We start from the raw sequence: 485,454 nt of genomic DNA on the forward strand, positions 1-485,454 counted from the left end.
TGATGGCACCAACAATGCAGGCTGAGGGAAGAATGGACTCTGGAACCAGTGGGCTGTGGTCTGACTCGGCTTGTCTGGACAAAGTGTCAGGTTTCAGGTTCCTAGATCCAGGTCGGTAAGTTAGCGTAAAGATGAATCTTCCGAAGAACAATGCCCATCGGGCTTAACGAGAGTTCAATCTCTTTGCGGTTTGTATGTAGGCCAAATTCTTGTGGTCAGTCCAAACGATGAATGAGTGCTCTGCCCCCTCCAATCAATGTCTCCACTCCTCCAACGCCAGCTTGACCGCCAGCAACTCCCTGTTACAAACATCAGAATTTCGCTCCACAGGTGACAGTCTTTGGAAGAAAAAAGCACAAGGATGCAGTTTGTGATCCGTGGCTGACTGCTGCGACAGTACTGCCCCCACTCCTGTGTCTGAAGCGTCGACCTCCACAATAAACTGAAGCGTAGAGTCAGGATGAGTGAGGACAGGAGCAGAAGTGAAACGTCTCTTTAACTCAACGAAAACAGACTCAGCGTCAGGTGTCCAAACAAAAGGCATGGTGGTAGAGGTGAGGCGAGTGAGAGGGGCAGCCACTCGACTATAGTCTCTGATGAACCTCCTGTAAAAGTTAGCGAAACTCAGGAAACGCTGAAGCTGTTTCCTGGCTGCAGGAGTTGGCCACTGTACCACTGCCTGGACCTTACTTGGTTCCGTCTTCACTTGCCCTTGCTCAATGATGTATCCCAGAAAATCCACTGATTCCACATGGAACTTACACTTTTCTGCCTTCACAAAGAGCTTGTTCTCCAATAGTCTCTGGAGTACTTGTTGCACATGTTGTGTGTGCTCCTCTAGAGATCGGGAAAAAAATCTAAATATCATCCAGGTAGACAAACACTGAATGATTAAGGAAATCCCGAAGGATGTCGTTCACCAAGGCTTGGAAAACAGCAGGGGCGTTAGTGAGTCCAAATGGCATAACCAAGTACTTAAAGTGACTAAGAGGGGTGTTAAACGCTGTCTTCCACTCATCTCCCTCACGGATACGAACCAGATGGTAGGCGTTTCTGAGGTCCAGCTTGGAGAAGATGGTGGCGCCATGCAGTGGTTCGAATGCGGAATTGATGAGTGGAAGCGGGTACTTGTTCTTCACAGTGATGCTGTTGAGTCCTCGATTGTCAATACAGGGGCGAAGAGACTTATCTTTCTTAGACACAAAGAAAAAAACAGCTCCCACTGGAGATGACGATGGTCTGATAATGCCTGCTGCCACGGAGTCCCGAATGTACTTCTCCATAGTCTCCCGCTCCGGGCAAGACAAGTTGAACAAGCGGCTGGAGGGAAGGGAAGCGCCTGGGAGAAGATCAATAGCACAATCATAAGGGCAGTGGGGGGGTAGAGAGAGAGCCCACTGCTTACTGAAAACCTCCGCTAAGATATGGTACACTGAGGGGACAGAGGACAGGTCTGGAGGATCAGACTCCTTCTCTAAGGGAAGGGCGCTATCTACTGGGGAAAGAGCAGACTGCAGGCAAAAAGAATGGCAAAAGGGGCTCCAACTCTTAAGACGACTCTCTGTCCAGTCTAAGTGAGGGTTGTGTAACTTTAACCATGGCTGACCTAAAACTAAAGGAAAATGTGGGGACTCAATGATGTGGAGCTGAATATCTTTGTGATGATTACCAGAAAGTACCAGGTGAAGGGGCTCAGTAATGTGGGTGATACTTGCCAGCGGTTTACCATTTAGTCCATGGGCCTTAAGGGGAACTGTAAGGGGTCTAATGATAATGCCAACCTGAGCAGCAAAGTTGGAGTCCACGAGGCAAGCAGCACCCCCAATAACCGGAAGCCTGCTTGACATATTCTCCTTCCAAAGTGTTGAATTACAGCCAAAGTACTCAGGTTTGCAGGAATTTCGACAAGACCAAAGATGAATTGTGTGAGGTAGATATTCAGGCCAAAACTGCCAACATTCAGGCTCAGTCCATAATACAGAACATTTGCTGAGAACCTAGTATCAGTTGGAGAGTTGGAAAGATATATTCAGTTATCCTGATACGTAAAAACAGGATTATTGTAGGTGTACTATTAACATTGTATTAAATATCATTGCTAAACATTATTCTTGTTTCTCATGTATAATGATTCACTTACTGAGAAAGACAGTGGCATAGACAATTATCTCAATTAAAGAAGACACACCAGTTAAAGCCCATGATGAGAGTACATTTTCTCGGTATCCGGAAGCTGTCCAACATGTTTCTTCTTTCGGATGTACCCTCCATCTCAAGCTAAACACGTAAAAAGTACGTTTTTGAAAATGTACATGTCATCAAGAGTGTAGCGAGATTGGTGCGTGCTACTCTGAGAAGCATTTTATCTCGTCTTGCATCTACTGGGAAGAGAAAAACACATTCTTCTGTCCGGGAAGATTTGGTCACTAACAGATGGGAAGGTTCGGAAGAAGGAACAATTTGTTTTGTTAAGGGGCCGTGAATCGTCCATCGAGCGTCAATTTTGACATTATCCAGGTAAGATAATAAAATTGTATTACTCTGGGAGAATCCTCTTCCCACTTAAATCAACAAGAATTGTTAACCCTTTCTGACTTCAAAGGAACATTGGTAACCCTTTCCCATTTACCAAATTAACCCCCCCTCCTCAACTATGAACAACCTCAACTATGAAGCTGCGATGGAGCGACATCCCCACCTAGTTTTCATCTGTGGTAATGTGCACATTGTATGTTGACCAATAATCCATTTTTTTAGAAGTCATCATGTGTTGGACTAAGTTTTGACGTCTTTGTTGTATAATCATTAATGGTATTGTAATACATTTTTAATGTTTTAATCAGTGATGATCAATAGATGTAATACCTTAAGTTTAAAGTTGTTGAGAATGAGTAATAACTTGAACTTAGAATTCAATTTTGATACTAATGTTTGATCAGAATATTAGTGGTTATATAGCTTTTTGATATGTGTCTGTTTCGTGCAAAGGAAGGAACTCTAAATTAGTGAGGAGGGAATTGTGATTTTGCTGTGTAACGGTTTTATTCAATAATGAATCGATGTGAATCTGAGAGGATTTCGACCTCTACCTCCTTGAGGGGGTTAAAGAAAAGGTGACACAGAGTCACCGACAGCAGATCGCTTCAGAAGTTTGCTCCAGTAGGAGGGGTTCTGGGGATCCTCTGAGATCTCTCAGAGAACTTCCTCCAAACCTCTCTGTTTAATACACACATTTCCATTAAGTGTTTATTTTCTACTTCATGTTAATTTTTCTTAGTCAAGTGACTTCTAAAGGACAGCATTTTTAAAGATCTTTTATTTATCTCGCGTGATTTAAATGACAAATGTTTGGCCGGCATTTCAAGGTTTATCCGCGAAATAAATTATGAATAAATATATTCTCAAAACTTTCAGAAGATCGTCTGACATCAAGTTTTTGTATTTCTCGACGAACTATCAGCCAATCAACTCAAAGATCCAACTTTCACTGTTATGGCAAGAAATTTAAAGACTTCCCAGCTTTGGTATCTGAGGGCCGGGTATTGAGGTCTCCTCTCCACTGAACCGACAGGAGGAGATCCGCACAGAAAGTGTGCAAAGAAAACAGCTTGGACCCACCAGAACCAACACCGCAATGGAAGTAAGAATTTTCCGTGGCTGACTTTGTTCAAGAGTTGTTTGTCAGGCGTATTTTCTAAATCTTTTAATCTTCCAAATTACTAATTGCAACTTTTATAGCTTCTAGAGAGAATAATCATACAATTCCAATCAGTTGCTTGTGTCATTGGATTTTCATTTCATTCATCCATTAATTACCAGTGTTAATTATTGTATATTCATCACTTAATTTATTCAATTATCACGATTTATGGTAAATAAATGTTTTACTTTATCATTACGTCGTGGTCTGTGTGTGTATTTCAGAGCAGAGCTTGGATCAATGAATTCAGAATTTACACTTCAGATTTGAGACTGATCAATGATCAATACTAATATTAAAAAATAATTTCCTCTGTTTTCTATAAAAAAAAAAGGTGGTGCCCCTTTTCTAATTTACGAGTGTTAATATTTAATTACATGTAGAGCGGTTGAAGGCTACAGGAGGATGGTGTGTTTGAAAGTGTGTTTGATGCAGATCACCTTGTCTAGCAGATCTACCGAGACCGTCCTCCCGTTCACCCTGGCTACCCTCCGGAGCTCCCTTTGTGCCTCCTCCTTCCTGTCCTGGGTCATCAGCCAGCGAGCTAACTCTGGGAAAAACCTATTGGAGCACATGTTCAATATCACAAACTATGATTTAGATGTTATAATTAAAATCTCTCTGTTTTTGGCGAGTAGCACTTTATGAACTTGTCAAAGTGTGCTGGCCAGTAAAAGATTTCCACGACAAGGAGAAGAGGGCTGAAGAGCACCAGCTGCAGGATTCTCCAGTTGTTGATTAAATAGGCAATGCCAGCCAATAAGATCAGTCCAACAGGAATGAACAATACGATGACCATTGAACAAAGAGCAGCCTTAGAAGGATCAGTCCACTCCATAGCTGTAAGGCAGATGAGGATTGCACATATTGAGTTATATTATTTCAGTGGTAACAACAACTTTCAGTAGTCCAATTTTTGCCACTTCAACTACTTCATACAATCTGAGTGTCCATAGACACAGACAAACACTGTACCTACCCATTACAGATGTGTTCATTATAATGACACATGCTGAAGTCCCACAGAAAAAGTTTAAGACCATGTAAACATACTGTAGATGTTTGGTGAGAAAGCAGCACCCACATCCAACAATAGTAGGAGAAAGAGGGAGAGTAGGATTGCAAAGCGTCGACCAAACCTACAAAAACAGGAGAAACAACAATTGCTTTGTTCTAAAGGACACAAAGTAAATCGATATACTGTTTATCTTACACTGTTTGCTTGTTATAGAATTGGTTTCATTTTTGGGTAGATGTCCATTTGAGGGTTTGTGTACAGAAGTTACCTTTTATTTTTTTGCCATGTCTTAAACTGACTTTTTGTTAAAAGTAAAACTTTAAGGTCTTGATTTCACAGCTTTATATTTCAACTCTGAGGAGACCTTTCTTTAAGTTGGTGATATGCACTTTGGGGGGATAAATAAATGATAAAGGGGATAATAAAGTGTCCTCTTGGTTGCCCATCCAGTAGAGGAAACGTGATAATGTGCCCTCTAGGGTGCCCTTCCAGTTGAAAAAACGGGATAAAGTGCCTTATAGGCTGCCCGTCTCGTGGAGAAAACATGATGAAGTGCCCTCTAGGGTGCGCTTTCAGTGGAGAAAACAAGATGCAGTGGTCTCCAGGAGGACATTAAAATGGAGAAAACATGATGCAGTTCCACATAGGCTGCCCTACATGCTAGAAAACGTTCTGCATGCTGGCAACGACTACTCTGAAACCAAAATCTCCTTATGTCTTACAAAGAATAAGAACTAACATTTACATTGGACAGGAAGTGAGAGTGAATGCATTATCCGTACCTGTCAGAAATTGTCCCAAACACCAGCAATCCAACCAGAGCACCTGCCATGTAGATGGACTGTGATGCCTCAATCAAGCCACTCTTGTCACACACCAGATCAAACTGAAAAGACAAAAGGATTGTGAAAGGAGGAGAATGGACAGGAATGGATCAAAGAAAGAAAGCAAGGCCATAGTAAGTAATTATACACAAAACTTAGGGACTGTGTGAGCAACAATTTGGACACTGAGGGTCTAGAGTCTAGCATCATTTCCTAAGGTGTGTGCTTGCTTACCTCTGTCACAATGCTGGAAGCACCTATGGGTGCCTCATAGTCCCATCCATCTATGCATTCAGTTGTAGTGTTAATCCCATACGCTTTAATGGTCTCCAAATCCAAATCAACAGGTGTGAACATTTTACAGCTTTTAAAACTTCCATCCTTTACTGGGAGGGTGAGATTTCTTTGTCTCTCATCTGTCAGGTTTGGCCCACGCTCCAAAATCCAGTCAGTATTGCAGTGATGTGGAAATCTCATTCCTGTTAACACCTGACCAATCACGTCGAAAGCTACAAACATGCTGGGGATGCATAATGCAGCAACTAACCGTTTCTGAAACAAACCAAACTCCCCAATCTCCTTTAGGATCTGCCCGAAGTTGCTCATATTGAAATGCGGCTGAATTTGCAGAGGTTCTTCATCAAAGTGCAGTGTGGGAGATGAATGTGCTGAGCTTTGAATGCTATCAATGTACAAGGTTAATCCACTGCATCTACTAATTAATATTTAACCCATATCAATGTGATATGGTGCTGGATATAGCTCTAACTTTTTAGGAGGGAGCAACAGTTGTCAAGCCTCCAACAACTGTAAAAGTCCGTCCCGACAAAATATAAAAATGAGCAATAACACAGATAAGGACGACACATAACTCTACATACCTCAACTTAAAGTAATTTCTGTAGACAAATGCACTCAGACTACCAACACTAACATATATTTGGTATAGCACCTAAAACAGGAGTCTGGTAGAGTCAAAAGTCAGAGAGCAAAAATGTGTTTCAAGTTTAATCTTGAAAGCATTGATTGAGATCAGATAACACAAACACTGCGTAATAAGCAAACATACAGTATATGTCTACATATATAGGCTTGGCTGTTGTAGTGTTTTTATACCTACATGTTATGATAGCAAGATCTATCTATGTTTTACTTTGTTCATTTTAATCAAATGATCAGGTTTTATGCAGTGGTTTATATCGTATAGCTGTTTGGTACCATTCTGTAGCGGATACAGCACTACTGTCAAATATGGAAGAATTAATTATGTGAAGCGAGTCAACTAGTATTAATCCTGCAAAAGAAGTTTAAATGAAAGAATCAATATAGTTTATGACATGGGAGGAGTGCTTTTTCCTGCCAACTAAATGCTGTGCCCGTACCTCAGAAGATCAGAATCAAGGAGAAGTCAGAATTTGGCTATAATACCTATGTATAGATTATAGTCATTTAACCAAAAAAACTTGTTTTATAATTTACAAACAAAACGTGATTCAGTTGAAGCTTTACATTTAGGTAACTGCACACCGACGAATCCCTGTTACGATACAGCTGAAAGCAAACAGTTTATTGGTCCCCTGTTTCTAACCTGTAACGTGTACCAGGTAACAAAAGGATCTTGGGTGTAGATATTCATAGTTTCCTCCTAAACGCAAATTTGTTACCCGCGTATCCGTTTTTAAGTTTCAAACTTTCAACAAAGACAATTACTCAGCTCGGGTCAATTCAACTTTATTTATGTAGCACTTTTAACACAATACGGTTAATAAAAAAAAAGCTTTAAAAAAAGAATTAAAATGTTCATCAGTATATACTGTACATGCAGAAAACAAACATCTGCACACATACAGTTTCAGACAAACAGCAATAAATGTGAAGTCAGGCATGCCCTTTCGGACTTGGTTGACTGTCAGGTGCCGAACTCTGTTCTGATCAAGGACCCTATATACTATATATATATATATAAACAGATTGTAACAACAATAAACAATAAAACAATAAAATCATGTTTAATAATTTACCAGTTCAACGTGGTTCCATTGATGCTTTGTATTTAGGTAACTTCCTTCTGATAAATCCTTGTTCCCAGTTATCGGTTGAGGAAACAATTTTTCTGATGTAAAAAAATTGTGAAAACATTTACGTCCATACAAATTACAATTTTGTACTCTTCCCTGATATTTCCTCTTTAGTGAAGCATCGTATCTCAGTCCCATTCTCAGATTTCCTGTAATTAAAAACGAAAAGATAATTTATATAGAATTGCTTTGAGTTTCTTGTTAGCGAAATAAGTTGTGAAAGGATTCATCAACTCACATGAGTTCAGCGTGGTCCTGAAGTTCAACATTGAGGGTTTCAGGCAGTAGCAAACAGAGACCTCCAGCAGCAATAGGTACGATGCCGTATATCAGCATGGGGATGGTGTAATGGTAGACGTCAAGGAGTCTGATCAGCGGAGCGAGGATGCCCGCCACACGAGCACACACGGAGTTTAGACCTACACCATTCTGCCTACCAGTATACAGTAGACAACAGACTTATCAGCAATCTCATAGCATGTAACAATAGCAAAAATGTCATTTTCTGCCAACATACTGTAAAGTATAATAACAGATTGTATGTTTTACCTCCTTACCTTAGAGTGGTAGGGTATAGTTCTGCAGTATAAACATAGACTATGGAGAAACTGGCAGTGGCGGCAAATTTTCCCAGTATGGCTATGACTGTTACCACCACAGGAAGGTCTGATGAACAAATAATAAATCAGACAAAAACACATTTGTGACACATACATTATGTGAATGGATGTAGCAAGGATCACAGGGCATGGAATACTGCTTTTCTTAAAATGTTACTTTTTGATGGGATTTGTCCTTGTACTCAAGAGGTAAATGTTTAACAAACAAACAAAACAAACAAACAAACAACAATAACAAATTACCTTTTGGAATAACAAGTGTCCCAAGACAAGCAACGCCTCCAAACAACAGGACCCCTGCTAGACATATTTTCCTCCCAAATTGCTGGATAAGAGGCAAACTTCCCAGACGTGCAGGAAATTCTACTGCGCCAAAGATAAACTGTGTGAGGTAGATATCCAGGCCAAAATTGCCAACATTCAGGCTCAGTCCGTAGTACACCAGACTTGTTCCAAACCTATTAACAGAGTGGAAGAGATATCTTCAGTGCAACTATAAGGTCAGAGATATACTAGCTTTTTAACCACGCGTTCACGTAGACAACCGGCTGTGTCGTGAACAGAATTGTTCACATGCTTGCCTATGTACTTGTCTGTTACTGGAGCATTCCACCAGTAACTCATTCCGTATAGAATATCCGGACTTGCATGTAAACAATAATCATGGCGACACTCGTGGAGGTTACTGTATTGTTAGTTCTGAGATCACGGCAGAATAAGCGGCAGCGGCGCCATCGTAGATCATCATAAAGAGAACAGGCTCCTGTTCATTCCTATGAAAGTTGCTCAGAGGCGCATGAAGCCAAAATTGCTCAACTACCGAGTTATAAAGTACCCAGATCTTCCGCATCCATTGGGCCCATAAAGCAAGCGCTGTAGTTTCCTTTAACCACGCCTCCCACTTGGACACATTCACATGAACGGAGGAAGGAAAATAACTCTGGATTTGGCTATTGGTACATTTTACAACTTTTAGGACCTAATGATTTATATAAGGACTAAGTGTTCTTACTGGGGAATTGATTTACCTAAAAAAAAATTATCCATTATTTGATTCATCACAGAGTCTGTAATCTCTAAGACAACTAGCAACTCTCAATATTTTAGAAGAATTGTATTCACACTCTTCATGTACACATTGCATCTTGCGTACACGTAGCGTTCATTTCTGAGGATGTGCACAACCAACGCTCCAAACGGACACAGGATATGCCAATCAGCCATCATGTGCACGTGAACCTGTAGATAAAAGCAAGTATTTCTCTTTCTTAAAGGTATAGCTGTAGATGTGGCAGCAAGTTGTGGTTGAAATGAATACTCACCACACGTAGCTCATTATCAATGCACGTTTTCTCAGATAAGATATCCTGAAGATGTCCAACATGCTTCCTCTTTTGGATGTACCCTCAGCATCCAGCTAAACAATGCAGGTGTAATTTTTCAAGTTAGTGTAAATGTATTTCAGAGCATTATTGTGTTTGATTTGGGTTGAAAGTGTGTTTGATGCAGCTCACATTATCTAGCAGATCTTCCGGGACCGTCCTCCCGTTCACCTTGGCTGCCCTCCGGATCTCTTTTATGGCCTCCTCCTTCCTGCCCTGGGTGATGAGCCAGCGAGCTGACTCTGGAAGAATCCTAATTGGCATACAGGTAGATCACAAACTATATCATACACTTTTTCTATAGCTAAAATGGAGATCAGCATCTAAAGCATTAAGTGGTCTGAGAGGCTTGCTGACCAGTAAAAGATTCCCAGGACAACGACAAGAGGGCTGAAGAGCACAATCTGCAGGATCCTCCAGTTGTGGATCAAATAGGCAATGCCAGACAACAGCATCAGTCCAAGAGGGAAGGAAGTGTGGCAGATAATGGTGCAGAAAGCAAACTTGGAGGAATCACTCCACTCTCCACCTTCAAAGCAATAATGCAGACATAAATAGCATAATTTATGCCATACCATGAAGTTAGCTGTATAGAAAGTTTGCATGTAACTTCATACTTACAGCTGTTTACATTTTTCCTACTAATTTAATTTTGACAACATTTAGTTAAATGTACAGTAGTATGCTTCTGTAATGCAAAGTGAGCCAACTACAGCAAGTCAAAGCATCAATCCTCAGTGGCTTTCATTTGGATTTTACAAATAACAACCTCTGCATGCACCTTGTAAAACAGACGCACTTTGGGTAACACATTTTACAGGTCCGCAAATTTCATGGTAATTAGGTGATAATTAGCAAGTAACCAGTTTGAAATTTCTGTGGAATTACTGCCAAATTACCCCAATATGTACCTCAAAATTTATAAAAAAATACTTTATTAAAAACATTATTTAATAATGACATGCTAAAATTGCATATAATCATTAAAATAGGGCCATTAGGCTTGAGAAGCGGCTGTGCGCTGCTCTTCATCGGAGGTGGAAAACCAAAACTAATAGAAGACACTTCTGATCAGGCACAAATCTCACAATTGTGTGACTCATGGTCTACACAAATGTGGCCTGGTAGCTAATGTCATGATTCAGGGAGTTTTTTAAGACATTTCAAAGAAGTTATTTGCTAATTATGATCTATTTATCAGCAGACATGGAAATAAAGCATATCAATTAACTTTGTATTCTTTTCCTGGAAATATATTAAATAAATGATCAGCTATTGGGAAATAGCGGAATATAATTATTAAATAATGTTTATAATAAAGTAATTTCCATTACATACATTTTGAGGTAAATACTGTATTGGGGTAGTTTGGCAGTAATTCCAAAGAAATTTCAAATAGGTTACTTGCTAATTATTACCATGAAATTTAAGGACCTGTAAAAAGAAGTGTTACCGCACTTTGTGTTGCTGATTATAAAGTAAACTGCTAAAAAGAATTGTGTTTTCTTCCCTCTGTGGGGCTGCAACAAGACAGCAAACCACAGCCTAACTTAACACAAAATGTGATGTTATTTGTCAAATTAAAATGAAAGTCAGTTGACTTGTAGTTTGTGATGGGTTTCAGCTGAGAATGTCAACACGTACATTATGATCAGGCCCTTGATGTTTTTAAACTCAAACTCAATCAACTGCATTAACCCTAGCCATTTCCTTTTCAAAGTTTGTGTTAGTGCCTGTCTCACTCAAATCTATCAATCGCTTAAAGATGCTATGTGTAGAATTTCTTCCTGAAGAACAAATGAAGATGTTTAACCTACCTATCACAAATGCATTAACAAGAATGCCTGAAACGGAGAAGCCACTTAAAAATTTCAGAAGCACATAAACATAGACGTTGGGTGAGAAACCAGCGCCGACACCAAACAACAGCAGGAGAAGGAGTGACAGCAAGACCACAAAGCGTCGACCGAACCTAAAACGAGAAGAGAAGAGCATTGGTGCTTGAGTTTTGTTTGGAGATGTATATAAATCTTTCCTTCCCATAAGACATGATACACTGCATGTATAAATCTTTAAATTGTTAAAATGAACTTCTATTGATGCTCAGTTGATGTAAAAGTAAAAAGCAACCAGTTCAGAATCACAAGTATCAAGCACAATAAAGGAGGGAGTGAATGTGCACCTGTCAGCCATCTGCCCCAACACCAGCGCTCCAATCAGAAGACCGAACATGTAGATGGACTGTGAAGCCTGAATCAAACTGCTCCTGTCACACACCAGGTTGAACTGATAACAGGAAGGATGGTGAAAGGAGAAGACAACAAAAACACCTAACTAAGAACAACTTTTTAAGAACTGAAAATGCAATTTCAGTTGTGTCGACAAATCTCAACAAAGTGTTGTGAGCCTGTTCTACTGCTAATGTTGTGCTGCTATTGAATGGATGTAAATCATTCCAATTAGTTGTAATTGTAGTATTGAAAACTTAATGTTATTAAGTTTTAAAATGTGTTGTTTCCACTTGTGTATCATTTTATGTTGTGATTTTTATCAATATGTTAAACAAACCAACCTATTGCTGACCAGCAGCATTGCCAGATGGGAAACTATCGTACCAGAGGCTTCAAATGATCATATTTTGAGTAATAACCATGAGAACAAATAGGCGTAAATGTATAGTTTTACATGTATTTAAACCCTTTTTTTTTTTTACACATGCTCACAAATTTACTAACTTTGTTTTTTTCATTGTTGTTTTTTAAGCAAGCTGACATAGCCATGATGCATGGAAGAGGGTATGTGTCCATAAGTCTGACCATTTTTAGAGATAGACTATTACCAAATTAAATTACAAGATAGCCCGACTGGAAGCCTTTTCATATTCAGCATGAAAACATTTAAGGCCATAAGCTAAGCTAATTAAATAAATAACTGGGCTTACTGGTGCATTCAACGCTATCTCTCACGCAAACTCTCTTCAAATAAGCGTTGAGTAGCCATGCTCACGAGTCATATTCTTCAACATCATAGCCTACACCAAGCGTGATTGGCTGGAAAAAAGGTCATGAGAAGAGATTCCTAAACAACGTACAAATTCATTCAGAAATTAATTAAATTGAGACAGCACAGACTAAAACCAACTTGTAAGCGTCACAAAATGGTCAAATTATCATATATTTTGGCACTTTTGGTCGTTATTGATGGTAAAGAGAGCAAAATTATCGTACAAATATGATAATTATCGTACATCTGGCAACATTGCTGACCAGCAGCAAGGACCAGAACTGCTGCCACAATAGTTAACAGTAAAAAACTGACATAAACCGCAATAAGTAAGAATGGATAAGTTAGTGTGTTCTGTGGGAGTATAAACAACTATCTCTTACCTCTGTAACAATGCTGGAGGCACCTTTGGGTGCCTCAAAATCTGATCCGTTTATGCATCCAGTTGTAGTGTTAATCCTATACGCTTCAATTGTTTCCAAACCCCAATCCACAGGTGTGAACATTTCACAGCTTTCATACTTCCCAGCCTGGTTCACCGGGAGGGTGAGATTTTTTTGTTTCTCATCTGTCAGGTTTGGCCCACGCTCCAAGATCCAGTCAGTGTTACAGTGATGTGGGTAGTTCATGCCCGTAAACACCTGACCAATCACATCAAAAGCTATAAACATAGTGGGGATGCATAATACAGCCACTAAACGTTTCTGAAACAAACCAAACTCCCCGATCTCCTTCAGAATCTGCCCGAAGTTGCTCATATTGGTATCTGGATGTTCTCAGAGTGCAGCGTGGGACAGCACAGCTTTTATCAGTGTCTAGCCACCAACAGTCAGCTAGACTCTTGTCACACAAGTTAATGTTTAAACTGACAATCACTGTCAAGTTATGACCTGCTTAGTTGCTACCACACAGACTAAGTATAATAGTATCATATGTGACCTCAGGATCCCTTAAACTGAAGTCCAGCTGCTGTGCAGCTTATCGTCATCAGCTCTTGATTTTGGGCTCAAACAGTCTTATCAGGAACACTCTTTAAAGTCTGAGTTCACATTTGGCCACAATCTACAAACAAGCAGCTCCTCTCTCTGATTGGTCACAAACATTTGGTGATTTCCCAAAACAAATAAAACTAAAGCTGCAAGCAGCGATGATTGGGCCCTCGCACCTTCGCGCACGTCGGGGTATACTTGCAGGACGACGATCGACGCAGCCCTACATTTCTGTGACCATCTGACACTGCACGCACAAGTTAGACGTTATTTCCTGCATGGATTGAGTGGCACAGGAAATGATGGATTGCAAATTTTTCACCACTTCCTGTATACACCATGTGGCGCCAGAGAACACGCGTTAAAAATGCATTATGTTGCTCTATATCAAGTGTAGATCACAAAATGTAAATTTCATGTAAATCAGATGATGTTTGTCACATAGGGCTGTCTTCCTGTTGCCAGTAGGTGGCGCTATCACTATGAACCAATATTGCCATTTAGATGTCCTCAGGCTTGAACTGCTATGAAGTAGGTCAAGTTTGGGGCAGATTTGACCAAGTACCGTCAACAGTTACAACAGTTTGTCGTTTAATCACGATTTATGTAAATTCTCCGCCACGCCACGTCAACACCGTTTCGCGAAAAACTCACAATTTGAGCAACTTTTCATCACAAAGGCCTTTAGGTCGTAATGACCAAATCTGAAGTTCATCGGGTTAAATCTGTAGGAAGTTTTGTCAGGGACGCTATTGAGCCCACTTGCCACACCCAAGCACAAAAACCATATCTATGCTGTCCTCACTCAAAGTTGTTGCAGGCAACGTGTTTTTCAGCTATACAGCCAGCTCAACAATATATTCTCCAGCATTGCATTCTCCAAGGAACAGACGAGTTGTTGTATTTGGCAGGATTTAATGGAGGAAAATATGTAATTTTGTAAAACTGAAAAAGAGCACAAAATACAAACATCAGATAAGTGTGCTTGTAAGTACTAAATAATATTTCTAATACATCAATAGAGAAAAGATCACTAGCATAACTAACAGGTGCATAAAAGTATGTTTACACAAGAACCAATGCTTTAAACATCTATGTAGTTGACAACAAACTAACCATCAAAATACTTTACTCAACCTAAGAAATGGTGACATAAACATGTTCACATAACTGATAATAGTGAATAACTTACAGATGAAGCCGGTTTTGTGGATTTATGGCACAGGATTAATAAGATTATACACAGATGATTCCCTGAGCAAAAAGGAGCTACCTGAACACCACTTCCTGTTATTCTTTGTTTACAATGACCTCACTTCCTCTTCAGTACAGCTATTTGCAGACGCCACTAGGGGGTGCCAAAGGACAGACAAAGGGAACACTTTACACTGGTTCCAATACACTCCCCGCCTGGCATTTTAAGAAATATGCCACTTTAAACACATTAACCCACAGTCTTTTCTAATCTGAGTCTGTACAGGAGAAAGCTGCCACGTCCCCAAAGTTATGACTGCAGTCTCACAGTGAGTTCATCAGGCTATCGCTCAGCGACAGTTTCCTATCTCTGGTTTTAAGCTGTGGACTGTGCGACACGACGTTCCCATGATGTCACCTGACTCAGCTGCTCTGTTATTGACCTTCATGCTGAAGAGGCTGGTGAGTCAGGAGAACCTGTCGAGGTTTACTTGTCCTCCTGGGAGAAAAGCAGCACCACCTCAGAAATGGGTCTGGAGAATATCTTGACTGTCTGATTTCTTGTCACTTTGACTTCCACCTTTCTTACCAGTCCATCTTTACTGGGAATGACCTTCACAATTATTCCCATTGGCCACTGATTTCTTTTTGTCTGACTGTCCTTCATGAGAACTATGTCTCCTTCTTTGAGATTGGGTTTCTGTGATTGCCACTTCTGCCGACTTTGAAGTGTGCTTAAATATTCTTGCCGCCACCTAGCCCAGAATGTCTCTGCCAAAGCTTGGACCCTCTTCCACTGGTTCTTGAGCAAATCTCTTTTTGAAAACTCACTGACTGGACAAAGAGATGTGCCCGTTTTCTGTGTCAGCAGCATGGCAGGAGTTAGAATGAGGGGAGCCTCTGGGTCGGTGGATACAGGGATTAACGGCCTGGCATTCACAATGGCACTGACCTCTGCCATAAAGGTGATTAGGACTTCATGCGTTAGCTTTAAAGGTCCAACTTGTAGGAGCATGGCATCTAGAATTCTCCGTGCGACTCCAATCATGCGCTCCCAAGCGCCACCCATATGAGAGGAGTGTGGAGGGTTGAAAACCCAGGTGCATTTTTGTTGAAGGAGGTAGTCTTCTACGCTTGAATCACTGAGACATTTTGAATCCATTTTCAGCTCCTTGAATGCTCCAATAAAATTGGTCCCACAGTCTGATCGCAGATGTTTTGTATGGCCTCTGATGTTAGGGAGACATCTCCGTGGGTGGCGAAAAGGGAGAGGAGCAACCCACCTATTTGTGTCATCTTGGAAGATCTCCCGTTCCATGATCTGAAGGAAGGTTAGATCCTCAATGGAGTGGGCCAGCAGGTTGTCATTCTCTGTTGTACAGAAAACCATTTTTCCCAGATTATCCTTGTTTGATACCAACGATGCACTTTGTGTGGGTTTGTGTAGGAGAGGATTCTTGCTATTACCTTCGATACTATAGATTTCTTTCACTCGTATCTGATTCTCACACGGAGTAAGGCAAGTTGGTCTTCCATTGTCAAGGATGCAGGTCTTCATGGCACTCACTGTGTTTGTCTTGTGAACACCTCCTATGCATACATCCCCTATGATGACCCAGCCGAGGTCTAGCTTTTGTGCATATGGTGCATAGTGAGGGCCATTGTGCTGTTTACGAACCTTATGGGCCCTAATAATGTCTCTTCCCAAAAGCAGCAGGATGTCGGCAGCTGGATCGAGATTTGGGATTTCACTCGCTACCTGTCTTAGGTGATGGTGGTGGTATGCGGCTTCAGGCGTCGGGATCTCTGATCTATTGTTTGGGATTTCATTACACTCGGTGAGTATAGGTAATGGCATGTTAATTTTTCCATCTGTAGATTCTACTGTGAATCCATGGGCTTTCCTGCCAGCTGTTTCCATCATCCCTGCACAGGTTTTGAGTGTGTATGGCACTGCAGCTCCCTTGATGCTGAACATGTCAAAAAACTCTGATCTAGCCAATGACACGTTGCTCTGTTCATCCAAAATGGCATACATTTTTCTCTGTAGCTTACGATGACCATTGGGGTACACGTTCACGAGGCAGATCTTTGAGCAAGATTTGCCTTTGAAGTCCTCACCACATACCTCGGTACACCTCGATGTGACATCTGGCTGCCCTGTGTCCTCTCTCTCCCCGCCATTATCTGATGAAGGGAAAAAACCTGGCTGTGACGGCGGAGCAGGACCACGGTGAAAAGCAGCAAGATGTCTATCGCTGTCACACTCCGTACATTTGATGGGGATTTCACAGTATTTTGCTTGGTGAACAGTAGAAGCACAGCAGCGAAAGCATATATTGTTCTCTTTTAGGAATTTCTTTCTATCATCAAAGCTCATTTTCCTGAACCCTCTGCATTTCTTCAGTGAGTGAGGTTTGTTATGCATTGGGCACAGTCTGTCAGGATTTTCTATTTTGGACGCTGTATCTGATGATGATATGCTTGTTTTATGTACAGAGACAGGTTTCATTTGACCAAACTTCTCTTTCTTGTAGGAGGTTGTAGAGAGACTGGGCAGGTTAAAGCTGGGATCATTTTTCTCTTCAGCTTCCCTGCAGATGAACTCTTTAAAGTACCAGAAAGGAGGAAAGGCAACACCATGTTCTCGCTTGTATTTGCATCCTTGAGACATCCATTTGTCTTGGAGATACAAAGGCAGCTTCTCTACAATGGGCTGCACTCCTCTTGCTGTGTCAAGATAAGCTAGCCCTGGTAAGTACCCATCGTTTTTGGCAACATCCAGTTCTATTAATAGGTCTGCCAGCTCTTGAAGTGTTTGATTGTCTCTGTTTTGGATCTTGGGGAAGTTCTCTATTTTACTAAATGGAGCTCTCTCTATTACTTCTGGAGATCCATATGTTTTGTTCAATCTCTCCCAAATCGTTTTAAGACCAAGGGAGGGTTGTCTGACATTTACAGATCTAATTCTGAGTGCCTGCTCACTTGTACTCTTACCCAGCCATTTGATCAGCAAATCCATTTCTTCACTTGCTGATAGCTCAAGATATTCAATTGTGTTGATGAAGGTCTCCCTCCAGGCTTGGTAGTGTTCGGGTAGGTCATCAAACTTTGTCAATCCTGAGGACACCAGCTGGTTCTTAGCAAGAAGTCTGGCAAGATCAGCTGTTGTAGTGTTGGCTTGATTTGTATTGGCTGAGTGTGATGGCTTGTAGGGGAGAGCACTGTGTGATCTCTGCTGTAGTAAATCTGTGTGAAACTGCGGTGTTTCCCTCTGTTGGTACATCGGTCTCCTATTGATGATCTGTGATTGGACCTCACTTTGAGCAGTGTAATCTTGCTGAGGTGTGAGTGCTGGAGGTGGGGGGTAGTGAATGTCCTTTTCTTCCTTAGGTGCCTGTGGAAACTGATGCAGGGCATGGTGGGTGACATAGTCCTCAGTTCTTTTTAATGCGCTCTCTTGAAGGGGCAAGAACTTAATATTTTGAATGTGGTCTGAGCCATCCATATCTGCTGCTGCTGTCTCTAGCACTACAGCTTCTGCATGAGCAGCTTCCGCTTCTCGTTGTTGGTTGATGTAATCAATTCTGGCTTCCAGCTTGGCTTTCTCAATTTTGAGTTCACTCTCCTTTTCTGTGAAGGCCAGCCTAGTTTTGGCTGCCTCTGCTTTGGCACGGGCTCTTGCTGCTTCTAAGCTGACTCTAGAGCTTGTTGATGAGCGTGAAGAGCGTGATTTTCTGGAGCGATGGTGAGAGAAGACTGTACTTGATTCAGTACCATCTTGTGAGCCTTTCACTTTGTCTTCATCTGGATCCTTTACTGACTTGACTGTGGTTTCCATGGCGATGAAGTGTAGTGTAGCTTGTCTATCTTGAAATCCTTCTTAAAATCCCACATTAGGTGGTCATCTTTTTACTATGCTTTCCTCACTCAAAGTTGTTGCAGGCAACGTGTTTTTCAGCTATACAGCCAGCTCAACAATATATTCTCCAGCATTGCATTCTCCAAGGAACAGACGAGTTGTTGTATTTGGCAGGATTTAATGGAGGAAAATATGTAATTTTGTAAAACTGAAAAAGAGCACAAAATACAAACATCAGATAAGTGTGCTTGTAAGTACTAAATAATATTTCTAATACATCAATAGAGAAAAGATCACTAGCATAACTAACAGGTGCATAAAAGTATGTTTACACAAGAACCAATGCTTTAAACATCAATAAATCTCTATGTAGTTGACAACAAACTAACCATCAAAATACTTTACTCAACCTAAGAAATGGTGACATAAACATGTTCACATAACTGATAATAGTGAATAACTTACAGATGAAGCCGGTTTTGTGGATTTATGGCACAGGATTAATAAGATTATACACAGATGATTCTCTGAGCAAAAAGGAGCTTCCTGAACACCACTTCCTGTTATTCTTTGTTTACAATGACCTCACTTCCTCTTCAGTACAGCTATTTGCAGACGCCACTAGGGGAGTGCCAAAGGACATACAAAGGGAACACTTTACACTGGTTCCAATACAATATCCCTTAACACATTTTAGCACTTTTAATGAGTGTGCCAAGTTTCGTTTGTTTTTAAGCAACCCTAATCCCTCAGAAACAACTTCCTGTTTGATGGCGAAAAATGCACCGCCACGGCAACGGCATTTCACGAAAACTCAAAAGCTTCTCCGTCTGGCATCATGAAAGTCTTACCATTTTTGTGACCAAATTTGAGGTGGATCTGGTTAATATGCTAAGAGTAGTACGCCAATATATAGCCCCTGTAACTTCCTGTGGCCACTAGGTGGCGCTATGAGTATGATTCAAAATTGGACTGTAGATGTCTTCAGACGCTCATCAAACGTATTTAATTTGTTTGTTCATGGCGACTCATTAAATTTCGCCATGCTGCCACGGCGCCGCTGATAAAAACTCACAATTTTCAAAAGGGAAGCATCATCAATATCTTAAAGCTTTTCTGACCTAATTGCAGGTGGATCTGATTAATTTGTGAGGCAGAGTACATCAACATGTAAAACATGACATTTCCTCTTACCACTAGGTGGCGTTTTGACTTCAGCCCAAATTTGCACGTGGATGTCGTCAGACAGGGACTTTTATCACACGTTAGAAATTTGGAGCAGATTAGTTAATGTACGCCGAAGTTACAACAACTTCCTTTTTTTGGGCGAAAGGTTCTTTTTCGCGGCCACGCCATGGCAACACAGTTCGATAACTTTTTGATCTTTGAGCAACTTTTCATCACAAAGGTCTTAAGATACTACTGACCAAATTTGAAGTTGATCAGGTTAAATCTTTAGGAGGAGCTCGTTAAAGTACAGCGCCTGGACATGGTAAAAAAAACAACTCAATATGAAGATTCTATATGGCCGACTTCCTGTCGAGTCTACGGTATACCTCCAAATAGCTTCTTTTTTTTTTACACGTCTCAACATGCTACATATACCTATCAAATTCTGATCACTCGGTGCTCGGGCCCTGTTGTATAACGTCCTCTGTAACTCTGAAAGAGCTTTGTCAAAGCTAGGAAAGTGATGTCATCAGGGTTATCTCAGCTCAGGCTTAGAGCCTGTGTTATAAACTGGGAAAGTAGACCGTAAAAGATATCAGCATTTACCAGACATGGTGGTTCTAATGAAGAGAAGCTGTCGAGATGCATTATGGGGATTGTAGGATCTAGGGTTTTGGAAGCTTTGATCCATACTAGGGACTAAAAGTCTGTATATTTTTTACCATTTAAAAAGGTTCAATCTCTTAAAAGTGCTATACTGAACGGCTGGAGTGCCCCTTTAATGTTTAGAAGAACATAGATAGACATATGGACTTTATCTGGGTGAAAGTGTTGTAAAAGGACAATTGCAGTCATAAAGATAGTGAGAACAGTAACCTTGGAAGTCAGTGAGAGCAGAGGATAAAATCCTTGCGTTTATACTGTTAAAGAGCTATAAAATAATTACTAATTGAGTAATATAACTTCATAAAGAGAGAGCGAGAGAGAGAATGCTTAGGGCAAGAGTAAGACCATGTATAAAGTCCAAAAGGGAACCTACCTAAAGTTGCTCTGGTGTCAGTTCAGTGTCTAGTCCTCGCTGTAATATTAATTTCTATAAACATTTATTTATTTACAGGAACAAAATGACACGTAATGGTACACAATTAAAAAAAAAAAAAAGTACACAGGAGGGGCTGATATGCTCATTCTTTATTGATTAAAAATAATCAAGAGAAACATGCTTTGAACTCCAAAACGATCAAAAATAGAGCAAATGAAAGAATGAAAAAAAAACTAAAAACAGGTGGAAAATTCAAATATATTACAGCCTTGATGAGTTATTGCCTGGACAAAAGTGTTTTTTTGCCGGTAATCTGTTCAGTTGCTACAGCTTTGTTAGACTACATGTAAGCCGGACAGAAGAGACTGTTGGAGAAATGATGAGAACAAAGCCATTAACTCTTCAATCTACGCAACACACATTCACATTCACTCACACACACTTATCCTGTACTTGGCTGCTGTCAGCTGCAGACTGAACCAGGAGAATGGCACCAAATACTGCAGTTCAGAAACGTAAGAGTAACATTGGGTTGCTGACTTTGTCGCTCCTTTGGGGAGAACAGGTATCCTCACGAGTAACAAGAACGAAAGACACCTCGACATTATGTAAAAAAAAAAAAATTCTCAATTTAAGGCTAGCGTAAAATTTAACATGTTTAAAGTCAAAATACAAAGATTTCCTTAGAACATTTTATCAATATGGCATCTGGAGGGTTATCGCATTATCACCAAATGAAAGAGTAAAACCTTGCTGGCATTTCAGATTTAAAATAAGTACTGTAAACGGCCTCCACTTGGTATTATTTAGAGTTGGAGACAAATTTGTGGTTACTCTGCTCAAAATTTGGGGAAATTTAAGGTGGCGTTAACCAGTGCATCAGGACAGCTGTGGCTCCACAATTAAATATGTTCAAACTTTTCAAAGGCAAAAAGGGAAAAGCTGACTTTTTCTTTTATGTAAATAAGTGTCATACATGACATAATGTCCCGCAAAATGAATTCAAAGCCAAATTTGCAGTGTCGTCATCTTCCTTCATGCAGCGCCGCAATCCACAATCGTGTCATAGGACAGAAAAAAGGCCAAGAGTGAAACACCAGTATAAAAACAAATCAAAGCCAAATATTATTTACATACTAGAGGTTAAATCAAGTACTTATGTTTCATCCACATAAACAAAAATGCACTTAAGTCTTCTTCTTTTTTTCTTTACGAATTTGAGAAACTGATTCCAAACAGACACAAACTAATACCGACAGACAGACAGACACATCTGCTCATACAACACTTGTGGTTTCAGCTGTCGTTAAACTTTTTACTTTAATTTAATCATATAATCAATTTTGCAAAAAAAGGACCTCAGTATCCTCTGTAAAAATAAAGACAAAAGTCAATGCTATCTTGCACTCCATTTCCATAATAATCTAAGTTTTATAATTAGGTAAATTTGTTGAAGTTTATATCAATTTGAAGTACTTTCTCTACTACCTAAAATATGAGTAATATTTTGAAACCAGCTTCATTAAGTCGTCTCACGTTTATCTCTTTCATCAGGATACTTTCATTTCTAATAATGCTGGTTGTATCAATACTTAAAAGGATGAGACTTATTCATTATTTTTCGTATTGTCTTATTGTTGCCCAAAAAACTATTAAAAAATGCTTAATTGAGCCACACTGTTGCACTGGGTGACATGGTGGGCACTGTAGTATAAGTAATGTTTTTATTTATACTGTTAACAAACCATGAAATTATAATTAATGTTTTCTAATTATTAGTAATGCTATAAATGATATTTTAAAAGTTTATTGTTGCACACATTTTAATATTTTATATACTATTTTAAGGATTTGTTAATGATTTGTAAACCTTTAAGAAATTTGTAAAACATCTTATGAACATTACCAGATATTGTAACACTTTGTTAATAGTTAATAACTGGTTTGTAAAACCATCTATAAACATTATTTGCATGGCTATTATAACATTTCAACTGCTGATTATAATACCTTGTTAAATGTTTAATAAATACTTTGTAAAGCATCAATAAACATTATTAAGATTATTTACTTTGTCAAGATAATTGGTTTCTGATCCATCTATCTATATGTAATGTTCATAGACGTTTTACAAAAATGTCTTAAAAGTTTACAAATTGTTTGGTAATCGTTAACGAATACTTAATATAGTATATAAAATGTTATATGTGTACAACAATAAACTGTTAATACTTTACTAATGTAATCAGAATGTAATTGTTATCAGCAATGATACAATATATAATTTGTAAACTAATCATTTCATATTACACAATTTAATGATAAAATAACAGAAATTAAAGCATTACTAGTAAACATTATTAATTATACTTTCATTGTTTGTTAACAGTAAAATACCTATTAACTAAGTTTAACAACAATTTACCACTTATGATGGTTATTATAAAGTGTTACCGTAGTTTATTTTGAGTCAATATACAGTATATACACCCTCCTGCTGCGAATACTCACTAGAACACCAAATGTGTATTAATCCGCAGCTGAAAATAGTCCCCAACAAATGCACCATTTACTTCTGTTTGAGTAATGTTTGATAAAATCTACAGTGCCCAGCTGTTTCAGAAAATTATTTTGCCATGTTATATATTACTTGTTACCTCTACAGTGAGAGACTAACACACTGTTGGTTTTCATTGCATTTGTAGACAAGAAAAATACAGAATAAACCTCGCTTTATCCTCTAAAGATTGTTGCTGTTGGGAGTAGAGAAGTGAAGTAAAAAGTTTGACGTGAGCAGCTGAAACCATATTTGTACATTTCAGACAACATAATGCTCCATATGGTAACTGGGGACTTCCCCCCAAAAACGTGCATTCAGTAGTTCTGATGAATATAAGGCATTGTTACACTTATCAAGATTCAAGGGCGTTAGTTCAGATTGTGCAAATGCATCACATATTAGAGAGAAAAAAGTAACAGGATGAGGGAGACCAGAAGTGAAAACTGTTTGCTGTAGATACTTGCATCCTTCTACATATACGCTGTAAACCTTTTTTTTTTGTTGAGTGATTCTTAAACTGTACGCTCTCATACTTCAGCTGACCACAAAATTCAACGAGGCGGCGTCGTATAATCCTATGGATGACAAAACGGTACTGTTTTCTTTGGCAGTAGTGGTTTCTTTACAGCCATAGAAAGAAAAAATGCATTTAACTATTTTTTTTATTATTTTCACATTTTTTAGGCAAGTCACGGTCCCAGGTAGTACAACAGTTTAACTAATGCTGAGCTGAGCAAAGCCCATCAATTTGACGTCATCTGGTATTTCAGATCCCTCAGTTCCAGAGGCCTGTGAAAATAAGAATAGAAAGTAGTGAGCAATGAAGGCAGCGAAGAATTAAAGTCAACTGTGTTGCAAAAATCAGCCTTGCAAATATTTTATGAGGAAGATATCTACACTCAACGCGTTTATTAGACCTCAAACATACGCAGATTTGCTGAGTAAAAGCCGTTTCTCACCAGTGTGATGCAAAAATGCGGTGTGGGAATACGATAAAACAAAAGGTGTACTACTCATTTTATTAAACTAAACAAAACTACAACCCCCAAAAAATGTATATCAGTGATTTATTAGAAACAAGTGCTGTCGTTTAAAGATGAAGTTGTAGCACTCACCAGTTTGAAAGTGACATTTTTATTGGATTGAGGCTCATCAACTATTTTCTGCAAATTTGCAGCGACTGAAAAAAAGACAATGTTTCAGCCAAATGAACACAAACAAAAATGTTTAAGAGAGGAAAATGTGAGACAATGTGAGATTGAGAAAATGTTTTTTTAGCATATGGCATAGCACATTGACCTTCAGGTAGGAAAAAAACACATAATATTGTGTGTGCTGTAGGGGTAGAGGAATGTTTTTCTGTTATCACTGACCTATTACTAAGTCCCTCCCGTCCACCAGGCCTGCTGACACCAGCTCCTGAGACACACCGTCTGCTGTGTCTGACAGGTCAGAGCATAAAATTAGTTAAAATAAAAATAAAAAATTACATATTAACAGGGCATAAGTGTGGGTTAAACATTTCCACAACACTCGGGTTCCTGATACAATTGCAAAAATAGCTGATAATGGTTTTGGGGAAAAAATACTCTAAGCTGTGTTTCAGCATCTATAGTTCTCAGTGCTGATAAATATTGAAATTAACTGGTTTTCCAGGAATTCAGGCCTATGTGTGCTCATTTATTTTGGCTGCTGTGATGGAAAGCTGAAGCTGCAAAACGAGTTTAACAAAACACGAGGTGTATATTGTCAGTTTCCCTTACTGATTACACAAAATGTTGCATCCGCAGCCAAGAAGTCTTAACCTCAGGACATTTTTTAATCTACTTGATGACACCAGAAAACAGAGGTCGGGTTTTGATTAATAAAAGAAACTCCACTTACCTCTTCCTGGCATGAATTCAAAGCGGATGTCATTTAGCTCCTTCTTTGAATTTCTGAAGAAAGACCAGATCAGAGGAGTTAAGTTTGTGGTTTGTTGGTTGATAAACAAAGATATCAGGTACATAGAAGTGATGGAACTTAGATAATTCACGTGGTAATGGGGAAACATACCTTAACCTTAATACCAAACTAATGGGAGCCTTGACATCCCCCGTGCCAGCTAGCGCCTGCCAAAATACAGAGAAATACATTTGAGTAGAGTGAAAGCTTTAAAAAAAACATTATTTTTAAGAGAGTATTAGACTAACCTGTGTGGGAACAGCAGCAGCAGCGGGTACGCCTGCTGTGGGAGACGTAGCCGTGGCAGTGGGTTGAGCGTTGACTCGTGTGGGCTGCAGTGGAACCTGGCCTGCATGCTGAGGTAGTTCTGCCTGACCTGTGGCCGTCGGGTGGAGTTGACTACTTGACGGCTCAGGAGTCTGGAAAACCTGAAGGAGAAACATCATCAAATGGTCACTACTACAGTGGCTTGTGATTTATATGAGGAACTGATGCTGTATTTAAGTGAACACATACAAAAAACTGGACTTTCTGAGGCCTGTATTACGTAGAGAGCTCAACATGACAATGACTTTTGTTTGTTATTGTGTCACGTGACACAGTAGCAAACAGACCGGAGGACAACGGTGGAATCGTGAGCGAGAGTTGGAGAGAGGAGTGCCACGGGACACCGGTGTTGTCAGAGTTTGTTGGTACAGAAGCCTAGTTTAATGATATCTAAAAGATTTCCAACGTCGTGGCTGAATATTTAGATGATTTCCACCATGTGGATGCGACGCGAGATTTCAGAACGAGACTTCTCCGAGCGAGACACACAATAAAAAAACAGACCGGATCAAGCGAAAGGGAAGAAAAAAAGTTTTATTACTCTGTAGATTCCTTTCCATAATGTTGTCAGACACTTATAATAACCACAATGACATGGGAAAATAGGGTCCAGGTTGAAAAATACCAAAGTTAACCTTCAACTCAAGAAGATTAGTTTGACTTTGTTAGAACTGCAATACTTCACCTGCACCGTTGACATTTTATGAATTCCATAAAACAGATATTTTAGATTGTTTGCCATTGAATTGTACAGAAACCACACCACTGCTACTGTAAAGAAAGAACTTCTGAAACTCACCTCTGAATTCTGTGATCCCTCCTTCACTCTTGGTGACTGTTAAAAACAGATAAAAGTAGATAACATTCAGAGGAGGACGTCACTGTGACTGCGTTGAGCAAAGCAAAACAACAGCACGCGTGGATGCAAAGAACACACAGAAAGCAAGAAAGGTAACAAAAAAAAAAAAACAGACTCAATCGTTTACTTCCCTCATTCATCGGTCCACTTAGTTTATCCTTTAAGGTCATGACATTAGAGTGAAAAATTCACGTTGACAGAATATTTTTTTTTACAAATAGCCCAACACTAGGTGCTGTAGTAATTGAGCTGTAAACAAGTTAAAATACATATTCTACAATTTCAGTTTTAGATTTGAAAAGCAGAGAAGCGGCAACACAAAATCAGGAGAAAGTCACACTGTTACATGGTCAAACTGTTTATCTGCAAAACAAAACAAAAAAAGTAAACCGACTCTAAGGAACGGAGAGTCGGACAGAAGGCCCAAATGAAGACAAACTGACTTGACTGAGAGGACGTGATGTGGCGTTTGGAGGAAATCTGCTGTCTGATTAAGAGAAAGCGACTATTCAGGCTGTTACTGTCTTTAACACACGGACATTACGCAGGGGACTCAGCCAGGCTCCGGTGTCTAATAATATGCATCTTTTTCTGGGCAGATGAGTTTTATATTGGGAGAAGAAAAACACACACACATTGCTTGAATTCTTGAGCATCAGTTCGTGGGAGTTTTTGAGATTTAACATCCAATAGTGCTGGTGTAAGAATTTGAAGTTCAGTTTGCCAACAAGTAGCCAGTGAAGCAGCATCAAAGCAGCAGAGATGTGGTAAAAAATTTGAATCCCTCGATGGTCATTAGTGCTCTCGTTGAAAATGATTTACAGGGTTGATGAGTAATTTGCCTCGTATTGATTAAATGTGATTTGGTCAGTATAAATAAAAAAAAAGTGATTTAGAAAGAGAAACGGAAATACAGATGGCTTCCAGGAAAGGGAACTCTCACTTCTTTGATTAAATGATGCTTCCAAATAAATTATTTACGCGTGTAATAGTTAGGTGGACATTAACTCTCTTCGCTCCCTTCCCATAAGTCACTAAATATCTCACTGTTTAAAAAACAGGCCTGACTAACTGTCCCTGACGAGGTTAACTTGTGGGTCAAACTCCACTCGCATGTGATCTGCAGCATGCACGGATGTGTGCTTACAAATGATGTTGTCAGCCTTTCCTTTCATCAAAACTATTGAATAACATAGCCTGGGTAATTACTAGTTGTCTTCTGATAGGTTAGTGTGAAGTTACATAATGCTCGAAACAAAGTCACGACTGTCTGGAGTATAAGAGCTTAGCTGTGTGGTCGATTTACTCTGGTTAAATCAAGTGTCATTCCTACTAAGGAGTGAATGAGTGTTAAACCAAAAGGGCAAGATGACTAAACAGAAACAAAACTAAACAGATAAACTTATCTGAGTATATTATCTACAGCCCTCACTCTATCAACAAAGGTTATTCTTTCCTGCGCCTTTATGATGCTTGTGTGCTCCCTAGCTAACACGTGCAGACTTGAGAGAGTCCTTCCTTGTTAGGGGAACGCCATCTGTATTGTGGTGGCAAGTGAAACAACCCTGGACGAAGGCAGCTCGAGTGGGTAGGCGAAGCGCACTTGTCGCCTGGTGGCACTAGCAGGCTTCACCTGCTGCTCCTTGGCCGTCAGACAGAACATACACACAGACTCAGTGGAGAGACAACGGACAGACATGCTACTGCACAGACACGAGAGTGACAATTTAAACATTGTACAGCGGTTAAAAAAAAAGACAACACATGTATAGTGTGACAAAAGGTGTTAATGTGCGCATGTGAGGTTCATCTCACCCTTAAGGCGGCGACGGCTGCTCTGCCCTCTTCGCTTTCTTCATCGAACTCGTCGTCGCTCCACTCCCATTCGCCATCCTCCGTTTTATGCAGCCGACCGCTCGAACCCGGCACCCGACGTACCTGACGACACACGTGCACACAACTGAGCTCGTCTTCTTAGCAATAAAGCACAAAGTGTAGATTTAAAAACCTCTGACGTCTTACCCTTTTCGACCTCTCTGTTATTGTGGGCGCCCTCTGAAGCAACCTCTCGTGTAAATATTCATGGGTCTGTTGTAAGAGGAAGGAAACAAATGGCTGTTACTCCACAATCCTCTATGGGTTTATTCTGTTACCTGAAATTGAACGTGCTTTACTACGACTCTTCGCTACACTGACTTCCTGTCAAATGTAGAATTTCAAAATCCATCTTTTAAAGCCTTACATAACTTTGCTCCACCATATTCTGCATCAGTGAGTCACTGACCCCCATATAGGTCTGCTAGGCCTCTCAGGTCGTCAAAATAAGGGCCCCTGGTTGTGCTCCGCTCAAAGTGCAAGACTTGTGGTGACTGAGCGTTTGCTGTCCTGATGGTCATGTTTGTAAATGTAAATACTCTAAAAGACAATTATTGCTAATATTTGATTTGAATATTCGTTCGAATGCTTCTTATTGTTATGTGTCTGGTATATACATTTTAAAGTTTCCACTTACTTTAAACCAAACATTCCTACTGTAAACGTCAGTGTGATTTTTTTTTCTTCAAATAGTGGACATTTCTCTGTCTGGCTGAAAGATATGATGTTGTTTTTTGCACATAGAAAAGATGAAGTTTACACTAAGAGGGTCTAGCGAGCACTTTCTAAAGAAGTGGCAACCTTTTGTCTCCTATTTTAATGGCTGGTCTGTTCTCATCATTGACCTGTAACAGGCCCCTGATAAATATACTCCTTAAATAAAATTATAAACCAGTTGAAGTAGAGTTTTTTTTATTATTATTTCACTTTAATTAATTTTTTTTATATTATTATTTATATATTTTCTTTCATATGAATGCATTTTCCTTTACATATTTTTATTTTATATACTTTTTAATCTTATTTTTTAATGTATATGTGCGTATATGTATATATGTGTGTGTAGGTATGTATGTTTGTATGTATATACACAACACATGTATATATGTATATTTTCTTTCTTCTCTAATGCGTGCTGTTGTTGTGCAGCGGTTTGGCAGGGTGGAAGGGTGGGTGGGAAAACGGAAATATAAAAAATGGTGACCTGTTAACCCGGCATGTGTTTATTGTTTGCTTATGTTTTTCGCCAAAAAAAAGAAAAATTGGAAAAAAAGATGGTGGACATTTCATTTGGGAGTACAATTTCAAATAAATTATTGACAAACAAACTCTTGTTTCCAACATATAGTGACAAACGAGCATATTTCACCAACAGAATAGCAAATTAATAATCATATGCTTGCTTGATGGCCATTTGAATCCCTTCTGCAGGCTGACTTGGTCCCAAAGTTTGCTCATTTCTACCAGAGGTGTATCTGTTCTAAAATAATCACTAAAGCCTGCCCTCTGCTGTACAAACAGAGTACTGCAGTTCTTGCTGCTGACCAGGGTAATGTACAGCAAACTGGGCAGTGTGATACGCTGAGCCGGCACTGTTGTTGTTCCAGTTGCTAGGGCACTGGGCAGCCAGAGGCTGGAGTCACACTGCTTATCCCTGCTTTTGTTAGAAAAAACGGCTCTGCATGGTCAATAATGAGAGGAATGCTGCAATGGCCTAAGCTTGGGTCAGACACACTGACAAGTGGGAACTGGTTTATTTTCATCTCTTCACGCATGACTGCCTCTATTTTCTTACATTAAACCCTTTTTCAATCATTTAAAAACTTCTTAAGCCAAGACGTCATTAAGAGCAGCTTCATTTTAAACAGAGGCCATTCAGATCCAATCTTTACTCATCAACCAGCTCAACTGGTGCCTGAAACGGGGATGATGCTGACTCACTTTGAGACTGATCGAGTCTCACGCCCAGAGGGAACTCAAGCACCTACCTTTGCTTTCTGAAAGAATTTATGCTTCAACAACTCGTTGGATGTCGGCCTGAAAAAAACAGCAGAATGACAATAAATGAGTTTTGTTCATTTCAGCTTTTATACTCTCAATAATAGACGGAAAAATGTGCAACAGAAGCAGGGAAGCACTGCTTTGCTTAACATGTGCTGAGCAGTGTAAATCAGTTCTACTTAGTGTAAATTGACTGTCCATGACTGCACATATCACATGCTTTTTTTGTAATTTGCACATACTTACCAAACTGCAGATGAGGCAAAAACACTAATGCCTGTGATTAACCATATCTACTGACATTACGTGTTATATGAGTCTCTACATAAAGGTATTACAATAAACACCTTTTCTCCGGGTCCTTCTGTAGACACTGGGAGACCATCTTCCTGAAGGATTTCCCGTATTTCTTTACCATCTCCTTGTCTGTGATGCCGGTCTCCAGGGCCGGGGGGTCATTCTGCAGCGTCAGCATCAAGACCTGAAGACACCAAAAAACAAATTGTCACGAGGGCACAAAAATTTGGTATCTCATCAGCCGTGTCCTCAGTGAGTCAGAGGAACTGACTTTGCATTTGTTCTGGGTCATTAACCCCACATTTTCTAGGTAAGCTCGACATCTCCACAGTGTTCTCACCTTCATTGGCGGGTATTTGTGATAAGGTGCGGCCCCCGTGGCGAGCTCGATGGCAGTGATCCCGAAACTCCAAATATCTGCTTTGAAATCGTAACCCCTCACCTGCGGGGAGCAGAATCATATACCATCTTCATCTTGTATTGACATGAGAGCAATAAATTCAAATATCCAAAACGTACACTGTGTTCAAGGAAGAAATTGGTTTGCTCTCGGAGTAGACGGCAAAAAGCCAGACAGTTCTTAGGATGGAAATGGGCTCATTTTTCAGGTGCCAGTCTTATAGTATGGTGCTTAGTCATAGGAGACATGATAAGATATGGCTACAGGCATTAGATATCTAGTGAAGAATTTAAAGAAAAATGGCTGCTTTGTGACCGTCTTTGCCAATTAAGTTCCTCGCCTGCTAAGATAAAGCTGTGTCTGTGTTTTTTTTCTGTTGTCATGGTTATTCCTTGGCTCCGCGCTAAAGATGACCAACCTGCTCCATGACCTCTGGGGCCATCCAACATGGCGTTCCCACAAACGTCTTGCGCACTTTATTTCGAGTCATGTCACCACCTGTGGCTAGAAAGGCACTGACGCCAAAGTCTGAAGGAAGGGGGAAAAAAGAGAGGAAATAAAATTAGACAAACAAACACACAAGGGACAGTGTGTAAGCAGTAAGTCAATAAATTCTGTCCTCCGCGGACTAGGCCTGCTGCGCATAAATACCCTGAGATGTTGGAACAGACTTGGCAGTCTAATGGGGGTAAATGAGGTTGCAGCACAACTATTTCTTCACACCTAATCTGGGTCACTAGTGACAGGTGCTGAAAGGTGGCGTTGCCTCTTGGCTAAATACCTGCGATTTGCACTGAACCGTCGTCCCCGAGGAGAATGTTTCCAGCCTTCAGATCTCTGTGAAAGACAAGAGGAGAATTTGGCACATTAAATGAACGCCTGTGTCAAGGAGCCGTCGGAGAGAAAGTGATTGAAGTAGCTCATGTGGATCAAGCGGTGAACGTGAACAATAAAAGACCTTTAAAGTCAGAGTGATGACACAGAGTTATTAATTATCTCCGCCAGGCGTAAGCCTGTAAGGAGATCATGCGCTCAGTCGTATGAGCGTGCATGTGTCCGTCTGTCCACGGCTAATCTCCCATACTACTGGACCCATCAGCCTAATATTTTTTGTGCTCATTTATAACTCTATGCTCAATGACCTCTCGTGGTTGCGGGGATTCACACATTTTTTGCAACATTTTGGCCTTGTCGTGGCTCAAAAACTGACATCCACAGAAAAGCTTGGTCTCATTTTGAAGCGGAGCATCTGTAGATTAATTCCATACCCGACATGTTATGATCCACTAAAGTTAGGCACGATGCGAGATGAATAAATCCCCCCTTTTTGTGATCTTCGCCGTCATCTTGACTGTAAGAGCGCCGAGAGGGACAACTGAGTGTGATTCAACTCTTGAGATGGAGACACACCTGGCGGAGATCTGCAACTCTACCGAGTGGACTTTTATTGTTTTTAAGTATTTTGAAAGAATACTTTAGTTCTACCTCCCAGTCTATACAAACATAGGATCCCATCTTTACTTGATTGCTTATTGATAACTTGTCAAAAATGAGGGATTTTATACATCTTGTTACAAAAAATAAAACTTTCATCTCTCTAGTCTCTACCACTCTAAGTTTCTATTTTTTATTTTATTTTATTTTATTGGCAACACACACAGTCTGTAGTTAATTTGTTCATCCCCCGTTCAGTCTCCCCTGGTGGCGATAAGAGGATCCAGCAGGGACAGCTGTCTGACTGCCTGTCTGCCACCGTGCTCGCTCGCACACAATTACACAGAATGAATACTGCCACCTCACCAGCCAGACAGTTGTCATAGCAACAGACTTTCAGAGATAAAGTCGAGAGGGGTCAAGTGAAAGACGAGGAAATAAAAAAGTACGGATGGCAGCGGTGTCACAGAGGACAGCGGTCAGCTCTTTCTGCCGTCCAGGCTTTCAGGGAGTGAATGTACATTTTAAAAAAGAGAATAATGGGAGAAAGACTTCGACAGCACAAAAGAACACGAAAGTGGTACAACACCAGAACACTGTCAGCCATTACACATCATTCAACAACTTCTAAACAGATTTCATGTGCACAAATTACCCTGAGACAGATCTTAACACTGTACTGACAGGCAGACAAATGATTCAAGAGAGATGCAGTCTCAACAGCGGAGCAGTTCCTCTTGCTACCACATGGGGGCACTGGAGTCAAAAGCTTGCAGCTTCAGCTGAAAGGTAAATGCTGCTCCAGCAAACCCATTGGTCTCAATGAATGTAAAAATAGACTTGTCTTTGGAGTACTGGTTTGGAGATGAGACTCCCAAGAAACAAAGGCTCACTTTTACCACTTTATTGGGCATATAATTCAATCCATATAGACTATAAACACATGCCAAATACCAGATACACGGGGGGCAAATGCTGCAGAGATAATTGTGGTGGTTGGAAAGATTCTTGTGCTACTCAGAAAAGAATACAGCCAAAGCAACTTGAAATGCATCCCCTGAAACATCCCCTGCATCACTATAACATCTATTACCTGGGGTCCTGAACTTTTTTTCTGAGATTTTACAGCAAAAAAAACTGGAAGGTAGGAGGTGAAGTATGTAGCTTGGCATAAGCGCCCCCCCTTCTCCTGTAGCTACAAGAAGCACAATCTTTACAAGCAACCCACTCAAGACACACAATGTGCTGAAGGGACTCGAGAGTTTGCAGGTCGCAGTTCAGATCTCTGCTGCTGAATACTTGAGTGTAGACGGGAGGCCTCTTTTGCTGAGAGTGCTCCAGTAAAATACAACAGATCTCGTAGCGACAGGGAGTGGCAAACAGTGAGCCACAGAGGGAGGAATGCAGCATATGTGACATATTAGGACCATTCGCTGAAAGCAAAACATTGGGATTCCCCCTGGAGCACAAAATGACTGCAGGGATGGTAAAACTATCCAGAAGCAGAGTGGGATGCTACGCAGGACAGGGTGTTGGACGACTGTATCAATGCTTCTCTAAAGTAAAACGTTTTCAGCAATCAGCTCAGGCAGAAAGAGCCGACTGTGTACTACATGTGGCAAAACTTTGATGTGCATCTCTGTCTAGACGAGTTCAATTACGTAACTGTCACACTGGGGATGATGCAGAGGACGGGAAGGGGACATGACAGCCTTTGCTAGCGGCTCCGAAAGACAACCGTAGCCACCGAAAGGTCTGCTGCTGTACAGACGTCTGTGCTCCGCGGCTCTCCGGTTTGTCTCGCTGTCACTCCGCTGCCCTCACATAACAGCTAGGTGATATTAGGTCACACTATCTTCCAGTTTCTTGCACTCACTACTTCTGCTTAAAAAGTAGAGCTCATCCTCCACCTTGGGCGCACAACGAGGATGATTTACGTCTGGTAATTTGAGATGTTGCTTTTTAAGGATTAGGGTTGAGGTGCAGAGTTGACCACCTGAGGCTGAAAGTTAAGTCTGGGAGTATCCCAAAATACTTTTCCTGGTTTACACAACCACAGTCCACCTCTCTCTCTCTCTCTCTCAGTGGGTCCAGTCATGTCTTATAGTGCTCGTGATTCAGGGTTTAGCCAGGGCTAATAATATACTGTATTTTAATGGAGGTATTGTGGGTTCAGTCCAGGTCAATTAACCACTCTGGCCATCACAAGACTTAAACCTGCAGAATATGTTTGGCATCATTGGGCAAAAATCCTATAATGACCTTTCAGCATATTGTAATTCAAGTACACTGAGAGAACTCCTGCACCTCCTCTTGGCTCTGTTGTCAGGCTTTAAAAAATCTAGCCTGTGACGGGAGACTTTGGCCAATCACAGGTCATTTCAGAGAGAGATGTTTCTGAAAATATTTGAGGCGAGTAATAGGCATTACAGTAACATAATATGGATTCATATTTGATCAGCGCTGCCTAGTTTGACCGCTTGATCGGAGTCTGTGAGTGATTGACAGCTGCTCATAGACAGCAGGCTCCAGCACGGCTTTGATTGGTTGTTTTCCTCCGGTCTGTGAAATCTTGCAGATGACATTAGGAGCACCGGAGGACACGTGATTTTTTTTCAGATTACCTGTCTCATGCACTACTGTCAGGATCTAGTGACCGTTTTATTTGTTAAATCATATTTGCTCCAATTCTACCTACTTGCAGCTTTAATGGAGGTATGTAGGTTCAGTCCAGGTCAATTAACCACTCTGGTCGTATCACATGATCTGCTAACTTATCATCTCGCTTCCTACATTTGTCCAAAGACTGTAGCTGTAGGAACCCATTCTCCTTCTACATCTGGAAACATGCCAGTAAATTGAGCCATGCTGGTTGAAGAAAAATAGCTTTTTGTTTCACATACCACATCAAGATGAGTTTTATATGAACAAAGATCTTAAAGCTATTAATCAGACCCATTTTACTGCCGTAGTGTCCCACAGTGTCCTGTTAAGAGTTATTCCATTACGCACTGTATACATATGTCTCTATATGACATAATCAGCTTGTTCCAAGTCCCAAATTCAAACTAATCTCTGAGAGACAATATGTTAATGTGATTTTAAGGTGGATTTTTCGATTTAATATGCTCCACTGTGATAAAAGACAACCCGTGAAGCTGCGTCATTCGCGGAGAGCGATCAAGGCGATTCTGACTGTGTCCCTCCTGCACTCATTGAAGAACCATGAAGGCTTTGGTTCAGTGCAGCAGATTGTAATGCTCTGAGAAAAAAGGCTGCAGAGTGCAGACAGTCATTAACATTCACAGGAGAGGAAGAAGAGGAGGAGGAGGAGGAGGGAGGAGGAGGTGGTGACACAATGCACCATGCAAGTTCAAAGAAATACTGTAGCGGAGAGGGGAAAAATAGTCCCAACTCCTACTAGTGATTCATCCATATCTTACAGTAGTGGGTGGGATTAAGCCAGAAGAATAACCGCCATTTTATGCTTATTTCTATGTTAAATCATATTAGAAAATAAAAGGTGATCTGCCATTAAAAGAATATTGAAAAATGAAGAAGATATGTGTGGTCTCTTCATATTTATGACCTGCTGAAATGATAGCCAGGTGGGAACGGCCACGGCATGAAACTGTCAAGAAGATTGATCATTCTCATCTGGCAGCTCCCGCACCTTGCAGCTCCGCCAGGGCACCTCGTGTGACATCACATCCTGGTGCCAGGCTCGCAGTGGCCCTAACAGGGCTGTAAAAGAGGGTTTACGAGACGCCTCGTCCTTGTGGGTAGCGGTGCCCTTTTTGACCACAAAAATATCTTCCCTTTGCTTCTCTATCTTTATCGCTTTCTCCATACTGATGAACTTCATTCTCATCAGTTTTTCCAAATCAATTTTTATTTCTTATTTCGTCAATTTGCCAGATTAATCCGCAGCGAGAGACTCTCCCAGACGCTCCCAGAGGCGGCGTAACTACAGCCATTACCTGATCATTACTAAACCACATACCGAGTAATTTGCCGGGCAGGGCCCTCCCGTGTACCATCGGAAGATGAGTAAGGCTAAGAGGGCTTGCCAGTAATTAACTTTGATTTTCTAAGATTTCAACGGACAACGTTGTCATGTGCACGGCGTCTACCTGCTGCTCGAGTTAGAGGTCAAGTGTCACCTTTGAATCTCTGACTTTCCGAGCTGCTGTGAATGTGGAGGTGGAGCAGTTCGCCGTCTCGTGGTAAATGTCTCCGGTTGAGGCTACACAGCCCGGGCCGCGAGACTCTAATTGCTTTTCTGCCGTCTCAGGCTGGATGGAACATATCATGTGACAACTTTCTCTCTTTCTCCCTCCCCGTCAAGTCTCACCCCGTTGACTCTCTCCATCACCCCCTGCCCCCTGGAGCTCCGACTCATATGATCCAGCTTACACAGGAGGAACGCGCACGGCGTTTACATCAGCAGACACCGATCAACTGACCGTGGCCTCTCCACTCTCACGGCATGTCATTTTCCGTGCTGAGGGATTACCTCACAATTTCTTTTTTTTCACGCACCTCAGAGCCTGGGGTGGACAGAAATGATAAATGAATGATCCATTAATGACTCCCTAATGTCTCCTCAGACGGGGCACAGAGTTGAAGGCAAGTTTTAGGTGGGGGAAAAACATTTCCGTCTCTCTGGCGCTGACCGATAACCCTGTCACATTATGCTGGAAGTGGATACTTAAAATGCTGCAGCATAGGTGTGCCGCAGTGGATTCTCCATTTAATTAACACAGTAATTTAAACAGTGTAATTCCAAACATCTCTACCTATAGGATAAAGCCGTTTTTCTAATTAATGAGTTGATGCAACACATCCCTCAGTCATCTAAGCTCATGGTCAAGGTCTTCAATCAAGCCTCTCTCTCCGTTTCTCATCGGCATGCTGCCGTTAAAAATGCAGAGCACTTAAACAAGCTGAGAAACGCTGTGCATTATTTACACATGAAGCCTGTCCCGGGCTATATGTGTGCCAGTGGGGGAAAAGAGACATGAGTAAATGAATATTAGAGGTAGCGCGATGACTTCTACAGCCCGGTGTGTCGACAGGGTTCGTTGTAACAGCTTGAGTGCATGGACTTAGCCGGGTCTTGAGCTGGCTTAGAAGAGAGCTTCAGGGATTTAATTTCCTGTGGCACGCAAATCTGCCATTCACACATTCCATATTCATACTCTTTAAGATTATATCGGTCCGGAAGTCGTGGTCTACTTACAGATCTCTTGGAGCAATTTAAAGTTGTTGCAGTTTCATTAAACACACCGAAGGATTTTTATCATCTGCACAACTTTAAAATTAATAGGAAAGAAAGAGAGTAAGTTTGATTTTTTCATTCATATCCATACTTTACTGGTAAACTATAAACGTGTCAATACTGCTTATTCTTCTGGAACGCTTGTCGCAGTCCCGTCGGGGATGTATACTGCCTCATCTCTACACAGATCCCAATAACAAGCCTGACCTTTAGGGGGGAAAGTGTCCGTCTTAAAATGCCATTTCCTTTGGTACAGCGACCCGAAGAATACCAATCACTTCCACGTATTTAACTTTGCATTAAACCGCGCACTAAGACCATGCATTCATTTGCACAGGTTGCCTGGTTACACTTCCTTTTTTGATTAAGAGAGGAAATATGTGACAGGATCACTGAAAAAATGAAAGAGTATGAAGGCAACAGATACCACATAAGTCAATTAGCCACCGTAATATATAAAAACAGACATTTATGCTAAGTAGTACATTAATGAAGCCAGTGAGAGTTGGCCTTAGGAGAGTTTATATGTTAAGATGTCTCCATATATTTTAATTAATATGAAGTATTAAAGGGATAGTTTGGGTGTTTTGAAGTGGGGTTGTATGAGGTACTTATCAATAGTCCGTGTATTATCTAGATGACAGTCAGGACGCCCCCAGCTTGGAGAAGCAGACAAGAGTTACCGCACGGAACCAAAGCAATGTACTGCTGAGGATTGGGCTGGCAGTAAAACATATTAAGCCACCTAAAAGAAAGGCACAACTACTGTAAAAAAAAAATCAATATCAGTTTAAGTGTACACTATATTTAGAATATTTTCACCACTTTACCTTGCCGTCAAACGGCCCTTTCTGATGGGGAACTGAAGCCCTTGTATCCATCTATGCTCTTACCAAAGCCACCAGACTCCATTGTAAAAAATCAGCAATTTTACCTCGCAGAACTTGTGAGTTGCTGGTCTACCGCTGCCTCAATCGGTTAGTTTGTTTGTGACTTTGGCAATTTTGAACTAATCACACAATAACACAAACTAACTAACCGATCAAGGCAGCGTTAGACCAGCAACTCCCGTATTCTGCGAGGTAAAAGTACTGTTTGTTTTCAATGGAGTCTGTTTTGGAGAGAGCAGAGATAACGGCTTCAGTTCCCCGTCAGAAACATAGACTGTATTGTCTCATGGCAAAGTAAATTGGCGAAAATATTCTAAATATAGCGAACACTTAAAGTAATATTGATTTTTTTAAGGTGAGCCTTTCTTTTAGGTGGCTAAAACAACTTTTTATACCGGACAAAGCAGTACATTGCTTTGGTTCCGTGCAGTAACTCCTGTCTGCATCTCCAGTAGGTAATACACTGACTAATGATGAGTACCTAATACAATCCCACTTCAAAACACCCGAACCATCCTTTTAATATGAAATCTGCATCTGAAAAACATTTAATTATGACTATTAGTTAATTATTTATTAGACTCAAAAAATGTTCTCATTAAAATACTGCTTTTATCAAAAAATGCATCTCATATACAGCAATCTGTTCTATAGTGGGAGCTCAAGATATAAAGCATTTCTATTATGCTTTGTATCTGAATTAGTGTGTCAACTCAACACAAAAACAAATGGACACAGACTCCACTACAATAACATAATGTCTCATGTAGTCAAGGTGGGACCTAATATTAGTAGGACACCTTTTAGGAGAGCAACAGTGAAGAGAACGTTTCTGCTCCATAAACCCTCAAGGATAAGTGTGATAAAGCCTCGGAGCCTAGTGGTGATAGAAAGTCCTGTGTCAGTTTTATTAGAGTACCAGAGTACAGGGCCTTGATTCTTGTTACCTGTGGATCTGTCCGTTCTTGTGGAGATACTCCAGGCCTTCGAGCACGTCTTTCAACACCGTGGCTATGCTGGCCTCGTCCAGGACGCCCGTCTTGTGTTCGCCTCGCGAGATGATGTGCTTGATCACGTCCAGCACGGAGCCTGTAAGATAATAACCACAGGACAGTGGTTGATAACAAGAAGCACAATGGCATACATAGTTTCTTTGTTGAAAACTACATTTTCAATGTCAGAGAGAAATGAAAGCTATCCAGCAGTCGCCCTCTTTAGAAATGGCGGGGTATATGAGGAGTTAACTGATGATGCTACAGCATCAATGAGAAAGTCACCTCGGGGTAGCCTATATAATTTTTTAAGCCTACTGTAAACTAAAACTTATTTATGAAAACACATACTTCCTGGTGGATTGGCAGACATTCAGTCAACATGATTCATGTATAATTATACTGTTTGGATAAATTACATTGTGGGTACACAAAGACCGTTTTTTTCCAGTTCCAGTAAGATGGATTTTATTGAAGGAAAAAACAAAAGATTTAGCTGTGCTAAGACAAAGCCCTTGAACCATAAACATCATCATGACCTTTTAATTTGGCCGTGGCAAAACAAACCAATGGTGGAGAGAGAGAAATCAAAACATTTGTTGCCATGCGTTCTTTAACCCCCAAGACCCATGACCGACTTTACTGTCTTTCAAAAGGCTGTAGCCGGTTCGGTTTTAAAGCTAGAGTAGGTACAGATATTATGTGAAACTAGAAAACCTAAGGAAACTATTGGTGCCAACCATGTCATACTAGCTTGTCAGAAAGGAAGCTCAGTAATGCTCAAAAGTTAGGCTACATTTTTGGCGAGGAAAAACTGCCATATGTGAATGAAAATGGGTTCTATGGGTACCAACGAGTCTCCCCTTTACAGACTTGCCCACTTTAGAATAATCACATGCAGTTTTATGCATGCAGTACAAAGGTGTTACTTTCGCCTGTTCTAAAAATGGTCTATTTGAATATTGCTGCATACTGGGGTCCCTAAACAGTCTTTGAACTGCATAAACTGGGTATCACTTAGACGCTTATGGATCCAATGAGCAAAACTGTGTTCAGGTATGATGAAGTTAGTCCCCATAGTAGCCATTATGAAACTTGACCTCACTGTATAAAATGACCAAATGATAAAGGTTTTTGATGCCAAATCACAGCTATGGTGTTCCTCAATGTTTCGGAGTCTTAATGTGATTATTGATCATTTTTATCAATTTTCAAATGGTAAAAAAAATGGTTATATTTAGCACCAAATCTGTGTAACAAATGGTATCAACCCAAAAGTTGCTGCAACAACTTATGAGACATAATAGAGCATGGGAATGGCCATCATATACTTCCATCATAATGTTCTTAGCCCTTATACACTTTCACAATTTGTTTTAATTAATTCATTCAATTAATTCATGTCTATTTCTGATTAATGACTAGAACAACTTGAAAAACAGTGCTGAGCTGCATCTCAAATTAATTTTCAGGTTCTCAGCTTTCAGATGATGCACACCACTTCTATGTGACATATACTGTTGACCTGCTGTATCCCACTAAAGACCCCCTGTCCCCCCTTAAAAAAGACAAAAAAAACAGGTCTATTGTGGGTCTCAGAGGGTAAAAGGGTAAATCCGCTGTTTAAAAATAATTATGTTGTGCCATCTACGATATTAAAAAGTAGCGTCAGTATCTACAAACAGCGACAACTGTCTCAACTGTCTCAGTGACTAGACAGCAACAAGACATGAATTTATGATGTCATTGGGGGACATTTTTTCGACTTGGTTCATTGACTTTGTTGGCTCACGGGGTTTTTGTCTGAGGTTTTCCAGCCAAACGAAACTCATGCACACAGCTGGTAATCAGAAAATACGCCCAGTTAAAATCAGCATGGCTGCTGTCAGAGTCATTTCATTACTCTCAGAGCAGCTCTAGGATTTTACTCTCGCTGACAACATCATTACAGTCTGACGGAGCGCTACAGTTTTAGAAATAACATACTCTATGTGACTTCTATTTCAGGGTGCATGTGGCTTTCATGCCTTTGGAATTGGCCAGCGATCTGCATGGAAGATAAGTGTGCATGTTAACATTTGAGGTTACAAGTTCAAACTGTTTTCTTTGTCCTCAGTTGCCCGGGCTGAATGGAGAACGAGAGCAGCTCTGCTCGCTGACCTGGCGGGTCACCACGTCTCCCTCAGCCTGGCTACTGCTGAATAAAAAAGCAGCGCTCCGGATGAAAAGTCAAGACTGCCGTCAGTGTGTGATCTCCACAGAATAAAGAACATCTCTCTGACAAGAGGTTCGCTATTTTGCATTCGGTGTGACAGAAAATTGGGCGACACTTGTGAATGGCGACGGAGCAGAGAAGCAAAAAGAATGGCTGACAAGCTGTATTGTGCTGCAGTGATACACAAACACAGTGTCTGTCCCTCAGCCACACACACACACTTGCAAACAAAAGCTGGAAATGGCCTTTTCAAGGTCCTGAAAGACTGTCCGTGATACAATTCCAGCATCTAAATTGATTGTGTTTTAGCAACGGTGCCAGGCTAAGGGTGCAAAGATATCTATTTGCTCAATCGCTTCAGGTTGTCCTCGCCTGCGGCACTCAGTCGAGCTCTGCATTACCCAGAGGAGCCGGCGATGACGGGCCGCCGGAGACTAGACAGTGTTGGTGCAGAGAGTCTTAGACACAGCGAGGCGCGGAGGCAGAGTGAGGGAGAGAGAGAGAGACGGTGGGTTCAGCGGGTTCTTCGTGCGCGTGAGAGTGCGCGGTGAAAAATGTGATTCAGCAGCAGTGAGGAAAAGAGGCTCATTCAAAGAGAGGACGTGATGAGGAAAGGCGGGAAAAGCAGCCTAGATGTGTGTCGTGAGATAGCGTACATGTGAGTGAGTGAAGCGAGAGGCGAGGAGAGTGCAGCCTCCCGTCTCTGATGTGACAGCTCTTTGAAGCTCATTGAGAAAAGGCAGTGTTTTTTTTTTTTCCTCCTCTGTTCTCTACACACGGTTCCCTCCTCTCTCTCAATGCTTCTGCGCTCATTGTGATGTTCATCTCCTTGTCTGAGATGGCAGGAGGGAGAGGGAGTGACAAGGAGTGACAGGTGACAATGGAGGAAGGTGCTGAGGGAAAGAGGGAATCGAGTCACAGCCAAAGGGAGGGGGAGATGTAGTCCTAATGAGGCAACAAATTAAGGTTCGATTACATGAGAAAGTGACCAAAAAGCTAATGAGCGGGGAACTTAACCTCGCTCACTCAACTGGATATGAAAAGTTACAGCCCTGCTTTATCGACACACCATTAAAAAGGAATAGCTTGACATGCTTATTTGCTTTCTTGCCAGGAATTAGATGAGAAGATTGATACTGATGTTGGTACAGAGAGTGGTATCGATCTTCTCATCCAACTCTCGGCACAAGAAAGCAAATAATCCAACAAAAATTTCCTTTAAGAGAAAAGGGAAAGGTTGACAAAGATAAAGGGTAAAGTAACACAAATAGTGTATAGTTCCTTTTTCAAGCACGTCTCAGCGGCACTGAGGGGAGAACAATTCTAAGTGCTCACACACAGCATGATGAAGGCTTTCGGGAATCACTAAATGCCAGCCTTGTCAGCCTCTTTCAAATTCATCTGATTGAACTCTTCATGCCTCATTAGGTTGTTTCAACATGCTGACACATGACTGACAGGTTAACAACCCAAAGGTTCATTTTGCATGGGAAAGACTACGGCTTCCAAGACAAATGACACCTGTTGGCCTGGTTTGGAAACGGCGCCTCTCCCAAGGCCCCCACAGGAAGAGTTTATACAAATCGCAGGGGGTGAATTGAGTCTCGACAGTGTAGCGCACTGTAGAGTAGAGCATGCAAAAAAACTCAGGAAAATGTCAAATCATCATTTCAGTTCCATGTTGGATTAGTCAAATATCTCTCTCTCTCTCTCTTTCTCGGGATTTCAAACAAAAACTGTGAAGGTGTAAGAGCCGCGAATTACTTCATCGCCTTTACAGTCTTTTTGTCTGAGACTGAGCGAGAGGATGGGAGAGTAAAAGGGGAGCAGGAGGGAAGAAAGGGTAGGTGGACGAAGGAGATGAGAGCCGGTGCCAACTGGGCTAAAGGCCGATGGGGAATGCCAAGCGAATTTGGAGGGGGAGAGGGAGGGTGGGGCACGGGAGGGGCTGTGGAGAGGCATAGGTGGTGCAGAGACAAGGTGTACCTTTACTTTTACTCAGTTACACAATTTGCCAGGGGGGGAAAAAACAATCCTAAGACCCGCCCCCCTTAGTTACTGTTCATCGTCTGAACTGCATGAACCTGGAGTCATCATCAGCATCAGCATTCTGGCCACATCATGATGTGACACATCCACTGGCTCCAAACTTGAGTCTTTTCTCATGCTAAATTGAAACAGTCAATAACAATCTGCTGGATCTATGACTCCACTCTGAGTGGCACTCGATTGAGCGCGGCAGCAGTGAAGTCGGTCTGCGAAGGCTGCACATTAATCTCCTGGGAACACATTCCGCTGCTTGCTTTGGCATGACTCATATTCTGTCCCAGTGGGTTTCAGTGGATGTCTCTCCGATGTGTATTCAGTCAGCCACGGGTTATGCGGCGCGCTCTAATGAAACAGTTGTTCACATGTCACATTCGGAACAGGAATTTCCTGAAGAGCCCCGCGCCTACTGCGCACCGACTACAAAACTCAGCTCTGCAGGTTGGGCCTTGAACGGATTTAACAGAAAGGAGGACAGTCTCGACTGAAGATTAGGCCTTTTACAGTTGAAAAACATAGGACATGAAGTCTAAAATAGGACAAGGGATATGCTTAACTAAAAGAGGCATTACCATTCATTCTTTCACACCTGTAGTTTGATTAATTTGGTGCGGATCAAGGTGGAAAAAAATTATATATTGTGGCATTTTAGTTTTGGTCCGGTTCCTACTGATTATAAGTATTATTAGACCGTAAATTGACCACAGGTAGAAACAGGACTGTACAAAACTGTCTTATACAGTACTCAGGGCTTGTTACAGTGGGATTGCTGTCACACACTATTTTAGGGTTGTAATTGACCAAAGAATTTGATTTTTGTCGACTAATTGATTAGTTGATTTAATCGACTGAGATGTGAAACGGATTTTCTCTACAAAGAAACAAACAAAAGCAACACTTTAAATCTTGTGTTTGCCAGAGATGAGCTCATAAGTTTCTTGGAAATAAGTCATTCACACAGGAAAAAAATATAAAAACGACAAAGAGGGGGCAGTATTAACATCGTTTGATCTATTAATCAGGGAAAATACCAGCGCTGACGTGCATACGTGTTGATTTGCATTCATAGGTTATATACATGGCCTTATAAAGATCAATTATAAGATCGATTGCTGAACAGATTTCACGATCAGGAGATGGATTAGTTTAGTAGTTTAGCTTTTGAAATCATGCTAAAATCACATCCGAGTCCCACCTTTTCAGGCAGTTTAGTTGTTTGGTCCGCACCAGGGTTTGACTAATAGTTTTCCCACCAGCCCAAACGAACCATACTAATCAGGCAAACAGACCTGATTTAACTAAACCAAACAGGCTAGGTGTGAAAGCACCATTAATCCGCTGATGCTTTAGTGTAACAATATGCAATGGTGGACTTTTTTGTTGTACAAGCTAAAAAATGTAAAGTCACACCAAGATCAAAAAGAGGTTGATTGCATGTTGTGAGCATGTGCCAGTGAAAGACCTGTCAGGATTCATACTTCTAATACTTGGAGTGTCAGAAGATAGATGTTTCAACCATTTATCCATTTTGTTTAGTGTACTTTTTCTTTTACTTTTCTGCTAGCAGTGTATGGATTTCCGGCACAACTTCACCTACTTCCAAGGTGCCTGCAGAAGGGAAAGAGTGAAAAAACGCCAGCAAAACTTGTAGTATACTGAACAACTTTAAGGCCACAAGCCAAAATGTCTCGTTCTAACAATGACGGTGTTCTGTATACTACACATTTTTGCAAGCTAGTCTTCACATATTCTAAATGCCAACATGTGGTGTTAACTGAGGTCATTGGGAGGTGTGTGCTGTGCAGTCGGACTGTTGTAATCCTATTTGCGGGTTTATCTTTCTCCCGAAACACAAATATGCGGATACATATTTGTTTTTACCAAATACTAATTCTATTGTTTTCTAAATAAGCTGAGCTTCACCACAATCTCTCAAAATACCCCCTGTCAACTGCTGAAGTATGCCCTGGGGTACAAGTATCATGCTCGACTGGTATCTGCCAGTGCAACATGAGTGACATACCTTGAGTGCCATAAGCCAATAGAACAGCAGTAGCATACCGAGAGTCAACCTCTAAGAAATGGTAGAGCAAGAGTAGCATACCATCAGTAAATTCTGTATTGCGGCCGAGTGAAACATAGCCTATCCAGACATATAAGTGTTTTGGAAACAGACTGTTTAGCAATTATTCTGTAACAGAATAAACGTAAATGTGAAAATATTGCTTAAACAACGTCATCTAGTACTCATTCTCTAGTACTCTAGGTCTCATTCCTTAGAGGATAGAGAGAAGAATGTTGTTTTACTATATGGTAAAACAACATTCTTCTCTCTATTCTCTAAGGAATGAGACCTGTACTGTAGGAATGTACTCTGCTGCTTCTTCATATAGCACTTTACAAACAAACACTGTTGGTATAAAAACAGGGCTTTGTCAGACCAACTGTTAACAGTCTCTCTATAGCAGAAGACACAAGACAGGGCGGAGTCGGAGGGTGGAGGGTTACTTACGCTCCATCAAGCCAGAGGAGCAGGGAGCGGTTGGCCTTCCTCGGGGCTGGTATGCCCTACCCTGTGGAGTGGTGCTCTATAAACCCGACCTCATTTCGAGGTCTGTCTCCATGGCAGACGTCGCCACGGCCATCATTTAATTACTCCGCACAATAAAACTCAGCATCAAGGGCCCCTGTTTAACTGGGATAAGGGGAACGAGAGAGGGCCATCTTAAGTGGTGTCAGCTCCTGCTGTGAGTGCTGGCCGTCTGCTCGAGCGTCGCTTGGCGGGCGCTGTGCCCCCTGGGCCCAGCTGCGAGGCGGCTGCCAAGCAGCTCATGACTCGAGTGTATCCGAGGGAGCCAGGCATGCCACCTGGGCACTATTCGTTACAGTGGGACGCTGTTTACACAGAGGAATGAGGGAGGGGTGGAAACACGGTGGAGATGTTTAGCGTGTGGATGTATCGGTGTACGCTTGTGCTTGTATAATTAGACTGAAAGCAGGATTAAGAGTGAAACGAGTGGAAATTTTTGACTCTTATCAGTCTTCATCTCTGAAGACGGTGCTTGTGAAATGTTTGGTAGAGGATGCCTTCATGTACATGCTGTTTGTGTCTCGGGAGCTGTCACAGGTCTGCTGTAAAAGCTCCCTCACAGGCCGATCCAGAACCACAAAGACTCTAGTTGCTGGTGAAAATAAAAACCAATCGGAAGCAGATGCAGCAGTTGTTGCATTTCGAGGTTTCTCTCTCTCTCCATGGTGGCCTCCTCTTCATGCTCCTCTCACTAGTTAATTGCAGCGCTGCCACATGGGTGCCATGACGCCGGCCTGCGGGCTGTTATTACCTCTGCCCTGTCATTAGCTCCTGCACTGTTACTGAGTTAAAGCCCGGAAAGAGCTGCAGCTCACATGGGACACAATGAAGATCAGTGCTGTCACATTCCCTACAATCACCGGCAGCAAGTGGCCCAGCTCTTCCCACTGGCCCTCTCTCATCATGGGGGGCCCTGCTAAAAATGATGGACCCCCCCCCCGAAATGATCTTAAGGCCAAAAGTGTACGCCAAAGCAAATTGTGATATTGTGACATTTTTGCCTGTCCAGGAGGATCGAGGGCGGTGTAGTAAAAGACTGGACAGATGATGGAAGAACAAATCCTTGTGCACTTACCACCACTGAGCAGCTTCATGACCAGCCACAGCTCATCCTTCACCACGAACGAGGTGTAGTAAGACACGATGTTGGGGTGGTGGCACTGGCTCATGGCCTGAATCTCTTTCTGTTAGAGGGAAGAAAAAAAAAACAGAGAGACAGAATCCAATTAAAGAGAATCGTACAAAGCATTCAGATGATCTCATGGCAGACTGTTTATTTGCCATTGACGGGATGTAATCTGACTCATTATTAGTCACAGGCGCAGTTTGCGTTGGTTCAGGGGGTTCACTGAACCCCCAAGAAAGGCAACTTATATTTTTTATAATAACGCAGATCTAATCATTTATCATAATAATGAATAATATTGACGTTGTTGGGATTGTTACTGAGAGAATAAGAAACCAACAAGATCAGAAGAAAGATTTGTGGTATTTTTATTTACTAATAACATCGGACACTCTGTCCACACATCATTAAATATCCACTTTCTGTTACGCTAAACAAACCAGCTGTACGGTCGAGATCACACTAGAGATGTAGCCACTTAAAAGATGGGTGAGTAGTACTTTCTATCTTCCGACGTTTGTGTTTTTTAAACAGATAACAGGTTTTAAACCTATAAATATTTACTGAAAATGACATACAATGCAACCGACAGTAGGCTAAGTAAGCTTTCAGGCGATCTCATGGTGGTCTCCCTCCAGCCTGCTGTCACCTCATTTCGGTGTTTGTAGTGAAATGAGGAGGTATCGTATAGACAACTCCTCATTTCAACCCCACAGAATCAGCCATCCCTGTTCCGTTGCAGCGAATTTAAACGAGCAACAGGAGTAAACAGAAACAGGTCTGACCAAAGTTCAGCTCAAAACAGCACGCTCCGCAGCGCTTCGTTGTTCGCGCAAAACAATGCAACTGAAACTGATTTTGTCACGCTCGCTGGCGTCGCATTCTGTTCAGAGGGTGCAATATGTAGGCTGCACGCATCCCAATACATTAGACCTCTCTGCGTTGTGCACATTACATTCCCTCTAGATTTATTTTGTGAACCCCCAATCTTACTGTTCAAACTGCGCCTATGTTATTAGTCCCACTCCTGAAGCAGCAAACAACCATTTCTAGAGCTGCTAACAGCTGTGGTGGTTGTGAGATGACCCATGAAACACAACATATACGTTTCCGTATGTTTTCATCAAACACACATAGCGCCTAGTACCTAATTATTCTCATTTGGCTCATACAAAAAGGTATGAGAAAAGCCTGGAGGAAATGAACCGAACGCAGTCACAATAAACGCCTATGCCTTTGACGCTGCAGCTATTCTTGAAATTTAGTGCGATACTTAAGATCTTAATGACGTCAGTAGTCAGGAGAGAAATAGGCTAGGTCAATATAATGCATATCTATGCAGAAGTGAGAAAACAGCCGGTGCTCAGCCCTTTATACAGCTGTAAGCTCTCTTTCTCTGTGTGTGTGTGTGTGTGTTTGGAAAGCAGGAGAGCTGAGGTAATGCTGGCACAGAAATCTAATCCGTCACTTCAGCAACAGTCCTAAAGTCATTTGGGGATAGACAAGCGCCCTAAGGAAAAGAGTCAGGACCACTGATTCACTGATGTTTTGCTTCCCTTTCTGCACGTACTTGACAAATGACTGAACCCGTTATTGGAGCTCCATACTAATGCACAGCAGCTCGGATGCACAGCAGCTCTGTACTTGTTGCGATAATTATGTATAAAAGACCTAACTGAAATGAAATTTATCAGGATAGTAATACAATCAATCCTGAACTTTTCAAAGATGTCTAAGAATAATACTGTATATATACTATGAATATTATTTAAAACTATTAATAACATATCTAACACATTTTTTAGCGAACTTGTTTAACAGGTATTCATATGTACTGCAGTCAAAAAAGAAATATACTATCGTTCATCAAACTGAAAAGCACAATTCTTTTGAAAACTCAAATATAGTCTGATTTAGAGCTGAAATGATGAGTTGATTAATAGATTTCTTTGGGTTTTGGATTGTTGGTTGGACAAAACAAGGCAATTTAAAGACCGTGGGCTTTAGGAAAATTGTGATGGACGTTTTTGAACATTTTCTACCATTTTTTTAGACCAAACAATTAACTGATCAATCGTGAAAACAATCAGCAGATAAATGGCCAATGGAAAGTTGCAGCCCTAGTCCAATCATGAATGACATCCCTGCTCGGCGCCACCCTTGGGTGACAAAAAATATTATCATGCAGAATATATTTTACAATAGCAACCTTTCATAATAATTTTTGCGAAAATACAATTATTTTACATCAAAACCACATCACATCACAAGGAGTGATCAAATTCACCTACGTATATGTATCAAGCACAGACTATATATAAGAAGTGGACGTCACCCAATGGTTTGGGGACTATGGTCTTGAAGCCTCGAGTTCGCCATCATGTTTTTTTGCAACCAGAAGTGACACGAGAGGGTCAACGCTGAATAAGACATTTTTAAGCAACCAAAATGGTTATAATTAACTTTCATGAACTGAAAACACACTGTGAAAGGGTTAAAGGTTGAAGACGAAAACACGGACAACTCCACGCCACGCCCTAAAGCATCCCCTGCTCTATGGTCTATTTGACTCTAAATGGGACCATCATTTACTAAATGAACATCGTGCTGTATTGAAGAAGACTTGAAACTAGCGATTGAGACCATAAACTCATGTTTACTATGTTTACTGAGGTAATAAATCAAGTGAGAAGTAGGCTCATTTTCTCATAAACTTCTATACAATCAGACTTCTTTTTGCAAACAGAGAAGTCGCCCCCTGCTGGCTATTAGAAAGAATGCAAGATTAAGGCACTTCAGCATTGGCTTCACCTCCCAGGCCCAGAGGTTGCCGACTGGTTTCAAGTACAGAGAGGGTGTGTTTACACACTGCATCTTATTATGTATTATCCCCCTTTTCCTTTGTGCTAAGCTATGCTAAACATGTGCCAGATCTGCAGTATCTCTTTATTGGATGCACTAAGGTGAAATCAATATTGACCGTCTCATCTAATTATGGGTTTCACCGCAAATGACCACATTTCCACAAATTTCCAAGTGTTTATTTAAACTAGCTATTGAGTGTTGTACCATGACAGGCATGCCACAAGCCTGTCAACTGATGAACTTAAACACTCTAAAAAAACATTTGTTAAAGGCATTAATCAATAGATGCTTGTGGGTCAAAACGTAAGCCTGATGTTCCATCAGCATAAATGCTTAGTTTACACAATGTGCATTAGCAGCAGTATGCCTCTGCTGCCGAGTCATCACTATTGAGCCGTCAGTGAGTGCCTTCGCCAAGCGAGGCTCGGCCAGGCAGGTGACCTCACGATGCCATCAGAAAACACTTGACAAAAGAGGGTTAAGAACATGAACATGAGTCATCATAATAAGGGTGGATACAGACTGTGTATGGAAGTCATTGGACCGTGACAGGTGCCGACATGTTATTGTAGAGGACAATAGTGGAGGAGAAAAGGTGGAGTGCCAGTCAAAGATTTTCTGAGCAGGATTCCTTTCAGATTGAGCGGCAACAACCTTTTGACCAACAGGTGAGCCGACACACCACCCTGCTCCCAAACTAAACCCGTTTTTGATTATCAAGCAGTCTAATAACTTCCAGACGGCGAGCTCCGTGGGTCGTCTCCCCTATCATTCTTTCTCTGGATACTACCGGCCGAGAGAGAACAATAATGATATAGCCTGTTGGCTGCTAACTGGCTTCGGTGGAGTCTAACCCCCCCCCTCTGTTCTCAGCACAGTGGAAGAGGAAGGTCATCGCAGCTCTGTGGGCCAGGGTAACCCCAGAAAAGAAAAACAATGGGATAACAGGGAGGATATCGTGCTCTGGCAGTTGGCAGGTTTTCACATCTTTTCCAGCAGACAATGTGCGACTCTTTGTTGTGGTGATTAGGTCACTGTAAACCTACGCTGCGGCAAAGGCAGTGGAAATGTTCTCATCGCCATTACGTCTTTCTGTGTAACCTTCGATGTGTAACCTTTCAACATGATGAAATTTTGCTCTGTGAAAATATTTTTGCAGGACGTCTCGATGCTGACTGGAAAGCGAAGACATTTTCATGTATTTCTGCATGAGAATATTGGCAAGCGCTGTACTGTCTTGACGTCAGAACCATTCATGTAAAGCAGGGGTGCCCAAACTTTTTCCATTGGAGGGCCAAAACTGGAGTTTAATGGTAGGCCACGGGCCAAAAGCAAACACCTATTGTATTGCATTGTTAAGATGCAAGATGGTACTAGGATCCCAAGTTCCCCTAATTGAATATTCTTTTATCTTTTACATAATTAACCCCTTAAAATCCATCTGCTGAATACAATTGGGCTCATTTCCAGTCATACTCATACACTGATGTAAAGGTATATCATGCATGTACTTCATGTAAATTCTGCTGCATGAAATCTAGCATTAATTCTCAGTCTTAACATCAGTTGTATTTTACGTTGATCCCACCAGTCCAGGAAACCATTAAGAAAAACACTTCAATCAAGGACACAAGTCTAGGTCTAGTCTTAGAGGCACGTTTCTACATCCAACTATGTCTGCTAATGCCAAATATAATGGCAAGTGCCAATTACAAGTTTGTTCAAACCATGAAATATGAAATTATCATCATCAAAGCAAAGATCCAACTGTGAACAGAAACAGGGAACTATTTCTTCCAAACAGTCAGACTTTGTGTCTGGTTGTTGTGGGTGTTGCAATGACATCATCCTAATACACTAGCCATTCAGAGCCGTTTTATTCAAACCGTGCGACCTGCAAACCCCAGGTGCCACACCTGTCTGCCACCGCACACAAAGCAGCCTGCAACACAAAAGGGTTTCACTGTCCCATGATTACATTTTGGATTTAATGTACAAGTCACTGATGACAGCAGAACAAGCAGCAACACTTATGGTAACCTGTGTAGGACAAAGTGACTTTTAATAATGACCATCTGTGTGTCATACATTAGCATAGGATAGTTCTCCCTCCCCACTACATCAGAAGGGATTTTTAAATGAACAATTAAGCTTTTAATTGAAATTCAATTTAACAACAAATTAGCCTATGACGTCCGTGTATCGGTAGTTTTATCGCAATACTATGCAGCATAAATTTTTCCCCCACCCCTAATATACATACCCCTGTTTAACAATACATGCCGAAAGGATGACATACGTTTTCTCAATCTTAACTTTTTTTTTTTTGTGGAGGACCAGCAGGCAAACAAAAAGCCAGAAATACATATCAATAACAACATCAGACCAGACACCCACCCCCTCATTCCACCCATCTAATAAAGCTGTCTTCCTCTCCCTAATGGAAATCACATTGGTTTATTGAGTCAGTAACCTTTGACCGATTTCTCTCCAACATGTCAACTCAAATTCATGTTCTATGAATTATATCTCTGGGTTTATATATTGACGTTGATGCCCTGCAAAATCCGAGCTAATCTCTAAACCTCTTTAGTTTACAAATTCTATACAGGCTCTCCAGGAAATAGACCAAGCCAAACCAGACGTTTTTGTTTCTGTACTAGGCCCGATCTTTGCAGTATTTGGCGTGTCGGAGGACCTTGAAACTGAGCAGCAAAATAAATGAGCTATTGTCACAAAGTGAATACAGTGCTGGGTCACAAACTGGTGCCACAGAATCTCACTGATGGCAGACACACAGAGAGGCCACTATAGAAGCAATGTTACGTCACTATCGGTTACTCAGAGCCTAACACACACACGCTCACTATGACCCAATCGCACTGCAGCACGCACACATAAATACACACACGCGAGAAACTACTGAGGAACGGAGATACTGGCGATCTGCAATTGATGGGGAAACTTATGAAAATGTGATGAGGACACAAATATGCCTCTGAATCACTTCCTTTAGCGTGATTCGGAGTTACTATACCATAAATAATTATTTTGACATCAACACTCAATATCTTTATCGTGCCACTGTGATCTGAAGGTTTTTTAAGGTATCTTAAAGCCAAATTTTTTTATTGTAAAGCAGTTATTACCACATAGGAACGCCAATAATAACAATTGTGTAATTATGCAAGAGGATATTCAAACTGCACTCAACTGTAAACAAACCTCCTCCTCATCTGATATGGCTCGAGTCACTCAAAAGCGTCCATCAAACCGCTGTGCCAGGAATAACTACAACATACCGCTGCACATGGAGACACGACAGATCATTGCTTTTCTGACATTAAAGAATTTCACAGGTAAGGTTAAAGACTCTTTAAAACTCGTGGCATCCCCTCTTTTAAAGCCGCTTCTTTAGAGGAGCGATCTGGGTTCAATTTAATGCTTCCGCGCCGTTTAACAGGGTACCCAGAAGGCTGAGGAATTGAGGGGGGGGAAACCACAGGCAGGAAATCCGACCTCGCTGTATTCCATGTGACCGCCTGCTCCGAGAATCCGGGAGCAGCATTCCCCTGATTCATCCTCCAGAAAACCGTGGGGGGTGGGGATGGAAAGGGTTCTTCCTCGGTTTAGTATTGCCAGCGAGTAGTAGAGAAATCCGGCAGTAATCTCAGTAATGATTTTCACGTATAGGCTTACACAATATTTATTTCCCACGGGGTACTTTCACAGACTTTTGGAGGAGAACTAGGAGCGAGGACTGGAAAAATCCATCAATCACACTTCTGGTCGAACTTAACAACAGCTTATTTCCCAGTGTCAGACCAAAACCTGGCATCTGGTGTGTATGTGGTTGCTCTGGAACAAAACTGGCAGCTACCATGCAATTCTGTCCTAGATTGTGGCAAATTCTAAGAAAACCCCTCGCCGTCTCCAAAGCCAGAACACATGCCACAAAAGGAGCACCTGATCATCTCTATGTGCAGGGGATATAATCCTTCCAGCTCTTAAGCTAAACCGCATGTCATACAGATAATGATGTGCTGAGCTGGGGTGCAAAAATTGCATTGAGGGTATAAAGACCCCGTACTGCAGCCTTCAGGAAGATGTCCCACGGTGGTCTAATAGTTTCCTGGCAGTTAAGTAGAGTCCTTCATCAGAGAACAACCAGAATAGTGTTTGAAGTGACAGGGATGATTGGAGGAGGGATCGGAGAAAACCAGTAATGAAAAGCAGAGGTGGAACTAACTCTGTCCACACGCACAGAGACAAAGCCTAAATGAAATCTTGCTCTGTGAGCGAGCAGCTCCCTTTGATCACACATGACAAGGTCACAAAGATGTTACACAAAGGCCACCTGTCACTTTTAGTCATCCTTTTTTGTGTCAACAATATCAACATCTTTTTAAAATGTGTTGTTCATCGTTTTTTTTATTATTAAAAAGGGAAGATAAAGGGTCTTTGGGGAGATATGAAGAATGGTGATTTTCATCTCAGCCGGGTGTTTGATTGACAGCATGTGGCAGGGTGCCACAGTGCCGGTATCACATCGTAAGTAAATAAACTTGCACTGTAGCCTGCATGTCATCGACAGACAGCGTGTTGATAGTGGTGTTGAAGATCACACGAGCTTCTAACTCGACCGAAGTGACATTTGCAGGTACGTTTACGTGCTGTTTAATGGGCTGCAGCTGAGCAGCAAAGTGAATTAGCAATCTAGCCTGCAAAACTGATGTTAGCAGTGCACTTTCCCCCGCTGGATGTTTGTTTGGGCAGAACAAGACGTGTGTTCATGTTTGTAGGTCAGATAAAAGGGAGACCTTTGCAGGAAAGAGTCTGTGTTGTGTAGCAGGCTGTTTGTCTGGCTCTGCCTGTGATAGGACGCTAGTGCTTTATGCAAGATTGTTAGCTTCAACAGAACAAAAGACTACAATTTCAGTTGGACTTTCAATCTAATAGGTATTTTGTTAGCAGTGCTGTGTGTGTCTTACCAGGAGTTCGTCCATACTAGTCTGGCACTTCTCGAGGTTGATGCGTTTGATGGCCACCTTCTCCTTGCGTGGTAAACAGTAGGCTGCTTGAACCACCGCTGTGGCCCCACTCCCTGAAACAGACAGGAAAACAACATATCACCTTGATTATGATTCAATATAGTCATCTCAGGCAAATCAAGACAGTACAGCACATCCATTTCAGGTTATATTCACATCCTTAGAGCTTCTTTTTAATTGTTTGCCCCTTCCCTAACCCCCATCCACATCCAAAAATAATGGCTACCGGAGGATAATAAAGCTAACTTTTTATCACTCCTTCCGAGTTCAAGGAGGTTAAGCAGAGTTCTGCTTTGACAGTTCATCCGATTTCTTTTTGGCACAGCTTAACTGTCTGGTCATCAATTATGAATCAGCTTTTCCAAAATCCTGTCTGATGAAGCTGTTCTCCGATTAGGGCCGGTGACTCTGCTAAACGAGACATCTCCAGGAGGCTTCGGTAGGAGCTTTATGCCAGAGAGGACCGAACCTCGGTCCATATACTGTTTAGAAATTTCCCTTTTTATATCCTTGGCACAACCTGAAGTTTTTTTTCCCTGTTCACATAGACTGTATATAGAAGAAGTGGACGTAGTCACTGTGACGTCACCCATTGGTTTGTGGACTACCGTTTTGAAGCCTCGAGTTCTGCATTTTGTCTGTCGCTCTCTTGTTTTTTTGCAACCAGAAGTGACACGAGAGGGTGGAGCTAAGAACAAAATGGGACCATAATTTACTAAATGAACATCATGCTGTATTGAAGAAGACTTGAAACTAGCGATTGAGCACCAAAATACCATAATCCAGAACACGATGTTAGCTCTAAAACTAGGAGGATTCAAGGATCCATTTCAGTTTATTTGTCACATACACAAGTAAAATATTTAGTGAACTGCAATGTGGCCTGCTCCTGAGGTTGTCTGAAAAAAAAGGATTTTTAAAAAAAAAATTATGCATCACAACTAAACAATATCACTGATCAATACTTTTTCATATGTGCATTTTATGAACTTTTCAAGACACTTTAAAATCAGCCTAGTTTTCCATGCCACCTTGTCTAAAAGTTGGATCATAGCATCAGTGGGAAGTGTAGTTACCACAACTACCATTTGATGTACAAGCAAATAACACACAGATTACAATCTGATTAAGTCTTAAATCCTACAGTGGGCTAATCTTTATTCTGAATAACGTGTGATAGTCGGAGTAAAAGCTTGTAATATCCTCCCCAGGAGAGGTACCCCTGTTGTTCTTGCTTCGTGTGAGGTCACTTCGCCACCCCCTCAATGCTCTCATTTAAAGCCATGCACACACAAGCGTCTGTTTCCACAAAGATCTCTGGAGTATACACGACGCCGAGCAATGCCGGGAGCACATTGTCCTCTGGCAACAGGCGTCGGTAAGTGAAAGAGCGAGCGGTGAGTCGGTCCGCCCTCCGGTAAGCTTTTCCTAACCTCCCATGCCCTCTTCTTAGCTATGCCCAAATATTAACAAAGTGCTCATTGTTTGGGAGTTTTCATTGAGCCAGTGGTGTGTGGAGGTTTAAAAAAGCGCTTTAATAAAGAAAAAAATAAAACTGTTCTCTGATTTTAATTAAAAAGTAAAGCTGTCCCTGAAGACGAGAGCGCTTTTTATTTAACTATTCAAGATAATTATGACTTCAGGCGATATGAGAATAAAACAGCATAAACTGAGATCAACCACCAACTCTTGCTCTCTAAAATAATCCAATAAAATGGCGATGTCCTTGTAATTTCCAGTAATTGATAGACAGTAACAGTCATAAATATGTGAAAGGCTACTTCCTACAGCTGTAGTGGGAGCCATCTATTGACTGGCAACCTCTGATAGTGTGTAGTTGGCCTTGCTCAACTCTCCAGCATCCAAGTAATCGCAGATCACTCGGCCATTGCTCAAAACTAAGGGCTGTAAATATATCCTTCACCCCCATCCCAACACCACCACCACCTCCACCAGCAGCAGCAATACCCAACAAACCTCTGGAGACCGGCCAGTGATGGGGAGCTCAGCCTTGGCTGGACCACAGGGAGCCAGCTGCCCTGGTACACATCAGAGTGTAAATACCTCCACACAAACAAACAGCCAGTCGTCAGGGGTGGCTGGACAAGCTGGAGAGCATATGTGCTTGTATGTGTGTGTGTGTGTGTGTGTGGGGAGGATGGAAAAGGGGGGGATTGTTGGGTTTGCAGCAGGCAAGGTCAAGGGGCAGCGAGGCTCTGCAAGCCAATTAGACTGAACAGCAGCCAGTTGGAACCTTGAGGTAATGCAGACCTGATGCTCTTTGATATTTTCTACTTCCAGGCTTAGCACAAGGTTATTCTGCTCAGAGAAGTCACCTCTCTACTATTTGTATCCAGTTACATGATTATTAAACACCTCATTGAGTAGTTATACTATGATGCACACAGGGGGGAATTCAGACACAAGTCAGCCGTCACCTCAACAACATCATCACCACCCACTCCATCCGAATTGGAGGAATTGCACAAAAATGGCGAGCGCTGCAATCATGCCAGGGCTTTGATAAAGTCGGGCCAACATCTAATCTGCTAAACAGCCTGGCACACACATAAAAGGCTGCATATCAAGCAGTAGGTGTGTTTTTTTCTCTTTTGTAAATTACTTAATGAATGAACAGATTACGAACAGAAAAAGGAATCAGCTCTTAAATTCAGTTTTTAAAACACGACTTCAAAGTTCTTCCAGAGGCAAAGTAACAAGATTAAACTTGTTTTGGAAGCGGATGGCTAAATCAGATCGATCTATTAAGTTACTGCGTTAGGCGAAATCAAATGACGATCCAGCTGTCGGCTGAAAAGTGGTGTGTTGACGAGTTATGTAAGCTTTTTGGTTTGTTGATTTCCATTTGTTTCTATGTTTTATTTCCTTTTTTTTTAATATAAATTACCATTTCATTTTTCATAGTGTCGTTAACATTTTTAAGATAAACAGCCTAGAGAATAAAATCTGCTGTTCTTATTTCATTTGGTTGTGTGTGTCAGAAGCCAAATCAAGAAAACCTCTAAAAGACTTTTTTCCCCAGCACATACACTGCAGAAAATTCCTTTTTGTTTCCAGTACTTAACATTTCTAATTATTCCAGCAATTATTCAAGAGCTTGCACTGATCCCCAATGTTTTCTTAATTGATATAGTGATCAGTTTTACAAATACTAAAAACCTCCATTTACTGTCTGAATTTGTGTGAGTCTTAAAATACATTTAGCAGTAAATTTAAGTTCAAACATTTTGTTTTAATGATGCCTTCAAATGAAACTCGTGAAAGTCGTGTACACAACATGCTTGGCATTGAAGTGGTTAACTCGTAAGAACACCGCTGCTAAGCAACGGCAATATTAACGTTACTGTCGGTGTCTGGAAGCCACAGAGGCTAACAATTTAGCAAGCTAACAAGTGGGTAACGTAATGCAGTAAATGCAAAGGCATAATGACAGAGGAAAAAGATGAGGCCGTTTGAAATAAACATTTTCCTCACACATATTATAAGCAAAACAATATATGACTAAAATTACAATATATTGACTTATTATGCACCGAAAAATGAACTTCCATGGCCTACGCCATTTCTGACAACGCCAACAAACACGTCACTCAGAGCATTCAAAAACTTTCCACATACGAGGTTTTGAATACAACAAGAGGGGGGCGTTCATATGGACTCTTCTTGTGAACAGGGTAAACACGACCCCATTTGAAGGCACCATTATATACTCTATTGTAAAACAATCTGTTAGAGCTCTAGATGTACAGTAAAGGTCTACACTAGATAGTTAAAAAAAAAAAAGTTGCAGACAGGGTGAGACAACTTGATCACTCCTGTCAGGGGAAACATTGACAAAACAATCATGATCTTTGAAAAAGCAGCCAATGTTTTCTGTAAGCATGTTTCCTCAAAACAAAGTGAAGCTTTGCATGGGAAGCCTTATACTATAACCTGGCAATGCTTGAATGGAACATGCAAGAGTGTTTCCTTCACAATTGAGCTGAGCTGTTTAACCCTAAATACTCCAGTGAGGGCTTGCCATTAACCCTCAAGCTGACATGTTTGCTCTTTGGGGAGTTGACATCTGAGTATGGAATGTTTGCAATCCTCCTATTATGGTGCATCTCTATGAAGTCTACTAAATAAGCGAGATAGCAAAAAAACAGGAAGGAATAGTAAACAGAATAATAAGCTTACTTAAGACGCAGACAAAGCAACAGCATTACACTTAATTAAAATCATTAAAGCCGCTCAAAGACCATTAAAATACCAAGAGGCAATTTAAATCTCAAGGTCTCATTAGAGAGCTCTTACTCATGAGATGGAGACTCCAAATAAAATGATACATCACATTATAGGCCAATACTTCCCTCATGAAAAGGGAGGTACTCTCCCCCACAGAAACACTGCTCCTGAACTGCTCGAAATGCCTTGCTTGAAGTCCTGCCTTTTCTTCCGTGACGTGGTGATGTCACCAAGTAATACATTTGCATATTACCTGCCTATGGGCTAGTTTGGCACGCCCTCAAACAAAGCTAGTTAGAGCGGAGCTGGAGCGGAGTCCGAAGACTTTGGTTCTGTTGACCAATCACAACAGGGCGGGCCGGCTGACCAATCAGAGCAGACTGGACTTTTCTTGGGGGGCAGGAGCTGAAACGGAGCGTTTCAGACTAAGGGTGAAAAGAGGTGCTGCAGCACAGCCGGTATGAGAAAGTTTTGTTTTGTTTTTTTACATAAAAGCATGTAAATATGTTCTAGTAGAAACCCAAAACACAAGTATGCACCTGAAAATAATCATAATAGGTCCTCTTTAACAGAGTAGTAAATCACCAGCAGATTGGCAGAACCTCCCAGCTTGTCTTTCCTGCACTCACCAGGCCAGTTTGGTGCACGACATCCGTCGTCTTCATATATTTCCTCTGCATACCTGGCTAACATTCCACACATTATTCAAGAGCTACAATGAGAAATGTCACACCTGACAAGAAATCGCTCCAGTAGCCTCCGCCTTTTAGTTGGTATTCCCCCGATATCCCAGGATGCAATATTCTTAAAATTAATCTGGCCCAAACCTTTAATTTGACATTAAATTAGAGAAATGTAAGCCTAGGGGTTGCTTCATACTGATGTTTTTCAAAACCATCTGATGGACAGGACAAGCAACAGGCAGGAAACATGGTTGCCGGTGGATACAAACAGTGGTTGCAGAAAGTTTCCAGTCCACGTTTGCCAACACGAATGATCCAAAGTCTGATCCAGAATGAGAAAGCAAGCTGTACTTTTCTTTCCCCAATGGGATCTGTCCAGTATGATCCAATGCTTAGTGCGGTGAAATGAGTGGGTGTGAACCAAGTAATAACAAATTCCTCTTTCCCTAGGGAAGTTACCAAAACAATAGCACTTGTGGGCATGCTGAGTATGCAGGGCCATCCTCAGGACATTGTATCATACATCGTACAGTATCTGCCCAACAGTTTGATCGAACATTCATTTATAGTTAAGGTCATTCTTTGATTACCTTGCACGGCAGCTGGATTCACGCAATGTCACGAGATCACATATTACACGAAAACCCATCTTGTCAGGCTTCAAGTAACACGTTTGCGTCCAGCAAGCCAGACCACGGATCAATCAGTGTCCTATGAGGAGCTACTGGCAGCTACGGGCGTGCCCTGTGACGTGACACTGAGAGAGGCGACTGAGAGGCGACTGTTCTTTCCAAACAACAATGGCGGCTCCTGAAGAGGTTAGCATAGATGCTGCAATAGCATCAGTTATGTCAGAACTGGAGAGTATTTCTTCATTTGAAAGAAGAGCAAAGAACGGCACTGAAGGCTTTACTCGATGGAAAAGATGTTTTCGCTCTTCTCCTGACTGGCATCGGCAAGAGATTGATTGACAGATGGTTCATCCAAGCACCTGCCAAGTGGCCTATTTTTTGCCCTTTTCCAAACAGTTTCCAATGACGGCCTCTCAGATGGTTCTGTGTAACAAACCACCTGGCGGGTTAGGTTAATTCTTTGAAGAAAAAATGCCAAATATTTTCTGTTTTCAGCTTCAAAATTGTACAGATTTTCTGCTTCTCGTTGTCATATGTGATAATAAACTGAATATCTTTAGGTTTTGAAGTGTTGGTCGGACAAAACAAGCAATTTGATGACATCGCTTTGGGCTTTAGGCTTTTGTGACTTTAATATATACATCTTGAATTTCTTGCACTTGCAGTTTGTGCTGGGAAAACAAGAAGGTCTCATTGCTTTAATTGCAATTTCCTACGAATGTGTGCACGTACTGTACTGTACGTTCTGGTGGGATATTAATTGACTGAGGATTATTACCAATATAATAAAACCCACTATTTTTCTTATTTAATCAGTGATGCCATAAGCGGTTAAAATATCAGTACCACTGCAAGTAATGATGGAGAGACATAAAACAAAAAATCTAAATTAAAAAGTCTATTAATATTAATTTTCCAATACAAACAGTGGCCTGTACTAATTTGAAGTACTCAACACTACATTTGTGTTTACTCACCCTCCTCCCTGAATACACACTCCAAAAACACCACCACAGCCCACCCCTGACTGTTGTGCAACCTCGAGAAAATGCCATCCAAACATGAACCCACAATCCTGACTTTAAATCTCTTTAAAGCAATTTCTTTTGGAATTTTAAGTTACCAAATCCTCCCTATTGAGGCTTCTATCTTGTGACTTTTTCCAGAGTTACATTCTCTACTGTGATTTAGGAATGGGCAATATGTCTTAGGAAATCCTGACAGCGAATGTCAAGATGGTAACCTGAGGAAGTGACTCTGATTTAGTGCGATCCCCAGTCCCCATAATGAGAACAGCAAGAGCTATTCAGTGTGTTCATTTATAGTAAAAGCCTACTCGCCAATATTCCCTCATCGTGAACTATACATGATGAGGAATCGGGAGAAAAGTGGATATTTTTAACCGATTACTGATTTAGCAGTTAGTAGTTTAAAGTTGTGTTGGTAATATGAAGCAAAGACTGTGTGAGAGGGCAGAGAGAGAGAGAGAAAGCTCCACAGGACTGAACAGAAGCAGATGCCAAACAGGAGGAGTTTTCTGGTTTAACTTGTGTTCACGAGGAGCCTGGGAACACAGCCTCACACAGAGGGCTCTGCTAATTTAGATGATATACAAGGTAGACCAATTCCTTCAGATTTAAGAGAGCGCAACTGGTAATCAGCTTTCGGTAATTTATAAAACGAGGGCTGACTGCACAATTCACTTCCAAAGCTAAATTGATAATCATGATCCCTTGCCCTAAGCGTACTGCAGTCCAACCTTGAAATGGCATTTCCAGTTTCAAACCTATGCTGACAATTTGTGTCACACACTGCGTAGGAAAATGCCACAGAACTGGTTTCTATACAAGAGGGGCTTTATCTGTGTGCATGCTAAATTGCAGGGCGTCATCTTGTGGGGTGCCATATAAATTTACTAAGAAACTGAGAATGTAGAAATGGGTAAAAGTTAAATCCAAGTCCTTTAAAAATATACAGACAGGTTAATTAAGGACCTGCAGAATGGACCCTCTATAAACACACAGATTCCCTGTAGAGGAAGCATGACGCGCCACTTAGGGTAAAGTAAACCAGAGGCACCAACTAACTGATTTGAGAGGACAATACTTTGCTTATACGTTACACACTCCCCTCTCATTCTCCTTCCTCCTCCTTAACAAAGTCAGCCAAAGGTAGGACGGGGTCAGGTATTTGTGGGGTGGTACATTTCAGAAAACTCAAAAGTAAAAGCTGTCATTCCTCAGGCCAGCCAACCTTTAAGCCATCGTCAGGACTCAACAAAGGCTGCAACGCTGCACAGGAAAGGTGGAATATTCCTCCTGTCACACTGGAAGAAATGTGGCCATACATACAAAGCAAGTATTGTGTTATAAAAAGAAACCTTCTAGACTAATATTGGCCTCACAACAATTAACATGCTTGTTGGTTCAATGCAGACTGGTTTGAACAAAATATTATTGATGATCAGGGCTCGGTAGCTTGACCCAGTGGTTTGCTACACTCTACCCATTTGGTCACTTGCTACTCGACCCAGTGGGTTGCTCACTACTTGACCCAGCAGGTCGGTCACTTTACTCGACCCAGTCGGATCGGTCGCTATACTCGACCCAGTCGGATCGGTCGCTATACTCGACCCAGTCGGATCGGTCGCTATACTCGACCCAGTCGGATCGGTCGCTATACTCGACCCAGTCGGATCGGTCGCTATACTCGACCCAGTCGAATCGGGCTATACTCGACCCAGTCGGATCGGTCGCTATACACTCGACCCAGTCGGATCGGTCGCTATACTCGACCCAGTCGGATCGGTCGCTATACTCGACCCAGTCGGATCGGTCGTTATACTCGACCCAGACTGTCCCTATTCTCGACCCAGTGGGTAGCTATTCTCGACCCAGTCTGTCCCTATACTCGACCCAGTCTGTCCCTATTCTTGACCCAGTCGGTCGCTACACTCTACCCAGTCGGTCGCTCGCTCTACCCAGTCTGGGTCCATATCCGAATGGGGTCCATAGGGACCCAAGAATAAACTACTGTAGCAAAATGTTAGCTTATTTCTTTTCAAAACTTATTAGATATGTAAAAAAAAAAAAGATTATTATTTTAGGAGAGTTATAGTTAATTTGCATATTGTGTAAAACAAAAATAGACAGAGCACATGAGGAAATCTGTGTCTGTTGCATCGGTCTCTTTCAAAATGACAGACAGAGTGCCCCCAACCCCTCTGATCTATTCTATTTTAGCTATATAAAATGCATAGGCTGCAATTGGCTGCCAATTGGACCCCAATACACTGGTCTTTTCAAAAAAGCACTGATTCAAACAGAAAACAATGATATGAAGTCATTAGGAACATGTTGATTGACAAAGTCATGAACAATGGCAATGATAGAATAAAGCATCTGTGAGATAGGACAAAAAGTATACATGTGGTGTCTGCGGGGACTCCAGTCAGTATAGGATGAGGGTTAATACTGATTAATCCTCTCCAAAGAGCTCTTGCAGGATTAATTCATGCATTAAATTGCCCAAAACAATACTCTTCTCTGGGCAGGACCATGAAGTATAACCTCTGGACTCTGCATTAATGGCAACATGAGTGTTTTGGAAAAGGTTCTGTGCTTGAATATCCAGGGTATTTTAATTGGGAATGGGCGTGGACACACACACACACACACAGTATAAGTTTCTGATAGTCTCTTGTCTTCTACAACGATAGGTGGCTGATACTTTGCTTCAGCAGTTACAATGCAGCGTCTTCCCCAAATCAAAAGATAACTTTGAGAATATGTAAGTCAGGTTCAGTCTAATATACCAACACTGACAAATTTAAAGGTCCCATATCGTGCTCATTTTCAGGTTCATACTTGTATTTTGTGTTTCTACTAGAACATGTTTACATGTTAAAAAAAAAAACTTGACATCCCTAGTTGCCTGGCAAAAGTTTGGGTCCATGTTTACTTCCTGTCAACTGATGTCATTCACATACTCTGGCAACCAGGAAATAAACTGGGACACATTTAAGAATGTTTACGTTTTAAACCGTGTAATGGTCTAAATATTGTATATTTGTGACATCACAAATGGACAGACGGCTTGTTTCAAACGCACAATTTGCTGAATATGTGTGTTTCTCTGTATATTGAACACTTTCATATTTTCACAGTATTTATAAAGCATTTAAAACCTGCTTAATAATATAAAAAGACATGAAAAATCTTACTTTTTTACAATATGGGACCTTTAAATGACCAGAATATTTTAATTAATCACAAAAACTTCACAAATTATATGTCAAAACATCCTGCCATTTACCCATTACTTGTTATATTATGTCTAGCTTTGTAAGTCAGACATACTTGAGAATAGTAGTGACATCAACATGTACGACTTCTGGTTGCATTTTTCAAAATAAAAGAAGGAATTTTGTAAATATAGAAAAGGAAAGTGCATTTGCTTACTTTCAGTGTCCCTGACACATCAAATAACATTTCAGGTTATGTGTTTTCTTCACTATCTGCCATGGTTTAGTTGTATACCATAGCTGTGCACTTACAGCAGCAATATTTGTAGTTCAAAATCAGTTTGCTCATAAGGTTAAATGTAGTATTTTTATGTGTTTGCTGTAATCAAGCCATTTGATACTTTCACAGTATTTTATAAAGCACTTAAAAACATGCTTTATAATATAAAAAGACATACAAATCTTACTTTTTTTTTAAATATGGGACCTTTAAACGAGATTGTGGTTTCCATAGATACAGCGCCCTCTATATCCTGGGTGACGTTACGAAAATATTAAGCTAGCTGTTCACATAAACTGCTCAATGAAAGCATCTCTTTTCCAGCAAATAGTCAGTGCCTAGACAAAACCAGTAGACAGTTAACACATACGTTTAAGCTAACAAGCTAAGGATCACATACCAATCACCTCGTGTAGCTCATAATCATCTTTGTTGATGGACCAGGTTTGGGAGCTCAGGTCCTCCGACATGGCTGAGGAAGTCTGCTACTTATCTGTGGGAAAAGGTGGTGAATCCCAAAGACTGTGCGTAAAAAAAGAAGTCAAAGTAATCCAAAACAGAGACCAACAAGGGCGACACTTCTTCTTCTTCCTCTTCTTTGAGAATCCTGCAGCACTCCTGTCATTCCCAAAGTTTGACACGAGCATAACGGGCCCCGCCTACCGCATTCCAACTGAGCAAAATGTGGACCTCCCTGGCGGCCATGTTGAGTGTGGCACTTTGGTTCTAGTGATGGGAATTCCGTCTCTTTTTTGTGAGTCGGATCATTTGGCTCAGCTCACTAGTGATGGCGAGCTGAAGCTTCATAAGATAAGATAAGATAAACCTTTATTAATCCCCGGAGGGAAATTCAGGTGTCAAAGCAGCAACATCAGCAAACAAAGTGAAACACAGGAGAGGTAAAGGTATACAAAAATTATAAAAACAATAATAGATATAAAAGATACAGAGTGAATGGGTGAACATAGTGTGTACAGTCCGTCAACAAATAAATGTAACATGTACATATGTGCAGTCTATAAAGTGTTATATAGGATGTACAGTGTAAAGTAAGTGTAAAGTGCGCCAGTGCTTTGAATCCAAGATGGTTGCAGATAGTGCGTGTTTAAAGTTCTTAAAGTCCTCATAGTTCTCATATGGGGGTCAGCCTTGGTTGTGGAGCCTGATGGCTACCAGCATGAAGGACTTAGGCGCTTAGGGTTGTGCAGAGGGGGGACATGCTGCTTCGTTTCCGACTGTCACTCATCTTTTCTGCTATTCGCGCTACGCACTCTTCTCTCTTTCTCTCCTCCTCTCCCTCCTTCTCTGTACCTGTAGACCGTCAGCGCGCCGCTCATCCCCACCCCCTCCCTGCTTGATCGTATGATCCTTGTCTGTCATCACCTGATTGGTCGCACGGACGTCAATAACACGACATTCATTCAAAGTCAGTGCATGAAGTGCCCGTGGCGCGGAGAAGATCATCCTATCATTCTGCCTTGAATTAATGAAAACAAAAAACAAAAACAAAAAAACGGCCTCTTAGACAGGAACCGGCTCATGTCGTTCACTTAAAAGAGCCGGCTCTTTGAACCGGCTCGTTCGTGACTAACACACCACTACTGTGCTCCAGTAAAGAGGAAACTATGGTGTGTGGTTGTGCGGCTAATTAGGTTGAGTTTAAAACGTTAGCTACAGAAAACCTTCAGCTATATATATGTTGAGACTTTTCCATATAATAATGTCTTTGAATTTTTACTCTTTAAGGTAAGAACAAGCACTACGAAGAGTGTTTAAATATTAGGTAAGATGCCCAAAAAAACGAATCAAGCTTTTCGGGGTTCCGCCACACTTTCAATGCCTGAATTGGGGCTACTTTTTGGCAGCAGTTTCACCTTGCAGGCATACGTTCTTCTCATATAGCCAACAAACCACGTCTTTTTTGCTCAGATTATCACATCGCACTCTCAGCCCTTCCTCACCGATTTTAGTTTCATTGATGGAGCACGTTTAATCATTAAATAGGCTGGGAAGTGCTACCTGACAGACTGTACTTGGGGCATAAAAAAAGCCCAATACAGTGTGTGTGAAAAGGGGCGTATTCCTCTAAGACCATCCTGCTCTCTGATTGGATAAAACACACACACGCTGCTCTGTGATTGGTTGTTCATGTGTTAACTGTAATATGTATTGAGTCTGAGTTCTTCTTTACAGCAGCATTCAATCAGACACCTCTGTTGGTTAATTTTATAACATGCAGGACTTGCACAATCGCGACACATGCTGGACAACATCAGAACATTTTGTGTTTTTTGTTACTTTACAAATAATATACATTTATTTATTTATTTTTTTAATAAAAGGAAATTGCCCTTGAAAAATGTGTAAAATGTATTTTTTGAGGAAACAATACTCAGATAATTTATTCAAGATGGAATAAATTCACTTTTATGAAACCGTTCTGAAAAGACCATATCAAAAGTACAAAACCAAGTGTAAAAAGACATCATGGTGACAGATAGAGAAAGTGAGAGAGAAAGGCAGGTGTCAGCAGTCAGTAAAAGTTAACAAGTGGAAGAATCTCATATCTCTTCCTCTTAAGCTCCAATCTCTTTTAGAAATTGACTCATAAGAGGAAGTGGCCGGCGCAAAAAAACAAAACACAGAGTATTTAGCACAAACACATCCTCCTCACATAAATACAGAACAGCGGCAAGCACAACTTATGTTATTCTTGAAACATAATAATGCCTGTGTGCAGTGAGAACTTTGCTGATATTTAGTATCCTTGTGCATCTTGAAAAATGTCATCTTTGTAGGAAACACAAATAGCAGCACTATAATATACTGTATACACACAGTATATGATAAGTGCATCAGAAGCCAACAGGACGTGGATCACAAGCAATAGCACATCCTTTAACCTGTGATGTTTGGTCATTGTCCAACATCGCCTTTGATGGAATAAAAAGGAACCTTTAAACACAATTAACTGCCTGGTCCATCCATGACTAACGCTGCGAGAGAGCTTTGGCCAGTCGTATCCAGAACCAGGCCTGTGTGCAAGGCCGGGTGTAGTCGCATACGGTGAGGAAGCGTAAGATGCTGGGGAACTGCTTCGTCATTGGCTTGTATATCACTGGAATAAGCCGTTTACTCCGAGCTCCTGAAACAGCAGAAAGAATAAAAAGGTAAGTCGCATGCATGCAGAGGCAAAGGAAGCTGTTTAACATAACTGAAATGGAGCTTACCGGGACAGAGACTGAGAGCAAACTTGGTCTGAAAGTCACAGGCGTCGCTGTCAAGGTATTCATCCGAAACCACCACCACCATCTTCTTACACCTGCACAGATGGTCACATATTATAGTGATTGCAGAAATAAGGGAGATTTTAAGACAGACAACTTTGATTTCTTGATCTTGGGTACTTTCTATGTCTAAATATAAAATTAAACTGTTATTAGGAAAGTTTAACTTTGTGCCATGACTGAAAACTTTCATATATCTGTGAATAATCTCCATAAAGATTATTAATGGAGACATAGAAGATGCATGCGAACAATATCTAAAAAGTACTGAATCAAGTAAAAGTGACTTGTGTGCTTTGGCTGCCCTGTTTGTTCGTACAGGCCAAATCAACAGAATAAGACATGGTTAGTTAGCACATGTCAATATCCCACCTCTTCTCAATGAGTTCACTAGTGATGGTCCATACACAGGAGCCCGGCAGGACATCTCGGTCGAACACACACAGCTTCAGCTTGTACTCCGTCTGCTCCAGCTCACGGATCATCTCGCAGACAAACTCGAAGTCCTTCGGGCAGTAGCAGATGAAGGCGTCAAACAGCTCAGGAGCACCTGGATGCAATACAGTTAGATTAAATTCATTTATTTATCCTTAAAGAACCAGTATTGCGTGACCGCTTGCAACCTTGGACAAAATGTAAACACGATAAACTTGGAAAAAAAATAGTATTGTATATATACACACACTCACCGGCCACTTTATTAGGCACACCTGTTCAATTTCTTGGTAACACAAATAGCTAATCAGCCAATCACATGGCAGCAACTCAATGCATTAACGCATCTAAACGTGGTGAAGACGACTTGCTGAAGTTCAAACCGAGCATCAGAATGGGGAAGAAAGGGGATTTAAGTGACTTTGAACGTGGCATGGTTGTTGGTGCCAGTTTATGTTTATGTTTATGTTTATTTCAAAAAACTGCTGATCTACTGGGATTTTCACGCACAACCATCTCTAGGGTTTACAGAGAATGGTCAGTGGTCAGAGGAGAATGGGCAGAGTGGTTCGAGATGATAGAAAGGCAACAGTAACTCAAATAACCACTCGTTACAACCAAGGTATGCAGAATACCATCTCTGAACGCACAACACGTCAAACCTTGAAGCAGATGGGCTACAGCAGCAGAAGACCACACCGGGTGCCACTCCTGTCAGCTAAGAACAGGAAACTGAGGCTACAATTCGCACAGGCTCACCATAATTGGACAATAGAAGATTGGAAAAACGTTGCCTGGTCTGATGAGTCTCGATTTCAGCTGCAACATTCAGATGGTAGGGTCAGAATTTGGCATAAACAACATGAAAGCATGGATCCATCCTGCCTTGTATCAATGGTTCAGGATGGTGGTGGTGGTTTAATGGTGTGGGGGATATTTTCTTGGCACTCTTTGGGCCCCTTAGTACCAATTGAGCATCGTTTAAACGCCACGGCCTACCCGAGTATTGTAGTGTCACAAAGCTCAAATCATCTCAAATTGGTTTCTTGAACATGACAATGAGTTCACTGTACTCCAATGGCCTCCAGGGTCACCAGATCTCAATCCAATAGAGCACCTTTGGGATGTGGTGGAACGGGAGATTCGCATCATGGATGTGCAGCCGACAAATCATGTCAATATGGACCAAAATCTCTGAGGAATGTTTCCAACACCTTGTTGAATCTATGCTAAGAAGAATTAAGGCAGTTCTGAAGGCAAAAGGGGGTCCAACCCGGTCCTAGCAAGGTGTACCTAATAAAGTGGCCGGTGAGTGTATATATATATATATATATATATATATATATATATATATATATATATATACACACACATACACCAGTATATATATATTCCACAGAAGCAAAACATGAGCATGATGAGAAAACCACAAGACGGTGCAGGGGACGGTGCATTGAGCTTCAGATGTCAGATTAGGAAACATGTGGTAGCTTTTCCTGTGTGACGCCTTACCACAGAAAATATTGCTGCTATCTCTATCTCAAATCTGATTTTCATTTTAACTTTCATCCGACATGCATTTATGCAGATTTATAATCTGTTCTCTTGGCGTTGAACAGACAACAGCTATGCACTCGCCCTCTAACAAGTAAAACATACATAACAACATATGTACATCAACTTTTAGCTAATAAATTAATCACAACATGCATTTAATCTTTTTTATTCTAATACAACAGCTCAAAGTGTAGTTGACACTGTAGGGGATTTGGTACCATTAATCGAGAAAATAATCCACACATTATTCGACGATGAAAGTAATCGTTGGTTGAAGCCGAATCATGTGCTGAATCACGTAGTCTGCGTTTATGAAATGAAACAATTAATGCTGACGAGAGTTGGACTGCTGTTTTTAGATTAGTTTTCTTGATGAAAAGAAAAATAAAGCTTATACAGATACTGACCATCGGGGTCGTCCTCCAGGGTGATACCTATCCTCTCTAAGGTGCGAGGGAGACAGCTGTCGACCTCAGGGACCTGAAGAGGAGGCTCTGACTTCTTCTTCAGGTTCTCAAAATACTTCTTGACATCCTCATCTGGTACAAAAAAGAAACATACATTCATACGTTTACATACAGTAAATTGGGGTAGAAGTTATAGGGATTAAGTGGACTGAATTATCTGGCATCTGTTTATCTATTTTTATCTATGTTTTTTTTTTTACCTTTATTACTTATAACAAAGATAACTTTCACTTTCACGTGCATTTACCAACAAATCTACTCCAAGAGAAGGACCCTTATTCCTATATAACAAGTACAAAAGGGAACACATAATAAAGAAAAGAAAAAGAAAAAATGCATATAAAAATTCTTAATAGTACAAGCTGTTACAGCTTTAATTGCTTTTTGTTTTACAGTGTTGAATTGAAAGAATGTATTGTCTGAACTCATTGCTAAAGGCACTGAAGCATGATTTCTTACCTGTGAATTTACATGTATTTTTTATGGATATGATTGAGTATTATTTTCATTATTTTCCAGAAGATAAAATAAAAAAATAATAACATTAATAAAACATAAATAATAATAATAATAATAATAATAATAAAGAAAATAAAAATGAAAAATGCATATAATATGATTGTGTATTATTGTCATTATTTACCAGAAGATAAAGTAAAAAAATAAAAAATAATAATAACATTAATAATACATAAATGATACATAATAATATTAATAATTATAATAATGATAATAATAATAAAGAAAAGAAAAGAAAAAATGCATATAATATGATTGTGTATTATTTTCATTGTTTTCCAGAAGATAAAGTAATAATAATAATAATAATAATAATAATAATAATAATAATGAAAAAGTGCATATAATATGATTGTATATTATTTTCATTATTTTCCAGAAGACCAAACAACAAATTTCTCCAAAGCAAGACAAAATAATAATAATAATAATAATAATAATAATAATAATAATAATAATAATAATAATGAAAAAATGCATATAATATGATAGTGTATTATTTCATTATTTTACAGAAGATCAAACAACAGATTCCTCCAAAGCAAGTCAAAACACTTATCAATATTCTTAGTAATAAAAGCACATAGGTTTCTACCAGAAAGTCTTCACAATTGAGCAAATAAATGCACAAGTGTGTAAACACTTTTTGCAATATGAGAATGCCTCGGCATATGACTCATTTCCTGGAGTAGCTACAGGGACATGACGTGCGATGACAACAGGCTTAAACTATGAATTATAACTTTATTATAACATTAAAAACTACTTCCAACGCACCTATCAGAGGACGCAGGTCCTCCTCGATGTCTTTCCTCTCCACCTCCGAGAGGATGGCCAGCAGCTTCCCCACCGTGGCGTCCGTGGAGCGGGCCTGCCAGTCGTCCAGCACCGTTAGTGTTGGGTTTCTACACGCTTCATAGTTCTTGATCTCCATGTAGGTGAAGCCCATGGCCTCTGCTACAGCCATCCAGTCCGCGGCCACCGTGGTCCTGGGGTTCAGGTACAGACCCAGCAGTTTCCTGGCTCTCACATTCAGAGCGATGACAGGAACACTCCACAAGTCCACTTTCTCTGAGTCCACACAGATGGAGTCCTCACACGAAGAAGCCATGCTGGAGAAGTTCTGACAAAACTTTAGTTAAAATAATACAAACCGAGAAACATTGCAACGACAGATTTTGAGCGTGACTTGAAGCAGTTGAAGTCAGGAGTCAACACCTGATAACAGAACCAGGAAGTGACGTAGGAGGTAGCGGGCTACGTCACATGGGGGCGGAGTGTTTATAAAAAAGATTTTTTGTTTTTTTTAATCATATTTGCTCCATTTTACGTTCTCTTAATACATCCATGATTTCTATCCACTGCAGCTTTAAGTAAATGTAAAAAATACTCCATTATAAGTAAAAGTCCTGCATTCAAAATACTACTTAAAGGAACAGTGTGTAATATTTTGGGGGATCTATTAGCAGAAATGGAATATAATATTAAAGGGACTGTTTGTAACTTCTTACAAATCACCCGGGTCAGTGTCCCATGCGCGCTCGCCTGTGGCTACGCTGTTCAGACTCAGACTCCAACACAAACTACACGGAAGCCCCAAAACCGCAGAGTTATATCTAGTAAAGCCGGTCTGTTAAACAGTGTTGGCTGCGGTCGGAGGACGCGGAGGAGACCGTAGCTTTGGTCTCCAGGGTCGGAGTCTCTGCTGTACTCTGCTCCTCTGCCTGCTTGCCTTCACTCATCTCGCTCCACTCTTACGTGCATGCGCGCACACTTCACACTGCAGAAGAGTTAGTGGCTCTGAGAATATCTAGTAAATGTACAGTGGACGTTTGTGCAGAAATAACTGCTGCAGCTCCTCCAGACCAACAGAGGTTTACCGTGTCTTGTGAAGTGACGGGGCTCCGCAGTGAGAAACGTTATCGTCTCCAACAGGGTGCCGGTGTCTCCCCTCTTCCCTCCGGCTGCGGTCAGGAGGCTGAAGCAGGAAAAGCCAAACACTAGGATCAGCATTGATTCATGGAGAGACCTTCGTCTGGTCAGCTAACATTACTGCCAAGCAGGTGAAATATAGAGTGATATTGTGGTTTTAGCTGACGTGTGTCGCCTCACTGTTTTGAGCGATGCTCGTTCATGTCTATTTAGAGCGAGCGAGCGCGAGCTTGACGCTGACTTTCGTTGACTTAACGGCCACAGGTGTCGCTGTTAACAAGCATTTCTGATTCTTACAAACAGTCCCTTTAATAACTATGTTTTCATTAGCGTATAATCCCCTGAAATTTAGAATCATGTTTTCGTTCACCTAGAATGAGCTCTTCATATCTACATAGGGAGCGGGTCCTCTTCACGGAGTCTGCCATGTTGCTCCGCCATGTACAGTAGCCCAGAACGGACAAACCAAACACTGCCTCTAGAGAGAGACTTTCACGTTTTTATGCTACCTGCAAGCCACCGTAGTTCTCCGACACGCTTGTGAAACTGCGGTAACGTGAGCCGCAGAGTGCAAATCGTGGTACCGCCAGCCGCCGTCTGACTTCCGTTGCTACTAAAGTAGTGTTATCATGGTAAGTATGGCCTCTGAGCGAGGTGAACGGGCGTTGCCACAGTTTTGCACTCGGCGGCTCACGTTGCCGCAGTCTTGAAAATGGAGGAGTGAGCGGAGGGGTACTCAGTTGGTTGCAATCTGCAACCACACCACTAGATGCCACACAATTCTACACACTGTACCTTTAAGTAAAAGTAAATTATCAGCAAAATTTACTTAAAGCATCAAAAGTAAAAGTACCCATTCTGCAGAAAAAAGGCTCATATATTATTATATATGACATTATTAGATTGTCAGTAATAAAGCATCAATGTATAAGTAGAACAATTATTAGAATTACACAATTTGTGAAGTTTAGAGGGGAAATCTCTCTTTGGTGGAACTGCTAACAACTAATAGTCCCAACAAGACACTGCTATTTGTGTAAGGTGTTGCAGATGGCTTGCAGCAGTGGGCACTACAGGAAAACTTTGGTGGGAAAATAGAGATGGGTGTTGCAAGTGTTTCTGTTCTCCTTTCTTGACTGCTACATTTAATAGCAGCCCTAGAAAGCTTGGCTCCACCTCCTTTCTTTCATATTTAATATAAAACTAAAAACATATACACATAACAAAAACTCTTCATTTAGCCTTTTTATTTTGCAACTGCCACAAATGTGCAACCTCTGAAAATGATTTTAAAAAACCCTGTAAATCCAAACAGACAGAAGAAGATTGCAAGAAAAACAATCTGCACAAAACCATCAGCAGGTAGCTGATCCACTGCATCAGAGCTAAAAACCACAGTGTGGCTTTCACTGCAGTCTAACAGGAAACGAGTCCATAAAAGGTGATTTATGTGGGCTATTTTTCTCGAGAACTGACATACGCGTAGATTGGACGTTTTCAAGTATTCATGCACATGTAGGAACATTAATTTCCTCAAATCCTCATCGAACAACTTCCCCGAATCAACACAACAGTGTGTGCGTGGCGACACAGATTTTTACAGCAACAGTCCGAGTTTGCATCACCGGAGCTTCCATCCTCTTGAGCATCCGTGCACCACGGGTTTCGGTGTTTGTGGTTGTGTTTGTGGTGTTATCACAGGTTTTTGCTTCTGGAGAAATAGAAATCTATGCCTCTGTCCTGATGTTGTTTGGGGGTGTGAGATGGGCCCTTCTTTCCTTTTGGTGAAGGCCCTTTGCCACTCTGATAACAACAGGAAAACAAACATTTGACAGTTAAAACCATTAAGTATTCTTGTTTGCCAGTGGTGTAAGAAGTATTCAAATCCTTTACCTAAGTAAATGTAAAAATACTCTATTGTAAGTAAAAGTCCTGCATTCAAAATCCTACTTAAACCTGCAGTAGACAGAATGTTTTTGGCATCATTTGGCAAAAATTCTATAATAGCCTTTCAGCATATTGCAAATCAAATGTTCTGAGAGGTAACTAGAGTTCTGCGCCTCCTCATGGCTATGTTTTCAGGCTTTAAAAAATCTATTTAAAATTTGCCACACCATAACCAGCTGCAATATTAATGTGATGTATACAGTAGCCTTCTAAATCAATAATTATACTGCAAGAATATAATATATATTATTCTGACATGGGTCATTCTGCATAATGAGTACTTTTACTTCCAATACTTTAAGTATATTTGGATGCTAATATTTTTGTACTTTTACTCAAGTAAGATTTTGAATGCAGGACTTTTACTTGTATGACTACACTGTTGTATTACTACTTTTACTTGGGTAAAGGTTCTGAGTACTTCTTCCACAACTGACAATATATTGTATTTTATAGGCTAATCATAAGTACCACAAAATTGTACATACAGTAAGTGCAGTACTTGAGTAAATGTACTTCCTCACATTCTACAACTCATGTTTGCAGCTAAGGTTAAAAAAGCTTTCACAGCAGCAGCACCCAATCTTACTATCCACTTCCCTTTTTCTCATAATACCCACCGGTTTCTTGTTAGCATGTCTGCTCCATTCGGGTGCCATGACGATGGGGGTTGGGTACGTCTCGCCAAGGGACACATGAGAGTGTGACAGCGAGGCAGTGCTGAGGGTCCAGGGCGTGTGCACGTCAGATCCCTTGATACCCTGCAGCTCAGGAACCCACTGCCGCACATAGTCGCCCTAAAAAAGCAGACAAACGGAAACCAAGACCCATCAGTGACTGAAATATCACAACTTTCTTCACATTTTCCTGGATTCATTGCCATCCCGTGACAGCAAACAATGACAAAGCTCCAAACAAAAGGCAAAAAGGGAAATGAAACTAACAATTCATGCATCTTCTCAAACATACATTGTTGTCGTAGTCGAGGCCTTGCTTGATCATGTTGAACTTCCTGTTCTCCCTGGGGTCATTTCCTATACCAGCGCTGTACAGCCAGTTGCCGTAGTTGCTGCAGACATCGTGGTCAATCTATGGAGGAACATTTTTTAAATGATGACAGCAAGGCACTTGACTAGTTACTCCACAACATCTCAATAATGAGATCCACTTATTACAATATTAATTATGTCCTGAAAATACCGTTTTACTTTACAAAAATTAAAAAATGATGACTTACCAGAAGGTATTCAAACAGCTCAGCTCCCATCCTCCAGTCCAGGCCCAGGTCTTTTGTGAGGAAGCTGGCGACATTCTGCCGCCCTCTGTTGGACATAAAGCCTGTCATTGCCAACTCTCTCATGTTGGCGTCCACGAAGGGCACTCCTGTTCGGCCCTCTGTAATTACAAATGATGCATATTTTCAGCTACACTGTACATACACCCTCTTTAGAGACATTACTTGATTTTTTAATAAAGAATATTTTGTGAGCAATGAGGAGAAAAAAATGGTGCAAACCTTTCCACGCATTGAAAAGCCTCATGTCCTTTTTCCACGGAACGGATTTTTCTTGAAGCCCTGAAATAAAATCACAATGACCTTTACATTCATTCATAGTGTGTAAAAAAATCTGTTGAAAACTCATTGAGCTCATTTTACCTTCGATCTGAAACAGTCTGTTTCCGTACTTGACGCCTACATACTTGAAGTAATCCCTCCACAAAAGTTCAAAAATAACCCTGAAAGACAGCAGTGAACAAGACACATTTGCATTATATGTAAATAATTGATAGAATAGATTTTATTTGTATTGTTTTAAATCTTACTAATCTAAGTTTACCAGTTCTTTCCAACTCCGGACTCACCAGTATGTGCTCTGATTGGCTGTTCGCTCCTTCTCATACTGCTGGATCTGATGATAGATATACCTGGGTGAAATGCAGCCCATTGCCAGCCTGCAAGAACGCAAGAGGAGCACCATTAGTGATGGCACATTAAAGGTCCCATATCATGCTAATTTTCAGGTTCTTATTTGTATTTTATGTTTATACTAGAACATGTGTACATGTTTTAATGTTTAAAAAAAACTTTATTTTCCGCACACTGTCTGCTTGAATATGCCTGTATTTACCGTCTGTCTGAAACGCTCCGTTTTAGCACATTTCAGCAGAATTGCAACAGAATTGCATTGCTAGGCAACAGCTTGGGTCCATGGTTACTTCCTGTCAGCTGATGTCATTCACATAGGTTGCATCCAAAAATCCATAGTAACATGCTATTTAGCGCACTAAAACAGTATGTGAGACTTTTTAGTATGTCCGAAACCTTAGTATGAAACCAATATTACATGAATTGCATACTATTTCCGGTGAAATATTACAGTATTACTAAGGCGGCATAAATATCCCACAATGCAATGCAGTAGTGACAATAACATTCATAAAAGACATTGAGGGACAGCTCTGTAAGAATAATAACGCTTCAATTTAAGTGTAAGTATAAGATTTCAGTTTGCTAGGCGTAATATATATTTTTAAATTAGTTCGGACAAAGACGATTGACTGATTCGCACAAATCGTTGTTTTGGTCACATGGGCATGGGTTACTATGGTTACATCCATACATACATCTGCAATCAGCAAAGCAGCTCTCAGGAAGTGACGATGTAAATTACTGCTCAGTGCGTCCGAAAAGATACATACTACTGTTGACTCACACAAAAGTATGTTGAACGATAGTACACATATTAGGTATGTAGTGCATGTGATTTTGGGCGGAGCCATACACTGCAAACGGAAATAAACTGAGACATATTTAGAATGTTTACGTTTAAAACTGTGAAATGGTCTTAATATTGTATATTTGTGAACTCACAAATGGACAGAAATCCTGAGGGGTCCTTTAAAAGGGCTGTGTGTATTTCTTCATGGATTGAGCGTTTCGATACAGTCACAGTATTTATATAGCACTTAAACCTGCTTAATGATAAAAAAGACATGAAAATTTCGATATGGGACCTTTAAAATCTATTAAGCATTCAGCAGTAGAGGAAATTATACAATAACACTCACCAAGGTGCAAATTTAGTGGAATAATCCACGCCGATCAAGCCATTACGAGTTTCCTTGTAAGTTGCAACTGCATCCTAAAAATCCGACAACATGTGTTTATTACACCTATAATAGATAACACATCACCATATTAGTTTTTTTTGCCATTTTATAAGCAGCAATATGTAATGCAAGTTGCACTCACAGTGTCCCAGAAATAGTGTTTAAGTCTGGCCAGAGCCTGACTTTCACCACCACTGCAGGGAAATGCTGAGCGAGGATCAGCCACAGGCTCTAAAACAAGAGAAGCATTTCAGCATCCGATTGATTTCATACATGTTAAATACTCCCTGATGTGCATTAAGACGCGCAGAGTCGTAAAAGCTTAATCATATACATGGAAATCGAGCCAGTCTGCTGCTGCTAGCAGTTAGTGAGGAAATCTGTGCTCAGCAGTCTACCTATTGAATTCTGAAAAGTAGCAGCGGTGTGGATTTACTTAATAGAGGCGCTGCATAAAAACGAGCAATTTGTGCTTCCTTATTGCCAGCAGCGTGTACAGACATTTATGCAAAAGTCAATTTAATAAGCACATAAAATAAACGCACAGGAATTTGTCTTGATACAGATAGACATTTCAGCAAATTCACAGAGACACGGAGACACAAAAGGGAAAATGCAGTATGAATTAACCCATTTTGATTTAAGAGATGAGCCATTAGGATTATTCACCTGTCTGTTCCAGGTCCTCTGCTGTAGGAATGGCTCCTTCCTCCAGCTCTTGGGGGAGAGGCTTTAGCTGCTCAGGTGTTGGGAACAGAGGCCTCACCCTGCTCTGGGTCTCTACTGCCTTCCTGAACTGAGTGTACACATCAGGCAGCCTAACAAACCAGGAGGAAATGTTCTTAATCTCTCATAAAGATGCCTGCTGGACGTTAAACAGAACTTTGTCCCAGGCATGCCACGTGCTTTCTCACCTGGACATGTGGGGAAACGGAAGATCATCTCGGTGGTACAGCGTCGACCCCCAGCAGGTGTGAACTTTGACCTTCATCTGTCCGCAGACATCCTTCACTCGTTTCTCGACGTCCAGCTCTTCCGAAGTTACCTGGAGCATGAGCGCATGAGGGAAAAACTGTCAAAATCACCAGACGATGTAATAAAGTCGTGATAATTGTTACCCATTTCATAAACAAAAGAAAACAAAATACTAATTATGCAAAAACTAAATATACTAAACAAGAAAATAATTAACTAGCAAAAGAAAACACTATCAAAATCTAATCTAAATAAAGTAAACATCTAGAATAATAAATCAAACAATACTATTTATTAATAGTAAAACAACAAGTACATACTAACAACAAATAAATAGCTCCTACACTACCTCTTCATGGAAAGCCACGGTGCTGACAGAGCCCAGTTGCTTGATGAGGTCTGCAATCACCTCCTCTGGCTTACCCCGTCTCACCACGAGGTTGCTGTCACATACACAGAAAAACAAACACACACACACACACACACACACAAAATAAGTCCCAGTTAACACCTTGCCAGCAGGCAAGCTGCATCCTGGGTAGAGAGCGAGTAACTTCCCCCTCGCTGACCTGAAAACATGATGGGAACAGTGTGCAGACATAACAACATAACCCTCTATAAGCTCAGGTGTGTCCTGATCCTGTTGCATCTGAATCAGTTAAATCCTAGAAAGCGGAGGACAAGGTCTGTGCGGAGTGTATGTGTAACAATAACATGATACATCAGTTCATGATCACTTTTTAAAACTTGTAAATAGATTATGGGTCTTTCATGCTGTAACAAAGACAGATCTGATCTATGGAGGAAGTCAGTAATGTAGATAAAGCAGTAGAAGGCACATAAATTGAGGTCATATACAGGAAGACCAGTCAATGAACAGCTGTTTAGTTACCTGCCCTTGTTGAGCAACGTGTTTCTGAGGTCCCTGATGCTCTCCAGTAAGAATCGCAGACGGAAAGGCCCAGTCTTTGGTAGGTTGTAGTTGTACGTTCCCACATAATGTCTGGGGTCGAAGCAGTACAGTGGCACAATGTGCTCTGCATTTCTTTGAGCCCAGTGGAAAAGCTGCAGGTAAAGATGACAAAGTATGCGTTATATCATCATCTCTTGGGAAAAGTGACCATGGCTTGATTACAGCAATCATATAAAAAATAGTACATTCAATCCTATGAGCAAACTGTTTTGGAACTACAAATATTGCCGCTGTAAGTGCACTGCTATGGTATACTAAACCATGGCAGATAGTGAAGAAAACACATAACCTGAAATGTTATTTGATGTTTCAGGGACACTGAAAGTAAGCAAATGCACTTTCCTTTTCTATATTTGGAAAATTCCATCTTTTATTTTGAAAAATACAACCAGAAGTCGTATGTTGATGTCACTACTATTCTCAAGTATGTCTGTCTTACAAATCTTGACATAATATAACGAGTTAGGGGTAAATGGCAGGATGTTTTGACATATCATTTGTGCAGTTTTTGTAATTAATTAAAATGTTCTGGTCATTTAAAGTTCCCATATCATGCTCATTTTCAGGTTCATACTTGTGTTTTGTGTTTCTACTAGAACATGTTTACATGCTGTAATGTTAAAAAAAAACTCTTTATTTTCCTCATACTATCAGCCTGAATATGCCTGTATTCACCCCTCTTTCTGAAACGCTCCGTTTTAGCGCATTTTGACGGAATTGCAACACAATTGCTTTGCAAGGCAACACCTTGGGTCCATGTGTAATTCCTGTCAGCTGATGACACTCACATACACTCTGCAACCAGGAATAAACTGGGACACATTTAGAATGTTTACATTTAAAAGTGTCAAGGGTCTCAATATTGTATATTTGTGACATCACGAATGGGCAGAAATCCTGACAGCTTAGATAGATAGATAAATAGATAGATAGTAACTTTATTAATCCAGAGGGAAATTCAAGTTTCCAGCATCACAGTTCCATAGTGCAAAACATGTTAGTAAAAAGGCAGTAAAAAGGTTAGTAGTGCAAAGTACAAAGTAAAAAAAATATAGCAGATATAAAAATACAAGGAGATGAAGAAAACTGTCAAAACTGAATATAGTGCAGGGTAACAGCTGTGATACAGGAATATTAAAAAAGTGAATATAGTGCAGAAGAGACTTTTAAAAATGAGTATAGTGCAGGGTTTCACAGTATTTATATAGGACTTAAGCCTGCTTTATAATAAAAAAAAACATGAAAATCTCACTTTTTTATAATATGGGGCCTTTAACGTTGAAGATGCTTTTATTGTGAAGGGAATAAAAAAACGGAAGTAACATTGTTGTTGCTGCTATGGAAACTAGCTTTATGCTAGTGGTAAATATCCTACATAACATGCTCAGAAATGTTCCTTTAATGACAGTAACAAAGCAAAAACTACACTTTTAAGCACATAACGTGCAACAGATACCTTTCATGTAAGTTAAATATGAGCTCTGAAGTTAAATAACAACGGAATTTATAATGACTAATTAGATAACGTGGCTCGTAAAGGTCCTCAACCTCACCTCGTTGTCGTGGAGACGCAGGTCGTTTCTTAGTAAACATATGATCGTACGGGAGGCAGACATGGTTGTGGTTTTCAGTGTAGCACCAATATCAGAAACACGGAGAGTGGTCGGTATCCGAGAGCAGCCGGTCTGTCGGTCCTCAGTACCTCCTGCTCCTGCTGCTCCAGAGTCACGTTTCAGACACCACGTTACAAAACATCAGGTTTTATAAGCTGCTTGTTGTACAACAGCTGCCTCGAGATGTGAAGCTGTAAATACAGTGACAATACAGTTACAGCATCTCAACTGGGTATACATATACATAAATATGTATAGTAAAAAGTACAATATATAGAAATATATATATATAATAGAGGGAAATATTGTACTTTTTACTACAACATTTATTTAGCATTTTATTTTATATATATATATATATATATATATAATAGTAGAGTAAAAAGTACAATATTTTCCTCTGAAGTAGAAATATATATATATATATATATATATATATATTATAATAAAATGTCAAATAAATGTAGTAGAGTAAAAAGTACAATATTTCCCCCTGAAGTAGAAATATACATGTATGAACATATATACAGTGGTGGAAGGTAATTTACTCAAATACTCTGGTACTTTATACTTCTACTTCAGAGGGAAGTATTGCACTTTTTACTCTACTACATTTATTTGGCATTTTAGATTACTAATTATTTTGCAGTTTTATATTATTAATGCAAAATATAATCAACTAATAGAGTATAATGTATGATTGGTAGGCTATTTTAAGTTTAGTTTTATGCTAAAGTAATAGCTACTTATGTACTTTTACAATAAAAATCAAAAGTATTCAAATAAAATAAAACAATAAAAATGTAAAGTATTAAAATAAAATAAATCACAATCAAAATGTTCAATTCAATTTATTTTTATATAGGGTCAAATCATAACAGAAGTTATCTCGAGACGCTATATAAAGAGCAGGCTTAGACGGTACTCTATAAAATTGTTATTGAAAATTTTAAATTTAATTCAATATCTTACTGGATTTTATATTATGATATAATGGCATATAAATCAGAAAATGTTGTGCAAAAATAGATATTATAGCTCCATAGAAAATATATATATAATACGAGTGGAAAAACTGCAACAAAGGAGAAATATAACACAAAACAACACAATAAAACTGCACAGAGAAACAGTCTTAGACCTTGGATTTATTAAGTTAAATGTACAAAAAGATCAACGACTTGATACATTTCATGTTTCAAGGCTTTGTCATTAAGACAAAACGAACTCTGTCCCAATCGAAAGCCTCCCAGCCTTTTCATACTGCCTGCCACAGCTCTCAAAGAGACGTACATACATCCTGTCTAAATCACAGTACAACCTACTGTATAACGTAGCTATTTCATCAAATAGATTTGTATATAATGTAAAGAAATTTCATACAAAAGTGCAGAACAATATGTATTTACAGTATAATCTTTTTTTTTTTTTTCTCAATATAAAAGAACTTCAGCAAATCCTGTGTGTGCTCTCTCTCTCTACTGAACAGCTGCTCACCTTATTAAGAAGCTTTCCGCTTTGGCAGTTTGTGTTTACAAGCAGATTCAGATAAGGCACTGACAAGGGTCAAAAAAAGATTTGATCATTCCTTAAGAGCTGCTGTGTTACAGCTAGCCGCTACACCTCTGACATCAAGCTCCCCTGTTAAACCTCCATTTTTAAAGAATACAGCTCTGTATTTGACCCTTTGTTTTGGCGACTTGTAATATCGTCTCACATGACGACGCACAGAGCGAGGTGTGCTGTCAGGTGGTCATTAAGCGACCCATTCATATGAAAGCAAAGTAAAGGCATGGGGTGACTGGATTCATACTGAAGTTACAACAAAGATGAGACTTCAATCTAACTTTTCATACTAACACGTTCGATGCATTTGATTTGGTCTGTGCAGTCTACTGTGCACGAAGCTGCCGTAACATAGAAAAAGGCTATAGGGGCTCTGAGGTGACAAAACAATCCGACTAATACTGCACGTTAACTCAGCCTAAAGTTTCTGCAACTTTTCTTTGGCCACTTTTTTTTTTTTTTTGCCGATGGACTCACTGCATGGGAAGCTGGAATGGACTCCAACAGTATTGTTGGTATTGCTTAATAGACATTGCACACAAAATGATGCAAAAGTTTGGTTTTCTTTTTTTCTCTTTACACTATTCTCCTTTACGAAATGATATAAAAAAAAATGCTTCAAATAGAAAAATATCTCCTCGGTTGATTATCCTGCATGTTGCAAAATGTTTCAATGCATGATATCAAAAGTGCAACGTTGACAATCCTTCTAAATGGGGCTCTGAGTGCCGTGAAAGTCGGGTAATGCGGCGACCCTCTAAAAAAAAAAAAAAAAAGAAGACATTCTTACTTACAAACTCTTATTGTAAGGCGTTGACAAAAATACATTTACATTTTTAGAAAACTCCTCGGCTAAGATGACTTTGTATGTGTTATTGTATGTCATATAAAAATATTTCGCCATCTTAGTTTCGCACACAGCTAACTGAGGCTGATGAGTACAGTACTATCAGACGTGCCACCAGTCACGTTACATGGTGTCTGGCCGAACCTCGACACTGTTCTGCGGCAGTAAAAGACCCAGAAAGTTGCTATCTCGCGTCACTTTTCCTGCTCTTGATAAAGGACAGCAGTCTGTAGCTTGTGAGACTGCTAAGTGCTTTCTCGTCATCCCCCCTCCTGGCGGCAAAAACACTGCGACGCCTCGGAGGACTCTGGAGGTCTGACGGCAGTCGACCCGGCCTCTCGGTGAGTTATCAGGGTTGAGCTAGTTGCTGAGAGATGCAGGGGTTCCTGACAAGGCAGACACTGGTGATAGATGGCAGGGCAGGAAGTTGGAGTGATGCTGAGCCCTGGTGACGAGGGTAGGGGCGCGGGGGTGGGCCCTTTGGGGACGAGGATGGGAGGTGCCGGGACCGCGGAGGCCTCGCAGGCAAAGGCAGGGGAGGGGAAAGGGGGTCCGCGGGCCTCAGAAGCAGCCCTGGACGAACGGGTGGCTGAGCAGACAGTCTGCGGTGGGCCGCCACTTCTCCTCCACGAACACCTGCCGCAGGAAGTCCCTGCCCGCGTCGGACACGCTGTCGGGAAGCATGGGCTTCGTAGGCTGGGTGGCGATCTTAAAAATAGCCGCCATGGCCTCGTACTCTGCCCACGGGGGTTTCTGGGTCAACATTTCCACGACGGTGCAGGCAACGCTCCTGAGGAGAGACCACGTCAAATATTAGTTCACATGTAGTTTAATGTGTTATGTTTGCATGCATTTATGTTTGTATTATACTTCTTGTTGCTGTCAAAGTTAACACGTTAATGCAAATTCGTTTTCACGCCACTATGTCTAAGTAATTTACCAGGCTGTAGCAGGCTCAGTTTTATAGCTAGAGTGAAGATACTCGTATCATTTGAAACTAGAAAACCAAAGGAATCCATGTCATACTTGTTTATCACAAAGGAGGCTAAATGGCACTCCAAAGTTACGCTACATTTTGGGGAGGAAAACTACTTATCTTTGTACTAGCAGTCATAATAATCATAGTTCCCCAGGTACAGAACAGTAAATGGTAAGAGGTTAAAGGGAAACACCACCTCAATTAATAATTCCAGGATGTTTGCTGATGGCCGAGGAAAGTTCAATCATTATCTGTGAACATGAGCTTCTCTCTCTCTTTCAAAGCCAGAAACCAGAGAAGTAAGTCTCAAACTTGTGATGTCATAGGCTATAAAGTCTGGAGCTGCTCCATAGACAATGAGTGGGAGGCTGATTTTATGGACCCACGGAAAGTTTGTTTTCTTTTTTAATACCCAAATGAGCTTTATTCTATTGTAGTGTTGCCAGTTGTGAAACATAAAATGTTTCCATATACTCAGAACATTCTCCTGGGTGCTCTCAGTGTCATCTATAACATCTCTCCCAATTCATTGTTTATGGAGCGGTTTCACACTTTATACCCTATGACATCACAAGTTTGAGTTTTAACGCTTTCGTTTTTGGATTTGGGAGAGTTGTTCATGTTTCCTAATATTTTTTTGGACTGTCCTTTACGATAGGAATAAAATTTATGAATTTTGAAAATGTCCGTAGTTCCCCTTTAAATTCTTTTATACAGTCTCATCTCACTATACGCTTCACAAATGTGATATTTACTGCATTGGATTATATTTTACAGGTGTTCATGTTGATTTATTCACCAACACAAGTTAATGTGGTTAACTGGTCAGAAATACAGTACACTTATCATGTTTTAAGTGCAACCAGACATGCAGTACACACCCCCCACCACCCATTTATTGAGGTCACTTTATTGCAGTGTATTTTTGTGCTTGTAATAAATATTGTTTGTGTGCTGCAACAGCCCAATATCCCCTCTGGGCCTCATTACAGCTCCATCTGATCTTATTCCTTACCATACATCAGCTTTGCGGCCGTAGCCCTCCCCGTTGATGACTTCGGGGCTCATCCAGTAGGGGGTGCCAGTGACGGACTTGATTCCTGTACCAGACATGCAGATGGTCTGGATACGTTTGCTGGCTCCAAAGTCTCCCAGCTTCACGTTCCCCGAGGAGTCTCTCAGGATGTTAGCACCTGGTGGAACGAAACAGAAATGAGCTCAGAGTTATTCAAGAGTCTCCCGAGGACTGTCAATATCCTATGAGGGACGCTTTGACGGTTTGGAGGTTTAATTAATGTAGTTACAGTGTGGTTACAAAGTGCACGTGCCAACGCTTCAACTGACTGAACAACCTACATAAGGGGAAAGGTGAACTTTTCTCTCTGTAGTTGTTTTGGTCATTTTGTAGCTATTGTTTGTGGTTGTTTTGCCCCTATTTGTAGTCGTTTTGCATCACTTTGTAGTTGGTTTGTGTCTCTTTGTGGTCATGTTGTGTCTCTTTGTGGTCATTTTGTTTCTCTTTATTAGTCGTTTTGCATCACTTTGTATTTGCTTTATGTCTCTTTGTGGTCATTTTGTGTCTCTTTATGATCATGTTGTGTGTCTTTGTAGTCGTTTTGCGTCACTTTGTAGTTGGTTTGTGTCTCTTTGTGGTTATTTTGTGTCTCTTTGTGGTTATTTTGTGTCTCTTTGTGGTCATTTTGTGTCTCTCTGTGGTTATTTTGTCACATTGTAGTTGGTTTGTGTCTCTTTGTGGTTATTTTGTGTCTCTTTGTGGTCATTTTGTGTCTCTTTGTGGTTATTTTGTGTCTCTTTGTGGTCATTTTGTGTCTCTTTGTGGTTATTTTGTGTCTCTTTGTGGTCATTTTGTGTATTTTTGTGGTCATTTTGTGTCTCTCTGTGGTCATTTTGTGTCTCTTTGTGGTTATTTTGTGTCTCTCTGTGGTCATTTTATGTCTCTTTGTGTCTCTTTGTAGTTATTTTGTGTCTCTTTGTGGTCATTTTGTGACTCTTTGTTGTTATTTTCCACCACTTTATAATTGTTTTGGTCTTTTTGTAGCCATTATTTGTCTGTGGTTGTTTTGGCCCCTTTTGTAGTCGTTTTGCGTCTCTTTGCAGGGGAAAGGTAAACTTTTCCTATGGCTTGACCTGTCCGTTGTGATGCATTTATAAAAAATGTCAAAGTATACCTTTTAGCAATTTTACTCTACAAACTCTTTTCTCATATTGGAGAAATGCCTCGTTGGTTTACGCAAATGACAAAATGAAATATTGAATCGACTGTCTGCTCCACGTGGATCAAACCTCAACACCCTTCCGACTCCTTCTTTAGCAATTTTCCGACATGTAGTTGCGTCTATCCCATTTCCTCCACTTGCACTCCACTTGTTTGATCAGTGACTAATGTACGCCGCTCGCTCTCCACACCCACTGGAGGATGCAGAGAGGAGATCTTAACTTCTCACTTCTTTAACCTGTTTCCCATGCCTGTACGTTTGTTGTGAGAACGTGAGACTCTCCAATAAATCTTTTTTAAGTCTTTATTTGGCTCCTCGGAACATTAAATTCACCCAAACTTTATAGTCTAATGTCATGCTAAGCTCCGAAAACCGCATGTGCTGACAGCACTTTTACTGCGTACAGAAGAGCCCTTGTATGGTGAGATGAGCACACACCGTATATTACACATGAAGAGCATTTTTAAGTGGAAAATCCCACCCACATATATACTCTCATAGGGCCTGCCTGTGTCCTGTGAGACCTACTATCTTTTTCCCCTCCAGACAGACGGTATATTTCCCTCTTCTTGGCCGCAGCGGTGAGTCCCAAAGCTGTGGGCAGCCAAACTAAAGCCTTTCCATCCGGTGTTAAACATTTTTAGACTGGCCGATTTCACCAGCAAGAAGCCTAATATATCTCAAAGGCGAGTTCAAAATAGCACATTTTTTTCCAGGCTTCTTCGGTAGACGGTGAATTACCAAATGAGGAAATGTCAGTCGGAATAAAATGAATGAACCTGGAGTTTTCTCAGCAACAGTTCGCTGCAATATGAACCATAAAGAAAGACTGTTTACGGGTGGATTATGAGACAATGGGCCCCTGGGCACAAACAAAAGGCCCCACCAGCTCTCCTACATAGGAGCAAAACACACATACTTTACAGGTGTTTAACCTCTTTTTGTTGTTGTTTTGTGTCTCTTTGGGGTCATTTTGTGTCTCTTTTTAGTTGTATTGCATCACTTTGTAATTGTTTTGATCATTTTGTGGTTGTTTTGTCCTAATTTGTAGTCATTTTGCATCACATTGTAGTTGCTTTGTGTCTCTTTGTAGCTGTTTTGTGTCTCTTTGTAATTGTTTTGGTTGTTTTGTGTCTATTTGTAGTCGTTTTATGTTTCTTTGTGGTCATTTTGAGTCTCTTCCTGGTTGATACGTGTCTCTTTGAGTGACATTTTTTGTAGTTGAAGGCCAGGGGGGGCCCCTGGGCCTGTGCCCGGTAGGCCCGTTCAGTAATCCATCCATGTTACACACCGTCAGCTAAGTCTGCGTCTCAAGTGGGGGTGTTCACCGGTTACAAATCCAATTAAAACCCTGTCCTGACCTTCACTAGCTCGCTGTTTTGGTTACCTTTGATGTCTCTGTGTACAATCATGTTGCTGTGCAGGTAGGAGACTCCTTGGAGGATCTGCCTGGTGTATCTCCTCGTCACCTTCTCTGTCAGGGCCCCATAGGCTTTCAGCTGGTCCTTTATTGAGCCCTGGAGAGACAGCAAGAGAGAGACAGAGAGAGACAGTAGAGAGAATGAGTGGTACTGCATTTATGATATTTATATTGGTTAGCTAATATTATTATCACAGCTGTAGGGTATAAAATCATAGAAGATCTGCTTTGGAAGGATGTGTATGCTGGATATAAAATGGTTCAGTGTCTTTAAGGAAAATATGCATACTTGCAACAACATTTCCAGCTGAAGCGGGTTTATTTAGTTTTAATGTGAAAGCGGACCCTATGCCAATTTTTAAGTATATAAACACACATCGTGCTGAAAGAAATCTGCTCGGTTTTGATTCCAAACACCTTCGTTGTCCTGCATTTCCTTTCATTTCCTGTTTCCAGTTCCTCGCGAGGAAATCGCAGGAGCAAAGACCCGATCCAGTAACACCTGTGACGCAGTTTTAGTGCAAACAAAACTCTTCACTCTCAGCTGTCGGCAAGACGCCTCAACAGCTCTGTGGCTCTCAGAGGGACACTTGCCCCCCCTCGCCCCCCCCACCACCCCCTCCCAATAGGGCGACTAACAGTGTTATCGGTCAGCCGCAGCGGTGCAGCCGTGCAGAGCAGTCACACACAAACTTCTTGGCTTTGTCACCTCCCCTCTCGCCTCTGCCAGAAAACTCCAGTGAAACATAAACATTTCCAATTTCCAGACAATGTGTGACTAAGACACTCAACGCCACTCACAGGGAAAAAAATAGCCCAGGAAATATTAAAACCAGGCTCGGGGACGGGGTCCACAGGCGACAGCAGCTCATTAAGGCGCTCATTTAGAGAGAAAATGATCTCATAAACTGAGCTGCTCTGCTGACATCAACCACTGAGGGCACGTTTGTTGACAGCTGATGACATTTCAGACTTGTTTTTTAGCAGATGTGGTTTGATTTCAAGTTTGTCTTTAAACGTCTCTGCAGCCAAAACGATTCAAAATATGACATTTATCGTTATTGTATCTCAATTCAGTTCAAGAACTGTTGTTGTGCTACATGTGACTTATAAAAGTTGAACTATATTCAAATAAAATGTCCTGCAGAATACGCACCCCGGGCATAAACTCCACAAAAATGGTGAGTTTCTTCTGCTCAAGGTCCCGAAGACAACCGTAGTACTGAACGATCCGCTCGTGACGCAGATTCTTCAGCAGCTGAATCTCACACTCCAGAGCATTCACCTCCTACAGAAAAAAAGACAGTTAATTTTGAATCATAAAATCACTGTTTTATGCCCTAAAATACATGTTTAGGGCATAAAACATACATGTTTACAGGTGTGAGGTGTTCTCTCTCACCTTGCTGGTTTCCTGACAGTCGGTGTCAAAGGGCACCTGCTTGGCAGCCAGCTCGCGGCCTGTGTCTACGTCATAGCAGAGGTAGACCTCCCCGAACGCCCCACGCCCCAGGAGCTTTCCCTGTCGCCAGTTGACTGGCGCCCGCGGCGCTGCAGAAACAAGACACCACATGATGAAAACCCAGCAGTAATTCATTTGGTTGCTAAGCTCCCCAGAGGCTGACAGATCCACTGTGATATACTGATTTGAGAAAACACTCGAAGCGTGCGTCAAAATGCGCCGCAAGGCCCGACTATTACTCGCACAGTCACCTCACCAAGACCAGACGTCAAGAATCCACCGCAGGGCTTTTGAATAATTCCCACCGCAGACCCTCTCAGATTGGGAAACCCCTGATATGCGAGTAAAAACCACGCTCCGACAGAAAGTCGTCAAAACTGAGAGAGAGCATGTCGACGACTCTCATCTTCACAGGCCCAGACTCTGAGACTTTATTTTGTTATTAACAGGCCTCTTTGTGGCCGCCGGGTTAGACAGTTTAGTCTCGCGTGGGCGAGAAAGACACCAGAGACCAACACGTCAACCTCAGACTGCTGAGCTGTGCTCTTGTTTCATGACAAAGACAATTTCTGGGCAACGAATACTGTGGACTGACTGAGGACGTGATTAGTGATCATGTGGACGGATGATGAGAGGGAAACTCTGCCTGTTGTGACATACACTATTACTGTACATTATCTCTACTCCCTCTGAGGATTTAAACATGTCTGACAGCCATGGAGTATTTACTGAAGAACTTATCCTTGTCTTGTATTCTTGTTTTTTCTGATTGATCAATTAATCTATCAATTTGAGATGTTAAAATTAATTTGCCTTTCTTTCCCTGTGAGTTTTTTTTGTAATTCATATTTTGTGGCCGAGTTAATCTTTGGATGTAAACTATTAATTACAAATCGATAGTGTTTTTGAGAATCAATACAGTATCACAAAAAATAATATCACAATATTGGATATTTTCTTACACCCCTTTTTTCGATAACGGATAGATATCATTTAAAAATGTTTGATAATATGCTGATGGAATACCTGAGTTTCAGTACTGATACCAAACTTTTTTTGTGCATGACTTCTCTTACTGTTATCCTATTTTCACTTCACAAAAGAAGCCAAATGATATTTTGTCTAAAAACAAGAACATTGCCGAAGTAAAATAATCTAAAAAAATGTTTTGATTTATTTTTTTTATTCATACAAAAAAAGGAGGGAAATTAGTTTTTTTAAAGCGCACACATGTTAATTTTTTATGACTGCATTAACACAGTGGACATATGGTCGTATACATGCATATACATTATGAGGTCTATAGTGCTTAAGTAAAACGTACTGAGGTTTGATACCCAGCCCTGAAAGTCTGAACTTTCTTCATTCATTTCTGGGTTATCAGCGAGGGTTAATGTCTTGTTATCCACAGGAACCAGGCACAAATCAACATAAAAGGGCCAGAAATACAGTTTATTTTAAGACTGTTTATATGTTTAATTTTCCTTCAGTGCTTCCTGTACCTTCATTTCATAACTTTTTTACTTACACTTGGCTGTACCCCGCTGGCAGCTCTTGTCGATGGTGCGGCCCAGCGAGCGCAGGTCGCTGTACTGCAGCGCTGTACTGTCTCCATTATAACTGCGTGTGCGACTGGAAGGAACCAGCTGAAACAGGTTCTCCTGCGGCATAAAGCTGCGCGGAAGTGTCCTGCGACCTGAAAACACATAAATATGAAAAAGAAAAATGGACATATAAATGACTTTACACACACAGAGGCCACTGCATCTTTTGTGAGTGATTTCCACACTGTCTTTTCACACAGTTACTTTACAGGTGTTGTGCATAAAGTTGAGCTCTTGGCCGAGAGCAGCCAGAGCAGAGTGCCTCTCGCCACTCCGTCCCACTTCCCCTCAGACAGGAAGCAGGGCGCTGTGTTTTTATACAAGTTCGGGTTCACCGCAGGGAGACGTAAATCACTGCTAGCCAAGGTTAGCCTCTGAGTAAGCAATTACTAGCAGCTGCCTGGAACAGCAAGCCAGCACTTCATGTACTAAATCTACACAGAGAGCAAAAAGAAAAATGCAGATATTCAAAAATCTGGAAGTGAAAAAGTGATATAAATGTGAGGATGTAAAGAATGAGATCTCATCTCAAGTTAAAAGATCAGGCCAGATGGGAGTGTCTGGTAGTGGTGTGTTTGTTGTCCTGCGGTTTAATCTCTGCAATAATAGTTGTGTTGTAATTGCTCTAGCAAAGCCGGTTTCTTACGGTCTCCGTAATCCTTGCTGCGATTGGGCAACTGGAACTGGCGAGGGAAAGTCCCTCCTTTCCCATGGCGACCTGAAGAGGGAGCAAAGAGGCATCGGTTAGAAAGTAAATGAAGTCTCAACAACAACTGAATTCTCCTTTTATAATTACACTGTAAACAATTGCTGTTAATTTACAGCAGGATTTCAACAGTGTTATTGCTAAAAACAGTGCTTTACTGTTAATACAAAAGAAAACCTGTTCATTTACGCTCATAGGCCGTTTTTTAACTGAACTATAATGCATTCTTAAAAAACAGCACTTTACTGCTGATCAACTGTCTAAAGTATCATCAGTAACAGTTTCATGCAGTATTTTTTTTAATTCTGGGACCTGATCTGCACATGTGAGGCTTGTACATTGTACATGATTGTAAAATCAGTGAATTAGCTATGTTCTTCACTCACATGTTGTTCTGGTTTGCATTCTGTACTTGTAGCCAGCTATAGACAGACATTTTGGGAAAAGTGTCAACAAGTCTATTATGGCCTTTTTCCTAACAAGTGCCTTTAATTGTATTTAGTGTGAATATTCCTATGTCTGTAACCTGCTAAGTCTATTCATCTAGGCAAAAAATAATGTTTATTAAAATGTATGTAAAAGATACAACCTAAATAGTGCATTAAAACAAATCAGTAGGATAATGTAAAAGAAAGGTGAAAAACAGCTATATAATGTATCTTTAAACAGTAAATTAACTGCAAAATACTGTGAAATTAATAAAGTTCAAACTGTATTTTTCATTAACAGTACAAAGCTGTAAATTTCAGCGACAGTATAATAATGTTAATTGTACAGTAACATAAAGGCAACCCTGCTGCCAGCTCTTTACTGTTATTTTACTACTGGGAAATTCTTACCAGTGTAACTTTACAGTGCTCTTTAATAATGCAGATTTAATTGCTTGGAGTAAACATTGTTGATGCCTAATTGAGTTTCACATTTTCAGCTGATCACATCTGACAGACGCTACACTGCTTTTGCATCATCTCAAAATCAAAGTTCAAAAAGCAGCGGGACGGAAGACAGCTTTTCACACGCCGAACAGAGCCGTCGCATCGCCTCGCTGCAGCCAAGAGAGAAACTGAAAACAGCTCATGTGTACTAGCTTAGCCTTAGCTCTGAACCCAGTGGAGCAGTAACTAAAGGCAGGTGGGGAGCACTGCTGACGCAGGCGAGCGCTGACACTCACACACACACGGAGTGGCTCGCAATTGAAAGCAGCTGTTCTGTCAGATGACTGCCTCCCCTCGCGCTGTTTTTGTGGCCGTATCCCATGGAGACGGGAGTTATTTTTTGTGTTTGGCAGCGCGGGATGGAGAGGAAAAATCTACTCATAGGGAATGGTAAACAAATACTCTAGCCCTCAGCAGGAAGGGCCACACAGCTTTACATCAGGGAGGGTTAGAGAGTGTGTGCAGCAGGCACGTGCATGCATGCGTGCCCCAAGTGAGTCTTCAAGTGCTGCTGCAGCTATATGAAGCTCCCATACTCCCCAGTCTGTGTGTACACAATGTGCAGCACTCCCTTTTTCTTTCTTTTTTTTAATTTACAGCACGAAGGGGGGGCAGAGCGGGAGAAAAAGAAATGACCAGATTGGGAGAGCTGCTGCGGTTCGTCTGTTCGCGAGGATTAGTGTGGCGTTATCTGTCATCCCGCTCCATTTGATCTGCGTTCTGAAGGAAAAGGGGACAGACTAGGGAGCTCGAGGGACAAGGAATAGACGTGAAGTGGGAGGTGGGAGTGGGGGCATCAAGAAGAAGAAGGGAAGTGATCATGAAAAAGACAGGAAAGCAGCAATGTCTATTAGGAACTGGAGAAAAAAAAGAGTGGAGATGGGATGAGAGAGACAAATGAGATGGACAAAGGGTACACAGAGGAGACTGTAAAGCAGGGAAGAGTTATGATGCTATCACACTCTCCTTCATCACAAGAAATACAACCAAGATATTAAACATCTCCTCCACAATTCCTCATTTTAAGTATTTACTCCCAGATAAAAGCATCAAATAGTATCACATCCCTCATTAGTAATCTCAAGAGGGGCTTTTGCAACATTTTAGATAATCAGGAGCCGCACGAACAGACTTTTTTTCTTTTTTCTGCGCGGCTATAATTACCTAAAGAACAGACAAAACTTTCTAATAATGAAGCTCTCTCTCTGTGTGTAGAGAACTGCTGCAGATTTCCTCTCCTGTCTTACCTTTGTATTCATAGTTGAGGTTCAGGTAATTATTGTCGCGGTTGTTCTGTGAGAAAGGAGGACTGAAATGACAAGAGAACAGGAGGGGGGAGACAAAAGTTGAAAAAAGGTTTGCTATTTCAGTCCGTAATTTCCCCTTATCTTCAAACAGAGTCTGGCTGCAGCTGCTGGTGTGAAACTTCAGACTGTAAAGCAGCACAAAATGCCTCGGAATGATTTCTTTTGCGTTCAGGCTACTGAGCTTTTTCAGTCACGATTGATGTTAAACAACAATAGGAGAGATAAGCCGGGTGTTGAGGAGCTCTCTGCATTAACAATAAGAAAGTGAAAGTGGTGCTGAAAAATGGCAGAGAAACTAACTTTCTATCACTAAATGTGCAGATGTACATCAAGCCCCCCCCCGGCCACCCTCAGCACTACCCCTGACGACCCGGCGGAGAGTGACGTCTCTGCTGACCGCAGGGCGGCGCGGGGCCACGAGACCCTGGATAAGGGGCACGCATGCCCGCTCGCAGGGAAAAGTTCCATGCACTCGTTTCCTGCCATTGTTCTGCAGCCTGGAGCCCAGATAAGCCTCGTGCAGGTAGAGCTGTTTCCGTCCTACGCTCTCTCTCTTTCTCCCTCAAACTCACTCTTGCTCACTTTTTATTTTCCCTTTGATTCACATTCACTCTTCACACACCTTCCACTCACTCCTTCACCACTTTTCATTTTCTGTCCCTCTCATCCAGCATCACTCTTTCACGTCTCCCACTCATTTCTCTCTTGTGATAACGGTGGAATCCAGGCGTCCAGATAAGAGTTCCGTCGCCATGGCAACAGCAGAGTGACCTGGTTCCTTCCACAGCACACAGGCGTCAGGGGTCAGAGGTCAGGGAGCTCTGCTGGCCTTTACATCACTGTTTACAAACTTCACCGAGAGCTTCTTCCCACTGCCCTTTTCCATACAGGATCACACCCAGGCGTGTTTACAACGCTGTGATGCAACCCGAGACTCATATCTCTGCAAATAACGCCGCTCTGCAATATGAATGTGCACATCATGAAATCTGAATCCAAACAGACAAGGGGTCATAAATCACACGCTGCACGATGACTCACCTGTCCAGTGCTTGATCTATTGATTGACAGCTGCTCGACAGTGAGTTGTCCGCACTCCCGAAGGCATCCAGCATCTGACAGATGTAATAACACAGGGGAATGGAGGGTCACGGAGCATGCAATCATTGTGGGAGAGAATATAAAGCAGTGCAGATAGAGGAGTGTGTAGGACTGCGGTGCAATATAAGAAATGTGAAGAGGGAGCTGCATATACAGGTTATACGCAGCTACATTAAAAACAACTCTCAACGGTAACTTGTGCAGTCACGTACAATACTGCTACTACTAGAGCTGCTATCAATAATAATATACTGCATCTCCGTGGATACTGAAAGAGTAAACACTAACGAATGAACTGTGAATTGAGCCTCCCTGTATATGTAATGCACAACAAGCCGAGAACCACTATCCTGGGAGCTTCCTGTTTCCTAGAAAGATGATATATTTATAAGGACGAAACGAGTGCCCTATTTTTTGTGCTGCACACAATAATGAATGACAGGAAACAACGTTTTAATACGGTCTGGTCTGAAAAACAGTAAACTTGTTCCTTAAACTACATAAAAATCAGATAAAGGATACTCATTTAGCCAAAAACGCTTAAAAATGAACTAATTTCTGGTTTTGTTTCCTTTAATAAGTGGCCCATGACACTCTTTAAGGTGTCCTTTTTGAAAAGAGGCAAAGATACACCACAGGTAGACCTGTCATGATAACTACTTGAACTACCAGAAATAACTGCGACATTATTGTCATTTTAAGACCATTTAATGCCACCGATAAAATGATAATATAATAGCATATTAATGCAAGTACGCCCTTTCAAAGAGAAATTAACTTTAAATTCTTAGCAATATTCAGACATTGGAATTGAAATGTGAAAAAAATACTAAAATATTCTAAATAAACATTCTTATGTAAATAAACACACATGTAAAAACAACGGGCAATATCGAGGTCAGCAAAAATTTTCATGGTCATGTCCATAAATCATACAATAAGTCCTTAACGTAATTATTGTGACAGGCCTGACCACAAGAGAGGGAAATAACTCAAGACTTCAGACCAAACTTTAAAAAGAGCCAAATTAGAGGGTTATGAAGACAATGCCAGCTGTTCCTGTTCATTAACTGGGATTGGTGCAGTTTCAGCATATTGTCATGACTAAACAACTGTTAAATAATTCTCATTTCAATTCTCACTCGACCAAAAATGAATGACTATTTTCTGTTTTTGCTTTTTGCTAAGCGGCCATGACAAGCATGACTCTCTTGAGTTGTCGCAGTAACAAAAAAAAAATTTTTTTCCTTTTTACTTATCATTATTTATTTATATTATTTAATTTCATATTTTTTTCTCTTTTATTATTTTATTTTCTATTGATTTACTTTTTTAAAATTATTTAATTTGATTATTATTATTTTTTTTCTGTTCTTTTCTTTCGTGTGATCAAAACCAACATGGGGTGGGAGGGAAGGTTTTTATTTCATGTCAAGGACACTTTGTTATGTTCTGCATTTGATATGATGACCTTTGCTAGGTCTGCAAAAAAAACAATAAAAAAGATTTGGAAAAAAAAAATGAGGATGCAAACCAAAGTTTCCAAAATGAACGCTGTAGTGTTAAAATCATTAAGCTGAATAAGCCAAATATCTTTAGAAAACAAAGAGCCAAATTAGAAGCTCATGAAAGTTAGTGATTACTGTGCCTTAACTGGGACTGCTAAAGTTATAGCATGTTCATAAAGCCACTCAGTGTGGGTATATTAGCATGTTTCCGTGAAAATCTGACATCGATTTTTACAATAAAACCACACCTCCGGCTGTATAATGATATGATAATGAGGCTATTTAATTGTCCTAATATAACTCTGCACATGTACTTACAGTCTCGGGGATGAACTCCCCTTCACTGTGGATGCTGGTGTAGGAGCCCTGGCGGGCAATCTGCTGCTGCTCCTCGGGGACGCTGCCCGGAGGCGGGGACGTCCGACCCGTGTGCAGGGAACCTGGGACAATGTAAAGACGGAGGAGACATGTTAAATCAAGAGAGAACAAAAGGAAAGGCGTGAAGGCGAGGAGGATAGGACGTAGGAGAAGGTGATGAAGAGATGAAAGCGAGGAGCAGAGGGGAGACAACGGCGTCACGGTGTTATTCATAGGTACAAGTTCAACAGTGCCAGGACTATGAGAAGTGATTTACTAAACCACACTGCCGCCACCTCTAACCTCAATTACTGTGACAAACGCTCCCCCGGCTGAGCTGCGGCGGAGTTTGAGCGCTCGTCCTTGACAGTGTAAGAAGACCTGCTGAATGTGTGTCTGTCGCCGGCTGAGCTGGCAGTAACACTGAAAGAGTGCACAGAGGCCAATAGGTGCCAAGATGTACAGGAACGATTAAGTATCAGTAAGCAGTTTTTGACTGGAAGCTAAAAACTCCCTTTTCTTTCACAGTTCAGTTTCTTTTCTCCATCCTCTCCTCCGCCCCTGCTGCTGGACGTCATCGAAGTACCCGGGCTCACATCACATCTTCACTCAACCATCCACTGTGACCGCTCTCCTGTCACCTCTCATCTGCCACCACTCCCTCCGCCTCCATCTCTCAGCCGCTCTGACTCGCGGCTGGCGGGGGAATAGATAGAGAGCGGGGTAATTCTATACAATTCATACGACTCTGGCTGGTGACGGACGGCGCTGATGTTATTGGGGATACGTGAGAACGACTGCGGTTGTAAAGCGTTTTTGGCTGTTGTGCCAAGAAATGCAAAGCAGCGCTGGTCGTTTCTGCACGTGTCTGAGGTTGAGATACGACCGCAACGTGGACCTTTCTGGATAGACCTGATATAAGGGGAGTGAAAGGACTCAGACATGGGAGACGGGGGAGAGCTCAGTGTTTCACAGAGCAAAATAAACCTTCACACTGTGTTACCAAACAAGCCAGGAGGGACAACAGAACTGCCGTGTTATCTAGCTGCGGAGTGTGACATGTGGACAAGAAAAGGACATTTGTGTGCCTTAAAGGAATAGTTTGACAATTTTGCCAAGAGTTAGATGAGAAGATTGACGCAACTCTCATAACTGTTAAATAATCTGTTGAAGATAAAGGTACAGCCAGAAGCAGATTAGCTAATCTGGCTAGATTTGGGATTTGGGACTTCCTTGTCTTGACTAGGGACTTGAATCGGGACTTGCTTGTCTTAACAAAGGAATTGACTCTAGACATGCTTATCTTAACTAGGGAATTGACTCGGGACTTACTAGTATTTCCTAGGGACTTGACTCAGGACTTGCTTGTCTCGACTTGGGACCTGACTTGGGACTTGTGTCTTTACTAGGGACTTCTTGCTTGTCTTGACTAGGGACTTGACTCTGGAGTTGCTTGTCTTGACTAGGTACTTGACTCTGGACTTGATTGTCTTGACTATGGAGTTGCTTATCTTGACTAGGGAATTGACTCAGGACTTGCTTGACGCGGAGCTTGCTTGTCTTGACTAAGGACTTGACTGAGGACTTGCTTGTCTTGACTTGAGACTTGACTTGGGACTTGCTTGTCTTTACTAGGGACTTGATTCGGGACTTCTTGCTTGTCTTGACTAGGGACTTGACTCTGGTGTGCTTATCTTGACTAGGGAATTGACTCAGGACTTGCTTGAATCGGGATTTGCTTGACTTGACTAGTGACTTGACTCTGGACTTGAGTGCAAAGACTTGAGACGTACTTGTGACTTGTAAAACACTGCCTGGTCCCACCTCTGCTGTAAAGTGTTCATCAGTGAGCTTTAGAGGTAGATTTTGTTACCTCTGCTCATCACATCCTCAGAATCATGGCGCTGACTAATCAAGGCTCTGGAGCAGATGGAGATGAAAGGAGACTTGGTATGAAAGCAGACTCTTGTCCTTGCTTTGACCTGACATCTCTCTGGCTGTTAAAGTTGTCACTTGCACCTCCAATTTGCATTTGTCCATTCTGACAAAGCGTGTCCCTCATCTCGCCATTAACATTCCTGTGACTTTGGCATCACTCTGTGTTGTAAATCGACGCTGACAACAAGCCACCTTGAGGCCCCAGCAGGTGAACAACACATCTTGGCTTTAGTTAGAACTCTCCGCTTTTTACTTTTCTGGGACAAATGATGTCTAACATCTCCTGATAGAGCTGTTTTGGCATTCTGAGTGGTCCGATGGCCATTGACTTTTCACTTTTGTGTGTGTTTCCACGTGCTGACTCACCTGTCGAGTGTTTGCGCACCCTCTCCGAGCCCTTGAGCAGGGAGCCCTTCAGATCTCCCAGTGACCGCGATGACCTCATCTCGCTCTGTTTGTCCCTGCTGTTCACCTGTAGGTACTAAAAAGAGAAAGCACACGGGAAGCGGAAAAAGAGAAAAGAATCAGTAGAGGAAGTGAGGGCGGCATTACATCATTGTTCAGTTACATCATCGTATAGAGGGGGAAGTTTGTTTCCTGTGAGTTACTGTGTTCAGCAAACAGTAGCTCCAATGCAGCTGACTCAATGTAAAGGTTATGTGGGTTTTCAAAAGACAATGACTTCATTCACAGCTGTTGATAACGGTTGTTATAGTTACCGTCTAAACATTGACTTCTCTATTTTATGTCTTATAGTGTCTCCAATGATCAGTTTCATGTCTTCAGTACGTTGTAAGGAACTCACATGGTTGTTCTTAGGGGTTTTTAGCAGTATCCTGAGCAGCCCGTTGGTCCCCGAGCTGCAGCCCAACGTCAGCACCGCCTGATCCAGGTCCTCCTGGGTCTTCAGGGGCAGCAGCAGCTGAAAGGACAAGAAAACATACAGCACATGACCTTTAATTCCCCATTGTTCCACAACAGTGGCATGTAAAAGCATCGGCGCACGCATGACGCACTGTAGATGTTGTTGTAATCATGTTAAAGCCTCGTTAATCGTGATTTTCAAAGAAAAGAGGACCTATTATACACATGCCGCTTCTTTTGCACAATGTAGACACACGGCAGGCGCCCTCGAACACGAGAGCGACGCCGTCGCAGTGCGCAAGCGTTCCCAAGCACCCATTTTTCAGGCCCAGTGGCCGCATCCAGAGATACAAATAGTTCAAATTTTGGAATGGTGCAGCGCGCACAGCATGTCATGTGACAAGAAACAACCAATCATAGCCGGCAGATATCTTTTCTTTCTTCCGTAAATATCAGTCAACGGTAAATATATGGAGGAGAAGTTAATCATTTTAGTGCAGGACTACCTAGTTAGACTACTTAGTAACGGCAGACGCGACAGGAGCGCAACTTCCTAAGCACCTAAGAAAAAAGAGCGGCACAGCTGGCGTTTTCCACGCGTTTTAGACAAAACATGTGTACAACCTCTTAATCTCCCCCCACAGAAACACTGCTCCTGAACTGCCTTAAACGCCTTGCTTGAAGTCCTACCTTTTCTTCTGTAACATGGTGATGTCACTAAGTAGCACATTTGCATAATACCCACCTAGCGGCTAGTTTGGCACGCCCTCAAACAAATCTAGTTAGAGCGGAGCAGGAGCAGAGTCTGAAGAGTTTGGTTTGATTAACCAGTCACAATAAAGTGGGCCAGCTGACCAATCAGAGAAGACTGTTTTTTTCAGGAGGGGGGTGGAGCTCAAACAGAGTGTTTCAGACAGAGGGTGAAAAGAGGTGCTGCGGCACAGACGGTATGAGAAAAATAAAGCGCTTTTTGAATATTAAAGTATGTAAACATGTTCTAGTAGAAACCCAATATGCAAGTATGCATCTGAAAATTTGCATAATAGGTCCTCTTTAAGTTCTTGAGATACTGACAGAGGATGCTGCATAACGTATTAGTTGTTTTCTTGTTTTGTACCTCTTTTTCCATGAAGAACATGTCCATCTGCTGGCCAAAGGCCTCGGTCACTTTCTGCAGCAGCTCCTTGATCTTCAGCGGCCTCTGGAACGGGATGATCCTGGGAAGCAGAGAACGCCGGCGGGGTCAGAGGTCGGAAAAAGAAGCTGGTGTTGTGTCTAGCTGCGACATTCATGAGCTCAGACTCATGAAACTCAGTCTGAGGTGGGATTTTGGCAAAATTAGCAGCCGACTGGCAGCTACACCCTTTCACATTTGTAATGATTTTCTTTTTACATGGCAATATGACACAGAACAGAAAAAAGGAGGGATAGAAAGAAAGAGAAATTGAGTTATAGACGTGATGGATCCAGTTCTTTCCTATCCCATGTGTTTGGATTGGATTTCTAACCCAATTTATGACAGTGTTTCTATGGTAACAAGCGGAAAAATGGACAGGTCATGCGGGTCAAGGAGAGGAGCGAGCTGATGCTAAAGGGGCATTAATCAATGCAATGAAAACAGAGGGTTCCCCCCCTGATGTATATGCATGTCTTATCTACTGTGCGCCTACGTGTGTGACTGAGTGTGCACACACTGTCTGTCCGAGCTTATAAGCGAGTGTTTGTAGCGAGTGTATATATGTGGATGTTGGTAAAACTCTACATGCATGAGTGTGCTTCGCAATCAGTGTGCGCATCGGGCCGCTGTTTCAACACCACCGGGCCTCTCCACTAAGCCAGCACAAAGGCAGATGGGAAACTTCCTGAGAGGAAAGGGAAAAAAAAAAATCTGGAGCGGCAGCAAAAGCAGCAGGATGTGTGTCTTTCCCTCCTCTTTTAAAGAGTGACAGATACAGAGACGTGGAGGTATTTACGGACTGTGAGAGAGGAAAATAAAAGGAGACAGCCTGACAAAATAAAAGGAAAGAAGGAGATTCTCTCTGGCATTTCTTCTCCTCCTCTCTTTTCTATCCATCTCCCCTCACTGTCTGCTTTTGAAGAATCCGCAGCCCACTATCTCTTTCTAGTGTCCTGATAAAAGGCTTTTTATCCAATCGTTTCCTCATCAGAGGCCAAAGCTCTGGCTATCTTAATGACTGCTCATTGGTTCCCTCATTTGAGGAGAGGATTCTGGGAAGAGGGAGGCCTGCAGATCAGAGGCGAGCAGCAGCACAGCTAAACGCTCTCCGTCTCTGTTTATACTCGCCGATGATGTGTCTGATAAAGAGCTGGAGGGATGTGGGGAGGGGGGGGGTTGTGAGGATGCTGCTCCAAAAGATATGGCTTTCCTTCCTCTGTGCAAGCATGTGGACACACAGATTTGCAGAGTAACACACTCTCTCTTTCTCTTTCTCTCATGGACACAATCACATACACACCAGAATAAAAAAAAAAAAGGTCTGGCTCAGATCCTTCACTCTCTGGCAGGAGACCCTGAGGCAGAGCCGGGGGGAAGAGAGAGACACAGCTCCTATTTCCTGCCCCAAACCTTCAGCGCTTGCCAATGAAAAGAGAGGCCGTCCAATTAGATTCCATTGTGGACGGACAACACGGTTATCCTGACTCAGGGACTCCTAATACCTCGAGTGCTCTGCTCACATAAAGTATAACGTGTAATTCACACTGGGGCTGCAACGCGGATTATGATCGTAAAGGTTTTTTTTCTTTTATATTTTCAATAAGGTGTCATCTCTCTGTTCTCAAGAATGAAAGGGAGTTTTGATAATAATTAATAATCCAATTAAACTTAGTCATAAGTGCATTCAAAATCAGGTTCAGGGGTTTCTTGCACAGTAGCTCAAGTTGTTGTTTTGAGAGCTCAATTCAGTTGCTTTTCATTAGATTTTCATGTTTTTTTTTATTGAATTACTGTGTTTTTTTGTATGTCTTTTCTTCATAGTCGACTAATTGGTTGTTTTGGTCTTAGTCGACTAAGATTTCTTTAGTCGATTAGTCATTCTTTTATGCTTTTTTCATGCTGAATGACTTACTTCCAAGAAACTTATGAGCACATCTCTGGTAAACACAAGATTTAAAGTGGTGCTTTTGTGTGATTCTTTGTGGAGAAACTCAGTTTTACAGTCGATTGAATCAACTAATCGATTAGTCGACTAAGAATTTCTTTGGTCGAGGACAGCATAGCATGTTTTCTTACTCAGCTGTGAGTATTTGCATAAAGACCCATAACTACAAACAGAAGTTGTTAACTAGCTTAAATGCAATGTTGTACAGCTTTGGTCGATGCTATATGTACTTTTCCTTCGAAATATAAAAATTGAACCTGCATTAAGTGTTTTTTTTGGCCGCTTGTTGGCAGTGGAAACAAGTTATAAACACAACACTGACATATTATCACATTTTAAGTTGGCTAAGCTGCTGACAGTTGCCTATTTACACATCCAGCAGACACAAATCACCATTAGCGTTCATTTGGAGTCGAGTTTCTGGCCACAAAATGAATGCAAGTCTAATATTCTCTCCTTTTAGCTTTGTTTTTGGTCTCTGACAACCCTTACACTGCTAATTGCTTCAGTATTTTGATGAAAACAGCTGCCTGTTAGTAAGAGCAGTGAGAGTGTGCAAAAATAGTAACGCTGTCGACCAGAAAACCAAAACAACGAGCTGAAAGAGGCTAAAACGCTCTGTAGAGCTGCTGGGAACTGCAGCGGGTTTGTGCAACCGATTCGACTGTTATCAGGCCATTAAATAAGTGTTATCAGTCGCTATACGCACCATAGATGTGGGTCAGTAGGGGCCTACTACGCCTACTACGATGTAAAAGTGAAAGCGAAACTTAAAAGCGACACGTTCCAGCACGGAAAACTGAATGAAGCGTTACGTTTTGAACACAAAAAAAAGGCTTCTGTAGGTTTACACAATAAAACTATAACTAGTCAGCACCTGACTACAAGTGACCCCTTTCATATATACTGTAAATAATAATATGATGCGTTGTTAATTTAAAAATGTTGATAAGAGCAGCTTTAAATAAATTAATATGTAAGTCGTGCTACTAGTATAATGTGATATTATTTTTACCCTGTGAGATAACAAACCCAGGATATCCTACTGATTTCCAAAACAGGCCCGACTCTAAATCAAAGTGAAAGTGGTCAGAGCTCGGACAAGCATAACATGAAAAAAAAAGCTAACTAACAACATGACGAGAAAAAGAGAGAAAGAGAGTGAATTCACAGAAGATGAATAAAAAAATGCATTAAAAAAGCTTTTGAAATCAGCGAATGGAGTTTTCCAGGGTGAGCTGTTGTCTGTCAGTGCGGCGTGAGGGGAGCTCTCGAGAAAGAGAAGAAGACGGCGAGACGGAGAAACAGAGGGAGGCAGAAACGCAGAGAGAAAGGAACATGAAACACTCGTCTCGAACTCAGCGGTAGCCAATTAGGGCTGCGAAAAAGCGCCGAGGCCCGACGTGACGCCGTATTCTGCTGGAGGAGCGTGCCGCTTCCCTTCTCTCTCTCACTCCTGAGAGCCTGTGGTTTTCTAATCACGGCCTCACTGAACCAATGCTTGTTCCTCTGGTCTATATTCTGATGAATCAAGGCAATTACTCCGGTAGGTTCTGGTCAGTCTCCCTGTGATGTTGTTTCCACTTTAACAGTACGCTCTGTGTTTGTCATTTCCACCCCTTAAGGAGCTGTTTGGACTCTCTGTGGGTTGTTGAACGAGGGTTTCACGGGGACAAAGTCCGTCTGTGAACTTGGACCTCTACCAGGATGCGACGCTAAAGGCCAGACAAGGACCTGAGAGGCTCACACAGCGTCCATACATGGAAACTGCAGCGTAGACAAAATGAAGCCCAGCTCCAAATAAATCTTCTCCTGCTTCAAAAAGATCTGTTATTTATACTGGGCGCCTTAGCTTTCATAGCGGTAAACAAACTGTAAGGCACCTTGGTGGGAAACTCGCAAGAGCAGACAGAGAAACTCTGGTGGTGGTGCAGGGTGAAGGATGTGGAAGACAGAAAGAAAAGTATTAATTTGGGGTGTGCCTGGAAGACTGGACACTGTCTTTTCGCTCAGTCCCTCCCTCTTTCTTTCTTTTTTTCCCCTCTCAAACGGCCGGTCCGAGTCTGAAAACACAAGGCCGCGGCTAAATGTCAAAGAAGGAATTTTCCCCTCTCTCTTTATGCTACTCTGGCATGTAACTGCGATTTCCACTAGACACCAAAATCCCAGGCATGGCAAAGCATAACAAAAAGGATCCGAAGTGAAGAGTTAAGGCTTGGACAGAGGAGTAGAAAAAACAATACGGAGGTTCCAACATACCGTTTTTCTCTCTCATGCTCCAGCTTGACTCTTAAATCCTGTTGAGAGGGAAAATAACAACAGAGGGGAGTCATGGAAGTGGAAAGTTAAAACGTGGGATTTAGTGCTGCTGGATAAATGAAAGGAATGACAAAAAGCATTACAATGACACATGATTTGAATTGCTGAATTTTTTTTCTGCAAAACAAAGGCAACATTATTCTGCAACTTCACTCGAAAGATGACATGATAAAAGTTTTCTATTTTTAAAGCCATTACCCCAGGGAGCAGGAATCTGGAGGAGCCTGCGAGTCTGCATGAGGTCATGGTGATAAACTGAACACCGACATCATATCAGTGAGAGCGACTGGTTTAAAAAATGTAGGGGTTTACCCCGGCTCGGAGCGGAAACTGCCTCTGCTCCTCGCTGTTTGTTTATGGCTCATCATAAACATCGGTGCTTCAAGAGGATTCACCAATTATCATTCCACAGAGAGCGCCAAGGAAACGACTTCAGAAAGAGCCACGAGGTGATTGAGAGAAATTAAATTCCTGGAAGGTGGCATAATCTTTGAAAAGATACTTTAAAGTGATTTTTTCTTTGTTACAATAGAGCAAATTTGCTTTGTTTGCGTGCATCTGCAGCATGCAGCTACATACGACGCACTGCAAACCAGCTTTCTTGAGTCAAATCTAGGATTCCCATGCCGATAAATGTTAATGAATGCAGCATATCCTTTCCAAAACTGCAGCACAACCTTCACCTGACTTTGGCAGCCGGCAGTCCAGAAAAACAAAAATCAAAAAGTGAGGTGGTGAGGCTGAGGTTTTTTGTGCGGAAAACCCAGAATGACAGTTAAAGGTTAAAGGCACCGCTGTGCTAGCGGTGCGTACGGTTAATAAACTGTAATTGAGCAGAATGTGTGACAGCTTTAATGTGATACTCAAAAACCTACACGTTCACCCCCGTAGGTTTGAACAACGGCTGTAAAAAGTTTATAGTTTACATGACGAGCAGCAGCTGCGATCGGACTGAATTCACGTCCGTTACAGTGGATTTCAATGGTGGGGAGGTTTGTGCCACATTATCCTCTTTTCGTATACTCAGCATGTTCCAATCATCCCGTTTTATCAAAATATGGCTCATTGCATGCTGCGAAGACTCCGCTGATGATTGCTATTCTGATGGAGCTGTGTATTTACACCACTTTTGTCAAAAATGACTCTTGGAACAGACTCTTGAGAAGTCTCTGTGGATGTTTTGAGTCTTTTCAGCATTAGAATCCAATTCTACTGACATGACTTGAACTGCTCCTCTCAGTCCGTAACGAAACCACAAACCTTTTACAGCAGCCAGCATTTACGAAGTCAGAGGTTGATATCTACGGAAGCCCTAAACGGACATGATTCAAACATATATATTTTTTAATACCGTTATTTCGGGATCACGAGTTAATTATGTTGTTAACTCGAGAAAACAAGCTTTGTTATCTCGAGATAACGAGATAATGAACTCGTTATCATGAGAAAACAAAAGGTTGTTTTCTTTTATTACTTATAATTAGGGCTGTCAAAGTTAACGCGATAATAACGCGTTAACGCAAACTGTTTTTAACGCCACTAATTTCTTTATCGCATTAACGCAACTTGCCGTTTTTTAGGTTGTAGCAGGCTCAGTAGAGTGAAGATAAAGGCATTAAATTTTTTTTTTTAATCATGTCCGTTTAGGGCTTCCGTAGATATCGGTACTCAAGAGACAGATTTTGACTGTAGTGTCACTTTAAATGAAGCACTGGACAACATTGTGTACCTGTTTGTAGAGTAATGTTCTGTTCTTGGGCTTGTGGCTGTTGTGCTGGGTGTAGCAGCGACCCAGGGCTGCCAGGTCCTTCATGATGGAGTTGAGCGCCTCCTCGTCATCTAAACACACAAGATGCACGTTAGTTATGTGAAATTACTCTCACATGTTAGAGGTTAAATCAAGAAACTATGAACTCACTTTCCATTGCGACATAAGCTAAAAATTTGATCATTCCTTGACATTTTTAGAGCGTCACGGATGAGTGATGACAGCCTAAGGAGGTAAGTCGGTTTGATCATTTGTCATTTGGCGTGCGTTGCAGCTTGTGTTGGCTCATACCAGGCGATGAGGCAACACCTGGTCTGTAACTTCCTGTTCTGATGCTATCTGTGGCGTTTCAGCTGATGGAAAGAATCTAGTGGTTTCTCTCTTATATAATCAAAACAACATATTCTCTATGAGAAGAGAAGACATCTGTATGTGTCAAATCTTTATCTTCTCTGATCTTTATCGCTATTTAGGTGTGATTAAAGTGATGCTGTGGATAAACCCAACAACGCTGCCGGCTCTCAAACTCTGCACTCTGCATACAAAAGCTGTGAAGGTGTTTAATAATGCAGCGCGTGTGTCCATGAGTGGCTGTGGTCGCGAGCGTGTGGCCCAGAGCTCGGATATCAAGCACTTCAATGTTTCAGTCTATAAAAAACGTAGAGATTTCGGGAACGTAATTCTTTCCTGTAATCAGACATGGATTGATCTTTTTTCTTTTGTCAAACGCTTCAGAATCAAAGTGGCTGCAGGCTGTTTCAAATTCACATTCCACTCCTCACAGGGGGACAGGTCTACAGCGTTCATTAAACCCCTTAAAAATTAATTTAGCAAACCTGCGAGTGCAAAAGGGACGACGCTCGGCGTCTAACCGGCTCTCCATTTCTCACTTCTCATCTCCCACTTCACACTTTCTGCCACACACACTCACACACTCGTGTCTAAAGGGGGCAATCATGCAGATGAGCATGTCAGACATTACCATATCAAGAGACTTTAATAGAACCAATTATCTGAGAGCGGTGATTACAATATAAAGAAGAGGTCGTTGACCTCAGCTCCTGAACTGCCTGCCTCTCAGATGAGCCCTGGGTGCATTCATTATAAAAACACACACACACTTCGTTCACTGGGAAACCAGGCCAGGTGTGTGCCGCGCAACACAAACAGCACCTGCAGGAAACACCACATTCTGTGAAATGAACGAGAGCAGTGTGTGTGAAAGACCACTGGGAATATCCTTCACATAGAAGGTGTGATAGTAGCGCAGGGAGCAGATGGGGTCCGAGGTGTCATTTGATCTTGTTCGCCGACAGTGGGCCAGTCCGTTGGGTTCACCCAGGGGTCAAAGCACACACACACAAGAATACGGATTTACACTCCCAAATAAGGGATGCTCTGATCCGAAACCTCAACTCAGAATATCTGCAGATGCTGAGTCCCAATCCGATTCGAAATTTTTTACACCTCACGGCTTGGGGATCATTTTATGCATCAGGTTACATGAGGTCAGAGATTGTTGTGGTGCCAAAAACTGACCACCATGACTGAATGAATGTAACCGAACACTGAATTTTCTAATGACACTCCCAAAGAAACTGTATTTAATGGTGGATGGGGCTGATACCCGATCTGTTTAACGGCAGACACCCCGGGAACGAAGAATGAACTAGTCAATTTTGAGATTTGGGGCTACTTTGCTTCTTCTTTCAGACCATTTCGAAAGAAAACATCCAAAATACACATTTAGCTGTTTATTTTACTACTTTGTCTATTTGTGTCTGTAAATTTCTCCTAAATTCACCAAAAGATAGCATTAGATAATGCCTCATTTGCATATTTAAACATAATATTTCAAAAATTGTAATAGAAAAGAATAATTGTCTTAATGTAAGTGATCAACTTTCCATTTTCATTCCTATCTGAAGGTTTTTATAGATGTTTGTTTTTTCAATATATTATCCAGTCTGATTTATGTGAAATTTTATTCCTAAAAAACATGGCGAAAATTTATTTTTTTATGGCTTTTGAGAGTATTTTAGAGATATCCAAAATTCACTCTGTAAAAACCTTTGACTCTAATATGTCAACAAAATGAAACAAGAATTTTGAACCTGGCGTTATCCAATGTTCAGATTTCTGTTCTGAAAATGTATGCAAATTAGCACATACATAATAAGATGATGCCACATTTGCATACTTAAACATACATTTTCAGAAAACTTGTAATATAAAAATCATTGCCTTAATGTACGTAATCAACTGGGGAAGTTTCATGGTGATATATATTAATTTACCCTATTTACTTGTATTGTCTCCCCTGATAAGGGAAGTATCACCCTGATAAGGATCTGGTGGATCAGGTCCCCTAATCCAAATATGGACAAGTATGCATTATAATTTCCAGCTTGATGCTCATGAAGTGTTGTCATTTTCCTTTTTTTTCCACAAAAGCTGCCCCATCTATTTTTACTTAGGCTAGAACAGTTAAAAATGTCCAATATTTTCCAGAATACCTTTCAACGAGCTCTGGAAAATGTGCCTGAATTAGCTCATTTCAGCTGTTACAAAGTCATATGAAGAGATCTTATAAATAAAATAAACAGCAGTGTTCAGTTTATACAACAAATATACTTTATAGACCTTTTCAATGACATTCTGTTGCTATGGCAACGGTTTTGGTCCAAATTTACTTCCTGTCAGCTACTGCATTAACAAACACTGCAACAGGTAATACAAAGGGGCCCATTTAGAGTGTATGTCGTCAACTTTGCAAAGGTCTATACTGCATCCTACATGGTATTGAGGTGGAGGCAGAAATCTCAAAGATGGAGGTATCAAACTTGCTCAGTAATGTCACATCTAAACTTTAGCCACCTACTAGTCATACCAGACCGAGTAAGTCAATGAGTATACTGAACAAAGCAAGGGGTGCATTTTATTGCTTCTGGATTCAACTTTTTAAGATGAAGAATGTGTTATTTCTTCCTTCAAAAGATGCATAATCTCACTTTAAATTCAGCATTACTTGGAAGTTTCTCCCAGTTTAACCTTCATCAATATTCTGCTTTTCACTGGAGAGCCACTCCAACCAAACGTTCACCTCTGGCCCATTCAGAGAGCTAAAGTAAACTGCGGTCGAACCACATCAGCAGCGAGGCGGACGTCTCGTTTGATCCCAATATAGCAGCGGGGGTGAAGTGAGGTACGACGGCACACTCCCTCCACTTACAGAGGAGCTAAATAAGGCAGAGCGATAAGTAAAAGTTACACCCTCAGTGCAAACAGTGAAAAAAAGAGAGAGAGAGAGAGAGCGTTCTTGAAATTAATGATGATAACTTCTATTATGTCAAAGCACCAAACCAGAACTAAATGACTGAGAGTTAAGTGTAATTAGAGACAATCAAGTGTCTCTTATCAAACGCAGTAACGGTGCTGTGATTGTGCCTCATGGGCACATTCCTCTCTATTTACAGCGACATGCTTGGGTTGTTTGATAAGATCAGGTCAACCGTGAGACAGGTGAGCAACTCACGGTGTCTTCCTCCCTGCGTGCTTGTTTAAGAGATAAGACGGGAGGAAGAATAGAGAAAAAAGTGAAAGCGTACCTATGTACAGTATGTAAACTACCCGCATACCTCCACAGACAAATGTTCATTCATCGCCCGGCAACTACATATGTATCGACCTGAAAACTCCCTGTTAGTTAAAATATAAGCTGTCAGGAGCGCCGGATGACTAACCGCTCCACTGGGCCCGTCCTCTCTCTCTGAACAGGAAGGAACTGAGTCACCGTCTCTGCTCTGAATATGGAGCAGGGCTAACCGCATTATTCCACATCAGGAAATTAATGGATTTTTGATTGAATCAGTCAAAGACTGGACACGAGGGAATACAGCTCTGTGATCAAACTCAGCTATTGTACTGAATGTGCAAGGCTAGAAAAGTGTGCATTCATGACCGTTTTCATCACAACAATAATAGCAATTCTTATATTTTACGCAACTTTCTTCCCCCATCTTTGTTTCTCATTATCGCTGCCTCTCTCTCTCTCTGGTGACAAAGTGTTGTTTCAGTCCTCGGAGCTCCAGACTACCCCGAGCGCCGGCAGTCAAGGATACAAAACAAACAACAGAGGCCTGCATGTGTGTGTGTGTGTGTGTGTGTGTCTTTATGTGTGTTTGAGGCCTGCGCTGCGAGCTATGGATAATAGCAGAGAGGGAAAGAGTGGGAGAGTCGGTTGGCGAAGGGGGCAGCGAGAGTGTGAGAATTGCGTGGTGGCGCACAGAGCCGGCACTGATGGCGGCCTATAAATGAATTTATTACATCAGCGAGGCCTGGTCGGTCCACGGGGCCGCTGCCAGGCCGAAGGCCAACCACCAGCGCAGTGGAAAGCAACCAGCTTGCACGCTGCTGCCAGGGAGCAGCCGCGCAAACTGACTCTACGGGAACCTCGTGTCAATGTGACCGGGAGGTTTTTGTTATTTTCTGGTATGTGGATAGGTCGACATACCTTCCGTTTATTTCCTCCTTGTGTCTTGGGTGAAATGTGACTAGCATAAGAAAAGGGGGAATTCCAGGAAGCTGAAGCAGAGCGAGCAACATTACACAATGGAGGCTGATTGCTGCGGCATTGCATCATCACTCTGCATCTTTCTCTCTCTTTTTTTATTCTCAGGCGAAAGCTGAGAACTGTGAAAGTGGCAGTGGGTGAAATGAAGTTGGAACTCAAGTCCAAGATGGTTTACGTGAAAGGAGTTATTCTCTGGGTGGAAAGTTAGATTGTCTAGAATTAGTTCCTGCATGTGACAGAGGCAAGCAAGCTCCTGCAATGTTTGGGTCATGTCCAAGACGACATCATTTACGCTGGAGTAGCCAATAGATCCTTGTGTTGCTTTATTTGGTGTTGCAGCACAGGATGTGCACCTATGTATAATTATCAGTGCTGGCCTTTTGCACTCTGTTGCACTCTGTTAGCGAGGCAACTAAAGGCCCTGACACACCAAACCGACAGTTTGACCGTCCATAATATGTCTAAAGCTTTGACTTGTTCTGTGCTTTTTACAACAGCATATCAGGGCCATTGTAGGTTAAAAGAAAATAATTACAGAGCCGAGGGATGGGGGGAATATTCCGAGAAAAAACTCGGAATTTCCGAGATTAAAGTCATAAATTTATTCAGATATTCTCTGAGATTAAAGTGTCAAAATTGCGAAATTGCAAAGTCATAAATTTACGACAAAAGGTGAAGGTCCTGAAAGATAAACATACATCTTTTCTTTTATGTTATTAATGTGTTCTTTTGTGCACATAAGTAAAAATTTAAAAGGAAGAAGTTAAAGGAAAGTAGAGACAAACAGCTTCTATCTTTGAATACATGACGGCGTGTCTTTTTTCTTGTAAATTTACGACTTTCACGTTTTTTTCTCATAGATTTATGACTTTAATCTTGGAAATTCAGAGTATTACCCCCTCCGTAATCTTTTTTTTCTTTTCCTCCACGGTCCTAATACGCTGTCGTAGGGCTTTTCCTCTTCAGTAAAAAAGAGAAAAGTGGCCAACTCAAATTTAGTGGTACAGGTCTACACTGTGCTTTTTGTATATTGTTAAAATCTGCAATAAAAAGATCAAATTAAAGGAGTGATTCTCCTGTAACCACAACAGCTAAAAGAGTTTGGAGTTGAAGATGCAGGCACGAGCTACAGCCCCCAAGAGTGTTAAAAGAATAATTCTGGCTTCAAGAGGCCAGTGTTGCAACTTGCAAGCTAACAAAGTGTGTGTAAGGGCCAGCGAGGCAGCGACCGTGTGTGTGTGTGTTTGAGGCAGGCTGCCTGAATGAAGACATTGAGGGGATTTCCTGGTGCCGAGAGACACATCATGGCAAAGGCATCCGGCTGGATTAGCAGCTGGAGCCAAAAGTGTCCTCACTCTGCAGCAGCACGGTCCGAGCTCTGACGCACGACGCACACACTCACATGTAGATACACACACCAGCTATAATAAGCGAGGCACACTCGTTTCTACACACCTTGTTGATAATCGAAACTGCGAAACAGCTAATTTACCACCTAATGGGTGTAACGTTTAAACCCCTGAAGTTAATCTTTCACTAAGAATAATGACTCTGATGTAATGCGGGCTATTGTGGGCGTGTGAGAGGAGTTGCACAATTATGTTTGTACAAGGTCTCTACCGAAAGTCTTTTCATTGGAGAATGTCTGCAAACATTTCCATTCAATATCTAAAGGCTGTGGCATTCCTTCTCTTTGCCCGTGCATATCCACTACACTGTTAATGGAAATGGAACGAGCTCTTAAAGAGGGCTTTGTGTGCACTGAATTTATGGTAAAGGAGGAGTTTGACATTTTGGGAAATGTGCCCATTTGCTTTTTTTTTTTGACGAGAGTTATTTATAATACTCTAATATTTGTGAATGAAGTACGGAGCTAGCTTGCTAACTATCAGTTAGCATATTTTTTAACTTTGGACAGAGCCAGCTAGCTTATTATGGAGGACGGAACCGGCCAAAATAAATAAATAAATGAATGAATAAATAAATAAATTATTAAATGCACCAAAAATAATATCACTATTAAATGTAGGCATTAATTAATTGATAAAACGTGACATGAATTGATATTTTATTTGTATTAAGTCCCCTATTTATCTACTTTTCTATTTATTTTTCCCTTTGTATTTATTTATTTATCAATATTTATTAACTTTTAAATGCATTTACTTCTTTTTGCACACTTTTTTAATTTATTTGAAAATGTATTTCTAAATGTATTTATTCATTATTAAATTGCATTTATTTTTTATTTATTTATTATTATTAACTTTTAAATGTATTCAATTATTTTTGTATTTATTTTGTATTTATTTATAAATGTATTTATTCATTATTAAATTGTATTTATTTATTTATTTTTATTAACTTTTAAATGTATTTACTTAGTTTTGCATTTATTTTTTGTTTATTTAAAATTAATTTCTAAATGTATTTATTCATTATTCAATTTGATTTATTTATTTATTCATTCATGCATGATTTGGTGCTTCTTGCCCCTGCAACCAGTCATTATGCTAAGCTAAGCTTAGCTCCTTAACGCACAGACATGATCAACAATCCTCTTTTTCAACTTTCGGCAAGAAAGAAAATTTGTATTTCACAAAATATCAAACGATTTCTGCAATGTTGATTTTTTTTTTGCATCTGAGACAATCGGGGGTTTACCTTGTGAGTTCCTGTGCTGTCCCGGTCCATTTTGGAGACCGTCATCTGTGGGAACAAAGGCAACACGGTTATGAACCTCAGTGGGGAGCAGTCAGAGGGTGAATGCTCCACTTATAGTTATGATGCTGCATACATAGTTCATTGTTCTTGGTTTTGAATGGTAAGAATAGACCACAAATATCGATTCAATGTTGTGAGCTTTGTTTACGGAGGTGAGTTGGCAACAGGTTGAGACTCCTGCAGCTCCTGTGCACATGCAAATACACGAGTTGTGTTGTACGGAGGAACTCAACATGTGTGTGTGTGCGTGACTGGTTTTGCATAGATGTAGGAGGAGTGCATATGTGTGTGCAGGCCTGGTAGGTGTGAATATAAATATATGTGCAAATGCAACACTGGTATACTTTGAATTTTCAAGGGAATGCACCCAGAAATCAAGCGTCATCCATTAATAAAGGTCAAAAATCAGGAAAACAAAATTGTTACTAACAACAATGTAAAAAGAGCAAAACAAGTGTGTACAGAACGGGCCATCTGGGGCTGCTAACAGCCTCCTCACACTCTTACACATGTGATATTTCTTTCCGTACTGTTCCTGCCAGAGGATGTGAGAGAGGTGTGTACGTCTGTGTGTTCCCAGTGATCACGTGCATGTTTATGTATGTGCTGTACCGCAGCCTGCTCTCGAATACTCACCCATGTTTACTGTCATCATCAGGAAGTGGCCCTGGTGAACTCGAGCGCAGAGCTCAACTTCTCTCTGCAGGCGAAGATTTCATCCTGAGAAACAAAAACAACACGGTTTCAACATCCAAGAACTGGGCCACTTTTCCTTCAGCCTGGCACACATAGTGTTTCTGTGATGATTTGCACAAAAACAATGACAAAACAGGACGCAGGTGGTAGTTTCAACACAAAGCTTTTTCTCCAATATCAGTGTCACCGCTATTTATTTAATCTTTATTTAACCAGGTCGGTCTCTTGAGATTGACATATCCTTTTTTTTTTTTTTTTTAAACTCCTGCCAAACAAAAAGCAGCATGACAGCCAAGAGCTGCATTTGATGCTGGCAACTCGATCCATCTAAAATCCTGTGAATGCCCTGATGTCTCTTTATTGCTATACACTCAAGTCAACAGTAGCAGCGGTGGAGGAATTCCTCCGTGTTTGATGATGGAGGAGCCTCGTGCCCTTGAGGTCCCACGGTGCAGCAGCGAAGGCAGGCGTGGGTGTTTGCCTAACCGCCTGCCTCAGGTAGAGACCATGAGCAGCACTTCTAACACAAAGCCAGAGCCTTCTTTATGCGTTAAATTGGTGGAGCGCCGAGCAGAAAAACGGTTGTCACATCTCATAATGGAGTGATACAGAAAAGAGTCTTTTAGCTCTCGTTTTTTTGTTCCACTCATGATAGTAAGTAAAGAGAAAACAACTTCACTTCCCACTTCACATTGTGCATGTATGCCAAGCCATCATTTCATAGTGCAGGCCAGTGAAATGTTGTCTTTTCATAAAAATGATAGTCACATCCTGTAAGAGGCTACTTGCGGATATTTCATGCACTCACACACTGTGGGAAGCGTTTGTGTTTTCTTTGAATGCAAGCTTAGAAAAAAAGGGGAAGAGGAACTAGAGAAACAGCTGCAGTACAGTATGTTGTTATATTAAAATGTGTGGTGGTTAAGAGCTGATGTGTTCCACCATACAGCATCAATCACAGAGCCATGATTGTTTGCACTCTGGCAATATTTGCACTATTTGCACTATCTGTTTATATCATGTTTATTTTTGTTTATAGCTTATTTTGTATATTGTATATTCTTAGAATTTCTATTTTTTTTATTCTATTTTATTCTAATGTTTTTATCTATTCTTTTGTTATTATACTGTTTGAGTTGCACCAACATAACCAAAGCAAATTCCTTGTGTAAATCTCTTACACCTGGCAATAAACACAATTCTGATACTGATTATGATTCTGATGTAAGGCTGACAAACAGAAAGATGCAGGTATCAGAAAGCCAAAAAAAGCTTTTCTGTGCTACATAGAGCTAAATTTAAGACCTATTCAAAGCTAGCCTATCCATATTAAAGAGGACCTATTATGCTTTTGTACTTTTCCCCTTTCCTTTAGTGTGTAATATAGTTTTTTGTGCATGTAAAAGGTCTGCAAAGTTACAAAGCCCAAAGTCCACACCAAAGGGAGTTACTCTCCCCCACAAAAACACTGCTCCTTGCTTGAAGTCCCGCCTTTTCTTCCGTAACATGATGATGTCACCAAGTAACACATTTGCATAGCGGCTGGCACACTTTCAAACAAAGCTAGTTCGAGCGGAGCTGGAGCAGAGTCCGAAGAGTTTGGTTCGGTTGACCAATCACAACAGGCAAAGTTAAAAAGTTACTCTCCCCCACAGAAACACTGCTCCTGAACTGGAAATGGAAATGTAGCCAGGGTATTCTCAGTTTACAGCAATATCTATTCAAAGTTTGCTAACATTAGCCACCTTAAGCTACCGGTCATACCAGACCAAGTACGCTTGCGTCAGCAAAACCACTGAGTGCTACTGAATGAGTAGAGCTCACTTGTGAATTCAAATCGTCATTTGTAGTAGGAACAACGTGCTGTTTCTTCTCTCGCAACTCAGCTTTAAAATGCAAAATAAATAAACAAAAGCTGAGAAAACTATTTGCATCTGAGCATCAAGAAAGAGGAAGTACGAGAGAACCAACGACAGGACAGGATCAGTGAAATTATAACACTTTTAGTGCGTCTATTCCTCTTCTGTATGAATGAAGACTTGCAGCACAAAGAAACCTGTCACTGCATGATTAAAACAAATATTAGAACACTTTCCAAGTCCTTAAGAACAATTCTTAACAGGTTGTTATTGCAGAGTGATCTGGGAATTAGCTGCTAGACGACTGCTTGTTGCTACACACAGACAACACAGACTCACAGCTTCTGTTGTCAGCGGCTACAGTCTCACAGTGTTTCATCCCCAATGATAGAGCCAACATTTGGTATCAGCATTGCAGTTTGACTAAAATGTGCCAGTCCTGCTTTTGTGACATTTTTTTATGATTAACTTTTGCAGTAAACTAAATTGACTGTTATCAGGCTATTAAATAGGCGTTATCAGTCGCTATAAGAACCATAGATGTGGGTCTGTAGGGGCCTACTACACCTACTATGTTGTAAAAGTGAAAGTGAAACTTAAAAGCAACACATTCTAACACGTTGTAAAACTGGATGAAACATCACGTTTTGAACACAAACAAAAATGCTTCTTTAGGTTTAGGCAACAAAACTACAACTTCTTTAGGTTTAGGAAAAAACACGACAAATACAAAGACAAGTACAAGTTGGTTTCACACGGGATGCAAACTCCAGTCTCCTGGGTGAAAGCCCTGTGTTTTGTCTCCCATACATCGTCTCCGACCTCCACCACAGCGCCTGACTTCCTCTTCTGCTCCTGTCATAATTACTACGGTCGTTAGAGGACACTGTCGTGTTCTTTTATATCTTTTTTCGGTGATCTATCATGTGAATAGATGATATAGCCTACTAATGGGTGTAGTAGGCCCCTACTGACCCACATCTATGGGGCTTATAGCGCCTGATAAAGCCTATTTAATGGCCTGACAACAGTCTAATTGGCTGACTAAACACTGCATCACATGATTTATTAGAGTCCCATTCAAAGGCAGCTCAGTGTTAAGGGGAGAGAATATAGCGGTTTTCTTTCATATAAGGCTTGCAAAAAATTAAATATAAAAGAGAAAAAATAAATAATAGCAAAGAAAATAATAGAAATACTGGATTAATAAAGGAGTGTGGGTATATAAAGTTGCATAACCGATTTAGTTTGTGGGAGTCTGACCATCAATGCCAACACAACATCTTTGCAAAAAGACTAAAGAGCCTCCAGAGAGATTAATAGCAACCCTCCCCAGATGTCTTTTATTCTTAAAGCATCATTTAATTCTTGTTTTGCTATCTCCAGTGCCCATGTTGCATGTGTCCTTGTCTTTTACCCCCAAACATTCAGCAGCGCAGACACAGAAACGCTCCAGCTTGTCTGCGGAGACACAAACACTTTCTCTTTGTGTCGGCCAGAAAAACTTTTCATAAAAGCAACACAGACGACCACTAGAACGATTTACAGCCTGAGGGGCTGAGTCACAGGGTACCAGCCGAGTCTGAACATGGGAACATGCAGTGTGCTGATGTCAGTGGCACGAATCACAAGAGCTGATGGATTGGAGAGCTAAATCTTTAAAGCCTGCGCAAAAATGTTTCGAATGTGACCACTTTCTGAGAACATGGTGTTCTAAATACACAATATCACAATATGAGCGCCCAATGTAGGCAAACTTATATTAACCCCCAAAACACACTGTACAGTATATTAGGCCTGGGATGATACACCTACCCCGATTCAATAATATCAGGACTCTTGGGTGCCGATTCGATACGTATCGAGATTTTTAACTATTGGGAAAAAGTTGAATCATTCACTTCTAGGGACTTTTACTTTGGAAAATATCTTTCTGATTTTTTTTCAGCAACCAAAAATCAAAGAATAAAGACATTTCCCTCACAGATTAGTGGTATTTTCTTATTAATTCATAAGGGACATGTAATGTTTTATACTTCTAGTGAATATAATCAATCAATGTTATTAACATATGTGTATTTTATTTATACAGTTCCCTTTGTTAACACCTTTTTTTTTGAAAACCAGACGTAGTCAAACATGGCCGTTTGAATGCATTTAACAAAAATGGCAGAATATGGGTGCGCTAGCGTCGCCCGATTTGACCACGGAGATGAGTGTGACGGTTGGCTTGACCACACGTTACTGCATTACGTTAACGTTTCCTGTCCATGACAGAGTTAGCATGCAGCTTTAGTCATGATGTCTAGCTCTTCTTTTCCTGGCAATGTGTGAAACCCAAAGTGTTGTCATACTTTACTGTACGTGTAGTGTTTACCACATTGGATTTAAAATGTGAGGGTGCAGGTCGTATCCACGATGACCCTCCGCCGTTTTCTACTTTGTCGTTTCGGCTCGCTGCAGCCGGCTGAGGTTTGTTTTGGTTGACGGATACGGAACGGATATGACGTCACGTTACTCAGACTACAACAATAAAAGCGGTAACTTCCTTCTACCGCCGTATAGACTCAAATGAAGCAAATATATCGATGCTGACATTTAAAAAATGATTTCAAAATCGTAAAAAAAAAATTTGCAATACATAACTGAATCGATTTTTTCCCGACCCCTACTATATACTGTATTTTTTTTTTACTGTTGAATTAAAGGGGGGTATGATTTGTCCAAGCAAAGCTCTGTGTCAAGCTGTGCTAGTGGGGCGCTGCTGACCACACATCAAAGAGATGAAGAACAGCCACAAGACAGGTGGTCTCCTAACACCACGTGGTCCAGTTTGTCCATGCTACACAAACACATGCATGCCATGCGCACACGGGAACAGAAAAAGCCCTGTCCCGTGCCAGCGAGTCACCAGATGGCCCATCTGTTTCGCCCCTCTGCCCAGCGTGACGCCGGGCTAGTGGTGCCCACAGATCGCCAGCCCAAATCTCCCCACACCTCTTGGCAGGCGGGCTTTTTTTTTGTAGAAGATCAAATGCTAATCGCCACTCGCTCTTGTTGCTCTGCAGCCTCAAAGACAAGGCTGTCTGTCTCTTTCCTAGATCATGAGACAAACCTACAAAATGCTACGAACATCCAGAAGTGCTTCGAAAAAACGCTGTTACGCACTTCACCGTCAAATATGGATAACATCAGGGCCAGTGTTTCACTGGCAGAGGCCTCTCCTTTGTCACAGTATATGAGGACTGTGCTGAAATGACAGAGGAAGTTAATTAAAAAGAGGACAGCAGAGGACGGGATTGTGGGGAATTGTCTGCGCCAGACAAAGCAGAGCCGTGCTCCTCAAACCGCAAACTGCATTTTTATTTTTATTGGAATGATGGAGCAGGAATCACAGCCAAGACTATGCAGGCAATCACGTATATGCATGCGCACAACCTCTTTCAGCTCAGTTACATCACTCCAAGCAAGAAAACAGCGTGATGTTGGCTGTAGGTCTCCGAGGGAACCCCCCCTCCCTCTTTAGACTAGAGGAGTGGAAGGTCTGCTCTCCAGCTGCCTGGTGGCCTGAGCAGTATGACCTAATGTCTGACATCGCTCTTGTGGACTCCCAAAGAAATCGCCATTTCAGAGGTCGACTTCTAAACTGTGCAACGTGCCTGTTGGGCTCACTGGGTTTGGGCTTGTCTGTAACAGCCATCACATGCCAAAATAGACAGTCCTTAAGGAGAATCACAGATCAGTAGGAGGAGAGGACAAGACATCTGTGACAGTTTGCTCAATGAGGACATGAACGTGAGGCTAAGCATTATACCAATGGAAGACATGGAAATAAGCTACTGGTGGGTGGATTTTGTTTCCCTTTAGACAGAGCCAGGCTAGCTGTTTCCCTGTTAGCTAACCAGCTGCTAGCTTCTAGCTTCTTATTTACCATACAGTCATGATAATGGTATCAATCTTCTCACCTAACGCTCGGCAAGAATCCGACCAAGTGTATTTCCCAAAATGTCCGACTGTCCTTTAATGCACTAAATGCGAGATTGAGAGCATTGCTATTGCCTCTGCACGGCTCAACATGGAGACTAGCCAGTGGGGCACGCCCACAAGCAAAGACATGCACAGAAAGCCACGAATGTCTCTAGGCTACGTCAACAAAGCACAGAAAAGCTCGAATTACACTCACACAGAGGGAGAGTGACTTCATTCTCTGCTCAGGTAGACATTACTCCTCTATATTGTCACATAGTAAATAGTTGTTTGCTGCTATATTACTAACAACACTAACATCATCTACATCTGGATTTAAAAAACACAGTAGCATGGTTTGCAACATGGTTAGCTGCGATGTCAAATTTAAGTGATGTGTATTTAATGGCGAAATAATATAAAAAACACTGATATGATCCTTTAAAAATTACCAATAATGTATTGCTGACATGACATGGGCTTTTTTTTAAATGCTGTATCCAAAACAAAACAACACAAATCTGCTCTGTTGATGAGATCACATATCTAATGTATCACAGGCCTGATAAGCAACGAGGAGGAGGTGAGCTGGTCACAATACCCGGTAGACTGTCTGAATTGCAACACGGGGCAGGATATGAAGGGTGATTAGTGAGCCACGGATATTTAGGTGACTTACTCTTTTTAAAAGGTCAGTGGCGGGGGTGTCGCGTCCGCTGAACGTTTGCCAAGGCTGTGCTGCTGCGACCGCATGAGTCACAACTAGTGCTGGCTGATTCTGGGAAGTAAGACAATACAGTATGTCGTCCTGCACATTGAGCAAAGCTGAAGGTTTTCTAAGTAGGGAGGACTCCTGGGTGGTGGCAGAAGAGCGTGGGCAGGAGAACGTCACTCCATGTGGGGCCTCAGCGCTCGTTTATCATAACCTTGGCTCCCCTCGCTTTGTCTCACAGGAGTTATTGCTGAGGAGGGATCCAAGTTTTTCCAGCGGGACACAAGGCTCAACAGCTCCTTCCTACAACATAACAAGAGGATTCTTCCCGTCATCTGGCACTAAATCTGTGTTTTACTTCAAATAAAGCAATTTCCCTTTTGATTTGACGCCATTATTTACACATCTTGTTTCAACTGTAAATGCATACTCAATTTGGGCAAAGAGATAAGTCAGCTCCATCTCTTTATTCTGTAGAGCGCTAGAGAGTCCAATTTAGGGTTGAAATTTCATTGAAATGGCAGAAAATAGTGGGAAAAAAGGACATCACTAGTGCCCAAAGTGACATCTTTAAACACAAGAATATTCAATCTACAGGAAGTAAAACAGCAAATCATCACATTTAAAAATCTGGAACCAGCAAAATGTCCATGTGTAGACTGAAACATCTCAACAAATATTGTAAATGTTACCATGAAATTTCATACAGACAATCTTGGTCCCCAGAGGATGAATGCTACTAACTTTGGCGATTCATTTACTTTTCATCTAAGGCCACCAGTAAGTCAAAGTTTTCACTTATCCATTAAAATGTCTACACATTTACTTGGTGGATTGGCACATTTGGTGCAGACATTCATGATTCCCAGATGATGTGTTCTAATAACTTTGGTGATCCTCTGACTTTTCATCTAGCGTCAACATTTTTATTTGTCCGACACTTTGGTTTATGACCTAATAATACCTGCGAAAAACATTCCCATCAGCCGTACTTTGTGGTTCTTCATCAGGTATCGAGCTAACTCAGGTGTGTGTGTTATTAAAATTAATAGTCAAGTCCCACCTATGGGTGTGGCTGCAGCCACAGAAGTAGAGCACATCTCAAAGCCAGAGTCAATCAAATATGTATAATTAGACTATGACGCAGCTTTATTGAAATTGGTCAATCACGGCAATCTACGGTCTGTTATAAAGAAATAACAGACCGTTGCTATGCTAACAGACCGTTGCTATGGATGCGGTTCTGATGTCGGATTCTGGCGGACATTAGCAGTTCCCTAAAAGCGGTACACTCTCCCAATGTGGCTGGAGAATATAAGTCTTGTTTTGTGGAGTCTTAAAAATGGGTTTTGTAGAAAAACATTAAATATTCCCAGAAGTAAGGTATTGAAAAAGTATTCTATTAATTATTTTGTCCATAAACTGCCAATGCAATTTCCCAGAGCCCAAAGAGACTCCTTAAAATTGCCTGTTTTATTCAATCAAAATTCAAATACATTCAGTTTTAATGGTATAAAACAGAGCTAAACTGCAAATCCTATCATCTGAGGATCTGGAACCAGTGAATGTTACTTAAATGATTTATCAATCATACGTTTAAGCCAGTGGGCAACTCCGGCCTTAAACTTGCATTCCCTCTAATAGCCAGCAGGGGGCGACTCCTCTGGTTGCAAAAAGAAGTCAGATTGTATAGAAGTCTATGAGAAAATGAGCCTACTTCTCACTTGATTTATCACCTCAGTAAACATTGTAAACATGAGTTTATGGTCTCAATCGCTAGTTTCAAGTCTTCTTCAATACAACATGATGTTCATTTAGTAAATTATGGTCCCATTTAGAGTCAAATAGACCATAAAGCAGGGTATGCTTTAGGGCGTGGCTACCTTGTGATTGACAGGTTGCAACCACGGCGTTGTCCGGTCTGGGAGTTGTCCGTGTTTACGTAATTTTCAGTTCAAGAAAGTTAATTATAATCATTTTGGTCGCCTGAAAATGTTTTATTCATCATTCGGTTGTACGTAGCTCCACCCTCTCGTGTCACTTCTGGTTGCAAAAAACCAAGATGGCGTTGGCCAAAAACCAAGATGGAGATGGACAAAATGCAGAACTCAAGGCTTCAAAACAGCAGTACACAAACCAATGGGTGACGCCACGGTGACTACGTCCACTTCTTATACACAGTCTATGGTTTCATCACTTCAGTTTTGAACCATTTTGACAAAACTAGTCCTAGGAGAGAGTAGCTGGTATAATGAGGGCCCAAAGGGACGTCTGAATAGTGGAGCTGGATGTTAACTCAATCCACTGGTACCAATCAGACTCCAGTGTAAGAGGATCCTCCTCGGAGAAAGTGATGGCTCTATCAGCTCAGAGATAAGTAGATCTGTCTGCCATTACCATCAACCACACAACACCACGGCTAAAAATAGCCAAACGAAGGAGTGATTCTCCTGCCGTCCGCAGCACATCCCCTCCCCGGATCACCAGAACTATATTCTCCACCCCCCCCGAGAGGAATCTAAGCACAATCTGTAAAGTAAGCTGTCTTTTCCATTATGCTGTGACGTGCTATTACAAGCACATTCATTCATTGTGTTTCTCCACCGAAATGCAGCCATGCAGAGACAGCTCATAGACTTAAACCCATTTCACGAGACAGAATGTCAAACAGCTGTGGATCAGGAACGTATTTCTGCTTTGCCACCAAAGCTTCAACCATGAAGAGCGTCTCTGGTTCTGGTGCTTTTGATGCTCAAGAGGCTGAGTGAGTGTGACATGGAAAAACCCAAAAGCAATTTCATGATTTAATTTCAATCCCCCGTGGATTTCATTTAACATCTCGGCAACAACAAACTACAAACGGGCCTCGCTTCGCTCATATTTGAATATATCAAAAACAAGGAGAAGTGACGGTGATTCACACGACATTTTACACAAACTTGTCCTCAGTGTTGTTGTATGAGTCCAGTCTGGCAGTGTTGTGTCTACCCAGCTTGTCCTTGCGGTCTCTGCTGCTGATGGCTTTGTCCTTACGGTCAGACAGGCCGTGCAGACAAAGCTCAATCAGGACAACTTCCTCTTGGTTTTTGTGGAGGAGGGGGCCGGAGCTTACCGATAAAGAAAGGCGACCCAGACTGACTTCTGGAAAGCGGTCAGACGACTTCACTTTCTACTTTTGTAGGCTTAATTCAAAAGTGATAAGAGATGTATTTCTTTCCATTAGCCACAAAATACCTCTTAACCCATTTGTGCCCACTACTGAAATTTTTCATTCGCTTTGGTGGAAGTGTTCTCTGGGCTTGCCTTATGTCCAAATGTGAAGAAATTATCAAAATCGGTCAAACCGAAAACTGTTTTTCTCGAGTCTATTGCAAAAACGTAGTCCCATGTGCCCAAATAATAGATATAGTATGAAAAGAAAATTACTGTATCTCAGAAACTACAAGGAGCACAATCGAGTATTTAGTATCTATGAACTCATAACAAGCTGAATAACAAAGATATGCACACATATGCAGTGTAAAAAACATGTTTCATATGGAAAACATTCAATAAACACAATGTTAGCGTTTTTACAAATTTTTACAAAATCCTTAATTCAACTATTAATAAAAGTGTGATTTTCATGTGATCTAAAAATGTCAAAGTTGTCCTGTTAGATACCTTCCCAACGTATGTCCGTACCAAATTTCAAGACTTTTGACCGATCGGAACAAATGTTGTGACATTTTTCCTTATCGTACTAAATATAGTCTTTGGGCACAAATGGGTTAATGACAAGACTCTTAATTCAGTATTCCCACAGTCAGCAGTTTCTGCTTTACGTCATCTTGGGTGTGCCGCAACCAGCTTTGCACACCTGTATTTGTGCAGTGTGTCAATCTTTCTTCATTGCACACAAGCTCAAACTTTGTTACGTTGTTTAGAAAGTGTTGAAGAACTGGGATCTTTAGGTGAATACACAGATTTTTCACAGAGTTCATATCTGGGTCCTGTCCTGAAGCCACTCCAGCGTTTTCTGGAGAAGTGAATCATTGCTCCATTCTGAGGTTATTTTCCTCGAGGATATATCTGTATTTGTCCCAGCCCATTTTTCTCTCTGTCCTCTTTGTCTCCCAGTTTTTGCAGCTGAGAAGCAGGTAGCTGCTTTACCATAGGGGATGGTATAATCCAGGTGGCTGCCGGTTATTTGGGTTGTGCCAGATCCAATGCTGCTTGACAATCAGAGCTCAATTTCTTCTTGTCTTGTCTTGTCAGACTAGACAATCTTTTTCCTCTCATGCTCAGAGTCCTCTGTGCCATCTGGCAAAGACTGAGAGGGCTTTTTTTTTTTTGTGTTTTACTTAAGAGTGGATTTCTATCTCCGACACAGCTCTGATCGATGGAGAGCTGAAGAGATGGTTGCCCTTCTGCCTGGTTCTTCCATCTCTGCCAATGATTGAAGCTGTCTAACAATGGTTACTTGGTTTTTCTTGCCCAGTTTGATCAGACTGGCAGCTTCAGGAAGAGTCAAAGTGGTGGTATTATACCTCTGGCTCCATGCCTCAACACAATACCATCTAAGAGGTCTACAGAGAATTCCCTGGACTCTTAATATTTTGGTTTTGACAGGTGTGAGCCTTTATTTATTATGTCCACTGAACTGAATTTGGTCCACACGGACTCAAGTTATAAGCTCAGTTTGGAGCATTATAGCTTTGATTACATTTGTAAAACAGGTATTTCTGCATTTAAAGTCCCAGTGAAACAGAATATTTGAGAGGTGTACAGTTATGAGAAGGACTTAAATCAAATCCTTCACATTTGATTGGATCAATAAAAAGTGGGCGGGCTTCGAATCTTGTCACTAAAAGTTACAGATTGATTGATGGACGGATGTGATGATATTATTGGTTGAAATCGGTTGGTACTAGCTTACGTTAGCACACTTATTACTTTGTTTTGCATATATTGTTGGTGCACAACATGACTTAAATATGAGGCATTTTTCATTTCATCTCGACTTTAACATTCAATAGATATCAAATCTTTAAAAGCGTGTTTGCTTTGTCATTATGGGTTAAAGTCTATAGCGTGATGGAAAAAACTCCAGCAATTTAGTGTTTAATCCTTTCACAGTGTGTTTTCAGTTCCTGAAAGTTAATTATAACATTTTGGTTGCCTAAAAATGTCTTATTCAGCATTTGATTGTGCTTAGCTCCACCCTCTCGTCACTGGTTGCAAAAAACCAAGATGGCGCCGGCCAAAAACCAAGCCTACGCCAAACTCGAGGCTTCAAAACAGCAGTCCACAAACCAATGGGTGACGTCACGGTAACTACGTCCACTTTTTATATACAGTCTATGCCCGTGTATAGGTCAAGCTCCAAAAATGCTGACTTCTACTTTTCCCATAACGCAATCAACAGCATTTCTCTGTGAGGGAAACTCCCCTGCACTTAGTAAAGCAGGCTTTCTGTTTCTGCAAGACAACAACATGTGAAGTTTCCAAAGCTACTGCTCATTGAACACAACGTCTCTCCTGTCTGGCACGCCGTGCACAGTAAATATACAAATAGTCCTGCGTCAAGCTTGTTAAGAAGGTATGACACTTAATGACAAACTTGCTTTGCTGTCTAGCGTAACCAGGCAACGTCCAAAACAGGCCTTCCAGGGAAGATAATAAGCCCGCTGCTGCTGGTTGGAATTGAGTCACCGTGACCTTTCACCTCCAACCCTCTGGTCAGTGGGCGCCTGGCAGCCGGTCAGGCTTCTGTGAATCCGGCGTGACTTCACACTCGTCAGTGGAGGGAGACGGCGTGAGGGAGAGGAGGTCGCTCTGATTAAAGAAACTGTCCTGAGAGTTTGACAGCCGGATGTTAAGGAGAGGTAATAGATGGACACAACTTTCTCTCCTGAGAAATACAGCCTGCTCTGACATGCTTTACAACGCTCCTTAAGCACTTGACAAATATCGACCTTGCACCTGCGGAACAGAAAGTCAAGCGATAAGCTCTTCCTCATTAGTGCCATCAAAACACAATTAGCAACCCGTCGCTTCTGTCTCCGGCTGGCATATTTACTGTGGGATCCAGGCCCTGTTATCAGCCAAATGGATTGTTTTGTGCTTGAGGCACACCAAGCATATCTGTGGGCGGCTTCCACTTGACAGTTTGACTCTCACTTTAAGGCTATTTCTGAGCCCCCCGGGGCATGCCAATGTGCTGATGAACTCACCCGACAGTCGGTCGGCTTGCTCAGACTCCTGCGAGTGCACTTCACATCGGTTTGATTTGATGAACATGATGGCCTCATTAAAATCTAATTTGGCGGATTGTCTCAGAGGTCTGCCTGCCATCGCAGGGATGAGCGGTGAGCGATGGATGACGGATATCTCACCAGCATCCCCATCACTTTTACTCTATCAAAAATACTTTGGAAATGCATGGATGGAAATGGGCAAAGGGACCAGGAAGGGGAGGAAAAAATGAAACATGAGAAGGACTTTTCAGGAGAGCTGAGGTTTTTCAACACCGGTTTGAGTGACCACTGTGAATCACAGAGGTCTGGACGACTGACAGCAGAGAGAAAAAGGATGCAGAACATGAATGAGTCTACAAGCACAGGATGACAATGACTTTCCAGACATGCAATTTAGGCTTTACTGATGCCAAGTAAAGCACACACACCATAGTCAAAACCATGTGAGGAGTGTTTTGCACTACAAATAACCACTCAGAATCAAATGCAAACACTTATTCTAGCAATAAAATGTGAATTTATCAACAAATATGTGGCTGATTATGGACCTCAACTTATCCAAAATTCAAATTTACTGAAGAAACACTTGCAATGAAACACATCTGTGGTTGTTCCCAGTAAGTTTGCAATCAGTAAACATAATGCACATGTTTGTGTTTTATTAGAATAACAATTTAAACAAATGAGCAAATTAATAATAGCTGCAACTTACTGGAAATTTCATTTGGTGTAAACAGGAAATAAGAGTCTGAAAGCAGTGATCTCACATAAACAAATCAGACATAATGCAGACTGGGCTCTTACCTTGTTATCAGTGTGTCTCCATGTTGTAGTTGTTTCTGCAGGATGTGTGAAGATGAATTTAGAGTAAATTATCACAGATTGTTATAAAAAAAATGCTAGGAAGAGTGGAAAAATCCCAGCAGATGCAGAGCAAATCTTCCCCAAAAAACAGTGGTCTGGTATCCGGAAACTGCGCTCAGTGCTGGAGGATCACAAGCTGTTGTTGTTGAGGCAGAGAGATGTGGTGCATTGCTCCAGAGTCTGTGTGTTTACACAGACAAGCAACAAACTGCTTGATGGTTGATGTGTTCCAGAGGAGGAAAGTTAGTTTGTTTTCTTCAGCCTGCTCTTCGCTTGGTCTCCACACACACACTAGCAGAGAGAGAGAGGAGCTGAGTTTTTCCCTGGAGCTGCGCCTCTGATGTCAGCAACAACGTGAGCTCCAGGAAGTGGTGACGCTCTCCGGTGGTGCGTTTCCAAGGCAGCGGGCGTCAAAAGAGCAGGAAGCACCGCCCTCCTGTGGACACCTGGAGCAGGTACAGCATCTGGTACATCATGACCGAAAACACATCCAGGATACTCAAACATTACTGGAAAAACTCATGCACTTAATCAATTAATTAATTAGAAATATAATATAATGTAATATAATACAATATAATATAATGTAATATAATATAATATACACATAATATAATATAATATAATATAATATAATGTAATGTAATATAATATAATGTAATATAATATAATGTAATATAATATAATATAATGTAATGTAATGCAATGTAATGTAATATAATACAATATAATGTAATATAATATAATATAATGTAATGTAATGTAATGTAATATAATGTAATGTAAAATAATATAATATAATGTAATTTAATATAATATAATATAGTATTATATAATGTAATATAATGTAAAACTATATAATATAAAATAATATAATATAATATGATATAATATAATATAATATAATCCATATGTAACAATATTAATAATAAAAATAATAATAATGAATAAAATGAGAAATAGCCAGACTTTTGATTGCTATTTTCTTAAGCAATTTTTTTATTTTATTGTACAAGTTTTTGTATAAACAGAACATTACATACATACTTCACAGCATTGCAATCTTCTTATTATTATAATAACCAGAGACTATAAAAAATATATAGAAAAAATACTCATACTATATGATAGAAGAAGAAGAAGAATATTATTATAATTATAATAATAATAAATGCACATAAACAGTATACATTTCCGCAGTCTTCTTGTATTTATTAAGCAAATAACGCAAAGCAGCAACCATCATGACAGTGCTCATGGCTGGAGGACAGCCACACTTAAAACTTCAAAGAGGATTTAAAAAAAGTAAAGGTGGTTCAGGTTGCAGGTTTACCAATTGTGAAAAGGAACTTTTAGCTAAACTACAATTATGTATGTATATTCTGCTTTAAGCTGGAATGCATACATGCCACTCGTCACGCTGCAGGGACATGTATTGTAGATGACAGCTGCTGAGTGCAGAGATGGCAGCAGCGCTGGCTGATGTTGTCACCCGATAAGTTCCCCTATAGTATCTGTAGGTAGTGTGCCTGATGGACAGAGTGGCAGCACTTTCTCAGGATGGAGTAGTGCTCCTCCGGATCACACAGGCACAGTTTCAGCAGATAAACCTGTAACATCTGTACACATCTGTAACATTTGGACACAACTGATTTATTTTTCTGGCAGTTGGACAGCATGTTGTGTTCAATCAGCCAGCGTGTCAGCGTGAGCTCCAGACTAATGGGCAGTGACAGTAAGACAGACAGACCATGCAGCAGAGTATTGTAACTCATCTTAACAGTATGCTGCTCTCCTGTCAGACTGCTGAACCATTGCATTGCATGCTAGAAAAGAGGCTACCTGTGTGTGTGCACCAAAGTAATTTATAATAGGCACAAAAATGTAACCCCAGGCAGTCCTGTCTTCCTCTTTTTGTCACATTAGACCAGACAATCAGAATAACAAATGCTCCACTGACCTTGTCCCCAGCATCGCTCTCTTCACATTAGTTCCACACAGCAGCACTGTTTTATTGTGATCAGACATGCCCTTGCTTGCACTGTGTAAGACTGCTCGAGTGCAATGAATACCAATTGGACATTTGCATCTCTCTGTGGACTTGCAGCGCTTGTAGACGCTGAACGGTGCTGTAGATGAACACCACAGGCAGCGGTTTGGAACAATAACAGGCTATGTGTGTGCGTGTGTGTGCAGCATCACTTTAGAGAATGTTTCAGAGAGATTTGGGGGCTCTGGAGGAAAGCAGGATGCCTTCGACTTGACATACTATGACATACATTCTGTCATAGTGAACTCCAGCCAGGTGAGGGGTGCAGACGGGTTGCAGGTCTGCCAATCCTGGAGGTCCTGAGCCTTCACCATCAGAGCAGCACTTGAACGAGATGTGTCTGTGTGTGGAAGCCCACGTTCACATACTCGTGTTTATCCCTTTTTTCATCTCTGCTGAAAGGGTTTTCTGGAAAAATCCATTTCCCCTCAGGGCGAACTGTGGCTGATATCGACTTGCTGGGAATCAATGAGGCCTTTGGCAGTCAGGTGAGCTCTACAGGAAAAAACTAAAAATACTTGGCATTTTTTTATATACAGATCAAACTTTACAGTAAAATGATGGATTTCCTGTGAGCAAAGCTGAAGTGGGGAATCCCAAGAGAGGAGGCGTAGCTGTGGGTCATCCTCCTCTCGACTGCATGTCAGGTGATAACTGACCCCGATGAGCATGAACACGCAGCCAGACAGTGTTTGTTAACAGCTACTGGCAGTTGTTCATTTATTAGAGAAATACCCATCTGATAAAACCCTACTAGAAAAATGCAGCATCAATGATCAAAGAGGCTTTCCTAGTATCTCTCTCCTGTGGTTTCCTGTTCTGAGAACTGTCTCCAGGGTTTATCACATGCTGCTGCTGCTGTCTTCGACTTCCTGGATTGTAGGGAAGACTAGAAATCAAGACTTGTAACTGTGATTACAAAGAGTGATTTGAAACATCACTAAATAATACAATCGCTGCTGTTTTAATCATTGCTGCGCTACTGTAAAGCACTTTGGTCAGTTGTTTTTAATCGTGCTATATAAATAAAATTGATTTGATTTAATAACCTTAATACTTGCATGCCACTCAGCTAATTCTTTTATACCTTACCCTACAACAGAAGCTGATTATATGCATTGAACTACATGTGTTATATGAACTCACATTATTATTTAACTGCATAAATTCTTCATTAATATGGAAACATACAGTGACTATAATTTAGTGAGGATCTACTATAAATTAAAGTTACTACCAGGAAGGTTTTACTGGTTATAAAACAGTCTCAATTTAATATTGATGCCTTTATATAAGTGGTTCTCAAAGTGGGGTCTAGGGACCCCCAGGGGTCATTGAGAGCGGGAATAATGGGGGAATAATTTATTTTCACTTTAATTCCATCCATAAGTAACACAATGACAGAACTATTTTGGTCATAAGTTTCATACACATTCCTTTAATAAAACATCCAAAAGCACCAAAATCAACACCAAATTAAAGTTCTTCATAGTACCTTTAAGTCTCAACATATACTTATTATTATTATTTGTCTTGATAGAGATCCAATCACAAGTTCATAATTAACTGAGAGACCTGACAAGTTGTTCTTTAAATTTATTTACATTCTTACAAAAGGACGTATAAACATGTTGAATAGCAGGTTAATTAGCAGTGGGGTGATTGTGTGACTGTGATCTAGTTGGACCTGTACACTTCATCAAAGGATCCAGTTCCCTGGAGCTGCACAGTGAGGGGGGTCTTCACCAGAGGAGATCGGATCACCACAACGGCCCTGAACTCTCTGGACTCACTGTAACACATAAAATGTTACCTTTATAGTATAAGCGTATCATAATCCCTGTGTAGGCATTGTAATGGTGGTCTGTTACCTGGGAGTGAAGCTGATCTGGATGCAGCTGCTGACGTAAACCTCCTTTGACCTGAGAAGTCCGAAGTCTGGTGTCACTCTGAACACATGGTAGTCTCCTTCATCTGACTCTAAACACACACACACACACACACACACACACACACACACACACACACACACAGAAACACACAAGTCAATTATAGGTTAACAAGCGAACAATGGAATATGAATCATAATTGACACTGCTGGCATAATTTTATGCCGTGACATCATCAACATATTTTTTATGGCAATATAATTATTACTGCAAACAAAAGGCAGCCATTTGTCTGTTTGTTTGTTTGTTTAAGTGTTGTCATGGATGATTGCTCTTGTTTTTTATGATTGTACGCACTGATTTTAAGATTTTAAACTCTAACATACAATTTTATTGATTACTTAAACTATCAATGCCCATCAAAGGACTGGTGTTGGAAATTAGCAAGAGCTGCAACGATAAATCGATTAGTCGTCAACTATTAAAGTAATCGCCAACTATTTTGATAATCGATTAATCAGTTTGTGTAGTTTTTAAAGAAAAAAAAAAGAGTCCAAATTCTCTGATTCCAGCTTCTTAAATGTAAATATTTCCTGTTTTTTTCTCCTCTATCACAGAAAACTGAATATCTTTGAGTTGTGGACAAAATGAGACATTTGAGGACGTCATCTTGGGCTTTGGGAAACACTGATCGACAGTTTTCACCATTTTCTGAATTATTATAGACGAAACAACTAATCGATTAATCAAGAAAATAATTGCAGCCCTAAAATTAGCTTTGGCTATAAACACATATGTAGAGTACATCGGACCCTGCTTCTGCAATTGTCAATGTTTCTCTGTACTTGTCCCTTACAAATAAAAAAAGAAATTTAAAAAGTTGATATTAAATTCTCTCATTATATTTAACTGACTATGGAAAAGCTCCAGACTGGTTATAATACGGAAGATGAGTCAAACACCTTCCTACTGCTACAGAAAATAATGAGATAGGCCAAATATTATAATAATATTATAATATTTTATATAATATTTCTTTAGCGCTATGGATATAGGTCCGGCTATGCAAGACTAGGCCTAAAATTAAAGACCCAAACAAACCTCAGAGCCAATGTAAGAGCACTGAAGTGAATGCCCCAAAAAATGGAGAAGACAGTTGAGTAGTGACTGTACCTATAAATGATTTCCAGTAGGTGTGGGCTCCTTGGCTGTAGAGGTTGACTTCTACTATCTGCGTCTGCCCCACGTAGCAGAACCCAAAGTTGATGCTGTCGCTGGACAGACGCATTGTAGCAAGATCCAAATGGGCACAGAGAGGCACCGTCTGCACAGAGCAGAGAGGAAATGAGGTCAAATGATTATACAGTATTATATAATTTTCTTTTTTCTCCCTCATTACTCATTTCTACATTCTGATGTTTCTGACCTGCAGGCTGTTGTTGCTGTAGTGAATCAGGAGGTTTTGCTGGAACCTCAGCTTCCTTCCCCCTCTTGCACGATGGATCAACGTCACCCCGGGAGGGACTTCCTCATCTGCCTGGTCTTCGTGGTCCAGCAGGGACAGGGAGCAGTGGAAGGCCACCTTCACCTGGTATTCACAGAGGAGAGGACAACTTACTGTCAAGAATAACAAGTTAACAGAACCATCCTTTAGATGAAAATCTCACCTGCATGCTGTGTTGTGGCTGCAGCACCAGAGACTGTCCGTCCCCAGTAGGCGGGTTGCTGGAGGTGCTGGTCCGGGCCCGAGGCTGCGGCTTGAGCACTATAAATGGAAGCTGAGTCCCCAGTCTGAAGTGAAGGGGCATTTCTGAGGTGTTTTTTAGCCGAAGGGCACGTGTGATGTCAAATTCACGAACAAGCATCTACGGAGCAAAAACAACCAGAAAAGCAACCGCTGAGCATGACTGGGCAGAAATACTGTACACCCTCGGGGATCAATACCTCATGTTGTAGATTTCTCAGACCGACCTCCTCGGATTCTGCTGCTCTCAGTAAATCACTGGCTGAGGCGTGAAACTCCAGCACCCCCTCGTCCTCCTCCGTCTGCACCAACAGCCTGCAGCAACACGGAGCCAAGAGGGAGATATGCAACTTAATCACACCACCTCTTGCCTAACCTCAGCTGATTTTAATTTAGGAAACATAAATAGAGTTGGAGGCATTGAGGGTTTTGGGGGACTTTAATATGACTGTAATTGCTTACACTGCAGGCTTAACGACTGCTAGTAGATCTATTTTGACAGGCTCCAAATCCAAACCCTGAGCTCTCCCAACTTTCCCCGGGACACAGGCAGCCATCTGTAAACAAACACCACACAATAATAACGAGGGAATTTAGGGGTGCGTCAGAGTCATCTACTCTTTGACTTTTCCAGGATTTCAAATTGAAAGACACCGTTTAGTGTGTTACCTTGGAGTCTAGACTCATGAAGCCCAGAGCCAGGCCCACACATCTGGACTCACTGCCCGACCCGGACAGAGTCAAAGGAGTGAAAGACACGTGGATGGTGCTGCTGCTCTTTGCTGGAATCACCTTCAGATAAACAGCAGAAAAAGAGGTAACGCTTCATATTAAGGTTCCCTAATAAGCATTATTTAATAGGTAATAAGGCCCTTATAAGATGCTTAATAACATGAATATGCGTTAATAAGACTATATAAGTGTTAATAACAGAATTATAATCACATTTATTGTTAGATTATAAGACATTTATAAGCACTTACTAAGAAACTTGTTAAGAGTTTATAGACTGCTTAAGAACATTATGCTTCTGCATAATGCAAATGCAAAATAAAGTATGTATTAATCTTAATAAAGCAACAAAAAAAGGTTAGTACAGGTTTAACAATGATACACTAAGTTAGTTAAACTCAATAAATGTGTTTGTAATCCTGTTATAAACAATTATAAGAAACTCATAAGACTGTTATTAACGTTCTTAAGCAGTCTATAACCTCTTAACAAGTTTCTTAGTTGGTGCTTATAAATGTCTTAAAATCTAACATTAAATGTGTTTATAATGCTATTATTAACACTTATATAGTCTTATTAACACATATTAATGATAATAAGCATCTCATAAGGACTTATAAGGGCCTTATTACCTATTAAATAACGCTTATTACGGAACCTTAATATAAAGCGTTACCAAAAAGGTAAATATATCCTCGTTCATATTGCTGAAAGCGAAGCGGTAAAATGGATGTATGCAGGTAAAATCTCATCAACGTACTATTTGCTGGGGTGTGATGCAGTATGGGTAATCTGAGAGGTTGCCCACATGAGGTATGATGTGGACAGACAAGAGTTTTTTCTTTGCAGGAGAGGGATAAAGACAGGTTTTCTCTTCCTCACAGTCATCTTCAGATACATATTCCTCCTCTGCTCCGCTCTGAAATCAATAGGATTAAAGCTGGTTTGAGCCAATAAAATGTGGGTGCACTCGCTGGCATCGTAGCCATGAGAATTTCCCAGAGGCCATGTCATAAAAGTCATTAAAGTTTATGTTTGTGTATCTGTGTCGTGATGTGAAATGTACTCACAGTGATGCTTCGGAGGGAGGAGCTCGTTCCCTCAGAGCCTGGGGTCTTGTTTCTCTCCCAGGCTGTTTGAATGTTCCCACCAGAAATCCTCAACGCTCCACTCAACACCTCGTTGCCATCGGCGTCTTTAACTGGGAAGGCATCTCCGTATGTCACCACAAGATCCACCAGTTTATGGTCATTCTGATCCACGTTATATGTTTTCCAGTCCATGCGAATGTCTGGCGGCAAATAAAGATTTAGATTACTTTATTAACCCCCAGAGGGGACCGATTCAGAGAGGTCACAGCAGACTACATAAAGACTCAATCTAACATATTCCAAGAGGATGTTAGTGTAGCTCAGGAATCCTTCTAGCCACTAAATTAAAATACAATGTAAATATGATTAATCAATTAAGGCTGCAAGCAGCGATGAACAGGCCCTCACCTTTAAACAAATCATGTAAACCCTATAGGAGAACTTAGAAACGTTTTTAAAAAAAAAATTTTAAATGTTTTTATATGTTCCTTAAGATGAGGGTAATCCGATTCATCAAATTGCACGAACATCAAAGGAACTTTCTCCCAACCGTGGCGTGCATTTGGGGGCGCTATGGATCCCGCTGGCCACGCCTGAGCCCAATCACTACAGAAAGTTGTATTTCTCGCCAGTTCTGAAGCGTTTGCCAATTTTTGTGAGCTTTCTAGCATCCTAAGCCCCTAAAAAATGTGATTGCGTAGCAGGAAAATAATCTCTACAAAAACAAAAGGTTCCTGACATTTTCAGTGCTCTGGCCCTAACAAATAAATAAAGCCAGATCATAAGCGATGCACCCTGAACAGGACCAATAAAAAAGGCAATACATATGAAAGGAAACCTTCAAAATTACGTCAAAAACACGACATGTATCTCAGAAAACAAGCAAATGAGTTCTGTAGAGCATCTGGGTAGCTGTAACCAGCCACTCTACGCACATTTTTAGGCTTCTAAAACACCAAACAAGGGTGAAACGGAAGTAGGGTTATGTTGAATCAAAAGTTAAAACAACTATTGAAGCAGCCTTTTTAATAGAATTACTTGATGAAAATGCATGCAGGATGTCATTTACTTACCAAACATGGTGGGGTTGTTGATGCGAAGAGAACGAGACACCGTGTCACCTCCGGATACATGAGTGCCAAACCTAATGATGCAAACAGGAATGTCAAACCGAAGGATATAAAACCATCATTAGTGTATTATAATTGGAGAAATGGACAGTGGAACAGACTGTGTGGTCGGGCCCCGGTTCTGGTCATCTGGACGTGGGCCTGTCAGTTGGAAGTAGAGCGGGCATCCTGTCACTGTCATCTGAACCGGAATGAGCGTGGGCTCGAGGTCCCCGACCTGCAGGAGGAAAATCAGACATTATTCATCAGTCTACAAGAAAATGAAGAGGATATGTGGGTAAAAAATTGATGCTCTGTATCTTAAACTTAATTTCTAATCGTGAAATATCTGTTACATTGTATGGGATCATACTTTGCATATGAGGTGATCTCTGTATTCCCCCCACATGTCGGTGTAGGCAGTGACGTCCACAGTCTGGGTCTCAAAAGGTCCCAGCGTCCCAGCGTCGGGCAGGACAAAGAACGCTGCACCTTTTCCATGACCCATTAGGCTGCTCACAAACTCTGCCACAGATACAGGAAGTGAGAGTGTGCACTCAAATTTGCTTCACTTTAAAAGTGTGTACACTAAAGAAAAGTTACCCTTGTGTGCTTTTTCTTCTACGTTCTTGACTTGGGCAGAGTGAAGCGGCTTCTTGACGTACGTGAATCTGCGATTAAAATGCAGCCCGTGTCACATCTGCAGCACAGCAAAGTCACTCTTTGATCCATTATTCAGATCAGTGAGTCAGCTCCCACTTACCGTTTCTCTGACTGCTTATGTGGCTCTGAGGCACGGCAGGTGAAATATTCTGCCTCTATGGTGAAAGGGGCAGGGATGGGAGTCTGATTGGTTACCAATAACTGCTTAGTGACGGCTCTCTTCAAAATGACATCATCTCCAAAGTTGAGTAACAGTGTTGATGGGCTCTCGTCATCTGGGGGAGAGCTGAAAGCAAAGAATAGCGACCATGATTTACCAAACACTTATGCTGTGGAGTTAGTGCAGCTACTTGACGGTAGATAGTAGATTTTAAGCCGAGGTTACTACCAGACACTGGGCAGCGAGTAGGACACACTGAGTTTCTTGGTTTTGGAAGTCACGATGCTAAGAACAAGAGGAGAGTTCATCCCCTGGACCTCACAGAGAGCAGCCACCTCAGCCAGCTCCAGCTGGACAGACAGACAAATAATAAAAGACAATTCTCATAAATTAATAAATACGAAATAGAATAGAATTTGGTGCATCTTTTAGCTGCAAGTAGCACAATTTGCCTCCTTCACGCTCACATACTCAGGTGATAAGGGCCAATCTTTTTATTTTTAAATCATGCAATCTTTTTATTGCTTCCTTAATAAAAATGACAACAACCTAAACCATAACAAATAAAATAATATATGCATATAATAACAGATAGTAACTGTAAATTGAAAAACAAAGTATTGAAAAACAAGGGAGAAAAAAAATTGTGATAATAATAATAACAATAATGATAATAATAATAAAATAAAATAAATGGAAAGAAATTACAAAATAAAAAATTAATCAAAATAAAAAAATGTGTAACTTAAAATTTAAAAAGTAATAAAAAACAAATAAATACATAATAATAATAATAATAATAATAATAATAATAATAATAATAATAATAAAAAGAACAACTAATAAATACATAAGATAGAAAAATAAAATAAATAATTATAAAATCAAAATAATAATAGTATATTAAAATAAAAATATATCAAAAATTATAAATACTAATACTACTAATAATAAATAAATTTTAAATTTAAAAAAAATGTATTAATAAAATAAATTAACACACCAAGATTGTAAAGGGGCCAATCTTGTGACCTTATGGGGTGTTAATAACGTTGGTACTTACATTTGTGTAAGAGACAAAGTTAACTGTGATCTCCAAACTGGAATTAGGTCCCAGAGTACCAGATGAGGGGTCAAAACTGGCTGTACACAGTTCAGCCTGTTTACTCTGGAGCTGAGCCTGGTGGGGGAAATGTAAAACTCACATCACCAAGTATTAATGGTCTTAAAAGACATCCTAATGTTATCAATGAGGAAAAAAACTAAACCGTTTTCTAATTGATACCCAAACAACCTTATATATTCAACAGATTTCGGACTGCTAACATGCGTACAGACTGGAGCTTTCTTATGATTTTAATGCATCAAAAGTGGTGATAAAATGCAGTGATGCCAGCGTACCATCCAGCTGAAGTGTGACGGCAGCAGGGTCTGGTTGAAGAGCATCACGGTTGCCTTGGCAGGAACTCCAACGTAGAGTTCAGAGAGCAGCAGCTCACAGCTGAGCAGACACACCTGAGGAGACTGCACATCTGCTCGCACCGACAGGTGACTGCAGCGAACACACAGGTTGTGTTACTTGTTATCAGCAGGAGTAACACTGAGCAGCATCATTATAGTTGTCAAGGCTGATCTCTCTGCTGAGCATCCTTACCATCCTGTTCCATTCTCCACCTTCAGCTCCAGCTCTGTTTCATATCGCTGGCTGAAACGGGGACTAAACAGCACATCCACACTGCAAGAGGCCAACGGGGGCAGCACACCTCTGTGTGGCTCCACTGAGATCTAAGCAACAGAGATTCATATAGATTTCATGTTATTTTATCACAGATGTTTTGCTTTATTGGTCCACTGTACAGTACCTGTGTGTCTTGGTGGTCCTGCTGAGTATTACGCCTCTCCATCAGCATCCAGGGGGCCTCCAGCTGGTTGATGTTAGTGAGGAGCAGCGTGGTCTGGGTCTGCTCCCCAAGCCTCACGAGCCCAAACTCCACACTGGGCACACTGAGGGTCACTATGGGACCCTGTCCACAATCAAACCATGAGTGTTAAGAGGTCACAGCTCACAGATACTCAAGGAATGTCACAGCAAATGGTCACAGGATAGTAAAGCATTTTGTGAAGATTTCTAGCCATGGCGTGTTAGTAATTTTGTGATGGTGTTAGTATATCTTTATAAATTGTGTCATAAATGGTGTATTTTAGTGTATTTTCATGAAATTTACAGTCCCAGTTGTCGTAAAGAGTAGGAGAATGCATCCAGTTGCATCATTATCCATGGGATCTTTGTTATAATGTCATATTTTTTTAATTAAATTAAGATTTTATACTAGGCAAGGATAAAAAAAATCTTATGTTACCTTTATTGCATCTCCATTGTAATCCCCATGGTAATATAGTTTAGTTTACTTAAAATGGATTCATATTCCTTAGCTTCTTACGTTTCAAAGGAGACCAGATATATGCATCTAAGCCTTATGGTTGAGGAGCTAGTCCTGATTCATTTTGGGTAGTTATTTTAGGCGTTTTTTTCTGAGGTATAGAGCTTAATAGGTTAAGGTTCGTTCTTACCTTAAAAGAGACCTCCACGGCCAAAGTGATGGGCTCGTGGCGGTGCTCTATGTGGCAAACTAGACTGGTCACAACCCTCTCTGTTTTCCCTCCGATCAAAATCAGGTCGAAATCAAGACACTCGTTCTCCTCTAGAGGACAGATGAATCAGTAATGAACCAATAAATGTACAAATTCAAGTGAACCTAGTATTATTCTGCATTGTACTGCGTGTGACACACCTATTCCACCAGCAGAGGGCTCTACTTCTATTATGTGGATGCTGCTGCTCATTCTCTCCCATTGAAAAAAGATGCAGGTTTTGCTGTGGTTCCACATCTATCACACACAAGAAGACACAGAAACACCATGAATAACTGTAACTGTGACACACAATCTAAATGGAAATCTAAAATGTGTCAATTATAGGAAAAAAAGTGACTTAAATAACCTTGAATTGCCTGCGAGTGGTCGTGCAAATGAAAATCTCTCCGGGGATTACAACAGCGTAGGGCTCCAGTAGGACCTGGTACGGCTCGGTTGACCCCTTGACCTCTATCTCCATGACGATGACATCGCCTAACTTGGAGCCGGTGCGCACAGGCTGAAGGACGCTAGATTTACACACACACACAATCCAACACTTTGTTAGAGGAAAAGTATGTAAAGGAGCTCCTGTTTAGTAAATTTACTGTGTGATGTCATAGTTCTTTGTATGTGATGTTATTTACAGTACACACTTCTATAACTGTATATACAAAGTCACAGGAACTTTACCCGTCGTCACTGGGCTCTGGTGGCAGCTGGGGGACGTCCCTCAGGACTAAGTGACAGACACTGTGGTAGTCCTTCAACTTAAGAAAACACAAACACTTTGAATAGGACATGAAACAAATATCAGCTTGTAGCTACTAAACAGGAGACTCATAATGTATAGAAATACAGCCTTATTAAAGCATAACTACTGATATAATAGATTCTAGTCTTCTGTACCTCTTTAGGACAGAAGGTGAACAGAAACTCCTGTTCCTGGCAGGGGGGTAGAACCCCTGTTAGGGGGCTGACGTGGAAAACATCGTCTGTGGCCGGGTGGAACTGGATGTGGGAGGGCTCTGGGGTTTCCCCTGGAAGCAGAGGGAGCAGGTTGGGCTTCATGATCTGCCAGTGGAATGGCAGCTCCAAGTGGCTTCAGTCCCAGAGGTAAAGAAAGAGAGAGATATGTTAAGTGATATTTAATGATTCCTTAGGGGGAACTCTTTTTTTCTATTTGTGCGCAGGGTCAGCAGCCCTGGGTCTTGTCGTTAATCAGTATTTAGTTTCTTACTCGAGGACACTTTAACTATGTAAATCCCGCACCAGGGGCTTAAATCCCAGTGCTCCAGTTAAAGAGTGGTATCCTTACTCATTATGTTATCCTGTGGCCAAAAAGAACACGGATGATGTTTGTACTTGTGGAGAAGCACGGGATTAAAACATGATCTTATTTCATGCTCTGTAGTGATGATATAATATGAGGGTGTGAGACTTACACATTGTTTCTAATGATGACTTTTTTCTGTCGAACAGCGTGAGGGTTCCAAGGGCCGAATCGGACAAAGTGCTCTGCAGTGAGGTCGTGATCTTCTCCCACCACAACAGGCTCCTTCTTCCCAGATACAGACACAAGCTCAAGTGCAATCAGCTGGCCCTCACCTGGGAAACACACACACACACATTATAGAGACCTTTTACCTCACACTGGACGAGCTTCAAATCATAATTTTTTTATAAAGACGAGTTTTCTGATCACTGAGAAGATTCACCTTCAATGGAAACGTCTTTCACCTGGCAGTTGTCACACACAACAGTGAACACCTGACAGCTCTTCTCAGCAGTGGTGGGGAAGAACACCACCTGCAAACACACACACACACACACACGTACAGAATTTATAGGACTGAATTTCTACACACACACAGTCTAGTCAGCTGCATAGAAGTGAAACCTGCATCTAAAAATATGTGGTCCCACTGTATTCTAAGTGTATACTGTACATCTTAGTGAGTAGTGCTAATATCCATTGTGGTTTTAATTATAGACTGTATAAAATACGGATGTAGTCTCCGTGACGTCGACATATGTTTCTGAAGAGCCATCGTGAAGTTTAAAGTGGGTGGCTCTAGCTGTCACTATACTGGCAGTGACAGGTGGATCTTCGGTGGAGCTGAGGCGCACCTGGGTGACGTAGCAGAGCAGCTAGCGACCTGGTATGGCACCCACCTGTCATTCAAAGCGACCACGCCCTCAATTATGCCTAACTATAAGCCTTAATATAATTTAAACGGTTGAGTTATATAAAAATTCACCCCACGTAGTTGTCACAAATGGGAAAATTAGCTATAGAGACCAAAAACGTTGATTTTGAGAGGCTGTAAACATGTTTATTTCTGCTGTAAAGTCTGGCATTTGAACATGTGGGTCTATGAAGATTGACTCGCTTTTAATGGCCTCAAGTGACCACTCGAACAACTGGAGTTTTTGCCACTTCCGAGTTGGCTTCATTTCTCAGCACCGGAAGTTGCCGCTTGGTTTTAATCCAGTCAAATAACATGCCTATGAGGTATTGCATCTACATTTTCATGTTCTATATATTCCTTTTTTCACTGTAAAGTGTATTGGGACCATGATGCATGGTGATGCTGATTTTTTTATTTTTTTTATTTACCTTCATAACAGACTCACCTCCACCATAATGCCCTCTCCCGGCTGCAGGACAAAAAGAGACGGGCTGACTGCAAAGGGTGGCTGCTCAGAGAAGTAAGTTCTGACCACAGACTATACAAAGACAGAAAAACAGTGGACATTTTTCACAATAAAAAACCTAAATGTTTGATCTACTAGTTAACAAACACCACAGTGAAACAGTATCTTAGGTAATGTGTGTGATAGATTTTCACCCTGAGGTTCGAGGCCGGCCACTGGTTCTTTGGGATGATGCAGAAGGTCCCGGCGCTGAGGCCGACATTTTGGCACGGGAACTCAACAAACTTTACTCCTCCGATCAGACAACAACCACAGTTCAGAACTCTCGGTACTGCAAGATAATTAGGGGGAAACACATCAACAATGCATGACCGAATAAAGTACACTCATGAGCACAACAACAGCGTGATTGTAATGAGACTCACGTGTGAGTATTGGAGGGGGTCTACTGGCCACGATGGGCACCACGAGCAGGTGTTCAGCCTGGGACTCCACCACTATGAAGTCCTCGTAGTCCCCCAGGGAGTCTGGAGCGAAGCGCACTGAGTACTTACAGCTCATCCCCGGGGCGACAACACCACTCTCGCCAGGGAATCTCCCTGCAAAACATATCTAAATATCAATCCCTTCTTACATTGTACCAGCGTAATTCTACATTGATACAGTAGGTGGTGCTGGTGTTCACTTACAGGATCACAACAACAACACAGGAATGCCCAAAACCACCAACTGCATTCCAGAGATGTATGACTTTATTTGTCAAAACTCTCTGGCATTCCTTTTGATACAGTCACTGACATTCGACACACTTGATGATGTCCTCACTACCAACATGAACAGGCATAAGGAAGCTGTTTAATCCAATCAGAACAAAAAGGAAGAGCTCACCCAGGCCAATAGAGAAGTAAGGAGTGGTAGGAGGGATGACACGGACCGTACGGCTCGCAGAGGTCACGTTTTTCAGCTCCAGTGTAGTCTAGAACAGGACAGGGCTCGTTACTGTACATCACCTCGTTGACACACAGCTAGTAGTCCTGTGTGAAGTTATAATTGTTCAGTTTAAGTCACTGAAACATACCTCATAAACATGTCCCACACCGTAGTCAGTGAAAAACACCAATGAAGGTTTTGCGAGGAAGATTGGGACGTCAGTGGAGCTGTCAGAGAGAAAGAAACACAACACCTAAGTATTTTGTTTATTCTATCAACAGGAAGTGGTGAGTTGGGTAACAAGCTATGATGCCAGCATTAACTTCTAGGTTAAAACCACAGAGCAAGCATTTGTAATTTTACTTTCTTCATCTGCCAAAGCAGAAACTGTCTTTTGCTTTTGGGTTGGATCAAAGCTGGAGCTAACCGTCCTGCTGAACCAATAATCCTCATCCATCATCCGCAGTGTGTGCATATTAAGCATAAATGTATCATGCACATACACACACACACACATGGACCTGATATCCTGTTAGAAAGCCCACATCTTTGTGCAATAACTTTGTCCCCACCCCAGAATCCTGGTATATACCTCACCATATGGTAAGATAGATAGCTAGATAGATAGCTAGATAGATAGATAGATAGATAGATAGATATATAGTAACTTTATTGATCCCGAGGGAAATTCAAGATTTCTATTGCTAGGCGTCCTCATTCCATTCTCATAGTATCCTGTTGCGGTGATGTGAGAGGCATGTTTCACCAGATACACCTTTTGCCAGCCAACAAACCAGTACTGCGGTTCATCTTGTGAAATATGCAGAGAACTTAGGAGCCAAGCATTTACGAGTGGCAGGTCCTGCCATTTGGCACAACGAGCAGTCCCTGCTGCGCCATCTAGGCCCTGCAGCGGCACGTCCTTGACAAAGGTGAATCCAACAGCAACCTTGTTGAGCGTATTGAGCAGTCATTTTACGTTGATAACTGCCTTCAAAGCACTCATCCAGCGGAAGAAGCTAATGACCTTGTCTATGGACGCCAGCTGCTCCAAACCGGAGGCTTTGAGATACAGAACAAAAGATCATGTTTTGTTTCAATCCACCAAGGAGACCCAAGCTCCTTTATATATCCCGTTCCTTACAGCATATGTACAGAGTTAATGCAATCTTTTGCAAATGTTGCAGAGTTGCCACACACATGTCGTAGATCTTGCTGACATGACAGCAGTCTAAAAGTGTGCTATATCCTCCCACTGTTAGTTGTGGCCAACAGAGTTAATCTGTCACTTTTAATGCACACACTCTGCAGGATCCGTCTTGTTTCACCTTCAGATAGGCTTCTATCTGTGTTTGTCTCTAGAGCACAGCTGTGTCAAAATGCATTCGGAAATTTTGACCAGCCATTTGCTAAGACTCAATCGGTCTGCAAATATCATGTGACCTTAGCCTGATTTGATTAATCAATTAATTATAAATCTAAAAAAAAAATGGTTTTGTCCTGAGATTTTATTTTTGCATAATTGGTGGGAAAATCAACTCTGATTTCCTGGGTAAAGGGGGTTGTGCTAAGTTAAATTAATTATATGGGAAACTATTTTTGAAGCTGTATGGATACAGCCTAGGCTTTATATTGTGATAAGGCATATGTAATGAGTAACTACAAGCTTAGCACAAAGCATTTTTACCCACAATGTGTAGCGACTACAACAATTTTGACCTACTATATTAATATCCTGCCTTTTTATATCTGCTGCCCTGTGACAAAATGTTTTTGTGAAATGATGACGAGGGCCCTTCCACTCAGCACATCCCAAGTACCTTTGCTCTTCCGTCCCTTTCCTCAAATGCTCCGTCTTCCCCGTTTTGGTCCTGGGCCGGACGAGGGACGTGCCGCCCTGCTGTGCGTTCAGAGGAAGGAAGCGAGGATTGCGTAGGTAGCTGTTTCGATCTTTCAGCTTCTGAAGCCTTTCCCATCCCTCTTCCCGATCCTTTGCACTTGGCTCATCCTTCCACTTTGGTCTGGGTTTGGTCTGGTTGGGCTTCTGAAACATATTTATAGTGCACTGATGTAATCAAGTCTCCCTCCGTCCCCAGAGGAACTCGGGCTTACCAGATCAGAATCATCAATTACATCAGTTTTCAAAACTAAGAGTATTGTTGTAAAATGTATCACTCTTGATAGCTATGCTAATGGAAAGTGTGTAGGCTTGTGACTCCTCACCTCTCTGGGACTTTTCTTCCTCTTTGGGGTAACCGAGCTGGATTCGAAGGTCAGGCTGAGATCTGAATTGTTCATTTTTGGGATGATCTTCTCTGGACTGGGCATTAGAGTATAACCATCATCCTGAGGCTTCCTTGACACGTGCGTGGCGTAGGAAATGGTTGTTTTGCCAGGATTCCATTTTACTGACAGGAAAAGAATAAGTTAAATATTGAGCCAAAAATACATCGTCCATTAATAATTTAAGATGAATCCAAAAGGGGGTCATGTACTTGGAGCTGGTGCTCGCACACGGGGTTTTTGTGTAGGTAAGTAGTCCCGGGGGGAAATCAGGTTGTTCATTTCAAGAAGATCGCTGTCCACGCACCAGGAGTACGCTGATTTGACTGAAAATAGATCAAATAGCATCCCTTTTATTTCAAAGTAAATATAGTTCATCTTCTTTACAGCAGTATAATGTATTATATCAATTCACGACAATGTTTCCATCTCACGTGTGAGGAAGCCCTGGTAATCGTAAAGATCTCCCATCTCCTCTTTCATCCTCTCGTAGGCCTGGCTTTCTGTGGCTGCAGCCCGAGCTCTGGCCTCAATTATATGACTCTCCAGCATGTCAGCCTCTTTTATACGCCGGCTGTATTCAGAATGAGCCTACGTGATTGGAAAACAAGCACAATAATATATATATATATATATATATATATATATATATATATATATATATAATATATATATATATATATATATATATAAATATATATATACATATATATATATATACATATATATATATTTATATATGTATATATATAAATATATATATATAAAATTGTAATATTTCTTCAATTGACTTTGAATTGTGAAGCATGCAGTAGAGTTTTGCAGTGTTTTCTGTGTAACAGTGTTGTTAGTTTACCTGTTGAAGCTCTTCAACATATCTTTCATGGTAGCCGCTTCGTCCATTCTTTGTCTTGATGAGGTTGGACACAGTGTCTTTCCCAATGCTGTCTTTTATGTAAAGGTCCTTGAAAGTGCTTGCTAACACATGAGAAATGTCCTAATGTACGAGAAAGAGGTGGTTATAAAATGTGATATTTAGATAGATAGTTAGATAGATAGATAGATAGATAGATAGATAGATAGATAGATAGAAAGATAGAAAGATAGAAAGATAGTTTCCAGCATCACAGTTCCATAGTGCAAAACATGTTAGTAAAAAAGTTAGTAGTGCAAAGTACAAAAAAATATACCAGATATAAAAATACAAGGAGATGAAGAAAACTGTTAACAGCTGTGATACAGGACTATTAAAAAAGTGAATATAGTGCAGAAGAGACTGTTAAAAACGAGTATAGTGCAGGGTAACTCCAGTAGCTTAGTCTATGAAAGTGCTCTGTGTGCATTATTACCTGTCCTGCAGGTGAGTGTAATGTTAAGTGTTCTCAGCAGCAGGTGTTTCCTACCTGTGACTTTCCTGATGCGGGTCTGTGACTGTTCACACACGGGTCTAACCGGGATGTTTCTCCCGTCTCTGCTTCTTCTTCCAGCATGGTGCAGAAGCACTGAGACACTCATGTAGCCTCTGTTATAAATAGCTATAAGTTAGTTAATTAGCGTCCATTTACGAGTAAAAGTTCATTAGACGAGTTACACGAATCGTTAACCTTCCAAAGATAACCTATAAACATAATTTAGCTGGCTAAAACTGTGGCTAAAAGTTCATTTTGTTGAAGTCCTGCACTGCTCTCTGGTTTATCCACCCTGTTTGTGTACATGTGGTTGCCATAGTGACAGCCACAGGTTCTTCCTTTTGTTGCTCTCCAGACAGGAAGTCACAGAAAAAGATTTCACTTTAAAACAAACAAACACATATTTATCAATATACAGCCTTTATTTTTTTTACATTTTGACTAAAACAATGAGAACAAGTCAAAAAGTTTGGGAACCACTGGATTGATCTTTAACAATAACAATATGTTATGTGTGTAGGCTATGTATTCATTCATTAATCATTAACTTTATTTCAGACCCATAGGTCCATATCAGTTTAAATAAAATAAAATAGAATAGAATAAAATTAAATAAAATAAAATAAAATAAAATAAAATAAAATAAAATAAAATAAAATAAAATAAGATAAGATAAGATAAGATAAGATACAATAAAATTAAAATAAAATAAAATAAAATAACATAAAATAAAATAAAATAAAATAACATAAAATAAAATAGAAAGAATAGAATAGAATAAAATAAAATAAAATAAAATAAAATAAAATAAAATAAAATAAAATAAAATAAAATAAAATAAAATATAATAATAGAATAGAATAGAATAGAATAGAATAAAATAAAATAAAATAAAATAAAACAAAATACAATACAATACAATACAAGGACAACACAGAGATATAATCATTATTGCAGTTCACAGTGATTGAAATATATATAGGCATTTTCAAAAAAGGGAAAAAGTCCAGAGTGCTCGGAAGTTCAAATCAGTGTGATGAAGGTGCTCTTTGGTGGGGTAAACACAGGTTCAAAAAAGGGGGGAGTCCAAGGCACTCTTCTGGCAAAAAAATATAAAAAGCCTTTATTCAATTGGCTATTTCATGATGAAATGCTAAAAACAATGCTGGTACATGTAAGATTGGGTAACAACTCACGCATAGCAGCACAAGCAGCCTTCTTCAGGGTGTCCCACCCTTGTTTACCGGCATTGTTTTTAGTATTTCATCATATATAGGCATTTGTTCCAATGTTTCCAAAAACAAGAGGAGTACCTTGTGTCACTTTGTGTGGGCTCAGTTAAGGCCATTATGATTACATGTTTTGAATCAATTAATCAACACATAAGTTTGTACATAAAATTCCTCAACACAGCATGAAAGGTAGGAACATTACTAGTCAGAAATATATGACCTGCACTTGTCCATCTTGGTAGCATGAGCAGGATTCTGAATGCATCATTAAATACAATCTGAAGCGTTTTCATTTTTGCTTTGCTGTAACTTCACAGTACAGTAGGCTCTTAAAAGGGCTGTAACATCATCTGTACACATGTGAAATGTATGTATGTGCATATTGTGTGTTTTTAGATAAATCTTAAATTAAAAAGTAAATGGCTGCTGGCGTTAGTCTTATTATTTATTAAACGACTAGTGGTGTTATTATTATTATTTATTAAATGCCTGGTGTCGTTATTATTGTTATTCAAAATAATAATAATAATAATGATAATAATAATAATTATTATTATTATTATTATTAATTAAATGCCTGGTGTCATTATAAAACGCCTTGTGGCATTATATTTAATATGTTTTAAATGCCTGGTGGCATTATTAATATAATTTATTAAATGCCCGGTGGAATTAATAAATGCCTGGTGGCGTCATTATTATTATTATTATTATTATTATTATTATTATTATTATTATTATTAATATTATTAATATTAATATTATTATTATAATGCGTGCTGGCGTTACGTGGAATATTTACAGGGTTTCATTCATTTTTAAATGTAGTGGAGTAGAAGTTAAAAACTCAAGTAAAGTAGGCTATTTATTTACCCTATACTTTCCACCACTGAACCTTATAAAACTACATTATATAAATACATTAATACCATTGGCCTTATACTCTGCAAAAACTTCAGCTAAAGAACAAAAGTTTCCCTGCTGTCTTAAAATTCACTGAAACATTAATTAAATAAATCATTCAAAGATAATTGATGATTATTATGATTAATTTATATCCATTCAACGACTTAAACTCTTACATTTTTAGTTTTTCAAGTTGAAACTGACAAACATGCTACATTGAGTTAATGGTTTAAGATGGTTTAACTTCATTAACTTAGGATGATTTCAATTAATAAAGATTTCAGCAGCATTCTCTGACTCTCACCTGACATGAGCCAGACTGCCTCATGAGACCAGATGCGACATGTTTATTCAACAATTACACCCGCATACTGCACTGTCATATGAGGTGTGGCATTGTCTCTGTTGTCCCTGTGTGAATTATTTTCCAAGACACTACTTAGAAAGAATAGCTGGCTAAGTCCTTGTATGCAAAAGTACAAACAAGGATAGGTGGTGCCTGCAAATTGTTTCATGCAAAGTCTTTTCAGAGCTCAAGCAAAGCATTTGTCTGTGGCCTTATGCAAAAAGAGCAGTTCCTGTCTATATAGGAAGTAAATGCTTAGTGTTTCATTGAGGAGGCAAAGATTCCAAAGACACCGAAAACAAAATCCTCGACTGTGCTGATCATGCGGTGCTCAAGTGGGATTCTCAAAGAGTCGATTGTTGAGCTCACTTTGTAGCGCCTCGTGGTTCGCCAGACAGAGCTGCTTCTCTTTTTTTCCTCAAGACTTGCCCCAGCACGAGAGTTCATAGGACCGAACGGGCTGGCAGACACTGATAATAGAGAGGCAAACAAAGCGGTATCTGTCTAAGCCCTCATATATTAGGTTATATAATGAGCAGGAGCTTGTGTGTCCAATACACAAACGCTATTTAACTCCAAAGTATCCTGCCGCATTAGTGACACCAACAACAACAAAAACAACTGATCTCTCTAACTATTTGCCAGAGGCCTCTTGTGTTCAAAAGAGATGGGCTCGGCATGCATGATAATCAACACATGATCATACTTTGAATCGTTGCTTTAGCACATATTTCTGTTTGAATCAACACTAACACCCTTATACTCGTCAGTATAATCCAAGTATACTTAGACTTTTCTGTATAATCGTCAGTATGAGCCAAGTATACTTGAACTTTTCTGTATACTTGTCAGTATAAACCAAGTATACTTAGACTTTTCTGTATACTCGTCAGTATAAGCCAAGTATACTTAGACTTTTCTGTATACTTGTCAGTATAAGCCAAGTATACTTAGACTTTTCTGTATACTTGTCAGTATAAACCAAGTATACTTAGACTTTTCTGTATACTCGTCAGTATAAGCCAAGTATACTTAGACTTTTCTGTATACTTGTCAGTATGAGCCAAGTATACTTGTGTATACTATTGTTAAGTATATCTCTGATAAGTACATAAAAAGTTAACTAAAAGTATACTCCCTTATTTTAAGTTTAAAAGAAGTATACTAGAGGTAGAGGGTAGAGGACTATAAATGGCAGGTCTGGGCAACACCCTATAAATCAGATCACACTAGGTGCTACATAAATAAATCACAGCAATGAGTTAATGCATGCATAGTAAGCCTCCATCTATCACATTATCCTATCAGGGTTTACACTGGACCTTTGTGCAAGTGTTTATTTTTAGTCTGTGTTCGTAGAATTCCATCCAAAGGTGTAGCTTCACTCAACGAGATGTAATAAGAGCAAACACAGTGGAGGACTTGTCAGACCGGTGTAGCAGTGGGTGTGGACTAGAAGAGCCTGATGGGCTGGCACTAACTGCGCACTGTGAGTTCAGAAGGGGACGCAGGTCAGATCTTTCTCTACATATACATATGACAGACACACAAGCTTCATGGTCGTGATAACTCCTGTAATATAGCCAACACTGCTCTGGAGGAGAAGAGGACTTTAGCTCGGCGCATGGTGGTTTATTTTGACTGGAATCAGAATGGAGTCAAATGGCACAGCTTGGAAACATGGTGAGTTGGTGACGCACAGATTTATAACACTGCTACTACTACTACTGCTACTACTACTACTACTTCTACTACTATTGTATCCAAGAGCTCACCTGTAGGAGTGTTTTCCATCTAGGGTGGAGTGGGGAATATTAAGTAGCCTATTATTAAGTTTATGTGGGAATTAAGAGTTGTTGTGACATTATTTTATAGGTCTGTATTAAAGAGTAACTTGGAAGATTTTTAAAAGAAAAGAAAAATATGTACATATAACTACAACTACATATTTTTTGTAGGCTATATTTGTGGTTTCGGTTCCTGAATGGGCATCAGATAAATACTTCCCAATATGTAGCCTACCGACTGGCTGCTGTTGACACAACACCATGTTGCTTGTGCAGCTGTCCTGACCCTTTACACAGCAAATTTCTAGTTGCCATGGCAAAATCACATATTAACACAGTAGGAGAATATCCTACCAAAGACATGCAGGTGTCATTTCTGCCCACAGCCAGAGTACTAGCAAATGAATTACATATATTTTAAAAGATCTAAGGCACAAGTAGAGTAGATGTAGGGCCTATATGCACCATGGGGTGACACTGTTTCACAGCTCACAGTCAGAACCAGTTCTATTTGTCTCAAGTACATACATGTAAGGAATTTGACTCCTATTGTATGCATCTCTCTAAATGTACTTACACAGGAGAAAAAAAGAAAAAAAAAGCTAGGGACAAGGACAACAAAGGGGGACAATTAAAGGTGACGAATAGACAGGACTTTTATGTACACAAATAGTGAAAAAAAAAAAGATATATATACTTTTTTAAGCTCAAGCCATCAATAGTTCTGTTGTGATGGTTGCTGCTTTATGCTCATGCTTAATAAATACACGAAGACTTCGAAAACGTATACTGTATATGAGCATTTATTATTATTATTATTATTATTATTATTATTATTATTACTATCATTTATTAAATAAAAAAATCACATGCATTATTTGTGTAATTTATTTTGTTCTATATATGAACCAATGACCAATGAAATAAGTCATAATAATTCTAGTAATAACCTCTTGAATAAATTACAATGAAAAAAGAAAAAAACAGTAATAATAATAATAATAACAATAATAATAATAATAATGATAATAATAATAATAATAAGTCAAGTGTTCTTTAAGTGTAAACAATACAAATAGTTCAAAGAAATTAGTCCAGTGAGGATTCAACAGCATTATTCGAGATTTTAGTCTAATACTAATTGTTTGGAAACAGATATTTATATGCAGCCAAGTCCATACCAAAAAGGAAAGACATGTGAACTAACATGCATTTAAAGTTATATATAGCCTGAGATGTCATTTTCTGGGAAATCATTCCTCCTCACTACTGCAAAAAACTAAGATTGACAGTGTTTTTCCAAAATCCCTGAATGCATCATTAGAGCCAATCAGTGTCTGAACTCAGTGACATTAAGCTGCATGCTTTAACACTATAATAACTGAATGTAAGGTATAAAGTCCTCTCCAGAGTGCACAGCTGGACCTGCACCGCTGCAGGGAATAACAGAGGAGCGCTAGATGAGTTTAGACCCGCCCCATGAGAGGGGAACTACTGCTTCTCCTCCACCACCACACCGAGCACACATTATTATACACCGACTACTGGATATCTCATGTTTTTACCGTTAGAAAAAGTTAGTCCACAATGTCTTGTTTGCATAAACGCAAGAAAAGGACGCAATCCGAGGAGCGAGCTTTCCAGGAGCAGGTGAAAAAAGTTGCACAGGAGAATGGAAAACGGTTAGGTAAGTCCACCCAAAGGTGCTAATGTGGCTGAGTTTACGCACAGAATGACGCTCTGGTTGTTTTGCCAACGTGGGCAGGCGCGCACACATGCATAGGCTAATGTTTAGATAACCATCTTGTCAACATAAATCACTGATCATATCTTTAAGCTTGCAGGATACTCTGTTTGTGTTGCTGGGAGTTAACACACAACACACTGTATGGGCAGTAAAAAGAGGCTTTATGGAGGCTTCCTCATTGCCTGGAGCGGTGGATTCTTTCTTTCTGCCATTATGGCAACGAAAGAGGAGGAGGGTATAGCTGAAAATGTCATGACATGCAACCTTTCTGTCTTTCAAGAAAATGGGGACAAACACAGGAAGGCGTTTTAACCTTAAAAAGAGCTGAGGGGAACTCCTCTGTGGTGTTTGTTCTTGTCATTTTGCTTCATTTAAAAGAATGCAACAGCAAAGGTTCATGATTTATTAGTCATTTTCAAAGAGAAGACAGCAGAGCAATACAATGCAAACTGTTGTAAAACTCTAGAAAGCAAATAATACTCCTCCATCCATACATGACTTACCATAGTGACAACCTGTGGCTCCATCTTGTTTGTTTTGCTCAACCTTTTCATTCATAAATGGGACTCTTGGAGCTTCTTTATCAGATCACAAACAAGCTTAAAAACACCCTAACTCCCTCTCAGGTTGTGTGTGTGATGTGAACCTTTATCATTACCAAATCCCTCAGAGGCATTTCACCTTTTCTTGTTTGCTTATCTTCTTGCCCTAGCTTGCCTCACAGGGTGTATGCAGCCATGCATCTGAAACTGATTACTCTGAAAAAAAAGCAAAACAAAAAGCAAAAGCCAAAGAAAAGTCATCTGATTCTCATAAACTCCCTTCAAATGCACAGCATGACTCATGGTAATGATACGGGAAGTATTTGTAGCTGCTTTTTCACAAGCTGGTGGGTGACTAAAAAAGCCTATTCTTCACGGTTTAAGCAGATAACATGAAAAAGGAGACGACAAACAAGTAGAAGCTGCTGCGACACGCTGAGGAGAGTTAAACCCCCGATGGAAAGCCTGACTCAGGCAGAGGCGGTGTTGAAGTCCTCCTCCCTAACCCTGCCTGCCTGCAGAGAGGCTCATAAACAGCCTCTGTGAGTCTGTGGTGCGATCCGGAGAGAGAAAAATGTCTGAAATTCGTTCCTGCCCACGACCTTGACACAATCCTCAAATGCCCTTTTACTGAGAGGACATTAATTCACATTTTTACACAACTGCTCTGTATTATATTTAATGAGCATTTAAAGCTGTGTGCAAAATTCAGTCCCACCCATATGCACTGACTAACACCAACATTGCCTCACATCTGTACAGATGGAAAACAAATAAACTAAACATTGTCCTGTGAGCTTCCGTACAGATGTTACACACCCTTCCAAGGAAGCCTTAATCAGCAAATTACCTCACCTCAATGATAAGCTGTTGAGACACTTGGACTGTAACACTCAGAGCTGAGTACAGAAGAACACGCAGGTAATGCTGGGACTGTGACAAGATTCACAATCATCTGACTATGCTCAGATTACCATGGCAGACAACATTAAATGGATAGTACAAAATGGAAATTATGGAAAAATGTTCCACTAAGAAGCAAGAAATGTCAAAAAAAGACAGTTCTGCTGACTATCCTAAGTGAAAACCAAGTGTAATAACCAAACTAAGGTTATAAAGGGACATGTAGTTTATCCTTAAAGGGCCACACCACTGATGTTACACATAAAGGTCCATTTACTCTAGGAGAAGTAGCCTAACAAAAAACAGCATAACAGTATAATCTCTTCTGTGGTTCCGGAGGAAGATTTCTTAAGTCTGAAAAAATAACCCTCATGATTTCATCAGGGTTACCTCAGCTTGGGCTTGGAGACTAAAAATGTCAACGTATCCTCATACAACGGTTCGTATGATATCTTACGAATAGACTCTAGACGCGACCCTGGTCTTGCAGGGCTCTGACGGACTCAACCCTCGACTTGTGGGCTCTAGGCGCGACCATGGTCTTGCAGGGCTGTGACAGACTCAACCCTCGACTTGCGGGCTCTGGATGCGACCCTGGTCTTGCAGGGCTCTGACGGACTCAACCCTCGACTTGTGGGCTCTAGGCGCGACCATGGTCTTGCAGGGCTGTGACAGACTCAACCCTCGACCTGCGGGCTCTAGTTGCGACCCTGGTCTTACAGGGCTCTGACGGACTCAACCCTTGACTTGCGGGCTCTAGACGCGACCCTGGTCTTGCAGGGCTGTGACAGACACAACCCTCGACTTGCGGGCTCTAGACGCCACCCTGGTCTTGCAGGGCTCTGACGGACTCAACCCTCGACTTGTGGGCTGTAGGCGTGACCCTGGTCTTGCAGGGCTGTGACAGACTCAACCCTCGACTTGCGGGCTCTAGACGCGACTCTGGTCTTACAGGGCTCTGACTGACTCAACCCTCGACCTGCGGGCTCTAGACGCGACCCTGGTCTTGCAGAGCTGTGACGGACTCTACCCTTGACTTGCGGGCTCTAGACGTGACCCTGGTCTTGCAGGGCTGTGACAGACTCAACCCTCGACTTGCGGGCTCTAGACACGACCCTGGTCTTGCAGGGCTCTAACGGACTCAACCCTCGACTTGCGGGCTCTAGACGCGACCCTGGTCTTGCAGGGCTCTAACGGACTCATCCCTCGACTTGCAGGCTCTAGACGCAACCGTGGTCTTGCATGGCTCTGACGGACTCAACCCTCGACCGCACTGGGCTCTGGATGGACACAACCCTGGTCTTGTGGGGCTCTGACAGACTCAACCCTGAACTTGGGTGCTCTGGACAGACACAACCCTTGAACACACGGTGCTAGTATATGTAAGGGGAACATGAATGTGTATAGGGAACGTGAATGCAACCGTATGTATGTCTAAGGGCTATGTGTATCAGCTATCTCTGGTGTATGAAAATAGTGTGACATACTGGCTGGGGATGTGCAGGTGTGTATCGGGGACATGAAGGTAACATGGTTTGTCTAAGTGCTACGTGTATCAGTTATCTGGTGCACGAAAATAGCGTGACATACTTTGAAAATCGTTTAATGATGACATTTTTTTGTTGTTGTCATGCTGGCGTGTTGATACAAGTGTGTACAAATAGGTTTATTGCAAACATCCTGTTTCTGTTTAGAAACGGGGAAGTTTATTTTTGGAGGAGAGGAGGTATGCAACCTATTTTATTGAGTTGCTACTGAGCTTTTATTGTGAAGAGAAAGAGGAAATGTATAATGTGAGGCTACTGTGACTAGCACAGAGGAGTCTGGAGTTGGGAATGAGTAAAAGCGCCGGCATGTTCAAGACCTCCGTCTCATCGTGTCCTTATTCCACATAATAAATAAGTATAGACGCACATAAAAGACCGCTCGGTTACAGTAGCATTTTTGGAGCTTGACCCATAAAAATCAGGATATCTTGACCTCCGCTGCTACGACTTTGACTGTTTGAGGGAAGTCCATCTAACATTATTTGGCATCTTAATTGATATGATTTGTGTGTGACCTCTGCAGGTTTGGAGGGAGATCCAGATCTACAGTTCCTGCTGGTCGGCGGTGACCTGCTCAAGATTCGCTCGACCTCCTGGAAGAAGAACCGCTTCTTCAAACTGCAGGAGGACTGCAAGACGCTGTGGCACGAGTCCAAAAAAACATTCAGGCGAAACCAGACTTGTGAGTGTCATCTTCTACACGGGTTACATGTGTGTTTGCATAACTTCTTTACACAATGCACAGAAATGGGAGTTCTATAAAATCGGAGTTCCGGTTTCGGTATGTTATTTCACTCGGGGCTAGTTCATCCCACTTCTCCTTTCAGATCTCAACAATAGCTTCTTGTAAACACGCCCCTCAAATCCCACTGGTACTCCAGAGTATGTGGTGGAATGGAAATAACTCACACAGATGCTGCAGTGTGGCCAAAGACAGACTGGAAAATACTAGTGTTTGTCCTCATATTCTGGTTCAGTGATCCACTGTCTGGGTGTGAACGTACGTCTACGTCCTCTAGTATCTCTGATCTCCCTCCCATCCCGGCGGCGGCTGCTGCTACCAGACCTGATAACCTCTGCCCCCGAGCGTGAGTCTTGAACAAACAGTGAAAGACAGATACTCCCCATACAGACACAGTAGATACACACACTGAGGTGATATCGAGCGATGCCGTCGTGTGAACGCTCATGTGTCAAAGCTGTTTTCAAACTGGGACAGAGACGAGCCTTGAGTTCGCAGGCATTTCCTTGTTTACGGAAATAAGCGTGCGTGTTTTATTGCTTTCCTGTGGGCTTTAGCAAATCACAATTATAGTACCAATCAGCTCTAAAGTGCTTCAGCATAAGGTGAGAGAGCGTGGGAGGAGAGCACGTACTGCTTTACTGAAGCAGAAGTTGTTTCAATGCTACGGACACATTTCGACTTAGGGCCTGTAAATCATCCACACTCTGAGTGAGAGTAACTCTTCTCATCAGTCCCGATAGACTGTAAAGCTCCTGTTCTCTTTTTCCCACACTCTATGACTCTATGTCATTCGCCTTGATAGCATTCACACACACAGGTACACATGCAGGTCGTACACACAGTCAGGGTCACACGAGGTGGATGTCAGAGGCTTTACATTGATTCTACTATAAATATGACACACAACATATCTCACATGTGAGACACTTCCTTCATATTACTGTCAGTCTGCTATTTGTCACATAGATAAAGGTGAGCAATTTGCAGACTTGTCAGACCAGACTTTGTCTAAACGATATTCATGAGCTCGTATTCAAACAAGTCTAATATATTTGGTAAGTAGGCGGTTATTATTTTGCATGACATTATCAGCTGTTAGTTTCTCACCTCAACCCCAAGCTGAATGTTAAGATTAAGGTCAGGCTTATACAATGGCTTATTATGGCCATTGTAGGTACAAAATAAATAATTACGGAGCCGGGGGATTGGGGTAATACTCAGAGTAAAAATTCACGATAAATCAATCACAAATTTACAAGAATAAAAGGGAATGTTTTGTGATTAAAAAGTCATAAATTTACAAGAAAAATGTACAAATTTACAAGAATAAAAGTGAATTGTTTTGTGATTATGAACTCGTAAATTTATAAGACAATATTCACAAATTTACGAGAAAAAAAGAATATTCTTTAAGATTTCAAAGTCGTACATTTATGAGATAAAAATTACAAATTTACAAGAAAAAACCTTTAATATTCTGTGATATTATAAAATCGTAAATATACGGGAAAAAAATGAATATTCTTTGTCCTAATAAAGTCATACATTTACAAGGAAATATACCACAAATTGTACGAGAAAACCCCCTGAATATTCTTTGAGATTATAAAGTCCTAAATTTACGAGAAAAAAACTGAATATTCTTTGAGTTTATAAAGTTGTAAATTCAAGAGAAAAAAAATCACAAATTCACAAGAAAACCCCCCGAATATTCTTTGAGATTATAAAGTCATAAATTTATAAGAAAACAACCTCAGAAAATGTGTGTTTTCTTTGTCAAGGAACTACATCGCATCACTCTGCTACGTTGCCGTATATTATGCCTGCAGTGGATGACCTAATCAAATTATACTTCGCAGTCAGATTTAGATATAAGGAGATACTCGTGATATTAGCCCAGAATTACCATGTTATTATGAGCATCCAGACTTTGAAGAGACATTACCGCGAATTGGGCCTATTCAGAAGAAAACAACATACCGATATGCTTTTTTTTTCTCGTAAATTTACGACCTTAATCTTGTTTTTTTCAAACACCCTCTTCACTGCTTGCTGTCTTCCCTTTGAAGAAAAGAGTTTTATAAACAGCAGCATGAATTTTGCACTTGCACAATAATCTCATTGTATGAAATCTCATCTGGTATTCAAGCAATGCTGGCGTGACACGGATGACATGACTTGGACATTGTGGAGAGACGGGATTCTCTGAAAAGGATCCAAATTCACGACCCTAAACTCCTCTACAGTGGTCTGTTTTTCTGGGGATAATGTCCATGCGCTTATTAAACAAGCACTCCCGTTCTGGTGAGCGCCTCCAAGGTATTTTGTTCATCCAGCAGTCAGCTGAACTTACACCACCCAGCCTTGGGTGTGTTTCTCCACGCCGCCCCCTCACTGTTGTGTTTTTCTCTTCAAGTAGTCTGACCTTTAGATCCATCCTGCCCCTAGATAGTCTCTGATTCTCAATGGAACAATGGTTGCTCTTCATTAGACTCTCGGCGGGATGTAAAGGGTGGAAACACTGTGATTGTAGCCCAGCTTCAACATATGGCCTCTTGGCTAAGCCTCTGGTGTGTGGTGTTTTGTTACAAGGGCGGTTGTTGCCATTTAGCGTGATTACATCATGCGTGGCAGTGCATGCTCTTCCGTACATTAAGCTGCTCAACAACAGACCCCAAACATATGGGTGGAAACAGGCTGTGTGTGCAGAGACCTTCAGCATATGTGGTCTTTGTGTGGGTGTTTGATACAACATATTTTTAGACATAGTGTTTTATGTGTTGCCCATGTATGCCAGGGTGAGGCGAGCAGATCAAGGAAGGCCAGATTGCATCAAACAGTTGTTAAGTGCAGTTATCAAATCTCCGTGGAATGTGTTTTGGTTGCCAAAGAATCCGAATGTTCAGCAGACAACAACAAAATGTCCGAGAAACCGTCTCTAAAAGCGTCTCAGAGGGCTCTTAATCTAAAACTGTTGCAGTTTTTGGTAAACAAGATTCAAGGCTCAACCTGCTGTTGTTATGTAACATGTTTGGTAGCTGTGTGTCGGATATTTTAGTAAGAAAGAACTCTGTTCTGTACAACTTCACAAGTTATCCATCATTTCTGCATGAGATGAGAGAGATATTTTGCATTGATCTTCTAAGTTGTTCCAGACTTTATAAAGTCTTTCTACTATTAGAGCTGCACTAATCAGTGTTTCTATAGTGGATCAAATGACTACATGTCATGTGAAAGGGGTCGCTATTTGTGACCATAGACTGTACATAAGAGGTGGACGTAGTCACCGGGACCTCACCCATTGGTTTTCAAGCTTCGAGTTTGGCGTTTTGGCCGTCACCATCTTGTTTTTTTGTAACCAGTAGTGACAACAATAATAATACGCTCAATAAGACATTTATAGGCAACCAAAAATGTTACAATCAACTTTCATAAACTGAAAACAAACTGTGAAAGGGTTAAAATTGTATAACGAAAACGTGGATAATTACCGGACAACGCCGTGGTAGCGACCTGTCAATCATGCCGTAAAGCATACCCAGCTTTCTACGGAGCGTTTTAGCATTTTTCAGCTCATTGTTTCATCAAACAGCATACAAAGTCCACAGCTAGCTATCAGAAAGAAGTAGCGGTGCATTTAGAAGCTAAAGACCCAGGTATTTGAGACTAAAACAGAGCTAGAAGGAGAGTGAATATTGGTCTTAGGGGGCTAAAAACACATCAACCCAAATGAATGCTAATGTTGCTGCTTGTCGGCCGGATGTGTAAACATGCAATTGTTGTGCCTTGAGAATGAAGGCCACAGAAGCGAGCTGCCACACAGAAACAAAAGCCTTCCTGTAGATAAGATGTTAAAGCACACAGTATTGTTGTGCCCATCAGGACAAAAAGTCTGCTGCCATAAGATAATGACTAATCCAAAGGAGGATTATGAAGTTGTGCGTCAAAGGTGACTGCCAGCTAGTGCATGTCCAATTATCACACTCAAAACTAGGACGACTGTATATGGTTCTACTTGCAAAAACTATTTTCAATGTATAATGTGTTTTTTTTTGCATTAAGCTACAAGTGTGGAACTGTTTTTCTCTTCTGATTAACGGCTAAATTACAGGAAAATTATATAATCGTCTGGACGTTTTGGTCTGTTCTACGCTTCGCGTCGGGGTGCCACATCGCCCTTTCGGGGTTTATTTCACAACAGTGACCGGCTAGCTGTATATTATCCCGCTTATTACATGGTTACTTACTTAAGAAATAATAATAATTTGACACAAAAATGGTCCTCAGAAGTCCGACATCAGAACTGCTCCTAATAGTGTAAATATAATAATTTAATATTATATATATATTTAGAATGTAATCTAATGTAATTTTGAAATATAACATTTTGTGGAAAGAAAAAGGAGAACTTGATTTGATTTTTTTTGTAATCCAGACTGGGAGTTTCCATCATAACTTATTATTACTTTCATTATTATTACAGACAGAGATTTGACTCCAAATCCTAAGGGGCTATTTCATGTCAAATTCAATTTACCGCATGTCGAAGTTTTGTTATGACTTACATAACAATTTCAAACGATCCCCTTCCTCTCTCCAAACAGTCTCCATCGATGACATTGACTCAGTGCGTAAGGGCCGTCAGTCTGAGGGGCTCAACAAACACACCGAGCCCAGTGCTGAAGAGCTGTGCTTCTCCATCATCTTCAAGGGCCGCAAGAAAAACCTCGACCTGATGGCAGCCAACGGGCAGGAGATGAAACAGTGGGTCAACGGCCTGGACAAGCTCATCCACAACATGCGCAACCTCAGCCACCAGCAGAAGAGTGAGCAGTATCCTTGACAAAGTCTTTTAGCGGGGAATGTGTTTGCATGCACGCTTCTCTTGAGAGGAGACAAGTGCTTTCTGTAGATTTGTTCTTAATTAGTTCAAATATAATCCTTACATCTAAATGCCAGTTGGATTATCAACTGCATGCGGAAAGCGGACAAGAACGAGGACAATAAGATGACCCTGAAGGAGCTGAAGCACTTCCTGAGACAGATCAACGTCGAAGTGGACGACACTTATGCAGTGGACATCTTCAATGTGAGTCTCAATGAGCCATTGTGTGCTGCAGATCAATATATCATCCATAAAAACAAACTGAAAAGCTAGTATATCTGGTTGATTGGTTGTCTTATCATGTTGCATAGCAATGTGACAAGTCCAATTCAGGTTCCCTGGAGGGCCCAGAGATCGAGCACTTCTACGACCTGCTGACGCACCGCGAGGAGGTAGATGTGATTTATGGGAATTGCGCTGAAACGGACGGTCAGATGAGCGCCAGAGACCTGCTGAACTTCCTGTTGAATCAGCAGAGGGAGCAGGCAACCATGGAGGACGCTCTCAAGCTGATTGAAAAATACGAGGTGGATGGGACAGGTGAGGTTAAGTCTTTTAGGAGGACACCATGGTCACATTCCAGATATCGCGTCATATTCATCATGTCTGTCTGTCCTCCAGCGAAGCAGAAGAAGCACTTGACCAAAGACGGCTTCCTGATGTACCTGCACCAGGAGGAGAGCTCCATCCTCAACCCGGCCCACAAACAGGTGTATCAGGACATGCACCAGCCCCTCAACCATTACTACATCTCCTCCTCACACAACACATACCTGATGGAAGATCAACTCAAAGGACCCAGCAGCACAGAAGCCTACATCAAGTAACTACCATTAACAAACATGATGTACGTAACGTTAACTGAAGGGCAACTGGAGCATGGATTTTATTGGTCCCAGGAACTAAACTTGGGAACTAAGTCGGGAACTAAAAGTACTTTTGTACATTCTTGTTTGCAAAAAGTACCAGCTCAGGAGCAGGAACTTCTTAGGGGACAGGAACTATGACCCAGGAACCAAAACTGACACTAGTTGCCGAAATGCACATAATCTTTCTGGAAACATTTCTGCAATATATAATAAGGGCAGGAGTGAAGTGATCCAAGGTTTTCATGGAGGTTTTCTTTCCCTTCAGAGCACTGATGAAGAGCTGTCGCTGTGTGGAGCTGGACTGTTGGGACGGGGCTAACGGCGAGCCCGTCATTTACCACGGCTACACGCTCACATCCAAAGTGCTCTTCAGAGACGTCATCAAAGCCATCAACGATTACGCCTTCAAAGTATGTGACGTATCGATGATTGTATTTCATTTCCATTCTTGTTCTTCTCACTTTACCTTCACTGAACGATTGTTTCCTTTGTTTCTCCAGACGTCTGACTACCCAGTGATCCTGTCCCTGGAGAACCACTGCACCGTGGGACAGCAGAAGCTCATGGCTCAATATTTGATCTCCATCCTGGGGGATGCTTTGGTCACAAAGCCTCTGGGCAACACCATGCCCACCAACTTCCCCTCACCTGAGGTGCGTCAATCTCAGCTCACTGATTCCTATTATGTAACATTCACTGTCTCTTTAAAGCCTCAGAGCTCCTAAATAAACACTGCACCTAAAAACCCCACCTCTAAGTTAATGAACCACTTCACTTTCCTGTTTACTTTAACATGACCATTAGATTTGTCTCGGAAAGGAAATTGATGAGATTAAAGTAAAACCCATCCTCATTATGTGAGCACCGAATTAAACCTCTAGCACATAATCAAAACAGCTTCAATCTAAAGCCTCTGCTCCTCCTCTATGTGTTTATAATGTGGGTACACAAGATCTTGAGTTTTGCATTTTATCATCTCGCCTGAGTGAGCACTTAGTGATAAGTTCTTTATTAACTAATAAGTTGTCAAGATCTGACTGTGTGAGAGAACACCTTGTTTGATAAGAGGTGCTGTTATCTCTTACAGGAGATCATGTGCTTGTGTGTATGTGTCTGTCTGTCCGCAGCTAATCTCGTATGCTACTGGCCCCATCAGCCTAATATTTTTTGTGCTCATTTATAACTTTATGCTCAAGGTCCTCTCGGGGTTGCGGTGGTTTTATTGACTGTTTTATACCACTTTTTAAGTTATCAACAACTGCTTCAGTAGCAAAAATGTACGGCAATAGGCCAAATACGAGCCTTAAACCTCTTCCCAACTTACAGCGACCGAGCGAACTCTGAGAATGGAGCGCGAAAGATTTTCCTGATGTACTACGAGCGATGTCACTCTCTATTGCGCAGAGAGAGTAATATTGATTTATGTCAGTTACCGTCAGCGTCGATTTCGATCAGCGATAAAAGGTTGGTGGTGTGCGAAACTTTGCAACAATAGAGCCAGGGCGAGCTTTTTATTAAACAAGCGACACGTCGCTCAGTCTGTTCACTGACACACGGAGCAGGTTAGGACATCTTCATTGGGAATAACTGAAACAATCTGATGTTCGCTCGTTCGCATCGCGTACAGTTAGAAAGAGGTGTTACCTGTCCAGGTGTTTGTCGTGGCTCAAAAACTGACATCCATTGAAAAGTTTGGTCTCATTTTGAACCAGAGCATCTGCAGGTTTATTCCATATCCAATATGTTTTGATCCACTAAAGTCAGGCATGATACGAGATGAATAAATCCCCCGTTTTAGTTATCTTCGCCGCCATCTTGACTATAAGGGAGTCGAGAGAGACAATTGAGTAAGATTAAGCTCTGAGTGGAGAGGGAGATCTAGTGGTGAGGTTGCAGATCGCAACCAACTTAAAATTTCCCAAGCCCTGTTCAAATGTAGCACCCATGGGATGAATGTCTGTGGCATAGTCAGCCTTGAAGGAAATTATAATTAGGCATCACACAACATTTTCCTCTCTGTCATTGGCTACTGAGAGGACGTGATCAGCAGTCACCAATAACACACCTCTTTTCCATTGAAAGATAAGAATACGCTTCCCTTCATTATTATAAAAAAATTGCGACACAAAAAAACACACTTTGTTTGTTTCTGTTCAGGAGCTGAAGGGCAAGTTCCTCGTCAAGGGGAAGCGATTGAACAAACTGGATGCTGCCTTCAGCAATGACAATACCATCGAGGAAGACACCGTGTCCGAGGAGGACGAGGCTGCAGATAACAAGGAGAACGGCGGAAAAACCAAATCAAAGGTGTGTCAAGTGTCATTTTGTAACACAGTTCAAAAATACATGCATTTTGTTCAACAAAACTGAGCTGCTATCCCGTCTCCTGTTTAGAAATCAAAAATCAAACTTGCCAAAGCGCTCTCAGACATCGTCCTCTACTGCAAGAGTGTTCATTTTAGTGGCTTCGAACACGCCAAGGAAAACCAGGCCTTTTACGAGATGTCGTCCTTCAAGGAGAGTAAAGCGTTCAACCTGGCCGACACTTCAGGTAAACATCACAATATCACTAACTGACAGTTGATTATGATTTCTCATGAGCAGAGTATGAAAACTATGTTTCAATGTGTTCTCGTAGGGACCGCCTATACCCATCACAACATGGACAAACTCAGTAGGATCTACCCCGCGGGCTCCAGGACCGACTCCTCCAACTATAACCCAGTGCCCATGTGGAACGTTGGCTGCCAGATAGGTACGCTCCCATTACTACATGCTGAAATCCAGCCATTATTGTTATATTAGGAGAAATGGTTTCACACCCTTCTGTCTGGTTTGTATTTTAGTGGCGCTGAACTTCCAGACTCCCGCCAAGGAGATGCACCTAAACCAGGGTCGGTTTCTGCCAAACGGTCTTTGCGGCTACGTCCTGAAACCCGAATTTCAGAGAGTCCTGTCCTCCCAGTTTGATCCCAGCACGCTTTCCAATGGGCCCTGGCTACAGAGGAAGACCTTTAGTGTGATGGTGAGAGTTATCCGCAAGGTTATAATAGTTTTTAATTTTCAATTGATTTTTATTTTAGTTTTGACTTTGATTTCATTTTGGTTTAGTTTCAGTTAGTTTTCAAAGTGCGTTTGCTAGGTTTATTTCAATTTCAGTTTTTCAGAAAGGTTTAGTTTTTATCTATTTAGTTTTTGTTTTACAGAAAGGTTTAGGTTTTATATATTTATTTATTTTTTCATATATTTAGTTTTTATTTTACAGAAAGGTTTAGTTTTAGTTTGTGTAGGAATGGCCGTAATGTTAAATGTTTTATATTTGCACTACTTTAGTGTACGATATGAAGCAATTGCAGCATAGCGACCTCTCCTGGAAGGTCAAGTCCGTTCAATTTCAGTGGTTCAATGTCAAGAGAGTTGATGAAAATCCATTCCTTTTTTCCGGTAGTGATGTATCGTTTAAAATGTTTTAATATATACACAATATATATATATATACAATATTTTTCACTGCTTATTATCATATTAGTTTGCTATAATAACCCTGGTTATTTGCAGTTTAACCTGAAAGATAGTAAGAGTTAAAGATGCGCTGTGGAGTGGAGTCAAGGTTTTGAATTTGTATTTTAAATATCTAATATTTACTACTGACCTTTCATGCTGTAGACATGATTTGTTTTTTTACATAGTTACATATTTGTGTTTCATATCCCAATACAAAAGGTGATCTCAGCTCAGCAGTTACCTAAACTCAACAAGGACAAACAGAAGTCCATCGTTGACCCTCTGGTGAGAGTGGAGATCTACGGCGTCCCAGCAGACAACGCCAGCAAGGAGACACACTACATCGATAACAATGGTGAGCACATAAACACACACACAGATATGGGCACAGATTGTTCCATTCATTTATTTTCAGTTCTCCACAGAGCAAAGTAACATTAATCCCTCCCTGCAGGGTTCAACCCGATGTGGAACGAGACCTTCACGTTTGACATCCAAGTCCCGGAGCTGGCCATGCTGCGGTTTGTGGCGGAGGACTATGACTCAACATCCCAGAATGATCTCATCGGGCAGTACTGTCTACCGCTCACCAGCGTACAGAACGGTAAGAGAGCCCAACTCAAACAACGTGAAGCACTGAACTGGAGAAAGCAGAAAGAAAGGAGCCCAGATGTTAGAGAGATATTGAACGGAGAGGGAGATCTAGGAGTTTACAGGCTCAACAGCAAGTTAACACCAAAACTGCAATGACTAACAAAACAAGAGTTGCTGACAGCTTTATGTGATATGACTTATGTGTTCCATATATGACGAGATTTTGACTTGTCTGACAAAGCTAAAAACTCACTTCCTGTTTTCCAGGGTATCGCCACGTCCCGCTGCTCACCAAGCGAGGTGACGTCATCTGCTCGGCCGGACTGTTTGTGCATCTCATGCTCATAGACGCCGAGTAGGCTCGCTTGGTTTGGAAAAACCTTCAAGGAAATTCTAAAAGAATTTGTCCAGTTTTAAAGCTAAATATAATTTAACTCTGATCAAATATGTTTGTCTTCTTGCCAAGGTGCCGACTCATCGATGTCTGCGTAACACTTTTCCTGTCATTGTATAATTGTAGCTTTTTTTAAAAGAAGTGTGGTTGAGAGTAACAAAGAAAGAGTGAATGAAAACTGTGAATGAAAGAGCAGAGTATTTAAAGAAACTGTGTTTGCCGTATTGGGGCGAAGTACAATAATTGGAGGAGTAAAGTGTGGATTCCAGCTTAAGATATTTCTGAATAGTATTTTAACTTTGTTTTATAGATTTCTTGAGGCTTTATATTTCCCTTCAGGATCATACAAATCATGTAAACACAACAAGCACTCAACTGTTTAAAAGACTCTTCTTCATTTTAGTTTCATAATGATGTTGGTCTCTGTTTGTGCCCATTGAGAGAGCCACTGTGTTGAGGTGTCCATTCATTTTGATGAATGCTCCACAATGTTTGTCAGTGTTTTCATTTTTTAACAAACTTCCTTTTGAAAATAACATGATGAGCATGATCAAGAAATTAACTGTATCCTACACAAATCTGCTCTTAACTCATTGAACCTTAATTCACCTTATCAAGTATTTAATGTCAAACAGATCTTTTTAATTTATCTGCATTTGCACTAGCTCTCAAATAAAACCAGCAGAGTCTCTGATTGAAGTGTTTTGTGTGTTTTATTCATAATATAAGTGATTCAGCCGATGACGATGACATCCTGAGAAAACTCGATCATGGTACGATCAGCAAAACATTGAAAAATATAGATAAATATAAAGCATAACAATTGAAAATAATCTTAACTTAAAGGGTAAATCATGTCCTTGATTTTGTTTTTTTATCACAATCATGTAAATAAGATAATTCTAGTCAACATTTTTAATCACTTAAACTTGGTTGATGGTTGAAAATATTGTCAGAAAGTATAAAAAAAACAATATTCAGGTGAAATGATCGAGGCCTCTACCCATCCTGTCAGTCAGCCGGCAGCTAAAATGCTGCTCTAGCTTGTTTTACAAACAGGTTTCTCAGCGTTACAGTGAGACAGGTTTGACGATGTTTCCATGTGAATCCAACGGTGAATTGTTTTCTTTTAGAAAAGTCCTGCTTTTTTCTTCAAGTCACTCTGCCTCCACTTCGGCAGGCGCTTGAAGTCTGGGCGAGTCGTTCCGAGCAGGTTCTCAAAATCCACATCAGACAGGTAGTCCTGAGATCAGAGGATAGACAACAGTTAGGCTGACCTCTACTGAACACACTGTGTTATTACATCAGGATAATTATAACTGAATCACATCATCTTCACAGCCAGGGAAGGATTGTGAGACAACGGGGCCTTTGGCACAGACTTGTAAAAGGTTCCTCCTTACATACTGCAGGGATGGGAGGGGTCAGACTGAAGGAGACCGTTCCAAATCACACACTTTTTCTTTTTACTTTTAGTACGTATTGCAGCTGCCCTTACAAATTACGTACCGTTGCATGCAGTACGCATACAATTGGGACATACTACTTCGTCGTAATATTGCTCCTTGAACTTTGACCCTCTTGTTCATATATCTGCTGTGCAGAAGATTGTGGGTCAGAATAACCAGAAAAACATGCTGGCTTGCATACTGCAAAATGCGACCAGATGTAGCAGGACATGCTGGTATTTTTGGCATACTGCATTTAACGTACTATGTATTGGGACATACTAAATCTTTTTCTGGCACACTAAAGAGTATGGCAGTATGGGTATTAGAATGCAGTGTCTCTTTGTGGTTGATTGTGTCTCTTTGAAGTTGTTTGCACCTCTGTCTCTGTAGTTATTTTGTGTCTCTTTGTAGTTATGCTGTGTCTTTTTGTACTTATTCTGTGTCTGTCTGTAGTTGTGTCTCTTTGTGGTTGTTTTGTGTCTTTTTGTAGTTATTCTGTGTCCGTTTGTAGTTATTTTGTGTCTCTTTGTAGTCATTTTGTGTCTGTTTGTAGTTATTAGTGTCTCTTTGTGGTTGTTTTGTGTTTCTTTGAAGTAGTTTTGTGTTTCCTTGTAGTCATTTTGTGTCACTTTGTAGTCATTTTATGTTTCCTTGAGGTTATTTTGTGTCTCTGTGTAGTTATTTTGTGTCTCTTTGAAGTTATTTTGTGTCTCTTTGTAGTAATTTTGCATCTATCTGAAAACAAGCTAAGTAAACAGCTTTACTAATGGTGTGTTTGTACTTCATTGCATTTCAGTGAAATGTTACCATAGCCTTTGCAGCAGTAATACGGAATAAAGGAAAAAATGCAACAGATAAAAATATCGGATTGAATTTGGCAGAATCTCAATATTAAAAGAGTCTAATCAGGATCAGTAGCAAAACACACGATCAGGATATCTCTACTTTTAACTGAGCTGTGACTTTCCAACAAGAAAGGCATGTTCACTAAGCCATCCATGCATGTTTGCAGCATTCACACAACTAATAACACCCAGCACATAATGACTCCCGTGTTTTTGCAACAGCTCCGTAATTGCGCACCCACCTCTCTCAGGTTGGGGTCCACTCCCTGCGGCAGCTCACTGGGAGACCTGTTGATGAGGAGCTCTGGGTCCACAAATGTCCCAGAGCCTCCAGCAGAGGGGGAGGATGGAGTGAAGCTAGAGGAGGGGGACAGGTTCATGGACGCAGAGGACTGGGCCCTCTGGGTCGACGGGCTGGTGGGAGTGGAGGGTCTGGGGGACAGATCGCCTCCGTGGAACCTGTAGACTGGAGGGGAGCTCGTGGGGCCTCCTGGAGCCCCGTAACCTCCTCCACTAACCCCACCAGGACTCCTATTGAGATTAGCGTTGCTCATATCCTGCAGACGTACAACACGGGTGAGTGAAATCATATGTTTGGTGGACTTTTACAAGACATTTGAGAGAAAACATCAAAACTGTAAACACTCACAGATTAGTAACAGTGATATTTAACACATTAGTCGTCATTACATTTGTGATATTAGTACATTTAGTCAATTAATGAAAGGATTAGTGTCAATCAATCACTTACAACAGTGATCTGTGAGAGAGATGCTGGATCACTCAGCTTTTTTTTCATCTCCTCATAGGAGTTGCCTCCCTGTTGAGAAGATCAAGTGAGGCAGGATTGAACATTCGTAAAGCATGCGTCTTCATCTTCAAACAATCCATAAAAATCATCCACATGTGACTGAATGTTCTTTTTTCTAATCTCTGAAATGATTCGTTCACATGTTTGCGTCTACTTCAATCTGCGTTGATGTCATGGAAATGTCATGGAACACTATGAATAGTGATTTTGTAAATTGTTTAATCATGCTGCAATATTGTATCAAACACATTCTCAAGAGAGCCTGTAATAAACTCACGCTCCACTTATGAGGATCCCATGCGTTGAACCACCCGGTGAACGTGGGCGGTTCGTATCCCTGTTTGACGAAGACGATGGGTGTGTCGGGGTCGCGACCTGCGGGGTGAGTCCTCAGGTATTCCTGCGTGCTGTTCCACGCCTCCTTGGTCTCATACTGGTTGGCTGAGTTTCCAACCCACAAGAATATCTGAGGTGATTTGGAGAAAGAAGAAAAAGAGAGATATAAATCCCTTCTAAGGCACTGTGAACTACGTGTATTTAATCAAGTACTGTACTTAAAGAAGTATTTTATTGCTGGTAAGATGGTCTTTTCATTAAACTAGGCTGTCTATGCAGTAGTAGTAGTAGTTAAAGAAACTTTATTTATAACACAGAGAAAATTCCTGTCTAAACCAAAATCACACATTTTGTTTTTGCTGTTAAATGAGAGGTGCCTTTGGGTGCTGGTGGCAACATTGTTCATTTGTATACACTACCCACACTGTAATGATACAAAGCTGGTTGAAAATGGGCAAAGTATCCCTTTAAGCACAGTTTTGAGGTACTATTATGCTTCTTTATACTTCACAACATTCGAGAGGGAAATATTGTACTTTTTACTCAACTATATGTGTTCATCAGCTGTAGTTCCTGGCTATTTGCTTATTATTTTTCATAGAAACATACACGAAGGAGTGTAACAGTAGGCCTACACAGAAGTCACGGTTCGGTTCATACCCCGGTTTAGGAGTCAAAGTGCTAAATACCTTCATTCACACCAATGACCAGGGTCGGACTAGGGTTATCTGACCCATGTCCAACCCTTCTTTTGTCAAACCAAACCAAACCAGTCAGATTGGGCTGATGGTGGCATCATCAATGTGTGCTAAAATGTCACAGAATGATGCATGTTTGGGGGATAATATGGTGTAAATATAGTACATACAGCATTTTTTACCTAAATGTTAGACTAAACTATGTTATACTGAGTTACATGGAGCTGAATATGCAAAAACATACAGACAACATACAGATTTACAGCATCTATCAACACTCATGAACCTATTTTCATCTGTCTATCTACTGTACACATGTATCGGATATTACACTACATGTGCTATCTAATAAAATATTACAAAAGGAATACATAAACTTATGAAGACTGAAATGTATATTTCACTCAATCTACCAGCAAACATTTGCTACATATAGTACTAAAGTTTTCCAGCTGGGCATGTGTCAAATACAGATAAAATCCTCTTGATGGGGACTAACTGAGGTAGCAATTTACCTACTGGCAACTTTGGAAAACTATTTCCATTATAACAATAAGGAATATTTCAAACACTTCTGTGATACACTCAACAAACACTTTCCCAGAAGGCAACAGGTCAAGATGGGCTATAAAAACTGATCTCTAATGCTATGAAATTGAAAATACAAAAAAAATAAAATCTTAAAGAACTTGTGCATTCGTATTGTTGGAGTGTTGATTGGCACATCTGGGTGATGGAGTGCGTTAACTTGTTGGATGTGTTTCCACTCACATGATTCACATAACTCACCCTACAACACACCCTACATTGCTCCCACCTCCCTTTCATTGCACTCGCCATAATGTGACTGACTCGCACGCCAATCTGCTTGTTGTACCAACTTCAGTGTCCATGTTTCGATCATGGCGTACGGCTAAACGTTTCCGGGCGGAACTTGGAGCATTGTTGGTTCCACATTACGCGCATTAATCTACCTGCGTGAACCGGACCAAGACGGTTCGGCACAAATATAGGAGCCTAAACGAACCCTCACAGCTCTAATATGAGCTTATAAAACATGATGCATTGTTCCCTGAAAAAGCATCCTCTTATCAAGTTGTTTTTATTCTGAGTTATTAAGCATTTTTCTTTCTTATAAAAAGTTATTAAAATAAACCAGTGTGAGATTTCAACCTATTTTCAAAGAAAACATACTTTTTCATAACTCCACAACCTGCCTGTTTAAAAGATATTACTTTTGGCACACACACCTTTGACATGCAATAAAGACCCTCAGCTGGAATTGAACCAACAACATCACAGTTACAAAGCACATGTTGGAACCACTCAGCCACCAAAGCACTCTGCAAGTGTATTTGTTTCTTATTTTATCATAGACATTTTTAAAAATGTTGGTTTGCATTTAAGAACTATGAAATATTGTCAGTGCACTGCAAAATAAAGTTTTTAGGTCTCAATTAGACAGAAGTGTCCTTATAAGATTGAGGTTTTTGCAGATTGAAATGCCAAACACTGTATAAATTAGCCACAGCTGGATTTGAACCAGCAACAATGTGAGTTGAAGCATGTATTCACTGAAACAATCTTCCTCTTATCAAGTCTTTTTTTTCCCTCAGAAATTGAGTTCGCACTTATTTTCATATCAAAAGTGATAAAGAAGTTGTGTTCCAGGGCATATCAATGCTGCCAATGTCTCGTCTATATTAATTTACATAATTTACAAGGAGGAGTATTTACAAGCTGCACTCCTCCAGCATCAAACAGCCTTCAGTGTGACAACATGGTCTATGTCTCCATCTGTTGGAGGAATCGTGATACTGCACTCATCATAAAGGCATAGAGCTTCAATAGAGGCATGAGGTGGTTAAATAGACCAATGGGTTATGGTTTTCTTTGAATGGGAATTGGGATCATGTATACAGGTCTGATTTTTCAAAACAAAGCCAAAGACAGTTGTATTTAGATGGAGTTAGTACCTATAGCGACATGTAAATGTGATTAAATGAGATTTACAGTTACCCGATAAGATTTCAAATGGCACAGATGGTACCCGAATGGCCAATTTGGAGATTCCGACCTTAACGTGCGTCTACTAAAACCTCTCCAACTTTGCTCTGCTTCACTTTATTAGCATCAGTCTGTGAACAGGTAATGCTCAGATGTTGTGAAATGGTTAGCTAGAGGTTTTGGGCTGCATCTGCATCATACCAAAATGATATTCACATTCCCATTATTTTAAGAATAGAAGATCTACTATGGTAAATAAAATATGATAATGTGCTCTGTAGGCTGCCCTACACGCTAGAAAAACTACGCTCTGGTGTCCATCACTGCGTCTCACCTCCTCCCAGGTGTCCAGCAGCATGACATCCTCCTCGTCCAGGTCACTCTGGGCGAAGTCGTCCACCTCGGTCATCCTGAACTGACCGACCTGATTGGAGCATTCAAACAGCCGGGGACTGTGAGGAGGCTCCTCCTTCTGCAGCCTGAAACAACCCAGAGTCAGTACCACTGTATAATCTGCTGTTTGTGTGTGTTTCAGATGACATTGGGCATATTCCACTGACCTTGATAGAAAATTAATCCATGCAGATTTAAATGTAAGCTTATTAATGTTTCAAAATATGATTAAAGAGAGATTTTTGGACCAGTTTTGGGGCCCTTGCTAGGTTCTTGTTTTTGCTTTAATATAAAGTAAGAAGAAAATATGTAGAGAACAAAACATGGTTGAATGATCGTAGTCGTTAATTTGTGGCTGTTGAAGTGCACAAAATCCATTAATTTCTCTTGAAAACGCCTGATTCAAAGGTGTGACGTTGCTGCTGTCTGTGCGTACCTCTTGTCACTAGCATAGGGAGCCTTCCCTCCCACAGCTACCCAGAATTCAGCTGGCTCCTGGCCCTCCATCACCACCTGCTTGTCCTGCTTGGACAGCACATCAGACATCGCTCTCCCCATCACCCTCTCATCCCCGCTGCAGCCCTGGAGAGACGGACATCAAACGAACACGTGGATTTGTGTGAAAATGCAAACACAAAATCACATCTAAAAGGGAGTTCATGCGAGGCTTTCGCAGCTTGTTATTCCACAACACGGCACATACCTTTCCATACCACAGGTAGCATATGTGGTCGGTCTTCAGCAGGAAGACGTCGTTGGTGCTGAGAGACGAGGCCCTCGCCAGCACTTCAGTGGCCTTGGTGTTGAGCTCATTAGTCCCTCTGACCTGGAAGAGCCTGGCACCTCCGTCAGGGTTGACCACGCCAGGTCGGCCTGTACCACCCTAAACACACACACACACACATACATTCCTTATCGTATTGCAGTAATAAGTCCTCCAGTCTTCAACTAGAATTGCACACACAAACAAGCTTTGAGCATTTGTAATCCAGCATAAAAAGAATCTTCACTGCACCTCAAAAATGACGAGTTTGCCTTTGAATATAGCAAGGAAATGACGAGGCTCCTTTCCCATGACCACTCTGACCTGGACCGGCGCTCCATTGTACTTGTTATCAATATTAACAGCCTGGTAGGCGCTGGCTGTGATCTCATCTTTAGTGGCGTGGCGGCCCTGGTGTAAGAAACATCAAATCAAGTTAATACAGAGTTCTTTTTTAATTTATCAGAGCCAGAAAGAGAGATAAAAAACAAAGGAAACATTCCTTGTGTGATGATACTGACCTGCCACATGTAGAGTATGTACTGCTGCTGGTTTGATATTTGATATGTGTACAGCACCAAGTAGCAGTCTCCTCCATAGAACTGTCCGTAAGTACTCGGATTTACTTCGGCCAGCTCCAAGTCCTCAATACGCCACACCTGACCCGGACATGGACATGAACAAAAACACAAAACGTGTCAGGTTTTTCCTCTCCTGATACAGGCCCTTTTCACATCAGCCATTCTGACATGTAATTGCAGGGTGTAATGGATCAAATTAATTATGGTGTCACAGCCGTTCCAGTGAGTCAGCATGCACAATACCAGGAACCTGGTACATCTAAATGGACCAGGGTCATAATTAATGTTATTAATTACACCGGTGTTTACCCTGCAAAGACATGTCAAGATAGCTGCTGTGAAAAATTGAAATTAGAAGTCCATCTACAATTTGTGTTTGTGTGTATTTTGACATCAGACAAAGTTTCCTCACCGTAACGACTCCAGAGCCGTCGTCCACCATCCGCTGCTGTGCTGCCAGTTCAGGACGAGCGTGGAGCTCCATCACATCGAACTTCACTTGGTCTACCTTTGCTGTATGGAGACACAAAGTGTTAAGTGTTAAACAAGTCAATAAGACATTAAGCAATAAATAATTATATGAATTATACACAAACAAAATAATTTATATATTATTTAATCATGAAATTGTAAAAAAAAAAAAATGTTTTTACTACAAGATTATCGTGGCCAAAAGAATTCACGATAACAATATTATCGCGATACCGATATAAAAAATTGGAAAATCAGTCAAATTCATCTTATCTTTGTTTATGTGCGTTTCGTCTCTTTTTTGGCAAATAAATTACACTCAAAATACTAGTGTAGGGAGGTGGAGAGAGAGTCTGTAACCATAACTGTATAAAAGCGTAACTTAAAGTGACGCTGGTTTATTTACACAATATTATCATATGTGTATTAGTAACATGATATCAATGTTTAATTGTTTACGGTTATCGTCGATATGGGTATATCGCGACACCCCTAGTTGAAATAAAAACTGCTGAAATGAGATAAAAATGACCTACAATAAGCTATTTTATTGTGAAAAGAAGCAGGATGAACATTTTTACTTTTAAAGCTATCTGACCCAGAGATGTGGATTAATTCAAGGTTATGTATATGTTACCTATCTTTCCCATGCTGTAGGTGGTACCCAGACCCTGAGTTTGTCCTTTATCGCTCCAGGATTTGAACAAGTGCTTGAACATCGCTGACTCTCCTCCCTCGGTCATCACCTTCACACTAGTGCTGGACGGGTAGTTCTTAGCTTTGATGTAGCCCTGGTAGAAAAGATGATACAATATTACCATTTACCTTCCTGGCAAAAAAAGAACCATCATATTGATTACGTATAGAGTGTGATATATAGAAAAGGGAGATTTTTGTAGAGTACATATTGTTCTGGCATCTCTTCTTATGAGGAGTAATTTGAGCTATTTATAAACTCACCACTGCCCTGTTGAGAGCTTCCCGCCGCTCCTCCTTGGAGGCCTGTTTGCCTTTCCACACCATCACACTGGAGCCTCTCTGGTCCACGATGTAACAGTCCTGACAGTGAGAGGAAAACAAACAATGAGACAGGACTCATGATGATCTATAATAACAGTCTCTAGGGAACATGTTCAAAGGATGAAAGAGAATTACAGAGGAGTGCAGCAGATCTTGCGTCAGGGGCTGCGTGGCCACTTCTTGAATCACTAGATTCCCACCATTTTCAAAGACGCTGAGGAGAAACACACATGAAGAACAGTGTTTGATTTTATTCAGTGTTTCAGTGTCATGTTTCAGTAATGATGCAACAGATGAAGTAAAAGTCCTTACTGGTAGAGTCTGACAGAGGTGTTCTGCACCTGGTCAGGTTTGTCATCAGGAATGGCTTCCTTCAGCTGCCCAGTTCTTTGGCCGAGCACCGCCATCATGACCTTCATGAGCTCCGGGGAGTCCTTCTCATCTCCGCCCTCCACCAGACCGATCTGAGCTCGACCTCCTCGCTCCCTGTCCCGGATGTCCTGAGCCAATAACACCGCCTGCAAACAAGGAAGACCCACTTCAGAAATACAGATTATAGTGCTTTTTTTGCACATGAAAACAAACATTAAAGGTGCAGTATGTAGTATTTGGCAGCATCTAGAGGTGAGGTTGCAGATTGCAACCAACTGCAACTGAACTCCCATGTGCCAAACGTGTAGGAAAACTACGGTGGTCGGCGCAAAAAGTGAAAACGTGAACATGCGATCGGCCCTATCTAGAGCCAGTGTTTGGTTTGTCTGTTCTGGGCTACTGTAGAAACATGATGGCCGGTATCTATGAACTTATAACGAGTTGAATACCAAAGATATACACACATATGCAGTATAAAAAAAAGCAATTAATAAACACAATGTTAGTGTTTTTCATAATTGTTTCAAAAATCCTGACTTTGACTATTAATAAAAGTGTGATTTTTCATGTGACCTAAAAATTTGTACTACTAAGTTGTACTGTTAGATAATTGCATAGACTTCTGACCAATCAGAACAAATGTTGTGGCATTTTTCTCATCACAGTATGATAAGAAAAACTCACTTTTCAGCCAAACGGTTTGACCGATTTTGAAAATGTATTCACATTTGTGCTTAGGCTAAAGGAAGTTAAAAATGTCAGTTGTGGGCACAAATGGGTTAAATTTAAAAAGAGAAACTCAATATATTTGAATATTATCATTTTTATATTAATGTAAAGTCTCAACCCCCATGTGGAAATGCCATATTTGAAAGTTTTTTGCATGTGTGACTCTTTTGCAGTGGTGTAAAGTAACTAAGTAAGTACATTACTGCTCCTTTTGCAGCCAATCAGAGGGCAGGATTACCTTGAGCTTCTCCCTCCTGTTGCTCTGGGGGCCGTTCCACTGCACTATGGCTTTCCCCATATCCAGCAGGAATATATCTCCATTGTTAAAGCTGTTCCACGACACCTCCACCTGCACATATGCAAACAAACGTTAACATGATGGATGATTAATATCAACCTTTATTCAAATGTACGGTACATGCTGTCATAAAGCCAATAAAAAAAACATTCTGTTACGAAAGTATTAATTAAATACAACACAGTCACAGCACTCAGGCAATTAACATCTACTCTGACACAGCTCTGGCAACAAGCACGGCATAATTTGTTTAAGGGGGAGTGCCGGCTGTGTGAAGCCTGTGATAGCTCCAGTGGGAGGCGCGGGGCAGGCAGCATTAATCCGTGTCACCGCCCTTTATATTCTACTCTGCATACCTCTGTCGCCGTGACATGCTTCCTCCCTTTGACGTGCAGCAGGCGCAGGACGTTGTAGACGTTTGTGTCAACATGCTGGAAACCCGAGGCCACCCCGCCCTTCTTGTAGCTGAGGAGAGATCAAAGTTCAAGTGTAATGAAACGCACACATGAAGCGGGATGATTGCAAAAGCGCCTGAGTGCATTTATTGTTTTGCTAATTTTGAAATGTAACCTCAATGTTACATAACCGTGAAGCAAAAACACAATGAGAAGTCAGAGGTTAATGAACTTTTTTCTCTGCTAAGCCTCAACAAAACAAGTGTAATTTGTGTCATAATGATTTCATGCGGAGGGATTACTGTTGTAAACCATGTCTCAGGAAGATTATGGCATAAGTGTGTGTGTGTGTGTGTCTCTCCTTATTGGTCACCACCCCCTTCTAGTTCGCACCAGGCCCTTTTTCTTTCACTCACATGAGGCCATTTTTGAAGTAGCTCCTGAACCTCGGTGACTCGTTGCCCTGCACCTCCCTGTGCTGGACCGGACTCCCACCCAGGTGCTCGTCCAGCTGGGTGACGTAGATTGCTGCTGCACCTTGCTCGTCCTGAGAGGAGGTGTTTCCTATCCAGTAGTGGATGTCAGACGACTGGCCTGAGCCCTTGTTCTGACTTATCTGGTGAAAAACAAAGCAAATAGAAGACTCAAGGCATGTTCAAATGATACGTCTTCATTAATGTTGAGCCAGTATTGTACTCACATAAAGAACAATGTAACAGTCTCCCTCAAAGAAGTTGCCAAAGCCTTGAGCTGGAACAGGCACCATCTGCATGTTCTGAATGAGAAAACAACAACAACAATGTTAGATATTATGAAATCTTACACAAAAATAAGACTCGTAGTGTCCACACACACACACACACACAGAGTAGTATGGTATTTGTTCCACTGCTGACTCACATTGATGGTCCATATCTGCAGGCCCGGCTTTCTGCCGACATTTCTAAATGTGTCTTGATTGTCATCATTCATCATTCTGCTGAACTGAAACAAACACACATGTCAGGATAGAAAACAGGGAGGATTTACATTGTTTTGAACTGTTTATATCAGGGTGTAAAGAACAGGTGATTTATGCAATAAGACACATTTAAGGTAGTATGTGAGATGTACAAGCAAAAGATATACAGAAACGTTAAACATCTTAGTGATGCTGAAGCACAGTTTATTCTAACTCTAGGATTTATGGTCAGTGCTGGAATCTCAAGAGTAGTTTTAAGATATATACAGCTATACATACAGCTGTTTTAGACTGATGTTTACACTGATTTAAAAAAACTTTCATTTAATACAATATCCACAACTTTTACTTGATAAAAGGCTAGAAACATGGACTATCATTTTAATTATGTTGGCAGCCTTGATAAGTGTTTAGCAATCTCCGTCCGTCATGGATGTATATCTGTTGTCTGTTTGTACCATCTTCTATTTTTAACTGCCCTTGTCTGTTTTTGACATGCTTTATTTTATAGTTTTTGTAACACTGTAAATAAAGGATAAATAAAATAAAGATAAATATAAAGAGAACGCCGTCTTTAGATACAGTCTATGGTCCGTACTTCTAAAACGGTGCGTCTCTCTGGCGCTGCAGGGCGATGATATTGTGCGGCCGACGCTTCCTATACCTGTAGGGGCAATTAATTCCATATTTGCTGTCCCTACTTTTCAATGACTGTAATGTGGATATGATGGTGCCCGACAACAATGTTCTGCTTTTGTTTTTATTTTCCCTGATTTTATTTGGAAGTTAATACATTAGGTTAGAACACCAATTTACATAAAAAGATAATCTAATCCAATTGAAACTTAAAGGTGCAGTGTGCAGGACCTGGCGACATCTAGTGGTGAGGTTGCAGATTGCAACCACCTGAGAACTTATTGAACTTCTCCCGAGAACTACGGTGGCCGATGCTACAACGTGAAACGTGAATGTCCATTATGTGCTACTGTAGAAACATGGCGGCCGGTTACGTTAAGTGGACCTGCTCCCTCCGTAGATGTAAATGGCTCAATCTAAGGCAACGAAAACACAACGATTCTTATTTTCAGGTGATTATACACTAAAGAAAACATATAATTATATAATTATTAACATTATATTCCATTTCTGCCAATAGATCCCTCTAAATGTTACACACTGTTCCTTTAACGCTTCTACCACCACTGCTTGAGGTCTAACCGTATCAAATATGTGTTAACCTTACAGCATATTATGAAACAAATATCTAATTGCAACTCCTCCAAAGCACTTCAACAGAAAAATACAGCCTTTTTGAAGCCTCCTCCTCCTCATCGCTCATCCTTCGAGTTCCCCTATCTTTTCACTGGAAACAGATGTCTCTAAAGTGACATGTGCACCATTTCGACAGATTGGATCTCTGACAGCGAAACACCTCTAATCCCCCTAATGAGTGTCAGCTTGGCGCCATAGCAACACACAAGTTCTGCAATCAGCGGCGCTTAAACAGCCTCTTGACTCAGATATCAGAAACAACAGCACTGATAAGCAAACAGACTGTATCGCCAGCTGAGCCGAGGATATATAGGCTTAGTGGTGACACGCTGTATGGAAACAGGCTCTGCAGGACGCCTCGCTGCCGGCAACATATCATGAATGCAAATACAGGATCCATGCATACATGATGCGATTGGCAAATAGCCGGGGGTTGCAGTTATTCTCCAGAGAAATAACCCAGCTATAATTCATCGGCTCACACACAGAGTCTAATCTTCGCTCAAGGTGTAGGAATAAAATGTCTGGCTGGGCAGTGATTGATGGAGAGGGTTGGTGTAAGGTGAGGTGAGACAGATCAGGTCAGCTGTGCAACACCAGGATGTTAACCACACCCTTTATTAATACTATAAAGGCTCTGGTTTTCAAGTAATCAGATAAAAAGAGGTGACACACACAGAACAAACAGAAAAAAGGGTTGAGATTTAAATAACTTGATAGGGCTGGGGCTGAAGTCGCAAAATCCTACTTCATTTGGTGTGTGAGTCTAAGGAGGACTGAGAGGCACAGCTTAGTCATACTCATTTTACAATATCTATAATACATTAAGAGTTGCAGTTCTATAAAGCAAGATTATTTGCCAAAAGTAACTATATGGGAACTTTAATAGTAAATGCTGAAACATAGTGTAACCTAAACAAACAGAGTGTGCTAATACATTTTTAGCATTTTTAGATTTACCTTTGCCCAATTTTTTACTTTTTACTGAATAGAGCTTGAACGGATCATAATGTAACTCAATGCAACTATACGTTATCTAGCCAAGCAGGACTGTGTGCCCATCGGCTGCTAATAGCTAACGTTACCAGCCATTAGTCATTAGTCATTAGTCCTGAGCTCTGATCCCCGGTACCTGCGGTACTGTAGAAAAACGAAATACTGCCATGTTTTCAGAATTTGGGCATCGACTTGGTACCAAAGTATCGTTTCTCGTGACATCCCTTATTTCTTCATTCAAAAGTTACATAATCTCACTTCAAAGCCAAATTGAAAAGTCTACTTAAAGCTACCAACTCTTTGCTTTGTATACACACACCCTTGCATTTATTATGTATCATGTGCTGTCATGATAATGTATTATGTATAATTTTGTATTATGTGTCCTGTCCTGTTTGTTTAGTGCTGTTCTGCCATTGTATGTATGTTTTAATTGTGACCTATACAAATGGTGGTGAAAATTACATTTCAGCTAACTCTGATACAACATATCAAATGGTAGTATTTAGGTTTAATATTGTACATGGTCCCATTCAAATGAATGAAATAACTAGAGACCATCTAGCGATTGGATCACACTAGCCACGATGTCAAATCGGGCCAGGGGCGTAAAGTGTGCGGAGGCCCTTCCCCACTTCCTACCCCCCTACTTCCGGCGCCCTTACTCGGACCACACCCATCTTCGAACACTTCATTTTGATCTCAACTACACACCTGTAAAGTTTTGAGACAGCACCTTGCACAATTGTGACGCTATTGCTGAGACAAAATCTGTCCACAGACAGAAATATAAACACCAAAACCTCCTCTGTGGTAGTTCATGCTACAGTAGCAGTCTCCAGGACCGCATTTCGCCATGATGACACACACACACACACACAAACAATACCAGCCACATGCTGTCACGGCTGGTTAATATTCAAATGATAACAGTAATTACCTCACAAAGTTGGGAAATGTTATGTTTTTATAATGATGTTGAAAGAGCCGAGAGGAATTTTTCTTGATGCTAAAAACAATTCATCATCACATCCACTAGTTCAAACATCTCTTGATCACTTCCTTTTGTTATCTGGGCAAAGGACAGGCCACACCCATGGCTATACTCCATACATGAAACTGTGACTAATAGTTTCCCTCAGTATGCATATACTATTTAATATTTAAAAATAGCAGGATCCCATTCTCAACTGATTTGTGATGAAATATCCACTTTTATTGTTTAGTTTATCTCAATTTCATTAAATACATTTCCTACATAAACTTTGAAAAATCTGGAGAAGACTTTAATTGATTTGAATTAATTACTTGACTGAATGCCAATTGTACAAGAAACTAATTGTAGTGGCAACTCCCTGTTGTGAATGAAATACAACTGCTGTGCGATGTAATCTGATCTCGCTCTAAACATATGAAAAACAAATATTCTCTGAAAAGATCAATTGAAGACCAGAGTCGCTTCCATTACTGTGACAGGAAAGACTGGTTCCACTTCAATTAACCTGCGGTGTCCATTGACTCAGCAAACACAATGGGCTTTGTTAATGGTATAAATGTGTTCACCTCGTTTTAATATGACATGATGGAGGTTTAAAAACACAGCATGAGGTCTGTTTTAAAGATACTTTTCAACAAACATGATAGTAAAGATGTAAGCCTTTGGGAACTGCAGTGATTCAGAAAGAGGAAATGGATAGAAAAAAACCCCCAGAAAACAATCTAGTGAAATATGTCACCAAAATAAAAGCATGGATCTTACCTTGTGTTGCGTCTGGCGGAGTGAAGGCCTCGCTGTCTCCTACAAGTTATGGAGGTTTAAATTAGTGAAATGATGTCTCTCTATGCAATAAAGTATCGCAGGCTTTCCCTTCCTCCTGTGTGCAAGCTGGAGTGTGTGTGTGGCAGAGAGGGCTGGCTGTATTTGTCTCCACACCCACCTCTGAACACACCTGCAATTTCCTGCCTCAATATTTACAGTACAACAACTTTAAATACACCTCTTCATACATTGTTTCCCGGCCCCCTCTGAAGTGGAGATTCTGGCTTGTTTTAAGGATGAATGAAGGGAAACTTGCAGAATGCACCTCAAAGTCAAGATGCTTGAGAACATCATCTAAAATACCTGAGTTGAGAGGTGTAAGAAATATCGAGTATCACAATATTACGCTTTGTGATACTGTATAGATTCTCAAAAACAATCGATTTTCAGTTAATAGTTTACATGCAAAGATTAACTCAGTGCAAATATACATTATATGCCGTCTCAGTGTATGTGCCCTTTCAAAGTACTGTTATGATGTTGGATGTTACAGGGACTCTGATGAAGGCAAATGCAGATCCTAAACTTCTGATTGCATAAAAAACTAGTAAACTCTTTTGCTCAGATTTTATGCATAGGGTGGTGTGTTCTTTATACGACAGTTTTCCTAAAATTGGATTTAAAAAGTTGCAATATATCGTCTTGCTTGTGTATCGCAGTATATTGCAATATATTGTATCATAACCCCTGTATCACGATACGTATCGTATCGCCAGATGGTGTTACCAATTACTGGATTACTGGAAAAGATGACGCTCAATATCTGTAGAGTGTTTACTTTGATCTTTACCATTGGATGGCTGTGTGTCTGGCCTCTCTGGTCCAGCTTTCGCTGCGGCACTGAGCGTTTCCACTCGGCGATGCTGCGCCACACACACCGGCTGTGACCGCGCCGTCCTCCGTATGGCGATTGCCTCATTAACGTTAGGGTTCCCTTATAGCATTGAGTTTTAATCACAAATATTGCCAAATAAGTGCTTTTGCTTTTCGCTTTGACAACCAAATCCTCCGCCATCGTCTTGTCTGTCAACTTTCTCTCGTCCAATGTGTTAAATCTGACTCCTGCGTACGGAGCAGACACTTTCAGTCTCAGTTTGTAGCGTCCGACTATGTCTTGATTACACGGCACTGATACGCCAAAATTAACTAAATGGGTTTTATTTCTATATAAAAAAAAGCAAGACAGTGGGGGCGGTGGGCAAGTAATGTAATCGGTGTATGCCTGACCACCGTGTAACACCGACTACCGCGGCAAGCCTACCAGATTCTTGCCAATACACAGCCATAATTGAGATGGACTCGAGCCTCACTCAAGGTCCCAATTGTGCTCCAAGTAGCCAGTCGGCGTTGTGTTTATGTTCGGCTGAGCCCTCAGCAGCACAGTGGGCATTACAGGGGCCACTTGACACCAATTATTCATTCCACAACTGTTACAACTAGCAGATGGGGGAATTGGACTCAAGGAGCATGGAGTGCTATTGGAAAGGAATCAGAGGCTTTCTGCGGCTAAGTCTCTCATTCTGTGCCGACTCACACAGACACTCGAGGAGGAACGCTTGACATTATTGAAGGTTTACAGCTCCGCGGCTTTGATCCCCCAACAGAGGAGGCATTGGCAGCTTGTGTTTACATGCGTTTGCTAAATGCGGAGATGTATTAGCACGCTGCATCCAAAGTGATTTGCACACTTTTTTTGAAGTATATTAGACAAGAGGAGCCTTTGCAGAATGGTAATCCGTAGTCAAACACTGAGTTGTATGTAAAGAAACAATAGAAATGAATTGTGGGTGAGTTGTTTTTACACCTAACCTTGAAACAAATCTGTTATTTCTCTACCAAAAGCATCAAACAGTGGTTCTGCTTTCCACCCAAAACATTTCCAAACTGTGTGAACAATCTGTAAACTTCTTCTGTTGCACGTTGCAGTCAGAGCATGAATCATGGATGAGGCTCCCAGCTGATGTTTTCTGTTCAGGGATACATCTATTACACTTGTCTTTTGTCTTATATAGGCTAGTTCACACAATCCCCGCCAGGGAAAACAGATTGTTACATAACTAACCTGGTTTTCTTGCTAACCAACAGCTTCAAGTCAACAGACTGGACGTTGTTCTTACCTTTGACCACTGCTTTCCATTTTTAGATCCAATCCTGGACTCCATTATGAAAATAGGATCATTTCAACAACGTTGTGGTGAACTTCAGTCCCCACATATCTGAGGGACGAGTGGAAACTTAAGAGGCAAAGAAAACCCTCCACAAGAGTTCTTCAGGCTGGAACAATAGGCTCCGTAATGCCTAATCCACTGCTGCAGTTAAAGTGGCTGCTACGTAAGCGGAAGCTAAAAGTTCACATCAAGATATCGCATGAAGCTTAGCTCCTCTTGGTTGCACATTAACCAGTTTATATCCATATTATTAATGCACCTGCAGATCATTTAACCTTGCAGACAATGGAGTCAAAGTAAGTAGTGCTCATGATTTAAATGGACTTAAATGCAGCGTTTCACATTTCATTTTAGATTAAGTAAACTGTATTCATTGCATTATCAAACTTTTTTTTCCTGAGCACTTTAAGGACTTCTTGCACAATTGACAGATGAGCAAACTCCATCTGCTGACAAAGCTCATGCGATAGGAACAAAAGCTCCAGACCAGCTACTAAGTGAACCTCATGAGTGAAATTTTTTGTCACTTGCTGTTTTCAAGGTCAAGAATGAACTTTGAACATCAAACTGTGTTGTGATGTTTAAAAATGCAAAATGTTCAGCCCTGTGTGTGTCACCTAAATATGCATCAGATTTTCAAGCCACTAGGGGGCAGCAGAAACAAGCTGTGAACACAACATTGACACATCGTCTCCTCTGAAGTTGCTTATTTACACATCACACACAGCTGGAGCAACATAAGCATTCATTTGGAGTTGTGTTTCTGACCACCTGGTGAATGTAATGCCGAATATCCACTGCATGGTACGGCTTGGCCCGGCTTGACTCAACTTTGACTCGCTTTTGGTACCAGGTACTTTACTCAGTTTTCCACTGTGTTCTTTCGCAGGATCCTTTCATCGGCAACCAAACAGAGGAACGTCTGTACTTCGTCAATTGACCACGGCGTGGTTAAAAATTTGGGTTGAGTGAAAGAAATTGCGGTCGCTATTGAAGACAGCTTGGCTATTTAAAAATGGTGGGTTTGTGCAGGATGTCATGCTAGTGACGATTCTGTCTGACCAGATCAGTGGTCTGCAGTGTTTTAACTCCACCTTCTAGTATTAGTTCAGCTCGCTTTGAACCTCAAGTGAGGTTACCTATACTATTCGCAACTTTGTCAATGAATAACCAAAAAAGAACAGTTCCAAGTGAGTCAAGTCTAGCTCGAGTTTAGCTCTGTTTTTGGTCTCCATAAACTACTGAGGGAAATATCTGCCTCTTTAGCTGCTAAATGCTCCATTACCTTCCCCAGCTAGTGGCTAACCTTTTCCGTCTACTGTTTGGTGCTGAACAGGTAGCGTACAGTTGGTTTATTAGAGCGTTTTCACTGGAAACATCTGAAACAAACTGCAGAGTCGGGTGAAAATTCTCTGGGTTTGTCACTACAAGCGACACCTTTCACATTACGCAGGAAAAGGCGTATGAATGACACTATATTGCACAAGGCACTTGGTGTGCAATAAGAACACCTTTCTTGTTTTTGGCGTGTCATTTTTACACAATGTACTGACCGCGTGCAAAGGTCAGAGTTAGTGACCTAGAATAAAAGAACACTGGAACACAGGACTTTCAAGCAGGAGACCGGTGTTTTGTTTTGTAAGTTACTTTAGGGACGTTTGTCATGTGTTTTTTAATGACGTTTTTTTCCGTACTTCCAGTATGTTACGTTGTTTTTGTACATATTTTACTTTTAAGCCCAATCATGACGTTTTTCCTAAACCTAAGTGGTTTTGTTGCCAGAACCTACCTGCTGACGTTGCCATAGTTTTGTTGTGTGGCATACAAATGACACTCAAAAAGCCTAAAATGCGTCCTCGTGACACGCAGAATGTCTGTGTATTGTCGTGCTATTCATACACCTTCCTGTGAGACCGGGTTGCACATTACATATGGTCATTTGATGACATGTTAATATGAAATATAGCAGCTTTAAGGTCTATTAGTCATTACACCTTGGCACGAACTGACAGTGTGCAAACTTGCAACTTTAATAATGTTGTACAGTACGATTTCAACAGCAGTCTTTACAATGCACCCAACCCCCTTTTCCCCAATAAATAGAATTTCATGTAATCTAAGCTAATTATTATATCTTCCTCAAAAGTTTAACATTTATTGGTGGACGGCGATGTCATCACAAAGGTTTCTTTTTTTTTTTTTCAATAATCAAGTGGGGTTTCAATGTCTTGGATTGAAGGATTATCAATTTACAGTCACTGTCAAGGATCAAATGACGTCAAAAGCACATTGAATTGAAGAAATCTTTGGTAAATTTAACAATCCAATGTCACTTAACTCAAAAGCAAAGAATCATCCGGGTCTAACAGGCTAGCTGGATACATTATTCTCTTCTGTTTTAAATGACATTTACCAAAGACTTCTTTCCAACTTCAATTTAAGGATTTAGTTAATACGCATTTAGAGATTTGAGTAAATATGCAGCATAAAAATGCGCACCCCATAACCCGACACAACAAAATCAGCACAGTAATGAAGGCACTTCATTCTGTAAGAGAAGATAAATCACAGTTGTTTGAATGAAAGGTCAGACGAGATACAACAGCCTGCATAGCACAGCTTAACACAAAAAAAACAAAAGGTCACCCAAAACCTCTTCCTTCTGTCTATTGGATTATTTTTGGTAACTAAAATATTACTTGATAGAATAGTAAAACCTCCGCTCTCTGATAGAAAAATTACTTTATGTATGTCTTGCTTAGAAACATATAGTATGTACATACAGTGATATAATCTTTTGTCAGTAGGAGTCCTGTACAAAGAGACCAAGAATCCAGAGATCCCTACAGTTGTTGTCTCTAGATTTCATTATGACCGGAGCGATTGCCTGAAGTCCTCGGGTTTAGAGCCACGCCGGGACTCCCAGCGCCGCTCGGAGGACATGAGCCGGGCCGCGGGGGCCGCGGGGGCCGTGGCAGCAAGGTGAGGCCTCTGTGCAGCGGTGGCCCCGAGGCAGGAAGATACCAGCTGGAGCCGCCGTCTGCTACCTGTTCCTCAGGCTCTGTAACAGACTGTAAACGTCCTCCTCTGTACTAAGGCCCTCAAACAGAGGGATCAGGTCCAGCAGCTCCGTGTCCGTCATGTCGTCAAACCAGGACTGCACTGGGACCTGTGGAGAGAGGAAACAGAGAGGAAATAGAGGAGATGTTATTTATTTGAAGGGAGAAAACTCAGCTGACAGTCGATGCTAAAGTGCTGCATTATAGGTGAGGAGACGGTGCGAGTTTTGTGTAAATAATTAATGGGGGAAATGCATCAAAGGCATGAAGAGTGGCAGCAGCTCCGCTGAGCAACTTCTCCGCAGAGGAGAGAAATCTCATAAAACTGGGAACACTGCCTCTGGCTCAAGCTGTTTTTTAAAACAACAGTGCAGATTAAAACTGACAACGTCTCGCATATATAATCATTTACCATCATTAATAACTTTATAACTAACTTATTTCTGTTGTACCGGTGTATTTTGACCCCGGTTCAGTGAGGATTTGGGGACATGTAAAACCTCATTGTAGCCCACATTTATATGTAGATTCACCTTAAAAATCGTTCAGACGTTTTCCATGTTTAAGGGTCATGTAAACAGGAGTTGATATGAACTTAAGTGTGAACAATAGCAGTAAGATTCCTAAAAAAAGATAACATAGCAGGCAGAAAGAGCTCATCAGTAAAAAAAATTGTGGTACCTGAACACAACATCCAGCCTTCCCTGCGCCTTTTTTATTTAAAAGTGCTAAATTTGATATCCAGAGAATTAATATTGCGGCAAACAACTATTAACTATGTAAAGTTATAGAGGAGTAATGTCTACCTGAGCAGAGAATGAAGTCACTCTCCCTCTGTGTGTGTTGTAATCAGAGTTTCTCCTTGCTTTGGCTAGCTCACGGCCGTCACTCTGCACTGCACTCATATGGCCGTTACAGCTGATATCGACACGGAAGCGTAGCGCCCAACCTACGGTTCCCCCTCAGGTTAACACTGTTAGCTCTGTCAGCACCGTTAGGGCTGTTAGAACTGTAAACTACGAGCCGTCAAGTCGCCGTCGCCATGTTGAGAGCCATTGAGAGGCAACAGAAATGTTCCCAATCCTGTATTCAGCACCTTTAACCTTTATTTAGCCAGGATATTCCCATTACGATTTTGAATCTAATTAGCCATTAGGCAGCTTAAAAGTTTTCACACAAGCACCACATAAAAACACAAATAACAGGCTTAAAAACAAAACAGCACAAAGTTCAAAACAACATAAAAACACAAAACATTTCACTACAGACCTAAAACAAACACCAAGTTACATAAACCAAAGAATTTTCATTCAGTGCCAGGACTGAGCACACATTCAGGGCTCGAATAATCCTTAATCCTGTTTTTAAAATCTTGCATGATTATAAAATAATCTAGTTTAAAGGACCAGTGTGTAGGATTTAGTGGTATCTAGTGGAGTGGTTGCAGATTGCAACCAAGTGAGTAACCCTCCCTTTCGAAGCATGTTGGAGAACTATGGTGGCCTTCAGGTAACGTGAAAACACAAAAGGCTCTCTGTAGAGTCAGTGTTTGGTTTGTCCTTTCTGGGCTACTGTAGAAACATGGCAAATTCTTAGTTTCAGGTGATTATACACTAATGAAAACATAGTTATGAATATTATATGTCAGCTAATAGATCCCTAAATGTTACACACTGTTCCTTTAAAATGTCTCCGTAGCTAACACCAAGATGAGGGTCCTTTAAACTTTAAAAGTGCTTTCACCAAAAAAGGTGCAGGCTCATAATGGAGACGAGGAGAAGGAGGACTTGACTTACTGCATTCTCAGGGTGGAAGATGTAGGAGGCAGGTGAGTTGTCTATGATGATGACTTTACTGAGCTCTCGGCCCAGCCGGCTGAGGTCTTTGACATAGTTTCCTCTGTGGAAAACACAGGATTCCCTGAAGAGCCGGGCGCGAAACACCCCCCACTGGTCCAGCAGGTCTGCCACAGGGTCAGCGTACTTAACCAACCAAAGAAACATCCGGTTAATACAGTGGGTGTAAAGCGACATCGCTGTGATCGTAAGTGGTAAACCGTGGGAACAAACCTTGGCTAAGCTCGCTGTGAAGAGGACGCATTCGTAGAGCTCCCCCATCTTCTGGAGGAACTCGTCCACGTGGGGCCTCTTCAGCACGTACACCTGAAACAGAGACACAAAAATAAACACTGTAGACCTTTTCACACTTGACAACATAAACATCCCTTTGTAATTCCTGTTGCAGTGTTTGTTAATACAGTAACTGACAGGAAGTAAACTTGGACCACAGCTGTTGCCCTAGCAACAGAATGGCAATGCAAAGGTCCATACCAAGTTTCAAGGCCTGGCGTTAAATGTCTAGTAAGATTACCCAATCAGTCTCAGTGGGACGCTGGCGTCTCACCCACTCTTTACGTGAGTCTTGCTCATGAACTGATTGGAGGAGGCTGTAAAGACTTTATTGTTATTTATTGGTTATAATACTTTTACATTCTAGGTTTTGATCCTTGACGCTTATGAAGTCAGAAAGGTTAGTACATGGTTTGACTTGAGTAAAACCTAAGTGAGAGTTAGGGCTAGAATGAATGTTTGTTGTTCTTTGTTGAATACTCGATTCTGATTGGTCAATCACAACGTTCTACGGTCTGTTATTTCTTTATAGCAAACCGCTATATACTGTATAACAGACCATTGCTATGGGCGCAGTTCTGATGTCGGACTCTGGTAGACCCTTTTGTGTCAAATTTCTTAAGAAATCAGCCGTGGAATAAGCGGGATAATGTACAGCTGGCCGGTTATTGTTGTGAAATAAACCCCTTCAGGGCGATGCACAACAATGACCGGCTCGTTGTAAATGATCCCTTACTTATTCATTTCGTTAGTTGGATTACAGTTCTGTAATGACCTGTCATATTTGATACCTTTAGAATTAAATGCATTAAATAAATACAGATTTTCTTCTAGGTGAACCTCAAGTCTACATATTTACAGCATATGATTCATCATAAACCTTGACTGCAGTTATTCACATCAAATATTTCTTAATTCTAAAAATGACCTTGGTTATCCTGAAAAAGAAAATGTGCGATACATCCATATTTGAAGCCAATAAGAGACTTTGAGAGTGAGAAACACGCACACATACAAGTATCTGACCTGGGTTAAGTTAGAGGATTAAACATTTTCAATACCCAGTCTTTCACAACAACAGACTTTGCTATCATATTTGAGATTTCTGCTCGTCTTCGTCCTCTTCGGCGGGTCTCCAGGGGTTAGTTGCTGCCCCCAAGTGCAAGTAATCAAGCATAGGCCGAGACAGATACAGAAAGCCTATCCTGGATTACTTGAACCAGGTCACAGCTACAGTCTAGCCGCTTCTGCTTCAGACAGGATGCAGAAAATCAACCTTTATACAGAAGTGTAGTCACAATGCAGGTGTAAAGGGTGCCTCTGTTTCTTCCTTTCTGCTGTGTTCTCTCTCTCAAACACACATATTCCTAATCAGTGAAGCATCTCTTCTGCTGCTCACTCAACAGTATCCTCAACACGCTTTGTGACATTTGTTTACCAGGTGACACAGTCACGTCACAGCACATCTATCTTTACAGCGAGCAAAGACGGGGAGAATAAAACAGAATAAATCCAGGGAGCAGTGTATGCGCTGTCCTACTTTTGACGTAACCGTGAGATAATAGAGAATAATGAATACTTAAGGGAAGAAAATGGAGCCACAGCTTCCAAGGGAGATCTTATAAATTAATACATATTATTTCATCCTCCATATCAGTGCAACGGTACCTGATGAACAGTCCCATCAATCTCCACTGGAACGATGAAGTCTGCATTGCTGATGGGCTGCAGGAGGACAAGAAACAGAGAGGATTCAACACTTGTGGGGGTTTTTTTGCTCACAATCTGACAAGGAAGCAGCTAAACCAAACCATATTTTTTGGTTAAAGAAAAATAGAGAAAGGTAAAATACTCCTATGAGGTGCCCCAGGCTAACTAGGAAGGCTTTAAGCATACTGTGTGGTTCCCTCCGCTCCAGTACTCTGCATCTCAGTGTTAAATAAAAACCAGAAGTGATACTCCGGGGAGAAACCTGGGAGCTGAACAAGATGACAGACGGTAACGCGGACCGGAGTGCCGACTCGTGTCATCTTTAAAAGCAAGAGAGGGGAGAGGAGAGGGGTGCAAGGAGGTGGAGGAGGATAGATGCCGGAGGGGTGTGGGTGGAAGACAAGTGGAGGGCGTAAAGACGAGGATGAAAGGATTAGGTGGGAGGCACGGCGGTGTCATTTCGGAGAGTAAAATATGTGACATAGAGGCAAAGAAAAAAAAAATGCTTCTGAATTTTAAGATGCACAAAGACGGCTGTCATCTCTTTGGATAGTTTGTTGTAGACACAAGAAAGAATAGAGGATTATTTAGAAGTATTATAAGCTGAACTGACTGTAATGCATCCAATGATATTTAAAGAATGCAGGTTATTATTATTATAAGAACGATGCAGTGCCGCTGCTTTGTCTTGCATCCAATTTTTTTCCAGTAGCCACGATATTGCAGCAAAACAACATCTAGTGGCTGAATGTCATCAATAGCACCTTTAATGCTTTATAACACACTATATATTGTGTAATTAGATATAACTCCTTCTGTGGGCATCCATGGAGGCTGCTGTATAAACAAATAATGAATTATATTATCGTAAAACACAATTGTAGTTATATAAAATATGTCTTTATAGAGGATGTTATAATTGTTGACAATTACTGTGCATTAAATAACACTTAAAATGTCTTTATTGCTATGTATAACTACATTATTGTGTTAAAACATTTTTTTTTATTAAATGCTACATAGGGGAAAAAACAGGATTTTTTAATGAACTCTAAACCTGCTTTAATATAAACCTACCCACATCCCCAATGGTTGCACTGTATGCTGCAGTTAGCAGGTACAGTTCAATGCCACCCAGCAGAGGGGGTGTTTGCTGCAGGGATACTACACACAGTACTTTGACCTTCCACATGTCACCTGTTTTATCTGACCATTATGGCGGTGCTGACAGTGGAACAATAGACCTACTGTACTACAGATGTTTGGTGATGCAACAGTGAGTCAATGCACGATCAAAGATCCAGATATCCCAGACAGATGACAGACATATGTGCTCCATTTTGTAATATATCCAGCTCTGGTTAACGCTCACACCAGAGAACGTAAAGACTGCAGCCTCGGTTGTCTAAAAACAGAAGCAGTAATGAGCCAAACCAGCGACAGGCATTGGTCCAATTTTCACATAGAGAAAAGAGAAAGAGGAGAGAGAGAGAGAGAGACACAGACGGAGGAAGAGAGACTATTGCTCTTCTACTGAATCACTCCATCATCTGAAGAGTGAACACACAACAGCTGCTCTGTAATGGGCCCCGATCCGAGACGGCGAGAGATATGGGAAATGGAGGAGGATGTATGTGCGAGAGGAGAGGAGAGGAGAGGAGAGGGATGAAGTAAATGGAGAGAACGAAGAGTATTTGTTTTATGGATCTCTGCTGAACCAGCGTTGACCTCAACAGACTAGATGGAGGGAACTTCTTCTGGCTTGTTTCAACTGATGATCAGTCGTTCAGTGTTTTCTTTACATATATACATATCGTAATACTTCCTGTCCAAACCTGCCACTGAAAAACACCTTATAGCTGCTTATAGCAGGTTTGTCCACATACAATATATCTGAAGAAATGACCTGCATAAGGAGCTCATTCTCACCAAATCATCTTCTTTTAAAACACTTAATTTCTATTGATTGCATGGCCATTTAATAATTATAGGTTTTATGGCTAATCCCTTATTTTGTTTTACACACTGTGCATATTACATTTTTACCATTATGTGGACAGAAAACGACAGGAAAAAAAAATTACTTGACAAAATAGTTGCAGATTTATTTTCTGTTGATTGACTAATAAACTTATAATATCAGGCCTCTATTTAGTCAGACAACTTCACAGGGTTAAGGAGGCCTAACTCAGTCTATGTGTGTTAAATGTTAATGCTACAGCATGATAATAATGTGCTGCTGACTATTTCGGCAACAGTTGAAACACGACAATGCCAATGCGGTAAGATTCATAAATCAAAGGTTTTCTGTTTGGTGAGGAAAAACTTGTCTGGCCTACACAAAGCCCGACCTCGTAACTCCATCCAACACCTTTAAGTTGAAGTGAGCCGGGCCTTATCGCCCACATCAGTGCGTGACCTTGCTCATGCTCTTGTGGCTGAATGGGATCAAATCCCAGCAGTCAGGTCCCCAACTCTAGTGGACAGCCTCTGCAGAAAAGTGGAGGCTGTTATAGCAGCAGATTAAAAGGAAACGTTGGTATTTTTCAGACTGGACGCTATTTTCCCCATGCATTTATATAAGTGACAAATGGGGATGACAATTTTTGAAACTGGTCCAGTATTGAGCCAGAACGCTGCAACCGGCAGCCGCTGAACGGGCTGTAATGTAATCGCTTGGGGCAACTTCTCACCGTCGAATTACGTTAGAACGAAGGTTACGATAATGTGATCCTAGTTCTATAAGCACAGGCAGAGCCCTCTACTGGACTCTATGGGCACAGTGGGAGGAGCCTGCTGAATGTATGCCCTGTCGGGACACCACATCGACTTAACCACACTGATCCAGACAGACGAAGGATTAGAAACCACAGCCAGTGGGCAAATCGCTGAAGAGAAAAAGATGTCTGACAGCGAGGGACGCTGCCTTTTATACCGTGGGGTCCGCACATATTTGGGAAAGGCACGTCCTAATTTGCCGTCTACATTTATGCAAAATGCATTGGTCAAATGTGTGCTTATGATTGGAGGAGAGTATTACCCATAGGGTTACAATATCGTAGCCGTCATTTTGACTAATAAACTTTATTCCTATTTCAGTCTTTTATCATCTTTTTTCTGTAAGGCTCTTTGGTTTTGAGAAATGTTATATAAATAAGCTTTACTATTATTATCATATATGCTGTCAGTCATTTGTACAGATCCAACACACGCTGGATCTAATCCTGGAGCCAGCCCAGGAATGATCTTTTCATCCATAAGATACGGGATAAAGCATACAGTATGTGATGTGTTATGTAACGCTTCTCTTTTTTTAGTCCACGTCCATCTGTGCACTATGTGAAACGTCCCCCTGTCAGTTCTGGTTGTTTTTTCTGCACTGACTGTCGAATACCAACGATGACTTGAACATTTTAGAATTAAAGTGCTTAACATTTTGATCCAGAATGACCTCCCGACTTCACTTCTAGAGATAAAAATAAATCTACAGGAAATCCTGCAGGCTTCTGAACGGAACTGAAAATGCTACGCGTGTGTCGCTTTCTGTTTCGCTCTGGTCCTCTGCCAACTGATTTTCATTTATTGCATTGCCCGAATCCATTTCATACTGATCTCTGAGAGCCAAATGCATTTTGACGGACTGAGTATACGGTGTGCGGCTGAGTTCCATCAAAAGGAGGAGAGAAAAAAAAGGAGTTGTTTTGTCAGGGGAGGAAAATAAAACCCTTCAGACTATTAGAACAGATCCAGGATTTCTGTGAAATTCATCCCGCAGTCATTCAAGGCAACAGTACACTGTATTGGACACACCCTGGTGTGTGGGTGAGCATGTACATGTGTGTGTGTGTGGCCCCGTGCTGCTGGCTTGTGACTGTACTGGGTGGGTCTACTACAGTGTGTGTGTGTGAGTGTACATTTTTCTCTCCCTATGACTTTCCACAGCAAATTAATTCCCAGACTGTCATATGAAAATGTACTTTGTACTGTTTTCTCTGCTGTTACGTTAAGGAACAAATAGTTTCCTTTCACTGCTGAATAAAAGTAAAAAAAAGATTCTTCAGCTTCACCTTGAGCTGCTGTTTTGCTGCACAACCTCTCTGGCTTTTTTCTCATGCCGAGGACAAAAGCCACAGATACAGTACGTACAGACGTAATGAGATCAGCTGGGGCCGAGGCAGAGCTGAGCTGAAGTGGGTCACTAGGTGTGCCAGGTGTGTCAGTAGAGGGAACTTATAATGGTGAGACGCACAAGTCTATATGCTGTTATCATTAGTCATCTGTCACGGTATAAATATCATGAATTCTCCCAGAACGACTGAAAATAACCGTCCATCTGTGTCTTATACATGTCAGTTAATTTAAGATACTTAACCAACATGATGAATGCTATCATGCTTTACAGTCTGAAGGGACAAACAAAGGATGTATGGTGCATTGTGGGAAGTCTAAAGCACATACAGTAAAATGTATTGAAATATCAGGTAGCTACCTTCTACAGGACTGTTCACTATCATATCTTCATATGATAGTGGTGCCATAAAAACAAGCAAGCAAACGTTTTATTACATAAGTTCCAGTAAAGATCATCCCCAAATTTTAGCAAGAAAATGCGTACAGTAGGCCTATGAATGACACGATAACGCACGAGGCATTTAGCGTGCGATAAGAACACCTTTCTTGCTTTCCGCATGTAATTTGTACGTTATGTAGTCCGTACTGACTGCAAAGTAAACGCAGTCACGTAAATATGCTAAGCTCAGAGTTTGTGACTTTTAACCAGGAGGCCGGTGTTCGACGCCGGTGTTTTGTGTTGCAAGTTACATTAGCGACGAGTTTTTTAGTGACGTTTGTGACGTGTTTTCCATGCTTTAGTTACGATGTTTCCGTACGTACTTTACATAGTTTACGAACTTAATTTAAGCTCAAACATGATGTTTTGTTACCTCAACCTAACTGAGGAAGTTACTGTAGTTTATATCATTATATCAGCATGTTTGCATTGTCATTGTGAGCATGTTAGTGTGCTGACCAGGTAGCAACCTTTGGGTCTGAGAAGTGAAGCCAATGCAGAAGTTGCCTTAAACCTGCATTCTTTCTAACAGCCAGCAGGGGGCGACTCCTCTGGTTGCAAAAAGAAGTCTGATTGTATAGAAGTCTATGAGAAAATGAGCCTACTTCTCACTTAATTTATTACCTCTGTAAACATTGTAAACATGAGTTTATGGTCTCAATCGCTAGTTTCAAGTCTTCTTCAATACAGCATGATGTTCATTTAGTAAATTATGGTCCCATTGAGAGTCAAATAATTAATCAAATTATTGAAAACGTTTCATCCAAATGAATTGCAAGGGTCTCACAAACAAAAATAATCAAAGTGTTTTATTATAGGTGGATGACTCCTTGGGAAGGGAAGGAGATTAAGGCTGTTAGCTCATAAAAAGCCGACATGCTGGAGAGATACAGGACATGCTGATGAATTGCATGATGCACACAGCTACCGAGGATGTATTGGTTGCCATGCCAACACCTTGTTATAGTAACAGTTAGACCTCCTTTTTGCCTTCTCTTGTTCTAACTGGTGTATAAAAGCCATAAACAGGCACACTCTCCTGTGATTATGTACACTAGCTCAGTGGCACCTCATGCTAATTGTCATCATGCCATCGATCCCATATTCACAGCAAAGAATGGCATCTTCGGGATTTATTTCTGTATAATCCTATTATCCCTCTCAGGCTGTGACATAACAGCACGACACCACTGAAACGATGACACTGAAATGTGTACTTGAGAGTTTGTGTGGTGAAATACCTTGAAGGAGCTGTGTACGAGGGTCTCGTCCAGGTCGATCACCACACAGTTCTTGCCGTAGTCAGCGATACTGACCTCCTGCAGGAGGAACTTGGCTGGAGGCTGCAGAGACAATACAAACCTTTTACAATATCATGTATGTACAGAGGTTCATTAGAGGGAACGGGCTGCAGAACACACTCCCTCCAACACATTCGTACTCGTACTGAGGGTGGGATGATGGCTCAGTTGGACTGTTGGAGATGATCACTTGGCTGCTTTCATTGACAGTAAAGAAACACTTAACAGCATCAAGACCAGCAGGGAGGTCAGTCACAATATTGATAAGATATTGATATTAAAATTAATGTTCGATGCAATGAACTGCCTTCTATTGTTGTGCATTATATCAGACAAAAATGTCTCAAGCATGTAAACCTAAACTTGATATCTAATATTGTTAGTTTGTTTTTCTCCTCGAGGGTTGAGGAGAGGTCCTTGGCTTTTTGACCTCTCCTGACACATTTCTTATTTTTTCATTATCTGGATTTTATGCAGTCTTGTGTGCAAATAAAAATAAATAAATAATTGCAATGGCTAAAATTCACAGCTTGGAAAAATTCACAGAATGAACATGATATGATGATATTGTTAAAATATGATTCCAATGAAGTACTATAATATTGCGATAACACAAATTTGTTTTAACGGTACTAACGTAACGCAACTTGCAAATTTTCGGTTGTAGCGTGCTCAGTTTTAAAGCTAGAATGAATATGATAGTGGCATCATATGAAACTAGAAAACCTAAGGATGTTACCAAACATGTCATACTAGCTTGTCGTGAAGGAGGTTTAATAACACTCCAAACTTACGCTAAATTTTGGCGACGAAAAACTGTCATGGCCATTTTCAAAGGGGTTCCTTGACCTCTGACCTCAAGATATGTGAATGAAAATGGGTTCAATGGGTACCCACGAGTCTCCCCTTTACAGCGATTAACTACGGACAATTATGCAATTAATCGCGACAGCCCTAGTTAAAAGATATAATTTTATGAACATGTGAGCGCTCTACCTGAGTTAAATGAACAATGACTGTCTATAGTGACGTATTGTGGTGAAAGCATTATGGTATTTTCGATAAAATAGGGCTGCATCATTATTTTCAGTATTTATTGAGTATTTACATTGTTTTTCCTCAAAAATCTGCTAAATCATTTAGTCTATAAAATGGCATAAAATGGAAAAAGGTTCATCGCAAATTCTCAGACCCCAAGGTGACACCTTCAAATTGCTTTCACAATTCAACCAACAGCCCAAACCATAAACATATTTCATTTAAAATGATAAACAGCAGCTCCTCATATGTGAGAAGCTGGAAGGTGAGAATGTTTTTCCATGACAATCACATCAAAACTACGTGTCCATCTGCTAATATTATGACTAATGTGCCCTCTGTGTGTGGTTGAATTCCTGCTGATATTCTCTGTGTTACCTCATGTTGACTGAGCTCTGTGACTGTGCTGCCTTCAGGGTCAGGGAGGGGGAAAAAAGGAGAAACACTTGTGTCCTCTGCCAAGCAGGCCTGGGGTTACAGACAGGCACGGGGCAGATGGTGCTGCCATAGGGGGCACACACTCACACATACTCACACACACACGTACATCCATGCATTCATGCACACACACATAAATCCATATAGAGGTGAGGAGCAAGGACTCTGTCAATCTTACGCACACACACTTGCGCTGCTGCTCAGTATGCCAGCCACTGTCTGCATGTACCTGTGTTTTGGTGCTGACTGTATTTGTCACGTCTTATCACGGGACTGCATGCTGATGTATCATGGGAAGAATTCCCCGTGAGCAAGGACACTGAATGACACCCCGTCAGGCCGTGATGAATGTGATTACATGCAGGTTGAGCAAACTAAAGAACGATTGACCGGGACCTTGACATTCTCACCAGGGAGCTGCAACGCGATAAAGAAACGCTTCACCTGAAGCCACAGCCCCCAGGGGGCGCTATCCCAATCTGATAACGCTCAATCACAGCGCACCACGCTTACTGATAGAAGGTCATTTTACTGGATCACCGTGAAGCAGACAAACAGATGCTGTCGGAGGTAAAAGTGTAAATTCCAGTACGTCCCCTTTCAAATGAATCAAATCGATGTAAAATAAAAACCATAATAGCTGCAGCATTCATTCTTTTTGCAGCAGAAAGCTAAAGATTCGGTCTTTTGTGACATCACGGTGTACGCTCATGATGATGTCATTACGTTGCGTTTCATGCGTAACGTAACGAAACTATCAAAACGCCTTTGAACTTGATCTACTCACAAAAATGAGCATCTCAAAAACTATAAAATATGCATCGTTCAAATAACTTATGGAGTGTTGAAGAAATATTTTGGATCGATATGTTTTGTGTATTTATTTAGTAACATTTTATGATTTTTTTTAATCATTTTTATCAATTATTACAGTTAATTGACTGACATAACCTTGAAGCTTAATTATTAAATTATTTTTGCACTAAGAAAATGAACAACAAGTTGCAGAGATGTCTTGTTTGTCTAATTCCTGATGTTGTTTTTAACAGAGCGTCACAGAAAAAGACGCAGACGCAACCGGTCCAGGTCAGCTCGAGTTATTTAAGTCACTTCCTCACCCGAGCCCTGCCGGGAATACAATAAGAGCAGACCTCGTCGCCACATGCACTTCCTGCCATTGAAGGGAGGTGTCTGCTGGGCGGTGTAGTTTAAAACTTGGCTGCGACGTGAGACGCTGTGAGTGTGAATATCCTAAATTACAGTAAACCACAGGCACCGCGTATAGATTCCAAAATAGCTAAATGAATTGCCGCTTCAGCACAAACAAAGCAAGCGAACGTCTGAGGGAGTACAAATCATTGATGCCGAGCCCCCCTTCTAATGGATACACAGTAGTTCATTGACCACTGAGTGCATAATCGCAATGTAATTGTGCTCAATACAGACAAATACCTAATTCAATCAAGTGCTTTCATCCATTTGTTGATCCAAACTGGGGCTGTAAAGGTCTAGCGTAAGATTCAATGAATCTGATCTAATAAGGAAATCAATCTCATGTTCTGTTCCAGTGATCGGAGGAACGCGGGAGAGACGGACAAAAGGACAAAGCCAGAAATAAATCATATGATAATAAATGGATTTGGATTCCACCGACGGAGGGTAAGCGGCACGAAGCAAAGCCGAACGATTATCGGGATGGGACGACGGTGCGAGAGAAAAATCACCTTTGTGCCAACATCCACATGCAGCGGAGCAGAGGGAGGAGGTGACTGTGAATGTGATGGAGCGAGATGAAGAGAAATGAAAGATAATAATACATACACTGGGGATGGGGATGACCTGGACCTGGTCACACTGGAGAAAATAAACAGAGAGGAAAAGAGAAAGAGATTGAGAGAGACAGGGTGGTAAAAAACAGAAAATCTTTGAAAATCGATAACATCTATAATCAAGAAATGCGCAGGAAGAAAAAGAGGGAGAAAAAGGGGACGTATACTGTGATAGAGAGTGAGAACAAGCTGCTGAAAAACAAACAGAGCTGCCATAGTAACAAACACGGCTGGCCAGAAATCCAGCAACAGTACACTGCTGGGAGGGACTCCAAAATCAGCCCCGCGCTATAACAAGGCTTTTTATGGCGAGGTTCGTGAGGTTCACTCTAATATAATGGGTTTGTTGAGGAGGGGGTCCGGAGCGGGTCAGCGCTGACCACATGTATAGTGTCTGTAAAAGGGCCACACATTCCTCCCCTGGACGAGACACATTTACAGGTAAACAGGAGTGGAAATGTGATGCTCCATTTATAGCCCCGGTGTACCTGCCTTGGCAGCAGAACGCCGTGTTTGCGGAGGAGCTCGGAGGGTTTTGGCGCCTTTTCCCCGCGGCCGGCTTCACACATCCTCACTACACTGGTCAGAGTGTGTGTGAGGAGAGGGGGAGGCGTGGGTGCCAGGCAATCCATCACACCGGACACGCACAAGGCCCACTTTATGGGGATTAAAGCAGTACACGTGTTGTCATGGGTATGGGCGAGCGACTGTGTGTGAGTGTGTGTGTCTTTTGAGCTTCTCAGCAGTGTTATTTTGTGCGCGCGGTTGTGTGCGTAGGCAGATATCGAAGAATGCGAGATGGGAAGCGAGCCCGTATTTTCGAGCAGCGGATGGTAAACAACCTCTGGGTTCAACGGGTTTGAAGCAGCTGGAAAAATTTGTGGAGGGAGCAGCTCAGCGAGGCTGCACAGCGCCTCAGCCTCGGCTCTCTGCAGGAAAAGGCAAACCCCTAACAAGCTCCCCGTAACAAAGCCAAACAAATGTTACTGGATCGCTCCAGTCAAACTAGGATTCCTGTTGTAAAATATCAACCGATTCCCACAAAGGTTTTTTAGTCATGCGGATGCAAATGGTATGTAATTTGGAGTCCGGCCAAGAAGGACGTGAGAGAAAAAATGATTTTCACCTTGGGAGGACTGCCATTCTCCTCTGGCGGCGGGGGCAGAGCGAGTGCCTTGTTGTTGGCGGGTGGTGGCTCCACGTGGTAGTCATTGTAGTTGCGGAAGCAGCAGAAGAAGGGGCTGAAAATGCTTCGGCTGCGATGCTTCTTTAGGCTGCTGTTGGACTGGGAGACTGGAAGAGATAAGGAAAGAAAGAGCGGGGTTATTTGTATACGTCAGCCAGTGGTGGAGGAAGTATTCAAATGTTGTGCTTAATACCACAATATAAAAACACTAAAAGTCACGCATTAAGAATTATGAATACGTCGATCGATACCACTCTCACATCTGTCCATTCAATGCAAAGCTACAACTAGCCAGAGGTGTGGACTCGAGTCACATGATTTGGACTCGAGTCCGACTCGAGTCACAAATTTGATGACTTTAGACTCAACTTGACAGACGATCAACTGTCCGGTATCGGATGTAACTCCAACAACGTCAGAGATGTTGGGTCTATTTAATTTTCTATCTTTTCTTGTTTATTGCTAAATAACCGAAACGTTTTTTTGTTTTTTTTATAGAACTCTGGAATCTTTATTTTTGGTGAATATTATTGGGACTTGCATTTGATTATCTTACACTTAATTCCCCTGATCCACTTTGTTTGAACTAATCCAACAGCATCCAATCAAGTTGCAGGAGAAAACCATGAAGAACTAACGTTACGTTACTGAGCGCCAGTTACACGGTTGTTAAAATGGCATTTGGTGAAGAGTGCATTATGACTTGTTTAGGACTCAAAACTCAAAGTTTAGGACTTGGGACTTGGGACTCTTCAGTCTTGACTTGGGACTTCTCAGTCTTGACTAGGGACTTGAGTGCAAAGACTTGAGACATACTTTGTACTTGCAAAACAATGACTTGGTCCCACCTCTGCAGCTAGCAGACAGTTAGCTTAATTTAGACTATTTAAAAGGTGTTATAGATAAAATCTTTATGTAGACGAATATTTAAAAATAATAATAATAATCTACATAACTTTTATAAAGGTGCCAAATAAAAGTATGGTTTGCCTAAAACATTTTTTATGATTTTGACTTAATCATTTAAAAAATGTTGATGTGTCCAAATTAATTTTTTGTTTATCACAACATCTAGTGGCTGAATGTTATCAATGTTATCAATAGCACCTTTAACAGGCAGATATGAAAGTGGTATCTATCGCAAAATGTACTCAAGGTTAAGTAATCAATGAAGAAAAAGTTTGATATGGTTAGGTAGTTTAATACAAATGCCCTTAAGTCCCGAAATGTATTCTTTTAATTTTGTGTGTGGAAAATAATAAAATGTTTCTGAAATTTAGTGGAGTAAAACATGGAAATATTCATGTACAAATAGCTCAACTTTGTGCTCTGGAGTTAAGTGTTTATGCTACAAGTAACACGATGTGAGATATAAAAAGGCCTCCCCTTGACTTTTGAATCAAGTGCTGATTTAGTGCCATTTCACAGTCAGCTGTTGAGAGTAGATATCATTATGTTTAAAAGCGTTTACGTCAATGAGAAGCATCTTCTGAAAGACAACATGATGCTCACAGTTGCAGATAGACTGCGTTTTACATGCATCGTCATTATCGTGATAAAAAGGGGGCTGAGATGTATGTTGTATGACACGGCGAGCGAGCACAGGGACAAAAATAGGCATCGTCAGAGAGCCCTCTGGGAAGGTAGTCCAGTTAATTAACATCAAGAAAGAAGGAGCGAGCGAGACAGACGGATTAATATCATATATGTGACATTAAAAGAAAGAAATGTTCACATTAAAGAGACCTTGAATGTCCAGTAACGACTACAAAAAAATCACTGTGCATAAACAGTAGATTCTATATTTTAAACAGCTTGGATGCGTTTCTATTATTTGACTATATTTGACAATAACCGAATGCTTGGGAAGAAGGGTTGATCTGTGGCAGAGTGCGGCAAAGCTCCGGGGAGAAAACAACATACACATATAGGTCCCTGGTTACATCATTCCTCCTCCACTGTCTCTGAAGCCCATGGCCTACTTTCACACTGACAGAGGAGAAACAAGCGGGCTCAGCTGGTCTGCAGGCCTCTATAAATGTTCTATCGCGGATTATGATTTTTATACTTTCTGTCTGTGAGGATAAAAATAGAAATTTTGGGCAGCTCCAGCACAAAGGCTCAAATCTGACAGCGCAATTATCCCGAGGTGTTCCTGAAGTCGAAAATTCTGCCAGTTTTAATTGCTTTAAAGGTAATTTCTAGGCATGGAAATCCCAAATCTGTTCAGGACTTTGAAGTGTCCACGGGCTGACTTTAGCTGGAATCATCATTTTCGTGCCTCGGAGCGGCCATCACAACGCCGTCCTCCCCGTTTGCCGCCGTCTTGTTAACGTGTTCATACAGCCGTGTGACACAGGCGGCCCAGTTAGCCATGCATGCCGAGGCTGTTTGCAGCCTGCTCCTGTTCTTCTGAGAGCCTTCAGATTGACGCTTGGATCTATCCTTGGGTTGCTCCGACTGGATCTGACAGGCCGCGGGCAGTTTGTCTGCTTTGTTCTCTCCCGCCTTTGTAGTCCAAAGCTCGCCGTGTGCTCTCCCTCTTCCCTCGATAGATGTTCCCGAGAAGCAACACTTCGGTAAACAAACAGCAGCTATACGGTCTGAACAGGAAGGCAACACGCTGTGTTACTAGAACCTGCGTGGTGATTGAAGGAGATGTTCTGCCCTCGTAGACTTGATGCTCGTACAGCAAACTGACAAAAGTGCACTGACTAGAGAAGTATTTCTCTCTGCATGTCTTGGGGATTTAAAAGTAAACTTGAATGTTTACTGTTATATAAAGAGAAAGCATTAACAGTTGAACACGACAGGAATTCATCTGATTAGAGAAAAGGCAAAACAACACACTGAACGCATTAACCCCATAAGAGAGAGGTCACCAACACACACACACAGTTGAGGAAGTCTCGTTAAGTCACAGGGATTTAATGTGGTCAAATTAAATACATATGCCAAACTTTATATCGTGGCACGATCTATAAAGAACATTAACTATCAAATTTAGGGGTTGGTTAACTCAAATAGGCGACAGTGTGAACTGGCGAAGCAGGTTAGGTTTGATTCTAGGTGAGTGGAATATCTTTTGTGGTGCTCACTGCATTGAATAATAGGAACCACTTTCTAATAAATAAAAGGAACTTTTTGTTAAGGTTTATACGCTGTATCTATAATGGCTTTGTTAATGGTTAAAGAGGACCTATTATGCTCATTTTCAGTTGCATACTTGTATTTTAGGTTTCTACTAGAACATATTTACATGCTTTAATGTTCAAAAAACGCTTTATTTTCTCTCATACCGGCTGTCTCAAAACGCCCAGTCTGCTCTGATTGGTCAGCTGGCCCACTTTTGTGATTTGTCAACGGAACCAAACTCTTCAGACTCCGCTCCAGCTCCGCTCTAACTAGCTTTGTTTGAGGGCGTGCCAAACTAGCTCTTAGGCAGGTATTATGCAAATGTATTACTTGGTGACATCACCACGTTACAGAAGGAAAGGCGGGACTTCAAGCAAGACGTTTCAGGCTGTTAAGGAGCAGTGTTTCTGTTGGGGAGAGTGCAACTCCCTTTGGCGTAACTTCGGTCTTTTTTTAATTTTGCAGAACTTTTACATGCACAAAAAAACTACAGTATATAACACACGAAAGGAAAAGGGAAAAAGCACAAAAGCATAATAGGTCCTCTTTAATGGTTAATAAATAATATAATACGGCTTTATTGATCAATTATGAGCCATTAATAAGAGCATTAAAACTCCATTCACTTCCATAGCATCGGGGGTGGAAACAGAAATCTCAGACACTCGAAAAACTATCTAGTAGTGGAATAAAGGGTTGTAATTTGAGTGAGCGGACCATTTAACGTAGTACGTTTCCAGTTTGGAAACTCTCCTTAAAGTTGGCCTCCTTGATGTCATTCTCCGCTCCTCCATTTTGAGGCTGTCTACATTTTCCCGCCCTGGTCCGCTGCCCCCCCGAAACCGCCCCGAAAAAAAGCAGGTGGGAGTGCGAGGGCGGGAAAGAGAGAAAGCAGAGGGAGCTTGGAAAGGGGAGAAAAGGGCGTAGAATGGGTGGGGAGAGTTACTGTGGCGAGACAGCCTATACTTGGGTCTGATTCTTACTCCACCCCCCTCCTGCACCACCACCCTACACAAACAGAGCTTTCCTTTCTCCCTTTTGACACAAACAACATAGCTGAGAGTTGACTGCTGCCGCCGGAGACCGAGCAAATACACACACACACATGCAGCACATGTTCACATGTTTAGGCAAAAGGCCACGTGCGCAGCGATCAACAAACCGCATACTTCACAGACTGACACAAACTTGTCCTTGCTCAGGAATGTGACCGGAGTCGGCTCGCCTTGCACGGTAACGCTCTGAGAATAACGGCGAAAGGTTAAAGTGCAACATTTGCCATTAAAAACACAACAACAAGCTAAATCCGTCAAATGAAACACTAAAGCACCCAGGAACTAGCTGACAGTGTGCAGTTCTGCTAATAAGGGATCCACCTCACTAAAATCTAAGTAAAGGGTTTTACTGTATCTAACAAAAGCTCCCTTGAGAGAGCGAGAGAGATATGAGGCCAAAGCTGCAGCCTCCTCAGAGCAGGTGCAGAATTATTTACCCACTGAATACACTTCATTCGATCAGCATATTCCCTTGAAGTGAGAGCTGTAAAAAGCGTCCCTTTATGGCGCTGCCTGTGTCATTGCTCCTGCTGAACGTTAGGTAACAGTGATAAAAAGCCTCTCTCTAGTCAATCAGAGCCAGCCGGAGCCCAGGCTCTCTGTCACATGTTCAGGCACAACCACTAACTAGGCCGGAAGAGGGAGAAAACGCAGGAAATTCTCGGCATTCCTGACAGGAAGAGATAATCACCCCGTGACCCGCAGCGTGGACTAAAGCCAAGCTCCGAGAGGGGAATATGATCCCCCGGCTTAGCTCAAGACTTTTGAGGTGGCCTCCTTTACTGTAGCTATAAAAGCACATAAAGTATGCACCCAGTCAAAACACAACATGCCACATCTGAAATACGACGGTAGGTTTAAGTTTAGCCGCTGAATGAAGTCTCAAAGGTTTATGTCAGGACATTCATCACTCTGGAGCCAAATGCTTCTGGGGGAGCAATTTTAGCAGGGCGAACGTTTAAAGGTTAATTCAGGTTTATTGCAACTTGGGTCTTATTTTCATAGTTTTTGGACATCGTTTCTATTAGTTATGAACATTGTGCTCACCAGAGGTCTGGGAATATAACAACATTGCAACAAACAAAGTCGGATCGGGTAATAAACATTTGCGGTCAGATGATCACACAGGTTTCGTAACATTTTCTACCAGGCCGTGAGTAAATCAGAAGATTTGGCAAAAGAAGCTGATTAATAAACATTTAACTTTATAGGCTATTAAAGGGTATTTTTTGCAGTAACTAACTTGAACTCGGTGCACTCTTTGCTGCATTTTTCCTCCCGGTCAGCTGATTAGACTGTTGTCAGGCTATTAAATAGCCGTTATTGGTCGCTATAAGCACCATAGATGTGGGTCAATAGGGGCCTACTACACCCACTAGTAGGTTTTATCATCTATTCATATGGTAGGTCACTGAAAAAAGGTAAAAAAAGAACATGACAGTGACCTCTAGCAACTGCAGTATGACAGTATGTTTTCGCACAAGAGACTGGGGTTCGCATCCCTTGTGAAAACAACAACGTGTAGTTAAAGTTGTAGTTTTGCTGCCTAAACCTAAAGAAGTTGTAGTTTTCTTGCCTAGTGTTAAAAACGTAACGTTTCATTCAGTTTTACAATGTGTTAGAACGTGTTGCTTTTAAATTTTACTTTCACATTTACAACATAGTAGGTGTAGTAGGCCCCTACTGACCCACATCTATGGTGCTTATAGCGACTGATAACGCCTATTTAATGGCCTGATAATAATTGAATCAGGTGCCCCGGTTGGCTATTCCGAAACAAAATTATCAATATAAAAACGGTCTGCCGTTAAAAACAAAAACAAAAAAAGAAGGCGGAGAACCCCAAATCTAAACCCCTTTATTTGGGCTGTCAGTAATAATCCCATGTGTGCACAATATTAATATTCTATTATATCTGGTATTGGTAGTGCCTGTGTGACAGACCATGAAGTTGCACTCCAGCAGCAGTTAGTTGACCAGCCAGGCAGGTAAAGTGTACAGTACCTGGGGGGCATGGAGGTGAATGTGAGAACGGTCCTTGTGAAGGTGCAGCTTAAATAATTCAGATGGAAAACAGGCTGGTTTTAAATGGCACAGCCGGGTACTTAACATACACCGAAATAAAACAGCCGGGAGCCACAGGGATTTCCACGCTATCGCTGCTATATAATACAAAGAAACAAGCCTTCCTGACATCATGGCGAGGAGACACCAATCGTCAAAAATGACCCCTGCTATCGCCTCAAGCAGTGGGGCATGATTTTTCAGATAACCTTCCCTCACTGAGATTTTGAGTGTGAGCTGTTTGCAATAAAAATGGGACCAGCTTACATAACAACGTGTGAGATAGAGTACAAGTCCTCTACACACATACACCAACCAACAGGTAATCCACTATTCGCTGGGATCTAATGTCGTGAGTTGACAACACTCAAGAGGCAGAGAGAGCACCTGAAGAAGAGGAAGCTGTTTCTGTCCCCGGCTATCACATATTAACAGCAACAGACAAGCAGCGAGGGGGAACTCCTTGTTGTGTCAGCAAAATAACACAGTGGAAGGAATCCCTGCAGTAATACACTATATAATACCTCCAACGGGGATGACGCTAAGAAAGGAAACACTTTATCTTATTCTTAAAGGAACAGTGGGCGACATTTTGGGGGCTTTATTTGCAGAAATGGAATATAATATCCATAACTATGTTTTCTTTAGTGTATAATCACATGAAACTAAGCATCGTTGTATTTTCGTTAGCTGAGAAAGAGTCCTTCATATCTACATAGGGAGCGGGTCCTCTTCACTGAGTCTGCTGTTGCTCCACCATGTTTCTACAGTAATACAGAATGGACGAACCAAACACTGGATCTAGAGAGAGACTTTCGTGTTTTTACGTTACCTTAAGACCACCGTAGTTCTCCAACATGCTTGTGAAACTGCGATAACGTGACCCGCAGAGTGCAAAACCGCGATACCGCCAGCCGGCGTCTGATTTCCGTTGCTCCTAAAGTAGTGTTATTATGGTAAGGATGGCATCTGAGCGAGGTGAATGCCGTTACCGCAGTCAAGGGAGGAGTGAGCGGAGTGGTACTCAGTTGGTTGCAATCTGCAACCGCACCACCAGATGCTGCCAAATCCTACACACTGTACCTTTAAATTAGACAGGGACTGCAACCAATGGCTATATTCACTCATCTCTTGACCATTTTTTAATTATCCTATTATTGTTTTAAATGTACAAAAATGGTGAAAAGTGCCCGTCATAATTTCCCAAAGCACAAGGTGTCAACTTCAAAATCCTGCATTGGGGCAGCTGAAACCAGCTGGGCCCTGAGTTGTTTGCAAATTTTGCTTGATAAATGACTTAAATGGTTAGGGTATCAATATATTTTGCATTTGGTATGTTAAGTGGGGCTGGGCGATAATTCAATATGATAATTTAATGGTTATTCAATGGTATCATATCGTGATGAAATCATATATCGAGATATCGCGATACACAATTACGTCGTCTAAATTGATAATAAGCACATACGAACTTAGAATATTTCACTTGAAAACTGTTATATCCTTTTTGTACTAAATTTGTCAAGTATTTAATTCACACAGGAGTATACAAAAATAGTCTTTACCATGTGATTATTTCATATAGACTATTTATTTACTACCAGAAAACATGCTATATGGTGATATATATCATTATCAAGATATGAAATTACCTTTAACGGGATAGAAGATTTTGGCCATATCGCCCAGTCCTAACATTAAGCAGGTGGTTTTGTCCAAAGTGACCTTCATTTATTGCCATCTACATACATCAGGAGCCAGTACAGCCATACAGTGTCTTGCTCAAGCACACTTGGACATGTGGACACCACGAGCCTCCAATCCTGCAACTAAGAGCCGACCCTTTACACCAACTGAGCTACAGTCACTCACACACAGATCATTGATCGTTTCCGAACAAGAGAAAATCCCACCACCAAGACAGGCGATGATAATTACAACAGAACAGCTTCCTAAGCAATATTTACACCAAAGAGCATCTGCTTCACAATACCCTCGAACATGAACACACACACATGGAAACACACAGCAAATCCAAACAGCTGAGTGGAGTTAGGTAGCATCAGATGAGCTGACACTTCAGCCTGTGTGTGTTCACTGTGCCGCGGCCCATGGTGGGTTATATGTGAGGCCATCGAGGCAATAATAGCACAGTATGATAAAATAAACTCCCATTAAGCCTCCTTACTTCACCACACAGACAGCTGAAGCTGGGGAGGTACTGTACACTCAGTTCTCGTAGATGGAATTAGTCACACTGACTGACCCTCAGCTGCCCCTCCGGTTTTATTTCCCTACTTTACTTATCCGGGAGGATATATATATGCATCCTACATGACCTTATGTAACTGACATTCACTCAATAACCCAGTTACATTTGAAGTCAAGACACGGTTTGCTGAGATTTAAACACATAAACCACTCCGTCGGCACCCATGTCGAACTGCAGGGTACTAATTCAGCCAGCTGCTGTCGTGAACCCTGACACAGAGACGTGGGCGGGTCTGCCCTTGCTTTCCTGCCTCAGTCGCACAGCGGCGTGGGCGCTGTGGTGGCGGTGCCAGCCTGCCTGCAGCCCCCCAGGGGCGGTGGCGGTGGTGGTGGTGGTGGTGGGGGGATGAGGGCTGCTGCTTCTTGAGCGCTCGGTGTAATGAAGGAGATGACAAGCGCGGGGGAATTAACCCACTGAGAGCTCAGGGGGAAATAATGAGGGAGATCTGACTATTCTGCCGGAGTTACGCAACCGGCAGCAACACAGCCCACGTTGTTTGGGGCTGCGGCGGTTTTATTATTTATATATCTTTTTATATTCTCATCTACAACTGTGCGCGCAGTGCCAGAGGCTCAGTGACTGATGGGAAATCCTCCTTGCCTGTCTGTTGGTTAAAAGAGAAGATTTAATGTCAGATGAAATTAAGAGCCTGTCTTCGGGCTTCTCTTGAGTATGGACATGCCCGTCGCACACTCGGTGACCCCAGAGATGCTGTTCATGCAGCCGTAAAATTGATCCGGTGAGCAGTTAAGAGTGGAATTTAAAGGAGAACTTCAACAATTTAGTATTGATCTTCCATAAAATTTGGGAACTTACAAGAGACGGACAAAACTGAAGCAGCAGAGGCCTATTATACTGTAGGTCAACTTTCCCACAATGCAACCAACAGCGTCTTTTTGTTAAACCCTCCGTGTCTGGTAAATCACCACCACTTTCAAACTCCTCGCATCCTCATCTATAACCATAGGCTGTATATAAGAAGTGGACGTAGTCACCGTGACTGCCATTTTGAAGCATCGATTTTGGCATTTTGGCCATCGCCATCTTGGTTTTTTGCAACCACAAGTGACATTTTTAGATGACCAAAATGTTATAATTAACTTTCATGAACTGAAAACACACTGTGAAAGGGTTAAAGTTGTGAGACGAAAACACGGACAACTCCCAGACCAGACAACGCCGTGGTAGCGACCTGTCAATCACTAAAGCATACCCTGCTTTATGGTCTATTTGACTCTAAATGGGACCATAATTTACTAAATGAACATCATGCTGTATTGAAGAAGACTTGAAACTAGGGATTGAGACCATAAACTCATGTTTACAATGTGAGAAGTAGGGTCATTTTCTCATTGACTTCTATGCAATCAGACTTCTTTTTGCAACCAGAGGAGTCGCCCCCTGCTGGCTGCTAGAAAGAATGCAAATTTAAGGCACTTCCTCATTGGCTTCACTTTTCAGACCCGGAGTTGACCACTGGCTGTAACAAGCTTTTTGTTTTAAAAGAGAAAACCCTGATGACATCACAATGACATCATCAGGGTTGTTGTTTTTTTCAGACTTGATGCCCCTTTAAGTTTTGTTCTCAAACACGAAAGCATCCAGCAGGCATCAAAACAACAAATTGCGGGTTTTTCCAGTAAATCAGACTCATTAAAACGCTGCTTGCTATGAATGGAAAGGAAGCTAACAAGTAGGTCATGTATTAGTGTGAGCGTGTGTTGGTACCCTGCTTGTGTATTGCTGCTACAGTTTCCCATGCCTCTGCTCTCGGAGAGGCGTTCACCTCTACGTTTCCACACACAGCATGTCCTACTTAGTGCCCCTTGAGATTCACAGCCTAACAGTATTCACCTTTACCTCTGGAGAGGCAGAAAAAATACCTCTTTGTGTCTTTTACAGCCTCCATATTTGCTTATGCCTCGCTCATCTACTTAAAAATGCATAAACCTTTTATGCTCTTCTGTCAAACATCTGACAAAGTGGCACGCAGCATAATTTCAGGAAGGGTGACAGAAAATCATTATGGACAAAACATGATCTCCCTTTTAGATGGCCAATTACTGGTGATGAATGCCAGCCAGAAGAGGGCAAAATATGCAGAAAGGCCATCCCCCTGTCAGAGCCAGGCCAGGTACCTGCCTGCAACCCAAGAGACACACAGATGCTATTTGAGCACTTTCTCCTGCCCTCTCTTCTTGACACACTCTTTCCTCCTTGACCCCTACCTTTCTCTGATGGTATTGATCTGTTTTGACAACGTCCGTTTCCCTGGATGGACGCTCAATTAATTCTAGCTCGCGGCCAGTCCGAGTCCGCGCTCAACAGCCCTCCCGATAGAAACAGGCTTTAGATCAGCAGCGTCCTCGCCGCCGCGGCCGTGTGGCAGGCGGTCCTTCTGCTTCCGAAGGGATTGTGGCTTTCGGAGCATTAATAATGGTCTTCACTCATTCACGGCCACTGAATTCCGATGTGTCAAGATACACAGGAAAGGCATGAGTGATGTAATCCTACAACAATGCTGTGCGTTCAAATCGAAGAATGACAAGCATGCACCAGAACGAGTGTCGGCCGTTTGTCTTCTGTGTTCAATTAGGCGAAGCTTGAAGAGTTGAAAGTCACTGACAGCTGCAGTCAATTAAGCTGGAACTGGAAGTTCCTCTGTTATCATACACTGAAATGTACATTTCCTCATTCAAATCAATACAAACTACATTATGATAGTGCAATCACAACCCATCAGAATGAAGAAGAATCTACTTGAAACTCTACTAATAGTCTCTTCAAAGCCCACGCTGGACATTTTGAAGTCGGAGTTTGCTCCAAAACAAGCAACCACAGCACATGAGCTACACTCGAGGCAACAATTCAAACATAAAACTTTCCCACAATGCCGTCAAACGTACAGTCCAAAGCACACAGACATAAAAAGAGGCCCCGAAAAACCCCAAACCATGCTCTGCAGCACAACCAACTAACGGAATAACAAAATACTTCACTGAGAGCAGAGAAATGTGGAGATTCTGATGTGCAGCAGGAGCACGAACATACATTCCTTTAAACCGGCCAATCGCAAGGCATTACATAAGAAGAGGAATATTATATATATATATATATATATCTATATATATATATATATATACATACAGAGGAATATAAACTTAGATGCATACAGCAGCAATTTCAAATGCTTAAGCAAAATGTACATTACTTTACTGTAACCCAGTGTAGAAACAAACCATTACAAACCTTGTGAGGTCAAACACACCAACTAATCATCAACACAGGAATGGAAGTCTTGATATCAACAGGAACAGAAACAGGAACATGTGCTCATGTGACTTTGAGGACTTACTGAAGGCGTCATGTATTTGTTCGAGACAAACATGATAAAACTGAATGATACAAATAAGATGATAAATAAGTAAGGAAAAACACAAATTTGTTTTATAATTTACATATTGTATATAATTTTCTTGTACTTTACCTGAGTGCTTCCATTGTGTGCTACTTTATTCTTCAATTGCACAACATTTCAGGGGGGAAATATGGTGCATATTTATTTAAAGCATGGGAAACTAATTGGGGTTAGGGACCGCTTACTGGGAAGAACATTTTCCAAGGACCCCCTCATAATCGTAACACCGATTAAGCATAATGCTTACTATCATTCGTACTCTTAGATGCCGTTGGAACTGTGTGTATTCTGAAACTTTTCAACCTTCAGACCTATTTCATAGTGATAAACAGAAACACATCTCAATTTCCACTTATATACTTGTAAACAGAGTTGTGATTTTATTCAAATTGCATTTGGACTCAACTTGACGGCATTTATAGCCGACATTTCAAGTAATTGATCTTAAAAGCTTTCAGAAAATGATTAGCAAGGCTGGAATATCCCTAATAAACCCAGATATTTAACCAGTCTAAAGCTGACTTCCAGTAAGTGCTTCAACTTTAAAATAATGAGTCCCAATCATATTTCCAAAGCTAAAGTGGGTGGGAGTAATGGACACAATAAGCTTGTTTTGTTGGTGCAAATGGTCACCATATGTGGATATATATGCACATTTGAATGACTATTAAAATTATTATTATTTCGCGGACTGACAGTGTCACAAACCCCACTTTGAGAATCACTGATTTAAAGGACGCGGCTACCGTTATTCTATATTTTTCTTCCTTCCATAAATCCCTTGAAAAGATCAACGCCAGCTATGTTTTAGGCTGTCTTTCAATACTTTCACCCTAACCTGTGTGTGCACAAAGCCCACTGGTTGCTACAGACAATGTAAATCTTAAGATAGTCTCTGTAGTTTTTAGCAAACATTACTCAAACAGGAGTAAATAGTGTAGGGCTGCAACTAATGATTATTTTCATTGTCGATTATTTTCTTGATTAATCGATTAGTTGTTTGGTCAATTAAAAGTCAGAAAATGGTGAAAAATGTCGATCAAAGCTCAAGATGACGTCCTCGTATGTCTTGTTTTGTCCACAACTCAAAGATATTCAGTTTACTGTCATAGAGGAGTAAAGAAACCAGAAAATATTCACATTTAAGAAGCTAGAATCAGAGAGTTTTGACTTTTTTTTCTTAAAAAATTACTCAAACCGATTAATCGATAATCAAAATAGTTGCCGATTAATTTAATAGTTGACAACAAATCAATTAATTGTTGCAGCTCTAAAATAGTGTATTTGTTTGTGACTATTTTCAGCGAGTTAATTCGTTTACTAGTGAGTATTTACAGCAGCAGGATAAGACAATGTATGTGGGACAACAACAATGGAGCCGGATCAGAGTCCTGTGGATCTGAGGGCTCTACTGGACTGGACATACTGGCAGCATACCAACAATACAGTCTGTGACAAGCTTTATAAACAAAAAAAGGATGTCAAAGCTCTATTTTAAACTGGAAGCCAGCACGGAGACTTCAGAGCAGCACTGCTGTGAACTCCTTTCTCTTTTTTTCCAGTTAAAAGTGCATTCGGAGTGATGGTTTTAAGTATTCACAGTCAGCCAGTGTAGGAGTGAAGAAAGAGTCAACCCACACTATTTTTCCCCTGTGGCCTCTCCGGGGACGTATTGCAGCGCGATTGCATCTCCTTCACTGTGTCTGACAATCCATAGATCTTTACAGGCTGCCTAGTAATTAAGGACCACTTTGCTGATTTTTTAAAAGTTGAATCTTTATTGTGAGCGGATATGAAAATCTGGCATTCATCCTCCTAATGCATTCTGTGTCACACAAGATAGCCCTCATTGTCTCTGGGAGAGAAAAGCTCTACCAGCCATTATAACACTTTATCAGAGATAATTTACATTTTTATAATATGTTGTCGGGATCAAAGTCCACCACGGAGGAAATGGACAAAAGAGGCAAAAGCTTACAGGACGGCTACTCGGCTAGCTTCCAGATATCCCTATAGCGGGTTTATTTTGAAGATATTTTGATTCTTTAAAATGAGGAAACATTCAATTGATCTGACTTGTCTAATTCAACATTTTCATCCATTTTTAAAAACGTTTTAATATAGAAATATCTGTAGGCCTATTTGTCTGCAGTGTTGCCAGATTGGGCTGGTTTCCACCAATTGGGCTTCTCTTGATTAAAGTGGGTAGGGAAAAAATAGCGTTGGGACTGGTAGATAAGATGAAATTTGGGCTGCTTTTGTCAACATTTGGCGGGGTTTTGAACATTTTGTGAATTATCAAACATGCTGTTATTTTATGGTCGAAAACGTGATACAAAATTCACTAAACTTTGTTGTATCCACTCACTCATGTTATTGACTCATTTAATTTGAGAAATACTTGATTCATTGACATCGACATTCATACAGAATAAAGGTGTTTCTCAAAATGTCAAACTATAAATACAGAGTTTTCAAAAACATTAGCTTCCCTAATATGCCCATCAATATTATGTTTTTTTCTCTTGACAGTACTTAGAAAATGCTAACAGCCAACAATTTTTTAAAAATGACTGGCACAAAAAACACATCATGAGGGAGATATGAACATAAACTATGATTTATTGCTTTTGTTTCCAACTTATAACAAGAGATTGATCCATCAACAAACACATAAGGGAGCCGCTATCGATGATTGACTGTCTATGAGCGTATGCATAATGTGAAACTCAGCGCTGGCGTGTCCATCGTGGTTAACGCCAAACCAGCTCTGTGCGGAGCAACAACACAAAGTTACTACGACAACACATTTATTTGCTACTTACAGCTGTAAAAACATTTCACCGCCTCTTGTTGTGGGACTGAATGAACGTAAAAGACATAAATTAATACAATCCCCCCAACTTCCACTTCAGGCATGTTCATCCACACACTGAGGCCGGCCCCGCACATACAGTTAACAAGCTTATCAGTCAAGGAGCTTAGGCTTGGAAGAAAAACATTTCAACTCCTCCCAATCAGCTGCCCAGTATGGTGAAGTAATGAAGATGTGTCCAATACTCCCAACACTTCCCTGGAGGTGCAGATAATCAGCTTTTCTGAGCAGCATTGGCTGAAATAGGCTCATAAATCTGTAATAAGGACTTCAAGAGTCATGCTTTTCTCTGCTTCTTTTTTTTCTTCGTCAAAATGGTGCACTGAATATTGACTTCACGGTACGCACATAGCAATCCAATGTGTTTCTCAAGGCTCGTGAATGACATACTGTAAGCTCAAAATACATCTAAGAAATCTATGGCTGAGTAAAACATCGTAATCCGGTCATGACAGCAGAGTGCGGCACGCGGCAGAGTGGCAAAGTTGTGCCAGCAAGGACGTTCGGCGCAGCCAAAACTCACAGCAGCGCTCCTCGCTAACTGTGCTGCACACACCCCTGCAGGTGTGGTCCACACATCATAAACACTTTATTAATGTACAGCAGCGTTTTCCAGGAATAACCTCAAAAGCCAAGTGTGCATGAAATCACAGGCCTTTCTCCAGATTAATATATAATTACAGCTTTTTTTTCTCGTTTTCTTTTTGGCAATGCAAAGATGTTCTAACCAGCGAGCCTCATTTCAACGTGCCATATACATAAATCCCAGCGCCTGCTGCTACTCTTCCTCGTCTATGCTTCTAGTGAAATTATATACCTCATCTCCATTAAAGACATTCAAATGTAAAGTAGGAGGACAGACTGAGTGTACCTCGACCACTGTTTGTAAAAGACTGGACGTTAATGGGTTCTGTGATAGTGTCTTACTGCAGCCTTTGGAGTAATGTCAGGGGGGGAATGACATTATGTCTCTTCAGGAGAATGCATATTACTCAGCCACGAAAAGCATGCAATCAAAAGAAATTATAGTTTGTGTTTGTTGTTTTTCTCCAGTAAGTGCTTTAAGAAAAAGTAAAAACAGTTTTTACAAGGACTCCAGGAAAACTATAGAGTGCTGCGGGGATGACGTATTTAAGGAACCGTAAGTACTAACTCATTTCCGGGTTTTAGGACTCATTCCCGTAGCACTCTATTAAGCCATGTGAAGAAGCAAAACTGACAAACACACTGCTGTGCAACACTAGAGCACACTTAAAGAATAATGCTGATGATATTCTATATTTTTGTTATTGTGAACAAATCCCATCAAAAGACCAAAACCAACAATGAGCTGATCTCACTAACAAGTGTCGTCTGTGTTCCCAAAGCCTGATAAAGCCTGTTCCTCTGTGCCATAGAGCTCCATTGTACATTCTTTGTACATGTTTTTCATTATGTTCATGCGGACTGTAGTTTATTTTGATCCAACCCACAAACACCATCCTGATGCTGTTGACACTAACTCCCTACATTGCAAAATGTGTAATACTCCACAGCTGAAAATAGTCCACAACAAATTCACAATGTTCTCGTACCGGAGTAATCGTAGCTAAAAACTACAGTGCCCAGCCTTTTTAGGAAATGACTGGCTCTTTTTTAAAATTGAAACAATATGTTGGTGACACATCTTAGTTTAAAGATGTATGTCTTCAGTAGGAACAAATGGGCTTGGGGCTGGGAGTGTATTGAGAGACTGAAAGATTGATACTCATTGTTGGTTTTTCTGTTTTCACAGGATTTGTTGACTATAAGAAAAATACAGAATAACACCAGATATATGCTTTAATTAGTTTGCTTAAATTTGTTTTTTCATTAATATGTTGCAGTCCAAATTTTTCCGGGATGCTTCCAAAATGTAAAGCAAAATGTGTATTATTGCTATCAACTAGGGATGCACCAATCCGACTCCGAGTCCCGATACCGATACCTTGGCTGTGGGTATCTGCCGATACCGATAACCAATTCGATATCAGTGTTTAATCAATAAGCTGTATGCCTCACTGTGTGGAAGTGACTGGGATCATTCTGTTACGTGTAAGGAAACATCAGGCTAGACTTAAACATTGTTTTCCTAACTTATTTATCATTAAAATAATAAATCATACACCAGCAACTTTGTGAAAAATCTTCAAAATTAACAGGAATTACAATTCAGGCGTAAACCTTTTTAATGCAGTAACAAATTGGTCAAAACTTAAACAGGAATTAAATTTCCAGTGTATAAAGTACATAACAATATCGGTATCGGTGCATCCCTACTATCAACAGCTGTCTATTAATAATTTGTGTGCGGGGGCAAGTGTACGATTAGCATAATTATTACAAAAATTAATTAGGCATCAAACAGGACCTCAAGCAACTAAACACATAATCTGTTTCAGTCTAAGTGTGTCTGAGCTAAACTCAGATTTGACCTAATCTGATTAAGTTAAACAGCTCGTCCACTGATACCTGTCGGACTGTGAAGTTATTATCAGAGCGGAGCCTCGATGACTTGCGGAGTGAGACAGAGTCTGCCCATTACATTGCATTGCATCAGATCCTGAAAAGTAAACGTCTGCCAAATGAAAAGCCTCATTTGGGTTTGGAGAGAAGAAACACTGCTGGATCCTGTGAAGTATCTGGCCTTAATTTAGTACAACATTGCTGTTTTATCTCAGAAAAAACCGACATAATGATACAAAAAATAGTCTGAAGGTGACAATTATCCATCTGATAAAGCTCACATCCAGCACAGCCTGAAGAAAGAAACCACCCACATTATGATTCCAACCCTCACCTCATTTAACATAATCCATAATGCATAAAGATATATTCTCCACCTGACCAAACGGCTCTAATGAGTTACTACGTCTTTGCTTGGAATGAAACTGATAGGACTCTGAAAATAGCCGGCCCGTGCTCTGAAATATTCAGCATGTGAGTGTGTGTGTGATCATTTGTGGCTTCAGTGCAGCCCCAGCAGGTCACAGAGGAACTGTCCTGCACAACAAGCGCTGTTTTGTTGTCTGCTTTGACAGAGCCGGTAGTGAAGGGCAGGGTGTCCATTCAGGAAGCTCCCTGGTGAGACTTTGTGTGTCACAGCAGCCGTTTGAGTGTCGTGTCCTCCCTGGTCAGCGACTGACCCTGGATTTTATCCCGTCAGATTAATTGTCGGATTCCAACATGTCATCCGGGATTTACTGTTCAAGACGAGCAGGATGTTGCTGACAAGAAAGTGTGGGAATTCTGTGCGAGCGATTATAAAGAAAAGAAAGTGCTAAAAACAGCACTTCCTCGATGATGCTTCAGTCAGTGAATATTTGCTGTTAGTGGTTGTTTTCATTGATTTGTTTATGATGGGTTTTAATTATCAAGGCGGCACCAAAAGATTAGAGGAAGCTGATGAGGGAAAATAAATCCCAATTGATCTGGCCACCATGATCCTGCAGGTCCACCCGATTCGGACCAGACCATTAAATAGGCGTTATCAGTCACTATAAGCACCACAGGGGCCTACTACACCTACTACATTGTAAAAGGGAAAGTGAAACTTAAAAGCGACCTGTTCTAATATGTTATAAAACTGAATGAAAGGTCACATTTTGAAGATAAACAAAAAGGCTTCTTTAGGTTTAGGAATCAGGCAACATTGTGTTTTGGGTTAAAATAACTACAAACACAAAGACAACTACACATTGTTGGTTTCACACGGGATGCAAACTCCGGTCTCCTGGGTGAAAACCCTGCGTTTTTTGCATCCCATCCATTATGTCCTTATGGAGTTTCACGCTGTCTATACTACAGCGACTTCCGCTTCTGCTCCTGTCATAATAATTATGACAGTTTAATCATCTGTTCACATACGACCGTAGTAATTACTACGGTCGTATGTGAACAGATGATTAAACCTACTAGTGGGTGTAGTGGGCACCTATTGACCCACATCTATGGTGCTTATAGCGACTGATGACGCCTATTTAATAGCCTGACAGCAGTCTAATCGGCTGGCAGGTCAGTCCTGGAGTAGTTTCAAGCAAAGAAGATGAAGTGAATGAGTGAAAATAAAGCCTCCGATTACTTATCAAAGCAAACAAGTCCAGATCTTCATTTCATGACCGAGTGGTTCATGTATGTCAGTGTTGCTCAGACGAAGGTGACCTTTACTCTAACAGAGCACGGGGTGTAGCAGGAAGTCGTGGTCCCTCTGGCTTCCAGGCACCCTGTGGCTCAGTAAGATGGGTGCTGGTGGGGGAATGTCAAGACCCCGAGCTCTGAACAACCACGCCCTCCTGCTGCGATCTCCCGTGTACACCGGTGTATCCTACGTGTGTGTGTTTGTGTGAGTGTGTGTGTGTGTGTGTGTGTGTGTGTACACTCCTCCACAGCCTGATCTTCTTGTGAGCTGCTGGGCACCAATAAAAAAAAGTGTGACTGGCCTCTGCACAGACTATCCTCAAAGTTAATGAAAACTGGAAAGCTCCTGACTCATGAGGGGGATTTGTCGTTGATGTCATCACCACATGGTGAAAGTGGCGACTCTTGCGCAAAACAACAGAGAGAAAATGTGTTTTCGTTCAGCCGCTGTAATCTGCGGAGCAGCTGTTGAGCTGTTGTTTTCAGGCACTTTTTCTTTTTACACATCTGGAAGGGGAAGTTCTGATCATGTAAACATACATCGTAGGTTATATGATGATGATTGTTTTTTATTATCATGCACTGTACAGAGGAGCTGATGATAAACAATACAGGTTTTTATACGGATGCACCGATACTGATACTGGATTGGATATCAGGCCGATACTGACTCAAATAGCTGGATCGGATATCGGTCACAATGGGGCCGATCTATTAAATTCAATTTTATGTTTATATTCTATTCACATTATACTGTATACTGTAATTTAAGTTCCTGTTTAAGTATTGAGCAATTCGTTGCTGCATTAAAAAGGTTTACACCTCAATTGTAATTCCCGTTAATTTTGAAGATTTTTTACCAAATTGCTCGTGCACAATTTATCATTTTAACAAATAAATAAACATTTTGGTAATTTTGAAGATTTTTTACCAAATTGCTGGTGTATGATTTATCATTTTAATAATTAAGAACAATTCAATGAATTTATATCTATGTATTTATTTGTTACATTTTGTTTTACAAAGTTAGGAAAACAATGTTTAAATCAAGCCTGAAGAATGATCCCAGTGACCTCCACACAGTGAGGCATACAGCTCATTAATTAAACACTGGTATCAGATTGGTGCTCGGTATCGGCCGATACCGAAAAACCAGGTATCGTTATCCGTATCGGGACTGAAAAAGTCAGATTGTTGCATCCCTAGTTTTTTACTGTAGACTAGAGGCACAACATTTCCATCTCTCAGTGAGTTGGTTTTATTCTACAAAATATGCAAAAATATATTTGTGTATCTGACTTTTGGACTCATAAATGTGTACACTGCAACATTGATGATCCATGTGCACAATAATACATATCAGAAATTGGTGTTTTTCTTCATGCACAAGAGCCAAACTGTTGATTTGACCCCTGATTACTATTATTGGTGGTGGTGGTGTTATTGGTAGTATACCCTACCAGGCATTGTACAGTGCCAGTGATGCATGCAGGGATATGTCGCCAGTGTGCAAAAGGGAAAATGAGTGTATGAGTACCCGCCCCCTGTAGTAAACCCAGCTCACTCACAAACACACATACAATAAGTATACAAAATGTCCAACATTTTAAATGTGGGTTCTGGTTTAAAAGCTCAAAATAAAGCCCCCAGCATTAAAGTTACACCTCCAAACATGACAGGTTGTATCTATATATGTATATTGACAGGCTGGCTGAGAGCTGCTGGCTCTTAATGTTGCTTCAGCTGAACAATGGAGGTTTTTTTCCGTCGATACTCTGCTGTTGAGCCCTGAATCCTCTCTGCACACTGAGGGCTGCAGAGATCAGATCTGGCAACCGAGCATTATTATTATTATATTATTAGAATTAAAATGCTGTGTGTGTGTGTGTGTGTGTCTTACCTTTATCTTGACTTGAAGAAATGCTCTCCTCCTCTTTGGGATTTGCAACCTGTGTTATTATGGACGTGTTGTCCATGGAAACGAGATGTTAACGCACCTTTTCGGCTACACCGTTTTATTCCTTGGCAAACATTACCAAAGAGGCGCACTACAGTCTCCTGCTGGCTGCACCATTAAAATCCCATTTTATTCGATGCATGCATGCATTTCCCCCTTTGGAGCGCACAAAAAACAACAAAGACGGAATATCAAGCGAGAGGAAATAAGCGTCCAAAAACATCCGATGTGCAGGAGACAAACAAAGCGTCAGTCCTGCATCGAAGAAGTCGTGTGTGTCCTGCTGCTGTTGCAGGCAGCATACTGTAGCACCACTCCTGCTGCTGCTGCTGCTGCTACTGTAAGGCTGTACTCCTGCTCTCCAGTCTCCAGCTCCACACACACACTACTATATATCAACTGCGTGATACGGTCACAGTGTTTACCCAGAGATGGCGACCGTCCTCCTGCTGCTGCCACAGGGCCATCCATGCAAAGCAAAGCTCACTACAACAACAACACGCCTTCTTCAGTATTTCTATTATCCTGCTGTGCTTAGTCCAGCCCACCACTCACTCACTGTTAGATGGGATTATTCAGTCTTTATAGGGTTTAGTGCAGATTTACAGGGAATTATTATATCTGCTTGCAAACATATAAAATGTCTTGAAAATATATTTTATTAACATAGTTTGTTAATTTGCAAAGGAAATACATTTTCTGACAACCAGGATTTTAGAAATACTCAGGTCAAGAGTCCACCAACCCCACCCACCCTAAAAAATAAAAATAAAAATAAATAAATAAATAAAATTTAAAAACAACAACAACAATAATAATAATAATAAAATGATCTCCCTGTATGATTGTTTTAATTATGTTTCAAAGCCCACCGCTCACTGTATGTTAGATGGGATTCATCTTTATCATCAAAGATTTACAGGAAATTATTTCACATTTACTTGAGAATATGTTTACAGATGCATCCAAACATTAAAAAAAATATTTAATTAATTTGCAAAGGAAATATATTTTCTGACAACCAGAAAAATAAATACATTTTCTAAAAAATAAAAATAAATTAAAAAAACAACAAAATTAATAATAATAATAATAAATTGTCTCCCTGTATGATTGATTTAATTCTGTTTCAAAGCCCACACACTCACTGGTATTCATTCTTATCATTAAAGCAGTGCAGATTTACAGGAAATTATTTCACATTTCCTTGAGAATATTTTTACAGATGCATCCAAACATTAAAAAATAAATATTTAATTACCACAGTTAGTTCATTTGCACAAGAAATAAATTTTCTGACAACCAGGATTTTAGAAATCAAGAGTCCATCAACCCCACCCACCCTGAAATATAAAAATAATATAAATAATTTAATCTCTTTGTATGATTGACTTAATGCTGTTTCAAAGCCTTCCCCCAAATGCCAAGATGATTTTAATAAACATTTCTGGCCCTAAACAGTCCACCTGAAGGATTTTGACTAAAAGAAATATCTAAATCCAGATTTAAAATGATCATATATTCTAGAACAATACAGAGGACGTGACCTTGGGGTCCTCAATGGTGGCTACGGACCAACACATCTACAAGCAGGTGTATGTATAAACGCAAATTTGTTTTAACGCCACTAATTTATTTAACGCATTAACACATTTTTAGGTTGTAGCGGCCTCAGTTTTAAAGCTAGAGTGAAGATACTGGCATCAACCATGGTTGGTACCAATGGACCATGGGTTCTATGGGTACCCACGAGTCTCCCCTTTACAGACATGCCCACTTTATGATAATCACATGCAGTTTAGGGCAAGTCATAGTCAAGTCAGCACACTGTATTAATCATTAATACAAATCTGTGTAGCAGATGCGAGATATCCTCAAAAAAATGCTTGATACTACATTTCCCACAATTCAAAGAGCCATCCATCCATCCATCTGCAACCGCTTATCCCGTTAGGGGTCGCGGGGGGGGGGCTGGAGCCGATCCCAGCCGACATTGGGGTACACCCTGGACAGGTCGCCAGTCCATCGCAGGGCCGACACATAGAGACAGACAAACCATTCACGCTCACATTCACACCTACGGGCAATTTAGAGTCCACAATTAACCTAACCTGCATGTCTTTGAACTGTGGGAGGAAACCGGAGTACCCGGAGAAAACCCACGCTAACACGCTAACATGCAACTCCACACAGAAGGGTCCCAAGCCGGATTCGAACCTGCAACCCTCTAGCTGTGAGGCGCCAGTGCTAACCACTGCACCACCGTGCAGCCCTCAAATTCAAATTCAAAGAGCATCTTTTTTTATCTGAGGCTTACAGGTAAATGACTCCATAACGCAGGTTTTCGGTTAAAAAAATAAATACTCTCCGAGCCCAAGCTGAGGTAACCCTGATGACATCACAATGACATCATCAGGGTTATTATCTCAGACTAAAGCTCCTCCAGAGCCCCAGAAGACTTCATACAGTCTGTGTAAAATCTATTATTTACATCATGTTCCCCATCTTTTGATCTGACATCCACCTGTTCTCCGCAGACCTCCACCGTCCACCTGCACTGATAAACAAACATTATTCATGCTATTTCAGCCTCAGTGGACCGTGGAATAACAACAAGGGAGATAAAGTGGTTTTCTGGTGCGTTGCCAGCAGTGACGCGTCTGAGTGTTCGTCCCTCTTCACCTTCGCTGTCACTCTAATGGAGTTGAGGCCCACGCAGCCCTAAGTGACCCCGCCTGAGAGACGAGTGTACGGTGTGATGGCATATGGACGGGAGCAAAACAGCAGTAAGTGCAGACTGTCATCTGTTGATGCTGCTCATAATTAGTACGTAATCTGCCAGCCGACATGATGCTCTCCATGTGGGTCAGTGCCTCTGCCCTGATGTTTACAATAATGCATGCGTACAATTGACACCACAACACAGGTCCCTGAGACACTTTGCACAATCACAATCACTTGTCAGCACTTGACAATCGGTCTCAGGTTACTGTGTCTGCTACTTGAAATGTGATGACGCAGAGCCCGTATGTAACCACAGCTTGGTTACTTAAAATAGACTGAACGAAAGAGAAACTAAATTCAGAGTTTTGCAGCAAACATTTCTGTGTCAGAGCCAGTTGATTAACTTGCACAAAGATCGATCAGTGCATGTGCATCATTGATAATAATTATCAGATTTCAATCAGACTGTGTGGGCTTAAAAACTATAAGAGTGTCTGTAAAGTCGCTCTTTATAAAGTTGTAACCAATGTCTTTATCATTGGTTCGTAAATAATTTACTAGTGCTTTATAGATCAGTTATAAGCCATTAATTAACTTGTGGGTTGCCAGATTGTGAAAAATCCCTCTGCATGATGTTAGAAATGTTGGTATTCTATTACATATCCATGAAGTCTGTACGTACACCTGTTATGAAGTTGTTAATAAATGGATTTCTGTCCACATTCTCCGCTATTTTTCCCTAAAGTTAAGTCATCTTCCTGATGAATTTAAAGCAACAATAATCAATGTTTTTATGGGACAAACCCACAGTGCTTTATCAACCAAATTTGCATTTCATTTTATTTTTTTAGCATCTTTCAGCTGATTGTTTTGGATTTCTAGTTCACAACTTTACTTTAACTCTCATAGCATCATTTTCGGCCATAGCAAAAAGGCTAAAACCACAATGAGGGTTACAAAGTTAGCGACTTTCTGGTGAACACAGCGGAGCATTTAGCAGCTAAAGAGACAGATATTTCCCTCAGGAGTTGGTGGAGATCAAAACAGAGCCAAAAGAGGGTGAATATTGTACTTAAATACATCAGGTGGCCAGAAACACGACTCCAAATAAGCGCTAATGTTGCTTCATGTTCTTTATATGTGTATGTAGGCAACAGCTATATAAACGTAAAAGGTGATATGTCAGTTTTGTGTTCACAGCTTGTTTTCACTGCCCCCTATTGGCAAAAAAAAATCAACAACACTGTCAATTAGGTTTCCTGCAAGGGGATTAACACCTGCTACAGAATGTTTATACAACCTGGCAACCCAAAAGCTGATGGTTGACCTATAAAGCACTGATAAATGCATTAATAAAGTCATTAGTTACAACTTAAAAAAGTTTTACCACAATGACTTGAATCTGCGAGTACTTTTCTGGTTCATCGTATAAATATTAGATGCAGTTGTTCACTCTCTCAGTTGTGTGATCTCTTACATGCAAAATGTGATATCAAGGTTGGTTATATATTAAAAACATTCAGTTTAATGAAACCCTGGAGTAGCAGGAAACAACAGTCAAGAAACAACACAGCGCTTAAGAGCTTATTGGGGATGCAGATAATCGTTCTTGAAAAATCACAGCTGCAGGGCACAAACACGTCCTCACCCTCTTGTTGGTAAAGGGAGTGGTGAGAGTCAAAGAATAACCCACACATAATGAACCAATACTACATTTAGAAACAAGGCTAAACAGTGGAGTAATCACTTCTTGATCATTGGCATCAAACATTGTTGGCCTCTGACATTTCTCTCTCCCTCGAGCCATGTATTTCTGTTGATGAATAATTAAAATGAATATGGTCTTGATATTAACTTTGATAAGACACAGATGATCTTTTTCACCACCTTCCAGTACATCTGGTGTGCTGTCAGACTGCGGGGTCCTTGAATGTTTTATGAACGTGGGTGTAGTTCAGTGAGGAATTGGAATATCATAATCCTCTCTCTGCATGGGTCCCTTTCACTTTGTTTCCAAAAGATGTTGAGCCTTCGAGGTCCACCCCACATAAACAAGGACATGGTGTAACATGGATGGATTACTGAACGGGTAAACCAGGAACAGGCCCAGGGGCCCAGCGTGACAGGGGCCCCCCTGGCCTTCACCTATAAAATGTCACTCAAAGAGACACGTACCAACCAGGAAGGGACTCAAATGATCACAAAGAAACAGAAAATGGCTACAAAGAGATACAAAAAAAACTACAAAGAGACACAAAACAACCACAAACAGGCACAAAGCAAGTACAAAGAGATTCAAAATGACTACAAAAAGACACGAAACAACTACACAAAGGGGCAAAACAACCACAGCAGACTCAAAATAACTACAAAGAGACACAAAGCAACAACAAACAGACTCAAAATGACTACAGAGAAACACAAAACAACTACAAAGATATGCAAAATGACTACCAAGAGACTCAAAACAACCACAAGGAGACAAAAAATGACCACAAAGAGACACAAAGCAACAACAAACAGACTCAAAATGACTACAGAGAAACACAAAACAACTACAAAGATATGCAAAATGACTACCAAGAGACTCAAAACAACCACAAGGAGACAAAAAATGACCACAAAGAGACACAAAGCAACAACAAACAGACTCAAAATGACTACAGAGAAACACAAAACAACTACAAAGATATGCAAAATGACTACCAAGAGACTCAAAACAACCACAAGGAGACAAAAAATGACCACAAAGAGACACAAAGCAACTATAAAGAGACTCAAAATGACGAGAGATGCAAAACCGCCACATAGAGACAGATAACAACCACAAAGATACAAAAAATGACCACAAAGTGACACTTAGAGAGATGCGTATCGACTACAGAGACACAAAATAACAACAACAAAAAGAGGCTAAAAAACTATTAAGTCTGTGTGTCTTGTAGGAGCGGTCTGTGTCCAGGGGCCCATTGTCTTATAATCCACCCATGATCTTCAGGGACACGGTATAGTACAGGAATGGAAGAGAGTCTTCTGTCCAGATGTCATACAATGTGATGCAATACATTTGTAATAAAAGCCTTTTTTTGTGTGTTTTGAGCAGAAAACTCCTCTTTCATTATTACAAGATGTTTGTTGTTTAACTGTGATATCATTTGATATCATAGACTATTTTCTATTACACCAGTTTAATACCTGGAATCTCACTTTCAAAAGGCTTGGACACAAATTAAAAGACAGAAACAATAAAAGATTATAATAGAAAAACATTAAAATAGGCATAAAGTTATGTATTTTTCCTCTTCTGTAATATCTAGACGGTACAAATACCTTCTAATAGACGCCGGATATTTTGCAGATTAAAACCACATGCCCAACTATTCTCTTACTGTCAAAATGTGTTCAAAATGTTTAATATGATGAGCAAAATGATCTATAAAACACTGTAATTGGACATGTAGAATTTGCAGCTGTAAAACCATAAGTTTGCCTGTAGTGCCACCTTGTGGGATAGATGATAACTGTCTAGAAGCTGTATTCAAAGAACCGTATCTGTAATGTGGACGCATTTAGAAAGATTACATAACATATATCATGCATATTATGTTCAGTAGTTAATCCCTACCTCATAATATGCATTCATAATCACGATCATGTCATCACCATGATGCTGCATGAGACGTCTCCTTACAGGCATTTTATGTAGATGTGACATTAAAAGAAGGAGAAGAGGACTCGCTGTTTCATTTTCATTCAATTGATGCTTCTGCTTCTGCTGCTGCTGCTGATTTCACCTTGTCCATTCTTTTATTTTACATTTGATTGCTCTCATTCTTTAGATAGAAATAAACCATAATATGTGCAATGCCTCTTCAAACAGAGGCAGCACTGGGCATATAACATTTCTGAATCAAAGCACCTTAACTAAAGGATAAAAGATCAGAAAATGTGCATGTGTATCCAGATTTTAGGCATTTTGATGTCACAGTAGGAAAGACACAGGTGTAAATAATGAAATTCAACAACGAGTCAACAACCCAACACGACCACCTGGCTGATTTCAAGCAACACACGAACAGACTCCAACACTCCTGTTTCGACAGAGCAAGAACGGACTGAAAAGACCTTGAGAAACCAGCCATCATCAATCAAATGTCAGGAAATCTTTCCATCAATGAGGGACATTCAAAATGATTGAAAAACAGTGAAAGGTCACATCTCGTCTTTGCTCTGTAAAATCAGGACAGGTTTTAATAAGGCTGAGATGATGAGATTTGAGCCCATTGGGGATACGGGAAGCGTTCTGGGATTTATCTCGTGGGACTCCTCGTCTTCACAAAGAGGCAACTCTGGTAGAGGAGTCAGGCAGAGCAGATATCACAGGATAGATTATTTGTGGGGATTCAACGATACCTGAGGGTTTACGTGAGGTTTGTATTAAAATCTGCTTTCCTGCTCTTTAATCCAAACATCACAAGACTCTGGAGGAACAAAGAGGATCTAAACAAATGTACCTCATTCTTTATTCCTCAGCCGTGTTAGAAGATGCTCAAGAGGAGTGTTTAAAAGAAGTTGAACTACATAAGGCTAGTTCTCTGAGGTGGTGCTGCTTTGAAAAAGAAATTCAAACATCAGGTCATTGCCTGCAGAATGACTGTCCAAATAGAGCTGATTAGGAGGTTATCACACATGTGTTATTTGAAACATTGAAATGCAGAAGAAGAGAAGGTGTTTTGGTAAAACTTCACTGACTTGCAAGGTGCAAGGAAAAGAGAAAGCAATCAGAAATCCAGCAAAACCTGCAGCATTAATAACTATTATTAGCTGAAAGCTGAAATACGTTGGTCTGATAATAAAGCTGTTCTTAATACAAGACTTGGACCTGGAGTTTTATCCCTTTTTATACATATTGAAATGCAAGCGAGGTCAAATGTGTCGTGATTATTGCACTCTCCAATGGTCTCGATGAGTTTGGATGCAAACAGAGAAACATCAGGACATTTATGCCAGATTACACATGATAAACTGTGATAATTGATAACAATATTTCTTGAAATGTACAGTATAAATGCAGTGTTAATACTTTTCTGTCATTGTTAATATTTGTCTGTTTACATGTCTGCTCTTGAAAGTTTTTAGTCGTTGTTTGTTTATATGTCATTAAGGTGGCCAGCTTATTTGTCCCTGCTTTTATTTTATTTTTTAAGAAATATGGTTCGACTAAGATTATGATTATTAGTAGTATTAACACTTTTCTTTTCCTTCATTGGCTTTTAATTTGAAAAGGAATAAAAACAAAGTAAATTTAGTCCTCTAAAGGGGAGGTGGTGGCAGGCACAAAAAAGAAAAAATATAAATAAATAAATAAACACTGTCAATAATGCTGCAATTATACTGTACATTTCAAGAAATTCTAATTTATACTATTTCTGCATTTAACACTTAACAGATCCCACTTCTCATGATTTAATTTTTTTATTTACACAATGGTTAGATATTGTATGTGTTTGATGCAGATATTTGTTATATTTCTCATTTCTTATTCTTATTTCTCTACATATAGTGTGTTATATTGTAGCATTAAGTACATAATTTACGTGTTATTTACACCTTTATTTCTATTTTTATTATATTTATATTATATGCTTTTATATAAGAGCAATTGCATCCTGGTTTCCTCCTCAAGGGTTAATAAAGTATTTCTGATTCGGATCAAGCTGCGTACATTTCCACAAACCTTATTGTCAAGGTAACAGCTGAGGCTCTAACTCCAGTTTGCCTTTAATAGGCTGTTAACACTCTTTCATGATGTTTCAAAGCCCCTAATCCATCTCATTTTGTTCCATCTTTCAACTGAGCTAGTGTGTGACTTCTCATTATAGTAGTGATCACTGTGACGTGGACCACTGGACATTATTGTCTGTGTGTGGCGGAGTGTGTGAAGCCTTGATAGAAAACATTACAGCTGTATGCCCGTGTCCAGTAAGTGCTGGTTGTATTTATTGAAATCATTAAACATCTCAATCCAATCTGCCTGAAAACTGGAATGGTGGAAGCTTCCTTCCACTGGCGACAACAACCTGATTACATTCTCTCCCTTTTAAAACATAATTTGACGTGGTCATACATGGATGAAATGTTGCTCGTCGGAGAAACAACAGTCCTGTGCAAGCTTTTCCACAACTGTTAGATATGATGAATACATGACATTTTTAGTGACTGCAGTGGCGGAGAACGCGAGGAGGGCTCGGTGTGCCGCTATAGCTTATCACGATATTCTTCCTGGTGATGCATAATGCAACAAGTCCGTGGATTTTCATGGAGTGGCTGGCAGGCAGAGTGAGCTTTACTCTTCCACTGTGTCCTTCTTGCTGGTTTCCTGTCCTTCAAAGATGGGGTACTTGCTCTCCACTTCTGCCCAGGTCAATGCGCCGTTGGCCAGATCCCGAACAATCACGGGCAACTCGCTGACCTGAGGAGAGAGAAACATGTTTACTTGACTGTGTTAAATGGTGTGTGTGATCACAGCTGAAATGCTTCTGTGTTTAATGAACATTTTTAAAAGGTCGAACAAGGTCAACACCTGAAGCAGACCTTAAAGGGCAACAAAGAGAATTGTGTAAAGCGTCTTCATTTGACAGAGAAAAATTAGAAAGTCATAGCACAGTACAGCTTGTCTACATATGATGATGCGTAGTCAAAGAAATCACGCTAGCAGCCACAATGCTGCTGTTTGGCAGTGTTCAGATCCCAATACACAGGAAGAAATTTGAAACCTGAAAAGATGCTTCAGGTTGTGGTTATGTGTATAAAGCCTGAGTGAAATGTGAGCAGTTTTGTGGCCTGTGTAGACAACTGTATTGATTTAAAGTCCCCATGAAATAAAAAAAACAAACACTTTCTCAGTTTTAATCCTGTGTCCCTGTGTTATTTGTTCATTTACCTCTTGTTATATGCCAAATATGTCAAAGAAAAAAAAAAAAAATCAGTATCATAATATTTTTTTTACATCAAATCCTTGTCTTTTCTAATCTGTAAAACAGTTTCAAATGTTTGATGACTCATTCTGCACTCGTTACGTTACGCACTCGGGTGTTAACAAAAAATAATCCAAAACCGCATTTAACAGTTTGTGGATCGTAGTAACCAACGGAGCAATATGGAGAGATCGGAAGAGATATGTGTTTGGATATCAGTGGGCAAAAACGTTTTCATTTACGAATCAATGTGGCTGAGATCTAATTCATTCAAGGGAAACTTTGCAGATTTTCAACCGGCTGTGTGTCACTGCAGTACAGAGTGGTTAAAGTATCCAACAGTTCAGCAACAGAGCGCCGAAAGTGACTTCATGCATAGTTAAGTGCTACAAAGAAATGATCAATTTAGGCAAAAGTGTCTGATGTAGAAAGTATTAGTTGATTTGTCTGTACCTCGGCCCTGATCTGCCTCATCGAGTCGCGGTCTCTCAGCGTGGCCGTGTGAGGTGTCTTGTTCACTGTGTCGAAGTCGATGGTGATGCCAAACGCCACCCCGATCTCGTCCGTCCTGGCGTAACGCCTGCCGATGGATCCCGCGGAGTCATCCACCTTGTGAGACACACTGTTTTTGGTCATCGCCTCAGCTAAAAGAGAGAAAACAAAGTTAACCATGGACACTAGCAGCAGAACATGTTGTTTTCCCTCCTCACAGACAGAAATAGAGCGTATATATACGTTATCATTATGTGGGCACTTACATAGTTCCCTCACGAAGGGCATGAATTCCGGGTTCTGACTCAGAGGCAGGACGGAGCATTTGTATGGAGCTACAGTAGCAGGGAAGCTAAAGTACTGAAGGAAAGGAAAACAAAAAATGCAATAATGAAGGAAACAAACTCTTTAATGAAAAACAATCACAAAAATGGTCATTTTTGGCAGCTAGGTTGAGCTTTCACTATGAGGCAGCTGCTGCCATGTGACATGTATTAAATGTTAAAGTAGTCCCATATGTCAATTGCCAACTTGCTTGGGAAAACTTTTTTAAATCTAAAAAACGATTAGCGATTACATATTGCAAAGTAGGAATTGTTAAATGAACGGTAAGAACGCAGGACAACACTCAGCATATCCAACAATGCTAGATCATAGATAACATCATCATGTTGTTGATCCAGACTGTCGACTCACCGTTCTTTGTTCATCACCTTCTCTGACCTGGAATGTGTGCTCAAAGATGGTGTACATGACCCTACCGATGCCGAAGGAGGGCTCGATTACATTGGGAACAATTTCCTCCACTGTGGACGACAAAGACGGACAGAAAATCCGTGTTATAGAAGTTGTCGCTCAAAGTGTCCCAACAATATCTTCATGCAACAATAAAATGATAAATCTCACCGTGCAGAGTCTTCTGGAATCGCTTCACGTTGACCATATCCTTTGTGAGTTTGAAGGTCTTGCCTTCTGACTCGATGGTGAACTCTCTGCGGAGTGAAAATATGACAAAATGACAAAAGCCCCACCTTTCATCATGCGTACTGTGTGACGGTGGTTAATATCACTCACCCAGTCTCATTGAGCAGCTTCTCCTGTTCAGTAATGAAGCACTCGTCACACATAGACAGATACTCCATGGCTATCTTAGCGTCCTTCTTATACGCCTTCCCAATGGCTCCTTTGTTGGGCTCGAACTGGACGACGTTTACAACTTTGTGTGGAGAAGTTAAAGAGAACAACAACTGGGTGCTTAAAATGTTCTTCATGGTTTGATGGAATAAAGATTTTCTTTAGCAGTGCTCCAGTTTAAGGATATGGGTTCTTTTAGAGGCTTCTCAGCGACCAGAGGGACCTTCGTAGCTCGCGCGTGGCATTGCAGATCGAAGCAGGACCGGTCAGCGCAACCCACGATCTCGATCCAGCCCTGCAAGGGAGAAGCATTTACTTAGAGCAAAAGTTACGTGGGCTCCCTGATGAGCCATAAGATGGATAACGCTGCAATGGAACGTACGTAAGAGGTTTTGGCTTCAGCGTCCCAGCAGTCACAGGCGTAGTGAGCCATCTCGTTGTCCATGTGCTGTCGGAAACGCAGCTTGTCTTTGGCGATACCAACTTTAGTAAGGTAGAGGTAGATCCTCCCGATGAAGTATCCCAGGACGGAGTTATTGATCACTCCCTGACATGAGACAGAAGAATCAATGAGTGGGAAAGTTCAGTCTTGACCTTTGAAACAGTAGTTTGACAAAAACTAATCTTTACTCAAGGTCCACTTAAGAGCCAAGAGATAAGATTGTTTTTGGTCAAATCCTTTATTTGCTTAAAACCCCTTTTGTAGATCACATTTATTACAGGATTACAGTCAGCGTTATCATAATACCACAGCTGGGCAATATGCATTCATATTATGATACAAGATCATATTTCATCTGGGATTTCAGATATTTGAAAATCACGATTCATCATCTAACTAAAATGGATGGAATCCGTCTTTCGATTTTCTCAACAACGGTTCATTTGAGTGACTTCACACTTGGTGGGTGTATAGTAGTGATTCTAACCTGCTCCACAGCGTCCCCCAGCCTCTTGATCTGTGCAGACTGGCCGCTGGTCTGAGCCTTGGAGGAGTATAACGTGATGTCCAGGTCGGCTACACTGGAGAATTTAGGGTGGACCTTCTCATTTGGATCCACAAAGTGCTCGATCTCAGCCATGGTGAACTCTCTGCGTGGAAATGTGGAGAGATTATATTCCTGTTTAATGTCATGAGTCAAATCTCTACAGACGAGTACAGACAGCAGGCGGCACAGTGGATCTGTCTCACCTAACACGAATGAGTCCAGAGCGAGGAGAGATTTCGTTCCTGAAGGAGTTTCCTATTTGAGCAGCAGCAAAGGGCAGTTTTCCCTGGTTGAACTCCAAGAGACGCTTGAAGTTGAGGAAGATTCCCTGAGCGGTTTCAGGCCTCAGATAGCTGCAAATTTAGATTAAAATCAAATCAACAATGATAGAAAATGCGACATCAAGGAAATATTCTCTACAGTATTGTGTTTCTTTTTACCCTGTCATGTTTCCCCCTGGTCCGATGGACGTCTGGAACATCAGGTTGAAGAGGATGGGAGGTGTGAGGTCGTTTCCTGTGATGGGAGACTTGACGTTGTATTTCACAAAGAGGTCGGTGAGCTCCTGCTGAGTGTAGTTGTCCATCTGAAAATAATATTAAAAGTCAGTGAATCCTTTAAAACCCTGTCAGAAACAGCTTTTCCACATAATCACTCAAAAAAGAAGAGCATTTTGTCTCCGTTAACCTGAGTGGTGACTTCCTCCATCTCGGCCTTCTTCTCTTTTGCACACTTCTTATCAGACATCAGCTTCTGGAGGTGAGCTGGAGGACGCAGAAACACGAAAACAATGCGTTTACAAACAGGTGTGATAATGCTTATCAGACAACAGATCAAATTAAAGAATGATTTTCATTGTGTGAAAATCCCCCGCCCTTCAAAATAAAAGCCCCATAGAGTAACTGTTTCTTAACAGGAAGCTCAGGAGGCTCGTTTTTTTTTAAATAAAAGCCCCCAACTCTCACTGTATGTTAACAGGAAACTAGGGATGGACCTAATGCTTAAAAAAAACATTAATAGTTAATTCTACACAAATACTATTTTGTCTAACGAGTTACAGTTTCAAAAGTTTATTTCCCCCAAATACTACTTTCTAGAAGTCTATTGCACATTTGTGCTTTAAGATTCATTTCAGCTGTCAGCATTAACACGCGTTTTCTGCAGGAAATGCAATCATCTAGTTGATTTTTATTCTACCTACAGTGTGGAAATGAGCTTGAAACTAATCAGCATGCACATGGTTTTCGAGTGGGTTTGAGATGTCCAATGTCACCTGACATATCTCAGATAACACATGACATGACTTGCCATATTTTCATTACATAACATATTCAAGTTTCAATACATCATCTGAGCCAATTAGCTTCCAAGTCCTGACATGTTCTCCCTACATTTCATTTTTTCCCGCTGGCTTTTTTGGCACAGCTCCAGTCTCTGTGATCCCAGCAGCTTGCATCGCTATGAAGCCCTGTGTGATTTCTGCTGGTCCGGCCACTTCCCTTTCTCCCTCAGGCGCTACAGTGATACTCAAAGAGCTTCACTAACCAGCAGCAGCCACTGACAACACAAGTTTGGACCGCATCCATGATCCCACCCTCTGCAGAGTCCCATGAATAATACACAAGAGAAACTTACAGAGGCCTGTGCTGAGGTTGTTTTCAGGGTGACTACTCTCTAGTTTACACTGCAGTTGAAGGTAAGTCTCAAAATATACTCAGACACACAGGCAGATGAACAAAAGGCCTTACCTTTGAGGAGGTGGTCAGCCCTGAAGCATTCGCCATTTTTGACATCTTTCACCATGTAGTCAGCAAATTTGTCCACATGTCCTGATGTCCTGAATAAGGGAACAAACAAAACACCATTAGAGACCCACATAGACCCATTTTTTATCTTTTAAAAAGGGGACAGGAGGTTTTTAGGGGGAGACAGCAGGTCAGCAGTAGATGTCACATAGAAGTGGTGTACATCATCTAAAAGCTGGGAACCTGAAGATGAATTTGAGATGCAGCTCAGCACTGTGTGTCAAGTTGTTCTAGCCATAAATCTGTAATAAACATGAATGAATAAATTATAATAAATCGTCAAAGTGTATAAGGGTTTAGAACATTATGATTGAAGTATATGATGGCAATTCCCATGCTCTATTATGTCTCATAATTTTTGTGTTGATACCATTTGTTAAACAGATTTGGTGCTAAATTTAATTTTTTTATCTATCGTGAATTGTTAAAAACTATCAATAAAATCTCCCTCCATAATAAATATGGAGGGAGATTTCTGCAAGAATTGCATTTTACGACAATTAGATGGCGAGCACTTCTGTTCTGGAAACTGCTTGGAAACCCCCTTACTGTCAATCTACCTAGGGAAAGCCATCCATCCTCTGAATGCTCTAGGTCTCTAGTTTGTGACTGTAAAGTTTCATGAGGCTGTGATTATCCTAGAGGTCACCACAGGTCATTTTATACAGCGAGGTCAAATTTTTAAAATGATATGAAATGGCTTCTTTGGGGACTAACATCACACATGAATACAGTTGGGTTCATTGGATCCACAAGAGTCTCAGCTTTACAGTGATACCCAATTTATGTAATTCCAAAACATTTTCAGGACCTCACTATGCAGAAACCATTTTTAGAATATGAGAAAATAACACATTTACACTGCATTCAAAAAACTGTGGTTTTTGCCAAAAACTGCATGTGATTATCATAAAGTGGGCATGTCTGTAAAGGGGAGACTCGTGGGTACCCATAGAACCCATTTTCATTCACATATCTTGAGGTCAAAGGTCAAGGAACAACTTTGAACATGACCAGTTTTTCCTCTCGCCAAAATTCAGCCTACCTTCCTAACCCCTTCTTGTCAAACTAGCATGATGTGGTTGGTACCAATGGATGCCTTACAGTAGGTCGTCTAGTTTCATATGATACCAATATCGACACTGTAGCTTTAAAAGAGCCCGCTACAGCCTCCTAAAGACAGTAATGTCAGCCAGAAAAGTTATTAATGTTTAATTCCATCCTATTGATGTATCTGCAACCGGGCTATGGAAGGCTGCTATAGCGGCAGCTTCCATGCATAAAATCGCAGAATCAATATGCGCCTGTTTATAAAAACCCACAGTTCAGCACTTTGGAGCCGAATGTAGGAACCACGAGGCACTCTCTTCAGCAGTGACCAAAAACCGTTCAAAACCCAGACATGATATGATGGGTTATGATTTTTTCACTTCTTATCAAACACATTCAAAGCATCAGACAAAAGCATTAAAAAGGAAACCTACTTGAGGACGGTCTCGGGGTCAGCATGGTGCAGTCGATCTCCAGGATCTGCTCCTCCTGGATGAAGTGCTGCCTCCAGGCCTGCAGGATGTTGTTCTTCAAGGCGCAGCCCACGGGGCCGAAGTCGTACAGGCCGCTCACACCTGAGGAGCATTACTGCATGGTAACAGAAGGCTTAAAGACTGTGTGTACGGGGATTTACACCCCAAACCGAAACCTTCATTTTTCATAACATTCCAAGTCTTACCTCCGTAGATGGCGAAGGCCTGGTCGTAGAAGAATCGCCTCTTGAGGGTGTCTTCCATCTTGCTTCTGTCAACAATGTCGTCTTTGGGTTGTAATGACAGTTCCTGCAATGAGAATTATATTTATACATTTGTCCACATCTCCTAGAAAATAATAAGGAAACAGACAAAACACCTGACTTATAAAGACGAGTTAAAATAAGTATAAATCAATGTTTCTGCAACCGGGCTATGGAAGGCTGCTATAGCGGCAGCTTCCATGCATAAAATCGCAGAATCAATATGCGCCTGTTGACAAAAACCCACAGTTCAGCACTTTGGAGCCGACTGTAGGAACCACAAGGCAGCAGTTTCTAATATAATCCTCAATTAAATATACATAAACATAAATAAACAATGATCAAAACATCCATAGGAGACATGATATCATAGGTAATTACTTTTGGTTTAATTTTTACACATCTTATGATGACAAAAACACATTTGTATCAGCGGATAAAAGCAATACAGGGCACCTACTTTGAGGACAAGATCACATAGGTCAGAATGCCGTGTGAATTTAAAGTTGCTATTCAACATTAATTTACTTCACAACAAGTTGTTGCCAGGCACTTACTGTTAATCTCAGCCATTTTCCCACACTAACTGACGACCCAGAGATACCACGTGATGCTGACGTCGTTCCACTATTGGCTCACAAGCCTTGTTAGAAGTGGAAACGATTGAGTTTGAGGACCAGGATCAATTTTAGAATATCTGAGCATTGAAATGCATTCTTGATCTTTGGGAACAATCTTATATGATACTACTAGCTTTTGGTACTTTCAACCGCATTATGTGACCTATGATTAGAACTTGGGTCACGCGATACGAGGTGGTCTTACACAGGATGTGTACCCCTGTCTCTGAGGAGTGTGAGATGTGGACCTTTGGGTTTAGATTATTATGTTACATATCATTTTTGAATAAGTTCCATGTTTGATATCAGATGTGTAGGGCTGTCCAGAATACCATTTTTTGGGCTTCGAAGCTTCGGAGAGAAATATTCAAAGGTATTCGAAGCTTTGTAGTGCAGCCCGGCAGACTGACATGTTCTTCTGTCTGTCTCCATCACCCCTGTTTCAGTGCTTCAAAGCATTTGGGTCAGCCCTACAGATGTGTAACATCCTCTCATCAAATCTGCCATGATGTCAAACACCTGCATCTCAAACCAGCACCCCATTCCCCCAGTCTGCTGATGATTAGTGAACGAAAACTGTTGGCACACGCTCCAGATTTTAATGAAAGTGCATCAATATTTGCAGCACAGCCTGGTTATTAAACGGAGAGCTGACAAGGGAGGTGGTGAATGAATATTCATCTACAATGTCTTTTTTTCACAACAACTTCTCTGAGGCTTTGGCAGAGAAATTTACAAGGTTTTTGATAAGATAAGATAAGATAAGATGAACCTTTATTAATCCCCGGAGGGAAATTCAGGTGTCAAAGCAGCAACATCAGCAAACAGAGTGAAACACAGGAGAGGTAAAGGTATACAAAAATATATAAAAACAATAATAGAGATATAAAAGATACAGAGTGAATGGGTGAACATAGTGTGTGCAGTCCGTCAATAAATAAATGTAATATGTACATATGTGCAGTCTCTAAAGTGGTATAAAGGATGTTTAGTGTAAAGTGCGCCAGTGGTAAGAGTCCAAGATGGTTGCAGATATAGTGCTGTGTATAGTTCTTAAAGTCCTCATAGTTCTCATATGGGGGTCAGCCTTGGTTGTGGAGCCTGATGGCTACCAGCATGAAGGACTTACCCAGACGCTTTGTGTTGTGCCGAGGGGGCCAAACAATAGGATTGCATTCAAATCCACAGTTAGGGTGCAACTCACCTTGGCCTCCAGAGTCCTCTTCCTTGCTTTCAGTTCAGCCACAGCTTTAGTGACATCCACATCAGGAGCTCCATCCTGTTTCATTTGGCGCACAAGTTCCCCCTAAAAACAGAGAAAGTCTACACTTCAACCAGTGGCGGACAGCTAAACCGTGCACTACAAGATGATTCTGAAAACATTCGAGGAGAGAAATAGGCATTAACGTAACATAATATTGATTCATATTTGAGTTTAGAGTGATTGACAGCCGGCTCTTATAGACGGCAGCTGGACAGCAGACCTCAGATCAGCTCTTACTGCTCGTTTTCCTCCACTATGTGAAATCTTGCAGATGCCGTTAGGAGCACCGGAGAACACAGAGGCACATGATTTTTTCCAGGTTACCTGTTTCATGTACTACTGTCACAATATAGCGACCTTTTTTTAAATCATATTTGCTCCAATCTCGCCTACTTCAGCTTTAAAGTACCAAACATAAAAGTACACATTATGCAGAATAATGTATATTATTGGATTATACTTATTGCTGCATTAATGTGTTCATCACTTTAATGTTGCAGCTGGTAAAGGTGGAGCTAATTTTAATGACTTTATATACTGCTGGGTAATTTAATCTATAATAATACATCATTTATTATATTTATATTAATAATCTGAATCTGTACAGTAAATAAAAGTTATTAATAAATCAATGTAGTGGAGTAAAAAGTACAATATTTCCCTCTGAGATGATCAGAACATTGAAATACTCAAGTAAAGTACCTCAAAATTGTACTTAAGTACAGTACTTGCTGCAGCTGCAGACATCATAATAAAATTAAATTATTGAAATGAAATGAAATAAAAAAATTAAATTAAATAAATGTATTTCTATAGTATATCATACTGAGTCTTATTTATATGGAAGCCTATTTCTAACTGTAGATAAAATGTTAGGCAAAATACAAAAATTATCACTTATTTATTATTATTATTAGTAGTAGTAGTAGTATTTAAATGTTGTAATTATGTATGTTTTATTTTATTATATTCAATTTTATCATTATATAGTCTAAATGTATTTTAAAACATGATATATATTTTTGTGTATATACAGTATAGTAGCTATATAGCTGCAATTAAGTTTCATATTTAATGTGATACAGGTTTCTGTGCCTTTACATTTGCAACAAACACATTTTATTTTAGTCATTTATAGGAATTTAATTACATTTTAAAAATGTTTACTGTTGTAAATGTTACTTTTATTGCGTTTTCGAGAAACCTTGAGTGTTGATTACTTCAGTAAATGTACTTAGTTACTCTCCACCACTGAGTACATGTTATACTGATGTGTTTTTCTAAGCATTCTTTAATGCTCCTATTGGAATAAAATAATTGTTGATTATTTAACTGAAAAGTAGTAATGTGTTTTTGATACCTTCCCTTTTTTGCATTAAATCACACCAGCATGTTTGCTGAAATTGATTGGATGTGGCACAGCCCTACTTAGAAAAACATCACTGACAGCAACTCATGTTTACAAAGCAATCAGCCATTTGTTGTTTTGGTAGCAGCATTAAACGTAGCCTTTTCTCTTAACCCCACCCTGCTCATGATGTCTGCAGCAGCAGCAGCACGATGAAACGTGGCAAAGGGTGCAGACATGACTTCCAGCCAGCTAGCAGTTAGCAGTTAGCTCATGGCTGTCCTCTTTCATTGACAGCTCGGTAAGAAGCCGGTTAGCCTGCTGAGCTAACATGCTAACAGGATGATTGTGATTAAGTTAGAGGTAATTAAATGATGTATAATCATAAACAAACAGACTGGGTTAATAGTGGGAGATGTTATGAGATAACATGTGTTACCTGTTCTTTGACTGCGAGCCTCAAAGGGGCGAGAATCGCCTCAATGTTTCCGTCCATGGTTCGTCCTTCTTCCAGCTGCAGCCTCAGACTCTGATGCTTCTTCTGCTTCTTCTGACTCAGGCAGACTGATGCTGAAAACGCCCGGTTTCTGGGCTGGTATTGCGGGACGAACCGGACCGTAGACACCGGACAGAAGGCGGAGATCTCTGTGCTGGTCCTCCTCAGCAGTGCTGATGCTGCGCTACGAAGCATGAAGCATGGACCTCCGTAATGAGAGAAGAGAATGATGAAATCACTCTGCTGGGGACAGAGTAAACGCAGCTTCCGCTCCGGTGCGGCACTTTCACCACCGCGACAGGAGCAGGAGCTTTACGACCTGTCGGCTGATTCGACAAAGATAAATAAAATAAATAAAATATATAAAATATATAAAATATATAAAATATATAAAATAAATAAAATAAATAAAGTAAAGTAAAGTAAAGTAAAGTAAAGTAAAAATAAAATAAATAAATGAATAAAGTAAAATTATGAATAAAGTAAAGTAAAGTAAAGTAAAGTAAAGAAAAGTAAAATTAAATTAAAGTAAAATTAAATTAAATTAAATTAAGTTAAATTAAATTAAATAAATAAATATAGTAAAATAAAGTAAAGTAAAGTAAAGTAAAGTCAAATAAAATAAATAAATGAATAAAGTAAAGTTATGAATAAAGTAAAGTAAAGTAAAGTAAAGTCAAATAAAATAAATAAATGAATAAAGTAAAGTTATGAATAAAGTAAAGTAAAGTAAAATAAATGAATTAAGTAAAGTAAAGTAAAGTAGTAAAATAAAATAAAGTAAAGTAAAATAAAATAAAATAAAATAAAATAAAATAAAATAAAATAAAATAAAATAAAATAAAATAAAATAAAATAATCTCTGGAAACAAATAAACGCAGCCTCCGCTCCGGTCCAGCACTTTCACCACGACAGTTCTACGACCAATTGGCAGATTCGTCAAAATCACAGTAAAATAAATTAAATTAATTTAATTAAATTAAATTAAATTAAATTAAATTAAATTAAATTAAATAAATGTATATATATAGTACATCATACTGAGTCTTATTTATATGGAAACCTATTTCTAACTGTAGATGAAATGTTAGGCAAAATACAAAAATTATGACTTATTTATTATTATTATTATTATTAGTAGTAGTAGTAGTATTTAAATTTTGTAATTATGTATGTTTTATTTTATTATATTCAATTTTATCATTATATAGTCTAAATGTATTTTAAAACATGATATATATTTTTGTGTATATACAGTATAGTAGCTATATAGCTGCAATTAAGTTTCATATTTAATGTGATACAGGTTTCTGTGCCTTTACATTTGCAACAAACACATTTTATTTTAGTCATTTATAGGAATTGAATTACATTTTAAAAATGTTTACTGTTGTAAATGTTACTTTTATTGCGTTTTCGAGAAACCTCGAGTGTTGATTTATATCACAGCTTGCAACAGAAAGTGACATTTATCCCACTTATTTTCTGAGAACAATCCAATTTTGGTGGTTTAGATTTAAAGGTAGTCTTAAAATTATAACACAACAGCAGTCCTTTAATGTTGATTATTAGCTTTGACCACTAGCTGGCGCCAGATGGTTCATCATTACCAGGAAGTCTTACAAGGAAGTCAATATTAAGTTAGTTAATATTAGTTAATATTAACAAGTTAATATTGCAAAATTAGTAGGCAGGGTACCACCCAGCAAGGTCACCGAATAAAATCATTGCAGCAATTTTTTACCCAATGGTTCTTTATTATTACTATTATTATGTTTTGCCTATCACTACAGCTGGATTGCCAATTGATAAAATATGAAAATTCGGACTTATTTTCCAGTGCAACAGCTGGGCTAACAACTGGGCAAAGTGGGCAACTGGCTCAGGGCTGCAAGGGCAAATATGCCAATTTGTTCAGTAAGTATATAGTAATATATAGGATGTTATATATTTTTTTAATGTTTTTATTTTATATATATTTTTGTCATCGGACTCAAACATGGTACATTGTGGTTAATGGTTGGCGCCTCAAACCATATGCTTTGGGAGCACCCCCCTTTAATGTGGCCTTTGCATTATTACTTCATATTTTATAGGGGCTCTATGTCACAATCTAGCTTAAATATCTTTATTCTTTCAGTTTATATTGTGCTCACATGTTGCATATTCCTATATGCATTTGTGTTTAATCAAATGACCAAATTACTGGGTCTCTTTGCATAAAATAAGTCTGCCATAGTAGTCTGCTTTGTGCACAATAGGAGCTGGAGGAACCAGTTGTCAAAATAGTCCCAACAAGTTATTTGTGCTCTGGAGCCACCAATTGGTTTAACTCGGCCATTCCAGATGCATGTAATAAGTACTGTTAATAAAGGTTCACTCTCCATTGAAAGGTCGTGCAGGTGCTCACTTTACAATATAAGTTTTGTCCGAGCTTCCTGGATGATGCAACAGAAAGCTCTTGTTTCAGAAGACCATCTCAGCAGCAGTCAGACTGAAACAGAAACAGGCGCCTCCCACCCTGTCCTTGTTTTCCTCTCAGCTTTAAGAAAGAAAGCCTGAAGAGAAATCAGTTCAGAGCGGATCACAGCTGGCTGCAGGAGGAGCAGAGACTTGAATATACGTGTCATCATGGAAGAAGTACTGGCGCCTTTAAGAGAGGCTGTGAGGGAACAGGTGAGGCATTTTACCTGCTTACTCACCTGCAAACAACACTAATCAGATATCGTGCATACCACTATTATCCATTAACAACTAAATCGATTGGAAGTGTTGATTGGAGAGTTTTTTAGAGCATATTATATGCTTCAAAAATATGTCTGTTTGGATCATAAAAATGATAATTTCACATAAATAACACAGACGAATTTAATTTTTGCATCTAAGCAACATTAGCAGACTATATTTAGATGCACAGTCTGTGTCTGTCAGAGTGAAAACAGATGTAAAATAATGTTTATGCAAAAATGTGCACGTAGTTTGGCTTCATTGTTGCAACAGGTTTCACATTAAATGATCTTCAAAGACTAGAAATTATACAGAGCCTTGTGGTGAGAAAACGAAAGTGAATTTAAAATGACTGATGATCCAAACAGGTGTTTAGGCACTTTATAAACAGTTGTATAATAATAATAGTAATAGTAGTTTGTAATAAAGAAACAAATTTGTTTTCTATTATAAAAAAAATTAAAAATAATAATAATAATAATAAAACAAATATATATATATATAAATATAAATATATATATATATATATATATATATATATACTGTATATATAATTTATATAGATAGATAGATAGATAGATAGATAGATAGATAGATAGATAGATAGATATTTAGAAATATACAGGTCATGTGTATAAATTAAATATTGGGACTATTTTTTCAGGAGTTCCTCAATCTAAACTCTGGACATTTTTAAAACTTTGAATTATGAATATTTTTAGTGAGTTACAGGCATACATTTAGACTTTCAATGAAAAAAGGCATAAAAAAGAAAAGAAAAAAGAAACAAACGTGTTTCCCATAATAAAAATTCATTTATTTTTTAGAAATATACAGGTCATGTGTATGAATGAAATATTCAATTTTTTAAACAATAATTACAGAAAGAACATATGCAAAAATAAAACAATTGCAAGGTAAATGTAAGTTTTTCTCTGAGGTTTTGTGTGACAATCAATACAGAGCCTCATGGCGGGAAAACTAAAGTTAAACGAATTACTGTTGCTCCAAACAGGCATTTTGGCACTTTATAACAGATGTATAATAGATCATCAATATATATATATATATTTTTTAAATAAAACAAAGAAACAAACTTGTTTCCTATAATAAAAATATTAATAATATTTTCTTTTTTAGAAATATACTGCATGTGTGTAAATGAAAAATTCTCATTTTTTTAAACAATAATTACAGACATAACATATGCAAATATAAAACAATTACAACGCAAATGTGTACGTTTTTCTCTGAGGTTTTGTGTGACAATTAGGAAAAATCTATTGTATTTTTTCTGCAGGGTGATTTGGTGCATCAATTGAAGGAAAAGAGCGCCACAGAGCAGGAAGTGAGCCGAGCTGTTGCAGAGCTGAAAGCCAGGAAGAAGATTCTTGAAGCCAAGGTCAGAGTCTCACAAACTGCTGCTAAATCTATTCCTGACTCCCTTTTGGTTTCACTTTCAATTTGAGTTATGTAATTTGCATGTCATTTAAAAGAATCTAATTGATATCATTTTAAATCCTCACTTGAAGGAGCTAGCTCTGCAGCCCAAAGATGAGACGGTGGACAGAGTGAAGATGGAGGACACCTTGAAGAGGAGGTTCTTCTACGACCAGGCTTTTGCCATATATGGAGGTAAAATAGAAATGAAAACCAAAACCATGCAACAAAAGACAGAGCATGCATAGTTCAAAGAAGATATTGCTAACCACTGACACCATGTCTGCATGTCGGTTTCTCAGGTGTGAGTGGCTTGTACGACTTCGGCCCCGTGGGCTGTGCCCTGAAGAACAACATCCTGCAGGTGTGGAGGCAGCACTTCATCCAGGAGGAGCAGATCCTGGAGATCGACTGCACCATGCTGACCCCCGAGCCCGTCCTCAAGTAGGAGCTAACAAAAACTCTCCAAAAAATGCACAAACAGTATTATTTCAACTTGTCTTGAAAGTTTGTATTTTTCTTACTCAGGACGTCGGGGCATGTGGATAAATTCGCTGACTACATGGTGAAAGACGCCAAGACCGGAGAGTGCTACCGCGCTGATCACCTCCTCAAAGGTGCCTTTGTCCGTCCACTACTACATCATTCAGAGGATTCAAACTAATCCCACCTAGTCCAGTCCTCCCCTCAGCTTTCAATTGTTTCCTTGCAGTGCTAACAAGGTGTCAGGTTTCAGCCCTAAAGAGCAGGATGACCTGTAGGTCAGACTCGTTCTCAGAGCAGATGATGACTGAGTTGAAACTTGCACGTCATAAATTAGAATTACAGACCGTCAAAATATATCATAATAATCAACCTGCCTCTAGATTTTGGTGACGTTTTCCATCTTATTGAATTCTCTGCAGAGCATGTTTTAACAGGATATTTAAGATCCTCTATAAGGACACGTTTTTACCTGTCGTACTGGGTTATATAACCTCAAGGCAGTTGTAGGTAAAGAGGTGAAGTGTGGGGCGACTGGTTTTTCAGGATTTCCTCGATCTAAACTCTTTCTATACATAGGTGAACACACTGAGCATGTTTTATTTATAGTAACATAATTTAAACATCATGTAAAGACTGAGAGAGAAAAATAGTTGAAAGTGCTTATGCGGGGCTTTTACTCAATATCTCATTCATGTCTGTGCCACAAAGACATTTTTAAAACTTTGAATTATTACTATTTTCAGTGACTTAGAGGCATTCATATACACCTTTAATTAAAAAGGCATAAAAAAGTTAGGATAAAATCATTTTTCATGCAAATAGGCTGCATTATGGTTTTATTTCTTACTTGTTTTTTAAAGCTGTAATTGCGTGTATTAAAAGCAAAAAAAAATGTTTACAACCTTGAACTGTTCTAGAGTAATATTTTAATGATTATCATTAATTATTTGTTTATTTCTGATATTTTGGGTGTGTTAGTGGTGACTTTAGACATTGTTAAATTGACAAAATTATAAGTCATAGCTGTTTAAAAGGTGATAAACAAAGACAAAAATGAATACAAAGAAAATTAATCAAAATTAACCAGGACTCCAGGAGGTCAACAGTAGATAGACTAGGAAGCATGTTGCTTGCAAACAAACAAAAAATATTAAAGATTCTACTGCTTATAATGCCAAAAGCTTGGTAAATATTTTCAGTATTTCAGTTTTTTCAAGGACATTGCTTCTTTTTGTCTACTGGGCCTTTTGCAAAAAAAAAAAACTAAACAGGAAACTAATATAACAATTAAGACTTGAGTGATTAAAATATGTATTCACTTGGGATCTATTTCTTTCAAGGTCAACATCTGATTGAACCACTAACAGCTGCTAAATGAGGTGTTTTGTTTCCTCGCAGCTCACTTAAAAAAACTGATGTCTGACGAGAAATGCTCAGCAGAGAAGGTGACCGAGATGGAGGATGTCATCACTCAGGTGGGTGTTTGACAAATATCTTATACACACATTCACACACAAGCAAAGTGTGAAGTTTCTGGATAAACTGCCATCTGCTGGTTGGAAAAAATAACCCTCTAATGGTTCACTCTCTGTTTCAGATGGACAACTACACCCAGCAGGAGCTGAGCGACCTGTTTGTGAGATACAACGTCAAGTCTCCCGCCACAGGAAATGACCTCACACCTCCCGTCTCCTTCAACCTGATGTTCAAGACGTCCATCGGACCAGGGGGGAACATGCCCGGGTACTGATCACTGAAACACTTCAACTGTCTCAAGTGAAAAAAAAACATTAGCTGTATTAAACTAACTGTGTGACTTTGCAGCTATCTGAGGCCTGAAACGGCTCAGGGGATGTTCCTCAACTTCAAACGCCTGCTGGAGTTCAACCAGGGAAAACTTCCCTTCGGTGCTGCTCAGATCGGAAACTCCTTCAGGAACGAGATTTCTCCTCGCTCTGGACTCATTCGCGTCAGGTAGTCAGAAGCTCCTTCATCACTCATCTACAAATTATATCAACTACACAGTGCGATGTAAACTTGTCCTGCTTGCAGAGAGTTCACCATGGCTGAGATCGAGCACTTTGTGGACCCGAACGACAAGATCCACCCGAAATTCTCCAACGTGGCCGACCTGGAGATCCTGTTGTTCTCCTCCAAGGCTCAGACCAGCGGCCAGTCTGCACAGATCATGAGGCTGGGAGACGCTGTGGAGCAGGTTGGAGTCATATTGACTTATTATTATATATATACATATACATATTCAATATTGTTACAATATGTGCAATAGAAATGTCTTTCTTATGCACAATTATATATAAATCACATTTTTTTTGGGATAATCAATTAATCGGTTTTAGTATTAGTATTATTATTATTTTTTTAAGTGAAAATTCTCTGATTCCAGCTCCCTGGTGTGAATATTTTCTGTTTTCTTTACTCCTCTATGACAGTAAACTGATTTTTTTCACGATTTTCAGACATTTTATGGGCTTAAAATATCGACAGATTAATCGACAATGAAAATTAGCGTTACTTGCAGCTCTATAATTTAGTTTTATAGCCTAAACTATAATAATTAAGTTTGAATTTAATTGAAATTCACTACATAAATGCTAAGATACTGCTTGTAAAAACTTTTTTTTTCTGTCAATCAGATTGATTTAGCATCATATTCAAAATGCGTGCATATATTAGACCCAATATTGTGATGATAATAATAGGTAGAACAATATTAAGTTAATGTTGACTAAGTTTAAACATAAATAGTGAATAGATTAACAGGATCATTTGCTGTAATTACAACGTATTTGGTGATCTGTCATCATTAACTCTTCTTTGTTTCTGCTACAGGGAGTGATCAATAACTCTGTGTTGGGTTACTTCATTGGAAGAATCTACCTCTATCTAATCAAAGCTGGACTGTCCAAAGATAAAGTGCGCTTCCGTCAGCACATGGAGAACGAGATGGCTCACTACGCGTGTGACTGCTGGGACGCCGAGTCCAAAACCTCCTATGTAAATATGTTCTCTTTTATCCTCACACACACAGACTGTAGATTTTGTGGATGGAAGTCAAGATGAGTTTGTTTCTCTCTCTCAGGGCTGGATTGAGATCGTGGGATGTGCTGATCGCTCCTGCTACGACCTCTCGTGTCACTCCAGAGCCACCAAGGTCCCTCTAGTGGCTGAGAAGCCCCTGAAAGAACCCATATCCTTCTATTCTCCCAGTCCAACAACCTTATAACCACACTAAAATCTAATTATAACCATTTGAGTATATTGTGTGCTTTAAAATTTATATTTAACAATGTAAACATGCATTCTACAATCACTCAGTTTTGGCATGGATGGATTACTGATCAGGTCTACCGAGCACGGGCCCTTGGGCCCAAAGTTCACCCCTGACCTTCACCTACAAAATGTCACTCAAAGAGACGTACCAACCAGGAAGAGACTCACAATGGCCACAAAGAGACACAAAATGGCTACAAAGAGACACAGAGACACAATATGACTACATAGATATACACAATGGCTACAAGGAGACATAATGAATAGAAAGAGACACAATATGATCGCAAAGTGACAAAGAAACACAGAGAGATGCGTAACGACTATAAAGAGACACAATATGACTACAAACAGACACACAATGGCTACAGAGAGACATAATATGACCACAAAGAGATGCAACATGTCTACAAAGAGACACAATATGACTACAAACAAACACACAATGGCTACAGAGAGACATAATATGACCACAAAGAGATGCAACATGTCTACAAAGGGACACAATATGACTGCAAAAAGACAAAAAAAAAACAGAGAGATGGGTAACGACTACAAAGAGACACAAAACAACAACAAAAAGAGGCTAAACAACCTATGAAGTCTGTGTGTCTTGCTCTTATGTAAGGAGGTGGTGGGGCCTTTTGCATATCTGTGCCCAAGGGCCCATTGTCTAATAATCGGCCCATGAATTTTGGGGCATGTTATTGATGGACACCAGTAGAATGAAATATTGTCTAGTACTCCAGTGTCTTTACTGATACTACCAGCAGGGGTCGCCACAGTCAGCAGTGTTTTAAAATCTGGACCTTTCACTCAAAAATGTGTTCTGCTTATTGTCATGACATTCGGATGTTTGAGCTTCATTGCAGAATGCTATTTCACTCTAGGAGGCTGTTTTTCATTCTTCTGCTGAAGAGAGAAAGTTTAGTTATACTTCTGAAATGAAATGAAGTAATACATCCTATGAAAAACATAGTTTTCAAATTGTGTCTCTTTTCCTGTTGCTACAAAACAGGAACATTTCTTGTATAGGCTGGGAGTGGACTGTCAGTGTATACTTTATTGGTACTTGAGCATGGAGATTCATTCTTGAACTCAAGGTTCACTTACTATCATTTGCTGCTGTTTTCTACCTTCCTTATTAAGCTAATTACCCTTGATCTGTTTCTTTTGCTTGCAAGCTGGATTCCTCTGTTTTACTCCTTAACTTCTTCCCACAAAGTGGTAAACGTTGTCCAGTTTGAGCCCAACAAGGGCGCCATCGGAACGGCCTACAAGAAAGACGCCAAGCTGGTTCTGGAGTACCTGGCTGTCTGTGACGAATGTTACATCACTGATCAGGAGAAGCTTCTCAAAGAAAAGGGGTAATTTGATCACTGCTGAAGTCTATTGAGTTTATTCGTGAATGTGTTTGTGCGTATTTATATTCAGAGTTAATCTGGTGATGTTTTATGTCCGTAGGGAGTTCAGCATCGAGACACAGGGCAGGACATTTAAACTGACCAAAGCCATGGTCAGTGTGAAGAGGTTCCAGAAAACTGTGCACGGTAAGAGGCGACGCCAAAACCTGCCGTCAGAGCTGTAGAGCACAACAGTGAGTTTGTTCATGTGGGAAAACAAGCGTCTCTATTTTCCCACAGTGGAGGAGATTGTTCCCAATGTAATCGAGCCGTCCTTTGGCATCGGCAGAATCATGTACTCCATCTTCGAGCACTCGTTCCGCATCCGGCAGGGGGATGAACAGAGGACGGTGAGAATGCTTCACAACAAGGAATGAGATCCGAGTGAGAATCATTATGCTTCATTTAACTTAAATTACTTGTTTTCTTCTCCAGTATTTCAGCTTCCCTGCCACTGTAGCTCCGTACAAATGCTCCATCCTTCCTTTGAGCACAAACCAGGAGTTTACTCCGTTTGTCCAGCAGTTATGTGAGTACTAACTTTCAGATTTCAATACAGCATTATGAAGTTTTTAAAAAATGATTTTGTGAAATTCTCTTATTTTGCTTTCATGTTGAGCGTTAGATGAGAAGATCGACACCACTCTCACGTTTGTCTGTTAAAAGTGAAGCTGGAGCCAATTAGCTTAGCTTAGCATAAAGACTGGAAACAGAGGGAAACAGCTAGCCTTGCACTATCCATAACAAAATCTGCCTACCAGCACCTCTAAAAATCACCAACATGTTGTGTATGGGTGGGGTTATGTGCTTGGCCGGGGGCAGTGACTTCTTTGAGACTCCAGTTTTTATGCTAAGCTAAGCTAATTGGCTGTAGGCTGTAGCTTCACTTTTAATGCATATTTAATAAGGGTGATGTCGATCTTCTCATCTAACTCAAATAAGCGTAAAACTACTACTATAAACGTCAGACTATTTCTTTAGGAGCCAGTTAGCTTAGCTTAGCATAAAGACTGGAAACAGAGGGAAACAGCTAGCCTTGCTCAGTCCATAACAGAATCTGCCTACGAGCACCTCTGAAGCTCACTAACATGCTGTGTATGGGTGGGGTTATGTGCTGGACTATTTCTTAGCCGGGGGCAGTGACTTCTTTGAGACTCCAGTTTTTATGCTAAGCTAAGCTAACTGGCTGTAGCTTCATATTTAACGAATATGCCCTTTGGAGCTTAAATATTCAAACTGATACTAATTTTGGTCTTCTTCTTTCTCCTTTCAAGCTGAGGCGATGACTAAATACGGCGTGTCCCACAAAGTGGACGACTCCTCAGGATCCATCGGGAGGCGTTACGCCCGGTCTGACGAGATCGGGGTGGCGTTTGGCATCACTGTCGACTTCGACACGGCGAACAAGACGCCTCACACGGCCACGCTGAGAGACCGCGACTCAATGAGGCAGATCAGGGCCGAGGTAGAGCAATCCAATAACTGCAGCTTTAATGAACTAAATAATATAGAGCATGTGTAGTATCATATTTGTAGATTTGTTTTGTTCTAACATACAAAATCACATCGCAGGTCGCCGAGTTGCCAGGGATGGTTCGAGATCTGGCCAACGGCACCTTGACGTGGGCTGAGGTGGAGAGAAAGTACCCAATCTTTGAAGGACAAGAGACCAGCAAGAAGGAGTAGCCAAACTGGGACTCCTCAACAGGGACCACATTATCAATGAAGTTTTTACCAAAGTCATTTTTTAAACAGAAAGCTTATTAGCCTTATGAATTTTATATTTCTACATACATGAAAAATTTATTTTTTCTTATCAGGAATTCAAGTTCTCAGTCAGCCCGTTCACACGAAAAGGCGTATGAATGACACGATAATGCGCAAGGCATTTAGCATGCAATAAGGACGCATTTCTTGCTTTTGGTGTGTTTGACTACAATGTAAATGCATCTGCGTAAATATGCTACGCTCAGAGCTAGTGACGTAGAATAAAATGCAAGAAAGAGCGGAGGTGGAGGGGTCCAACAAACACAAATTTTAACCAGAAGACCGACGTTTGACACAGGTTTTATAGTGACGTTTGTCACATGCTTTCCATACTTATGTCACGTTATTTTCCTACGAATTTTACTTAGTTTATGTACTTATTTTAAGCCCAACCATGACAATGTTCCCTAAACCTAAGTAAGTAGTTTTGTTGCCTCAACCCAACTGCAGACGTTATCGTAGTTTTGTTGAGTGGCGTAGGCTACAAATGACACGCGAAAAGCCTAAATGCGTCCTCATGACATGCAGAATGTCCTTGTAATGTTATTTATACGCCTTCCCGTGAGACCAGGTTGACAAAAAAGATTTGAACATTTCACATAGACTGGAGGAAAGCTCAACCAGTTGCTGCAGAGTTAACTCAGTCCTCCAGCAGTATTATTGTCACCTGCACAGCAACTCCCAATTGATGTGTAGCACCGATACTGTGAAAGCAGAAAACAGGTACAGCCAGCTTTGGACTTGAGTTTCATACATTTCTTTAATACTGTATATGCCTTGGTTAACATTTTATAATAAACCATATTATACTGCCTGGTTCTTTTTCTTTTTTCGTGAGGGTTCATGTTTCCAGCTGTAGTGACACCACTGCATCTCACTGCATTGTATTTTGTGTTGCTGTCACTAGACGGCACTGCGTAATGTTTCACAAAAGGCATGGACGTTTGGCTACGGCTCAAACATTGCAGCAGGCTTTGACCCTCCCGAAACAGATCCGGCAACCGGGAATATGTTACAGCAGCTAGAGAAACGAGACAGGAGGGCTTTTAATTTGTAATCCTACAAAAACAAAAGCACACATAAGCAAATGTAACAAATACATATTCATGGTAATTCATGCTCTTTTGCATATAATGATGCTAAATGTGATTTATCACAATGAAGACACTATTCTGCACATGATAGAGCTACTATAGCTGCAGTAAGTGGGTTTAGGTTGAGGTTAAAACAAGATAAAAGTAATACCCTCCTAATGTGGTGGCTTACAGTGTGTTAGCAGTCCTCATGGTCCGCCCCCTCTGTGTCAGTGGTCAAAGTATAAATACATCATTTCACCTTTAACCAGTGGCAGCTCCCTCTCAGGGAGTCAGAGGGACCTGCAGCCCACCCTGAGTACATGCAACAGTTTACATTTTATTACATGCATTTATCTTTTTTGTAATATGAGATTTTAATCTGCATTTTTTCCCCCTGTTGAACAAATTGGAAAAAAAGTTGTTAAGTGTTTTTATAGCAACTCCTTCGGGCCACTGCTGCATTCAAGGTCAGTATCACAACAGGTGCTGCGGAGGACAAACTGAAGTGCGTGACCGTGTGGCATTTCAACAGCAGGCATTGTGAAGAGAAAACAGGCAGAGATTTTAATAGAGTTTTAAAAAAGATGTGCAGGTGCTATTATGTGTAGACTTACAATACAATTTTGAATATATTTTCCGCATTATAAACAATTGTTGTGATGCAAAAGAACAAATTAATAACTTCATTGCAGAGAAGTTTTTGGGTTAAAAATAGCAGGCAGCTGTAGACTACTGTTGGTGTCTCTGAGTTTATCAACTTTCCCCTTTTGCCCTCCACTGTTCTTTTTACCTGATAATCACAAGCAACTTTAAATTCCCAATTGATAGTGACTTTTAGGACTTAAAACAATCATTTCACAGAGACAATATTGCATCATTCTACAGTACTCTGATATCTCTCGAATGTAAAAGAGAACTGCTTCTTATTTTACAGAAGAGACATCAGAATAAAGCATGCAGCTGTATTGTTATATGGATAATTATATTTATATTTGGCATGTGCATTTGAGGAAGTAGCAGAAGTGTACAAATCCTTTACTGATAATATCTTTATTAAAACAAAGCTCTGTATAAATGGTTCCCTTACCAGTGTTAAGTTATTGATATGTTGTACAATGATGTTGTAGATGGCTCAGTACAAGGCAGACGACCTGGAAAGTACACTCACTCAAGTACTGTACTGTCCAAGTACACTTCAGAGGTACTTGTTCTTCACTTGAGAACTTAGATTTTCTTCTACTTTATACTTCTACTTTCACAGGGAAAACATTATACTTTTACTCAACTACATTTCTTTTACAGCTTTAGTTACTTTAGTTTATAAAATGTGATGCATTGTTATATAATAAAGTACCCAACACGATAAAGTATTGCTTACATGCTAAAGCATCAATAAAATTACCCAATGTTATATAATAAAAAAAACACTGACAGGGGCTATTCTACGTAATGAGTACTTTGACTTTTGATACTTACTTTGTTGCTAATACTTCTGTACTTTTACTTCAGTACAATTTTAAGCGAGGACTTTTACTTTTAAAGGGGTATTTTTACAGTTTGGTATTGATACTTTTACTTAAGTAAGTAAAGAATCATGAATACTTCTTCCACCGTTGGCACAAGGCCTAATTACAGTAAGTGCATGCAAATTACAGTAAAGTACAGTAAAAATGCTAAATCTCCCTCTGAGGTATCGTGGAGTAAAAGTATAAAGTGTCACAGAAAGGAAAGTTCCTCTTGTGCAGTACTTACAATACCACAAGATGTCAAAGTATTTTGTCACTCTCCACCTCTAATAATATTATATCAGGGCGAATACAGTACTTCACATGTGACAGTGACCTAAATCAAGAATGACTGACAAGCTGAGAAGTCTATTATTAGTTACAGTTGGAAGAGATGTCTCTCATACAAACACTGAAGTGGCACTTTGGTTTTTAGTTTTATACAATAACGTGTCCGCTCCTGTTGTACATAAGTGATGAGGGCGATGCGGGGAGCCCAGACGCGCTGTACTGTGATGCCATTCGTTGTCATTTCATAAACAAAACCTGTTTTGGTTTTACAGATTAAGTGTTGACAGGTCTTGGTGTCGGTGTGTTCAGGAGCCTCCTGAGCTCTTCCTGTCTGCGTTGCCATGGGGATCAAATCTGCACTTCCCAAATATGAGATCTATTTCTACAACACGGTGCTTTGTCTGGCCATGTTCTGGGCCTCCAGCTGGATCTTTGACGTGTCCAGTTGTGAGTATGAGAGCGCGCACACGCACGCACGCACGCACGCACGCACACACACACACACACACACACACACACACACACACACACACAGGTGGAAAGAGTACAAGAATATCCTGTTTATCAAGTACAGTTAATAATCTGCTAATGACTCTGATACCATCTGACATGCACACAGTCATCTGTGTTGAATAGGGTTGTGTATTGGCAAGAATCTGGCGATACGATACGTATCATGATCCAGGGGTTACAATTCAATATATTGCGATATATTGCGATACTGTAAACAAGGCGATATATTGCAATTTTTTAAAATCTAATTTTAGGAAAACTGTCAGAACACCACCATATGCATAAAAACTGAGTAAAAAAGTTTACTTTTTTCAATGAAATCAGAACAGTTAGATCTGCATTTGCATTTATCATAATCCCTGTAACATCAGACATAATAGCACTACTTTTGTGCAATCTGAGCCACTGTCTGCCACGAATCTTTGCATGGAAAAAAAATTCAATACAGTGTTTTTGAGAATCGCTGACATAATATAGTGATACTCAAGTGTATTGATATTTTCTTGCACCCCTAGTATTATCTTTTCGTATTGTCAATAAATCCAAGAAAAGACCAAAACCAACAATGACTTGATCCTACTGTACTAACAAGTCATTTCTGTGTATCCATTGTTGTCCAAGAACTATAAAAACACAGTTGTTTTAGGAACTGACTGGGCCTTTTTAGAAATTCAAACTATATATTTCTGACGCAAAATCTTTAATAGGAGTAAATGGACTTTAGGTCTGTGCAACAAACAGGCTGCAGAGCCCTGCACACTCACACAGGTGTTTTCAATGATTCTGGCTGATTAGACCTCTTCTCAAGTTGATGTTATATCACCAAACTCCATGTAATAATATAAAAGTCTACAGTATGTACTAAAGGAGATGATGAATCAGTAAATTGTTCTTCTCTAACAGGTGCAACAAAACTAGCGTGATGGAGATGCCATGCTTAATTGAATAGTTAATTCATCTGCAACTGCTGTATTTTGATAATTCATTACATTTAATATCCACCATTTTATTCGAGTGCACAAATTCTGAGAGTGAAATGTATGCTCTCTATACTGTATATTTAGGCTCTATATAATGTAGCACAATAGGCCTTTTCACAGCAGACATTTTGACTTTTTATATAGTAGGAAAATCACAGGTGTTACTAATAACATTAACGAGTTAGCCCTGACAGTGTGACGGTGAGTCAGCATGCTCAATTAACTGAAGCAGCTAACTTGAATTTAGCCATCATTGATGTTATTATGTTTTTGCAGCTGTGCTTTTCCTACTGTGACAAATGTCTACAGTGTAAAATAACAATGGAACAAACATCATAGTTTCACAATGCAATGCGTCACATTTTAGATGTGACAAATTATGAAACAAAAAAATAAAGGTCACATACGGATATATATGTATAAAAAAACTACTTAAAAAAAAAGTAAAAAAAAAAAAAAAAAAAATGAATACAAGGTGTTTTTGCTTGTAATAAGTAAAAAATCGGCCAGTGGAACAAGATTTCCAAAATTTCTTGAAATAAGATTTAATATTTAGGCCTTTCAAGATAAAAAGAGATCTTGGAATTAGCTGGGAAAACTCATTCTGAGCTATATTACACTAGGAAGTGTTGTGTGTCATAATATGCTCAAAAGTAGTATTTTTTCACTTAACAACATATTCAAGATGCAAAATAAGTCCCTATATCTCACTGAAATGTAACTTGTTAGGTGATTGGGTCTTATATTAAGAGTTATATGTATTACTTTAACTAGTAATACTATTGTTATATACTTGGTAAGTTTTTGCAGCAGAGCAAACTTACAGTAAATGATTATGTTAACTGTAACTTTTCCAAAAGTAGACAAGTGCAACAAAAGTCTATGTGAGTGAAATCGAATGAGAAAGGCTGCTCAAAAACAAAGACAATAACTTATAAATTAGTTTCCACATTTACACACATATTATCATGCAGATGTGCAAACACAAAATCATGTATGAACTTCTCAAATCTTATATTTGTAAAGAAATCAGTGCATTTGTTAATCTGAAAAATGAGTCTGGACTATGAACCTGATGCTGAGGCATGAGTTTAGCTGTGTGCAGTCACATACAGACAACACAATGTACAGTGTACATACAGTAGAAGGGCAGAGTCACTGTGTGAGGGTGAAGAGTTAAAGCTATGCCGACGACGCAGAAGAGATCAGGTGTCAGTATTAATACCACAGAGAGCACAAGAAGAAAATAGGTCCTGTGTTGCCTCTGCATTTATTGTAAGTTTCACTGTCACTTGTAACAAAAGTTTCACATCTGCATTCAATGACAAGACAATTTTAATAAAGAAAATGTAAATTTATACTCATATGCTCAGCTACGTTTCTTCAAATTTGATCATTTCTTTGTATTTTTCTTTACATTTATTTCCCATTTTCAGCCGGTGTAAACAGAAAGACGTTCAAAACCAGCGTGAAGCCAGGATGGTACTACTTTGGGAGGAAAATGGTGAGATAACATTCATAGTTTATCAAGACTTTGATGTAAAATGTTTCTAATTTGTCTTTTTTTCCCCCATTGATTTACAGGATACGGCTGATTTCGAGTGGATGATGTGGTTTTCCACCTTCAGAGAACACATCCTGTTCGCTCTGTGTGGTCATGTGCTGTTCGCTAAGATCTGCTCCATGTTGGCTCCACAGGTGCTTCTACTGACTGATTAACTGATTGATTAACTGATTGATTAACTGATTGATTAACTGATTGGAGAATAAAGGATGTAAAGGACTCAGGTTTAATGATCCGAGCAAAAACATTGAGCCACTGTGAAATGAGGTGGAAGAGACACTGAGGTTTATCTCTCGCTGTGTTGTGTTATTATGAATACTTGGTGACATTTGAACATCCTCTTTGTCACAATTTATTTTTACAACATTGCACAGTCGCTTTTTATATCATTAGCTGAACAGTAGATGATGAACGGGACCAGGTGGAGAGAAAATGACTGAGTGAGAGAGAGAGATGGAGGGATGGCTGTAGATAAAGAATGAAAGAGACAACTAATGAGATGTAGATCTATATTTAGTTTGGTTTGGTTAACAACACTGCAGATCCTCATGATGAAAGTCTATCCTTAAGTGTAGATTTTATTATTTTAGTTGCTGGAAATTTTCAGTATTGGCAGTAAAGAAGTGTTTCTTAGTAATCAATTGACTGTAAAGAGATGTTATTATCTGCAGCTTATGCTTATTTTTTAGTTTATTTATCATAGGAGACGTTTCTCAACCCATAAAGGAACACTTAATTTTTCAGTTTATCGGAAAAACTCACATTAAAAATCCCCAAATTTGGAGATAGGTGGTTTTCACTGAACAGGAATCGAATGAAAAAGTCTAAAGTAACAATATTAACCTCTGAGATTTAGTAACATACAAGTGTAAAGTAGCATAAAATGGAAATACTCAAGTATAGAAGTTCCTTCAATTTGAATTTAAGTACAGTACTTGAGTAACTGTACTTAGTGGTGGTGACCCTACATGTCTGTCCCACAGTACAGGTCCCTGGTGTACATGGTGTACGGGCTGCTGGCCGTGTGGACCAGTATGGGCTGGACCTACATCACCCTCATCCTGTCCCACTGTATCCTCCTCTACAGCATCTCTTTAGTGAAGATACGCTGGCTGTGCTTCGTCACCGGCTTTTGTACTCTCGCCACATTCAAGTGTCAACCCTTCGTGTCCTGGCAGGTAAATCGCTGCCACTTAACAGAAGTTTAACATCACAACATGTATGCATATTAATGGTTTCCTGTTTTATTTTCTCCTCCATACAGTCAGGCTTCGTGGAGGGTGACTTTGAGCTGCGTCATGTTCTCTTCTATGGAGGTTGTGGGTTCACGATCATGCGCTGTATGAGCTTTGCTCTGGAGAACTGCGACAGGAAAGATGGAAACTACAACATTCTGGAGCTGCTCAAGTACAACTTCTACCTCCCCTTCTTCTATTTTGGGCCCATCATGACCTTTGACAAGTTTTATGTTCAAGTAAGTTAAATTAGAAATAGCTTACTTTGAATTGAAGTCCATTGTGTAGGTTGTCAGTCTGATAAGCATCCGAGGCGCTCAAATCCTTTATCAAAGCATGGACAACCAACCAGTTTCAACTCAAACTGTCTCCATCGGGGTATAAAGTGCAAAGAGGCCAGTTGTTCAAGGTAAACCTCATCAAGAGGTCATGCCCACTTAGACACACAAGACATGGCAATAAAAACGAAAGCAAACACACAAACTCATATTGTGGGTTTTGTCACAGAGGATGCCTTATTTAGCCGTATAGCATTGTGGAGGTCTGTGACTTTGTGACGTGTGTCTGCTGCCCTCTGCAGGCCAACAAGTCTGACCTGACCAGGAAAGAGTGGGAGATGTGGAACATCAGTCAGCAGGGCCTGATTCACCTGGGAGTCATCATCGTAGTGGACGTCCTCTTCCACTTCATGTACATCCTCACCATCCCCACCGACCTGAAGCTGCTGAAGCACGCCTCCGACTGGGCTCTAGGTCTGTGCCTCCTCCCCGAAATACTTAATGTTTTCAGTCAATGCCACAGCATTGACTGAAAACAGTGAAAACAGTGGAGCACACTTCTTTGTTCTCGGTGTGTGACAATAAAACTTTGACTGCTAATGCAGTTGCATTGTTTTCCAGTGGGCCTAGCTTACTTCAACCTGGTGTATGACTGGGTGAAAGCAGCCGTCATGTTTGGAGTCATCAACACAGTGTCCAGACTGGATCATCTGGACCCTCCCAAGCCACCAAAATGCATCACGATGCTCTACATGTTCGCTGAAACGTGAGTTGAGTTTACACAGCTTTGGCTGATTCTACTCAGGATACAAATCTGTGAAACTAAACCTGTTTTTTTTTTTTACTCCTTTCATAGACATTTTGACAGAGGGATCAACGAGTGGCTGTGCAAGTGAGATCAATAAATTGAATTAGTCTTACTAATATTGACAAATTAATCTTGCTGTCCATTATCCCAGCTGATTAGTTATCAGGCCATTAAATAGCTGATATCAGTCGCTATAAACACCATATATGTGGGTCAATAGGGGCCTACTACACACAATATTAGTTTTTATCATCTATTCACATGGTAGATCACAGAGAGAAGGTATAAAAGAACACAACAGCGACCTCCAGCGACCGTATTAATTATGACAGGAGCAGAAGCGGAAGTCAGGTGCTGTAGTATAGACAGCATGAAACTCCATATGAGGTGGAGGTTAGGGGCGATGGATGGGATACATTTTTCACCCATAGGCTGGGATTTGTATCCCATGTGAAACCAACAACGTTTAGTTGTCTGTGTTCACAAGCATTAAGTTTCACTTTCACTTTTGAAATGTAGTTATTTTAAGCCAAAATATGATGTTTTTGTTGCCCAAACCAAAAGAAGGTGTAGTTTTGTTGCCTAAATCTAAAGAAGCTGTTTCGTTTGTCTTCAAAACGTAACATTTCATGCAGTTCAAAACGTGTTAGAACATGTTTAGCTTTCAATTTTACAATGTAGTAGGCGTCGTAGGGCCCTAATGACTCACATCTATAGTGCTTATGGTGATGTAATGGCCTGATAACAGTCAAATCGGGTGCTTATCCATAGGTATGTGTACAATTACCTGGGTGGGAAACATGAGAATGTGGTGGATGAGCTGGTGGCGACTCTGTGCACCTACGGCGTCACCATCCTCTGGCTGGGACCCTGCGAGGTGGCGCTGCTCTGGGCTTTCTTCAACTGTTTCGGCCTCAACTTTGAGCTGTGGACCGCCAAAGTCTTCTCCATGGAGCCTTTTGCTTCGCTTGAGGTTTGTTAGCTGAGGTTTACATTTCACTTAGATACATGCTTTTTGTGTATTATTAATAATGTCTTATTTACAGATGGAGATGACGGGAGCAACGTCCCGCCGGATCAGAGCCGTCTTCAATACTTTGAACTTCTGGACCATCGTGTTGTACAACATCCTGGCCTTGAACAGTTTGGACTTTGCCAAGTTGGTCGCCAAGCGGCTGCTTCTCAAAGGTGAAACATTTTTGATCAACTCTATTAAAGAGGACCGATTATGCTTTTGTGCTTTTTCATTTTCGTTTAGTGTGTTATATAGTTTTTTTTTGTGCATATAAAAGGACTGCAAAGTAACAAAGTCCACGCCAAAGGGAGTGACTTTTCCCCACGGAAACACTGCTCCTGAACTGCCTGAAACGCCTTGATTGAAATCCCTCCTTTTCTTCTGTAACGTGGTGATGTCACCAAGTAACACATTTGCATAATACCTGCCGAGCGGCTAGTTTGACACATCCTCAAACAAAACTAGTTAAGAGCGGAGCTGGAGCAGAGTCCGAAGAGTTTGGTTCGGTTGACCAATCAGAGCAGACTAACCCAAACTGCAAGTATACACCTGAAAATGAGCCTAATGGCTCCTATTTAACAAGTTTTTCTACTTTCCCAGGCTTCCCTATAACCACCATCATCGTCATGTTTGTGACCTACTGCCTGATTCAAGTGATCAAGGAGAGAGAGAGGAGGCAGGCCCTCATCGATGATCCCGATCCTCTTCCTCCTGCTCCCCCTCCAAACGCCGCCGTCGCCGCCGCCACCACCAGCCCGCCCGGCGCTGCAGCTGCACCCACCGCTGCTCAACCGGTCGCAGATCCCAGCAAGGAAAAAGCAGAGTAGATATTTTATGTTCACTAGGATGTATACAGCCAAGAGTATTATCGCCAGTCCAGATGTTAAACCGTGAATTGTGAATGGATGCTCGGTTCCTGCTGGTGTAGAAAACAGCTTTAACTGTAAATAAGTTTACCACCATTTAACTGTGTTTTAAAGGGGAAAAAAAATAGAGCTTGATGAAAGATATTTAACTGAAAATGAGTAGCAATAAATGTACCAACACCGTAGTGATGTCACAAACTAAATTTCATTTTTCTGAAACTTTTGTCATCAATGCAAAAAAATAAACGGTAAAGATTTGTTCAAATGTTTTGTGTGTTTATGGAGAGTTTCCTTTCTGACGGAGCTGTTTGAATACGAATGAGAGAAGAAGGGCATCTTTTTTCCAGTGGGTGAGTCAGTGTTGAATCTTGTCATCAGGGTTGGGAAGTATTTCTGTAGCGTTACATCAGCAGTTGGCAGCTTTATCCCTGTTTGATGCCTCCACACTGGAAACACTTTTAACTCTGGTCACACCTGTGGTGAATCACTGGACCTGAACATGTGATAGTCCGACTACTGTACGTCTAAAATGTCTTATATATAAACATGTATTGTAAAAACACATCTACAAAACATTGTAATAAATATCTAGTCATTTTTGATGAAATAATAATTCCCTACAACAGTCTGGCTCTGTAGTTCTTAGCAAAACATCCTAGAACAGAAGTAAATTGTGTCTTTGTTGGGGACTATTTTAAGCCGCGGATGAATTCACAATTGGTGTGCTGGTGAGTATTTGTGGCTGCAGAATGGTGTATGTGGGATTTATAACATAAACAAAATAAACTATAGTGCCCATGTTCATGGTAAAGAAGAAATATGTCCCCTCATTTATATGTTTAACAGTTTTTGGACAACAATGGAGGTCTATGGCACAAAGGAATAAGATATATCAGGCTTTGGATACACAGAAAATAATTGTTAGTAGCAACAATTCATTGTTGATTTTAATTTTTTAATGGGATTTGTTGACAATATTAAAATATAGAATTTCACCAACACAATAAAGTTACAATATAAGTCAAACTTTATTTGTGTAGCACCTTTCATAGAGATAAGTGCAGTTCAAAGTGCTTCACAGAGGACTGACAAGCTGAAAAAAGACCGAACTAATTCAAAACAACAAAACAATTCAGCAATTTAACAATTTGATAATTTGAGACCGATGTACGCAAGACATTAAAATGATAAAAATGTAATAAAATAGAATTAAAAGCTATAATAACAGTAATAGAATTAAAACCGTGTGAAGTAAAAACTACATGTAGAAGTAAAATAGAATAAAATTATACAACTTAAATACAAAAAATAAGTGTTTAATAAAATAACAATAAAATAGAATAAAATTATACAACTTAAATAAAAAACCTTTAAAAACAGTAGTTTCAATAGTTGTCAATGTGAATATCATGTAAATGTAGTAATATAACAAATTGACAGAGTGACACTGTTGCTATAGTGACTCAGTCACAGAGACCCCAGGGGGCACCCTCATGTACTCCAGATCCACCATGACTCAGGGTGGACGTATTTCCCATGAAGCAATGTGTCAGCTGTCTGGGAGTGGGTGGATGTTCCTGGGGAGTGGGTAGAGGTGGGGTTTGGAGGTGGGAGAGGGGATTGAAGCGTGGATATTGCATTTCATGTTCTAGAAAGAAGCCCATAGCTCCACACCGAGCAGCCGGACTATAAATAACCTTCCAGTTGGAGCTCAGTTGAAGGGTCAGGACAGCTGAGGGTGTGGGCCGTCCCTGGGTTCAGCTGCTAATAGCAGACTGACTGTGCCTCTGAGTCCTCTTTCCAGGCTACAAACTAAAACTCTGCTATAAAGAAGGTCCACTTTTGTTTGATTTGAAGCCCCTGAAAGGCTCTTCAAACTCCCTCCTTCCAGGAACGATGGCCCTGCCGATAAACCCCATGGACGAACCCAGGATGTACCAGCAGACGCTGCTCCAGGACGGCCTGTTCGAGCTGCTGGAGAACGACAAGCTGATAGACTGCACGCTGAAGATCAAAGACAAGGAGTTCCCCTGCCACCGACTGGTCCTGTGCGCCTGCAGCTCCTACTTCCGCTCCATCTTCCTTTCTGACCTGGAGGAGAGCAAAAAGAGAGAGATCGTCCTGGAGGACGTGGAGCCGGGCGTCATGGGGCTGATCCTCAAGTACCTGTACACCTCCAAAATCAACGTGACGGAGCAGAACGTCCAGGACATCTTTGCGGTGGCTAACATCTACCAGATCCCTTCAATCTTCACCGTATGTGTGTCTTTCCTACAAAAGCGCCTGAGCCTCAGCAACTGCCTTGCTGTCTTCAGACTCGGCCTCATGCTGGACTGCCCCAGGCTGGCCATCTCTGCCCGAAACTTCGCATGCGAGCGCTTCCAGCTCATCTCCAGAGACGAGGAGTTCCTCCAGCTGCTCCCCAATGAGTTGGCGGCCATATTAGCGAACGACAACCTGAACGTAGAGACAGAGGAGGCGGTGTTCGAGGCTCTGATGAACTGGATGTCCCGGGACACTGAGAGCAGAGAGAAAGATCTGTCGGGTTTGCTGGATTGCGTTCGTTTGCGTCTGGTCAACGAGGAATACCTGAAGGAGAAAGTGGAGAAACACAAACTGATCTGCTTTAATCCCGAGCTGCAGGAGAAACTCCAGCTGATCAGGGACGCTCACGCCGGGAAAATGCCGGAGGTTAAAAAAATTAAGAAGGAGGAGGGAGGAGCAGAGAAAGATGGGGAGAGTGAGGAGAAAGATGGAGAGGAAGAAGAAGAAGGTCTTCTCCCAGGCATCCTGAATGATACCCTGCGATTTGGCATGTTTGTCAGGAACTTGATACTGATGGTGAACGAGGCGGGCGCCGTGGCCTACGACCCGACAGGGAACGACTGCTTCGTAGCATCGCTTTCCACGCAGATTCCCAAGAACCACAACAGCCTGGTCACCAAGGAGAACCAGATCTTTGTGGCAGGAGGATTATTCTATGACGAACAGAACAAAGAAGATCCGCTGTGCTCCTATTTCCTACAGGTAGGGAATAAAGTTTTGAGAGAAAGGAAAGTATATTTTACCTCTATTGCTAAAAAGTTAAATGTGATGCAACACCTAATATGACCCCTCGTAGACTTAGAACTTAACTTAGATCTGGTTTGTTGAAATGGTGCAGCCAAACAAATCATGGAGTTTTGAGTTTGAATATCTCACTCAATGTGAATATCATATAGCTTCAATGAAGGTGGATAAAGATGCTTTATACATGTAGCTACATAAGGGGAAATAAAAAGGGGGACATTAGATGTTATGGGGTTTAACCTGAGTACATCTACCTGCAGTGTTTGTGCAAAGACCGTACAGTATATTGCCAAAAAGTGAAAGTCAATTGCTCGTTCCCATTGCAACATAAGCGCCAAGCAGCAAATTTAGGCTTCTGCCATTTCGGACTGAAAGCTACTACCAGTAAAACGTCTTACAAAAGTAAAACAAAAAAGTATTTCTATTCTATTGTCATATTCGACCGAAATGGCCTGAGTTGAACAATAAAATATTATGAATAAAATAAGCGTTTTCAGTCCAAAATGGCGGCAGCGGCTGTTGTCAAAAAAACATAGGAGTTTTGTCTCTTTGCTTCTACACTCTTGTCTATACTTCAGGTAAACAAAACCTCATTCACAAATGTTTGACTTCCTGTGACCTCAGTACGACCCGGCAACTGCCGATTGGCTGGGGATGCCTCCCCTCCCGTCTCCCCGCTTCCTGTTTGGGCTGGGCGAGGCCGAGAACTCCATCTTTGTTTTGGGAGGGAGGGAGCTGAAGGAGAAGGAGCACACGCTGGACGCAGTTCTGGTCTATGACAGACAGTGAGTACAAGTTAATGTGAATCATTTAGACTATTAGACTGCTGTTCTCAGGACTGAATCCTTTTACACCTTTACAGATCTTTTAAATGGGGCGAATCAGAGCCACTTCCTTACCCGGTCTACGGACATTCAACGATATCCCACAATGATGTTGTTTATGTGATTGGAGGAAAGGGAGACGACAAGTGAGTATTGAGTGGGATCTTAATATCCATCTGTTACAAGAGTGACGGCTTCTTTAATCCAGCAACACATGGAATATTTTTCTTAATAAAAGTCATATAAAGATGTTCTTGTCTCTCTTGTGAAAAGGAGCTGTCTGAAGAAGATGTGTGCATACGACGCCAGGAGGTTTGAATGGAAGGAGCTCGCACCCATGAAGGTCGCACGCTCTTTATGCGGAGCCACCGTTCATAATGACAAAATATATGTAGCGACAGGAGTCACCGACACCGGGCTGACAGACAGTGTGGAGGTGTACGACATCGCTACAAACAAGTGAGCTTGGCGTGTGATAACTGCTCAGAGCGTGAAGTCAAATTACAATTACAATTCCTTTTGAACGTGCACTTCACACATTGTGTGAGATACAGTTTGATTTACTGGGTTACTGCATTTTTATATTTCTTTCAGTGAATTAAACTGCAGTTCATTTGTTGTTCGTCACATTTTCACATTACTAACTTAATTTTAAAGCTGTTTTTTTTGTGTGGAAAAAAACTTAAATTCAAATTTAGAATATAAAAATATAAATTTCCTAATCGACCTGAGCCTTCTTGAAGTGTATTGCACCTTATTGAACTGTGTGTGTGTGTGTGTGTGTGTGTGTGTGTGTGTGTGTGTGTGTGTGTGTGTGTTTACATTTTCCAGGTGGTCAGACTTCGAAGTGTTTCCTCAGGAGCGTAGCTCTCTGAACCTGGTGTCTTTGGCCGGCGTGCTGTACGCTGTATCAGGATTTGCCATGATGCCTTTGGAGGACAGCGAGGAGATCGTTCCCAAAGAGATGAACGACATCTGGAGGTGGGTCAGAACACACATTCATTCATTCATTCAACCATAGCGCTCATGGTACTTTCATTTTAGCTATGATTAGATAATGTTGCCCTTTGTCACAATGGACCACATGTCAACAGAAAGTAAAACAGGAAGTGTATATTGTTATTTATGATTTATACAAACAACCCTATTTTTTCAGTGTGTGTCGGTGTTTTACCTTTCATGACCAGAGTCTGTTCACCTCCTCAGGTTTAATGAGACGGACAGGAAGTGGACTGGGATCCTCAGAGAGATCCAGTACGCTTCAGGAGCCACTGTTCTGGGGGTCCGCCTCAACACCCTGCGCCTCACCAAGATGTAGAAATCTGTGCACAGTGACATCTTACATAGAGACGTTAAGAATCAGCTTACAGTTGTGTTCAATATGCTATAGCAGCTCTTCTGGCTTAATGTCATGGACAATTTTCTTTTTTTTGATTTAAGACATTTTTATATATGTGTGTTTCTGTCATTTTAATCTGATAGAGATTGTAAAACTGTAAACAATCTGTAGCCTGTTGACATTTTTTGCACTGAAATGGAATAAAATGTAAGTATTTAACACCACCTTGACAATCATGGAAAATGTGTTGTGCATTTCCCAACAGATGGCAGCATAGTTCAGTACAGTTCAGATTTCTCTGTGCAGAAACAAAAACACAGCACACATCTCTGTTTGCAATAATATATCTATACTGTTTAATATTGAAATGATTTCATTACGCTCTGCTGTGTTACAGACAGTAAACACTAGTCAATAATACAATAAAAGACAGAAAATACAGTCTAATGTTATTAGCACCTCTAGACACTATTGTCCTTGTACGGTTTTTAGTATTTTAATATAGCTGAACTTGACAACTACTGCCTACACATGGTCTTTGTACATTAACTAAGACATAGTGTTTACATTATAAAGTAGAGAATCAGCAAATAACAGTACACATTATGATTTAACACAGCTGCAGTATGAGTATGGGAAATGTAGAGGGTATGTGGATAATACAATTGACTATGGCATTGGTGCCTATGGTTATTATCACATATATCTTTGCCCAGAAAGGGGGAAAGTCACAATCGAACAAACTTATTAGAACAGCCGACCAAACTTTCACATGCAAAATAACCAACATTTGCTTTCCAATTTTATGCTCTAATTTATGTGGAGCCCAAAAACTGACAAAATGTAGTAAAAGATTATCAGAAGAGTCAAAAATACAACTGAACACGCTAATAAATAATACTGTCAGTTAAAAAAGAACTTTACAATAACCTCAAATCAGTTGGTAAAAAAAGCAAAACACTTATTTGTGTGTGTGTGTAACATTCGTGGAGCAATTAAGAGGACTAGCCGAAGCTAACCTTTGTTATAAAACTACACCAGCCAATAGACGTATGTTAAATAAGAGATAATGTACAGCGAGCCGGTCATTGTTGTGAAATAAACCCCGACAGGGCGATGCAAGACCCTGATGCGAAGTGTAGGGGTTTTGCTAGTTGTACATTATCCTGTTTATTACACGGCTACTAACTTAAGAAATCAACAATTTGACACATTAATGGTCCACTAGAGTTCAGCCTCAGAACTGTGTCCATAGCAACGGTCTGTTACATATAGCAGCGTTCTGTCTTATCACGTCATAAACTCTTGTAACAGTAGCTAAAGTACTTTAGCTGGCAAGCTAACAAAAACAAATTTCGTTAGCTAACGATAATTGGAGTTAGCTAGCTAATATGACTAATTACCTTTTGTTCTCAGACTTTATTATTGTGCGTTTTCTTTTACATTTTGTAAATGTGTGTGATTTAATGTCTCTTTTCAAACAAACTAAGCTAAAATACAAAAAGTCACTTTTTTTTTTTTTTTTTTTAGAACTGATTGGAGGTTAAAGGAAAAGTAGGTTTGCAACGAACGATAATCGATTTTGTCTATGAAATGTCAGAAAAGAGTCAAATTCCCAGCGTCCAAAATGTCATCAAATGTCTCGTTATGTCCGACCAACAGTCCAAAACCCAAAGATATTCAGTTTACCATCATAGCAGACTGAAGAAAATAGAAAATATTCACATTTGAAAGGCTGGAACCAAATCATTTTGGCATTTATTCTTAAAGAAAGAAAAAATACTCAAAACAATCAGTTATCAAAGTAGTTGTTGATTCATTTTCTGTCATTCCATTTTTATCATTTAACGAACAATATTATTTTTTCATGTATTCAGTTATATTCCTCGTGTAGTGACCTTTTGTCAGTTTTGGGGCTCCATAAAATTTGCACCCAAAATATGGAAAGATAAAAACAAAAAAAAGCTGCTCCTCCATTTTTAAAAAAGAGCCTTTTTTCATCTTCAAAAGAGTAACACATTTCTTTAAATTCTTACAAACACACAATGCTTTCTCTCCAATATCGTCATGAAACTTTAGTAAACTGCTCCTATAATAAAATAGCAATATTCCCAAAACTTTTCTTGAAGCTGAAGGCCACAGAATCAAATCCTTTTGGACACACACTTCGGCTCTAGCAGCAAAAACCCCCCCGAAACTACAAATCCCAGTATAGACCCAACTTGGCAATCCCATGAGCGCTCTGCTGTGTACCAACTGCCATGCTCAATGCTTCATTATGTGACAAACACTTGCCTTGGGGTGCAATGCAGAATGCACAGTCACTGTGGTGTCTGGGCACCCACTTAATCACTGACACACCCTCATTTAAGGACAAGGGCAGGTCCACCTTTGCCTGATCTAATACAAGCCTTTGGCTGCTAGCCTCAGTAAAGGAGAATTTGGCTAATTAAAAGACATACTTGCCTAGAATATAGGACTCCTAAAGACTGTGCAAAATTTCCCTTCTCAGTTTCCATAATCTCAGCTCTTCTGCCATTTAACTTTATAATATTAATTAAGAATAACGTACGCATAAAAATATGAATTGTTATATCCTTTTTTTAAAGATTTGGGAGACGTCAGGGCTCATAAATGTCGGTCTTTGATACATTTTTAATGCAAAGTGTTGCTTTCATTATGTCTCAGATGGGGTTTGTCTTGTTTGCAGCTGGATTTAGGGAATACTTGTTCACTAAATGATCCAAGACAAATGATTAACATTTAAATTCTGCTTTCTTGGTGGATTTAGATTTTCACACTTCCTCTGAACGCCGTGGCATGAACTATATATGTAATATAGTGTGTATAGTATGGTAAAACAAGTACTTTTGGGGGGTTTTTACCTTACTTTTTTACCATTTGCCAATTAATTGGATACATTTTGACCTTTAAAACATATCAGATCATCTGCTCTGTCATTCACTTCCAAAATGATTGATTTATTAAAACAGCATTAGATTAATAATACACTGGTTTGGAAGCCCGTAACTTAAGTAGACTAGTATAAGCAGGATCATACAGTAGGACTTGTTTTTGCAGGGTCTGAACAAACAGTTTTTACGTCCCTATGGTCTAAATAAAATGTTGTTTCAGAGGACTTAACACCTGCCAAGGACATATTTCTGGCAGAGACTGCATTTTTGTAATTTCCTATGATCTTATGCCATGGAAATATAAAAAAAAAACACACCTGCTATCAGCAGATCTCGATTCATATAACTGCTACTGTATCAGCCTTCAAACCATACTAGCTGAACTGGAGTATAAAGTGCTCACAATAATTGATATATTTCTCATTACTCAATTTGGCAACTTCCTTTACATTTTTTCATAGCATGAAATATAACAGTCACATATTAAAGCCCCTTCAATAGGGGCAAACTGGTAAGAGCTAAAACTAGTTTCTCTTAATAATTACGATAGCGATCGGAGAACGAGCCAATCAGAAACCCTCAGAGAGGAGTCACAAATACTTTGTTAAAAGAGCGGCACAGTGTCAAACAGGCAGACTGAAACACAAAAACACCAGTTAAGGTGCAGGGTGACACGTAACTGACTCCTCGGACACCGGTCTGAGACAAACTCTGATCCAAATCTGAACAAAATAAAACAAAGAAATTGTAATTTGTAGATTTATGAGCATCAATACCCACACGGTACGTTTAAACGTAAAATGTATGTCTTTCTGTGTGGAAATCACTTTTTCAGTTCACATCTCTGCGTACATGTTCCCCGTTATGGGCGAGCGTGGCAATCAAATTCAAAGTGCATAAATCAGTAGTATTAACTACTATCTCTCCTCCTTTACCTTCAGCTACTATCATCATCCATTACACAAAAACATTCAAATCCCTCCGAGTATAAGGCGAATACACAAACTAGAACCACAGTATCTCAGTATTATCTCTTGGGCTAGTGCTTCTCAAAACAGTGACATTTTTAGCCGTTTCTTATGATCCCAATGAGCTTCTCCAGTGATAACTAGAGACACACTATGAATGATAATGTACTCTTAAGGGAGGCTTTCTTTAGTGTGGCTAACAGAGTGCAGTTTACTAAGATACCACAAGAGAGCAACAGTCCTCATGTTTGTGTGACATTGCCTTCAGTCCTCTCTCTGTCAACAACCAGAATCTACCAATGACTACATCAATCCTTAGATGGGTATAAAACGTTGGCAGTTACCACATCAAACTGCTCAAAAATGTCTAAATTGTAGCTCATTTCTGACCCTGGACCTCTCTTTCCAGTAAGGCTAGATTGGATTTATCACAGCCAGAATATATATCCAACAATTTAACAGCTTTCGACTTTTCATTTAAAGGGCAGTCTCAAACTGGACCCTGTACAAAAGCAGCAAATCAAAAGTACAAAACATGTGTTAGACACATGAAGAAACAAAAAGTACCATCTGATGTGGCCCTAACCATTTAACCATGGCAGTTTAAGAGTTTAATACATGTAACTGGGGTGAGCTTAGAGACATACGACTACGCTAAGGTGCTTCAATTTGTCTTTTTTTTAAATAAAACAGCTTATTACATTTACAAAAGCTTATCCACAAATTCCAACTTTCGGTCGTACCGGCCAAGACGCACGTGGGGGCACATTCAAATGACTCTCCAAATGTAAACATGAGGAATTAATCACAAGGACGAAACACATCTTAACAGTATTTACAGGTTAACGCTACATTACAAGTAGGCTATCTATTAATAAAGTGAGCGGGCGTGCATCGATAGTGCACAGAGACTCTTTTTGGACAATTAATTGATTAAAAATGTCAGATTTAAAGGAATATTTTGACATTTCGGGAAGTATGCTTAGTTGCTTTCTTCAGAGTTAGCTGAGAAGATAGATACCACACTCATATGATAAATATGAAGCTAGCAGCCGGTTAGGTTAGCTTAGCTTAGCATAAAGACTGGAAACAGGGGGAAACTGCTAGCCTAGCTTTGTCCAAAGGTAACTAATATCACTAATTCACATGTTAAATCTTGTTTGTTTAAACCAGGGGTCTGCAACCTGCGGCTCCGGAGCCACATGCGGCTCTTTAGCTCCTCTCCAGTGGCTCCCTGTGGATTATTAAAAATGGAATTGAATAACTGTTTTTTGTTTACATTTTCATTTATCATTGTTGTAGGTCTATAGTACGACGGAGTATTAGGGCCACATTTTAGGCAAAAAGTGTGGCACATTAGGGCCACATTGAGGAAAAAAAATCTGAGATTTCGAGAATAAAATCATAATATTACGAGAATAAAGTCATAATATTATAAAGTAGTAATTTTATGTGTTATTTTTTTTTTCTCGTAAAGTTATGACTTTAGCCTCGTAATGTTACGACTTTTTTTCTCGTAATAATATGACTTTATTCTGGAAATCTCCAATTTCATTTCCCTCAATGTTGCCCTAATACTCCGTAGTACATTTGCACTTTGGCCCCTCACTGCATTAGACTTATATACTATATACTTAGACTATAAACTGTGTTACCTTCATCATAATGCTCAAATGTTTTGTGGCTCCAGACAGATTTTCTTTTTTATTTCTTTGCCTAAAATGTCTCTTTTGATAGTAAAGGTTGCTGAACCCTGGTTTAAACTATACAACAAACTAAGTGTAAAAATGACAAAATGACAATTTGTGACTTCACATGGAGCAGAGCCTGGCTAGATAAAAAACACAAACACATTTTAACCCCCAGCAAATTGTTATTTTTCCACTTCAGTTTTTGTATGGATAAAACAAACAAGACTCAACGTGTTAATTTAACGCACGGACATGAAAGTGGTATCGATCATCTCATCTAACTTTCGGCAAGAAAGCAAATAAGTGTCCCGAAATGTAAAACTATTGCTTTAAGAGAAGAACTTTTTACTGACAACGATTTGATTCTTTCAGTTCTACTCCTTCAGCTTTGTGACAAACAATTGTCAAAAGTGCACGTAGAGCCACAAATGTTTGAGGGGGTATAACATACTGCATGTCTCTAACTTTGATCAGCGTCTGCAGATCATCATTGTAAGAAACTGATTAGTTTATAATAGTGAAGGAGCCCTTTTAGTGATGAGCTCTGTTGTGCCAAAAGTACTCAGTGCTCTTTGAGAGATTTAGGCATTTGTAATATAATATTTTTCTCACAATATACATCATGATGAAATGTGCACACTTAATGAGCTATGTAATCAGGTGTGTGAATATTATTACCCTTACACTCTTAATATTCTGCAAACTAATTACACAGTTCGGGGTTTAGTTGCTGGGAAATGTAAGTTAACATTAACATTAGATTTTTAAACCTACAAATATACTGTAGGTCTGAGTACATTAGGGTTTTTTTACTAACAAGTCACAGAAAAGTGCGATATCGTCTCAAAGCCAGATCTACAGGAGAGGAGCGCGCTTGCTTAATGTAAGCAAAAAGATGAGAGTCAACAAATTACTCCATCTCCTGACTCGGGGGAAGCTCAAGCGTTGATTAGCTGAACGTAGATCCTCATCTCACGCACACACACACACACACACCATCACAAACACCACACACTGCATTGCACGGCCGACTCTCCACGCCATCACAACTTCTCTCGCGTTCTTACAAATTGACGTAACGTGCCACGAATTACACACTATCACAGTTATAAAAATGGAGACAATTAGGAGTACATTTTAAATATCACTAGAGTTAAATGTAAGGTGCAGGATCGATTATAAATGCTGTATAACATTATCTAACTATAGCAGGTGAGCTAACAGGATTTGGTTATTGGCAATGCCATATACATGTATATGCTCAGAGACAAATCAGCATTTGGTTATTGCTGGGTCAGACCAGAACCACTCGCTACATCTTGGCAGAAAAAATTCTCATTATAGTGTGATTCTTGCTCGACTGATGATCCCCGTATGAGTGAGGATTTAGGAAACTCTTCCTCCCACTTTGTAAAAGATGCTACAATCAATGCATTGTGCAAGGCTCTGGAGAGATGTGTGTGGTGGTGGGAAAAATGAAACCAGAACGGAGTCGTGAAATTCATGAGGAGAAGCGCGGTGACGACACGTCCTACTGGACTCTGAGGTTATCTATTGTATTTAACAGAGTAAAAAATAACTATTTCTTATTGTGGTAGGTGTATGTGTGTAGCCTTCAGTCAGTTTTTCCCCCTCAGCGGAAATGTCACTGAGGTGCATCGCTCTCCCGCCGCAGGAGTCCTCGTAAAAGCTCTAAGAAAAACAAAAAGTAACAAAAGTGCTTTCGATGCTACAGAGATTTGTTAGTTGTTGGAGTTCATCCTACCGGCAGAGAACAGGGGGGGCGGTGGGGGTAAATGAGGGGTGGGAGGAAGCCCCCCCATGGAGTGCAGCAGGGGAAGAGACAGCTGGGCGCCATGGAGGTGGTGCGGGCTAGAGGCAGCGGCGGGCGTGGTCGCAGACGTGGCGGGGAGCGCCGTGCCCAGCTGCACCTGACCGGAAGAGTCCGCGGCGGGCGAGGCCAGGGGCTGGTGGAGGCCGAGGGGGTCGTTGCCGTCGGTAACCATGGGGTTGCTGACGCGGAAGCATTTCTCCCTGTGGGCCTTGAGCATGTTGGAGAAGCGGAAGCGCTGGCCGCACACCTCGCACGGGTAGGGCTTCTCCCCGGTGTGGGTGCGGCGGTGGCGCTTCATGTTGGGCCGGCTCGTGAAGCTCTTCCCGCAGATCTCGCAGATGTACGGCTTCTCTCCTGCACAGAGAGCGACACAAAGAGCTGAAAAACACACTTCTTGATACAATTTCAACATTCATCAGAACATTTAAAGCTGCAATGATCAATATATCAAAATTGTATACTTGCAGTGATGAACCCACGAAAACAATCACCCGATCATGTTGACCCACAACTTTACTATTTTGATTCCATCTCACTAGCATCATATTCAGCCACAGCAGGCAGCCGTAGACAAAGTTAACAGACAAAGTTAGCCACTAGCTTGGGAACACAGTGGAGCATTTAGCAGCTAAGGAGCCAAATAGTTCCCTCAGGAGTTGATGGAGACCAAAACAGAGTTAAAAGGAGAGTGAGTATTGGACTTCCATTCATTAAGTGGCAAGAAACATGACTCTAAATAAGTGCTAATGTTACTGCATGTCTGCTGGATGTGTAAATAGCAGTGGAAAACCTCCGGGTCTGAGGAGTGAAGCCAATGCTGAAGTGCCTTAAACTTGCATTCTTTCTAATAGCCAGCAGGGGGCGACTCCTCTGGTTGCAAAAAGAAGTCTGATTGTCTATGAGGACATGAGCCTACTTCTCACTTGATTTATTACCTCAGTAAACATTGTAAACATGAGTTTATGGTCTCAATCTCTAGTTCCAAGTCTTCTTCAATACAGCATGATGTTCATTTAGTAAATTATGGTCCCATTTAGAGTCAAATAGACCATAAAGCAGGGTATGCTTTAGGACGTGGCTACCTTGTGATTGATAGGTCGCTACCACAGCGTTGTCCGGTCTGGGAGTTGTCTGTGTTTTCATCTTAGAACTTTAACCCTTTCACAGTGTGTTTTCAGTTCATGAAAGTTAATTATAACATTTTTGATCGGTTGTACTTGGTTCCACCCTTTTGTGTCACTTCTGGTTGCAAAAAACCAAGATGACCACGGCCAAAAACCAACAGGGCGACGCAGAGTGGGTCTCCATTTTGTTCATACTGTGACCTTAAAAAATTCTCAGAAGTAGTGTAGAAGTGACTCACCAGTGTGTGTCTTCATGTGTTCATCAAAGTACTGCTTCATGTTGAAGTCCTTTCCGCACCACTGGCACATGAACTGCTTGTGTCCGATGTGGATGCTCATGTGGGAACGCAGCTGGTATTTATACTGGAAACGCTCACTGCAGTTCTGAAATGGCACACGATGAACATTTTTACACCAAGTCTTAAAAAATCAGAGAAACAGTCTCATAAATAATGGTCACAATAAAGAGTACTCAATGGGTTTTATTCTATTCCTGATGTGGAAAATGTAGCGCTAAATTAAACTGATCCATAATGATGTCAATCTCTCACATATTTGATTCAAATCTCAGCTGTGAGATTTGTTTCTGTAAAACACATTGTAACAGATTTCAGTAATAAAATCAAAAGTATTTATTGTGAAATATTAAATGTATCATGAGTATTACACATGTTGAATTATGCAACCTAAAATATGAGAATAGGTCAAATTTTACAAGCACTGTTGAGAAAAATGTTCTTTGATTATAGTGTTTCAAAACTTAAAATTGTTTAAAAACAAAAGAATATGTCAAAATCTTTGCTTTAATGGAATAGTTTGACATACTACAGAGACTATACTACAGTCAGCTAGCAGCAGGTAACTTAACTTAGCACCTTTTTTAACCAAAACTTCAAACTATTTCTTTTAGCAGTTCGGTCATTCTATCAAATATTCCCACACCCCATGAATGCAGCAAAAGCTACAGCCACATTCACAACGGGAGAGGCTGGACTATTCATTTAAAAAAGTGTGTTGTCGAGTGAGTCTGATGCCAGAAAGCAACACACTAAACAGTTTAACTAAGTAATGGGGTTCTGGGTGTATAAAGATAGCTAAATGATTTCTTAATGATAATGATTTTTCTTTGATCAGCACATCTGGATCTCTGCCTCATCCCGATTCCTTGAGCTTGAACATGAGTATTTTACAAGCACCGGCCATAAAGAGGCTCATTTGATTTAAATTACATTCAAGACACCAGTCATTTCAGAAATTACAGGTTTTTAACTGGTGGAGTGAAACTCTTCATGCGAGTTAAGTGGAGAACAGCAGCAGCAGCAGCGGCGTATTAAAGGAGCTCAAACCTCACACTTGAAGGGTTTCTCTCCTGAGTGCTGCAGAGAGTGGACCTTCAGGGACATGCTGCGCTTGAACGACTTCCCGCACGTCTCGCAGGTGAACGGCATGTCCTTCGTGTGGGCTAAACACAAATACACACAGAGCACAAGATAAGTTAATGGTATTCAATATTGAGCCAATCTATAGCAGCAGGAGGACAAATAAGCAAACTGCTACTCTAAAATAGCACTTAAAGAACAACACGGATGCTTTTTCTTTGGCTAATTACGCCGCTAAGGACAATGGAGGTGTCTCATCTGGTGAATAATCTATAAGTTTCCACATCAAACTCTCAAGTCACTCCTTCAGTAGGAAGGAGAAATAGGAATCAATGACATATGGTACTTTACACGAACCACTGAAACACAGATGGACAGGGAATGAGGTAAAGCCTGCAGGGAAATAAGATGCTTATCTCCCGAAAAAGTGGAAGAGGAAAGCAACACCCAAAACAAATCCCTGCACAACAATCTGTGGAAAAGGAAACCTAAAGTAACAAAGCGACCAACCAGGATCGCTGATGTCGCTGCTACTCACCGACCATGTGCTTCCTGACGTGAGCCATGGTGTAAAACTTCTTCTCACAGATCTCGCAGGAGAACTTCTTCTCGGCGTAGCCGTGGACGATCTTGTTGTGCTCGTGTAGCGACCACAGCTTCTTGAAGGCCTTGCCACATGTTACACACTTGGGGAAGAAAAAAACAACAAAAAAAAAAACGGAAGAGAAAAAGGCAAAATATAGTTATTACTGGAGCTATTTGGGTATCATCTGGAACAGTCTTTACAAACACAATCCAAGGGTGTGAGCTTTCACAGATACTTGAGCGTGCACTGTACCAAAAAAGCAATTAGAGGCAGTAGATTAAAGCAGCAAATGATCTTCAAAACCACAGGAGTCCAGCTGCTCACTGCAGAGTGGAGGTACTGAGACATATCACAATGTATTATTACTGACTGAGCTACTGACTCTGACTGCTGATAATATATTTACATGATTACACATACTAATTATTAACTATATAATACTTTTAAAGCTGAGGCTACTACTATATCAAAGGGCATAGGTTTGTGTCTGCAATAACCCTCCTGAAAATCCTATTTAGTTTCACTGAAACATCATCTACTGTCAAGAGTAAAGTCATATGGACTTTTTTTATATTTTGCATTTGCATCTTTAACCAAATATCAGTTATTGTATCAAAAGCATTGTCATTTATTTGCCTTAACTTGGACTGATGATTAATTTAAGCATATTTTGTAGGAAAATACTATCATCTACATCTAAATCAAAACACAAAGTTGTTTCCCCTAACACATGCAGAGGAATGTTTTTTTTTCAGTCCAAAAGAGTGTCTGCAGAACTTAATAAAAGTACTAATACCACACTGTAAAAATACTCTGTTACAAGTAAAAGTCCTGCATTAAAAATTTTACTTTAATAAAAGTATGTAAATATAATCAGGAACATGTACTTAAAGTACTGAAAGTGAAAATACTCAATGTAGAAAAATTTAAAAAAAAGAATTGAACTAAACTATTTAAAATATATTTAAATAATTAGAACGGAAAAGCAGCAAATCCTCACATTTGTGAAGCTGGAAGCACACATTTTTGTCTTTTTTTGAACAAAAAAATACTTTAAAGTCAATCAACTAATTGATTAATTGACTTCATCTTTTCAGCTGCACTTGTATATACTGTTGGGTAGTTTAATTTATAACAAAGCATCATATTTTAGAAGATCTTTGTATGTTTTGTATGTAAAAATCACAATTTGTAAAGTAACTAGGAAGTAGTAATAGTAACTAGGAGCTGTCATGTAATAGTAGTTGAGTAAGAGTACAATATTTGCCTCTGAAATGTAGTGGAGTATTAGTAAAAAAGTTGCATGAAAAGAAAACCTCAAATTAGAGTAAATGTATTTAGTTACAATGCACCACTGGTGAAGCTGTATACAGCCCCAACTACAGTGGCTCCACCAATCAGGGGGCTGGGGCCGCCTGTATAAATAGGCCCAAATCATTTGCTGTTGCTCACGAAGCATGTAACAGTAAAACGTGACCGGGATGAGTATGTCAGCACTTTAATGAACTCTGATCTTCTTTCATCCTGCTAATGACAGCTGGCCGGAGGGTTATAGAGATTTTAGTGAGTCACTGAAACTGTTAAGTCCTGGTCACAGCAGAGCAACCAGAGGAGTCGCCCCCTGATGGCTATTGGAAAGAATGCAGGTTTAAGGCACTTAGACAAACTATTACAAGCTAATCCACTTATTCATTGAAAATAATAGATTTTGCTGCACTTCTAAATGCTAGTGGGAGAACAAAACTAGGATTTTAAAAAGTGAGGAGGAAGTCTTTCAACATAATCATGGCTGAATCGTACCTGGATGCTCTTCTCACAGTCGGTCTGTTGGTGCAGCAGCAGCTCGCTCTCCAGCAGGAAGCGTTTCCCACAGTTGTTGCAGATCTGCATGCGGTTGTGAGTGACGTTCATGTGTTTTTCCAGGTACCAGCGGTTGTTGAAGACGCGTGGGCATTTCTTACACGGGAAGTGTTGCTTCTCCTCCAGCCTCACCTTCTGGCCCATGCCCTCTGAGTCCAGCGTCCTCTTCCCGCCCTGCCGCTGGTTGGCCAGCGTGGCCTCTGCGAGCGTCTGCCGCATGGAGGCCGTTGTACCCGCCATGGCGAAGGCTCTGGTGCCCCGGCGAGGTCGATCCATCATGACCGGCTGCTCCAAGCCTGGAATGTTTAGGGTGTTCTCCTCCTCTTCCTCATCCTCCTCCTCCTCTTCCTCCTCGCTGCTCAGCCCCAGCATGTCCACCCTCTTCAGGTCGTCGTCATCCTCTTCTCCAACTGTGTCGTCGTTCTCCGCCTCGTTCTCGTCGTCGTCTTCTGAATCTCTCTCGTTGTCGTGGCAGCAACCAAACATGGTGACCACGTCAGTGACGCTTGCTGATTTGCTCTCCGACCCCTTTGACACGTTAAGAGTCTGGTTGTTGAGGTTGACTTCAACGATGATCTGGTCTCTGTTGAAGGAGGCGTGGCTGTCGGCGGTTTTTGACTCCTCGCCATTGCTCTCGACTTTGCACAAAGTGGCCCCCCCGCCCCCTGACCCGTCCTCTTTCTGGTAATACTGCTTCTGCTGGGACGCCGTCTTGCCTGCCTCCTCCACTCTGACGGAGAACGGGCTGCTGCCTTCCCTCTTGTACACCCTCCCCAGCTCCGACTCCTGTTTGATCTCCGGGTACAGCTGGCTGGAGGGCATCGCCACAGCAGCCGGGTCGCCGCCGCCGAGCCCTTCCTGACTGGCCATATCTGCACAGGTGCTTCTCAGCGAGTGGCTGCTGATGAGGTCGCGACAGGAGGCGGCGATGTCGCTCATCTGAAGCAGGGTAGCGGCGTTGAGCACGTCGCGGACAGTGCGGCTGCTCACCAGCAGCTTGGAGGTGTAAATGAAGTTGAGGATTTGCTGCAGGCCCTGAGAGGTCAGGGCGTCCAGCGACAGGTCCACCCGCCGCAGCTGTTTGCTCTGTGCAAAGAGGGAGTGGAAGAAAGGGCTGTAGGCCGCCAGCACGCCCTTGTGGGCCGGGAAGGTGCTGTGCTGCCGCACCAGAACGATGTCGACGTCACACAGGTCAGGCTGGAAGAGGCGCTGCTCGTTCAGCCTGTCCATCAAACAGGTGAAGTGCAGAGCCACATCCTCCACCAGGGAGAACTCAGCAGAGGGGAAGTCTGTGGTCTTCTCCACTATGAGCTGGAGATGGAGGGAGAAAAACAGAGAAAAGATAGAAAAAGATCAGTAAATGTTTTGGATGGGAAGCCATTCAAAAAAACATTTGTTTCTTGTAATAAAAGGTGAAACTTTTCTCCTTTTTACTTTTCACGTTTCCATCACTTTATCACAAAACCTGTGTATCTCATTAAGGGGAGACACCCCAGGTGAATACGGTAACATTTTTAACTAATAGATACCACCATGAAACTTCCCCAGTTGATTACTGACATTAAGGCAATTATTTTTTGTATTACAAGTTTTCTGAAATTTTATGTTTAAATAGGCAAATGAGGTATTATCTAATGCTAACTTTTGGTGAATTTAGGAGAAATCTACAGATACACATAGACAAAGTAGTAAAATAAACACCTTAATGTATATTTTGGATGTTTTCTTTCCACTAGTCTCAAAGACGACACGTTATGGAAGCAAAATAGCCCAAATTCTCAAAATTGCCCAGTGCATGAAAAACAATATTTTTTGCCTGTGGTGTCTCGCCCTTAAAACAAACTTTTCTTGTTATAACATGATAAGTGGGTATGTTGTTCTAACAAGAAACTTCCAGGTGTTAAAACAAGGAAAAGATCCATCATTTCCTGAAGACACACTGTAGCTTACAGAGCAATCACATAACATGATTGATGAACATAAATATGATGATCTAGACATGCTGCAGGGTGTTTTTATGTATAAGTAGTACAGTTCTGTGGCTTTAATTGTGTTTGTTGATGGTACTGGTAGATGTTATGTATTTAAACAAACATAAATAAATAATAATTACAAGTTCTACTTGCGAACCTTTTTCTGAAGCTCTCAACTACGTCTTCATTCAGATGGAGCTCCGGAAATAAGCTAGTAATTTAATAATAGCTGATTTAAATCACATAACTTTGGCATTATTCTGTGATACTCAAATTTGACCTCAAAGTAGAAGCATAAATATTGCTGAAATGCACCCAAAATTAATATATCTTAAAGCAGTTATTATAGTGTTTTTTTCAATGATTTTCAGTCTCTTAAGTGCACTGCAGACTGCATGCACGATACGATACGAGGAAAATCAAAAGGTGTAACACTCAGCGCTCTGTGTGCAAGGTCCTCAACTTCCCAAGGTGGTGGTTTATTTTAGCACAGGAAGGGCAGGGTTTCGATCCAGACGGGATGTGAGTGGGGACAGAGCGGCAAACAGAGCAAACACACACACACAGAGAAACACACTCATACGCATATGTGATGTGCAACCATGCACAAAAAAAACACAAATGCACACACACAGAAAGACACACAACAAACACAAACACAGTGTCTGGTCTCTGCAAGGACTGACTGGTCTGAGCATTGGTATTCAGCGCCATCTCCCCCCCCATTAGCCGGCTCTCTCAGCACACCCACTCACTACACTGTCCCTGAGGAGCGGAGAATTATGCACAAGACAAAACACGTCCGGAGAAATAATTAGGGAAACCATGCCGAATAAATACTAACTAACCCTGCAAACAATTAATGGAATTTATCATTCTAAGCGTCTCTTGAAGGCAGACTAGGACGAGCATTAATATAAACCTTGTTTGGGCCAGAGATGATATAGCTGTGAGGCACAATTACATCTTTACATCTCTTATTTTTCAGTATTTACATGTGCAGGACAAAACATAATAAAGAAATGTAATTTAATAAGTCATTTTGGGACAATAACAATTATGGTATTTATGTAAAACTCTGTAGTAAATATAGTATGAATCACACTACAAAGACTGTTAATTGTTCTTCTACTGCCCAACATCTCTTTAAGATCAATGAAAAGTTTTCATTGTTAAAGCTGTAAAAATGGATTTGCATTTGGGCCTAACCTTCAAAATCTGGCCCGTTTGAAGAATTCAATTATGGAAGTGTTAGATTTATTCATAGTTTTGAGCTGCTAAATTGGACTCAGAGAGGAGCGGAGATCGGGTTATCTCTCTCGCCGTGCACGGCTACAGACGTCGCCCAAGGGCAAAAAACGCTGCAGCCTTAATCAGATCAAGTGCAAGTTGCAGACTGGAAGTTATGCTGCTTTAGCGATAACGATCGGCATCTTCTTCTAAAATCCAAATAGGACGACGCTGTCGAAAGATTAAACCCTATAGGATGAATATCAACAGATTCAAAACGTCGATAGCTTAGGGTCAAACTAAAGGAAGCAACAATATTTTTTTTAAGGTTTAATGAAGGGTGCATTTCCATGACGTTATACTGTAGATTTAGTTCATGTTCCTTTAAACAAAACAACTGTGCGATCACCTGAATCCCTTGACGTTTATTCTACCTTCAGTATCGCATGTCTGGGCCATCATTAATGGGTCTGAAAACTTGATCCTGGGGATTTAAAATGCAAAAATAATGATGCTCGCCATATGCACCTATAAAACAGGACTCCAAATGAGTTCCCAAATGATTTCACCGCTGTCTGAACAAGTCTTTATGCCTCAGTGTGCCATGGGGCATTTTGAGCACAAATAACAAATAACATTTTACATGCACATAAGTTATATTTTTTGGGGAGAAATTATTGTCAAGCAGAGAATAATTTAAGTTGAGTAAACAAAAATCCCTTCAGTGCTCAATCAATTTATTAACTCTAACCTGCAATACTTGTGAACAATGCTGCTACCTTTTAGCCTGGGACATGTAGCCTTAGCCTCAGTCTTTGTGACATAATGTATGAAGCCATAAAGCACATATTTAAGGCCCTTTTACATAGTTCTAGTCTTCAAAAAGTCAGCCGGAGACAGAATTTTCAGCCAACTCAGGGAGTTAATGTTTATTAGCTAGCTAGCTACAGCTCAATTGATGAAAACAGTCTTGCTACCTAGAAATGAGAAGCCTGGTTTTGTGTATTTCTGTGTGAAATCCAACACCCATTGTTTGAAAGAAAATTATTTCACATTTTGAGTTAGCTAAACCTGCCACAGATATCACTGTAAGCTGCATACGTGCCATGCATAGAGTGACCATATTTTCAAACCCCCAAACCGGGACGTAAGTGTACCGCACGTTCATGCATGCGCATGTTGATGCACGCGCACGTCCACACGCGCACCGGCACACGCTAATATGCACGCACCATAGGCGTTTTCATCAGGATGGCTAACTTGGCGCACCTGTGGCGCATTTGAGCACGGAGTGGGATCAGAAAGAAGGTATTATTATAGGTGGGTCCATTAGAGGCTGTGAGTGACAATCATGACTTATCACATTTACTACCTTCACCCCCTTTAATCACAGGGCCATACCCGTCATGACGCACTGATAGTTTGGGAGTCCTGTAGAGAGTTTCCCTCAGAGGAAATGTATTGTTTTCTGGGTGTACGTAAATTATTTTTCAACTTGTTTCGTCTCAGGCTATTAATAAAATTGTCGAGCTCAGATGACATTTTGTCCAGGATGGAGACACCGGGTGAAAGACGGAATGGACCGTCCTGAGGGAGTTATAAGAGGAGTGAAATGCCTGTTGATGTGCAGAAGTAACTGTCTAGAATAATGAATTAAAACGACACATTTGTTGTGCACATAAGCACGGAGGGTTCTGTGGTTCAAAACTACACTAAATGTAACCAGCGGATATCTGTTGCGTCCGTGCGTAATTGTGGCTTAACGCGCGCAACATAACTCGCTATAGAGACTGCAGCGGTGCGCTGTGCTGCCTCTCTGTATACTTATCTCATGCACACAAATGAATTAGCGTGAGTGGAACATGATAAACGTCTATGTAAGTATAATATTATTATTTTAATTGTAGTGAAAAGCGGAACAATTTGTTAGTGACTGTTGAAAACCGGGACATTTGAGTGTTTTACAGCTATGTGTCAGGACTCGGGACACGTCAGCTTGAAACCGGGACTGTCCTGGACAAACCGTGACGTCTGGTTACCGTAGCCATGCAAGAATGGAAAGCGAGTAACTAAAGGACAGGACAAACTGTCAGTTATGAAGTTAGCCAACTAGCTCAGTTAGCACCAGCTTATCTGGCAGAAGATAGCTAACTTTAGTTACCTACCAAAATAGCTAGGCTGCAAGCTTCTAAAGTACAGACTAATTTACAAACTTTCATACAGAAACTACTGTATGCCTACTTCCCATTCTGAAAGTGCTTAATTACTTCCCTAGTAGGCTAATCATTGATCGTACTTGACTAGCAATCAGACTGGAGATGACAAAGCCGATCAGAAACGACCTATTTTATCCTCTGATTTGCTGAAATTGTAACATTACAAAATACAATTCATGAGCTTGCAAAAAATCTTTTTATGTGCTTAAAATGTTCATTCATGTGCTCAGAGTTAAGGCATGAATATCATTCCATAATGCAGAGATTGACTGTACTGTAGTGTATCTTTCTATAGCGAAAGCATACACTGCTGACTGATAGGTGGGTTTCAATCAGTGGATGATTATTTTCATCTAGACAGCTTTAATAACAGATGTAGTTCCAACGCAGCTGCTTCGTCTGTCACAATATGCAATAAAGACGAAGCCATCTTGTCACATTTCATCACAAACAGTACTGTAGCCAAACAAATTGAGTGACTACTTTGCAATTAAATACCGCATCCAACTCTCTGGATCTTTGTCTGTCATTATCTCCCCCACCCTTTCCTTGGAAATGTCAGGGATAGAGCTTGTTTGCTGTCATTAGAGGGAGCGCCACCTTTAACCAGCCTCTCAGTCGGATGTCTCCCAATACATTATTCATATCTGGCCTGACCCGTGACAAACACGCAGCGGGGGGATTACTGACGCACCCAACAAGAGGTGTCATTTAAACGGGCTTCAATCAAAGCCCCCTCCACACTCACTTAATCTGCCAAACACAACATGTGTTGCAATGTAGAGGCCGCAGAGGGCCTGTTGCACACGGCAACTCTCAAGGTCTTTTAATCCAATAACAATGTTAGTTATTTTACTGTAGAACATTTACTGTGCCCTTTACATGTTGTAGAAAATGACAGTTCTGCTTGTAGATAACTGCAACATGAAAAACAGTATGCCATGAAGTGATTTTCACACTGAACAGCACAACAACACTGCAACACTGAATTGTTTAAAGGTCCAATGTTATGCTCATTTTCAGGTATTTTATGTTTCTACTACGTGTTTACATGCTGTAATGTTAAAAAAAAACGTTCCTCATACGGTCTACCTGATTATATCTGTATTGACTATCTGTCTGATACGCTACGTTTTAGCATATTTCAACAGCTTGGTCCATGTTTACTTCCTGTCAGCTGATGTCATTCACATACACTGCAATCGGATAGCGTTTCGATAATTTCACAGTATTTATAAAGGCCTTAAACCTGCTTTATAATAAAACAAATATAACTTTTTAAAACATGGGACCTTTAATCATTTGCTGAGAAAACAATCTTGTCTGTTGAGTAGCTGTTCTGGAGCTTTTCGATCATGTGGCATGGCATTCAACAGCACATTTAATCACAACAACCTGATCAAATTTGCATTGCTTATTTTCTATTCAAAATTATACTAATTGGCCTGATGAATGCGCCACAATTACCAACTCTAAAAAGGTCACAACTAACACAAAACCAAATCCAGCTACCTGTTGCTTAACTGGTCTAATGGGGTTATGTGTCAGACATCATATTTGCCCAACCTCTGAGGGCTGATGCATTTTGGGAAGATAATCAGGCATTTAAAAAAAAAAAAAACACTTCCCTGATCAGCCTGATGGCGAAGCTTTAATTAAAATGAAATGTTTCAAACTTTGAATCTACTTTACCACTAATCCATTTTTGATGAAGCTGTGATGGATGATGCGTAGGATTACTGCTCGGCCCAAGAGGAGGCTGCTTCATTCAGGAGAAGAAGAAAAAAAGGTTTAGCTAATTATTGCTGTTGATGAATAGCTGTTGCTTAAAGAGGACCTATTATGCTTATTTTCAGGTGCATATTGTATTTTGCTTTCTACTAGAACATGTTTAATGTTCAAAAAACGCTTTATTTTTCTCATACCGGCTGTGCTGCAGCACCTCTTTTCACCCTCTGTTTGAGCTCCTAGCCGTTATGCAAATGTGTTACTAGGTGACATCACCACGTTACGGAAGAAAAGGCGGGACTTCAAGCAAGGCTTTTCAGGCAGTTCAGGAGCAGAGTTTCTGTGGGGGAGCGTAACTCCCTTTGGCGTGGACTTTGGGCTTTGTAACTCTGCAGACCTTTTACGTACACAAAAAACTATATAACATGCTAAAAGAAAGGGAAAAAACATAATAGGTCCTCTTTAATCTTCAGTGATGGTGGGACTCTTTGGTGCACGTCAAGCTCACAGTCAATGTGCCAATCAAAGCTTGTGATATAAAAGTTAACCGGTGAATTCTCACCCAGCTCGGCCATGCCAGGGTCGGTGGTATGCACTTGGCAGAGGCCCGACTCCTGGACCTGAGCCAGACAGAGCCGAGTCTAACAATGAAAACCCTTTTTTCTAATTTGACTTTCACTGGTGAGAATGCCCTTTTCTCTCCCACACCTTTGCACTGGTCGGCCCAAATGTGGATTTACGACTCTGTAAAGGCTGCATCTCCGTCACCGGGGATGTGCCGTGACCTCCGCAGCGCTGCCATTTTAAAAAAAGTTCCCACTGTAATGTAGCTGATACTGACTGTGAGGCCACCTGTAACGCCAGCGCATGTAAATCTTAGACAGCAGTAAAACCGAACAACGCCTCATCCTTTTTCCATGTTTTCTCTAAAGCTAACATTTCCCTAAAAACGTTATTCTGCTACCATTTTGCAGCCGCCATGACACCAAGACAGCAGATTCATGAGCAGGGAACTAAACAGCATCTACCTTGACTGTCTTGTTTGCTTGCTGCGGAGAACAGACTGATCCATTAGCGGGGGCCAATGTCAGAGCACAGCACAGAGTCATGGACACATCAATAGTGCGAGGGAGGGCAGGTTGTATTCAGGCAGGAGGGAGTCCCTGGGGGAAAACGCTGCGGGGGTTAAAGCTTTCTCTCCGCCTGCCAGCAGACTGCTCAGACTGAACTCACTGGCCTCTCACAACACCTTCATCTTTTTAAACCAACATATGTGGGCGATATAGACAAAAATGTATATCACTATGTTTTTGTGTATTGATGTAAAATATATACAGTATATAACCTCCAAATGAGTTGAACAGTCTGAATATTGGATTACTCACCAAGTTTGAGTGCAGAGGCTCATATTAATATAATTTAACTTGCACTTTTTTATGTCTTTGATTCTCATTTTGCTTTTACTTGTGATTTTCCTTTTATATATGAACATTTTTAATGAGCATTGTTAAAGGATAGACCCAAGATTCTCATTTCCAACGACTGCTTGCTGTAATTGTTGTGCATTTTATGAATAAACAAACTTGAAACTTGATAAATATCTAAATATAACAATATCTGGGAAGACATACGGTACAATATATAATAATATATATGGAAAATTCAAGTGTAACTAAAAATATACTAATTTAATTATTATATATTATTATTTTATATTATTGTATGTTCATTTTCTGTGAAATCATATTACAATTATATGATTTGTTGCGTTATTGTGGTCCAAATTATTATTTATTTATAAATTACTGAAGTTATTCTTTTACATTTGTGTAGAGTTTGGTCTTATATAATGCATAAAAACAAAATACAGTTAATTACTTTGGACATCAGTTTGATCATTTCATGTGTGATTTTGCATAAATTTACCGCATTATAATTTAATATTGGAAAATATTGTCTTAATGATGTCCACCATATTGCCCAGCACTAATCTCTATTATTACTTTAAAAAAACAAATATATCACAAAGTCCAATTACTAATTGTTTCCAGAGCTTACAGCCACGTCTCATGGCCCTCATTGGTGGATGGAGTTTGCTCAGTTGTCATGGAGATGGAGGTTCATCCTCATATACCACCACCAGTTATCACACTACTACAAATCTAACAACACGAACAACAACTACTACTACAACTACTGCTACTACTACTACTACTACTACTAGCAGCCAAATGTCAAACTGTCCATATGCACAGTGAAGTTTCTCTACTTGGAAATTACCATCAGGAACAAAAGGAGATCACCCAAAAGACAGCAATCCCATGAGCTCATGCCTCGGTCCCTCTTGTCACCCAGCGGGGAGGTGGGGAGGTCGGGGGGGCTCTGCCTCTTCCACCCACGGAGCACTTCATCCTACAGTAAAGAGCACACTCAGCAGCCCTCTTCACAGCGAGGCGTCCTGCTGAGGGGCCCGGCGCAGGGCTTCGACGTGACTGACACCCGGAGGAAGGAGAGTGGGCACCGTGTCAGGCCTCATCTCACTCACTGGCGTGGAGATGGTAGGAGAGCAGCACACACACACACACACACACACACACACACACAGATCCCTGAGTCATCATCAGTGCAGACGAGAGCAAAGCATGACAGGCCCGAATACAAACTCTCTACAAAGAGATCACCCAGTTGCAACAGCAAGTTTGGCCTCGCAGTAAACGTCGGAGTGATTTGACGTGGCGGGATATGGATCAAGTCACGAGCAAACACAACCACACAGAACGGGACAAGGGCATGTCATTTCTGGCGGAGTCCAATCAGACAGCCATTAAAAAGTCATCAGGGTAATGAGTGACGCTTTGTCCTCTGTGTGCTCACCAGACCTTCCTTGCTGCTGACGCCAAACGACAGACAGGTTGAGTCCCAGAGAAGCCGAGCCAGAGAAGTGCATTCTGATTCTCTGTGTGTGAGAATCGTGGCTTAATCCCTGAGGTGTTATCTGGTCTACGATACAGGCTGGGAAAGACTGGCATGGACGGAATGCTGTCTGCCAAGTTGTCTCCCTGCTTTCAGTGTTTATGTCTAGTCATGGATGGATTACTGAACAGGACTATTGGGTGCAGGCCCAGGGGCCCAACATCTCACGGGTCCCCTGAGCCAGGGCCTTCGTTTGCTGTAGAGTGACTGACAACATTTTGGAGAGGCAAACTAAATGACAAAGAAAGGCAAGACATCAAAAAGACACGCAAAACGACTACAAACTGATGCAAGACAACCACAAAGAGATGCAAAAGACCACAAAAAGAGGCAAAACAAAACTCCCAAAGGTGCAAAACGACGCCAAAAAGATGCCAAACAACCACAAAGACATGCAAAACGACCACAAAGAGAGACAAAACAACTACAAAGACATGTAAAACGACTACAAAGAGAGACAAAACAACTACAAAGACATGCAAAACAACCACAAAGACATGCAAAACGACTACAAAGAGATGCAAAATGACAGCAAAAAGGTGAAAAACAGCCAAAGAGACGCACAACAGTAAAAGAGGCAAAACAAACACAAAGAGATGCAAAACAACCACAGAAATAAAAATGACCACAAAGAGATGAAAAACAACTCCAAAAAGATGCAAAACAACCACAAAGAGAGGAGAAATGACCACAAAGAGGCGCAAGAAGACCACTAAGAGAGGCACAACAACCACAAAGAGAGACAAAACAACTAAAAAGAGATGCAAAATGACCACAAAGATACGCAAAATGACTACAAAGAGACGCAAGAAGACCACAAAGAGATGCAAAATGACTACAAAGAGATGCAAAATGACTACAAATATTCATAAGAAGACCACAAAGAGATGCAAAATGACCACAAAGACATGGTTTGCATTTCGTAATGGATATTTTGTGTCTATTTGTAGTCGTTTTGTATCTCTTTGTGGTCATTTTGCATCTTTGCTTCTATTTGTAGTCATTTTGCGTCTCTTTGTGGTCTTCTTGTGTATCTTTGTAGTCATTGTGTGTTTCTTTGTGATCATTTTGCGTCCCTTTGTGGTCGTTTTGTACAACAAAGACACGCAAACTGACGACAATGAGACACAAAACAAGGAATCTTTTAGTCTGGGTGCTCCAATATAAGATGGGTGGCGGGGTGGGGGGCCTTTTATATGTCTGTGCTGCTCATAATCCGTCCATGTGTCTAGTGGAAGATTTCTCCTCTGTCTGCAGTCTGCACTCCCTCCTCTCCTCTCCTCTCCTCTCCTCTCTAAATCCAATCAGCACAGAGACCCGGCACTGACCTTGAGGCAGAGGAAGCATATACAGTAGCAGATGCACGAGCACATCCACCCACACGTCTGCAACCCTGACCGCCCATGCATGCGTACCTGCATTACAATCGTGCATTTGTGCCCACGTCAGTAAACAGAAAATAAAAGAAATGTGGCGTATATGTGATGACACTGCTGATGCATGCAGAGAGAGGATGAGGATCTGAATGTGCCTGGACTCAAACGTGTTGCTCTCGCACAGACGAGCCAGACTGGTAATAGCACAAGTGACAAGGTCTCACTTTTAACAAGCCCTGCGGTGATCGTTACAGCACTATGATAAAAATGAGTGAATAAAAATCAATGTTCAATGACTAAAGGGAGGGGAGCGACAGCACGCTCACTGCTGAGGTCACACACGGCACGGTCACATGCACAGCCACATCAAAGTGGAGTTAAATACTCACTGGGACGGCAACTGTTTATCGGATAATAACGGTATTAAAGGCGGATAGCTACACCTTGTGATATTAGGCTAGGGGATTATATAATCCAGTAAATTAGTGGTGCATGTGATGCAGATTGGTGGAAAATTAACCCTCATAAATCACAAAAAAGTTGTATTATGAGAAAATAAACACATGACTACTTTGTGGTATACAAAACACATCTATTAACTAAATATCTGGCTTTTTAACTGCTAAATACTATTTACCAGCTAGTCACTAACTTCATCTATTTGTTGCTTGGCAGGTAATGGTGTTAAGAACTTCTTTGCTGAAAACAACACTATGAGAGCAGTGAAAGTGAACCAAAATAGTAAAGTTGTGGGCTGTAAAATCAAAACAGAAAGCTAAAAGATGCTATAGAGCTGTGTAGAGCTGAGGGGAGCTGCAGGATCGTGTCTAGAAGGTAACCCACAAATTGCGAAAACTTGCAAAAACTCTTTTCAGACTCGCTGCCCAACGGCCTACCCTAACCTTAACCAGTCGAGGTCGATGCCTAACCTTAACTATTTGAGGACGATGCCTAACCTTAACTATTCACTGTCGATACCTAACCTTAACTATTCGAGGTTGATGCCTAATCTTAACTATTCGAGATCAATGCCTAACCTTAACCAGTCGAGATCAATGCCTAACCTTAACCAGTCGAGATCAATGCCTAACCTTAACTATTCGAGGTCAATGCCTAATCCTAACTTTTCAAGATCAATGCCAAACCTTAACAATTCGAGGTTGATGCCTAACCTTAACTATTTAAAGTCGATGCCTAACCTTAACCATTCGAGGTCGATGCCAAACCTTAACTAGTCGAGGTTGATGCCTAACCTTAACTATTCAATGCTTTTCCCTAATGAGATTTCCGCAACTTTTTGGGTTATCTTCTAGACACGAATGAGCTGCAGTCTGGTGATAATTCTCTGGGTTCATCACTCGGAGCTTTTCACATTACACTGTCACTGGATCCATTGTTGTTATAACAATATTGACAATAGCTAGTTATGGAGAGATCATCCCCAAACATTACATAAGCACAATGCTAAATCACAGGAGTTAATCGAGAAAAATAACTCGCTGATTAATCAATAATCAAACTAATAGTAAGTTATTGATGAATATATGAAATGGGAAAAAAGTCAAAAGAACTCTATATGACAAACTGAGCCGCCTTAACACACAACCGAGTGACATTTCAGGTAAAATGTACAGCAGGACAATTTCTAGATACAGCAAAAGGCAAATGACTTTAAAATGAGCTGCTGGTTATTCAGTTCTCTCTTTCCACTACTTTAGCTAATTATTTTATTCCCCTCAGCCCATTAAAACATTTAACTTTCTTAACCACAGCATTCACTGCTGGCTGCAATTAATAAAGACAATATTATCAGCATTAGTGCCGCTCTAATCCCAGACATCCAATCTCCCCTCCACACTGCACCGTGGGCTTCTCCTCCGTCCTAATCTAACAGTTTGGATTTCCCCCGGCCTCGCCCTGGTGGAGCTCTCCACCAGCTTCCACCTTTAGATTTAAACACATTCCCATCTATATGTTAATGCAACCACAGGTGACAAGTCAATCTACAACTGATACGCGTTTACCCGAGCATGAAATTGGGATGCACAAACAAAAATAAGGACAGCATGAGCAGCATCTTGGCGACGTACAGTGCATTCAAAATTTGACAGCGTGAGCAGGATTGCCTCGGCTGCATGATTTGCAAAGTCCTTTTTTTTTTCCCGGCTCGTCCTTTGAACGCGCTGGACAACAGTGCGTTTCATCAGTTTGGTGAAAGCTGGGGAACTGTGTGTGTGTGTGTGTGTGTGTGTGTGTGTGTGTGTGTGTGTTGGCCAATCAGAAGTGATGTTGAAAGAAGACATCAACCGGCGGTCGTCTAGAGTTGAGATGACTCTGACGGGCAGTTGGATAATCAAAGGAGCTGCCTGGAGGCGGGTGGGGGCAGCGACGAGGTTAGAGCGTCCGCACTGAAGCTCTGCCAGGAAGTTTGTGTCTGGGCCAATGAGCTGCGAGAGGAAGCGCTGACTCAGGAAGCCTGGCCAAGAGAGAGGCCCGTGGTGCTGGCATCTCCTCCTCACACACACGTTACAACGCTTCACACACCACCGCTCCGCTGGAGTCATAACACACTGTTCCAAAGCCAGCGCTCGGTCCGCGCACGCATGTGCACGACGGCGAGCGGGCGCGCACACACACACTCGCCTGCTGTGCAATGCATTCATCAGTAAACACAGAGATGTGACGCCAAATACCTGTGCCACGATAAAGCGCGGAGGGGTTGTACAAACAAGATTATTTGGAAAATATCAAGAAGAAAAAAAAAAAAGTCACTGATTTGTCCAAGTATTCGACACAAAGAGTGAAAGATGCACCTTTGAAGGGATCTGTTAGAGACATTGTGATGTGTAGCAGCGAGCAGGTGCAGACATACCCGAGGGCAATTACACGGGATGAAACTGTGCTATCTTCATTATCCCTTTCATAGCATGACAGAGAGAAGAGGCTAACACAAGACTCTAAAAGAGCTCCTTATCACAGGAATCTCTCTAGTGTGGCAATACTCTTTCTCTGTGTGTGCGTGTGCGTGTGTGTGTGTGTGTGGAGGCAGTTGATATGTTTGATGAGAAGGTCAGAGAGGACGGAGAAGAAGAAAAAAACGAGGTAAAGGAGGAGCGTCGTCTTTCTATAGCCGCAACCAATCAATGGGCGACAGAGAAATGGCGAATATGAGCTTAAAGGAATAGTTGGACATTTTGGGTAAATGTGTTTATTTGCTTTCTGGTGGAGAGTGATGGTGCGTGTCCACAGCCTCCGTCCTTTTCCACGCTTCCCATTCATTGTCTATGTAAGCAGCCGTGAAATGCATTCTGGTAGTGTGGTGGCGCGATTCGAGAAACGGAGCGTCACGATGCCCGCTCCTTATTTGCATAAAGTTGAGGACTAGTCCACTTTATGTAAATCACGGGCGTCTGACGCTACTCGCCGACTCTCGAAACTCCCGAGAATCTTTTAAAATAAGTGTTGTTGATCCAAAATAAAGACAGATTCAGCAACTGCATGGCTTATTTCTCGCCTCAAATGTTTTCAGAAACACATTTCGGTGAACTATTTTCGTGAAATAAGAGAAGAAAGTTTCCAAACGAGACTCCATACTGGTTCTGGTTTGAAAGCCGGGAGCAGCAGCCCACGGCGGGAAAGTCTTCGTCCAATCAGGTAGGGACAGCCTTGTGTCTAGTGACAGCCCACCAAGCGTCTAATGTTGGGAAGCGTGGCGTCCCCTCGCGATAAAAAACGCCCCTGTGGACATGTACCATTAACAAGAAGAGCTTGTCCAACAGTAACAAAATCCACCAACCAGCACCTCAATACGTCGTTCTACAGTGGGTTATGTGTCGGACTATAGACCGTTTCACAGTCATAAATGTTCTAAATGTGTTCCAGTTTATTTCCTGTTGCAGTGTATGTGAATGACATCAGCTGACAGGAAGTAAACATGGACCAAAACTGTTGCCTAGCAATGCAATTCCATTGAAACGGACTACGGGAGCCTTCAAATGAAACTCGTGAACTCGTGTTTACAACATGGGAAGTCGTGTAGACGATATGCTTGGCGTTCAAGTAGTTAAGTCGTGAGAACACCGCTGCTAAGCAACGGCAATATTAACGTTATAAAAATTTTCCTCAGACATATTATAAAATTACAAAGATAAACAATATACGACTAAAATTACAATATATTCACTCATTATGCACCGAAAAATTAACTTCCAAGGCCTCCGCCATTTCTGACAACGTCAACAAACACGTCACAACTCTTTCAGAAACTTTCCACTTTATGAGGTCGTGAATACAACAAGGGGGGGGGGCATCATATGGACTCTTTTCGTGAACACGGTAAACACGGTAAACACGACCCCATTTGAAGGCACCAATGGACCCAAGTTGTTGCCTAGCAACGCAATTCCATTGAAACAGTCCATTTCTTGGCTGGGAGCAGTAACTTCCTGGAAAAGTTGTCTGACACATAACACCTGTAAAACAGTTTGATTTCTGTATGGATTAAATAAACCAGATAGAAAAGTGCTTTATCAGTGAGCTTTAGAGATGTATTTGTTACCTGTGTTTGTTTCCCCCCCATTTCCATTCTTTATACCAAGCTAGCTACCTGCATATTTAATAAGATAAGATAAGATAAGATGAACCTTTATTAATCCCCGGAAGAAATTCAGGTGTCAAAGCAGCAACATCAGCAAACAGAGTGAAACACAGGAGAGGTAAAGGTATACAAAAAGAGTGAATGGGTGAACATAGTGTATACAGTCCATCAATAAATAAATGTAATATGTACATGTGTGCAGTCTATAAAGTGGTATATAGGATGTATAGTGTAATGTAAGTAATGTACAGTTATGAGAGTGGTATCAATCTTCTTATCTAACTTCCAGCAAATCAAATAAATGTGTTTCCCAAAATGTCAAACTATTCCTTTAAAAGGTAATTTCAATTGAATAAATAAGTGATTAGTTTTAGGTTTTTTTTAATGCCGTGATGGATAAAGAGTATTTTTCAAACTGATCTGTGTATATTTTTCCCTAACATTCATACAACCAACGCAGATAAGCAGCTAAAAAATGGATAATTCCAAACAAATATTTGTGCAGACTATCAGATCAAGGATCCCTTCATTCCTGCTCGGCAATTCTCTGAAAACAGCATGAAAACTCATTCCCATCTGCTTTAAAGCTCCTCCTAAGTCTCTCTCTCCCTGGCCTGAATTCAGCTAAAAGCTATAAGAAGGGAAAACTCTCTTAATATCTTTAAATGCCTCACAAAGAAAGGCTAATAGAAATCCTCATATCAAGTTGTATGAAAAGAAAAAGCTGTTTGGCCTCTTTGATAATGCAGTTCAAAGTTATTTTTTCTAAAAAAGAGTGCCATAGGGGGTTAAATTAGAGGAACTGTTATTCCCAGATGAAAAGAAACCAATGCCGGCACCGCTGAGAAACAATACAAATGTGGATTTATAAAAAGAGTCAACCCTACTTACTTCAAACAAACATTTTTAACCAACAAGAACAAAAGAAAACCTTAAATAAACCCAGTGAGTTTGACCTTGCTCTCTGCAGCCTCGTCCACCGTTCTTAATCTCGGGGGCATAAATTAGTAGCACCTACAGTACGGCCGGAGTTTCCAAGGAGAGCGGCCTGCTACCGGGGGGGCCGAGGATGTCTGCTGGAGTTTGTTGCCGGGGCTCGGGAATGGCTGCACTTGTCACAAGGACTAAAGACTGTTTCCTCGCTCAGGCACCCAGAGACAGTGACGCCTCAAAGTCAAGGGTGGGCAGGAATGCCCTGAATAGGCCGTTACGTAAAACTCACAGCACCCTGCGAGGATAGAGAAGGAGCGACTCAGGACCTGACAACGCTCGCTGACATTTTGAACAGAGTCAGATGGCCCAAAGTGTGCAGGATAAACATCTAAAGGGTGCATGGAAGTGAAACAGATTTACATTTTCACAAATCTGCCAAATGAAAACAAAAACAATCACTTGAATAAGGGAATGGACAGGTTATGAGACAATAGGCCTCTGGCACAGACATGTAAAGGCAACCCGACCCTCCTACATACAGAAGGAGAAAGACCCACAGATTGACAACCGCATCGGTCACGTCGTTTCTAGTCGTTTTGCGTCTCGTTATAGTCAATTGTGTCTAATCATACTTGTTTCATATTTCTTTGTAGTTGTTTTGTGTCTCTTTTCAGTCATTTTGCATCACTTTGTACTTTTGAGTCTATTTTTTTTACTTGTTTGATGTCTCTTTGTGAACTTTGTGTATATTTTTGTAGTTGTTTTATTGACTTTTCAATAAGAAATGTGAACAGTCACTTAGGGCTGGTCGATATGGAGAAAATAAATATCACTATTTTTTAACAAATACCTCGATTGCGATGAAATTGTAGGGCTGACCAATGGTGCTTTCACAAAATATTTACAAAATGAGATTTTGATAAATAATCATCAGTAATGTTGATATAATGACTAACGGGGTAAAGGCAAATAAGTCGAAACAACTAGAACAGTCTGGTTAGATCATAAAATTACTAGAGCTGTCAAAGTTAACGCGATACTAGCGTGTTAACGCAAATTTGTTTTAATGGCACTAATTTCTTTAACGCATTAACACAATCCATCTTTCGGAGGTTGTAGCAGGCTCAGTTTTGAAGCTAGAGTGAATATAGTGGTATCATATTAAACTACAAAACCTAAAGAATCCATGTCAATGACCATGTCATAGTAGCTTGCAACATAGGTTAAATAACGCTCCAAACCTGCGCTACATTTTTGGCGAGGAAAAACTGTCATGGCCATTTCAAAGGGGTCCCTTGACCTCTGACCTCAAGATATGTGAATGAAAATGGGTTCTATGTGTACCCACGAGTCTCCTCTTTACAGACATGCCCACTTTATGATAATCACATGCAGTTTGGGGCAAGTCATAGTCAAGTCAACACACTGACACACTGACAGCTGTTGTTGCCTGTTGGGCTGCAGTTTGCCATGTTATGATTTGAGCACATTTTCTCATGCTAAATGCAGTAGTAATAGTTGTCATTATTTTGTGTTGTTTATTGATTTCTAATAATAAATATATACATACATTTGCATAAAGCAAGCATGTTTGTCCAATCCCATGGTGATAAGAGTATTAAATACTTGACAAATCTTCCTTTAAGGTACATTTTGAACAAATTAAAAAAATTTGATTAATTTTGAGATTAATGACAACCCTAAAAATGACATCACTTTACTGTAATGCAGACTTTAAAACCAGGAAAAGACAACACCTATGCCATATTATGATATCCAAAATCTAAGATGATTATCTAGACTCATATCACGACGATATCGATATAATATCGATATATTGCAGAGCCCTACAGTCACTTCATACAGAGGCTCTGGTCCGAGAGTCCACTGACCCATTGGGCCCCTGGGCCTGTGCCCGGTAGGCTTGTTCAGTAATCCATCCATGAATAAGAGAGTTTATGATTATGAGGCTATTGATTAAAAACAAAATTAGCAGGGACTAATCGGCTTTTGGTGTCAACAAAGTAATTGCAGAAATTATCTGGGGCTTGTTTACAAAAAAAAACAGTCAACAGATACAGTATCTCTGATCCCATTGCATTCGCCAAGCACACTTTGCACTTTGTATATCACAGCTTAAAAAACGCAAATAGAAAAGAGGGAAGAAAAAACATACCAAAACCTCTCTCTCTCCTCTCTCTTGCTCCCACCAGAAGCCACCCAGCGAGCACCAGGGCTCACCCCGCTGACCTGACCCAGATATTAACCCAAGCCTCCAGATGTGAATGCGCGCTGGGATTACTCCACCACTGCATCGAGCTCCACATGCTTTCCTAATGAGGCATCCTAATATGACCCTGGAGACAGAGCGGACTGTCTGCCTCACTATCTGCCTCTATTCCCATAACTCTATCAGTCTGTCTGTGCAGAATTATCTTCACATAATGTAACATAAAAAAAAACATCATGAAGTCTGGTTGAAAACGAGGGATATTAGTCTGTAAAAGTGAATCAAAAGAAAGTGACGTCATGCAGCAGACAAAACACACTATAAAATGATCCAATAAAATAGTACTGCTGACTATTAAACACTGGAATTTTGTATTTTAAACCTGCAGTGGGCAGTTTTTGGCATCATTGGGCAAAAATTCCATAATAACAAACTTTCTCATTTTACAGCTAAACAAGATGTTTCTGAAAACATTTGAGGCGAGAAATATGCATTACGGTAACAGAATATTGATTCATATTTGATCAGCGCTGCCTAGTTTGACCGTTAGATCGGAGTTTGCGAGTTCCGTTTTGGCATCATGCGCCACGGAGCAACATTCATAGGGATGAACGCCTCCAACGCTGTATCCAGTTCTCTTTATACATCCACGATTAGGAGCACCGGAGGACACTTTGCCCAATCACAGGTCATTTCAAAGAGAGAGAGAGCGTTCCTATTGGCTGTGCTCCGGCTGGTGGGCGGTGCTTGGTATTTCCTCAGCTTGATCTCAACTTGGCTGCCAGGTCACAAACTTTCTCATTTTACATCTAAACAGTACACCACAAGATGTTTCTGAAAACATTTAGGCATTAGAAGTAAATAGGCATTACAGTAACAGAATATTGATTCATATTAAATCAGCGCTGCCTAACTTGACCATTTGATCGTAGTTCGCGAGTGATTGACAGCTGCTCAGAGATGGCAAGCTCCAGCTCGGCTCTGATTGGTTGTTTTCCTCCGGTCTGTGAAATCTTGCAGAAGCACCGGAGGACACCAGAGGCACATGATTTTTTTTTCAGATTACCTGTCTCATGCACTACTGTCAGAATATAGTGACTATTTTATTAAAAATAACTTTTTTAAATCACATTTGCACCAATGCTACCTACTGCAGCTTTAATTGTACTCCATCCAAAAGCTTCACACACATCTGCCTGCAACAAAGTGAAGTTCTGAAGACATCTGTACTCCTCTATTACACTACTACACACTGAGGACAATCTCTAAATGCATGCATGGATGTCAAAGCCCATATAGCAAACTTCATCCTGCAACTCACTGGAGAGAGAAAAAGCAGCTCATCCCATCATCTCTCCTTTTGCACCAGTCACGACCTGAGCCCTTCTTTTTTTGTGTGTGTGTGTGCAGGAGCTGCCTCTGATATGAAAGAATTTAACTCCTTCTCTGCATCAATGTCGCCTATTGTAGCCATCGCATTCTTTCAAGCAGCTTCAATTTCCAACTTGTGCCGTGTCGGCAAGTTGCAAACTTTCAGGGCAAATAAAAGCACAATAAATACACGATGTGACAGCTGGTAGGAACGCACACAACGATGCATGAAGTGTGGTAAGTTTGATCGGCCTGCTAAGTAGCTCAAATGTTGCAAGAGATCAAACAGGGACACAACAAAAAAAAAAATAAACAAAAATGCAGCGCTGTGCTTGTAGCCTACCATTTTGATCCAGCGTTTCGAGGCTCAAAGGAGTCCCAGAATAACTCCAGTTTCCACCTCGCCATGAAAAGGACCGTTGAATTGTCACATTTCTTCAGTGTTTTTTGCTCTTATCCTCAGTCTTTTTTATCCCCCCCCTCTCAGTGCTGCTTGCTTGCTTGCTGTAGCATTCACACAGACACACAAAAAATGCAGAGGGTTGCTTTTGCAGAAGGAATTGGTGATTGGAGCTCTGGGATCATATGGGCTTTTTGTCAGACGCTTTTTAAAGGGACACGGTACTGTTTAACAGGAGGGGAGTTAGAGGAACACAGGCGCATTGCTTTGGACTGGAGGATACTTGGGGGTTTTTTTTTGTTGTGCGTGAGCAGCAGGAGGAGGAGGACTGGAGAGGAAGGACACGCAGCCATATGGCGCAAAAAAAAAAAAAGCCTCGGTGCGCTTCCTCTCGCTGTGCGACGGTGTGACGTCACACGGGCAGCAGACAGATGCAGAGGTCAGGAAGTTCGTGCATTTCCCATGTTGCAGAAACTTCATTTTACTCAATATATGAATATTTTTTGTCACAACTTCTTCTTTTTTTCACAATTCTATTAAAGCAGCAGTAGGTAGAATTGGAGCAAATGGGATTTTTTTTTTTAAAGTTATATTTATAAAACGGTCATTATATCGTGACAGCATAGTGCATGAGACAGGTAATCTGGAAATAAAAATCATGTGACTTAGTGTCCTCCGGTGCCCCTAATAGGCTCATTCGAGATGAGCCAGGCCTGCGCAGAATAGATCACCGGCGATCGCCACGCAATGCCGGTTAGATTTGCGTCCGACTTCATGCCGACTTGCTCTGACGTCATGCACACGTGGGCAACGACAGCCTCACGAGATCGAGGCGGCCGCAGTTTTTAGAGCCAGGCGCCGCAGTTGCTCTCCACCGACTGCAAAACCCAGGGCATTATGGGAAACGCCTGGCTCGCACCTGATCAAAGAGCTGATTGGCTCTTAGTTTTGACAGCAAATATATATACATTATATATACACACACATAAGTTTGGCACACAGGAGAAGTTCAGTTGGTTGCAGTCTGCGACCTTACCGCTAGATGCCGCCAAATCCTACACACTGCACCTTTAAGGCCCCTATAATTTCAGTTCATACTGTTTTAATGGTTCATACAGTACTACAAACCAAATTACCACAACCTAAATGCCACCAGGGCTGCAACGAAGAATTTTATTTAGTGATTAATCTGCATATTATTTTCTCTTTCTTTGAGATTATCAAGCAGCAGAAAATAGTGAAAAATATCCATCACATGTTGAAGTCTTCAAATGTCTTGTTTTGTCTGCAAAATGTACTTGAAAAATGACTTCAACAATCAATCATCAAAATAGTTCTTATTAAATTTGTGATTCCTCCTGAGAGTCTGGAGGCCTGCAGGGCAGTTTCCCATTTTGCCCAGTTAGTAATTCAGCCTTGTCTGGAGCCGGAGCCCCCCTGAAGGATCCCTGGACCCCACTGCCATTGCTCACTCCTGAGCAGCCTGTATGGAGCAGAAGTCAATACGCTCATAACAAGGTGGGAAAAAAATTGATCGCAACCTGGAGCAGTTCCCATTCATCACTTCACGTCCAGGACTCAGCCGAGCCCACGGCATCAGTGTGGATACAGAGAAGCTGACCAGTCAGACTGACAAAAACCTTAACACACATTTTGCATTAAGAGGTTTTTAATTTAAACTATATGTGGCTGCATAAATAAAGTAATAATGTAGTTTGAATTACCCGATACCAGAATAGGAGAAAGGAGAAATTTAAGAGGAGAAATTCGGTGAAAGGTGAACCATCTATTTCCCCAAAAAGTGACAGCAGGCTAATGATTTTTCCTCCTGAAACCCGAGGCCTTGAACGCAAATGAAGCTTCCACGTTCTGAAAGGAGCCTGAAAATCAGATTTAGAGCCACGTAAAACACCTGCTTGTTAATAAAAAGGGTACCACAGGACATATTTTGTAGAGGAAACATTAATTGTCAGTGATTTAAAGGTGAGGCACGAGCAACAACCTTTTCGGCTTGTTTATGACCTCAATGTGGACATGAATTGTAGTTAGTTTTGTTTGTTTGCACATTAAAAAACATTATAAATTACATATGTACACAAAGATTCATATACATCAGACACTCTTACACCCACATATTCTCAGTCACATAAAAATAAACAAAAGCCTGTGCAGCAGAGGAGGCTAAAAGCCTTCAAGGTAAGATAAACTGGATTACATTTAATAAAACTAGGAAAAAAACACTTTATTTTTATAACAAAGTGATGTTTTCTTCTCAGATTTTTTCATTTGAGGGCTGAATTTGAGGCCAGAAGAGGTGGACGTATCTTATATTACATATAGTATACTATACTATATCGTATAGTATACGATATAGTATATTTCTCAAAAAATAAAATTGAGAACTAAGAAAAGTGACAATATAATAAATAATATACATTTTACCAGAAACTGAAATATATTTTCTTTCTTATACCTTTTATTATCTTTTAAACTATCAGATTTGTCCCTTCAAAGTTAGGAACTATACTACTTTAGGCTTATTTTACATGTTAAATACACACTTTAGCATCTCACAAAAGTCCCCCAATAACTTGTGAAATATTTTTTAACAACACAATGAGAAAGAAGTAATTGAAAAATGCTTTATATTACCTCACTGTCAGCATCGAATCAATTCATTTCATCCACGTGTGCAGCACATGATGTATTCGGCTATAAAACTGCATGCTTGTATGATTAGTATGAGAGTCATCCATACAAAACAGGCCAGAACTGTAGACGTATTGACTGACTGCATTTGCAGATAAAGAAATGGACAGTTACTGTAGCAGTTCAACAGGATCTGTATCCGATGGAGGATTCTTGGTTTCTAACATGCAGCTCACAAAAGCTCCCGAGAGAGACAGGAGCTCTCACACCAGCACAGTTTTAAGTGTACGCAAATATTAGCTACATTTTCAATTAGTTCTGAGTGTGATTAATAATTTAATGGAGTCTTTGCTCCCTTTTTTCTTATTCCAATGAAGTGAGTGAAATTATAGTTGTGCATTAATCAGATTCCTCTAATTGCATTACATCTAATAGAAAGAAATGACAGCAGATTCTATAAAAAGAAAATCAGTCTTTGTTCATTTATATCGTTTGACATAAATATAAATATTGATCTCGGAGGTCACACAAGCTGCAGTTTTGAACTGAACTGGTAGATGGCGACATTGTAAAGGTACAAATTCTCCAAGTCCATAAACTGACTGCACGATTATCAACTGTATGGTGAGGAAGGAAAAAAACAGAGGCTTAAGATGCTGTGGCATTTATTAACATTCATAACTGTTTGAATAAAATCCAAATCAGACATACTATACTTTGAGTACAGCTTTTAACATTCATGATACAGCAATAAACGAATGGAACAAAGATGAATTACAACTTGAAGCTGCCAGAAAAAGCTATTTTTTCCATTGAGTGATGACTTTTTTACGAAAAAAAAAGACTGAATTGAAGGCAGAGCCTCAACTTTACCCACTAACTCCTCAAACACGTCATTACTGGGAGGATTAGACACTTACAGTATAATGATTGTACATTTCAGTGTAGAAAAAAACAAAAGTAGAAAAGGAATAAACAAATATAAAATATATAGCTTATTTCTCATTATTTATAACGTAGGATTTGTTTTTTTATACCTCTAGGCTGTCGTTCTCAGCTGTGGAAATCTGCCTTATGTATAAGCTTGTAAAGTGGTTTATTTATTCAAATTCTATAACATTCATTTCCTCAAAGACTGTCGTACAGTATTAAACCAGTAACAAGATGGAATACAACTTTTCCTCTTGGATCTTTAGTTGCTGATCTGTGATGATCGCAGTTATTCCTATGATTTGTGCACACACAGTGTCCAGACTTCGTGGTTTTGTTTCCTCTCAGCAGCCTTGAACCCGACAACCTGCCTGCTGAGGCTCAACTGTACCGACTGCTGCGACTGTGACTTCTGCGCCTGGAAGTACTGCGGCTGGAGGAGCGGTACGACCTGCAAAACACAAAATATTTTTACTTTTCAGACATCAATTAGATGCATACACTTGGCTGTATGCTATAGCAGCTATTCTCAACAGTTGGTGGGCCTCAGAGCGCCATCTAGTGGGCCGCGGAGGTACTCCCAAATGGTTAGATTAACCTCTTAAAAATCCGACAGCCGCTATTCTGTCTTTCAGAGGTTGTAGCGGGCTCAGTCTTAAAGCTAGAGTGAAGATACTGGTATCATATAACCTCTGACCTCTGACCTCAAGATATCTAAAAGAAAATGGGTTCTATGAGTACCCACGAGTCTCCCCTTTACAGACATAACTAACGGTCTCAGATGCAGTGACTGAATGGAGCAGATTTTTTAAACAAAAAAATGGACAACCCTGCACCAGTAAAAGCTTCAAAGTGTGTGGTGAGGAACTATGACCCTGAATACTTTGGATTCATAATTGTGATGGGTAAGCTGAATATTCATGTGGGTCATTACAGCTGACAGCGGAATAACACACACTCGTAGCCCAGTTTCTCATTTAACAATCAGAAGTGGACCTCAAGTTACAAAAGGTTGAGAAACCCTGTTGTCCCAGTATGTCTTGATGTTAAAAGCACAATGTAACAGTCAGCCACAGGAAGGAAAAGATAAAAGGTTAAAAAGGCTGATCTGAGACCTGCCACCTTGCTGATGTGTGTCAGGGTTCACCAGGGGACAGAGCGTCTTACCGGGATCGGCGGTCCGAACTCCTGTAGCTGTCACTTCGTCTGCGCCCTCGTCTCCTGCTCGCACTGCGACTCCGACTGGAATAGCTGTCGTAGGAGTCCGACCTGCATCGACGTACAGAGGTATTATTTTAGGGGATATCTCCAGAATAGTATAATAGTGTTTGATTCACAAAGATTTGTTTAGTTCTAGTTATTACAATTATTCTACACAGTTATTGAGATGTTGTCTGGGTGCACAGTGAAAAAGATTGATTGCTTTTTCCTGCTATAATTAATGACTAAAGATAGGATTGATCTCTTCTAGGGCAGGAGCTAATGATTATTTTAATTATTCATTAATCTGCTGATTATTTTCTTCATCTTTTGGTCTATAAAATGCCAGAAAATGGAGAACAATGCCCAACACAATTTTTATAAAGCCTAAGGTAACGTCTTTTAATAACCATTTTCATTTTACTATCACACAAAGACAAAGCAAAAAGCAGCAAATCTTCACTTTGCTTGAAAAATGATTTATCAAAATAGTCGATAGAATAATTGAATATTCACCTTCTTGTTTTATCTCTAACATTGTCAAACAAGTCCTTTTCTGCTTGATGTGCATTACTCAGTATCAATTGTTTCCATGCTATCATATAAACCAGTAATAAAAACTGACAGGTATATAAATATCCTTTCAAACTCCAAATTAATACTGAAGTACTGAAATTGTGATTGAGATAAAAATAGATCATAGTGTTTTAACCTGAATATATTCTATACATGATTACTGGTATGTTTATATGTATGTTTAGTGATAAAGAGGACTCAGTGACCCCTCACATGAACAATTAAACATTTCTATTTCTGTCTGTTAGCGTATTAAATAGCTCACAGACCTGGATCTCCGACGGCGATTATATGAGCGACTTCTGGAATGACTTCTACTGTACGTCCGACTGATGGAAGAAGAGGAAAAAAAGATACAACAACGTCATACACAGAATACACAGTGGAAACATACGATGGAAAGTCTGGGGAGGGCTGTGTATACAGTTAAAACAGCTTTTTTAACATGACAGAGGTTTTTGACTGTCCTTAAAGGAATACTTCACCCAGAAAATGACCATTCTGTTTATCAATTACTCACCGTTACCTTGAATTCTTGAAGAAAACGTTGTTTTTCTCTAATACCTCCACGGTGAACGAAGAACCAAAAACAGAGAAATAAATAATAAATAAAAGAAAATTAAATTTATAATATATATTTTTTGATTAAAATAAATAAATAAATCATAATAAAGAAATATGAATAAATACAAATAAATAAATATATAACAAATTCATACACCAGAATCCAAACAAACAATTTATTTCAATTCATCAAGACTTTACTCAGTATTTTTATTATCTGTTCATCCTGGAGGCATGCAAGAAAAAACAACGTTTTTTTTCAAGAATTCAACGTAACGTGGGCTGAGTGATATATAAAAGGTCATTTTGTGGGTGAAGTATTCCTTTAAGAGTTGCTGAAATGTAAAATAAAGAGCATGTTACTGAAACCTCCCGAGCTCTAAGGTTTCTTTTTAGCTGAACACTTCCCCACTGGGACCCATTAAGGTGCCGATTACAGATTATTGCCAGGTTCAGATTATTAAATCGGTGTTTCATGGTGTACCTGTGACTCCTGTGATATCTGCTGCTACGAGAGCGCGACCGTCCTCTTCCACGTCTCCTCCGACTCCTGCTACGGCTCCTAAAAGAATTACGTTCGTTATAAATGACATTTTACCCGAGCGAGAACAAAAGGTCTGCGCTACCGACAGACTTAAGCTTCTAGACTAAATGCTTCACATCCGTCAGGTTTATCACTTCACAACAATCTTGTCCAAGAAGCCTCTCCGGCGTTTAGAAAAATTTACTGATGCTGCCCTCACGCTCTTAATCAAAGTGCCTTTTTGTCTTACCTGGAGGAGGAGCTGGAGCTGCGGGATCTGCTCCTGGACCTGCTGTAGGAGTGGGACCAGCCTCTGGAGCGGGACCGGTGACTGGAAACGGAGTGCGACTTCTTCGGGGACCGCGTGCGGGACGTCGCCCGTGTGTTTCCCACAGAGGGGGATCTCTCCTCGCTAGAGCTCTCCTGGTTTCTCGGCCTCTGGTTGAGCCGCGCCGTCTTACGAACCTCGTCGAACAGCGATCCCGGCCGGACCCGGCTTTTGCTTTTTATCTCCATCCTCACTGCCTGCGTGTTGGGGTTCAGGTTCTCCTGAAGTTGGACGTTTTTTGTGGCGACAGGCGGCACATTGACGTTCTGTAGAGCTGACATTCCTTTCAAAGGCCTCCATTTGAAATTAATGGCGGTGCCGGTAGGTTTACCAGCTTCATCTTGTGGTCCACCAGCTGCTGTCGTGGAGGTAAGAGAAGGCTGCTCTTTGCTGTGGGGTAAAGCACTATCTCTGCTCGCCATATCTGAAGACTTTGAGGTAGATTTTAGGGTTAACTCGGGGGCGTTATTATACAAATCCTGCATAACTGGAGGTTCTACAATTTCAGCATTATGATCTGGGGTACAAATGTCCATATCATCTAACGCCTCCTGCTCTTTGACGCTGGGTAAATCAGCACCGTTCCTGTTGGACGACTGAAGATGAGGCTCAGTGTGTTTGGGGTTTTTGTTGATACATTCTTTTGCTCTCTGTTGCGCCCTCTCTTTTTCTCTGGTCGGATTCTTGTTTAAAGAGGTTAATTTTTCATCGCCTACACCAGGCCTCGCTTTGACAGCTCTACCAGGACTTCGTTTCTCTCGTTTCGATTCATCCTCTTCTTCCTCGTCTCCGAACTCCAAAGGAGGCTGCCAGTGAAAAGTCTCTTTGAGCTTCAGATGTTTCCTCTTCGATCTCTTTCCTTTGTCCTTACCGCTTTTGTTCTCACTTCTTCGTTTTCGTTTGTGCTTACGTTTGGCCTTCTTCTTGCTCTTGTGCTTCTCGGGCTCTGCGGCCTTCTCAGGTTTTTCCTCTGACTTATCACCGTCAGCAGCAGCTGCAGCAGCAGCAGCAGCAGCAGCAGCAGCAGCAGCAGCGATCTTGTGTGCCAACTCGGCCACTGCCTCCGACGTCTTCTTGGAGGTCTCATAGTCTGATTCTGAACTAGCCTCTCCTTCCTCTTTTTCAGATATGGCCAACGTCTTGGCGGTTATATTTTCAGAATCGCTTTCTGAATTCCATCCAGTGAGAGCAGACAACTTCTTGTCAAGCACCTCGCTGGACTGAGCTGCCTGTTTCTTCTTTTTTGACAGGGCAGCGCTGTTGCTTTGGCTCACTTTATCACTGTCACTGTCCCATTCAGACCTGCTGTTAAAGCTCTCTGCCGGCATTGAGCCGTGATGCTTCGTCTCTTGATCCTGTGTCTCTTTTATTTTCTCCAAAGAGTCGCTGATATCAGGACTACGCCCACAGCTTGCCCCCTTCTCCGATCCTGACTGAGCATCCTGACTGCCGGTGAGTGAAATGTACTTATCTAAATTCTTTATCCTCCTCAGAGAGCTGTAATACTCTTTCCATTCCTTGTCTAGTGAGTTCTTCTTGTTGCTGCATGCCTTCTGGGAGTTTTCAGAGTCTGATCTGCTGTAGGAGGACGACCTGCTGTTATACTGATGAGGGGATCTGGACCTGGACCTGCTGTAACTTCTGCTCCTTGAGCGACTGTACGAGCGGCTGTAGGACTTGCTTCTGGTGGACCTGCTGTGTGAGCGCCCTGCAGATTTGTGGCTTTCAGAGTCACCAGGCAGACACTTTGGTGCGACGGAAGTTGGAGCTTTTTCTGAAACACTCGCTGCTGTTTGTCCAGCGGCGTAGTTGGTAGCTACTTTAGCTTTAATCTCCTGAATGTGGATGTAAGAGGGCTTCCAGGGCTTTTGGTCGGGTTTCCAGCGTGAGGGTGGGGGACTGTCGCTCATGGGGATCACAGGGGCGCTTTCAGGAGCAGGGACGCTCGGGAGTCTGGGGACGGGCTTAACCTTGCTCTCTGGAAGCTTCTCGGGCATCATGGCGTCCGCTTTGGGCTTGCTGGCTTTCCTCTTTCTTGGGGATCTGGATGAACTCTTCTTTCTGGTTGGAGACAAAGACCTAGATCTGTACCTGGATCTTGATCTTGATCTGGATCGGGAATAGGACTGAGATCTGGATCTAGAAAAAGACCGACTTCTAGACCTAGAAAGGCTTCTGGATCTTGAATAAGACCTGGACCTCCCTCTTGATCTGGACCGACTGGATGTGTAGGATTTAGAGTAGGATCGTGAGTCTCTGAAAGACAGCGAGGACCGCCGTCTCCTCCGAGTGGGTGACTTATGCTGATTTGAAGAGGAGCGGGATGGAGAGCGGGATCTGGACTTTCTTTCTGAAGACACCGACTTCTCACCCACTGAGGGGAGAGGCTCTTGAGGTTTGTTCTCAGAGCTCTTCTTCTTGCCACGTTTCTGTTTTTTGGCCTTCTTCTTGTGTTTGGCTTTCTTCTTCTCTTTCTTCTGCTGGCGGCGCAGGCTGGACCTCTCGGAGCTGCGGTCCGAGGAGTGTTCTGCAGACCGGGACCACACTGAGTCGCTCCTGTCGTCCCATCTGCTTGAGGAATGGTCATTCAATCTGTTAAGTCAAAAGATGCATGAAGAAAAATAAAGAAAAAACTGATGTTTGGTGTTACAAAGTAAAACATTAAGTCCTACTTGTCTCCTTTGCTCCATCTCTCGACACTCGGCGGTTGATAAACTTTGGTTCTCTTCATCTCTTCTTTCCAGTGTGGCGGAGTTTCACTGCTGCCGCGTTCTTCCACAGATGCAGAGCACGATTTAGATCTTGTGGGGGTGTGATATCTCTGCGAAAAAAGTTAAAATATAAAGAATTGCATTAATAAGATCACGTCAAAACTCTTTAGAGAGCTCTCTGAGGCTGTGCTTAAAGATGTTTTGCCTCAAAGGAAAAATGTGGCGCTTTTATATGGATGTCTAATCAGTGTTCATGGTATATGTCGATTGAAACGATAAATTCTTCAGTGCATGCTATATTTAGCTGCAAAATCTTTTGTTCTTCCTGCATCCATTTGACATGACCGTGACGTCGTTGGATGCAAGGGAGGCTACAGGCTGCTATTTGAGCTTGGATTTCTTAACTTAAACTTTATATGATTTGTATGTATAAGAAGATACAAACATAAAATTTGACCTGTGCATTTAACCCATCCTAAGCATTTCAGGATCAGTGCTCTGCTGTAAAGCGCCAGTGGAGCAACTTGGAGTTCAGTGTCTTGTTCAAGGGCACTTCGACATGCAGACAGCAGAAACCGGGGATTGAACCACCACTGAGCTACAGTCGCTCCAGGTTTCTCTGGGTATCTAGTGGCTCTATGCTGCTCAAAACAGAACTAACTTATTGTATTGGCTTGTATTGCAAACTGCGAAAATGGCATGGCTTGATATCTTTAAGCGACTTCTGTAAAAATAACTTCAGAATGCATATTAGTGGCAAAAAAGTTATGAGCATGGAGAAAACAATTGTTTCTGGTGTCAATAAAATAGATGTCGGACAATTCTTTACAGCGATGGTTCTTTGGATTGTGACCCCTTAAAGGAAGCAATGTCTACCTGCGACCCCTTGACATCGGTAGTATATACTGTATTACACCGGTATAAATATTGGCCTTTGGAATTAGTCAAAGTGGATCAGGTAAAATTACAAGCAGACTACTACAAGAATAAATACAACATAAACACCAGATGATCTGAACAGATGAATCTGTGATCTTAGTTGAGGTGAGCGTACCATTGTTCCTCTGCCTTTAATCTTCCGTCCAGACTTGGAGACGGCTGGTTTCTGGTCAGCTGAAAGAGACGCTTCATCTTTCTCAACTCTGCAAAGATCAAATTTCAAAGTAAACACCTTCGGTAATTACTTAGGTGTATACTATTAAATGTATAAGCTGAAATATATTCAGAAAAAACTGACATCTCTGTTTTATCATCCTGAGATGGCATGTCCCGTCGCAGCAGGAAGCGGTTCTCGGGCACCGGTGGGATTTCCTCTGGTCGGACTACAGGCTTCTCCCTCCTCCCACTCGGCTCCTTCTCTCCCTCAACATCACTGACTGCCTCCAACATCTCTCCTTCCACAGGACTGTGAGAGCTTCAACAACAATATGCAAAACAATATTTTGTTATGCATAGAACCTATCCGTCTCCTAAAGCTGACAGTGAATCATGTCAGTGCTTCTATTTATAATTGGATATACGGATCGTTTGAGGTACATTATATAAGCATGTAAAGATGTGATCATGAACAAAAAACTACCTTTGTTTGGAGGGCAGAACATCAACATTCTTCTCCTTCTTTGATTCCCTCCTTCTCTTTTTAGACCGTTTACTCGTTGCATGTCTCTTGTGCTTGCGATGTTTGTGCTTTTCATCTGATTCGCTTTCAGATCCAAATGAAGAGGAGAACTGAGAGGACGAGTCGTGGGAATTGAGGGCCGAGTCAGCCGGATGATTGGTTCTTTTCCTCTTGCCTTCAAGTACTGAAGCGAGAAACACAACGGCATGAATGTCATTTCATTATGCTACTTAGTAAGAGTAAGAAGGAAAGTTCAAAAGCTAGGAGTCACTTTCAGGGTGGTGTAACACTAAAACAACTGAGGCTTTGTTTGATTTTTCTCGGTATGTTGAAAGCCGGCCTGGCACAGTCAGGTGGAGCAGATGCCAACTCAACTTCACAGAGATCACCTCTCTGATCCTCATTAAACAGAAGATCAGGTTACATGCCCCGTAACAAATTCCACTGGGGGGAAAAAATGCTGGCATCAAAATGCCAACCTCTTCCAGAATGAGCACAAAATATGACCCAGTTACAATCACAGGCAACAAACGTTATTCCCCACAGGAGGCAAAAACAAATGAGAATTTATGTATACATCACTGAGAAATAATGGATTACATCTATTCAAGCGTGTGTATTAAGAACTAACAAACACTGGCTGGGAGGCAATATATCAGATCTACAAAAACTGGAGATGGTTTCATACCATAGATCAAAATTAAAAAGTCTGGTGATTAGTTTTCCCATAAAAAGTCTAAAAACAACAATGCATTGATCCTACTAACAAGTACTGTTTATGTATACAAAGCCTGATGTAGTGTATTCATATGAGCTCCATTGTTGTCCAAAAAACACATAAATGAGAAACAATATTTTAATTAGTGGCTGAAAATAGTCCCCATGTGCTCCTGTTTAAGTAGCGTTTGCTAAAAACTACAGTGTCCAGCTGTTTTAAGGCAAAAACAGTGTTTTTCATGCACTGGTCAATTTTGCCAGTTAGGCCTTTTTTGCTTTTATAACATGTCTTCTTTCAGACTAATGGGAAAAAAACATCCAAAATACACATTTAGGTGTTTATTTTACTACTTTCTCTATTTACGTCTGTAGATTTCTCCTAAATTCACCAAAAGTTAGCATTAGATAATGCCTCATTTTCATATTTAAACATAAAATTTCAGAAAACTTGTATTTAGGGCTGTCAATCGATTAAAATATTTAATTGCGATTAACCGCTCATTTTTTATCTAAGATAATAGCGTAAGTTTTGAGCGTTATTTAGCCTCCTTCCCGACAAGTATGACACTCTAGCTTTAAAACTGAGCCTGCTACAGCTTAAAAATTAGTGGAAAGATTAGTGAAATTAGTGACGTTAAAACGAATTAGCATTAACACGTTTTTATCGTGTTAACTTTGACAGCCCTACTTGTAATACATAAAATAATTGTCTTAATGAGTAATCAAAAGGGAAGTTTAATGGTGATATCTATGAGTTAATTTGTTTACCCTATTCACCTGCATTAAAGAATTAAATAGGAAATAACAGAGCCTTTTGTAAAAAATGAAAGTATGTAATTGTGACATTTATTAAGTTTTATATCTTCAGTAGGAACAAATGAACTTAGGGCTGAGTGGCACACGCAGAAGTCTGATTTTGGTCTTTTCATCAGATTTAAAATATAGAATAAAGCTAACCCTAACCTTCAATAAACGTAGATTAGTTGGTGAACTTACCGTCATTAGCGGACTTGGTGAAAAGTTGTCCACAGTCCATCACTCTCACATCAGCGTAGGGTCTGCTGGCTGAATCAGTCTTCAGCCCCTCGACCTTCTTTATCACCTCAAAGCCGGAGATGACCAGACCAAAGACGACGTGGACTCTGTAACAGAGGTAGAAAAAGATTGATGCCTCTCACAACTACACAGCGACTTGACGATTATATGATTTCAGTGTCTTCAAAGGGTCCTGAAAACATATTTTTTCTCTCTTTCTGAAGGGAGAAATACAAGTTTTCAGGAGCTTTAACTGTAAAGACCATTCTGATGCCTTCTGTGAGTGCCAAAGTGACATCAGATTTTACCCATCGAGATGAGGCGCCATCTTGGTTGTGCTGTTTGTGGGAAGCCAGGAAAGGTCAACCAGTGGTAGTTGTGGGGTCATGAGAAAAAGAGAAAAAGGAGGAAAAGAATGAGAATAAACAAGCAACTTCAACAAAGTGTGGGCTCTAATGTACCACAGGAAAAAATGACAGACCACCATTTGTTTAATAATATTTGATTGCAAATCAATTTAGAAAACTCTTGTAATTTGGGCTGTTGAATTAAAAACCCTCAACAACAACAGAGTGTCGGCAATTACATGACCGTATTTGGATCATACAAAGAAAGACAGTCTGTATACACTTCCTCCTTTATGTTTTATTAATTTCTAATGTATGGTGACAACCTGTTTTAGTGATAAAGGAAGTCAAATAACCTTGAGCAATTTGTGAATATTGTGCAGAACATAACCAAAATAAACACTGTATTCTGCAAATACAAACTAGTGAATGATAAATACAGTCAGGAGAGAGAGAAACACAGCCTTGGAGACACATTACCTTGGAAGAGCAGGATGCTAGAGTTTCTGTAAATTTTACACAAAAACGGCAAGAGAAAAAATGTAACACATTTGTAGGTAAAAAAGAATGAATCCATGTTTCTCTGCACTTTCAACATCTAACTGCACACAGAGAGAGAGAGAGAGGGGTGGATGACGTTCACACTCAATGACAAGTTATACTCTACAGAGAGCAAATAAATAATGTAGTGACCCGTCAGTTAAATGGTATAGTTATTAAAAAGGTGCAGAGTGATTTGATTTACTTCATTTTACTCACATGAAAAACTGCGAAGCGTTGGTGTCCTTCCCACGATTGGCCATCGACAACAGGAAGGCTCTGTCGTGTTTGAGAATGAAGTTCTCGTCTGTTGGGGAGCAGAGAAAGAGGGAGCGAAGTGTCAGAGTGCGTTCTCTGATACGTAATAACGGAAATATTCAGGGAAGAACAGGACAAAAGAGATTGTAATCCATTAAACCTAATCATTGCCTCACCAACCAGTCCTTCCTCAAAGGCAGTTTTATTAAGGTTTTTGTTTGTTGCTTCTAGTCCTTTTCTAAAAGTACCAAACTGGTTTTGCATGAACTACTGTCACTATCAACTACAAATCACTAAAGGTGGGAATCACCAGAAGCCCCACGACGCAATATAATCACGATACGTAAGTCATGAAACAATTTTATTGCGATTGTAAACATTTTGCGATATACTGAGTATTGCGATACGATATATTGTGATTTATTACTTTTTTTCAAATGCAAAATTCTGCAGATTGTCAACATGTGTTTTATCTGATAAGATACAGTTTGCATTCAGATATCTTGAGGTCAGATGTCAAGCTTGTATGACATGGTTGGTACAGATTTCATACGATGCCAGTATCTTCACTCACTACAACCTCTGAAAAACAGAATATCAGCCGTCGGATTGTTAAGAGGTTAATAGTTTATATAATAAAAGGTCAATACTTGACGTCCGTGTATCGATACAATATTGGCATGCAAAATATCGCGATACTATGCTGTACCGATTTTTTCCCCCCAACCCTACAAATCACATATATTTTACATCATTCTGACCTTGTTCCAAAGAATATCATATTGGTTTCCATTCATTTTAGCATGCTATGGGAGGCAAACTGTTTGGACTTGACACTTGCCTTTCTTCTTTCAAGGTTACATTATCTTTGAGTCGGGATAATTTAGAAAATTCTTAATGATTGTAGATTCAAAGATCGAGGGTCGAGCAGAGTTTAGAAATAGCTAATCAGTCAAAAAAAAATTAGACAACCAAGAAAAAAATTTAACGGTTGTAAAAAAAAAAAAAAATGTACACACAAAGTGTCTGACAGTGAGAGTCATGTAAACAGGACCAAAGCGACTAGACGCTCACTATGATGAATCTAATGCAAGTTTGAAGTCTCCTGAAGATAATTTTTTATAGCACATTAAATGAACATAAACTAAACATACTGGATGCTTTGGAAAACTGGTCCACAGTGATGTAGAATATAAGCAAATATTAGACTAAAATATGAAAACCCACAGTACATTTTCCTTTAAATATAAGACAGAAAACACATAAATGTTAATAGTTAATTGACTACATATAGAATAAAAGCATTGAGTCATAAATAACATCAAGCTATTTGCATATATGAAGGTTATTTGAAAACACAAAAACTAAAATCCTTCCCAAAGCCTAAATCTTTATTTTATCTACATACACTATATCCATGTGGGGCTACATCTTTTATTTCCACTGTGGTACTCTATAACTCATCCTATTTAGCAGAGAAACCTGCAGTCGCGTAGCTATAAATATCACATACGTAACATAAAAACACTAGAATAGAAAAATCCTGTAACATCCCTTCGGTACAAAATATTTGCATCTGCGCCACTGCAAACATTTGCACTGCTTTGACTGACAGAGGAAGGTGGTGGAGACAATGTTGACATTGTGTTACTGAGCTGTGTACATCTCTTACCTTCGTTTTTGCAAAAGACCACTCTATAAATAAAAGAATATGTTGAAAATTTTAGGGCAGGAAGATTGTAGCTTTCAGTAAAGAGAATACCTACTCTCCATGCTGATTTGATAAAGCCTGATACTAAATAGAAGACAGCACTATATACAATGGAAAAGTGAAGGTCAACGGAGTCATACATGGATACAGGAGAATTCACAAGAAACCCATTATTACAGTAGCACGACAGGCACATGCAACATTATGCTCATGCAAAAGTTGTATTTAGATAAACATTTATGGAGACATCAACAATGATTATTAGATAATGTGATATTCCCATTACCTTCAAAGTAGCCGCCGTATATGGATTCTCCCCCTCTTCCATTTCCTGCAGAGATAATAAAGTGTGTATAAATGAATGTAATTAATTGTTAGCTGTGAAACCAGGCAAAGCATCATCTTTATTGAAAAATGTCTTGTACTTAAGAGAGCATTTAATTCTTCCTTAAACAAATAAAAAATCAGATACAGCATCTTTTTCACAGCAGCTCTGATGCTTTCCATTGGATTTGATGTAAAAAATTAAACCAGCAGTTTGACTCTATTCAGACAATTTGATTAAACACACACTTTAAGAGTAAATGAGGTTATACATTAAGACCTTATTACCTTCGGTGAAGTCGCCTCCCTGGACCATAAAGTTCTTTACAACTCTGTGAAATGTGGAGCCTTTGTAGCACAGCTTTTTCCCTGTGATTTTGCCGGTTCCCTTTTCACCTGCAATTACACGCTTGTTAACTCTTATCCAACATAAAACATTCAACAGACCTGCTACTGTATGAAGCGCTTTTTGCCAGTTTACCTTGCCATCAGACAGCTATGCAGTCTATGTTTCCTACGTGGAATTGAAGAAGTTATCTATGCTCTCACCAAAGCAACCAGAACTGTAATTTTACCTCGCAGAACATGGGAGTTGCTGGTCTACCGCTGCCTCGATCGGTTTGTTAATTGTGTGACTTTGGTTACACAATAATACAAACTAACTACCCGATCGAGGCAGCAATAGACCAGAAACCCCGTGCTCTGCGAGGTAAAATTACAGGTTTTTCCAATGGAGTCTGGTGGCTTTGGCGAGAGCATGCTGTAGACGGATACAACGGCTTCAGTTTACCGTCATAAAGGACTGTCTGATACCAAGATATAGCTGTGAAGATATTCTAAATATAGCGTAGACTTAAACGGATATCGTTTTTTTTAGGTGGGCCTCTCTTTTAGGTGTCTAAAATACGTTCAGTACATTGCTTTGGTTCCGTGCAGTAACTCCTGTCTGTTTCTCCAATCTAGGGGCTGGCCGACCGTCATCTACTGTAGGTAATACAATAACTATGGATAAGTACCGCATACAAACACACTTCAAAACACCCAAACTATCCCTTTAAGACATGTTAGGTTTGAAAGTTGCCACAAGGGGTTTCTTCTAAACAAGAGAATAAAACCACATTTGGGGGGGAAGGATTTAAATAAACTGGATGCCTTTGTTCAGGCATCCTGTTGTTAATACTCCTGTGCAGGACTGCAGAACTCATTAAGAAATCTTCCACCAGAGCGATATCAACAGGGGACAGAATATTGGCCCAAAGCTATTACTCCCCGGATTTCCCTTCCCCCTAGGGTGAAAGGAGACGTGAATGCAGAGATTTCATTAGATGTGTTTCAGGGGTGCTTTTTGAAGACAGAGGGCTGGCTGTTCAAATGTGCAGCTTAGGTTGCTAATCTTCTAGTATTTTTGCTTCACTGGCTTCAGTATTGTTCCGAGGGTTTGGTTTCTAACGGTGTGAGCTGATCATCCCTCGCAAAAGGACACATTCGAGACTTTGAGACAGCCACAGCAAACTGCCCAGCTGAGTTGTGTGTGTATATCACTGTCTTATGTTGCGTCTGTGTGTCCAAGAAAAGGAACAGACTAACCAGCCGTCTCCCATGTCTGCCCTTGTCGGCATCTCATTCCCGTCGGCCAGGTGGGCTGAAATATGAGAGGGAGCATCGATCTGCAGTCTGTGTGTAGATTTATGGCTATCTCTAGGCAGACCGCCACTACTACAGTACACTGTGTACTGAACTCAGTGGGATGAAATATCTAGGAAGAGGACCCCTCTACCCATCCAGTGACTCCATCTGTCACTGTCCAATTTACACTACAGCCATTAGCTCCTTTCCTCAAGATATCAAATGATGAGAGGGGTGTGTAGCGTGATACTGTGGCTCTTATTTTTAAATTCATATCTCATTCTTTTTTTATTATCTTTCTGATAGATACAGGAAAGATTAGAAAGAAAGAGATGTGAAATGTGATGGAAGAGACACGATTTAACCCCACAAAATGATCGTTGTGTAGCATGTACCCTAGTCACTTGAGCCACCAGTAAATCGCAAATGTCTCTTACTTTTATAGAAAACAACACAACTGATTGTGGAAATTGAATTGAGTACTATAATGCTATGTTTTACAGTTTTTTTCTTATTTTTGAAACACAAATACTTGGATATACAATACAGTAAATGTTGCAAAAGCACGATAAAGAGTAAAACATGTCCTTGACTGAACATTACTCACCAGTGCACAAACAGAGAAAGTTTTTACTTGTCTTGGGACAAACATCCGAAAAAAGTTGAAAGACTATACGCCCAACTATAACACACAAACAAGAGACAAATATTAGCTCACTTTACCTTGTAGCTACAAAAATTTGTTATGTTTTTTAATGTTTTTTCTTCAATGTCAATATAAATGTGGTATTACAAAAAATAATGAGTGAAATAAAATGGATACAATTAAAAGTCACAAGAAGCCCAAATGTGACTACATTGCACACTTTTAATTGGCTTCCATTAATTAGAAGAACCCTGCGGTGAAGCTCAGACCTTATACAAACTTTTCCATAGCTAGGAGCAAATCTGAAGCTATTCTTACGAGCCTGATGGGGGGTAGTTTTGTCCCTCCCTTTGCAAATATGACTTAACTACAGTTAATTAGCCTGAAGCCACTAAACTGGTCTTTACATTCACATCAATTACACTTAGTTCCTGCTTGATGCCAACCGCTTCTCAGGCCTAGACTTTAATACAACACTTCAGTACAGATACGGTTACTAACACAAAAATAGCCTACCAATCCAGTGTGTTCCAGTTTCATTTTATACGACCAAATGAATATCAATCAAAAGCTCCAAGGCTACAAAAACAAACTACATACATAGAATTTTAACATCTTTATTGATGATGTCAGTTCAAAGTAATCGGCTATTGATATGAGCTGAGGCTGTTTACATGTTTAACTACTTCTCAAAACTATGAAGCAATTTTAAATTCTCTTACCTGGCTCCCGGTTGAGCTCCACATCAAAGTAACACTGAGGGCGGTCTTTCACCCCCATTGTGATCAAAGTCCGGGTGACCTAAAATGTAGAAAGAGTAGAAAAAAAGCTCAGCAGGAAAAATAATAAGGTTCCCTTCTCTTAAAGAAGCAGTGAGCTTCTGGAGTATACACCTACAAAGTAGAGCATATTATAGAAGAGTGTGTTGGAAAACAATGTAGAGAGACTAAAAGACAGCGAGGGAGGATAGAAACAGAAAGGGGAGGAGAGAGAGATGGAAGGGAGGGGAGAGAGGAGTCTATGGGGAAATGAACTGGCTAATATGCAAATCGAGAGCACAGCACAGCTTCCTCGCTGTACATGTTAACTCTGCTTCCACTGTGTGACGGTGAAATGTCACAAATTGCTGCTACTACTGAACCTGGTCAACAACATAGCGACAGTGGGAGTGGATGGGAATTTATATTCAAGACCTTTTGGTTTTGAACATGTTTGATTTTGTGAACAAGTAGCCACTACAACAATGTAAGCACTAGGGTTGTAAGAAAATATCGAAATTTTAATTAATAGTTTACATGCAAATATTAACTTAGTCAATACTATATTTCATTTGCAAAGATATGTGCCCTCTCAAAGTAGTGCTATGATGTTGGATGTTACAGGGACAGTTATAAAGGCAGATCCCAATATATCGCCTTGCTTACAGTATCGCCTTGCTTACAGTATTAACTCCTGTATCATGATACGTATCGTCAGAATCTCGCCAATACACGGCCCTAGTAAGCAAACACCAATAACAGTATGATACCTCACATTGTTTACCCGTGTCAAATGATTAGGAAATCATTACACCACCCTAAATTATGTTTACAAAACCAGCGTTCCTCTCCTGTTGCAAAGAAGACCATAAACTGTTGTTACTTATAACCACATACCAATATTTGGTGTGTCGGCAGCTTGTGTGCACACATCACATACTGTATTAGATACTAACACGTCTGTGTTTCCAGGCATTGTTTCGCTGGTAAAGTGCAAGACTAAATGTGAAAGCAGAGCGTCCAACAATCTGTCAGCAAAGATTTATTAAAAGCGTAATCTTCTCACAAATTTGCATGACACTGGCTGCATATTGTTCAGAAAATACAGAGTCACTGTGCTGACATGTTAATAATTATCACCTCATATGGTGTGTGTGTGTGTGGGGGTTGTGGGTGTAGTAATCTAACAAGGGGAACAGAGAGCAAGCATCATTACTGGACCTAATTTCAGGCCACTGCAAATCATAAGGAAAAAGATGTGGCTTTCACTCAATGAAAACATTTATGGAGCAAGCCCTGGAGTACAGTCAGCAGGGTATATAAGGAAGACATTTCTACAACTTAATTTGTCAAGTGTCTCTTCATTTCAAGCAAATTCATGAACAGTTACTGGGGCACTAGTGTCTGCTGTATGTAACTTAACAGCTAATGATGAGGCTGGTGCTGAGTTACACTGCACTACCAAATCAGACCAATACAAAATGTTGACAGGATATGCGTTATATTAATGGCCAAACTCATCATGTTACAAACCATGACTGTGTTTAATCTACTGGGAATTGTATTATCAGAGAGTAAAAACTCCCATATAAACTCCATAAAGACAGCAATAATCGACACTTTAGAAGTATTTAGTTGCATAAATTAAAGGTAATGTGAGCTACATGTCCTCAGTGACTCTGTATTTTCTGAACAATATGCAGCCAGTGTCATGCAAATTGTGAGAGTAATAATTATCACCTCATATGGTGTGTGCGTGTGCGTGTGTGTGTGTGTGTGTGTGTGTGTGTGTGTGTGTGTGTGCGTGTGTGGGGGTTGTGGGTGTAGTAGTCCAACAAGGGGAACAGAGAGCAAGCATCATTACTGGACTTAATTTCAGGCCACTGCAAACCATAAGGAAAGAGATGTGGCTTTCACTCAATGAAAACATTTATGGAGCAAGCCCTGGAGTAGTCAGCAGGGTTAAGGAAGACATTTCTACAACTTAATTTGTCAAGTGTGTCTTCATTTTAAGCAAATTCATGAACAGTTACTGGGGCACTAGTATGTTACTTAACAGCTAGTAATGAAAAGGAAGCTGGTGCTGAGTTACACTGCATCACCAAATCAGACCAATGAAAACATGTTGACAGGAATGCATTATATTAATGGCCAAACTCATCATGTTACAAACCATGACTGTGTTTAATGTACTGGGAATGATATTTTCAGATAGCAAAACTCCCATATAAACTCCATATAGACAGCAATAATCGACACTGTGCATAGAGTTTTCAAGTATTTAGTTGCATAAATTAGAGGTAATGTGAGCTACATGTCCTCCAAGTCATGAAGACCACAGTGGCTAATATTAAAAAGCATTCAAAATATAAGCCACTGCAAACCATAAGGAAAAAGATGTGGCTTTCACTCAATGAAAACATTTATGGAGCAAGCCCTGGAGTAGTCAGCAGGGTTAAGGAAGACATTTCTACAACCTAATTTGTCAAGTGTGTCTTCATTTTAAGCAAATTAATGAACAGTTACTGGGGCACTAGTATGTTACTTAACAGCTAATAATGAAAAGGAAGCTGGTGCTGAGTTACACTGCATCACCAAATCAGACCAAAGAAAACATGTTGACAGGAATGCATTATATTAATGGCCAAACTCATCATGTTACAAACCATGACTGTGTTTAATGTACTGGGAATGGTATGTTCAGCTAGTAAAACTAGATATATATAACTATATATATACAGGTCCTTCCTTCCTGCAGCTGTCAGACATTCATGTCATTCTCACTGTGCAATATCATTTTCTACTTGTGCAATTTTGTTAATAGTCTATTTATTGTCAATACTGTATATACTGCTCCTATTTTTATACTATTTAAATGGTTCATATTTTGTTACTGTGTTAGCTGATGCATCTTATTTCTTGCATTATCCCCTTTGCTGTTGTACACTGCAAATTTGCCCACTGCAGGACTAATAAAGGAGTATCTTATCTTATATAGACAGCAATAATCGACACTTTAGAAGTACATTTAGTTGCATAAATTAGAGGTAATGTGAGCTACATGTCCTAAGTCATGTAACGTCGCATTCAACCAATGTCTACATTCACGACTTGTACAGCGTTAGCTAAATATCAAACAAGGCACACAATTTACTCACAATAACGACAAGTTAAAGCCATGTTTAGAGCAATAACAGACACAAGCAAACATGTGACCTACATAACTGTAAGTCAACAACAGCTAAGCTAAGCTAAGCTAAGCTAAGCTAAGACAGACGTTAGTTACGTTTCTCTCCGCCTCAATTAACGCCACTATTCACATTTAACGTAACGTTGAAAATCACATTACAGGTTATCCAAATGTGCAAATGACATATCGTAACTCACCTGTGTACAGTATCTAGCCAGGTAATTAGCTAGTCACTGACAATCCGACCTATTAGCACGAGCTAACTTCCGTTTGAAGTGAAGCGGATGGTGTTGCTGCATAATACCTCCGACTGTGTGTTACGAGTGTCCCTCTCGCGTTTCCGTAGAAGATTTGTTTTTGTTGTATCCGGAAGAATATTTAAAGTTAGCTCGTTTGTTAAATTTAACATAACTTATATATGTTATAAGAGGTTATTCAGTTTCTCTGTATTAATCGTTGGTAGTAGAGAGTGTGAAACTGGTGCTGGCTACCTGCTGCTGGTGTGTAAGCTGTATATGATGGTGTAGCTCGCTAACCTCTATAGTAGCTAAGGTGCAGCATGAAAGCCATGATCATGAGGTAAGGTGTTACTATATGTATATAACTAGATTCAAATCTCATTGTTTTCCATGCAAAATAATAACAGGACTGCATCATCTTTAAACCTACGCAGTTAACTAATAATAACAATACACTCAGCTGCCATATGTGTGCACCTGCTAAAACTAAATTAATGATAATTCAACTTTATGGTCATTTTTGGAGGCTGTAGTTTGTGGTGCAGCTGGTTTCTATTGCACTAGTAATATACTGTATGTTTAATCATATTAAATTATTCTGAGAGGCTGTAGTGAGGGTATCCTAAACCAGGGGTCCTTTAACCTTTTTGGGCCAGGGAACCCTTTCAGTGGATAACATTTTCTTAATCATATCACTGATTAAACATATGTTTACTATCATTTCTACTCTTAAGATGCCAATTTGTGATAAACAGAAACACATTTATGTTAAGATAAGATGAGATGGTACTTTATTAGTCCCACAGAGGAGACATTTGCAATGTTATTGAATGTTAATACCTCTTATATACACTTAAAGGGACTGTTTGTAAGAATCAGAAATGCTTGTTAACAGCGACACCTGTGGCCGTTAAGTCAACGAAAGTCAGCGTCGGGCTCGCGCTTGTGCTCGGGCTTGTGCTCGCGCTTGTGCTCGCTCTACATAGACATGAACGATTACGCTCAACACAGTGAGGCTACACACATCAGCTAAAACCACAATATCACTCTATATTTCACCTGCTTGGCAGTAATGTTAGCTGACCAGACGGAGGTCTCTCCATGAATCAATGCCTTTCTTAGTGTTAGCTTTTCCTGCTTCAGCCTCCCGACCGCAGTCGGAGGGATCAGGGGAGACACCGGCACCCGGTCGGTAGACGATAACGTTTCTCGTTGCGGAAACCTCTGTTGGTCTGGAGGAGCTGCAGGAGTTATTTCTGCACAAACGTCCACTGTACATTCACTAGATATTCTCAGAGCTACGAACTCTTCTGCAGTGTGTAGTGTGCGCGCATGCACGTGAGAGTGGAGCGAAAGAGCGAGAACGAGCGCGGTGTGTGAGAGTGAAGGCAAGCAGGCAGGCAGAGGAGCAGAGTACAGCAGAGACTCCGGCCCTGGAGACCAAAGGTACGGTCTCCCCCGCGTCCTCCGACCGCTGCTAAAACTGTTTTGCAAGACGGGATTCACTAGATATAACAAGCGCAACGGCACATACACGAAGCGCACATGGGACACCGACCCGGGTGATTTATGCGTGTAAGAAGTTACAAACGGTCCCTTTAAACAGGTGGTGATTTTATTCAAATTGCATTTGGACTCAACTTGACAGCATTTATAGCCTACATTTCAAGTAAAGTGAACAGTAGCAAGACTGGCATAGTCCTAATAAATCCAGATATGTAAGCTTACCAGTATGGTGGCAGTAATAGACACAATATCCTTGTTTTATTGGCACTAATGGTCCCCATCTGTAGGTTTGCATGTTTTAACAATACAGCACAGTTTTATAAATTAGAGCAAATTAATTTGCGGACCCCCTGACAGAGTGCCCCGGACCCCACTTTAATAATCGAATAATATTAGAAACACACAAATAAGCCTTTAAAAGGACCATAAAGTTGTCTAAAACTGTGTCAGTTTTCAATTATATCCTTCATGAAGGTAGGATGTAGTTCAGGGCTGTTTTATTAGACTGTAATTAGCTAAGTGTATCTAAATGGAGCTGAAATGACTTGTCGATTAATTGATACTGTGAGTCAATAGGCAGTAAATTAATCTGCAACTATTTTAATAATCATATAAGTTATTTTAAGCAACAAAACATCAATCCTCAGTTGTAAATAGTTGTTTCTCTTTGTCTTTTGTAAAAGTAAACAGGACTGGTGTTCGAACAAAAAGACATTTAGAGATGTCAGTTTGGGCTTTAGGAACGTATGATGAGCTTTTTGGACTTTTTTTCTGACATTTTATAGACCAAAATTAATGATTATTCAAGTAAATGATTGTCAGATTATGAAAGTTGCAGCCCTAACATAGCAATACTGATGATCTGATCTTTCTCTTTACCCTTTACCCCATGTAGGCAGTGTGTTCTCCATGGACCTAGTGGATCATGTCTCTGATCCTGTTTGCCTTCGTGGTTCGGGTGAGGGATGGACTCCCCCTGTCGGCCTCCACAGACTTTGAACACAACCGAGAGCTCCAGGAGAGGAAGCAGCAGCTCAGGACCATCAGCAAGGCACTGGCCCGTTTCCCTGACAGAGGGACCGTCAAGGGCCAGGAGCTCAACATATAGTAAGGACTCAGGAAACAAAGCAGCAGCAGATTGTCTGTAATAGCAAAAAGACACAATGCACAGTCTACAGTGTGTATTTGATTTAGTGATGCCGAAGACAGACAGACAGAAGGTTGTCCGTTTGATCACAGGGGCATCCATGTCGCGCTGCGTCAGGCTGTTTGTTTACTAAACACCTTTTCTGCTCTCACCTGTTCAGCTTCGTCTCATCGGAGGGTGTATCCTACATGACCGTGTGCCACTGCAGCCTCCCCGTTGCTAAGGCCTTCTGCTTCCTGGAAGATCTACGCTGGGGGTTCACAGCATGCTTCGATAGCTCTGTCGTTGCCTTGGCAGCCAGGCCATATCCATTTTTGGAATTTGGTGCGTAGGAAGAGAAATTTTGTCATCCAGATTTGCTGTTGATAACAAAGCTCCCATGTTGTGGTGCCTTAAACTAAAAATAAACACATTGATTTATCCTAAATGTTACGTTTGCTGCCAATTGACAGACAGCACCATTCAGAAGCTGAAGCAGCAGTACAACCAGAGCGGTGGTCCAGCCCTGGAGGTGACGCTGGCGGAGGTCCAGGGGGATCTGAGGATCCATCCACCGCAAGTAATTAACTTGGAGGAAGTGGAGCTCACCAACGGCATTGCAAATGGACACATGGAGCAAGGTCCTGGATCTGGTAAGAACAATACAATGGTTTATTATTTCATGTTTCTGTAATGCAGAAATGAGGAAATGTTTTATTATTTTATAACATTTATACGGTCACTTTCTTTTGTTTAACAGGCCAGAATGTAAGACTGGAACCAGTGACAGCGCCAGGCATCCTCTCTCTGGTCCTAAATATCATGTGTGCATCTTTGAACATAATCCGTGGTGTTCACCTCATAGAGTACACATTCCAGGTATGGCCAGTGCCAGAATCCTATCGCTAATATTAAGATAAGATAATCCTTTATTAGTCCCACAGCGGGGACATTTTCAGTGTGACAGCAGCAAAGGGGGCAATGCAAACAACAAGAGGCATCAGTAAAAAACAGAACAAGATATAATAAATAGTTAGTAAAAAAATAGAGAAGTAAATAAGCAAAATATAAAACAAATATAAAATATATACAAATATAGTAGGACACAGACATTATTGCACACGAAATGTTGATATGTTCAGTTTTTTGGTGTGTGCATATATATATATATAAAAAAGAAGTCCAGCACGTTGATGCATCATAAATTATGTTTTATATTCAATTATGTATATTCAAAATATTGTTTAAGAGAAATAATGCTGCATTATGGCTTGGCTTTGTTATGTTTAGTTGGGGATTTTATTTTGAAATAGTCATGTATAAGCTAAAATTAGATATAGATATGCTGTGCATTAGCATTTTTCAGGTTTGATAATGATAAGGTCTGCACAAAACGGCAAAATTGTCACTCTTGTGTCCATCCATCCATCCATCTGCAACCGCTTATCCCGTTAGGGGTTGCGGGGGGGCTGGAGCCGATCCCAGCCGACATTGGGCGAAGGCAGGGTACACCCTGGACAGGTCGCCAGTCCATCGCAGGGCTGACACATAGAGACATACAACCATTCACGCTCACATTCACACCTACGGGCAATTTTAGAGTCCACAATTAACCTAACCTGCATGTCTTTGGACTGTGGGAGGAAACCGGAGTACCCGGAGAAAACCCACGCTAACACGGGGAGAACATGCAAACTCCACACAGAAGGGTCCCAAGCCGGATCCGAACCTGCAACCCTCTAGCTGTGAGGCGCCAGTGCTAACCACTGCACCACCGTGCAGCCCTTCACTCTTGTGTGAATTATCTATAATCCGAAATCAATTTAGTACAGTTTTGGGCTGCAACTGACGATTATTTTCATTGTCGATTAATCTGACGATTATTTTCTCGATTAATTGATTAGTTGTTTGGTCTATAAAATGTCAGAAAATGTTTCTCAAAGCCCAACATGACGTCCTCAAATGTCTTGTTTTGTCCACAACTCAAAGATATTCAGTTTACTGTCATAGAGGAGTAAAGAAACCAGAAGATATTCACATTTAAGAAGCTGGAATCAGAGAATTTAGACTTTTGTTTTTCTTAAATTATTACTCAAACCAATTAATTGATTATCAAAATAGTTTGCAATCAATTTAATAGTTGACAACTAATTGATTCATCGTTGCAGCTCTAGTACAGTTAAAAGTATGAATGAAAATAATTTTGTTCCTTTTCTATACACAGGATGATTATGACGGTATATGGAATGTCGTTGCGTTTCTTCTGGCGTTTTTCTGCTGTGTGTTTCAGGTAGATATAGCTCACATTTTCAACTGCAATCTGAAAATGTCAAACTCTTTCCGCCACCATGTGAGTGTCCTCTCTGTGTCCGCAGTGCCACCTCTACTTGTTCCACTCACCTCTGAAGAAACTCAAGTCCTTCACTCTGCTGAGTGTGATAGTCCTATGCAACCTCTACCTGCTCGGCCCGAGGAACGCCTGGCAGCTGATCTTCCACATTTCAGTCGCCTCCGTCGCCACCGTCCTCATCCTCACCCGCAAACTCCAAGACAGAACCAATGACTGCGGGGTCTGACGAGCAGAGGACACTTTACCGCGTTGCACCTCTCGCAGCTCTTTCAGTGCAGGTGAGAATGACAGGGAGTTATCATCAAGACGTCATGTGGATTTTTAACAAAAAAAAAACATTTACAAATCGTCATGGAAACGTCTTGTGTCGTCATGGAAAACTATAATTACAAGTTAATATTTTCTTGTATACAGTATGTACTTGCACTTTGTGTACATTTGTTTCCAAGACTGTAAAGAGGATACAGTGAAATATCTGCAAACAGATACTAACAGAAAAGTCTGTTTAAGAAACAAAATGTTTGTGCCATCATGTCCCAACATTTTTTAGAAGTAAACAGAGTTTTTTTCAGTCGGAGTTGCTGACCAAAGTTTTTCACGTAGAGACAATAATTTTGTCACAACCCTAACTGTTGAAGCCGGTCACGCTCGCTCATTCAGCTCAGTATTATTTCTGCTTCCGCAAGCCATTGATTTAGCTTTGTATAATCAGTTTACGATGCTAAGTGACAGATGGTGATTGTAACAGACGTAAGAGTTAAGTGTTCTTCTAAAATAGGCACACGTGGCGGATTAGCAGTAGGGGTGTAAATCACAAGTTTCATCACGATATGATATATCGATTCTTTGGACAACGATATGATATACTAAAATATGAATTGACAATTTTATTACCGGGCTCTGTAGGAAGAAGGTGCGCTTGGACGGAAATGGTGACACAGATGTGCCATTGGGAATTTCAAAATAAAAGGGGGATCTTAAAGATGATGATATATCGACGTTTTCACTTTGCATCGATAATATTGGATCGTTGATCATTGAATCGTTACACCCCTAATTAGCAGACAGTTAGATCGTCCGTCCTGCATTGGTGGCGGTGTGATACTTTTATGATTTAGTGCAGTTTGATTTAAGATCAGTGACAGTCAAGTAATGCGGACAATGCAGCTATTTTTATTTGTTTTCCTTTATTTAGGCTACAGTAAAAACCTAATGCAGAGGTGTAAATGTATAGCTGTGGGTTGTTTCATGCCTTACTGTGTAACAAGTGTTTTCGTTTCTTTTTTTTGAATTGTTTAATTATGTACAGATACACCGGCAAGTGCTCAGCTAGTCATTGCAAAAGTTCCAATGTAAGGGCTCCGTTATTTAATGACGTAATGGAAACTACATTCAATACCGAGGGAATATTAGTCTTAAAGTCATGTAAGGCATGACGTCAAGGCATATTATCTTATTATTTTCAACACAGTTTGTGATAAAAAAGGATAATTTTATCACATCAACTCCATTTAAAACGCATTTTTGTCCAATCAAAACAATTTAGTTTGTCTGTTTCATCTTTTTTTGTCAAAATGTAAACTGCGGGTATGAAATATGAAAGCACTGATTTGATGGGTAAAATACTATTTGAATTTGTTGGAAAAAAAAATGTTTGACTGCACTATTAGGCTTAGATATTTTTGTGTTGGGTGTGGCAATTGTTCTTCAGCTATTTATGTATATCCTGATTTATGTTTACTTTGTTAATTTTTTTGTGTTGCTTCAGGGTTTATAACACCACTCCCTAACTGTAGTTCTCAGAAACATAGAAATCATATGGTTATAATCTATGTTTGAATATAGAACAGTAGTGCTGCTACATAAATAAGCAAAGTCTCCTTTTTAGTTTTTATTTAACATTTTGTGTATTTAGCTTCTTCATTATTTTAATAGCTAAACAGTTGCACTAATGTCTGTTAAGCCAGGGAAGTAAATTATTAGTTCATAGTGTTTGTCAAACAAGTAGCATTGTGGCATTTTTATCAGGAAAGTTAGAGGGGAATTTTAGAGGAAAACAAAAAGGTTGCATCTCATTCGACAATCCAAACGTCCTTCCACAATAATGTACAAAAAAAAGTCACTTTTAGCTCGTAGTTTACAAAAGAGTGAGGAAACATAAAGTGTAGTGTAGCTGCAGATTAACACAGTTGAGCCTCTTATCAATACATTTTCGATTTGTTCTCACGTAGGTTGTGCTCTCTGGGTGTTTTGGTCAATTAGACTGGCTCAGTGACTTTTGATGCTTTGTAGTAAACTTGTTTAAATGAGGTTTTCTTGGATAAGGTCAGTTTCGATCGTGACTTTATGGTATTTTCTGTGCAGGACATTGGTGTAATATTTTTGATACAAAGGCGGTTTTTGACCAAATGAATTGTAAAATAAATGTTGCTGCCAATGTTTGAAAAGATGTAGAACCAAATAATATGGGGGATATTTAAACACTTGAAATGAAGGATAAATTTATTGATTATGAAGGTTCATAAAATGCAGTAGAAAGACACTGTACAATTGTACAAACATGTGGCAGCCTTCTCTTAATATTTTTTTTGTCTTAAGTCTGATCTGAATAACTGAAACGTTTTTTTGTAGTACCTTTAATAGGACATTTTCTTGATCTTGTTCAATACAAAACGCAGTCAGCAGAATTGTTTGTGTCTAATTAGACTGTCATGAGGTTGATTCAGTGGGTTTTGTGGCTGCAACCTGTTTGTAATAATGGGAGGTAATGTGACAATGTTATTCATTGTAACTGCCAAATACACTGGTGATTACGGGGCTTTATTCTTTCCTGCTGTGGTAAAACTGACATTTCATTAATAAATAGTGTCTTTTTTCCCATTTCTTGATCTTTGATTTGTGTGTTTATTGAATCAGTATCTTTCAGCAGTGATCAGACTAGGGCTGTCCTTGATGAAAGAAATTCTTAGTCGACTAACACTAATACGATTTTGTCGACCAATTGAATTAGTTGATTTAAAGGTCCAGTGTGTAGGATCTGGCGGTATCTAGCGGTGAGGTGAGGAGATTGCAACGCGGTGCGGTGGCTAACGTGAAAACGTGAATGGCCTTCTCTAAAGCCAGTTGTTGTAAGAGTAGAATGCGTAGAGTTTGCGTGTACGTGGGAAGTGAGTGGTGAAGCAAGAGAGAGAGAGGGGCAGCGACGGGAGCGAGTAACGTTATCGACTCCGGCTCAAGCAGGAAAAGTTAACAGAGTTTGGTTTGTCCGTTCTGGGCTACTGTAGAAACAAGCCGACTCTGTGAAGAGGACCTGCTCCCTCTGTAGATATAAACGTCTCATTCTAAGGCAACAAAAACACAACAATTCTTATTATCAGGTGATTATACACTAAAGAAAACATACCTATTAATATTATATTTCTGTCAATAGATCCCCCTAATTGTTACACACTGGTCCTTTAACCGGCAGATCTGTGAAACTTTCTCCACAAAGAATCACACAAAAGCACCACTTTAAATCTTGTGTTTACCAGAGTTGTGCTCATTCTTGAAAATAAATCACTCAGCTTGAAAAAAGCATAAAAAACAACTAATCGACTAAAGAAATCTTAGTCCACTAAGACCAAAACAACCGATTACTTGACTAATCGACTAAGAGGGGGCAGCCCTAGATCAGGCAACATAAAGAATATCTTCATTATTAGGGTCATTTTCACTTTAAAAGTTGATGCTAATAAGAAGAGTTTCAAGCAAAACAGGATAGACATGAAACTATAAATAAAAAAGCCATTAACTTACTATAGCAGACTTGGAACATCCAATGTAAATGTATTTTTTCCAATGTGACACCAGATGGAGCCCTTTCACAAGTTACTAATCTTCATTTAAGTTTGTGTCAGCAGATATTGTTGCTCTGGTTAGTTATATTTTATTAGTTAATGACATCTGTCAATATAAGTTGTGTTACAGCCTGAGCCTATAGTAAATTTACATTGGGTTAAAAGGCCAAACATCTTGTAGGTGAAAGTGTCCTTTAACCTCAGAGAAGAACATTTAGATGTGATTATTCATGTGTGAGGCAGGAGAGGTCACACAAGGTGGGAGTAAAAGGGAGAAGGTATTAACTGTTTTATTAGGTGGCACGTTTTAACAATTGTGGAAATAGTCCAACTGTTCCCCCGAGATCTGCCGACTAATTTATCCTGATTTACGTAGGTCACATTGATTGTTTAAACACCTGGAACAGTGAAGTAAATCAACATTTTATACCCTATCCACACTGTGAATCGACGATAGCCTTTATTTAAAGTCCAGACAAATACCTGTGTTCCCATTCGACCAGTCACATAAGAGATTTGCTCGAGTAGTACTTTAGTTTACTTAAAAATTGATGTTGCCGTCTTGTAGAACAAACATCGATGGGCGTTAGAGAAGCCTTGGGATTATTGAGTGCAAACTTTCTCTACAGGCTGCTTCCGCTGATATTTCAAAAGGGCATGTGAAAAGGGAAAGTGTAATTATCGTGCCTGTCGTTCAGCCAAATGTCTGGTACATCAAAAGATTAACTTGGGCTTTTGATAAAAGTTACAGTAAAGACACTTTCGGAGTGACGTGATGGTGTCTGGCGTGTTCTGTAATAACAGTTTAAAGTAGAGGACGCGACCTTGAGGGTGATGTTTGAAACTGTACATCACGTCTGGCCTTTTCTTTTATCCAGGACTTTTTTTTTTAAGCAATAACATTATCTCTAGTCCTCATTCAGACGTCACTGCATGGAGCCCAGTAATAAGAATGTTGTTCTATAGATAATCCAGTGTTAATCCTCCTCACATCAATAGAGTAGATCTTATAGTGTGATGTGCGTTGGCCGTTCACGACCTTTGACCTGCGCTTTCCGATAACGCCACAAAAAAAGCTTCCGTTTAATTTCAGGCCCATAAAACCCTCCCATAAATATCGACTCATTCTCTCTATTGCCACCTTTATTTACAGACATTGACGTAGTTGTGTCATTAGCTGTAAAGCATGCCGTGTTTGTCAGCATCTTCATGCATATTTAGGAACATTTGAGGTTAGAAACAAATACAACATGTCCCTTTAGAGCTCTTATAGTGCTATTTTATATCCACAGTGCCATCACTCCTGCTACAATTCATCTAAATTAAACAGTCCGCTTCAGTGATTCTTCGTTTGCAGCGATGAACCTCCTGTTATCCTAATTGGCAGAGCAGGCTTCCTGGTGTTGAGATGCTGCCCTCTCTGCTTTAACGAATAGGCTTAACAGCATGGGTGGTCCTGCTGAAATGTTTATGGCTCACGTTTCTCTCGCTCAAAGATAAGTGCCTCCTCTGCTCTTATATTCACAGCCTTGCCTTATCAGCTCAACAGAAAACGACTTCAGATGATTTAATGCAGTGTTTGCTACCCGATTCTATTTCCATTGTATTGTAGAGGTGATAGTGTTTCTTAATAACCATCAAATGTGATGGTTATTGCACACATAGGCTACACACACTGGGCTATTTATTGACATTGACTGACAGTTGCTGACAGACATTAAATCCGCATCCACGTCAGCCAAACGTTCGACAAACCTGTGTTTCTAAAAGCACCCTGTGGAAAGACTGCGGAGTGGTGGAGCTAATTCAAATATAAAATATATAATAAACGCAATGTAAACAAACCGCGTACCAATCAGCTGTGCGGTCAAGATCAGACTGGAGACGTAACCACTTAAAAGATGGGTGAGAAGTACTTGCTATCTTCTAACGTTTGTGTTTTTTAAACAGAAAACACAGGTTTTATATTGTGATATTTACTGAAAATGATATACAATACAGCCAACAGTAGCCTGTGTAAACTTTCAGGCCATCTCCCTCCAGCCTGCTGTCACCTTATTTAGGTGTTTGTAGTGAAATGAGGAGGTATCGTACAGATAACTCCTCATTTTAACACGAATCAGCAGCGCTTTGTCGCAATAGAAAACAATGCAATCAAACTGATTTTGTCACCTATGCTTGTAATATGTAGACTACACACATCCCAATACATTAGACCTCTCCGCGTTGTATAAATCACATTCCCTCTAGATTTTGTTTTGTGAATCCCCAAACTTAAAGTTCAAACTGCGCTAAACTAACTCTGTCTTCGAGCTCACTTGTTCGCTCACACACATTCTCCCTCTCTCTCTCTGTCTCTCTCGCTTCACCACTCACTTCCCACATTCACACCCACTCTATGCACCGGCTCTGCTCCAAAAGACCTACTACTACTAATCTTACAACAGTTTTCATTTTCACATCAGCAGTAGTTCTTCTACACGCTTGGCACACAGAAGAGGTTGCAATGTGCAACCTCACTGCCGCCAGATGTTACACACTGTACCTTTACGTGATTTATGGAAGTTTCAGCAGGTGAAGGAGTCTGAATCAGAAGAAGGCCTGGCAGGCAGGGGATAGGAAAACATGTAACAGAACATTACAAAACTATGACGAAGAACTGACAAAGAACAAAGGAAGTGGGCTGGTTTATGTAGTGGATGACAGATAGGGGAAGTGAGAACAGGTGAGCAGGAGGGAGTGCAGGGCTGACGAGGTGAAACTAATCAAGGTGAGACAGACGTCCAAAACAGGCGGGAAAACACACAAAGGCAGAAAGTGATCTGAAACGAGAGGAGAGGTGGTTAACAAAATATACTAAAATAGCGGATTAACAGTTGAAATAGCTAAAAAAAAAAAAAAATAGAGTTGGATAAACAGCTAAAATAACTGAATGAAGGCTATAAAATGGTTGAAATAATGAGTTAATATGGTGGCTAGTTACTTACAGTTATGGAGTAGAAATAGCTGAAAGTAATAGATGAATGGTTTAAATGAATTGTGGCTAAATGAATGGGTAAGCAGTTGAAATAGCTAAACATAAATGGATAAAGTAAGCTAATGGATAATGGTTAAAATAAAAGTAATAGATAAATGATTGACAGCTAAATGGAAAAAAATGGTTGAAACATATCCTGTCATAGCTGGACCAAACCAACCTAAACATTGACAGTTCAATTGTATGAAAACATTATTGTAGGCCTAATATCCATTTTTATATAACTAATAATTTAAAAAAAGGAACTACTGTTATATGGTTAACCTGAATATTACTGTGGCGGCAGCAAAACCCCCCAAAAACAACCTTATTCAAAAGGTCAAACCTCTTCTCTGATATTTTTTATGTAATGGCAGGAAGTTTTTTTGGAGAGCTCTCCATAGCTGTATGAAATTATTTTGAGCCGTGATATCTATAATCAAGGTGAGTCACTCCGGCAGCCCACTCTTATCCAGCCTATTGAATTTTTATCTCAGGTCGAGTGCCCATGCCACATGTCGGCGGCCTACACTTTAGCGTTTTCCATTAAATTCAAACACATTATTCATCCCTAATTTCCCGGTGCCATGACTGCACCAGTCTCCTTGTGGAGGTCTCCAATATAAAAAAATATGTGAATTATAGAAAGTTCTCTCTCTGCTTCAACAGTGGGTTTACATTATGAGTTAGAACAATGAGACAGATAACATTTAAGGGTGCTTGTTTGGCCATTTTGAGGCAACAAGCTGTAAACAGTGTTTGTTGTTTTTGGCTCTCGTGTGTGAGAATGTGTTCTGTGTTGAGGGTAAGTTGGAAAAGAAATGTATGTATCATGCTTCTTAATCCTTGATTGTTTGACCCTTTGGAAATCAATAAAAAAATACTTTTTTAAATAAATAAATGAGTTTTCTGTTGAAGGGAACAATTTGTTTTTAAATCCAGAAACCTTTACCAGTTCTGCATTCTTGTAATTCCTGCACTGATTTCCTTTGTGTGCTTTCACACAGTAAGTGTTGCAGAAATAATGTCTAAGCTTTAACATTCACACCATGTTCCAGCTGTGATGTGTTGATTCCCTGTCTGGTACTCAGGACCTAAAGGCTATACAGCATACCCCTTATGCTCATTAGGATGTTCAACAATTCATAAACCCTCAGTCTTTGATGTTCTCTGCTCACTGGCTCGACTCAACCAATGCATGAAATCACAAAGACAAAACAAATCATAAACTTTACTTTCAAGAGTCTCCTGTTTTCTTGAGCCATCGCTCGGCTTTTGATCATATCACATGATTATTGGGATTAATAAGAAACTTGACTTGGACTTGCAAAAAATGACTTGTGAGAATCTCTGCTTTTTAGTTCATTAAAGTATACTTTGTATGCTCTAATTTATAGCCAATGATTTATGTTTTATATAAAGAGACTTGCTCCTTTTGCTATTTGACTAGATGATTTGTGATGAGATTAAAAAATATATTAAAATATGTTGTTCTTGCATGCCTCTACGGTGAACGGATAATCCAAAAACTTGATGAATTGATGTAAATTCATATCAAAACATCCTTTTACAAACTCTCACACACTTTAATAGGCTACTCAATCAAAAAGTAAGCGCAACTACAAGCCAAGTATTCTTTTCTGTAGGCCTATAAGGCAAGAATACTTAATTATACTATTCTTAAGTATATCTTGATCAAAAGATTAAGTAAGTAGGCCTATAAACCAAATATACTTAGACTTTTCTGTATACTTGTCAGCATAAACCAAGTATACTTAGACTTTTAAGTATACTTGTCAGTATAAACCAAGTATACTTAGACTTTCAAGGATACTTGTCAGTATAAACCAAGTATACTTAGACTTTTAAGTATACTTGTCAGTATAAACCAAGTATACTTAGACTTTCAAGTATACTTGTCAGTATGAGCCAAGTATACTTAGACTTTTAAGTATACTTGTCAGTATGAGCCAAGTATACTTAGACTTTTAAGTATACTTGTCAGTATAAACCAAGTATACTTAGACTTTCAAGTATACTTGTCAGTATAAACCAAGTATACTTAGACTTTTAAGTATACTTGTCAGTATGAGCCAAGTATACTTAGACTTTTAAGTATACTTGTCAGTATGAGCCAAGTATACTTAGACTTTCAAGTATACTTGTCAGTATAAACCAAGTATACTTAGACTTTTAAGTATACTTGTCAGTATGAGCCAAGTATACTTAGACTTTTAAGTATACTTGTCAGTATAAACCAAGTATACTTAGACTTTTAAGTATACTTGTCAGTATGAGCCAAGTATACTTAGACTTTTAAGTATACTTGTCAGTATGAGCCAAGTATACTTAGACTTTTCTTTATACTTGGCTCATACAAGTATACTTAGACTTTTAAGTATACTTGTCAGTATGTGCCAAGTACACTTACTGTAAGTTTACGGTAAGTATACTTTTGTTAAGTATATCTCTGATAAGTACATAAAAAGTAATCTGAATATTTACTCTCTTATTTCCTTGAAATGTTGACTCTGCTATGAGTCCAACGTTGCTTTAATATCTATCTATAAAGCTGCAGCACAGAAACATTAGCGTATAATATATAGGCTATATAAAAGTAAAGTCAAGGTTATTTTCATAAGTCTATGAACATCATTTTTATACTCAATACAGGTTTTAAACTTTTTTCAGTGAAATTCAATGGAATCATAGTGGAATCACTATATCTGAGTTATAGATTATATTAATTGTGATACATTAAATTGGACACATGTAATGCATAAAGCTCTTCTGTACAATACACACCACCAGCTCCCCAACCTCATGCGATAACACTCCCAGCCAAACCAGCCCAGATGTAAATACAATGCAATCACTTCACCCAGATGAGATCGCATGCCTTAAATACTACATGAGTCATTTTTTCCCAAACTGAATTATGTATTTATGTCAAAACTGAGATCAAGCATCCTGTCATTGTATAAATGTGTGGAACAATTTCCCAAGCTTGTTTACACCTCGGCTAAACATGAATCAAAGAGTGTAGCTTTCAAACAGTTTCTTCCATAGTGTGCGTTGGCAGTGACGGATACTGTACATACTGAATGTAAGTGTGCATATGTTAGAAGAATGGCTCTCTAATGAACTGCGGTGTGCATTAATCATGACTGAGTGTACCGTACAAATCAAGATGAAAGAGCGGTGAAAGAACAATGGACCATTGCGACCACAGAACTGAAGGGAAAAATAACTTTAAAGCTGTGTTAATTGATTGATTTGTTTTTCTGTTTTTGTTCAGTCGGCGGCGGCAGAACCAGCTTCGCTCTGTTTTTGGTCGCCACCAACTCCTGAGGGAAATATCTTCAGCTGCTAAATATTCCACTGAACCAAAACAGTAAAGCTGCGGGCCGTAAAACCAAAACAAGGAGCTGAAAGACGCTAAAACACTCCGTAGAGCTGATTGGAACAGCAGAGTTGGTGATAATTATCTGCAGTGTAGTCACTACCAGTGACCCTTTTTCACATTACATGTAGTTATTTGGCCCATTGTTCATATAAAAATATTAATTATTGCAGCTTTAATGTCTTCATATTTAAATTACAAGAAAAATTAATGTGATTACAGCAGCTTGAGATGTTACAAAATGCAACACAGCAGCGCTGAGCTACCGCCAGCAGACAGGAAGTCTGCATTCATTAAAAATCCAGCAACTCGGCATCTTCCAGCAGGATTATAAGGAGGTGTGCGGAGTTAGTTGTGTGTTTATATGTGTTTTAGAACGTAACCGCCATGAAACAATTAGAAAATAACGTTTTATTTCTCTGATCCACTGCTTTATTCTCGCTAACGCCGCTCTCTCTCTTCAGTCACTCTCGTTCAACAATCGCTGCTCTCTCTCCCTCTCGACTCATTGAGCCGAGGAGGAAGGGACAACTTTGAATGCCGTGTGTTTACAAACAGCAACCAACGGTTACATATCATACCTTTAAATACGTACAGAAAAAAACGTAACATAAGTACGGAAAACAGGTGACAAACGTCACTAACCTGACGTACAAAACAAAACACCGCTCTTGAACATCGGTCTACTGGTTAAAAAGTTGACCCATCAACCTCCCCGCCCGCAATAAGCGGTCTTTCTTTCTTTTTATTCTACGTCACTAGCTCTGAGCGTAGCATATTTACGCGGCGTGTTATGTGTTTACATTGCAGTCACAAACTAAATGGCGTACAAATGACACGCCAAAAGCAAGAAAGACGTTTGTATTGCACGCTAAATGCCTTGACTTATCATGTCATTGATACACCTTTTCATACGAACGGGCTGTATAGGCTATACTATTGTTATTATTATATTAACCTATATTTCTTATGTTAAGTATACTGTAATTTTGTCATCCCCAACTTGTTTAGATGTAAAGTTTAGACCATTAAAGTATATATTTAAAACATGTGTTTTTAATCTCTGCTACATTTTACGAAAACAGCATATTTCCAGTAATACCCCATTGTGCTACTACTGTATATGTCCATAAGGCACGGACTGGTTCTGGTGGGTCAGTCCGTCTTGTTCTTTCATACCAGCTGGCTTTGGTTGGCATGCTAATGTGTGAAATATTCATAAAGTTCAAGGTGGTACAGTTTGTTTTTTACATCCTCTTTGTGTGGAAGAGAAGAAAGTCAAGCTTCTGCCATCATTCTTTCAAGTAGTCACTATGATGAGTGACAACCAGCTACTGCAGCATATCCCGACCACAGAGGTCATGAAATCATTGATATACAATGGCTTGTTCCTCCAGCTCTGCCTCTGAAAAGTTGGGCAAAGCTCTGATGTTCATCAGCATGACTCTGGGACACGGATCAGATCAGATCAGATTAGATCAGATCAGATCAGATCAGACGGCTTCTCTTTAAATCAGGAGTCAGAGGAAGTCAGAGCAACCTCTTAAACTCACTTGTTTGCTCAATGACTCGCCTTTCCAAACTTTGCTTTATTTGCATGAATATTTTACCGGTGTCATGAATATTGAAAGATGCTTAAAGGCAAGACACCTGTCTCACATTTTAAAAAGTCACCGGGTATCTGAAAATAACTTCATCCATCTTCTCTTCTGTCTACCTGTTTTTATCAATTCTGACCTCGACAGTCTGTAAATCATACATTTAAACTATCTGACACACTCACAGTGTATAAATCCCCAAAATGAAATACAATAAATCACCTTTGTATCAATTTGATCAGCACCTTTCAACACATGGGCCTCAGGGTTGATGTTTTTAATATATCTTTTTAATATTTCATGCAGCAAGCTTCGAAACCTGGAAATCTCTCTATTCACAATCATTACCGTTCCTATGAATAGTTAATCGTGTTATATGCATGCTCATTTCCACTTCATGGACAGAGCTAATTAAACATTAGACCCAAGAGCGGCTCATCTGTGAAACCGGGCAGGGCGGGGTGCGTTTGTTAATCTTTTTTACACCGTTTTACACAGCCTTCATGGTGCTGAGCACAGCGAGAGGTCCGCCGCGCTCAAAGGCAGCGAGTGAACCAATAAACCTGTGGGACAACAGACGGATTAACTCAAATAGCTGGAGTTTCATCACACCAAAACAAACCCAGCGGGCCAGTCCTACCTGTCAAACATTATAGCCCAACTGGAGTGCAACTGGCCCCACTGAGAGGAACTGGAGTGAGTTACTTTGATTTCTGACAGGTGGAAGACTAATTCAGAAGAAGAAGTACGGAGATCTTAAATACCACCGTATAAAATATTCTATTACAAGTTGTTACAACCCAGAGGTGGTGTAGGGGTGAAGGAAGTAACATACAGCCGGTGTTTCATTCATTCAAACATTCTACTTGAGTATGAGCAGCAACATGTGCTTCAAGTGTCAAAAAATAAAAGTTCTCATTATGCAAAATGGTCCCATATAGAGTGCAGCATTTTAATTAATGCTGTAGCTTGTTGAGGTGGAGATTATTTTAAAACCTCTGTACACCCACACAGGTGTTTTCAGTGTTGCCAGATCTCACGAGAGAAACAGGCAACGAGGTCTATAGAAACAAGCCCAAAAGAAGCAACTCTCCCCTCCAAAAAAGCCCAAAAGAAGCGACCTTACCTACCTACCACAATATGAGACAGGCGGCCACACTTCATATATATATATGAATTTATTGTGGATTGCATGCATTAAATTGCATTTTTGCATCCATTTTAGCTTGCAACTTTACATTTTTCTTGTTATAAACTTAAAGTTGAACGTTTCATGTCCTTTTTGCATCTATTTTTAACTTTACAAGATTCAAGAAACAAATGCAACCTGCGACTACCAATATTTGTAAGCGACTTTTCAGGAAAACAAGCCCAAAGTCGCTTATAATAAGCACACTTGGCAACTCTGGTTTTCAGTTCTTCTGGCTGATAAGACCTCTGCTCAGTTTGAAGGTGGGCAGGAGTTTTGATGGATATTAATTAGGTCACAAGTCATCGACCAATTAGAATGTTAAAGGTGTCATTTGTCCCGCCCTAACAGGTTCAACAAAGCTAACAGGAGACTCAGAAAGATGTCACTCAATTAGTCACCCACACAGTCCTGAGCAGAGGTCTAATCAACCAGATTAACTGAACAACTTTGAATTTTAGTGGTGGGCTTGTTTGCTTTACATTTCATTACATTGTGCCTTTAAATCATTGTTGCAATAATGAGTCAGTGTTGTTTAAATGTTGTTGTAGCAAGTAAGTTGTAGTTTCAACTATGTGTCTATCGTAATTTTTCATGATTTTATTCCTATTTTACATGCAAAATTTAAATCTGTAAAGAGGTATCTGCACACCCCTCATATGTGTAGTGAAATGTACAATACGCCCCTCTGAAATGTGTGGAGTTAAAGTATAAAGTAATGCAAATTCAGTAAAAGGATCCTACCTCAACGTATGTAAATAAATGTACTATTTACTTCCCATATTTGATTTCTGACTGCATTTATGTAAACTTTGTTAAATAGGTTATACTGGCTTTATTGAGCTGAATAGCTGAAACCCTTAAAAAATGATTTAAAGGTTTTCAGACACGTGTTGTCTTTTAAGGGCAGTGTGACCGGTAGCAGCACACAATGAAGTGAAAAAGTACTGGGACAATTCCTCTCTGTGAGCTTGAGAAAGTGTTTCGAACACTTTGAGCTGTCTGTTTTTGTTTCCTAAAAAGAACGCAATGTGCTGCAATGTGCTGCTTTCTGAAGATATTACACATTCACGTCAGCCGGAACATCAAGCCGTCTGCTTGCATATTGAAGGCGCAGACATTTGATCAAGTCATCCTCAGACTGCTAGTTATATCAAATATGAATATTTGAACTGGAAAAGACCCGAACATTATTTTTTCAGGAACAGGGATTAGCATATTTGCGTGGACAATTTGAGTCTCTGAGCTTAATTGAGCATCTCTGGGAGTAAAATAAAAAATTAATCGATTTTAGGTCAGGCCCTTATCAAGTAGCAGAGCTCAAAATAAGCTTCAATCAGTCAACAAGGACATTACACCGGTGCAGAAAGTCTGGACTCAGCCTACTAATGATAATTTTACCTTGACATGCAAAGTACGACGTGGAATTTTAAATAATCTCCACAGAAAAGGGAACGTCCACTATCTCGTATAAATAATGAATCTCATACAGTTTGAGTGGCACAATGTCAATTTTATGGCAAGTTAAATTTCCTGCCAAACAGTATTTACATACACTGTACAAAATGAATGATAATAATATACAAAAATCTAAAACTAAGAAGTGGCCTTATGTGTACACAAATGTCAACTCAAGCTAATAAATACTTACAGTACATTTGTAGTTCACCATGGTTATGCATTGCACCAGTGTTACACGCGTTGCACTAACAAAGCAACTATCAAATGTTAAATATACACAACACAATATCCAGTTTGAAAATCTGTATTACACATGCTTCAATACTGACTACTTACTGTAAGCGCACATCAGAATGGTTGATTCAATATCACTTTTTAATATTATCTCACTGATACAAAACAACTACGCCAGGCCACCGAAACACTAAGAGATAATATCTATATAGCAACACCTGTGACTGCGTTTGAAAACATTGTATACTTGGTATTGTTTCTTCTGTATGTACACCATTATGAGAGGTACATTGGCAAATTCACACAATTACATTATATATTACAGACAACAGAAGACAGGCACTGAACAGTGTGGGATAATGAGTCTTTGAGGGAATAGTTTGACATTATTTGCTTTCTTGCCGAGAATTAAATGAGAAGATTGATACCCTACTCCGTATAAAAGTGGTATCAATCTTCTCATCTATTCACCAGAAAGAGAATATTTCCAAAAATGAGCATGTGTTCTTTAATTTCTCACGGTGCTCTGTGGCGGTCTGACTCTTTAAATCAGTGGCGGGTTGAGATGTTTTTTTTTTTCTCCAGGTAAAGCTGGATCTTCTGTATGTTCCCTCTTGCATGAACATGCAAGTGACTTTCAAGTCTAACCTTGTATTCTGAAAAGCACAATGACGGCATGGTTGTGACAGCACCAGTCATCCTTGTCACCTTGCTTTGCTTTGCATACCGGCTCCAATATAGTCTCTACTGACTTGTCAGGTTTAAACTCCTCCACTGGAGGAGTTTAAACCTGACAAGTCATTGGAGGATCACCAAGACAGCTTCTCTGTACAAGTCTGTAGACTGTTTTTTAAGTGTAGCGCAGTGCCCTTTATTTAGCTGTTATATGCTGAGCGTTGAGCCACAGACTGCGACATAAACAAGAGACTTTTTGGTTCCTGGTGAGGCTTTAAATCCCACATGTTAGAATAACATGATCAAACAACGATTACAGTTACATTACTGATATATGGTACAACAATACATAGTAATTCATTTTCTTTACACTGTATATTTTGTCTCTACAATGTTAAATGACTCCTCCCAAGTAAATGTAAACATTCAAGGACTGAATTGCTTAAAGGCATTTCCTCTCCAGAGCAGCCGACAGCCAGTGAGGATTTGATTGAAAATGTCACTTCGAAACACTGAAACCAGGCACTCGTCAGTGATCGGCACAAAACTGTCCAAGTGCCTCAAAAAAACACCCTATCATAGGCTCAGAATCACACAAAACAAGAGGGAGAGCTGCATTGATAAAAGGGAAGGCAAAGGGCAATCAGACTCTCGTGAGAGTGATAGTGCAGAGAAGGGCATTTGTACTCCAAACCCATCATTGTGAATCAGCATCACACTGGTCGCCCAGTCTGAAACCTCATCCGTTTGGCATTTATGGAAAAACGCTGGTTATCAGCCACTTTTTCTTTTTTTTTCCGTCTTCCTACACAGTGAGGAAAACAAAAATGTTGTGCATGGTTTTGTTCTTTTTGGTCGCCTAAAAATGCATTTCTGGTACTTTTCTTTGCCTGTGATGTCGCTGCACACACTAATGATATAAATAATGTGATTTCCTGTTAAAAAAAGCTCCTTTTCCTATAATAGGCTGTGTCTTCGCACCAGCCTTGTTCATTTGGAGCTGCAGGAATCCACTAAATCATGTTTAATCAGCGCATAATTGCATCAGATTGCGGGGCTGCTGGTGCAGTTCACATCGGATTCCTTCACCTAACCCCGATAATCTGTGACATTTTGCTTTGCCCGGCGTCTCAGCACACGGGGAACTTAATAACGATTGATCAAATGATCCATAATGATATGACTCACAAATTCACCTGTACATGTGCACTGAAATACAAAAAAAAGTGAATGGTTCTCATTCAAATGTGCAAAAAGCTGTGCTTGTGAAGCAATGTATCTTTATCTTTAAGAAGCGTGGAGATTAAAAAGCTGCTTAGAAAGCTGTCGCACTGTTTTTCTTCTCGTCACTTTGTCCGTGTCACACTCGAGCAACACATCCTCCCAGAGTGCATGTGCTAATGAGGGAGTGCGTATTTCTTTTTCTGCCTAATGATTTGGCATGAGAGCATTTTTTTGTACAGCATGTATGTCTGCATCAGTGTCGGTGTGAGTCATATGCTAGATTGGTCGTCGTGACACGAGGATGATGCCCGCCGTGTTTTCGGGCTGCATCGTGTCAACATGGTGATCTGGGTGCTGAAGTTGTTGCTGCTGCCGATAGACGGATGTTGGTATTTGGTGTCAGAGCCCATGTATCTCTGCAGGTGCCACCTTCGCCACTTCCTCTTGATCTCTCCTTGGACCTACAATAGATCACAACAGTAATACTTTAATACAGCACCATGTTGTTTTGTTGTATGCGTCATTATGGCATACCACATAAAAGTAACTGAAAATACACTTTGCATGGGAGGGGATTGGAACTATGCGTAGGGTGCAGAGAGGCCTGGTTAGCTTATATAATAGCTGTGCGGTTAACGTGAGCATAAAACTCCTATGCATTACCTTAGCAACAACTTTAGCCCATTAGTTACCATTCATATCACATTATGAGCAACATGAGGAAACAATAACAGAATGCAATATGTATCACAAAACAGTTGGTTCACACTTTTAAATTCCACTTGTGATAAAGAAATGAAAAAAAAATTACGTTTGAATACCCGTGGGTTTTGTAACTCTCTGGTACCATACTGTTGGTGCGCATGTTGGAGCTCATTTGAATCCACATGAGGAGTCAGACAGCTGTTAACCAAAATCAAACTCACATCACGTTTATCATTTTTCTTGACACAATCTCTCTCTCCACTCAAGGGAGAAGACGGAAGATGGAAGACAGCTCAGATGTGCTGGGCTTAGACTTCTGCTTCACAAGAACTGACTTGTGATGTGATGACATTGGACAGCTGAACATCTGGAAACATTCCTCCTCAGGCTGGTCTATGAGGACACTTTGACTAGAGAAACTTCCTGCGAACTTTGGGATGCCAGTGACAGTTGCAATTCCATCAGGTAGCAGAGTGAAAGGCTTGAACCAAAGTTTCCTGAAACTTCTCCACCTTTGTTCCTTTATTACAGGGTGACCTTGTTGTGCCAACCACAAAGGAAGCCTTGCCTTTCATAGCTGGATCAGGACACACAAGCACAAGTGTTTCACTGGTCTCAGCCACTCCAACCGCATCGCCATTAAACTCAATCTTCAAGCAGCAGTGACATGGATACTGGTCCACGCTTCTGATGCAGCTACAGAGGCAGGAAACAGATGTGCAACATCCCTCTTAAGCCCTTGTAAAGTCTTCTCTGAGTCTCTGTATTGCAGGATCATTCTCTTAAGGTGGCAGCAACTGAAGCTGTAGCTGCACGCTTAACCACAGCTGAGGAAACAAAGGTCTTTGCGCTTTGTCTTTCAAGGATCACCTCCTCCTCTTCTTCTCTCACGTCAAGAGGCAGCTCAGTGAAGCTTGGAGGAGGCTTGAGTTTGTATGTCATTCTCATGCGCAGAGCAACACGCCACTTCAATTCACCCTTTACGATGGGCTGCTCTCAAAAGTTTGTCTAGTCTGAGTAAATACGTTTACAGTTTCTCACCTTCCTGCCGGAATCTCACGATAAGATCAGCTGCACTGCCTTTGGTCCCAAAAGCAGTTCTCTGGTCTTTTAGATAATCATTGGCATGCAGGGGCATCGGGATGGATTACTGACTCTGGCCCTTTAAGACTTCCAGCTACTCTCTGAGCTGCTGACTGCTCAGCCCATCATACTCTTCGTCTTCATGGGGAGTTGGGTTCACATCTGATAACAAGTGGAAGTCTGCTGCGTTGTCCCTTGGCAGGCATGTCATGATAGTTTTCAGTTAATGAGGAGATGGCATTCACAAGCTCTGTGCTCAGGACTGGAATCCTGGAACATCGGATAAAGCCTTCCCCTTCATTTGCTAGGAATGACGGTGACTTTGGGCCTAACTGACACCGACTACCCAAGGTCCCAACCCATCTCCAGCTGCTAACTGTTCAGGTGTGTTAGCCTTTGTCATGTCATTCGTAGTCTCAACTAACTCAATTAGCACTATTTTTTTCATCTCAACATTCTCACATGCCGGAAAGTAAACACAATCCCGGACGAGCCCCCACGTGCATTTTGCAGGGCAATGAATTGGTGAGGGGTCTACTATAATATAGTGTTGTCAAAAATACAGAAGTATCGATACTCAATTATACTCAACTAATTTTCCACGGTATTGATACATGGGTTTATCTTTAAATAAAAATAAAATTTTATAAAACTCAATGTTATGTCCATTTTTTTTGTGGTATCGAAAATGGTATTGAATATCAATATTGTATCGAATTCAGAAATTCCAGTATTGTGACAACACTACTATAATATTAAATCAGGAGGTGTCTACAGGTCTTATTGTATATAACAGCATAATGTGTAACAACTGTCAGTGGTCTTAATGTTATGGCTGATCGGTGTATATCACAATATGAGTAATATGAGGAAATGCAAAACCACAAGATCATCTCAACTATTGAAGGCAACAGCTATAGCTACAGTCCACGGCGTGGTTACTGCGTTTGCGCTAATTAAGTTAAATGGTTCCTCTCCGGGAACCATCACCTTAACGTGGTGGAGAGGTTTGTGTGTCCCTATGACCCTGAGGGCTGTGTTGTCTGGAGCCTCGTGCTCCTGGTAGGGTCTCCCATGGCAAATTGGTCTTAGGTGAGGGGCCGGACTAAGAATGGTTCACAAAAAACCCAATGATGACACGAGGCAGAGGAGGAGTTACCCGGCCCGGAGGAAGCCCGGGGCCCACGTCTGGAGCCAGGCCCAGACGGAGGGCCCGTCAACGAGCGTCTGGTGGCCGGGCTTGCCATGGAGCCCGGCCGGGGATACCCCGAAAAAGGAACGTGGCACCCCCCTCCTCTCCATCCTGTGGGCTCACCACCTGCGGGAAAAACCGCTTGGGTCGGGTGCGCTGCCACACGGGTGGCAGTGAAGGCCAGGGACCTCGACGGACCGGACACGGGCGGCAGAGGCTGGCTCTGGGGACGTGGAACGTCACCTCTCTGTGGGGGAAGGAGCCGGAGCTTGTGCGGGAGGTGGAGCGCTATCAGTTGGATCTGGTAGGGCTTACCTCTACGCACAGCCTCGGTTCTGGAACCGTACTCTTGGATAGGGGTTGGACCCTATTCTTCTCTGGAGTTGCCCATGGTGTGAGGCGCCGGGCGGGTGTGGGGATACTCACAAATCCCCGGCTGAGTGCCGCTACGTTGGAGTTTACCCCGGTGGACGAGAGGGTCGCCTCCCTACGCCTTCGGGTTATGGGGGGGAAAACTCTGACTGTTGTTTGTGCGTATGCACCAAACAGCAGTTCGGAGTATTCGGCCTTCTTGGAGACCCTGAATGGAGTCCTGTATGGGGCTCCAGTAGGGGACTCCATAGTTCTCCTGGGAGACTTCAACGCGCACGTGGGCAACGATGGAGACACCTGGAGTGGCGTGATTGGGAGGAACGGCCTCCCTGATCTAAACCCGAGTGGTCGTTTGTTGTTGGACTTCTGTGCTAGTCATGGATTGTCCATAACGAACACCATGTTCGAACATAAGGATGCTCATAAGTGTACGTGGTACCAGAGCACCCTAGGCCGAAGGTCGATGATCGATTTTGTAATCGTATCATCTGATCTGAGGCCGCATGTTTTGGACACTCGGGTGAAGAGAGGGGCGGAGCTGTCAACTGATCACCATCTGGTGGTGAGTTGGGTCAGAGGGTGGGGGAAGACTCTGGACAGACCTGGTAAGCCCAAACGCGTAGTGAGGGTGAACTGGGAACGTCTGGAGGAGGCCCCTGTCCGAGAGATCTTCAACTCACACCTCCGGCGGAGCTTTTCTGGCCGAGTGGACGATGTTCAAAGCTTCCATTGCTGAAGCTGCGGCGGTGAGCTGTGGTTTTAAGGTCTTAGGTGCCTCAAGGGGCGGCAACCCTCGAACACCGTGGTGGACACCGGTGGTCAGGGAAGCCGTCCGACTGAAGAAGGAGGCCTTCCGGGATATGTTATCTCGGAGGTCTCCGGAGGCAGTTGCAGGGTACCGACGGGCCCGAAGAGCAGCAGCCACTGCCGTGACGGAGGCAAAGCAGCGGGTGTGGGAGGAGTTCGGAGCAGCCATGGAGAAGGACTTTCGGTCTGCACCAAAGTGCTTCTGGAAAACCATCCGGCACCTTAGGAGGGGGAAACGGGGAACCATCCAAGCTGTGTACAGTAAGGATGGGACACTGTTGACCTCAACTGAGGAGGTAATCGGGCGGTGGAAGGAGCACTTTGAGGAACTTCTGAATCCGACCAATACGCCCTCTATGGTAGAGGCAGAGCTGGAAGCTGATGGGGGACCATCATCAATTACCCTGGTGGAAGTCACTGAGGTAGTCAAACAACTCCACAGTGGCAAAGCCCCGGGGGTTGATGAGATCCGCCCTGAAATGCTGAAGGCTCTGGGTGGGGAGGGGCTGTCTTGGATGACACGTCTCTTCAACACCGCGTGGAAGTCGGTGACAGTGCCTAAGGAGTGGCAGACCGGGGTGGTGGTTCCCCTTTTCAAAAAGGGGGACCAGAGAGTGTGTGCCAATTACAGGGGTATCACACTGCTCAGCCTCCCTGGTAAAGTCTACTCCAAGGTGCTGGAAAGGAGGGTTCGGCCGATAGTCGAACCTCGGATCGAAGAGGAACAATGCGGATTCCGTCCTGGCCGTGGAACAACGGACCAGCTCTTCACTCTCGCAAGGATCCTGGAGGGGGCCTGGGAGTATGCCCATCCAGTCTACATGTGCTTTGTGGACTTGGAGAAGGCATATGACCGGGTCCCCCGGGAGATACTGTGGGGGGTGCTGCGGGAGTATGGGGTGAGGGGGGCACTTCTCAGGGCCATCCAATCCCTGTACGCCCAAAGCGAGAGCTGTGTTCGGATCCTCGGCAGTAAGTCGGACTCGTTTCTGGTGGGGGTTGGCCTCCGCCAGGGCTGCGCTTTGTCACCAATCCTGTTCGTGATATTCATGGACAGGATATCGAGGCGTAGTCGGGTGGAGGAGGGTTTGCAGATCGGTGTGCTGAGGATCTCATCGCTGCTTTTTGCAGATGATGTGGTCCTGTTGGCATCATCGGTCTGCGACCTCCAGCACTCACTGGATCGGTTCGCAGCCGAGTGTGACACAGTCGGGATGAGAATCAGCACCTCTAAATCTGAGGCCATGGTTCTCAGCAGGAAACCGGTGGATTGCCTACTCCGGGTAGGGAATGAGTCCTTACCCCAAGTGAAGGAGTTTAAGTATCTCGGGGTCTTGTTCGCGAGTGAGGGGACGATGGAACGTGAGATTGGTCGGAGAATCGGAGCAGCAGGGGCGGTATTGCATTCGCTTTACCGCACCGTTGTGACGAAAAGAGAGCTGAGCCGGAAGGCAAAGCTCTCGATCTACCGTTCAATCTTCGTTCCTACTCTCACCTATGGTCATGAGTGTTGGGTCATGACCGAAAAAACGAGGTCGCGGGTGCAAGCGGCCGAAATGGGTTTCCTCAGGAGGGTGGCTGGCGTCTCCCTTAGAGATAGGGTAAGAAGCTCAGTCATCCGTGAGGAACTCGGAGTAGAGTCCTTGCTCCTTTGCGTCGAAAGGAGCCAGTTGAGGTGGTTCGGGCATCTAGCACGGATGCCTCCTGGGCGCCTCCCTTGGGAGGTGTTCCAGGCACGACCAGCTGGGAGGAGACCACGGGGAAGACCCAGGACTAGGTGGAGAGATTATATCTCTACTCTGGCCTGGGAACGCCTCGGGATCCCCCAGTCAGAGCTGGTTAATGTGGCCCGGGAAAGGGAAGTTTGGGGTCCCCTGCTGGAGCTGTTGCCCCCGCGACCCGATCCCGGATAAGCGGTTGAAGATGGATGGATGGAAGTTAAATAACCGCCAGAAAACAGTTTCAAACAAGGCATACTTTCCTTTACAGGGTTACAAAACATACAAAACTTTATTTTTGAATTTCAACAAACACTGAACATTATGACGTTCGTGAAGGTCAGACTTATTGCGGGACTGTTGCATTAGATTTAGCTATAATAGGTGTATCGAATAAAGTGAGGGTACTTTTGGACAAGGTGAATGCTGTTTCATATCATTGAGGTAGAGGTAATGAATAAGTCCTTCTTGTGCCACAACAGATTACTTTCCACTGCTATTTGTATGCCCTTTGTTTAATTTTGTATTCATGTACAGTCTTTTGTCGATATTGCATTTCTTGTGTGATGTTGTGACTCCATGTGTGACAAACAATGAACAATGGCTCCAGGACTGTATATCATTCTAGAGGCTACGGTAATTTAAAAACACAACATCGCCAAGGCTTCACACTTAACAAAGGACACCTGAAAATTACAGATTTAAAATTCAGGCAGCATGATGTTAAACCTTGCCATCCAGCCCATCACTGTGATTCAATCTGGCCCAGCCTTGGGAACATAACTAACACAGAGACATCACTGAATAGCTCCCTGCCAGAGAGGCTGTGCTTTTTACAGCCCTCCCACCCTGCAGGCAGAAAATATGCTGCGAGGAGGTCCAAGGGAGGCGACCAGCGCTGGTGACTCATGCTCACAGCTCCATCCACCTTTCAGGACTGTGTGTGAATGTAAGTGGTGCACCGAGGGAGCCACGGATAAATCTACAGATAAACTCAGAATCAACACTGTGGGCTATCTCTGCATGGGAATCTTTAAAGCGTGTGTTTATACAAAGAGTGTTTACACGACTGTGAGGGGGGTACCTACCTCTCCGTTGAGGAAACAGTAAAGAACTGCCACCACAAAGCCCTAAATGGACAGAAAAACACAGATAAGAGAGCAATAACAGGGTGTACATATCTGTTTATCCTGTCTTTACAACTATTTGCTAATTGTGGCATTCATGAGACATATAAATGGAAAAGCAATGCATAGTGTACGACGGCTAGTTTACAATAATAATGAGAAAGGGGGGATGAGAAGAATGTGCTGGAAAGGTTTCCTTGGTTTCCGAGCGGTCTGTAGTGCAGCTGTGCTGTCTGGCTGCTTTCTCCATCATTCCTCATTATGGGATGAACTGAAATAACACCGGGGGTTTAAAACGGTAACACTGCCACTGAATCAGCCAGCAAAGCCCTTGGAGCCCTGCCACGGTTTTCTGCGAGGGTTTTCTTCAATACAAACACTCGCAGGTCGGGGCTGTACAGGAAGCCACTCATTACTTTGGGCCTTGAATGAAGTTCGATTTAGAAATTCAGTGTTGGATGACCTTCATGAACTGCATCAAATACAAACTCCTCATTGTAAAATTTATAAAAAATTAAGAGGTAGAAGTGTTTTTATAATTGCTTCTTCCTAAAAAGTTGATGTCGTACCTGAAATGACCCAAGAATCAAATCAAAAACCAGCCGCAGCTCCGTCTTCACTTGCTCTGGGATGAATGCAAACACGATAAAATTGATCCCAAACAGAGGAATCAAAAGCAGCGTTGATTTCGCCAGCCTCCTGAAACGACAAAGCAAAAAAAAAAAATGTTTCCCTCCGGTGAAACCAATTTTCAATCTGTCTCCATATATGCCAATAATGAAATGCAACCCCAGAGTACTTTTCATTTTACATTTCAGCTCTGAGGACCAGAGATGGGAAAAAAACACTATTAAAAATGTCAGTGGGAAAATAGCTCATGCATTATGACTGGTGTATGAGATGCCCTCCATCACAGGAAAAAACACTTTGAACACACAGAGCTCTATATCTCTGTGCAAAGCAGCTGTCAGCGGAAGGCTACTGCGCTGAGTGCCACATGCCAAGGCGGGCGATGATTTCTTTTCTTAAGTGTAAAAAAGGATTGGTCATCCCTGCATTGCTTCGAGCAAAAAAAGGAGCCACAGAAAAACAATAATTTACAGCACATGTCGTACCTCCAGGACATATATGTGTAACTAACTCTCAGCTTTCTGTGTTTATTCAAGATTATCTTTGTTTGCTTTCGCAGAATGTGGACCGAAATCATCCCAAGACAGAAAACTGTTGAAGTGGTGTCGATTTTTTCCCCAACGTCCTCAAAGGCATCAATAATATTTATCATAGCTAATGAATGATACAACATTTACAGCATGAAAATGACATTAAATTATACTCACGAGTATTGGTTGGACTCAGATCTTCCGATATCTGGGCAGTTGATTTTCTGGCGAAGTATTCGTATGATGCAGATGAATAGAATAAAGTTCATCTGTGGAGATATTAAGACAATGTATATGTAGAAAAAGCTGGTTTCAGAGTCACTTCTACATGTTTTCACTGTCTAATCTAACAGATACGGAGGAATGTTTAAGAAATCTCATAAAAGAAGCTTGATATTTGAGTTCATGTCGCTCCGACTGGATTTGTGCTGCTGCCCTGTGGGAAAATGAGCATTTCTAAATTGTTAATTTGTTTTTTTGATCTCTGAACTAGCAACACATCACGATGCACTTTCACAAAAATCAGTCAGAGCTGCTGCCGAGAGAGAGAGAGAGAGAGAGAGAGAGAGAGGTGTCTGACAGCCAGGCTGCTGATCCTGATCCTAATGTGGAAGAACACAACTAGACCTGCTGCGTCTGCTGCCAAGCACAGACAGGACATCAGCAGACATCAGTAGAGGGGGATGTTATTTAAAAAAAAATTCTGTTTTCTGCATCCCATGTCTTCTTTAAACTCTGGTGTTTGGTGTATAGTTTTTATATAACTTCCTAAAATATGTAAGTGTAAATTCATGGGAAGGTTCCTGGAGAGGACGAAGTTTAACTATAGGAACAAAAGGAAACAATGTTAAAAAAAAGCACAATTAATTAATTCCCAGCATAACCTGGAGACATGCTGATGTTAAGCAAGTATATTGTAAGAAACAAAATTCAACATATATGGAGAGTAAAGCTTTCAATGATAAAACAGTCATGAGAGAACATTTACTTGGGGTGAAATGGAGCAGTTCTTTCAAATAAAATATTCGACCTGATTATGCACGTAACACAACTATAATCAAACTAAAAAGCGGTCTCTATTCACCGTATAATTGGTGCCAAATTAAATTGTTCTTTCAGGAAATCACAGACCCGTAAAAATAAAGCATTCAATAAAGCAGTGTCAAAATGCTGGGCTCGAGATGCAGTTCATTGACTGTAAGTAATTTTTCTTCTCACCACTTCACTGTAGCTTCCTGAGTCCTGTTTGTTGAACTCATCTTAACCCCCCTTTTTCACACCTCTATTAAATGCGTCTTTCTCGCTCACAGTGACACACATAGACAAACACACAAACACACTGCCAATGCAAATCACTGTCTGCTTTTCTTACTAGATAAGTGGATCAATCTGTGGATCAATGTCCAGGAGAAAGAAAAATACGCTCTGTACTCTAAATATGAAGCTACAGCAAGCGGCGAGTCAGCTTAGCTTTGCACAAAAAACTTAGTATAGAGTAGTAGTATAGAAATGGGGGCAAGCAGCTAACCTGGTTCCGTCCTAAAGTAACAAAATCCACCCCGAGCACCTCTAAATATATCTCTAAATAAACAAGATATAACATGTTAAATAGTGAGCTTTAGAGATGCTGGTAGGCAGATTGTATTTCTACCTTTGGATAGATCCAGGCTAGCTGTTTCCCCCTGTTTCCAGACTTTGTGTTAAGCTTCAAGCTTCAGTTCAATACACCTACCAATATTACCTTTAAAGTTGCTTTTACAGTGGTTCTCAACCAGGGGTCTGAGGACCACCAGGGGTCCTTGAGGGAGTTCCAGGGGTCTCCAGAAAAAAATGGGGAATAGTTTAATTTCATGTTTAATTCACAAGTGAGCCCCATGTGAGTAAAAGTCATAAGAGTGACTATTGTGATCATATGTTTCACTTCCTCCACGGTTATCTCCTCAACTGTAAGCTAGTTGACAACCGTAGAATGATGGAGGTCCCCTGGATGGATGATGATGGATGAACAAATGAGGGTCCGTGATCTTATGTGTATCAATTTAAGGGTTCTTGTCATGAAAAAGTTTGAGAACCACTGCTCTATACGATATCCAGAGCATTAGTATAGCAGCAAACAACTATTTGCTATGTAAAGATATAGAAGCGTAATGTCTACCTGAGCAGAGAATGAAGTCGCTAAAATGCTTTTAGCACCTTTAAAGCTCACTACGTAACAAACCTTTTCTTGCTTGTTTAATAAAAAAAAAATCACTAATAGAAAAGAGTTACATGCTATTTCTTAGCAAACAGCAGTCAAGCTGTTTGCCCCTCCTGCCAGCCTTTATGCTAAGCTAAGCTAATCGCCTCTAGCTCCGTATCTAATGCAGATATGAGAGTGGTATTTATCTTCCGATACAACTCTTGGATGAGCAAATAATGTCAAACTAATCCTTTAGCACCTGAAGCACATTTAAATGTCAGACTGTTTTGTTTTTTTCATGTGTCACACCGAGCGCATCTACAAACATTCCTCTCGTCAACCTCTGTGGATGAAGTAGATGATGACAGGCAAGAAAAAGCAAATAGATGGTTATTATCCTGCCAACTTTTCAAAGCGAAATGATAACTTTGAAGTCATGCCAAACTCTCAGTTGCGTTGACGTACAGCGGGAATACCAAAGACGATATGGAGTTTGAAAGCACTCAGATAAATTACACAGACAGGTAAGTCTGAGGTGGACTGATGATAACTGGCAAGAATGGTTTCTCTCTCAGTGGCAATTAGTTTCGCTTTGAAAAAAAGTCTGAGTTGAGACAGCTCAAGGTGTTAAATGTTGACGTAATGGAATTTAAGTGACAGAAAAGTGCTCAAGGCTTTTAAACCTACCAGGATTGATGCCAAAATAGGCGTTTTAATGATCCACCAGAACACATCAGTGTTCTCGATTATATCCCAGCACCTGAAAAAAGTACAAGATGAAATCAAAGCAAAGTCAGACCTAGAATTTATTCTGGACTCTAGCATATTCCCCTGCATAGTGTTTTTCTTACCCCACATCGTGATAGTAGGCTTTAGCGATGCTCCAAGCTGTGATGAAAATTGTCGGACCTCCTAGGGACATAAAAAAAAGATATAAAAGTTATTATTGCATCCCACTGGCACGGGTCACAACCTGTAGTTCATCTCACCCCAGGACAGCAGAGACACATAAAGACATATAAGGAATCTCACCCCAGCCGATCAGAATGTACGCCCAGAAGTACTTCCTCTCGGAGAAGAAAGAGACAGCCAAAAGTGCGTGAAGATAAAGGCCCTCCACCAGCAGCCAGAAGAAACTGGCCATTATACAATACTGGAAGAACACAATCACGACTTTGCAGCCAACCTGGACACAAGAGACAAAAGCATTCATCTCACAATGATCCTCTAAGTGGATGCATATTGAACAGGGACAGTGAAGACATTACAGAGCAGTTCCATTCCCTACAGTGGCAGAATTGCATTAAGAAAATGAAAGAATGCATGTATCGATTTTCTTTCGGTGCAGGCCGCCTATACACACTTTGAAATACGGTAAGAAGATCAATTTCCGCCCACACACACATTTTTTTCTATTCCTTTCTGTCACACAAGGACAAATCAACCAAGATGTTTCATATAGCAAACCGAGGGCAGCACAAGTTAGCAGACAAACAAAATCCACCTCTGAGCCGTCAGTGAATAAGAAATGATGGCAGTGATAAAGAAAAGGTTACACTGCATCACTAAAGTAGTCATTTTTATAGTCTAATATTAGCAGCTTTATATCCTCGAAATATGTCTAGTAATGGGAATGTATCCTAGGTGCCATTGAAATGAAGCAGAATGATGAATATGGTGTCCGTAAGTTCAATACAAGGCTTTGATTTGAACATGTGTATTTAAAACACGATTGGCTTTCTTGAACTGGGTTGAAGGGTATACAATGATCTTGAAAGTTATTAATTCAAGAATTGAATCAATACCACTCATTTATAAGGCACCTTTTATAGAGATACCTAATGGCTATGTTGTTGGTTAATACGTCCTTAACTAATGCTTTATAGGTCAGTTATAACTAGGACTGTCGCGGTGAAGGAATTTCCCCTGCGGTGATAATGATTGGCTCAACAGCACGGTATAATTGCAAATTACTTTATTTATCCTGATTTCATTGCTGTATAAAAATAAGCTTTATTATTAGGCTATTATTAGGTATATTGTTACTTTTTAAATGACAAAGATGACAGTTTTAAAATGAATTAAATACTTGTTTATTGTTAATATTTTTGGGGGGTTTTTCAGCTGCGCTTTGGTTGCTATGATACAGAATATCAAAATATCGGAACAAGGTAGAGTACAGTAAGTGCTCTGGATGAAGGGAAGGATGAAACTCGTAGGGAGAGAGAGAACGGACCCGCCGGTCTATGTGTATTACTTTCTCCTCCATTGTTGTTGTTGTTCAGCACTTGTAGCTACATGTACCGTAGGATGTGACAGTTGGTCATTGTGGAGTTTTACCCAAAGTTGAACAATTTTCATCGGAAAAAACACCATACGTGCAACGCTCAGTGCAGATCACGCTGCTGCCGATTGTATTAAAGTCTAAAAATTAATTATAAGCCATCCCCTCTGGTTGGCTTGTCAATATTACGGTATTGCAATATTGCGGTTATTGCGACAGCCCTAGTTATAACTATTAATAAGAACAACTTTGGGGCCCTTTGGCTTATCCTCCTGCAGCGTGACACTTGTCTCTTTTACAGTTGCCACAACCAAAATTCACTTTTTACAGTAAGAACTTAACATTTACTACTGCAGACTTGGATTATTATGTTGTATTGAGATTTAATGCAGCCCTTATTAACAATAACTGTTCTATAAAGTATGACTGAACCATGTAAAACCATTAGAATCAGAATACAAAACTGTGTTCTATATGCAACATGTATTTTGCACTGATAGTTGATACCTAAGTCATATAAACAATACACGCAACATATATATATATTGTATATCTCCAACCAGAGGATGCAAAGTGCAGAAATGTTCCAGCAGATATTTCAGCGAGCAAAAGGCCAACTTGAAACAACCAAGCAGGATAACACAATCAGCTCCATTCCGGTTGGCTGACAGCACAAAACTTCCATCAGGACGGGTGAATTCATTCAAAATTCAGTTTGCTGCAGCCGAACGCCGAGCAGAGAGGCTGCTATTGAACTTGTTACACAAGGATGCGTATAAAAGGGTTCATTTTCCTAATGGTGTGGGTGGGCTGAGCTGATGGGTGTAGCGTGTAGCTCTTTCACAGGTCCAAGGCTGAGACACACTCCACCATGAGCCACATACAAGCTCCTACAGGGAGGGCATCACGTAGATCAGGAAAATCAATACTGTGCCCATTCAAAAATGACCCACTGAGAGTGAATGCACTGAGCACTTTAGCAGATGTGCTGAGATGGGAGACACGGGATGACAGAGTGTGATTAGGAATGGACTGAAGCACATTATGGATGCGTATATGTGGATATTAGGGCAGAGAGGTAAAGGCAACACAAATATGATGAGGAAACAAAACCGAGTGGATATGAATGAGGCAAGGCATGAACACTGACACACTGACATTAGAGAAGAAATAAGGGCCATGATATAACAGTGAAAATGCCACACTTCTTGTCTCCACCTGAAATCCTAAAAATGATGAACGAGCAGATAAGCGTAATGCCTGAGCTCCTGCAAAGGAGTCGTACTGTTCATGGATACATGAGCATCATTAATCATCAATGAAGACTGAAGACGTGGACGTCAAACTGCTTCTCATCCATAGTTTAGTACACTGATATCGTACACCGGTTTGTTAAAGGTGCTGAATCCCAAATTCGGAGCATAACTATGATTGAGGGAGTGACTCCGCACGGCTCTCAACACGGTGACGGCTGAGCTGGTCGAAAAGCATGCAGGTTAAGAAACCGTGTCTCTCTGTCTAGCGATCTCTGTTCCGTTTCAGCACTACGGACAGCGCCGCACCTGCATACTAACACTACATGCATCAAACAGCTCTGTCCATTTTTCCTGAAACAACAGCTAAGAAATAGTCACATGTATATTGGCCAATAATTGAATTGTTTTTACTATAGATACATAAAGCTTAAACAGAGGGATCAATAAGCAAAACCGGAAAAAAAACATGATTCGAGTCGACGATAGGCGAGACTTGACCAATCAGATTCGACTATGTCAATTCTTAATTGGGGACACCTCTAATCCAGCTGGTTATAAAGTAGCCAACTATAATAACCAAAATTAATACATGGCTTTGTTGTAATACTGTATACTCGATTGTGATTGGTCAATAACAGCATTCTACGATCTGTTATTTTTTTTATAACAGACCGTTGCTACGTATAACAGACCATTGCTTTGTATAACAAACCGTTGCTATGTATAACAGACTGTTACTATGTGTAACAGACTGTTACTATGTATAACAGACCGTTGCTATGTACAACAGACCGTTATTACGTATAACAGACCATTGCTATGTATAACAAACTGTTGCTATGTATAACAGACCGTTGCTATGTATAACAGACCGTTGCTATGTATAATAGACCGTTGCTATGTATAACAGACCGTTGCTATGTATAAAAGACCGTTGCTATGTATAACAAGCCGTTGCTATGTATAACAGACTGTTACTATGTGTAACAGACTGTTACTATGTATAACAGACCGTTGCTATGTACAACAGACCGTTACTACGTATAACAGACCATTGCTATGTATAACAAACCGTTACTATGTATAACAGGCCGTTGCTATGTATAACAGACCGTTGCTATGTATAACAGACCGTTGCTATGTATAACAGACCGTTGCCATGGATGCATTTCCGATCTTGGACTCTGGCAGACCAATTTTGTGTCAAATCATTGATTTCTTAAGTAAGTAGCCATGTAATAAGCGAGATAATGCACAGCTAGTGGGTCATTATTGTGAAATAAACCCCTTCACTTAACTAACTTAATAAAGTGCTGCCTGCACGGTAGAATTGCAATCCAAACCTCATGAATACTTTTACTTTGATAATCAAGTATATTTTGCTGTCAATACTTCTGTACTTCAGTCAAGTCAAAGTTTGAATACAGGACTTGCGGTTGTATTTTCACATTGTGATATTGCTACATGATGTAGCATTTTTTAACTAATTAAGTATTACAAACAACGCATTTAATTATTGATCTTAACATGTTACACATATTGTGTGAATGTATACCAGAAGTATTCATACAATAATATTGGCATACCACCAGTCAATATGTAATGATATTAAGTGCTGTCTGGATCCAACTGGTGTCATGGGGAGCTAAGGTCTTGGTGGTGGTTGCTACTTCTACTAAATTAAAGATCTGTATACTTCTTCTGCTGTTATTAAGAGAATCATAAGGTGAAAACTCCTGCTGACATCATGCCTTTTGTAAATGGCCGGCAGGTGAGTTTGCTACTAGTGGAAATGTACACATTATGAATAATACATTTACCTTCCTGTGTGTGTTTTCTGGGATCCACTTCTTCTACATGGAGGTAAAGTTTCAGAGCGCTCATTAAAGCAGCTGGCAGTGAAGCTGACAGGGATTCGGTAGTCTATATAAATCGATTCCCACATGGCATCTTGAGGGGAAGAAAATTGACCTAGATGGGCTGTCTGAACCTTTATGCTACTCCTAATGTGTGCAAATCAGTACAAATTGTTCGCTGGAGCTCCATTTTAGAAAAGCTCAGTGGCACGTGGAGGCATAATGCAGCACGCACACACACACACACACACACACTGTGACAAACACACAGGTACCTTAAATAATGCATTTGTTATAAGCCTCCCCACAGCGATTATATCTTGAATTAATCTAATGGGTCTCAACGGCAAACATCCAACTGTAGGAGAAAGCTAATGAACCAAGCATGCAGAACACCGACACACTCACACACGGAGAGAGAAAGTGACAGTAACTGAGCCAACAGTTGTAATGGAAGTAATGCCGGGGTCATGATGAGCGCTGCAGCACCAAACCCGTCTCTATAATTTCTTTTTTCAGCCGACCCATGACAGCAGCTGGCTCCCATCAACCCAATAGTTCCATTAACACAACGGAGCCAGCCGGAGAGCTCGCTAATACACTCAAAGGGGCCCGTCTCGTCGTGCGGCCACATAACGTAACATAAACCTCATGTTCGCAGGCCTAACTGTGGCCTCAGGGGTCTGTAGTTCAGCGGTATGCGGAGGCTGACGGGAAGACATCCAAACATTGTGGTTTGATAGAAGTCCAAGCATAAATGTCTTGTAAGCCTGGCTTTATTTAAAAGGCAGCCTTGTTCCATGGGTTTTACATCTTCAGCTACTGTTTATTGCAGTTTTTGTTATATTTGTAGTATTTCAGGTAGTTTTTTTTATATAATTTGCTGCTTGAGAGGTAACCCCTCTTTGGGATCAGGGGTCAGGTTTTTGACTCATATTTAAATATTCAGTTTTTTGTTGTCAATTACTCACAACTTGAGAACGACAGTTTACAAACCCTCTTGGGATATGGATATGATTGGCACACCCGGATTAATGTGGGAAAAATTAACTCCTGGGTCCCCATTACCCCACCATTTCTTCCTCTTTCTGTGCAGTTTTTCTATGCCGGAATACTATCTGGCAATTTGATCATTCAAAAAACACATATTTTTGTGATATATAACTAAAGCAAGGAATCGCTCCTCAGATCTCCTTCGTGCTTGGCGGGTGTATTGCTGGGGACCCAAGGGAGTGCTTTTTTTTTTTCGATTGGTTCAATTTGGACACGCTGTCAAAACTGTGAAATGTACCTTTAAGGCATACTGTGTTGCTTAGATAGGAGAGAAGCAACGTCATCAGCATTTACAGTTTGTTGACCCTTACGGACGGATGCCTGCATATGCTCCTACTCCTTTTAACCTCTCAATTCAAGTGTGACGGTTAGGATTCGTGTGAGTTTTTGACTGTCGTCTTCTGCTACGCTCTCTAAGCTACCTCAACCATCAAACACGGACCCCAAACTGTTACAACGCGCCAAGCAATTGGCCCGCTTCAAACAGCCACTGTATTATACAAGCACGAAACTAAAATAATTAAGGTCTTTTAATTTGACAGAGGGACTCTCTTCAATCCTCAAGGTCTAACGGTAATAAATTGAGTCCTTGTTATGTCTGTAGATATTGTACTTAAGTGCTGCGTGCTCCCAAACTAAATTAAAGCACAGTAAGCCAGGAACTTTAAGGGCCCCTGGAGCTCTGAGGTTGGTAATCCTGTCTAGTTGATTGGTCCCAAAAGTCCAGTATTAGTCAGGCTCTAATAAACAATTCCTACTAATAAAGCAACACAATATCTACTGATGCACCGGAGAAATAAAACTGAATCATACAGTAATTCCATTCATATCCCTAAGCAATAAAATACCTCACTTGACTCTTATTATTTATAGTCAAAGAGGATGTTGAGAATTGTCAAGCTTGAAGCTCATGTACAGTAAAACTTTGACCAAATGATACTATATTATTATTTATATATTATTATATTTACATAATGAAAGTGGTCAGAACCACTTAAGTTCCCATCTTGTCTCCTGTCAAACATCCACACTACAGAAATCCATCTTTTCATCCCCATTTGAGCGGAGATGATCTCTCATTGATGGCGGTTTAATGCGGATAATTAGCCTGCCAGTGTTATGTTCACCTGCTGGGCTTCTTACGGTGTTTGACTTCTTCACGGTTCAAGGACAAGAATCCCCGAGTCGCTCATCTCACCCAGAGCAAACAACAGCGGCGTCTTGGCCGATTAACTCACAGAGCCTGATGAGCAGTTGTCCACCTCCCCGACGTCGTAGAGGACGACATCCTTGATGAACACAGCGATGGCCTTCAGGATGAATGACACAAACAGATGCATGTGGATGTAATTCCTTGTGCAGTGGAGCTTCCTGGGATGCACAGAAAGAGACAAAGAGACAAAGAGACACACACACAATTTAATACAGAAGGCCTTCATGCTAATTATCCAATGTCCTTGGAGTTAATAGCTTAAAACGACAGCAAATCAGAGACCGACTTCACTAATAATTACCTCCTTCTATCACTGTGTGGGTGGATCTGCTTTAGAGCACAATGAATGCTTTTTCATGGTCCTTCACATGCCTTCTTACAACATTATGAAAACCTTGAGCATTGATTTTTAAATACTTCTAGACGTCCTGATTGTGTTTTCATACTTGAGACAGGTAAATGATTAGGGAGAGAGACGAGGACAAGCGTCTGCAGTCGTGTCAAGGCTCCCATTAGCTCAGATCATTTGTTTTTGCTTGTTCTCAGGGCGGTGAAATATTCAGCTGTGATGCAGCACATGTCCAATCACTTCAAAATCCCCTCAGGAATCATTAAAGTTTAATGTGACCTGATCTCACAGCCAGGAAAGCTTGCTAACATTCAGCCACAGCTGTTTAAAATGACAATATGTAAACTGCTATTTCATAAATGCCTGTTTTCTTCAGCTGCTACTGCAACGTCAACGTGAACATCTCTGTCCAAATGTAAACATTTAGAGCATTTTTGTGCTGAAATCAGTCTAACTGGTCGTCATGTCCCATACTGAGAGAGGAGAAACCTCAGCAGAATGAAAGTGATGACATAACACACGCTCCATCACAATGCTGGCCACAGACCACAGCCTGTATACAGCAGCAGAGATTATTTTCCATTTTGGCTCATAATCAATACATTTACTACAAGCATAATTTCCTGCTGAAAGATGAAGCACTTAAATCTTTTGTTAAGGCTACACTGCTGAAACTCCCATGAATGAATGGTTTTAATTTCATGTCTGAACATTTACACGACCCATCATTCATGTGGTTATTCAGACACATTAATGTATATACGCATAAAGTATAACATCCCAGGACATATCCAATAGATACATGCACACATCCTCCCATAAATACAAATATACATATAACGTACCAATTTATGTCAGTTAACACTTTGTATGACTCATTCAGTTCATTAATAAATAATATGTGGTCTATAATCCACATAGAGCATGAGGTTTTATCTAACAGAAGTTATTTTCTTCTGGTAGTATAGTCAGAAAACCATCCTTAATTCTAAGGAAATCTGAAACTTTTTTAAATAATGTTTGTCACAGATCATAATATAAAAAACAGTATAGAGTGAAATTAATTGTGTTCTGCTTTTCATTAAAGGGATAGTTTGGGTGTTTTGAAGTGGGGTTGTATGAGGTACTTATCCATAGTCAGTGTATTACCTACAGTAGATGACGGTTGGCACGCCTCCAGTTTATAGAAGCAGGCAGGAGTTACGGAACGAAAGCAATGTGCTGCTGTGGACGGGGCCGGCGGCAAAACATATTTTACACATAAAAGAAAATCCCACCTAAAAAAAATCCATATCAGTTTAAAGGTCCCTTATTATGCTCATTTTCAGGTTCATACTTGTATTTTGTGTTTCTACAAGAACATGTTTATATGCTGTAATGTTCAAAAAAAACTTTATTTTGCTCATACTGTCAGCCTGAATATGCCTGTATTTACCCTCTGTCTGAAACGCTCTGTTTTAGCGCATTTTGACTGAATTGCATAAGAATTGCATTGCTAGGCAACAGCTTGGGTCCATGTTTACTTCCTGTGAGCTGATGACATTCACATACACTCTGCAACCAGGAATAAACTGGAACACATTTAGAATGTTTACGTTTGAAATTGTGTCAAGGGACTAAATATTGTATATTCGTGACATCACGAATGGGCAGAAATCCTGACAGCTTGTTTCAAATGCAGAGTTTCTGAATACGGGCTGTGTGTATTTCCCTGTGGATTGAGTGTTTCGATACCTTCACAGTATTTATATAGGACTTAAGCCTGCTTTATAATAAAAAAACATGAAAATCTCACTTTTTTATAATATGGGACCTTTAAGAGTAGGCTGTATTTATTTTGCAGATTTATCTCGCCATCAGACAGCCCTTTGCGACTGGGAACTGAAGCCGTTGTATCCATCTATGCTCTCGCCAAAGCCACCAGACTCCATTGAAAAAAACTGTAATTTTACCTCGCTGTTGAATCCGTACTAACCAAAGTCACACAATAACAGAAACGAACTTACCAGCAACTCCTGTGTTCTGCAAGGTAAAATTAAGTTTTTTTCAATAGAGTCTGGTGGTCTGGCGAGAGCAGAGATAACGGCTTCAGTTCAACACAATAAGACTGTATAGGTCTTGTCTCACAACAAGGTAAAGCGGCAAAAATATTATAAATATAGCGTACACTTAAACTAATCTTGATTTTGAAGAATGAGAGTTTACAGAAGCTAGTAGATCAGATGCTTAAAAAAAGCTTATATTTCAAGAGGTCGTGGTAAACCGACATGTTTTTGCTCCCTACCTGTAATAATCAGTGGTGTCTTTCAGCAACAGGTGTGACTTTCCACAACAACACCAACACAGGTTAATACCCTTCACTGTATAACCGCCTCATCTCCCTTCACCTCCCACTGCCCTGTCACAGCGCTCCTTCTGGCTCAAACCTGTTGGTTGCCTTGATTTCATACTTTCACACTTTTTTTTTTTTTTTTTATCGTGACCTTGGCCTGCCTTGAGGCAAACAAAACTCTCAGGTGGACACAATTTCACACCTAGAGCAGGCCTTTGTGGAAAACATGAAAAGAAGCTCTGATCAGTGACTAACCCACACAGCGTAGCAGCAGAAACGTGAAAAACGCTACCAAAAATAAAAAAGCAATTTCCTGTTTCCCTCCCTCTCCGTGGAGGTGGGTGTACAGTAGAGAACGGACGGTTGGATGGAAGAATGGAAACAATTGCTGCATAACATTACTTTGGAGATGAAGTGAGCTAGTGCAGCGGTCCCCAACCTTTTTAGCGCCAAGGACCGGTTTAACGTCAGACAATATTTTCACGGACAGGCCTTCAAGGTGTGGCGGATAAATACAACAAAATAAAATGATACGACCGGCATAAAAACAGTGGTATATTGTAAATATAATAATAAACGTGAATGCACTGTGTACTCATATGCAACTTTATTAGCAGCGTCCTCTTAACATCGCGCCAACAACATAACATGAGTATCATCCTCTCTGCCCCCTAACGCTCTCTGGTCGCTATGGTAACGTTTAAACATGCCTACAAAAATAAGATACAGATACACCACAAAAACGAATATAAAGTGCATGAAAAAATTAACTCACCATAACGCTAAATCAATGTGAGCCCTGAGCTCGTTTCTCTGCAACGAGACGGTCCCATCTAGGGGTAATAGGAGACAGTGACACCCGAAGTGTGTTGCTTATGTCCAGTCTACTCCGTAATTTAGTTTTGGTTGCTGTCACTGCAGAAAACCCCGCTTCACACAGATAGGATGTCGGAAATGGCAACAGGGTTTTCAGTGCTGTTGTGGCGATCTCAGGGTATTCTGCCGAGACTTTAATCCAGAACACCGGCAGAGTTGTTGTCTCGAACACACTTTTAAGGCCGCCGTCATTTGCGATCTCCAGCAGCTGATCTTCTTCTTGCACAGACATGCTGGATTCTCCTGGTTTGTTGACAAATGGGTCGCGGATCCATTCCTTGGCAGTTCGTGGGTCTTTTGTGGTTGGGAAGTAGCGCTCGAACTCTTTTAAAAGCAAAGACAGGTGATCGTGCACCAGCTGGGAGAATGAAGGCTCGGGCTCAAAACGGAAATAATGTAAGTTATTTATTCTTTCTGTGCGGCCCGGTACCAAATGACCCACGGACCGGTACCGGTCCGCGGCCCGGGGGTTGGGGACCGCTGAGCTAGTGTACTCGTGGGGATTTTTACAGTGTTTTCAGTGACAGAATGCAGCACCGAAGAATAAAATTGTACACAAATGTACACCATCCATCTACTATTAAAGTTGTTTTTAATCTCTCTTTAATCATTATTGGGTGTTAAAAGCTTGAATCTCATACACCTGAGGTAGAGAAATTACATACAATAAAGAGAATTAGCTTTATTATTTATATAAGTCATGCACATATACTGTATATATTGTCTATTAATTGTCCTTTAGGGCAACCCTTTTCACATTAAGGACCCCTAAACTGACACAAATTAGTCCCCCATTTGATAAGGTTTTGTCCCTGCGTCCCCCTTCTGATCTGCAAAGTATCAAGGTAGTAAAGTAAAAAACAAAACAAAAATTCCATTAACGTTAGTCTAACGTAGTTTTAAAATGTTTTTTCCATATGTTGTCATGTATGAAAACTTGAAAAGACCCAAAATGGGACCCCCTGGAACGCCCTCGAGGACCCCTGGGGGTCCCCGGTCCCCACTTTGAAAACCACTGCTTTAAGATAACGTATTTGCTATCTAGAGCATGTGATCTCTATTATTCCTGACATCAAAAAGGTCTTTGAGGAGCTTTACAATCAATCCACGACTTGTCAAATATCAGTCTCTTTAATACCACTATACTTTAATCCTCCCAACCGCTGCACACATGTGGCATCAAAAGATCGAGACACTGAGACGCATGAAAGGATCATGAGGTTTGAAAGTATGTGTGTCTTTCCTTTTGCCTTTCTGTTTAACATAAGCCTAGGAGCTGCACTGATCACATATAATCAAATCCCAGTTCACAGTGTTTGATGTGTGACATATAAACTGTCATGTTGTCCATATGACCAGCAGCAACAATGTCAGTGTGCTTTATGGTAAACTGCTCTCTCTACACGGGGGTCCTGCAGCGGTGACTGTTTGTTCTTTTTCTTCTTTATTCTATCCTTTTATCCTTCTTCTAAACAACGACTGCATGAGGCAACGAAATAGTTTTATCAGAAAAGCCGATAGTTGAGTCACACAACTCCTGTCAAAAGATTTCTTTTTCATATTTTCTCTACATACTGTAGTGCAGGTGAACGCTATTTAAAACCCTTACTGTCACCCAGTTGGCGCAATTTGCATAAAAATCCGTACTCTTTTGTTGAGTTATAATTCAGTCAAATCTGAACACACAGACATGATACACATACTTTTAGATTCAATGTGACGTACACTTTCTGAGAACATCATCGTCGTAAACACACGTCCATAAATCCGCTTACAAATCATAGAAAAATAGACGCTCCTTAAACTGCAGAACTTGTTTTTGAGTTTTCTTCATTGTCAAATTAATCAAATGATAGGCATAACTTTAATGGTGCCAATTTGCCAAAATAGAAACACACAGTAAATGTAATTTTGTAAATGTGGCTCAAGTTGTCAGCATTATACTTTCTCCTCAAAAGGACATTGTTTATGGACTCGTCATGGACAGTAACAAAGAAGAAGACGTTCTTATTCTTGGGAAATTTTGTTTACTCAAATCCAAAGTGAAACCTAGATTTATTTAATAATGAGTTTCTTTCTTACTTGAAAGCCCTTAAAAGTAATGAAAAATAAGAATGCAATGGAGCTTTTAGCATAATAGAAGAATGTGATCTACAAAAAAAAAGACCTAGGCCTTAAATTGTATTTATTTATTTTTCTGCCTTTTTATTAATTTTATTAATTATTATTTTCTTTTTCTGTCTTTTTTTTTGTATGCACCTGATCCTACTGATCTAAGTTCTTTAGGCCATAATGTTTTACATGAGAAATTGTTAAATAAAAAAATAAAAGCATTATACTTCCTGTTTCTATCCCCCACAGCATTATGGGCAACAGGTTTATCAATCAGGAATTATCATAAAAGACAATAGTGTAAATTCTTGAGCAACAAAACTGCTGTCAAAAGTGAAAACCTGTTTTTTGTTTTCTAAAATTTCTCTACATGTCTTACTGTCTTTCTACGTACCTGAAGATGCAGAGGATCACAATAGCTGTGGTTAGAGATATGAGGGAAACACTGTGGCCAATGGTGTAGCCGATCTTCACCTGCCAGAAAAACTTCCCCTGAAGAAAAAAAAACAAGTCAGAGTGAAGGAAAGTGACCCAAAAAGGTTAAATGACTATGATAAGTTTCCATCATTAGTTTTAAGGAGTCCTGTACTGCGATTGTTTTGTCTAGAAAAAGCTCACAGAAGTCTGTTTATTTTTCAGACTTTTCTCTCATCTTTTTTCTTACAGAGCAATACTGTATTTTACTGCCTGCCTCTAACAACTCGTAAAGCTTCACTGTGTGATGAGGGGCCGCGAGAGGACGTGGTCTTGTATTACAATGAGGGAACACAAGCGAAAAAGGGTCAAAGGCAACACCAGCGCCTCTTTATTCTTTATCTCTATGAATTCTCTGAATGTAATGGAAAAAATCCTTGGAATCCTCTGATGGTACATGTCCACGGGGGAGTTTTTTAACACGAGGGATAGCCTCGCTTCCCAGCATTGGACGCTTGATTGGCTGCCACTATAGACACAAGGCACTCGGCACCCGATTGGACGAACGCTTTCCCGCCGTGGGCTGCTGCTCCCAGTTTTCAAACTGGAAACAGTATGGCGGCTCGTTAGGAAACTTTCTTCTTTTATTTCACGAAATAGTTCACCGAGTCGCGTCGGACGCCTGTGATTTGCATAAAATAGCCTGGACCTCAACTTTATGCAAATGAGGAGCGGGCGACATGACGGTCCGTCTCTCGAAACGCGCCACCACGCAACCAGGATGCATTGCACGGCTGCTTACATAGACAATGAATGGGAAGCGTGGAAAGTACGGAGCCTGTGGATACGTACCATCAGAGTGAGATAATTCCTGACTCCGATAGCCTTTTAGTGTTTTAAATAAAGATTTCTTGAACCGCAGTCTGTGTGTGTCTCTCTAAAAAGAATCACTACAACTGGATCTGCTGACGCTCCCCAAGCTTGTCTAATATACTGTAATAGCATGCTGGATTTTACATGTGGAGCCTTTCAGAGTATAGCCTCACAATGTTGCTGCCATGGCCCTGTATGTTTTGTGCTTGATGAAAATGAGATTAAGAGCTCTGCTGCATCCTGCGGCACACTGAGGCATCAAGTATGCAGAAAGACGGACATCGAATTCCTTTTAGTGTACTTCACCAGCCGGGTCCCTCCTGACTTCCTATGTGGCATACTAATGAGGCCGTCTCTGTGACTGAGAGAGCAGAGTGCCCACCAAGAAAGCTTTTACCACCTGTAGTGCACATCATCTCTTCACCCCGCTCCACCTCTGTCAGCACAGACAAGATCAGCTCTCTCTGCATTTAAATTATAAGAAGGCATTTGATGTGTTTATTCTCTTCCTGACCCTGAAGGTTAACATTAATAACCTCTAATGATGCATAATGCAGATAACAGAGGCAGGAATTACAAACCAACGCAACCATGTCAATGAAAAGTGTGTTGCGCTTCATGTGCTTGTGCCTGCTTCAGCAAACGATGAAGGATGTTGGTTCATTTTAAACATAATTGGAAGATTTGTGCTTTCTAGCTCATGACATTTTTACAGCTTAAAGGAATAGTTCAACATTTTTTACCCAGAGTTTAATATCACTATCTGTGGGTTTAAGTGGCTATAATCAATATTTTTATAATTACACTGGGTCGAGGATGATGTGAAATGAGTCGCTCGCAGTACAAACCAACCAACTGACAATTATCACCTGACTCTGCAGTTCTCCTCAGTCTCTGAGCCCAGACAGACGCAGTCTGACTAACTGCCGAACACAGTGGAGTATTTAGCTGCTAAAGAGAGAGATAGGTCCCTCGGGAGTTGGTGTGGAGAGTGAATATTGGACTCAGGTGGCCAGAGACACGACTCCAAATGAATGCTAATGCTACTGCACATCTGCTGGATGTGTGAATAGACAACTGTTCACCATATCAACTAAAAAGGTGATAATATGTCAAAGTGGAGTTGACAGCTTGTTTCCACTGAAGCTTTAGAGCAGGGGGCTCCAACAAGTACCATACCCGTTTCTGAGTGGCTCACTAAAGGTTCAAAGAATATGGACATACATTTGATAACACAAATTCATTATGTAAACCTGTTTAAGTTTCTATCCAATCTATCCGTCTGGTAACAGTCTACGAAAGGAGAATGTACAGGAGCTGACGCTTCTGATGTAGAAGGCCAACGCAGCAACAGAGGCTTCGTTTAGTGGCGCACATCCTAACGAAACACAAAGACCTTCATCTATGGCGGGATTGTAATAGAGGTGATGACTGAAACGGACTGGAAACTGTCTGTCTCCAGTCCAAAGATAAAAAATTAACCTACCAACACCTCTAGAGCTCACTCTTGAAGTGCACCAGATTGAAGCATTTAACTTTAAAATGGAGCTAGCAAACGGGTAGGGTGAATATTCCTGTATTTTCTCATATTGCAATATATATATATATATATATATATATATATATATATATATATATATATATATATATATATAGCAGAAAAAACATATTGCAATGTCAGTATTTTCCAACATCGTGCAGCCCTAATTTGTAGATTAGCAGGAATGGAACAACATGGAAGTGAAAAGAGTGCTCTGTTTATTTTAATGTGAAAGTGCAATAAAAATATGTTATTGCTAAAAATCAATGAATAATCGTGATAAATAATCGTGATATCAATATTGATTAAAATAATTGTGATTATCATTTTGGCCATAATCGTGCAGCCCTGGTGCAAGAGAATCTGCACACACCTGCAAAAAAATGGAAATTGCAATTTTACATTTCCGTTTGTGTACAGAAGAAATAATGTAGGATACATTGTATTATTTATATTGAGCTTTACAGTTGCTGGTAAATTTATTTTTGAGCTTTGAACAGCTAATTTTCCCCCTGCAAAACTAATCAGCCGATAGCTCAGCTCCGTACTTAACACACAAAGAGTTGTATTGATCTTTTCATCTAACTCTTGGCAATAAAGCAAATAAGCAAATTTCCTACAATAACTTCCATAAATAAAACTCTATATCTTTATGGATGTCTCAAAATTTGCTGTTTATTCCACCATAACATCAGTTTTAGAGTGTTATACTGTTGTGCCACTTGTATTTAACCCAGTCACTTGAGGCAATTCATAACAAAAGGCGAACACTGGGAACCGTGAAACCAACAATGAACGGCTATTTTCCTCAAAGACCCAACAACAACACACACCCACAGAGAAGAGAAAAGATGCTCTAATTCAATTCTTCCTGCCCACTGGGTCTCGAGATGGTTTCCCACTGAGCTGCTGGGGTTCAATCACAATGGGATCGTCAGCTATTTTGTGCTGCCGCCTCTTATAGACCGCCGTGTTTTACTCACATCATCGCTGGTGCTGTTGATGTTGTATCCGCAGTTCATGGCGATGTCGATGGGATGCATCTCAGTCCAGCCGTCTGCGGTGCAGGTTTTGGAGAGGTTACCTGGAGATAGAGATGACATAAAGAGGTCACAGCCACCCAGATGGGAGATTTCTCTTTTACCTGCAAGTTAAAATTGGTCCAACTCCAACTCTACTGCTGTGAGACGTACTGTGACATTGTCAGTGACCTCATATACTGGCTTGCTGGGTCACTGCAAAGCTTCTCTCTCACTAATGTGAGCCATTATTGACTTGTGCATTATCTGTGTCTGCAGAAAGGCTCAAAGAGTAGCTTGTGGGCTTGTCTTGTTCTGTAGTGCTGGAATGAGATTTTTGTCCTTTCTATCCAACTTTTGTTTTAATATTTTCTTTATATATCTATTTCTGTTTACCTGTTCATTTTCTTTCTATTCTTTGTTTTCTCTAAATCCTGATGAAGGCAATAAAATAGGGCCACCTAGAGTCGTGACCTCTCTGGTGGTGCTGCAATATGCTTCACATTACTTCATTTATTGATATTGATTCTCTATCATTGGGATTGTGTTTATTCTTTGGCATTATTTTTTGTTGTTGCCAATTTCTTTTGCTTCTTTTGTGGATTACTTACATGAGCCTCTGTAGTCAAGACATCTGTGCATGTCACTATGTTAGATTTAATCAAAAAAAGGTCACAAGATAGAAAGGTTACACACAGGTTATCATTTTCTTATGATAACCTGCTATTTCTCTGCCAAAGACATACTTTTTGTATTCTATTGCAGGTGGACCGCTCTGAGAGAGGAGCACCTGAAATACTGTTATTTGGTTTATTCATGGGGTTTAAATAATGGTTTATTCACTGTAGGGCATCGGGGTTAGCGTAAACAGCTTAACCTTAATGAGACCTTAACCACAATGTGACCGACGGCCGCGTTGCTCTGTATAAACGTAGTCAATTAGGATCAAATGTTATATACAGGCGATGAGCTGTGGAGGGAAGCAGCAGCAGGCGGTTGGTGTGTAGACGAGCTGCTCAGTCAGGGAAAGGCCATGTGATTGAAATGTGTTTTCTATGGTCGATGCTGTGGCTGGATTTGAGCGTCATGCTGGGATGATGTTTGTGAATTGCCCTCCCATCTTCTTCTATTTTCTCCTCAATCCATTCCTTTATTAACCACTTTCATGGATGTCTGGTGCACACTAACACACTTCAGAGCTTTTTTGGAAGTGGTGCTGTAGGAAAGCATGGGCCGAAGATCCTGAATGGAAACACGGACTAAAGTAGATTTGAAGTCATCTTCCAGACCCACTCATTTGTAGTCAGGGCGGTAAGCCTCAGTCTTTTCAACAGCTTTATATGCTGCATTGCAGAATGGCAGAACGACTTCACCTGGACTCAAGGCCATTTCACAGACAGAGTATTGTAACAGCTTTAAAGATTTTACACATGTACGGATTTTTAAAAGACTCTTCATTCAAAAGGTTTTGCTTTCTTTTCATGTGCAGAGCAGAATGTCTCTGCAGCCAGCCTGCTCTCACTCCCAACTCATCAAATACGGCAGCTTGGTAAGTGGCCCTATATGCGTCAAACTGTGACAACTATGAAATATAAATGCATAAATGAATATGAAAATCAATCCAACACAATGTCAATAAATGCATATCCCAAAAAATGTGTTTCTAGTATGGTATTTAAACATTTAATATTCAATCAATAACATGATCATAGCAACTGATAATTATGGATTCTCTTTTTTTTTTAGATATAATAAGGCAATACTCTACTAAAACTACAGTACACACAATTATTCTTAATCCTGCCTTAGAAATAAACTGAAAAAAAAATGAATCGAGAGGAATTCTTGTTTAGTTTTGGAGCAAATGATTAAACAGTAACAGGACAATGTTGTCAGCATATAAACAGACGCTGTTTGTTCTTCTGCCCAAATACTGGTGATATAATCCGTTAAGATTACTTTTAGATTTGTTTTTCTTTACACAGAAAGAGAAGAATCAACAATATTGGATCCACAAATGCCAGAGAAGAGGAAGAAGACTGCCACTTCTGAGAGTCCCATAGCCACCGCTGGCAGTTTAATCTGTATATTATGATGCAGGAGGAACGTTTCTCATCAGGATGATGTCCTGAATGAATCTTGACATGTTCTTGTGTGTGACAGAACAACACGTCAGTGGAGCACCGTCATCGACCACAGCATCGAGCCATTTGCAGAGAAAAAGGTGGCCCCACCATGCTGGGTCATGTTCACCTGAGATAACATCTCTTTTCACACAGGGATGCATCATCATTTGCAACAAAACTTGCAGGTCATTCCTGCTGTAAATTACTATTTTTCATTGATGATAAGCAGAGGAGGTAGTACAAAGACAAAATCATTTTTTGACTCTAGCTTGTTTTTTTGCTCATTAAATTGAGTGAAACATATCCAGCGGTGCTCCGAGATACAGAATCCCTTGTGATTCAGGTGAAGGGGATGATTGATTAGACATGCCTGAGTGATGATGCATGTATTCAGATTTCACCTGAATGGCATCAGCTTGCTGGAGCTCTGGTGGATATTGATTTTTGCTTATTAAGTATAGGCCTATTTGTCTCTGTCTACCTGGAAACTCAATACACAGATATCTTATATCCTATATTTAGTTGTCCGTAATAAGCAATAGATTCCAATTATGAGGCAATTTGCAGTCAATCTGCTGTAAGATTATGAGAAACATTCATTTGAAAACTCAAGTGTTGGCATACCTTGACCTTTTCCTCAGCAGAAAAGCTAAAATGACAAAACTAAGAGTCCATGAAAGCAGCTCTGTGAGGCTGAGACACAGCTGAGCTTTGAGCTAATATTAGCATGTTCACAATAACAATTGTTGTCCAAAATTCCATAATAACATACTTCTTAGTACGCTAAAATTGTGTGCGGGACTATTTAGCATGTCCGAAAAACTGAGTATGAAACCAATAGTACGCAAATTGCATACTATTTGCGGTTAAATATTGCAGTATGCAACGCTGGACACTATGGCGACATAAATATCCCAAAATGCAATGCAGCAGTGACGACAACATTCATAGCAGACGTTGACGGACAGCTCTGTAACATCAGTAACGCTTCAATTTAATTGTAAGTAGATTTAACTTGGCGTAACTAGACGTAATAAATCCTTTTTAAATTAATTCAGACTTTGATTCTCACAAATCGTCGTTTTGGAGGTCGGCACGGGTTACCATGGTTACACGTCTCCAATCGGCAATGAGGCTCTTAGAAAGTGACGACATAAATTACTGCTCAGTGTGTCCAAAAAAATACATACTACTACTTTATTCACACAGAAGTATTGGGCTTAGTACGTGGTTTCGGACGCAGCCATTTTAGTGTTAGCATTTTAGTTATGCAACCCAATTGTTGTTGAGATATTTCAGTCTGGATGTTGCCAACATGGCTAAAGAATATTTCTGAAGTTATACTTTATTCGAAAGTCAAATATTGGTTTTCATTTCACAGATGTGGATAGGTAGACAGACAGACAGACATTTCATGCTGCTCCCTCAGGTCATATCAGTCAGACTTTACGAGTGTCCTCTTAACCTGAAAATGTCAAAAAGGAGAACGCTCAGCAGACATCAGCCTGCCACCAGAGCCAGCGTATATATGTGTGGAGATTGAGATTCAGAAAGTGAGTCAGGAAGAAAGTAAAAAAAGATCAACGAGGGAGCTAAACTAGGGGTACGAAGGAGTTTTACTTTTGTTTTTGAAGTTGCAGATTTAGAGAGATTTAGGTGAGCCGCAGTCTCAGTCCGTGTCTGTTTCTCTCTCCAGAGGAGTTTATGTCAAGCCGTTTCCATCTCATTATATTTGCTTTGAGTTTGAAATTGCGGCAGTATTTGCATGGCAATGTCATCCTTATCAGCAGCGCCGGCACAACACAAGTTTATCAAACCTTCACTGAGACGCTTTTTCTATTACTGAGATTTTATTAAGAAGTTTGCTTTTGCAGAAAAGTTCTAAAAAAACACGTTCGTTTTTAATCTTTTTGGTTTATCATAAATGTTATGAGAAACACAAAGACTCTTTTCTATTCTATGATTATAGATGCAAAGCGTATAATCAGATGAGCAGCAGTGTTCTGCTCTCACAATAAAAAAATAATTGCTGTGATGTAGCTTAGTCGACTCGCAAGTGGGACTGTCGAGAAAAACATCCACTTTAGTTGTAAAATAGCACAGAAATAATGAATAGTTGATTATTCTTATGCTGAAAACATATGAAGGTGTTTGTCAAATTCCATGTTTGTTTTAGTGTACTGGATTAGCCCTTTATAATCAGAAGTACATGTTAAAAGCACATTTGTAGAGTTTAAAGTCTGTACTAAATACATGTAATACCATTTCAGTTAAACCTGAAATTGAGAGTTTAGAAGAAAAATATGTTTTTATCATTACATAAGATTGTAAAAGTCTGTCACTGTTGGGCTGAAAGATGGTTTTGACAATCTAAGTCGTGACTATGTTTTACTGCACCTCAAGATGTCTTTTGTGTTATGTGCTGAATGTGCAAACTTCCTTTTATAAAACACAGATCAAGGTAAAAATATAACGGTATCAAGGTAGAAATAATTACTCTTTGAGTTTCCTTATCAAAGGTAAAGCATGCAGTCACAAAGGAGATGTAGATAAAAAGAAGCTCAACATGTTTTAAATCTAAGAGACAAGTGAGATGTGGTTTGTGCAAAAAGGTCATGAATATTTTGTACTTCCAGTGTGCATGAAAGTAAAGATTTTCCTTCTAAGATGACATTTGCCTCCGTTTGAAGAGTTCATGTGTAGCTATTAGGCCTGTCAAAGTTAACGTGATAATAACATGTTAACGCAAATTCATTTCAACGCCATTTATTTCTTTAACGCATTAATGCAATCCATCTTCCAGAGGTTGTAGCGGGCTCAGTTTTAAAGCAAGAGTGAAGATACTGGTAACATAAGAAACTACAAAACCATTGGTACCAACCATGTCATACTGGCTTGTTGCTCCAAACATGTGCTACATTTTGGAGAGGAAAAACTGTAATGGTCATTTTCAAAGGGATCCCTTGACCTCTGACCTCAAGATATGTGAATGAAAATGGGTTCTATGGGTACCCACGAGTCTCCCCTTTACAGACATGCCCACTTTATGATAATCACATGCAGTTTTGGGGCAAGTCATAGTCAGGTCAGCACACTGACACACTGACAGTTGTTGTTACCTGTTGGGCTGAAGTTTGTTATGTTATGATTTTAGCATATTTTTATGCTAAATGCAGTAACTGTGAGGGTTTTTGGACAATATTTGTCATTGTTTTGTGTTGTTAATTGATCTCCAATATTAAATGTATACATACATTTGCATAAAACAAGCATATTTGTCCACTCCCATGATGATAAGAGTATTAAATACTTGGAAAATCTCCCTTTAAGAAAGAAAAAGATGAAAAATGTGTGATTAATTTGTGATTAATCGTGGGCAATCATGCGATTAATCACATACATATCTATCATAAATATTTTAATCGATTGACAGCCCTAGTAAAAAAAAATTATAATTTGGAAAGAATGTGAAAACCTACATTTGCTGAGCTGCTGGCAATCACAAATTGGTCTATAAATGCAAATGTCAAATGTAAACATAAGCATGGAAAATAAACAAACTGTCATGGGCTTTTCCACTGTACATATAAGTTTAGTTGATGATATGACAAAGCAGGCAATCGTCTTCTACAGTATCTATCCAGTTGTGCCTCAGTGGGGAAATAGAGGTCTGAAGGAGCATGAAAGGTAATTTATGTGTTCATTCTCGAGGCTAAGATGAATCAGACAACAAATTACTTCGACAACAACCGGAAAAAATTTGTGTTTGTTCAGCACAATGTTTTGGAGCCCTCATGGCTCCTAATTAGATGATAATATGTCTCCACTTCCCGAAGAACTTGTTCTCATTAAAGCCCAAATTGCTTATTATACTGAGATTTACCAACAATATTAGAGTGGTAAATGTGTCTCTGATCTTGCTCTACAAAATGGGAGAATTGTTGGTAATTTTAACCATATTTTAAGATATATTCAACAACTATTCTGGACTTAATACAATTATCTGGTGGTCTATCGTCATCTCACTATTCCCTATAAAGCATTTCTTCAGATTTTTGCCATCAGTTACTCCTCCATGCCGCCATCAGTACTCGACATGTGGTTTAAAGTGCATCCTCCATCTTTGAAGTGCCACATTTTCCCGTGTCTCTAATTTTCAGTTTGACTCTCTGAGATGCTAATACCTGTATAAGTGCTGCCAGCAACACTCCCAGGGGAAGTTGACACGTTAGCGTGCACAAATGGCTCAGGGGAGATGGACTATATTTCAGATTTTAGAAGCTGTTTAAGAGGTGATGGATTTGCTTTTTTTCACACTCATAAAATATGAAAATATATGTGGCAGCAGCACTTCAGGGTCAGCGAGCTTCTGGGATACAGAAAGACAAACATGTATGGAGAGGAGTTAAAACTTTAGAAACTTTGTTTGAAACTAAATTAGAAGCTAATCCAGATTTATACCTAATTAAACATTGATAGCACTCTCATGTCTATTAGATATGAAGCCTGTTAGCTCAGCATAACGTTTCAAGTCTTTGTGCTCAAATAAAAAAGGTGATTACAGCGAATTTACAGCATATACAGCATGTGTTTACAGCATGTATTCATCATTTTTACTGTAAGATCAAAGTGAAACTAGGAGAAAATGGATATTCAGGGGACAATATTTAAGATTAATGAACCATTTTATTGTAGATAGAAGAAAGTGCAGTCTTGGAATAATTGTGAGAACCAGCAGATGTTAACACAGAGGTGTGGGGTATTAAGGGAAAAATGATGGACACAGCAGGGAATTATAATGTCAAATTTATATTAAAGAGTCTGCAACTAATATGAGGCTTCAGTCTTTCTGCAAATGTGCCCTTTGAAAACCTGCAGCAGCTGCAAGATTGCTACCCAAGTTACTATCTCTTTCATCTCATTAGAGGGTCTGTATGGTGTATAAGGTAGTGGAGCCGTAAAAGCCCCATCATCCCCTTCTCCAACAGTTATGAATAGTTGGATTATAGCCCATCTCAAAGAAAGAGTATTGACTCGCTGGGTCATAGATGCAGAGGCACAAGATGAGCAGGTAAAAAGCTGGAGGGAAAATAGCCCAGAGGTGTTGAAAAGAAGAAATGGATATCCAATCAGCAGAGATCTGAAAATGACTCTCTGAGAGGAGAGAAAAAAATGGATCTGAAGGAGAGGTTTGGGTCAGGCAGCATCACAGAAAACTGGTGTTCATGCTGATCTGCACCACATCTACCCCGCTGATGTGTGTTTAATTAAATAATTCAATATTCAAGTCAAATCAAGTTTACAGTCACAACACAGCAGGCATAAAAAAACATTAAATATTTTGCTTTTATTGGAGATTCAGCATAATTCAATTATTTAAAAAAAAAAAACTTAATTTGATTTAAGTGCTGGACAAAGTCTCACCAGAGACTACGTGTATAAGCAGACAGTTCAAAGCTGGAGAGTAAATGATGAGATATGACGGAGGTCTGTTTCAGAGTGTAGCAGCCACAAGGTTGTAAATATGGTCAGCCCTTGAGATTGGACAATGAGTGAAAACAGCCAGGTGTCTGATGATGGAGGGAATGAGAGGTCTGGAGGTCAAATAAGGGGCATAAAAAGTCTTTAAAAAACAGCTAAATCATACTGCAATTCACCAGAGAGAGGTCAAAATATACGCTTAAAGGTGAAGTTTCCCATCTTGGGAAAAACTCTCATTTTTGCTGAGACTCAGATGAGAAGATAAAAACTGCTCTCACTACATACATACTACATATGAGGCTACATCCAGCTGGAAGCACAGGGAAACCGCAAGCCTGACTCTATCCAAAGGTAAAAAAAAATCTGCCTAAGAGTACCTCTAAAGCGCACTAATTAACACAGTTTATCTTTTCTTTATTTTATAGGTGCCAAAACTGTGTGGAAAAAAGTGAGAAAACAAATTCTTGGTAGAAATTCAGTAGATGGAGAAGAGGATGCAAATGAGGATGAGACCTGGAGGGACCTCACAAGTAGAGAGTATGACCAGGGAGGGATGAAGAAGTCATGACTGATTTTGCATAATGGTGCCTTTAAGTGGCATCCTGTTTACCGTGTTGAGAGTCCATTTGAACGGCCCATTGACGGAGTATTCATGACCTCATAAGTAGAAATTTCTCAACAGCTGCGAGTTCACAAGTTGTGCTGCCATTTGTCAGAGCCCATTGAAGATATAGTTCCTTAAAGGGATAGTTTGGGTGTTTTGAAGTGTGGTTGTATGAGGTACTTATCCATAGTCAGTGTATTACCTACAGTAGATGACGGTCGGTATGTTCCCAGTTTGGAGAAACAGACAGGAGTTACCGTTTGGAACCAAAGCAATGTACTGCTGTGGACGGGGGGCCGGCAGCAGAGCCTATTTAAGCCTCCTAAAAGAAAGGCCCACTTAAAAAAATCAATATCAGTTTAAGTGTAGGCTATATTTAGAATATTTTCACCACTTTACCTTGCCATGAGACAGCTATAACAGTCTATGTTTCCAAACGGGAACTGAAGCCGTTATCTATGCTCTCGCCCAAAGAAACCAGGCTCCATTAAAAGAAACAGCAATTTTACCTCTCAAAAGACACGTTCGTTGCTGGTCTACGGCTGCCTTTACTGATTAGTTTGTTTGTGTTATTGTGTGACTTTGGTTAGTTTTAATTCACCAAAGTCACACAATAGCACAAACTAACTAACCGGTCAAGGCAGCGGTAGACCAGCAACCCCCGTGCTCTGCAAGTTCAAATTACAGGTTTTTCCAATGGAGTCTGGTGGCTTAGGGCGAGAGCATAGATGCATACAACGGCTTCAGTTCCCCATCAGAAAGGGCTGTCTGACGGCAAGGTAAAACTGTGAAAATATTCTAAATATAGCGCACACTTAAACTGATATTGATTTTTTTAGGTGGGCTTTCTTTTAGGTGGCTAAACACGTTTTTCCGCCGGCCCCGTCCACACTGACTGTAATACACTGACTATGGATAAGTACCTCATACAAACAACCCCACTTCAAAACACCCGAACAATCCCTTTAAGTGGCATCCTGTTTACCACGTTGAGAGTCCATTTGAATGGCCCACTGACTGAGTATTCATAACCTCATAAGTACACCAGTTATGCTACCATTTGTCAGAGCCCACGGAAGATATAGCTCCTTAACATGACCTTCAAATTTGTAGTGAATGGATTCATTCTTGAAAAGGAAACAAGAGGGAAGATCTTTTTTATTTGGCCGTCACCTGGCAACAGTGCACGACTTAGACCACTTCAATGCCAATCATACCAACATATACAAGGTTAAAAAGGGTTGTGTGGTGTTGAATGTTGCACTAATGTGGTATTCAGTTCACGAGTGGTGATGGCAATTACTTTTAAATTTTGTCTGCCTACTTCTTACCCCTAAAATGATGTTGAAATGCAGAAAAAGAGGAATCATCATTAATACAAAGGAATGACCAGAAGGCAGCGTATCAGTAACCGTGATCTCACAACACTTGAACACAAAGCATACATCACTACCAAGTCAAAAATACAATCGCACAAGTATGTTTTGAAGACATCATCTGCTGTGACATCACTAACTGTTTCTACCCTACCTATAGAGAGCCGTGCAGCATTACGTGATTCATTTAAACAGATCGACAGGGACAAGGCTCAAGAGTCAAGATTGAAAAAAAGTTTGTTGAGTCGGGTTGCTGCGGGAGCAAAAGTTTTGATAGGTCAGGTATTGAGAGCAACTTTAAAAGTCTTTGAGAGTTTGCAGACAGTGGAGGAGTGGAGAGCGACAAACAAGGACACAAGGTTTTGATAGAAAGGGATGCAAGTGGTAGAAATGCAAAAGACATGATTGCAAAAAGACAAATTTGAGGTCTGGAGCTTTTGAGTAGAACCATTAACGTGATTAAAATATTCTGGGTAATATAAAACAAGGCAGGAAGAAGAGGAAGGTTGTCGAGAGACAAAAGGTGATTCAGCAAAACGCTATTTTCTAAAGTTTCTCTTCCTTATCTCAGGTTAGTGAATCATCTCTCTTCCTCCCTCCACTCTGCCTGTGCTTGTTTCAAAATAAAGGTTTCATGAGCTGGATTCCTTGTTGTTTTCTTAGACCCCGGCTGTAATCTGTGACTGAGTTTACATTTTTAAACCTGGCTCACGTAAACATGCTGTTACAGTAACCTGGATTAACTGTTATCCTGGATTTGAGGTAGCTGGAGAACTCCCAATATCTGTCTGAAACAACATTTTCTTCAAAGCACCACTAGTTCATGAGGTCAACGCTATTATGGATACGTTTTTTTCCAGAGCATTGACGGTAAGGCTCTGCTGTTTAGAGAAGAGTAAGAGAGCGGCCTATTCTCCTCGCTCTTTGAATTGATGCAAAAAGTTCTGAAATTTTGCAGATTATTTTTGTAAATACCAACGATGTAATTACCAACGATGTAATTCTGCTCTTCATGAGTTAATATAGTTTGGTTCGCCCTGGGCTTTCTGCAGGGTTTCTAATCATTTTTAATGTCCACAGGAGGTGATGGAAAACCCACCAGTTTGATGACTTTAAAATGTCCATTTGCATGCAAGCAACACATTAAATTTTCGGTATCTACCCCAAAGGCTTGGCTGTATGCAAATACGCTTCAAGAAATAAAATTAATGAAAATATATAAATGTGTTGACCAGGCCTGAGCTAATGGCAAAATGAGAGCACAAGATTCAGTTTTGGCACCTAAAGGCTTGTTTGCCTCAAAATAAATTACTGAAGAAAATGAAGAAAATCTGAAACGTTTGCATGAGTCTAGTTGTCGGACGCTGGTCAGAGCTGGCCGATGCTACACTATGATTGGCCAGACTGCGTTCGAGGGGCGGAGCTTAGCGAAGGGGTCAATTACAGATATTAAGAGTATTGTCATTTTCTTGTTCTCAAGCTGAAAAGTTTGAAATGATATTTTACTACTGAACATTTCTCCAGTAGAAACTAAACATAATACAGAGACGTATTTACATTAAGTGAAGGAAGACGTGTTTACCTTTGTGCTCGTCGCTGAAGTAACTGAAGTAAGTGGGGCAGGTTATTGTAACCACCTCTCCGACTCTGGCTGAAGGCCAACAGGCGATGATATCCCACATGCCTTGGCAGCCTGCCAGGAGGAGACAACACCGTTAAAATGACATCACTCATATTGGGACAGACTAACACATACAGTACATGCTTAAATCATGTGCTTAACATGACACCCACACAGCAGCCGTTTTTCAGTTTTCATTCAGAGACAGAAAGATGATAATAGATATGTTGGTTTATGTTATAAATTTGATGCAAAATTTCTTTTGCACAAGATTTTAACACATATCTCAGGTTTATATCCATCTGCTTTAAATCCAATTACTTTTAGGCACTCATATCTAACAATGTCAATCTCCAAAATATACTGCCGTTTTAAGGAACTATTACTTTTTGTGACTGTTGTGTATTTTTCTATACATTCAATTATGCTTAAAAAAGGCTAATTTTATTAGCTCAGAAAACTGGCGTCTGTGTACTTGTTGTCTAGTCCTCAACCAAAGAATTTCTTAGTTGACTAACACTCATACAATTTTGTCGACAGATCTGTAAAAGAGTTTCTCCACAAAGAATCACACAAAAGGACCACTTTAAATCTTGTGTTTACCAGAGATGTGCTTATAAGTTTCTTGGAAATGAGACATTCAGCATGACAAAAAAGCATGAAAAACAACAAATCGAAAGAAATCTTAGTTGATTAAAACCAAAACGAATCATCGTCTACGAGGTGGCAGCCCTAGTAGTCAGTCTTTAATCTTACTTTGGTAAAGCTTTTGGTCCCCTTTATTCTCAATCTCACTTCCTTTGGATTCTGCTTGACATATTTTCATAACCTAAGAAATCCCATCATCACTTCCTTCAAGGACATCATGTCCATCATGAGAAAGTCCTTCCCTAAAGAGTGAAACCTGCACCACCGCTATTGTTCCGTCTCCTCGGACACGGCGTCTACTGAGACATGAACAAACATGTCGTACATTAATAGGAGTACAGGTTCTTTTGTGCCTAATTGTACAATCACACCATTTTCACGTTCTTTGAAATCTTTTCTATATTTGAAATTACAGTCACAGCACCGCGCACAGCTTGAAATAACAAAAACACAAGCGATGCACCGTTTCTGAGACAGATTGATTTCTGAGGTTGAAAAACTGAATGGAAGCACAGTCAGAAACAATTTCTGTCTGACAGCTTCGTTTGTACAACGATCTCTCTGTGTGTGTGTGTTTGTGTAGTGCTACACACAAGCTGTCAAGAAATATTCATTTCTATGCCTGTTCTGTTTCAAGGAAGCAAAGGAATAGTTGGACATGAATCTCTATATTTAATATGTTGCATAACCGCAGGGATGTATGGTTTCTCACAAATGCACACGCTGCTAATTCATTTATTAGGGATGTGACCTGTGAGAGTCGCTTGCACTACCTTCCTGTTGAGGAAGCAGATAGGGAAGTAAGAAGAGAAATGAGGGTCATTGCAGAGATAAGGAGGAGAGCTGTTCCTGTATATTCACTTAATGCACTATGCAGAGTGGAGGTCGGACTCTATACCTCCACTTACTCCCACAGCCACAGTGGGGGTTCAACTCTCACTTCAATCACCATGACCGACAACGATGTTATCAAAAAATCCAATCGTAACTTCATTCAGGGTTATTTTTGTGCTTTAACCTTATAATGTTATGTTCATCGTGACAAAAATCCTTCCCTCACTGGCTATAATGGCTCTCCACACTCACACAGGTGTTTTTAATTATTCTGCCTGATTAGACCTCCAATTAATCCCATAACGCAATGCGACACATTTTATGGATGTGAATATTACAGTTGTGTGACACTACGCCTGCCAGTGATGATGATGTGTCCGAAATCTCAATTTGTTGCACTCCAACACCCCCTGTCCGCTCTAATGTCTACATTATTGATAGTAATAAGATAAGATAAGATAAGATGAACCTTTATTAATCCCCGAGGGGAAAGTCAGGTGTCAAAGCAGCAAAGCGCAGGAGAGGTACAGGTGTACAAAAAATTATAAAAACAATAAATAGAGATACAGAATATACATAGTGAATGAACATAGCATGTACCGTCCGTCAATACAAAATGTAGTGTACAATAAATAGATGTAATGTAATGTATGTTATGTCAAGATTATTAGTCTTTGTCGTATTTTGATTGGGGTATTATCATGCTTTTTGTTTTTCCCAGAATGCTTTAGGTAATATAAAAGTATATTGTTGCCATAGAGTCAGTTAGTTAGCTGCTGAGTCTGTATTTGTTTACATTTTGGCAAACTGGAACCATTAAAAGTATGCAGAATTAGCTATTACTTTGAATTCATACCTGGCAGCTATAATTACATTTCTCTGTGACTAGGAGGCGTTCATGTGTTTCAAGACGGGAAGATATTCTTTGTAATATAGGTCAACATGTCACAGGAGACACAGGATCTGTTTACTGAATGGCTGCAGGTATTCTCTAGCCGCACTTCGCTGCTAAAAGTTAAACTTTCACCAACTTTTAGTTTGGCTGCAGAATCAAACAGCCGCAGCTTTTTACTCATGCATGTAGAGACAACTTACACTGGGTTATTTTGACACTGAAGAAAACAAAAAACGTGATGATTCTCAGTTAAGCTGTGTAGTTCGGAGCGTCTTGTTTCTATGATTTTTTTTGTCGTGGACGTTTATTTGTGACGGACATCTGGGATAATGAGTTCCTTCAAAAGTGCAAGTCAACACTGAATCCAAAAATATGCGTACCATGTCTGTGTGTTCAGATTTGACTGACGTATGACTCGAGGAGTACACATATTGATGCAAATTGCGGCAACCGGGCGGTGAGGGTTTTTAAGTACCTTATTGCCTTTCACCTCACGCAGTATCTTTGCCTCACGAGAGGTCTCTCCCTCCAGTTTGAAAACCTCTGCTACAGAGTAAATTAGCACGTGTCTATTATAGGGAATAGTGTATGAGTGAATGGCAACAGAGGTCACCCACAATCTAATAATAGTGAATAATTTGTTCCACCCTAAATGGTGCAAAAACTAAGAGAATAGTTGAAAACACCATCCTTCAACTCTGACTACTATACGGTTTATTTACCTTGAATGTGAATTGTAGGAGTCGTCTGCAGCAAAGTCAACATAAATTCAATGTGTCCTGTATTTCTGCCTGCTATAATGGTGCTTCATGTATAAACTCCCACACTGTATTACCTTTCCTCCCCTACTATTTACTCATTCTGTTTCCCATTTCCTCTAAATAGCCTCCTGCACTCCCCAAACAGAGAGAGGAAAATGCGTTTGATAATTACCTGAAGTGACGTTCCCAAAGGTGCTGTTCTCACAGCGCTCTCTCTCCAGCTCGATCTCGTTCACCACGTCACACATCTGCACCGACAGCACCTGTGGAGGAGGCAGAGTGCACATGTCAAGAATCAAACATGCTTCCATTAAACTGCAATTAGACACTGAAATACTTCGTATTCAGCTCAGGCCAGCAGACAGGTTACCTTCCAGTGAATATGTGCTAGTAAATATTTAGTTAACATTTCCCTTTATCACATTCCTGTATCTATGGCCTTTCAAGCCATGTTTTCCTGTTGGAACGAACCACCGGCTAATAATACACAGAAATGTTCTCTATGTCTGAAATCCCTCTTGCCTGGCAAATAGATGCTATCATGGAAATGGATTAGGAAGTGGAGAAGGCAGCCACGGAGTAATATACTGCGATTGTTCATCTGTGTCAACAAAAGGCTGAAAAATGCGGGCTGACAGCCGTCGGCGGAGAGCCGGTGGGTCAATGAAAATGTGTAAGACGAGCAGCGAGGAGCTCGAGAAGGTCAGTGGAGATGAAGAGAGAGAGAGTTGAGGAGCTTCACCCTGCTACCAAAGCTACACAAGACTCAAAGCAGTAAAGGTCACGGAGCAAACAGTGAAGCAGCCACAAAGTGCATAATATATTAACAATTATACAACTTGTGTCCTGCTAATTGGTCCTTACAGATGGTTTTATGTCTGTTTCATGAGTCAAAAGTGTAATGATCCTCATCAATCATCCACAAATGCCCTGTTTAGTCGAGGGTTGAGCTCCCAGTACACCTGACACTGTCTGTAACACACTGCTGACCTCCGATAAGACAAACAGTCATTAATGAAAAGGGACTCCTCCGAGAGCAACGGCAACGCTCTTCTTCTTAATGTTTCTCTCACAGCCTTGTTGAGCATTCATAGTAGTGGAATGACTCAATGTAATGAGGCAGAATAAACCCAGAAGTACGCGGTGTTCATCATTTACAACAAGGAGTAAGTACACCATCTCTACCTCGCCCGCTGTGCTTTGTGATATCTATTTTTGCAGGAACATTTAAGAGCACACAAGCACCTCAACACAAAACAGGATTTCTACGAGGAGCAGATGAAGCAGCACTTCTTCAGACACTCAATTCAGACACCTGAGATGGAGAATATAGGTTTCTTTCAAATTATTCTATTTCAATTCATCAAATCTGGTCAAATCTGATAAAAGCACAGCCATCAAAGATGCAGAAAAGAATTACTACAAGAAGTCTACATTTTGCGGCTACGGGATTTTTCTGAGAATTTCATCATCATTTTAGAAAATGACACAATTGCAGCTAATCCGGGCAAAAATGAAGATTTTCAGTGATATATTAAAGAATTCAGTTTACACGCAGGTAGCTACGGGTACTGGTAAGGGTGGACGGGGGAAAAAAGGCATGAAACAACAATGTAGCACAGCAACTTTGACGAAATACTGACAAGTACAAGTGGAAATGAACCAGTAAATGTACAACTGGGCTGATTAGGGGAAATGGGAAGCAGGTGAGCAGGTGGGCGGAGAAGGTCAGGTATAAAGGCTAATGAGGGAAAGTGGGAACAGATGAGGAGGTGGGCTTATTGTGTCGGGATGGAGGGAGTGGCTGGAGTCTTGGGCAGGTGGAGAAGTCAAAGGGCATTAGGTGGACAGGTAGAAAATGGCCATGGACAAGTTTGGAGAAGCAGATTGTGGCACACATGCAGAGTTTGATACTAAGGTTGTAGTCAAAAAGTCAAAAAACGACGCCCTGATGTCTTTTCCTAACCACTTTTCCTTGGCCTTGATGACAAACTTCATGACGTCACGGAAAGATGTGGAGGAGAATTCGGAAGGACAACCATGGTGTTCAGAGAATCCGACTGCACTTATACACTATAGGCTCCGTCATTATGATGCGACGGCGGAGGATGTTAGTGACGCAGGTCTGCCGTGCGTTCTGAAATAGGTCTTTCAGTGACAGGCTGCTTCACCTGCGGTGTGTGAAAGAGAGATACCACAGGTCCTTCTGCTGCTGGAACACTTTACATCAACATATAATAAAGGATTATTTTACATAACATGGACAACCGGTGAAAAATACTACTTCACCGAGTTTGGAATTTAAATTAAAAAATAATATATATGATAAATATTGAGTTAATTGTTCAAGTTATGGAGAAGAGGGATAGGACCATGTGTGTAGGCTGTAGTTCTTCCTACTCCTTTTTGAACATGTAATATTTATTTATGTTAATTATTTGTTTGACAGTTTGCTATATGGTTACTGTTTATTTTATTTGTTATTCTTGTTTTGTTTTACATGTTAGAAATAATTAAAAAACTAAATGGTTGTCACAGCCCACTCATATTTATCAACATTAATCCTAATTAGTACATGACTGTATGACAATGATAAGCACATTGTTTGTTTTGATGAACGGCAAAATGTCGCGGCGCTTTAAATGTTGCGGCGGGAAGGAATTGTGGGGCGGCATTATCTCCTCTCCTTTCGTAAAGGATGGTTCAGTGTATCCTATGTTAAAGGAGATAATAAAGGAAGCATTGAAGCGCCTTTCCTTTGTATTTAGAGAATGTAACCGGCTCTTATCATGGCTGCTACTCAGATACTTCCGGGTCATTTCACGTCAGAACGTCTGGCCGTCGGCTGTAGTCTTTGCGGTGTGTTCGGGTGCAACTTGTCGGTCAAAACAAAGGCGACGTGAGGCGACGCAACAGGCGGCCTTCGTCGCCTCCAATGCACATAGACTGAGAATGAACTTCTCAGTGACGTAGGAGAAATCTTGTGTCCAACTTTTGAAATATTTGCATTGGCATATTCATCGACTCCAGATTATTTAAAGACGGAGAATGAGTAGATGTAATTTTAGTAATTTCTAACTATGTAACTGAACTTTATGTTTGTGTAAAACCTCATCAGACACAAGTTATAAGCAGAGTATTTTATATGTTCCTAAAACATGTCTGGAGGGGACCTTTACATCCTACACATAGGGGCTCAAGGTAAAGGTAAAGGCTGCCATACCTCGATGTTATCACTTCTCCACACATCATTTCTGAGCCTCAGACTTTGCCTCTCTCACTCTTCTCCCCCCGTGGATGAGGTCGTCCTGACACTATCACAATCCACAGAACTTTGCTCTCAGGAGCGTTTGCCTGCAACCGATTACGGCAGCAAATCCAACATATCCTGAAGCCGTAGCCGCGCTGGCCGGGAGGCAGGAGAATCATCTGCTCACATTATCCGTGCAGAGCAACATGGACCGAGGAGGAAATCTCATGTTGGTCAGACCCTTTGGTAACCTTGGTTTTGATTAGCATGAAATTGACAATCAGGCAGCGTAACAACGGAGCACTAGAGAGAGGATTCAATCCAAAAGCCCCTCAGAGGGGAAAGTAATACCTTGTGATCACAGTGAACTTAAAGCAGAGAATATAATATCCTACAACCTGTACAACCTGGTCAATATGATTTAACATCAGCACTGTAATCCTCTCTTTTGAAAATCACTTCTCTATTAAGAATATCCGCATATATCACAATACACATATACTGTATGTCAGATGTATGCAAAATCATATATAAAATAATCAAAATGTTTGTTGCATTGGACTGTGTGCCACTATTGTGCATTAAATATCACTTAACTCTTCACACATGTAAAAAACTGCAGTAGCTCATTTTGTTACAGAACATAATAAAATGATGTGATCATATCTGACGGTGTTACACCAAAAGCTGTGACCGCAGAGCCAGCAACACATAAGGTCACCATTTCTGACAACTGTCGTCAGAAAATGTGACCCCCGCTGTACCTATCTTTTGCTTTTCTTTGAGAGTTTTGTGGATTTATCTTTAAATTAAAAAAATATCAAAATACATTTGTTTTTTTAACAATTTAGTTTTGTGTGTTTTCTATCACATATGCTATTTGCCTCATGTATTATACAGGTACGGTGGGGTCACGTCAGAAATGGTGACCTCATGTATTTCCATTTTCCGCTCCACTACATTTATTTGACATTTAGCTACTAGTTACTTTTAACATAAAATCATATGATATGCTTTTGTGATATTATGCGGTAATGTACTACTAATCTACCCAGTAGTATATAAAGTATCTGAATTGATTCCAAAGTGAATTACTACAACATTAAGATGTTGTTAGTGCTAAAAAAACAGAATAATATAATATTATATAAGAATATAACACTTTAAAAAGTGCCGTTCTGCATAATGAGTACTTTTACTTTTGATACTTTAAGTACATTTGATTGATAATAGACTACTTCTGTACTTTTACTTAACATTCTGAATTCAGGACTTGTAATAGAATATAGACTGTGGTATTTGTACTTTTACTTACACTGGTAACACCTGTGCTTTTCCTATTACAAGTCAAAATGTCTGCTGTGAATACAAAATATAATAATCATGCTGTTTGTGTCTCTAGTGGAACACTTAAATGAAGAAATCTTCAAATCAAGGCACAGACTGTGAGCAATCTCCAAACTCTAACAACCCAGATTCACAGTTTAATTTGATATGAAAGTGGGGTGTTGTTTTTGTTTCTCCCGAGTTTTGGGAAATGCGAACCAGTGGCAACAAACCTGAAAGTTTCCCCGAAAACTAGTAATGCTACATAAACAGTAGAGAAACTAGAACAAAGTCCCTCATCAGGGAGGGGAAATGGACATGATACAGGAATGTGTGCATGGACTTGTACTGTAGGCTGCTGGGATCAAGCTCTCTTCATTGCATGGAGATAGTTTATTAGTTCTTATATATACTAAAGCCTGTATATTGTGAATAGAGCCAGAACACACAAAGAGGGAGACCAATGATAACAAAATAATCAGGAGTGGTTGATTGTGGGGTACATGTCCTCATGTATGAAGATACAAGAGACGACCTGTCTGTCCTGGTGATTTATGCTCGAGCTCAAAATGCTGATGACAAATATGAATTGCCTGCCAGCTAGAGATGCTGAAAACGTACCTATAATATCGGACAGCCATGAATATTGCTGTAGTGGGCAATGAATCAAAACGTCAATCCCAAACTATGCAGATGATAAGTGGGTCTCTGCAAAGCCTCGGGGACGAACACACAAACAGAGTGTCTCCATGAGCAAAACATCTCATAAATACCTGCCAGCTTTGATGGTTTATTAACACAGAGCTCGTCACGATGACGGGCTGCCAGGCGTCAAGTTTTTAGCGATTGTTGTCATTTCCAGTCTTGCTTTGTTTGAGTACAAGATAACGATCAAATAAAAGACGAGGAGGGCTGACAGGAAAATGAAAGGAGAGGCTTGTGTCTGTGTGTGGCCACACAATGCAGAGTAATGTGTTTATCCCCATCCTACACTCCACCGGAGAGCAACATCTACCTACTACATCATGCACGTTTTCAGCCTCATGTTGTTTGACTTGGGGCTCATTAGTCAGTAAGCTAAATGTGTGCATTGGATTTAAAGATTAAACATGTTTCAAGCCAAACAAACATGCAAATACCGGTGTGTTGAATTACAATAAAAAATGTATCACAAAAAAAAGAAAATACAAGTAAATATTGAGCAAATTGCTCGGCATAATAGCATCTTAGAAGAAGAAAGAAAGAAAGAACGGCACTTTATTAATCCCCGAGGGGAAATTCAATTTTTTCACTCTGTTATTTTACACAGTAAACACAGGCCAAAAATACACACACACACGCAGGAACTAGAGAGATGTCAGAGCATCGGGGGTTTGGTGCCTTGCTCAAGGGCACCTCGGCAGTGCCTAAGAGGCAAACTGGCATCTCTCCAGCTACCAGTTCACACTCATTACTTGGTCTATGTGGGGATTTGAACCAGCAACCCTCCGGTTTCCAAGCCAAGTCCTTATGGACTGAGCTACTGCCGCCCCAATCATCCATATGTCTTAAAGATTTAGTTCTGTGAAATGCACTTTTTAGTTTTTTGCTATAAAGCTGAGACATTATATTCAATCTGTGAACAGACAGACGGGAATATGTACTGTAATCTCCAATATCTAGTGACAAAGTTCTTTGTAAATTCAAGCCTTGTTACAGCCTAAGTGTAATTTACTAAGTGGAGATTCACACGTTACTAAATTAAAATAGGTTGCAAAACACAAACTAGTTCTTACGAAGAGAGTTGTTACTACATATTCACACCAAGTAGTACTTTCGTACCGGTGTTATGTCGAATACTGTTTTCCGTCACTATGTGTTTCTCCCTACCTAAACCTGTTATCCCTAACCTTAACCGAGGGGGGCGCTGTCATTTTAACAAGAGGGAAACACTATTTGATGGGGGGAACAGAGTTCAACTTAACACCGGCGCTCCCTTAGGCCTCACTGCCAGGTATAGTGTAGCTGACTGAACCATTGACTGTATATAATGAACGACGCGTAGTGATTAGGGGCCTGCGGGTCCCGCCTACACACAGCCGCTGGAGCCAATCACGGGCCGAGCACGGCCGCAATAGCTGTTTGGCTAAAAAGACACAACCACTAACCATAATGTGTCTACAACTACATTTATGATCAAATTGACATCAAATGTTCTATTACACATTGACTCGTGACAGTAATGGAAAGTCAAAGTTACATCTCCTCTCTCATACAGTTCCCGAGCCTCCGGCTCCACGACTCCTTCAATCAGAGCAGCTGTCAATCACAGCTGTCAATCATGACATCACACAACCCCACCTCCCTTTTTTATAGCATCAAATATTGAACATACACATTTGAACATACATCAGCGTGGTAAGAACTACCTAAAATACATATTATATATTTAACGGATATGAGAGTGGTTTTGATCTTCTCATCTAACTCTTGGCAAAAAAAATGTGAATAAGAATATTTCTAAAAATGTCTTTTCCTTTAAATGTCAGTCAAGGTATGAATGATTATTTGTTTAAAATGTTTCTTCAGCTGGTTTCATGTTTGGAAAGAGGTCGGAAGGTGAAGTCACCCTCCATACTCCTCTCCTATCTCCTCTCCTATCTCCTCTCCTATCTCCTCTTCTCCCATCTGCGTCGTGTTAAGCAGTTAACGGTGACATCCAGCCACTAACATGCACTTTTTAACCACTTATGGGACTTTCTGCAGCTCCCCTCGACATCACATTTCCTCACTAGATATATTGATGACACATGTCAGATTATGTTATTGTAAAGCAGGAGGATCATGGAAAGCACTGGAAACACCGGGAGCACACGGGCAAAGTGTTTTCCACACTATAAGAGCCACTAAAATATGTCAAGAAAATGACGTGTGGTTGATCTTTTATAGCCTCGGGGTGGGCCAGACATCTGAGAGTTGCCAGAAGTGAGGAGGAAGACTTTTTCACACAGTCACTATGGATGTTCACAGTCTATTCTGCCTGGAAAGAGCTTCATTGAGAGGCATTGAAAGAAGCCATGCTGAGATCCACCCAAAGAAGCATCTTAGACTCACATATCTTTTCCATTTCTTTCACATATTTCTAAAACAAACAGCGTTGTCATTCCTGATCACTGAAATGACACTGATACCTGTCAGAGATCAGATGCAGCAGTAAAGTCCCTGTCAGGAGCTGTGTGCAGTGAGAGGAACGGCAGCAGAGCGCTTCTGATGTTCCTTAATGGAGATAAAACATTTCTGGAAAATAAGACGTAACCGCAGATGACACTTGGTTTTAAGTCCCCAAAGCAATTTAGAGCAGGCCAACAGGGTTTCTTATCATGTTCAAAGTCACTCATTGATTGTTTATTTAATTCACATACAACCCTCATGCAGCAAAGCACTGAAAGGTGATTTATCACCATGTGGCAATACTCAAAGGCTTTCCCTCCAATAATCTAAACCCTGAGAGAGTACAAATATATACCCTGTTTATGAGTAACAGTATTGCCTTCAGTAACATAAATATGCTTATTTCCATTTGAAAAGACTTCTGATCAACCAGTTATCAGATTGTCATTAAAACTGATATTTATAGTAATCATTCAATTGTCAAAATGAGCAGGAAATTAAACTCTTCGATAAGAAGGGATTGACTTCAGACAGGTAAAAGTGTCTAAAATCAGAAACAGATCTGGTATTTAATGGCAATGTGAACAGAAAAAAAACACTTAATCTAACAATTTCAATTCTGATTTTTTTGGATGAAATATGTTTCGGATTTGTCATGAGTCATTAGGACATCCTCGAACAAAATAAATAAGTAATAAATAAATAAAAAATGAATAAATACATAAATTAAATGGCTTTTAAAATAGGTTAAATGCCAGACAATATCATAATAAATAAGGGACTAAACACTTTTTACATTGTATCAGTGAATGCAAAAAATATAGATAGCTAGATAGATAGATAGATAGATAGATAGATTTTGGAGCAAACAAAATGTATTGTGGCTCATAAATAAACACACAGCTGTAGGCTATAATACAACAAGCTGAATCATGATTTCCAAACTCATCTAAATTTGGCTGTAAGGAGGTTTTACGCATGACTTTGATGTAAAACTAATAGTCCTTGACTTGAACTGACTCTTCACCACAGACCATTAAAGACAGTTTATACCTTTTAAAATAAAAATATATATATATATATATATATATATAGTTAAAGTAAACAACAGCCTACTTACTTTTGGCAGATGTCCATAGAACAGCAGTAGAAAGAGCAGCTGTGAAGCATCCATTCTGTCTTTTAGTTTCACAGTTTTCTTGTTAAAGACTCCTCGATATCTGCAAAAACTCCTTTAGTGATGTATGTAAAAGTGTGTGTGAGGAAAGCGACGCTGTTGTTTTTGTGTGTTTAGAGGAAGCGCTGCTGTCGCTCTGACTGCTCTGCGCTCTGACTGCTCTGCGCTCCTCTCTGTGCGCTTCTCTCTGTGGAGAGCTGGAGAGCTGCATCTGAATTGCTGTACCCGCCCCTCTCATCACCCCCTCATACCCCTCCACCAACCCCCCATTCACAACTCCAGTCCCATTGTCGCAGGGGGCGGATTGTTAACAAGGCTGTCAGGCTGCTGGTGGTGGACTAATGTGCTTAAAGGAGGATGACGTAAGGATGAAGACCTCTTATTAATTGCTGTGTAACCCCTGACTCATCCTTTGTGATGTTCAAGAGCCACGTTTACAACCAAATCTAATTTAATTTTTAACACATTTTCTGCAAATCTGCAAAAGAAAATGTATTTTTTCCATATTCATATCAATATTTGCGATAAACAGTAGGTGGCGCTAATTCTCCAGTTAGGTGTCATCATTATACCACTGCAGAAGAAGACGACTAAAGAAGACTAGCTGTGGGTTCCAATACCCATACTACCATATAAGATAGATAGATAGAGAGTAACTTTATTGATCCCGAGGGAAATTCAAGTTTCCAGCATCACAGTTCCATAGTGCAAAACATGTTAGTAAAAAGGCAGTAAAAAAGTTAGTAGTGCAAAGTACAAAAAATTATACCACATATAAAAATACAAGGAGATGAAGAAAACTGTTCAAACTGAATATAGTGCAGAGTAACAGCTGTGATACAGGACTATTAAAAAAGTGAATATAGTGCAGAAGAGACTGTTCAAAATGAGTATAGTGCAGGGTAACTCCAGTAGCTTAGTCTATGAAAGTGCACTGTGTGCATTATTATCTGTCCTGCAGACCAAAGTCCTCCTTTGTTGTACAGTTTGATGGCTCTTTAAAGCGTCATTTCACCACTATAATAACAATAATGTTATAACACAACACCAGCACATATGGAGACGTGCAGGCCAACATGAATATTATGGTGCTCCCTTTTGGACAAAATATACAAGGAAACATTTTTTTTTTTTTTTTTTTACCGTTGTTGATTGCTTCTACGGAATTTTGGACTTGAGGTTGTAAAAGCCCGTAAAAGTGAGCCAAAGGTCGGATAAGACCTGCTGTTCACTTCCGCCACACCCTGGCAGAAACATCGAGACAGCACAAGAGACAACATGAGGAAAACAAGTGCGCCGCGCTTGATGATTTTTCAACCAGCGATTATGACATTAATGCCAGCTAGACAGAATAAAGCTCTGTCTGTCATGACAATAGTACTGTACTGAAGGCCACTTCATCACTCCAGATACTGTAGATTTAACAGATACCTGCTGTCTTCAGACGGCTGTAAAGAGTCACCCGAGTAAAGGAAAGGCTTTCAGTACAGTTCTATTGTCATGACAGACAGAGCTTTATTCTGTCTAGCTGGCATTAATGTCATAACCACTGGTTGAAAAATCAGCCTTATCATGATGTCGAACAAATTAACTAAATTACATATTATACCAAATAGACTAGAAATTATTGAAAAACCTTATAAACCACCAAACAGAATACAGAAAGTTAGTGATTTCAGTTTTTTAGTGAACTGTTGGATTTATTATGTACAAAAGTGCTTACAATGACCTGAAATAACCTGCTTATAAGGGAAGCTGAAAACTGTTGTATTGTTTCATGATTGCTCAATAACTGTCTCTCAATTATTAGCTTCTAAGGGCATAACTCAGGGTGAAGGAATGAAGGACTTGGGGGCTGTTCAGTTGTTGTTGCACTGTTTTGTTCCTTGAGGAGGTGATTCGGTGACTGTAGATTTCTATATAGTCACATTGTAATAATCTCCGGCAGCATTTGGAGAGGCTTTGAACTACTCAAGGGCGAGGACAGGGGGGAGGCACACGGGACTGCATGTTCTGTTCTTTTCACAAGGTCACGGGAGGATGGAGTCAGAAGAAGAAACAAAAAAGAAGATATGCAGCAAAAACATCACGTGCCATAAGCTCATGACTATTGATATTGTGTAAACCATAAAAACGCTGGATCAGGGATAGCTCGGGGTTCAGACTTCGCGAACTGACCCATGCATTGTATGTTGTCAGGGACACGTTGATTGGATCCAGAATTCTGTAAACTCTGTTATCTTACTTATGCAACATTAATTGTTCGGAATAAATTGTATTATTATGCTTTAACCCGTCTGTTTGGAAAATCTCTTTGTCACACAAGATTAACCAACACGTAACTGTGCCCTGACCTCTTGGAGGTAGAAGGCCGGTTCCTTCAGAACTCAGGCTGATTAATCCTCATATTAGACTATGATGTCTGAAGGTTGGCAAACATGCTGGTATTTCATTTCAGGTAAGTGCGGCGCAGAGTATTCGATTTGAGACGACCATACCCCGTTGAAATTCACGCACTACTCAAGTAAGTACAGAGTGCACACAGTGCACTACATTGAAGTGTACCTCTGGAAGTATGTGGATTGGAACACACTGTTAGTATGTCCCAATACATAGTATGTCAAAGTAGTATGCCAAAAGTATCAGGATGTCCGACTACATCCAGTCGCATTTTGCAGTGGACAGACAGGTGACAGCAGGGCTGATGAGGAGCAGGTGAAAATCATCAGTTTTCCCGCCTCAATCACAGAGGCAGGAAAACACACAAAGCCAGGAAGCAAAGCAGACACATGGGGAAAGTGAACTTACAAAATAAAACAGGAAAAAGATTATGACAAATCCCAGGACCATCTGTGCGTTCCAATACCCAAAGTACCATATTATTCAGTGTGCCAGAAAAAGATTTAGTATGTCCCAATACATAGTATGTCAAAGGCAGTATGCCAAAAATACCAGGATGTCCTACTACATCCGGTCACATTTTGCAGTATGCAAACCAGCATGCTTTTCTGGCTAATCTGACCCACAATCCTCTGCGCAGAGGATATATATAAGCAAGAGGGTCAAAGTTCAAGGGGCAATGTTATGAGGAAGTAGTATGTCCCAAATCAAGCCCCGAGGAAGAGCGCTGGTCGTTGATCCCAATATTCGTAATGGCCAAACGGCGTTACTACAACTTCCGTGTCCATCATGTGATGCCATTGGGCCCCAAAAGACTTTTCCTCATAGACTTACATTGGGAAAGAGACGTCTGTAACTCAGCTGATAATATTTTTTGAGTTAAATCAACCTCCCAGTATGAACACTTGGATAGCCCTTATTTATGGCCAGCATAAAACTTTTTTTGCGATATTTTGAGTTTTTCATTTTTTCTAATTTTAGCATTTCCATTCAGTTTTTTAATACTCAAATTGAAAATGTGCATAAAAACAGGTGGATGGAGACACACCTAATTCCAAACAGGCACAGTTTGAAGCGTGTGAAGTACATCTGGTGCGATATTGTACATCAAATACAAAGAAAACATGATCTCAGTGATCACTACAGGAGGCTACACTCTTCTGCCACATGAAATAATAACAAAGTTCCCACAAGGTCGATGAGCATCAGTACACAGTGTGAGCGTTCATAACCACTTAATAATTAGTGAAATGTTGACACACTGTATACCTGCAAACACCTTTTAACTGCAGGCTGGAATGCATGCTCTTCTTCAAACATACATCAGGTCCTGTGAGAAGTCTTTGGATAAATGAAACAATCGTGGAAAACAAACTAGATTGTCCAAATCAGAGATAAGATGTTAAACATATGGAGAACAATGCGAGCTAGAAGAACTCTTTACCATAATGTGTGAATACAGCTGCGTGATTTGTGAACCAAGGAGTAAGAAATATTTATAGAGAGGCATCCACTGAACAGCTGCTTGCTTTGCATAATAAAAAGTCCATTACCCAAATTGCACCGGTGCATCTTCTTGTAACTGCTAATGCATAAAGATGAGAAAGGTGTAATCGTAAATAAGAAGCCATGCAAATCCATATCAGTCGTCAACAAAACATCAAAACAGAGAGAGGAGTTTGTGTCCACCACTTTGTTCAACTGTGAATTTCAATTGAGACGCAAAGAAAAGTTGGTGACAAATAAACTTTATTGGGTCAAAGGGAGGGATGTGAAATGATTAAAAGGCCATGCAGCACCTCTACAACCCATCTGTCAACTGCAATCCACCCCTGTCTGCATCCATCCTGGATTACTGCAGTATCAGACGTCCATCTCCTCCATCTTCTTCAGTCCCACGGTGATGCTGTCAGCGTCACCGCTGATCGACCTCCCGCTCACAGCTGACCGGACCTCACAGCACAGCTTCATCCTCAGTCTCTGTGACAGGCCGAGTTCACCCTTCGAGGCATTTCCTCGGCGTGAGTCCCGCCCGTTAATATTGATGGAGAAATATGCTTTGCGCAACAACAAAAACATTTCATCTTTTTTTTTGTGAGATCATAGGTTTATAGTGTGGCTTCCCTAAATTAACTTATATACAGTAAATACGGCCTTATACGTCTTTATTTGTGAGTTCTTGTAAAGAGCCTGTGCTGTTAAACGTCTATATATTGTGTTTCTGACATCATGAACTTACATGCCATTCCTCCAAGAGCAGTCTTTTGCGTTGAAAGAGACAATTTCCTAAAAATCGAGTTTCTTTTAGTTGCATTTGAGGCAGAGTTGACCTTTACATCGAGGGTGATGTATTAGTCTAGCATGGAAAACTCAGGGATTTCTATCTTAATAAGGTCAAGAATCTACTTGCACTACTGAATTAAGCTGGAGCTGCTGTGTCAGGATGTGGCCGCACCGAAGAGGCAATGGGTGATGAATAATTAACTAACAAATAATACTATATTATTCACAAGAAGGATAAATTGTTCGCCTAGGTCTCAGAGAGTGGAGGAATGAGTAGGTAACACTTAAATTTAGACATTTCTCTGCACTTTAACCATCTCTGTGTCTTTAGCAGGCTCTGCCGTCTCCAATCCTTCACACTCATGTCACATCCTCTGTATTTAACATTTAGAAATAAAAAAAAAATACATAATTTAACAAGCAGCCAGACTGCAGTTGGGAGGTATTTACAACCCAGTCGCCAGAATAAAATGTTGGTATTGTACGTTTCTGCAAACCTGTATATGTTGAATCTTGATGTTTCTGAATCAAATATACCATTCATATCAACACAAGTGTATATCAACATTATAGTGTGTGGTGGCAGTTTCTGTTAAAACAAGACACAAACCAACGTAACAACTTGTCTTTCAGTGAATTTAATAAAAAGGCATACATTAATAACTAAAGCATCTGCAGATGGACTCACGAGCACAGCCACCTGTTGTGGACTGTGGCAAGTGAGCCCCGAATACAAAGAGTAGTCAGTATTTATACATTTAAAGCATAACATGAAGATAAGTGCAAAGAAGAAAAGAAGAGAAGGATAGAAAGTGTATCAATGCGTCAGCACACAGCAGACAACAGAGCATCACAAGACATAACAAGTATTTCAGCAATCTGTTGTTTGCAGTTACAGAGATCTAAAATGTCAGGTCACTGTCCTATGGTGACAAAGTTGAACATGTGAGGCCCTGAGATTGTCTAAAGGTACAGTGTTGGTTGCAGATATGAAAATTGCCATTACAAGTGTTTTAACGTCTCATGATGCTTTTGCTGTTTCGAAACTGCAGTCTCAATTACGTTTAGGTTTAGGCAACAAAACTACTTGTTTTGGTTTAGTAACAGATCATGTTTTGGGTTAAAATAAGTATGTTTCTTTTGGTTTCACATGGGACACTAACAACGGTCTCCGTGTTTGAGGCACCCATCCATCCTGATCTCCTCCTTATGCTGATTTACCTGGACTTTGATTAATCGTATTTGTGATGCGTCAAAAACAAACATAATACGTGAGAAAAAAACTTTCCCTCGAACAGACTGGACCCCAAGATGGCGCCTATTCAGCCCAATGAGAATTGCTCGCCTGGCGCATACACCAACAAAGTTTTCTATAGCTTCCAGGTTAACTTCCGGGGTATGCGGCCGACTGAATATGTGCAGTATTGTTTCTCCCAGCTTGGCCCATAAACTTTACATTGTGATGACGTCACAGATTTTTAAATCACTTTTCTCTGCTCAAGGAAACTTTTACAAATATAAAACCTCCATGGATCAAAAATTCATAATAGAAAGATAATGGATGGACAGATGGATAATTGACATTGTTTGCAGTTCAAGGTGTCCTGTCAACAGTTTTACAGATGTCTCTTTTACAATGGCAAAACCGCGAGTGGCCGCTAAGAAAAAAAGGCAAAGCTACAGCCGGTAGCTACAAAGACGCAACATTAAAATAAGACTTTTGAGTTGCCGAAAGGTGCATTTTTATCACTTGTGATTGAGGCTAAATGCATCTCCACCTCCTTTCCCTTGGCGCCCAACTAACACGTTTGTCTGCAAAGAAAATACATTTATATCAACTCTACTCATCAACTATATCATCGTGATGATCATTATGTTGTTATTACTTGACTCTTTGTGAGCTTAAATATGTTTTTAATGCTTATAAAGAAGCCCAACTGCCGCAACATGGTTTTATATCTAACAATTTTGGGACCTACAAACTATATTTAACCTACAAAGGTTAAATATTGAACCACTTTTTTTGTAGAAAGAGTGTAGAAAGTTAGAAAGTGGAGCAAGTGGGATTTATGTAAATCCTCTGCATGGCAATCTTGGTTCCATCTCTTTCAATTTTGATGATTATCAGTGAAGTTCTTATCAAATATTAAAAGCCCTTCTCTTTGTTCCTCATTTCATCTTTTCCTGCCAGTTACTGTCAGTCTTGTTAATGTGTGACGGGAGATTTGTAGGCATATTAAATCAAATGTAATATAAAACATTAATAAATGTGTTTAGGGTTTTGCCCTCAAAGCGGATCCACGTTTCATTTATTTGGATGTTTCAAACAATCGAGCAGGACAATTTAACAGAGGGAAACTGGGATTGTGATCTGTCTGTGATCATTGTAACTCCTGTTATTATGTCCTCACAAAGCGTTTCCAGTAATCCTCCCACCGCTGTGGTTGTTGTTTATCATTTGAGGCACCAACAACATCCTCTGTTCGGCCTTCATTTATAAAAAAAAAAAAAAGAAAAAGCTTAACCCAAGGTGAGGGTGAGAGCATTAGTGTGTGTCGTGTATTATTATGTCTTGTGTGTGTGTGAGCGCCATTGTCAGCTTGTGATTCAAACAAACATGTATGCAGGACGACAACAGAGCCAGTCAGAGTGAATAGAGGAAGAGGAAATTGGAAGTGAGTTTCCACACCTGCGTCTTTTTGGCCAACACACATACATTTTACATTAGAAACATGCACATATTCTACACATTTTTGTGTGTATATATATATATATATATATTCTTCCTTTAGTGCTACTTTTATTTCATTATCTGCTACAACTGCTTTTCATTTTGCAATCTATTGTATACTGGCAGTCAAGCTGAACCTCGAAACCTTGAAACATCGCTTTGTTATCTGTGAACAATCGGAAATGATCAAGCACATTGTATTGGGTTTGAATGGGGATTAGAAAGTCTGCAGGCAGTTTTCATTAGTTGTTCAGCTACGCAGCAGAGATACAAAAGAGGGCAGCGATAGCAACACAACTAGAGATGAGATTTGAATCAATGTGGTTGGAAACTAACATCGAGATCTTGCTGTTTAGGATTTTCCTGCCAAGATGTATCTAGCTTGATGCTTCTCCATGTTGCGACAGATTGTAATTATTGTGCAGAACTACTGCTGTCAATCACATTCATGTGGGGGGCTCGCAGCCCTCAGGCTTCTTTCTTAACATCATCCAAAGACCAAAGAAATACTCCATACAGTTTTTGGCAAATTTTTCAATCAATACGGTTTTATCTGATCTGCTGCAATCAGTGTGCAAACTGAAGAGTCCCTTCCAATTACTCCAGGCTGCCCTCTGGCTGATGCTCCCAGCCAAAAGACCAGCCTGGTGATGCACGTAACTCACATGCTGACATTTCTCGAAGACAAATACATTACATAAAAGCCGTTTCTCCCTACTGTATATGGCTTTATATCTCAGCTTTTGTTTGGTTTACAAAAGAAAATACACTTCGCTCGAGGCAGTTGGCTCTGTGGCGAGTTTTTGCATGTCAGTAATGGAGCCGTGCGTTTATGTTTATGAGTGCCAAACCTCAACATCCAGCGTTCAGCGTGGTCTGGAGGCTTAGGATAAGCTCTCTTTGCTCAAAGGCTCCTCATGTCTCAAGGGCTAGTTTGCACTTTGGCTTCTGTGCTGTTTGGCAGTGGAGATGTACTGTAAATCATATCGGAGGCGACAGCGATCACGTTGACAGCCAACTTGATTTTCTCTGTGGTGAGGTATGGAAGAGCAGCCTGCCAGCTGCGGTACAGCCACTCGGCTGTCATTTCTTTATATTCTAGATATACGTTCTCATTTATGTTTGTCTCTGCGAGCACCAAACACACAGACAAAACCAGCGGTGGAGAGTAACCAAGAATATCCACTCAAGTAAGTTCAATTCTGAGGTACGTTAACTTGAGTATTTAAATTTAATGTAACATGACCACAATTGTTCCCTAAACCTTATCCACGTGTTTATTATCGTATTGTCCCTTAACGGTAACAAAGTACTTTTAAAGGTGCAGTGCGTAGGATTTAGCAGCATCTAGTGGTGTGGTTGCAGATTGCAACCGAGTACCCCTCCGCTCACTCCTCCCTTTCCAAGACTGCGGTAACTTGAGCTTCCAAATGCAAAACTGTGGTAAGGCCGTTCGCCTCGCTCAGCGATCAACCTTACCATAATAACACTACTCCCCAAAGCGGACTTGCAGAGGGTAGGCTAAAGGCAATCGTGAGTGACGTCACATCCGTTGGATATTCCCAATAAAAAAATGACTAAAACACATATGTGTAGGAACTCACATACAGTCCCTTTAACAGTGGCTAGTGAATAGCACCTTTGCTTTCATACTTTAAGTAAATGCTGCTGACAATACTTACATAGTTATGCAATACTCTACTCGTAATAAAGTATTTTACAGAGTGTAATTGCTACTTTTGCTCAAGTAAAGGATCTGAGTAGAGAGAGATGACTCCAGTGTGACGGGTAAAGTGGCAAAACACACAAACGCAATCTGCATTGACTTGACAAGCAATCTGTGCCTGAATGGTGGAATGACGGCAGCATCTCCTCAAGGACAAACACAGAGCCTCTTTTCACCTGTTTAATTCACTGTCGGGGTGCGCTCAGCAATCATGAAAGCATCCGACTGCTGATGCAAGAGGGAAGAAAGTGTGAGCTTTATGGTTTTTGTATCAATAAAGTATGGCTGACATCAGTAGTACTGTAAGTGACCCAACAGAAAGACAGCATGAGATTGATTTGCAATCAGCACAAGATGCTTTTAAATGCCTAACTGTCCTGATGAGATGAATGTATCTGTCACTTTAAAAATGACGCCTACATAATGGGAGCGAAGTGACTGTACCAAAGTCAGTGTCACTGTATCCTCCTCTATACCAAAATTCCTCAGTTCCTCCAGATCCATCTGAGGCCGTCTCCGACAGCGAGCTCCTCCTCACTCGTACCTCCCAGAGGGGAAATTAGCTCGGCTGAATGCCATTTCACACCGAGACCTCACCTTCGCCCCCGTGTAATCATTGTGTTTCTGGAGTGTAAAATGGTTATGGCCTTCAACTGTAATTGGAAGACCTGGGGTTTCACAATGTCTGGAGGGGAAAAAAGTGAAAATATCAGCCGAGGAAAATATCACTGATGCTCAAAAATCCTTACATCTAAGTGTTAAAGAAGTGCTACATAAATGATGCAGGTTATATTTTCAAATCTGACCAGTTGTACTACAGATATAGGCCATGCATGCTCCCATTTAGTGTTTATTCGGGTCCAGGTCGTGTTGGCTCCAGGCAAAGCCATGTGGTCCTCTTGCTCTTGAGGGATTTCGAGGCGTTTCCAGGCCAGATGGGACACATGATCCCTCTAATGTGTTCTGGATCTTCTCCCAGTTGATCGTGCTCAGAATACCATCACAGGAAGGCGTCCGTGAAGCTTTCTAACCAGATACTCAGACCACCACCAGACTGCCATGCATGCTAGCAGCTCTAGGGATTGCAGTCCGTCGGTCCACCTCTTTGTCTGGGAACATCAACATATACGCTGCTATACAGACTGCTGGAGGGTTTTTGTGTTGCGCTCCATGTTGCATGTGTTCGTGCTAGCAGGAGGATCTGTACAGAACGCGCTCTGCAAGGACACCTGAAGAGCTGCCATGGCAATCAAAATGAAATTGGTCCATTTCTAAACTTCGCCGCTGAACAAGAGTTATTGTGCTGAAAGTCTTCATTCAACAACTTCCATTTGTCAAAGCCATGACAGTTAAAATGGCAACATTACTGCCCAGAGACTAGTTAAACCACATCTGTGTGAGCAGCTTCTGATTCTCCCAATCACCTGCCAAATGCAAAAACGTATATATACTCATAATCCTTTACTACATCGTGAAATACTGGCAGGATCACAACACTGCGGTGGGCTGTGCCTCCGTATCCAGGTCAGAAAGTTGCCAACCTGTTGCTGAATTTGATAAAGTGAATATCTTGCCGTACACTCAGATATTCTCTCAAGCATTGATATGAAATGTGACACCTGTTTGCTCTGGGTCAGCTCCACTGGTGAGTAACATTTTCTTAAACTGCAGGGAGTCGTCTAGGAGCAGCCGGCCCGCAGAGATCTGACACAAGAGGAAAAATGACTCGAGACTGCAGGCTTTGTAACATACAAAGGACTTTTGGGATTTAAACAATAAATCTGAATCTGACCTTAACGTTTTGCCCTGACAGCCGAAGTTGAGCCGCCGGCACACCGGTATTGACCTTTTTGAGACCGTCTCAATCAGTCAGTGTTGGTCTGTTTTAGTTCACCTGAAATTGGTCTCTAACTTGTTTCACAGATTGTTTTCAATCAATAAATCAAATCAATGCAGCAAAAATAATGTACGAAAAGAGTTATTATTTGAGGTAGCCTATTTATGGCTGCTATCCAAGCTGAAACTTCTACATTATGTTACAGTGTAACAAGATATTATTTAATTGTGATCTTAATTGTGAAATCTCAACAACTACAGGATGGATTGGTGTGAAATTTGGTACAGACATGCATGCCCTCCTTTGGATTAATTAATTAGTTAGTAATTAGTTTCTATCCAGCGTCACCATCAGGTTGTGCTTTGCTTTATGAACAAATACCATTACCATTAGCAAATGCTATCATGCTAACAAGGTAAACAAATATGGTGGTAAACATTAGGGTTCCCATCCATACCTATACATAGTCAGAGCAGGCTCAGGTCCAGGGAATGGCTCGTGTGCCACAGGCCCGTCCACACCTGGTTCTTGGCTTCATTATTTTTTTAATTGCTGGATTTTTGGATGGAAGGGTTGAAGGTCCAAGTAAAAACACGGACAACTCCCAGACTGGACAACGCCGCGGTAGCAACCTGTCAATCACAAGGTAGCCACGCCCTAAAGCGTACCCTGCTTTATGGTCTATTTGACTCTAAATGGGACCATAATTTACTAAATGAACATCATGCTGTATTGAAGAAGACTTGAAACTAGCGATTGAGACCATAAACTCATGTTTGCAATGTTTACTGAGGTAATAAATCAAGTGAGAAGTAGAGTCATTTTCTCATAGACTTCTATACAATCATGACTTCTCTTTGCAACCAGAGGAGTCGCCCCCTGCTGGCTATTAGAGGGAATGCAAGTTTAATGCATTTCTGCATTGGCTTCACTTTTCAGACCTGGAGGTTACCCACTGCTGCTGTCTAGCATGGCTGTAGACTTTTACTCTTGTTTGTATATCTTTCTTCTTCAGTTAAATGTCTGTGAATGTCCTGAAAACATTTTTGTGTATTATTCCTAAAACAAATGAGGCACCCATCTGAGTCAACAACTATTAACATAATCCTGCTCATCATAATATTGGGTTGAGGCCATATCATTTCCCTTAAAGACATGTTGAGAAGAGAAAAAAAACGGTCTGATGTGGTCTTTTCCTCTGAGCCAAATCATCAGTCATGCACAGCCTCCAGAAGCAAATCATCCACATGAAGTGATGCCGTCCGGTCTCTAACACAAAGCCTGACGCTTCAGAAGGAGAATAAGTGGAAGCATTATATTTCTGCTTAGCGTTTGCTGCCTCTTCAGTGTCAAACCCGCAGAGTGAATTACCTCTAGCTGTACGAATCTGCATCTATAGCATGCACCATGAGTAGCGTGATATGTTCCGTCATACCAGATGATAGTCCATCATTTTAAAGTTTTCTGTTTTGAGCGGAGATGACACAATATGCTTATGGGACTGTCTGGTATAATTACATCACTCATCCCAGGCTGTCCGGGGAAACAAACAAAAAAGAAATAAATAAAAGAAATAGTCACAATTTCGACTGCGGGCATGTTGAGCCCCGGCCACAGACAGCTGGTGCGAGCTAAAGGCTCCGTGAATACATTTACAGAGAGACATTTATACTCTTTGAACTGAAAATGAACCTTGCCTGTGTTTGCCTGCAGCTTCAGTGCTGTCAGTCATAGTTTTGATCCTGAGAATCGATGCTGTTCACCGGCAGTATAGCTCATTGATTAAAAAAAACCATCTATTTACACTCAATTAATATGCAGAATAAAATCGAACTAGAGCTGTCATACACCAGGCAACACGTCCAGGGTGTTTCCTTGCCTGGTGCATGCTGGGAGGGCAGTGTGTTTAAAGTGTTTAGTCATACTTTGTCTTCCTATCATGCGAGTATGAGTAACTGAAAGTCTACAGGGTTTAAGGTTTTCCTTCCTCTGTTTCTTGCAATAGTGACAAATGAAGATTACGTCTGTTGTCCTTGTGCAGAAGGAATATGGATAGTGTCAATAAATAAATGGATAGTGACATTAACTTTTCTGTAAAACAAAAATCACACATGAAGCATTCATTTGTTTGTTGCATGAAATAATTTGGTTTTAAACTACATCAATTATCAAGTATAATATAAGAATTAATACCTGATGTGTGAATGACTTTATTTAGATTTTATCCATGTTATTTAGCATACGTGAAGTTTAAAAAAATTATAATATAGTATAATCTATAAGAAAATGTTATTTCCGAACATTAATATGTGATGAATTTGCATTATACTGTAGAGGCACATGCACTTTTCAGACAGATGAAATGTAAGAAATCGTATGTGAAACACCATTTTCACATACAGGCACACGTGGCATTTCTTTTTACATATTTCACATGTCAAATGTTACACAATTTCACATGTAATATCACTTAATTTAACAAACTGTTTATTACCTTTTCCAGTTTTTTTCAACATTGTAAATCCCCCCACTTCAAGATCCTCTAGATGAAATATGATTTAGAAAAGTAATAAATTACACACAGCTAGATCAAAGACGGCTGGAGAGGAAAAACAAAAAAATATTAAAACAAAATCTGTCATATTTCACATTTGAAAATGTTATATTCATATTTCAAACAGGTCTATGAGGGCTGCGACTAACAGTTAAATGTCTTGTTTTGTCTTACCAACCAGTCCCAAAACCCCCGAAACATTCAGTTAACTTTCATATATGACAAAGAAAAGCAGCAAATCTTCCCATTTGAGAAGCTGGAGCCAGCGAATGTTTGGATATTCCAACACACTCCAAAAAGAGAGAGTGCTAATTTAAATGGGTTCGCGCCATCTGAAAGCGAAGGTTAACTAATTGCATGAATAAACATGTTTTAATAATGCCAAGGTTTCGCCATGTCAGTCAAGTGTATTGAATTATTGTCTGCAAGGTTGTTGACTGAGACCTCGACAGCACCTCGATAGCTTAATTAGAGAGACTGGATTTAAGGGTTCACCTGATCCAGTGAATAAACTCACCTCTAAATTATTCCGACACCACCTCACCTCATCTCTCCAACTCCAGCAGAGAAAATCAATATTTAAAAAAAAAAAATCTTCTTCTTTATTAGGGGCAAGTTTGGAAAGAAAACTAAGATAAAGTAAAGTAAAGCATTAAAACTGTAAAAATAAAGATTGTAACTAGTTTAATTGGTAAATGTCAAGCTGTCAGTGGCTTTCTGACACCAGTATCCTCACTGTTTGATGCTGTGCAGCCCCAGTGATCACACATACTGGTCTTTCATCTTCACACCAATCGGATTAGAGTGATTGCATCATAAATCAATATTGTTTTGGTCCCGGAGAACAGACTGAACACAGCGGATGGCTTTTTTTAAACATCCTCCTGGGCCACCTGTAGACAAACACTCTGCTAGTTTCTTGTTTTGTCTCTCCACATGTGTCATTCTCTCTATTCATTATCTTCAACTGAACTTTTTTTATTATTTTACTGAGCATAAAACTCGATTAAAATGCCTCCGAGGCACAATCTCTATACTTGCTTTCAATCTAACAGACCTTTCACTTTCACCTTCTGGAAGCCAGATTAATTTAATTGAAATTCAGAGGTGTCTGTCTGTCTGTCAGGCTCTGCATTTCTTTCAAAAGGCTCCATCGCCGCAGCAGCAGCAGAATAAAAAGTATTGCGTTACCATGACCGACCTACGGCCAGAATTAAACACAGGATATCAATGATGCCATGTGTTTTGTGGACACCCATATATTTTTTTTAATTTTATGACACTATCTCTTCTCCTCCATCCTTAATTTATTTTATGCTTTCGCCTCACAGCACACGACATACAGCATACAGAGTGGGACAGTGGGACAGAATATTAACTTTGATGCCGGCTCTGCATGAAACTGCTGTTTATCATCACAACCAGAACTCATATAAAACTCACGCACACCTTCGTTCAGCACTGCAGAAAACATAAATGAAATGAAATAAATGACTTTTTACAACCTCCTGCTTACACAACAGGTGTCCCAGCCAGATCCAGTTTACTACAGTACACTGAGACACTTCATCATTGTGCACATTGACAGTCATGGACCAGGCGGCTGAATTAGCACATGGTTCCCGCTCTTCACCCATCATCACCATCAGTTACCCCCCAGCTTAACCTGAGGGGCTGGAAGATTGCTTGAGCTATAGCTGTCACTTCAATCGTGGTCAGACAAGAAGATGTGCACTTACTGAATTTACAGCTCCCTGCCTCTGGACCGCACTCATCATTGATTCCTTTCGTTACAAGGTGTAAATGGTGATCATATTTGATGAAAGTTTACAGGGTTTAAAAAAGCTTGCTACTGGACTGGAAATATCCATATCATACAATCAACCCGGTCTCACGGGAAGGCGTATAAATAGCAGGACATTACATAACATTCCACTTGTTAAAGGATGCATTTTAGGCTTTGTCATTTGTACACCACGCAACAAAAATACAGTAACGTCCGCAGTTAGGTTTAGGCAACAAAACCTCTTAGTAAGGTTTAGGGAAAATGTGATGGTCAGGCTTAAAATATGTACGCAAACTAAGTAAAATACTTGTGGAAACAACGTAACATAAGTACGGAAAACACATGACAAACATTGTAACTTAACATGACGTAACGTAACGTAACGTGACGTAACGTGACGTAACGTGACGTAACGTGACGTGACATAACATAACATACCATGACGTAATGTAACGCAACGCAACGCAACGCAACGCAACGCAACGCAACGCAACGCAACGCAACGCAACGCAAAGCAACGCAACGCAAAGCAACGCAACGCAAAGCAACGCAACGCAAAGCAACGCAACGCAAAGCAACGCAACGCAACGCAACGCAAAGCAGCGCAAAGCAGCGCAACGCAGCGCAAAGCAACGCAGCGCAAAGCAACGCAGCGCAAAGCAACGCAAAGCAACGCAACGCAAAGCAAAGCAACGCAACGCAAAGCAACGCAACGCAAAGCAACGCAACGCAAAGCAACGCAACGCAAAGCAACGCAAAGCAACGCAAAGCAACGCAACGCAAAGCAACGCAACGCAAAGCAACGCAACGCAAAGCAACACAACGCAAAGCAACGCAAAGCAACGCAAAGCAACGCAAAGCAACGCAAAGCAACGCAACGCAACGTAAGGTAACGCAACGTAACACAACTTACAAAACACCGGTCTCCTGGTTAAAAGGCATGCGTTTGTTGGACCCATCCAGTCAGTACAGGACTACATGGCGTACAAATGACTCATCAAAATCAAGAAAAAAAGCGCTTTCATTGCACGCTATGCCTTGCAACATTATCATGTCATTCTTATGTATTTCCGTGCGAACAGGCTGCATTCTATATTCAAGTTGCTTAACCTCAGCTACCCACAAGGATAGCTGTTTAATCATATAACCTATACAGTATAAAAATAGAGTACGTTTATTATAGAAGTTGTATAGAAAAGGGACTCACCAGAGAAGCGACAGCATTGGTTGTGTGTTCAAATGCTTAAAGCAACCTATGATTAAATAAAGTAGCCTCTTGTCTCTGTGTGAATAATGTCAGTCAGAAGCAAAGGCACAAACAGTACAAAGTGTCTGACTTTGATGGAGTGGAGTTTGTGGCAGCTTGTAAGAAAGCAACAAAGACGAACTGACAAAAGACAAAAGGGAGCACAGAGACTAAATGCACAGGGAGAGGAGGGTGATAACGAGGGACGTGTGACAGCAAAGCTGATGAGCAACAGGTGAAACTCATCAGGGGTGGGGCAGTCAATCACAGAGGCGGGAAAACACACAAAGGCAGGAAGCAAAACAGACACATGGGGAAAGTGAACTTACAAAATAAAACAGGAAAAAGATTCAGAAAAATCCCAGGACCATCTGTGCGTTCCAATACCCATACTACCATATTATTTAGTGTGCCAGAAAAATATTTATTATGTCCCAATACATATATGTTAAATGCAGTATGCCAAAAATACCAGGATGTTCTACTACATCCGGTCGCATTTTGCAGTATGCAAGCCAGCATGCTTTTCTGGCTATTCTGACCCACAATCCTCTGCACAGCGGACATATGAGCAAGAGGGTCAAAGTTCAAGGCACAATGTTATGACAAATTAGTATGTCCCAGTTGTATGCATACTGCATGCAACAGTACGTACTTTGTAAGGGCAGCTGCAAAAAAGAAAAAGTATGCGATTTGGAACCTAGTCCACGACATAACCAAACCTGAATACTGAACGATAGAGGTGGCAGATAAAAAAAAAAACACTTTCCGGCTGTCACTTTCCAAAAAACACATTCACAACAATTGGCTACACAAAAACTGGTGAATTTTGGTTGATATCCTTCTGGTGATGGCCTTGAAGCCAACAAGCAGAAATGTTTGTAAAGCAAAAATCATATTCCACAGTATGTTACTGCAGATCAAATGAACTTAAGTGCTATACGTCAGCTGGCTGCTTCAGCCACAGCAACGACTTCCTATATAATGCAACAAATGATATAGTTTTGTACATTTACCTTGGGCTGTGCTTCACAGTACACACACACCACCACAGGCACATTACTCCTGTTAGAGCACCCAGGGGATAAACCTCCCATACAATTACTGCTAAGAGAGTCATTTACCCTTCCCAAACGTCACACACACAACATCACAGCGGGTCAGGTAAGGAACTATATTATAAGAAAATGTAATAATCTTCTAAAGCAGGAAACACACATGCATTTGAGGTGGATTTTGCCTGCCACAAACATGTTGTGACTTAAATGTTGATGACGTTTACCAGGAAACGATATATCCAGCTGCTGTTGATCAGTGAAGTCTCATTTTGGACATGTCACACAAATAATACAATTTCCTGCCTAATTATCTGGAACTGTTCTCTCGTAGGAAAAACTGCCCACTACACAGGCAGCAGAACCAATGACACGAGTATTTATAGTAAACATCAATTTACGGATATAAGGTTAATAAGCAGCACTTGGCAATTTGCTCTTTTGTGGTCTGGTGTTTCCAGTTATTAAAGGGGACATATTATGCTCATTTCCAGGTTCATACTTGTATTTTTGGTTTCCACTAGAACATGTTTACATGCTTTAATGTTCAAAAAACACATTATTTTTCTCATACTGTCTGTCTGAATCTACCTGAATTCACCCTCTGTCTGAAACGCTCCGTTTTAGCGACTGTCTCTTTAAGAGCACCCGGGTTCACGGGATATGAACACCAGTGTCCTGGGTGAAATTCTGATGTCTTTTGACCCATACCGATCCACCCCGACCTCCTCCCTATACGCTGCATTTGTTGCTCTTAATACTTAACAATATTACATATGAATTGATTTTGTGGGATGTATACGAATTACAGTGCATTTACTTTTCGTAGGTAAAGCTACGAACTGTGTATGAGAACAGCCTGCTTATGTCACAGTTTGTGGGTTGGTAGACACTCCAGATACCCAAATGTGTGCGCACAAGCACTAAAAAAAGTGAGCAAATACCAACAGTTAAAGTCAGGTACTGCTGTCAGTCCCCCATATCAGAGTCAAAATGCACAGAAACATGAATATCTCCTGTGGCGGTAGCATCAACAGATCATAATACAACACAGCCAGAAGACATAATGCATTCACGAGTAAGAACCGTGACGCTGAAGAGTAAAAACAATCTTGTTTCTTGTCTGTTGACAAGTCGACGTCCTTCATTAGAGGTTGTCGATAGAAGAGATCCCTACAATAAAGGAGCTGAGAAGAAAGTGGGAGTATATTGAAACACTACATCATAAAATAACTGAATGTACTAACATACTGTAGATTGATGATAGAGAACAGTGTGTGCACATCCAAAGGTGTGTTTAAATGTATATTTATTGTTTCTCTCAAACTTTGTGTGTCCTTCATAAACCATTAAAAGCAGCAGGGGAAAGTCTTCTTGCCCTTTAACAACACAAATCTTTATAAAATGAATTAACGCAGGCTCCTGAATCAGGAGATACAGTACCTGAGAGGGCTGACTCAGCATCTGCCGTATATTAATTCACTCTGCCGTCAGATGGATTTCCGAGGCTACTGGCTGCTTTTCAACACCATTATATCCTCAAATGTCACATTCACAAGGTGAAAGAGGGAAGATCCACAGAGCTTTTACACTAATTGGTGGCTTTATGAGTGCGACAGAGTGAGTGGGCAGTCCTCTTTCAGCAGCATCTGACGAGCCTCCTGACACGAACTCCCTCCACAGGGTGTCAGCTGCCCGACTTTGTAGCCAGAAATAAACCAGACCGTGACTATCCTGTCCTCAGTTTCCCATCGTGAACATCTTAGAAACACAGGTGGGAGGTGGGGAAAAAAGTATTCAAAAAGTCACAAAACAAATGTGAATATTTAATTAAGGGATAAAGCTGCGTTCCATTTGAACTGGTGGTAATTGAGGCCTAAATTAAAATTAATAAATTACACGGAAAAAAAATGCCCCTAGTGTGTAAAGGCCTTTGGTTCCAAACCCATTGGTCCCTATGAAGTCATAAAAAATAGATAATTTTGTTGTTAAACTCAATAATTTTCTAAAACATCTAGGCGCTGTGGTTGTCAGCAAAAGTTACTCAAAAAGGAGTAAATGGTGCATTTGTAGGGGACTATTTCAACTGCGAATTAATACACATTTGGTGTTCTAGTGAACATTACGAACCCTAATCCCAGACAAAAACATCAACGTTGGACACCAGATTATGTTCAATGACAGCCTTTTGTTATTGTTTGTTTGTTTTACATCCAATGCCAGTATTTTTCTAAATTCTCGCTTTCTACAGTCACGGTGAAGGAAAGCAGAACAAGCAGGAAGTGCCAAAATGCAGACGGGCAGATTCAACTCAGATATTTTAATAGAACGAAAAGTCTCCAGGTACAAAAGATGGGCAGATACATCTGGCAGGTACAGGCAAGTAAAGCCAGACAAGACACAAGAGGAGAGGACTTTCAAACTAAAACAGGAAAGTCTAACAAAAACCCAGGAACATGGCTATGATCCAAATCACATACTTTTTGATTTTACTTTTAGTACATACTGCAGCTATCCCTACAAAGTACCATGCATACAATGGGACGTACTACATCTTCATAACATTGCACCTTGAAATCTGACCCTCTTACTCTATATACTCTATATATCTGCAGAGGATTGTGGGTCAGAATAACCAGAAAAGCAAGCTTGCTTTCATACTGCAAAATGCGACGGATGTAGTAGAACATCCTGGTACTTTTTGGCATACTGCATTTGACGTACTATGTATTGGGACATACTAAATAGTATGGTAGTACGGGTATTGGAACGCACAGCATGACATCTACAATATCAGCGCATGACAACTTAAAGTTTTAAAGTGTTAAAGGGAAATATGGTGGTTATGGCAAATAAACTAAGGCATTACAATTGGGCACCTAAAACTGAAAGTTAGAGAAAGGCCATGATAAGTTTCTATGACAAGGAAATAACATTCATTGATTGTGTTTTTAATAGTTTTGGGGCAACAATGGCACAGAAGAATAAGCTGCATCAGGCTTTGAGTACACACACAATAGTCGGTTTTGGTCTTTTGATTTGTAGACAATAAGAAAAAAGAAAAACACCAGCCTTATGCATTCCTGTATTTATTCGAAAGGAAGTCAACATCACCTGAGTAGTGAGCGGCGGCCTTTGTTGAGTCTGAAAATCTCAAGCCTTGGGCTAAGAACGGCAGAGATCCCAGCTCAATGTTCTTCAGGTTCAATTTTAATGGTGTCAGAAAGTCAACACAGGTTACTCAAATGAATCACATAATGCTGTACAAGTATTTTGCAAAAAGCAGAGTTTTCATGGTGTTTAATATCAACAGACATAAACACAACCAAAACCCGAGCAGGTCCGGACACGTCTGTCCGGACGCAACTGCCCGCGGTCTTTAGATCATAACCTTATATACTTGGAACAAAGAACTCACCTCCTATCCTGTCATCATAAATCGTAGTATTCCTCAATTCTACTGGTCTCTGTCTTACTAATCAGCATATGACCTCTGCCATACATATGATCTTGGTACCTCCTCTTCCAGATTCCCTGTTTTGGGCCCCCTGCAGCTGCAAGGTTGCTTGGATCAGCATTACATCACTAGAGCTGTGAGTTACAGTGGCCAGTGTGAGTATTACAGCACTGGGATCAATACAGCAGCACTATGATTGTATGCTGTTTCAGTAGTAAAAACAGTGTTATAGGATTAATACTTTTATCATTGTTTATCACATTTTTATATAGTTTAAAAGGGATTGCTTCCTCACCTTTGGAGTTTGAGGAGCAGAATAAAACTGAATTGTGTTTAACCTTGGATGCGGCTCGTGAATGAGACTGAAAAGCACTGATAATTGAAAGGTGGCCTGTTTGTCCATGGCAACTTCTCTTTTGCATAAATAGGAAGTGAAAGGCTTTTCATTCTGTGGATGAATTGAGCTCAGAAACAGTACATCTCTCTCCAGTCTCTGTTTTTCACCTTCGTGTGCCATTCTTAAGATTATTAGTATGAGAGAGAAACAGAAAATAGCCATTGGCAGCTTATACTGGACTTAGATTTTGAAAATGAAGAGCTCTACAGCATGACAGATTGTATTTCTGGATTTATAGCCGAACGCGTCCGAGCCACTACCTCACCCTGCTCGGATCTACTTTGTGATTCCCTCTGTGGACTTACTGATGATATTTTTCAGGCCTGTCTCAGTGGAAGATAAATTGTGGGATGCAGGAGGAGGACCCCTGCTTCACATGGTGAATCAGGCACACTGCTAACATGATTATACACTAAATCACAGTGCAATGACAGTGTCAGCTCTCAAGTCAACACGCATGAAAAGAAGGAACTTCACCGAGATTTGTTTGCAACACGATGATACGGACCAGTGGAGTTAAAACTAAACTGATAGATAGATAGATAGATAGATAGATAGATAGATAGATAGATAGATAGATGGATAGATGGATAGATGGATAGATAGATAGATGGATAGATGGATGGATGGATGGATGGATAGATAGATAGATATATAAATCTAAGGAATCCATGGGTATCAACCATGTCATACTAGCTTGTCGCCATGGAGGGTAAATAACGTTACGCTAAATTTTGGTGAGGAAAACCGGTCATGGACATTTTCAAAGGGGTCCCTTGACCTCTGACCTCCAGATATGTGAATGTAAATGGGTTCTATGGGTACCCACGAGTCTCCCCTTTACAGACATGCCCACGTTATGATAATCACATGCAGTTTGGGGCAAGTCATAGTCACACTGACACACTGACAGCTGTTGTTGCCTGTTGGGCTGCAGATTGCCATGTCATGATTTCAGCATATTTGTTATGCTAAATGCAGTACCTGTGAGGGTTTCTGGACAATATCTGTCATTGTTTTGTGTTTTTAATTGATCTCCAATAATAAATATATACATATATTTGCATAAAAAAAGCACATTTGCCCACTCCCATGTTGATAGGAGTATTAAATACTGATCAAATCTCTCTTTAAGGTACCTTCAACTGATAAAAAATGTGCAATTTGTGAGTAATCATAGACAATCATGTGATTAATCGCGATTTAATATTTTACTTGATTGACAGCCCTAGTCATAACTAATATAATATTGTTTCACTCCATTCACTGAGCCTCCCCCAGGCTGTTTGGAGCCCCCCTGGGGCGGCCCGCCTCACACTTCAATAAACCTTTGATAGAATATTTTTGGATCCTTGAGCCTTTATTGCAGCTTTTTAAAATTGCATTGCTTTAATAATATGTGATGTCAATTTAGCAAGACATCAAAGCCTTTTTCACATTCACATTTTCAGTGATAAATTGGTGACAGTTTTTGGGAACACTGACTGTTAAGTTGCAACAAAAGTTTCTAAATCTTTAATGCTTCTGTCATCAATAATGACCTTTAATTACAGGTCTAACTGAACAGGGAGACATGTGTGGCTGTTAATGGACTGCAGAGTATTACAAACTAAAAAAAGAACAGGGAGAAGCCTTTAACTTTTTAAAAGGTGACTTTGGGGTATTTCTGCTTTGCTGGGTCGTGGTAGCAAAGAGGAAGAGGAGCATTCGAAGTGAGTAAGATGACACGCAGTAACGCTCTGAGGCTAAAGTGAATCAATGCTACACGCCACTTTGATTAGTTTAAATTTAGGAGATAGACACTCCAAACTCAGACTTTTTCTAAACCATTAGACACCCAATCAGCTGTTTTTTTTGGTAGAACTGAAATCCCATGGATGTCGGTAGCACACGGTTGAGAACTGCTGTAGCAGAAAAAACAATTAATCTGTTTCTCTTCCATCTCTGTGTGACTAAAGCTCTAAATCTGTCTCTCTCAAATCTGGCGTTAACGACTTTTTTCAGAGACTTTTTTCCTCCCGGCACCCACAAAAAAGTAAAGACTGAGAGAAATAAAGTTTGTTCAAGTGGTCGGCCACAATGACACCACCAGAAAGACAACACTATCTGATTGTAAATTTGTAAAGGGAGTGGGAAAATACAACATGTAAGCTTCTGCCCTGCTGATGGAGGGCTATTGGAAATCAACAACCTATTTTCAACAGCAGGGAAAATGTTCAGGCCATGTGTCATCACAGTGGACGGACACTGACAGGCCTTCTCAAGTAAAATCAACACTGCCAACATATGTGATATTTTGAAAATGATTTACGTTCCATGACATTCTGTTGGTGACAGATTAGATCAGATTAGCAACAGGAGAAATCATATTATGTTATGCTGAATTGTGTTTTTAAATAGTTTGCATGCCCGTCTTCAAAGAGTCCTTCATGTTTCCACAGTAGCCCAGAACGGACAAAGCAAACACTGTTAACTTTTCCTACTTGGGCCGCGGTCGATAACGTTACTCGCTCCCACCGCTCTCTCTCTCTTGCTTCACCACTCACTTCCCACGTACACGCACACTCTACACACAGTGGCTCTGCTCTAAATGACCTACGCTACTCAACACGCTACAACAACAGCTCTAGAGAGGGCCATTCGCGTTTTCATGTTCTTCTACACGCCTGGCACACGGGAGAGGCTTCAGTTGGTTGCAATCTGCAACCTGACCGCTAGATACCGCCAGATCCTACACACTGCACCTTTAAGTAAAATATCTGGGTACCTGCTCTACCACTGCGTTTCAGTAATTAAACGATTATTATAAATATAAATATGACTACTTTTAAAATAAAGGCGTTGGTATTTCTCCACCAGGATTTTGTTACCGGCAGCAGGGAGAGGGCTTTAAGACAGAATTTAGACCTTTATGGAGGGAAATAAAATGAACAGAAAGTATAATTGAATAGAAACGTAATTAAATAAAATATGGGATTTCTTGCAATCTAACATGAAATTTAGATTGGGTGTCATTTTTTGAGTGTTTAATTGATTAATTCAGTATTTCATATTTTTACTTATCTATTATTCTATTTTAAATGTATTTTTTTATTTATTTTTACATATTTATCTGTTATTTTGGTTTAATTTGAGTTTTATTGAACATTATTTTTTCTTAATTTTATTATATTTATATGTATCTAATTTCCTTGTTTATTCATGTATGATATGGGCGGCTGTGGCTCAGAGGGTAGAGCAGGTTGTCCACCAATCAGAAGATCGGTGGTTCGATCCCCAGCTGCTCTGGGTCACATGTCGATGTGTCCTTGAGCAAGACACTTAACCCCAAATTGTGTGAATGAGTATTTAGATTAGATCCTGATGGGAAAAGTTGCCACCTTAGTAGCCTCTGCCATCAGTGTATGAATACTGACATGTAGTGTAAAGCGCTTTGAGTGGTCGGAAGACTAGAAAAGCGCTATATAAATGCAAGTCCATTTAAAATATGCAGGAAAACGGAAACCTTTTATTAGAGAGTAATAGAAAAAAGTCTTCTTTTCATTGAATTTCAATAAATGCACAGGCCCCACACAGTATCTGTATTTATACTTCCGCCTCCTCTAGCGTTATATCTCAGGGAAGCCCACGGGCAGTTCATTGATTTCCTTTTCAAGCGATAATTCTTAACAAACCTATTAAGTTGGAAAAGGAGCATGCTAGGTTGAAGCAGCTGTCAAAAGATAATTGGAATTTTAGATTCAAAGGCCGTCTTTCCTCCCAGAAGCCTCATCAGGACTGTAACCCTGAACATGTTCTCTACTGCACCTCGTGCAATTAATTTTCCTTCATTCTCAAGAGAAACAGGTCCAACATGAATCAACCCTGTGTGTTTTTCCTTCCTCTGCGTAATCATAAGTGCGACCGAGGATCAGAGGACCGGGACTCAATTAACGCGGGAGATTGTGGATGGACGTGGTGAGATTGGGTGCTGAGGTGTGAGACAGGGAGAGGTCATCGAGGTGAAACGTTGACATGGATTTAAATGATTAAGGGAGAGATTATTGAATCATGATGATCTTTCCATATAGAGAGTAATAGGTTAATGCTGATAGATGTGACGTTTAAATTTTGACATACTGGAGTTGAATTCTCATTAAATAGAGCTTTCATTTTTCAATCCGGCTATTGACATCAAAATCTTCTCAAAGAATGAATTCCCTTCCTTTTCACTCTTTTAATAATTCAATTCATTGGTTATTTTTTTAGAAAAGTAAACATCTTTGTGAGCTACTGCATGCGACCTCGACTCAAGAAGTTGCTGGATGAAAAGAAATTGTAAATGAAAAGAAGACAAAGCACACATTTCTTCAGCTTAACACCCAATTCATTTTCTATTGGCTATATTGTGTTTGGTGAAGAAAAATAAAAGCTCATGGACTCAACTGACGGTAACCATGTGATTGTTCAAAATTCAAAAGTATAACTGTTTTCATTGTCGCAATTTATTTCTCTCAGGTGAACCTACAGTACTGTTTTTCAAATATAGTTGTCCCATGTTCTCACAACCTCGTCAAATCACATATTTTTCTCATATATAGCTCATATACTGTACAGTGGGCAACTCCGGGGTCTGAAAAGTGAAGCCAATGCTGAAGTATCTTAAACTTGCATTCTTTCTAATAGCCAGCAGGGGGCGACTCCTCTGGTTGCAAAAAGAAGTCTGATTGTATAGAAGTCTATGAGAAAATGAGCCTACTTCTCACTTGATTTATTACCTCAGTAAACATTGTGAACATGAGTTTATGGTCTCAATCGCTAGTTTCAAGTCTTCTTCAATACAGCATGATGTTCATTTTGTAAATTATGGTCCTATTTAAAAGTCAAATAGACCATAAAGCAGGGAATGCTTCAGGGCGTGGCTACCTTGTGATTGACAGGTCGCTACCACGACGTCGTCCGGTCTGGGAGTTGTCTGTGTTTTCGTCTTGCAACTTTAACCCTTTCACAGTGTGTTTTCAGTTCATGAAAGTTAATTGTAACGTTTTTGGTTGCCTAAAAATGACGTATTCAGCGTTTGGTTGGACTTAGCTCCACCCTCTTGTGTCACTTCTGGTTGCAAAAAAAAAGATGGCAACGGCCAAAATGCCAATGGGTGACATCACAGTGACTACGTCAGAAATAAGAATACATAATATATTTGAAAGTTTAAACGTATTTAAACTAGATTTTGATACAGGGACCCTCTATAAGACAAAGTTCTTGCCACACAGTTACCCTGCTGGGACCCCGGGGGCAGTTTTCCCGGTTGCCCAAGACCTGTGCTACCTCTCAGGGTGAGTGAGAATTGGGGTTATCGAGTGGGCATCATGCTTCGTCTCTTCTTGTTGAGACTCAACAGCTTGCTCCAAACATGACCCTATGTTCTCAGTGTCAACAGATGCAACACTTAACCAAAAGGATGTGCAGATGTCCCCGGTCCAATGCTAAACAAACTCATATAAACAATATTACAACACGTCTTTCCTCTGCATATTTTCACATTGCATAATGGATGTGTATATATTGTATTGCCTTAATCACTTAAGCATTGAGTCTGTTTATAAGAATGAACCCTTCAGTATAACTGGTGGATAATTAATGAATGAAATCCTCACTAGCAGCGCAGAGATTTATTCAAAGTCCTGTTTTGTGTCCGTATCTTCTGTTAGCTGTCAACAAGGGTGTAACCAGGATGTAAAGCAACAGTAGAGTTTACCCGGCAGCTCTTTCTGCTGTTTAATTAAGGATGCATATTTGTTGCACAAATGCCTTTCATGTTCCCATTATATCAATTGTGTCTTTTTTGGAAAAATGTTGAAATAAATATTAAATTTCCTGTTATTTGCCTCAACCTGAAAGAATTCCTAGATTGTTAAGAGGATGATTCATGGAGCAACGCACAACACCGTCACTGTGTCGAGTTTTTTTTCACCCTTGTGCTTTTTTGGCCCCAAAACAACATGTTCAGAGCCAAGTTGAACAAAGGAAGGAAATCATACTCAATGCTTGAAGTCTGTTCCAAGAACTGAGATTCAGACTAATCACAGAAAACTTGTATAGCTTTTGTGTGGACAAATGAATTCATGGCATGCAAAGGTAAATACTGTGTAATTAATACGCTCTGATTATTGAATGTGTTCAGCGGCTGCCAGGTTTTCAGTGTGACAATGTTTCTTCCTGCTTCTTCAGGCTTACAATGCAGTGAGACGGATTTGTTATTCAGAAATGTAAATATTTGCTGAGTTAAAGACTTATATTGCTGCCTTGAAAAATCTGTGTTGAAGTATATAAAAAAATATGCACACTCCAGTTACCGCCTAATGACAGAGCACTTTACTCACTGCTCTGTGTTCTTATTTCAAGAGTGACATCTCCGGAGATTAAAACAATAACTGTATTGTCACTGTCACAAATTGCCATCTGTAACACAGCTTCTAAGTGTGGTCGCTTTGGTGGTTAAATGAGTCATTACTGTGTCAAATTCACTTAAATCAGATGCATTAAGGGGAAAGCGATGTGAGTGAGAAAGTGCATCTTGTTGGCGAGGGCTGAGATTAAGCTCCGTGAAGCAGAGACTCATGAATACATTATTCAGTGGCTGTCTCACCACTTAAACAAACTTAATCCAAGGAGGATGGCATTCTGCATCTGACCTCAAGTTAAAGGGACAGTGTGTAACATTTAGGAGGATCTATTAGCAGAAATGGAATCAAATTAATACGTTTTCTTTAGTGTAAAATCACCTGAAAATATGAATCGGGTCTTCTTCCCAGAGCCGTCCGCCATGTTTCTACAGTAGCCCAGACGGAACAAACCAAACACTCTAGATAGGGACATTTGCGTTTTTCCATGCTTGCCAACCCTCCCGATTTTCCTGGGAGTCTCCCGTTTTTCATTGCCTTCTCCCTGTTTCCTCCCGGGGTCACAATTCTCCCGTATTTCTTCCGATTTATTGCAAATTTTCACACTTTAAACTTTTTCTGACACTGTACAGTGTGTATAATCCCTACTGTTTCCACCCGGACGACAATAGAGCTACACCAAATGTCGTTTCCCGGCGGAAGAGAGCAGTCTATGCTCACGTCCCAGCGCAGCTTGAGCTCATGTTTGAGCTGGCTTCAGCTTACATCACAGCCTGCAGAAGTTGGGCTTTGCTCGACTCAGCGAAAAGCTGTCGTGGCGTGGTGCAAGCCTTTGGAAATAATGGGTTTCAGAGCGCAATGGTGCCGCTGTGTTGCGTTGTGTCTGAAAGGGACTTCAGTGAGTGAGAGACGGAGAGAGAAATGGAGAGAGCTAACTGAAGGAAATACTCAAGCAGGAGCAAAACAATGAATGAAACAAAGTCTCTGAAATTCAAATATTTTGGGAGAGGACACCCTGGCTTTGGTTTTGAAGTCCTCCCTATTTTTAAAGGTCTCAACGTTTTCGAGAAAATTCAGATTGTTGCAACCTGCGACCTCACCACTAGATCCACCAGATCTCACACACTACACACTTTAGTGTATAATCACCTGAAACTAACAATCGTTGCATTCAGCTAGATGCCACTACATCCCACCGGTCCTTTAAGTGTAATTATGTATTTATTCATAGTCTTCATAGTCTCACTCTCCAGGTGGCATGTCTCTAGTATCACTAAAGCAAACCAAACAATCCAACACCTTCATCTTTAAATCAAATTAATTCCGAACACGAAATCTTTCACCAACAATTCACTCCTCCTCCTTTTTCTTTCACAGGAACACACGGTCGAAGATGTATCCGGTCATTTCACTGCACAGATGTTACAGGCAGCATATTTGGTCACAGACATGGTTTATTATTAAAGACCCGGGAGGCCGTCCCAGTGTATACTAGAAGCAGCATCCACTTCTTCTGCCCAGAGGCGAGTCAGAGCGCCGGGGCACCAGGCACAGCTAAAACTAGACATTCAAAAGTGATAAATTATCAAACCGGACCGGCTGTGGAGAGGACACTCTTCCCCTTTGGTTCAGGCTTGTTGAATGGTTTAATTTGAGTGGCTCTTTCAGGGCGTCTGCACCGGTGATGGCCATTTTATAGCCTGCAGAAACAGACTGAACATTTCGAATGGAAGGACCGTCATTACACAATAATCACGTAGCCTCTAACAGCTAAATGACTGTGTATAATGGGTCACGTCTTATTCAAATATCAGAGATCAATCCCAAGGTTTAAGTCAGCGGTATAGAGATTCACGCACATAATATAATTCATGAAGTAGGTCAGTAAATGTCTCATGACATAACAGGGGGTATGACTTTATGCCCACCAGAGGATTTGTGTCAGAATGTCAGTGTTTCTCAGACATGGCCTTCGCCCTAAAATATTACTGACAAACCATGTTAACCATAGAATAACATTATCATATCAGTTATGTGCTAACCACCAGGGACGTCTACTGTACCTTCACCACGAGCCCCAGTTTGTGCCTCTCATGTAGAAGCATACATTCGGGTCACAGAGCAGAGGTGACCATTGGTTTCTCTAAAACATGTAAAGTACACGGTGGTCTTTGAAAAACCCAGAGGGTTATTTAAAAACACAATCCTCAAAGATTCTTCTGGATGAATATATAAATACAATGTGTTTCCTATCCAGGTAGCTAATGTAGCCACGAGTCTTTAGCCTCAAGAAATCCAGATTTCTTTTCATTTTCAACCTTGTACTACTACTAGAGCAAGGCAAGGCAAGTTTATTTATATAGCACATTTCATACACAAAGGCAATTCAAAGTGCTTTACATATATAAAAGCAGGATAAAAGAGCACAAAGTGCATAAGATAAAAACGAATAAAAGAATATAAAAGTATAAGTTAAAAGAAAAAAATGTAAAAGGATAATAAAAACAATCAACAGACAGTAAAGTGCAGCATTTGATCAATTAAGAAAAGCGTCTGAGAACAGTTTGGTCTCGAGTCTAGATTTGAAAGTGGCGAGCAGGGCGATGCAAGACCCCGCATCGCCGTGCCAGGGTTTATTTCACAACAATGACCTGCTAGTTGTACTATATCCTGCTTATTACACGGCTACTTACTTAATAAAATCAATAAATTGACACAAAAAGGGTCTGCCAGAGTCCCACATTAGAACTGCGTCCATAGCAACGGTCTGTTATACATATCAGTCTGCTATAAAGAGATAACAGAACGCCGTGATTGACCAATCAGAATCGAGTATTCAACAACGCCGTGTAATAATACCGAAACATTTACTTTGGAGAAACAGATCTCACAAGTATCTTCACAATGAGAAGTGCCTCTTCAATAGTAAACAAATGCCTCTTCGATAACAAGGAAATGTGTTTAAAGGGGGTTTCAGTGAAAATAAACCAATAAACAAAATAACAAAAATAAAGAGCGCGGTCGTGAGGTTATTGTTAGGCAAGCACAAACTCTCGCAGGAATAGCACTATGGTAGGGTAACCTAGTGGAAAGGTATTCTTTAATATTCACTCCAGTTAGGTTTCAAAATGCTCAAAAATCATGCGAAACCAGAAAAGTTAGGACAGCAAAGAAGTCTCAAAAGGGCCTGTAGACCAGAGTGTCTGGCTGAATCTGCTAAAGTGAGGTCTACATACTGAATAACCCTCAAATCAACTCAGGGCTATGACATTCACCTAAAATTAATTGGGAAAAGGAAAATGACAGCAAAGAGTTACGGACTGCAACAGTTTTTTTTACAACTGGAGTTACTAGTAGCTTTGCAGATGAAAATTCCCATAAAACATGATCCTCTGGTGAAATATGACGAACTGTTATAGATTAAACTACCCAACAGGATATAATAGGATATAATAGTAGTTAAAAATCATCTTTACCTCAACCACGTTCACCTTATGTTATTGTTCATATTGACCCTGATTTTTTGTTGTACTGGCATCATGTACTGTTTGCTTTCTACAATAACAATAGTAAAAAAAGTGTTATATATATAATAAATTTGATCATAATCTTAGCAAAATTTCATATTCATAAATACAAATTTAGCCACTCTTGTCACAATAAAGAATTATTTAAAAGAAAAAATATATATCTACACCATTAAAATGCTGCTTACACATTAATGCATCAGTAATAATCATTATAATCACATATAATTATATAAAAAAAATGTTTACACTGTAGTACTACCAGGGAAAATGAATTAACACCTGCCAAATACAGGGTAAATATTGGGTAAAAATGTCAGGTCACCTGCCACCCTAGCAGTTTTCCTTATATTAAATATTATCTTTAAAAAGCAATTCCTAAATTAAAAATAGTTAGGGATTAAGGTTACATGATAAATTCCATATATTTCTACTGTCTGGTACCACTGACTGTGGTGAGTGGCTGATAGAAATGTTTGGTGACCTGCCACAGTGGCAAGTGAGGAAAAAAAACTTAATTTCAGGCCCTCACCACTCATATAAATATAAATATATATACAGTCTCCTGGAATACAGTTGTGGTTGTAGAGTTCTTCGTGTTGCATATTGTGGTTTGGTAGAGTGCTGGACTACAGCTGCACACTGCCCCTCAGAGGCTGGAAACAACAAATGCACAATAGTAGGAAATGGCCAAATAAAACTCAAACAAGCACAAAACCTTATTTACGAATCATGTTTATTTGTTTCAACAGAATTTTATTAATCACAGCTAAGGAATTACTTCTTTAAAAACTAACCAAACGTTTTCTTTTTTTCCTATTTACAGCTTATATTTCAATACAGAAAGTAAATCAATTTAAATACAAAAATAATGAAATACATCCCGTCTTTTAAAAAAAATGTTTTTACATATTCAGGGTTGTTTCTTAGAAACATGTGGCTGGTTATCCAATTATATAACTTCAATCTGAACTTTCTGCTGACATCCTGGTGAAGTACAGAACTGCAGGCTGAGCAGTGACGTTCTGGAGGCTGTAAGCGTGTCCTGCGTGAGCAGAACAGTAACATCAGTAAAACTCAAACAAAAAACTTAATTTTCATAGGTGTACATCTCCAATCTGATATCATATTCTTACCACATGGCACCATAAAGGATTGTCCGGGATGGAAGCGGGATTCCTTGCTGTCGATGGTTACACTCACAGAGCTTGTTAATAAGTTAAAAACCTTTAAAAACACAACAATGAGAGGAAACTATTAATAATAAAAACACTTTCAAGATCTCGAGAGGACAGAGAGGGAGAATATAATGTGACGTAAAACACAATCATATGAGAAGTGTGTACTGACTGTTGTGGCGCTGTGATCCACCCACAGAGGCTTCTTCATGTAAGAGCCCATCAGGATCTTCCCGTTACAGAAGGAGCCACCGTTCAGCTCCACCTGCAGGCCGATAGCTCTGCCTTGATAGAAGTACCAGTCAAACTGGTCTGGAGTGACCACAGCACCTTCTGCAACAATGTCAAACAGTAGAAATGATTCAATGACCCGTCTGGCCAATAACTACTTGTGTTTTATAATGATAATACTTGATTACAAACATGTTGTCTACATTACAGAAGAAGAAGCAGCATAAAGTCCTTTTTATGAGTTTCCTGTATTTATAAATTCACAGCAAATACATCTATAAATGATTGAAAACAGACATAATATGTTCTTACTGACGACAGGGTTGGACCAGAGGCTCTTAAACCACTCCTTCAGGTTGGCCTCATCCTTCGTCTGTAGGACCAGCGGTCTGAGAGGAGGAGCACACAGATCTGATACAGAGAGGGCAGCGCGGACTCTGGGTGGCATCAGAACTGGAACAAAGTAAAGACAATAGTAGATGTTAATCATTTAAATAAAAAAAAAAGGGATGGCTAACGATTAAAAAAGGTTAGCAGTGAAACCACCAGTTCGGGCTGTTTGAACTGGTGACATCAGCTACATATCCAGGCGTCAAAAGCTCAGCTGCTGCATCTTTAGTTCACCACAGAAGGTGAAAGGGCTCAGTGTAAATATGGCAGTCTGGCAACAATCAACATTAAATGTAGGCTTCTGCTGGTGAGTCACAACCCTGTTTTTTGAGTTGGAGTTACACATAGTGTACATGCATTGGGCTGCATACATCTTTACAGTCATGTGTGTGGTTAACGGGTAAAACTTTTATTTTAGAATCAGTATTCTTATTGTTAGTATTCCATTCTTAATAATACCTTATTATCTTATTCCCCTTTTACTGTAATACCCTCTTATCTTATATGTTTTGTCATATATGATCCGTGCCTTTTTTTTGTTTTTATTTGAAGCACATTGACTCTACGCCTAAATAAAAATTTGATTTAAAATTTGATGTATGTAGTCCAGTGTGTACATGCAGTTTGTTCATTTTAACAGACAGTTCAAAACAACACTGAGTATCACCACTTGCATTCTTATTCTTGATCAATAGAAGTTTGAAGTATGTTAATGATTATTATTCATTCCTTATTAGCAATAATTGCTGTATCAAAATGTGTATTTTCAGGGCGATAAGGAGTGGAGCTTAAGAGTTGTATACATTACTTGTACACTTTAAAAATTGTTTGTTAAATTATCAAATTTAAACAAGAAAATGTTTGTGAAAACACTCAAAATAATGAGGTTACTGAAGTAAATATATACTGAATCTACAAAATCTGATTGAATTACAAAGTATATGTTAAGGCTGGGCAATATATTGATATTATATCGACATTGCGATACGAGCATAGATATCGTCTTAGATTTTGGATATCGTAATATGGCGATAGTGCTGTCTTTTCCTGGTTTTAAAGGCTGCATTACAGTAAATTGATGTAATTTTTTGAACTTACCAGACCTTTCTGTTATTTGCCTTTAGTCATTATATCCACATTACTGATGATTATTTATGAAAAATCTCATTGTGTAAATATTTTACACCAATCACCAATGGTCAACCCCTCCCCTAGTATATGTATATATTAATGTATTTAACATAATTATAAACATACTCGAGCCGTCATCCTCATCGTACTCTTCCAGCTCAATCATGGAGGACGGACCACTTCTGAGGGTTTTTAACCTGCCAAAAAATAGATTCATTAAATATGATAAAAACAACTTATACAGACAAGAGTAACAACATTCAGACTTGTCCTTACCTGTCCTCTGACTGACACCTGCTGTCCGGTGGGATCTCGTGGTTTGGAGGGCTGTTGTCTGTGTTCCTGGGTTCACCAGCATCCATACTGAAAATACCTCCATCCGTCTTACTGGATATTGGACAGTCACTAGCAGCGACTTCCTCAGCAGGACGGGCGGCGACTTTACGTCTGTTCCTCTGACCTACTTCTCTCCTGCTGACCACAGTCGGGGTCTCTGTGACCGACTCTAAAATGTCTTTAAACGTGGCCAGAGAGCGTTTCACGGTCTTTGGAGCCGACAATGGTGTCATTTCTAGCATGGGAGCTGGTTTTGATGAGACGGCCACGTTGCCATTTTTAGGAGTCCCGAGTCGAGGGGATCGGCTCTGCTTTTTTCTTTCCTGATGAGGTTCTCGCTTCTGCTTCTGCTTCTGCTTCGGCTGCGAGGAGATGCTCTCCACGTCCTCATGCACGTCGTCAACCGTCCACCAGTTCCCGGGAGTTTTTCTCCTCCGTTTCCCTGATTCTGCTGCCCTGAGCTGCTCCTGAGGTCCTCGGGGAGAGACGGACGCTGGTGTGATGGACAGTCTTTCACTAGAGGTATGATGGTATACTCTTTGAAATACCTGCTCCCCTGTAAAACATCACATCTTAGTAAGTCAGTTTGTACCTTACTAAAAACAGATTTCAAGTACATTTTGCTGATAATACTTATGTACTGGTACTTTTCCTTAAATAAAGAGTACTGCCTTACCTGAGATAAGGCTGTGGCTTCTCTGTGTGAGGACCAAAGGGCTATGTACATCCAGGTCCTGGTGCGCGACCTCCTGCTGCTCCTGCTCTTCAAACTGCTCGGCCTCAGTCGTGTGAACTACTTCGTCTGGTCGTGTGTCTCGTCTTGTATTTCTGTTTTTGTTCCGTTTGGTTTTCTTTTCTTTAGCTATATTCATATCCTGACTGGATGACGGTGCACGTTGTGTCTGATTTCTTTTCTTTAAAACTCTGTCCTCCTTCGCCTTTACAGGTGAAGGTGCTTCTGCTGCGCTGGGCTCCTTGTTGTGCCGTTTCGTCTTCTTGAGTGTCGGCTGGTTGTCTGTGACCTTTGATTCCTCTGTGGTCCGATGCCTCCTTTTCCTATTCCCAAGAATCTGATCGTCTTCAGATGAACTCCCTTCAGACCCAACCGCTAGTTTTTTGTGTTTATCCTTTTCAGCTGCAAAATCCTTTTCTGACTGCGCTTCAGAAGTCGTAATTTCTTTGTCTGTGGGGGAAAAAAAAATATATATATATAAAATGCTGTTAGAGATTATAGGTGTTCCAATACCATTTTTTCCTTCCTGATACCAATTCCGATACCTGAGCTTGCAGTATCGGCCAATACCGAGTGGCGATCCAATACCAGCGAAGAAGAATTGATTTCCAGTTAAACAAGTAGATTTTTTTCTGGGTTAATAATTGGTATCAGATCGGTGCATAGACTGGCGTACGTTTTTAATTTTGGGCAGTATTTGACGCATTTCCGATATCATTATCAGTATAGATGTTCAATGAGATGCTTGAAATAAATTTTCTACTGCTTTTCAAAAAAAATGTTCATACATTTCACACTGCATCTTTAATAAAAACATTTTTCTAATACATTCATGTTGTTATTTATTTTGAAAATTTGTTTTCTGTCCTTACAAGTTTCTAGTGTCTACTATTCCTACGTACAATTACCTATTTTTAATGTGTTTTTATTGTTGTTGTTTGGTTTGGACCGCAAACTAGCAACCACTTTGTAGAATGGGGATTTAAAAAAAAATAATAATAATAATAATAATGTATAGCCAAACCATGAAAAACTGGTAATATCTCATCCCAGACATTTTTTGATAACACACTTTTTTCATTTCTGTATTACATTTGAGTCACAGCTGTTTCTACTATTAAAAATAAAGGTCTTCAGATTTCAACATTTGAAACTAAATATTCAGAATATACCAATTCATTCACTACCTAAATGTCAGTGAGGCTCAAGGTTGGACATATTTTACTTTCCAGTTTTAAAACAGTTGTTCTATTAACAAAAATATTGATGTTATCTGTCAACTTGTGAGAGCCACAACAGCAGCATATACATTTAGAAACATTTACATTGATTAACCTATGATAATAGCAGCTAGCAGAAAGGTTAAATGTCAACACATAGGAAGAGATTTGAACAGTAGGAGGTCCTTACCTGAAAATGAACCCAGGTCTTCAGCATCTGCGTGCTCCTCGCTGCTGGAACTTTGTTCCTCCCCAGCCTCAACATCCATCATCTGCTTTACTGCATCAGATCCCTGCGTCACTTTTCTGCCCCTCTTTAATGGCGTAGCCCTGCTCGTCTTGGCATTTTCATTCCCAACTTTTAAAGAATCCGATCTTTGAGCTTTCTTTTCTGTTTTCAGAGCGGGTTTTTCTTCCCCGCTGGCTCCGTCTTTCGGTTGCTCCTCTTCCTCGTCACTTTGTTTATAAGGTACCTTCTTTAGTCGTTGTTTCTTTTTGTTTGGTTTCTCTTCTTCCATTTCGTCGCCTGCGGGCAGATCTTCAGGACCGGACAATTCATCCTTTTCATTTCCAGGCTCAGTCACCTCATTCTTCTTCTCTTTCTTTCTCATCTTCATTTTCTGATTGACAGTCTGACTTCCCAGTTTGCTCTTCGTCCGTTCAGATTCCTGCTGTTTTTGTGCAGTCTCTGGTGGGCTATCCTTTGTGCCTTTGTCTGTTGAGCTGTCTTTGTCGGTGCTGGAAGTTCTGCTCAGTCTGTGATTCTTACGGGTGCCAGTTTTACTTGGGATGGAAATCCAAAGAGGTTCATCCTCCAGAATCAGGAAGTCATCCTCTAGCTCAGGGGGAGGAGTGGGTACTTTCACCACTGGCAGAATCGTCCTGGAACTAAAAAACAAATAAATGGATTAATAATTATTCGTTTTTATGTTTAAGCACAAGAGGCATTACTTCGTAAACATATTTTGGTTGTTTTCATTTTTCAATAGAAGGGCACCATAGCGACAAATTATTAAAGTGTTCTCTTATCTCAACTCACCTTGAGGGTTTGGGCTTTCCAGCCTCTCTAAGCTGCTTAAGAAAAGCTGTCATGTCATGTTTTCTGATACAGGTGGACTCCACCGATGGCACCCTATGAACATTTTCAGTTATTTTCTTAGGAGCTGTGAGTTCAGGCTCCTGTCGCGCTGCTGACACAGGTGGGTCTGCTGTTTCTTGCCTGGGAATAAACAACAAGAAAAAACAGAAATGACTAAATTAAGTTCTTCAGTTAAATTAAAAATTGCTAAATATTCTGTACTGTTGCATTAAACAATTGAGTTTTTATTTTGTTTTTTATATTAGTTTTTATTATAAACTCTTTGGACTACACATGCATGTACCTATATTTGACACTCATATTTATGACACATATGTCATAATTTTAAAAATTGTATTTAATTTACAATTAAGTTACTATTATATTCTACATATATTATGTTATAATTAGACTTCTCTTTTATTCTGACTCTCATATTTATAATAAAGCTTATTCTACATTTATAAAATATTCTGCCATAGTACATATCTTTGTAACAACTCTTTAATGATCAAATTCAAGGGGCCTTGAAACTTGAATATCAGCCAGTACATTATAGTCAAATAGTAAATCCAGGTAATAAATGCTGATATGGTTATTGGCCTCAAATATCCAGTAATGTTAGGTCACTAGATCTAAAATGAAAACACAAAATAATTGTGACTATACATTAATAAGTCATCACTTCTTACCTTGGTGCTTTTCTTTTGCTCTCCAAAACAGGTGTTTGAGGTTTCTTTGGTGTTTTTACTTTGACTGGGTGACTCTCTTTGCTACAGGAAAAAAGTAAATATACATCACATACATATAACATAAGTGCAAAATCTGAAACGGCAAACATCCAAGTAATGAACACAGATACCAGACAATTAAAGGTCAAACATCAAAACACAAAATGAACCTTTCATACTGCAATGGTCACTTGCGTATTGTGTATTGCATCCGCAAGGTACTAATGGAGCATTTGGGTGCTTGCATTAAACTAATCATTACAGTGAGAATTAAAAATTACCTTGATCCCTCCACCTTGTTTTTGCAACTGGACATCTGAGGTTTGCTAATAACAACCCTGCGTGGAGGAGACTCGAACTCAAAGTCACCTCTTCTAGAGGAAAGGACAATTATTGAAAGAAATGTGCTGTAAATTATCAAGTGAAATTACACTGGCACCCGTTGTTAGTGTGGACAATCAGTCTATCAGACTTATACAAACAACTTGCTTCTTACATGAAATGTATTAATAATGACTTACTCCTCTGTGACGTGGCCAGTGCACTGTGGTTTCTGGAGGAGCGGAGGCTCCGTGTTTGCTTTTTCTTTATCTTCATCTTCACAGTCAAAGAGCAGCGGGCACACAACCTGGTCTTTTTCATTGTCCAGTGCTTCAACAACCATATTCCCCTCAATAGGGCTGGAAGTCTTCACAGGCATATGTGCTTTAAATGGGATGTCAAAATCTGCAACAACAAAAGCAGCAACTTTTAACAAGAAAAATATTTCTACAAAATAAAAGTGCAAAGGACACGTGTATCAACATTAAAATGTGTGAATTTAGAAACACCATGTATTTTCTCAGGGTTTGAGTCTCTTACCAATGACTAGTTTAGGACTGGGTGACCTTGTTGCAGGATGCAGTACATGTCCTTTAGGATCCTAAAGAGTTAGAAAAAATACATTTAAAGGCTCAACACACCTAAGGGCATCAAATCTTGTCTACTTCAAGAAAGCCCATGAAGAGATATACAAGAGCTGCTGAGTCTAATAACCGACATAACAGCAATGAGCAGCTGCTTATCAGTGACAAAAACACAAAACTAAACACCTTTACATGTTAAAATAAACCATCAGAGACTTGTCTGCTACATTCAAAAGACGCATCTCAGATATTTAAGATATTTTGCCTTTATTATCGAACATAGGAGCAAGACACTTTTAGACTACTTATTTGTAATATCAGCAGAAGTCACTGTAGTGACAGACTGTACATTACCATTTGGCATCTTGGAAGTTTTTTCATTACGTGTCCCTTCTGTGGGACTGTTGAAGCCTCTCTCTCACACTGGTTTGTCTCAGTATCAAACGTCTGGAGCAGAAGAGATGGGGGCGATAGGTCAATTTTATCATGTGAGGATGGATCTGAAAAGAATAGTTAAGTATAGGTTAACATACTGAAAATGCAAAACAAACTGCAAAATATTAAAGCAAAACAATTACACATTCAACTCACCCAAGTCATCAAACATCCTGTCAATGTCTCCCAATGTCAGCGGTGCTTTCCATTTAGATGGGCTGAAAACACAAAGGTCAGGTTAATATGATAGCTGTAAGGCCAACATTTCAAAAGAGACACTCAATACCACTAAATCTGCATTACACACAAAATATTTAAAACTCCCAAAAGGCCAATGTTAGAGAAAGACATACAAGTAGCATATAACAATGCAACAACTGCAGAAGGTTTTAGCTCTCTTGTTTCTGGCTTTAAAAACTCACTCACAGAGCACATAAATAAACTGGGGGAAAAAGTTTGGAAACTTGTGTTTGGTGGATTATTTCTCTGTTGTTACAATGCTAATTGGCATTGTATTTTACATCGTTGGAAAGCCTGTTTATTTACCTTTACAATGATGTCCAACTTGTAAGGATCATGTATTTGTGGGATGAGCAGCACAGCTGATTATGTGGGTAGCGCCCAAGAAAAAATTGCCAAAATGCTCTGCCAATGGTAAACAGTGTATTCTCCTGTTGGTATTGACTCTTGCTTTGAGTTGTTTGGTGGATTGGATGATTGAACTCTCCATCAGTAACAAGGAACAAACAAGCTTTGGCTTCTGGCTTTAAAACAAAAAGAAAGCTCACTCACACAGAGCACATACATACTTTACAAACGTACCTCTTTTCCTTGTTTGTAGAGTAGCAGAGTTTCCTTTTAGGTCTCTTCTGTAAACAGAATAAAGGATATGGAGAAGGTTACTAGCGACTACTGTCAATGTAAACAATGTTTACCTGCTAACAATCATATTTAACTAATGTCATTGTTTTTTATAACTAAGCTGCACAGGATAATGGGAATATTAAAAACACCCCTCAGTATTACCATTTAAACTACAGCCTCCAAAATGACCATGAAGATGAAACTGTTTCATGGTTGTTGCCATGGTTATAGTTAACCATAGTAACAGTTATCATAACGTTACTTAGCAACCTGGCAGCAACTTGAATGTACAGGTAAGTTACATCCATATAGTTTATTTAGTTTATAGTTTGTAAACAAAACTTTCCTCACTAGTGCAACAGAAAAATACAAAAACACAGAAAAGAAGACGCCAACTTACCAAGGTAGGGTACTTTGTCTCCATTTATGTTGAGGTTTATCTTTTTAACGACGACGCTAGTGAGTTATGCTAACGGTTAGCTTAGCTCAGCTAGCTATCGTGTCGGCTTCAATATACCTGATGTTATTACTCGGTTATATCCTCCCGGAATGCATTTATTAGAATCCGCTCTCCAAAAAGATCAAGTTAGGAACGCTTATATAATATAATATGATACATATGAGCCAGCTGTGTCGCCCATTTGACAACAATCACAACAACGGCGCTACTGACTGTTTGTATTTTGCCGCGCACTCTGAGGAGAGAGTTGACTTTTATTGCCCTAAGTGAAGCCTTACAGGCAACACTACTTCTTCTTCCCTCAGTTTCGGGAGGATTGCAACCAGCTTTAAGCTGCATACCGCCACCTACTGTAGAGTCTGTAACATCATGTCATTTTACACATTACTGCTACTCTTAAATTCTAGACAGATAGATAAATAGATAGATAGATAGATAGATAGATAGTAACTGTGTTAATCCCGAGGGAAATTTTCCAGCATCACAGTTCCAAAAAACATGTTAGTAAAAAGGCAGTAAAAAAAAGTTAGTAGTACCCACCAATCCTGTGTCTCTTAAGAACAAAATACAAAAAAATAATAATAATAATAATAAAAAATTAAAAAATAAAAGAATATATAATAATAATAATAATAATAATAATAATAATAATAATAATAATAATAATAATAATGAGGAAAACTCACCATATGGAATGGAGTGTGGAACAGGAGATTGTGCAGAAACAAAATAAAAAAATAAAATACAATTAATAATAATAAAAAAAAATATATATAATAATAATAATAATAATAATAATAATAATAATAATAATAATAATAATAATGAGGAAAACTCACCATCTGGAATGGAGTGTGGAACAGGAGATTGTGCATAAACAAAATAAAAAATAAAATACAATTAATAATAATAAAAAAATATATATATATAATAATAATAATGATAATGAGGAAAACTCACCATCTGGACTGGAGTGTGGAACAGGAGATTGTGCAGAAACAAAATAAAAAATAAAATAAAATTAATAATAATAAAAAATATATATAATAATAATAATAATGAGGAAAACTCTAGATTTGTTTAACTAAATCAGTTTCTCTTAAAAACTGAATAATTTCACTGTATATGTTATCTGCTGTATTGGAACAGGAACAGGAGATTGTGCAGAAACAAAATAATAAATTAAATTAAATTAATAAGAATAAAAAATATATATAATAATAATAATAATAATAATAATAATAATAATAAGGAAAACTCTAGATTCGTTTAACTAAATCAGTTTCTCTTAAAAACTGAATAATTTCACTGTATATGTTATCTGCTGTATTCCCCAATAGACCTGACAATGAAAAGTCCTGATGTTTTGCCTTCCTTAGTGACTGTAAAAGGTGATTCCTCTGGATACTGTAATTCCTGCAGTGTATCAGTACATGTTCAACAGTTTCTGGTTGATTACAATATGTGCATTTCCCAGTTGGGTGCTTGCCTATTCTATATAATGTATGGTTAAGACCTGTATGTCCAATTCTCAGTGGAGTGATGACATTTTCTTCCCTTCTTTTCCTGCTCCAACATGTTTTTGTACATATGTCTTCCAGTTTCCTGATCATCCCAATACTCCTGCCATACTGTTTGTGCATATGTCTTGATGAATGGCTTTTAGCCTCATCTTTACTTAATGGAACTTGTAATTCAATATTCTTAATTCTGAGTGTTTGTTTGGCCAGAATCTCTACTTGCTCATTTCCCTCCACACCAACATGAGCAGGCACCCAGATGAATCGTGTACTTGTGCCTTTCATTTCCATCCTATACATCTGTGCCTTAAATCTATAACATGTATTTGAGTGTAGTAAAAGTATAACATAAAAGTGACTGACAGTGACTGGTGGAGTTTGTTGCTGTTGGACAAAGCCCTGGATTGCCATTGGCTTGCTGCCTGAAAGACTATGCTCAGTGAATCTTTATACCCAGGACTTTCACCGGATGTTCTTCTTCGTCTATACTTTATTTTCCGGCAGACTTCAGCTATTGCTTCGTGTAGCTGCCCCCTACAGGTTAGTCACATGGATGTATTAAAAGAAGGTTAGTCATGGTTAAATCTAATCAAACATTGATTTCATGCCAACCTCTCACCCTTGAGGAGATATCCAATGATAAAAACATACAATTAATGATATATAGCTATTGAGATTACAGATAATTAAACATATAATTGAAAAGATATGATAATAAGAATTCAAATAAGTTTTGTTTTGTTTTGTTTTGCTGTGTTGTACTACGGAGTATTAGGGCCACATTGAGAAAAAAAAAAGAAGAGATTTCGAGAATAAAGTCATAATATTACGAGAATAAAGTCATAATATTACGAGAATAAAGTCATAACTTTACGAGAAAAGAAGTCGTAATATTACGAGAATAAAGTCGTAATTTTACGAGAAAATAAGTCGTAATATAACGAGAATAAATAACAATAAATAAATAAATAATACGTGAAACTTATGACTTTATTCTCGTAATATTACGACTTGTTTTCTCGTAAAATTACAACTTTATTCTCATAATATTATGACTTTTTCTCATAAAATTACGACTTTATTCTCGTAATATTACGACTTTTTTTCTCGTAAAATTACCACTTTATTCTCGGAATATTACGACTTGTTTTCTCGTAAAATTACGACTTTATTCTCGTAATATTGCGACTTTTTCTGGTAAAATTATTATTTTATTCTCGTAATTTTACGACTTTTTTTCTCGTAAAGTTATGACTTTATTCTCGAAATCTCAGATTTTTTTTTCCTCAATGTGGCCCTAATACTCCATCATAGTGTTGCATGTGTAACTTATAGTTTGAAAAAATGTGTAACTATAAAGACACAGAGAATAACAGTAAAAATTGTTACTTCATTCATTCGCACTGTGCAATATCATTTTCCACTTGTGCAATTTTGTTAATAGTCTGTTTATTGTCAGTACTGTATATACTGCTCCTATTTTTATACTTCCTTCTATTTAAATGGTTCATATTTTTTATTTTTTTTTATCTTATCTTAATTGTGATATTCTAGCTGGATCAGTGACAATGGGACGATCTATTCAATTAAATTCTGTGTTTATATACATTATATAGTGTAATTTTAATTTCTGTTTAAGTTTTGAGCAATTTGTTGCTGCATCAAAAAGGGTTACACTTACATTTTGATTCCTGTTAATTTTGAAGATTTTTTAGCAAGTTTGCTGGTGTATGATTTATTATTTTAATAATGAACAATTAAATACATTTATATCTGTATTTCTTGGTCACATTTTGTTTTACAAAGTTAAGAAAGCAATGTTTAAGTCAAGCCTGATGTTGCTTTACACATAAAATAATGATCCCAGTCACTTCCACACAGTGAGGCATACAGCTTATTGATTAAACAATGGTATCGGATCGGTACTCTGTATCGGCCGATACCTTATAAACTCAGATATCGCTATCGGTATTGGGACTGAAAAAGTTGGATTGGTGCATCCCTATTTATGATAAAAGAGAACTGCTTAAACAGTTGATATCATACATGATAAATTGCATGGATACTTTATTCCAAATAAATATGTCAAAATGATAAAAATACATTACCATCGACATATAAGTTGGCATTTGATACAAAACTAACATACTGTAAACTATTGGAAATGTTAAAAACATACTGTGAGGTGAATGATTACAGTTTTGTCGCTCTGTGTAGTGTTGTAATAGTCTCCTTATCAGAGCCTAATGTGTTGTGTTGGCAATAAATATGTTAGAAAAGAGCCATAAAAGGGTCAGAGATCAGTCAGCCAAAGTTGAGAATAATATCACTAATTGAAATCAACTATGCACATTTTACCAGATTGCACTTTAAATCATACTGTATGTGATCAGGATTTTACAACATTTATTCAAATTGTCAAAATAAAACATTTGTTCTCATGATTATCAACAAAGCAATGCCAAACAACTATTTTCTATGATACATGACATCAAGTTTCTGTGTGTTATATATCATAAAAATGTTTAGCGGAATATCTTTTTCTGCTTGTCAGAAATCTCCATCGGCTCCATGGCTTCAGGACTGACGTCTGTGTAGAGCGGCTGTCTGATGTGTCTCCAAACCACCAACACAAGCCGAATGACGAACAGCACACAGGCCAAAGCCAGCAGCACAACTAAGAGAAGAAAATCTAGTTAGTACAACTTTCTAACAGATGTTTGTAGTCAGATGCAAGAGTTGGCATTCTTATATTTCCTCTTACATTGGAGGTAAAATGGTAACATTGGGTTTCAAATGTGCTCTAAATTTGCTTTACTGTGGATATAAAGTCACAATAAGTAATACTTTAGTATAAGTGCTTAGTTATGTTTCATCAATATTGTGTTTATTTACTCATTTATTTACATTTTGTTGGTGTGATGTGTACAAGCTGATTATAGAGATTATCATACATTTGTCACAAATTATGAATATGGAGTTATCTTACCAATGAAGATGCCGTTACGGCTTGGTGATTCAGCATCAAAGTTTTTGTCCAGGTTCCCAGACAGTGCCCAGATCACAACCGGGTAGATGACGAGGATGTACCGCACATGTTTGTCAAGGACAAAGTTTTCCAAAACAAACCTGAGAAACACGCAGCACAAACACACGTTTCCTTCAGAACCTCACTGATGATTCTGCACATTACTTCTCTAATAAATAAGTGTTTTCCAAGAGAAGAGCACTTACCACACAGCCAGCACGACCGCCAAAACAGAGTACGAGATGGTTGCAGCATCCGCTGGGGACATGTTTACATCATAAGTCAGCACAATGCTCAGGTTGATTAGTGTTGCAATGGTTGTCCATGTTGTGTATATCATCACACCATTCTGAACCTGCAAATATGGCATAAATATGCTTTAAACATTGTATACACAAACCACATTATTTGAACTACATATGAACAACTCATAGAACCTGGCACATGCAAGCTTAATAATGCATATACTGCATATTTGTGGTACTAACCAGCACACGGATGAGCCACAGGTCTACTCTGTGGTACTTCTTAAGCCAGGCTCCATAAACATGAAGTCCGTGGCAGATGAAGCATATCATGGAGTAGTTTGTGAGGATGACCAGGACGAGAAAAACCAGTGCGATGATCATCTCTCTTCAGAGAAAGAACAGCAGAAAAACACATTTAATTATGAGATGAAATACGACCGTTTAAATTAGGATGTTTAGTTTCCAAACAATAATCACAGGAGCCATTCTTACCCTCTGTCCCAAACAAGCAGCCAGCCGATATTGAAACACAGATTAAGGCACCAGCTAATGAAGAATCCATACGGCAACACTGGAGGGCTGCAGTAAACGTAGCCGTTACCATTCCTACAAGAAAAGACAACCATTTTCAGTCTGTAAGTTGGTGAAAATGTCCACAGAACAGTGATAGTAGGCAACTATTATTTTCTGTGGCTCTTACAGCTGATGATACTTCCTAAATTTGTCTCACATCTGGTATCCATGAACAAAGGGATTGTAAAAACACAGATTTCTATTTGCTCTTCCTAACTGACCCGGGTTTGGCCGTTTGAAAAAGGTTTACCATATTTTAAGGTTTTAAGCTGCAGTTGGTAACTTTGAGCAAATATAATGATCAAACTCATTATGAAATGAGTCCTAAAACCCGGAAATGACTTCACTGAGCATTTTAACACTTCTGGTTCCCTCGTCTGGAAGTCAATGGGTTTTTAGTTAGATGCCTGAAATAAGGTCTGTGGTTAACACTAGCTGAAGAGATTTTAACGTTTTGTTCTACGAAATAAAATACGTCAGTAAATATCCCACTCATGAATTTTGAAGCTTTTTGATACTTACAAAAATGTGTAAGTATCAGAAACTTTTGTTTGCTACAGAGGTTATTTTCTGTAATAATCCAAAACCCAATAGAAAAATCCTGTTGGCTTTTTGTCGAGGGAACAGGGGTGATGCTAACTTCCTGTTTGGCCTACAAAAATACGTCATCCCTGGAGCACTCAATATCCTGACAGTAGTGCATGAGAGATAATCTGTGGAAAAACATCATGTTCCTCTGCCTCCTCCTAGTGCTCCTAATGGCATTTGCAAGATTTCACAGCGCCGAAAGAAAACAACCAATCAGAGCCGAGCTGCCTCTATTTGCTTAAAGTTACCAACTTCAGCTTTAAACAAGAGAATAAAAAAAGTTGGCCGCAACTTTCTGCAAAGTCCCGCGACGATGTAGATGATCATTGCCGTCAGCCAGACGTAGATGACGCTCCAGATGTTAAAGGTCCATCCTGAAGGTGTGATCTGGGTGTCAAACACAGCAGACACGTTGGCTGTGGTGGTTACATAAGGACCTATCGGGAGGAAAACGCAAACAATGAGTGAGAACGGAGAGGAATGTAAAGTGTTAAACTAATATTTGTGCCCATTCACAATAATATCCTGTACAAGTTCACAAAGCTTTGACTCACCAACTCCAACTACAGACAGCCCATTGAACACCAAACTTATGGCAAAGCCGACAACAGACACCGCTATCGCAGCGAGACGTCCAGAATTATGTTCTCCCATTGTGGTCTATTGTGATAAATGAAAATTATTCAAAAATAGAAATTATTTTTATAGCTAAAACACTTGCACATAACCACACAGAGCACATTTCAACATGTTGAAGAAGACAAATGAAAGAATTACAATGGATATATTGGGAACATATAAAGATGAATTCTTATAGTAGTGTTTTAAACTGGATGAGAAAATAGTGTTTTGCTCAAAGAAATGTGTCCTTGAGGAAGATATGTAATCCTTTCCAACTGATAACCTGTATTTGAACCTGACCTTTGACCTTGACAATTGTTAATAATCTGTCACCTTATGCAGAGGCAATTCAGACAGTTACACCAAGTTTTATCATTCTCATAAATCACCAATTGTCTTTTTTGAAGATTTCCACCATAAACATTTTTTAAAATTATTTTAAACCAATTTTCAAGGACTGAAATCGACTGAAAATCAAGTTTCAAAACTACTTGTGTAACTTCAGAAAGGGCCACGTGCCACTGCTGCGCGCCGAGCTTCCTCCGGCACAATAAAACGTTGGCAGCAAAACAAAAAGAGGGCCCACACATGATAAAGACTCGATAAAGTCAAACAGGACGTACCTTTCTTTGCCTCTCTCTTTGTGAGCTTAGTCATCAATGTGAAGAACCAGAGTAACTGTGCTGAGGAGGGGGGACTTCCTATTTTATAGAAAAAGCTAGTTGTGTAAGAGCGAGGTTTACGACCATCACGTGCACCTCTTATCTTGTATACATTTCTGCCACAGTGCAGTGAATTATAAAAGACTAACAAACTGTTTCCCCTCATAGTATCCATAATTATGAAATGCTCTCATATAGGTGAGCACCGAAATGAATGACAATGTGTTTACTTAGTGCAAGCTCATTTTTAATTTAAAAATTACTAATTTGATTAACATATTTGTCATATTTGAAAAGGCATGAAAATAGTCACCCTTGAAATGGACATTTGAAACCATGCTGGGATATGAAAGTGTAAAGATGTAGTTTTGTTGTCTCGTGATGATGAGGATGTCAAGTTTAACCCTATATAGTAATCCTTGGCTGTGTCCGAAACTGCATACTATGCTAGTAGCGCGTACTGATTTGGCCAAAATGTAGCATGTAGTATGCAGTTTGCGAACAAAAGCAAAATCTACACTATGCCAAAAATACCCGGATGTCATACTGATTCGGAAAAAATCTCCAGAATGCATCGGACCAGTCTACCTCGCCTACTGTATCCCACAATGCAAAGCGCTGGAACGGTCAATTTCAGTCATTTTTGTAATGTAGCAGAGGTTTGCTATTGTCCGTGCTGTTTACTTTCACTTTCCAAAACTGGAAACCCACGAAACCCGGCCTACTGTGGCTACTCTCGTATGAATTAATCTACTGTACATCTGGCAGAGCTTAAAATTAGACAAAGAGCAGTAGCAGATTTTGTTAATGCTTTTTAAAATATAGTTTTAGAGAGATCTGCCTTTTTTAGTTCCTAAGTATAAAATCCATACAACAACTTGCACAGTTTTTTTAGTCATTGACAGTCAGGAAGGAGCATAAACCCGACTATACCCTAAACGACCCCACAAATCCAGCCTGGATCAAATATGGACGACAACCAGCAGTTCACACTGTTTATATCTGTTTATATGCAGTGACATTTGCGCTTGACTTTGTGTATTCTTTATTTATTCATATTTATGTTGTTTTCAGTCCTCACAAGTCTGTGTTTTATGTCTGTTGCTGTATTTTTATTGCAAAGCACTTGCTATACTTGCTATGCCATATTTCTAAACTTATTTACTGGTATGTTGTCATTCATGTATTACCAGTGTGATCTATTTCAAGTCAGAGACATCCTCTTAACAGATAGCCGTACAGTATATAGCTAAACTTATATGGCTTCAAACTCATGTTTTAGAGGAGTTTTTGTCACTTTACCTTGATATACTTTACATAATGTTTTACAACCGTTACACCTACCTATCTACTACTTCTCTATACATACCACACTCCTGTCTACACTTCTGTATACATATTTTTAGTACTTATTACATACTACATTCCTGTTTACCTCTGTGTACATATATTACTTCTCATCATGCATATACATACTACATCCTGTTTACATTCAGTTTTCCCATCTGAAATACTGTCAACAAAAACACCAATTTACATTACTATTTTATATTTACTTATGTTTATATTCAAGCCCTATATTTTAACTGCACTATTTTATGCCTTAGATTATCATTTTACTTTTACCTGTGTGATTTCCCCTTTACATATACATATTTCATGAGCATTGTTGAAGGAACCTGAGACCAACGATTTGCATTGCCAATCACTGCTTTGCTGGAATTAACAAATGACAAAAAAAGAATCCTGAACCTCCAATGAAAACTAGATTATTCATGATTAAAATTAAGGGTGGGTCAAAGCACATAAAAACATCACTTGCATGTGCAGTACAATTACATAACCATAAGACAGTGAAACATGAATTTTATCATCATTTATTATCATTAATTTCCTTTCTTACTTAAGCATTCTTTACGTTGTCATTACTGCATCTCAAGTGACCTACCGGGGACGTTATTGTGTCGTTTTTGTTATCTCTTACATACCACAAATCATTCCACAAAAGCATAACATTTAGGGAAAGCAATATTTATTTTTAACAGTACACGAAATAAAAGTCAAAGTGCATGGAATAAAAAAAAATGACCACTATTTTTCATACTTGTATGACAAATACATATGAATAATGAATTTAGGACGTTACTACAACTCAGCATCATATCATTTAATATCACATTTATTTTAAGAAGCGTTAAAAAGTCATAAATTACAATATATACAAAGCATTTAGAAATACATCTCATAAAGAAACAACACTGCATCATGTCATAAAAATATTCATTCACCGTTCTTACTTAAATATATTTTTCTGCTTCCCAGCGATCTCCATCGGAGACATGCTCTCTGGGCTGAGATCTTGGTAAAGTGGCTTTTTGAAGTGCTTCCAGATGACCAAAAATACCCGTGCGGCACAGAAGGTACAGGCTACAGCCAACAGCGCAACTATAGTGGAAAGAAAATACCAGAAAGAAGCATTAGTGTGCATCTCAGACATGAAACATCCAGGTGATGTAATAAAGATTGATTAAGATGTTTTTATTAAAGTTCCTCACTAGTGAAGATGTTATTGCGAGTAGTATCTGCAGCATCGTTGTTTTTCGTGAACACCCCCGTCACTGCCCAGACCACAACGGGGTAAATGGTGAGAATGTACCTCACATGTTTGTCCAGGACAGAGTTTTCTAGGAAAAACCTGCAAGAAACACAACACATTAGCTCCAATCGGACGCGTTTTTATGAACTTATTAGGCAGAATTTTCTCCTTTGCACTCACCACACAAACAACACTACAGTCAGAATAGAGAGTGAGACGGTGGCGGCGTCAGTCGACGACATGTTTGCCTCATGAGTCAGCACGATGGTCAGGTTAATCAGGGATGCAATGGTTGTCCATGTTGCATATATGGCAATGCCATTCTGAACCTGTAATAGAGACAACAGAAAGGACTTAGATGTAGAGACATGTGTAGAGTTGGCACAAAAGACGTTGTTGCCGTACTAACCAAGACACGATGAAGCCACAGGTCTACTTTGTGGTACTTGTTGAGCCAGCCTCCGTAGTTATGGAGACCATGGCAGGAGAAGAATATCATGGTGTAGTTAGTCAGGGCGATTAGGATGAGGAAAGCCAGTGCAGCGGGCATCAACCTTTGATAGGGATGAAAAATAGAATAATTTATTACAGTGATCATGTCTGCATGCAGCAAAATGGTATACCAGAAAATCGATACATTTCAGTCTTGGTGTTATCCAGTCACCTACAGCAACTGTGCTATTCACATGTTTCTTGTGTGGATTTCCTACTTTTTTCCCCCATATATTATTATATATCTACACATAGCCCAAAATCACACTTCACAAATTTGCCTCTTACAATCTTTACATAATAAGACACCGTCTATCTGTAAACCCTTAGTTCAAATAAGCAAAAACTCCTAGACAGCAGAAATCAGCAGAATGACACATATCCATCTGACGTAGCTGTTTTTTTTTATCTGTCATCCGATAAAAATTATTACGCACACAAACCTTGCACACTGAGTCTGATGCATTTTATTATTCTCTTTGTTGCATAAATTTGCTGGATTAATTACGTGGGTGCAATAGATAACACTAATAGCTAATAACATGTTCTGAAAACTTGATGAAAGTTTCGGAGTCTGTGTGTAAACGCGATTGACACAACATGAGGTTGTATTTATTTTTAAATATGTGTTTCGGACGAAAAATACAGACTTGCTGTGCAAAGGCCGTTAACCGCTATCGGGTTGGCGCTATGCCTCCGTAACGCCGCCAACCCGATGTAACCGGATTATAACACACACAGAGAGGGAGAGCGACTTCATTCTCTGCTCAGGTAGACATTACTCCTGTATATATTTACATAGCAAGTAGTTGTTTGCTGCTTTATTAATGCTCTGGATATCATATAGAGAACACCTTTAAAGAATATGCTACAAATACATTTAAAATTTGCCTGTAAAAACTACCTGAAGATAGTCTCTCAAGACTATGAAATTACAGACTGATTTCAGTAGAAGTAAATGAAGAAAAGGTCCCATCTCACTTTCTGTCCCACAGGAACAGCCATGCAGTATTGAGTCCCAGATTCAAGCACCAAGTCACAAAAAACCCATGTGGCAATATAGCCGGGCTGCTGTAGACGTAACCATACGCGTTCCTAAAGAAAGAAAATCACAGAGCGGTAAATGTTTGCGTCAGCAGACAAAGTAACCAGAAGAAAATACATTGATTAAGGCTGGTTCTTACTTCCTAAAGATGCCGGAGACGATGTAGACCAACACTAAAGCCAGGAAGATGTAAATAATGGACCAGATGGTAAAAGTCCATCCTGCTGGTGTGATCTCAGTTACAAACTCATCTGAAATATTACTGGTGGTCTCCAAAAATGGATCTTAGGGACACAAATTTTAAAAAAATAGATACAAAATTATTGTTTTTTTGACACACTTGAAAGTTCAAAAGATGCATTATTTTTACAGTTTTATATTAAATAAATAAATAAATCTTTATATCACAAAATAATAAATAGAGCACTAAAACTTACATATTCCCGGCCCTGCCAGAGCCGTGAACACCATCGTGATGATGAAGAAAAGCAACGCCAGCACTATGGCAATCACAAGGCTAATGTTGTGTTTTGCCATTGTGGGAAAGTTATCTAAAAACAAGAGTATTAAACATTAAAACACACATTTTAAAGTAAACCAGCTTTGGACATACCATGTTGATAATTCATTCTTAAAATCAGTTGAATAAAGAAGCGTTTAACATACCGTTTAATGTGTCTGTTCAGATGAAAGCAAACACAAAGACTGCTGTCGAGGAGTGGCTTTTACTGTGTTAAAAGGAGCTGGTTGTGTAATAACGAGGCGTTTATGGCCCATCTGCACGTGTACCTGTTTGATACTTATATCATCAGACTTTCAAGGACCTTGTGACCTTTGTTTTCAAATGATGGACTAAATGTATCTCAGTGAAAAGATAAAAGCCTGACCTAAGTTGACTCTCTGCTTCACAACTGAATTATAAACATTTTATAAAAGCTGGACTTTGTCCCAGTGGTCGTGTTTGGTAACAGGTGTATTTCACCCAATCACATCCGTTTGTGGCCCAGCAGGTGAGACCAGGTGTTCTTTTATGAAGAGCCAACGAATCATCGCAACTCAATCCTCAGGAGAAAATGTATCAAGGGTGGCATTTAGATCCACTCCCTGGCTGCTGCTTTTGTAATATTAGCCTACTTTAGTCATTACCCAACTGTATTCATCACAAGGTCATTCAAGTTTACAGCATGTTATGAAATTATGCTACTTTATATTTTCAATTTAATTTTTTTGAAGTACTGTACTTGAGTATTTCCATACTTTTACTCCACTACATCTCAGAGGGAACTCTGAACTCTTACTTGTAGTTAAGTAACAGATTCCCAACCTTTGTCCTTAGAGGACCCCTTTTCTATCATTGAGTAAACTGACGACCCTGACTAAATGACATTTTATAGATATTTCACATTATATTCAATGCATAACAATAGCAGTACAGAACAACTGACAAACTGTACAATTAACCCAAATAGTGAACGCAGTAACTGCAGAATGTTTGTGTAAAACGAGTGATTTGGATGAATTTTGAGCAGATTATTTGATTTCCTGTGAATAAGGCATCAGAGATGAGTTTTAATTTGTTCCTGTTATTTTTAGGAACTTTATTATACAATTTTTGTCTGTATTGTTATTATTATTATTATTATTATTTAAAAAAATGTTTTTTTTAATTGACAAACATGTCTAATGCAGGACGAGGCTGTTTAGCAGAGGAGAGGGTCTGTTAATATAGTTTATGTTCAGGTCTTCACCGTGCATTTATCCTGTTTATATCTTAAATAATAATCCACACTTTGAAAATAACAATATCATTTAGTTTTCTTCACAGAAATTAATGAAATGCTGAGATTTAGGCCAACTGTCATGTTCTGGCTGTGCCAGTCTCTTGTTATTATTTACTTTTGTGATTTTGGATTTGGTGTCTTTTATATTATTCCGGTGTTTCCTGTTTTATTTTGGTAATTCACTCCTCCTGTGTCTTGTCTGGTTTTACTTCCCTCCTTTGTTTGTTTTCCCGCCTTTTGTTGATTGTCTGCCCCGCCCTGATTTGTTTCACCTGTGTGTAATCATGTCTTGTATTTAAGCCTGTGTGTTCCTCTGTCCTTGTCGGTTCGTTTGTCTCCCCAGCCCCGTCTACCTTGTCCTCCGTGTTCCTTGTTTCCTCCTGCTCTGGTCCTACTGTTCCTCCTGCCCGTGTTTCTCGTATCTTCTGTCGTGTAGTGAGTTTACCAAGTTGACCCAATCACAGAGTAACAGGCAGGACAGGTAGTTTTTAAATAAAAGCGAGCTTTAATAAAGCTGAAAAATCCAAAACCACAAAACAGGGAGGGGAACAAAGTACAAAGAAACCACAAAGTACAAATGAAAACACACCAAAAAAACAAACTGAGAACAACACGAAACTACAAACCAGAAGATACGAGAAACACGGGCAGGAGGAACAGTAGGACCAGAGCAGGAGGAAACAAGGAACACGGTAGACGGGGCTGAGGAGACAAACGAACCGACAAGGACAGAGGGGAACACACAGGCTTAAATACAAGACATGATTACACACAGGTGAAACAAATCAGGGCGGGGCAGACAATCAACAAAAGGCGGGAAAACAAACAAAGGAGGGAAGTAAAACCAGACAAGACACAGGAGGAGTGAATTACCAAAATAAAACAGGAAACACCGGAATAATATAAAAGACACCAAATCCAAAATCACAAAAGTAAATAATAACAAGAGACTGGCACAGCCAGAACATGACACCAACTGCACATACAAAAAAGCGTTGTCTCACACCCCTAAAATCAAGAACATGAACCCTGGTGGGGGTCGTGACCTCCAGGTTGGGAACCAGTGCAGTAGAATATACCACATTGTTACTGTTAAACTAAACTAACTGTGTATGAAGAAGGTAAAAGAGCCTATAACCTCCTCAGTCAGCTACAACATTAAAATGCATCTAAAGCATTATAATAATCTAACAATAAAAAATCTATGATATAACTCTCTCTCAGAGGGGTCATTGTTCATAAACTCCTGTTTAGTAACAGCAATTAAACATCACCTGATAAAGCAGCAGGTGGCACCAGAGTTCGCTCTTTTATAATTATGAATTAGTGAGTTATGAAATGCTGACTGGTTGCTATTAGAAAAGTTATCTAGCTGTGAATCTACCTCAATTTACTTAAATTTACTTGTTTGTTTTGTCTATTAGAGCCATTCGCACATTTATATTTGAAAATATCTTTCTTATCCATAACTGTCAACAGAAACTGAACCAGTTTCTTTTACAACAAGAAGAAGAAAGCACTACTAACTTTTTACCATATTTATTCTTGATTTAAAAAAAAAGCCAGTTTTCTCATTTCCAAAAATGCCAGTTATTAACACTTTCATGGTTTAATAACATTTTTAACGTTGTAAAAAGGTTGTTGTTGACTAACTCTGTAGGCTCCCCACAGCAGAGCAGACTGTCTGCTGCAGAATGACAGCAACACAATGCAAAAAGCAGACTGTCTGCTGCAGAATGACAGCAGCACAATGCAAAAAGCATACTGTCTGCTGCAGAATGACATGCAACACAATTCAAAAAGCAGACTGTCTGCTGCAGAATGACATGCAACACAATTCAAAAAGCATACTGTCTGCTGCAGAATGACAGCAACACAATGCATAAAAAACAACAAAACATTTCACTTTTCACAAACTACTTAGAAACCATACAACAGTCTGTGTAAACATGAACACATGGGTCAAAACACGTTTTCTTAACTGTTTTCTCCTCAGTCTTCCATGCACAGTGTCCTAGAAGCTGGAGCCTGCTGCAGGCAGCATCCTCACCGCCTCTCCCCGCTCCGCCTGAGGGCAGTAGCGGCGTGTGTGAGCTCGGTCTCCGGTGGCTGCACAGATAGGACAGGTGTAGCTCCAGAGGATTGGGCAGCACACCTTCCCGTCGTCTGATTTCAGCCGGTGTGACCGGTACACCCGTGGAGACTCTCCGTTCTGCTTGCAGAAGCGACAGCAGTCTGAGGAAGTCCCGTTGCAGCTGGTGTCCGAGAGGCTGCTGGTTGAGCTGGTCTCCACGGAGCTCCTGCTGCTGCTGGTTGAGCTGGTCTCCACGGAGATCCTGCTGCTGCTGGTCTGCCGCCGAGAAGAGGTCTGGATGTGGCTCCAGGTGGCTGCTTCTCTCTTGGGACTCTCCTCGCGGTTGTCGCTCAGCCTCTGCAGCAGTCTGCCCAGCTCCATGTAGTCGTGCCACATGTCGAAGCCCTGCACCTTCTGTCTTTGCATTGTTGTCATTTTTTGTTGAAGAAGTTTGTGCGTGTGTTTTGTTGGAGCGTCTCATATTTGTAGACGTCTTGAAATGGCTTTAAATGGCTTTAAATGGCTTTAAATTGCAACAATGTGTGGATCATCTATAGGCTGAGGACAGATCGAGGACAGGTGTCTGGAGACAGAAAAAAAAAAACACATGTTGTGCAGTTTGGAGTGTTTTCTTTCATCTCAGAAAGTCTGGTCCTGAGGCTTTATTATTAAAATTATGACATGCAACCCAATACAATTAAGGAAATGAACAAGACAAATAGGTATTCTTTGAAATAAAAACGTTTTATGGACTCTTATTTTAGTAAGTAGTTAGTAAGGTAGTTTTGCAGATATAGTGCACCTGTTGTGCTGAAGTGCTGAAAGGTCAGACAGAGTTTATGCACTATTTGACTCTGATTGTCAGCAATCATCTAGTCACTTGCAAAAAAAAAAGAAGCCTGATCTTATCCTTCAAACACAACTGCGCACACACACGCACACACACGCGCACACAAACAAACACGCACACACACACACACACACACACACACACACACACACTTCACTTAAATGGCATCGTCAGATGAGAGATATTGTATTTAGGAACGTGTATATCTTAAAGTATGCAGAAATAAAAATTATTATTATTAATAATAATAATAAATTATGTATTTATTTATCTATTATATTTATTATACTTATTATTATTATTATTATTATCATTATCAATAATAATAATAATAATAATAATAATAATAATAATAGCATATTATAATGTCATGTATGGAAATTTTAATGAAAATTATTTGACTAATATTTTTCTGATGATTTTGTGTGCCGATATTACCTTTTCTTTTTTAGGCTTTGCTATTTTATCATCTCCCTGTCCTATATCCTATATATATCCCTTTACTATGAAAATGTTGTAGTAATTGTTTTCAAGAATATGGATGATTATGATCATGTGAAAAAGGAGAAGATGATATGATTATTATTATTATTATTATTATTATTATTATTATCATTATTATTATCATTATTATTATTATTATTATTATTATTATTATTATATTATTAGTATTTTATTGGGGCATTATTTTCCTTACTTTTTTCCTGTTTAGCCTGTGTTTTTACGTTGCTATTTCATCACATCTCTATTATCTGTCTGTTATGAATGGTTGTAAATTGTTTTCAAGATTAGCCTATATGATGATGATGATAATGAAAAATATTATGATGATAATATTGATTATTATAATTCTTGTACATGTCTGTCTGGTTGTGCTGCATGTGAGCATCTCTCCTATGATGTGTGTGTTGCTGCTGAATGTGTTCATGTGAGCACCTGTCATATATTATGTGTTGTTAATTGAGCAACTGCACAGACGAGCCACTACTCCATTTGATGACCTCTGGCGCCAGAGAGTGTGTCTGCACTTCAAACAAAGTATCATTGTTAAAGGTTTATGCACCTTTCACATGAACACCTGGCCTGCTTGTTAGTGGGCTACAACTGAGGGGCCGACAGATGCATCCCTATACTCCTTGAAGTTGGTCCTTGTTAGTGATGTGTCGGTTCTTCTTGGTGAGAGGATTCAAGTGGTTCACTAAAAAGAGCCTAAATTCCCATCACTAGTCCTTTTTGAATGCTTTGAGGCTGCAGCTACGCAGAAGCGTGACGTAGGCGGGGCGGAGTGTCAATAAGTGCGGAGGAATTGTTGCGCATGCGCAGTAGCAGACCCGGCGACGGCTGTTCAGACGGTGGCCTAGCGAGTAATAATAACAATAAACAGGGGATTACAGAGCCAGATCTGACAGGTCAGTTCACAATAACACACCTTATACATGCATTTAGGAGTCTGTGTATGATAACGCTTTGTTATCAGAAGCTACTTTAATTCGTAGTGTCGAGAAAACGTGGAAAAACATTGTCGCATTACATACCAGAGCTAACGTTAGCTTAGCATCTGTTAGCTTAGCCACTGTTAGCATGCTAGCTATGACATTAGCTAGCTGACACAAGTGTAGTCCTTTTCCCTCGTTCGTTTTATATAGTTTTACACTTTGCTGATGTGTGGATCGACAAGAGGAAGCAGCATATTCTTATTGGATATGTTTGGTAGCTTATTAATCACGCAGTGTCAAGACACATAAAGCTAACATAAGCTAACCAGCTAGCTGGCTAAGTATCCTTAGATGCCCTAATTGGTTGAAGTGCTTGCTGTGATGATTGTGGCAGTCCTATTTAGCTATGTAAACGATAGTTGACTAACGTAAGATAGTTTTATTAGTGTTTGTTTTGGTAATCCTTTATTGAAACATGCAGAAAACTGGTGCCCTACTTACTGTTAACTCTAATATACTTTGGCTAAAGATACATACATACATGCATTGTTATACAATTGATAGATAGATAGATAGATATAGTAGATAGATAGATACAGTAGATAGATAGATACAGTAGATAGATAGATAGATAGATACAGTAGATAGATAGATAGATAGATACAGTAGATAGATAGATGGATAGATAGATACAGTGGATAGATAGATACAGTGGATAGATAGATACAGTGGATAGATAGATACAGTAGATAGATGGATAGATAGATACAGTAGATAGATAGATACAGTAGATAGATAGATAGATAGATACAGTAGATAGATAGATACAGTAGATAGATAGATAGATAGATAGATACAGTAGATAGATAGATACAGTAGATAGATAGATAGATAGATAGATAGATACAGTAGATAGATAGATAGATAGATAGATAGATAGATAGATAGATACAGTAGATAGATAGATAGATAGATACATTAGATAGATAGATACAGTAGATAGATAGATAGATAGATACAGTAGATAGATAGATACAGTAGATAGATAGATAGATAGATAGATAGATAGATAGATAGATAGATGCAGTAGATAGATAGATACAGTAGATAGATAGATAGATAGATAGATGCAGTAGATAGATAGATAGATGGATAGATACAGTAGATAGATAGATGCAGTAGATAGATAGATAGATGGATAGATACAGTAGATAGATAGATACAGTAGATAGATAGATAGATAGATAGATAGATAGATAGATGCAGTAGATAGATAGATACAGTAGATAGATAGATGCAGTAGATAGATAGATAGATAGATAGATAGATAGATAGATAGATAGATAGATAGATAGATAGATAGATAGATGGATAGATATAGTAGATAGATGGATGGATAGATATAGATAGATAGATACAGTAGATAGATAGATAGATAGATATAGTAGATAGATAGATACAGTAGATAGATAGATACAGTAGATAGATGGATGCAGTAGATAGATAGATAGATAGATAGATAGATAGATAGATAGATAGATAGATAGATGGATAGATACAGTAGATAGATAGATAGATAGATAGATATAGTAGATAGATGGATGGATAGATATAGATAGATAGATACAGTAGATAGATAGATATAGTAGATAGATAGATAGATAGATATAGTAGATAGATAGATAGATAGATAGATAGATAGATAGATAGATAGATAGATATAGTAGATAGATAGATAGATAGTAACTTTATTGATCCCGAGGGAAATTCAAGTTTCCAGCATCACAGTTCCATAGTGCAAAACATGTTAGTAAAAAGGCAGCAAAAAAGTTAGTAGTGCAAAGTACAAAAAAATATACCAGATATAAAAATACAAGGAGATGAAGAAAACTGTTAAAACTGAATATAGTGCAGGGTAACAGCTGTGATACACCACAATTGAAAAAAGTGAATATAGTGCAGAAGAGACTGTTACAAATTAGTATAGTGCATTATTATCTGTCCTGCAGATGATGGTGTAAAATAGGATTTTGACTAATACAAGATAGTTTTATTAGTGTTTGTTTTGGTAATCCTTTATTGACACATGCAGAAAACTGGTTCCCTAATTACTGTTAACTCTAATATACTTTGGCTAAAGATACATACATACATGCATTGTTAATATATAAAATATATCTTATACTGTATATGTTCTTATTGTATATGTTCTTAATATGCCTTGTACGATGTATTTCTTATATATGTACATTCATACTTCCTGAAATGTAAATGTTCTTAATATGCCTTCAAGATGTTTATTGTCACGCCGGTTATACAGGTATAATCGTGTGAAATGCTTTTTGCTGGGAAGCTCCATTAAAATAATAAGATATATTACAATTATAAAAGGAAATACTTTGTACAAGGCATATTAAGAACATATACAGGCATATTAAGAACATATACATTAAGAACATATACAGTATAAGATATATTTTATTATGATTATTGTACAAAGTATTTCCTTTTATAATTGTAATATAACTTATTTTAAGCTTCCCAGCAAAAAGCATTTCACACGATTGTACCTGTATAACCGGCGTGACAATAAACATCTGGAATCTTCAATCTTGAATTGTTATACTATTGGTGGGGTAAAATAGGATTTTGTATCTATTAGTACAATATTTAGTTCCAGATTTGGGAAGTTAAAAAGATTTTCTCCAACCTTATCTTAAGTCTGTCTACATAACATATATTTCTGCATCTCTCTCTAGGCTGCACAATGAGTCAGGGTAAGGACAATGCACGACTCAAGAGCTACAAGAACAAGTCCCTCAACACAGATGAGATGAGAAGAAGGAGGGAAGAGGAAGGCCTACAGCTTCGCAAACAGAAGAAGGATGAACAGGTGAGCAAAGTGTGGAGGAAGTCATTTAGACCTCCTCAGCAGAGGAAGAGTTACTACCTCCACATATTGTGGAGGTAGAATCGTTCTCCTGGTAGATTGAACGTAAATAACCTAATTTATGTCCTTCCAGTGTTGCTAATGTCAGGGAGTAAACTTGAACCCATGTTGTGTTCCTATCAATGTAATGGTGAAGAATAAATATACTTAGAAATACTAAAATAATTGATTTAAATATTATTCTATCGTAGCTCTTTAAGAGGAGGAATGTTGCCACAGTGGAGGATGATGGCCTCCCAGAGGACGATGGTATGGCCGATAGCGGCTACCTGGAGTCCCAGGCTAACAACATGGACCCACTCACGGTAAGAAGAGAAACGAAAATAATCCTGCTGTCCATCTACATGCGATAACGTCATTTACTACACGTATGATGTCGTATGACAGCATTTCGTCTGTGTGTTATCAAATAACCATCTCTTTTGCTGTACAGGGTGGGGTGATCTCAGAAGACATGAGTCAAATGATCTTCTCCAGTACTCCTGAGCAGCAGCTAATAGGCACTCAGCGCTTTAGGAAGCTCCTTTCTAAAGGTAAGGGTGCCATAGTTCCTCATGGATACTTGATTTTTTACTGATACTTCTTGTCTCACTGATACTTCTTGTCTCTGCACTATCCCCTTTGCTGCTGTACACTGCAAATTTCCCCACTGTGGGACTAATATAGGAATATCTTATCTTTTCTTATTTTTACGAGAGCTGGATGACAATTTAATGCCATGAACATGGGGAATAATACATTGTTTTATGCAAACATTATATAAACAGTAAATCAGTTACACAGGCTAGTTTTCTTCCATAAAACTAGTAATATTCAATTTGACTATGAAAGGAACCGTTTATCATGCAATTTTGAATACTTGAGTGTGTTTTAATCTATTGATGTCAAGATAATGTTATAAGTATTGCTATATTCATTTTTGTCATATTGTCCACCTCTACTCTATGTCTTACGCAGAACCCAACCCACCCATCGATGAAGTCATTGCCACTTCAGGGGTGGTGGAGCGCTTCGTTGAGTTCCTGAAGAGGAGAGAAAACTGCACATTGCAGGTATGTTTCCTCATTATGTCTTAGTAATGATGCAGGTGTGCACAGAGAAGCTTGGATTACAACACACACAGAGTTAGCTTCATACTCAGGTATTACTCTACCATATCTTTACATTGCAAATAGTTGTGTGCTGCTACTATATTGATGCTCTGAATCCTGTATAGAGAACCTTTAAATCTAACCTGAGTGATCAATATGTAATACATATTATATATTTTGACTTTTGTTTCAGTTTGAGGCTGCATGGGTGTTGACCAATATTGCATCGGGCACATCCCATCAGACTCGGGTGGTAATCCAGGCAGGAGCTGTGCCCATTTTCATAGAGATGCTCAGCTCGGATTTTGAAGATGTACAGGAACAGGTAAGGAGGATTCAGACGTACCGATGTTTTTTCTTGCCATCACTTCCCACACTTAAACTTCTCTTGTTATGTTTCTCCATCGTAACTTACTGATGTAAATAATATATATTTATTTAACCTGCCTGGTTGGATAAAACATAATCCTGTCATTGAATATTGTACATTTCAATGTTGTTTATAGACTGACGTGAATGATTTCTTTGCCCCTCAGGCAGTGTGGGCCTTGGGAAACATAGCAGGAGACAGTACAGAATGCAGAGACTTTGTCATAGACTGTAACATTCTGCCTTCCCTGGTGCAGTAAGTAGCAACTCAATGACAACGTCTTCCTCATATAACTAGTTATTACACTATAAAATACAGAGTAACTTTCCTGCATTCTCAGTAAAATATGCTCCTTTTGCAGGTTATTGGCCAAACAGAATCGTCTAACGATGATGAGGAATGCAGTGTGGGCGCTCTCAAACCTGTGCAGAGGAAAGAACCCACCTCCAGACTTCACTAAGGTAATTTGCCAAGATAAACATATCACTATGGCAACAGCACACCTCTCACATTGCTAAAGTACATCATATCTCACTTTTCAAGGTCACAAGCTGTATGAAGTCGCTTATATCTAAACTGGAAAAGTCCCGTTGAACTTAACACCCACATGTTCCCCTAACCCTCCCACCTCATCTCTTTTTTTTCCCAGGTGTCCCCGTGTCTCAGTGTGCTGTCTTGGCTGCTGTTCGTCAATGACACAGACATCCTGGCTGATGCATGCTGGGCGCTCTCCTACCTGTCTGATGGCCCCAATGACAAAATCCAGGCTGTTATTGACTCAGGAGTCTGTCGCAGGCTGGTGGAGTTACTGATGTAAGGCTTTAAACACATACTGTATACTTTACAATTCTAAAAGATTACACAACTTAGATGTTAATTTTTTGGAGAAGAGCAATGTTCTCACTCAGTCACCACTACATTTGGGTGTGACAATCCAGATGTGGGTGTGTTGTGAATGTTCCCGGACGGTATTTGAGTCTGACTAATGCATTACCAGCTGTGACAAACTGTAAAAGTCAGGATAAGAAACACTATACAGTATTTCCATGTGACAAAGAACCATAAACGCACCGTTAAGTTGCTGCAGCAGAAAATAAAGTTTAACATTTCTACCATCCTGAGGGCAAAACAACATCTGATCATACATTATAATTGTGCTTTGTTCCAGGCACTCTGATTATAAGGTGGTATCTCCTGCACTGCGAGCTGTTGGGAACATAGTTACTGGAGATGATCTGCAGACACAGGTACACACACATCAAGTTATGCTACTTTTGGGGAAGGTAATTGAATACCTTTAGATCAATATTTCTTACTTTGTGTGTGTAATTTGTGGTTGCCTAGGTGATTTTGAACTGCTCAGCGCTGCAGTCCCTACTTCACCTCCTGAGTAGCCCCAAGGAGTCCATCAAGAAGGAAGCCTGCTGGACGATCTCCAACATCACCGCAGGGAACCGAGCACAAATACAGGTGTGTGTGTGTGGCGTCCCACAGAATAACTTGGAAAGTTGACATGAGCGTTCCCGTCATCTAATCAAGTCTTTTCCCCTCTTATTAGATGGTGATAGATGCGGGCCTGCTGCCTCCTCTTATCACTATCCTGCAGGTAGCAGAGTTTCGCACAAGGAAGGAGGCCGCCTGGGCCATTACCAACGCCACCTCAGGGGGCTCCGCAGAGCAAATTAGGTAAGACCACTGATGCAGTTTAACATACAGTGTACAACCAGTGTGGACACCAGTATATCCAAAGTCTCACAGACACTGAATTGTGGCTTGTTCCTTTCAAACGGATGACATTTTAAGAGCTAGTGACCACAGATCAGTAATAATACAGTGTTAGCGTTTGGCTCTTCCAATCAGAATGAATGCACATAAGAGTATGGAGTAGTCTGTTGCATCTTATATAGGGCATTATTTGATAATTTCAAAGTGGCTTTAAGGCTTTAAACTTTGTACTTTAAAACTGAAGACAAACTGAATAGAAATAGAGAAAATCTCAAAGCTACATACACCCTGCTTTGCAAAATGATAGGGGAAAATGTGAACTAGACAATAGGAAATGAGCTAATGCTTTTAATTACACTAGTATTAATCTTTTAAGGCAGTAGGGAGACTTTCCTTCAGCTGCTATATCATAGTGGTGTCGAATTATCTTTTGGTGCAGTATGTGTTGTTTACTAAAATTGTGTCCATTGTTGAGCCAAAGACAGTTATTTGCTTTGTAATTGTGCTAAATGCTCAGTAATAAAAGTTTGATTCTTTATCTGTGTGTGTGTGTGTTGCCCCCTGCAGGCACCTTGTGGATCTCGGCTGCATAAAACCTCTGTGTGACCTGCTCACACTCATGGACTCCAAAATAGTTCAGGTGGCTCTAAATGGCCTGGAGAACATCCTGCGACTGGGAGAACTGGAGGCCAAGAGGGGAGGAGGCATCAACCCTTACTGTGCACTCATTGAAGAGGCCTATGGTGAGTGTACATGCACACACGATTAATACGATTGCATTCATGCTGCCTACATTTAAGCAATTCTAAATTGAACCACTTGATTCAAATATTCGTCTGCTCAGGAAGGAAAAATGTCAGTTGAGTCTATAGTAAACAAACCAAAGATGCATGGTTTTACAACTTTATGACATTGATGACCAGTTTGTTGTTTTCATTTACACTGGAAGAAGAAGAACTTATTAGAAATAACTAATCAGAAACATACTTTTAGATGGAAATCTAGCAAAAATGTATGCGATGATGGACCTTGTTAACTTTTCTGAAGGCTTTGAAGCCATATGAAGTCCAGCTTTTCCCTGAATTAATTGCACATTTTATACAGCTTAAATAACAATTGTTTCCGTCATTAATTATTTTTTTCAATAAAACTGAATAATCCTTAATTCTAGAAAAAAAATACTTATTATGGTTCCCCAGAGGCCAAGGTTACATCACTAGTCCAAAACCCAAAGATGTTCTGTTTCTAGTGATATCAAACCAGAGAAAACCAGTATATCCTCACATTTGAGATGCTGGAAACGGAAGTTAGACAGTTAAACCTGATCAATGAGCTGTTTATTAATTATTTCAATTGCCGGCTCTACCTCCCTTCTTCTCAGGTCTGGACAAGCTGGAGTTCCTGCAGGGCCACGAGAACCAGGAAATCTACCAGAAAGCCTTCGACCTGATCGAGCGCTACTTCAACACTGAAGACGAGGACCCGTCTCTGGCTCCGGCCGTCGATCTGCAGCAGCAGCAGTTCCTCTTCCAGCAGTGCGAGGCCCCGATGGAAGGCTTTCAGCTATAATGCTAAATCCTCCCACCTCCATGTGCTCCACCTTCATCCTCACATCTGCTCATTTCTCTCACTCTCTGCCCACTGCCATGATCAAGGGTTACGACAAACCCTCGGCTCCCCTCCTCCTCCTCCTCCTCCTCCTCCTCCTTCCCCTTCCCTCCTCATCGTCAGAGAGATTGATTTAATCATCATCATGATTATTAAAAATGTAAACATTTACAGGAGCACGTGTGTGTGCGCGTACGTCCAACGTGGGTCAAGTTCTGCAGTCTTGTCAGCCAGTTTGTGAAGGTTTCACTCATCATTCTGTCGTGCGCCGAGCTCACCTCCGCGCCTGAAGCCCCACCCCGGGGTCTCCTGCTAGCAGATTGTCCCTGTAACACCACCGTCGTACTTTTTTTGGATTTCCTCCGCCCATCCCAAATGAAAAGCACTTCTTGGATTGGCGACCCCCATCTCTGATGAAGTGGGAGTTTGTAGGACTGCACTGCTTGTCTGATTGAAGCATTAATGACTCACAAGACAGACAGACATGGACGTGATTTTCACCCCCCCTCCTGTCCACGCACACACACACACACACACACACACATAGAGAAGAATGATCTAACCTAAACACTGGACTGACCATGAGACGTTGACCACATGTTTGACTGTGGTCTTTGGACTGAACTGCCCACACTGGGGCCACGTGGCCAGTCCCAACCCAAGGACTCAACTGACCTCTACTAAAGGCACTTAAACAACTCAAAAACGGAGGTTGAATTCTCGCCTCCTCTCTCCGGCCATCGGATACCACAGATGGACAAATTAGGAACTTGACTGTGTCGCTGAAGGGTGGAGCTTGTCAGTGACAAACCAGGCTGCTTGCGTTCCCTCCTGGATCTCATATCATGCATTCCTTTATCCAGTAACGGGACTTCCCACCTGCACAGGCTTCATCCTGAAGAGTTTAGACTGCCTCTGGTGTGATGTGAATAACCCCATGGAACCATGGGAATTGGAGTCTTCCCTCGCACTGAGACAATTGGACAGACTTGGACGAGACAAAAACAGACTATTTAACCCTGGAATCTGTCCAGCAGCAGACCAGCGGGAATTTTTCTTATCTTATACCATAGTTTCATTTCATTTGCTGCACTTTAGTTCAGGACCGATGCCTGCTCTTCGAGAATATACCGTAGGCTTTACTTTAACTATTTAATTGGTTGATGACTCGGCTCTTCCCTCCTCAGGAAGCAAGGTGTAAAGAGGTGTGGTCTGAATCCTCCTCGGCCCCTTTCTGGTTTGAAAAGGATTACAATGTACGTCACTGTTTACCCTGCCCACAAAGGGACTCAAGCAGATTGTGGACTGAAACTGTTAGCACACTAATTACAATCAGTAGATGATGCTGCCTCAGCAAAGCTAGAAGAACTGTATTGTGACAAAGTAAATCAGACTCTTGGAAAATTGTCCATTTAGCTGTGAGCAGCCTAAATGTCTTTCCAACACATGTTCAGGTAGTACTTCACAATTTGACCATCGAAACATGTATCAGCTATTGGGTCTGAAGTTGGTCCATTTTATAAAAAACAATGTTTTTTAGTTGGGGTTAGCATCTGCCATGTTGCTGACGGTGCCATAATCTTTATTCTCCAGGAATCCTTCCAGATAATTTCAACAAAAATCCAGATTAAAAACTTGAAAATTACTGGTGATCACCTTAGTTAGCAAAACTGAATGTTTGTTTACCAAGTCCTCTTAACATTGCTTACTTTTATCAAAAATCTCTGCAAGAGATGACCAGCTCTACATGTTAATTACTGTTTGTTGTATTGAGTTTGTGCAACTGTCCCCTGTTATGCCATTTGCATAAAAGCTGTTTCATGAACCACAGTGTAAGTGAATCAGTTTCATTGTAGTTTGTGTACAGGGGGAATCTTTTTTGGGAAGCATTTTCTTTGATCAAATCGCTGCCATACAGCTAAAGAAATATAGTTCCTCTGTGCATTCATTATTAATTAATCAATCTGCAGAGTATTTTCTCAATTAATTGTCTAGTCTATAAATAATGAAAAATAACTGATTTAGACCTTTTGGGTTTAGAGTTGCACTGGAAAACCAGATCAGGTCATTAAATCAGAGGAATTGTCAAGGAGCAATACTTTATTGATTTGATGTTTTTTTGGTGTTCACTATATACAAACAGATGTAACATCAGTCATGAACAAACCTGCTTAATTACACAAGTATCAGGACAAAACAAACCATTGTGCAGATGGATCTTGCCTGATCCATTTTCCTTTAAGAAAACTGAAGACCATTTGAAACCCTTCAGGGCTGAACTGTCTTCACAAGGCGGACTGTTGCCTCTGAGGCAAATTTAAAAAACAGAAATACCTACTGTATTTATGTTGGAGAGCCTTAGAGGTGTGTTGAAAGGTTACTAGAAGCATTTATTGGATAGAAAACTTCATCGGTGCGTCAACTAATTTCTTGTCTGAAAATCATTATTTTGCTGTGTAGTAAATGTCAAGAATTAGTTATAAACTCCTAAAACCTCGATCACAGTACTAGATTAAGTTTCCTCAAAAACAGGTGCCAGTTTATAACCTCTGTATTCACTGACAAGATAAAACCTTACATTGGCTTTCAAAAATTACTAACTGATCCATCGATGTGTGTTAAAGTCAATCTCCAAGTTGCAGAACTATTAAGTACCGACTGCTCTGTTGGTCGCTCGCTAGGATGGGAGTGGAGGGCTCTGAAGTTGTGACACATACAGCAAGAAGGGGGACACCATTGGCCCAGTATTGGGGGGGAAACTGATTGTGCCGGGACTAATTGTCTTCCATCACTGAGCCTTCGCAGACAGAGCAACAGCTGCTTCCTTCTCCCTCTGTAGTTCCTCCCTCCATCTGGCTTTCTTCTCCATGTTTTGACCCGTCAGGGACTCGTGCCTGCCTGCAGCCTGCGACAACATGAGATATTATGGATAAGATCTTAAACAAATGTCTGATGTTCCACATGATATTTGCCCTGAAATACGTAGGAAACGACGCTAACGTTTCAATTTTTTTTGTGTAGAACAAGATGGTTAAAGGGTAACTTTGGTACGTTTCAACCTGGATCCTATTTTCCCATGTTTTTGTTTCTTACTGACAAAACTATTTCGGAAATTGGTCCAGTATTGAGGGAGAACGCTGCAGACGGCAGCTTCACACAGGCTGCAGTGTGGTGCTAATGGGGCAAGCTGGCACTGTCATTTACATCCATTAAAAGTGCTTGAAAAGGCTCTGATTGTTATTATAAATGTCTGACATTATGGAAAGAGTCTCGCTCAAGGAGAAGTCTCTTTCTGAAATCTTTCGTGTTGCTGGAAGACAACAGTGGAATAGTGGAATACATCCAGAGTTTCCTTGAGCGGGACACAATAACGAACCGACCGGATCAAGCAAAAGGTAGGAAAACATTTTATTTCTCTGTAGGGTCCTTTTCCAATAATGTTGTTGACACTTATAATAACAATCTGAGCCTGTCAGTAAGCACTTTCAGTAGACGTAATGTTACAGTAACGCTACTCACTTGCCCTCGCAGCTGCCAGTTACAGCATCCTCCCTCAATACTGGACCAGTTTCAGAAATTGTTAGTTATTAGTCACTTTAAACACAAAAAATGGGAAAAGAGGGTCCAGGTTGAAAAATACAGAGGTTACCCTTTAATGCAGAGACAAAAACTGCTCTTTCACATTGTTGTAAACCATTCAACTAAGAGTTCCCCCCTGAAAAACAATGCATGCAAACACAATGCGGTCATCTGTTGTCACTCACCCGTTTGCCCATGATCACCGTTATCAGACAGGCCACTATTGTGGTTGCCATCATCACGTAGCAGGCTTTCACTCTGATTTTGTTTCTGGCAGCATCAATCATCTCAAACCTGTGGCACAGACAGGTGCACAAACAAACGTCAGTATAGCCGGATGTTTGAATACTTAAAACAATATTCTAATCAAAAAACAATGTAAATGTGACGTGCATGTTCCTTCATACGATGGCAACAGTCACCACCAGCTATTCATGCTTCTCCCAGTCTTTTGTGTCAACATTAATTATGGCATAATTGTAAAAAAAATGTGGTTCCTTGTGAGTGCAGGAGGTGGGAGGTCTGCAGTTTGTATACGTGACAATCGGGTCTTTTATCACTGCAGCAGATCAGATATGATCTCCACCCTGATTTCAGGAACAACAGTAATTACCTCCAGCCAAAAGCAGACGCCTTGTTTGAACTGCAGCTATCTTGGAACATCGTCTACCCCCAGCAGCACCGCCGCTCATCCAGTTAGCCAGCTCTGTTCTTGTGATGTATCGTAACTAAATCACGCAAATAGGCCAATCAGACGCGAGCGTGCTGGGAGGCCTGGTATAAACAGGAAGAGGCTACTTACGACACAAGCTCTGGTATCTGGTCGGCTGTCTTAAAGCGTCCCGACCAGACCAGGCACTTCTTGTCCAGATCTGAGGGTCTGTAGCCTGGGAGTCTGAACCCGGCACGAGGTGCTGCTGCTGCTGCTGTATGAAAGAAAGAAAGCACACGTTGGAAAGAACAAACAGAGAGAGTTTAAGTCCACAAACCAACAGCTTGAAGAAAAAAAGTTCAGTTTCACAAGCCCCAGTTGTTAGCTCCATCACCCTAGATTGTAACCCCGCTTCCTGTGTCCAGCGTCCCTCTGGGTCTTAAAGAAAACTTTCACACACTTTCAACGGCAACAAGTGACCCGTGATGTACAAAATCCTCTGGCAATCATCTCTCTGTCTTGTTCTGAGAAATACAACTTTCTTAAATAGTTACAGCTCATCCCAAATGAAAAGCACTTCTGTGTGTTCCTTCTCTGACACTCACTGCTTGTCTGATTGAAGCATTAATGACTCACACGACAGAGAAATCATGGACGGGACTTTTATATGATCCTATTCTTATATGATCCAAAACTCTACCTGGTGCTGGGGCTGCAGGTGGAGGCTCTGCTTTGACCTCCTGTGGTTTATTGCACATCCCTCTGTGGCTCCATGTTTCAGTGACCTGTCTGCACCTCTGACCTGATGAGATATTTAAAAAAAAAAGAAAAAAAGAAACATGAGTGAATTGGAGGAAAGAATAGGCTAAACATATTATTTATAATATAGGTTAAGCTGCTGAGTATTTTCTAAAACAATCATTTGATTTATAAAATGTCAGAAAATTGAGAAGAATGCCCTGAAGTTGTTTGTTTTGTTCAAGAAACAGTCCATATATTGTTATCATATAAGACAAATACGCAGAAATAAGCAGCAAATGATCACAACTGAACTGGCTGGAGCTGTGAATATTTATAATTTTTGTTTCTAAAATTACTTTAAAATCAACAAACAATTGCTGGTTAATTTTCTGTTCTAATCATTTCAGCTCTAATTATAACAAATAACAAAAAAAGGCTTTCTTAACTCTAAGGCAAGAGCTTGGTGCACCTTTTCCCACACCTTATATTGTCCTCTTTTGGCTTATGTGTATTAACTTATTGTTTTGATACCACTGGTTACGGGATTTAGTTTTCTCATTATTTGTTCTTTATGTTTTGTTCTTTTATTGTTGTTTTTATTTTGTCTGTATTTCATTGTATCTGTGCAAGCACTTTGAAACTATGTTTAGAAAGGTGCTATACAAATAAAGATTATTATTATTATTATTATATTAAGTATTCTGAGAAACTGGAAGAGCAATTCTCAGCCAATGATTCTGCCTCAGTCTGGAAAGGGCTGAGACAGATCACAAACTATAAGCCCAAACCGTCCCACTCCACGAATGACCTCCGACTGGCAAATGAGCTGAATGAGTTTTACTGCAGATTCGACAGACGAAGTGACAGTCCTGACTGCATCTCCTCTCCTCCCCCCCCGCCATCAGCCATCAGCAGCCAACACCAGCACCCCCCAGCTTTCTCCACAAGCACCCAGCCTGTGCACACCCCTCCCCCCCCTTCACACCTCTGTCCATCCAGGAGGGGGAAGTCAACAGGCTCTTCAAAGGACAAAACCCCCGCAAAGCAGCCGGCCCAGACTCTGTCTCACCTGCAACCCTCAAACACTGTGCAGACCAGTTGTCTGATTCTGATTATAACAATAACTCATGCAAAAGATATCACAACAACTCATTTTTGCATTAAATCACCAACAAGATACCTCATAACATATGAATCACAAGGACACACTTTCATAATAAGACGTGGAAGTGTGTCAGGATAGGTTAAGCTGCTGAGTATTTTCTCAAATAATCATTTGATCTATAAAATGTCAGAAAATTGAGAAGAATGTCCATCTCAATTTCCTAAAGTGACTTCCTGAAGTTGCTTGTTTTGTCCAACAGAGAGTCCAAAAACCAATGAGATTCAATTTACTACCACATAAAACAAATAAGCAGCAAATAAGCACAACTGAACTGGCTGGAGCTGTGAATATTTATCATTTTTGCATGAATTATTGTTATGATTAGAGCTGAAATGATTAGAGCAGAAAATTAATCAGCAACTGTTTGTTGATTTTAAAGTCATTTTAGAAACAAAAATGATAAATATTCACAGCTCCAGCCTGTTCAGTTGTGCTTATTTGCTGCTTATTTGTCTTATGTGATAGTAAACTGACTCTCATTGGGTTTTGGACTGTTTCTTGGATAAAACAAACAACTTCAGGAAGTCACTTTAGGAAATTGAGATGGGCATTCTTCTCAATTTTCTGACATTTCATAGATCAAATGATTATTTGAGAAAATACTCAGCTGCTTCAAGCTTGGCCTGTGCCCTGCCTTTTTAGTGAACAATTCGTTTGTTGATTTTAAAGTAATTTTAGAAACTAAAATATCACAACAAACTATGTTTTGCATTAAAGCATTAACAAGATACCTCATAACATGTGAATCATAAGGACACACTTTCATAATAAGACTGGAGGTGTGTCAGGATAACAAACCCTAGAAATATCATATAATAATAAAACTAAAGTTTGGTAGGTCAAAGTATTTTAGTGAGGCTTTTTTTTATGGGAGGATTAAACCTGAACAGGAACTAAACATTTCACAACACAGGTACTATAACCAAACGATCACCTTTCATAGCCAGATCACTGGAATTATGACATTCAAAGAACACGTGGTAAAACATATATCTATTTAACTAGCTCGCTACACAAAGGCAGCTGCTAAATGTAAGATTAGCTTTAGTTTAGTTACAAATACCAAGTGGGAGTGGCTGGTTATGTATCAAAAACAACACAGATATTACAGTTAAAGATACGAACCTATGAAGTTTCCGATGGAAAGGCGAGATCTGACGAAATTCATGTTGTTTTATGTTGAGTATAAGAAGTACAACGTGTCTCTGAAGCCATTAAAGTGCGTCGTAACAACCTGAACCCAGTCAGCTTCTCTTCAGCTGCTGAAAGTCAACTCAGCATCAACAACCCAACAAAGACCCCGTCACATAAGAGCCTCTGCTGTATGCCTGATCAAAAACAACAATACAGGTCTTTCAAGTCTGTTGTCCCCTCTCCAGTGGCTCCCTGTGGACCTGTTTCTTTTGTTTACATTTTCACATTTATTTGTCATTGTTGTAGGTTTATGGTATGAGCATTAGGCTTACACATATTGAGGGGAAAAAAATAAATCTGAGATTTTGAGAATAAAGTCGTAATATTACGAGAATAAAGTCAGAAGTTTACAAGAAAAAAAGTCGTAGTATTATGAGAATAAAGTCATAATATTATAAATTAGTAATTTTACGTGTTATTTTCTTTTTTTCTACTAAACTTCTGACTTTTTTCTCGTAAAGTTATGACTTTATTCTTGTAATATTACGACTTTTTTCTCGTAAAGTTATGACTTTATTCTCATAATATTACGACTTTTTTCTCGTAAAGTTATGACTTTATTCTCATAATATTTCGACTTTTTTTCTCGTAAAGTTATGACTTTATTCTCGTAATATTATGACTTTTTTCTCGTAAAGTTATGACTTTATTCTCGTAATATTACATATTTTTTATCGTAATGTTATGACTATATACTCGTAATATTACGACTTTTTTTCCCATAAAGTTATGACTTTATTCTTGTAATATTACGACTTTTTTTCCCATAAAGTTATGACTTTATTCTTGTAATATTCCGACTTTATACTGTAAATCTCAGATGTTTTTTCCCTCAATGTGGCCCTAATACTCCGTCATACATTTGCACTTTGTCCCTCACTGCATTAGACTTATATACTATATACTTAGACTATAAACTGTGTTACCTTCATCACAATGATCAAATGTTTTGTGGCTCCAGACAGATTATTATTTATTTTATTTTTTTTGCCTAAAATGACTCTTTTGATAGTAAAGGTTGCTGACCCCTGACCCCTGGGTTAGGGGGTACAAATCGACGGGAAACCAACTTTTAACACAACACCAGAGCATTTCATCACAAGTTATGTAACTGTTATATATATGTTATTATTTAGATGGTGTGTTTATTTAAATAGAGACATTGTCTTTTAAGATATACCGCAATAAAAAAATGTATTTACTTATTTATTTTATTTGCACATATATAAAACCAACCCTCAACCCCAGGAGAAAAAAAAACAATAACAAAAAAGAAAGAAAGATCTAAACTCACATAATTTAAAAAAAATACAGCAAAAGTTAAACAACAACAAGAAGTACACAAAATGTGCAGAAAAAAAAAAACAGTGGAAAACAATCCAATAAAAACAATGAAATACATGTAACAAAAACAGTACAGAAAATATATCTAAACATAGGAAATATAATATAATGTGGCTATATATATTGAGGTAGATGGGTTTTCATTCAGGCGCTGTCTAGAACAGCCCAGAGAGGACCCCTTCAGTCCATCATGGCGGCGCCTTGTGGGACTCTAAACTGTGAGGACTACTCAATGTTTCAGGTAATTTAACCTCTAATTAAACCACCTGTGTTAACCTGTCAAGACATGTTAATGATCCTTATCATAACCTCCTAAAAGGTTGACACGTGGTGTTGTTTATTTCCTGTGAGAGCTGCTTAAAGAGGTTCACTCTGTGTGTTTGCTCTGGAAGAGTTCAAGGAGCCAGACTGGATCCAGCAGGACAGAAAGCAGACAGACAGACAGACAGACAGCAGGTTTAAAAGTCACCCTGCAGCTGTCTCTGGTTCTAGATGAGCATACCCGGCCAGCATGTGATGCCTAATCCTGTTAAAGTTGTTTATTTATCTTCATCATGCCTCAAACTTGCAGCTAAACTGGACTACTTTTATTACAAGATGAAGCTAAAAGTGGTGTCTAACATTGTGAATACCAAAGGATCAGCATACTTTCACCTCATCTGGCTTCCAACTCCACAACTCTTGCTATTAGGAGTCACAAGTAGGCAATTACTTTATGCAAGGATGTGAAAAAAATAGTTAAGATGATGTAATGTTTTGCCCTAATTGCGTCATCATGCCTCAAATTTGCAGCTAAACTGGCCTACTTTTATTTCAAGATGAAGCTCAAAGTGGTATCTAATATTGTGAATACCAGGGGTCACAAGTAGGCAATTAATGCAAGAAAAAACAGTTAATGTGATCAATGTTTTGCACAGGCCAGCAGGACAGAAAACAGACAGACAGCTGGTTTAAAAGTTATGCTGCAGCTGCCTCTGGTTCCTGATGAACATACCAGGCCAGCATGTGATGCATAAACCTGTTGAAGTGGTTTATTTGTCTTCATCGTGCCTCAAACTTGCAGCTAAACTGGCCTATTTTTATTACAAGATGAAGCTAATAGTGGTGTCTAATATTGTGACTACATAGGGATCAGCATACTTTCACCTCATCAGGCTTCCAACTCCACAACTCTTGCTATTAGGGGTCACAAGTAGGCAATTACTTTATGCAAGGTGGTGAAAGAAATCGCAAACTTGCAGCTAAACTGGCCTTTTTTTATTTCAAGATGTAAAAGCAAAAAGCTAAAAGTGGTGTCTAACATTGTGACTACCAAGGGATCAGCATACTATCACTTCTTCTGGCTTCCAACTCCACAACTAGGCAATTAATGGGAGAAAAAAATAGTTAATGTGATCAATGTTTTGCCCAAATTTCTGGGCACACGCCAGCAGGAGAGAAAACAGACAGACAGACAGCAGGTTTAAAAGTCACCCTGCAGCTGTCTCTGGTTCCTGATGAACATACCCGGTCAGCATGTGATGCCTAATCCTGTTAAAGTTATTTATTTGTCTTCATCATGCCTCAAACTTGCAGCTAAACTGGCCTACTTTTATTTCATGTAAAAGCAAAAAGCTAAGATTGGTGTCTAATATTGTGAATACCAAGGGAACCAAGTGAATACCAAGGGGAAAACACACAAAACATCTATTTGTGCACACGCTTTGCATATAACATCTCTGCACAGCTCACAGTCAGCTGAAGCTTCCACTGTTTGGTGTTAATTCCCCTCTAGAGGTGTTGACAGAAAAACAATCCCTTAAAACTCACTTGATTGAGAAAAAGTCATCAGTTCCAATTTTGATACTCAATTTCAAGGGAACTGTACACAAATATGAAGAGTAGGGCTGACGATCCATTAAACTGTTTAATCGCATGATTTTCCATGTTTAATCGCACATTTTTTGTGCTGTTCTGTTCAAAATGTACCTTAAAGGGAGATCTGTCAAGTATTTAATACTCTTATCAACATGGGAGTGGACAAGTGTGCTTACTTTATCTAAATGTATGTATATATTTATTATTAGAAATTAATTAACAACACAAAACAATGACAAATGTTGTCCAGAAACCCTCACAGGTACTGCATTTAGCATAAACAAATATGCTCAAATCATAACATGGCAAACTGCAGCCCAACAGGCAACAACAGCTGTCAGTGTGTCAGTGTGCTGACTTGACTATGACTTGCCCCAAAACTGCATGTGATTATCATAAAGTGGGCATGTCTGTAAAGGGGAGACTCGTGGGCACCCATAGAACCCATTTTCATTCACATATCTTGAGGTCAGAGGTCAAAGGACCCCTTTGAAAATGGCTATGACAGTTTTTCGCCAAAATTTAGCACAAGTTTGGAGCGTTATTTAACCTCCTTCGCGACAAGCTAATATGACATGGTTGGTACCAATGTACCAAATAGTTTCATATGATACCAGGATCTTTACTCCAGCTTCAAAACTGAGCTCACTACAACCTCCGAAAGATCGATTGCGTTAAAGAAATTGGTGCCGTTAAAACTAATTTGCATTAACGCGTTATTACTTTGACATCCCTAATTGTGGAGACATGCTTGGTTTAGCTATTGGCCATATTTAGTTTATTTTTGTGACCTTCAAATCATTGCTTTGATAGTTTTAGTTGAACTGCAGCTGCTGACTGTCTCTTTGCCCCACTGTGTGTTTCTCAGGAGGTGCTGAAGGTGATGCGCACCATAGATGACCGCATCGTCCATGCCCTGAACACTGCCGTGCCCACAATCTCCTTCTCAGGCAAAGTGGACGCCACACAAACATGCAAACAACTCTATGAATCTGTGAGTGACTAAAATAACGTGTCTGTTTCCAAAGTTGCCTCCCAGCTTTTTTCATATCCTACTGTAGCTGTTCCACTAATAATCTCATGCGTTCCACAGATGATGGAGGCCCATCTGACCAGAGACAAAGCTATCAAGTCCTGTATCGCCCAAACATCTGAGGAGGTGGCGCAACTGCGTGAAGAGAGAGCAAAAGACAGCGAAAACCTGGCACTCATCAAACAGCTCAGAAAGGAACAGACCAAAGTAGGTCTGGTTTCTAACTAGGGATGCACTGATCTGACTTTTTCAGTCACGATGTCAAAACGTAATTTTCCTTCCTTGTCTCCAGTTAAAGCTTATGCAATCAGAGCTGAATGTTGAGGAGGTTGTCAATGATAGAAGTCTGAAGGTAGGCTCACTATTATTAGTAAAGTCCTATATACTCACACATAAATGCTCTGTCATTGTCTTATATGTGACTTATTGCTCTGTTCAGGTTTTCAGTGAAAGGTGCAGAATCCACTACACGCCTCCGAAGGTGAAGTGAAGCTCCGTCTGACGATGAGCGACGCTGCTTCACTTCGAGGTTCGAATCCAGACTGGAGCTGAAACTGTGACCTGCTGCTGAGTCTTGACTGCAAGGCTGCAGACCACCCTGACCTCTTCTCCAACCCACTTATATTCCATTGTGATTGTCGCATTGCATTATCACAGCTGTAAAACCGTCATCCGTGTGCTTCTTTGATGAGAAACATTGTACAAAACAAGTTTTTTTTTTAAAAAGACAATGAAATGTTTTCAAATTGTGTTTTTGTTTATAAATCATTTTTGAAAATATCACCTCCAAAAAATGGGATTAAGAACCTGCGCTAATCTTACAGTGTTTAGAGAAGTCTAAGCCATATGACCATTACATTGGAAGTTTCATTAAGTTGCATTTTGCAGCAGCATTTATTGGCCATATTGGCCCAACAGGTCTCATAGTCCTACATACAGATAAGGGTCTGTCTCATCAGATTTAAATTAATCTATTTTTTTCTGTCCGACAAACCAACATGTTGCCCAAAGAGTTAATCCAGTGTCCACTGACAAACTCTGCAATTTGTCCTCTGTTCTTGATTTCTAGTTAAAACCTGCAGAAGGCAGAATATTTTTAAGCATTATGTAATTCAAGTGTTCTGAGAGATAACTACACTTCTGCACCTCCTCAAAAATCTAGCCCGTGACGGGAGACTTTGACCAATCACAGGTCATTTCATTGAGAGAGCGTTCCTATTGACTGTGCTCTGGCCATGTGAGCGGTGCTTGGTATTTCCTCGACTGATCTCAACACGGCTGACAAATCACAAACTTTCTCATTTTACAGCTAAACAGTACACTACAAGATGTTTCTGAAAACATTTGAGGTGAGAAATAGGCATTACAGTAACAGAATATTGATTCATATTTGATCAGCGCTGCCTAGTTTGACTGTTTGATCGGAGTTTGCGACTGATTGACAGCTGCTCAGAGACGGCAGGCTCCAGCTCGGCTCTGATTGGTTGTTTTCCTCCAGTCTGTGAAATCTTGCGGATGCTATTAGGAGCACCAGAGGACACCGGAGGACACAGAGGCACATGATTTTTTTTTAAGATTACCCGTCTCATGCACTACAGTCAGGATATATTGATAATTTTATAAAAACAACTTTTTTAAATTATATTTGCTCCATTTCTACCCACTGCTGCTTTAATGCAGTTTTAAAGAAAGTTTTCCTTCTTTTTTTTTACAATAAATTAAATTTTACTATTTTTGTTTACTGATTTAAAACACTCACTACTGTATTCTGTAAAGCCGAAAATAGACTAAAATGTATTTAATATCATTCGGTGGGCGATGCACCTCTCCATCCAGGGAAAGTTGTTTCCACTGCATTAAGGCATAGAAGCTATTTAGCAACTCTTGTTTCCGGTAACTTTCAATCACGTTTGCCAGTATGAAACAGCAGGATGGTCATCTAAAAGGGAACATTAGCTTGGATTTATTTTTGTTGTTGCTGGTTTTACAGAGTAAACCTTGTTTATTGATAAATTCAGACTTGTGCCTTTGCACTCTCCTTGGCACTGAAATGATGTTGTTGCTGTTTGGCAGATTACTGTGTGGCTTACTGCCCTGCATGGCCTCTTGTTTCTCGGTGGTATAAAGGCCAGTAACATCTGGCTGGGTGTGGTGATCCTGATGTGAAGAATCACGATGAATCTCTTTTTCTGATGTATTCTTTATTATTCCTTTACAAAATACAACCTCCTCCCTTCCAACAATGAATATCCACCACATGTTAATACATTTTAAATGAAACACTGAACCTTACTGTAAAGGAATATCATTGTGTGTAATTATTTCAGGTTGAAGAAGAGTTGAAAGCTATGTGATCACATTAGAACGGTACGATGGGGTCGTCTTTGCCGTGGTCCTCTTGTACATTAAGCAGCACGATATCTCCTCCATTACATGAAAGCTTTTTGAGGACTTTCAGAAGAAGGTATCCTCCCACGTGAACCTGCAGAAGAGAGAGGAAAGTCTAAATAAATATGTTCATCTTGATCTTGTGTTGTTGAGCTGTGAGGATCTTCTGCCACCAGGGAACAGCTCACAATGAATTCAGTCCATATATATAGATATATGAAGCTTTCTTTCTTTTCTTTCAAATAAATAATATCACAATATTAGTTACCTTGATGAGGAAGATTTGTCCAGCCACAACCTGACTCCTGTACAAAATATAATAGTTTCAGGCAGTCAGAGACGAGGATGAGTCCGTGAAGGAGCTCACAGCTGCTAATGGTCAATCTGTCAATTGGAGATCAACCTCGTCCTCTTAATTGGCAGACAGGCATGAATAAATCCCCTCCATCCAAGCGCTCCAGGGCCGCTGACGGTGAGACAGCGAAGCCCCAAAGTAAGCGTCCCAACAAGAGAAAGTTGGACCTTGATACTGCAGGCTGCAGGTAGGAGTTGCATCACTTCACTTTTGATGATTTACACTGAGGATTGAAGATGTCAGATATTTAAGGAAGTTTATTTACATAGGACATTTCAGCATTTTCATGAAACATAAAACATTGAAAGCATCTAGAAACACATTATTAAAGATAAAAAAAATAAGAAAAAATCAATGAAATAGAATACATGTGATACATAACATCAGATGGAAAATAAAAACCTACTGAATAATAATAATTTAAAAAATATTTATCAATTTAATAAATTGATAAATAATCACAGAAAACATTAATTGTTGGATTGGATTGATTAGTTTTATAAAGTCTCCGACCTCAGACCACTCTGCTCCGTCCAGTCCTCAGAGGTAGGCCTATACATCCATGCAAATAAACCAAGAAGAGAAAGCTCCTCCAGAACTTGCTTGAGAATCTTCCCAACTTTTTAAATGTAATCAAACCAATGTAACAACACAACAGTGTCATTTAGTGACAATCAAAACGAGCATAGAAATATAAGTTATGTAATACAAATAATGAAATATATTTTTTAAACTAATCAATGCCTACACCAAGCATACTCCAGATGACGAAGAACTATGTAGTTCCTGTTTAAAACACTAGAGAGAGCCAAAGCCAAAGTTTATTCAAACCATGGAGCAGATAAGATGAAGAATAAAAATGTATTTAGACATTAAAGTAGCATCTTCAGTTACTCTACTCTAAGTAAAATAGTTAAAGCTCAACAAGTTAAAGCTCAACAAGTCAAAGTTGAAAGGTGAAAATATTGTATATATACTGGAAAAACAAAGTTTGGAAATTTGTGTTTGGTCGATTATTTCTCTGCTGTTACAATGCTAATTGGCATTGTATTTTACATCGTTGGAAAGCCTGTTTATTTACCTTCGCAATGATGTCCAACTTGTAAGGATCATGCATTTGTGAGATGAGCAGCACAGCTGATTATGTGGGTAGCGTCCAAGAAAAATTTGCCAAAATGCTCTAAACAGTGTATTCTCATAAGGCTACCAGGAAGCCTGCAATGACTGCCCTACACTGTCAGGCCCATTTGCGCTGGTGTCGACAACACAGACAATGGAACCTGAACATGTGGGGGAATGTCATGTTCAGTGATGAGTCCAGGTTCTGTCTGCCAAAGTTGGACGGCAGGTCAAAGTATGGAGACGATGTGGAGAACGCTGTGCTGATTGTTGCACCGATGGAGTAACAGCTTTTGGTGGAGGCTGTGTCATGGTGTGGGGCGGCATCTCCCTCACTGGCAAAACAAGGCTTGTCATCATTGAAGGCCATCTCAATGCAGTGAGATATCGGGATGAGATTCTGCAGCCAGTGGCGATCCCATATCTCCACAATCTGGCACCTAACTTCATCCTCAAAGATGACAACGCTCGCCCCCACAGAGCCAGGGTTATCACAGACTACCTCCACAATGTGGGAGTAGAGAGAATGGAACGGCCTGCCAAGAGTCCACACCTCAACCCAATTCAACATGTGGGATCAGCTTGGGAGTGCTGTACGTGTTAGAGTGACCAACACAACCTCGTTGGCTGACCTGCAACGAACCCTGGTTGAGGAATGGAACGCCATCCCACAGCAACGTGTGACCAGGTTGGTGACCAATATGAGGAGGAGGTGCCAGGCTGTTGTGGCTGCGTATGGATCTTCCACCAACTACTGAGGCTCCTGACGGTGTATTAAATGAATAAAGTGTAAAATAGCCAATATGTCTTGTTTGTTCCTTGTTACTGATAGAGAGTTCAATCATCTAATCCACCAAACAACTCAAAACAAGAGTCAACACCAACAGGAGAATACACTGTTTATCATTGACGGAGCATTTTGGCAAATTTTTCTTGGGCGCTACCCACATAATCAGCTGTGCTGCTCATCCCACAAATGCATGATCCTTACAAGTGGGACATCATTGCGAAGGTAAATAAACAGGCTTTCCAACGATGTAAAATACAATGCCAATTAGCATTGTAACAACAGAGAAATAATCCACCAAACACAAGTTTCCAAACTTTGTTTTTCCAGTATATATACATATATAAATATGTTGCACCCATCTTATAGTGTTTTTCGCTCGTTTCTTGTTTTGGTTAATTAGAATTAGGCTAGTGTTTGCTTGACATTGGTAGTTTTCTGAAGTTGCATCTTGCAGCAGCATTTATTAGCCCATCAGGTATAGTCCTATATATTGGTCAGATGAATCAGATTTAAATTAATCAATTTTTTTCTGTCTGACCAATCAACATGTCAGAGAGAGTCACTATAGTCACTAACTTTGTGTCAATTTACCAACTCAGTGACTGTAATTTGTCTCCTGGTAAAGAATATAAGTCCTGTTGGTCTTGGTGTGTGTTGTATGTTTATTGTCATTTTCTTCAGGTATCATTGGAGTTTCACAGTGAAAATCTGTATTATTTCTCCTGAAAGTCCTCAACACTCCCTCAAAATTCCCTAAAAGATTCCCACAACGAGATGGATGGAAAAAGTTGACACTGTGGTTTGCAAAACCACAGATAGCGTCTGTGGGAAACATTGCCAGAACCTTTGACTCATGACTTTTTGGCAGTAAATATATTTGAACTTCGTATCTTGCAGGTTGAAACAGAATCTTCATCACTTCTGAGATTTAAAGCAACGCTTTTATGCTGTGCTTTAAAACTAATTGTGTGACATATATAGTTATGATTTACAATTTGAGGGTTTTTACAGCCACACAGGCTTTCAGTAAGAATCAGATTTTACTTATTAAAACTGGTGGACGTTGGATGAACTCAACACTTCCCACAAGGAAAATAATCCAAAGAGGCCACTTTAATCCACTCTTCAAGGTTAATATATGTACACAATGGCTTTTTTATATATATAAATATACATTTTGTGAAGGAGAACTTTGGTAAGAGAAGCCCAACTGTATGTCCTTATATTTCTCCCTTTTAAAGTTTCAGTACACTTTCATTTAAATCCCAGAACAAGTACTGTACTTAAGTACAATTTTGAGGTACTTGTTCTTTACTTGAGTATTTCCATTATATGCTACATAATACTTCTACTCCGCTACATCTCAGAGGGAAATATTGTACTTTTTACTGCACTACATTTAGCTGACAGCTTTAGTAACTTTACAGATTTATGTTTTGTATTAATAAACTGAATCAACTAATAAATTATGATATATTATTGTAGATAAAGCTGTTATGTATTTAAAGTTTGCCACACCATAACTAGCTGCCTGCAATATTAATGTAATGTATACAGTAGACTACCACATCAATAATTATAATCCAATAATATAATATATATTATTCTGACATGGGCCAATCTGCATACTTTAAGTGTATTTGGATTCTAATACTTTTGTACTTTTACTCAAGTAAGACTGTGAATGCAGGACTTTTACTTGTAACAGAGCATTTTTACACTGTGGTATTACTACTTTTACTTAAGTAAAACTTCTGAGTACTTCTTTCCACCACTGGAAATAAGATGGAAATCATTATTTCCTCCTATAAGTCAGTATCCTTTAGGGCAAAAACAGATAATGTAATGTGAACAGGGAGAACAAGAAACTAGACAAAAGTAACATCAGAGACCAATCGTCAAATGTCTTATTTATTTCATTTGTTAACAGGAACAAAAATCATGCAGCATGTGATTAACAAAGAGGAACAGTAGTCACAAGATGATACTAACAGGGACGTGACTGACCAGGGATCAGCAAATACAGCTGACACACTTGGAGTGTGGTTTGTGTTACAACAGTTTCAACATTTCTAACTGTGGTTTGCAGGATGTGTGGCTAGGGTGCAATAAAAATCTAAATGTATGTCACTTGTCATATATGTTCAATATTCACTATAATTAAATGAATAATTATTTTAGTACTTGTTGTTACTGAAAGCTTGTGTGGGGTGTAAAGTCACCGCATTCCACCTTCACTTCCAAGCCACAACTATGTTGCAGTTCCTGTTTTGAGGCAGATATCACAGCGCCAGCCCCACACGCTGAAACATGTTGCTTTACATTTCATCGATGTTTAGAAGGGATTGGACTACTGGAATTCAAGAGCATCAAGGCCTAATTTTTCAT

At 40.3% G+C, this 485,454-nt stretch overlaps 23 protein-coding genes, 2 long non-coding RNA genes and 2 other non-coding genes across 50 annotated transcripts; 8 read left to right on the forward strand and 19 right to left on the reverse strand.

The window, feature by feature from the left end:
• Window positions 1-7,257: 7,257 nt before the first annotated feature.
• LOC141759448 (solute carrier family 22 member 13-like) lies at window positions 7,258-13,437 on the reverse strand. Its single transcript, XM_074621518.1, has 10 exons — window positions 13,009-13,437; window positions 11,805-11,908; window positions 11,440-11,594; window positions 9,980-10,151; window positions 9,755-9,875; window positions 9,563-9,657; window positions 8,484-8,698; window positions 8,178-8,286; window positions 7,859-8,053; window positions 7,258-7,769 (listed from the first exon to the last, which is right to left on the reverse strand). The coding sequence occupies exons 1-10, from the start codon at window positions 13,381-13,383 to the stop codon at window positions 7,697-7,699; spliced, it is 1,614 nt and encodes a 537-aa protein (XP_074477619.1). The 5' UTR covers window positions 13,384-13,437; the 3' UTR covers window positions 7,258-7,696.
• Window positions 13,438-21,013: 7,576 nt separating this feature from the next.
• On the reverse strand, window positions 21,014-66,421 carry oxsr1b (oxidative stress responsive kinase 1b). 2 transcript variants are annotated; one of them, XM_074622558.1, is made up of 18 exons: window positions 66,122-66,421; window positions 55,576-55,688; window positions 47,669-47,777; window positions 39,698-39,839; window positions 31,927-31,982; window positions 31,564-31,673; window positions 31,086-31,187; window positions 30,796-30,929; window positions 30,436-30,484; window positions 28,595-28,660; window positions 28,388-28,510; window positions 26,513-26,548; window positions 25,635-25,814; window positions 25,498-25,553; window positions 25,327-25,379; window positions 24,816-24,884; window positions 24,558-24,622; window positions 21,014-24,231 (listed from the first exon to the last, which is right to left on the reverse strand). In XM_074622558.1, the coding sequence occupies exons 1-18, from the start codon at window positions 66,189-66,191 to the stop codon at window positions 24,157-24,159; spliced, it is 1,608 nt and encodes a 535-aa protein (XP_074478659.1). In that variant the 5' UTR covers window positions 66,192-66,421; the 3' UTR covers window positions 21,014-24,156. The 2 variants fall into 2 exon arrangements, with proteins under 2 accessions (XP_074478659.1, XP_074478660.1); XM_074622559.1 differs by lacking the exon at window positions 66,122-66,421 and adding an exon at window positions 53,799-53,888 and having other exon boundaries at window positions 55,576-55,680.
• Window positions 66,422-68,094: 1,673 nt separating this feature from the next.
• myd88 (MYD88 innate immune signal transduction adaptor) lies at window positions 68,095-73,228 on the reverse strand. The gene is made up of 5 exons (XM_074622561.1): window positions 72,764-73,228; window positions 71,408-71,539; window positions 69,381-69,558; window positions 68,952-69,043; window positions 68,095-68,866 (listed from the first exon to the last, which is right to left on the reverse strand). The coding sequence occupies exons 1-5, from the start codon at window positions 73,095-73,097 to the stop codon at window positions 68,712-68,714; spliced, it is 891 nt and encodes a 296-aa protein (XP_074478662.1). The 5' UTR covers window positions 73,098-73,228; the 3' UTR covers window positions 68,095-68,711.
• Window positions 73,229-75,150: 1,922 nt separating this feature from the next.
• On the reverse strand, window positions 75,151-82,677 carry cry-dash (cryptochrome DASH). The gene is made up of 14 exons (XM_074622560.1): window positions 82,478-82,677; window positions 80,844-81,016; window positions 80,301-80,394; window positions 79,891-80,021; window positions 79,646-79,794; window positions 79,119-79,207; window positions 78,935-79,008; window positions 77,729-77,818; window positions 77,523-77,602; window positions 77,382-77,441; window positions 77,103-77,260; window positions 76,835-76,954; window positions 76,486-76,662; window positions 75,151-75,721 (listed from the first exon to the last, which is right to left on the reverse strand). Exons 1-14 carry the CDS (start codon window positions 82,538-82,540, stop codon window positions 75,614-75,616), a joined length of 1,566 nt encoding a protein of 521 aa, XP_074478661.1. The 5' UTR covers window positions 82,541-82,677; the 3' UTR covers window positions 75,151-75,613.
• A 1,483-nt stretch (window positions 82,678-84,160) lies between these two features.
• On the reverse strand, window positions 84,161-130,561 carry map3k22 (mitogen-activated protein kinase kinase kinase 22). The gene is made up of 18 exons (XM_074622248.1): window positions 130,151-130,561; window positions 116,511-116,594; window positions 115,815-115,859; window positions 108,539-108,648; window positions 106,750-106,787; window positions 102,486-102,585; window positions 101,310-101,426; window positions 100,871-100,985; window positions 98,528-98,649; window positions 96,642-96,715; window positions 95,541-95,602; window positions 93,299-93,370; window positions 92,577-92,744; window positions 90,989-91,137; window positions 90,743-90,874; window positions 89,554-89,683; window positions 86,945-87,122; window positions 84,161-85,740 (listed from the first exon to the last, which is right to left on the reverse strand). The coding sequence occupies exons 2-18, from the start codon at window positions 116,527-116,529 to the stop codon at window positions 85,512-85,514; spliced, it is 1,860 nt and encodes a 619-aa protein (XP_074478349.1). The 5' UTR covers window positions 116,530-116,594; window positions 130,151-130,561; the 3' UTR covers window positions 84,161-85,511.
• A 3,116-nt stretch (window positions 130,562-133,677) lies between these two features.
• On the reverse strand, window positions 133,678-149,877 carry dlec1 (DLEC1 cilia and flagella associated protein). 2 transcript variants are annotated; one of them, XM_074621888.1, is made up of 38 exons: window positions 149,557-149,877; window positions 149,010-149,150; window positions 148,588-148,744; window positions 148,366-148,479; window positions 148,094-148,278; window positions 147,691-147,914; window positions 146,019-146,097; window positions 145,829-145,916; window positions 145,366-145,539; window positions 145,135-145,271; window positions 144,920-145,012; window positions 144,001-144,091; window positions 143,728-143,890; window positions 143,192-143,384; window positions 142,976-143,052; window positions 142,650-142,812; window positions 142,441-142,537; window positions 142,220-142,350; window positions 141,511-141,672; window positions 141,303-141,433; window positions 141,050-141,200; window positions 140,712-140,828; window positions 139,877-139,998; window positions 139,589-139,774; window positions 139,429-139,496; window positions 139,199-139,350; window positions 138,948-139,063; window positions 138,790-138,860; window positions 137,696-137,916; window positions 137,386-137,544; window positions 136,563-136,685; window positions 136,356-136,450; window positions 136,121-136,208; window positions 135,817-136,014; window positions 135,576-135,737; window positions 135,323-135,473; window positions 134,132-134,240; window positions 133,678-134,052 (listed from the first exon to the last, which is right to left on the reverse strand). In XM_074621888.1, exons 1-38 carry the CDS (start codon window positions 149,641-149,643, stop codon window positions 133,938-133,940), a joined length of 5,091 nt encoding a protein of 1,696 aa, XP_074477989.1. In that variant the 5' UTR covers window positions 149,644-149,877; the 3' UTR covers window positions 133,678-133,937. The 2 variants fall into 2 exon arrangements, with proteins under 2 accessions (XP_074477989.1, XP_074477990.1); XM_074621889.1 differs by having other exon boundaries at window positions 149,503-149,870.
• A 3,651-nt stretch (window positions 149,878-153,528) lies between these two features.
• plcd1a (phospholipase C, delta 1a) lies at window positions 153,529-170,257 on the forward strand. Of its 2 annotated transcripts, none has more exons than XM_074622408.1 (15): window positions 153,529-153,729; window positions 159,096-159,254; window positions 163,922-164,150; window positions 164,277-164,406; window positions 164,514-164,742; window positions 164,824-165,025; window positions 165,337-165,481; window positions 165,572-165,724; window positions 167,229-167,378; window positions 167,466-167,622; window positions 167,710-167,826; window positions 167,918-168,096; window positions 168,795-168,930; window positions 169,030-169,179; window positions 169,437-170,257. In XM_074622408.1, exons 1-15 carry the CDS (start codon window positions 153,699-153,701, stop codon window positions 169,526-169,528), a joined length of 2,259 nt encoding a protein of 752 aa, XP_074478509.1. In that variant the 5' UTR covers window positions 153,529-153,698; the 3' UTR covers window positions 169,529-170,257. The 2 variants fall into 2 exon arrangements, with proteins under 2 accessions (XP_074478509.1, XP_074478508.1); XM_074622407.1 differs by lacking the exon at window positions 153,529-153,729 and adding an exon at window positions 155,300-155,520.
• On the reverse strand, window positions 170,258-188,098 carry vill (villin-like). Of its 3 annotated transcripts, XM_074622404.1 has the most exons (21): window positions 187,899-188,098; window positions 185,722-185,760; window positions 181,634-181,717; window positions 181,434-181,508; window positions 181,150-181,349; window positions 180,695-180,803; window positions 180,279-180,389; window positions 179,252-179,457; window positions 179,075-179,153; window positions 178,880-178,978; window positions 178,557-178,710; window positions 177,861-177,961; window positions 177,389-177,526; window positions 177,120-177,278; window positions 176,808-176,987; window positions 176,541-176,686; window positions 176,046-176,190; window positions 172,948-173,136; window positions 172,611-172,679; window positions 172,102-172,416; window positions 170,258-170,806 (listed from the first exon to the last, which is right to left on the reverse strand). In XM_074622404.1, exons 1-21 carry the CDS (start codon window positions 187,941-187,943, stop codon window positions 170,693-170,695), a joined length of 2,757 nt encoding a protein of 918 aa, XP_074478505.1. In that variant the 5' UTR covers window positions 187,944-188,098; the 3' UTR covers window positions 170,258-170,692. The 3 variants fall into 3 exon arrangements, with proteins under 3 accessions (XP_074478505.1, XP_074478507.1, XP_074478506.1); XM_074622406.1 differs by lacking the exon at window positions 172,611-172,679; XM_074622405.1 differs by lacking the exon at window positions 185,722-185,760 and having other exon boundaries at window positions 187,899-188,083.
• Window positions 188,099-189,954: 1,856 nt separating this feature from the next.
• On the reverse strand, window positions 189,955-226,691 carry ctdspla (CTD (carboxy-terminal domain, RNA polymerase II, polypeptide A) small phosphatase-like a). Of its 3 annotated transcripts, none has more exons than XM_074622410.1 (8): window positions 226,566-226,691; window positions 205,150-205,316; window positions 204,016-204,048; window positions 200,659-200,760; window positions 194,806-194,862; window positions 193,078-193,170; window positions 192,805-192,990; window positions 189,955-191,118 (listed from the first exon to the last, which is right to left on the reverse strand). In XM_074622410.1, exons 1-8 carry the CDS (start codon window positions 226,609-226,611, stop codon window positions 190,993-190,995), a joined length of 810 nt encoding a protein of 269 aa, XP_074478511.1. In that variant the 5' UTR covers window positions 226,612-226,691; the 3' UTR covers window positions 189,955-190,992. The 3 variants fall into 3 exon arrangements, with proteins under 3 accessions (XP_074478511.1, XP_074478510.1, XP_074478512.1); XM_074622409.1 differs by lacking the exon at window positions 226,566-226,691 and adding an exon at window positions 226,084-226,504; XM_074622411.1 differs by lacking the exon at window positions 204,016-204,048 and having other exon boundaries at window positions 226,084-226,631.
• An 8,143-nt stretch (window positions 226,692-234,834) lies between these two features.
• LOC141759835 (glycine--tRNA ligase-like) lies at window positions 234,835-246,042 on the reverse strand. The gene is made up of 17 exons (XM_074622255.1): window positions 245,719-246,042; window positions 243,872-243,973; window positions 241,991-242,093; window positions 241,742-241,886; window positions 240,205-240,293; window positions 239,144-239,220; window positions 238,897-239,042; window positions 238,660-238,809; window positions 238,397-238,559; window positions 237,850-238,014; window positions 237,655-237,762; window positions 237,408-237,553; window positions 237,240-237,325; window positions 237,030-237,139; window positions 236,600-236,693; window positions 236,295-236,485; window positions 234,835-235,336 (listed from the first exon to the last, which is right to left on the reverse strand). The coding sequence occupies exons 1-17, from the start codon at window positions 245,968-245,970 to the stop codon at window positions 235,211-235,213; spliced, it is 2,253 nt and encodes a 750-aa protein (XP_074478356.1). The 5' UTR covers window positions 245,971-246,042; the 3' UTR covers window positions 234,835-235,210.
• On the reverse strand, window positions 241,488-241,622 carry LOC141760118 (small nucleolar RNA SNORA84). Its single transcript, XR_012592270.1, has one exon. It is a non-coding gene; the product is annotated as a small nucleolar RNA SNORA84 (small nucleolar RNA).
• Window positions 242,199-242,333, reverse strand: LOC141760117 (small nucleolar RNA SNORA84). Its single transcript, XR_012592269.1, has one exon. It is a non-coding gene; the product is annotated as a small nucleolar RNA SNORA84 (small nucleolar RNA).
• Window positions 246,043-248,294: 2,252 nt separating the features above from the next.
• Window positions 248,295-257,695, forward strand: LOC141759832 (glycine--tRNA ligase). The gene is made up of 17 exons (XM_074622249.1): window positions 248,295-248,452; window positions 249,804-249,905; window positions 250,036-250,138; window positions 250,246-250,387; window positions 250,472-250,560; window positions 251,828-251,904; window positions 252,027-252,172; window positions 252,254-252,403; window positions 252,482-252,644; window positions 253,280-253,444; window positions 253,530-253,637; window positions 254,942-255,087; window positions 255,185-255,270; window positions 255,364-255,473; window positions 255,559-255,652; window positions 256,398-256,588; window positions 256,696-257,695. Exons 1-17 carry the CDS (start codon window positions 248,408-248,410, stop codon window positions 256,807-256,809), a joined length of 2,031 nt encoding a protein of 676 aa, XP_074478350.1. The 5' UTR covers window positions 248,295-248,407; the 3' UTR covers window positions 256,810-257,695.
• Window positions 257,696-257,833: 138 nt separating this feature from the next.
• hhatlb (hedgehog acyltransferase like, b) lies at window positions 257,834-267,286 on the forward strand. Of its 4 annotated transcripts, XM_074622250.1 has the most exons (12): window positions 257,834-258,433; window positions 260,072-260,209; window positions 262,692-262,759; window positions 262,840-262,953; window positions 263,803-263,997; window positions 264,084-264,293; window positions 264,635-264,806; window positions 264,954-265,098; window positions 265,189-265,224; window positions 265,912-266,113; window positions 266,187-266,328; window positions 266,756-267,286. In XM_074622250.1, the coding sequence occupies exons 2-12, from the start codon at window positions 260,104-260,106 to the stop codon at window positions 266,980-266,982; spliced, it is 1,617 nt and encodes a 538-aa protein (XP_074478351.1). In that variant the 5' UTR covers window positions 257,834-258,433; window positions 260,072-260,103; the 3' UTR covers window positions 266,983-267,286. The 4 variants fall into 4 exon arrangements, with proteins under 4 accessions (XP_074478351.1, XP_074478352.1, XP_074478353.1 ...); XM_074622251.1 differs by lacking the exons at window positions 257,834-258,433; window positions 260,072-260,209 and adding an exon at window positions 262,486-262,530; XM_074622252.1 differs by lacking the exons at window positions 257,834-258,433; window positions 260,072-260,209; window positions 262,692-262,759; window positions 262,840-262,953 and adding an exon at window positions 263,078-263,259.
• Window positions 267,287-268,668: 1,382 nt separating this feature from the next.
• On the forward strand, window positions 268,669-272,486 carry klhl40b (kelch-like family member 40b). Its single transcript, XM_074621466.1, has 6 exons — window positions 268,669-270,048; window positions 270,715-270,875; window positions 270,953-271,060; window positions 271,188-271,373; window positions 271,746-271,895; window positions 272,121-272,486. The coding sequence occupies exons 1-6, from the start codon at window positions 268,918-268,920 to the stop codon at window positions 272,230-272,232; spliced, it is 1,848 nt and encodes a 615-aa protein (XP_074477567.1). The 5' UTR covers window positions 268,669-268,917; the 3' UTR covers window positions 272,233-272,486.
• Window positions 272,487-272,585: 99 nt separating this feature from the next.
• Window positions 272,586-305,846, reverse strand: zbtb47b (zinc finger and BTB domain containing 47b). Its single transcript, XM_074621465.1, has 6 exons — window positions 305,581-305,846; window positions 284,551-285,921; window positions 282,703-282,850; window positions 282,132-282,247; window positions 281,025-281,169; window positions 272,586-280,015 (listed from the first exon to the last, which is right to left on the reverse strand). Exons 1-6 carry the CDS (start codon window positions 305,581-305,583, stop codon window positions 279,570-279,572), a joined length of 2,229 nt encoding a protein of 742 aa, XP_074477566.1. The 5' UTR covers window positions 305,584-305,846; the 3' UTR covers window positions 272,586-279,569.
• Window positions 305,847-308,934: 3,088 nt separating this feature from the next.
• Window positions 308,935-331,070, reverse strand: nktr (natural killer cell triggering receptor). Of its 11 annotated transcripts, none has more exons than XM_074622508.1 (17): window positions 330,933-331,070; window positions 324,663-324,741; window positions 323,902-323,976; window positions 321,957-322,064; window positions 321,631-321,675; window positions 319,595-319,682; window positions 318,797-318,826; window positions 318,450-318,595; window positions 316,698-316,920; window positions 316,356-316,532; window positions 316,173-316,260; window positions 315,080-315,228; window positions 312,330-314,999; window positions 312,041-312,118; window positions 311,262-311,321; window positions 310,384-310,485; window positions 308,935-309,667 (listed from the first exon to the last, which is right to left on the reverse strand). In XM_074622508.1, exons 2-17 carry the CDS (start codon window positions 324,718-324,720, stop codon window positions 309,598-309,600), a joined length of 4,167 nt encoding a protein of 1,388 aa, XP_074478609.1. In that variant the 5' UTR covers window positions 324,721-324,741; window positions 330,933-331,070; the 3' UTR covers window positions 308,935-309,597. The 11 variants fall into 11 exon arrangements, with proteins under 11 accessions (XP_074478609.1, XP_074478610.1, XP_074478608.1 ...); XM_074622509.1 differs by lacking the exon at window positions 330,933-331,070 and adding an exon at window positions 328,086-328,224 and having other exon boundaries at window positions 312,330-314,975; XM_074622507.1 differs by lacking the exon at window positions 330,933-331,070 and adding an exon at window positions 328,086-328,224.
• On the forward strand, window positions 328,233-335,727 carry sec22c (SEC22 homolog C, vesicle trafficking protein). The gene is made up of 8 exons (XM_074622519.1): window positions 328,233-328,467; window positions 330,529-330,740; window positions 330,941-331,104; window positions 331,233-331,412; window positions 331,520-331,638; window positions 332,984-333,049; window positions 333,135-335,199; window positions 335,258-335,727. The coding sequence occupies exons 2-7, from the start codon at window positions 330,559-330,561 to the stop codon at window positions 333,333-333,335; spliced, it is 912 nt and encodes a 303-aa protein (XP_074478620.1). The 5' UTR covers window positions 328,233-328,467; window positions 330,529-330,558; the 3' UTR covers window positions 333,336-335,199; window positions 335,258-335,727.
• A 12,388-nt stretch (window positions 335,728-348,115) lies between these two features.
• On the reverse strand, window positions 348,116-400,664 carry vipr1b (vasoactive intestinal peptide receptor 1b). 2 transcript variants are annotated; one of them, XM_074621571.1, is made up of 13 exons: window positions 400,461-400,664; window positions 391,787-391,877; window positions 388,438-388,548; window positions 377,233-377,333; window positions 373,817-373,914; window positions 367,779-367,911; window positions 361,124-361,277; window positions 360,943-361,003; window positions 360,779-360,851; window positions 358,090-358,181; window positions 357,322-357,451; window positions 356,714-356,755; window positions 348,116-350,209 (listed from the first exon to the last, which is right to left on the reverse strand). In XM_074621571.1, the coding sequence occupies exons 1-13, from the start codon at window positions 400,512-400,514 to the stop codon at window positions 350,018-350,020; spliced, it is 1,332 nt and encodes a 443-aa protein (XP_074477672.1). In that variant the 5' UTR covers window positions 400,515-400,664; the 3' UTR covers window positions 348,116-350,017. The 2 variants fall into 2 exon arrangements, with proteins under 2 accessions (XP_074477672.1, XP_074477673.1); XM_074621572.1 differs by lacking the exon at window positions 348,116-350,209 and adding an exon at window positions 356,469-356,607.
• Window positions 400,665-432,618: 31,954 nt separating this feature from the next.
• On the reverse strand, window positions 432,619-441,872 carry LOC141759590 (uncharacterized). Of its 2 annotated transcripts, none has more exons than XM_074621779.1 (17): window positions 441,532-441,872; window positions 441,090-441,136; window positions 440,424-440,485; window positions 440,187-440,332; window positions 439,789-439,849; window positions 439,449-439,653; window positions 439,209-439,298; window positions 438,889-438,969; window positions 438,158-438,337; window positions 437,309-438,006; window positions 435,842-436,348; window positions 435,106-435,721; window positions 434,956-435,026; window positions 433,621-433,761; window positions 433,250-433,410; window positions 433,036-433,126; window positions 432,619-432,944 (listed from the first exon to the last, which is right to left on the reverse strand). In XM_074621779.1, the coding sequence occupies exons 1-17, from the start codon at window positions 441,553-441,555 to the stop codon at window positions 432,862-432,864; spliced, it is 3,264 nt and encodes a 1,087-aa protein (XP_074477880.1). In that variant the 5' UTR covers window positions 441,556-441,872; the 3' UTR covers window positions 432,619-432,861. The 2 variants fall into 2 exon arrangements, with proteins under 2 accessions (XP_074477880.1, XP_074477879.1); XM_074621778.1 differs by having other exon boundaries at window positions 439,209-439,301.
• Window positions 441,873-442,826: 954 nt separating this feature from the next.
• LOC141759567 (uncharacterized) lies at window positions 442,827-451,365 on the forward strand. Its single transcript, XR_012592146.1, has 3 exons — window positions 442,827-443,679; window positions 445,666-445,806; window positions 451,154-451,365. It is a non-coding gene; the product is annotated as an uncharacterized LOC141759567 (long non-coding RNA).
• On the reverse strand, window positions 446,127-447,137 carry LOC141759568 (uncharacterized). The gene is made up of 3 exons (XR_012592147.1): window positions 446,880-447,137; window positions 446,628-446,772; window positions 446,127-446,494 (listed from the first exon to the last, which is right to left on the reverse strand). It is a non-coding gene; the product is annotated as an uncharacterized LOC141759568 (long non-coding RNA).
• On the reverse strand, window positions 451,090-453,510 carry LOC141759566 (uncharacterized). The gene is made up of 7 exons (XM_074621724.1): window positions 453,402-453,510; window positions 453,104-453,248; window positions 452,901-453,014; window positions 451,837-451,981; window positions 451,608-451,756; window positions 451,387-451,526; window positions 451,090-451,276 (listed from the first exon to the last, which is right to left on the reverse strand). The coding sequence occupies exons 1-7, from the start codon at window positions 453,499-453,501 to the stop codon at window positions 451,125-451,127; spliced, it is 945 nt and encodes a 314-aa protein (XP_074477825.1). The 5' UTR covers window positions 453,502-453,510; the 3' UTR covers window positions 451,090-451,124.
• Window positions 453,511-456,268: 2,758 nt separating this feature from the next.
• On the reverse strand, window positions 456,269-457,708 carry nanos2 (nanos homolog 2). The gene has a single exon (XM_074621555.1). It carries the CDS (start codon window positions 457,252-457,254, stop codon window positions 456,760-456,762), a length of 495 nt encoding a protein of 164 aa, XP_074477656.1. The 5' UTR covers window positions 457,255-457,708; the 3' UTR covers window positions 456,269-456,759.
• A 1,212-nt stretch (window positions 457,709-458,920) lies between these two features.
• Window positions 458,921-468,934, forward strand: kpna1 (karyopherin alpha 1 (importin alpha 5)). Its single transcript, XM_074621241.1, has 14 exons — window positions 458,921-459,078; window positions 461,865-461,998; window positions 462,247-462,360; window positions 462,489-462,588; window positions 463,013-463,107; window positions 463,340-463,471; window positions 463,683-463,771; window positions 463,878-463,977; window positions 464,166-464,329; window positions 464,685-464,763; window positions 464,861-464,986; window positions 465,075-465,202; window positions 465,809-465,984; window positions 466,623-468,934. Exons 1-14 carry the CDS (start codon window positions 458,985-458,987, stop codon window positions 466,808-466,810), a joined length of 1,719 nt encoding a protein of 572 aa, XP_074477342.1. The 5' UTR covers window positions 458,921-458,984; the 3' UTR covers window positions 466,811-468,934.
• Window positions 468,932-474,291, reverse strand: fam162a (family with sequence similarity 162 member A). 2 transcript variants are annotated; one of them, XM_074621242.1, is made up of 5 exons: window positions 474,112-474,289; window positions 471,781-471,882; window positions 471,231-471,351; window positions 470,614-470,722; window positions 468,932-469,754 (listed from the first exon to the last, which is right to left on the reverse strand). In XM_074621242.1, the coding sequence occupies exons 1-5, from the start codon at window positions 474,152-474,154 to the stop codon at window positions 469,638-469,640; spliced, it is 492 nt and encodes a 163-aa protein (XP_074477343.1). In that variant the 5' UTR covers window positions 474,155-474,289; the 3' UTR covers window positions 468,932-469,637. The 2 variants fall into 2 exon arrangements, with proteins under 2 accessions (XP_074477343.1, XP_074477344.1); XM_074621243.1 differs by having other exon boundaries at window positions 469,385-469,754; window positions 471,231-471,348; window positions 474,112-474,291.
• A 1,345-nt stretch (window positions 474,292-475,636) lies between these two features.
• Window positions 475,637-479,162, forward strand: mix23 (mitochondrial matrix import factor 23). The gene is made up of 5 exons (XM_074622077.1): window positions 475,637-475,765; window positions 478,250-478,375; window positions 478,475-478,621; window positions 478,707-478,766; window positions 478,854-479,162. The coding sequence occupies exons 1-5, from the start codon at window positions 475,715-475,717 to the stop codon at window positions 478,902-478,904; spliced, it is 435 nt and encodes a 144-aa protein (XP_074478178.1). The 5' UTR covers window positions 475,637-475,714; the 3' UTR covers window positions 478,905-479,162.
• The last annotated feature ends 6,292 nt before the right edge of the window (window positions 479,163-485,454 follow it).

The sequence above is a fragment of the Sebastes fasciatus genome, chromosome 21, assembly GCF_043250625.1.
Source record: "Sebastes fasciatus isolate fSebFas1 chromosome 21, fSebFas1.pri, whole genome shotgun sequence".
Classification (NCBI taxonomy): Eukaryota; Metazoa; Chordata; class Actinopteri; order Perciformes; family Sebastidae; genus Sebastes; species Sebastes fasciatus.

Coding starts and splice junctions, on each gene's coding strand:
- LOC141759448 (XM_074621518.1), bottom strand. CDS start 13,383: ATGAGCAACTTCGGGCAGATTCTGAAGGAGATCGGGGAGTTTGGTTTG. Junction 11,595..11,804: donor TTGGGGCAGATGGCTGACAG/GTGCACATTCAC, acceptor TTCTCGTTTTAG/GTTCGGTCGACGCTTTGTGG. Junction 8,699..9,562: donor TTGATAATGAGCTACGTGTG/GTGAGTATTCAT, acceptor CTCTGTTAATAG/GTTTGGAACAAGTCTGGTGT.
- oxsr1b (XM_074622558.1), bottom strand. CDS start 66,191: ATGTCGGAGGACCTGAGCTCCCAAACCTGGTCCATCAACAAAGATGAT. Junction 39,840..47,668: donor CATGAAGCTGCTCAGTGGTG/GTAAGTGCACAA, acceptor ATTATCTTACAG/GCTCCGTGCTGGACGTGATC. Junction 24,885..25,326: donor TGAATTCATGCCAGGAAGAG/GTAAGTGGAGTT, acceptor CTGACCTGTCAG/ACACAGCAGACGGTGTGTCT.
- myd88 (XM_074622561.1), bottom strand. CDS start 73,097: ATGGCTTCTTCGTGTGAGGACTCCATCTGTGTGGACTCAGAGAAAGTG. Junction 69,559..71,407: donor CCTGGAGGACGACCCCGATG/GTCAGTATCTGT, acceptor TATTGCATCCAG/GTGCTCCTGAGCTGTTTGAC. Junction 69,044..69,380: donor AGTGAACTCATTGAGAAGAG/GTGGGATATTGA, acceptor CCATCTGTGCAG/GTGTAAGAAGATGGTGGTGG.
- cry-dash (XM_074622560.1), bottom strand. CDS start 82,540: ATGTCTGCCTCCCGTACGATCATATGTTTACTAAGAAACGACCTGCGT. Junction 81,017..82,477: donor TGCGTCTCCACGACAACGAG/GTGAGGTTGAGG, acceptor CTTTACCTGCAG/CTTTTCCACTGGGCTCAAAG. Junction 79,208..79,645: donor AGAGGACCTGGAACAGACAG/GTGAATAATCCT, acceptor CTCTTGTTTTAG/AGCCTGTGGCTGATCCTCGC.
- map3k22 (XM_074622248.1), bottom strand. Junction 101,427..102,485: donor TGTTCTTCATGGAAAAAGAG/GTACAAAACAAG, acceptor TTGTCCTTTCAG/CTGCTGCTGCCCCTGAAGAC. Junction 100,986..101,309: donor AAACCCCTAAGAACAACCAT/GTGAGTTCCTTA, acceptor TTCTCTTTTTAG/TACCTACAGGTGAACAGCAG.
- dlec1 (XM_074621888.1), bottom strand. CDS start 149,643: ATGCTGGAAGAAGAAGCAGAGACGGGAGAAACATCCCGGTTAGACCCG. Junction 139,497..139,588: donor CATAAGCAGTCAGAGAAACG/GTAAGTGGGAGC, acceptor TTTTAATCGCAG/ATTCACGTACGTCAAGAAGC. Junction 134,241..135,322: donor CTACTGGAAATCATTTATAG/GTACAGTCACTA, acceptor GTGTGTGTTTAG/AGTCAGATGAAGGAGACTAC.
- plcd1a (XM_074622407.1), top strand. CDS start 155,421: ATGTCTTGTTTGCATAAACGCAAGAAAAGGACGCAATCCGAGGAGCGA. Junction 165,725..167,228: donor CCAACTTCCCCTCACCTGAG/GTGCGTCAATCT, acceptor GTTTCTGTTCAG/GAGCTGAAGGGCAAGTTCCT. Junction 168,931..169,029: donor ACACTACATCGATAACAATG/GTGAGCACATAA, acceptor CCCTCCCTGCAG/GGTTCAACCCGATGTGGAAC.
- vill (XM_074622404.1), bottom strand. CDS start 187,943: ATGGAGTCCAGGATTGGATCTAAAAATGGAAAGCAGTGGTCAAAG. Junction 173,137..176,045: donor TGCTGGACACCTGGGAGGAG/GTGAGACGCAGT, acceptor AAATCACCTCAG/ATATTCTTGTGGGTTGGAAA. Junction 172,680..172,947: donor GGGATCCTCATAAGTGGAGC/GTGAGTTTATTA, acceptor TCTTCTCAACAG/GGAGGCAACTCCTATGAGGA.
- ctdspla (XM_074622409.1), bottom strand. CDS start 226,159: ATGGACAACACGTCCATAATAACACAGGTTGCAAATCCCAAAGAGGAG. Junction 193,171..194,805: donor TTGATGGGACTGTTCATCAG/GTACCGTTGCAC, acceptor TCTCTGTTTCAG/GTGTACGTGCTGAAGAGGCC. Junction 191,119..192,804: donor TCTTCCACCCTGAGAATGCA/GTAAGTCAAGTC, acceptor CTCTCTCCACAG/GTCCCAGTGCAGTCCTGGTT.
- LOC141759835 (XM_074622255.1), bottom strand. CDS start 245,970: ATGCTTCGTAGCGCAGCATCAGCACTGCTGAGGAGGACCAGCACAGAG. Junction 237,554..237,654: donor AGAAGCCTCTAAAAGAACCC/ATATCCTTAAAC, acceptor ACTTCTCCACAC/AAAGTTGTAAACGTCGTCCA. Junction 236,486..236,599: donor GCCCTTCGTGAGGGAACTAT/GTAAGTGCCCAC, acceptor TCTCTCTTTTAG/CTGAGGCGATGACCAAAAAC.
- LOC141759832 (XM_074622249.1), top strand. CDS start 248,408: ATGGAAGAAGTACTGGCGCCTTTAAGAGAGGCTGTGAGGGAACAG. Junction 255,088..255,184: donor AAGCTTCTCAAAGAAAAGGG/GTAATTTGATCA, acceptor TTATGTCCGTAG/GGAGTTCAGCATCGAGACAC. Junction 255,271..255,363: donor GTTCCAGAAAACTGTGCACG/GTAAGAGGCGAC, acceptor ATTTTCCCACAG/TGGAGGAGATTGTTCCCAAT.
- hhatlb (XM_074622250.1), top strand. CDS start 260,104: ATGGGGATCAAATCTGCACTTCCCAAATATGAGATCTATTTCTACAAC. Junction 262,954..263,802: donor GCTCCATGTTGGCTCCACAG/GTGCTTCTACTG, acceptor TCTGTCCCACAG/TACAGGTCCCTGGTGTACAT. Junction 266,114..266,186: donor AGCCTTTTGCTTCGCTTGAG/GTTTGTTAGCTG, acceptor TCTTATTTACAG/ATGGAGATGACGGGAGCAAC.
- klhl40b (XM_074621466.1), top strand. CDS start 268,918: ATGGCCCTGCCGATAAACCCCATGGACGAACCCAGGATGTACCAGCAG. Junction 270,876..270,952: donor GTTCTGGTCTATGACAGACA/GTGAGTACAAGT, acceptor ACACCTTTACAG/ATCTTTTAAATGGGGCGAAT. Junction 271,374..271,745: donor TACGACATCGCTACAAACAA/GTGAGCTTGGCG, acceptor TACATTTTCCAG/GTGGTCAGACTTCGAAGTGT.
- zbtb47b (XM_074621465.1), bottom strand. Junction 282,851..284,550: donor ACTGTGAGAAGAGCATCCAG/GTACGATTCAGC, acceptor TTCTTCCCCAAG/TGTGTAACATGTGGCAAGGC. Junction 280,016..281,024: donor ACACATGAAGACACACACTG/GTGAGTCACTTC, acceptor CTCTCTGTGCAG/GAGAGAAGCCGTACATCTGC.
- nktr (XM_074622508.1), bottom strand. CDS start 324,720: ATGGGGGTGAAAGACCGCCCTCAGTGTTACTTTGATGTGGAGCTCAAC. Junction 316,921..318,449: donor CACCAAGTCCGCTAATGACG/GTAAGTTCACCA, acceptor TTCTCGCTTCAG/TACTTGAAGGCAAGAGGAAA. Junction 312,119..312,329: donor AGCTCCAGCTCCTCCTCCAG/GTAAGACAAAAA, acceptor TAATTCTTTTAG/GAGCCGTAGCAGGAGTCGGA.
- sec22c (XM_074622519.1), top strand. CDS start 330,559: ATGTCTCTGATCCTGTTTGCCTTCGTGGTTCGGGTGAGGGATGGACTC. Junction 331,105..331,232: donor ATATCCATTTTTGGAATTTG/GTGCGTAGGAAG, acceptor GCCAATTGACAG/ACAGCACCATTCAGAAGCTG. Junction 331,413..331,519: donor GGAGCAAGGTCCTGGATCTG/GTAAGAACAATA, acceptor TTTGTTTAACAG/GCCAGAATGTAAGACTGGAA.
- vipr1b (XM_074621571.1), bottom strand. CDS start 400,514: ATGGATGCTTCACAGCTGCTCTTTCTACTGCTGTTCTATGGACATCTG. Junction 391,878..400,460: donor TCTATGGACATCTGCCAAAA/GTAAGTAGGCTG, acceptor CCTCCTCCACAG/GTGCTGTCGGTGCAGATGTG. Junction 388,549..391,786: donor CTTTGGGAACGTCACTTCAG/GTAATTATCAAA, acceptor TCCTCCTGGCAG/GCTGCCAAGGCATGTGGGAT.
- LOC141759590 (XM_074621778.1), bottom strand. CDS start 441,555: ATGGAGACAAAGTACCCTACCTTG. Junction 438,338..438,888: donor AGCAAAAGAAAAGCACCAAG/GTAAGAAGTGAT, acceptor GTTTATTCCCAG/GCAAGAAACAGCAGACCCAC. Junction 435,722..435,841: donor AAGCCACAGCCTTATCTCAG/GTAAGGCAGTAC, acceptor GATGTTTTACAG/GGGAGCAGGTATTTCAAAGA.
- LOC141759566 (XM_074621724.1), bottom strand. CDS start 453,501: ATGGCAAAACACAACATTAGCCTTGTGATTGCCATAGTGCTGGCGTTG. Junction 453,249..453,401: donor TCTGGCAGGGCCGGGAATAT/GTAAGTTTTAGT, acceptor TGTGTCCCTAAG/ATCCATTTTTGGAGACCACC. Junction 451,527..451,607: donor ACTGTAGTGTTGTTTGTGTG/GTGAGTGCAAAG, acceptor TGTTTCTTGCAG/GTTTTTCCTAGAAAACTCTG.
- nanos2 (XM_074621555.1), bottom strand. CDS start 457,254: ATGACAACAATGCAAAGACAGAAGGTGCAGGGCTTCGACATGTGGCAC.
- kpna1 (XM_074621241.1), top strand. CDS start 458,985: ATGCGCAGTAGCAGACCCGGCGACGGCTGTTCAGACGGTGGCCTAGCG. Junction 463,772..463,877: donor ATTCTGCCTTCCCTGGTGCA/GTAAGTAGCAAC, acceptor CTCCTTTTGCAG/GTTATTGGCCAAACAGAATC. Junction 465,203..465,808: donor GGCTCCGCAGAGCAAATTAG/GTAAGACCACTG, acceptor TGCCCCCTGCAG/GCACCTTGTGGATCTCGGCT.
- fam162a (XM_074621242.1), bottom strand. CDS start 474,154: ATGAATTTCGTCAGATCTCGCCTTTCCATCGGAAACTTCATAG. Junction 471,352..471,780: donor ACCTGCAGCCCCAGCACCAG/GTAGAGTTTTGG, acceptor TTCATACAGCAG/CAGCAGCAGCACCTCGTGCC. Junction 470,723..471,230: donor CAGATACCAGAGCTTGTGTC/GTAAGTAGCCTC, acceptor TCTGTGCCACAG/GTTTGAGATGATTGATGCTG.
- mix23 (XM_074622077.1), top strand. CDS start 475,715: ATGGCGGCGCCTTGTGGGACTCTAAACTGTGAGGACTACTCAATGTTT. Junction 475,766..478,249: donor AGGACTACTCAATGTTTCAG/GTAATTTAACCT, acceptor TGTGTTTCTCAG/GAGGTGCTGAAGGTGATGCG. Junction 478,767..478,853: donor TCAATGATAGAAGTCTGAAG/GTAGGCTCACTA, acceptor TGCTCTGTTCAG/GTTTTCAGTGAAAGGTGCAG.